The sequence below is a fragment of the Pongo abelii genome, chromosome 1, assembly GCF_028885655.2.
Source record: "Pongo abelii isolate AG06213 chromosome 1, NHGRI_mPonAbe1-v2.0_pri, whole genome shotgun sequence".
NCBI classification, from domain to species: domain Eukaryota; kingdom Metazoa; phylum Chordata; class Mammalia; order Primates; family Hominidae; genus Pongo; species Pongo abelii.
In genome coordinates, this window is record NC_071985.2 from 204267712 (window position 1) to 204829902 (window position 562191).

The 562191-nt window shown below is 46.4% G+C and overlaps 7 protein-coding genes and 1 long non-coding RNA gene across 73 annotated transcripts; 5 read left to right on the top strand and 3 right to left on the bottom strand.

Annotated features, from left to right (window-relative positions):
• The first annotated feature begins 18002 nt into the window (after nt 1-18002).
• LOC103888626 (uncharacterized) lies at nt 18003-37607 on the top strand. The gene is made up of 3 exons (XR_653057.3): nt 18003-18431; nt 33919-34061; nt 36035-37607. It is a non-coding gene; the product is annotated as an uncharacterized LOC103888626 (long non-coding RNA).
• A 2792-nt stretch (nt 37608-40399) lies between these two features.
• PTPRU (protein tyrosine phosphatase receptor type U) lies at nt 40400-135994 on the bottom strand. 11 transcript variants are annotated; one of them, XM_054538481.2, is made up of 32 exons: nt 135776-135965; nt 117066-117197; nt 113681-113952; nt 113113-113194; nt 112892-113007; nt 112412-112586; nt 111552-111845; nt 90741-91049; nt 87397-87506; nt 86862-87063; nt 86376-86478; nt 83603-83876; nt 82560-82596; nt 81672-81810; nt 77413-77442; nt 75095-75252; nt 63097-63287; nt 62293-62368; nt 61717-61793; nt 60027-60044; nt 56408-56444; nt 55639-55736; nt 55433-55549; nt 54482-54636; nt 51705-51840; nt 51064-51213; nt 49286-49459; nt 46397-46537; nt 43703-43828; nt 43411-43568; nt 41873-42008; nt 40400-41600 (listed from the first exon to the last, which is right to left on the bottom strand). In XM_054538481.2, exons 1-32 carry the CDS (start codon nt 135846-135848, stop codon nt 41538-41540), a joined length of 4359 nt encoding a protein of 1452 aa, XP_054394456.1. In that variant the 5' UTR covers nt 135849-135965; the 3' UTR covers nt 40400-41537. The 11 variants fall into 11 exon arrangements, with proteins under 11 accessions (XP_054394456.1, XP_054394460.1, XP_054394466.1 ...); XM_054538485.2 differs by having other exon boundaries at nt 55648-55736; nt 135776-135920; XM_054538491.2 differs by lacking the exon at nt 60027-60044 and having other exon boundaries at nt 135776-135971.
• A 5545-nt stretch (nt 135995-141539) lies between these two features.
• On the top strand, nt 141540-181593 carry MECR (mitochondrial trans-2-enoyl-CoA reductase). 4 transcript variants are annotated; one of them, XM_024234247.3, is made up of 10 exons: nt 141540-141772; nt 157848-157945; nt 158400-158531; nt 167630-167773; nt 171183-171285; nt 172386-172488; nt 173847-173920; nt 178195-178255; nt 178438-178510; nt 180290-181593. In XM_024234247.3, the coding sequence occupies exons 1-10, from the start codon at nt 141597-141599 to the stop codon at nt 180445-180447; spliced, it is 1122 nt and encodes a 373-aa protein (XP_024090015.1). In that variant the 5' UTR covers nt 141540-141596; the 3' UTR covers nt 180448-181593. The 4 variants fall into 4 exon arrangements, with proteins under 4 accessions (XP_024090015.1, XP_024090018.1, XP_054394502.1 ...); XM_054538527.2 differs by having other exon boundaries at nt 141560-141772; nt 180895-181593; XM_024234250.3 differs by lacking the exon at nt 167630-167773 and having other exon boundaries at nt 141544-141772.
• Nucleotides 181594-192717: 11124 nt separating this feature from the next.
• On the top strand, nt 192718-226733 carry SRSF4 (serine and arginine rich splicing factor 4). Of its 3 annotated transcripts, none has more exons than XM_024249222.2 (6): nt 192718-193198; nt 214042-214184; nt 215074-215186; nt 219496-219710; nt 224276-224365; nt 225250-226733. In XM_024249222.2, the coding sequence occupies exons 1-6, from the start codon at nt 193092-193094 to the stop codon at nt 226064-226066; spliced, it is 1485 nt and encodes a 494-aa protein (XP_024104990.1). In that variant the 5' UTR covers nt 192718-193091; the 3' UTR covers nt 226067-226733. The 3 variants fall into 3 exon arrangements, with proteins under 3 accessions (XP_024104990.1, XP_024104991.1, XP_054394492.1); XM_054538517.2 differs by lacking the exon at nt 192718-193198 and adding an exon at nt 211011-211175 and having other exon boundaries at nt 213764-214184; XM_024249223.3 differs by lacking the exon at nt 224276-224365 and having other exon boundaries at nt 192854-193198.
• A 24037-nt stretch (nt 226734-250770) lies between these two features.
• On the top strand, nt 250771-255275 carry TMEM200B (transmembrane protein 200B). 2 transcript variants are annotated; one of them, XM_002811156.5, is made up of 2 exons: nt 250771-250854; nt 252855-255275. In XM_002811156.5, exon 2 carries the CDS (start codon nt 252875-252877, stop codon nt 253796-253798), a length of 924 nt encoding a protein of 307 aa, XP_002811202.1. In that variant the 5' UTR covers nt 250771-250854; nt 252855-252874; the 3' UTR covers nt 253799-255275. The 2 variants fall into 2 exon arrangements, with proteins under 2 accessions (XP_002811202.1, XP_002811203.1); XM_002811157.5 differs by lacking the exon at nt 250771-250854 and adding an exon at nt 252244-252335.
• Nucleotides 254659-487322, bottom strand: EPB41 (erythrocyte membrane protein band 4.1). Of its 50 annotated transcripts, none has more exons than XM_063713791.1 (22): nt 487217-487322; nt 386602-387059; nt 380960-381172; nt 377223-377327; nt 363192-363234; nt 359348-359423; nt 356648-356866; nt 344645-344732; nt 341781-341933; nt 339117-339214; nt 335621-335793; nt 321858-322063; nt 316362-316418; nt 316155-316196; nt 314517-314579; nt 309839-310015; nt 278146-278595; nt 276807-276935; nt 265273-265374; nt 262291-262371; nt 258926-259030; nt 254659-257908 (listed from the first exon to the last, which is right to left on the bottom strand). In XM_063713791.1, exons 3-21 carry the CDS (start codon nt 381011-381013, stop codon nt 258932-258934), a joined length of 2415 nt encoding a protein of 804 aa, XP_063569861.1. In that variant the 5' UTR covers nt 381014-381172; nt 386602-387059; nt 487217-487322; the 3' UTR covers nt 254659-257908; nt 258926-258931. The 50 variants fall into 50 exon arrangements, with proteins under 50 accessions (XP_063569861.1, XP_054394568.1, XP_054394660.1 ...); XM_054538593.1 differs by having other exon boundaries at nt 321858-322066; XM_054538685.1 differs by lacking the exon at nt 278146-278595 and adding an exon at nt 306371-306421 and having other exon boundaries at nt 321858-322066.
• On the top strand, nt 391491-391803 carry LOC103888639 (large ribosomal subunit protein eL27-like). The gene has a single exon (XM_054538712.1). It carries the CDS (start codon nt 391519-391521, stop codon nt 391801-391803), a length of 285 nt encoding a protein of 94 aa, XP_054394687.1. The 5' UTR covers nt 391491-391518.
• A 15425-nt stretch (nt 487323-502747) lies between the features above and the next one.
• On the bottom strand, nt 502748-561947 carry OPRD1 (opioid receptor delta 1). Its single transcript, XM_002811158.3, has 3 exons — nt 561462-561947; nt 514827-515176; nt 502748-511393 (listed from the first exon to the last, which is right to left on the bottom strand). Exons 1-3 carry the CDS (start codon nt 561698-561700, stop codon nt 510852-510854), a joined length of 1131 nt encoding a protein of 376 aa, XP_002811204.2. The 5' UTR covers nt 561701-561947; the 3' UTR covers nt 502748-510851.
• Nucleotides 561948-562191: the final 244 nt, after the last annotated feature.

Genomic DNA, 562191 nt, shown 5'->3' on the forward strand with positions numbered 1-562191 from the left:
TTTGAGACGGAGTCTCGCTCTGTCGCAATATCTTCTTTATAAACAAATACTCTGTCCCCATGTGTGGGAGGATTATTAACAACAACTACCTGGGAAAACGTGGCTCCTCCTTTCAAGCCACATTATGTTCAAAGCAGTGTCAACTCCACCATCTGTTACCTGTTTCCTTTCTCTTCTTCTGAATGACAGCAGCCTGTGTTCATTGCTATGGACTCGATTGTGTGCCCCCAAAAATTCCTATGTTGTAGCCCTAACCCTCAATGCGATGATATTTGGAGATGAGGCTTTGGAAGGTAATTAGATTTAGATGAGGTCATGAGGGCAGAGCCTCATGATGGGATTAGTGCCCTTATAAGAAGAGACTCCAGGGAGCTTGTGTGTGCTCTCCTTCTCTCTCTTGCACGCCCTGTTTCTCAGTCTCTGCCATGTGAGGACATAGCAAGAAGGTAACCATCTGCAAGCCAGGAAGAGAGCCCTCACTAGAACCCAACCCTGCTGGCACTCCGATCTGGGATTTGCAGCCTCCAGAGCTGTGAGAAAATTAGTTTCCGTTGCTTCAGCCATCCAGTCCATAGTACTTTGTTCTAGCAGCCCAAGCTGACGGACATTCCTTCTTATAAAAGATTTGCTAGGGGAGATGAATCCAGGAAAATCACGAACTCCTGAAAAGACGACTCTTGGAAAAAGCATTCATTGTGGTGTGGAATAGGGTTGAGTGTGGGTGGGTAAATCCAGGCAAGGGCATGGGGCCATCACGGTGGGGGTTGAACTGTTTTCCTGGAGTTCTGTCTGTAATGAGTTACCTGCTTCTGACTGGTGTTCATGGCTTCCGTGAGTGAAATGGTTGAAGTTTGGCTGGGTCCGTCAAGCCCCATAAGGCAGGCAGGTAAAACCCTACCTGTATCTTACCTGTCCAACTCTCTGGAGCCCAGGCCCCTTCTCTGTCCGACTCTACCCTTGGGCCTCCATGCCCTAACTTGGGTCCTATCTCTGGTCCACAGTCTTGGCATGGGGTCTGTGAGTCTTACTCTTGCCAGTGGCTTGGTCCAGCCCCTTGGGTTTATCCCACTGCAAAGCCAGGCAGACAGCCTGGCAAGTGGATCAGGGCTGATTTCACACCATCCTGAGACCTGGCCAAGATGGATCCTTGCCCTGGGTCCCAGAATTTGATGACTGTTCCTCAAATTATGCTCTGCTCCTCCTCTGGCCATGCCTCTCCTCATAAGATGAGGAATCTGTGTGGCCAAAATGATGTGACCTTTGGAAACTAATTTAGACTCAATTTAGACAATAGTTTGGGTACCTGAGACTGCAGCACTCCCTGCCCAGATATCCCAAAGCCGACTTCCCAAGCCCAAGTGGGCCTTGTCACTGGGTCCATCCTCCTGAGGTTGGCGTGTGCTGCGGGTGGGCACCCAGGCCTGGGTGGGGGTGGGGGTGTGAAAGGAGTTTGAATGCGTGTGCTGGTGTCCACATGCATGGGAGGCCCTTGAGGTGTGGGAGGGACCTGAGGTAAGAAGAGAAGGTGGCGGACCAACAAGGGGCTAAGTCTGATTCTCCCTGCATCTCCACATCTAGGGTGGGAACTCAGGGGCCTGAGAATTTTAAACTCAAAACTGGCCTCCTACGTTGTTATAAAATTGCATTTGTTGAAGGAGGAGGGTAGGACATCTTTTATTCACCAGTTTGTTGGTTTGGTTTATCATTTTAAATATTTGGAAATGTAGGCATCCATTTGTGCTTTTGTCCTGGGCCCCCCAAATGTCAGGGACAGCCAGAGCATCCACTGTGCACAGACAATGTGCTTGCCTGGGGGTCAGAGCCACAGGCAACATCAGGCACCTCCCCGTTACATGATTAGGAGTGGGGGAGTCAAGGTGGCCTTTCCAGTCTGGTCTGATTGAGAGGCAGAGAGTGAAGTGGAGTCCTCACTCACACAGCACTCTCCCTGCGGTACCTGCCAAGGTACCTGTCCTGCCCATGGGGAGGCATTTGATGGCACCGTGTGAGAGGGGCATGCTCTGCCTCAGTGAGAGTTGACTGATGTGCTCCAGAGAGAGCAGGGCCCTTTAAGGAGGTATGGCTGGAGAAGGTGGCAATCATCCTTCCTGCTTCTGGGTGAGGGACCTCCAACCTCTTTGTCTGAAGAGACCAGTCCTCTTCAGGGTCAGCAGAACATCGGGAGCATGGGCCAAGAGCAGACTCAGAGGCTGTGGTGGGGGAGCTTGGTCAGCCTGGAGAGGTCTTTGTCACTCCTGCCCCCATCCTCAGGAGTTTTAATGCCCAGCACAGGGCTAGGTACAGAGAGAGCCCTTGAGGCACGTGGTTGGTGAAGGGATAACACAGCTGCCGGGCCAGGGTAGGGAGATCCCCAGGACCCTTCATCCTGACCCCTCCTCATCCTTCAGCCTCTGCCTTCAGCAACTGGTGCCTTCTCTCAGTCTCCCAGAATTCACCGGGCTCCTGCCCACCACAGGGCCTTTACACGTGCCCTTCTCTGCCTAGATTCCTCTCCTGGTCCCTGTGGCTCTTCTTACCTCCTTGAGGCAAGTCAAGTCTCTGTATCATTGGGCCTCTTTCAAAGCATCAGAGCCCCCTCTTGCCTGGCACTCGCCCCAATTGTGATGAATTAATGATATGGGCAGTGATTTCTTCAGCACATCCCTCCTCCACTGGCTGCAAATTCACCAGTGAGTCTATGCCACAGATTCAGCTGCAGCCGAGGTCCTGGGGGAGATTCAAGAAACGAGATGGTGCCCAGTAACTGAGGGGCGAGGAGGAGGGCCATCAGGATAAGAGTCTTGGTGAGGCTGATGGCCCTCCTCCCAGTCCCTCTCTCCTCTGATAAGAAGCAACATTGGTACACCTGAGACTGTTCTCCAGTGGCCTGAGGCCTGCAGAGTTGGTAGTATCTAGGAAGCATTGGTGGAGTGATGGCTTTTTACTCATCCCATCCCCTTGAGGTCTGACATCTTAAAATTCATAGAATCACAGCATCTCAGGGCTGCAGGGACTTTCCTAGGCACTTGTTGATAACCTGCCATGGCAGGAATTGATTTATTATCCTGTGCATATTTCAACCATTTACACATACACACATACACAAGAATGTTATCTTTCCCCACTCAGCTTCTCCCGTTCCCCTGCCTTCTAAATGAGAATATTATCTTTGCAAGATGTTTTCTGATGTGTGTGTGTATGTGTGTGCATGATGCCAAGTCAGGAGAATGGGCAATGGAGAGAAAAAGAAAGGAGGAACCAGAAAGAATAAGCTGATCTTTCCATATAATGAAGATGAGAGGAGGTGACAGAAATAGGAGACAGAACAGCTCTGCAAGCTTGTCTGGGGAGCTGCTGGAGCTTCAGCTCATGAAAGGGTCTGCAGTTCTTGATGGTAAGTAATGGGGCCTTCAGAGAAGAGAGAGCGAGAGAGAGAAAGAGAGAAAGAGAAAGAAAGAAAGAAGAGAGAGAAAGAAGGAAGGAAGGAAGACGAAAGAAAGAAGGGATGGAGGAAGGGAAAGAGGGAAGGAGGGAAAGAAGGAAGGAAGGAAGGAAGGAAGGAAGGAGGGAGGGAGGGAGGGAGGGAAGGAAAGGAGCCTCTCCAAGGGCGTGGCTTTGCACAGCTCCCCCAGCCAATGAGAGTCAAGCGCATGGACTCAGTTTAGACCTGTTTTCAGCCCCTCAAACTCTTGTTACTTGTGCTCTATCTGTAGCTGACTCCCGGCCCTGCCCTGGGGCCCAGATCTGTGCATCCAGACTCAACAGGCCCCTCAGGCTCCATCTGCCTGCCCCTGAGCCCGTCACCCACGCAGCCTCCTCAGGTTTCGCTCGTTGGACAGTTCTTAGCCAACTGAACAGGTGGGGTCAGTGACAAGAGTAGCTATTTTGAGGAATAAGAATAAGTTGATCTTTCCATGTAACAAAGATGGGAGGAGGTGACGAAAATAGGAGCTCAAGAGAGAGCAGCTCTGCAAACATGTCTCGGGGTACTGTCCTGCCCATTGTCCACATTAAAGCCACATTTTCCTAAAGCGTCCACCAGACCAACTCACTGCCTGTTTACAGCCCACCAAATCTGGAGCCACTAATGCCACCCATGCTCCCCCACCTCCCACCACCACTGTAAATGTCCTGTTGTTCTCACCATTGAGGAAACTAACCTTGGGGCTGTCCAGGTGTGACCTACGCTTGTAAGCCACCCACCAGCCCTGCCAGTGAGCACAAGATGAGGCTGCAAACAGTGGCTTGTCTGACCACTCATCATCTGCTCACTCCCAGCCACACCCCTGCATGTCTCTGTCATTTGTCTGTGGCCTGGGCTTTCTCCTGGGAATCAGGCCTCATGTTTTCCTGTAGAATATCCACTGGGCGCAGCCATCACTCACTGTCTGGGGACCCAGCACAGGACACTCTGTCTCCATCTGTGCCCAAGTCAGGGAGACTGTGTCCACCAGTTCAGGGGCCACACTCAATAGCTCTGGGAGGAGAAGGAGGGTTCTGGCTGGCCGGCAGCACCACCTGCCAGATACCTGGGTTTCCACCACGAGCGCAGTGGGTCTTACGGGAGCCTCTTCAGACAGGCATATTCTCTGTGAAAGGAAATATGTCATGTTTCTTCTGTTCTCCAGTTTTCTTCCCAATCATCTGGGAATGCTGAGCCCTGGATCCCCAGGCCTTTGTCACTGGGGGTCAGGTGCTGACATCATGTGACCTGGAGCCCCTTCCTTGACCACTCTGGACCCCAACCTTGCATCTGTCCTTGGGACAAAAATATGAGACTGAAAAGACAAGGCAAAAAACAGCCACCTCCAAGGGTGAAGGAGAGGAGTGGAGGAGAGGAAGCCTGTAAGTGCTTAGCCCAGCACCTGGCAGACAGGAGGAGCTCCATACAGGTTGGCTGCTGTTGTTGTCACTATCACAGTGGCGGCAGCAGCGGCGTGAAGTAGTGAAGGCTTCAGCCTCCAGGGTCAGCCTGGCTGGTTGAAATCTAGGCTCTACCCCTTCCCAGTGTGTCATTTGGGCAAGCTACTCAACCTTGCTGTGCCTCAGCTTCTGCATCTGTAAAGTGGGGATGGTGACAGTGCCTTCACCAGAGCATTGTTGATTAAATGAGTTAATATGTGTAAAGCACTTGGCACAGGTCTGGGCACACAGCCCCTCCTGGCTCACCTCCAGCCGGGCCCTCCCTACCATATTAAGAGCAGCTGTTTGGGGGCCTGTCAGCCTCATCCAACCCCAAGCTCCTCAAGGGCCATGGGTGTCTCTATTAGAGTGATGAACGCATCCCACTTTTTCCTAGGACTGTCCTGGTCTTATCACCGAATGCCCCGCATCCCAGGAAACCTCTCAGTCCTGGACAAACCAGGAGGGTTGGTCACCATAGTCTCCATCTTTGCACCCCCCAGGTTTGTCCATTTGGGCCCAGCTCTGTGTTGCCTCCTCAGAGAAGCTAGCCCTGACCCACCACCCAAACAGCCATGTCTCCCCTCCTGGTCTGTCTGTCACCCGTCACATGGATTCGTCTCCACAGCCACTATCAGGTGTCTTGTCCAGTGATGTTTCCACTTGTTTCCTATCCTCCTTCTCCACCTTGGGAAGGGAAGTTCTCTGAGACCAGGAGTCCCGTTCCCCCTTTTCCACAGGATCCCCACAGGATAAGGCCTGGTGTGCAGTCAGTGCTCAATACATACTTGTTGGATAAATAAATATCCATTCCCTCAGCACTATGTCCAAGGGAGGGGACGCAGCACTGAGTAGGACAAATTCAGCACCCTGGGCCAAGCCCAGTGGCTTACGCCTGTAATCCTAGAACTTTGGGAGGCCAAGGTGGGAGGATCACTTGAATCCAGGAGTTCGAGACCAACCTGGGCAACATGGCAAGACCTTGTCTCTACAAAACAGAAAAACTTTTTTTTTTTTTTTTTTTGAGACAGAGTCTCGGTCTGTCCCCCAGGCCGGACTGCATTGGTGCTATCTCGGCTCACTGCAAGCTCCGCCTCCCGGGTTCACACCATTCTCCTGCCTCAGCCTCCCGAGTAGCTGGGACTACAGGCGCCTGCCACCGCGCCTGGCTAATTTTTTGTATTTTTAGTAAAGACAGGGTTTCACTGTGTTAGCCAGGATTGTCTCGATCTCCTGACTTCGTGATCTGCCCGCCTCGGCCTCCCAAAGTGCTGGGATTACAGGCGTGAGCCACCGCGCCTGGCCTACACAAAACAGAAAAACTTTTTTTAAACTCAACACTCTGGTACTGAGGACAACAGGTCATGGAGCAGAACAAGCATGATGGAATTAGTTATTTTACCCAGGAGGAAGCCGAGGCTCAGGGAGGGTCATGGGCCTGCCCAAGTCACAAAGGAGTTAGTGATGAGGTTGCTGGGCTGGAAGCCCAGTGCACTGACCCCTTGCCGGCCTCTTTGGCCTCTAGTCTTTCTTTGCATCCTGAACCACCTCAGCCTCTATCGAACTGATCCTTTTTCCCTCTTCTCCAGCAATACCTCACTCACCTTCCACCCCGGTGGCTGAGACCATTTCTCAACGTCCAGCCAAAGGAGTAAAAATTATTGGATGTGACTTAAGTAATAAAACAATCACTGCTGAACCAACCGGGTGCTGGAGAGTGGGGAGCAGCAGGCGTGGCTGCAGACATGTGCGTCCACCTCGCTGCCTTGTTCAGGATGAGAGCTCAGAGGGGCTAGGTTGGGGCTCTGGGCCTGCCCTGAATCTGCACTTCCCCAGCTGAGTGAGCCTGGGTCCGCCTTCACCTTTGAGAGCCTCCACTGTGAAAAGTGGAGCCCCACTGTGCACCCCACAGGGGTGTTAGTGAGGCCTGAAGACACCATGCAGCCCCAGCCCTGGGTGCGAACCAGCCTCCTCCCGGAAGCCCTGGCGCTCCAAACTCTGACTGGCAAGGAGTGCTGTGGGTGCAGCAGTGCTGGTCCTGCCCCCTTCACAGATGGGATGCTCACTACCTAGCCATGCAAACCCACATCTCAGTGGCTCTGTCTGAATGGGAACAAATCAATGCACCCCACCACCACCACCACCACCACCACCAATTCTCCTGGCCCCAGAACAGGCCCTCTGAGTCCCTACCCTGCACACAGGGAGGACGGGGCACTAAGCAGAGACTCAGGTTCAAGTCCTGGCCCTGCATCTCCAGGGAGCTGCTTCCCCGTCAGGGCACACCTGACTCATCTGTACAACGGGGTCGTTGTCTTTACCTCTCGAGCTTGTTGAAGGGATTCCGATGCCCAAGCTCCCCATAAACCCCCAACACTCTGCCGCCCCAGGTTTTGGGGTTTGCTATTGATCTTATTACTTTTTCCCCACCATGTCTGCTGCAGTTTCTCCCGGACCTTGGGAGCTCTTCCTCAGGGAGCTGGTCCCTGCTCTCATGATCCTCTCTCTCTGGGCCCTGCGTTCTCCTCAACAAGGTTTAGTCCCCATTTTTCAGCCTGAAGTTCATTCTTTTCTGCTTGTTTTTCAGTCTGGAACAGCATTTATACTAGAGATCATCTGGTACAATTCCCTTATAGTCAGGTGGGGAAATAGAATCCCAGGAGGTCTCTCAGGGACTCAGAGCTGGGATTAGGCAGGCGATTCCGATGCCAAGTCCAGGGCTCTCTCTCTACCTTCCAGGTGGCCACCCTTTTGATAGTGCTCCCCTGAGACCCACCCATATGGGGTCTCTACACACAACTATGCCCCAGATCAGGGCAGGGCAGATGTGGAGCAGGGCCTGGGGACACAGCGTTGCCCATTGGAGAGAGGTAGAGGGGAACAGGGGTTACACAAGCATAGATTCCTCAACCTATGTAGTGGACACAATAAGATCTGTCTCTCAAAGGTACTGGAACAGAGATGATTGCTTGAAATTATCCCAGTCAAGGAACACTGCGTGGTTGAATGTGAAAAATTCAAGAATGGGGTTGAGAGGAACAAGACATGATGTTTTCGAGGAAACTGATGAATAAATTGCAAGTCATTCAGAGGTATTTGAAGCTTACCTGCCTTCACTGAATTATCTCCAACTCTTTCCCTCCCTCTAGCAGAGAGTGGAGTGAGGAATAAACAGCAGCTTCCTCCCACACACACCACACACACACACACACACACACAGAAGAGAGAGAGGGAGACACCAGCCTCAGTGCAGACGTCCCCTATGAGGGTGGTAGGGCTAGAATAGGGAGCCAAAGCCAACTTTCCTTCTGGGATCAGCCACAATCCTAATACTAACAGCTACTGTTTGTTGAGTACCTACTTTGCACCAGACACCATGGTAAGTATTTTACATGCATCGTCTTTTTTTTTATTGTTTTTATTTTTAATTGTTTGTGGGCACATAGTAGGTATATATTTAATATATTTATGGGGTACATGAGATAGTTTGGTACAGGCATGCAATGTGTAAAAATCACATCCTGGAAAATTGGTTATCCATCCCCTCAAGTATTTATCCTTTGTGTTACAATCCATATACACACTTTTAATTATTTTTGAATGTACAATTAAATTATTGTTGACGATAGTCCCCCTGTTGTGCTATCAAATACTAGGTCTTATTCATTCTTTCTATTTCTTTTTTGTACCCATGAACCATCCCCACCTCTCCCCCGCAGCCCCATTGCCCTTCCCAGCCTCTGGTAACCATCCGTCTATTCTCTATCTCCATGAGTTCAATTGTTTGGATTTTTAAATACCACAAATAAGTGAGAACATACATGCATCATCTTATTTCCATCTCTCAAGAAGACAGTGAGGTGAGCATTATAAATAGCTTCATGTTACAGAATTACAAGAGGGTCAGATAGTGGCAGAGAGAAGGCTCTAGACCGCCACTGGGTTTGATTTCCACCTCTCACACCTGGCCATTGTGAGAACTTAAGTTATTTAGCCTCTCCAAGCCTCAGTTTCCTCATCTATAAAATGAGGAGTGACAACTTTGCTGGGCTCTTTTGAGGAGTCTGCAAGCAAACGGGTCAGTGTCTGGCACGTAGTCATGGTCATTCATATTGTCATTATTGTTCAAACATTGCTTCTACATTATTCCTTTCCCCTGTGCCATCCCAGTTGCCCATGCTGGGGAGAACTGCGGAGATGAAACCAACCAAAGATAGAACACTGACATGTCTCATGAACTTTAAGTGACTACAGAGAATTAAGACTTCCCTGCTGGGAGGCAACACACACACACATTTTTCTTCCAGCAAGGAGAAAGGAGGTGGGGACTCCCTGGACATTCTATGTCCTGGACATTCTATAGTTCCTGGACATTCTGTAGTTCCTGATGATTGCAGGCCCAAGCTCCTGGCATGTCTGGACATGGGACCCTCTTTGCTGGCACTAGGAGGAGTGTGAATGAAACCAGTGGGCAGGGAGGTTTCACTCTGCCTGAGGGGCCTGCCCAGCTATGGCCACGTCCTCTTCAGCTCCAAGCCTGCACTCCTGCTTTAAGACAATCTGTTCTCCAGCTGACAGCTGCAGAATTGTCCCAGTACCCAGCACAGAGCCTGGCACAGAGTGGACATTCAGAAAATATTTATTGAATGAATTAACAAATTCTAAGATTCTATAATTCTAGGTGTCTACAATTCCATGGCTCTGTGATTTGAGAATCTTAAACTACTATTATTTTAACCAGGGCCAAAGGGGGCCAGGCAGGGAACATGTATAAGTGAAATGAGCCAGACATAAGAGCAAATACACACTGTGCAAACAGGGCAGGCTGGGAGGGACTCCGCTCCCCGTCATGGCTGTGGCCCATTCTGAGCCTAGTGTGGGTAGACCATCCGATTTTTCAGGACATGGCAGATACATGGTTTTTTTTTCTTTTTCTGTCTTTTTTTTGGTAGAATGTCCTCATTTTTGCTCACTTTTAAAGAGTGGCGGCCGGGCGCGGTGGCTCACACCTGTAATCCCAGCATTTTGGGAGGCTGAGGCGGGCGGATCACGAGGTCAGGACATCGAGACCATCCTGGATAACGTGGTGAAACCCTGTCTCTACTAAAAATACAAAAAAATAGCTGGGCATGGTGGCAGGCACCTGTAGTCCCAGCTACTCGGGAGGCTGAGGCAGGAGAACGGCGTGAACCCAGGAGGCGGAGTTTGCAGTGAGGCGAGATGGCGCCACTGCACTCCAGCCTGGGTGACAGAGCAAGACTCCGTCTCAAGAAAAAAAAAAAAAAAAAAAAAGAGTGGCATGTTTTGAAAAATATAATAATGAGGGAAATTGAGTGCTGGGTTTATGGAAATTCTCTGGTCTATCTTTAACTTTTCTGCAAATCTAAACCTACTCTAAAATTTAAAATTTTACTAAACAGCAACAAAAAAACACCATGAGGGCCAGCCAAAGCAAATGGATCTGTGAGCCGAATCAGCCCCAAGGACAGCTGTTTGCAAACTCTGTTCTCATCAGTGGTAAACACTAGGTGCACAGCCAGTGCCCATGTCCTTGAGCGGCTCAGACACTCCCACTTCCCAGTCAGGCTGGGGAAGGTGGGGCCACCCCGGAGACTGGGGCTAGTGGGGACACAGGGCATAATCTGAGGAGAGCAGGCTTGGCTGGGCTGGGGGTGGAGGTAGTTCCAGGCAGACACATTGAGAGGCCCGTTAGACGTCCAAGTGGAGAAATGTGGCAGGAGCTGACGATGGAGTCAAAGCCCAGGTGAGCAGTGTCAATTTGGGGGCGGCAAGTGTGTAGATGGTATTGCTATCGGACTGGGTGGTCTCATCTGGGGGAGAATGTCGATGGAGAGGAGGAGAAGGTGGAGGACTGAGCCCTGGGCTCTCCCATTTTGAGAGAGCAGGAAGAAGAGAAGGACCCAGCTAAGAGACTAAGAAGGGCCAGCTCAAGAGGTCAGAGGAAGACCCAGAGAGTACATGCCCTGGACACAGTGTGGTGAGCGGGGGGACGTACTAGACTTTGACACCTGATGGCCCTGTTTTTTATCAGATTCAGTACGAATTCTGAGATTCCATTATTTTAGCAGTCTCTGACTCCGGCAGTTTAGCGGAGCTCCTTCAGACCTCGGGCTTGAGTCTGACAGAGTCTGAATCCTGATTCTGCCCCTTTCTAGCTGTGCGCCCCTCTTTAGGCCTCAGTTTCCTGATCTGTAAGATGGTGATAATAACTCTTACCTTCGCCTCACCTCACAGGCCCCAGAAGATACCTGGTCCATCCTAAGACAGGACACACAGGGGCTCCCATTGGCCGGCGCTCCAGATTGGCATAGTCGGGCCTGCCTCTAGCACCGCCCACAGCCCCGCCCACCCTCGCCCTGCGCACCTGCCCAGGATTCCCGGCACCTCAGCTCTGCTACTTCGCCTCTCCTTTCCAGGTCTTGCTTCCCTGCTGGAGTTTGCCTCTGACCCTTGATTGAGGCTGGTTTTAGGCAGAACTTTTATTGCAAGGGGCAGAACACACATAGCTAAGGAAAGCTAGAATGTTCCTGGAAAATTCGCAGCATGGAACCATGGCTTCAGGGATGGGTGGAGGCAGAGGCTCGAACCATGTCGCCAGGCTCTGGCTCCCTCCTTCCTTCTCTTAGCTCTGCTTCCCTCTGTGTTGATACCTTCTCAGGCAGGCTTTCTCCTCACTGCAGGGAAGGTGGCCACCAACAACTCCAGGCTCAGATGGTATTTACAGGTTGTGATTCTAGAGAAAGTGGGGCTGCCTCTCTCCAAGTGTCCACATGTCAGACCAGAGGACCCTGTTAATAGAAGGGAAGGTTCCTGGACAAACGCCTGAGGTCCTCTAGATGACCTGATATGCTTTTTGCCTTTACGCCTGATGATCCTAGGAGAACAAGGGTCTCCCTGAGGTGACTGGGGGGAGGGGGGCCAAGCTTAAAGCTGAGAATGAGTTCCATGGAGTAAGCAAAGGTAGGGTGAGGCTGGATCCAAGGGCTCAGAAGACTGAATTAGTGGAAAATTTGGGAAAGCAGAAATCTGCTCATGGGGCTGTCTGTGGAAGTAGGAAGAGAAGGGAATGCTGGAGGGAGTGGAGGTCTGGACTCAACCCCCACCACGGTCCCCATAGTCCTTGGAAAAGGTAATGTGCTAGGTGTTCTTTTGAGCTCTGGGCCTCAGCTAGACTGCCCCCTTCAGCTGCTGGCAGAATGGACACACAATAGGAAGGCGTGTGCCTTATAACCCAGGACTGAAGAGGAAGGTATATATCACACAAGCAAATCACAGGAGGAACCAATCAGCAGAAACTGCCAGTCAGATGGATCAATCCGATGAATTCGTTTAGTCAACCAATCACGTGTTGAGCAGCTGCGGTGAGCTCCTATTAGGAGACAGGTGGGCTCGGTTGTGCCTGCTGGTTCCCAACAGCCTTGGGCCTCCAGGCGGCTTCCACCTCCCCTACCAGGGAGCAGGTCTCACCAAACAAGCAAAGGATAAATGGCCTCCTATGGGTGGAAGCCGTTCATCCTTTCCAGGCATGAGGGAGTGTGGGGGACTCCCGCCTGACATTTCAGTGGTGCATTGATACACTGGCATCTCCAGGCCCCTGATGATGTCAAAATGTTATGATCTTGCTGGGAGAAGTGATGAATGGAGCACAGTGGAATTAAATATAGTCCTGAAACAGGATGTGGGCTCCCAAGCGTGTAGTCATGGTGACAGCATCCCTGCTGACTTCACTCACCAAAGGGGATACAGGCACTTGGGGGAAAAGGCACCTGTCAGGCCTTCCTGGGGACACTGCCCCAGAATCTCTGTCTCATCAAGAGACTGAGGATGTTCAACTTTGTTTATTCATTCACTCACTCATTCCATCTATTTACCTAGCATCTATTTTGTGCTAGGCATCATGAACATCACAGGATGTTTCCCGTCTGGAGAGAGCAAATAGTCTAGGAGAGGAATGAGACATAAATAAATATAATTTAAAATGTGGATGCTTATTGTGAAGCGAGAGAATAAAACAATGTGAGGGAGAACAAAAAGAGGGATTGATCTGGGGAGTCCAGGGAAGGCCCCACTGAGGAAACATTTGAACTGAGACCAGGAGGGTCAGAATAAGTCGGTCAGGTAAATAGGAGGAGAAGAGATTTTCTAGTGGCCAGAGCGGTCTATGCAAAGGGCCTGAGGCAAGAAGGAGCCTGGGGCATCCTGGGAACAGAGACCCCAGCGAGGTTGCAGCAAGGCTGGAAACACCACCAGGACTGGGTCAGGTGGGACCACAAGGGCTGTGCCAAGGTCTAGCAGCTTAACAAGGGCAGTAATAGGCCATGGGAGAGGTTGAAGCTGGGTTGTGAGGCCACTGGGATCCTGTGTTTAAAGATCCTCTGTCAGCAGTGTGCAGAGTGGGCTGGAGGAGGGGCAGAAAGGGAGAAGAGGATTCCAGGAAGAGGAAGCAGCTCACAGGCAGGTCAGGCTGAAGGCATGGGCGGACATGTTCCAGCAACTGCAGGAGCAGGTAGCTGGGAGCCGTGAGGGAGGGAAAGGCGAGGGTGGGGATCTGGACGGGGATTTGGACACGGCCATGCAGGCTTCATAGCTGCTGGTTCAGAGTATGGCTATTAAATGGGGAGAGATGACATGATCCATTTTTTAAGTTCCCTTTAAACTCAGCCTTACTTTGTCCTACAGCCACCAGTGATCACAGTGCAAGGAGGCTCAGCTCCTATAGGATGGGGGAAGGGATCCAACAGATAACGGTCCCAGCACTAACCTTTCTACCTGTGTGGCCTCAAGTGGGCTCCCGAACCTCTCTGAGCCTCAGGTCTCTCCTCAAGAAATGAGGCTGAGGCTCCCTACTCCATAGGCTTTGCAGCGGGCCTGAGGAACTCAGGTGTGTGGCGTGGGGGTCAGTGCTATGGTCCGTGTATTATGAGTCCATTTACCTTGTAGACAAGGAGCCACGACAACATTCCAGGAAGCAGAAGGGTCAGGAGTTGTCCCTTACATTTTCCAGATGAGAAAACTGAGGTCCAGGGAGAGGGAGTGGCTCTCTCAAGGGTGGCGGGTGGTGGGCAGTGCCCAGGAGATCATGAGGTGTAGGATGGTGGGGTGGTTAGAGCTGGCCCTCTCTGGAGCCCCATGGACATACATTCCAAATCTCATCCCTGCCACTCACCAACTGGTGCCTGGGTCGGTGGCCTGACCTCTCTGTAACTCAGTCACCTCACCATTTTTTATTTTTTATTTTTTATTTTTATTTTTATTATTTTTATTTTTTTTTTTTTTTGAGACAGAGTCTCCCTCTGTCGCCCAGGCTGGAGTGCAGTAGCACGATCTTGGCTCACTGCAACTTCTACCTCTACCTTCAAGCAATCCCCCTGCCTCAGCTTCCCAAGTAGCTGGAACTACAGGTGTGCACCACTACACCCAGCTAATTTTTGTATTTTTAGTAGAGACGGGGTTTCACCATCTTGGCCAGGCTGGTCTCGAACTCCTGACCTCAAGTGATCCGCCCGCCTCAGCCTCCCAAAGTGCTGGGCTTACAGGCGTGAGCCACCACACCCGGCCAGTCACCTCATCTTTAAAATGGGCTTTATGCCTTCCTGTTCCGTGAGGTGAGGATGGACAAGATGGTGCTAGTGAGGGGCTGCACCATTCCTGGCACCTTCTCTTCAATGCCTGTTCAATGGTAATTGTGGTGACAGGAACTGGGACTTCCCCCCCAGCCTGGCAGAGGGTTCACAGTGGCTGAGGCTGCACCCATGTTTGTTGGGGTGGAAACTGCTTAATAAGCTGGCATTAAGGAAGCACATCAGGAGAAGGCAGGAGGACAATGCCTGGGTAGAAATCACTCTCCCCACTCAGGGAGCAGCTGCCCTGAGCCCCTCACACTTGGGCTCCTCTTCTCCCCTTGGCTCTTGGTGGGATCCACTGTCACTTCTGCACAGGGGTAACAATAACAATAACGATAATCCCAATCCTCAAATCTGTCGTCTCAGCAGAGTTTGCCTGCACCAGCTGTCGCTCCGTCCCCATCTGCCCCGAGACAGGGCTGCTAAAGGCAGAGTCTTTGGGCAGAACGTCCAACACCAACACACTGTGTGACTCTGGACAGGTCCTTTCCCATTCTGGCCCTCAATTTCCCCTTCTGCACAACACAGGTGTTGAACTACATACTCCTAGGGGTAGGAAGAGTCAGTCCATTTGAGCCATTGAGTTCTGTAAGGATATTCTGAGAACGTGCATGCATCTGCCCCCTCAACTCCCACTCCCCCCGACCTCATCCCCTCTCCTTTCCCCAGCACAAAGCTCTGCCCACAGTGACCTTCTGCTATTCCCCAGGGCCTTTGCACAGGCTGTTTCTCCTGCCCAGGAGTATGCATCCCTCAGCTGTAAGCAGGGTTTGACCTTCAGTTCATTCCCATCCCTGCTCAGATGTCCCCTAAAGTGTCACCAACCCCTGTCTATCACTCTTTGACTCCCTAAATTGCTTTTGTCCCTTCAAAATACTCGTGTTGAAGTCATAACCTCTAGCACCTCAGAATGTGACTGTATTTAGAGATAGGGCCTCTAGAAAGTGATTAAGTCAAAAATGAGGACCTAAGAGATTAGGACACACAAGATATCAAAGTAGACACAAAGGAAAGACCACTTGAGGACACAGCACAAAGGTGGCTAGCCAAGGAGAGAGACTCCAAAGAAACTAACCCCGCAAGCACCTTGATCTTGAACTTCCAGCCTCCAGAACTATGAGAAAATGCATTTCTGTTGTTTAAGCCACTTAGTCTGTAGTGTTGTTATGGCAGACCTAGCAAACTAATATGTCCCCACTATATAGCACTGATCAGCCCCTGGCATTTGTCATATATTCATTTGTTGTTTGTCCCCTCCCTACACCATACACTAGAATGTGAGCTCCATAAAGGCAGGGACTTGGCCTATTCTGTATCCCCAGACCACAGAACAGCACCTGGAACATAGTAGGTCCCCAGTAAATGAAGAAAGTGGAGCCAGACATCCCTGATTTCAAGTCCTAGCCCTTTCACTCCTTCAAGATGTGACCTTGGACTGCCCCTTAACCTCTCTGAGCACACTGTGTCTCATCTGTAAAATGCACCTAATAATCATACCAAACTCAGAAAGGCTTGTGAAGCCACAGCAGACAAATGCAGGCAAACTGCCTAGCACAGTGCCTGGTGTGCAGCATATGCTCCAAAATAAAAGATATAATTGTTGCTGTTATTGCAACAGTAGCAAGTTCGATCCTTCATTTAACCCTCTACAAACACACATTGACACCTCTTCTGCTGTCTGATGCTGGAGACAGAAAAATCACTCTGGCTTCTGACCTACGTATGCTGACAGTTTAGTGGAGGAGACAGACCAGGGGACATGTGCCAAGACAGAAATAGGCCAAGCAGGGAGAGCTTCACTAAGAAGGGGATATTGGAGCTGGATTTGAGGCATGAGTAACAGCTCACCAGATCAACAGAGAGGGGAGGGCATCTAGACAGGGAGAAGGGCAGGTGCAAAAGTAGGGACACGTGCTTTATGATTTGCATCTGGCTGATGTCTGTGCCTCTGCATGGGCTGTGAGCTGAGGGCACTGGGAGCCTGGGAAGGGTTTCCAGCTGGGAGGGACCCAGCCAGCTTTGTGCTGCTGACGGGCATTCTGGGTTAGACTGGAGGGGACGAGCTTGAGGGCAGAGAGCATGCATAGTGTGTAGAGCTGGGGCATGAGGTGGGCTTGACTGGAGGACCAAGGAGGGCACAAATGGTCAGGATGTGCCTCAGGTCAGCTTGATGTGGAAATGGGCTTGATGTGGAAATGCCTGAGCTGCAGAACAAGGCTTCTTCAAACTCCCAACTAACGTTGAGGTCTCCTCATCTAGGCAGAGATAGACTGGCAGGCAAGGCTTGGGGGCTGGGGGGTCAGAGAGCTGAGAAGATCAACCAGGGCATCACCCACACAACTCACAGGGATGTTAGGAGGAACATTCTGTCAACCAGAACCAGGGCAGGAAAGCTGACAAGACTAGAGAAGTTTCCTCCCACCAGACAGCCAAAGGGAAACACATTTGTTTTCAGAAGACAACGTGATTGTTTTTTGCACTGAAAAGGCATGAATAGAAAATTCCACTTTCCAAGACAGCCATCTCCTCCCCCAAGCATTAAAGGGAGCTTCTGTATCCAACTTATTGGTGCTTGAAATTCTACCACTGGAGCTCCATTTCTATGGCTTGAGGCTTTGCCATTTGTTAAAATGCAAACAACTTCAAAGAAGTCATGTCTTCAACACAAACTTATTTTCATTAATTCAACAAATATTTATTGAGTTCTTTCTTTAAACCAGGCAGTACCCAGAGTCTGAGAACACAGAAATTAATTAAGTCCTACCCAGAGCCAAACCTTCAAGGAACTGGCAAGCTCTGTGCGGATAGCAGGTGGAAAGTAGGGGCGGGGATGCAGTAAGGAAAGCTGACCATAATGGTGTTGGAAATGATGGTGGGAGCGAGGTGCTGTGGGAATCCCCGGCAGAGATTATTCATTTCAAAGTTGCCAAAGGTGAAGCTTGACCTGGGATCTAAAAGATAAGGAGGATAAAGGTTAGGGGCTGAGAATCCCGGATGGAGGGCACAGCAAGGGCAAATGAATGGAGTCATGAGCCAGTATGGGTGAAGGGGACTCCATTCCACTAAGCAGAGGGCTTGGCCATAAGGCAGGACATGAAGACAGGGCTGGAGCAGCGGGAGGAGTTCCGATTGACCGGATCACATTCATGATCTCAGGCAATGGCGATGGCGACTATCTCAGGGCTTTGTTTGCCTCCCCAGCCTCCATGTCACTACTTCCCATCAAGTCCACAGACTCTCCCTCAGGGAACTACCCTGTCCTCTCAACACGTGCCCTGAACGACCCACCCTCAGCTCCAGGGCCGGATTCTGATTGGCCTAAGCCGTGGGTCTATCCTATCTTGCTGGATACAGTGATTCGTTCAGGAAATGGCACATGACCCAGTTCAGACCACTGAAAGGCGAGGAGATGTTTGCTGGGGTTTCTGGGAAAGAGGAGCTGTCCCTCTCTTCAGAGGGAGGTCCCGGAAGCGACTGGCTCTTTTCTTCTGGTCGCTGCAGAGTGAGGGTGTGATGGGCCAGCAAGGACGGCAACAGTCGAGGAGAGAGGAGAGAATGCCAGAGAGATGGAGCCCAAACCTGAACCCAGGATCAAAGGGCAACTGGGTAGCACTCGCTCTGGAGTTCTCGGTCGGCTGCACCGCTGACTTGCCAAATTTGCCTAAGCCCGTTTGTTGGTGTTTGCAGGTCCTAACTGATGCGGTGCCATTTTTCAAGTACAGAATTGGATAAGGGTTGGAGACAGGGAGCATCCAGCAGGTGCAAGCACTTCTGTGGGTCCAGTCCCTTTCCTTCTGATTCTGTCTCCGTGTACACTTATCACAGATCAGGGTCTTGCCCTGGAAAACATCTCCCGACCCCTCTTGCTGGCCTGGCACCTGCACAGTAAGTCCTGGTCGTGCAGCCTGAGTGTCAGGAACCCTGGGCTCTGTCCCAACCCTGTCTGCTGTCTGGCTGTGGGACCTGGGCTGATTTGTGCCCACTCTCTGGGCTAAATTTGTGATTCATCCACCAGCCCATAGACTGTGAACTCCCCGAGGGAAAGGGCGATATCCAACCCATCCATGTGGCCCCCAAGCCCAGGACAGGCCTGGCATACAGCAGGTGTCCATGGAGCTGTTGACCAGTGTGGGAGTGGCACCTTCCTGCTCTAACCTCCCAGGATCAGGGCCATTCATGATGCTGACAGGGACAGCTGCAATTCCTTCTGTCCACCCCAACAGCCTCCTAGAGGCCCCGGCCCGATGCTAGAGCAGCAGGAAATCTCACAGGAAGAGATTTCACATGGAGGCTTTGAGGCAGAGGCCTCAGTTCGCACACAGCCTCTATCTCTGTTGAAGGTTCACTGAGCCACAATTAGACTACAGGGTGAGGAAAATCCCCCAAAGCCTCAACCCTTTCTTTACTCTCCAGCTGTAGCTGACCTGGGCAAGATTTGAAACTCCTTAGTTCATTGGTGTCTGCGGCAGGGATGAAGGAGGAAGAGCAATGATGAGGAGCCCATGTTACAAGACAAGAATCAAAAAGAGAAACAAGGCTGGGCAAGGTGGCTCACGCCTGTAGTCCCAGCACTTTGGGAGGCCGAGGCGGGCGGATCACTTGAGGTCAGGAGTTTGAGACCAGCCTGGCCAACATGGCAAAACCCTGTCTCTATTAAAAATACAAAAATTAGCCAGACATGGTGGTGCGCACCTGTAGTCCCAGCTACTCTGGAGGCTAAGGCAGGCGAATCACTTGAACCTAGGAGGCAAAAGTTGCAGTGAGCCGAGATCATGCCACTGCACTCCAGCCTGGAAGACAGAGGGAGACTCTGTCAAAAAAGGAAAGAAAGAAAGAAAGAGAGAGAAGGAAGGAAGGAAGGAGAAAGAGAGAGAGAGGAAGGAAGGAAGGGGAGAGAGAGACAAAAAGAAAGAGAAAGAAAGAGAGAGAGAAAGAAAGGAGAGAGAGAAAAAAAGGAAGGAAGGAGAGACAGAGAAAGAAAAAAGAAAAAGAAAGAGAGAGAAAGGAAAAAGAAAAGAAATGGGTCGGGCAAGGTGGCTCATGCCTGTAATCCCAGCACTTTGGGAGGCCAAGGCGGGCGGATTATGAGGTCAGGGGTTCGAGATCAGCCTGGCCAACATGGTGAAACCACATCTGTACTAAAAATACAAAAATTAGCTAGACATGGTGGCAGATGCCTGTAATCCCAGCTACTCAGGAGGCTGAGGCAGGAGAATCATTTGAACCTGGGAGGCAGAGGTTGCAGTGAGCCGAGATTGCACTATTGTACCACAGCTTGGGTGACAGGGTGAGACTCTATCTCAAAAAAAGAAAAGAAACAAATCCATGGTGTTCAGCTAATGTTTATTCCTTAACAGCAGAGCCACTCCTCTGCCCTATTGGGTGGCATGGGCTGAACCTCAGATTATTCAGAGGATGAGGACCTGTGTGTCTGTATTCACAGGCAGGAGCAGAGAAGGTGGGGTGGAAAGACCCACTTTCTCCCATGGGGAGAGGGTTCAGTCTAAAGAGAACTGGAGGTGGGTCAGGGGCTCAAAGCGACCCTGTTGTTATGTGTAGGGAGTTTGGGAGGGGAGAGTAAATCTTGTGTGACATGTGAGGGTGGGCAGGGATGAAAATAGAGGAGGAAAACGAGGAAGTGGTGGATGATGATCGGAAAAAGTTAGGAGCCAGAACATAAAACGTTGAATTCCAAGTTAAGGATCTTGGCCTTCACTCTGTGGGCAGTGTACCTCACACCACACACCCCAGAAGAATTTTGGCAGTGTGCCCAGAGATACATGAAGCCATAAGATGGGTATAGGACATCCTCCCTCTGTGTGGAAAATGCCCATTATTTTATATTTTATATTAAAACAATCATGGATATATCACAGAGGGCAAAATATGCATGGCTTTGAAAGATTAGATTGGAGAATTCAAAGAACCTATGAGCCTGTGGCTGGAGTAGACAAAGCCCTGTCTGGATGCAGACCTCTCAGTAACCTGGGTGTCCCCATATCCTAATGCTATTAGCAGGAAGCTCCCAGTTTCTCCTTCCCAAACTTATCAAAATGGAACCTCAGCCTCCTCCATTACTGGGAGGGAAGAAATTGGGGGCAGGGGTAGGGGGCTGTCCATGGTGCTAAAACTGAATTAACCCATTTCCACAGATGAGCTCTGACCTTAAAGTTTCTATTCTGTCTTCACCTTCTGGAAGCTAGATGAAGGAGGGTGGCTCGGGGAGACCCCAGGAAGCTGAGTACTCCAAGGGCTAAGGAAGTAATAATCCTCAGGGCAAGGTAGGGCTGGAGAGTAGAGAGAGGACCTAGAGGAACAAGATTAGGACAATTATCATGTGTAGCATTCACAGGTCCTAGGAAAAATATTTTCTTGAGTTTGGAGACTATCTCTGCTTCCTAAGAACCATTCGATGTTCTTGAAGTGAGCCCTGAAAATGGTCCCTTAGGAAAATAGTCTCCAGGACCTCCTCTTTGTGTGTGTGTGTGTGTGTGTGTGTGTGTGTGTGTGTGTGTGTGTGTATCTGTGTGTGTAGTTACTTCTGTATGCATGTGTGCGGCTGACTATGCATGTAATAGACTCTGTGTGTGATAATGCATAGCTCATATTAAAACAACTGGCATCTCATAATTCAATTCCTCAGGAGGAAAAATCTAGAACAAATATTTAGCTGGTATTTTATCCCAATTCAAAAATGTGTACATCCTGAGTTGTCTCATCTCCACCCACAGCCCTGTAGTCACAACCACCCAGGTAGCATCTGCTAAGAAGAGAAAGCTCCAGTCTCCAAGTGCAGGGGTGGGGGTGACTATCTTGGAGGGGGCTGAGGGGAAAGCCTGCAAGGATTTCACAGTTCCAGGGAGATGGAAAGCCTGCAGCTCAGCACAGCCAACCTGGGCTTGCAGACATGGTCTCTAGCCAAACTTCTTGTCTGGCCCATCATGACTAAAGGGAAGGGGCCCGCACCCCAGGTGTCTATACCCATCCGTCTAGGGCTGCTCTGTTCCCCAGTCTTGCTGGGCCTTACAGGCCTGGGAATATCCAGCCTTCAGACATGGTGTTAGCCAACTCAGAGCTTTGGCTGCAGGCAGAGCTGGGTTGGAGTCCAGGCTCCACTACTCACCCATTGTGGGACTGAGGGCATGTTGTTTCCACTGCTGCACCTCATTTGCTGTCGACCCCAGTGAGTGCCCCAGTGTGGCTGCCACACAGTCAGTGCTCCCTCACTGTGGAGCGCCCTCTCTGTCTCCATAACAGGAGACATGACAGTTATTTGCTCATGGGTTCTCCATGTACATTTCTTCCTGAGTGATCTATTGACATGAAATTGGCCTTCAGCTTTTTTTTTTTTTTTTTTTTTTTGAGACGGAGTCTCGCTGTATCCCCCAGGCTGGAGTCCAATGGTGTGATCTCGGCTCACTGCAACCTCTGCTTCCTAGGTTCAAGTGATTCTCCTACCTTAGCCTCCTGAGTAGCTGGAATTACAGGTGCCCACCACCACACCTGGCTAATTTTTGTATTTTTAGTAGAGATGGGGTTTCACCATGTTGGCCAGGCTGGTCTTGAACTCCTGATCTCAGGTGATCCACCCACCTCGGCCTCCCAAAGTGCTGGGATTACAGGTGTGAGCCACTGCGCCCGGCCTCAGCTTCTTATATATTTATCAATTTAGCCACCATTAATACATAAACTGTTGTCCTCACAGTAAAATTTGTTAACTGCATTCCTTTGCATGTGTGATTTGGGCTTCTGTGCCTCTTCAGACTTCTCTCAACTTGGACAAATCCATCTGCTCCTCCGCATGAACAAGCCCTCTTATCTTCCAGTGGGATGGGTTTTCCAGACTCTCCCAGAACACACACATTTGTAGATTTACAGCTCCTTTTCCCACTTCTGCTGCCACTCTAGCTACTGCATATTGAGGACTTGCTCCTGGCCAGGTATAGCACTGAATGCTTTGCCAAGATTATCTCTAAGAAATGGGCACCATTCTTATCCCCATTTTACAGATGTGAAAACTGAAGTTTAGAACAGTTGAATGATTAGCCCAAAGTCCCCCAAATACTGAGTGGTGGAGCCAGCCTTTGATTTTAGATTTTTCCGATTCTAGAGCCCACAATTTCTGCTTGCATTTTGTACCATAGAATGGAAACAGTCCTCCTCCAAATGTTCCGCTGTCTCCTTCTCTTTGTCTTTCTCTTCCTCCTCATCCTCTCCCACCTCCTCCTTTTCTTCTCACTCTCCTCTTCTTCCTCCCCATTCCTCTGTAAACCTCTTCTTTCTCTCTTTCCCTTCCCCAGATATTTGCCCCCAGCCCAGCACTGCCAAATCTTTGTAGCCAGGATGTTTAAGAGCTGAGATTCCATGTCACCTGTGGGGACAGCAAGGGGAATATGGCTTCAGAGACACCCCTACATTATGGGAGGAAGGATGCCCAAGGCCTCCAGACTTACAACCCACCCTGAGGCCCCTCCCCTGGCTCAGAGCTTTGTGCCTGGAAAAAGACACGTTGGTTTCTCCTTCACTTCTAGCAGCTAAGCTGAGGGACCATTCCTGTCCTCAGCATCCCGTCACTGCAGGTGTGTGGGTGACGATAACACTGTTCCCAGGTTTACTTTCACAGAGTGTGCCAATGAGTTTCTCCTGGACCTCACGTGATCCTCACATCATCCTGGGAAGTGGAGCATTATGCCCCTTGAATGGGGAAACTCAGGTCACACAAGAAGGTAGGGGCAGAACCAGCATCAGATCCCAGAGTCTCTCATTCCCAGGTCAGTGTCTGTAACAAAAGGGCAGGCCCAACCTGTGAGTCGGTCACGATGTCAGTTGTTTTAGTTTTTATTTCAGCACGAGTCTCACCTGCCTGCTCTTCAGAGCCTTGGGAGAGGGTGGGGCCAGAGCTGTCTGGATTCAGCTCAGGGCCCCAGGTCTGCCACTGGCTGAGTGTGTGTGACCTTGGGCAAGTGCTCCTTTGCCTCAGTTTGCCACAGGCCTGTTTTCTCATCTGTAAAATGGTCTTTTATGGGACCAGGGCGCTGAGTTTGACTCCCCGGCAATCTGTGCTCGGAGCATCCTGTTCCCCAGGGGCTTCAGGGCTGGATGTGGCCTGTACGGCCGCTTGGCTCTGCAGCAGCTGCTTCACTTCCTCAGCCAGGATCTTAATTCCTCCTGCTGGAAACTGGGTCCATGCGTTTGGCTTGAATACATTGATTTGTCAAAATTACCATTTCCTGGGGCTGCTCACATCGGAAGCTTCAGGTGGTTCTTTCATGTGCTTCAGAAAGCACCCCAGAGTCCAGCTGGGACAAATCCATCCCTCCAAAGCGGTATCTGCTGGAACGCAGCACTGAATTATGTCGCATTATAACAGCATTTCACTCGGTTCCTATGAACCTTTATTTAGCCAGAGCCAGAATCTCCTGCCGAGAAGCCCACTCCCCTGTCTGGGGACTTTTCCTGGCCTGGACCAGGCAAACTGCGTCATAGCAGGTAGGACGGGGGAGTGAAGGAGTTGATGGTGGGACTAGGGGAGAGCTTAAGAAAGGTGGAGGATCTGAATAGTCCTTGAAGAGAAGGGACTCTGGGCTAGGCGTGGGTGGGCAGGGATAGGCCCCCTTGATGGAGAGGAGAAGGCAGGTTTGACAGGACCACATCCATGTGGAGACAGTTCTCTCTGCAGGGCTGGTCACCCACCGTGGGTGGCCCTGGAGACTCCTATCCCCTTCATCCATTCCTTTTCTCACTCATTCAGTAAACATTTCTTGGCCACTGATGTGCCAGGGTGACGTGCCAGGTTAAGGGGACACAGAGGTGGGGAAGAGCTTGCTTTTATCTCAGGGACTCACAGTCTGGAACAAGAGACAGCAACTCTGTGTCAAGAAACAATAACAGGCATCAGGGAACAGGAGAGGGAGCAGTTAACTCCCTCCAGGGTTAGGGGGACAGGGGTGTGTCTCAGGGTGGCTGCCCCAAAGGGTGCTCTTTTTGAAGCACATGGATGAACCACCTGCTGCTTCCAATGTGAGCAACCCCAGGAAATGGTAATTTCAACAGCTTGCCCTGAGTCAAGGGCCCCAGTGCTGATAGTTTATCTGAGAGGGGATCCCTCTCAGATAAAGTGTGGAAATGGAGCGACTAAGTGGGGAAAAGAGAAAAGTCAGTGAAGCGTGAACTAAGCAGTGGGTTACAGCGACGGCAGCTTCGGGGCTCAGTCCCACTGGGGAGCCTCTGAGGCCTGCATGGAAGACGCCTCAGAGTCCACTCTCATGACTCAAGGGGCAGTGGGCACTGTTCACCACCTCTCGAGGCATTAACTCCTCCTGTCCCCTGTACTCCTAGCTGACACCTGCCACACAGACAAGCAAGTTCTCCAGGTGCCAGAGAAAGAGAGAAAGAGATACAGGCATTTGAGGCGGGAAGCTGTCAGCATGCTCAGAACTGTCTGTAGCTGCAGAACTCAGAGTGCCAAGGGGAGGGGGACACCAACCACATCTGTTACAGCAGCTTAGGAAAGCTGACATCTGAGCTGGGTTTGAAGGTGAGTAGGAGGTTTGCAGCTGGAGCAAGCAGGGTGAGTGGCTCATCTGGGCAGTACGAACAGTATGTGGATGGGAGGGGAAGAAATGAAAGTGGCTCGAGGGGCCAGAAGATTTCAAGAAAGGAATTTATTTTAAAATTAAATATGGGGGAGATTGAGCAGGCTTCATGCAGGGAAGTCAGGGGTGCTGACAAATGCCGGGGGAAGTGGGGACAGAGAGAGAGAACTCAATAGGGACAATGTCCCACAAAGGCAGAAAGGAATCAGTCCGGAAGGTGGAAACGGATTGGCCCTCAACCAGAGGAGAGAGCCTGTCCTAAGATGGTTAAGAGTCCTCTTCCCAAGCAGGCTGAGAACAGGTTCAGGAGAGAAGGGAGTATTTGAGGAAATCAGGTCACTATTGGGAGTGAAAGAGTTGATGGTGGGACTAGGGGAGAACTTAAGAAAGGTGGAGGATCTGAATAGTCCTTGAAGGGAAGGGAGGTCGGAGCAGATGACAGGGAGTTGGCAGAAACGATGGGCGATGCTGGAGCCCACTGACGTTGGCAATCACCCCTTGGCGATGTTTCCAGTACTCACTGAGTGCAGTTTTCTCAGCAGCTTCCCAGCAGCTCAGAACAGGAGTTGACAAAGCAGATGGCTGCATTGGCAAGTGGCTGGGGGTTGGTAAGGCAGGGAGGCGAGAGGAGAATGTCAGCCACCTGCAGGCACAGAATTCCTTGGGGAAGGTTTCACTGGCTTTCCATTGCCTTCCTACCCTTGGACCTGGGAGAAGAATGGGGAAGGGTTGAAAAGACCAGGGCTGGGGGTTTCAGTGCCTAGGCTCTTATCCAAGCTCTGCTGCTCACTTTCTGTGTGACCCTGGGCAAGCCACCTCCCCTTGTGAGACCTCTCTTTCTATACCTATTAATTCAGGACTTCTCATCCTCAGCACTACTGACATTGCAGGCCAGATAATTTCTTGTTGGGGGGGTCGGGGGGGCTGTCCCATGTATTGTAGGATATTTAGCAGCATCGCTGGCCTCTATCCACAGATTCAGTAGCATAACCACATTGTGATAACCAAATGGTCCCTGGGAAGCAAAATTGCCCCCAGTTAAGAAGCACTGTATTAATCAGAATAACAATAATATAATTGGAATGATAATGTAAGTGGAATAATAATGATAAGATCTATCCAGCCAACCCATAAGAAGAAGGGTTGTCATAAGGATCACAGAACATCATGGAAATTGAGGTGGGGAGAAAGCCTTTGCAGGTCATTAGAGCAGCTTGGATGGAAGTAGGCATCTGACACAACTTCTCCTCACTTTCCCCGCCTGTAAAGGACATAGGTTAGAAGCTGAGCTGGGCCTAGAACCCAGGCATCCTGATTCCCAGCTCCAGGCTTTGGCCTTTCTGCAAGGCATGCTGGGAAGATGCCACATCCTCATCTTCCCCATGTTCGCACAGAAACTGGGACTTTCCAAGACGGATCTGAAAGAGGCAGAGGTGAAGAGACAGGCCAAGAGAAGAACAAGGGGGAGGCCATATCTTCATCTCAAATCTGATTGAGATGGAGGCAGCAAGGAGGCCAGATGCCAAGGTGGAGAGTATGTGAATAGAGACCATTCAGAAGACAGAGACCACACCAGTAACCTGAACATGGAAAATGTAATCTAAAGAACTGTTCATGAGGCTGGGCGCGGTGGCTCACGCCTGTAATCTCAGCACTTTGGGAGGCCAAGGCAGGTGGATCACCTGAGGTCAGGAGCTCAAGACCAGCCTGACCAATATGGTGAAACCCCGTCTCTACTAAAAATACAAAAATTAGCTGGGCATGGTGGTGTGCGCCTGTGGTCCCAGCTACTGGGGAGGCTGAGACAGGAGAATTGCTTGAACCTGAGAGGCAGAGATTACAGTGAGCCAAGATCACGCCACTGCACTCCAGCCTGGGCAACAGAGAGAGACTCCATCTCAAAAAACAAAACAAACAAACAAAAAAAAAAACAAAGAAATGTCATCCGTCTCTATAGCCTTTCAATACCCCTCCACTGCCCTCTATTGACAGAGATTAACATTGCACCAGCCTGCAAACAAATGTTTATAGGGTCCAGCTCCAGTAACACAAAGCAGGACACAGAAGGGTGGACTTGAGAAACAATTGGTGGAACCATCACAGTCCTTGCCTTTGACTAATCAGCTTCCATATATATCTACTACACACCTTTAAACTTCCATTCACAACAAGGCAACTCTGTGTTTCCACCTAAGGAGATGCAGTTATCCCTTGTACACATAAGGAAGTTCCCACCCTTGCCTCAAAATAAGGAGATACATAGTTCCAACATCATTCACCCCTTGCTGGCTATATGAACTACTCCTCAAAATCAGCACAGTCACACTGAATATTCTGTTTCCTAAAGGCCATATGGTAAAGTTAACCTCCAATAACTGGTATATAAATAACAATGGGGAGAACACATGGACACAAAGAAGGGAACAACAGACACCCAGGCCTGCTTGAGGGTGGAGGCTGGGAGGAGGGTAAGGATCAAAAAACTACCTATTGGGTACCATGCTTATTACCTGGGTGACAAAATAATCTGTACACCAAATCCCTGCGACATATAATTTACCCATGTAACAAACCTGCACACGTATCCCCTGAACCTGAAATAATAGTTGGAAAGAAAAATAGGCCAGGCACAGTGGCTCACGCCTGTAATCCCAGCACTTTGGGAGGCCAAGGCGGGTGGATCACGAGGTCAGGAGATCGAGACCATCCTGGCTAACACAGTGAAACCCTATCTCTACTAAAAATACAAAAAATTAGCCCGGCGTGGTGGCACATGCCTGTAGTCCCAGCTACTTGGGAGGCCGAGGCAGGAGAATCGCTTGAACCTGGGAGGCAGAGGTTGCAGTGAGCCGAGATCGCACCATTGCACTCCAGCCTGGGCGACAGAGCGAGACTCTGTCTCAAAAAAAAAGAAAAAGAATAATACCAACGGGAAGAAGGGGAAGGAAACAACATAATCATAAATGTATACACGTAACAATAAATGAGAAAATATGCAAAGCTACTCTAGTCCTCATTTCTGTAACTGACCACAAGGCCATAGTTTATATCTATGATTTCCTTCCACTACCCATTCCGAATCTCCCCTACCCTCAACCAGAACCTCAGCTAGTTGGGGTTTTTTTTACCAGGAAGAGTAAGTCAAAACGTCATTCTTGAATGATATGAGCCCTCAATTATCCTGCCTTTTCTGGATTGATGAAGTTCTCCATTAACCTTTACAGCTGGGCATGGAAGTACTGAGAGGCACCCCCGCAGAATCCCCTGAGTTCCAGACATAGCCCTCCTGTCCCCATTGTGTAGAAGCAATCCAATTTTTCCTTGGAAACCAGGATCAATCATTCCATCCAAAAGAGTAACCCTTTTATCGGCCTGTTTGATAGGTGACGTAAGAACCCCAAATGGCTAGAGGCAGTCTCATCCTTCCATTCATTGGAACCAATGTTGTATCCTCTAGGATTCCCCCCATCCTTGCCTTAGGAACAAAGATATCCAAGCCAGCAGAGCTCAAATTTGCAAAGACAAGAAGCAAACATTCTCCAAGTGGGTGATTAAGAATAATGAGAGGAGCCTGTACCAGTTGTAATTTATTGCTTCTGAGTTCCAAATCCACCCCTCATGGCCTGCTTGTGAAACTAGAACATTTTCTCTTGCAAGCTGGCATGGTGTTGATTTTGTCAATAGATGGCACTGGCAGGATGTTGGACACTCTGATTCCAGAGTACTTGGCTTCCTCTTGCATTCGGTGGTGTGCAGGACACTCAGTAGAGCACACCGCTGGTGATAGCAGCAGCCCTCCCATATCTGGCTTCTCAAAGGCAGGATCTATAGAAGCCCCAGCTCACTTCCACTCACCTTCCCAAAAATGGCTTACTATCCTCCCACCCCAAATACTCTGAGAAACTCTTGGCAGCCAGTGCTCCAGCTGGCTTCCCAGCAAGTTCAACAGAAACCCTCACAGGCAGCTTCTGAATTTCATCAGCATCTCAGCAGGCATGCCCACTAACCTTGGCCCACCATAAGACCATCTCTGGGCTGACAATCCAGTGAAATTTTCTGCCATCCAATAGGCTGCAAGTACACCCTCCTGAAGGGTCTGAATCCCAGCTGTGGAGAGGATCCTCTCTTCCTTCTAAGTTTTGGGCCTTGTACATTCTCCTTCACTTTAGTGGTACTCTTTAGAGTTCTCTTTTATTCCCCCTTAGTTAATCTCACATGTTTTCTGTATCTTGATTGAAAATTGACTGACATAGAACCACTCCCACTTCCACCCCTGATTAATGGACCCAGGTATTCTAACAACGAGGAAGGTAGCACTATACAATGGTGTCTGATTCAAAGCATATATTGCATCCTTTCAGGGAATGTCTCCCAAGTGGTGCCATAGCTGAGCCTTCAGTAAGCCATTCCATCTTTTAATTAGACCGTTCACTTCTAGGTGATGAGTGATGTGGTAAGACCAGTTAATTCCATGGGAATCAGCCCACTTTTGCATTTCCTTTGTTGTGAAATGAGTTCCTTGGGAAGAGGCAATTCTGTGTACTATACCATGATGGTGGGTGAGACATTCTATGAGTACATAGATGGTGGCAGGGACAAAAGAATCACAGGCAGGGACATAAAATATATCTCCAGATAATGATTCTATTTCAATAAGGAAGAATCTATGCCCCCTACATGATGGGAGACATACAATGAAATCAAGATGAAACCTGGTAGATGACCAGTCTATCCAGGGAATGGTGCCATATTATGGGCTCATGTTGGTCTCTTCCGTCAGAAGATTGAGCACCCAGCAGTGGCAGTATCCAAAGAAGTCCTCAGGAAAGGGATGTTCATCTTTTTAAGCCCAGGCATATCTTCCATCCCTGCCACTACAGCCACTTTACTCATGGACCCATTGGACAAGCATAGGGACAGAGGAATAAAGAGGTTAACTGATCATCACAAAGCATGTCATATTGCTCACCTACTTATTGAAAGCCTCCTCTGCAGTGGATGCCCTTTAGCAAACATTCACATGGGACACAAATCACAGTCTATGCCCATTCTGAGAAGCCCATCCACATGACTCTTCTGCAGAATTCCCCCTCATCAATCTTCCAATCCTGTTTCTTCCAAGTCTCTGACCAACCAACCAAACCATACCATTAACAACGCTCATAAATCAGTGTAGAGCCATACTTCTGGCCATCTCTTATTCCAGAATGGACAACCAAATATACTGCTTAAAAGATTTTCCCTCACCACTGTATTTCAAGGTCACCCTAATGGGGCTGTGATACCTCAGTCTTCTGTTTTGGTTGGTATATCGGACAGCACCATCTGTAAACCAGGCTTGAGTTTTCATTGTTCAGCAACTGGTCATAAGGAGCTCCCCAAGAAGCCATAGGCATGATTTGAGGGGGACAAGGCAATGAGGCAGGAGTTGATGATAAAGGAGTTTGAACTACTAATTCATACAACTTACTCATACCTTCCAGACTTGCCCAAGTGAGGTCTCTTTAATATCATTCTCATTTGATGATAGATTGCTGCCACACAAAGCTAACCTTATAACTAGTTGCGTCAACAGAATCTCAATTAGGAATCTTAGGCTGCATGGTCACTTGATGTCCCAATTAGGCACCCAGTCTCTACCACAGTCCAATAGCAAGCTAGAAGCTGTTTCTGAGGAGGAAAAAAGTGGTGTCTGAATAAACAGGAATAGATTTACTTTAGAATCCTAAAAGTTTGCATTGTGATTCCCCTTTAGGGGCTTAGCTGTGATTCCATACAGCATCCCTACCTGCTATGGACAATTTGAGAATCACTGGATCTACTGGATCATCCAAGTGGTAGAAAAACTTTTTCTGAAGCCTCAATTTGCTGCAGAACCTCCTTGACTCAAGACTGGAAGCCTTATGGAAATTTTTGCTCATGAGTCAAAGTTACACACGCAAATGTGACACGTTGCCTCTAAAATCCAAAATGCCTACCAAGTGCTGTGCCTCTTTTTTAGCAGTAGGTAATGTGCAGCAACTTGACTTTCACCTTGGAGAGACATATCAACATGTTCCAGACCACTGAACCTCAGAAACTACCGAGACGGCAGACCTCTGAAATTTTGTGGGATTTATTTCCCACCCTGACATTCACATATGTTGTACTTGCTACTGCCTGTTCATCAGGCATAATCAGCTCATCATCAATGTAGTACACCAGTGCAATGCTTTGTAGAATGTCAAAATGATCATATTATCTGTAGACTATAAAATAGGAGAAAGCAAGAGAAATTGACTTGGTTCTGAGGCAAGACTGTGAATGTGTACTGTTGGCCCTTCCAGGTAAAAGCAAACTGTTTTTGACAGCCCTCACTAATTGGTACAGAGAAAAATGCAGTAGATGGGTCAACAGCTACATACCAAAGTGGTATACTGAGTTGCTCCAGTAAAGATGCTCTATCTGGGGCAGCAGCTGCAATTGGAGTTACCACCTAATGAAATATACAATAATATAGTCATTCTCCAAAACCCTTCCAACCTCTGCATAGGTCGAATAGGCAAGTTAAATGGGGATGGGATAGGAATCACCACCCCTGCATATTTCAAGGCTTCATGAATCTCTGAAATTTCCCTGGGTATATGGAAGTGCTTCCAGTTTGCTATCATGGCAAAGAGAGGAAGTTCCAGAAACTTCTATTTAGGCCCTTTCTTCCATGATGGATCTCATTCCATAAGACAAAGACCCAAAATGGGGTCTCTTCCAGTGAGAGTATGCCAATTTCACTTATACATTCAGAAACTGGGGGAATGACCAACTGAACACATTTGGGCTAAATATCTATCACCTGATGATCTAAGTCAAGACTTTGAGTGGTGGACCACAGTGGCATTTTGCACCCCCAGGAATTATCATAAATTCAGAGTCAATGTCTAGTAATCCCCCAAAGGACTGGGTACTTTCTTTCCCCAAATGCAGTCATTCTAGTAAGTGGCCACAGGTCCCCTTGGAGAAGGCTTGGAGAAAGTTTTTTTTTAATTCTTTTTATTTCAAATGTTTTGGGGGCACAAGTAGTTTTTGGTTACATGGATAAGTTCCTTAGTGGTGATTTCTGAGATTTTAGTGCACCCATCACTCAAGTAGTGTACACACACCCAATATGTAGTCTTTTATCCCCCGCACCCCCCAAACCTTCCCCACTGAGTCCCCAAAGTCCATTATATCATTCTTACGCCTTTGTATCCTCATAACTTAGCTCCCACTTATAAGTGAGAACATACAATATTTGGTTTTCCATTCCTGAGTTACTTCACTTAGAATAAGGCAGGCATGGAGGAAGATTTATGGTATATACTTATAGCACTACTGCAAGAATCTTCTTCAAAGGGTCTGGCATCCTCCTAAATCAAGACGCTCTGATCTGTGAATTGCTTTAGGTCTAGAAACCGGATGAGAAGCCGTAACTCCAACATAGTCATTCAAGTCAGGTTTTGGGCACCAGTGCTAGAGTTGTGTTTGTTCATTTGTTTTTCTGTTATACAGATCAAGCAATGCTTTAGTAGGCTATCTGTCTATTTCCTTTCTAGGAACAAAGTGGCCAATCAGTCACCACCAAAGATCCCTATGGGCCAAGGCATTCTAATTACAGGCACATCCATGCTGCCCTTTATGGTACATCACCCATATTGTCTTTAGCTATTAAGCAATCCCACTTAGCCTCTGCAGCTCCAGGATGCTATCATCCCCATGAAATCAAGAAGTTCACAGGAATGATAGCATAATCTATGGTAATAACTGGACTATGAAGGTGAATGTCCACAGAGTTTCTTAAGGATGAAGGTTCTCCTCTCAATAACATATTTCTCAGTGCCTTAGTTAAGAAGGTGTCTTCTGAGAATTTTCATGGAACATAGTTTGCAGGGGTGGTTGTGCAGGTCACACATGATATATTCACTCCAACGTCCTATCTCCTTAAGCCTTTGGATTCCCTCTTCCACATTATGCCATGGAACCTCTGGCATTTCAATTTCATTAAATGTAAGCCACCTTCAAATCCAAGTTTCAGTCAACCAACTGAGTAAACTGTTAGATCCAACTTCAGCTGCACAACTTAACACATTAAATACCAAATCCACATCCATGAATTCAGAATTATTACCTTCCACCCTTAGAATCAGCTCCCATATATATTCCCTGAATTATGTAAAATCTTGCCATTAGCAAAATCTTGCCTTTCTTCTGTTGCGTTGCCTCCTTCTGCATCACAGTGAGTACCTGTCCCCTTGGAGCATGCTGAGATTTGACCCTAGTTAAGGATCTAGTGGTAACAAAGGGTGCTTGTGGCATCTCCTGAGGATAATGGTCATGCTGTCTCAAGGCATCTGCCCCATACGAGGTTATCTCCACGTTTTCAAACAAAGGAAAACTAACCTCCTCAGATACAAGAGGGGAAGATATTTCCATTGGCAAGGGAGGCTCAGAGGGCCTCAGGGAATCAGGATTCTCCATTTCATCTGAGTCCAACCAGATGTCCCTATTCCAAGTTTCAAGATCACATTCTTCCCTGATTTATACCCAAACTTTCACATGAAAAACTTGTGATGCTATAAATTTAACTGACATTTAAATTCTGCCACCCACACAATTAAATTTTATGTTTGGTTTTGAGCAATATCAGCCCTGTGGCTACATGAAATATGAGATTCTTTTATGGATGACATGGAAGCTCTGTGGTTCTCAAACTATGATTTGAGCTGAGAATTAAATAACCTTGACTTGTCTTTTTTTTTTTCTAGTAAGTGCTCCAGTGCATGCAAGATTCATCCCACACCATAGTCCTTGCGGGCATCATTACTGGTGTAATCATGGTCAGGTGCAGGAGTCACCTGAGTTCTCAAGACACTTGCTCCAGTTGGCATTGTACCAAAATCCATTACAGGTGATAGTAACATTATGGTGCCATTATGCTGTAGATTACAAGCATCCCATTCCCACTGGCAAGGAACTCAGCATTGTGCTCAAGCCCAAAGGCACAATGAAACCTATCAAAATCTCATCTTTGCGGGTCTGTCACCTGGGACCATTCCTGCTCTCAATTCCTTATCAATTAGGATCCAGTCAGGAGACAGAGCTCACACCCATAATCTGAACATGGAAATTTTAATATAAAGAATTATTATCTAACAAAGGATAGTTAATTACTAAAAAGGGTAAAAGAACACTTTATGAGACCCAGAAGCAGCAAGGGCAAAAAAGTAGCTACTGTTTCTAGGCTGAGGGAAAGTGAATAATGAAGGAACTAGGGCCTCAGAAGAAGGTCCTCCCCCTGACACAGACCTCCTCTACGAGGGAGTGATGACCATGAGAACATGCAGCCTCCAGTGGCTAAGAAACCTGCCAGGGAAAGTAAGCTGGCTCAGTCTGTGGACATGGCCATCTTTGTGGGAACCTGATCCCACAAGGGTTCAGGCTGGTGTCAAGTGTGAGTAGGGCTGGTCTATAGAATCGATGTCCAGGTGGAGAGAGTGAAGCCTGATGGTTCTTTTCTGTTATACAGAAAAGACGTTTGGAGCTGGTCCACACAGGCCACTGAGGTGATAGCACTGGGCCTTGGCTCCTGTGCTGAGGAAACAAAAAGATGGAAGGAGGACCAGAACCTGGAAGGGAAGTGCCTTCCCGCTGCTATCACCTTACAGTGTCCCTCTAGCGCCCTCTCCTGACAAAGCCTAACATTGCTCCAGCTGGCACAAGAGAACTGTTCACAGGGTCCAGCTCCAGTATTACAAAGCAGGGCAACGAAGGATGTATTTGGAGCTCAGAGACAATAAATTAAGAACGGTCATGGGGGAGAGAGGCAGACATGGAAGGGAGCAAAGGGTTGATTGGGGAAGAGGCTAGAAGGGGAAGAGTTGCTATGCCTTTTGTAGGGAAAGGAGCATGCATGGGCTGGAGCCCTGGGGAGCAATCCCAGCCCTCTTCAAAGAGAGAATGCAGTCACAGAATAAACACAGCTCAAGAAAGCCACATTGTTCCACTTTCAAATGAATAGAAAATAAAATTCCTGGACAGGTTCCCTCTTCCCACTTCTGGGAGTAAGTAGGGAGTGGGTTGAGATACATTTCATTTTTCTTCAAAAGGCTTTCTCAGCTCCTGCTGACTCAGGCCACCTCCACTCTCTGCAGATTCAAGACATTCAATTGTCCAGTCACTGGCTTTTGCTGCAGGCCTACTAGATGCCCAGCCCTGAGCCCTGTTTGACTGTGGGCCTCAGCTAAGCCTGTTTGCGGCTGTGGCTGAGCCTAGCTTGAGTGAGTGTTGAGAGGGCAGACTGGTTCACAGACAAGAGAAACTTCCAGCAGTTAATGTGGTTCAGGTTTAGATCTTCCAGTATTTCTCCAATGATTATAAGAGCAATGGTTTGGAGTCAAGTGACATGGCTTCTAATTCTGTCTTGGCTCTTTTCTAGCTGTGTAGCCTTCAGCAATTCACCCCATCTCTCTGAGCCTATTCCCTCATATATCAAATGGTTTTGGTAACATCTGTCTCTCAGGATTTCTGGGAAGATTAGGGACAATGTCCACATTAGATATAATGCAAGGACCTGCCAAAGTACGTACAGAGGCCCATCAGACCAAAGCTCAGACTACACCCAAGATTTCATCAGGCTCAGAAAGCAGATGCTTAGGCCAGTGGCCTGGGCACTAATGAGCAATGCCAGCCCCACTGTCTCTGAGGGATGTTGAGCCCATTGCTCTTCAAACAGGGACGCATTAAGAGAATAAACACAGCCCAAAACAGCCACATTATTCACTTTGAAATGAACAGAAAATGACATTTCTGGTCAGGGTCCCTCTTCCCATCCCAGGGAGAGAGTAGGAGGTGAGCTTAGACGCGTTTCCTTTTTCTTGAAAGGCGTTCTCAGCTCCTGCGCTCACGCTGACTCAGGCCACCCTCACGGTGAGAATGCAGCAGACTAGGATGATCAGGCACTGTTTCAAGCCGGCCCTGGGCCTGGAGAGGCTGTTGATGGTGAGGCACAGTGGAGATGAGCCCAGCTAGAGCAGGGTTGGGAGAGCAGCCTGGCTGAGGGTTGAGAGCAGCCTCAAGCAGCTGGTGTGGCATACACTGGCTGTTGTTGCTGAGTTTGCAAGAGCACCGGCTTTGGAGTCAATCCCAAGTTCTAGTCCAGAGACTGAATCTTTTCTAGCTGTGACATTGAGAGCTCTGCCCTCATTTCTCTGAGCTTCAGCTTTCTTGCCTGCCAAACGGGCTTGGTGATACCCACCTCTCAGGATGCTGGGGAGATTAGGAACAATGTCTGTATTAGGGACAATGCGCAGAAGTCACTATTGTAATCACCAGGACCAGCCAGGGTGGGGGTACAAGCCCATCAGACTAAAGTCAGTGTAAAGCCACCAGCCTGATGCTTAGGCCAATGGCCTGGGCCCCACTGAGCAATGTCAGCCTCATTGTCTGAGGGATGTTGAACCCGATGCTGTCCTACTTAGAATGAGCTCCTAGAAAGCACCTAGTTCTGCCTCCTCATGGACAAATCAGGAGACTGAGCCCCAGATGTTTGCTCAATGCCACACAGCATGGTGGTAGCTGAGCCAGCATTGGAACCCAGCCTCATGACATCAAGCCATGTGGTCATCCAAGGACTAAAAATTATGTGCTTATTAAGAGTATAGGCTTTGGAGCCAGACAGACCTGAGCTCCAGTCCCAGCTCGCAACTTTCATTCATTCAACAAACACTCATTGAGTTCCTGTCATGTGCCAGGCACCATGCCCAGTGCAAGGGACACCAGGAGGACAAGATCTACATGGCCCTGGCCTCTCACTGCTCACAGTCTGGTGGGAACAAATATCCAGTGAATGAACAAGCTCATCACCCACTGTGAGAAAGCAGTGAGGCACAGACACAGGACGGGCCCTGAAAGAGACAGGGACAGTGGGTGCTGGAGGGCCACTCAGGGCATTCAGGGAGGGCATCTCAGGAAGGGGACATCTGATCTGGGAACTGGACACCAGGCAGGAGCCAGGTATGCAGGACTGGAGAAGGGTGTCCATGCAAAGAGCTCAGAATGATGGGGGAAGAACAGCCTGGAGTGCGCAGGAGCGTTCAGGAGGGACGTGGACAGAGAGGGTGGAGCCAGGACAGGTGGGCCTCAGAGGTCATGGTCAGGAGCACAGTGCTCATGCACACAGCAGCAGGAGGCCCTGGAGGCTTTGAGCAGGGGAATGATGGGGTCTGGCCTGTTTTCTCAAAGGATCACATTGGTTGCTTTTGTTTGTGTGACCTTGTTGGCTCTCTGACCTGGGGCAAGTTGCTTAAGCTCTCTAAGCCTCAGTGTCCTCGTCTGTAAAATGGCGATGATCACAGTACCCACCTCACAGGTGGAACTGGAGACTGACACATGACAGTCTACAGAGAGCACTGAGCAATGTGCATTTCAGTGCCGAATAAAGCTTTGCTTTCTCACATCCCCATGTCCAAAGCCCTCATCCTCTACCAGCTGGCCATTCGTTGCCTGACTTGAACCTGTTGATCCTGCCTATGCAATGACTCCATTATTTCTGCACTGCCCTTAGCCATGGGGGTGTTGAGGCCAAAGCTCATTAAGCTCCTGTCCATCAGAGGTCACCAGGGGGAGGTCCATGGAGCCCAGGGAGAGAGAGTAGCCAGGCCGCACTCCCAGTGAGGGCCTTGCAAGTGGCGTTGGCATCCATCAATGTCACGGCTCCATCTCCTGGGTGCCTGGGATATATAATGCATCCCAATCAGGGGCTGAGAGAGGTTGTGTGAAGTAATCATTGCTTTCGCTGACTCCTACGGCCAGATTTATTATGGTATAAAGAAACAACTTAGCTTCTGGCAGTAACAGGCAGCTGGCCTAGCTGCACTTGTAGAAATCTTATTTGCTGGGGCCTGGGTGGCTGGAGGTTTCTACCCACACCTGCTCAGCCAGAGGCCCTGGACAGAACCCAGCTGGACCATTCATCTTCCTGTGCTCCAGGCCACCTTGTCTGAGAGGCCGCCACCTCTGACACGTTTCACAGCATTTGAAAAGCAGTGCTTAGGCCACAAATTCCCCATCTGGTGTTACACCAAGGGGATCCTCAGGCTTTTGACCCCAGGGAGGCCACAGAGCAGAGCAGTTAAAGGTCAGGTGTTGGAGTCAGCCTAAACATGGGTTCAAGTCCCTGCTCTGCCATATATTGGCCAGGTGACCTTGGGTGAGTAAACTCACTTCCCTGAGCCTCCATGTCTTGTCTCTAAAATGGAGGGGTAGGAATCCCCGCTTTAAAGAGCTGCTGTATGGAGTAAGGAAGAGCTAAAGGGTGTAGGACACATAACACAGGAATAGGCACTAGATGAAAGGTGACCGCCACCATTTTCATTATCCAGGGGCTTCAGTATTACGGCATGAGATGCCCTTTATTGAGGGCCAGTTATGTCACCAGGGACTATGCTGGTTCCTTTTCAATATTTTGTCCCTAGACCTCACAACCAATCCTGCAGGTAGGTCCTGTTATGTTTATTGCAGGGTTGTTAGGGGATTGTGCAAGGTCACCCAACTGTCGGTTGTGGAGCTGGGGGCGGGACTATGGGTTCTGAAGCTGGTGCTCCTCCTAATACAGAGCCCACCTCCCCAGCTTCTCTGAGAGGCCACACAAGGCCCCTGGTCAGTCAGGCAGGCAAGTCCAACCTCTCCTTCCTTCCCTCCCTCGTGCCAACATTTCCAGGGCACTAGCTCCATGACAAGCCCCTTACTGGGCAATGGACACAAGATGGCACAGAAATACTCCCCGCCCTTGAGGAGCCAGCACCGAACAGAGCAAAGGGCCGAGCCGCATCCAGACTGCTCCACACGCGTGTGTATCAGTTAGCAAAAGCTAAATGTGTATGTAACAAGTGATTTCAACAGACTGTCTTCAAAAAAAAAACCATTTATCATCTCTCCCAGTTCTAGGGGTTGGTTGGGCAGTGTCTTCTAAGCTTAGCCATATGGCTACACTTACCTGACACGTCAGCTAGACTGGAAGGTCCAAGACAGCCTCACTCATAGCCTGGGAGTTGATGCTGACTGTTTATGGCACGCGCTGGTTCTCCTGTGTGTGCCCTCAAATCATCCGGTAGGTGAGACAGGTTCCCTTGTATAGCAGAGTTCCAGAAGAGCAAAAGCAAAAACTGCAAGGCCTCATGAGACCTGGGATCCAGAACTCACATGCCGTCACTTCTGCCCATGCTATTGGGCAAAGCAAGTCATATTCTATCGCTTGACCAGTACCCGTGACACACATTTGTGATCCATCGCGTAAGGCTCAGAGGTCAGCTCAGAATGAGGATGAGGGGGTCAGTCTGTGCCCTGTCCAAGTGCGATCCTAACTGGCCAATTAATTTTTAACTCAGATTAAAGTATGCTGAATTGTGAGGTCATTAGAATGGGTTGTATCCTCTGACCAATGGAGAAACTGAGGCACAGAGGGTCAGCTGGTGTGCAAATAGAATGAGTACATCATAGAGTCAGCCTTCATATGAAGAAACTGAGGCCCAGAAACAGGAACTGTCTTGTCCAAAGTCAGGCAGCAAGTCTGTGACAGAGCCAGGAGTGACCAGGGTCCCTACCAGCCAGCCTGCTCCTCCTCCCTCTCTACCCCATGAGGAGGCTGGGGCTGGGAATGGGCTGGGCTGGGGCAATGGGACGGTCATCCCCAGCAGGGCTGTGTCTCCTCTGCCCCCGTCTCTGCCATGTTTGTAAAGTAAGCCCTTTCAACACACCTGGCACTGCATAAGGCACTTAATCATTACCTCATCTGATCCAAACAGGACTGTCCCCACTTTACAGATGATAAAGTAGGCCCCCGAAAGGGCACTAAGTCGCCCAGGGTCTCGCAGCTGCTGGGCCCATCTGCCTGACACCAAAGCCTGAACCTCCCATGCTGCCCCAGAAAGAGCTGAACCTGATCCAGGGCCCCCAGTGGAGTGAGAGGCAGCTCTGTGGCCCTCAGGGGTCTCGAGATGATATACTCTACCTGAGGAACTGCTTCAGAGGCCTGGGTGGGGACAGCAATGGCCAGGGTCCCTTGGAACCAACTCTGAAAGTGGAAGGACCCTGAGTGATGTCCTGGTCCACACTCCCACCATTTTACGAATGGAAAAACCAGGACCAGATCAGAACCCAGGCTTCTCCAGGGCCCTCCCACTGCACTGGAGGCTGGGGGCAGGCGAGCAGGCCCCATCAGGCTGGTGAGACACACACAGGGCTGCTCTGTGGCATTCAGAGAGCATGTTTATTTACAAAGCGCTTTACAAACATCAGCTTATGCCTCCCCACAGCCCCCTGCGAGGTAGGTCAGTAGTCATATCTACAGTTTACAGATGGGGAAATTGAGGCACAGAATGGGGATGTGGCCTGCCCCATTTTAAAGAGACCTTCCCACCCACCCATCCAAAAATAACAAAAGAAACAAAAAAGCACTGGTCCTACCTCTTCCTCTGAACTCCAGAGGGTATGACCAGCCCTGTTCTAACACTGCCCCTCTCCACAATGGGCAGCCTGACCAGGAGCTACAGCGGCCTCAACCCCAGGGGCTGTTGTTCAGCCTTGCAGATTGTCACTGGCCCAAGCTGAGCAGGACAGACCAGTGAGGCCTGAAGATTAAAGGAAGAGAGGAGCGAGGCGACTTCATTCTGCAACAGTGGGTCAGGCAGGGAAGGAGCCCCCCATAGGGCACAGCAGGAATAGGCAGTTCCTGGTTCAGGGAAGCTCAGAGCACATATCAGGGAAGCAGAAGTGGGGAGGGATAGTGAGCAAAATATCCCAGGGGCTGCAGGGGGCAGTGGGGAGGAGGGCGCTGCAGTTCCCCTGGGGAGGACAGTGTGCCCCACTGGCTATTCAGAACAGAGTCCTGCTTCCCCAGGACCCTCAGGGGCTGGGCCAGATGGAATACTAGATGCTAAGCCCCAGTACACCCTCTACCCACATGCAGAGGGGGCAGGCTGAGTGGGAACCTTGGCCTGGGATGCTCTCTGCAGGGCCTCACTCATCCCTGCCAAAAGCCAGGATGGTGCCAAGGGGCTTGGCCTGAGTCCCCCAGAGCCAGCCGTCCTGAGCCCTTGTCACTCTGCCAGGCAGCACCAGGCCTCTCAGCACAGGCCTGCCGGACCCTATGGAGGTGGGGCTGGGCTGCAGACTTGCTAAGCTCCTCCTTGGCCCACGACCTGCCCATGGGACAAAACGAAAGGCCCTGCCCACAGTGGAAGGGGCAGCGAGATAGCCCAGCATCCACTCCAGTGCCTGCCCCATGGGAGTGTGTTTGGGCAGAGCAGGAGGCACTGATCTTCCTCGCCAGTCCAGGATGGTGGGTCTGGCCCTGAGTGTGCAGTGGGTGCCCCAGGCCAGGGCCCTGCTATCTTGACTCCAGCCCCTCCAAGTACTCCAGGGCCACATCGTAGCAAAAGTGGTACTGATCCTGGGGAGAGGAAGAGAGGGAGGGAATCATGAGCCTGACCCCGACTCCAGTATTGTGGGGGGAGGGGAACGGGGAGCGAGAGGGCAAGCACAAGCCCGAGCCCATGCCCGCCCTCGGGGAGAAGGGGGAAATGGGGGTAATGTTTTAGGACCACAGGGCTAGAACCAAGGCCCAATGGTGGGGCCCAGATATGGGAGAGTGGGTGCTAAGGAACCTGGCCTGGCATGGACCAGGAAGGTGGAAGTGGCTGGGCACGGGACACAGTCCCTCACCATGGTCTCCACCATGTTGGGTTTGTAGTTCCGGAGGGTTTTGGCAGCAAAGAAAACGTCCACCAAGTTGTGGCAGCGGATCATCTCCAGGACCGTGGCGCAGGCGCAGAAGGTGCCGCTGCGTCCTCCCCCGTTTCTGAATGAGAGATGCAAAAGGTGAGGGGCGGGGCCTTGGAACCTGAAGGTAAGGAAAGGGCCAGGGAACCACGAGGGAGGGGCAGAGAGCCTAGAGGAGAGGGACGGAGCTAGGGAACCTAGAAGGGTGGGGCAGAGAGCCCAGAGGTGAGGGGCGGAGTTAGAGAACACAGAAAGGAGGGGCCCGAGAGCCTAGAGGAGAGGGGCGGAGCTAGGGAACCCAGAAGGAAGAGGCCAAAGAGCCCAGAGACGAGCGGCAGAGCTAGGAAACCCAGAAAGTAGGGGCCAAAGAGTCCAGAGGTGAGGGGCGGGGCTCGGAAACTAAGGAGGGCCAAAGAGCCCAAGGTGAGGGGCAGAACTAGGGAACTCAGAAGGGCGGGGCAGAGGACCCAGAGGTAAGCGGCGGGGCTAGGGAACCCAGAGGGAGGAGCAGGACCAGGTTAAGGAGGATTAGAAGCTAGGACATCTCAGAAGACATATTCTCAAGGCGAAACAGACTGCGGATTCTGAGAAAAAGGAGGCCAGACACATTCCAAGATAAACACTCGGAGAGACAAAGACAGTGACAAAGAAGGGCGGGGGAGCAGCAAGCGCGTACCCAGAGAGCAAGGTGGAACAGGAACGCTGAGAAGACCGGTCATCACCTGGCAACGTGGGCACACAGGCACAAACGTACCCACACCCCAAGTCAAGCCCACAGCCTCCCACAGAGCTCCATCCCCTCCGTGCCTCCCCCTCCTTCCCCGTGACTCCACGTGTGGGGTGCCTCCTGGGGAATGGCAACTGATACGGCCCTCACTCCCCTTCTCAGGGGTCTTTCCCACCAGAACCAAAACCCCTGGGGGCCAGACCCGGACTGACTCAGCTCCCCACCAGCTTCCAGTAGGCCCAGCCTGCCACTCGAAAGGCTCAGTAAGTGCTGAAAGCATGAAAAACTGGGGAGCAAAGGAGTGACTGCACCCAGACATGAGTGAATACATGAACTTATGAATGGGGCATGCAGATGGATGCATGGATGGATGGATGGATGGATGGATGGATGGAAAAAGTCGCATGTGTGCATGCATAAACAAAGACTGGAATTCTGTTGGCATAAAAAGTGTGCCACAATCTCATGGGGTAAAAAATTCTGACCAAGGACTCTAATTAAATTGGCAAAGTCAGACATCACACAGAGGGTACTGGGCAGTTGTTCAGGGCTGAGTCTATAGCCTGGAAACTCACTGGATTCCTCCAGAGTCAGCCTTGGCTGGTTGGGCAGCATCCAGGCCACAGCCATCTGAGAGCCCAGGGGTTTCGGTGCCAGCTTTGCAGTCCAGCCAAAGCTGGCACCCTTTCAGACTGGACCTCTGCCCCTGGCTCCCCAACCCCTCCACCCGCCCTCCCACAGGGCAGGTACTCACAGGCAGTGCACAATGGTGCGCCCATCCCCACTCTCGGCCTGCCACTTGTCCACCTCAGCCAGCAAGTGCAGGAAGGCCTTCTTGGAGTCAGGCGTGTCCCGGTATGCAGACCAGCGCAGGAACTGGAAGTGCCGCACCAGCAGGTGCCCCTCCTGCAACTGGGGACAGGGGCAGCCAGCCAGGGGGGACATGAGCACCAGGGTCCCAGGGGCCCCTGATGACACAGAGGGTCATTAAAAGCTGCCCCAGCCACCACCCAGGGTCCTTCCCTGGGGCTCCTCAGACCACTCACCCGAGAGATGTTCTGCACCCGGAAGACTCGAGCCACTAAGTCTTCATCTGCTGTGCCCGACATAAACTCCACCTCCATGAGGCCATATTGCTGCCGGCCTGGCTCTGGCCAGTACTGCAGGCAGGGCTGGGCATGAGCACGGAGAGGGGAGAGCTGAGTAGAGCCTGGCCGGGGCTCACCCCACAGCCATGCCCACCCCAAGGGCTCCACACTTGCCCTGTGGCTCCCATGCACCCTGGCCCACCCACTCACTCCAGACTCACCTTCAGCAGCCCCCCAATCACCACCAATCGCCCACAGGCTGCAAGGCCCACCCGCCCCAATGCGTTCTGCACTGACACGTTCAGATCAGCCAAGATGAACCCTTCGCAAACAGTGCACTGATGCCTACTGCTGTGCAGCTAGAAAGCTACACCTTAACCAGTTCACACGCTCCTACGTGAGGCTGGCTGCTTCCAGGAATAGGCCTGGATCACTCCCACCCACCCCAGAACCTCCCCCCAGCCTTCTCTCTCACTGCCTCTGCCCGTCAGCACCAGCTCACAGAGGTGAGGTGTCCCTGATGCTGCAACACAGTTCAGTACCCCCACTTCTGCCCCAGGACCCCTCCATGGAGTCAGGGTCCTAAATACAACCCCCTCCCAGACTCCAAACTATGGAGGGACAGAGGAGGTACAGCCCTATGACCTCACACACACAAACACATGTACAAATACACACATACGCGCACACACACACACACACACACACATCCTCCAGGCTAAGTATCCTGAGCCTCAGTTTCTAGTCTCAGCTCTGCCTGAAGCCCAGGAAAGGCTCTTCCTTTCTCTTGGCCTCAGTTTCTCCATCTGTAAAATGACTCCCATCCTCTTCCAAAAAGACACCGTGCTCATCAATCCCCTCTGACCATAGCCCATGACAGGAGGACACCACCTTCTCATTTTGCCTCAGGTCCTGGCAACCCTGTGCATTCAGAACCCTGCACAGGCGCACCCTCTCCACGGGTCACTCTTCCTCCACCTCCTCACCTTGTTAACTCTGCCCTTCCCACACATCTCAGCTCAGACACTACCTCCTCCAGGAAGCTGTTGCCAATACATGATCCCCTGGGCTTCTCTGTCCCTGTGCCAGCTCTTTGATAGCTCTTTTCCCTCTGTGCTGTCCCTATCAGTTTTTCTACCTGTTTCCTCCTGGACCATGAGATCTGGGAGGGGCTGTGTCTCTTCTCCCTCTGTCTCCTCCCTGCCCACTGCAGGGAGCTGTTCATGGGCAAAGTTGGTTGAGCAGATGAGCAAATCAGTGCCCAGTGAACAACGTCTCTGTGAGCCTCCCTCTGGGCCTCTCCCCTCTACCCTAACAAGGATGGTTCCTGCTGCACCCAGGGCTGAGGCCCATTATCCTGTAGTCCTGGGTCATTTTCACAAAGTGCCTGACTCATAAAGAGCCCAGTTAATGAAATCTTCTCCAGGAGGCCATTAAGAAGCTGTTGTACTCATTTTACAGCAGATCTTCCTAGCCCCCTGGGCCCAGCAGAAAGCTGGGGTGGGAAGGGGTCCAGAGACCTAAAGCACATGGTCAGGCAGGGCTGGAAGGCTGGGTATCTGTACTTCTTGGGAGCTCCAAAGGGAAATGGGGGAGTCAGAGGGGCTGCCCCCAGGCTGAGGTCACTGCAGCAGTGTCTGGACCAATCTCAGATGCAACTATCACCCTCATCATCTTTGTCCCTGCCACATACCACATGCCTACTGTGCAGCAGACACAGCAGTGCCACACATCCTGTGCACACCTGACCTGGTCCTCACAATAACCCCATAAGAACAGGTCCTGTGATGGCCCCCATTTTACAGAGAAGGAAAGTGAAACTCAAAGAGGTCAATCAACTTACCCTAGATCAAACAGTCAGAAAGTAGGGGGCTTGAATTGTACTCTACCTCGGAGGCCCCCGTGATGGGCGCTTTAGTGGAGCGACTAAAAGAGCAGAAGCTCTGGAATGAGGCAGCCGAGGCTGGGGAGCGCAGCTCTGCCCCTCCTCAGCCATGTGGCCCTGGAGAAGGCACTGAACCTCTTTGGGTCTTAATTTTCTCACTGAAGCCTTCCCTCCAAGGTCATTATAGATTCTAAATAAGACCATGAATGCAAAGCAGTCCCTGGCTTAGCAGGGGGCCAATAAAGAGCAACTGTGGCCAGATGCAGTAGCTCATGCCTATAATCCCAGTTCTTTGGGAGACCAAGGTGGGAGGATCACTTGAGGCCAGGTGTTCAAGACCAGCCCAGGCAACACAGTGAGACCTTGTCTCTACTAAAAAAAAAAAAAAAAAAAAAAATCAGCCAGCTGTGGTGATGCAGCCTGTAGTCCCAGCTACTCGATAGGCTGAGGTGGAAGGATGGCTTGGGCCCAAGAGGTCGAGGCTGCACAACTTAGTGAGCTATGATCGCGCCACTGCACTCCAGCCTGGGCAAAAGAGTGAGACCTTGTCTCAAAAAAAGAAAAGAAGAAGAGCAATTAGTGGTCTCCCATCTGACACCCTTGTTTACAGATGAGGAAATTGAGGCTTTGGGAAGGTGTATGATTCATCACACAATAAAGAGATGGCGGAGCTGGGACCCAACTCTTGGCTTTGGGGACCATGCCCCTGAATACACAGAGGACCTGGGCAGCAGGCAGCCCATCGGCCTGGCCAGTGGAGGCCTCACCCAGGCGGAGTTGGACTGGTTCAGCTGGTTGAGCATGACGATGGAGGTGCACCCGTAATCGTAGACCAGCCGCCAGAAGTCGGGCGTGGTGCTCTGCAGCGGGTGCAGGGTCACGATGAAGGCTGCGCTCCGTGTGTAGCTCTGCAGGGAAACCGGAACTCAGCAGGGCCCTGTTCCCGGCCCCTGGCCTGGGCTGAGCCTCTGCCCCAGGCTGTCTTCCCGCACTGCCCACCCTGAGTTGGACGGTTGTGCCCCACAGGACCAGGCTGCCTCCAGTGGGCCATTTCTGATGTTGGTCGGCACACTGAGGCCTGGGTTGACAGGGTGGGCCCAGGCCTCTGGGGACCAAGCCCATGACCCCCCAGAACTAAACAGCAATAGTTTCCAAAGGTATGGCGAGGGGAGCTTACGCATGAGGCTGAGCTCAAGGCAGAGGCTGGCTGAGCTTACTCCCTGCCTCTGCACTTCGGCATCTGCTATTTTGGCTGACTAGGCCAAATTTCCCAAATGTCCATATGGCTGTCTCCCTCACTTCTTTCTGGTCTTTGCTTATCACCTCCTCAAAGAAGCCCTCCCCTACCACCTCATCAAAAATAGCCCCCCACACACCCCAAATCCACATTAAACACTGCCTGGCTGTTTTTGTAGAAATTTCCAGTTGATGACATTTCATTGTATATTTCCTGACTATCCCACTCCACCTGCTAAAAGCAAGGTTCAGGAGAGCAGAGCTTCTAGGGTATGGTCTCCACCCAGAACCCTGTAGGGGCTCAATAAATATTTTGAATAAATCTCTAGGTCTCTTCCAACTCCATAAATGAAGGGTCTGGGGCCCCAGGCTCTCCAGGCAGTGACAGGCCCCGACGCTGCTCACTGCTCCCTTGTCCTGCCAGGGGGGCTGGCACCTGGCCTTCTCCCATCAAAGATCTAGCTCCCAGGCTCCCCTGGTGACCTGCCCTGCCCCACCCTGTGCCATGTCCCCCTCCCTTTCCTGAGCTCTTCTCCTGACCCCCGGTCTTCCTCGTGACCTAGGGACTGGCACAGGCTCCCATGACCCTGGTCTTTGTCTGGCTTCTTCTGGCCTTGACCCTGACTTGGGCCCTGACCATGACCAAATGTTGATTTGCCCTTTGCAATCCTGCAAGGTGCAGTGCAGAGAAACAAGGAGCCCCCCTGGTCCCCCAGCGATCTCTCTCCAGGACTCTCTGAAGGCTTATGATTAACAACTCAAGGCCAGGCCCAGCCAGACTCCAAAACTCAGGCCTGGGTGCCCAACAGGGCTCCTTGCAGACTTGACCACCACAAAAAGACTCCAGCTGGCCCCTCACTGACACGTTCAGGGCCTGTCTGAGAAATGGGGCCTCCTGGCTCCAAGCCAATAGGACCTGCATGGGTCAGACGTCAGAGGCATCAACGACCTCAGGAGGGGACAGGGCTGTCTCAGAACTTCTCCACGTGATAACCCACCCATTAGGGCTAGGGAGCCCCAGCTCAAGACCCTCAGACAGTCTCCCTTACAGGCCCCCAATGTGCAGATGGGCAAGCTAAGGCCAAGGAGGAGGCTGGGCGGGAGGGCACAGCTTCCTAAGTTTAATTCAAAAATCTTCCCAGTGCTACATGCCACCCCTCCAGGACCCCTGACCCCTCAGCAGGCCAGATGTCCCCAGGCAAGCATGTGGGCACACACATTCCATCCACCAAGCTGAGTGACAGTGACTGATGGGCCCCTCACATCTCTCTCATCAGTGGCTAGGGCAGCTCTTCCCCTCCCCTTCAGCTGACACCTGGAAGCCCCCTGGGTGGTCACCCCCTTTAAAGAAACCCCACTGTCCCCTGCACTGTCCTGCCAAGGAGTTCCTGGCCAGGCATCAGGCCACAAAAAGCCCATCTCCCTCTTACCCGCTGTGGGAGAACCTTTCCCTTCGGCATCCCTCATTTCTGCGTGGAGAGACGCAGCAGTGACACACCTGGCCCTGGCCCACCCTTCACTCACTCCTCCCATGAGCAAGGCCGCTTGACTCCACTCCTTCCTCTTTTTCCAGGCCAGCCTACCCTTGGAAAGTGTGCACTCAACTGCTCCTGCTCCCTGCCAGTAAAAGCCAGTCCCTGATGGGGAGGGGTGGCCTGCGGTTGCACGGCTATATCGGGGAGGGGTGAAGGAGCAGCCCACTCATTGGCCACACATCTCAAACTCCATCTCCAGTTTTATCCATAACATATGATCTCCACCCGTGTGTCTCCTGTGTCTATATCTGAACTGGTTCCAGTGTGGGAGAGGAATAGGGATAATAATCCTAGACCCTTCCCGCCTCAGACAGCAGCATCTTGGAGCCATTTAGCAGGGGCCTAAAATGCCAGCACCCATCTCCTGCGCTGCTTGCAACCCTCAGTAAAGGAGGCAGAGCCCCTGAGCTTGGAGCATGGAAAGAGACTTCTAAAAGGCTCCTGAGCCCTCAGAGGGCCCATGCCCACCCAGGGAAGAATGGGGCCAGAGATCACTGTCCCAGGCCCGGTCCTGGAGCAGACTCCAGCTCATTCTCCCCAGGACAAGCTCCCCTGGCTCCAGACATCAGGTCTCGAGTTCCATCCCCAAACCCTCGAGGTCTCCCCAGCCAAAGTCCCCTGAATCACTTGCTGGGCCTAATCCTGGAGACAGCCCTGCCTCAACTCCACAACCAGACTCCATTCAGGCAGAGTGTGGGGGGCACTGGCTTGAATGCCCTGAATGGAAGCTCCCTAGGGGTAGGAGGGTCACACACGGGCCTGTTCCCCAGAATGGGCAGGAGTCCCCCCAATCAGAGCCTTCAGCTTTGTTCCCTTGGCCCCTGGACCTTCCCTGATGCTGCTGGGAAGGGGAGCCCCAGACCCCACTCCACCCGGAGCTCTCACATCAGTCAGGGCTGCATTAATGTAGTTGTTGGGGTCCCCATCAGTGGAGATGAGGAAGGGCAGGCAGCGGTCGGGCGGCAGGACGTCCATGCTGCGGTTCTTGTCGCGGTTCCGGGGCAACAGGGCAATGCTGCACTCCTCCACGTCCAGTGGCGGGGTGACCGAGTTCAGCGTCTAAAGGGAGCGGGGGTGGGGACAGAGAGTTACGTCCAGGGCTTGCTGGGCCTCCTCACATCCCCATGAAGGAGGCTGGACTGAGTTACTAATCCCATTTTATGGATGGAGAAACTGAGGTCCAGAGAGAAGGGTACAGGGCAGGGAGCCAGACTCCCTGTCTCTAGGCCATTGTAGGGCCCACACAGAGCTCTAGTGACCAGAGTCTACCTCCTTGCCACCCACATAACCTCAGACAAGCTACTGCATCTCTCAGCCTCAGTTTCCTCGACTGTAAAATAGGGAAGTAATATGCCCACTTCATGGGGCTGCTGGGAGGCCAAAGTGAGATCATGACGAGCACTGGGCTGAGCTCGGCACACACGGGCACAGTAAGGATCTTTACTAGCTGACCAGTGTCTTCACTGAGGCAACCCCTGAAACCCCACGCCCTCCACAAAGCGGACTCCAGGCACTTGGAGAGGGGGTCACCTTCCTTGGTCATGGCCCTGTCTGAACAGAATGAAGTCCTAAGCACCGGGCACTGAATCACACTTGGATCTCCGGGGCGTCTCCTCCGCCCGCGTGCCTTCACACCTCACGCATCCAGACCCAGGGGCTCTCAGTTTCTTTCTCTTGTTCTTGGAGATCCCTCACAGGGAACCACAGTCTATCATGATCCCCAAAGCCTGATACCCTCCTCCGGGAATCCTGCACCTCCTGTGAGAAGTGCCAGGTCCCCAGCACGTGCCATCCTGCTGAGCCGTTGCAGGAACCCTGGAGTGGAGGGGACTTCTGAGGTCTCTGCCCACCCAATGATCACTCTCAGGCTTCTCTGGAGAACCAGCCTTTTCCCATCTCAGCCATGTGATATGGTGAGGCTGGTCCTGCCCCAAGAGCCAGGCCTTGGGCATGTGACCAGAGCCAGGGGCAATCAGTGAGCTCCACCTCTCCAACCTGTGACTGGTCCAGGGATGGGTACATGAGAGTCTGATCTAGGACTTTTAGGGGGATACTGGGAGCAGCAAGTGCCTTTTTCCAAAGTCACCGGACAATAGAGATGATGGGAGCCCAGCGCTGCTGGGGGCCAGGTGCAGGTCTGAAAATGAAGCCAAAAATAGGAGAGCAGAACCAAGGCAGACAGAAACCACCTGTTGGCATCATCATCTGAGCCCCTGGATCCAGCCACAACTGAAGCTGCACAATCCTCAGACTTTTAGTTACAAAAGCTGGATTTTTATCACTCACAATCAAAAGAATCCCAATGAATACAAACACTCCAAGGGACATAGTAACTACTTTTCTTCTCTGGGTAACAAAACTGAGGCTCAGAGAGGTAAAGGGAATTGTTCAAGGATACTCACAGCTTTTAACTAGGTAAGCCAGGATTTGAACTTGGGTTTATCTGACTTCAAAGCCTGGGCTCTTAACTGCTTTGATGCACCCCCTCTTCCGCTGTCCCAAAGTCCTTCCTAGTAGCTCAGCTCTGTCCCTCCAGCTGTGGCCTCAGGCTGGTCCCTGCTTCTTGGCCCTCAATGACTCCTGCAGTACTAAGGATGCCCCAACACACACACAGACACACACACACACACACACACACCTATACACACGCACTCGTCCCCCACCTGGAATTCTTCCCGCAGCTGGGAGGAATTACTCTGAGGATCAATGCGGATCATCTCCTTGTAGGTGGCTTTGAACTCACTGACAGGGATGGTGGTCTCCCCACACAGGCAGGCCTCCAGGATTGCATCATGAATGAAGATGTACTGCTCCTGGAACAGGAGATGAGAATGAGGCCGAGGAGGGGCCTACAAGCTGGAGATCTGTGGTGATGGGGCTTAAGCAAGCTCAAGGTTGACGCAGGGTGTCCTGAGGTGGAGGCCAACCGTGTTACTACAGGCTGGACCAAGCCTACCTGAAACAACCTCCATGGACGTGCCCCTTTATCTCCTATTTCATCCCTACCCCCTATAACAACCCTGTGAGTGCTCTGAGAACTAGGGGACAGCTCACGGTCACACATCCAGTGAGGATGCAATCCCAGGTATGTCAGCTACAGGACCCGTTGTCTGACCCCACTCAACAGAACACAGGGGAGCAGTCCAGGATGACCCTATGTGGTTGGCAGCCCAAGGTCAGGGATGATCTAAGGGAAGGGAAGAGCCTCAGGACACCCTTTGGGCATGCCCCGCCGGCTCCAGGATCCTTCACGAGAAACTCCAGTCCTAGAAGTAATGGTGAGGACAGGGCCAGGTCCCCGCACCTCAGTCTGGATCATGTTGACGCGCCGGGAACAGAGAGTCTTCACACAGTTGTAAATGTCCACGACGCCCTCACACTCTGCCATGTCCAGCATCACATCCAGGACGATATAGCAACCTGTGCGGCCGGTGCCCGCGCTGGAGAGAGAGCAGCCCCAGACCACGTCAGAGCTCTGGGGAGGAAGCCTGGGACTAAGGAGAAGAGAGGAGGGCACTGGCCATGCCTACACCATACAGAGGACACGGACACAGAAATGATTGCCCCTCCCCCAGTGAGGAGCCAGGACGCAGCCTGCTGGATGGAAGAGCTCTGGTGAAATGTGCTAGAGAACAGAGATGGGATGGGCCTTGGGGAAGGAAAACAAAGAGGGTGGGGAGAATGCAAAGGTGACACTGGCTCAACCTAGCAACTTAGATTAGGAGAGAACAGAAATGATGATCCTCCGAGCTAATTCAAGAATGTTCTTTCCTCCTGAAAACCACCAAATCTCCTACACATCCTTGAAAAGCCCACACACTCATACCCATTCACATACCCATTGGAGCCTCCCTGACCCTTCCAGGATGATGTCATTCTTCTTAATTCCCAAAGCAATGTGGGCAGGTTTTTATTAAAACACTCTTCATGGCCAGGCGCGGTGGCTCAGGCCTGTAATCCCAGCACTCTGGGAGGCTGAAGTGGGTGGATCACTTGAGGTCAGGAGTTCAAGACCAGCCTGGTAACATAGTGAAACCCTGTCTCTACCAAAAAATACAAAAAATAGCCGGGTGTGGCGGCACGTGCCTGTAATTCCAGCTACTCAGGAGGCTGAGGCAGAAGAATCGCTTGAACCCAGGAGATGGAGGTTGCAGTGAACCGAGACCACACCACTGCACTCCAGCCTGGATGACAGAACAAGATCCTGTCTCAAAAAAAAATAATTAATTAATTCAATAAAACACTCTTCCTGCTACATGGTCACTGTTTATGTGGCTGTCTCCCTAACTTGACTGGGGGCACATCAAGATTGTTGTCCTCACGCAAGGTTTGTGCAGAGTTGAGGGGGAAGGAGAGTGGACAAAGATGACAGCAAGATTTCAGGTTTGAAAACGGTGCTGGCGAGGACATATAGCAACTGAATACCCCATATACCCCTGGTGGGGCTTAACTTAGCACAACCCCCTTGGAAAACTGCTCAGCAATATCTCCTAAAGCTAAACATTCACACAGATAACAGTTCTACTCCTACGTACATACCACACAGAAAGAAATACATTTCTTGGCCAAAAGACATACGATTGAATGTCCTTAGCCGCACTACTCATAATAGCTTAAGACTGGAAACAACCCAAATGCCTATCATGGCAGAATGGACAAACACACTGTCATTTATTCACTCGATGGAAGATGATCCACTGTGGACAAGCCTCACAAACCTAAGGCTGAAGAAAAGAAGACAAACAGCAAAGAGCACATGCTGTATGATTCCATTTATGACAAGTCCAAAAACATGCGAAACTAACTGTGCTTTAGAAGTCAGAATAGTGATTTCTCTGGGACTGGGGATGGGGGAATTCAGGCCAGAAACGGGCTCAAGGGGGCTTCTGGGAACTGTTCATGTTCTGTTCCTTTCTTGACTTTAAAAAAAATTTTTTTTTAGAGGCAGAGTCTTGCTCTATTGCCCAGGCTGGAGTACAGTGGTGCAATTACAGTTTACTGTAAACTGGAACTCCCATATTCAAACAAACCTTCCGCCTCAGCCTCACAGGTAGCTGGGACTACAGTCTTGTGACACCACAACCCACTAATTTTTTTTATTTGTGTAGCAATGAGGTCACACTATGTTGCCCAGGCTGGTCTAGAACTTTTGACCTCAAATAATCCTTCCAACTGGGCTTCCCAAAGTGCTGAGATTACAGGCATGAGCCCCTGTGCCTAGCCAATGTTCTGTTTCTTAATCTGAGTAGAGCTGGTTATTTCACAGGTGTGCTCAGTTTATGAAACTTCATATTTTTAAACATATTTCCGCACTTTAAGTGTATATAAATCAATAAAGTTTTGTTTTTAAAAGATGGCATCTTAAGGCCTAAAGAAATCAAAGACAAGCTGGTTTAGGTGGCAGGGCAGGGAGGACAACTCTACCATGCGGCAGTTGGGGAGCTGATGAGAACACAGTAGAGGAACCACAATGAAACACAGAGGCCATGGACAAAGCCACAATGGTTGGGGGTTAGGCGCTCCAGGAGGAGACAGAGGGCAGGCCAGGAGAGCGTGCTGGGTCCCCATTTAAGAAGCAAGAGAAAGATGTGGAGCCAGGGAGGAAGCAGAGAGAGGAGGAGAAACTGGGGTCACGGGAGCCAGTCAGGGTCTGCAGAAGGTGTGAAGGCCAAGGGGTGGGCAAGGCCCACTGGGTTTGGTGGAAAGAAGTGAAGTCCTTCCCACCCCCAGGCCAGACCTAGCACGCAGCAGGTGTGCAATGAAAAGCTGCTTACTAAAAGCAGGCAGAACTCAATCGTGCCTGGCACCTCACCGGCCCCTAGGCCCCTCCCTATCTCCAGTGCCTCCTCAGCACCTGGGTCAAGGAGCTTCACAGGTCTTGGGCGGCACATGAAGGTGCCAACCTCAGAGCCAAAGCTCAAAGTGGACAGGGCCTTTGGGGGTCATTCCCTCCTGCACTCCGTCTCTAAGCAGGAGAACCCAGGCCTGGTCCCCACTACGGATCCTGAACCAACCCAGCCCCAAGCCCAACTTCCCAGGGAGAAGGGCCCCTTTTCTCCTTGGGATTCCCGGTGTCCCCACCTGCAGTGAATGACAATGGGCCCAGCATCAGGTGGGGTGGAGGCCTTCACACGCCGGATGAAAGCCAGCAGCCCCGTGGCATGGTAGGGGACGCCATGCTCTGGCCACGCTGTGAAGTGGAACTGGCGGACCTCGTGCCGGGCAGAGTAGCCTCTCTGGGGAGACAACGGGAATAATAGTCAGAGTCCCTGGCAGCATCTGTCACCATTAGACACCTGCTGTGTACCAGGCACTGCGGTGAGCATCTCATTGTATAATATCAACTAATCCCAATGATCAATTTATTGATGAAGTAGGTATTAATGTCCCACTGTACAAACAAGAAAACTAAGGCTCAACGAAGAGAAACCACTTACCCAAGGTTAGAGAAACCGACAACAAGCAGGATTTGGACAATGGTCTGCCTGATGCCTAAACCTGGGCTATGAAATACTCACCTCTGCCACCAGGTTGTTGTGTAAGCATAAACCATTTTGACTCCCAGGGTCTTAATTTAAAGGAAAAAAAACTATCTTTCTTCTGAGGACTTTACAGAGCAGATCAAATGGGATCATGGACAGGACTCGCCGGCCAGCCACTGACTATGTGGCCTGTCTCCTGCCTGGCATAAGCCCTCTGAGCCTCACTTTCCGTATCTGGGCTAATCCCATGGAGCTTTCCAGGACTGAAACAATATTTATAACAGGCTCCTGAGTTAGAGTAGGAGCCAGCACCTGGCAGATACTGTCACTCCTTTCATTGTCTCAGCTTCTTCCTATGGGCACCAACAAAGGCAGTGACCTTCCTGCCCTTCTAGAGTGCTCCCAGCCAACAGTGACCAAGTAGCTTCCTTGCTGGGCTGGGCAGTGGTGCGTTCCTCACCCTCCTGCTCCCAGGGCTGGGGGAAGTGGGAGTGGGCTCTGATCCCTGCTCAGGCACCCTCTGCAGGGAACAGGCAGTGGGGAGACTCACCCGCTCCAGGGCAAAAGTGCGCACGACATACTCAGCCAGGGTCTCCGTCTTCACCAGCGTAATCTTAATGTCCCCGTAGGTGTCTGAGTCCTCCGGCCAATACCGTGAGCATTTCACCTGGAGGCCCCACAGGACGGGACTCAGTGGGCTCTTCGCTGCCCCCTTGGCCTGCCATGCGCCCCAGCTTACCCCACAGCCCGGCTTACCCTGCCCACCTCGACCAGCTTGGTGATCATGACGATGCTGGAACAATGCTCCTGCCACACCATGCGCCAGAAGTCGTAGACCATCTCGGGCTTCGGCCCTGGGGATGCAGAGGATGCCTGTCCCTGAGAGAAGGTCTCCACCCCAGGTCAGCACATCCAGCACCATCCAGCACCACACCCCAGGCCAGGAGGCCTCCTGAGCCCCAACGGGGGCTTCATGCCACCCACAACACCCAGCTTGCAGCTGACGCATGCCTGTAGGGCCCTGAGGCTGGGTCGCATCAGGAGAGGGCCTGGCTAAAGAGCCCGCTCATCCTGAATGGGACCCTGGAGGAGGACCAGATGGCTGGGCAATGGCATGAGTGTCCAGGAGGGACAGACAGATGGACAGTCGTGGAAAGAGATGCAAACAGAAGAACCCAGGCAGCCACCAGACCGAGAGGCCCAACCCACACCCATGAGGCCTGAGCCCGGCTGGCCCTTTTGCAGACACCACTTTGGAGACAGGCAGGTGGACCAGGAGCCGCAGATGAACTGAGCACATCAGGGAGACACAAACACAAAGAGGGGACAAAGGCAGTCAGCCAGATTCCAAGAGACCCAGCAGAATAGGGAGCAGACGAACAAGCAGGGAGCCAGAATGTGGCGACGGTGGGGAGACATTCAGGAATCAAGCGGATCAGCAGGGGAGGCAGAAAGGCAAGCTGAGGGCATTCCAGCATGCCGGGAGGCACACGGGAAGGCGCATGTGGGCAGAGGTGCCAGGTACCTTGAGTGGCTATGAAGTGGTTTGACCTGTGGTAACCCTGGAACAGGAGGAGAGGGCACGGTTAGACCCCAGGGAGCAGCCCCTCACTCCCTCACACCTCCTCTGCCCTCCCCTCCCAGCAGCAGAACCCCTACCCCACCAGGGAACTGCTCCCTCGCATCCCTAGGACCTCCCAAGCAGGGTGACTTTGCATCCCCCCCGGTCCCCAAGGAAGTGGAGAAGTGCAGCTGGGACACCAGAGCCGTGGGCCTAATCCAACCTGGGCTGTGCAACCCCAGGGAGGAGATGACTCCTTTATGTGCCTAGAGGGACCCCCCACCCATAAAGTGGAGAGAGACATCTGCTTTCAGCCAGGCTGTTGTTGGGAGACAGAGTCCCTGATGGCCCTGCCCTGTTCCCAGGGTTCCAGAAGCTCTAATCAACCCAGATCCCAAATGTGGGGTAACCAGAGCTTGTCAGTTATCTTAGCCCCCCGCCACTCAGGATAACCAGAATGGACAGTAACCCTCCCCACTACTCCTCAGTCACTCAGAGTGTGGGGGGCCTAGATGAGGGCTTCAGGATGGAAGTATATGGGCACAGGCGTTACTCATGGCCCTTAGATAAAATGTTAAAATCTTTAAGATCAATAATAATGACCCTGTTATGGTCACATACTGTGCTAAGCACTTTACCTGTACCACATCCCATGAGAGAGAGGCCAAGAGCTACTTCATCCTCCATCCCCAGAGCCCCCAAGCTGAGGAGAGAAACCTGCCCTCCGACACACCACCCCAGGGCCACAGCCACCCATGAGGTCCTGCCACAAGGCCTCATCTTTCTGAGCACAAGAATTCACCAGATACCAAGGGCATCAATGAGAGCAATTCGGAAAGGGAAATTAGTACTGCAGGGCTGGCGCTGAGAAAATTAGCCCAGCCCCCTACCTCAAGTTTATACTCTCGACACAGCTCCCAGCAACTCCTCCAGTCTCGTGAACTTCCCAGGCCTGAGGAGACCGGGGGCCAGACTGCCAAGGTTCAAATCCCAGCTCTACCTCTCACTAGCTGTGTGCCTTTGAGCAAAAACCCCTTCATTTCTCTATGCCTCCATTTTCATGTCTATAAAATGGAATAATTACTGCATTTACCTCTGAGGGCTGTTGTGAGGAGCAAATAAAGTAGTATGTTAAATGTCTGGCACTGTGTCTAGCACAAAGTCAGTACTTAGTCATTATTATTACTACTACTATTTTAAAGCTGAAGCAGTATCCCTGAAGATACAAATGAATCAAGTGTATCAAATGGAAGTCAAGAATTGCTGGGGCAGAAGGCGATTGACTATGGGGTGAAGAATCTGAGTCTTGGAGTTGAATGGACCTGGATCCCTACCACAGCTATGCCGAGTACTATCTGTGTAACTCTGAGCACTGAGAAGCCTCAGTCTTTCTTGAGACATAAATCTCCCGGGGGATCTTGTTAAAAGGCAGATTCAGATTCAAAGGTCTGGGGTGGGGCCCGGGATTATGCATCACCAGCTCCCAGGTGGTGTCCATACTGCTGGCCTCAAAACATCCTGAGTGGCCAGGCTCTTGACCTCTCTAAGCCTTTGTTCTCCTCTGCAATATAAGGATAATAGCAAGACAAACACTCACAGATTCTGCTGGATACCTGCTCACTGTTCCCACGACAATGACCAAAACATAGTCAAAGTGACTAATGACCAAAAGCCTCCCAGTGACTCTCAGCCCTCAGCACTGGAACTTCTCCATGTCTAGCCCAATTCCCTCCTGCTGTTGCTCCATGCCACTGTCTCCACTGCAGCCTCAACCTCCAGTGCTCAAGCAATCCTCCCACCTCAACCTCCCAAGTAGCTGGAACTACAGGCACAGGCCACTACATCCAACTAATTTTTGTTTGTTGGTTTGTTTGTAGAAATGGGGTCTCACTACGTTACCCAGGCTGGTCTAACTCCTGGGCTCAAGCAATCCTCCTGCCTCAGCCTCCCAAAGTACTGAGATTACAGGTGTGAGCCACTGCACCCAGCCAAGAAATATATTTTTTAAAAGAAAAAGGAGACAAAATGGAAAAAGCACCCACAAAATAGCAGATAATCACATCAGTCATTAAATATTATGAAAACAGTATATATGTATTAAAAATTCCCAGCCTAGGCAACATAGTGAGACCCCATCTCTCTCTCTTTTTTTTGAGACAGGGACTGGCTCTGTTGCTCAGTCTGGAGTGCAATGGCATGATCTCAGCTCACTGCAACTTCTGCCTCCCAGGCTTAAGCAACCCTGCCACTTCAGCCTCCCCAGTAGCTGGGACTACAGGCATGAGCCACCATGCCCAGCTAATTTTTGTATTTTTTGTAGAGACAATCTCACTATGTTGCCCACGCTGGTCTTGAACTCCTGGACTCAAGCAATCTGCCTGCGTTAGCCTCCCAAAATGCTGAGAAGACCCCATCTCTTAAAAAAAAAAAAAAAATGAAAAAAATTAGCCGGGCATGGCAGCACACGCCTGTAGTCCCAGCTACTCAGAAGGCTGAGGTAGGAGGATTGCTTGTGCACAGGAGTTCAAGGCTGCAGTGGGCCATAATCACACCCCTGCACTCCAGCCTGGGTGACAGAGCAAGAACCTGTCGCAAAAAAAAAGAAAAAAGAAATCAAATCAGAGAATAGCTAGATGAATTAGGGTAGTTTTTTTAATTTTAAAAGGCTAAAAAATGGGCCAGGCGTGGTGGCTCATGCCTGTAATCCCAGCACTTTGGGAGGCCAAGGCAGGTGGATCGCCTAAGGTCAGGAGTTTGAGACCAGCCTAACATGGTGAAATCCCACCTCTACTAAAAATACAAAAATTAGCTGGGCATGGTGGTGCATGCCTGTAATTCCAGCTACTTGGGAGGCTGAGGCAGGAGAATCGCTTGAACCCAGGAGGCAGAGGTTGCAGTGAGCCGAGATCATGCCACTGCGCTCCAGCCTGGGCAACAAGAGCGAAACTCCACCTCAAAAAAAAAAAAAAAAAAAAAAAAAAAAAAAGCATAATTTTTAAAAACAGAATATCCAAACTGCTTCCACCAAAAAACATTCAAATTAAGGCTAAATTGAGGGTAAAATGGTTGGGGTTGAGTTTCAGGCAAACTGATCATGAAGGTATTTGTACACTAGGGAAAGTAGTTTTAGGAGGCTGACCTGGGGCTGTCCAAGATCTTGACCCTCAAGCAGCAGAAACAGGGCCCTCCAGGGCAGCTTCCCCTGCACCCTCCAAAGGGTCCTGTAGAAGGTGCAGCTAGGGAGGACTCCTTGGGAATGGCGGAGCCAGGGAAGGAAGGTGACAGACTGTGGTGACCAGTGCAGAATGGGGCAGGGGAAGCACCCCCAACACTGCTGCCCCTGCTCAAGGCAGTGGAGGATGGGAGGAAACTGCTTACAATAGGAACACTCTCGAATCTTCAGCCCTGGGCGGCCCCTGGCCAGGCTGCTGAAATGGACGGTTGGTGCTGGGCACATAAGTAGAAAGGAAGGACAGAGACAGAGAGAGAGAGACAGCCAGAGACCGTGAGAGAGTCTGAGATACAGCCAGTCAGACAGACAGGAGGAAGAGGAGGAGGAGGAGAAGGGGAGAGAGATACTTACTTCTCGGTTTATCCGAATCTTAATGATTCCAGTGAGGGAACAGTACAAAGCAAAAGAGACAGATATTAGGCCAGGGGCAGATGGAGGTGGACGGAGCACAGGAGTGGCCAGAAAGGGCGATGTGAGCAGGGCAGGCAGAGCGGACACGGGCAGGCCGGGCCGGGCTGAGCCACAGAGCGGGGAGTGGCATGTCCCTGCCAGGGCCCAAGAGAAGCCAACTGGGACCTTGACAAGACCAAGGAGAGGCCTGCTGTCACCAAAGCTGCCCAAGTCTGCGAGGCCGGGCCTGGCCCTGACTCCAACCAAGGGACAGGATGAGTGGGGGAGGCAGCAAGGGATTCTGGGAAACATGGCATGGCACATCTGGCCCCAGGAGGAGGAGAAGAAGAGGGAGAGGAGAGGCCACCTCCAGAGGCCCTGACTACCTCGGCTCCCAGATCTGTGCCTTGCTCTGCCTGGCCCCCCAGGCCTTTGCTTAGGTAGCTCCCCACCCGGGATACTCTTCCCTCTCCTCTCCAGCCACCGAGAGGCAGCTCAAGCCCTGCTTCCTGGCTCTGCCACTAGCCTGCTGTGTAACACTCAAGCTGTGTGATCTCTCTCCTGGCCTGCACTTGCTCATCTCATCTGAACTTATTTTGATTTGTAAACATGTCTATCTGTCTCAACCACTCGAATAGATATGTTCAAGGAAAGCAGAGGCCATGACTGTCTTGTTCACATCTGTATCCCTGGTGCCCAGCACAATGCATGGCACAAAGGAAATGCTCAAAATATATTTCATATGTGATTAAATGATGCTCTCCCAAACTTGGTTTGCTGTAGGGATTAGGGGCCCTGTCCCGTCTCACCCCTCTTCCACACCTAGGGAGTAGACTCATCACCTCTCCTTGACACCCAAGCCCAGGCCTCCTGGCTGCCTGCTCTGTCTCTGGCCCCTCCCTCCAATCCATCCAAGTCCTGCTGCTGCAGCAGGGGGCAGGACAGTCTCACAGCAGCAAAGGCTTTAGAGACACAGACAGGCTGAGATTTGAGTCCTTTCTTTACCACTCACTAGCTGTGCAACCCAGGACAAGTCGCTCCACGTCTCTAAGCCCCGGTTTCCTCACCTGTAAAGTGAGGTCATGGTTCTAAGTGCCTCAAAGGGTGGGTGGAGGGATTACAGAAAAGGAGATCTTGGGTGTAAAGTGCTTAGCACAGTGCTTGGCACTCAGTACGTGCTGGATAAACATGCATTATTATTCTTAAAGGACCACTCTGATCATGGTCAAAACACTTTAACAACTCCCTGGCGTCCCTAGGAAAAAGCCCCCACTCCTGAGCCTGCCATTTGAGGTCTTCACAATCCAGCCCCTGCCTACCTCTTCAGCCTCATGGTGCATGATGAGAATCCCATTCTGCATGCCTCCCGCCTTCCTCACCTCTTGGCCTAGGTGTCTGCCTCTTCCCTTTGCTTTGCTTCTCTAAAGCACCTCATCTCTCAGGCCAACTCCAGCCTACAGAAAGCCTTCCAGAAGCTGCTGCCCACTGTCCTCTCTCCTCTGAGCTCCCTAGCACTGACTGCAGAGATGGGGGCACTCCGAACTCAGCCATTTGAACCCCCATTTATCCCGACAGGTTTCTGCCCTGCCTGGATAGTAAGCCTGGAGTGGGCAGGGCCAGGTCTGCAGAAATGACAGGGCAAGGCACTCACATCTATGTAGTTGGCATTAATGTAGTCAGCATTGGGGTCTCCCAGCATCGGGTGCAGTTTCACTCGGTGCCGATCATCTGTAAACACAGAGCAGGTGGGCAGGGGCTGAACTGGGGAGCCCAGAGCTAGGCAGTCAGGGAGGGATTCCTGGAGGCTGAGGACAGGGCACAGGCAGGGCAGCCAGGGAACCTAGAGTCTCAGGGCTTACCAGTAGTCTCTGAGCACCATGGGAGTCAGGACATGCCAGGGGGTAGAGTCTGGGCTATGGAGTCAAGGAGGCCTAAGAGTGTATGCTGCTCAGGCAATTACTGGCTCTGAGACCTTGAGCAGGAATCTTAATCTCCCAAGCCTCAGTGTCCTAATCTGTAAAATGGGGATTATAGTATTTCCCGCTTCACAGGGGAACTGAGGGGAATAAATGAAACAAGCACAGGGTGTGGCATGTGGTAGGCCCTCAATAAAAGGTGGCCAATGCTACTCACCTCTGAGGCTGCCCCAGCTCACCCTGGCTGTGCTCCCCCTCCTGATGCCCTCCCGCCCACTGCCCTGGACCCCAGGCCCTTCCCCAGGACTCACAGGCAGGCATTGGCTCCTGCCGGCTGCCCTTGACCTTGTCTTTCTTCTTTGTGGCGTCCCAGCCTTCAAAGAAGCTCTACCAGTAAGGAAAGTGGTGGTCAGTGGGAGAGAGGGACCCTCCCTGATAGGGCCCCTTCCCCTCAGTGGGGATGACGTAGGCAGGATGGGGGTGGGACGATAAGGGCCAGATTCAAGCTGAACTTGGGCCTGAAATAAAGTCACTGTGTCACTGTGGGTCCTTTTATCAGCCAGGGACCAGGCTCAAAACCAAGGCATGTGGAGGGAAGGGAAATGAGAAAAGAGGAAAAGATGTTCAGGGTTCAAAGACATTTTGGAATAAGGGTCAGGCTTAGAATAATGGTTAGAAAGAAGGTAAAGGTGAGGTCAGATTTAGATTAGGATAAGGGCGATGTCAGAGTCCAGACAGAGGTGGGATGAGATCCAGAGTTCAAATGCAGCTTAGGATGACAGTCAGGATCAATGTCAGGCTGGGATTAGGTCAAGGTCAGTGTCGGTGGGCAGGTTCAGTTTAGCAACAGAATAAGGATCCCGATCACAGTCCACATAGAGATGGAGACGAGATTCAAGGTCAGATTTCAAATCAGGGTTAGCATGAGAGTGAAAAGCCAAATCAGTCTAAAATTAGGATGAGGGTCAGTCAAGGTAAAAAAGGTTGAGTTGGGAACTGTCAGAGCAGGGGTCCAACCAGGGCTAGGCTGAGGGTTGCCATGGTCAGAGTCCACAGAGAGTCAGAGCCAGGTGAGGCCTCTGCAGGGGTCCTGCTGGCCTGGGGCTGGCGTGCACCTCGTACTCCTGTTTGAAGCCGTAACCCTCCGCCGTCTTCATCTGGTTGATGTGCTGCAGAAGGTCTGCGACACGCACCGCAGGATGCAGCTGCCCCGTGTGGTATGGGGAGCCCTTCCGGCCACAGGGACGCCTCGGGGAGCCCCCCAGGAGGCTGCTGGCCTCAGTGACCCCACCGCTGCGCTGGTCTCCTGCAGTCAGAGAAAGACAAAAGGGTTCTTGACACACACGCCCCAGCCTCGGGGGTCCCGGAGAGACAGGGGTCTATGGGGGTGGGGAGGCACAGCCAATGCCAAGGATAGCTGGGTTGTTGGCTGGAGCCAAGCAGCCTAGCCAGGCCCACCCTGTGTGGTCCTGGGCACATTCCCTCCCTCCGAATCTCGGTTCCACCTGTAGAATGAGCAGGTCAGATCAGGTGGCCTCCAAGGGCCCTTGCGGCCCTGCCTGGCTAGATTTCATTATCCCCTCACTCCACCCGGTGAGGCTTCACCACACTACCTGCAGAAGGCAGCACTCCACAGAGCCCATGACAGCCGCTTCTTCCTCTCCCTCTTCCAGAGAACAACCTGGAACACTGGCAACTCCCAGCAATTACCCCCATTCAAAGACAAGCAAATCGGAAATTAGCAGCTGCTGCCATCCCCTCTGCAGATTAACACAAGGCACCTGAATAGGCGCCTTTCTCCTGCGCAGGCAGTTCCACCGTCAGCCTGTGCGGGGCTGCAGCCAGTGGGGGAGTGGGTGGAGAGGTCCACAGCTCCTCACACACCCTGGGAAACCATCCTCCCCACAGCCCCCAGGACCACCCCGTCCCCGGCTGTTCCGCTCAGCATTCCCAAAGACGTCCCACTCTGGTCTTGGAGATCAGGTCCTGGGACTGAGAAAATAGCCACACCCGCCTTGGGACATGCACGCCCACTCACTCACATAATACTTATGCATCGCTTAACAACAGGGATGCATTCTGAAAGATGCATTGTTAGGTGATTTGGTCTTTGTGCGAACACCACAGAGTGTATTTACACAAACTCAGATGGTAGAGCCTACTCCATGGACCTGGGCTGCACGGCATAGCCTATTGCTCCTACACTACGAACTTGTACTGAATACTGTAGGCAATTATAACACAATGGTAAGTATTTATGTATCTCAACATAGAAAATGCACAGTAAAAATACGCTATAGAACATAATAAATGGGCCAGATGTGGTGGCTCAAACCTGTAATCCCAGAAATTTGGTAGGCCGAGGCGGGCGAATCACGAGGTCACGAGTTCGAGACCAACCTGGCCAACATGGTGAAACCCCATCTCTACTAAAAATACAAAAAATTAGCAGGGTATGATCGCACGAGCCTGTAATCCCAGCTACTTGGGAGGCTGAGGCAGAAGAATCACTTGAACCTGGGAGGCAGAGGCTGCAGTAAGCCAAGATCGCGCCACTGCACTCCAGCCCAGGCGACAGTGCGAGACACCGTCTCAAAAAAAAAAAAAAAAAAAAAAAAACCCATAATAAATGATACACCTGTATAAGGCATTTACCATGAATGGAGCTGCAGGACTGGAAGCTGCCCTGGGTGAGTCACTGAGTGACTGGTAAGTGAATATGAAGGCCTAGGACATTCCTGTACACTACTGTGAGCTTTATAAACACTGTATGCTTAGACTACAATACCTTTATTTAAAAATAGTTTTCTTTCTTCAATAATAAATTAACCTTAGCTTACTAAAATGTTTTAATTTGAATTTTTTGACTTTTGTAATGACATGCACATAGTACAGCTATACAAAAATATTTTCTATCTTTATTCTATATACTTTTTTCTATTTAAATTTTTTTTGATTTTTAAATTTTGTTAAAAACTAAGACACACACACGCGCGTGCACACACACACACACACACACACACACACACTAGCCTAGGCCCGCACAGGGTCAGGATCATCAGTACCGCTGTCTTCCACCTCCACATCTTGTCCCACTGGGAGGTCTTTAGGGGCAATAACACACATGTAGCTGTCATCACCTATGAAAACGTTGCCTTCTAAGACTTGGAACCAATCCAAATGTCCATCAGTGATAGACTGGATTAAGAAAATGTGGCACATACACACTATGGAATACTATGCAGCCATAAAAAAGGATGAGTTCATGTCCTTTGCAGGGACATGGATGAAGCTGGAAACCATCATTCTGAGCAAACTATCGCAAGGACACTGCATGTTCTCACTCATAGGTGGGAACTGAACAATGAGAACACTTGGACACAGGGCGGGGAACATCACACACCAGGGCCTGTCATGGGATGAGGGGAGGGGGGAAGGATAGCATTAAGAGATATACCTAATGTAAATGACGAGTTAATGGGTGTAGCACACCAACATAGCACATGTATACATATGTAACAAACCTGTACATTGTGCACATGTACCCTAGAACTTAAAGTATAATTAAAAAAAAAAGAAAGAAAATGGTGCCTTCTTCTGGGACACTTCCTGAAGGACCTGCCAGAGGCTGTTTTACAGTTAACTTTTTTTAAAATAAGTACACTCTAAAATAATGATTAAAAGTATAGTATATTAAATACATAAACCAGTAACAGTCATCATTAATTATTATGTACTGCACATAATTGTATGTGCTAGACTTTTTTACAACTGACAGTGCAGTAGGTTTATTCCAGCTTCACCATAAACAAGTGAATAATGCATTGCACGACGACATTATGACAGCTACAGTGTCACTAGGTCATAGGAGTTTTTCGACTCCGTTATAATCTTATAGGACCACCATGGTATATGTGGTCCATTGTTGACCAAAACTTCATTATGCGGTGCATGACTGTACACATGTCCCTTCTCCTGCTCTGGGTGAGGCTGCAAGGGGCTTATTCAACTCCAGCCCTCCCCGCATTTTCGAGCCAATCTCTGCCCAGGTCTAAGCTGGCAGGGTCCAGTGGGGGACTGTCAGTGGGGCCTAGATACCTGCCCCCACTCCCTGTGCCTTCACATATGCTGTCCTTCTCCCTCCAAAACCCCTCCTCCCCCTACTTTTCTTGCCTGATGAACTCATACTCATCCTTCAACTCTCAGCTGAAATGACCCTCCCTGCAAGAACCCTCTCCGGTGCCTGGCCCAGAATTCCTACTCAGCAACTAACTGGCAGAATGAATGCAGGATCACCAGGAGACCTCCTGATGAGCTCAACTTCCTCAAACTCCAACCAGGTCAGGGAGGCTGCCCCATTGTGCTTGGGTTCCACCTTCCTGTGCCATGGTTTGAAGATGAATTCACCTCATTTGTTTCTCTGCTCTCAGGAACCACAGTCTTCAGCTGCCTATGGTTCAATGTCTGAAAGCAATTGATTCCTATATTTTAGCTGGATTTCTGGTTGCTTACAGCTGGATGGCAAATCAAGTACCAGTTATGCCATTGTGGTGGGATGCCCAAACCCTTAATTTTACAGATGGGGAAACTGAGGTCCAAAGAGAACAGACTGGCCTAATATGGTGGTTGCCAAAGTGTTTCAGAAAATCGTAGGTATGCAAGATGATTAAGTGGTGTCCCATTAAAAAGAAGAGCAAGAGGAGGAAGAGGAATTCTGTGTTTTAAAGGAGTCTGTGAAATTCTGGTTTAAACAAAAACAAACAGGTTTCTTCCCTGCAAGACCTCTCGGGGCTTTCGGCATGTTTGTGTGCATTTTAAATCTTCAAGAGAGGAGTGGAAACAGCAATGTTTCATAAACATCTTTTTCCATGGAGGGCTTTTCTTGTTTGTTTCATGAAACATCCTCAGGAGAACACAGTGCAATGTAGACACTGAGAGATGGGCTCTGGAAAGACTTCAGATCAATTCCCAGCTCCGTATGTGACCGTGGGGATGTTACTTACTCTCTCCAAACTTCCATTCTCACAAGTCAAGTGAAATTAAAAATTGTTACAATCCAATATGATGATGTAAATATTAAATATAATAATGTATATAAAGCACCCAGCCCAGTGCCTGGCACACAGCGAGCACCTGCAAGGGCAACTGTTGACATCACTAGTCATTTCCAGGAAAGGAAGGAAGCCCCTGAGTGCCAGAAAGCCATGGCAGCTGGCTGACAAGAGTCTTGGTCCTTCTCTGCTGTAAGATCTTGGGTCTGGGACCTAAAAGGCAGCTTGCAAAGATGATTCCAAGGAGCATCTGTAACGCACCACAAGGCAAGTGCAACAGTTTCAAGAAGAGGGACTTCTGTTGGCTCAAAGAACTCAGAGAATAAACTGGCGAGATGGAGAAGCCCTCGTGCTCTTTGTGGAAAGTGGGCCGACAGCTCCACAGAGAGCTCTCCTGGCAGAGAAAGGAGCAAATGAGGGTGGCAGAGAATCAAAGAGTTTATCCCAGAGATCCTGAAGGGCTGGCAGCCCTGGCACAGCCCTACAAGGAGGCGTGCAATCAGCGCACAGTGGCTGAGGACAAGCAAAAAGTCCCGCCTGGAAAGCCAGAGCCACATCTGGGCAGCTGACAGCTGAGCCTAAGAACAACACAAGATGTTCTACAAATAAGACCACCAGGGAAGGACGGGATGATGATGTTCCCAAAAGGACCCTCCAATTCCTAGGCCCAGAGAGGACAGGTCCCTACTCTCCTTGCCTATGAGTTCCCCTGTGGGACTTGAGACACACTTCCTACCCCACCCCATCCCCTACCCCTAAGAACCAGTTTGCCCATAGGCCCACCTTCAAAGTCTCCACTCTGGGGCTCTCCCAGGCTCTTCCTAGCTCCATCGTGACTGTGGAACATCTTCTGTGAGTAACCACTGGACAGCTGATGCTTTATGGGGAGGGCTGAGGCCCAGAAAAAAGAACACTAGGTTTGGAGTCAGAGAGACCTGAATTCAAATTCTGACTCAAGTTCCTTGACCTCTCTGGGTCTCAGTTTCCTCATCTGGAAATGAAAATCCTCAGCCCTCCCTCAGTGATGGCACTTTCCCTGATTCCCACCACTCTCAGATGAAGAGAGGCCCCCAGTTATTCAATTTGGTAGCACCCCAAACTTTTCCTCCACTGTTTGCAATTAGCAAGTAAGTTTCTTTCTTAAAGAAGCACAGCCTGTAATAAGAGCTAGCCATATCTAACATGCTGAGTGCCCGGCACAATTCTTAAGTCACTTATTCCCTAGAATATCCGTATGGCAGGGGCACTATCATTGTTCCTCTTGTGCAAACGAGAAAACTGAGGCCCAGAAGAGTTAAGCTACTTGCTCATTAAATGGCAGCACTAGGATTCAAACCCAGGCTTGAATCCACCTGACTCTGAGGCCCTGCTGTCCCCACTGCTCTCTCTGCTTCCCTGATTAAGGGGCATTGATGGGCATGAAGAAACCTGGCACTTATTTGACAAACAATTTGGCCAACACCGACTGGCACCCACAGGAGTCAATAGCTCCAGAAGGACAAGGCCCAGGAGGATCTGAGGGTTTTCGCAGGCAGGACTTCAGAGACAACAGGCTCATTCCAACACCTTGGGAAGGTTCCAGCTGGCTTTTTCACACCAGCCCCGCCACCAGTTACCCACGGTGATAAGTCCTTCATTTAAAATTTGCATAGAAGGATCCACCAAAATCAACATCGCTTTCCATTCTAAACCACAAAAACCTGGCCTCCACTGTTTGGAAAAGAAGGAAGTGGAAGCCAGACCAGCAAGTGGAGGGCAGAGAAGAATAAAGAGAGAGAAGGTGCTGAGGCGCAGCTCAGCTCATCTCCTGGACACGTTTTGTTTTTTTTGTTTTTTTTGTTTTTGAGACAGAGTCTTGCTCTGTCTGCCAGGCTGGAGTGCAGTGCAGTGGAGTGATCTCGGCTCACTGCAACCTCTACCTCCTAGGTTCAGGCAATTCTTATGCCTCAGCCTCCCAAGTAGCTGGGATTACAGGCGCCCACCACCATGCCCGGCTAATTTTTGTATTTTTAGTAGAGCTGGGGTTTCACCACGTTAGCCAGGCTGGTCTTGAACTCCTAACCTCAAGCAATCTGCCTGCCTCTGTCTCCTCAAGTTCTGGGATTACAGGTGTGAGCCACTGCGCCTAGCACCTTTTGAGTTTCCAACCATCACCTCTGCCCAAGCTCAGTGCCCCTTCCTCCTCACTGTCAGTCAACCATACCCATCCCACCAAAATGCTGACCACTCCTGCCCAAGGGCATATTTTCTCAAAACTAACAACACTGATCGTCCCCACTATCCACATAGCAATTAGCCTGGTCCCGACTTCCCTGGGTCAGTCCTGACTCCCCAACTCATCAGTGAATCCCAGGAGCAGAGCCCGTGTTTCCTGCCTCTCTCTGTCTCTCAACAAGACTCAGCGGTTAGGCATGAGCCCACACCACCCTGATCTCCCGCTATCTCTAGCACCCACTGGAGGATTTAGTGCAGTCACACCTCTCCCTGTCTCCTCCCATGCCTATCACCACACATTTGCACATACGGTGCCTCCTCTACACACGCCCTTTCCTTCCCATCTCTGCAGTCTGAATCCTACCCATCCCTCAAGGTGCAGCATGATGCAGTAGAAACAAATTTGCAATTCAGAAAGACTTGCATTTAAGTCCTGACTCTGCCACTTTCTGGCTGTTTAACCTGGACAAGTGACTTCCCCTCTCCAAGCCTCTGTTTCCTGATTTGTAAGCTGAAGGGTTAATAACAGCTACTAAGCAGGCAGGTGCAGTGGCTCACACCTGTAATCCCAGCACTTTGGGAGGCCAAGGCGGGCGGATCACTTGAGTTCAGGAGTTTGAGACCAGCCTGGCCAACATAGTGAAACCCCGTCTCTACAAAAAATACAAAAATTAGCCAGGCGTGATGGCAGGTGCCTGTAATCCCAGCTACTAGGGAGGCTGAGGCAGGAGAATCACTTGAACCTGGGAGGCAGAGGGTTGCAGTGAGCCAGGATTGCACCACTGCACTCCAGCCTGGGTGACAGAGTGAGACCCCGTTTCAAAAAAAAAAAAAAAAACAGCTACCAAGCAGGGTAAAATGGTATAAAATGGTGAAAATTTAATGAGAGAGATTACAAGGAGAATATGATTAATAAGCGCATAACACTGAGTTTAAAAACATAAATAAAATGGCCAAATACCTAGACAAATATAACTTATCAAAAATATAACTTTCTATTTTTAAAAAAATAGAAAGGCTGAATAGTTGTTTAGTCCTTTAAATATATCAAATTAGAAGTTTAAAATCTGGCCAGACACGGTGGCTCACACCTGTAATCCCAGCACTTTGAGAGGCAAAGACAGGTAAATCGCTTGGGCCCAGGGGTTCGAGACCAACCTGGACAACATGACAAAACCCTGTCTCTACAAAAAATACAACAACAAAAAAAAAGTAGCGAGGCATGACAGTGGGCACCTGTAGTCCCAGCTATTCAGGAGGCTGAGGTGGGAGGATCACCTGAGCCCAGGAGGTTGAGGTTACGGTGAACCATGATCACACCACTATAGTCCAGCCTGGCAACACAGTGAAACCCTATCTCAAAAAGAAAAAAAAAAAAAAAAAGAAAAGAAAAGAAACATCATAATCATCATGACCAAGTTGAATTTATCCCAGGAATTTAAGGTAATTTTTTAAAAATCTAAAAATATCACTCATCCCATTAGCAGACAAAAGGGGAAAAAATAATTATCACAATAATTGCAGAAAAAAGTATTTGGTAAGTTCAATGCCCACTTAAAACCTCTCAGCAAACTAAAAACTAAAAGGAACTTGGTTAGCCTGATAAAAACATTTCTACCAAAACCCCAAAGCAATCTTCATTCTGTGTTTAAATGTTAGAAACATTCCTGTTAAAGTCAGGAAAAGAAGACAAGGATTCCAGCTACAACCACTCTATTCAACACAGTACCGGAGGTCCCAGCCAGAAAAACATGGGGAAAAAGAATAAGAAGTGGGAAAGAAGAAACAACTATTTCTTCTGCAAAGGATATTCACAGATCCTTTAACTGCTCAGAAAGCCTGAAACATTCTACAGACAAATGAGAATAAGAAAGCATATCAAGAAGTATGAATATAAGGCTGGGCACAGTGGCTCACGCCTGTAATCTCAGCACTTCGAGAGGCCAAGGTGGATGGGTCACCTGAGGTCGGGAGTGCAAGACTAGCCTGGTCAACATGGTGAAACGCCATCTCTACTAAAAAAAAATACAAAAATTAGCTGGGCGTGGTGGCGCACGTCTGTAATCTCAGCTACTTGGGAGGCTGAGGCAGGAGAATCACTTGAACCAGGGAGGCAGAGGTTGGAGTGGGCCGAGATTGCACCACTGCACTCCAGCCTGGGTGACACAGTGAGACTCCGTCTCACAAAAAAAAAGAAGTATGAATATAAGATCAATATGCAATCAAAAATAAACTGCATTTCTCTATATAAGAAATAGAAATGTAATATTTGAAAAGTGTACCATTTGCAATAGAAGTCAAAAATAAACAACCTAGGGACATCTATCTAAAACAAGATGTACAAGATTTTAAGAGAAAATTATTGAAAGACATTCAAGACCTAAATAAATGGGGCAATATACATCACTTTCATGGGTGGAAAGACAATTTCATAAGATGGCGATTCTTCCCAAATTATCTATAAATTCAGTACAAAACCATCCAACAAAGTTTTTCAAGAAACTTAAAGAGATGACTCTAAAATTTACAACAAAGAGATTTAGCCAGGTGTGATGGCTCATGCCTGTAATCCCAACACTTTGGGAGGCTGAGGCGGGTGGATCACTGGAGCCCAGGAGTTTGAGACCAGCCTGGGGTAACATAGTGAAACCCCATCTCTACCAAAAAAAAAAAAAATGCAAAGATTAGCCAGGCATGGTGGTGCGCCCCTGTAGTCCCAGCTCCTCGGGAGGCTGAGGTGGGAGATCGCTTGAGCCCGGAAGACGAAGGTCGCAGTGAGCCCAGATTGTGCCACTGCACTCCAGCCTGGGTGACAGAGCTAGACCCTATCTCATTAAGAAAGAGAGAGAGAATGAAAACAAAAATAGCCAAGACATCCTTGATGAAGCACAAAGTTGGCACGGCTTCATGTTTCAGATATCAAGACTTAAATAGCCTCGATAATTAGACCGTGTGGTTGGGAATCCACCAAACCGACCAATGAAAGAAACAGGGAACTGAAAAATGATCTACGTATCTGTAGAAATGTGGTGTGCAAGAGAGATGGCACTGCAAATCAGCAGGGAAAGCGTGAACTATAATAAATGATGCTGGGACAGTGGCTTATCGCCATGGAAAAAATAAAATCCTTAATTTATACCACCACACATAAAAATCAATTCCAGATGGATAAAGATTTAAATATAAAATGTAAAATGTTATAAGTTCTAGAAAAAAAGCAAAAAATACTTTATAACTTTGGGTAGGGAAAACTTCTTTAAAAAACACAAAAAGTAGAAATCACAAAGAAAAAGACTGATGAATTTAAATACGCGAAAATAAAAATCTTCTGTTCATCCAAAGACACTATAAATAACCTAGGAAGATAAGCCACAAATTGGGAGGAGATATTTGCAATTCATAAGTGACAAATGATTATTATCCTAAATATATAAAGAACTCCTAAAAACCACTAAGAAAGCAACAGAAAACCCAATAGAAAATTAGGTGAAAGACATGAACAGGCATTTCATGGAAAAAGAGACCTGAATGGCCATTGATGACTTGAAAACATGTTCAACCTCATTAGTCATCAGTGAAATGCAAATTAAGACTATAGAGAATTACCATTTTATACAAACTAATGTGGCAGAAGTGAAAAAGGCTGGCAAATTTTGATCTTGATGTAGAGCAACAGAAAGTCTTACACACTGCTGCTAGGAAAGAAAACAGGCAGAGTTGCTTTGGAAAGCAACTTGGCACTCTTATTAAGCTGAAGATGCACATACTCCATAATCCAGCAATTCTATTTCTAGAACCTTGTGTGCAGGTGCATCTAGACATCCACATCAGAATATTCACAGCAGTCTCATTTGTGATAACAAGAAAACTAAAAACCAATCAAATGCCCATGGATGGCAGAATGGAGAAGTCAATTGTGATACAGCCATACAATGGGAAACTACGCATCAGAGAAAGTAAATGAACTGCAGCAAAACATCCACATGGGTACATTTAAATATGATGTGGAGTTAAGCAGCAGTGTGTGATTCGTTTTTATAAAGGATGAAAATGAGCAAAACTATACAATGCATTGTTTGGGGATATATGTACACATGGTAAAACTACTCCCAAAAGTCCGGGCGCCGTGGCTCACACCTGTAATCCCAGCACTTTAGGAGGCCGAGGCGGGTAGATCATGAGGTCAGGAGATCGAGACCATCCTGGCTAACACGGTGAAATCCTGTCTCTATTAAAAATACAAAAAATTAGCCAGGCGCAGTAGTGGGCGCCTGTAGTCTCAGCTACTCGGGAGGCTGAGGCAGAAGAATGGCGTGAACGCGGGAGGCGGAGCTTGCAGTGAGCAGAGATCACGCCACTGCACTCCAGCCTGGGTGACAAAGGGAGACTCAGTCTCAAAAAAAAAAAAAAAACTACCCCCGAAAAAGGTAGGAAAATTATAAACACAAATTTCAAGGGAGGCTGGGCACAGTGACTCACGCCAGTAATCCCAACACTTTGGGAGGCAGAGGCAGGCAGATCAATTGAGGTCAGGAGTTCGAGACCAGTGTGGCTAACATGGTGAAACCCTGTCTCTACTAAAAATACAAAAACTGGCCAGGCGCGGTGGCTCACACCTGTAATCCCATCACTCTGGGAGGCCAAGGTGGGTGGATCACCTAAGGTCAGGAGTTCAAGACCAGCCTGGCTAACATGGTGAAACCCTATCTCTACTAAAAATACAAAAATTATCTGGGTGTGGTGGCGCACACCTGTAATCCCAGCTACTCAGGAGGCTGAGCCAGGAGAATTGCTCCAACCCAGGAGGCAGAGGTTACAGTGAGCCAAGATCGTGCCACTGCACTCCAGCCTGGGCAACAGAGTAAGACTCTGTCTCAAAAAAACAAAAAAATCAGCTGGGTATGGTGGCAGGTGCCTGTAATCCCAGCTACTTTGGAGGTTACGGCAGGAAAATCGTTTGAACCTGGGGGGCAGAGGTTACAGTGAGCCGAGATCATGCCACTGCACTCCAGCCTGGGTGATAGAGTGAGACACCATCTCAAAAAAAAAAAAAAAAACACACAACAATTTCAAGGGAATATTTACATCTAAGAAAGAGGCAGGGGATATAGCCAGAGAGGTGTACCAAGATAATGTTCTAATTCACCAATGAGGTTCACTGCTGTTTGTTGTATTGTTATGATTTTATGACTTTCATAAGCATTATGTATTCTCTTATGTACAAATCAACACTAAACAGAATAAAAAGATGTGAGATGAAGCAAGTTATGACACAGACCTAGTACATAACGGCTGACTCACTATATTCTGTGAATACAAGCACAGCCCTAAGTGATTTTGCACACATTATCTCATTTAGTCTTCACATCAGCCCTACTAGCAGAGGAAATCTGCATTCCCATTTTATACACAAGGAGACAGACATCCAGAGGGCTTAAGCAACTTGCCCCAGGTCACACAGCTAAGAAAGGGAGAGGCAAGCCCAGGTCTGACTCTATATCAGTCTCTCTCAGCCACTGTATCCCCACCTCTCACATAACAGGTGCTCAATAAGGGGTGAGGCCACCCTGATCCCTCTGATCCTACAGCAGCACCTCCTCCTTGACAATTGTCACAATGGACCTTGCATTCCTCTTATTCTAGCGGAATTCCTTGCAAGCTCCTCCAGTACACAATGCAAAAACGCCACCTGTGCTGGCTCTGTATCCAGAAGGTATCCAGCAGGAGCACCATAGATGTTTCACTTTTGGTTGCAGGTGTTACAGAACTCACCTGATGTGGGGACCCTATTGTCTCAGGTCAGGAACCCCAGAGCCATGAAGAAGAGGTACGAGGGTCAGGCACTCACCCCGGGTGCTATAGCCATGGGTGTCCATGAAGGACAGGCCCAGCCGCTCGTCCTCCTGCAGGGTGCTCTGGTCTGTGAAGCTGCGGTCCACGGCGCTCATCATGTGTGTCTTCTCCTGGCGGTAGTTGACGGTGGCCTTGGTCATGTTCACCGGCTTCCTGGAGAGGGGGGTTGAGGGGAGACACAGGCACTGTGTGGGGCCAGACAGCACCCAGAGGTGGCTGGGGAGGCCCTGGAGTAAGGGGACCTCAAGGCCAGGAGCCAGCAGCTGTCCTAGAAGCATCTCTGGATGCTGAGGGCTCTGCCTCCATCCTTCACTCACTAGACCCAGAGCTGCTTCTTCCCTGAAAAGGGCTTGGCAGAGCCCGTCCTAGGGACCTTTGCTAAGGGAAAGGGGTGGAGCAGCAGTGGCTTCAGGCTGGGATCTCACTCCTAAGTTTCACTGACCCCCTGGGCTTAGGAAATGGGAAAGAAAGTCACTCCAGGGCTAATTTGGTGTCACAGCAGACAGCCCCCCTCACCCCCACTGCACCCCAAACTAGGAAAATGGCTGGCCCAGCTCCAGGCCCAGCATGTCCCCACCTCTCTCCTCCCCATGTTAAACAGGGACCGCTCTCCAGACTCCTCTTTCTCCTGCAGGAAGGAGGGACTACACCCCTCCTTCCCCGCAGAGAGTCTGGCTCGTGCTCAGCCAGAGCTCCGGGGCTTCCCCCACGCACAGAATAAACTCCACCCTTGGCTTCTCCCTACTCCCAGTAGCACCTAGGATGGTCCCAGCATAGACCACCACAGACTTATAATGAGACCCACAGAAGGTCCAGATTCCCACCACTGCCCACCAGTCCGTCCTGCTGCTCAGAGCAGCAGGAAAGAGAAAGAGTGACCTCCTCTCCCTCCAGGCCCAGCTTCATGGATGAGGATGGCAGTCTGTGACTTCGAAGGAACTTGGAGCAAAGTGGGAGGGAGAAAAGGAGGTGGGGAGACAGGGCCATGGACAGAGGACAGCCAGCCAGCCTGGCTGAACATGGAGCCCAGAGAGGACCCGTCACTGAGCAGATGCTGGCCTAGAGGGCGGTCTCCGGGGTGTGCCACAGGCTCTGTTCCCAGCCCAGGACTCCTGGCCTACCTGGAAGAAGAGCTACAGAAACAAACCAACCCAATCCCCAGAAGATGGAACCCGGGAGGGACACCTAACGCTGTTGGCATCCAGCTGAGCTCAATGCGAGATTAAGCAGATGGAATTTAATACAGATTCTTTGAAAAGTTCTGCATCTGGTTTTGAAAACTAACTGCACAAGCAGCAGGGAGGGAGAGCTGCCTGTCCACAGCCCCTGCAGGAGCCGAGCTGGGGGCTCAGCACGAGTCGCTGGGTGTTGAGTTGTTGGAAAAGCTCGTGTCAGGAAACGCTAAGGTAAGGAGCCGTCCAGGGAGGAGGAGGTGAGAGACCCACTGTCCTCAAGGCTGGCCTGGCACTCTCTGGTCCTGCACTTCGAGGGAGGGAAAACCAGCACAGGTGCAGGAGGAATGTTCCGGAAGGCTTGCAGAGTAGAAGACAGAGACAGAAGACAGAGTAGCATCGGCAGGCTATGGAATCAGCAGGGGCCTGGGTTGTATCCCAGTTCCAGCACATTCTGCGACCTCCCACAACTCCCTCGGTCTCTCTGAGCCTCAGTTTCCTCATCAGTAAAGTGGGAGTGATAAAAGCTCCTATTTCTCAGAGCTGTTGTGAGGACTCTGTCAAGAACTGAGCACAGGGCTTGGCCCAGAGGAGGCGCCCAGGAAATGACGGGTCTGCACAGCTGAGACTGCCTGGCTGGAGAAGGGACTTGTAGGGGCCTGAGAGTTGCCTGTACCGTGGGAGGAGCTGCCAGTCTCAGAACAGGTAGGCCCCACCCACATGCACACAAGCACACACATGCACATGGACGTGGGCTCCAGAGCATGTCCTGAACGTGGATTTGGTTGGAGGTCAGGACATCCTTCTAACCACGAGGAACAGTAGACGTAAGGGGCTGCTCTGGTGGTGAAGGGGACATTGAGGCTCAGGGACTTGCTGAGGGTGACTCAGCAGGGCCAGCTCTGAACCCATGCCTCTTAGGGGCAGAACCAGCACTCGTGACCACGACTTGAGGAGGAAGATGCAGAGGGGAGGGACAGAGCAGAGGAGAGAAAGTCAGAGGCCGAGGTGACCAGGGAGAACGGGGTGGACACCAGGCCAGGCTGGGTGCAGCGAGACTAAGCCCAACCAGAGACGGCAGGGGTGGGGGATCTCCCCCTAGGCAGGGCCGAGGACTCCCAGGCAAGGTAGAGCTACTTACGGGTAGTAGGAGTAGGCATAGTGGTCTCTCCTGGCAGCGTGCAAAGAGAGAACAGCACAGTTGTGTCCGAGGTCCGTCCACCAAGGCCAGGCTGAGGCAATGCCCAGGCAGCAGGGCAGGGCCTGGGTGCCTCCCGGGCTGGGGAGGGGGCTGGCCAGGGACTGGACAGGTCAGAAGGACCTTCCTGGTCCCAAGAGCTGGTCAGGCTCAGATATTAATGACCAGGACCCAAGGCCCTTCTGAAACCTTCCCTAAGCCCACTGCAGGAGTGAGGAGGAGGTGGGAAAAGGGCCTAGGGGGCCACAGAGCTTTCACACACAGTCATACACATATGCACACTCACACAGACACACATGTAGATATATGCTCACATACACTCATACATGGAGAAACACATATCAACACACACAAATGCAGACACACAGGTGCAGACATGCATACGCATGTATTCAAACACACTTGACACACACTTAGACATATATTCACAAACACACACACATACACATTAGACATCCCCTGACACACACAGACTCATACTCTCTAGGCTAACTGTGCTGACCAGGGCTGTTCTCATCCCTGCAGACAGCACCCCACCCTCCCTCCCTGCACGGCCCTCTGCCCCTAAGGGGTCAGCCCTTTGCCTGCACCTCCGCCTGGGTGGGGACAGAAAGGGGGCAGGGTGGAGAGGACTCCAGATGTCTGCCCAGGACACACCTAGGGCCCACCCTCACCCACCCTGCCTGCCCCTGGGTGTGGGATCCACTAAAGGAGACAGGTCATCCCCTCTGGGAGCACCTGGGGCACAGCTTCCATCAAGAGCCCTACCTTACCGAAAAGCACCCACAGTGTAAAGCAGGTCAGATTCCCATTTCACAGGCGGGGGAAGCTGAGTCAGGGAGCATGGGCTGCCTGGGCCTCTCTGGGGGTCAGTGGCAGAGTCCAGAGCAAACACCTGCCCCGGGACCCTGGTCCTGGAACCTCCTCTGTGCTCCCCTCCCAGGCTCTCCAGAGGCCTCCATTCACTTGCCCCCACATCACCCTGTCGGCAGGGACCCCAAAGAATGGCCTTCCACAGGAAATCCTGCAGATGAAGGGGAGGAGAGCGAAAGACGCACCAGCAAAGGCAGGAGCTTGGCCCCAGGTCACAGAGCACATCTCCTCCATCCCAGGGAGAGAGGGGAGGGTCCAGGGTGCTGGGGCTGTTGCAGAGGCCCCACGAGGGAGGACACAGCTGAAGAAATGGCATTCTTCTGGCCTCAGTTGACACATTGTGCCTTCAAAAGGGCCTTCCCGGACCACTCTCCCATGCGTGCCAGCTACATGATGTCTCCTGTATTCTCTTTGCCCCCAACACCCAGCACCCTGTTCTTTTCACATTTGTGCTTTTTCTAATTTCATGCCAGGCTCTCCACTGGCTACAAAGTACAGGAGGACAGAATCCTTGCCTTTTTGTCTCCCTTGGTTTCCCCAGGGCCCTACACATTGTAATCCCACAATAAATATTTTGTTGAATAGAGTAATCAATAAATAAGTAAAAATAAATAAAAGAACTTCACCTTCATGCGCTTCCACTTTCTTCTTTAAAAAGTGAAGTTAAGCCTGGGCACAGTGGCTTAGGCCTATAATCCCTGCACTTTGGGAGGCCGAAGCAGGTGGATCACCTGAGGTCAGGAGTTCGAGACCAGCCTGGCCAACATGATGAAACCCTGTCTCTACTAAAAATACAAAAAATTAGCCAGGTGTGGTGGCAGGCACCTGTAATCCCAGCTACTCAGGAGGCTGAGGCAGGAGAATGACGTGAACCCGGGAGGCACAGCTTGCAGTGAGCTGAGATGGCGCCACCCCACTCAAGCCTGGGTGACAGAGCTTGAGTCCGTTTTAAAAAAAAAAACACACACACACACACACACATACACAGTGAGGTTAATAATCATCTCCCACAAGGACTGCTGTGAGGCCCCAGCACCAGGAAGTACCCAGCAGTGCCCACAAACCACTCCTCCCTACACCTCAGAGTGGGGAGACCCAACTCCCCTGGGCTAGACTATGGAGATATAGACAAGACAAGGCTTTCTCTGCCCTTCATGGAGCTCTTAACCCAGGAGGGGACGCAAGCATTGAGCAAAACACTACAAGTAAGTAAATGACAAAGTGCAGAGAGAAGAAAGTGCTGCCACGGAGAAGTGTGGGGTATGGGGACTTCTGGAAGCAGAGCCAGGGGATCTGACCTGGCCTGGGGTCACCAGCCTCCCTTTCAGGCCCTGGAATTCCCCTACAGCAGATGCATCCAGTCTGATCGTCCACAGAGGCAGGGCAGGATGCAGAATCTGAAATCTCCTTCCAGCTGGCCTCTATTACCCATAATCCCCCTGGGACTCCCTCCTGGGGGCGTGGTAACTGCCCTCCTCAGCAACTTCCTACTCGTTAGTTATGTTGGCACCCCACGTTGATCTGAACACCCCCATCCCTGCCAGGGCTGCTGCATCCCATGATACCCACAATGCAGACTGCAAAAGCCCTGAGGAGCACGGAAGGCCCTGAAGGCCAGGCTCAGATCCAGGGGGATGCAGTAGGTGCTACACAGTGAGACTGAATGGCTTTTAGAGGAAGTAAGGAGGTCCAGGGTGATGGGGGATGAGGGGTTCCTGGAGGCATCTGGGATAACCTGGGTTTATGGTAGCAAATACATAATGGAAGGTTTCCTAGTGAGGCCCTGACAACATTTCTGATCCACCCTGTCCTAGGCCCAGTGCTCTCTTTGCAGCGCTCTCTGTGACACCCCCCACTCTGCCAATCCTCTTCTCCTTGAGGGTAGATTTCTAGGACCTCAAATACCACCTGAAACTGAAATCTGCCCCCTCCATTATAGCCCTCTCCAGCCCCAGCCCTACTTAAAGTCACTTCTCAGGCCTCCTGCTGGGGGAAAGTCAGGGGCTTGCCACTCTGGGGGCACCGCCTGTGCACCAGACTCGCTGAGGCCTTCACATTTGTAGGCGAGCCTGAGTTGAAGTCAGGCCCTACTGCTCATCAGCCAAGTGGCCTGGGCAAGGTGCTTTCATTACAGTTTCTTCATCCAGAAAAAAGGGAGGAGTCAGTCAAGATCCAAGAAGGAAATGTTCTCTGACACATCCTGAGTGCCAGAACAGTGCCTGGTACACAGTAGGTGTGCAATAACTAATATACTCATGGATGATGTGTGTGAAGCTCCTGGCACATGGTAATCCCTCATTAAATGATACTTTAAAATAGTCTCTCTTAAAGCTGTGCAGGAACGACGACGGGAAAAATCAGTGTATCGCCCTGACTTGGCCATCCCCTCCACATCTCCTCCACTCCGCTGCACACTCCACCCCTAGACTCTCTCTCTCTTGCTGGTGTCTGGCCTCAGGCAAGGTGGCCCCAGCTAGCTCTCTCTCATCTTCCTGGATCCTATTATCTGCTCCCGGTAGCCCAGAGATACAGCCAACTCATCCACGTGTGCCCAGCCTGGCAGCAGTAGGGGCTATAGAAGCCAGAGCCCAGGTGGGGAAGGGTGGAGCTAGCTCTGCCTCTGGCTCTCTGGGTAGCCTTGGGCAGCCCTGCGTCCCCTCTAGGCCTCAGCATCCCCATCCCTCATTTAAGGTGCTTGGACCACAGTGTCCCACGGCTGCCTGGTGGGGAACATGGTGGGGCAGAGCCGGCAAGTAGAAAGGTCCCAGAAGCCCCCACCCGGCCTCCGACCAGCACTGCTGCTCAACCTTCATGGGCTCCATTTACTAGGCTCCCAGGGAAGGGTTTTCTGGTGTTTTGAAGGCAGGTTCTGTTTGTTTAAAAAGATTTGAAAACCACTAGACTACATGGCCTTGAACTACCTGGCAGCTCTTACGTTCTGGGGCTCTGAGCCTCTACAATTCTAAAGCCTAAGATTCCTAGAGTCCTAAATCCTACATTTCTGAAACTGCAAGATCCTAGGTTCTGGATTCTACAATGTCCTGGGATTTATGCTGCCCTCTGCAAATCTGCTAGGAAACACATTTCGTGCAAACACAGGCTGGACCTTTGAGACATGAGGGATAGTAGGGGCAGCAGGGGGAGGGGTTTATCAGTCACAGGCCCAGGAGGGCTCGTCAGATCCATCTGTAGAGGCGATGCCCAGGCTGGCAGCCCTCCACACAACTGCAGAACAGCTGCCCTACCAGCTCTTAGCCACTACTCCTCTGTGCCACCAGGCCTCTAAGGGGTAGAAACCATTGGTGGGACAGGGCACCAGCCTCACTCACCCTTTGCGGATGATGACAATGATGGCACCCAGAAGAAGGATGAGGACAGCAAGCCCCCCTGCACAGATGCCCAGGATAAGCCCCATCTCCTCCGATCTCTGGGACACCTCCAGGGGCCGCTTGCTTTCCTTGCAGGCAGCTGGGGAGAACAAAGCAGAACACGGGATCAGAGGAGAGACAGGGACCATCAAGCCCCTCCTGTAGGTGGCTGTGCCCAAGGAACAAACTGGGCTGCACAAACCACCCCACACCCTCAACATGTGTCCTGCCTTTTGAGCAAATCTACCTCCTCACCATCCCTGATACCTTCTGCACTTCCACGCCACAGTCCTCACTGACATGGCTCCTTTGCCAGGAATAGCTTCCCTCGCTCCCCACTTTCTCAGATCCTCCCAGCTCTCAGTGGATAGAGGAGAGCAGACACCTGGGCTTCAGCCCCACCCTCTTGCCCTCCTGGGAGGTAATAGGGATTAGGAATTGTGTACCTAGGGCATGGTTAGTCCATCTCAGGATGGGAAACCAACCACATTCCCTGTCTGGAAGCAGGAAAGATACCTACAGCACAGGGCCCATGCTGACCTCACCTTCTCCCCCACCACAGGAAAGCCGGGTAGATACGTAACCCAGAACCAGCACCCAGTACCCACCACCCCCAAGGCCCCATGGCTCCTCTCCACAAGCCTGCTCCAGGCCCCTGCTGTCAGCCTGGGAGAAGGCGCCCTTGAGGTAGGGCACATGGAAACCCAGCAGAGAAGCCCCTCCTAGCCTCAGGCCTGCCCAACCACCCTCCTCTACTCCCACAGCCTTAGGTCCTCAGGATCCACCTCCCCAGCGCTCGGCAGGTGAGAAACCTGCCGCTGAAAGGCTGCAGGAACTCAGCGGACTTACCTTTCCTGGCAATGCGGATACAATTCAGCCGGGTCTCCTGGAGGCACAGATGGGGGTCTCAGCGCTGCTGAAGCCCCGACCTCTCCCTCCCCAGGGTGGGAACCTCAGACAGCGTTTCTTGGGCCTGTTCAGGGCTTTGTCTGGTGCTGATGGCATCAAGGGACACCCCACCCGAAGGCAGGCCTGGGGGGACCCTTGAGAGCGGGGCCTAGAGGGGAGGCACCTGCAGTGCCTTAGGAAAGGGGGATGAGATCGGAGGCAAAAGAGAAACAAACGTCATGGGGAAATGGGCGGGGCCTCGGACATCGGGGCGAGGCCTAGGGCCAGAGGTCCAGCTAGGAAGTCAGAAACCAGGCAAGAAACCAGGCATGTAGCAGAGGAGGGAGGAGCCTGGAGGATAGGGTGGGGCTTCAGGGAGGAGGCGGGTCCTAGGCCTTAACACAGGAACGCTGGAATCTGAGATGGACTCCTCTGGGAAGAGAAGCATCTAAGATAGAAGGCAGGGCTTCAGGAAGAGGCAGAGACTAGACTGGGGACCTGGATAGAAAGGAGGAGACTGGGAAAGAAGGCTCAGGAACGGGGTAGTGCTCTGTGGGAAGGAGCCTGGGGTCAGGAGCGCTGGCTATGGGAGTGGGGTGGGACCACGGGGGCGGGGCTATGGGAGGAGGGACTATGGGAGGGACTCTGGGAGGCGGGGCTGTGGGAGGACGGGCCGTGGGGGTTGCTCTATGGGAGGTAAGGCTATTGGAGGTGGGGCAATGGGAGGTGGGCAAACGGAGGCAGGGCTATGGGAGGGGCAAGGTTATGGGCAAGGAGCTGTGGGGCCAGGGCTATGGGAGGTGGGGCTACAGGAGGTAGGGCTACAGGAGGTAGGGCTATGGGGGTGGGCTGTGGGAGGAGGAGCTGTGGGAGGTGGGGTTATGGGAGGTGGGGCTATGGGAAGGGCTGGGCCTGGAGTATGTGCTGGGCCTGCTCCAAGGTATCCCCTGTCTGCCATCCCCCACACCCAACCACGCCCACCATGACCCTGGCCCGTCCCTCACCCCCTTCAGGTGGCTTGCTGCCTGGAAGTAGATGAGATAGGCCTTCCTAGGCTCAAGTGGTGGGTTCCAGAAGCCTCGGTAGGTCTGGTTGTCACCCACGGTAAAGGGCATGGCCTCAGGTAGACTGCTGGCCGCCAGTTCGGCCCCGAAGTAGTGCACCAGGCCTCGGGCCAGCGCTGCCTCGAAGGTCAGTGGCACTGGGAAGCAGTCCTGTCCACCTGGCTCCCGCCGCAGCCTCCGCGCCCGCTCCTCCTCCACAATCACCTGGTACACACTGGACAGGGAGGAGAGCGTACAGGGGATCACAGGCGGCCAGAGGACTGGGAGAGCCAGCTAAAGGCATGGGCTTTGTGGTCAAGCCCTCCTGGGGACTAACTTCCACACACTGCTCCTTACTAGCTGGGCAAGTCCCCTAACCTCCCTGGGCCTCGGTTTCCTCCCCCATAAAATGGGAGTAATTGCAAGACTGTTCCAGAAGACAGATGGGAAGAACAGGCAAGTTAAGCAAGCAGCCAGCACCTGTCAGCGGTTATTCCTGTTACTAATCCAGGCTAAGAGGATCATGGACCCTGCTCAATATAACCAAGCCATAAGGCCCCAGCCTGCTTCCTCCATGAGTCCTCCTGTGCGTGTGACACAAGACCTGGGAAACCAAAGCTACTGAAAGCTCCCTTCTGGGACTCAGTAAATGACAGGGTTAGCCAGGTTCATTCATTCATTCATTCAGAAAGAGATGACTGAGCTCAGACGATGAGCCCTGTGCTAGACACTAGGCATCTGGGCTCCCTAAAACTGACCTCTAGTGAGAGACAGTCATTTAGCAAACAAGGACACCCAACACTATGTCTCTAGCACCCTCCCAATGCCAAGGCAGCCTCTGATCAGCAAATCGGAGCCCTGCTGTTTCAGGATCCTGACTGCCCACTCTGGTTTGTGCTCCCTGGTCCCAGCTGTGTTTCTATTCTATCTCTTTACTAAGTAGGTTTCTGCTATGAGCTCCTCCAAATCCTCTGCAGAACAAAGTGGAGAGTAAATAAGTGAATCCTGACAAATTTAAATATTTCCAGTTACAGTCTCGGTCACGTCTTGGCGTGTGACATCCCATACTGACAGCCTCTGCTCGGGGAAGCAGAAATGCCTTTTCCTTGCTCACCAGATGTTTCTTTGGAGCATCTAAGTTGTGGGGAATCATCCCAGAGTGTTGGACACCAGCCCATGGCTTGTCACTAGCCCATTATAAACACCAGTCCAAGCCCCTTTCAGCCTCCATTACCCCAGGCTAAGGTCAGGCCTCTCCTAGCCCTAAATCCCACCAGGAGGTAATCATTAACATTAGCCATGAACAAAGTGCATCTTAATCTAGAATAATCCCCATTGAGGCTCAGGAAGGTAACGGGACATGCCCAGGGTCATGCAGCCATCTTGCCGCTCCCCTCCCACCAAGCCTGCCCCCACCTAGCCTTGCAATCATCATCCTGAGGGACCCTCACCAATGCTGCTCACAGGATCCCTCAAGAGGACAAGGAAGGAAAGGTTCCCAACCCATCCCAGACTCAGCGGCATAAGGGCCCTGAGGCTCCAGCAACAGGCAAAAGGCCCTGCAGACCCCATGACTTTTTCCTGGGTCTTCCCTGAGGGTCTGGGAACAGCCCAGGGCAGGATTTGCAGTGGCAAATACAGGGAAGACAAAGCAGAAGAGGAGAGGATACAGTGGGGAGTGAGGAGGTGAGGGACTGCCATGGTCACCCAGGCAGCCCACTCTCTTCCTGGGGAACTGACTAGGACCCTCAAACCCCCCCACCTAAAGGCTGTCACCCTCTCCCAGAGCAGGTACCTTCGTGGAAAGAAGGTGTGGACCAGAAGGGCAGGGAGGCTCTATAACTTCTAGAAAAGGTACAGGCACAGCAGATAGACCTGGCTTCCAAATCCCAGCTCCACCACTTACTAGCTGTGTGGCCTTGAGGGCAAGTGATTTAGGCTCTCTGAGTCAGTTTCCTGATATGTAAAATGAAGGTAATAATACCCATGCCACGGGGCTGCCATGAGGATAAATGGCTTCATGCAGATAAAGCCCCTAGCACAGGGTCTGGCTAACAGTACGTGCATACAGTTGCACAAACATCCTCACACTCTCACACAAATGCACACTTATGTCTCCCATACACACCTCTCACACACTCTCACACCACACATCTCATGTCTTTATCACAAAGACACACCCAGGTTCACACCCCACGTACACACACACACACACACACACACAGAGTCTTGTCTCCAGCACCCTCTCCCCAGCAGAGGCAGCCACCACGGCACCAGCAAGCCCAGCTTCCTCTGGGGAGAGGAAGTGGAGAAGCCAAGCTCCTAGCCATTCCAGAGAGAAGGCCCTATCTGGCTGGCTGCCCCAGCATTCTAGAAAGCCCATCTCTGTGCTTCCAGGAAAAGGCTGGGATGATATAAGGCCCCCAGAGTTTCACTTCTCCAAGGTGTCTGAGGAAAGGCCCCCTGGACAGGCCTGGACAGTCCCCTCTCCAGGCTGGACCTATCCAGGGTCCTCCTGACAGTCATCATCTGAGACCCATGGCCTCAGAGGGGAGGGACTGCAGGCTTCTCGCCTGCCGAGCATCACAGAACAATCTCCTCCAGATACTCCGAGCTCTGCGTGGGAGACTGAGGGAGGAAAAGGGTGAGCTGGCCTGGGTTGGGGCTCTGGGTCAGAGTGGGGGCCTCTTCCCTAAGGCCCTGTACTCCCACCCCTCCGTCCCCGCTTTCCCACCTGATGGGCGCACCGCGGCCCTGTGCCGGCCTCAGCAGCACGGTGATGGTGTTCTCAGACTCGCCCAGGGGCGACGGCATGTCGGCATAATCAAAGCTGGGAGCTGGAGAAGGGGACAGGGTCACAAGCTGGAGCTTGGCCACTGGACCAGGAAGACCAGGCTTCCAGCCTCCTTGACCACAGTCCTCAGATCTCCCCTACTTCAACCTTAGCCTCTTTGTTCCTGCTGACATGACCTGAGCTACCCTGGCCCCTGACCTCAGGCACCGGCCCCAACCTCAATCTTCTGATTCCACTGACCACAGTCTCCTGACTCCTCTGACTTCATCCTCCCTGAGCCTGACTTTAACTCCTAAATGGCATATTTATCTCAGCAGGGGCCCTCTGTAACTACCCCCAGGATGCCCCCCATTTCCCTTCTTCCCATGGAACCCTGGGATTCTGGGCCACCTCCAAAGAGGCTGGACCGGGTCAGGTGGGGCTCACCAGAGATGTTAGTGGTTATCTCAGTGAGTGCCGCCTGGCCGAAGCCTTTGCCTGTGCGGGCCCGCACGGAGAATAGGTAGGTGGTGCCTGGGTGCAGGTTGGAGAAGACGTGGTAGGTCTCATTGCGGAGCTTGGAGATGGTACGTCGTGGGCCTGGCACGTTCACTGCCGGGTCTGATGACTCGATGCTCTGGTAGCTGATCTGGGGGCAGGATTGGCAGGCAGGTGGGCACTGGATGGGCAGAGCATCCCTGACCAGCAGCCTCCACCCACCATGTTCCAGGGAAGTGAGAGATAAGGCTAAGCAAAAGAGACTATGGATGCCATCAAGTCAGGCTTCTAGTCATCTTCGCCTCTCCCCCCTGCCTTCAGGACCCTCCTCTAGAATGCACAGGGCACAGACCTGGCCATAGTTGAAGAAACTATGACAATCACATCTGTCCTCCCATGCACCTCCTACCGTAGCAGCAGAGAGAAAGAGGGTCACCTCTCACCTTCGACCAGGGTCCCCAATGTAATAGGGTCCCAAACCCACCTCATACTGAGTGATGAGACCATTGGGCTCCTGGGGTTCCTCCCACTTGAGGAAGATCATGTCCTCCAGTGGAGTGAAGGTCAGGGACTCGGCTGCAATCCCACTGGGCACTGCAAGGGAAAGGCGGCAAGGGCCAGGGGAAAGTGGGCTTTGGTGCCAGACACCTGGGTTTAAATTCCAGCCTTGCCGCTTCCTACCTGGTTCTCATGGACTATTCAGCCTCTCTGCACCTTACTTAACTCAGCTGTGAAGTGGGAATGATATAACCCCTCTCAAGCCAGGACTCAAATGATGTGATGTACATAAAGCCCCAAGGCAAACATCAGCAATTGCATATGGTTCAACCTATTACTAAGTACTCAAAATGGATAGCTGGCATTTTCATTATTGGGTAGGTTGCATTCAGGAGAGAAATACGTTTGAAGGCTCCAATTTTGTTCCAGTTGGGTAGTTTTCAGAAAATATGCACATGGGCCAGAGAAATGAAAACAGCAATTGCATTGCGGTTATCGGGATTATGGGTGGAGATATTTTCCTGTCTAAAAATTTCTAATTACATAAATGACATGTTCAATGTAGAAAATCAAAATGAGCTTAAAGAAAATCAATGGCATCTACAATTGTATCACCCAGAGATACTGTTAACTTTTTAGCATTAACACTTGCAGGCATGGCTTTGTTTTGTTTTCCTTTGTGTAAATGTATACTGTAAATGGCAGGCACAGGAGTGTCATTTAGGAAGAGAATGGTCTTTGTTTGGGAAAATACCTTGATAAACCACTACGGGAAAGCTGAAGTCCTAAGGCAGAGAAAAGCAGAAAGTAAGGAAGGAGCTGAATTTTGCATCTAGGCCATTGCTGTGCAGAACAGAAAACTGTGGATGTGCGGCAGCAAGACAAAGCCATAAACCAAGGAGCTTAGGGGTAACTGGGATCTATAGGAACCCAGGGAAAGGCTTCGGACCTGTGATAGCATTCGAGTGTAGCTCTTAAGAATGACAACTGGCTGAGCACGGTGGCTCACGCGTGTAATCCCAGCACCTTCGGGAGGCCGAGGCAGGCGGATCACTTGAGGTCAGGAGTTCGAGACCAGCCTGGCCAACATGGTGAAACCCCCGTCTCTACCAAAAATACAAAAAATTAGCCGGGCGTAGTGGTAGGTGCCTATAATCCCAGTTACTCAACAGGCTGAGGTGGGAGAATCACTGAACCAGGAAGGCAGAGGTTGCACTGAGTTGAGATTGCGACACTGCTCTCCAGCCTGGGCAAGAGAACAAGATTCCATCTCGAAAAAAAAAAAAGAATGACAACTGTGAAGCCAGATGGTCAGGTTAGAAAGCCAGGCTTTCTGTGACCTCTTCTGTAAAATGGGAATAGAAATAAAATGGGAATAGAAATAGTAACCTACCACATAGGGTTGTCATGGATATTAAATGCAGTAATATATTAAAACCATTCGGAATGGTGCTTGACATGTACTAAGGGCTAAATATTAGTTTGACATATGTAGAACACTGCATTCAACAGCAACAGAATACATGTTCTTTTCAAATACACATGGAACATTTACCAAAATTTAACAATATGTTGGGCCACAAAGTAAAGATCAAATTTCACAAGATAAAATTTAGAGTATATACTCTGACTACAGTGGAATTAACCTAGAAATCAATAATAAAAAGACAATTAGAAAAGTCCCAATTGCTGGCCAGGCGCAGTGGCTCATGCCTATAATCTCAGCACTTTGCGGGACCAAGGTGGGCAGATCACCTGAGGTCAGGAGTTCTAGACCAGCCTGGCCAACATGACGAAACCCTGTCTCTACTAAAAATACAAAAATTAGCTAGGCGTGGTGGCGGGCACCTGTAATCCCAGCTACTCAGGAGGCTGAGGCACGAGAATCGCTTGAACCCAGAAGGCGGAGTTTGCAGTGAGCCAAGATTGCGCCACTGCACTCCAGCCTGGGTGACAGAGTGAAACTGTGTCTCAAAAACAAACAAAAAAGAAAAGTCCCAATTGCTTAGAAATTCAGCAACATAATTCTAAATAACTCAAGTCAAAGAAGAAATTATAACAGAAATAACAGTTCAATTGTATAGACAACAAATTGAACTGAATGATAATGAAGATAGGAAATATCAAAATTTGTGGGACACAGCTAAAGCAGGACTTAGAGGAAAATGTGTAGCTTTAAACGCATATATTAGAAATGAAGAAGGGCTCAATATTAATTATCTAAGAAACTTCTATCTCAAAAGGCAAACAAAACAGCAAATCAACTCCAAAGAAAGTATACCAAAGGAAATAAAAAATAGAAAATAAAGAAAATCAAGTAAGCCAACAGTTGGTTCTTTGGAAAGATTAATTTATACAGTCCTCACAAGGGTAAACAAAAAAAAAGAAAACAGAAATTACCAATATCAGAAATGAAAAAGGTGATATCACTATAGAGCCTACGGGCATTAAATAAATATAATAAAAGAATATTGGCAAATGAAGTGGCTCATGCCTGTAATCCCAGCACTTTTGGAGGCCAAGGTGGGTGGATCACTTGAGCCCAGGAGTTCGAGACCAGCCTGGGCAACATGGCAAAACCCCGTCTCTACAAAAAATACAAAAAAATTAGCCAGGCATGGTAGTGCACGTCTATATTCCCAGCTACTTGGGAGGCTGAGCTTGAGGGATCATTTGGGCCTGGGAGGTCGAGGCTGCAGTGAGCCATAATCATGACACTGCACTCCCACCTGGACAAAAGTGTGAGTCCCTGCCTCAAAAATAAATAAACTAGCTTGGTGTGGTGGTGCATGCCTGTAGTCCCAGCTCAGGAGGCTGAGGTGGGAGGATCGTTTGAGCCTGGGAGGAGGAGGCTGCAGCGAACTGAGATGGTGCCACTGTACTCCAGCCTGGGCAACAGAGCAAGACTCTGTCTCTAAATAAATAAAAAAAATTATAAACAACTTTATCTCAAGAAATTTGACAATTTAGGTGTAATGAACAAATTCCTTAAAAAATACAGTCCATCTAAACTGATACAAGAATAAAAAAACTGAATATCCCAATATCTATTTTAAAAACTAAAATTTACTAAAAACCTTGCCACAAAGAAAACTCTATGCCCAAATGGCTTCACTGCTGAATTCTTTCAAACACTTAAGGAAAGAAATTAGACCAATCTAACCCAAAGTCTTCCAGAGAAAAAATAGGAGCTATCACTACTTTGGTGTTATACAGTTGCTTTAATTCTAAGCAAAAAAAAAAAAAATACCCTCAGTAAATTTCAGTCTCAGACATGGCGTATCTGTGGGAGGTACACAGGGCCCTGGGAATTGGGACTGAGACTCTTACCATCCTCATCTGTCTGGAAGGTGACCTCCTTGCCCTCTTTGCGCCCCTCAGGGTTAGTGAGGACAAGCCTCACGTGAACGTTCCGATAGGGCAGCAGGTTCTTGATGGTGTAGCGGCTGACACCTTGCTCTGTCTTCACACACTCTCGGATGGTCTGGTTGTGGCTGCTGCCCAGGGTGTAGTGATAGCACAGCGACACAGTATAGGTGTGGCAACGCGTCACGTTGTAGCCCAGTGGTTCCCATTGCAGGGTCAGCTGGCGGGCCTGGATCTCAGCAAAAGCCAGGCCTTTGGGGGCCCTCATGGGCTCTGGAGAACGCAGGAAGCAGAGAGAAGAAGTTAGAAGAAATGGGAAGAGAAGAGGAAGAAGAACAGGGAGAGAAGGCATCAGTCAGCTGCCTGAAATCATCCCTCCATTGCCTCCAAGAGCTCAGGGGACCCCTAGAACATCAAACAGGGAGTAAAAGTATGTGCTTTGGAGTCAGGCGGACTACATTTGAATCCTGGCTCTGCCACTTGCAGCTGGCAACTGCTGGCTGAATCACTTCACCCCTCTGATCCTTAGATTCCTCAACTACAAAATGAAAAGATAATAGGCCCTGCCTCATAGGATCATTGTAAGGTTTAAGGAAATACGCACAAAGGATACATGACAATGGCTAATATACAATAAGCCCTCCAAAATATTAGCTTTTTTTTTTTTGACAGAGGCTCACTCTGTCACCCAGGATGGAATGCAACGGCACCATCTAGGCTCACTGCAACCTCTGCCTCCCAAGTTCAAGCAATCCTTCTGGCCTCAGACTCCCAAATAGCTGGGATTACAGGCGTACACCACCACACCCGGCTAATTTTTGTATTTTTGGTAGAGACAGCGTTTCACCATGTTGGCCAGGCTGGTCTTGAACTCCTGACCTCAAGTGATCCGCCCACCTCAGCCTCCCAAAATGCTTGGGTTACAGGCGTGAGCCACCGCACCCAGCCAATAATTTATTTTTAATAGCACAGTTCACCTCCTAATTCAAGATCACCCTGGACTACAACAGGCCAGTCTGAATCAAACTGTTGATATATTTTTCTTAAGGTATTAATTCCAAACTTGTTCTGAAACAACGTATAGTAATACATATAATATAATAACATACAGAAATCAGGGTAATGAGGGAAATGAGAGCCAAATAGTTAAATAAGGCCAGAGAATGACACAGAAACAGAAACAGAAACACATGACATTAGGTCCTATGTGGAGGTCTAAAGATAAGGTTCAAATTCAGTGGTGGGTACCCTGGCTGTCAAGGCAAAAAGGGAAACACAATCTATTATACAATGATAATAATAATAAAGGCAGTTAACAAGTATTGGGGGTTTTGGATAGGCCAGGCATTGTTATTGAGTCTTGAAAATGCTTTATCTCGACCGGGCGCGGTGGCTCATGCCTGTAATCCCAGCACTTTGGGAGGCCGAGGCAGGCAGATCACAAGGTCAGAAGTTCAAGCCCAGCCTAGCCAATATGGTGAAACCCCATCTCTACTAAAAAAAAAAAAAATACAAAAAAATTAGCCGGGCATGGTGGTGCGTGCCTGTGGTCCCAGCTGCTTGGGATGCTGAGGCAGAGGAGTCGCTTGAACCTGGGAGGCAGAGGTTGCGGTGAGCTGAGATTGCACCATTGCACTCTAGCCTGGGCAACAGAGTGAGACTCCGTCTCAAAAAAAAAAAAAAAAAAGCTTTATCTCATTTAATCCTTGTAATCTAGTGAGACAAGTGCTATTATTAGCCCTGTCATACAGATATGAAAACAATGGCACAGAGAAATTCAGTAACTTGCCCACAGTCACAGAGATGGTAAGTGGTGAAGCTGGGATCCAAACCTGGTCAGGCTGGCTCCGAAATCCATGCTCTTAACCACCAGTCCCCACCTCCCCAATAGGAATTCACTGATGCCTCAGGAGAGAGAGAGCTACCCCAGCAGAAGGGAGGTGCATGTTATGTTTTACGGTTTCTTGATGACTCTACGGACCAGAATGTTATCCCCATCTTATAAATAAAGAAACTGGGAGAGGAACCAAGATGGCCGAATAGGAACAGCTCCGGTCTACAGCTCCCAGCGCGAGCGACGCAGAAGACGGGTGATTTCTGCATTTGCATCTGAGGTACCGTGTTCATCTCACTAAGGAGTGCCAGACAGTGGGCGCAGGTCAGTGGGTGAGTGCACCGTGCGCCAGCCGAAGCAGGGGCGAGGCATTGCCTCACTCGGGAAGCGCAAGGGGTCAGGGAGTTCCCTTTCCAGGGGTGACAGACGGCACCTGGAAAATCGGGCCACTCCCACCCGAATACTGTGCTTTTCCGATGGGCTTAGGAAACGGTGCCCCAGGAGAGTATAGCCCGCACCTGGCTCAGAGGGTCCTACGCCCACGGAGTCTCGCTGATCGCTAGCACAGCAGTCTGAGATCAAACAGCAAGTCAGCAGCGAGGCTGGGGGAGGGGCGCCCGCCATTGCCCAGGCTCGCTTAGGTAAACAAAGCAGCCTGGAAGCTTGAACTGGGTGGAGCCCACCACAGCTCAAGGAGGCCTGCCTGCCTCTGTAGGCTCCACCTCTGGGGGCAGGGCACAGACAAACAAAAAGACAGCAGTAACCTCTGCAGACTTAAATGTCCCTGTCTGACAGCTTTGAGGAGAGCAGTGGTTCTCCCAGCACGCAGCTGGAGATCTGAGAACGGGCTGACTGCCTCCTCAAGTGGGTCCCTGACCCCTGACCCCTGACCCCCGAGCAGCCTAACTGGGAGGCACCCCCAGCAGGGGCAGACTGACACCTCACACGGCCGGCCAGGTACTCCAACAGACCTGCAGCTGAGGGTCCTGTCTGTTAGAAGGAAAACAGAAAGGACATCCACACCAAAAACCCATCTGTACATCACCATCATCAAAGACCAAAAGTAGATAAAACCACAAAGATGGGGAAAAAACAGAGCAGAAAAACTGGAAACTCTAAAAAGCAGAGTACCTCTCCTCCTCCAAAGGAACGCAGTTCCTCACCAGCAACGGAACAAAGCTGGACGGAGAATGACTTTGATGAGCTGAGAGAAGAAGGCTTCAGACGATCAAATTACTCCGAGCTACGGGAGGATATTCAAACCAAAGGCAAAGAAGTTGAAAACTTTGAAAAAAATGTAGAAGACTGTATAACTAGAATAACCAATACAGAGAAGTGCTTAAAGGAGCTGATGGAGCTGAAAACCAAGGCTCGAGAACTACGTGAAGAATGCAGAAGCCTCAGGAGCCGATGCGATCAAATGGAAGAAAGGGTATCAGCCCTGGAAGATGAAATGAATGAAATGAAGCGAGAAGGGAAGTTTAGAGAAAAAAGAATAAAAAGAAACGAGCAAAGCCTCCAAGAAATGTGGGACTATGTGAAAAGACCAAATCTACGTCTGATTGGTGTACCTGAAAGTGACGGGGAGAATGGAACCAAGTTGGAAAACACTCTGCAGGATATTATCCAGGAGAACTTCCCCAATCTAGCAAGGCAGGCCAACATTCAGATTCAGGAAATACAGAGAACTCCACAAAGATACTCCTCGAGAAGAGCAACTCCAAGACACATAATTGTCAGATTCACCAAAGTTGAAATGAAGGAAAAAATGTTAAGGGCAGCCAGAGAGAAAGGTCGGGTTACCATCAAAGGGAAGCCCATCAGACTAACAGCGGATCTCTCGGCAGAAACCCTACAAGCCAGAAGAGAGTGGGGGCCAATATTCAACATTCTTAAAGAAAAGAATTTTCAACCCAGAATTTCATATCCTGCCAAACTAAGCTTCATAAGTGAAGGAGAAATAAAATACTTTACAGACAAGTAAATGCTGAGAGATTTTGTCACCACCAGGCCTGCCCTAAAAGAGCTCCTGAAGGAAGCGCTAAACATGGAAAGGCACAACCGGTACCAGCCACTGCAAAATCATACTGAAATGTAAAGACCATCGAGACTAGGAAGAGACTGCATCAACTAACGAGCAAAATAACCAGCTAACATCATAATGACAGGATCAGATTCACACATAACAATATTAACTTTAAATGTAAATGGACTAAATGCTCCAATTAAAAGACACAGACTGGCAAATTGGATAAAGACTCAAGACCCATCAGTGTGCTGTATTCAGGAAACCCATCTCATGTGCAGAGACACACATAGGCTCAAAATAAAAGGATGGAGGAAGATCTACCAAGCAAATGGAAAACAAAAAAAGGCAGGGGTTGCAATCCTAGTCTCTGATAAAACAGACTTTAAACCAACAAAGATCAAAAGAGACAAAGAAGGCCATTACATAATGGTAAAGGGATTAATTCAACAAGAAGAGCTAACTATCCTAAATATATATGCACCCAATACAGGAGCACCCAGATTCATAAAGCAAGTCCTGAGTGACCTACAAAGAGACTTAGACTCCCACACATTAATAATGGGAGACTTTAACACCCCACTGTCAACATTAGACAGATCAACGAAAGAGAAAATCAACAAGGATACCCAGGAATTGAACTCAGCTCTGCACCAAGCAGACCTAATAGACATCTACAGAACTCTCCACCCCAAATCAACAGAATATACATTTTTTTCAGCACCACACCACACCTATTCCAAAATTGACCATATACTTGGAAGTAAAGCTCTCCTTAATAAATGTAAAAGAACAGAAATTATAACAAACTATCTCTCAGATCACAGTGCAATCAAGCTAGAACTCAGGATTAAGAATCTCACTCAAAACTGCTCAACTACATGGAAACTGAACAACCTGCTCCTGAATGACTACTGGGTACATAACGAAATGAAGGCAGAAATAAAGATGTTCTTTGAAACCAACGAGAACCAAGACACAACATACCAGAATCTCTGGGATGCATTCAAAGCAGTGTGTAGAGGGAAATTTATAGCACTAAATGCCCACAAGAGAAAGCAGGAAAGATCCAAAATTGACACCCTAACATCACAATTAAAAGAACTAGAAAAGCAAGAGCAAACACATTCAAAAGCTAGCAGAAGGCAAGAAATAACTAAAATCAGAGCAGAACTGAAGGAAATAGAGACACCAAAAACCCTTCAAAAAATCAATGAATCCAGGAGCTGGTTTTTTGAAAGGATCAACAAAATTGATAGACCGCTAGCAAGATTAATAAAGAAAAAAAGAGAGAATAATCAAATAGATGCAATAAAAAATGATAAAGGGGATATCACCACCAATCCCACAGAAATACAAACTACCATCAGAGAATATTACAAACACCTCTATGCAAATAAACTAGAAAATCTAGAAGAAATGGATAAATTCCTCAACACATACACCCTCCCAAGACTAAACCAGGAAGAAGCTGAATCTCTGAATAGACCAATAACAGGAGCTGAAATTGTGGCAATAATCAATAGCTTACCAACCAAAAAAAGTCCAGGACCAGATGGGTTCACAGCCGAATTCTACCAGAGGTATAAGGAGGAGCTGGTACCATTCCTTCTGAAACTATTCCAATCAATAGAAAAAGAGGGAATCCTCCCTAACTCATTTTATGAGGCCAGCATCATCCTGATACCAAAGCCTGGCAGAGACACAACAAAAAAAGAGAATTTTAGACTGATATCCTTGATGAACATTGATGCAAAAATCCTCAATAAAATACTGGCAAACCAAATCCAGCAGCACATCAAAAAGCTTATCCACCATGATCAAGTGGGCTTCATCCCTGGGATGCAAGGCTGGTTCAATATATGCAAATCAATAAATGTAATCCAGCATATAAACAGAACCAAAGTCAAAAACCACATGATTATCTCAATAGATGCAGAAAAGGCCTTTGACAAAATTCAACAACCTTCATGCTAAAAACTCTCAATAAATTAGGTATTGATGGGTCATATCTCAAAATAATAAGAGCTATTTATGACAAACCCACAGCCAATATCATACTGAATGGGCAAAAACTGGAAGCATTCCCTTTAAAAACTGGCACAAGACAGGGATGCCCTCTCTCACCACTTCTATTCAACATAGTGTTGGAAGTTCTGGCCAGGGCAATTAGGCAAGAGAAGGAAATCAAGGGTATTCAATTAGGAAAAGAGGAAGTCAAATTGTCCCTGTTTGCAGATGACATGATAGTATATCTAGAAAACCCCATTGTCTCAGCCCAAAATCTCCTTCAGCTGATAAGCAACTTCAGCAAAGTCTCAGGATACAAAATCAATGTACAAAAATCACAAGCATTCTTATACATCAATAACAGACAAACAGAGAGCCAAATCATGAGTGAACTCCCATTCACAATTGCTTCAAAGAGAATAAAATACCTAGGAATCCAACTTACAAGGGATGTGAAGGACCTCTTCAAGGAGAACTACAAACCACTGCTCAAGGAAATAAAAGAGGATACAAACAAATGGAAGAACATTCCATGCTCATGGGTAGGAAGAATCAATATCATGAAAATGCCCATCCTTCCCAAGGTAATTTACAGATTCAATGCCATCCCCATCAAGTTACCAATGACTTTCTTCACAGAATTGGAAAAAACTACTTTAAAGTTCATATGGAACCAAAAAAGAGCCCGCATCGCCAAGTCAATCCTAAGCCAAAAGAACAAAGCTGGAGGCATCACGTTACCTGACTTCAAACTGTACTACAAGGCTACAGTAACCAAAACAGCATGGTACTGGTACCAAAACAGAGATATAGATCAATGGAACAGAACAGAGCCCTCAGAAATAATGCCACATATCTACAACTATCTGATCTTTGACAAACCTGACAAAAACAAGAAATGGGGAAAGGATTCCCTATTTAATAAATGGTGCTGGGAAAACTGGCTAGCCATATGTAGAAAGCTGAAACTGGATCCCTTCCTTACACCTTATACAAAAATCAATTCAAGATGGATTAAAGACTTAAATGTTAGACCTAAAACCATAAAAACCCTAGAAGAAAACCTAGGCATTACCATTCAGGACATAGGCATGGGCAAGGACTTCATGTCTAAAACACCAAAAGCAATGGCAACAAAAGCCAAAATTGACAAATGGGATCTAATTAAACTAAAGAGCTTCTGCACAGCAAAGGAAACTACCATCAGAGTGAACAGGCAACCTACAAAATGGGAGAAAATTTTCGCAACCTACTCATCTGACAAAGGGCTAATATCCAGAATCTACAATGAACTCCAACAAATTTACAAGAAAAAAAACAAACAACCCCATTAAAAAGTGGGCGAAGGACATGAACAGACACTTCTCAAAAGAAGACATTTATGCAGCCAAAAAACACATGAAAAAATGCTCACCATCACTGGCCATCAGAGAAATGCAAATCAAAACCACAATGAGATAGCATCTCACACCAGTTAGAATGACAATCATTAAAAAGTCAGGAAACAACAGGTGCTGGAGAGGATGTGGAGAAATAGGAACACTTTTACACTGTTGGTGGGACTGTAAACTAGTTCAACCCTTGTGGAAGTCAGTGTGGCGATTCCTCAGGGATCTAGAACTAGAAATTCCATTTGACCCAGCCATCCCATTACTGGGTATATACCCAAAGGAGTATAAATCATGCTGCTATAAAGACACATGCACATGTATGTTTATTGCAGCATTATTCACAATAGCAAAGACTTGGAACCAACCCAAATGTCCAACAATGATAGACTGGATTAAGAAAATGTGGCGCATATACACCATGGAATACTATGCAGCCATAAAAAATGATGAGTTCACGTCCTTTGTAGGGACATGGATGAAATTGGAAATCATCATTCTCAGTAAACTATCGCAAGAACAAAAAACCAAACGCCGCATATTCTCACTCATAGGTGGGAACTGAACAATGAGAACACATGGACACAGGAAGGGGAACATCACACTTCGGGGACTGTTGTGGGGTGGGGGGAGGGGGGAGGGATAGCATTGGGAGATATACCTAATGCTAGATGACGAGTTGGTGGGTGCAGCGCACCAGCATGGCATATGTATACATATGTAACTTACCTGCACGTTGCGCACATGTACCATAGAGCCTAAAGTATAATAATAATAATAATAATAATAAAAAGAAAAAAAAAAAAAGAAAGAAATTGATAATAGAGAAAAAAAAAAAAAAAAGAAACTGGGCTGGGCACAGTGGCTCATGCCTGTAATCCCAACACTTTGGGAGGCCAAGACAGGAGGATCGCTGGAGCCCAGGAGTTTGAGACCAGCCTGAGCAACACAACAAGACACCATCTCTACAAAAAGTTGACCAGGCGTGGTGGCTCACACCTGTTAATCCCAGCACTTTGGAAAGCCAAGGCAGGTGGATCACCTGAGGTCAGGAGTTTGAGACCAGCCTGGCCAACATGGAGAAGACCCATCTCTACTAAAAACACAAAAATTAGCCAGGCATGGTGGCATATGCCTGTGGTTCCAGCTACTCAGGGGGCTGAAGCAGGAGTATTGCTTAAACCTGGGAGGTTGAGGCTGCAGTGAGCCATGATCGCACCACTGCACTCCAGCCTGGGCGACACAGTAAGACGCTGTCTCAAAAAAAAAAAAAAAAAAAAAAGAAAAGTCAAGGCTTCTGAAGCAAAGGCAAGATGGAGCCCAGGACTCAGCCCTTAGTCCTGCATCTGCACTGACCAGCTGTGTGATCTTGGGCAAATCTCTGGGCCTCAATTTCTGGATCAGTAGAATGAGGGAAGACACCAAGACTGCGTCAAATGATCCTTTTCTCTCTTGTACTCTGATTCCATCACTGTCAAGTTCTGTGAGCTCCTGCAAAGTGTCCCCAGCTAGAGGGACCTCAGCATCCCTTAATGAACAGGTGAGAAAGCACTGCTATACAACCTCTTAAGAAGATTAAGTACAACCCCTAGGAGCATTTTTTTTTCTTTTTTTTTGAGACAAGGTCTTGCTCTGTCATCCAAGCTGGAGTGCAGTGGCAGGATCACGGCTCACTGCAGCCTTGATCTCCCCGGCTCAAGTGATCCTCCTGCCTCAGTCCCCCAAGTAGCTGGCACTACAGGTGCGTACCACCAAGCCCAGCTAATTTCTGTATTTTTTGCAGAGATGGGGTCTTGCTGTGTTGCCCAGGCTCATCTCAAACTCCTGGGCTCAACTGATCCTCCTGCCTCTGCCTCCCAAAGTACTGGGATTACAGGCTTAAGCCACCGCACCCAGCCCCTAGTGGCATTTTTTATGTGATTAATTTGTTCAGAATTCCCCTTATGAAGAAGATGCAAAGGAAAACATTCGCCCAGGCTGCTCCTATCTTGGGAGTGCACCAGTAACACAGTCTTCAACACTGGCCGCAAGTACAGCACAATACAAGTTTCTGTTTCCACCCAGAAGGTTTCCTTTCTTCCCTGGAACGCAGGCAAGCAGCATGTCTCCAGTTATATATGGAGCCATCGAAGAGAGATTTCAGCACTCACTAGGAACAAAGCCTGCCTCCTGACTGGCTCCCTTCTCCCCACAAGCAGGGCCCACCCAAATCCCATCCCATATGGACACTGAGGGGCTGGCTGCCACTGCTCCCTGTATCCTGGGTACTGTGGGCTGCAAGCCCATTCACCACACTTGGGTTTTCTCTCCCATTCCTGGCCCATAGAGATTTTTCTAATTTTTTTAATGTAGTTTTGTTTTAAGCCATCATTCTTCTATGTTTGTGCCAGAGGGGGCAGATCTGGGGTGTGCTCACTCGCCATCTTTCCCAGAGGTCCTCACGTTATTCTCCAATTCTCTGGCTGTGGTCCTGGCTGCCCTGTGTGCACTGTCCTGGGAGTCTACAAGAGCCGAGGTACCACTGCTTTATTTGCACTGCTGGGAGTGGCTCCCTGTTCCCTGCAGCTCAGCTCACACCATCCCCACCCCCTGGAATGCAGCCCTGCATTCCTTTCCAGCCTCTAGGGCTTGGCAGAAGCATTCTGCTTCCTAGTCCTCCTGCAGCATTTACAGAAGGGCAGGAGAAGTTCCATGTAAACGGGGGACATATGCTGGGTGAAGACCACGGCAAACAGGACAGTAGTGTCCCATCCAAAAGGGGCAGCTACTGCTCACCTCTAGATGACTGCTGCCATGCAGGACTACAGGTTCAGAGTTGCCAGATCCTCCCATTTTTCAAGAGGAGCCAGAAATTCCAATTTGTATGTGAAATCTCCAGATTTTTAAATACTGGCAACCTACTCAAGCTTCTTAAAATCACCTTACAGGGCCCAAGATAGCAACTTTGGAGGATGAAACTCCCAACTTCAGACTTAGGCATCTCATTCTTTGACAACTGTGCCACCTCCCATCCACCCAGGTAGACTGAAAGCTCTTTGAAAAGAAGGTCCACTTCTCTTTTTTCTTCCTGCCTACCCTGATCATATCTGGACAGATCCAGGGAGCTCAAACAGTTTGTTGACTACAGACTGACATGTTGATTGAGGGGTTTGAATCCATGAGTTTCTCCATGTTTCTAAAAACCATCTGGCACCCAGATACACCCTCTTCAACTGTCAACACACACTGACAAAACAGAACTTGGGGACCCCAAAGCCTCATCCCTCTAAATTACACAGGGCTACAGGTCACTCCGAGATCAGAAGTCAAAATGCACATTAAAACAATGAGGATAACATTTAACAGCTGTTGAATTAAGCCACCATGTGTTGACTTTAGTAAGGCTAAACAAGATGCAATAACCCTGAAATGTTCAACTTTTTCTCATGGGAGGAGCTTTGGACTGGGATCTGGTACACCCAACTTCACATCCTAACTCCACCCCTTGTTAGTTCTTTTTGTCTTTGTTTGTTGTGTTTGTTTTTTTGAGATAGAGTCTCACTGTCACCCAGGCTGGAGTGCAGTGCTCCTATCATTGGCTCACTGCAGTCTCAATCCTCCCACCTCACCTTCCTGAGCAGCTGGGACCACAGGCACATGCCACCATGCCCCTGGTTAATTTTTTTTGTATTTTTTGTAGAGACGGGGTTTCACCATGTTGTCCCAGGCTGGTCTCAAACTCCTGAGCTCAAGTGATCCACCTGCCTCAGCCTCCCAAAGTTCTGGGATTACAGGCATGAGCCACTGCACCTGGCCATAGTTCTGTGGCTTCAGGCAAGTTACTTAACCCCCTTGAATGTCAGGTTCCTCCACTAAAAAATGGAGATTATGGCTGGGTGCAGTAGCTCACACCTGTAATCTCAGCATTTTGGGAAGCCAAGGCAGGATCGCTTAAGCTCAGGGGTTCGAGACCAGCATGGGCAACATAGTAGTGAGACCTCATCTCTACAAAAATATAAAAATTATCCAGGCATGGTGGTACGCGCCTGTAGTCCCAGCTACTCGGGAGGCTGAGGTGGGTGGATAGCTTGAGCCCAGGAGGTAAAGGAAGCGGTGAGCCAAGATCATGCCACTGCACTCCAGCCTGGGTGACAGAGTGAGACTCTGTCAAAAAAGAAACAAAAACAAACAAATGGAGATTATGCTGCCTACTTTAAAGAGCAAGTGTGAGAGTTACATGAGATAATATGAGTCAAATTGCCCAGCCTACAGTCATTACCAGCCTACGGTCATTACCAGTCTATAGTAATTAATAAACATGTGTGCATTAACATGAGATGCCAGTAGCAGTATAAATTAGCACAACCATTTTTTAAAGCAATATATTTAAAAGCCCTTTCTTCACCCACTCCTGACTCTTTATCCTAAAGAAATAACTCGGGGTGGGGGGAGAAGGGAAGAACTATAAGCGCTAGGTTTCTCAATATAGTATTATTTATCATTATAGAAGTCTGGAGGCAAACAGTCCAGCCAAATGGGGACATTCAATGGACTTCTAGAGTCAATAAACATAATTATAAACAACATAACACACATAACAACACCAAGCAAATGAAGCAGCATACGGAATGCTTTCTACATCCCAATGCAAGGGTGTAAAAATGTCTACTGCAGGCATATAGGCAGAGATGTGAAGAAGTCAGAAAAATTAAAACAGCTGTTGGGCTAGGATGATGAGCTTCGGAGTGCTTATTTTTAAAAACGCCTTCGCCTGATGCTATATTATTGTTTTTACAGTAAATAATATAGTGTGAGGGGAGTTTCATGGGGATGGAGGAGATGACAACACAGCTGGCCAACAGCAAAACAACTGCCGGCCAACGCGCCTAAGCAGGGAGGGGCCACGATGTCAACAAAGAGAAGCGTGTAATTCAGAAGGGCAGGGGGCCGTATTTGCACCCTGTCTGCCAGGCCCCTGCCCCAGCTTCCGTCCTGGCCAGCCTATGAAAAGTGTTTCGCAGTGCCCAGCACAAAGTGGGCATTCAGCCCATGATGGTTGCAGCAGCTGCTGCTGCTGCTGCTGTTAAAAACACTGGATTAGGCTGGATGCACTGGCTCCTGTCTGTAATCCCAGCACTTTGGGAGGCTGAAACAGGAGGATCCCTTGAAGCCAGGAGTTTAAGATCAGCCTGGGCAACACAGTGAGACCCTGTCTCTACAAAAAAAAAAAAAATATATATATATATATGTATATAAATTAGCTGGGCATGGTGGTGCAAGCCTGTAGCCCCAGCTGCTTAGGAGGCTGAAGCAAGAGGATCACTTGAGCCCAGGAGTTCAAGGCTGCATGCAGTAAGCTATGATCATGCCACTGCACTCCAGCCCAGGTGACAGGGTGAGACCCTGTCTCTAAAAACAAAATAAAATAAAAAACTAAAACAAAACACTGGATGAGAAATCAAGAGATTCAAATTTTGATTCTAGCTCTGCCATGGACTCACTGTGTAGATTTGTACAAGTGGCTAAATCTCTAAATCTGAGTTTATTCATCTGTAAAATGGGAATAATCAACAGCCGTCATCATGAAACCTGGGTTCTTGACCCACTGTCTGATCACAGCCAAGTCTCTTCCCCTCTCTGGGTTTCAGCTTCCCCATCTGTACACTAAGGGGAGTGCAATAGAGATCCTCTACGGAACCCTGTGCTATGATTCCTTTTATCCTAAGTGGCAAACCAGAACTGCCTTTGAAAGATTAAAAATACCATCATTTACTGGGTGCTTACTGTGTGTTAAGTGCTATACTTCACATGCATTTAATGCATTTCCCTGCAATTGTCTGCATTTAACCCAAAACACTGGAGGCTCCAAGGTTCAGGCTTTACAACTCCTCTTTCTTCCATCTACATTTATTCCCTAAAAATCTAAGGACTAAATCGGGGATTCTCAACCTCAGCACTATGAACGTTTTAGACTAGATAATTCTTTCTTATGTGGCTGTCTGTGCATTGTAGGGTGTTTAGCAGCTTCCCTGGCCTCTATCCCTTTATATGCCAGTAACACTCCATTGCCGCCACCCAGTTGTGACAACCGTTATGTCCTAAGTCACTGCCAAATGTCTCCTAGGAGACAAAATTGCCCCTAGTTGAGAACCATTAGCGTAAAAGATCTCATCCAACCTCAGGGCTTTAGATGCCATCTATACCATCTCCACGCTGATGACTTTCAAATTTATATCTGCAGCCCAAACCTCTTCCCTGAACTCCACACTCATGTATCCATCTGCTGATGAATATCTCCACTTGAATGTCTAACAGGGATCTCAAAGTCAACATTTCCAACACAGAACTCCTGATCTATGACACCACGTCAAATCAGCTCCCACCACAGTCTGCTCCTTCACAGACAGCTCCATCGTTCCTGCTGCTCTAGCAAAACACCTTGGAGCCATCCTTGACTTCTATTTCCCTTTCTCTCATCCCATATTCAATCCATCAGCAAATGCAGTTAGCTCTGCCTTCAAAATAAACCCAGAATCTGACCACTTCTCCCCACCAGCACCACTTCCACTTGGCTCCCAGCCATCACCACCTCTTAAGCAGATCATTGCAGTAGCCTCCTCCCTGGTCTCTGTGGCACCTTTGCCCTCCTGGAGAACATTCTCCACAAAAGGGCCACAGTGATCCTTTTAAACAAAAGTAGATGATGCTCACTCCTGCTCCCTAAACTCTTCAGTGGCTCCCCAGCTCTCTGTGTACAACGGCTCTAAGTCCCACATCTGCAGCTCAACTTCAGCCTCTTCTCCTGCCATCTCCCACTCAGTCACTAACACAGTGACACTGGTCTCCTGGATGCCCCTTGCATGTGCCAAGCATTCTCCAGCCTCCAGGCCTTTGTGCTGGCTGCTCAGTCGGGCTGGTGCTTGCTTCCCCCAGCAAGCCCCCAGCTCTCTGCACGGCTCAGTCCCTCACCTCCTTCAGATCTCTGCTCAAATGTCAACTTCCCTTGAGACTTTTAAAAATAACCCTCCAGGCCCCACTCCCTGCTTTTATCACCGTCTGACAGGCCATAAAGTCCTCCCTCGGTATATGCCAGGGATTGTTTCTAGGACCCCTACATATAACCGAATTCACACATATTCAAGTCCCATAGTTGGCCCTTCATATACGCAGGCCCTAAAAACACTGGAGTTTTTTGTATTGTTGGTTTGTTTGTCTCTAGATAAGATCTTGCTCTGTCATCGAGGCTGGAGTGCAGTGTGAAATCTTAGCTCACTGCAGCCTTGATCTCCTGGGCTCCAGCAATCCTCCTGCCTCAGCCTCCTGTATAGCTGCGACTACAGGCACATGCCACCACATTCAGCTAATTATTGTTGCTGTTGTGTTGTAGAGACAGGGTTTTGCTATGTTGTCCAGGCTGGTCTCAAACTCCTTCCCTCAAGCATTCCTCCCATCTTAGCCTCCCAAAGCACTGGGATAAAAGGTATAACCCACCATGCCCAGCCCGCAAATACCGCATTTTTGATGCACGTGTGAGTGAAAAAAAAATCTATGTAAGTGGACCTGCCCAATTCAAACCTGTGATGTTCAAAGGTCAACTGTATACTTCACTTGTTTACTCATCTATTATCTATCTCCTCTTGCCAAAATGTGAGTTCCATGAAGAACTCACATGTTGGTGGCCTTTGTCTGTCTTGGTTATAGTCATATATCCCTAACAACCACAATAGCACCTCGCACGTAATAGGCACTCAATAAGCATTTGTTGAATAAATCTTCAAACTAACCCTATATGGTAAATGCTATTATTCCCATTTTGTAAAACAGGGGGACTGAAGCTCAGAATGGTTAAGTAACCAGACCCAGACCCCTTCGCTAGAAAGCAATTCCCACTGGAACACTCTGATCCACCACTCAAGGGTCTCCCAAAGTGTGACATTAAACCAGATTTTAGACCTAGCACCCAAGGAGTTCCCAAAGTGTGGCTTTAAACTGGATTTTAGATAATTCACAGATCAGCTTTTTAAAACACTTAGGAATATTGATTAGCAACAAGTAACATTGACCTAAACCTCACACTTTACCCAAAATAGATCATGAACTTAAATGTAAAATGTAAAACTATAACACTTTCAGAAAAAAAACAGGAGGCCAGGCGCGGTGGCTCCTGCCTGTAATCCCAGCACTTTGGGAGGCCGGATCACCTGAGGTCAGGAGTTCGAGACCAGCCTGACCAACCACCTCTACTAAAAATACAAAATTAGCCAGGCATGGTGGTATATGCCTGTAATCCCAGCTACTCAGGAGGCTGAAGCAGGAGAATCGCTTGAACCCGGGAGGTGGAGATTGTGGTAAGCTGAGATCATGCCATTGCACTCCAGCCTGGGCAACAAGAGTGAAACTCCATATCAAAAAAAAAAAAAAAAAAAAAAACCCAGGAGAAAACCTTTGGGAGACAGGGATAGGCAAGGAGTTCTTAGACTTGATACCAAAACCACAATTCATAAAAGGGAAATTTTATAAATTGAACCTCATCAAAATTGAAAATAGTTCTGTGAAAGTCCATATAAAGAGGGTGAAAGGACAAGCTACTGGGAGGAAATATTTACAAACTCCACATTTAACAAAGGACTGGTACCTAGAATGTACAAAAAACTCTTAACACTTAACAACAACAACAACAAAAAAAGAATAATCCAATTAGAAAATGTTCAAAGACATGAACAGATGATGCACCAAAGAGGATGCACAGATGGCAAACAGCACACGAAAAGATGTTTGTCCAGGCGCCGTGGCTCATGTTTGTAACCCCAGCATTTTGGGAGGCTGAGGCGGGCAGAACACTTGAGGTCAGGAGTTCAAGACCAGCCTAGCCAACATGCCAAAACCCCATCTGTCCTAAAAATACAAAAATTAGCCAGCCGTGGTGGTGTGTGCCTGTAATCCCAGCTACTTGGGAGGCTGAGGCACAAGAATTGCTTGTACCTGGGAGGTGGAGGTTGCAGTGAGCTGAGATCATGCTGCTGCACTCCAGCCTGGGCAACAGAGTGAGATTCCATCTCAAAAAAAAAAAAAGAAAAGAAAAGATGTTCGACATCACTAGATGCTGAAGAAATGCAAATTAAGACCATGATGGGATATCACTACACACCTCTCAGGAAGTCCAAAATAAAAAATAGTGACAACACTAAATGCTGGCAAGGATGCAGAAAACTGGATCACTCATACGTTGTTGGTGAGAATATAAAACAACACAGGCAGTTGTTTTATATTCTCTGGCAGTTTCTGATAAAACTAAACATGCAATCACCATATGACTCATTGATTGTACTCTTGAGCATTTATCTCAGAAAAATGAATAGTTACGTTCATGCAAAAACCTCTGTATGAATGCTCACAGAAGCTTTACTTGTAATAATGAAAAAGTGGAACCAGCCCAGATGTCATTCAACAGGTGAATGGTTAAACAAACTGGCATTTCCACCGCATGGAATAAAAAGTAATAAAAAGCAATAAAAAGTAATAAACTACTGATATACACAACTTGGATGAAGGAAACTATGCTGAATGAAAGAAACCAATTCCACTGCCAAGATAATTCAATAATAATAGACTTTTCAACAAATGGTAATGAAGATCTACATACAAAAGAACGAAGTTGGCCGTGCATGCCTATAATCCTACCACTTTGGAAGGCTGAGCCAGGTGGACCACCTGACATCAGGAGTCTGAGACCAGCCTGGCCAACATGGTGAAACCCTGTCTCTACCAAAAATACAAAAATTAGCTGGGCGTGGTGGTGCGCATCTGTAATCCCAGCTACTCAGGAGGCTGAGGCAGGAGAATCGCTTGACCTGGCAGGCGGAGGTTGCAGTGAGCTGAGATTGCGCCATTGCACTCCAGCCTGGGCGACAAGAGTGAAACTCTGTCTCAAAAAAAAAAAAAAGAAAAGAAAAGAATGTGGTTGGATCCCTACCTCACACCACATTTGAAAAATTAACTCAAAGTGGATCAAAGACCTGAAAGTAATAGCTGAAACTATAAAACTATTAGAAAAAAACACAGGAGTAAATCTTCATGCCTGTGGATTAGGCAATGGTTTCTTAGGTATGACATCAAAAGCACAAACAACAAAAGAAAAAAATAGATAAATTGAAAACTTTTGTGCTTCAAAAAAAAACTATCAAGAAAAAGAAAATATAATCCACAGAATGGGAGAAAGTATTTGCAAACATAAACATCTGATAAGCATCTAGTGTCCAGAATATATAAATAACTCTTTTTTTTTTTTTTTTTGAGACAGAGTCTCAGTCTGTCACCCAGGCTGGAGTGCAGTGGCACCATCTCAGCTCACTGCAACCTCCACCTCCCAGGTTCAAGCGATTCTTGTGCCTCAGCCTCCCGAGTAGCTGGGACAACAGGCGCCCACCACCACACCTGGCTAATTTTTGTATTTTTAGTAGAGGCTGGGTTTCACCATGTTGGCTAGGCTGGTCTTGAACTCCTGGCCTCAAGTGATCCACCCTCCTCGGCCCCCCAAAGTGCTGGGATTACAGGCGTGAGCCACCACCATGCCTGGCCTACTCAGAATATATAAATAATCTTACAACTCAACAATAAAAAGACAAATAACCCAACTTAAAAATTGGTCATTTTTAACACTCTGAAGACATTTCTACAAAGTAGAAGATATAGAAATGGTCAATAAGCACATGAAAAAGTGCTCGATATCATTAGCCATCAGGGTAATGCAAATCAAAATTACAATGAGATACCATTTCATATACACTAGAGTGCTTATAAGACGACAGATAATAACAAGTGGTGACAAGGATGCAGAGAAACTAGAACCCTCACAGACAAGTAGCGAGAATTTAAAGTGGTACAGCTGCTTTGGAAAACAGTCCAGCAGTTCCTCAATGAATAAACACAGAGATATCTTATGATATATATGGTACATAAGAAAAATGAAAACATATATCAATATAAAAACTTGTACACAAATATAGCAATACTGTTCATAATAGCCAAAAAGTGTAAACAACCCCAATTTCCATCAACTGATGAATGACAAATAAAATGTGATATATTTGTATAATGGAATATTATTAAGCAATAAAAAAGAATGGAGTATTGATACATGCTACGATGAGGATAAACCTTGGAAACATCATGTTAAATGGAAGAAGGGTCAGGTGCGGTGGCTCACGCATGTAATCCCAGCACTTTGGGAGGCCAAGGCAGGCGGATCACCTTAGGTCAGGAACTCGAGACCAGCCTGGCCAACATGGCGAAACCCCATCTCTACTAAAAATACGAAAATTAGCCAGGCGTGGTGGCAGGTGCCTGTAGTCTCAGCTACTCGGGAGGCTGAGGCAGGAGAATCCCTTGATCCCAGGAGGCGGAGGTTGCAGTGAGCCGAGATCACGCCACTGCACTCCAGCCTGGTGACACAGTGAGACTCCATCTTAATAATAAATAAATAAATAATAAAATAAATGGAAGAAGCCAGTCACAAAAGATTATACATTGTATGATTCCATTTATGTGAAATGTCCACAGAGAGGCAAATCCATAGGGACAGGAAGGAAATTAGTGGTTGCCTAGGGCTAGAGGTGTTCGAGTGAAATGGAGATGACTGCTAAAGAGTACAAAATTTCCTTCTGAGGTGATGAAAATGTTCCAAAATTGATTGTGTTAATGGTTGTGTAACTCTGTCAATACAGTAGTCCCCCCATATCCACAGGGGACACTTTCCAAGACCCCTAGTGGATGCCTTAAACCACAGAGAGTTCCGAACCCTAGATAAACTATGTTTTTCCTATACATACACACCTATGATAAAGTTTAATTTCTACATTAGGCACGGTAAGAGGCTCACAACAATAACTAATAATAAAATAGAACAATTACAACACCACACTATAATAAAAGTTATACAAATGTGGTCTGTCCCTCTCTCTCTCAAAATATCTTATTGTACTGTACTCACCTTTTCAAGCCTCAAGTTGACCACAGGTAACTAAAACCATAGAAGGAGAAACCTCAGGGGACTACTGTATACTAAAAACCACTGAACTGTACATTTTAAGGATTGAATTGTATGAGATGTGGATTATATTGCAATAAAGCTGTTATCCAAAAAAAGCCAATTCTAGAGGTTATATACTCTGATTTCATTCATATAATATTTTTGAAACAACAAAATTTTAGAAATGAAGGACAGATTAGTGACTACCAAAAGTTGGGGAGTAGAGGAAGAAAGGGAGGTGAATGTGGTTATCAAAGAGTCCTTAAGGGGATTGAACTATTCAGTATTTTGACTGTAGTGGTGAATACACAAACCTACACATGTGATAAACTGTGCAGAACTACATACACATATACACACACACAAACAAGTACAAGCAAAACCAGAAAAGTCTGAATAAGATCTGTGGTTTGTATCAATGTGAATATATTGATTGTGATATTATACTATAGTTTTGCAACATGCTACCACTGCAGAAAATAGGGTGACGTGCACAGAGAATCTTTCTGTATTTTTTTTACAACTGCATGTGAATCTACATTTATCTTAGTAAATCCATTAAAAAAACACACTAAGCCAGGCACGGTGGCTCACGCCTATAATCTTAGCACTTTGGAAGGCCGAGGCAGGTGGATCACCTGAGGTCAGGAGTTTGAGACCAGCCTGGCCAACCTGGTGAAACTCTGTCTCCAGTAAAAATACAAAAGTTAGCCAGGCATGGTGGCACATGCCTGTAATCCCAGCCACTCGGGAGGCTGAGGCGGGAGAATCGCTTGAACCCAGGAGGCGGAGGTTGCAGTGAACCAAGATCGCGCCACTGTGCTCCAGCCTGGGTGACAGAGCAAAACTCTGTCTCAAAAGGAAAAATAATAATAATAACAACAATACTAAAGTCACAAAAAGAAAAACCTGTTGTGTTCTCAATTTCTCTTCTGATTAAACAAAAAGACCCTCATCTGGCACAGGTGTACCATCCTCCAACAGCTGCTTTGCCCTTTTTAACAAGGAAGAGCAGACCTCAGGCTCAATGCCCAGACAAGAGAAACCAGCTAGAACGTATAATATACTTGTATTTGATGGTGTTTAGTTGCTTATTTTATCTAGATGTAGAATTAAGAACACAGATTCTGGAGCCAGTCAGTCAAGAGTTCCAATCCCATCTCTGCCACTTACTAGCTGTGTGCTCTTGGGCCAGTCACTTAACATCTCTGTACCTCAGTCACATCTGTAAAATGGGTACGACAAGAGCACCTACATCGTGGTGATGTTGTAAGTTTTAAATCTATAAATATGGGTTTGTGTGTGTGTCTACACACAGATATGTTTAAGTGCCTGACACAAAGTAAAGTATTCGCTATCATTATCTTTACCATAACAAGGGTTGAGGAAAAATCGCAAAGTTTTAGAAAGGTTTACAAGCACAGATCCAGGCCACGCTACCTCTCGAATGCGCCCCTCCATAGCCCTGGGCCCACCAGGGACTGAGGCCAGGGGTAGCGGCTGCACCCACCTGCGCATTTGGTGCGGCTGATGAGGGGTGGCCCGGGGCGGCCAGTGCCGCCGTCTCCGGGACGCGTGAGCAGCACGCTGATCTCATACTCTGTGTCGGGGTCGAGGTGCCACAGCTTGTAGGTTTGCAGGCTGACGGCGTGCACCTCAGCCCAGGGCCCGCGCGCCATGCGGTATTCAATCTCCTTGCGCACGATCGGCCCATCGCCAATGATGGAGTTGGTGTTGAGCTGGATGATGAGGTAGGTGGGGCCAGCACGCAGCAGCTGTGGGGGCGCGATGGGAGTTGGGGGCTCTGCGAGGAGATGGGGGAAAGGCGAGGCGGACCGATGCTGCTGTGAGACCTCAGCACCCAACCCTGAGTTCCACCACACCCAAATCCCTCTCCGTCCTCCCAGGGCCTCTCACGCTGCTACCAAGCCCTCAGCCAGACGCGCTCTCCTACCCCCACTAAATTCCGGGCCCTAAGGGGCACCTGGCTCCAAAGGCTGACCCCGCCCTCGCCCATCAGCCCACAACCCCTCTCTCAGGCCCCTCCTAATCCCCCAAATCCTCGCCTCCCGGAGCCGACCGCAGGCCAGCTAAGATCAACACAGAGGTCACACAGCCAGAACCCCACCCCTCTCTAGGCTCTCACCTTGACCCTGTCCGTTCCCCTCGACGCCAGCCCCGATCCCTAGATCAGATCTCATCCCGGCTGGGCCACTGCCATTTCCACATGCCCATCTTCAGATCGCGCCCCAGCGACACTCTGCCGGCCCCACCCTCCTACGGCCACGCCCCCGGGCAGAGCCCGCCCCCGCCGCCGGCCCCGCCCCTCGAGGGTGAGGTCCTGGCGCTCCCCGGCGTCCACCAGCTGACCCTTGACGATGAGCTCCGCGAAGTTGGAGACGCCCGCGCCGCGCGGGGCCTGGGACACACAGCGGTACAGGTCCTGCTCGGCGCGGCTCACGGCAGCCAGCGGGAAAGTGGCCAGGAAGCGCCGGTGGCTGATGTGCCGCACGCCCGCCGCCGGTACCAGCGCCCCGCTCTGCCGCTGCAGGGAAGAGAGTGAGAGGGTCAGGGGCGCCTCCGAGTGAGGGGTCCCGATCTCGCTCTGACCCGGGCCCCATTTAGCCGTCCCTACTACACCGCGCGGACATAGGTTCCTGGAGCCGCGCTCTGACCTGGGGGAATGGGGGACCCAAGAGAGCGCAGAGCAGAGCTAGGGGAGGGCAGGGACGCTGTGCGCGGTGCTGGAGTATGAAGCAGGGACTCAGCAACCTGCCGGGAGTCAGGGCCAGAAGCAGCCACCAACCCCCTCCCACCCCGCCCCCAGCCAAGGTCACCGCTCCCGCTCACCTGCAAGAGGAAGCGTTCGGCCTCGGCCGCTCTGCCCGCGGCCATGCACTGGAACGACGCGTTCTGGCCCGCGTTGACCTCCACGTCGCCCAGGCGGGAGAAGTGTGGGGCCTTTGCTGCGGGGTTAGAGCCGCGTCGTGAGCTGGGCCTGCGCCCCCTGCAGGCAGGAGCCGCGGCCGCCCGCACCCCTTACCCCTGCGCCCCAGTGGGCTGGGACTCACCGCAGGGGTAGCTGAGAAGCAGGATGTCATCTAGGCCCATGTAGCCCCTGCGGTCTGGGGAGATGAGGGCCTCAAACAGCACCTGGGGGAGGCGGGAGGGCCCCTGTCATACTGATATTCCTCCAGCCTTGCCTGGGGAGGTGCCCACTTTCAGCTCGGCCTCAGCCTCCTCTGCCTCAACTAGCAGAGGTCAGCCCCGCTCACACTGACCCTCCCTCCCAAGCCAGGTAGTTGGGGGTGGGGTCCCAGCGCCCATAGTGAACAAGGTGGAGGCCAGAGTTTCCATCCAAATCCTGGACAGTTACCCTCAAGCAGCCAGACAGCATTTCCAGGCCAGCACTGTTCCAACTCACCCTTGACCTGGGCCAGAGGCTATTCCTAGGAACAATGACCTCAGATGCTGAACCCAGACTGGCCCCAGACTGACCCCTGGCCTTGACCACAGGTTGCCTCTGATACTGAATGCAGACACATTCTAACTTCAGCCACTCATCTACTCCAACCTCAATCTGACATCCATCTGCCCCACCTCCAGGCACAGACTGACCGCTGACTGAACCCAGCCCACCTGATATTCATTGGGCCAGAAAGTGCTGACAGCCAGCTCAGCCTGGTGCCACTGACGGCCGTGGGATCCAGTCATATTCCACACAGCACTGCCCAGGGGGCCCCCATTAACGCGCACGTAGACGCCCAGGGTGCCCGGGCTGTGCCCGTCCCGGCTGTACAGGAAGTAGCTGAACTGCACACAGTGGGTGTCATTCTCGCTCAGGCTCTGGAAGATGACATGGGCTCGCTGGCCTGGGGCATGCTGGGAAGTGTTGACCATCAAGTAGGAGCCTGGAAAGAAAGGAGGAAGAGGCAGGAGATGAGGAGACCTCAGGGGAGGGCCAGGGCCAGGGGGGCACTGAGGAGGACTCCAGGCATCGGGACCCACCAGGAGTCAGGGATTCTGAGTTCTGGCCCCAGCTCCACCTCCCTGGGTGAGTCCCTTCACTTCCTAGCATCTGTTTCCCATAGGAGACCTGGAGCAGTAAAAAACACACAAACCTGACTTTGTCAAAACCATTTAAAGGCTGGGCGAGGTGGTTCATGCCTGTAGTCCCAATGCTTTGGGAGGCTGAGGTGGGTGGATCACCTGAGGTCAGCAGTTCGAGACCAGCCTGACCAATATGGTAAAACCCTGTCTCTACTAAAAAAACAAAAATTAGCAGGGTGTGGTAGCATGTGCCTGTAGTCCCAGCTACTCGGGAGGCTGAAACAAGAGAACTGCTTGAACCTGGGAAGCAGAGGTTGCAGTGAGCCAAGATCACACCACTGCACTCCAGCCTGGGTGACAGAGCAAGACTCGGTCTCAAAAAAAAAAAAAAAAAAAATTACAGCTCCTTACAATCTGCAGGTCACAAAGCCCATGCCCAGCCTAACCACAGCTTTCCCCATGTTCTGAGCCATCCCTGGAGGCAGGGACTAGGTCATTCATCCCTGGATTCAAGAGCTTGGCACACAACAGTCCCTCAAAGGCCACCCCTTCCAAAGCCCTCCCTCCACCTCCCACCCTGGGCTTCTCTCCTGCCCCCTGGGTTATTACTAAAGTGCCTGTATGTCTCCCACCAGACTGTGAGGCCTCAGGACGCAAGCTGAATGAATATGTAGAAGAGAGATTGAATGAAAGGATTCCAATTTCCCTTCCAGCCCCCATCCCTGAGTCTAAATTCCCGGGATACAAATCCCCTTGACTTCCAACCTGGAGAAAGGCAGCCTGTCCCTCCCCAGAGACCCAGGCTGGGTACTGGGGGAGTAGAAGCGGACTAGGCTGGCTCAGGACCTGGCGGGGGGATTTGGGCTTCCCAAAGGGCACCCGAAACCACCCAGCGCTGCCTCCTCCTGGGCTTGGCTGCCAGCCAACACAAGCTCATTCAGATCCCTGCTCCAGGAGGGCTCCCCAGGGACTCTGCTGGAGGGGATCTCATTCATCTCTGTAAGCTAGAAGCCCTATGGAGGCGGCTCCTGGATCAGTCCCAGCAGGGCAGTAGTAAACTAAACTCAAGTCCCCATCCCCACCCAGGAAGGGGCACTTCCCAACCCCCAACACACTCCCTCTTGGCCCACTCATGCTACTTCTCTCTCCTCTCCCTGCGAGCAGCTGTATGCATCTTTCTCCCTCTTCCAATCTGACACTTTGTTCTTTCCTCCTCCTCCTGCTCCCTCTGCCTCCCCCTCGGCTCACTGCATCCCTCCCCTTCTCTTTCATTTACTCCCTTTGTCCCTGTCGCTCTTCCTTCTCTTCTCTCCAGCTCTCCATCTCTGAGTGAATCTCCCTCCTTTCTTCTCCCTCCACCACCAGCTCCCTTTCCTAGAATGTGAGAACCAGGAGGACAAAGACTGTCCATCTGGCTCACCACCACATCCTCAAGACCTAGCACGAGGCTCACACTAATTGCTAAATTCCCCTCTCCCCTTTCTCACTGGGTATGTCTCTGCTTGCACGTGACAAGAGAGGCAGCGTGCCCTCAGGGTGGTCAGGACTCTAAGAGGTGAATTCCAATCAGCTGCCTTGTACCTGACTGCCAACCATGTATCAGACTGAGGCTGGGCCCTGGGAATATGGAGAGGCCCACACAAGGTCCCTGCCATGGTGGGTACCTTTACAGATTATTTTCAGAGAAATCAAACTGTGATACCCACTAACACCTGCAGAGACAGAGGTAAGTGCCCCAGGAAGGGCACAGTGTGAGCAAATGCACAGAAGGGGAGGCAGTGCAAGCCATGAGACTCTGCAGGAGGTGCCTGTGCCAGGTCATGAAGGTCTTCTCTCCTAGTGGCTTCAAGTCCTGGCCCCACCACTGAGAATCTTTGCTGCCCCTCCCCGACAACAGATGCAATCTCAGCCATGCTGTGAGCTGGGCAGTAAAGACCCTGGGCACTAGTGTGATGGGGCAAAGGGAGGGGGCTTCAGACTGTGGAATTTCAAGATTCACTCAGAAGGCCCATTTGATACCCACACTATCTATGTCCTCTGACACAGCCCTTATCAGTAATAAAGTTGACAATTTGGCCTTTATTTGTCTCATTCTTTTTTAATCCCAGTTGTTTCTGCATCCAGTGAAGAGCAGCACTAGTAATCAAGGCCCCCAAAGACCCTCAGCCATAGCAATTAAATAACTGACCCTGCATGCCACCCCTGTGCTCTGTACTTTATATGCATCATCTCGTGACCCTCTGAAATGGAGTCCTGTTTGCCTCATTTTACAGTGAAGACAATGGAGCCTCAGAGACGTTAAGTGACACTGCTGGTAAAGTGATTGGAGACAGGGTTTGAGCCCAGGTCTTCATGACTCTGGAATGAGTGTTGTAGGGGCCATGATGAAAGCAGGAAGTGAGTACTATAATCCATATTATTAGTCTCCTGACTCCCAGTCCAGAGCTCAGGATGACAAAGGTGCCCCATCTTGAAATAGGAACAGAGCAAGGTAGAAGTCGAGAAGGATCTGGGACTTCCAGGAGGAAGAGGGCAGAGGAAGGAAGGTTTTATACACATCTAGTCCCACTGTTACTGCTCTTTTCAGCATCTTCAACTCCTGGAGAGACCAGGATTCAGGGGCTCTTTGGGAGAAAAGAATCTCTGAAGAGAGCCTCCCAAAGATGGAGGATTTAGGAAGAACTGAGAGTGGGAGTGGGCTGGATCCTGAGCTAGGCAGCAAGGGGAGTAATTGGAAGTGAGTTTTAGCTCACAGCCATGAGGGCCTGCACTCATTTTACACACGAAACTAGCTGACATGCACAATTAGACAGTGTCCAGAGAAAGCCACATTCAGTGTCACGTATGTCATTAAAGACGCAAATGTAGATGGGGCCCAGAGAGGTTAAGTAATGTGCCCAAGGTCACACAGCAGGTGGGTAGAAGTGCCTCCGGAAGGAGAAGAAGGGGTAATGGCGATGGAGAGTAGACTTACCGTGGGGCAGGTCCACAGGTGCCCGGGTGCCAGGGTGGATTCGCACTTGCTCCCACTGGAAGTCATCATACTGGGCCTGGCTGTACTCGCAGGGCACTGCTGGGTCACTTGCCTCCTCGAAGGTGCAGCCAGCTATGAGAGCAGGGCCTGGTTAGCCCAGGCTAAGGCAGGGCTGCTGGCCAGGAGGGCTCCTGGAGGGTAGCCCCACTCTCCCTTCTACCCAGGCCCACCTGCCCTCCTCCCTCTCTTCAGGCCCTTCCCCACACTGCTCCCTCCCTCTAGCGAAATTCTCCCTCCTCCACCCTCTCCCTCTACCAAGGTCCCCTCCCAATACCAAGATGTGCCTACACTGCCAACGCCCCCAGTACTTCCCAGGACCCCCCAACCACCACTGGCTCAGTCATCCATCAAAGACCCTCCTCAAAAACTAGTTATCAGGATTGCTATATTATTGGAACTTCACAACAATCCATAAGATCAGGAATAGAATTATCTCCACTTTGTGGATAACGAAACTGAGACCCCCAAAAGGCTGAGTGACTTCATTAGGGCCACACAGCTCACTGGTGATGGAGGTGGGGTTTGAACTGAGATCTCCGGATTGTTACTCAGTGTTCTGTCACCTGCCCCTCTATCTTCCCATAGAGGACAGACAGTGGGCCCTGGGCCTGGCAGGACCATGCATGCCATAATCCAGCCCAATGAGATCTCCTTTAAAAACAACAGTTGCCACCAATCCACTCAAGCCAGGCACGATGCTAAATGGCGTAAGTACAGAGCCTCGTTCAGGCCACGCATTCTGAATCAGGCACCACTATTTTTCCTACTTGACAGATGTCAATGGGATTCAGTCATTGCCCAAAGTCAGCCAAATTAGGTCTCTGCCTGCAGGAATGTGACATGCAAAAAGCACAGTCATGTGTGGACTAGGCACATGTATGACTAGACGAAGCAACTTCCCATGATTTGCAACCAGTACTAACAGTTTAAATGAGAAAGGGGGGAGGAAGTGAGGATTGAAATAGATGTGAGTCCTTTGGTTGGTAATGAGGTCCATATATCTTAGTGAGTTCATCAAAGGCCTGAGCTAGTTGCCTGATAAACCTGAGAACACTATTGGTTCAGAAAGGAATTGCAAGCTTCTCCCTGGCGCTCACTCCCAAACCTTAGTGTTTGGAGCCCCATAAGGAGCCTGAGGCATCAGAAACCCAGGAAAATGCCCAAGTAAGTGGCGAGGAAGCAAGCGCAAACCATGCCAGACCCTGTCCTGGGTGCCTGCCAGCCACTGGTACTCCTCCCGATTTGACAGATGACGTGACTGAGGTTCTGAGGAGTGAAGGGATTTGTCCACAGCACCATGTGGTGGATCAATGAGTGGGCTTTGGCATCACAGACTTGGGATCGAGTCTTGACTGCAATTTGCCAACCCTTGTGACCAGGGGCAGGTGGTTTCTCTTTCTGAGCCTCTGTTTCCCTATCTGCACATAGGCTTGTTGAGGATTTGATGTAGCAGCCCACTCAGCACAACGCCTAGCATACTTAAGCACTCAGGAAATAGCAGCTCTTATATGTACCATGCAAGTCTACTAAGGAACAGAGGTGGGATTTGAATCCATGTGGGTCAGATGATGAAGTCCAGGCTTCCTACAAGAGGTTTCGATACCAGAAGGAGCAGACCTGAGCTACTTCCCAATCTCAAGAAGAGGGAGAGGTATAGATAGTTGTGATATTTACATATATTTGGTTAGTGCAAAAGTAATTGCAGTTTTTGCCATTTTTTTAAAGTAATGGCAAAAACAGCAATTACTTCTGCACAACCTAATACATATTTATTTATATATATAAAACCCTTTGTACAGTCTTATGTTATAATGTTGGACACTTTAGGCCTCAGAAACAGGCCTCAGGAAACAAAATTTCTCTCTAACCTACTCCTGTCCTCCTTTCACCTGTCCAAGGCAGGGCTCTAATCTAATCATGGGTCATTCCAGAGAGGGTCCTGCCCCATACCCTAGAGGAAGGAATGCCACGGAAAGGCCAAGTAAAATCTAAGCACACAGGCCTTGCTGGGTTTAGATCGGGCACTTTATGTGCAATCACATTTGTCAATCATGCTTATGTAAGGAAACCTCCGTAAATACCCAAAAGGACAGGGTTCGGAGAGCTTCCAGACAGCTGAACACATGGAGCTTCCTAGAGGGCGGTGGGTCCAGAGAGGGCAAGGAAGCTCCACGTCCCTTCCCCCATACCTCACCCTATGCATCTCTTCATCTGTATCCTTTGCAATATCCTTTATAATTAACCAGTTAATGTGTTTCCCTGAGTTCTGTGAGCTGCTCCAGCAAATTAATCAAACTCAAAGAGGGGGTCGTGGGAACCCCAACCTGCAGCTGGTCGGCCAGAAGTTCTGGAGGCCCAGACTTGCGACTGGTGTCTGGAGGAGGAGGCAGTCATGGGCACTGAGCCGTCAACCCATTGGGATCTGACCCTTGTGCTAGAACTGAATTGGAGGACACCCAGCTGGTGTCTGCTACAGAATTAATTGCTTGCTTGGTGGTGGGGAGACGCCCCCACACATTTGGTCACAGAGGCCTCCTGTGTTGATGACTGCTGCTGTGGTGGTGTAAGAGCAGAGGAAAAACACCGTTTGAGGGAGCTTTTCCCTAACAACAGTACTTGGGGAGTGAGTGCCACATGATATTTGAGGAAGCTTTTCCCAAACAACAGCACCTGGGGAGTGAGTGCCATGTCACAGGCACAGTGCTAGCCATCTTCACATGCAGCAAGCGACTTCGCTTTTAGGAGGCTCTACTGTTTCATCTGCCGCTGCAACTCCTCTAGGGTGTGATGTGGATGATGTGAAGTAGCACATGAAAAACACACCCAGGCCAGGCGCGGTGGCTCACACCTGTAATCCCAACACTTCGGGAGGCCAAGGCAGGCGGATCGCCTGAGGTCAGGAGCTCGAGACCAGCCTGGCCAACATGGTGAAACCCCATCTCTACTAAAAATAAAAAAATTAGCTGGGCGTGGTGGCACGTGCCTGTAGTTCCAGCTACTTGGGAGGCAGAGGTAGGAGAATCACTTGAACCCAGGAGGCAGAGGTTGCAGTGAGCTGAGATGGTGCCACTGCACTCCAGCCAGGGTGCCAGAGCATGACTCTGTCTCAAAAAAACAAAAAAAGAAAAAAGAAAAACACACCCAGAAGAGCCAGGCACAAAGGGGCTCCTCACTGCTGGGGGCTCCCTGTCTTTTCCTGAAATGGTGAGACGTGTGTGTGAGGATGGCACCAAGCAGATGGGATGAAGTAACAGAAGACTCTTTCCAGAGCTGGGGCAGGACCTTGGCTGAGCTCTTTGGCTCTTTGTTTGAAAAGCCCTGGTCAGCATCATACCCTATTGCCTGTGGGAGGTGGGTTTTAACCCCATCTCTACCCGGAAGGTCTCAGCTTCCCCTCTAGAAAAAGACCCACAGTGCAGCAGAGAGAGAGAACATGGCAAGTACAGAAAGAGAGCATGGTAGTCAGGGAGGACTTCCTGGAGGAGGAGGCCAGCTGACTTCAGCTTGAGCTGGGCCTGCCCTGAGGCTCTTAGCCAAGGCCTCCTTGAGGTAGAGGGGTTGCCAGAAAGGGAAGCCCAGGATCTAAAGCCCTGGCTGGGGTTCAGGCCTTTCCTGTTCCTTCACAAGTAACAAAGCCGCTGCCCTGATGTCTCACTCACCACCCTGGGGAGAGCCTGGGAATGCCAGCACCTTGGCTTCCTCTTGTTCATCCTGAGCCAGGCCACACGAACAGCCAGGACCCCCAGACTGACTAACCTGCACAGTGACACCCAGACCACCTGACCTCAGTCACAGGAGCCCCCAGATAGACTGACACCAGTCCTGTGATCCCCAGACAGACTGACCCAAGTTGGTGACCCCCAAATAGGCTGACCTCAGCCAGCCTGGCTCCCAGCTGACTGTCCCTGTTGAAAGTGGCCTCTGCCTCATACAGATGACCCCCAGACTATCTCACTTCAGCCAGAATAACCATCAGACTGACTGACCCCAGACCTGCCCACCCCAGCCACAATGACCCCTGACCTCTGCCAAATGACCTCTACAACTGACCCCAGCTAGGGTGACCTCCAAGGAGTCACTCTGGATGGGCTGACTGACTGACCCCATCCAGAGTGATTCTTTTTTTTTTTTTGAGATAGAGTCTCGTTCTGTTGCCCAGGCTGAAGTGCAGTAGCATGATCTCAGCTCACTGCAACCTCCAGCTCCCAGGTTCAAGCTATTCTCGTGCCTCAGCCTCCAAAGTAGCTGGAATTATAGGCACGTGCCACCATACCCAGCTCATTTTTGTATTTTTAGTAGAGACGGGGGTGTCGCCATGCTGGCCAGGCTGGTCTCAAACTCCTGGCCTCAAGTGGTACCCCTACCTTGGCCTCCCAAAGTGCTGGGATTACAGGCATGAGCCACTGCACCCAGCCTCAGAGTGATTCCTTAACCAGATTCACTCCCTCTCCCTGTCCCATGTCTGTCTCTAGACCTGTGTCTCTGGGCCAGGCCCAGTTCTAGCTCCAGCCCATAGTGGGTGACATCTCTGGGGCCAGGCTCCCCAAGGAGAGCCCCACCCTCACCCCTTCCCCTGGTCCCCTGAGATGGGAATGGTCAGCTAGGAGCCAAGAGCCCCAAAGCCAAGTCCCAGTTCTGCTAGAGACCCAACTCCTGCTGGAGGCCACTAAATCTGACTGAGTTCAGAGCAAGAATGGTAGCAAGGAATCCTTCTTGACTCCATGGACACAGACATGGGCACAGACACGCACATATACACATCAACACCTCTACGAGGGGACTGTGAATTACCATCATGAACGCCTGTGCCGGTGAATCCTCATAGCAACTCAGAAGGTAGGTAGTATTATTTTTGTCTTATTGTTAGTTTATTAGGTACTATTGTTATTCCTAATTTACAGATTAAAACAGGCTCAGAGAGATACAGCTGCTTACTCAAGGCCATACAGCTACAATGTGCAGATGCTCAGACTTAAACCCCCTATCTTTATTCCAGGAGACTGGGCACAAACAAAACAAAGCCTGCCCTTCTGCTGGGCATAACTGTTAATTCAGCTTCATTCACAGGGGATTTTTCCCTGCCAGTACAAAGCAGGTCCCCGACTGGCACTATTAGAGGTACAAGGATGATGAAGACTCTGCCCTGCCCTCAGGGACCTCCTAGTCACAGTAAGGGTGAGGAAGAGGGAATGAGGGAATAATGGAAGAGTCAAGGCCACAAGAGGGGGTCCAGGGGAGGGGGCCAGGTAGAGGGGAAAGGCCTCCTGGAAGAGGCGGCATCTAAGCAGAGCCAAGAAGGATAGGTAGAGATGGGTGGAAGGCATTTGTGGCAAAGGACTCGGGGGAGCAAAGCAAGGCGGTCAATAAACACAGTTTGTCCAGGGCACAGAAAGGAGCCCAGGTTGGCTAAAGCCATGGGAGCTATGACTGGAGGGAGGGGAGGTTGAGGCCAAATCATGGAGGACCCTGAACGCCAGGGTGAGGAGCTGGGCCTCATTTTGAACTGAGAAGCCACAGTAGATGTTTGAGTAGGAAAGTGCCTGGATTCAGATGAGATAAATGATATATCCTATAAGCCATGAGTAGGGCAGGTGGTGTCTCCAGAGAGCACAGCAGGATCCAGAGGGAGCTTAGGACCAAGCCACCAAGGGGTCCAGAGTCAGATGTCAGAAACTGGTGAGGACAGGGGCCTCAAGTCCCCTTCCAGGATGTAAACGGCACATCCTCCAATCACACTCAGAGAGGTGCACAGCACACAACACACATATGCCCTGAGCCCCGCACTCAGTGTTCACACACACTCCCTTTCTGCAGCCTGGGCCAAGCCTGGGGATGCAGTCTCAGACTGGGAACAGGGAGAATGCCTGCCCCTGGGCACCCCATCTCTACGGAGGCCTCCCTGAGAGGGTGAATTGAATCAACCCAAGACCCCCAAGGGCTCCCCCAGCCTCAGTTCAAACTGGCCCAGCTACATTCCTCAGCTAATCTCCCCAATCTGGCAGGCGGTTGCCTGAGCAACCGTCAGCCACAATTTGGGAAGGCAGGGGGATGGTTTAGCCACATCCGGCTGGGCTCGGGATGGGGTGATGTAAGGGGCAGAGCTGCCTCTGGAGGAGTGTGGGAGGGGTCTCCCTGGTGGGAGGGGCTCCACACCTCCACGTGCATGTGTCCACATGCAGGTGCGCGTGTGAGTGTGTGCAGGTGTGCGTGTATGTATGTGTGTGCACACGTGTGCTCATGGCTCTAAGATGACAGGACAGCCTGGTACTGAGTTTCAAGTATTCAAATGGGAGGCGGGAGACCGGGATCTCTTTCCCGCTGAGCCTCTAAGTCCCTTTGTGACCTTGGGCAGGTGACTTGCCCTCTCTGAATCCTTACCTCCTCACCTGTAAAATGAGAGTGGGGACCGCTAAGGTCGGATGACAGGTTGCAGTTGCGTGAGTGTGCACGTGAGCAAGAGTCATCTTGGGGCAGAGGTGCATGAGGGTGGACATGGGTGTCGGAAAGGGGAGGTCTCCCAGGCAGGCGCTGTGAAGCCGTGGGTGTATAGACGTGCGTTTACAAGCAGAGGTACAGGGCATATTTAGTGGTAAGCCTGCACCTAAGGGGGAGGTGGGTGTGTGCAGTAAGGTAGATGGGAGTTGGGCATACGTGTGTGTGTGTGTGAGTGTGAACACCACAAGCACTGTGCACCACACTTTCCTCACACCAGACAGGGAACAGCACTCCACGCCCAATGCGGCTGCAGCTGTAACCAGTATTTTCTGAAGACACCTGGCAAACAGAGCCTGTTTGTAATGAGACTTTTCTGCCCTTTGGTTTGTCAATAGAACATCCAATTCCCAAGAGTGGTCCCAGGAGAAGCAAAACTTCTCCCAACAGTTTGCAAAGTTAGGGGCTGGGATTTCACCCAAGCCCAGGTACATGCCCAGTTGTGGGTGGGGGAACTCAAATACAACCCCAACAACAACACTGGACTATTTCATCATCCAGGGTTGTACCCCTATTCTCAGCAGCCCAACCCAAGCGTGGAACCAACACTGGCCTCACCCCTGACTTTCTTGCCTAACCCAGCCCCATCCTGGGTTCTCCACCCCAACTACAGCTCCATCTCAGGCCTGTCTAATCCCTACCTCCTCCCTGCCTGAGGTCAAGGACCATCTCTCATGCGTCTGAACCCCATCCCAAGCCCTGTGTATAGCCAACAGTGCCTGGACTTATTGACCCCATGATCCCAGCTAGTCTGACCCTCACCAACCACACCCAGCTCTAGGACCATGACTCCAGCCCAGAGGCCTGGCCCAGCCCACCTTGCTACTCTCCTTGCCCAAGTCAACTCATCCAGACCTAGGCCGAGGCTCCCAGAGCTGCCCGAAGAGCCCTGACGAACTGATGGGTCATTAATTGTAGTCAGGGCTGGGAGCAGTATGCCCATTTTCTAATCACCCAGGAGTCACCATAGCTGCAACCAGAAAGATTGCCCAGGGCTGGGCCACAGGGAAAGTTGAGCTAGCACCACCCACAGAGCCAACACACAGCCTGACAATGCCAACATCTTGCCATCTCCACTGAGAATGGAAGTAAACCAAGTACAGCAGGGGATCTTATGCCAGGCCCACTCCCCACCTCCCTGATCAATATGTGCTGCAAATCCAGAGTTAGCAGTAGAGCTGCCACCCTGGCAGTATGAGGGGAAGGCACAGGCCAGGGCTGGATGCCAGACAGAGGAAAAGGGCCGAATGGAGGACTATGTTGTGCAGTGGTGCAGTGGGCAGAGTTCACAGATCTGCCCTGCAGACACCCTGCGACATATGAAGACAGAGTACAGAGTAGAGGGGCATGAGGCTGTGCACAAACCCGAGCAGTGTGAAGATCTGTACTTCATAAAGGTCCATGGAGAGAGGCCTCTGCTGTGCTACAGTGCAGTGTGTGGAGGGTGCAGTGCAGCAGCTTTGCAGTGTAGACACAGAACACAGTTACACAATGCAGGGAGCAGAGCCCACAGTGTGCACAGGCCTCATTACAGACATCTGGTACAGCATGGCAGAACTGGCCAGGGCCATGATGCAGCATGGGAGTGCCACATCCATCATGGGCATGACCCAGAGCTGCACAAGGCACACCGCGCCACTGCAGTGCATTTAGTGGTACACTGGGCTGGCACCCAGTTCTACGTGATAGGTGTATGGAGGAATACCAAGATGGTAAGTTTAAGCCTTACGAGTTCAAGCTTCATGCATTCTCAGGGGAAGGGTGTGTGCCCTGCATAGACATGCAGCACAGGCACACAGAACAACAGAGAGATACAGGGATGGGAAAGGGGCAGTGAGTGAAGAAGAAACTGCTGGGTGCAGCAACCCAGCCTAGAATATAAGCCCAATAAATACAGTCCTGAGGAACAGAGTAGATGCAGACTCGAGGCAGGGGTAGGAAGTGGCACAAAATGGAGTACAATTAAGATGCTGTGTGGAGCTGGGCGCGGTGGCTCACGCCTGTAATCCCAACACTTTGAGAGGCCGAGGCAGGTGGATCACTTGAGGTCAGAAGTTTGAGACCAGCCTGGCCTACATGGTGAAATCTCATCTCTAGTAAAAATACAAAAATTAGCTGGGTTTGGTGGCACATGCCTGTAATCCCAGCTACTCGGGAGGCGGAGGCAGGAGAATCACTTGAACCCAGGGGGCGGAGGTGGCAGTGAGCCCAGATCGCTCCATTGCACTCCAGCCTGGCCAACAGAGTAAGACTCCATCTTAAAAAAAAAAAAAAAAGATGCTGTGTGGAACCAGTGGATTCAATGCAAGGGCTCTGGGTCCCGCAATCTGGTAGAGTGCACACAACCCAACAGTGAACAGGTTCATTGCAGGGTAGAGGCCCTGGGCAGTAATCTTGTGCAGTGCACAAATGCAATGTCAGATACTGTGCAGTGGTGCTGCCTTTGCAAACCCAAGCCAGTCCTGAAGCCCAAGAAAGTGGTCCCAAGCTGTACTATAGGTATAGACTCCCTGAGTCACGTGCAACATGGGGCAGTGAGGACACTCAATGCAAAGATGTTGTTCACGTAGGGCTGACAACAAAAACCTGGAAAAGGACACCAGCCTACAGATACCATGCTGGTAGGACAGTGAAAGGCCAGGACACCACAGGGGCAGCGTTTCAGCAGCAGTGGTGCAGTGCAATGGCTGGGCCATGAGGCACATATCCAGTGCAGCAAAGCATTGCACAGGCACAGAAGTGCTATGTGGGGCAAAGTGCACTGTTGGTACAATGCAACCATGGAATGCAGAGGGGCCGTGCCCAGAAACTCAGGAAAAGTTCACAGTCCTGATGCAATACTGACGTCCATGCAATAGTGCTGTGCAGTACAGAGATGCTGTGTGATGCCAAGATGCGATGTTGTGGTAGCATGCCATCTGTTGGCACGGTGCAGTGCTGCAATGCGAGGAGCTATGCCCAAACCCCAAAGGAGTCCACGTGCCCAATGCAATGTAGACTGCCCAGTGAGGCACTGAGGTGCAGAATATAAATGCTCTGTGATACAAACATGCAATGTGGCCACAGAAAACCATGTGTTGATCTCAGACAGTGGTGCAGTGTGAGGGGCTCCGCCCAGAAACCCAGGAGAATCCACCTTCCCAATGCAACACTGACATCCAGCAGAGTGACACAGTATACAAGAGAGCAGCAAAGACACACACACGGCAGGACCATGGCAGGATGGAGGCATGGTCCAATGGGACAATGCAGAGGCAGAACATGCAGAAACTCAAGAGAATCCACACCCTCGATGCAATGCAGCAATCCCAGTGAAGTAGAGGGCTGAGACACAGGGCAGTGTGAGGAGGCTGGACCCAGGAACCCCAGATAGCACACATCCAGAGCAGTCCAGAGTCTGGCACACTACAACAGTGTTGCTGGGAGGGTCGTGATGCCTCCCTGTGATGCACTGGAGGAGAGGGGAGCTCAGATCCCTGGAAAACCCTCTACCTACAGCTCTGCCCAGCCACACTGGCTCACCCCACAAGTTGGGGGCCGAAATCTCATCTGGCTTGTCTCCCTCCCTCCAACATCTTCTATCCCAGGGACTCTCCAAGGGCAAAGGATGGAGCCACTGCCACCCACAGGATAGGCCATCTAGAATCGAGCACATTGTCTAGGTATTATAACTGAGCAGAGCCCCAGCATGCTGGCAGGAAAACAATGAATTCAAATTCTGCTGGTAAAGCTTTCGGATAATTAAAGTACAGCCCCTGGCCCCCAGCCCAGGGCAGGACAGAGGAGTGATAGAGAGAAAGACCTATTATTGGATTAGGCCCTGGGACAGGGTGGGCAGGAAGTAGGACGAACAAGAGGTTAGGATGTCAGAGACAGCCAGACTCAACCAACCTGGCTAGTCACTCCCCAACCACCATCCCCATCCCCATCACTATTACTCCCTCCCAGGCCTGGACTTCATCAGAAACCAAGAACAAACTTTTCTGGGCACACAGGATGCCCGCATGCATGCACATACACACATCATAACAGTGAACACTTACACAGTGCTTACTATGTGCAGGACCTGTTCTAACCTACATAATCATAACCATAAAACATATCCTCATGACAAATGCATGCAGTGTGTTCTATTATTATCCCCATTCCGCAAATGAGAACACTGCCCAGAGAGGTCAGTAACTTCCCAAAGCATCACACAGCTAGAAGTGGTGGGCTTAGGATTAGAACCCAGATGGTCTGGGCCCTGAACCCATGCTCTTAACCACCACACGCTAGACAAACACATATTGACAGGCATGCACAGCCACAAGTCCACAGGCACGCTCCTGTAAACACACATACATACACATTCTGAGCAATGTACTTCCCACTCTCAGCTGAGACTCACCTGTCCTATCCACTAGGTTTCTGATACCTCCCAGTTGTCACCTCTTATCTCCAGCTGTCCCACATCTCCCTGTTCTATCATCCACCTGTCCCCCAACCCTCAGTTGTTCCCCCAATACCACCTGTCCCTTCACTGTTAGCTGTCCCATCCCCCAGTATATCTTTCCCACCAGTTATCTTCTATCTGCCAGTGGTTCCCCAGGCCTCAGCTGTCACCCACCATAGTGGACATCTGACAATGTGCTGCGGTTTTCCATCCCCTTTTTCCACTAGGCTGGGAGCCCCCGGGGGCTGAGCTGTCACCCCAGCCCCAGCTTTAATCTTGTCGTGTCAAATATCCTCAGCATCTCCCCTTCCTAACAGCCCCATCTCAATCTTTCTCCCCAGCTTCTGCCCTCAAACTCCCAAGCCTCAGCGGCCCTCCAAGCCCCCTTTCTCCTTGTCCCTTCTGAGTCATCACAAGGTCCTGTGGTTTGCATCCTGGGAATCTGCCCAAGACCTCCTGCGTCATCTGGAAGCAGCATCTTCTGAGCTGTCCCCCTCAGGGGTCTTCCCACAGTCATTCTGCAAGCAATGGCAGCCCCCCACCCAGAGCCAGAGGAGGAGGCATAGCCAGCCCACCCATGACTGTGCTGCAGAGCCCCAGCTCCTGCCTTCACCCCTCCAAGCCTTCCCTGTGCACCCAGAGGCATTGAGATGCAGCCACTTAGTGGGCATCTGCCACGTATAGGCCCTGGGGACCACAGATGACAAAGACACAGCTCAGCCCCTGGGGGCTCCCAGCCTAGTGGAAAAAGGAGACGGAAATCTGCAGCACATCCGCAGCACATCGTCAGACGTCCACTATGGGAGAAATTCGACCAACTGCACCAGGAGAGGGCTGGGAAGGCGTCACTGCATCAGTTGACAATGGAGCTGAACTGTGAAGGGTGAACAAGTAGGTAGATCCCCCACCCCCACCGCGAGGTGAGAAGTGGGGAGGGGCACAGTGTGTGCAAAGGTAGAGAGGTGTGAACCAGCATGGCAGGATCCTGGATCAGCAATTTGCCTGGTGATTTGGAGCAGACAGTGGATAGGCAGGAGTTGGGTCAGGGAAGAAAGGCATCATGTGAAGCTGCTTCAGAAAGAAAGGGCTGGTCACGCAGGGCCTCATCTGCTACGCTAGGGTTTCGGTTTTGTCCCATGAGTTCTGGGGAGCCTTCAGCTTGGGACAAAGGAGTGGCAGCATCCTATGTCTGCCTTAGAAGCTTATTCCGGCCACAGGATGCTAGAAGCATTAGAAACCAAAAGCCTGGGCCAGGCCCGGTGGCTCATGCCTGTAATCCCAGCACTTTGGGAGGCCGAGGCAGGCAGGTCATGAGGTCAGGAGATCAAGACCATCCTGGCCAACACAATGAAACCCCATCTCTACTACAAATACAAAAAATTAGCCGAGCGTGGTGGCACACGCCTGTAGTCCCAGCTACTTGGGAGGCTGAGGCTGAAGAATTGCTTGAACCCAGGAGGCAGAGGTTGCAGGGAGCCAAGACAGTGCCCCTGCACTCCAGCCTGGGTGACAGAGTGAGACTCCATCTCAAAAAACAAAAGAAACAGAGAGCGTGATGGCAGGCAGAATAGAGGCCAAAAAAAGGCTACCAGGCTACTGCAATAGTCCAGGCAAGATCTAACAAGGCTGCAGAGAAGGGGCCTGGATTGAACAAAACCTTTTGTCAACAGCCACTGCCACTGAGTCACGGTCCATCCAGACCAATTCCCCTCCCAGAGATGCCCAGGCCTCAGTGAAGGTGCTGCAGGCCGCCTCATGCCTCTAGACCAGTGCTGTCTGCAGAACTTTCTGAGAGGATGGCAATGTTCTCTGCCTGCATTAACCAGTACAATGAGAGCCACTAGCAACATGTGACTCTTGAGGACTTGAAATCTGACTAGTGCAAGTGAGGGACTGAATTTTTGTTTTAATTAATTTAAATGTAATAGCCATACAAGACTCAGGAGCCACTGCATTGGAGAATGCAGGTAGAGGACAATTTCCATCACCACAGAAGCTTCCATTAGATAATGCAGCTCTAGGCTGACCGTTGAAAAACAGAACTATCAGGGCCCCTTCCAAGGCTTCTGGCTTTGGAGTCTGAAGAGCGATCAGGAGGCAAGTCCCAGGGAAGGAGCTACCAGAGGTTGAGTTGGGTACAGCCACCAGGACATTCCCACCCAACACATCCACACCCCTCGTGGACACATCCTGGATAATTGGACACCACCATAAGTCCCAAGGGCACCTCCACATCTAAACATACAAATAGACACAAGAGGCCAAGCACAGTGGCTCACACCTGTAATCCCAACACTTTGGGAGGCCGAAGCAGGTGGATCACCTGAGGTCAGGAGTTCAAGACTAGCCTGGCCAACATGGTGAAACCCCATCTCTACTAAGAATACAAAAATTAGCCAGGCATGGTGGCGGGTGCCTGTAATCCCAGCTACTCGGGAGGCTGAGGCAAGAGAATCGCCTGAACCCAGGAGGCAAAGGTTGCAGTGAGCCGATATCGTGCCATTGCACTCCAGCCTGGGTGACAAAGCGAGACTCCATCTCAGAAAAAAAAAAAAAGAAGAAAAGGGCGTGCGCTGTGGTTCACGCCTGTAATCTCAGCACTTTGGAAGGCCAAGGCAGGCAGATCACAACGTCAGGAGTTCAAGACCAGCCTGACCAACATGGTGAAACCCAGTCTCTACTAAAAATACAAAAATTAGTCAGGCGTGGTGGCGTGCGCCTGTAATCCCAGCTACTCAGGAGGCTGAGGCAGGAGAATCACTTGAACCTGGGAGACAGAGGTTGCAATGAGCTGAGATCGCGCCACTGCACTCCAGCCTGGGCAACAGAGTGAGACTCTATCTCAAAAAAAAAGAAGAAGAAGAAAAACAAAATAGACACATGGCACCCCACACCCAGACTCACTAACAACTGGATACTTCAATGACTGGGTCCCTGTTGTTTCATATACAGACACCCCCACCCTCAGATACCCGGACACTTGGGGACCCCTACAACCAGACACTCAGGCACCTGGCCAGCCCCATACCTGGACACAACACAGAGACACTCCCCACTTATAAATACCACTAACCTGAGGACTCCCAGACACATGGATACACCCACCTCCAGACCCAGGGATGCTGGGATAGCCTCTGTCTGCACACCCTGATCCTCCCACATGCTGGTACTGGGATGTCCACACCTAGATACTGAGACACCACCCATCCAAATAGCTCTGCACCCAACTCCAGGAATGTGATACTTGGATAGCCAGACACCCTTAGCACCAGGCTCCCCAGGGGTCAAAGCAGCTGGTTACCTCCCTACTCCAAACTCAGATCCTGCCACACCACACGATAACCAGATGGCTAGACACCCTAACAGGTCACATGTGTCCATGCCCCTAGTTACAATCCCTACACACCCCCCACTCTGACTGCCCAGATGCTGGAGTCACATCTGCACACACCTCAGCCAGCCTCCCCAACCCCATCTGCCACGGCCACCACAGGACACAGTTCTCCTCCCTTCCCTCCAGTGCACAAGCGGTCAGAACAGAGGCTGTGACCCCACCCGCCCACCCTAAGATCTAGGACTGAGGACTGAGGGAGGGTCTTCCAGGAAGCTTCCCTCCCTCTCCTAACACAGGGCCCTGCGGTCTCCCTGCCCCCTCCCCAGCCACTCACACAGACTGTTGAGACTCAATGTCTCACCAACTGCCAGGCCCCATCACAAAAGGCTGAGACTGGGGGCTGGAAGGGCCCTGCCAGCTGCCAGGGGTGGGACCAGAGCCTGGGGGAGGGGCTGGCAGGCAGGAGGCCCATTCCCTTCAGTCTCTTGCCAGGGACTTAACCTCCCCAACTCAAAGCTCCCAGATGACATTCTCAACATGGCCTTTTCACAACTTAACACCATTCCCCACCCTCCAGGAATTTTCCAGATTCCTGGAGGGAAACCTGGTTCTTCAATCTCTACCTTCAGTGGAATCAGTGCGCCCCCATCTGGCATCTCCACTTCTCAACTTGACCCCGTTAAACTTTATTCTTTCAGGCCATATATATTTATTCAGACCCGGTGGGCCAGGCCTTGTACCTGGCACTAAGATTCAGAAGTAAACTAAAAACCCAGTCTCTGTCCTCAGCTCTCGGTCTGGTAAGGGAGACAGCACTAATAAACTGTAATTACAATAATTACAATGCTATGTAAAAATCCAATTGCCCCTCACCCCCCACTTCCTAGGCTAGAACAGGGCATCACTGAGGAAGGCTTCAGGGAGTGGATGATGCTTAGAGCTGAGAGCCGATCAAGTTGCAGGAGTTCACCAGTGAAGAGCTGGAGTTAGAAAGTTCTGCAGAGAAAGCAAGGCTTGCCCAAAGGCCCAGAGAGGAGACAGCAGGCTGTGGGCATTTGGGTCTTTGGTAAGGTCAGGCTGGCCAGATCATAGGGTGCAAGGGACAGTGACACAAAACAAGATGCAGCTGGACAGGCGGGCAGGAGCTACAGCCAGCAACAGGGCCAAGGGATAAGGACTTCACCCTGAAGGCAATGGGGAGCCTTCAAAGGGTTTTAAACCCTTTGAGTTAAAACGTGTTTTACAAAGATTCCCAGCACCATGAGGGAAAGAGGGAAAGAGGAGGCTGGAGCCTTCCTGCAGGTGAAAGATAGCTGAGGATGGACAGAAGGAGACAGATGAAAGAGTCTCTGAGAGGGCAGACAGGACGTTCCAGGATGCAGGAGGGCAACTAGGAAGAGAAAAGGGGGGAGCAGGAGGAAGGAGGAGCACAAGGTACCCCCTGCAACTCTGGCTAACCCAGTCCTGCATGGAAAGGCCACCCCATATGCCCAGCTTAGCTGATGAAAATCATGGAAGGATAGTGGCCTGTCTCCATCAAGCACAATGCTTGCCCTAGGTTTTTTCTGACACCAGAGCTGGGCAGCAGGCTGTCCAGGAGCTCAGCGTCCCCACCCCGGCCACTGTCACTGCTTCCTGCTAAGTCCCCTCCCCTAGCCCCAGGGAAAAGGGAGGGATGCCCAGACAAGCCTTTATTGCCCAACCTGAAACCACTGGGCAGCCGCTCCCTCATTCCTGCCGTCCACAACTCCTGTGACCAAAGGGACAAAATAGCAAGAACACAGCAGAATAAATAACTACCAGGTTTGCAAGGCTGAGAAGGCATCACACACCGCCCCTACCCAGAAGCTCCGGAGCCATTCAGGGAGCTCGGCTGACTCTGTCAAGATTGGGGACAAGGGGATATCACATCTATTCTACTTGGGCTTCTGAGTTCATCTCTAAGAATAACAAAGGGGGCCAGGAACTTTAGAAGTGAAGTGATTTGCCAGTGGTCACATGAATAGCAAGTAGCAGAGGCAGAATTTGACCCCAGATCCCCCAGCTTTAAATCACAGCCTCTGTCTGGGGCTTTGCAATAACTCTCAAATCCATTTTTTGTTCCCTGGCACTCACAGACAGAGCCTTACTTTACAAGGTACTTGGTATCTACCAAAAGTGCCAGACACCATTATCATGATGGCTATGAGGCAGAGGAGGAAACTGAGGCATCAAAAATGGAAGTAACCTGCTCTAGGCCTCACTCTCAAACTTCAGTTCCTGACTCCTGCTGGCAGGGCTTGGGGCTTTTGAGTGTTCTTGAAATCAAAGCGATGGTGGTAGGAGCGGGGGTGGGGCGCATACGGAACCCCGAGGGTTGGATTTCACGGTGGGAGGGGGAGGCAAAGTTGCTGCAGGACATGGGGGAGAAGTTGGGGAGGATAGGGTGGGAGGTCGCCTTGGGCGTCCTTTCGGGAACGGGGAGGTCAAAGCTAAAGCTGTGCCCTATGGCCCCGGAGCTGCAGGGCGAGGCCCAAGCGCTGGCCAGTGGCCGGCGCGAACGCGGGAGCCACGGGAGTTCCGGCCCGAGACACCGGAGCCGGCAGCAGGGCCGCGAACGCTATGCCGGGGAGGTCAGTTGTCTGCGGCTGGCGATCGTGAGGAAGCGGCTCCGCTCCGGCAAGTGTCTCGGCTGGGATCCCGCCCCGGGCGTCTCCCGGCTACCCGGAGCCCGCGGAGCAGCCCCGCCGGTGGCGAGGGCGGGGGAGGTCGCCGGGAGCAGGGCCCCGAAACTCCGCGGGAAGGGGCCGCGGTCTAGGATCCCAGGCCTCAGGGTGGGATGTGGGACACGCGCACGCACACACACCCGACACACCGTCCACACTCCGACGAGCACACGGACACACAAACACAGGCTCCGTATACATACATTCAGCTACGCGAACACACACACGCGCACGCACACCAAAAGACACCAGACTCCGAAACACACCCGGAGAACGCGACCACACAGCAGACAAGCGCGGAGACACACGCTCACACTCACGCTCACACTCAAGCACACACCTGGCGGTCCCGGCCGGCCGAGAGGCCGCACAAAGTTGCGGGCTCCACCGAGGCAGTGTCCCGGGAGGCCCGGGAGGCCCCCGCGCGTCCTGCGCGCCAAGGGAGGGGGCGCCGTCCCCCGGCGGCGAGCCAGGCCCTGCCCGCGCCCCGACGTCGCAGCCCAGCCCGGGGACAGCCCCCGCCCGGCCGCCCGAGGCGCAGCCGCGGCCCGGCCACCTCAGGAGCGCCCGCCGGCCCGGCCCTCCCCTCCCCGCCCGCCGGCCCCTCGCTGGGCCCCCGCTGGCCCGGGCGCCCCGCAGCCCCGGCGCCGCCTCGGATCAGCCGCCCGCCAGCGCCGCGCGGAACTTGCGAAACAACAAACAGTCCGACATGCCCGAGGCGGCGGCCGCGGGCCCGGTCCTCCCCTGAGCCTCGGGCCCTGCCCGACCCGGGCAGCCCAGGGGGCGCCGCCGCGACAACTTGTTCCGGCCCAGCGCGCCACACACGCGCACACGCACACGCGCGCACACACGTCCTGCCACCGCCCCCTCGGGCGGCCCCGGGCCCAGGGCACACTCGCAGCCGCGGCCCAGGCGCGCTCCACACTCGCAACATTCCTGGACGCGCAGCCAGCACACACGGACACATTCGCACACACTCACATCCGTTCCAGACTCGCTCCCACACACGCATTCCCGGCACACTTGGCATTCACTCGGACCCACGCGGCCCCCGGCGGCACACACCACATACCCCAGACACTCCGCACACGTACACAGCGCACAGATACACACGTTCCGGACCCGTTCCCACGCCTTCACACATGCACACGGACCTCAAAAGCACACACGCCACACACGCGTTCCCGGATCCACACTCAGGCGGGATCCAGAGAGCACCCCCGGCCACAGGCATAACACAAACACACAACCCATTCTCAGACACAAAACAAACAGCACTCCCGGCCAGGCATGCAAAATGCAAACAAATGCAACACATTAGCAGATACAACTCCCGCAACACAACCAAACTCAGATGCACACACAACCCACTTGGCCACACAAACACTACACACTGGCAGACCCACAAGACACTCAGCGCACACCCAATGCCTCGATGCACACAACATTCACCCCCAACATACTCGCAGACACACATCACCTTTTCTTGCGCACAGAACTCACGGACACACAACATTCGCAGTCACGCAACACCCCGGGCACACAATCGCCCATCCTACGCTCAGACACACACAGGGAGCACGCTCGTAACGCCCGGTCACTCAACACTCACACTTTCTTCCGAGCTACGCCACGGGCCCCGAGGCTCGCCGGGGCAGGCTTGGTCCGGCCGCCGCGCGCTTACCTGCCGGAGTCTCGGTCTCCGGCGCGCAGAGCTGGAAGGTGAGCGCCAGCACTAGCGCCTGGGCACGGGCCATGGTTGGAGCGCCGCCGCCCGTCCCGGGGCCCGGCGCGGGGGACGCCGCCGCCGGAGCCCGAGCCCAGCCCGAGGCGAGCCGGAGCCCGAGCCGGAGCGGAGCGGCGCGGCGCGGAGCGGGACTGGCGCCGAGTCCAGAGCGGGAGCCGGAGCAAGCGGGGCGCTGACGTCAGGCCCGGCCGCGGGTTCGGCGGTCTCGCGGCGCTCCCTGCTGGCCACGGCGGGTGCTGCAGCGGGTCCGGCCGCCCGCTAGCCCTGGCGCGCCCCTCCCCCGCTCCCGCATCCTCCCCGCCATGAGGCCCCGCGGCTGGGCCTGGACGCCCACGGACGTCTCCATGGACCGGGCACCAACACTGCCAGGAGAGCACGCTCATGGCCCACGCCTTGCTCCCGTACAGCGCTCTCAGGGACGGTGACCCAGGGACACCCGGCCTCTGTCCCATCCGATGCCTGAATCCCCTGTACCTTGGCGCCTTCAAATGCATGTTCTACATACCTCCAGGAACAGGGCGCTCATCACCTGGCCAAGAGCGGTAGCTGGGGCTTTGGAAACGCCGGCTTTTAAAAAGTTTTTCATTTCATGACGTGCAAGTCTACCTCCCTCACTAGCCCTCACTGGTCCTACTCTACCTTCTGGCTACACAGGTTAAATATATTTGGGCCTCTACCCAGAATGAGCCCTTGCACTACGATCTGCAAACTCGTTGCTCATTACTATGTAAGACCAGGTACCTTCTATGTGTTTTACCCACATGGACTCATTTAATCATCATATATTAGGTATGCAACAATTATACTGCATAAATACTGTTATGCAACAGTATTTGACAGCACTGAGATTTGAATCAAAGTTGTTTGGTTTGAATTGAATAGGGGCTGAGACCTTCCTCCCATCTGGACACCTATTCATTCAACAAATATTTATTGGGGTCTATTCATTTATTAAACAATTACTATAGGCCAGGGTGGGGATATAAAACAGACAAAAATTCCCTACTTTCATGGACCTTACATTCCAGTGGGAAGACAAGAACAGTAAACAATCAAAAAAAAAAACAAAAAAGCAAACCCTCTGGTGTACGTCCCTTATCACTGTCTCATACACCAGGAAATTTGGGGGTGGTGGGGGGACAGGGAAGGGAAGGGGAATTGTTGCAATTTCAAACAAAGTGTGGGCTATATGATGAGTTCATTATCTGTCTCTACCTCTAGAAATGAGCTCCCTTGGGAAAAGACTCATCTTGTATTTCAGCGCCCAGTATCTGGCATTTTTTTTTATTTTATTTTATTTTATTTTATTTTATTTTATTTTATTTTATTTCGAGATGGAGTTTCACTCTTGTTGCCCAGGCTGGAGTGCAATGGCGCGGTCTTGGCTCATTGCAACCTCTGCCTCCCAGGCTCCAACAATTCTCCTGCCTCAGCCTCCCAAGTAACTGGGATTACAAGCACCCACCACCACACCCGGCTAATTTTTGTATTTTTAGTAGAGACAGGGTTTCACCATGTTGGCCAGGCTGGTCTGGAACTCCTGACCTCAGGTGACCCACCTGCCTCGGCCTCCCAAAGTGCAGGGATTACAGGTGTGAGCCACCGCGCCCGGCCTCTGGCATGTAATTGATGCTCAATAAATACTGACTGGATGGAATGAATGAAAGGGAAATGGTCCTAGCCTTCATGAATCTTACATTCTACTAGGAGAGCCCAACAGCAAACATGTACATAAATATATCATTACCATCTAAGATATGCACGCTAAAGGAAACGAGGGAATATAATGATAAAGAAGATAGGGAAGGGGCATCTCCTCTAGATAAGTGGTTCAAGAGGGCTTTGCTATAGAAGTGACACGGTGACATTTGAACTGAGACATGAAGTATGAGAAGGAGCCAACCTCATGCAAATCAGTGGAGAGGAACATTGCAATCAGAGGGGACAGCCTGTGCAAAGGCAGGAGCTGGTGGGTACAAGCAGCTGCAAGGAAGCTGGGCAGCTGGCATGGAGTGAGTCGGGGGCAGAAGGGAGCCAGGTGCAGCTAGACAAGTCAGCAGGGTCTGTAGGTCAGGGAAGAAACTATGAGCAAGGAAGGGGCTTGAGGTTCAACCCTAAGAGTAATGGGAGGCCACTGAAGTGGAGTAATTAAGCAGAGGAGTAATAAGGAGTAATAAGTTCTGATCTCTGGTTGTTTTGTTTTGTTTTGTTTTTACAGCTCCAGCTATAAAGACTGCTGAAGTAGGGAAAGCCATGGGCAGATGGGTCTGACCGCTGAGTAGTGACACGGAACAGAGCGTAGGAGTTCAAGGTATATGTAGGCCCTCCCTGGGCCCTGCCCCCTCTCCTAGCTGGCTTCATGCTGAGATGGGCACACCTTGAAGCTGCCCTGGGGCTGGAGGAGGTATCACTGAGCTGAGAGTTCCTGGGCTCTTGGTCTCCTCTCTTGTGAGAGCTGATGAGCTCAACGCTGAGTTAGGAAAGGGACCAAAAGACACAGGGCAGGCAAGAATCAGACACAGATAATTAAATAGGGAGAGGGAAGCAGAAGCAAGAAGAAACCAAGGGGAAACCTTAGGGAAGAAACTAAGATACAGAGACGCTGGAGCAGAGAGGAGCCAGAGAGGCCCACTCAGAAAAGGAAAAGGAAACTCAAGGAGAGAAAACCAGTGAACAGAAGAAACAACCAAGGGTGCTGTTTGCAGAGGGCTCTTGAGGGAGCCTCAAAACAGGAGTTTAACCAGTGATCCCATTTTATGGGTGTGGAAACTGAGGTTCAGAGAGCATATGACACTTGCCCAAGGTGACACAGCTAGTAAATAGAGGGTGGGCCCTAGATTTGAACCCAGATCTGACTGATTTCAGATCCCTTTGCTCTTTGTGCAGGGGAAGATGGCAGAGACTATAATGGAGGGAGAAAGAGAACACGAGCAACAAGTAGACAGATGAGAAGAGGACATTCTGCTTTACTTAAAAAGACCACAAACTTCAGCCAGGCACAGTGGTTCACACCTGTAATCCCAGCATTTTGGGAAGCAGAGGCGAGGTCAGGAGTTTGAGACCAGCCTAACATGGTGAAACCCTGTCTCTACTAAAAAAAAAAAAAAATACAAAAATTAGCCAGACGTAGTTGCGGGCACCTGTAATCCCAGCTACTCAGGAGGCTGAGGCAGGAGAATTGCTTGAACCTGGGAGGCGGAGGTTGCAGTGAGCCGAGATCGCACCATTGCACTCCAGCCTGGGCGACGAGCAAAACTCTGTCTCAAAAAAAAAAAAGACCACAAACTTCTATAATCCTTGAGAGAAGAAGGAAGAAGGGAATTCCTGGCCTAGAGTGACCGGCCCAAATCTAGGGAAAAGGAGATGGCACCACAGACAGTTCTAGGCCATGAGGAAATTCAATTACCTGCAACTCATGGAATATTTATGACACCTAACCCGTGCCAGGCTCATATCGGGTGCTGGTGTCATGGAGATAAACCAAACATGGCTCCACTCTTGCCTGGAGGGGAATAAATAAGAGACGATGTACTAAAGGCCATAACACAGCTCCAGAGAAAACACAAAGGCAGCAGCAGATGACCTAGGGAGTTGTGAAACATCAAAGAAATGACATCTGAACCTGGAGTTTCCGAGGCAGGGAACAGCATTTCAGGCAGAAGGAGTGGCCTGAATAAAGGCACACGACACACTGGGGAAGACAGGTATCAGATGCAGCTGGATCACAGGCTATGCACGGTCCAACAGGAGAATATGAAACTGGGAACGCAGCGTGGGAGTCAGAGTGCAAAGAATCTTGAATGCAAGGCCGGGAAATTGGACTTGAACCCCTCAGTCAGTAGCTCTCAAACTATGCCCCTGCAAGAACCCAGATGGCCTAGACTAAAAGTGAGGGCTATTGGGATGCACAGGAGGCTAAAGTCCAGCCCCAAGGAGGAGGACTTGCTGGATGATTCTTCAGGCTTCCTGACTGGGCTCCCCAGAAATTCAGAGGAGCCAATTTGGTGAAGAAGAGAATGTCAACATCTCAATGTCACCTAGGGAGTCTTACAACAGAAGGTTACGTTGTACTTCCCAGCTCAAGTAGGCCTATGTGTCACTGGGGAAAAGGGTAAGCAGGACTGGTCATCGTGTGTGTGCTGGCACATAAATGTGGGGCAAAGCCTTTCCCCCACCATGGGACACCAACTTTCTCTAATAATGAAAACAAGTACAGACATTTAGTGAGCACATACTATGAGCCAGACTCTAGTCTGAGGGTTTTATGTGTGATATTTCTCATTTAATCACAATAACACCCTGATAATATTTATCAAATGCTTCCATGTGCCAAGCATTGTACTAAATGCTTCAAGTGGATAATATCTCACTTGACCTTCACAACAATCTTGAAACAGATAACTAGTATTCCTTCCATTTTAAGAATAAGGAAATGAAGACACAGAGAGGCCTGGTGACTTGTCCGAAATCAAATGGCTGGAAAATGCCAGAGCTAGGACATAAAGCCAGGTTTGTCCAAATCTAGCTCACAGTACTTTGCTGTGCTGTCTTCCTCAGAGGAAAGGCTTGGAGATGGCAAGCTTCAAGTCAATAACATCCAGAGAAAGGAACTCTTCCTTATCCTTCAAAGCCCTGGCTCAGTATCTTAAAACCTGTTTCCTGGGACACCTGCATCAGAATATTCTTGGGAGCTTGTAAGGATGTAGATTCCTGGAACCCCCATCCGCAAGATTCTAATTCAGTAGGTCTAAGATGGGACCTCGGATTATTTTTATGCACACAGAAGATTTTGAATCACAGGGCTGGCTCTAACAGCACCTCCTCCAAGAGCCCCCACCCCATCCCACCCCATCCCAGAGCACCTCTCTTCAGACTACAGCATTGCACTCTGGCACGAGCCACAGCTCGATCTGGGGTTTTAGTAATGTTCATGTCTTCCCTACACCAAAAATAAGACTAGATCCTTCATAGGGCTACACCTTTTTACAAGCATTTCCAGTGTTCCACTTAATCCCTTTCTACACTGTGAGCATTTTGAGAGAGGGCCCTTCTCCTTGTGATTCCTGTCTTATATCTGAACAGAGTTTTTTACAATGCATTCTCCCACCCACAATAACATTCCTCTATTATTTCATCCAATCCTCACAACAATCTGGAAGGAGGCATATTATCCCCACTGTACCGATGAGAAAACGAATTCAGAGTTTCACTTGCCCAACGTGGACAAGCTGGGAAGTGGCAGGGCTAGGATTTGAACCTAAGTTTTCTAACTCCAAGCCCCATACTCCTGCCTCCACAGCAGCTTTCGTGTACTCTCCTCAGTGTAGGGAAGTAAGCTTTGCCTCCCTATGCCGTTACATGGTAGTGGAGATTAAATGAGATAATACCTTAAAGAGCCTGGCTCGGTGAGCACTCAATATATTATGTGAAGGGTAAACTGAAGCCAGGGAGAGTAAATGATTTCCTCCAAATCAAACACCAAACTGCAGGCTGTAGACACGACTTTGGACCAGCCCCAGACTCTCCTTGTTGAGACAACAGCTTTGGCGGCCTCGCAAGCTCCGCACCCCCCAGGTCCCTCCGGGACCCACACGCAGTCTAGCCACGCGCCACCACGTGGGCAGCGGAGGAAGGAAACGCCCTTCAAAGGGAGCGAGGGGGAGTGGTCACCCGGCGGGGCAGGGGCGGGGCGCAGGCGCGCGGTCGCTGGAAGATGACGTAGCCGGGGGCGTCAGGCTCTGTGTTGGTTGGAGGGAGCATGTGGGTCTGCAGTACCGTGTGGCGGGAGCGAACCCGCGCCCGGCAGTGGCGGGGGCTGCTCCCAGCTTCAGGCTGTCACGGACCTGCCGCCTCCTCCTACTCCGCATCCGCCGAGCCTGCCCGGGTCCGGGCGCTTGTCTATGGGCACCACGGGGATCCAGCCAAGGTCGTCGAGTAAGAGACGGCGCCGAAACCGGGGAAGGGGACTGGGGTTTCTGGAGGGCTTTAAGACGAGCTGCGGACTGGGAAGAGAGGGACAGAGTCCGAGGAAGGGGGCAGAGAATAGCAAACCGAAGCCGAAGCCCAGGGCGCTTTGGGTAGCTCAGAAGACCGTACTTGAAGGTAGCTGAAGACCTGAGAGGCAATTATCAGGGTATTGATGGCTGATGTTCATTGATCGAATATTGTGTCAGGCAATCCCTTGTTTAAATGGATGCTCTCATTTAATTGTCGCAACAATGTTTTGGGGTAGTTACTTGATTTATCCCCATTTTGCGGATGAAAACTGAGGCAGAAGAGGTAAAATCACTGTCCAAGGTCACACAGCCAGTAAGTGACAGAGTCAGAATTTAAACCTATGTCTGACTGACTGGCCTGCCTGAGTTCTTACTATTATTATTATTTTTTGGAAGAAGTTTTCAGAATACGTTTACATCCATTTGGATCTTCACTTGTCAGTAAAGAGTAGATCATAGATCATTGTTTCCAGAGGGCAAGGGACATGCCCAGAGTGATCGCTAATAAGTGATTGGAACGGGGACGGGAATCCATGGCTTCTGATTCCAAACTCATGTGAGTTCTCTCCACTGCATCTCATATGCATCTTGGCTTGGTTAAAAAGAGCTGCTTTGGTGCCATACAGACCCAAGTATCTATATTTGGTCAAATACAGGCTCAACCTCTTAGTAGCTGTTTGGTCTTAGAGAAGTCATTCAACTTCTCGTTACTTTTATGACTTTGTCCTCCTCCTAAAATTCTGTTGGATCTTAATTCATGCTTTTTGCATATGGTTGATAAAAACAGTATGTCAGTTGCCAACCATTATAAATCTGCACATAAATAGCCATTCAGAAGAGGTATCGGGGCCACTGAAGTGGAGCTAAAGCAAAAGCACAGGTCTGGGAGTCAAAATACTTGGAGTCAAATCCTTGTCCTAGCTTTGCATTTGGCAAGTTACTGAGGTTCTCTGAGCCTCGGTTTCATCATCTTTAAAAATGGAGATACAGACAAAGTTCATAGTGGTAATCACCTAAGATCTGTGTAGTGCTCTCCACCAAAAAACACCTGCATACTCTTGTGCAGTACCTTCTTTTTAACTCTTTGATTCCCAGCAAATAGTTTGATTATTTTCCAAAGGATAGGCAAATGTGGTATTACTTTAATGGTTAAAATTCAGGCTAGAGCTGGGCACGGTGGCTCACGCCTGTAATCCCAACACTTAGGGAGGCTGAGGTGGGTGGATCACCTGAGGTCACGAGTTCTAGACCAGCCTGGCCAACGTGGCGAAACCCCATCTCTACTAAAAATACAAAAAAAATTAGCCGGGCTTGGTGGTGGGCACCTGTAATCCCTGCTACTCGGGAGGCTGAGGCAGGAGAACCACTTGAACCCAGGAGGCAGAGGTTGCAGTGAGCCGAGATTGTGCCACTGCACTCCAGCCTGGGCAACAGAGCGAGACTCCATCTCAAAAAAAAAAAAAAATCAAGCTAGATGTTTTGACAGGTGGTGAGGATAAGCCTCAGATAAATTCAAGGTCATGCGATCAGCCTAACCACATCCAGCATTACAGAAACAAAAAGAATGTCAAGAAGACACATCAGTCAGTAAACTCCAAATTGTATGTTGATCGTAGGTAATAAAGCATTGTGTCAGGGAAGACATCTCACTAAGGACTGTGTTGTAAGGAACTGGTACAGCTCTGATGAACACTCCTCCATTTCCAGGAATGTACCCCAAATGAGAACCATGTAGTGTCTCTCCCACGGACTTGTAGTTTGTGTCTGCAGCAGGACCTGCCACAAAACAGGTGCTCCTAAGATGTTAGTTCAATCTAAATCTAAATTTCTGAAAAAAGTGAACGTTTTATTAAGTTCTGCTGCGGTGATGACGAAGGCCTGGGAAAGTTCAGCTGAATGCAGTTGCCTCCTAATTGATTCCCTCCTCTTGGAGAGCCAGAGAAGCTGGAACAGACCGGTCTGTTTGCAGATGCCACTTGGAAAAAAAAAAAGACAGCTTCTATTATGTCCTCTGTGGAACTTCAGTAATTTCCCTCTAGTTCAAAACATACTTCCGGCCGGGCGTGGTGGCTCATGCCTGTAATCCCCGCACTTTGGGAGGCTGACATGGGCAGATCATGGCGAAACCCTGTCTCTACTAAAAATACAAAAATTAGCTGGGCATGGTGGTGCACGCCTGTAGTCCCAGCTACTTGGGAGGCTGAGGCAGGAGAATTGCCTGAACCGGGAGGCGGAGGTTGCAGTGAGCCGAGATCAGGCCATTGAACTTTAGCCTGGGTAACAGAGGGAGACTTCCTCTCAAAAAAAAATAAAGATACTTCCACAAAGCATTATATTCAACTTTGGCTTCACAGCACAGTCACCATTTGTAGTGCTTTTATTTTTTTTATTTGCCCACATAAATATCAGACAGCTTTTATTTTATATATATATATTTATTTATTTTGAGATGAGATCACGCCATGTTGCCCAGGCTGGTCTTGAACTCCTGGGCTCAAGGGATCCTCCCACCTCAGCCTTCTGAGTAGCAGGGATTGCAGGTGTGTACCACCACAATCCTGTAGTGCTTTTAGAAACTACCATATGTATTCCTAGGCCCCACTCCTAAGGTACTTAGTAGGTCTAGGATGGCTTGGAGCATCGGTTTTTTTCAAAGCTCTCCAGGTGACTCTGCTGCCCAGGCCAGGCTTGAGAACCACTGCCCTGTGGATACAGATTGTCAGACAAGCAGTAATTCTCCCCGTGCTCCAGAAGGGCAACTTTCCTTTCTGACCCAGATTCAGGCGGCTTTACTTGTTCTTGTATGGACTGAAGCCAGAGACTGGGATTCTCTTTGTAGTCATGTCTTACAAGGTTTAGGGTAACCACACTGTCACAGAAAGAATCAGGTGTCCTTTACACATCCTGGTAACTGGGTGTCTGGGTCAGGTTACACCAGGTAGGGGTCATGGGACTACCTAGAGTCTGAACAGAGCATTCTCAGAACTGGTGTGGGTGTGGTTTGTGATGCTTGCGCTGTGGGCCACACCTCTGCAAGCAGGAGGGAAGGAATGAGGAACAGCCTGCTCAGGTCTGACTCCTCAAAAGGAGGCCTCCAGGTTTCTCCTGTTCTCACATCCCTATTTTCATTCCTGTTGGCCTCCAAACATTGCAGCTGTTCTCTCCTAAGCCATTTTCCCCTGTTGCTTAGTTTCTTTCCCTTTCTTCCAAAATGGGATTCCCTAAATAAGTATTTGGGCCTTTTTTATTTAAAAGATTAAACTGCGGATCTAAGTAAAGTAAGACTGTGCAGAAGAATGACAAACATTTGAGAAATTTTAGAGTTCTCCATAGCCACTGTCCTTTGTGCAGAGTTCTAGATTCCCTATGAGATAGTTCCCAGAAACCCAGGGGCCAGCCGTGGTGGCTCATGCCTGTAATCCCAGCACTTTGGGAGGCCAAGGCGGGCGGATCACCAGAGGTCAGGAGTTTGAGACCAGCCTGGCCACATGTTGAAAGCCTGTCTCTACTAAAAATACGGAAGTTAGCCGGGCGCAGTGGTGCATGCCTGTAATCCTAGCTACTCGGGAGACTGAGGCAGGAGAATTGCTTGAACCCAGGAGGCAGAGGTTGCAGTGAGCTGAGATCGCACCACTGCACTCCAGCCTCAGCGACAGAGTGAGGCTCTGTCTCAAAAAAAAAAAAAAAAGATAGTTCCCAGAAACCCTTAGTTCTTCTCTTGCCTTCTTTTTTTCCTGAAAGTCCCCTCAGAACTTTGCCATTCTCTGGATCTTCTGGTGAAAACAGCTTTCATTTATTGTATACCTGCTGTATAGCAAGCATTGGACTAAATGCTCCCTGTATATTACAGGGTTTTAAAATCACAACAATCCAGTTTGGTTATTATTACTTCTACTTTACAGATAAGGAAATTGAAGCTCAAGTAGATTGAAAGTCTCAAATGATTTTTGAGAATGAGATGGACTATAAAATTGGGAAAAAAGTCAGAAGACAAGGTGAAATTGTAGGTCATTCAGGTAACCCCAAATTTCTACGCTATAGAAAGGGCAGCCCCAACCCTGGGAAAGTTTAGAAATACCATTCTCTGTCTCCTCCCCTTTTCAGGATCGCGAGGCTTTTGTAACACAGCATCCTGATCATCTTGGCTTTCTCACCTGCCTGCTGCTAGTACAACAATGAAACTAAGCTGGAAAACCCGTGGACATATACCCATTGTGTTTTTTTTTTTTTTTTTTTTTTTTTTTTGGATAGAGTCTGGCTCTGTCCCCCAGGCTGGAGTGCAGTGGTACGATCTCGGCTCACTGCAACCTCCACCTCCCAGGTTCAAGTATTCTCCTGCCTCAGCCTCCTGAGTAGCTGGGATTACAGGCACGTGCCACCACACCCGGCTAATTTTTGTATTTTTAGTGGAGACGGGGTTTCGCCATGTTGGCCAGGCTGGTCTTGAACTCTTGACCTCAGGTGATCCACCTGCCTCAGCCTCCCAAAGTGCTGGGATTACAGGCATGAGCCACCGCACCCGGCCTACCCATTCTATCTTAAGGCAGATGGACTTTGGAGGAGCAGGTGGTGGGCCCCAGGCTATCCATTCTCACTATAGGGCACTGTTTACTCTCAGGAATTTCTTCTTTTTATAGTTAATATGAAGTAAAACTACAGGTGACTTGATTTTTAAACCCAAATTTTAGTACTTTGGGAAAAAAATAGCATTTTGGGTTTGGTGCTCTGTTTAGAGCTCTTTATTGTGGTCATGAATGGAGTGGGAACAGAAGGCATTGATGTAGTAAGTTGGCCAGCATGTATTCTTTGAGAGTTTACTGAGTACAAGGCACTGAGGGTACAGAGTTGAATCTGTTGTGGTCGTTGCCCTCAGAGCCTCACAGCCTAATCCAGGAGAAAGGCCACCATAGTCCAGTGGGGTAAATGCTGTGATGGAATATGTTCAGAGTGCTGTGGACACCCAGAAGGGGGGTACTTAACCCCCTTGGGTTAGAGTGTTCTCTGAAGAGACAGGGTGTAAACTGAGTGCCCCAGAGATCCAGTGAGCAGTACATGAGGAGAGAAAGTGGAGAAATGTCCCAAGCAGAGGAACCTGCATGTGCAAAGACCCCGAGGGAAGAGAAAACATGGTGTGTGTGATCAGTCCGTATTTGTTGACTGCCTATTGTGCACTCATGTGTAATCCTGTGAGAAAGGTATCTGCTGAAACCAGCTCAGAGGGGACTACCCTTAGATCACAGGGCTCAAGCCTAAGAGGATTCCACATCCTATAACTCGTACATTACCTTCCATCTGGCCTTCAGACTAGGCTGTGGAGTTTACGGCCAAGCCCTGCTACCCTGGTTTTCTCATTGTTGCCTCTGAAGGTGAAAGCTGCAGGCACACCCCCCAGGAATCACACAAAAGACTGGGGTTTTCTCTCCGTCCAGAGAGTCTGTGAGGAAAGCTGCCCCTCGGTGCCACTCCAAGTTGTCTCTTGCCCTCTCCTAGCAGCTCTCTGGGATGAACTGGCCTTTCCCACCCTGGGTGAGGTGGGAGGGGTCCTCATTTTAGAGAAGGAAAAGCAAAGATGACACAAGGTGAACCTGTGACTTGGGATGTTTCTTGCCTGTGTTCCAGTCCCACCGCTGCCACTAATTATGGCAGTGAGGAAATCACGATAGTCTCCAATTATCTTCAGTTACTCCTTGATAAAATGAAGAGAGTGACCAAGGTCAGCAGTGGTAAATACGGGTATGTGTGCTGTCCCCATGCAGACCTTCACAGTCCCGAATTCTATAGACCTCAAAACCTACACTCCTCTTTATCACATTCTCCCCAGACAACGCTCTTCCTGCCAAGACAAGATGGGCCCTCAACATCCTTCTCAGCATAACACTGCAGCCGTGGAAATCACCATGACACATGAATCATCTTTGCTCCAACAATTGTCCAGCTGTGACAATTCTATTAAAGTAACGCAGGCATTGACTGCCTGCTCACCAGTGGTTGTTCCAGCAGCCTCCAGGGAGCAATGATTTGGTTTGAAATCTGGGATCCTGGGCACAAGATGTTACCAAGGACCCCTCCTTGGCCCTTGGTTGGTTACACAATCAATAGCCCTCCCAGCCTCCAGCCAGACAGGAGCTGCATGGTTGTGTTTTTACCTGTCAAAGGGATCCAAGCAGCTTGCAGGCAGGGACTGTGCCCCCGAGAGTTGGTCCTCAGCAAGCTGAGTGACAGACTCTGCAACTCCCTTGTAGTGGAGTTTCCCTGGTGTCAGCAGATGTAGAATATCATGGGGCCCGCAGACTTTCTGGTCCTCTTAGTTTAGAGAACGTAGGGGATTGAGAAGGTTTCTTTGCCAACTGGGTAGAAACTTCCAGAAGTTGCTCTAAGTCTCTGATTCCTTCAGTTCAAAACGATTGTGCTAAAGAGCCAAAAAATGAGTCCTGAATGGTGGGAGTCCTAGAAGCCATAAGAGGCGCAGGGAGGGCGTGGTTGTGTCCAGCACACCAAACCACCTGGAACAAAGGAGCTTTGCTCAGGGAAAGGAGCTCTCCCCGAGAGCCCAGGACTCCCTTAGTTCCCTGGGAGCCAGGCCCTTACAAGCTGCGAGCTGAGGAACTTCTTTCCTTCACAATTGCCTAGTTGTGCCCTGCTTATTAATTATTAGTCAAATCCCGGAACAATGTACCTAGCACACCAGGCATTTCACTGAATCACAGAAGGCAGTTTGGTGACCAGGGGACTGCAGACAGACTGGGGAGGACCACGTGAGGGTCAGTTAGATTCACCCAGTGCCCTGTGATGACACAAACATTCTTGGTTCTGTACTAAGACGAGAAAGTCTCTGGCCAGTGACAGTTTCTCCCTACCTGTTCTTCCTGCTCAAAATGATATTGACCATTTGATGTGATTGAGTAAAAGATGAAAGATAAGTACAAATGATTGCTAATTAAATGTGGAACGCAGGAAAGATATCTCAGCAGAGCTAGCTAATGCCCACCTTACACAGCAAGTATAACTGTGCCAGTCCCCAGAGTACTGGCCTCTTTTCCCCCCTCTCAAAAGGCTCTTTCTTCTGCCTGCTTTTGTCTCCCTTGTACTTCATATGGCATCACAGGTGTACAGCCTTGGCCTCAAAGGAGCCATTGTGACCTTATCCAGGCTGGGATCTGTTGATTGAGGACAGTGGCATCCCCTCGAGTTACATGGCGCCATTACACTCACAGAGGGAGGACGTGAACGGTATGGGGGAAGCAATTTGAGATCTAGCCAGGCTGGGTTGGGTGCCTCATTTGTACTCCAAAACATAGCCACTGTTTCCTTTGGTGAGTTTTCTTTCTTTTTTTTTTTTTTTTTTTTTTTTTTTTTAAAGAACAGGGAAGAAATTGCTATCATTACACTAGAGGTTTAACTCTTGGAATTCAGACTTGGTCCCTGTTTTCCCTCCTGTCTCAACAGAATGGTATCCTTGACGACGTGGTTAGCACTGTCTGCGGGAACAGCAGTGTCTGTGGTATTGATGGCATTCCCTGGGGCAGGCCAAGGCTGGCCTCCCTGGTGAGAGGCAGCTGGACCCCCCCCACCCCCAGGCTTGCAGCAAGTGTGGGGCCAGCCCCCGCCGCCATCCACCTGTGTTTGCAGCTTCAACTTAACTTCTCATCTCCTAAACCCTCACCCCTGCTTGGCCCTCTTCACTCTACTTCCCTCCCACTTCGGTGAATCTCAAATGGCAGAGCTGCTGGGCTTCCCAGAAGACGAAGAAGAGAACGAGGGGCCCAGAGCATCTCAAACTGCTGTTTGGGGCAGGCTGTGCTGTGAAAACACTGTAGTGTTCCCAGCCCGCGTTAAATCTGGAAAGCTCTGGATGACACAGGCCACATGGGTTTCTTTATTCCAGGACTTCTCAGAGCCTTTTTGACTAATGTGTAGTCAGAATCTTAGAAAAGGGGCTTAGTAGGCAGCATTTCCCAAATGAATTGGATCCCAGGAAATACCTAACAGCCGGGCGCAGGGCTCACACCTGTAATCCCAGCACTTTGGGAGGCCCAGGTGGGTGGATCATGAGGTCAGGAGTTTGAGACCAGCCTGACCAATATGGTGAAACCCTGTCTCTACTAAAAATACAAAAAAAAAATTAGCCAGGCGTGGTGGCATGCACCTGTAATCCCAGCTACTCAGGAGGCTGAGGCAGGAGAATTCCTTGAACCCGGGAGGAGGAGCTTGCAGTGAGCCGAGATTTCTCTACAGCCTGGTCAACAAAGCGAGACTCTGTCTCAAAAAGAAAAGAGAAGAAATACCTAACAGTATCTCCAAGAAAAATTCAGCACACACAGCATAGTGAATGCTGGCGTAGGGTTCAACAGCCTGCCTTTTGGAATCTAGCTTAAGATCAAGACTCTTGAGCAAATTATTTCTGTGAGCCTCAGTTTCCGTTCCTTTAAATTTGGGTGATACCACCCTCCACATAGGCATTTTGAGGACTGAACAGCGATCAGTCCTCATGTATATAAAGTGTTAAGCATACTTGGAGCTCAGTAAGCCATCGACATAAGTTGTCATTTCATTGTTCAGTGAAATCACCCAGAATAAGTTTTTCGACTCTCCTAGACTCCACCCACCCAGCCAACTCACAGTTCTATATGTCTAGCCCTGAGCACTCTCTGCTGTGTATCCATACTGCAGGTCACCTGTGTCCCCTCTCCAAATCTACTCTTCCTTCCTCCCTAGCTCAGCATTCACTTGTCCAAGCCAAAGGCCTGGGAGCCATCAAAGACTTCTCTTCCCTCCCGCCACATGGAACTGGTCACCAAGTGACATTAGTGTCACTTATTTAAGAGATTTTGCGTTATTGAATCCTCTCCATTCTCCTGGCTCTTACGCGGATTACACCTGTTGCCTGGTCTACTCCTGGGTCAGATTCTTTGTCATTCCCTCTGGCAGGAAAACCTTTTGTCTTTTCTCCATCCACCCTGTAAATGCCTATTTATCCTTCAAACTATGGTATCCTTTCTTCTAAAGACCCTTTTCTAATCTTCTGTTTTCTTCCTCCCACCAGGCTAGACACTGTCAGCCAAGCTCAGCACCACAAGCCTCCCTCTATTATAGCCCTTCTCCCAGTGTTTCCACGGATGGGTTCCCAGTCCATCAAGGCCCTGAGAAGGGGATTTTTTTTTCCCACCTGAGACAGGGTCTCCTGTTGCCCAGGCTAGAGCGCAGTGGCCATTCACAGGTGTGATGATGGTACACAATAGCCTTGAACTCCTGAGCAGAAGCAACTCTCCTTCCTCAGCCTCCCAAGTAGCTGGGACTACAGGTGCATGCTACCATGCCTGCCTTTATTCATCATGAAACCCCTTGGCACAGCATCTGGTACTTCGACTGTCCATAGATATTTGTTGAATTACGTTTACTTGAATTTTCCACAAAGTTGCTGTCTTCCTTTCAGTGACTCAGTGATTCTTTTCAGAGGTATAACCAGGGAATTGTTTCAGAGGTTTCCTTGGATATTCCTACAACTGATAACAGCTGCCATTTCTTCAGCATCTACTGTGTAGGTACTACCATAAATGCTTTACATACATTAACTCATTTAATCCCGTGAACTGAGTTCTCGTGTTATCCCATTTTACGGAGGAATATTCTGAGGTTTATCTAGCTGATAAATGACCAAGGTAGGATTCAAACCCAGGGCTGCCTGCTTCACTCCAGATCCGTGCTCTCCCATCATCTATGAACTGAGATCTACCTGTATTCTCATCTTGACCACGGTCATCTAGATTTTTAAGAAGTGCAGTCTCACTGCACATGTGATGTGTAGGCCTAGACTGAATGCTCTTAAGGATAATCTCCATCTTTATTTGAGCCCATCTTGCAGGAGTATTTTCCTAAACAGCCTAGAATGAGGAAGAGCAAGTTCAAATAGCTAAGTCCCTTTGGTTTGGGCCCTGCGCCTGATTTCCTAAATGACTGGCACTTTTTTTTCTTTTGGGACGAAGTCCCACTTTGTCGCCCAGGTTGGAGTACAGTGGCATGATCTCCACTTGTTGCAACCTCCGCCTCCCAGGTTCAAGCAGTTCTCCTGCCTCAGCCTACCAAGTAGCTGGAACTTCAGGAGCTCACCCGGCTAATTCTTGTATTTTTTTTTTTTTTAGTAGAGACGGGGTTTCGCCATGTTGGTCAGGCTGGTCTCCAACTCCTGACCTCAATTGATCCACCCACCTCGGCCTCCCAAAGTGCTGGGATTACAGGCGTGAACCACCGCGCCCGGCCATGACTGGCACTTATGCCACATTTTCTCACTAGTGAGAAAAGTTCGATCCTAGACATTTGCTTAACAGTGAGTTAAGACTAAAAGTTCCCTGCCCTTGGGGAGCTCACAGTCTAACAAGGAGACAGCACATACACAGAAATTCCGACTGCAAAACTAGGTGATAACTAAAAAGAGCTCTGAACTCAGAGTCTGAAAGACCTGAATCCAAGTTTAAATTTGTATCTGCAGTTCTAAAATCCTGAAAGCTGTGGAAACTGACAGTTTTTTTCTGTAACTCATTGGAAGGAAACTGATCTACCATGAGGTTTTTATGTGGTCTTTTTTTTAAATTTATGAAGTATTTATTGATGATTCTTGGGTGTTTCTCGGAGAGGGGGATATGGCAGGGTCATAGGATAATAGTGGAGAGAAGGTCAGGAGATAAACACATGAACAAAGGTCTCTGGTTTTCCCAGGCAGAGGTCCCTGCGGCCTTCTGCAGTGTTTGTGCCCCTGGGTACTTGAGATTAGGGAGTGGTGATGACTCTTAAGGAGCATGCTGCCTTCAAGCATCTGTTTAACAAAGCACATCTTGCACTGCCCTAATCCGTTTAACCCTGAGTTGACACAGCACATGTTTCAGAGAGCAGGGGGCTGGGGGCAAGGCCATAGATCAACAGCATCCCAAGGCAGAAGAATTTCTCCTCCCAGACGGGGCGGCCGGGCAGAGGCGCTCCTCACTTCCTCCCAGATGGGGTGTCAGCCAGGCAGAGGCGCTCCTCACCTCCCAGACGGGGCGGCCGGGCAGAGGCTCTCCTCACTTCCCAGAGGGGGCGGCCGGGCAGAGGCCCTCCTCACTTCCCAGACGGGGCGGCCGGGCAGAGACGCTCCTCACTTCCTCCCAGACGGGCTGGCGGCCAGGCAGAGGCGCTCCCCACCTCCCAGACAGGGCGGCCGGGCAGAGGCGCTCCTCACCTCCCAGACGGGGTGGCCAGGCAGAGGCGCTCCTCACTTCCCAGATGGGGCAGCCAGGCAGAGGCGCTCCTCACTTCCTCCCAGACGGGGTGGCGGCCAGGCAGAGGCACTCCTCACTTCCCAGACGGGGTGGCCGGGCAGAGGCGCTCCTCACTTCCCAGACGGGGCGGCCGGGCAGAGGTGCTCCTCACTTCCTCCCAGACAGGGTGGCGGCCAGGCAGAGGCGCTCCTCACCTCCCAGACGGGGTGGCCGGGCAGAGGCGCTCCTCACCTCCCAGACGGGGTGGCCAGGCAGAGGCGCTCCTCACTTCCCATACGGGGTGGCGGCCGGGCAGAGGCGCTCCTCACCCCCCAGACGGGGCAGCCGGGCAGAGGCGCTCCTCACTTCCTCCCAGATGGGGTGGCGGCCAGGCAGAGGCGCTCCTCACCTCCCAGACGGGGCGGCCGGGCAGAGGTGCTCCTCACTTCCTCCTAGACGGGGTGGCAGCCGGGAAGAGGCACTCCTCACCTCCCAGACGGGGCGGCCGGGCAGAGGCGCTCCTCACCTCCCAGACGGGGTGGCCAGGCAGAGGCGCTCCTCACTTCCCATATGGGGTGGCGGCCGGGCAGAGGCACTCCTCACTTCCTCCCAGACGGGGTGGCGGCCGGGCAGAGGCGCTCCTCACCCCCCAGACGGGGCAGCCGGGCAGAGGCGCTCCTCACTTCCTCCCAGATGGGTTGGCAGCCAGGCAGAGGCGCTCCTCACCTCCCAGACGGGGCGGCCGGGCAGAGGTGTTCCTCATCTCCCAGATGGGGCAGCCGGGCAGAGGTGCTCCTCACTTCCTCCCAGACGGGGTGGCAGCCGGGAAGAGGCACTCCTCACCTCCCAGACGGGGCGGCCGGGCAGAGGTGCTCCTCACCTCCCAGACGGGGTGGCCAGGCAGAGGCGCTCCTCACTTCCCATATGGGGTGGCGGCCGGGCAGAGGCGCTCCTCACTTCCTCCCAGACGGGGTGGCGGCCGGGCAGAGGCGCTCCTCACCTCCCAGACGGGGCGGCCGGGCAGAGGCGCTCCTCACCTCCCAGACGGGGTGGCCGGGCAGAGGCGCTCCTCACTTCCCAGACGTTGGGCGACTGGGCAGAGGCGCTCCTCACTTCCTATAAGGAATAGCGGCCGGGCAGAGGTGCTCCTCACTTCCCAGATGGGGCGGCCGGGCAGAGGGACTCCTCACATCCCAGACGATGGGCGGCCAGGCAGAGACGCTCCTCACTTCCTGGACGGGGTGGCGGCGGGGCAGGGGCTGTAATCTTAGCACTTTAAGAGGCCAAGGCAGGAGGCTGGTAGGTGGAGGTTGTAGCGAGCCGAGATCACGCCACTGCACTCCAGCCTAAGCAACATTGAGCATTGAGTGAGCGAGACTCCGTCTGCAATCCCAGCACCTCGGGAGGCCGAGGCAGGCAGATCACTCGAGGCCAGGAGCTGGAGACCAGCCCGGTCAACAAGGCGAAACCCCGTCTCCACCAAAAACACAAAAACCGTTCAGGCGTGGCGGCGCACGCCTGCAATCCCAGGCACCCGGCAGGCCGAGGCAGGAGAGTCACAGGAGCCCGAGGCAGGGAGGTTGCAGCGAGCCGAGATCACGACAGCACAGTCCAGCTTCGGCAACAGAGGGAGACCGAAGAAAGGGGAGAGGGGAGAGGGGAGAGGGAGAGCTTATGTGGTCTTTATTCATCCCACTTAGCCTGAGTATTCCTATATTTTGCTGCAGAAACATTCATGTATCTGATCACAGGGTGCTACAACAGCCCCCATTGGGTATGTAGATAATACATGGCCCCAAGAGTTTTGGAAAAGGGATTGTGAACCTATGTCTTGTCCTGATCAATTGACAAAAATGTATGAAATGGCTTCACAAACTAAACATTAGTAAACTCATATGAGATAGTCTTAAATAGCATGATGTATAATTCTGTACAATGGGAACACCGAGCAAGTGATTTTTTTTTTTTTTCTGGACTAGGAAGAGGGTCAAAAGATGTCTTAAGGGAAGTAAACTTTGAACTGGGCCTTGAAGGGTGAGTTGAATTCCTCACTTCATAGAGAAGCTGTGGAAGAAACATTCTGGGCTGTAGGAAGAACGTATAGAAAATGTGCAGAAAAAATGTCTTTAAACAGCTTGAGCACATGAACTTTGTCAGCTTACAGAAAATCTCTGATGATCTGTGAAAACGCAGGAGAGAAGCACTGTGGATAATATAAAGGGGCAGCTAGTCCGAAATCCATTTGCTCTGGGCAGGATTTTTCTTTTGAATGCAGACTTAATACACACATTGAGAGTGAAACATCACTATCTGGACTGATGCCTCCTTGCTTAGTGCCCACCTGTTAGCACTCCCTCCATCTCCCCATAAGGCAACGGCAGCCAGTCCAGCCTATGCTCATTTCACTGCCCTCTGCTTGGTGTGGGGTCAGCCCCTTACCTGCTGGCTTCTCTAGATCACACTGCCAGGTTCAAATCGGGTCAGCCACTTGCTACTTTGTAGTGGCCATAAGCAAGTTGTTTACCTCTTAGAGCCTTTGTTCCTCAGCTGTAAAAGCAGAACAATAGTATGAGAGCTATTGTAATAGGAAAGCTGGCAGGTAAAGCACTTAGCAGTGTGCCTGACTGGTAAGCACTGAATAAACAGTAGTTATTACTATTACAAGGACTCCCTGTCCTCCAGCTATGTGTAAATACATACATTCCTTAATTGAGTAGCTGGGACTATAGGCACACACTACCACACCTGGCTAATTTTTGTATTTTTAATAGAGATGGGGTTTCACTAGGTTGACCAGGCTGGTCTCAACCTCCTGACCTCGTGATCCATCCACCTCAGCCTCCCAAAATGCTGGGATTACAGGCGTGAGCCACCGCGCCCAGCTATTATAAAACATTTCTTGAAAATCACACTTTTACCGCAAGATCAAGCCTCCAGTATAATTAAAAGGTCAGATTTCTGCAGGAAGTAGGTGGAATTACATCAGCTTAGTTGGTGATACTGTTGCCTAATGCTAAGAACCTCTTGTTGGCAGTTATATGTGTCTTGGGTAAGTAAAAATGAATTATTACTTAATAAATGCATTTGGGCAGAGGGAAGCATTGCAAACATGAAATCTTAGGGCTGTGGAGAAAGAAAGAAAGCAGTCACTGGTGATTAAAAAGTCACAGGCCCCATGGGTCCAGTACACTGACCAGTACTATCTGGTTGGCAGAGCTCCTTTTTTAAAAAGCTTTTTTGAAATAACAAAAGTAACACATGCACATTGCCACTTGGCCTACCTCAAAAGCCTTCTTGCAGGTTTTGCCCATTAAGCAAAGTTTCACTGGGATAAAGATGTTGCCACCGTGGTGTCCAAGACCCACCATGAGCAGAGGGACTTACCACTTAACATGGAAGAGGCTCCCAGAGGGGATCAGGTCCAAACCACCACTGCAACTCTGTTTTACAAATGGAGAAACAGAAGCCTAGAGCAGAGAAGAAACTTGCCCATAGTGACCCAGGCATCCTGCAGTGGAGCTTTATACCCAGGACCTTCAGCCCTCCACCCAGGGTCCTTTCTGCCAGACAAGAATCCTCCTCCAGAAGGGACATCACTCAGAATGAATCACGGCCACCCAGGGAATTATTTGTGAACTACATAGGCCATCTCCCCATTACGCCCACACTCTGCAACTAACAGAAATATCTCCTCTCCCCTGTATATGTTAGGACCAAGAATAAAATCAAATAGGTGGAGGACATGTCAGCTAGCCTGGGATTTCCCAGATAACCCCTGTTGGTAAGAACTACTTGGGGTGCCCTCATCTGGAGATTCTGGCTTAGTAGATCAGAGGTGGGCCTGAGAATTTATATCCATGAGCGTACCAGGTAATTCTTATAACCAAGCAAGTTTTGGGAAACACAGGGCGCATCTAGGACAGCAGAGGTTTCCTGTCCCAGAATGGGCAGTGGGGTTGAAAGGCCGGGCGCAGTGGCTCACGCCTGTAATCCCAGCACTTTAGGAGGCCGAGGCAGGCGAATCACGAGGTCAGGAGTTCAAGACCAGCCTGGCCAACATAGTGAAACCCCATCTCTACTAAAAAAAAAAAAAAAAATTAGCTAGGCGTGGTGGCAGGCACCTGTAGTCCCAGCTACTTGGGAGACTGAGGCAGGAGAATCGCTTGAACCTGGGAGGCAGAGGTTGCAGTGAGCCGAGATTGTGCCACTGCACTCCAGCCTGGGCAACACAGTGAGACTCTGTCGTGAAAAAAAAAAAAACACTGTGGATTTTCCACTTGCAGTTAATGAGAGTCAACCTCTATCCTATGTTGATTTCTTTTTTTTTTTTTTTTTTTTTTGAGACAGAGTCTTGCTTTGTCACCCAGGCTGGATGGCACAATCTCAGCTCACTACAACCTCTGCTTCCCACATTGAAGCAATTCTTCTGCCTCAGCCACCCAAGTAGCTGAGATTACAGGCACTCACCACCACGCCCAGCTAATTTTTGTATTTTAGTAGAGACAGGTTTTCACCATGTTGGCCAGGCTGGTCTTGAACTCCTGACCTCAGGTGATCTGCCTGTCTCGGCCTTCCAAAGTGCTGGGATTACAGGCGTGGGCCACCACGCCCAGCCTCCTGTGTTGATTTCTTATGGTACCTCTCTTTTATAACGGAACCATAATTCCTGGGCACACATGGCAGCTCAGAAATGTTGCCTGACCTACTTTGGGGAGATGATTTGAGCGAAACACCCATTCTAGCCTGCATGACATGAACATCTCTGTTTGGCTTTGTGCTTAGACTCAAGAACCTGGAGCTAGCTGCTGTGGGAGGATCAGATGTCCGTGTGAAGATGCTGGCGGCCCCTATCAATCCATCTGACATAAATATGATCCAAGGTAACCTTGGTTTCTGTGGCTTATGTTAATTGGCTTTTTTGTTCAGCTGCCACCTCGTTTTCATTCCTCCTCAGGTGTGGGTGTGAAATGCCTGTGATTAGCAGCAGCTGTTCTCCAGATGAGCCGTCTGCAGGCTGTGTCAGCCCTGTCTGGCCTCCCTTTTCTGGAATGTGAGGCTTTTTGAGAAGAAGATTGCAGTGGGGAGTAAACTAAGCATTGTGAAGTGCCTGCGACATGCTGGTTTCATTTCATATGTTACCTGATTTTCATGATAACCATGAACACTAAAGAATATTGTCCCCCTAAACAGACAAGCAAGCTAAGGCTCAGAGGTTGGTTAGACAGGCAGTCCAAAGCAGAGCCCAGATCAGGCCTAGGATGGCGTGGACTCAAGTCCATGCTGTTTCACTGCCCAAACATCACTGGTTGACCCTTTAATGCTCTTCTCCCTCAGGAAACTACGGACTCCTTCCCGAACTGCCTGCTGTTGGAGGGAATGAAGGTGTTGCACAGGTCATAGCGGTGGGCAGCAATGTGACCGGGCTGAAGCCAGGAGACTGGGTGATTCCAGCAAATGCTGGTTTAGGTGAGTTTCTCCAGGTGTCAGCTGCCTATTCGTTATTCCAGATCCTATTTCACCTACTCTGTCAACATCCACTGATTGGCTCAGTGTACCTGGGTAATGCAGGGTTTATTTATTTATTTATTTTTTTTTTTTTTTTGAGACAGAGTTTTGCTCTTATTGCCCAGGCTGGAGTGCAATGGCGTGATCTCGGCTCACCAAAACCTCCGCCTCCCCAGTTCAAGTGATTCTCCTGACTCAGCCTCCCAAGTAGCTGGGATTACAGGCGCCTACTACCACGCCTGGCTAATTTTTGTATTTTTAGTAGAGATGTGGTTTCACCATGTTGGCCAGGCTGGGTCTCAAACTCCTGACCTCAGGGATCCGCCTGCCTCGGCCTCCCAAAATGCTGGGACTACAGGCGTGAGCCACCACGCTTGGCCTTGTTTTGTTTTTTTTGAGACAGAGTCTCACTTTGTCACCTATGCTGGAGTGCAGTGACGCGATCTCGGCTCATTGCAACCACCCAGGTTCAAGCGATTCTCCTGCCTCAGCCTCCCGAGTAACTGGGATTACAGGTGCACACCATCACGCCCGAGAAATTTTTGTATTTTTAGTAAAGAGGGGGTTTTATCATGTTGACCAGGCTGGTCTCAAACTCCTAACCTCAGGTGACCCACCACTCAGCCTCCCAAAGTGCTGGGATTACAGGCATGAGCCACTGTGCCAAGTCTGAATTTTGTTTATACATGGAGATGAGCCAAAATTCATTTCATGTGGAGGATGTAAAATGAGGAAAGACACAAAGGTGAGATTGGGAAATGGTGGAAAATCCATTGTAGCCTCAGCAGAGGGTTTGCACATGGGAGAGGATTGCACGAGTGAGAAAGAAGGCCAGAAAGGCAGGTTCAATCACGTGAGCCCAGGAGTTCCAGGCTACAGTGAGCTATGATCGCACCATTGCACTCCAGCCTGGGCAACAGAGTGAGACCTTGTCTCTATTTTTTTTAAAAAAGGTAGCTTGGGTCCACATGGGGTAAGGCCCTGCCCAAGCCAAGCTAATGAGTAGGATTTTCTTTGATATATTATAAGGAGTCATAGGTGAGTTTTGTGTTTTAGCACTTAACAGTTTTCAAGGCACATCTGTTATAAATCCTCACAGCAGCTACAAGAGGGAAGCGGGGCAGGTATTATCCATCCATTGGACATAAACTGAAGCTTGAGAAGTAAAGCCCTGGCCCAAACTCAAACAGCAAAATGAGAGTGCCCACTGGATTCTTTCTCCTGGGTTCCCATTACACACCAGTGTTATGATCTTCTGGGTTGTAACTTACGGCGACCCAGCTCAAACTTGCTTTAAAAAAAGAAGTTGGGGCTGGGCATGGTGGCTCATGCCTATAATCCCAGCACTTTGGGAGGCCGAGGTGGGTGGATAACAGGAGTTCGAGACTAGCCTGGCCAACATGGTGAAACTCTGTCTCTAATAAAAACACAAAAATTAGCGGGGTGTGGTGGCATGCGTCTGTAGTCACAGCTACTTGGGAGACAGAGGCAGGAGAATCTCTTGAACTCAGTAGGTGGAGGCTGCCGTGAGCTGAGATCACACCACTGCACTCCAGCCTGGGCAACAGAGCGAGACTCCATCTCAAAAAAAATAATAATAATAAGGCCAGGCGCAGTGGCTCATGCCTGTAATCCCAGCACTTTGGGAGGCCGGGGCAGGCAGATCACCTGAGGTCGGGAGTTCGAGACCAGGCTGGCCAACATGGTAAAACCCTGTCTCTTCTAAAAATAAAAAATTAGCCAGGCATGGTGGCGTGCACCTGTAGTCCCAGCTACTCAGGAAGTTGAGGCAGGAGAATCACTTGATCCCAGGAGGCGGAGGTTACAGTGAGCCGAGATTGTGCCACTGCACTCCAACCTGGGCGACAGAGTAAGACTCCACCTCAAAAAAAAAAAAAAAAAAGGTTAATTGATTTGTGGAACTGGGAAGTATAACAGAGTGAAAGCTTTGGGTTCAGCTAGATCCAGGAACCCCAGTACTATCAGAGTCGTGTCTCTCACTTGTTCTTTGATGAGATCTCCCCACGTATTGATATAATCAAACCAACAAATATTTATTGGCCACTCTCTTTGTGCCAGGCACTGCTCTAAGCACTTCATGTATATTAACTCAATTGTTCCCACAAGATGAGGTGGATACTTCATCATTCCCACTTTGCAGGTGATATAACAGTAAATGCAGCAGAAAACTGTAAACTGTTAAGCAGTTTGTCCAAGGTCACCCAGCCAAAAGTGATGGAGTTAGAATTCAGATTCACTCTGATAACTTACCTCTCGTAGATGGCCACCAGCAGCCTGAGGTTCATATCACCCTAAAAACAAACAGATGAGCATATCCTCCACAATCATGTCCAGCACAACCATATCCATCCCCGAGAAGGGCCCTGAATGGGCCTTGCCCGTCCCTGAACCAGTCCCCTGGGGTGGGTAGGGCCACTCACCCTCCTCTGTGGTACAGAAGGTGGGGCCTTGTGGTTGACAGCCCCGGAGATTAGGAAAGAGCACTTGTAGAAAGAAAAAGATACTAGGCAGGAAAAAAAAACAGTAATAGGAGTCTACTACAAGCTCTTTGCTTCTCTGAGATCAGGAAGGCTACCAAGAATGGCTCCACCGTCTCCTACACCCACCTGGCGGTGAAGGAGCTCAGCCATTTGAGCACATTGAGAGCTGCAAGGATTCACTGGATCCTGATGCCAGTGCTTCGGGCCAGCCCCTGTGCTGAGTGAAGGTCCTATCAAGGTGAGCAGACAGTTCCTGCCCTCAGAGTGCTCTTGGCTGGCAGTGGGAGGCCCAGGAATGGAAAAACAACACTTAATACAATACAGTATTACAAGTGCTATAATCACAGGATTGACACAAAGACAAGAGTCCTCTATCTTGGAAAGCCTTAAGAAAGGCTTCCCAGAGAAGTGATACTTGAACTCAGTCTGGAAGAGCTGCTGGAAGTGCAGCCAGTGGGCTAGGTGAGGAGGGGCTTGCCAGGCACAGAGTGCAGCATGTGTGAACGTAAGTGATGAGAGAAGGCACAGCACTGGTGGGGAACTGCAGGTAGCTCAGGGTGGCTGGCTCATGGGTGCGAGTGGGAGAGAAGTGAGATGGAGCTGGAAAGGTGGGCTGGGGCTGGGTCCCGGCAGGCCTGCATCCACAGTGTGAGGGGTACCAACAGAGAGTTAAGTAGAGGAATGATTTGATAGGATTTGTGCAATGCAGAGAATGGTCTGGAAACCATTGGTCTGGAAAGGCAGAGGGTGGAGGCAGAAAGCCAGTGAGGAGGTGGGCAAACAAGTCAGTCTTCAGATGATGAAGTGTGAGGGTCTGAATAAGACAGTGCCATAGGGCTGGAGAAGAGGGCATGGAGTCAAGAGCTAAAGTAACAGGACTTGGCAATACTTTTAGTTTGGAGAAGAGAACAATAAAGGATGTCTGCCAGGTGTATGGGTAATTGTACATGTGGTGGTGGGGGTACCCAGAACAGGGATTCTTCCCTGGAGAAAAGGTGATTCTTTTGTTTTGTTTTGTTTTGTTTTTCTTTTGAGACAGAGTCTCGCTCTGTTGCCCAGGCTGGTGCAATCTCAACTCACTGCAACCTGCAACCTCCACTTCGTGGGTTCAAGCAATTCTTCTGCCTCAGCCTCCCGAGTAGCTGGGACTACAGGCGCCCACCACCACACCTGGCTAATTTTTGTACTTTTAGTAGAGACGGGGTTTCGTCTTGTTGGCCAGGCTGGTCTTGAACTCCTGACCTCAGGTGATCTGCCCGCCTCGGCCTTCCAAAATGTTGGGATTACAGGCATTGAGCCACTGCGCCCAGCCAACAGGTGAGTCTTTTAAGCAAGGTGCCAGCCAGAGAGGATGAGGATTTTTATAATTGTGAGGACTGCAATTAACTCAGTGTATTCAGTAAACATTTTGTGAGCATCTGCAGCATGCTGGACTCGAGGACACAGCAGTGAACAGACATGGTCTTTCTTCTCATGAAGACTGCCATTTAGTAAGAGTGGCAACTATTAAACACATAAGTTATTAGCTGGCCACAGCTTGGTCATTTTTCATGGTTCTGAGCTGCCCAGCTGTTGCTAAGCCCATAGCCAGCCTTTTCCCACGTGTAGCCAATCCCAGGGGAGACTAGACCAGCTGGTGTGGCTAGATCTTTGCCAACTGACTTTCTCCTTGGGAAATATGCAAAACCTTCCTGAGGAAGCACAGAGCCGTAGAAAGAGCACTGGCTTTGGAATCGGGCAAGTTCTCTTTCCAGCTCCACTGTATGACCTGATTTAAGTCACAGCTACTTTGAGCCTCAGTTTTTTTTATCTCGAAAATGGGACTAATAGTCACTGCCTAGCATGTCTCAGCAGTACTCAACTGAGAGAATATGTGCAATGACCTTTTCAAATGCCAAATTTCTGTATGCATTAGATCAGGAGTTGGCAAACTTTTACCTTAAATGGCCAAATAGTAAATATTTTAGGCTTTGTAGGCTATACCATCTTTGTGACTACCCAACTCTACTATCGTAAACAGCCACAGACAATATATAAACAATTGAGTGAGCATGGCTGTGTTCCAATAAAACTTTATTTACAGGACCAGGCGTGGTGGCTTATGCCTGTAATCCCAGCATGGGAGGCGGAGGCAGGCAGATCGCTTGAGTCCAAGAATTCAAGAATGGCCTGGGCAACTTGGTGAAAGTCCATCTCTACAAAAAATTAGCCAAGTGTGGCAGCATACACTTGTAGTCCCAGCCACTGGGGAGGCTGACATGGAAGGATAGCTCGAGACCAGGAAGCAGAGGTTGCAGTAAGCCACACTCCAATCTGCGCAACAGAGTAAGACTCTTGTCTCAAAAAAAAAAAAAAAAAAAAAACACACTTTATTTACAAAAACAAGTGGTGAGGCAGATTTAGCCCACAGGCCACAGTTTGCTGACCCCCAGGTTCAACAATGGACATGGTTAAGGGTCAGTTGCATATGAGTGAGGAATTGGGAATCCTCAGAGCTAAGGTCTGGGAATTAGCATCATTAAAGGAAAACAATGTGTGTTATACACCCACTGTGTACTAGGCATAGTGATAGTCTCTGTACAGATGTCTTTAGTTTAATCTTCACACTATGACATAAGTGTTACTCTCTGCGTTCCACAGATTAGGGAAATGGAAACTCAAAAAAGGTGAAGTGATCATTCAAAGTCACACACTAGTGAGTGGTAGAGCCAGGGTTTTTAAGCAAGTCTCTCCAACTTCAAGCCTAAGAGTTCTACTTGAAACCCTGAAAGCCCTTGTCTCTGACCACGGGTGCTGCCTCCCTCCCACCCAGAGTCTCTTGAGAAGAGGATTAGGGACTGCTAAGCCCCAGAAATCCATATCAAGGGTTGGATTTCCATTGTCGTTCCATAAGGGGAATTAGAAAATGCCCTGGATTTCATACATAGAAAGCCCTGCACTAAGCATTTGGTGCACGGTAGAGTGCAGTAAGTGTTAGCTGAGATGAATGGGAACAATGATTTGAAGGCCAGTCCAGGGGAAGCCCACAGGATGCTGGGGCACTTCCTGGATTCCAGAGGAATCCTCGCCTTTTCAGTCTTTTATTTTCTCAGCCATAGACCTACTCTAGGATTGACACAGCCTTCTATAAAAGGTGTTCCTGGGCCGGGTGCAGTGACTCACACCTATAATCCCAGCACTTTGGGAGGCCAAGATGGGCAGATCACGAGGTCAGGAGATGGAGACCATCCTGGCTAACACAGTGAAACCCCATCTCTACTAAAAAATACAAAAAAATTAGCCAGGCATGGTGGCGGGCGCCTGTAGTCCCAGCTACTCGGGAGGCTGAGGCAGGAGAATGGCGTGAGCCTTGGAGGCGGAGCTTGCAGTGAGCTGAGATCGCGCCACTCTACTCCAGCCTGAGCGACAAAGCGAGACTCCGTCTCAGGGAAAAAAAAAAAAAAAAAAGTGTTCCTGCCTCCTGCCCCCAGTTCTTGGTCCCTAAAGCCCACACTGACATCCCCGTTTCCTATAGCACAGTTAGTGATTACCCAGGCTGCCCCCTGCTTCCCACAGCTGACCCACATAGGACCAGGACACCATTAGAACCCCAGCAACTGGATAGTGAGCAGGCACGCCCAAGAGCTTTGGAAGCATAGGCCAAGGGCCCCAAGCTGCCACAATGACCAGACGCTGAGCCAACAAGGCTCCAAGCAATTTCCCTAAGGTGACACAGTGAGGACACTGTGGAACCAAGGCTGGAGTCTCTCTGACTCCAAAGCCTACCCTCTTCATCCCTTCTTCATACAAGATCCTGCCCATGTGAGTGCAGACCCCTCACGCAGTCCTCACCAAATCCTATTGATTCTGTCTTTAAAATAGAACTCGAATCCATCTTCTGTTCCTCATCCCCACTGCCAAAGTCCCAGTCTAGGCAGCCATCATCTCATACCTCGACTTCCACAAAGACCTCTGGCTTCCACGCTGCCCCTCCCCACTCCACAGACTTTACCCAGCAATAAAGTGATCTTAAAGCATACATCGGATCATCTCAGTCTCCTCTTAAAGCTTGTTACAGGCTTCCCACTCACTCATTTACTAAAACAAGATCAGCTCTCCATACCACGGCACTGAGGTCATGTTCTCATACCACAGGTTGTGACCCATTCGAGAAATCAATCTAGTGAGTTGCAAATAGCACTTTTTAAAATTAAAGTTGAGCAGAAAAGAATGAAAAATAGCAGAGTATCTCACACATAGTAAGGGTAAGTATTCTGTGAAACACAGGCTTGTGTTACATGTATATTCATGTATGTATACGTACGAATTCACAGTGGAACTCATGGTTACTGTGGGTCAGAGTTCTGAAAGTCTAATATCACCTGCCCCACCCCTGCTGCATCAGCCAGGCCAGCCGTGTCTGAAGCCACTCTTCCCATCACTCTCCACCCTGCGGTGCAGCATCATCCCATCCCAGTCCTGTGTCTGTCCTGCTACAGCATCTCTGCATCTGCTGCGTCCCCTACCTAAGATGTTCTTTGTGTGCTCTGAGTGGGTAGCACCTCTATCCTTTCACTCTTAGCCTGTCACCACCTCAGAGAAGTATCCTTGACTCCCATCTAAAGTAATTCTCTTGATGTTACTGTCTCTTTATAATTTATCGTTATCATATCTGCTTTTTTTCACCTGTTCAACTCCACTAGAATGAAATTAAGGAAACTGTCTGTATTGTTCAAGTGCCTGGGTGCAAGATAAATATCTGTAGATGGAAGGAAGGCAGCCCAGATACCCAGGTTCCAGCTCCAACTCTGCCTAGATAAGCCAGGGGGCTCTAGGCAAGTCACTTCCTCATTTCCTCCCCTGTTGCATGAGGGGTTCAAAGTCGATGCTCAATAAGGGCTTTCTCAGTACTGACATTCTAGAATTCTTTTGTCTGGAACTGGAATGTGGGCTGGGAGTTGATGCTTATTTCTTTCAAGCTTATAGAATTTTTCATTTCCTTATCTCATTTGATTTCTACAGTAGCTCCTGGAGGAGGCGAGTCAGGCTGTTCTTGCCTGTGCCATTTACACATTAGAGTAACTGAAACTCAGTGACAGGAATTTTCTCAAACTAGCAGAATAGCAAAACCAGGTTTGGCATCTGTGCTCTTGACTTCTACTTTTATGCTTTGTTCCCTAAAACTACCTGAGTCAGGCCGGGTGTGGTGGCTCATGCCTGTAATCCCAGCACTCTGGGAGGCCGAGGCGGGCGGATCAGCTGTGGTCAGGAGTTCAAGACCAGCCTGGCCAACATGGTGAAACCCATCTCTACTAAAAATACAAAAATTAGCCGGGCATGGTGGCAGGTGCCTATAATCCCAGCTACTTGGGAGGCTGAGGCAGGAGAATCGCTTGAATCCAGGAGGCAGAGGTTGCAGTGAGCCGAGATCATGCCATTGCACTCCAGCCTGGGAGACAAGAGCAAGACTTCGTCTTAAAAAAAAAAAAAAAAACACGTGAGTCAACCTGCTCTGGATGAGAAGAATGAGGACTGTGTAGGAAAAAGGGGGTTTCTCAGCTTCTCCTGCCCTGGTGGTAATGTTACTACTGTCTTACCCTTAGATTGCAGCAATTTGAGGTCATTAACTACCTGCGCAGTGACATTAACTAAATCTAGTGGTAACTCAGAGAAGCAGCCTCTCTGAATCGCCCTTACAATGCTATTTGGCATTTTTTGTTTTGGTTTGTTTTTTGTTTTTTGGGTTTTTTTGAGACAGGGTCTTGCTGTGTCACTGAGGCTGGAGTGCAGTCACACAATCATAGCTCACTGTGTCCTTAAATTACTGGGCTCAAGCAATCTTCCCACTTCAGCCTCATGAGAAGCCGGGACTGCAGGGCATTATGCCCAGCTAATTTTTTTTTTTTTTTTTTTTTTTTCTGTGGAAACAAGGTCTCACTATGTTGCCCAGGCTGGTCTTGAGCTCCTGGCCTCAAGCAGTCCTCCCACCTTGCCTCCCAAAGTGCTGAGATTATAGGCATGAGCCACCACATCCCATTTTTACTACATGTTTAAGATAAGAATAACTATCTATTTTGGGCCAGGCGCAGTGGCTCATGTGTGTAATCCCAGCACTTTGGGAAGCCAATGCAGGCGAATCACCTGAGACCAGGAGTTCAAGACCAGCCTGACCAATAAGGCAAAACCCTGTCTCTACTAAAAATAAATTAGCCATGTATGGTAGTGCATGCCTGTAATCCCAGCTACTCAGGGGGCTGCAGCATGAGAATCACTTGAACCCAGGAGGCAGAAGTTGCAGTGAGCCAGGATCACGCCATTGTACTCCAGCCTGGGCTACAGAGCAAGACTCTGTCTCCAAAAAAAAAAAATTAAAAAGAATAACAATCTATTTTGCGTAATTATCATGAGGACTCAGACATTCAGAGGAAAGTCCAGATTTTCTTCTTTTTCTAAACATCCTGGATGCTTCCAGTGGATGCTACCCACTATCCTGGATGCTTATTGGCCAAGGAGGGTGAGCTGGGGTTGAATGTGCACAGGGCTCCTTCCTTATGATCCTGGCTTCATCCTCTGACTCAGGAACCTGGCGGACCGAGGCTGTGTTCAGCGAGAAAGCACTGATCCAAGTTCCGAGTGACATCCCTCTTCAGAGCGCTGCCACCATGGGTGTCAATCCCTGCACAGCCTACAGGATGCTGATGGACTTCGAGCAACTGCAGCCAGGTAGGAACCCACAGCATCCAGGATAGCATCCAGGATGTTTAGAAAAAGAAGAAAATCTGGACATTCCTCTGAATGTCTGAGTCCTCATGATAATTACGCAAAATAGATTGTTATTCTTTTTAATTTTTTTTTTTGGAGACAAGAGTCTTGCTCTGTAGCCCAGGCTGGGGTGCAATGGTGTGATCTTGGCTCACTGCAACTTCCGCCTCCTGGGTTCAAGAGCAGGCCAGGGTCTTGCAACTAGGGTGCCACTCACATCCTGACCCCAAGGCCAGGAGAACTTGCAAGGTGGAGGTTTTGAGGGGGTGATGGACCTCTCACCTGGGTGAATGTTGTTGCTTTCACTTAGAAAGATGTTAGCTTGGTTCCTAGGAAACATGCTGAAACCTCATGAGGAGTACACTCTCGAAAACTGCTGCAGGGTCACGTTCTCTAGAGCTTGGGATTGAATTCTGTCATTCAGCAAAAATGTGTTGAGCTGGGCTAAGCTCTGGGATACAAACGCAGACAAGATAGACACAGTCCCTGTGTTTTCAATAAAATGCTGAACTTAGTGTTAATAATTCCACTCAGCATTTACATAGTACTTTCCAGTTCACAGAAGTGCCTTGACAGGCATTATCCCCATTGAGGGCATTAAATCTTCAAAGCATTGCAGTGAGGTTGGTACCATCATTGGTTAAGAGCTCAAGCTCTGGGCAGATAACCTGGGTCTGACCCCAGGCTTCACCTTTCCCTGACTGAATTCGCCTCTCAAATCATCAGATTTTTCTTCTGTAAAATGGGGAGGATAAAGAACGTGGAGGGTGAAACACTACAGCATAATACTTCACACAGTGCTGGGCATACAGTGCAGAGACTGTCCGCTGCTTTTATTCTTCTTCCCTTTCATAAATGGGAAAACTGAGGTCCAGAAAGGTAAACTGTTTGCATGAGATCAGCCAGCAAGTAAATGATAGAGCCAAGAGCTTTTATTTGGGTTTCCCTGAAAGCGGAGCCTAAGACCAGGACTAGGTGCAGAGTTTGTTTGGGAAGAAGAAATGAGGGGGAGTGGGGAGAGTGAGACAGAGATGCAGGCAAAGCCCATGAAGTCCGGTTACTGCTGCGGGCAACTACTGCTCTGGCTGTTTTTTTTGAGATGGAGTCTCACTCTGTCGCCCAGGCTGGAGTGCAGTGGCGCGGGCTCACTGCAACCTCCACCTCCAGGGTTCAAGGGATTCTCCTGCCTCAGCCTCCCAGGTAGCTGGGACTACAGGGGCCTGCCACCACACCTGGCTAATTTTTGTATGTTTAGTAGAAACAGGGTTTCACCATATTGGCCAGGCTGGTCTCTAACTCCTGACCTTGTGATCCGCCCACCTCAGCCTCCCAAAGTGCTGGGATTACAGGCGGGAGCCACCCACCCCCAACCGGCCTGCTCAGTCTTGCTGGGGCCCTCCGAAGACTCTCATAGAACCCGCCGCAGAATTAACCCTTAAGGCTGGGCATGGTGGCTCATGTCTGTAATCCCAGCACTTTGGGAGGCTGAGGCTGACAGATCACTTGAGGTCAGAGGAGGGCATTAACCTCCTGGGCTGCCTCTGCACACCGTGCACATCCGTGAGCCACAGTGGCTGTAGAACTCACCCAAGCCATCTCTCATGCCAGCAAGGAAACTGAGGCCCACAGTTGTTGGAGTGTGATGAAACATGGTGCCCAGCCACTGTCCAAGGCCTGGCTGAAAGCCAGTTCCCACAAAGAGAAATATAGGTTTCTCGCAACTATGGCAAATGGTTCCTGGGAGCCTTTGGTGGAGAAAGCCAGTGGCTGTGACCAGGGACCTTTGCTGGAGTCCTAGTGCAGCAGACGCTTTGTTTGCCTGCATCCCATGCCCTAAAGCCACTTCCCATTTAGACTGCAGCTGTGGTAACAGATGTAGGCGTTTTGACGCTGCCCACCCTAAGTACCCACTGCGCACCTCTCCACTTTCCTGCCTCTAGGCTGATATGGCCTGAACTAGATCACTGTTGAATAAACTTAGGATCTTGCCACGTGTTAAGAATTACATTTTACATTGTAATCAGTTTATACAAATAGGGATATATATATATAATGGAAACCAAAGTTTCGTGAAATACCCTTACTATGTGTGACATACTCTGTTATTTTTTATTCTTTTCTCAATTTTAACTTTAAAAAAAAAGGTGCTTGCAACCAACTAGATTGATTCATAATCCACTAGTGGGTGACAACCTGTACGTTGACCCCTGGTGAAGGAGAGTGGGCATTCTTCTTCCAGGAAGTCCTCTATCTCTAGTTTCAGCCCATTGTGTGACAGATCCCTGCTGCCTCTCAGAAACCAGATAGCATTTCAAAGTCAACAAAGCACTGTCCCGGATGCAATGCATTTGACTCTAATCAGGGGCACTTTTTTTTTTTTTTAAATAGAGGGAGTCTCACTCTGTCACCCAGGCTGGAGTGCAATGGCGTGATCTTGGCTCACTGCAACCTCCACCTCCCGGGTTCAAGCAATTCTCCTGCCTCAGCCTCCCTAGTAGCTGGGATTACATTTTAAGGGAAGGAAACTGAAGTTCACAGAGGTCATGACTTGCCCTGTCTGTTTAGTTACAATCATTGGTGAAGCTGAGACTCATGCCCAGATCCGTCTCATTCCAGAGCCCACATTTTTCCCAGCATGCCACACTGCCTTCCCCAATGGCCAGATCCAAAGCTAAACCTGGGCTTTGCCACAAAACTGTAGGACCCTGTTTCAGGGGCTGCCAGTTTCTCCAGCACAGCTCTAATCCCATTTCAAGGCAGTGCACCTTTATTAAACACTGCGGAGGGGAATAGGGCATGACCCTTCCCTCTCAAGAATCTGCAAGCTGTTGATAGAAATGGACCTATATACAATGAAGTGTAAGACGGGGCAGACCATGGTATGTGCATTAATACAGAGGCCCACAGAGCACTGTGGGAGCACATAGAGGGAACAATCCAGGAAGGCTTCATGAAGGCTGCACTTGAGCTGCGCTTCAAAGGATCTACAGGATTTCAATAGGAAGGAAGAGAGAAGGAGGGAAACATTGCAAACCAAGGAAATAACCTAAGCAAAGACTTGAGGACATAAAAGTTGGGAGGATGATGAAGGCTATAAAATCTTTTACATAGCAGGGCAAGGTCTAAATTATATCCAGTGTAGATGCTGAGTTGCCAAGTCCTGGAAGGCATCGCGAGTGTTGTGGAAGTTTAGGAGGCATTAGGAGAACAGTGAGAAACAGTGAAAGATCTGAGAAGACTCAGCAGCCAGCTCCTGGATCCCTGTTGAGTCTGAGGACTCCCTTGCCTACAGAAGGATCCCCAGCTGGGAGCCTTTGACCTATTGCAGATCTATACAGGGCTTGATTTGGTTCTCTTCCTGGCTCCACAGGGGATTCTGTCATCCAGAATGCATCCAACAGCGGAGTGGGGCAAGCGGTCATCCAGATCGCCGCAGCCCTGGGCCTAAGAACCATCAATGTGGTCCGAGACAGGTGCGTGGGGGAGGAGGCTTCATCCCAGACCATGACTTGGGTCTTTCCCACCTCCCATCCCTGCGGTGCCCAGTTGTCCACCAGAGGGCGCCCTTGCATAAGCATAAACTGGCCTTAGGCATCACTAACAGTTGGTGGCTGAAACAGATGAGTCAGCCCTAAGAAATGAAGTCCAGCTGGCTTTTGGCGATAGGATGAGTGAATCTGACATGTAAAGAGAGGGCAGGAAGGAGGTGGAGACTGCCCTTACTGAATGGCTAAGACTTTCTGAGACTTTTGGCTTGTAATAACCTCATGTTATTGCAAATATGAACTGGGCTGGTCCCAGTTCATATTTGGGAATGTTTTGAGCTGTATTATTCTTTCTGTGAACTATCTAACCCAAGGCTCCTTTACCCTTGCTTTTGTGTGGTACTTGGAGGTGCACTAAATACAGACGTGAAGGAGATGGGCAGGTTTGTCATCTGTCTTTTACAGATGAGGAAACTGAAGTTTCAGGGAGCAGCTTGCCCTGGAAGACACAGCAAGTCAGTAACAGACTCGGTTTCCTCACTTAACTCTCTTTCCATCATATCGTCCAGTTTTTCTAGGCCTCACTGTCCATGAATGTGGCTGTGGCTGTCATGGAAGCCCACTCTTAGGATAATTGACACCAGCTTCAGTTCCTCAGTTGTACTTGCAAAAATCATTCCGTTTGCCTTAACCGAAGAGACCCAGAGCCACTCCTGGGCTAGACTGTGTATGTCCAACACCCTGAAGAGCCACTTGAAAACAGGGGGGAAGTGGAGTTTGTCTTTTCAGTAGAAGAAATCAGGAAGTTAAGTGACTTCTCCCTGGGCGCAGATGGCTTCTAGCACTGTTGAGCTGTCAGGGCCTGTGAAAACCACCCAGTCTCACTCTGTTTCCAGTGAGGAGACAGCCAAGAGCTTTTGAAGCTGGATGAAATTAGGTGGCTGGTCCCTGCTCAAGCCTGGCTTAAACCTAATCCCAGCTTCCTGCAAAAAGAAGCACGGGTTCTCCCAGCTGTGGCAGAGAGGTCCTGGGGGACTTTGGTGGAAAAAGCTGGCAGATGTGACCAGGGACCTATGTTTGGTTTCCAGACCTGATATCCAGAAGCTGAGTGACAGACTGAAGAGCCTGGGGGCTGAGCGTGTCATCACCGAAGAGGAGCTAAGAAGGCCCGAAATGAAAAACTTCTTTAAGGTACCTAGGAAGAGGGACATTGCCCCTCCAGTCCACGCACATCTCCCTGAAGAAAGCTGACATGCATTAGAGAAGCTGGGCACTGGCCCCATTGTTCCTCTCTGGAAACCTCCCTTTGCCCTCTTCTTGGTTGGTTAAAGCCCATTCCCCCTAGCCAGACGGCAGGCAGCATGCGTTAAGTGCCCAGATGCTGGGACGGAGGCACAAGAAACAGACAGAGTTTAGGAAACCCAGTATGACTTGCAGTTTTAAACATTTGTGGTGGGCCACATCAGCCCACATGTGTGACTCTTAGAACTGGCCGGACAGGACCTGAGGAAACAGAGACACAGAAAGAGAAAGAAAAGAAGTAACCTTTCCCGACTACCTGCCTTACATTTTATCTGATATTTCCACAAAAGCTCTTCAAAGGAACTGTCATCTGTTTTACAGATTAGGGAACTAAGACTCAGAAAAGAGGAAATGCTTAACCAAAATCATATAGTTTATAAGGGGGAGAGTCAGAGCTGGCCTCAGTCTCTCTGAACTCAAAGCCTTTTAACCTTCCAGAACCTCCACCCCACAACATGCCTAGTAAGTGACCAGACCCTCAGCCCCTTTTCACTGAACCATCTGGAGGAACCAAAGACACACACTCGAGAGCATGCGTTTCTTGCGAACACTTCTGAAGCAGTAGATCAGCATATATAATATCAGCTGAGTCAAAGGACTGAAAAGGGGGGCACCCAGGGAGCTGAAACCCACCAAACTGCATGCAGATGCCCTTTGCCTATTCTTTCCCAGAGAAGATGACTTCTGCCAGGTCCTAAAATGGACAACAGGATTAAGTTGCTACAGAAAAGGCCCTTCTTGGCCGGATGAGGTGGCTCACACCTGTAATCCCAACACTTCAGGAGGCCAAGGCAGGCAGATTGCTTGAGTCTGAGAGTTTGAGACTAACCTGAGCAACATAGTGAGACCTCTATCTCTACAAAAAAAAAATTTTTTTTTAATTATCTGGGCATCATGATACTCATCTGCAGTCCCAGCTACTTGGGAGGCTGAGGTGGGAGGATTGCTTGAGCCCGGGAGGGTGAGGTAGCAGTGAGCCATGATTGCACTACTGCACTCCAGCCTGGGTAACAGAGCGAGACCCTGTCTTAGAAAGAAAAAGAAAAAAGAAAGAAAAGACCCTTCCTAAGCAGAGAAAAAGGTGAGTTCAGAGGCATAAACACACACACACATACACGCGTGCGTGCACGCAAACAAAGGCATAAACATCTCATTTACTCCCTCCTTTTAACACAGCACTTGGGCAAGCTTCAGACCCCATATGTAGAGCGGGGATGCTCCCTCACTGCACTTTTGTTGTTTTCCAGGAGATGCCCCAGCCACGGCTTGCTCTCAACTGTGTTGGTGGGAAAAGCTCCACAGAGCTGCTGCGGCAGTTAGCGTAAGTCCCTTGGGCCTGCAGGTCCAGCTCGCCGGAGCTCTCCAGGTCTTTAGCTGGGAGGACCATCAAGTGACTGAGTCCCATGGCCAGTTCGAGCCAAAGCCAAGTCAGCACAGTGTTGAGTGGAAACTAGGACCAAAGTCATCCAGCTATTTGGGCACTGCTTTCTCAGCCTTCCCCTTTGTAGATGACCAAAATTTTGGCCTATCCAGGTTTATTTTTCCAAGGGACCCCAGAAGTAGACTGCTAAGCTGCCTGCCATAGAGGAAGAGTCAAGGATTTATAACCTAGGGATGTCTGAAAAAGTCACTTAGTCCTAGCTTATTTAACCTTTCAAAATTTGTTTTAGCTTTTAAAATAGATTCTAATTTTAAAGGTAACATTATGCTTATTACAAAACATTTTGAAAACATGTAAAAGTGCAAAGGAAAACTTAAGCATAAAAGTTTCCTGTTGGCTGGTCACTGTGGCTCATGCCTATAATCCCAGTACTTTGGGAGGCCAAGGAGGAAGCATCACTTGAGGCCAGGAGTTCGAGACCAGCCTGGGTAACATAGCGAGACCCCATCACTACAAAAAAAAAATAATAATTTTTTTTTTTAAGTTACCTGGCCAGGCATAGTGGTTCATGCTTGTAATCCCAACAAGACAGGCAGATCACTTGAGGCCAGGAGTTTAAGACTAGCCTGACCAACATGGCGAAACTCCATCTCTACTAAAAATACAAAAAAACTAGCCGGGTGTGGTGGTAGGCACCTGTAATCCCAGCTACTCGGGAGGCTGAGGCACAAGAATCATTTGAATCCAGGAGGTGGAGGTTGCAGTGAGCCGAGATCGCACCACTCTACTCCAGCCTGGGTGACAAAGGGAGATTCTATCTCAAAAAAGAAAAAAAAGTTACCTATCACCCCACCACCAAGGGGGATAAGCCCTGTTGACAATATTAATGCATGTCCTTCCATTCTTCTTTCCCTTAATATAAGCTTCTAGGCCGGGCACAGTGGCTCAAGCCTATAATCCCAGCACTTTGGGAGGCCGAGGCGGGTGGATCACGAGGTCAGGAGTTCCGAGACAATCCTAGCTAACACGGTGAAACCCAGTGTCTACTAAAAATACAAAAAATTAGCCAGGCGTGGTGGCGGGCACCTGTAGTCACAGCTGCTCAGGAGTCTGAGGCAGGAGAATGGCGTGAACCCAGAAGGCGGAGCTTGCGGTGGGCCGAGATTTCGCCACTGCACTCCAGCCTGGGCGACAGAGGGAGACTCCATCTCAAAAAATAAAAATAAAATAAAAGTAAGCTTCTTGAGCTAGAGTGTGCGTAAAAAGCCACTTCCTAACTAAAGCAGGAACCCCCTCAATAGCATGGATTCAGCTAGCACATACTTGCTGAGCACTTACTAGCTACCAGGTACAGAGAGGGCTGCGACACTGATGTGCCCTCTGAGAATTCACAGGCTAGATGAGCAGGTGAGTCACGTGGCCAGAGCGCTGTGGTGAGTATTCACCATGCACCAGACTGTGTGCAGTGCTTGACTTACCCCTCCCACAACCACCTAGACAGGAGGTGCAGTTCTAACCTCTGTTTTATACTTTTAAACAATGAGGCCCAGGCCGGGCGCAGTGGCTCATGCCTGTAAACCTAGCATTTTGGGAGGCCAAGGCAAGTGGATCACCTGAGGTCAAGAATTCGAGACCATCCTGGCCAACATGGTGAAACCTCGTCTCTACTAAAAATACAAAAATTCGCTAGGCATGGTGGTGGGTGCCTGTAATCCCAGCTACTTGGGAGGCTAAGGCAGGAGAATCGCTTGAACCCAGGAGGTGGAGGTTGCAGTGAGCCAAGATCGTGTCATTGCACTCTAGCCTGGGCTTCAGAGAAAGACTGTGTCTCAAAAAACAAACAAACAAAAAAAAAAAAACTGAGGCCCAAAGAGGTCAAGTACCTGGCCCAAAGTCTAGTCAGCAGGAGAGCCAGGCTTGACCCCACATTTGAGCACACCACTTCAGCCCTATACCTGATAGCCCCTGCGGCAGACCTCAATCCCAATGTCATTGGAGGAGGAAGCGTTGTTACGGGTGTAGGCACTGGAGTCAGAATGGCTGGGTTCAAGCCCCAGCTCTGTGACTTACTAGCTGTGGGCCTATAGAAAGTTAGGCAATACATGAAAAACAATCCAGGCCTCCGTCTCTTCATCTGTAAAATGGGGGTTATATAAACCCTCTGCCTCTGAAGGGTAGTCTAACACAGGGGTCCCCAGCCCCCAGGCCACAGACCAGTACCAGTTCGTGGCCTGTTAGGAACCAGGTCACGCAGCAGGAGATGAGTGGTGGGTGAGCAAGCATGGCCGTCTGAGCTCCGCCTCCTGACAGATCAGCGGCAGCATTCGATTCTCATGGGCATGTGAACCCTATTGTGAACCACGCATGCAAGGGATCTAGGTCCCATGCTCCTTATGAGAATCTGAGGTGGAACAGTTTCATCACAAAACCATCTCCCCCACTCCAGTCCATGGAAAAATTGTCTTCCATGAAAGCGATCCTGGTGCCAACAAGGTTAGGGACCGCTGGTCTAAAGGACACTGGGTGATATACAAATTGCTGTACAAATGATGGATGGACTTCAGCTTTCTCGTCTCTAAAACAAGGTTGTTATGAGGATTCCCTAAGGCAGTACATGCAAAATGCTTAGAACTATGCCTGGCACATAATAGAAGCCTGGTAAGTGTCAGCTAGTCTGATTAGACGAAGTGCAGCAGGGATACAGAGGAGAGAGGGCTTGGCTCCCAGGAGCTACTTTCTACAGCAGGTGGCAGTCGAGGGGCACTTAAGACCAAACTACCCAGCAGCCTCAGGGACAGAAGTACCTGCCCTAGGACAGCAGCTCCTTCTATTCGGTAGTTTTGAAAGTCTACCTTGTGTTGTCCCCAAATGTGCCTGAAGTCATCCTTGATCAACAGACTCCTAGAAGAGCCAGGGAGTGGAGAGGAGAATATAGGTGAACTCCAGGCTTATTCAAGCATGTGAACTCCAGGCTTATTCACTTAAAAATTATATTAGCCTCACTCCTGTATGTCAGCTGACGTGGGGGTGTGGGTGTCAGACAGCAGGTACTGAGAAGGCACCTCCTGCAGTGAGAGGATGCTTGTCATTGTTCCCTGCACCGTCCACATCACTCCTTATCTGTAGAGCTGTTTCCTCACGTTGATTCTTAGAATGAGCATTGGCAGATGAAGAGATGAGGTCTGGGCCATTTTCACTGCATCACCCAAGGTCGGACACCTGTGAGAGCAGAGCCAAGGCTGAACTCAGGTCTCGAGCTCATCTGGGGGGAGCATGTTTCTTTTCAGCACTTAATCAAAGCCTGACTGGGTGGGTTAGATCAGTGGATTCCCAACCGTGGCTAAACACCCAAGTCATCCAGAGCGGGTGTGTGTGTATGTTTAATATGCATTCTCGTCTCCTGATTCATTGGGTCTGGGATTGGACCTAGGAATCTGGTTTCTTTGTTGTTTTGTTTTGTGTTGAGATGGTCTCACTGTGTTGCCTAGGCTGGAGTGCAGCAGTGCAATCTTAGCCCACTGCAGCCTCAACCTCCCAGGCTCAAGTGATCCTCCCACCTCAGCCTCCTGAGTGGGGCCACAGGCGTGTACCACCATGCCCAGCTAATTTTTTTTATTATTATTTGTAGACACAGGGTCTCACTATGTTGCCCAGGCTGGCCTCAAACTCCTGGGCTCAGGCAATCCTCCTGCCTTGGCCTCCCAAAGTGCTGGTATTACAGGTGTGAGCTGCCATCCCCAGCATGCGTTTATTTATTCATTCATTCATTCATTCATTTATTTTCTGAGACAGGGTCTCACTCTGTTGCTCAGGCTGGAGCGCAGTAGTGCGATCAGGGCTCACTGCAGCCTCAATTTCATGGCCTCAGGTGATTCTCCAACCTCAGCCTCCCGAGAAGCTGGGACTACAGGCATGCCACCTTGCCCGGCTAATTTTTTGTACTTTTTTTGTAGAGATGGGGTCTCATTTTGTTGCCCAATCTGGTCTTGAACTCCTGGGCTCAAGTGATCCACCTGCCTCAACCTCCCAAAGTGCTGGGATTATAGGCATGAGCCACTGCACCCAGCTGGAATCTGTATTTTTCAGCCTTTCCCAGAGATTCTGAGAGCAGGGTTTATAAAGGAACCAGGGCTGGAGTAGAAGCGCCATGGCAGGTTCAGGAAGGGCTCTGTCTCTGCCTTGCACCCACTCTTTGTTCTCTTTGGACTCTTTAGGCGTGGAGGAACCATGGTAACCTATGGGGGGATGGCCAAGCAGCCCGTCATAGCCTCTGTGGTAAGCTGGGTGCGGGGGGAGGCATGCCTGGAGCCGGGCCAGTCACCTCAGCCAGGCCACATCCCCTGGCACGACAGCTGTCTAAACAGGCAATGCCCCATCCCTGGAGGGGAGTCTGTACCCTTAAGCGGTGCCTGAAGTTCCTGCCCTCAGTGCCCAGCATGTCCTTCCTGTGTCTGCAGAGCCTGCTCATTTTTAAGGATCTCAAACTTCGGGGCTTTTGGTTGTCCCAGTGGAAGAAGGACCACAGTCCAGGTGAGTGCATGGCCCAGTGCCAAGAGTCACAGATGAGGGCAGTGCCTAAAAATGGCAGCAGAAATGACCAGCTATTCTGAGCCCTGGAGGGGTGATTGGGTCACCAGCCCCACAGAAGGATCAAAGAGAATAGCCTTAGCCCAGCTACAGTCAGCAAATAGTTATTGGACTAAACTGGGTTAGTCTTAGGGGCACAGAACAAGACAGACACTGCCCCCATCCTGAAGAGCTGACAGTGGGGAAAGATGGATAGCCAAGCAGAGAGAATAGACTGGAGCCAGCCTGCCTGGGTTCAAATTCTGCTTCCACACTACTGGATAGAGGTTCTGCCTAGCCAGCGGTGGGACCTTGGGCAAGTTACTTAATCTCTGCCTCAGTTTAAATGTCATAAGTTTAAATTCTTGTTAGCCGTGTTTGACAGAGGAGGAAATTGAGGTTCAGAGTGGTTAAGTAGCATGCCCAAAGTCACCTGCCCACAGGGAGGGATGCAGCCAGGATGTAAACAGATCATCTCCCTGTTCATCTCCTGGAGGACTGGCTCCCCAGAATGGGATCTCCAAACTCAAGACAAAGAATAACATGGAGTTATCCAAGTGAAGGGGAGGAAGATGGTGGCATGAAGGCAGTGTTGCAGGTAGAAAAAATCGAAAATCACATGTGCAACTAGGCACTGAAGTGGTTCCGAGCGACCTGGAGCACTAGATCTGAGCTGGGGCTAGAAAATTGAGTGAGTGGGTTGTGACCAGGTTACAAAGGCCTTACAAACCTGACTAAGGCATTCAGACTCACTGGGGGTTTTTTGCTGTTTTGGGGGGTATTTTTTTTTTAGACAAGGTATTGCTCTGTTGCCCTGGCTGGAGTGCAGTGGTGTGGTCACAGATCACTACAGCCTCAACCTCCTCGGTTCAGGTGATCCTCCCACCTCAGCCTCCCAAGTAGCTAGGCCACAGGCACACGCCACCACATCCAGCTAGTTTTTGTATTTTTAGTAGAGATGGGGTTTCATCATGTTGCCCAGGCTGGTCTCAAACTCCTGGGCTCAAGTGATCCACCCGCCTCAGCCTCCCAGAGTGCTGGGATTATAGGCATGAGTCACCACGCCCAGACAAGACTCATGCTTAAAGGCAACTGAGGAGCCACTGAAGTGTTTTAACCAGTAGATATGACTAGATTTGAAGGCTGAATGAATTTATGTCTATGGAAAAACACCTCTCAGCCGAGGCCTTCACTTCTCAACTTCCTGTACCATATAGGGTCCTTCGCGGGAGGCAGGCCCAGGAAGGGGACATTGGTGGTGTCAGGTTGTGGGGTTCTAAGGGAGTCCTGGGCTCTCAGGGAGAGCACCATTTCCTGAGCAGAGCTCGACCGTTCCACATCACTTGGCGTGCCAGGCACGCCCACTCCCTCCCTGGGCCTCCTCTGGCCTCCCTGCCTCTGCCATCATTCTCCCCCCACCATTCAGTGCTCCTGGCTCCACTGCGGCCAGGTTCTGTGAGTCTGTGCCATCTTAGCCACCACTCTGAAGGGTGGTCTCTGCCTGCCTGCCCCTCAGCCCCTAGAGCCGCTCCTATGTTCCTCTCTTCCCCATCTGGACCTCACTGTCCTAAAGATAGGCAGGGACCAGGCTGCCTCCATAGCCACCCTATCCTTGGCACAGCCAGGACCCTCAAGGCTTTATTGGAGCTCGGTGCCAGCTCCTGCCCATAGGGCAGCCCCGTGCCACATCTCACCAAGCCCCAGCTGCTGTTCTCCTGTCTGATTTCCTCCAACCTTCTGCAGACCAGTTCAAGGAGCTGATCCTCACACTGTGCGATCTCATCCGCCGAGGCCAGCTCACAGCCCCAGCCTGCTCCCAGGTCCCGCTGCAGGACTACCAGTCTGCCTTGGAAGCCTCCATGAAGCCCTTCATATCTTCAAAGCAGATTCTCACCATGTGATCATCCCAAAAGAGCTGGAGTGACATGGGAGGGGAGGCAGATCTGAGGGGCTGGGTGCAGTCCTCTCAGTTGGGGCTTCCACCTTCCCCAGACTACTGCTCTCCTCAGTGCCTCTTCCTATTAGGAGGATGGTGAAGCCAGCCATGGTTTTCCCCAGGGCTAGCCTTAAGGTATCTAATAAAGTCTGAAGTCTCCCTTCCAAAAAGTAGAAGTCATCCCTGTCGAGAAGGACCATCACTGTGCACTGGTCAGCTCACAGCACCAAGAGGCCCCTTTCCTGCTTTTCTGTCACGTGTTCCCCCAGTAATCATTTTCTGACCACCCTGAAAGCAAAGCCTAGGTGGGTACTGGCAGTGCAAAGGCCAGTAGGCCACCATCCCTGGCCCCATGCTGCACAAGCCCACAGAGGAGGGTCCTGTAGAACGAACGCTTTGATGTGCTTCTCAGGTATTGTGCGGCCCAGTCCAGGGCTCGGGGAGGATCAGCTGCATGGAAGAGTGAATGCCACTCTGAGGTCATCAGAGCCCTGAGGAACTTGGACGTGGGGTCTCCACTGTCATGGAACTACCGTTCTAACTGGAGACATAGACAATATACCAGTGGTTCTCAACCAGAGGCAATTTTACCCCCAGGAGACATTTGACAATGTCTGGGGATATTTCTGGCTGTCACAGCTTGGGAAGGAGGTTGCTACTGGCATCTAGCAGGCAGAGTGAGTGCTGCTGTTAAACCCACCACAGGACACAAAACAGCCTCCTGCAACAAAGAATTATCCAAGGCCTGGCGCGGTGGCTCACACCTGTAATCTCAGCACTTTGGGAAGCCAAGGCAAGCGGATCACTTGAGCCCAGGAGTTCAAGGTCAACCTAGGTAACATGGTGAAACGCCATCTCTACAAAAAATACAAACATTAGCCAGGCATGGTGCTGTGCACCTGTAGTCCCAGCTACTCGTGAGGTTGAGGTGGGAAGATCACCTGAGCCTGGGAGGTCTAGACTGCAGTGAGCCATGATCATGCCACTGCACTCCAGCCTAGGCAACAGAGCAAGACCCTATCTCAAAAAAAAAAAAAAAAAAAATCCAGCCCCAAATGTTCAATGTTCATGAGGTCGTTGATAAACCGTGCATTAAACAATCTCACAGTAATTACCATAGTGACTAATGCTGTAAAGAAGATATGTGGGGTGCTGTAAGAGCAGAATAAAGATCTTGCCCTAGGCCCCAGGGTCAGGGGTATGCTTCCTTGAGGTGAAGTTTGAAGGTGGGCTCTGGCAAATGAGTGAGCTTTGTTCAGGCCGAGAGAAGAGCTTGACATGTGACTTTTTGGTATTTGCTTCACGATTCATTTGCTCAAAGCAAAGCACAGAGGCTTCAGGGTGTCTCCCTTATCACGTGGCCCTCTGTACCCTATACTCAGGAGCCTCATTCAGGACATATTTATTGAGGGCCTAGTGAGTGCCCAAAGCTAAGGATACCAATGAAGAAGTGCTGCTGGCCCTCAGGTTGCTTAGCCTAGTGCAAGATTGACCAGTACAGTATAATGATGAGGTCACTGACATGGAGGTGTTCAGAGGGCCTTGAGAGGACACACAGGGGCCCCAGCTCTGCCTGAGGGCATCAAGGAAGGATTCCTAGAGGAAGTGTCTCCCACAGCCAGTCTTGAAAACTGAGCAGGAAACTGCGTACCAAGCAAAGCCAACAGCACATGTGAGAGTTTAGAGGCCTGGGAGCCTGGCATTCAGGGAACTGCAGTCAAGTGTAGCTGCTGCCTTAGACGTGGGGGAAATATGGGAACTGAGGTGGGAGATGTGGGCAAGGGTCAGATCACAAAGGACCATGATGTCAGGACTTACCCTGAAGCCCTAGGGAGGCACCAAGGGATTTTAGGCAGCGGAGCGATATGGAAAAAACTGGCTCGGAAGTTTTTATTTTATTTATTTATTTTATTTATTTATTTTTTTTGAGACGAAGTCTCACACTGTCGCCCTTGCTGGTGTGCAGTGCAGCGATCTCGGCTCGCTGCAGCCTCCACCTCCTGGGTTCAAGCAATTCTCCTGCCTCAGCCTCCCGAGTGGCTGGGACTACAGGTGCACGCCACCACACCCGGCTAATTTTTGTATTTTTAGTTTCACTATGTTGGCCAGGCTGGTCTTGAACTCCTGACCTCGTGATCCGCCCACCTCGGCCTCCCAAAGTACTGGGTTTACAGGTGTAAGACACCGTGCCCGGCTGGAAGGTTTAATTGCATGCCAGATTGCACACGGACTCCCAGCGTAATCATCTTTTCTTTGGAAGCATCTTTTGTGTCCACTGGAAAAAAGGACTCAGCTTCAGCCTGGGGCTGGGAAAGGTCTGCATTGCCCTCTGGGGAAAATTTGCCACCTTCTGGGCTCAAGATCAGCCCCAACTCTTTACTGTTCCCTGTCCTCTAGGTTAGTGGGACAAGTGATTGTACAGATGATCAATGCAGGCAAGTGAAAAAAGCCTAAGAAGGAGGGAAGGCTGCCAGAGGCCACAGGAGTAAAATTAAGGTTAGGTTCTTTAGGCCAGTTGAGGTGCCTCACACCTATAATTAGCCAGGTGTGCTGGTACGTGCCTGTAGTCCCAACTACTCAGGAGGCTGAGGCAGGAGAATCACTTGAACCTGGGAGGCGGAGGTTGCAGTGAGCTGAGATCGCACCACTGCACTTCAGCCTGGGCAAGAGAGAGAGACTCTGTCTTAAAAAAAAAAAAAAAAAAAATAGGATTCTTCAAGGGGAATCCATAAGGTTGGGGTTTACGGAGAGTGGTAAGCCTGAGTCCTGGTGAAGGAGCAGGCCCCTGGTGCCCACTCTAAGAGTAGGCATATAGGAATGTTCGTAACACCATGCTTCAAGATCTGGAGGAACGTGCAGAATGCCTGAGAACAGTGAAGGCATTGATTCCTTGTACCTTTAGGGGTCTGGAGGTGACATTTGGGCTGGTCTTTAAAGGATGATTATAATTTACTCAGGGAAGGGTGACAAGCATTACAGACTAAGAGACGAGATTAGGCAGTTACAGAGACAGGGCATTTATGTTAGAACTATCTCATTTTCCCCATTCTCTTCCTGAGAATTAAAACCTACAACTTTTAGGTGGGTACATGGTAGGCCGGAATAAACACTGTTTCTCTGCATCCCTTGCAGCTGACAAGATCTGCCCCAAGTGATGTAAGCAGAGGTGTTAGGTGTCAGTTTCTTAAGAACCTCTTTTTTTTTTTTTTGGAGAGATGATGGAGTCTTGCTCTGTCACCTAGGTTGGAGTGCAGTGGTGCAATCTCGGCTCACTGCAATTTCCACCACCCAGGTCCAAGCAATTCTCCTGCCTCAGCCTCCCGAGTAGCTCGGATTACAGGTGCCTGCCACCACGCCCAGCTAGTTTTTGTATTTTTAGTAGAAACAGCATTTCACCATGTTGGACAGGCTGGTCTCGAACTCCTGACCTCAGGTGATCCGCTGGCCTCTGCCTCCCAAAGTGCTGGGATTACAGGTGTAAGCCACTGTGCCCTGCCCAGGAACCTTTTTAAAATATAGCTGGCCTGCATCCTGTACCTTTTTCTTCCCCTTCCCCTTCCACCCTCCTTGTAGCTGTGATACACAGACATGATTCCTGGAGTTTACCCAGCCATCTTTGACTACGTTGTTTTTTTTTTATTTTTTTGAGACAGAGTCTGGCTCTGTCGCCCAGGCTGGAGTGCAGTGGCACGATGTCAGCTCACTGCAAGCTCCGCCTCCTGGGTTCACGCCATTTTCCTGCCTCAGCCTCCTGAATAGCTGGGACTACAGGCGCCTGCCACCGCACCCGGCTAATTTTTTTGTATTTTTAGTAGAGACAGGGTTTCACTGTGTTAGCCAGGATGGTCTCGATCTCCTGACCTCGTGATCCGCCCGCCTCGGCCTCCCAAAGTGCTGGGATTACAGGCGTGAGCCACCGCGCCCGGCCTTGACTATGTTAAGAATGGGACAGCAGCAAGATCAAAGGAGCCTGGCTCCCTGACACCCAGAATCCCCAACTGTCCACCTCAGGACTTGTTTTACATGAGAAATAAGCTTCTGTTTTATTCAAGCCCCTAGTATTTGGGGTTTCACTGAACCTAATCCTAAGTAATACAAATTCAATGATTTAACTTAGATTGAAATCAAGTCAATCTGAAGCCGACAAAGGGAATTGTGGCAGTTTATGATTCCCAGCTAAGGAATTTGGACTTTATTGTGTTGGCAGTAAGGAACAAAAGATTTCTGAGACAGAAGATCAGAACTGCTTTGAAAAAAAATCCCTCCAGCAGTAGCCTGGAGGACAGTTTGGAGGAGGGAAGCACTAAAGAAAGAGATAAAATCAGAGACTCCCAGGTTCTGAATTTCAGGTAGGTAAACCCACCCCGCCCCCTTCCACTAAATGTCAGAGACCAACTAGGGGTTGCCGACATTTCAGAGGCCAACATTGGAAAGGAAACAGTGCCAAAAGAGAATCGGACTTAAGATGGATCCTCTCTTCTCTACTTTACAAGTGCAGGAGATTGTTTTTAATTTCAGATGGTCCGGGCACAGTGGCTCACGCCTGTAATCTCAGCACTTTGGGAGGCTGCGGGGGGCAGATCACTTGAGCCCAGGAGTTCGAGACCAGCCTGGGCAACATGAGACCCCCATCTCTACAAAAATACGAAAATTGCCCAGGTGTGGTGGCTCACACCTGTAACCCCAGCACTTTGGGAAACTGAGGCAGGCAGATCACCTGAGGTCAATTCCAGACCACCCTGGCCAACATGGTGAAACCCCGTCTATGCTAAAAATATAAAAATTAGCCAGACGCAGTGGCTGACACCTGTAATCCCAGCACTTTGGGAGGCCGAGGCAGGCGGATCACCTGAGATCAGTTCGAGACCACCCTGGCCAACATGGTGAAACCCCGTCTCTACTAAAAATACAAAAATTAGCCGGGAGTGGTGGTGCATGCCTGTAATTCCAGTTTTTCGGGAGGCTGAGGCAGGAGAATTGCTTGAACTCAGGAGGTAGAGGTTGCAGTGAGTTGAGGTCGCACCATTGCACTCCAGCCTGGGCAACAAGAGTGAATCTCCGTCTCATACAAAAAAATTAACATAGCCTGGGCGTGGTGGCTCACGCCTGTAATCCCAGCACTCTGGGAGGCTGAGGCAGGCAGATCATGAGGTCAGGAGTTCAAGACCAGCCTGGCCAACATGGTGAAACCCCGTCTCTATTAAAAATGCAAAAATTAGCTGGGCGTGGTAGCGGGCGCCTGTAATCCCAGCTACTCGGGAGGCTGAGGCAGGAGAATTGCTTGAACCCGGGAGGTGGAGGTTGTAGTGAGCCGAGATCGCGCCATAGCACTCCATCCTAGGCAACAAGAGTGAAACTGTCTCAAAAAAAAAAAAAAAGACAAATAGGCATTACCTGCTAAAACAAAGCTTGAGTGCACCTGAAGCCCTGCAGCTTCATGACTCTGCCATCTCTCCCTGTCCTCTTCTGGGACCATCCACCCAGTGACTACCTATAGTTGCTGCCATAATATTGGTAAATGGAGGCCAGGCGCAGTGGTTCATGCCTTTAATCCTAACACTTTGGGAGGCCAAGACGGGCAGATAGCCTCAGGTCGGGAGTTCGAGACCAGCCTGAGCAACATGGAGAACTCCTGTCTCTACTTAATTAATTTGTACTAATTAATTTGTACTTAATTAATTTGTACTTAATTAATTTGTACTAAAAATACATGGTGGCACATGCCTGTAATCCCAGATACTCAGGAGGCTGAGGCAGGAGAATCGCTTAAACCCGGGAGGTGGAGGTTGCAGTGAGCCAAGATCACGCCATTGCACTCCAGCCTGGGCAACAAGAACAAAACTCCGTCTCAAAAAAAAAAAAGAAAAAATATATATATTGGTAAATGGAGGCCGGGTGTAGTGGTTCACGCCTGTAATCCCAATACTTTGGGAGGCCAAAGCAGGCGGATCACTTGAAGTCAGGAGTTTGAGACCAGCCTGGCTAAAATAGTTAAACCCCGTCTCTACTAAAAATACAAAAATTAGCCGGGCATGGTGGCAGGCACCTGTAATCCCAGCTCACCGGGATGCTGAGGTAGGAGAATTGCTTGAACCCAGGAGGTGGAGGTTGCAGTGAGCCAAAATTGCACCACTGCATTCCAGCCTGGGCAACAGAGTGAGACTCCATTTCAAAAAAAAAAAGTAAACTCCAAATCCTTCCCATGATCCTTGAGGCTGCTCAAGATCTGGTCTCTCCAGGGGTTCGAGGCTAGCCTGGCCAACATGGCGAGACCCCATCTCTACTAAAAATACACAAATGAGCCGGGCATGGTGGTGTGCGTCTTTTTTTTTTTTTTTTTTTGACAGAGTCTTGCTCTGTTGCCCAGGCTGGAGTGCAATGGCACAATCTCGGCTCACTGCAAGCTCCGCCTCCTGGGTTCACGCCATTCTCCCCTCAACCTCCCGAGTAGCTGTGACTACAGGCACCCGCCACCACACCAGGCTAATTTTTTTGTATTTTTAGTAGAGACGGGGTTTCACCATGTTAGCCAGGATGGTCTCAATCTCCTGACCTCATGATCCACCCACCTGGGCTTCCCAAAGTGCTGGGATTACAGACGTGAGCCACTGTGCACAGCCTGTGATGTGCGTCTTTAGTCCCAGCTACTTGGGAGGCTGAGGCAGGAGAATCGCTTGAACCCAGGAAGCAGAGGTTGCAGTGAGCCGAGATCGCACCACTGCACTCCAGCCTGGGTGACAGAGTGAGACTCTGTCTCAACAAAAAAAGAAAAAAAAAATTGATAAATGTGTTCTTTCTTGGGAGATGGGATAATTACACCCACTTTCCTCAGGGGAAGACTGAGGCCGAGAAGAATAAAGCTCTTGCAGCCAGGCATGGTGGCTCACGCCTGTAACCCAGCACTTTGGGAGGCCGAGGTGCGCAGATCACCTGAGGTCAGGAGTTCGAGACCAGCCAACATAGTGAAACACAGTCTCTACTAAAAATACAAAAAAAATTACCCAGGCATGGTGGCTCATGCCTGTAGTCCCAGCTACTCGGGAGGCTGAGGCATGAGAATCGCTTGAACCCGGAGGCGGAGGTTGCAGTAAGCCGAGATCTCACCACTGCACTCTAGCCTGGGCAACAGAGTAAGACTTGGTCTCAAAAAAGAAAAGAAAAAAGCTCTTGCGTTAACCTGTGTGTGCCAGGCTGTACTTGTGCATGGAAACTCTCAGAACACCCACCAGCCCCACGCTTATTGTCAGGCACCATGCCCTGAGTAAAGCACTAGGCCAAGCCAGAGCAGCTGGAAATGGTGGAGAAGAGAAGGCTCAGTCCTGGCACAATATCTGCTTGCATCTGAAGGCAGGAACATTCCTGGGAAGACAGCAGGGCTAGCTGAAAGGTAAGTAGAAAGGAGACATTGGCGCTTTATGAAAGAGAAAAAAGAGATTCTTACAACTTTCCTGTGTCATTGAGATGTTAATGTCACCACTTTACAGAAGCAGCAGCCTCCCAGAGATGTGAAGTGAGTTGTTCCAGATCACACAGCAGGCAGCAGAGCTGGCACTAGAAGCCAGATCCCCTGACCATATCTGGTCACTACAGCAGACAGTCCCAATTCTTTTGGTTCCACAGGTGGCCTTGGAGGTCCCACTCTTCTCAAGACTCCTTGATTTTGTTCTTGACATGTCAACTGGAAGAGAGTTCAAATTTCCCTGAGTCTGTGTCTCATGGGGAGGCATGAGAAAAAGGCAGAATCAGGAGGCCATTGAAGTAGTCCAGGTAAGAGATTATTTATGTATTCATTCAATAAGTATTTTAAACACTCTTTATGTGAAAGGCACTGTTGTTAGGTGCTAGGGATAGAGCAGGAAACAAAAAACATGGTCCCTGAGACCAGCGAGCTTACATTCCAGTGGTGGAGAAAGACCATGCACAAGTAAATAAATAAACCAGGTAATTACAGACTGTGTAGTAAGTGTTGTGAAATATGACAGACAGCACTTGAGATAAGGTGGACAAGGAAGGCCTGAGGCCTGAAGAAGAAGGAGCCAGCTGTATTCTAAGCAGAGCGAGTAGCACATATCAAAGCCCTGACTGTGAACAGTCTGATGAGGCCTGAACTAGTTTGGGAAGTGGGAATGGAAAGAAGGGATGAATTTGTGAATATTTAGAAGGAATAATCAGAAGGACAGACTGAATGCAGTGGTTGAAGGTTGAACTTTGGCACCTCGCTGATGGTGGTGCCACTTGCGTTGGGGAAGGAGGAGCAGGTTTTAGGGACAAGCATTTCCCCTCTGGAGGGCTCTCTTTCCCATCTGTACAATAGGTTAATATAACAACCAAGCTTAGTGCTAGGATTTTTGTTTTGGTGGTTTTTTGTTGTTTTTGTGTGTGTGTGTGCATGTGATGGGGTCTCACTCTGATATCCAGGCTTGAGGACAGTGGCATGATCACAGATCACTGCAGCCTCAACCTCCCTGGGCTCAGGAGATGCCCCCCATCTCAGCCTCCCAAGTAGCTGGGACTACAGGCATGCACCGCCATGGCTGGCTAATTTTTTGTTGTTGTTTTTTCTGCAGAGACGGGTTTTTGCCATGTTGCCCAGGCCAGATTGCTAGTTCTTAAGAATGTTATGTTCCTCACACCTTACTGAATTCCAAATGAATTAAAGATTATGGCCGGGCAAGGTGGCTCACACCTGTAATCCCAGCCCTTTGGGAGGCCCAGGCGGGTGAATCACCTGGAGTTGGAAGTTCAAGACCAGCCTGACCAACGTGGAGAAACCCCGTCTCTACTAAAAATATAAAATTAGCTGGGCGTGGTGGCACATGCCTGTAATCCCAGCTACTCAGGAGGCTGAGGCAGGAACCGGGAGGCAGAGGTTGCAGTGAGCGGGGATCGTGCCATTGCACTCCAGCCTGGGCAACAAGAGTTAAACTCTGTCTCTAAAATATATATATATAAATTAGCTTGGCATGGTGGCATGGGCCTGTAGTCCCAGCTACTCAGCAGGCTGAGGCAGGAGAACCGTGTGAACCCAGGAGGCACAGGTTGCAGTGAGCCAAGATCATGCCACTGCATTCCAGCCTGGGTGACAGAGCAAACCTCTGTCTCAAAAAATAAAATTAAATTAAATTTAAAAAATAAAATAATAAATAGGAGGTCGGGTGCAGTGGCTCATGCCTGTAATCTCAACACTGGGAGGTGCAGAAGGGAGGATTGCTTGAGCCCAGTTGTTTGTTTGTTTCTTTTTTGAGACAAAGTTTCGCTCTTGTTGCCCAGGCTGGAGTGCAATGGCACGATCTTGGCTCACTGCAGCCTCCGCCTCCTGGGTTCAAGCTATTCTCCTGCCTCAGCCTCCCGAGTAGCTGGGATTATAGGCACCTGCCACCATGTCTGGCTAATTTTTTGTATTTTTAATAGAGACAGGGTTTCACTATGTTGGCCAGGCTGGTCTTAACTCCTGGCCTCAGGTGATCCACCCACCTCGGCCTCCCAAAGTGCTGGGATTACAGGTGTGAGCCACTGTGCCTGGCCTGAGCCCAGTAGTTTAAGACCAGGCAGGAAAACAATGAGACTCCATCTCTAAAAAAGTAGAATAGGCCGGGCGCTGTGGCCTATTTTTGAGATGGAGTTTTGCTCTTGTCACCCAGGCTGGAGTGTGATGGCACGATCTCAGCTCACTGCAACCTCTGCCACCTGGGTTCAAGCAATTCTCCTGCCTCAGCCTTTTGAATAGCTGAACTACAGGCCCACACAATCACACCTGGCTAATTTTTTGTATTTTTAGTAGAGATGGGGTTTCCCCATGTTGACCAGGCTGGTCTTGAACTAACCTCAGGTGATCCTCCTGCCTCAACCTCCCAAAGCGCTGGGATTACAGGCATGAGCCACCGCACCCAGCCACTAATTATTACTTTCAAAATAGATTTCTTGCCGGGCGCGGTGGCTCACACCACCTCACCTGAGGTCAGGAGTTCAAGACCAGCCTGGCCAACATGGTGAAACCCAGTCTCTACTAAAGACACAAAAAAATTAGCCAGGCGTGGTGGCACATGCCTGTAATCCCAGCTGCTTGGGAGGCTGAGGCAGGAGAATTGCTTGAACCCGGAGGCAGAGATTGCAGTGAGCCAAGATAGTGCCACTACACTCCATCCTGCGCAACAGAGCGAGACTCCATCTCAAAAAAAAAAAAAAAAAAAATGCCGGGTACAGTGGCTCACGCCTGTAGTCCCAGCACTCTGGGAGGCCGAGGCAGGCAGATCACGAGGTCAGGAGATCAAGAACAGCCTGGCCAACATAGTGAAACCCCTTCTCTACTAAAAATACAAAAAAATTAGCCAGGTATGGTGGCAGGTACCTGTAATCCCAGCTACTCTAGAGGCTGAGGAAGGAGAACGCTTGAACCCAGAAGGCGTAGGTTGCAGTGAGCTGAGATCGCGCTGCTGCACTGCAGCCTGGGCGACAGTGCGAGACTCAGTCTCAAAAAAAAAAAAAAGTAGAATAAATAAAAATTAAAAAATAAAATCCAGAATCAAAGAAAAATAAAGGATGGATAAATTGATCCCATAAATATCTAATGTTTTTGCATGGCTAAAAAACACTCTTGACAAAGTCAAAAGTCAACAAATGGAAAAAATATTTGCAACTCGTTTGACAAAAAGCTGATTTTCCTAATATATAGTGAGCACCTATGAATAAGAAAAATGGGGAAAGGATATACACAGACACAAATAGGAAAATATATCTCAAACATATGAAGAGAGACTCATATCTCTGCAAAATATGGTATTTGCAAATTAAACCACTTGGAGATAACATTTTTCACCTCTCAGATTGGCAAAGATCAAAAAGTTTGATAACACGGTGTTGATGAGGATATGAGGAAACAGCCACTTAAGGGGAATTGAGCAATAACTTATAAAAACTCTGACCCAAATATCCTATTTCTAGGAATAGATGATATATATAGAGAAAGAGAGAGAGAGATATGCAAAGTTACTGCAGCAGTGTAATAACAAAAGGTTGGAACTTATTTCAATGTCCTTCACTAGGGCACTGGCTAAATAAATTACTGTGTGTAAAATGGTATGAACCATAAAACTAGTCCTTTTATACTCTTATGGAATGATTTTCAAAATATATTTTGTGTAGAACCATACGTATAGTATCCTACTATTTGTTTTATAAGGGTAAATTAACCTCCTAAAGGACATTTCAGAAACTGCCTCTGGGAAGAGAAACTAAGTGGCTAGTGGACAGCGAAGACTTTTCACTGTATATCATTTGAACCTTGAGTTATCCTTTCAAAATATGCAAAAAACAAAAACAAGCAAAGAAACAAAACCCTTTGTGGTTCTAGGTACATGGAGTTAGTGAGAAGGGAACCAATATTTATTGAGCTCTTACCATGTTTCAGACACTGTTCCAAGTACTTTCACATACACTACCCCATTTAATGACCTGTGTAATCCTTGAGATGGGTATACATTATTCTAATTTTACAGGTTAGAAAATAGATTGGATATGCCAGGCGCAGTGGCTCACGCCTGCAATCCCAGCACTTTGGGAGGCCAAGGCGGGCGGATCACCTGAGGTCAGGAGTTCGAGACCCGCCTGGCCAATATGGTGACACCTCCTCTCTACTAAAAATACAAAAATTAGCCGGGCATGCGGGCAGGCGCCTGTAGTCCCAGCTACTCTGGAGGCTGAGGCAGGAGAATCGCTTGAACCCGGGAGGCGGAGGTTGCAGTGAGCTGAGGTCGCGCCACTGCACTCCAGCCTGGGCGACAGAGCGAAACTCGTCTCAAAAAAAAAAAAAAAAAAAGGTTGGATTGTGGTCAAGTAATTTACTCGGCGTCATGCCTAGTCTAGCTCCAAAGCTCCAGCCTTCTCCGCTTCTCACACTGCTTTTATTTAAGCAGTGTCCTCTCTTAAAAATAATACTGGTCTCATTTATTGGGCACTTGATATGACGAAACTACTAAGTGCTTTATGTACGTATTCTCATATAATTCTCAAGACAACTCTGGAAGGTAGGAACTACTCTCCCCCTTTTACAGAAAAGATAAAGGAGGGTCCGAGACATCGCGCGTAACAAGCCCAAGGTCACGGGTACACAATCGTTTGGAAGCTAGGTTTGATTCCAAAGCTCCAGCTCCAAAATCCAAACCACACCCGGTTCAAAGGACAAAAGCAGGAAGGCTCGCTCGCTGGGCTCTGGGAGGTGCCGACACTTCCGGGGGAGGGGCGAAGCCAGCTGGCTGCGGAAGGCGGTGCAGGAACCCCTTTGGCGAGCTCGCGCGAGGACGTGCTGCAGCGCCGCCTGTCGATCACCTTGCCCCGCCCCACGTCGGCGCGCCCCCGGGCAAGCTCCTCCCCCAGTCCTGGCCGAGCGGGAAGCGAACGCGCGCTCTCTCCGGTTACCCTCCGCCTAGGGGAAGGGCGGGGGAAGTGGAAGCGCGCGCTCGCGAGCTCCGTGCTCGCGTACGTCGCCGGGGTTCGGCTGCGTCCGTCCCGCCGCCCGCCCGTTGCCGCCGCCGCCGCCGCCGTGCTCTCGCTTTGCCCGCCGCCGCCTGAGGGGGGCTGGGGCCGGGGCCAGCCATCACTGCCGTTGCCGGGATGCCGCGGGTGTACATCGGCCGCCTGAGCTACCAGGCCCGGGAGCGCGATGTGGAGCGTTTCTTTAAGGGCTACGGGAAGATCCTGGAGGTGGATCTGAAGAACGGGTGAGGAGGGCGAAAGAGGGTCCGGCCGGGCGGGGACAGACCCCAGCGGTGGTGGGGAGGCCGCGGCGACGGGAGAGGGACGCCTGGTCCGCGCGGAGCGGCTACCGGCCTGGCCAGGCTCCGCCATAGTGGCGGCGCCTCGGGGGCGCGGGTAGGCCCCGGTTCCCACTGCGCCTGCGCGGGTGGGGGTGGTGGAGGCATAATGGGAGCTGTGCTGAGGCCCTGAGTGGGACGGGGAGAAGGAAAGCCCGAGTGGGGCTGGTGCTCCAGGCAGGGGGGCACAGCTTCAGGGCGCCCGGGAGACCTGAGTTTTCCCTTCTTAGGCCCGGAACTGGGGCCTGATTCGTCTCTGGGTAGAGACCAACCTTTCCCGCTCTGAGGACTACTGGAAATAAACAGGATTTCCTGCTCCCTTTCACCTCTTGCCCAGTCTCATGGATCAGACGGTCACAGCGCGTCTTTCGCGAGGACTGGAGCCTTGGAGGGAGGCCCTTTTTAGCCGTGTGCCATGCTCTTTTGGGCGGGAGACTCCAGTTTGAGTAGTCTAGTGACAGTTTCGAAAGTATCGTCTTGCCGTGCTGAAAGCCTTCACCGTTCCCTCTGCAAGAGGAAATTAGTCTTAATTCCTTATCTTTAAGACTCCGTGCAGAGTTTCCACGCTGTGGTTTCCGTTCTCCAGCTTACCGAAAAATTGCTTTGCCGTTGTAGAATTTGTTAGGAGAATAGTGGTCACCCTGGCTAGTATCTGCGTCTGGTTAACGCAGACGGAGACGAAATTGTTAACTTACTGCCTCCCCCAGAGTATGATCTATTACCTGTATTCTTAAATCTACTTCGGCAAAAATAGTGCCAGCATGAGCTACAGGTTTTAGGGAAAACTTGAGGAATCAGGCCTGGAGAAAATACTCAACGGGGAAAACTGGGGACCAGGAGATGTTAGGTAGGGCTTGGAAGGCATGGATATAAAATTAAAAGGACTGGGGTGACATTTTAGGGCACTAAACCTTGGGTGTTAGAGAACTCTTGGCTTAAAAAAAAAAAAAAAAACCTCTACTTTGCAACAGGAGTAATATAGCTACCGTTTACTCCCCAGGGTTATGTATAGCAACTGACACCTGAAACATTTTGAAGGTTACCTAAGTATGTTTCAAGTATGAGACAAATTGGTAGCTACCGTATTCTGAAATGATTATCTTGGTTTAAAAAGTCATTTCAAATTAATCGTTAGGAAGAATCGTTTTCTTTCTGAGGACGTCTTTAGTAAAGTACTGATTTCTTTTACAGTAAAAGGCTTAGAAAACTACTCCTTTTCTACAGTAAAACGTTCAGTTCTTAAGGATATATTGAAGTGGCGGGTAGACGTTATTGTGTACATATCATATATGTGAAAGTTAAAACTCCAGTTTTTTTCAGAGCCCAGCTAAATTGACAGAATAACTAACTTTTGTGGGCAAAGTGTGGATTTTGAAGCCAGCCAGGCCTAAGTCAAATCCTGGTTCCACCACTTACTACGTATGGGCAAGTTACTTCTCTGAACCTGGTTGCTCATTAATGTGGAAGAGGAAGATTAGAGATAATAAATGTAAAACGTTTGGCTTAGGCAGTAAGTGGCAGCTATAATCAGAGGGATGAGGAAACATCTTTGCTTGTTGGTGTTTGATAACATAAAGCGTGTTTGGTGAGGTCTATTTTCTAAGGTTACTCAGGTGATAGTGTGCAGGAAATGACAAGACTGTTAATGGGAAACTGATTCATCAACCAAATGTATTGATAACCCATCAACAAAATGTCCACCACTGTGCTTAATGAATTGGGGGAGGAGGCAGAAAACAGTTCTGCTCTTGAATAAATTAAGCAATTATGACATGTGCACTTTGAATTAAGAAATGTTTGCTTTCGCTTTAAACTCTTAACTAGTAAAGCTTGGAATGATTTGCTTGAAAAGATGTGTTGAAATGGGCTTTGAAGAATAGATTAGAGCTTGAAGTGAAGAAATTTAGGTTTCTGGGAATAGTATATGTCGTAGTTGGGGTTCAGGCATGGTGACTTGTGCCTGTAATCCCAGCTGAAGTGTGAGGATTACTTCAGGCCAGGAGTTTGAGACCAGCCTGACCCCATCTCTACGAAAAAAAATTTTTTAATTAGCCACGCATGGTGGCACTCGCCTGTCGTCCTAGCTACTTCAGAGGATGAGGCCGGAGGATCACTTCAGCCTAGGATTTCAAGGCTACAGTGAGCTACGATTGTGACACTGCACTCCAGTCTGGGTAACAGCAAGACCCCCATCTCTAATAAAATAAGTACAATGGTGACTTTTTTTGCTTTTTGATGAATAGGGAAAAAATATTTTTTTAATGTCATAATTGGTGTTGAAGATATGGTCCAGTAAGAAGCAATTATGAAAAATAATAAGCAATCTAGCATGGATCGAGCCTTATGAAGAATCTAGAAATTTAACAACATAAACCAGAAACAACGACTATTAAGATTTTACACTAAAAATTCAAAATCAATGAGTAGGAATTCAAAGGCTCTGGAAGGAAGAAGTGAGCGACCCAAAAGGAAGATGGAGTGATAAGAGGAAAGAGCCTTTCAGGACCCTAAATACCTGGGTGGTTTTTTAAAGAACTGTTCATTCTTACAGTTATGCTGCCAAACCATGATATGCGTGAAATGTCATTGAAAGTCAAGGTTGAAATGAAGTCATTTTAGAGTTTCAAAGACAGGTATGACGGTCACCAAACAGCACACAATATGACCTCCTGGCATCATTGAGGAATCATTACAGAGGAAAACGACTTCTGGGAAGAAGACCAATGGTAAAGATGTATTTCAAGTAAAAATTGCCTGTATAGCAAAAACGCTGGGGAGTCTGAAAGGAAGGAGTGAGTACAAAAGAAAAAGCATAACTTAGCTATATATGTAAGCTTATAGTCCCCAAACAGAAGGGCAGTTTATCTCCCTACTGAGAAGCATGTTTGAGCATACCTAGATTGTGATTAGTAATTGAAACTCAGAGGCTGGGCTCAGTGACCTGTAATCCCAGCACTTTGGGAGGCCGAGGCGGGCAGATCACAAGGTCAGGAGATCGAGATCATCCTGGTTAACATGGTGAAACCCCGTCTCTACTAAAAATAAAAATAAAATAAAATAAAATTAGCCGGGAATGGTGGCAGGCGCCTGTAGTCCAAGCTACTCGAGAGGCTGAGGCAGGAGAATGGCGTGAACCTGGGAGGTGGAGCTTGCAGTGAGCTGAGATCGTGCCACTGCAATCCAGCCTGGGCGACAGTGAGACTCTGTCTCAAAGAAAAAAAAAAAAAAAAAGTAATTGAAACTCAGAAACAGATTTTGAATGCTTTAGATAGGTCTTTGAAGAATTGCTGGAGTTCAGATTTGTAGAAGTGAGATGTATCAGTAGATATGTTAGGCTGAAGGGTTGTAAGTTAAGTTTAGAATTAAACAAGGCATAAAATGCTTGTCTAGACCGGTCACGGTGGCTCACACCTGTAATCCCATCACCTTGGGAGGCCGAGGTAGGTGGATCACTTGAAGTCAGGGGTTTGAGACCAGCCTGGCCAACATGGTGAAACCCCATCTCTACTAAAAATACAAAGATTAGCTGGGTGTGGTGGTGGGCACCTGTAATCCCAGCTCCTCTAGAGGCTAAGGCAGGAGAATTGCTTGAACCTGGGAGGTGGAGGTTGCAGTGAGTGGAGATTGCATCACTGCACTCCAACCTAGGCAACAGAGCAAGACTGTCTCAAAAAGAAAAAAAAAAAAAAAAAAAGCTTGTATAATAGGAAGATGACCAAATAAGGAAACAAATGAGTTCTTCAAAGGAGATTTAGTGTTCGGAAAGGATTCTGTGGACCCTGAGAGGATTTGGAGAAGAGGTATGTAAGCAAGAGTTCATTGCCTGCCATTTTATTACACCAGGCAACACTAATGTAGATTGCCACTGTTTTAGAGAACTTTTTGAAAGATGGTTTGGGACCACAAATACAATGAAGATCTCCCAGGATCATATAGACCATTCCGGTTCCCATTAAGGTCTCCTACATTTCTACCCGCCCCATAAACTTCAAGAGTCACTGCAAGGGCCTGGCGCAGTGGCTCACGCCTGTAATTCCAGCACTTTGGGAGGCCAAGGCAGGCAGATCACCCAAGGTCAGAAGTTCAAGACCAGCCTGACCAACATGGAGAAACCCCTGTCTCTACTAAAAATACAAAGTTAGCCAGGCGTCGTGGCACATGCCTGTAATCCTGGCTACTCGGGAGGCTGAGGCAGGAGAATCGCTTGAACCTCGGAGGCATAGGTTGCGGTGAGCCAAGATCGTGCCATGGCACTCCAGCCTGGGCAACAAGAGCAAAACTTTGTCTCAAAAAAAAAAAAAGAGTCACTGTAGTGAAGGGAGGGGCAGGAATCCTAGATGCACGTCAAGGAAACAACAATATTAGCAACACTTGTTTATACCCTTTCAGCTCTGTGGTAACTTTTGCTGGCTTTGATTGTATATAGATTTTATTTTTTATAATAAGCCACTTCATGTAAAGTGTGAAAGAATTTTGAGTACATTAGTTGCCCTTTTGTCACAAAATCTTCTGGTTTTAGTCAGATATTTTTATCTTAGCTTTTCCATATTTTAGTTAATGAATAAAACTTACCACGTATTAAGATTATTTTGCCTGTCTAGTAGCTAGGAGGATGAACCCCCAGATCATTGAAATTTATAGTTTTATTTTTTAGTTAAAGTCATGAATTAAAACTCTCAAGGGAAACTTGGATTTAAACTTCAGAACCTTTGTTTCATGGAACAGTGAAATCATGAATAGCCTGAATTTTCAGGGGATGTTGTGGTCTGTTTAGTCATGCTATCTAATTATTACCAGAAAATTTTTGTTTTCGCCCTTGTTTAATGCACCATAACTTTTTTAATGTGGAGTTCAAGACTCTTCGAGTGAGGCAGGTCGTTGTTCTGTGTGTCACTGCTCACTGGAGGGCATTATTAAGCCTTAGATACTGAGAAGAATTTCTGCCAACCCCAGCACCTACACAGGGATTTTTCTCTTTTGACTCCGGAATTCTTGACAGATTAGGAAGTATATAGTTAGTTTAATGTTCCAGGTTGCTGGTTTCTGGTTAGATGAGCTGTTACAGTATTTTTTTTTTTTTTTTTTTAAGTTTTTAGTTTTAATTCCAAGGCTTCTGCCAAGAATTAAATGGTTACTGTATTCTTAATCATTCATGGTTACTGTATTCTTAATCATGAGAGGGATTATCTTCACCTACCACCAAGTGGCAGAAAAGTGCTTTATCATTTTTATGATAATGCTATAACTAATGAGTGACAAAAGAAAAAGCAAACACTTTGCCTTTAGGAACCCTACCACCTATTTGTTGTTTTTTTGGGTTTTTTTTTTTTTTGAGATGGAGTCTTGCTCTGTCGCCCAGGCTGGACTGCAGTGGCACAATCTCAGCTCACTGCAACCTCCACCTCTTGGGTTCAAGCAATTCTCCTGCCTCAGCCTCCCAAGTAGCTGGGACTATAGGCGCGTGCCACCACGCCCGGCTAATTTTTTGTATTTTTAATAGAGACAGGGTTTCACCGTGTTAGCCAGGATGGTCTCGATCTCCTGACCTCATGATCCGCCTGCCTCGGCCTCCCAAAGTGCTGGGATTACAGGTGTGAGCCACCATGTCCGGCCACCTTTTTGTTTTTAAGCCCTTCTGCCAGCCTCAGAAATAGCATCCCATTTGCACCGGCAAGTAGAAAGCATTAGAGTCTATGTTAAGACAAGGAAGACATTTGGTTCTGGATTAATTTTAGGATTATCTTAAGAAGAGGTTAAAACAAGTTTTGTTTAAAAGCATGTTTGAACAACTCTCTTTATGTATAGTTAAAATTAAAGACCCACTCTTAATTTTCAAAGTAGCACATATTTATGATTGGAATTTTTTTTTTTTTTTTTTTTTTCTGAGATGGAGTCTCTCTCTGTCTGTCACCCAGGCTGGAGTGCAGTGGCACGATCGTGGCTCACCTCCCAGGTACAAGCGATTCTGCTGCCTCAGCCTCCCAAGTAGCTGGGATTACAGGTGTGTGCCACCACCCCCGGCTAATTTTTGTATTTTTCATAGAAACGGGGTTTCACCATGTTGGCCAGGCTGGTTTTGAACTCCTGACCTCAAGTGATCTACCTCACAAAGTGCTGGGATTACAGGCGTGAGCCACCTCACCTGGCCTATTATAATTTTTTTTATATGGAGAAGGACCAAAAAAAATCCAAAGATGAAACTCGTTGCATTTTGGGTTTTTTAGTTTTGCTTTTTTTCACATACAGGTATGGGCATGTGCATGCACACATTCTGTCTCCTTTTTTTTTTTTAATTAAAAAACCCACCGGCCGGTTGCGGTGGCTCACGCCTGTAATCCCAACATTTTGGGAGGCCAAGGCGGGCAGATCACAAGGTCAGGAGATCGAGACCATCCTGGCCAACGTGGTGAAACCCTGTCTCTACTAAAAATACAAAAATTAGCTGGACGTGGTGGCGCGCGCCTGTAGTCCCAGCTACTCAGGAGGCTGAGGCAGGAGAATTGCTTGAACCTAGGAAGTGGAGGTTGCAATGAGCCGAGATTGGGCCACTGCATTCCAGCCTGGTGATGGAGCGAGACTCCATCAAAAAAAAAAAACAAAAAAAGACCTATCTCCTGCACAGTCTCTCCCTTTTCTTATGCCTCTGCCGACTCCTTTTTTTTCAAACTTGGAATCATACTATAAGTTATTTTATAATTTGCTTGTTTCACCCTAACAGCTTGATCCTTTTCCTTTGTCATTAAGTATTCTCCTACAACCTGGTTTCTAATGGCTACACAGTACTCCTACATACATATGTTATTTAATGGACATAATTAGAACCATGTTGCAAGGCATTTAGGTTATCTTTATTTTTGTACTATTTTATGCATGTATAATACTGTTGAATATCCTTTATATGAATTTTTGTATACATTTCTTTTTGCCTTAGGGCAGATTCCTACAAGTAGACTTTGGGAGTCAAAGTATATACACGTTTTTAATGCTTTTGCTAGCTGTTCCATTACTCAGTAAATTAATATTTATGTTTCCACCTGCCGTGTTTAAGAGCTCCTATTTTTCTTTTTTTTTTTGAGATGGGGTCTCAATCTGTCTCCCAGGCTGCAGTGCAGTGCAGTGGCATGATCTCAGCTCACTGCAACCTCTGCCTCCTGGGTTCAAGCAGTTCTCCTGCCTCAGCCTCCCAAGTAGCTGGGATTACAGGCACCTGCCACCACACCCCGCTAATTTTTGTATTTTTAGTAGAGACAGGGTTTCACATTGTTGGCCAGACTGTTCTCGAACTCCTGACCTCAGGTGATCTGCCCACCTCATCCTCCCAAAGTGCTGGGATTACAGGCGTGAGCCACTGCACCCACCAAGAGTTCCTACTTTTCTGAACAGTGCCCTTTATTATAATTTTTTAAACTAATTTTTTCTAATTAAAATGTTTAGAATTATATGTGAGGAAATCATCTGGCAGCCTTTAAGGCTTGTCTATTTAGCCTATCAAGCATAACAAATTCAAAAACTTTTTGGACCAGGTGCGGTGGCTCACACCTGTAATCCCAGCACTTTGGGAGGCTGAGGTGGGCGGATCACTTGAGGTCAGGAGTTTGAGACCAGCCTGGCCAGCATGGCAAAACCCCGTCTGTACTAAAAAGACAAAAATTAGCTGGGTATGGTGGCACTTGCTGTAATCCCAGCTACTTAGAAGAAGCTGAGGCAGGAGAATCGCTGGAACCTGGGAGCCGAGATTGCACCATTGCACTCCAGCCTGGGCAACAGAGTGAGACTCCATCTCAAAAAAAAAAAAAGAACTAAAAAAAAAAAAACTTTTTGGGCCAGGCGTGGTGGCCCACACCCGTAATTCCAGCACTTTGGGAGGCCGAGGCAGGCGGATCACGAGGTCAGGAGATGGAGACCATCCTGGCTAACATGGTGAAACCCTATCTCTACTAAAAAAAATACAAAAAAAATTAGCCGGGCCTGGTGGCCAGCGCCTGTAGTCCCAGCTACTCGGGAGGTTGAAGCAGGAGAATGGCGCGTGAACCTGGGAGGCTGAGCTTGCAGTGAGTGGAGATCGCACCACTGCACTCCAGCCCGGACGACAGAGCGAGGCTCCGTCTCAAAAAAAAAAAAAAACCTTTTTGACTCATTAGAGAATAAATGTAGGTTAATTGTAGATCATTTAGATATTATGAAAGCATAAAGTGAAAAGTATCATTAAGAATCCTTTTAAGATGGGTGAGCTTTTACGTGCAATTTTGTGTCACACTTTTTTTACTTAATTTATCTCATGTATTTTCTATTACATTAAAATCTTCCTTATTAATGGCTTCATAAAATCCATTGTATGGCCACATTATGATTTACCCAACCATTTCTCTTATATTGTCTATCTTTTTTTGGTCTCCTAATTCTTGCTGTTATAGTAACCCTGTGATGGGTATTATCTGCATAAAACTTTGTTTGCATTTTTATTATCCCTGAGTACATATGGATTCCATGAAATAAAATTCATGTGTCACAGCAGGAGTGAACATATTCGAGTATCTCAGTGCCTGTAACCAAATAACTTTGCAGAAAAGCTGTACCAGTTACACTTAACACCTGCAGTGTATGAGCATGCCCGTGTGATGGCCACCTAAACAGCATGGAGTACCCCTGTTGTGTTTGCTGGCCAGGCGTGGTGGCTCACATCTGTAATTCCAGCACTTTAGGAGGCCAAAGCAGGCGGAGCACCTGAGGTCAGAAGTTCAAGACCAGCCTGACCAACATGATGAGACCCTGTCTCTACTGAAATTACAAAAATTAGCTGGGCATGGTGGTAGGCTCCTGCAATCCCAGCTACTTGGGAGGCTGAGGCAGGAGAACCGCTTGAACCCGGGAGGCAGAAGTTGCAGTGTGAGATCACACCATTCCACTCCAGCTTGGGTGACAGAGTGAGACTCTGTCTCAAAAATAAAAAATAAAAATAAAAAATGCTAATTTACCAAGTGAAAAATAATCAGGAAGTTTTTTTTGACTGAATAATAAATAGTGAGAGAGAGGACTATGAGTTAAGTACCATTCTATCATTGTTTTATTAGTAATATAACTGTTACAATTGTGATCAAATTTTTTTTATTAAAAGTCACTTTTTGAAGTCAACTTACCCCCAAAAAAGTGTATTTTTTCCCCCAATACATAGGGAATTTAATTTTTTTATGTCATTTTGAAAAATCAATGCCAAGAGATAATACCACATTGAGATTTTTGACCAAATGTTGCTAGCATAAATTGCCCTGGTTCAAGACCTCCACTCCTTGGTTCTTGGTCCCTTCAGTTTGTGGTATGAATAAACATCATTTGTAATTATTTGCCTAAGTCATTTAAAATCCCTATTCTTCAGTTTAATATACTGTTTTGCTCCTCCTTTCTCATTGAGGTATTGTATGAATTTAAGGGCCATGTGAAGTATTTATCCCTTCTTAAAAGATAGGCACAGGATATAGACTCGGTAATAAAATGTGGTTTGGGTTTCTAGTATTTTTTTATGCTTCCAGGTACCCAGAACCGCAAATTGTACTTTGAGCTCCTCAGAAGAAAGGTGCTCCAGGCATCTGAGAGAATACCATTGGGGTGATACTTACAAATTTGTAAGCTAACACTGAAATCTTAAAACTTTCGAAAATATTAATGCATTTGTATGGCTTATTTTTCAACTGAGTATGTCAAAGCACTTTATAAACAAGTGTTGTCCCTAGTTTGTACTGATGGGGAAACTGAGGCATGGGGTGATAAGATGACTGGCCCAAGGTTACAAAATGAGTTATTGACAGCTCCGGAAATAGAAGATTTTTAAAATTCATATATTAGATACATGTGGGCATTGGCATTCGAAGCTTCCCTCATGCTATTTCCTTTAGTCCTGTTCTTTGGGAACTTGCCTCCGAGGCTGAGAGGGTAGTTCAGGTTTCCGGGCTTGTTCAGCCTTTAGTCTCTGTAGAGGCTTCCAGCAAGCTGACAAGTTACTGCCAAAAGTGAGACAGATGGTATTTTTTATGGTGTTGTCCTTAGTTGGAGATTGCTAGTGATTCTCCTCCTCAGGCTACTTTTTGAAAAGCTATAAGGTGGTATCAGCTTTATTGTGGTTGGCTGAGGAAGGATTTGTACAAGTAAATGTTCTCTGCCCTATTGTCATTCCTAGGGCCATCTGGTCTTGCAGTATCCTGAAGGTGAGGGATTAGATTATGCTCTGAATTTGTATGCCCATAGTTTGAGGAAATGTTTTACTTGACTTTTCTGTGTGTTGAGATGAAAGTCTCCCAGGCTAAAGATTTCTGAACTGCACACAATGCCTGAAGAAGCACTTGAAAGGCACTTTATTTCTCCCAGGTCCCCAACCATGGGTTTAGGTTTTTATGCCAGAAAGGAGACCTTCATGAACAAAGACCCCCAAGACCTAGAGAGAAGAAGAAGTCTGAAAGAGGGAGGTTTGAATTCAGCCTTCAGGAATGAAGAGGGCAGACAGAGCAGGAGGCTCAGGCAGGGGAGTCAGGAACCACAGACCAGAAGCATGGACTTGGAAAGGTTTTCATGTAATTGAAATGAAGCTATTGATTCATCCATTTTAAAAGAATTTGAAAAATTCATTAAAATACTTAATTAGTGGCATCCACTAATTAATAAAAGCATAGGGAGTGGCATCTTTAACCAAAAATGAAAATGAAGAAACAGACTCCAGCCCAGGGACCAGGGGCGTTTATGAGGGACATGGTGCCTCATACAGCCAAGATGATCCAAGAGGCATCATCTTTATGAAGCTTTAACACCTGGCAGCCTGCTCATTGTGTTGTTTAAGAGGTAAGTATGAACTGGTTTTGTTTGTAGCTTTTGTGTGGAATCAGGTAGTGCTGTCTGCAGAGTGTAAACCTTTATTTAATTAAGTAGGAATAACAGATACAGTAATTCTATATTAAATCCCAAGAGTTTTATTCTAAATTGGTAATGTGACTTTCATCTCTTGAGTTTTTTCAAATCGTTTTTAATTTGTGGTTGAGTCTTCATGAACTTTTAGTGTGTCATCAGGGAATAGTTGATTCCCCTTTTTTGAAACCTTTCAATTTCATTTATCCTTAGTGTTGAAAAGTGTCAGAAAATTGAAATGGACACAGATGATTGTATCTGCCCTCCCTTTCAGGAAAGCCATGTTGACTTTAAAATATCAAAAAAGAAAGTTCAGTTATGATTGCAGGGGGTAATGATAGTTTGATCCACAAACTATTTGCAGTGTAAAAGTGAAATACCTTAGCTGACTTAGTTCATTTTTGAAAGTTTTGAATAGCTAAAACAAAGTTGGCAAATAGGCTCATAGAGCAGTTACAGAGTAAGACTAAATTCATATTTGATACAGACTCCTTTCTACCTTCCATTCTGGGAGGATTTAGTTTTACTGTTTGGTGTTTAGGATAATGATTGTTCTATTTTTCTCACCCTGCTATGTGAATATATATTCTGTTAGAGATGGGCTGTTATCTGCAATGTGGACTCAATACCATGGGCTTGAGTTTGGTTAGTTCATTATTAGAGATTTTTTTTCAACAGTTGGTTTACTTTATGAGAAAGGATCATGAGTTCAATTTTCCCACTGATATATTTGTGTTCTCATTGCTGAGATATATTTCTTAATGATTTGTTACCTTTTTTTGTTTTCCTAGACTAGTATTAAAATTTTGATGGCATATGGGTTTGGTTCCACTTGTAGAGAATAAATGTTCACAACTTACTGGTATTAGCACACATCACATGCAGAAATGGTATTTTCTTGCCACTTACTCTTTCTCATAAGATGCTTATATTCCTGTGGGCATTTGTCTTCCACACTACAGCACATAATTTGATGAAACTGATTTTCTGTGCAAGAGCTTGCGTTTCTCCAACTCTGGTTTTATGGACCACTTCTTTTCATTGGTGTATAGGAGGCGGTTAGAACGTGGTGGTAGAATGCAGGTTTTAGGTTAGCTGGGTGTGAAGAATCCCAGGTCTTTGGGATAGCCTTGGCAAGTTACTCACCTCCTCTAAGTTAGTTTCTTGATCTGTCAGATGACAGTAAACCTCAGAGTTGTGAAAATTAAATGGCTATAATGTGTGTAAAGCACTTAGCATAATGCTTTATACATCGTAAAACTTTCAAAAATAGGAGTAGTTATTATTACAAAGAAATGTGAAGAAGAGGCCTAGTGGGCTGCATGTTAAAAATAGTTTTTAGTTAATGAAAATTAAATCACATCTTAGATGTTTATCATCTGCATGGTACTTTTCTGGTTGCTGCTTTAACCTTTGTATAGTTGAAAGTCTGTAAACTTTCTAGTATTCTTTGATTTCTGGCCCATTTCCCGCCTACCATTCACGCTTATATTTTTTGGTTCGAGTCACCATTCCTTGCAAAACTAATTAAATACATTCCTAAATACATAATATTGCCAATATTCATTCACATCCACCACGTCTAGGTCCAAGTCTTCATCTTCTTTATGCTGGTCTAATTTTTGCTGAGCCTTAGAACCAAAGACAGACTCCGGGGGTTGATATGGGACCTCCAGAATGGGGATTGCACAGAATAATCTTATTTTTCCTCTATTCTTCTAGTCTGTTATGTTCTGAACCCACACATGTTTTCGGAAGGACCAGATGGCTGACACTGGCTAATGGGAACCAAAAGACGAGTGAAAGTAACCTGGTTGTCACATACCCCCAGCTTAGAGGTGCTTCACCCTGCCCCAAGGTCAATTTCTTTTTTCTCTAGAGACTTTACCCCATTATATCAAAAACCTTTACTACAGCCTGACTTTATCTGATGTTAGAGTATCATTAAGTCAAGCAGCAGCATTTATTGAATGAAAAAAGATGGTACACAGGACTGGAAGAGAAGCATCTGCCTTTAAAATACAGTAGAAGGCCGGGCATGGTGGCTCATGCCTGTAATTCTAGCACTTTGGGAGGCTGAGGCAGGTGGATTGCCTGAGCTCAGGAGTTCGAGACCACCCTGGGCAACATGGTGAAACCCTGTCTCTCCAAAAAAAAAAATATATATATATATACACAAAAAATTTGCCGGGCATGTTGGTGCACACCTGTAGTCCCAGCCACTCTAAAGGCTGAGGTACAAGAATTGTTTGAGCCCAGAGTTAGAGGTTGCAGTGACTGGAGATCGCGCCGCTGTGCTCCAGCCTGGGCGACAGAGCGAGACTATCTTTAAAAAAAAAAAAAAAGGAATTAGAACCTTGTGGTTTAGAGCTGGGGTTTTTAGAGTCATGGGTCTGGGTTCAAATCTAGCTCCTTCACTCATGAGCTCCTTGAAAATGAGCAAGTTGCTTAGCCTCTCCAAGCCTCAGTTTCTCATTGTAAAATGGGAAGAAGAATAATACATTCTTCACATTTGATATACGAATGAATGAAATATTATGGATAAATTATTTACTGTGCCAGGCACTGTGCTAAATAGCCAACAGATATTAGCCTTTGTTTTTGTTAGTGAAGAGCTCATAATCAAAAGAGAAGGTAAGCACAAAGACAAAAACAAGACTTAAAAAGCTACAGAAACATGACTGGGCACAGTGGCTCACGCCTGTAATCCCAGCACTTTGGGAGGCTGAGGCGGCCAAATCACAAGGTCAGGAGTTCGAGACAAGCCTGACCAACGTGGTGAAACCCTGTCTCCACTAAAAATGTAAAAATTAGCTGGGTGTGATGGCGTGTGCCTGTAATCCCAGCTATTCAAGAGGCTGAGGCAAGAGAACTGCTTGAACCTGGGAGGTGGAGGTTGCAGTGAGCCGAGATTGTGCCTTTGCACTCCAGCCTGGGTGACAGAGCGAGACTCCATCTCAAAAAAACAAAAACAAAGCATAAAATTGAATAGAAGTGCTAAAGCTAAAGAAAGTCCTAACATAATTGGAATAGGCAAGTTTCTGAGGCTTCATGAAAGAGGTAATTCTCAAGCATATGGAAGAAGATTGATATAATTCAACTTGTGTAGTCAAGGTGTTCCAAGTTTAGAGAGTGACATAAAGATACTTAGGAGTCGTTATAGACTTCTAAACAAAAAAAAATGATTTAGTAGCTGACTTTTCCTGATACAATGCAAAAGACAAGTTGACTAAGTAAAAATAGCTCTAGCCTAGAATTACATAAATTAATCCAAATGGTAGAGACAGCCCTGAAGGCCCAGCAAATGAGAAAACTGCAGAACTTGGCAGTAGACCCAGTGGGTAACCAAAAAGGTATAGTTAGAAGTGATTACAAAGGTGTTGGGAGCAAATTAGATGGTCAAGGGATCCGGAAGAGAGAAATCATGAGGTAGGTTTTCTTCTTTGAAGGTGGGGAAAGATCAAGTGCAGACTGAGCTGTGGCCAACGTTTGCAGACCAGGAATCCACACTAGCTCTAATCAGAGAGCCCTTGGTGTGCGGGAACTGCCAGTTTGCCGACGTGAAAAGAGTCCCAGACTGGGTAATGGTGAGCCCTGAAGTCGCACCCCAGCTCTGCCACTCAGTGAGCACGGGTAAGTCATCCACCTCCTCCAGGTGGCCTTGATGGCCCTCCCTCCTCTGAGACTAAAGAGAGGCCACGATGCCCAGAGCAGCCTCCTTCCTGTCTCAAGGAAGGAAAGGATCTCAGGAACCCATTTCATGTGGTAGCAGCTTTTAGTTGTGGGTTTTAAACAACCCTCTGTTGCCAGGAAAGTCAAATTGCAACCATAATCACTGATCCTGAGCAGTAAATGTGACACTGGTTAATTCTTCTGTGAGTGCCTGAACGCTGGTTCCCTGGAATGTTGCAGACCTTTGGAATCGGGGCAGTTACTTACACTGTTCTCATTCACAAGCTTTTCTCTGAGTTGGCCTCTTCGGAGCACTAGAGTTGGTTGCAGAAGTGTCTTTCTACAGTTTGCCAAGCACTTTATGCAGACAGCAAGAATTACCGTTTTTTTAGTACTGTCCTATCAGTGTGTCCTGACTTTTTAACCTCATAAGACCAAGTTGGCTGAAGCATAGGACATCACTGAGTGCTTTGAAAGAAAGCTGTTTGATTCCTGTTCACTGAATGCCATTTCTTTCAGGGTAGATTTAAGGGCTTTACCCTTAAAGTACAGTGCTACTGACTCTAGATTGAGGGTTCAAGCCACCCCATGGGTTAACTTCAACAGATGAAAATTTTTCCTTGGCTACAGCAACATCCCTAATCCTGACCAGCCATGGAGAGGTTCGGTTCTTACAAGGAAAATGAGTGAATGTGGGAATGGCTCACCACATTGTGAAAACAAAACTCACATCCTGCTGATGGTTGGCTGAGGACTGTCATGTCCACATACAAAGAAAAGCATGTGGCACAGTTTTAGAACAAAGGTGAGCAGAGATCCACCGTGGAAAGGGGCATATTTTCTTATAGAGAGACCACCCAAGGCATGCCCCTCGGTAAGCAGTGTTGGTGGGTGACCACGGTCACACGCATGGAGGCTTGCTTTCCCCTGCTCCTCATACCCACTCCCTAGCAGTTTCTGGTATTGAGCACCCCCTTAGTCGTGCCTTGCCCAGTTAGCCATTGATCAGCCTGTTTCCAGAGCAAGCCATGGGCATCAGATTGCAGACAGGACTTAGTCTCCCTGTTCAGTGAAGATGTTTGGAAGACACAAGTGACCCTAAGCTGTTCTGAAAAGGGTTGAGGTAAATCCTATTCAGTAGAACATAACAGAGCAAAGGGCAGACTTGGTGGTGTTTGGGACCATTGGTATAGGCTATTAGGATCAGAGAAAGCATATTTAGCAAGGATACAAACTCAGATAATAATTCTTGCCTGAAGAAGTGTGGTTAACATTTCAAAAGTTGAAGTCTTAGAGTACCTTAGTTTTAAAAATATGTCATTCCAGTTCTACCTTTTCAGAATTATGACTGATAACCTGAACAGTACATCAGCTGTTGAATGAGGAAGATGAGCGCATTGGCAATGGGATAAGAATGGACTAAAGTTTAGAGCAGCCCATGTAATTCAGTGTGGCTTTTGTTTGTGGTATCCAGATACCTGTCTATACTTGGTAAGAATCATGGTGCCTGCCTTTTTTTAGAGGGAAAATGACAGCAACTTCCCCTCATTCTTTTGACTAGGTTTGTGAGGATAGAATGTGACCAGAGGAAAATAGTTTTGGTAAAGACAACACAGTGTTTGGGATCAGACCAATTTTGGATTTCAGGGGTTTTTTTTTGGGATTTGGGAATGTTTGTATTGAACTTAATGGTTGAGCATTCCTAAACTGAAAATCCAAAATGTTCTGGTGAGCAAATTTGAGCATCTTGTTGCTGCTCAGAAAGTTTCAGATTTTCGAGCATTTCCGATTTTGGATTTTTGGATTCAGAATACTCAACCTATTACAGAGAAACATTAAAGAAAGGAGTTTCTTCTTTTACTTGAAGGGTGTTGTATATTGAATAGTGAGGTCTTGCTTTTTATTCTTTCATATGCATAGGGGAGGAAGATTGAAAAGTGTATCGCAGGGCTCTTTGTGTTTCTGTCAATCCCTGCTGTGGAGGGGTTTTTACATTTGTCTTAGATTCTTTCTCTTGAATTCCTGCATCCTATGAATTATTGAAAGATGTTCTTTGTTTTTAATAGAGCAGAAGAGGAAGGATTTCTGCTGTTAGAATTAGAGAAATTTATCTCTTGGGTTGTTTTGTGAGGCTTATTCACAAGTCACACCAGAGATGTATATACATATCATATGTACACACGTGCATACATATAATAGTATGTATACATGCATGTGTGTATTTTATATTCCTTTTTCCTCTGACAGAGGATTCAAAAGGAGATTGCTTTCTGAGAAAAGAGATTTGTTTCACGTTACTTGCTGCAAAGCACAAAGGGAGTGTTAAGCTTGGCTTTAAAAGGCTCTAGTGTTAGTTACCAGGAAGAGCTTTACTTCGTTGAAGGCACTAATTAATTCAGGAACAGTTAAAAGTGTTTAAATGAACTAAAATTGGGACCTATACATAAAAGGTATTTTAGATGATAAAAATTTATCCTTTTTCATCTGTTGGTGTCTGGTGGTACCATCCTAGTGTAGGCATGTCAAGTTTTAGAGTTTAAATTTTCCATTTTTGAAGCCCAGCACAGTGGCATGTGCCTGTAATCCCAGCTACTTGGGAGGCTGAAGCCGCAGGATCCCTTGATCCCAGGAGTTCAAGTCCAGCCTGGATAACATATTGAGACCCCATCTCCATTGTTAAACCAAAGGAGCACTAATTTTAACACTTAACCTGTCATGCTTTTGATGTTAGTCGAAGCCTTGGAGATACGCAGTATACCTCCCTCATTGCATGAATAAACTAAGACCCAAAGAAATAAAATGATTTAAATTTGCTCTTCAAAGTTTATAGCAGAACCAAGACTAGAACCCAGGCCGGTTCTTGCTGCTTCAGTCTTAATAGTTAGGGAGTTTCAGCCCTGGTGTCAAACCACAGGTGTGAATGCCAGCTCGGCGGGGTTTTTTAATGCAAGTTATTTAATACTCTGTGCCTCGATTTCTTCATTTGTAAAACAAATAATAGTACCTAGCTGAAGGGTGCTATGAATATAAACTACGATACCATTGCTTAATAGAGAGATTGTTTAGTCAGAGGTAACATTTTATTTTTATTATCTAGTCTTCTGTCTTAATTTATTTCTATCTTATTCACTCTATTTATTGAATGAAATTAAGTCATTCTTCAAGTAAAGCAGACTTGATAGAAACAACCACACTGATCTGCTCTTTGCTTTATTCTCAGAACAAGAGTCCCTATCAGATATGGTTTGTCGTATGCGAAGATGTTTGTTTTAATCTTCCAAACCCACTCAGCATGTCAGTGGCAGAGAGAAGTGACAGTCAGGTGCCTGATTTGATCCTTGAACTGAATTTTGATATGTTTCAAATAGATTTTTTCACAGAATAGTAGCCAAAATTTTTCTGTAAAATAAATTTAATCTCAAGTCAGCTAATTTAATAAATGTTTTGGATACCCCCAAAACAGGCTTACCAGGTGACCCACTTGCTGGAACTTTTTAGAAGTAAATACTGGGGAAGGCTTGTAGGGATTTTTCTGTAGCATTACCAATTGTCCCTGTAACTCAAAGAAGTTTTATTGGCAAGATATGCCTTGCTTCATTCTCAGCTTGCAAAGAAAGATTCATCTGTCGTAACATTAATTTTTATTTTTAAATTAACCTGCCTCCACTGAACAGATTGTCACTGCTTTCTCTGAAAGGTCAGGATAAGTTCTGCATATGAGCCTTGGAACAGGGTGATCTTTGAGTCTGGGAGAATGTATTACCATGTAGGTCTGACAGAAGCATCACTTGCCATCAGCGGCCACTGGGCTTTCTATTTCAGTTGACCTGCAGAGTTTAGGGTGTTGCATTCTTTGACCACCCCCTCTGCCCAGTAGTTGTAACCCTTCACTATTTTGAGGAAAACAGTTGGTATTTTCCTGTGGTTTGTTTAGTCCTCAGGATTCGGTGATGTCCTTCTGAGATCACGTTAGATCAGTCCTGGTCATTTGGCCATTGAACAGTGCCAAGCCAGAGTGTGACTCGAAGGGAGTGGAGGCCATTCCATCACGCCCAGGCCGAATGTCCCTCCTCCCTCTGCATGGCGTCAGGCTCTGACATGCTGCCAAAAGCAGTGATGCTGTGGACAGAGCAGACTTGGGACTGGTCTTGACAATTACATTCAGGAGGGCACTTTTGTTGTTATTGTTTTGAATCCATCTAGAGATAAACCAAAGTAGAAAATAGTTGAGTTGGTTTTTTATTTGCCTTAAAAGAAAAATTGTCTCTGAAAATAATAGTATAGTTTTCCTAATGACCCATTCTATCTAAGAAAGGAAAAAGCAGCTACATTATATCATCTATCATAGATTTTTAGTCACTGTAAAGCACTTTTGAACATAGTAAGTCAGTGATTTCGAGAGGCTTTACTTGCCTTGTCTAAGATAACAAGCATGTTCAAAATCCTTCTTACTAAGCTGCTCAGCAATTCTAGCCTATGGAAGCGTGAAACTATGTTTTAAAGACTTCACAGCCCATAAATTGAGCCAGGTGGCTTCTGAATTGTGATACTGCAAGACACTTCCTGTTAAATAACTGGGTGTGTCTGTGTTAATATTTTTTTAATGGAGTTGACATTCAGTGCCACTCAGACATTACAACATAAAAAACCCTCCAACGTTGTTACCTACACATTGTAACCTAGCACATTGTCACCTTGAGAGACTGTTGTATAAAAGGAACTCTTTAGTAAAGGAAAAATTCCGCAATTCTGATTTCTCACTTATTTAACATGTTACTGAGTACAGCATCACATTCTAAAGAAACTGGAGGCTGGGCGCAGTGGCTCACGCCTATAATCCTAGCGCTTTGGGAGGCCCAGGAGGGCGAATCACCTGAGGTTTCGAGACCAGCTTGGCCAACATGGCAAAACCCTGTCTCTACTAAAAATACAAAAATTAGCCAGTCATGGTGGCGTGCACCTGTAATCCCAGCTACTCGGGAGGCTGAGGCAGGAGAATCGCTTGAACCCAGGAGGTGGAGGTTGCAGTGAGCCGAGATCGTGCCACTGCGCTCCAGCCTGGGTGACAGTGAGACTCTGTCTCAAAAAATAAATAAAATAAATAAATAAATAAGTAAACTGGAATCATTTTTTGTCAGCAGGCTGAGTGACCCTCTGACAAGTCTTGTAACTTGTTCGTAGTGTCAGTGTGTTTAAATGCAGAGGAACACTAGTCAGTGTGTGCCCGTGTACACACAGCCTTACTAGAGTTTAAAGAAATGGCTTGTAACTTTCCTTTCTGATTAGTTATGATCAATAAGATGGTTTTGGTTTTTAAATGTAGGCAATGGTCACAAAGCTGGACTTTTCACAGCTGTGTCAGACCAAACTAAATATTTCTTGAAAACATAATTTACAGGGCATTTGTATAACCTTGCTTATAAGTATCTTACAAATTTTGCACTTTAGCTATATAAATTGTACTCTTTAATAGGCATTAGTAGGATGGTGGGGGTTCTTTTGGATATATGTTAAGCCACCAAACCTCTTGGCTGGAAAAGATGTAGCAATACCACAAAGAAGTTTGCACGAGTTGTATACAGATTTCAGAGAATTCCATCCTATTCTAAAACTTCATGGAAATGAATTTGGAATCTCACAGGGAAGTAAATAGCTCCAGTCTTTTTTTCACTGATAATCACATGTGACAGATGTGTTTACGTAGAGGAACAGGAACCTTTAAAAAAAGTTTTTTTCTTTCACACGATTTAACAGTTATTACACAGTGCCTCAATGTAGGTCTAATTGTTCTCTAAGATACCACTTTTAAAGCTAAAAAAGATGAGTTTTATGTGGTGTTTGAAAGAGCGTTATATGTCTTGTAGCATTATATATTTTGGATTCTTATACCAAGCATCCCTGTCTTTGCAGTTGCCACCAACTACTTTGGGAAACATAAGAAGTGTCCTGTGTATGTAGCCAGCCTCCTCCTAGAAAGATAGGAGTCTACTTGAGAAGTCTCCCTACCTCTTGCAGTGCCTGTTGGCACAAAGCAAAGTGGTTTCACCTGAAGAGAAGACAAAGCTGATCCTTAGTTTGCAAAATCCACCTAACCTTTGCTAAGCATGAACCTCATTGCTTTCTCTTTAATGTTAGTGAAGCTGGATGTCAAAATGGTACCAACCAGTATTTTCTTTGCTCTCTTCTAGATATGGTTTTGTGGAGTTTGATGATCTGCGTGATGCAGATGATGCTGTTTATGAACTGAATGGCAAAGACCTTTGTGGTGAGCGAGTAATTGTTGAGCATGCCCGCGGCCCACGGCGAGATGGCAGTTACGGTTCTGGACGCAGTAAGCATTCGAAGGGCATACTTTTATCAGTAACGTGCTTTTGTTATCATGCTAATTTTTAAAGTAATTAATTGATATTACATTTAAACGTATTGATGTTTAAGCTATTTTGTAAATTATGTTTTTTAAAAAATGTAGAATTACAAATAAGCCTTTGATAATGTTTAATTTTAATTAAATTAATGACAATTTCTTGTTTATAATACTTTATAAATATGTTTAATGATGTGTGTTTGTGTTGTTGTTTTTTTTCTCTGTAATGCAATTGTTTAACATAGATTTAACAAAGACCTCAATGTTTTAATTAAAAGAATCCTTTGAGGCTAAGATGACTGCCTGTTCCATTTGCTGACCTTGGGTTACCTTTCCATGCGTGGCTCTTGGAACCATTGTGGCCCTTGGCTGACCAAAAACAGGAAGCCATGTGACGACCGCAACCTTTCCCCATTAGACCTGGGTGGTGAGGATCCCAAGGGTTAGACACAGATGAGATTAAACTGAAATAGGTGCCTGAAAATCTTTTTTTTTTTTCATATAAAATATTCACAAAATTTTTAATCACTGTGAGTAACACCAGTAACTGATTTAGTAATTTGGTTACTTATTTCTAAATTGTTAAATTGTTAATAGTTTTTAATTTATGCATGTTAATCTTAAATGCAAATATTAATGAATATGTATACTTACAACTTTTAAAATTAAATGTTTATATTTAGCTGATTGCTTCTTTAAAAATCTATTTTAGAATTAAGGGTGGGAATAGAGTTAAAACGTGCTATTGTTTGGGGTGGGGGGGGGTAAATAATATATTTAAGGAGGAGTGTGTGCTGTGTCTTTTTTTTTCCTTTTCCTCCACTGAAATAATCTTATTTATTTGAACCTTCCAAAGGTGGATATGGTTATAGAAGAAGTGGCCGAGATAAATATGGCCCTCCTACTCGCACAGAGTACAGACTTATTGTGGAGAATTTGTCAAGTCGGTGCAGCTGGCAAGACCTAAAGGTTTGGGCCCCATTAACCTTTTGGGGTAAGGTTGGGCAGGAGTTAAAGTTGGGAAACAGGTAGATTTGTGCAGGCCTAGGCATACACAAAATACAGTGTTACATGTTTGAAAGCCTGCACAGAGCTGGAAATAATTAAAGTGCCATATGAGTACAAAATATATCAGAATTATACTCCTACTGTACATTGTGGGACCATCATTCTAAGGACACATCTGTGAGTTTGGTTTGGTTTGGTTTGGTTTGGTTTGGTTTGGTTTGTTCTGTTTGTTTTGTCTGAGATGGAGTCTCGCTATGTTGCCCAGGCTGGAGTGCAGTGGCACCATCTCTGCTCACTGCAACCTCCACCTCCCGGGTTCAAGCAATTCTCCATCTCAGCTTCCTGAGTAGCTGGGATTACAGGCACCCGCCACCATGCCCGGCTAATTTTTTTGTATTTTTAGTAGAGACGAGGTTTCACCATCTTGAATTCCTGACCTTGTGATCCACCAGCCTCAGCCTCCTCAAGTGCTGACATGACAGAAACCTGGCCCAAATGTGTGATATGAAATTTCCCTCTGTAAAGAATGTTTGAAACCCCGTCTCTACTTAAAAAGATACAAAAATTAGCCAGGCGTGGTGGTGGGCACCTGTAGTCCCAGCTACTCGGGAGGCTGAGGCAGGAGAATTGCTTGAACCTGGGAGGTGGAGGTTGTAGTGAGCCAAAATCACGCCACTGTACTCCAGCCTGGGCAGTAGAGCAGGACTCTGTCTCAAAAAAAAAAAAGGGTTACAAGAAGATGGCAGTGTAGCTACTCACCAGTCAATAAAATGGTTGAAACCACCAGTGTTTCCTGCAGCATTTGCTATAACATGCAAATTCACATCAGCTTCAGTGTGTATCCTTACTGGTGAAATTGACAATCTGACCCATGTTTTTTCATAAGGTTTTTGATGGAATATTTGTCCTGAAAGAGGTTTGGTGTCAAGAATTAAGATTCAGTGCTAATGTTGGCCATCCAGTGTACTGATTCCAGCTTTTTTTTTTTTTTTTTTTTGAGATGGAGTCTCGCCCTTTCGCCTAGGCTGGAGTGCAGTGGCGCCATCTCAGCTCACTGCAACCTCCACCTCCGGGGTTCAAGTAGTTCTGCCTCAGCCCTCTGAGTAACTGGGATTACAAGCGCATGCCGCCATGCCCGGCCAATTTTTGTATTTTAGTAGAGGCAGAGTTTCACCATGTTGGCCAGGCTGGTCTCGAGCTACTCCTGACCACAAGTGATCCACCTGCCTTGGCCTCCTAAAGTGCTGGGATTACAGGCGTGAGCCACTGCACCCGGCCCCATTTATTGACAACAGTGTTTTTAATCTCAATAGGAAGAAAAACTCACTGAGCAGTATCATAATCTGAATGGTCTTAGGAGGATGCATGAAACAGGTTTTTTTTTCTGTCTCCCTTCTCGCTTTTTTTGGCCATATTTAAACAAGTCATCTCTAGCCAAATGAATGAGCGTATTTAGGTTCAGGAAAGAATAGTTAGGAATCCTTTACATTTGTATAGTTTAATTTAAAGCACTTTTTTGTTTTTCTTTTTAAAATTTAATCCCAGCAACCTTCAAGTAACAGATGCAGAAGAGCTGGGACCAGGACTCCTGACTCCCAGTCTGCTGTTTTTTCAGGTGCATCGTGCTTATCATCAGCACCGTAGCAGACCTTTACTGAATGTCTGCCAGCAAGATTCTGCTTGCTGAAGGAATGACTCCAGTATTCTGAGAGTTAGGGATTGAACATCATGGGTAGAAACTGGAAAGCTACTCTCTTCATCAGTAGAATGCTAACTCGTCATGTGGTGTCATTAAATGTAGTATTAAATTAAGAAAAAATTAATAAAAGTATTAAGAAAACGTCTTAATTTTTTTGTTAAAACAGAGCTTAGTTACTGTTGGGGGAAAGGCTTATGGGGTGCCTGTATAAACTGGCCATAAAAATATGGGACAATAAATTGTGCAAAGCCACAAGAGGCCTCTTGTGGGAGGAGGAAAGCCTTATCATCATTCTGTTCCCATGCTCTCAGCAAGACTTGCTCTCTTATCCATAAACACTGTGTTCAAGGAGAAAGACACTCCTTTGAAGCACTGGAATGTGGCCAGATATGCAGGCTCCTAGTTAAGCTCGCTCCCACCAGCTACTCTACGATGAGTTAAAGATATGCTGTTTAAGCACAAAGGAGATTCATTTAAACCACCACTGCTATAGATTACGCGTATGACGCACTGCCTCCGTTTCAGCACTGCCTCCCTTTCACCGTTTCATCCTGAATGTCTGCTTCTTAGATCTAAGTGATTGTACTCAATAAATAGTGTGGAGACCAGAACTCTGAGCCTTTTGCAGCCTCCATTTTGCAATTGGCCCCCTGGCCCCCACTCTTTATGCACTCTTAACCTCTCTATTCTCATTCCTTTGTCGCCACCAGACTTTGGGTACCCTACGGGTGGTGTTGAGGCTGGTACCACCCTTAGTTGGTTCTACATGTCTGTACCTTCAGGCAGTTCCACTCTCAGGAAACGAGAGTAATAGATAATTGAGCAGATTTCCTAGCTCTCAAGGTGGCCAACCTGGATAGAATCCTGGCTCTGCCACTAAGGTCACTTACATGACCCTTAGCAAGTTACTTAGGGACGTCTTATGCCTCATATTCCTCAACTATAAAACGGGGTTAATATTAATTTCTACTCAAGGTTATTGAAAGAATTTAGTGAATTTTATATATAAAAAGCCTAGAACAGTTTCTGGCACAATGTATGTTAGCTATTTATCAAAGAAATGCAAAAATAAAACAAATTAGGGGATATTAGTAGTTTAAAAATTAAATTTTTTTTTTTTTTTTTTGAGATGAACTCTTGCTCTGTCGCCTGGGCTAGAGTGCAGTGGCACGATCTCGCTCACTGCAACTTCCACCTCCTGGGTTCAAGTGATTTTCATGCTTCAGCCTCCCAAGTAGCTGGGGTTACAAAGCGCCTGCCACCACGTCTGGTTGATTTTTGTATTTTTAGTAGAGACAAGGTTTCACCAAGTTGCCAGGCTGGTCACAAACTCCTGACCTCAGGTGATCACCCGGCCTTGGCCTCCCAAGGTGCTGGGATTACAGGTGTGAGCCACTGCACCCGGCCAAAAATAAATTTCTTTTTGTTCTGTTTCGTTTTGTTTTTTGAGATGGAGTCTCGCTCTGTCGCCAGGCTGGAGTGCAGTGACACTATCTCGGCTCACTGCAACCTCCTAATCATATCTCATCTTATTTATATAATAGTTTAGCGTTTGTCTAGCACATTAGTTGTATTCGCTCATTGAACCATAGGAAGTCCTCAAAGAGAATGAGGAAAGAGGCCTGTGGTATTGAAGGGACATGATGGTTATAAACAAGGAATTTGTCACTCTAAGATTTAGAAAATGGGCTGGTCACAGTGACCCATGCCTATAATCCTAGCACTTTGGGAGGCCGAGGCAGGTGGATTGCCTGAGCTCAGGAGTTTGAGACCAGCCTAGGCAATATGGCAAAACCCCATCTCTAATAAAAACAAAAAAATCAGCTGGGTGTGGTGGCGCGGACCTGTAGTTCCAGCTGTTTGGGAGGCTGAGGCACAGAATCACTTGAACCTAGGAGGCAGAGGTTGCGGTGAGCCAAGATCATAACGCTGCACTCCAGCTGCCTGGGCGATAAAGCAAGACTCTGTTTTCTGTTTGTTTGTTTTTAAATTTAGAAAATGATAGCTAACTGAAAACTTCTATATTCACACAAAACTTTATTTTTTTGTTTTGAGGTAGGGTCTTGCTGTGTACCCCAGGCTGGAGTGCAGTGGCACGATCACGGCTCACTGCAGCCTCAACCTCCTTGGGCTCAGATAATCCTCCCACCTCAGCCTACTAGGTAGCTGGGACTACAGGTGTGTGCCACTACACCTGACTAATTTTTTTCATTTTTGTAGAGATAGGGTCTTCTGTGTTGCCAAGGCTGGTCTCGAATTCCTGGGATCAAGTAATCCTCCCGCCTCAGCCTGTCAAAGTGCTGGGATTACAGGCATGAGCTACCACACTTGGCCCCAAAACTTTATTTAAAGGAACAATTTAATGTGTATTTATTGTCTCTCCCACCCACCTAATATGGCTGGTGCTTTAAAGAACCTCAGTACATGATTGATGGGTAGATGAAAATATTTAAGAGTAAACTTTATTCTGCGGAATGCTGGCATTTCTTAAAGGAAAAATTCACTCAGATGATTGCATTAGATATTTTAGCAAAACATATCCTAATGTAGTCACGCTTTTCTTTTCTTCAGGATTATATGCGTCAGGCAGGAGAAGTGACTTATGCAGATGCTCACAAGGGACGCAAAAATGAAGGGGTGATTGAATTTGTATCTTATTCTGATATGAAAAGAGCTTTGGAAAAGTTGGATGGAACTGAAGTCAATGGCAGAAAAATCAGATTAGTTGAAGACAAGCCAGGTTCCAGACGACGCCGGTCCTACTCCAGAAGCCGGAGTCATTCAAGGTACTGTTGATGTCTTTTGTGTGTTGGAGCGCATCATAAATTCATTAGTGAGCACATAGATAATTTATTTACATTTTCCTGTTGAGTTCTTAATAACATGATTCCATCTGGTTCAATAACTTAGAATTTTGAACTGAACATTTATGTGTAAAACTCTCGAACTCTTGGTCATGAGTACAAATGGAAGTCCCTTCTCTTAGAAATCAGAGGCTTTGCTCACGCCTGTAATCCCAGCACTTTGGGAGGCCAAGGTGGGCGCATCACGAGGTCAGGAGTTCAAGACCAGCCTGACCAATATGGTGAAACCCCATCTGTACTAAAAATACAAAAATGCTGGGCGCTGTGGCGCACGCCTGTAATCCCAGCACTTTGGGAGGCCGAGGTGGGTGGATCACCTGATGTCAGGAGTCGAGACCAGCCTGGCCAACATGGCAAAATCTTGTCTCTACTAAAAATAACAAAATTTAGTTGGGCGTGGTGGGTGTCTGTAATCCCAGTGACTTGGGAGGCTGAGGCAGAAAAATTGCTTGAAAATTGCTTGAACCCAGTAGGGGCAGAGGTTGCAGTGAGCCGAGATTGTGCCATTGCACTCCAGCCTGGGCAACAAGAGCGAAACTCCATCTCAAAAAAAAAATGGCATGGTGGCGCACGCGCCTGTAGTCCCAGCTACTCAGGAGGCTGAGGCATGGGAATCGCTTGAACCCAGGAGGCAGAGGTTGCAGTGAGCCGAGATCGCACTATTGCACTCCAGCCTGGGCGACAGCGAGACTCCATCTCAAAAAAAGGAAATCAGAGGCTGGGCGCAGTGGCTCACGCCTGTAATCCCAGCACTTTGGGAGGCCAAGGCGGGCGGATCACCTGAGGTCAGGAGTTCGAGACCAGCCTCAATATGGAGAAACCCCGTCTCTACTAAAAAAATACAAAAAAATTAGCCAGGCGTGGTGGTGCATGCCTGTAATCCCAGCTACTCGGGAGGCTGAGGCAGGAGAATTGCTTGAACCTGGGAGGCGGAGGTTGTGGTGAGCAAGGCGCACCATTGCACTCTAGCCTGGGCAACAAGAGCAAAACACCGTCTCAAAAAAAAAAAAAAAAAAAAAAGATGGAAATCAGAGGCCGCCTTTTTCACATTTCTTCTTGGGACCCCTAGATCCTACTACCTTGGTTGAGGGCACACATGGCAATTTTGTCTTATTTAGCACCTGAACAGGCCAGGCACTGGGCTAAGCATTGGAAAGGCTTTGTAAAGAAGACAAATGGCCAGACACAGTGGCTTACACCTGTAATCCCAGCACTTTGGGAGGCTGAGGCGAGTGGATCACCTGAGGTCAGGAGTTCAAGACCAGCCTGGCCAACGTGGTGAAACCCCATCTCTACTAAAAATACAAAAGTAAAAAAAATTAGCCAGGCATGGTGGCACACGCCTGTGGTCCCAGCTACTAGGGAGGCTGAGGCAGGAGAATCGCTTAAACCCGAACCCAGGAGGCAGGGGTTGCAGTGAGCAGAGATCACTCCACTACATTCCAGCCTGGGCAGCAGAAAGAGACTCTGTCTCAAAAAAAAGACAAATATGGTCCTTGCCCCCCTGAAACTCAGTCTATTGTAGAAGATGAGTATTGAATAAACCGTGCTATTGTGACAAGAAAATGCACACAGCACAACTAGTCTAGAGAGCTGGCAACAGCTTCCCTAAGGACATGCTATAGAACTGAGCCCTAATGAATAAGGCAGAGAGATGGTGAGCAGAAGAAAATGCCTTTTTTTTTTTTTTTTTTTTTTTTTTTTTTTTTTTTTTTTGAGACGGAGTTTCTTTCGCTCTATCACCCAGGCTGGAGTGTAGTGGCACAATCTCGGCTCACTGCAACTTCCATCTCCCGGGTTCAAGTGATTCTCCTGCCTCAGCCTCCTGAGTAGCTGGGATCACAGGTGCACACCACCATGCCTGGCTAATTTTTGTAATTTTAGTAGAGACAGAGTTTCACCATGTTGGGCTGGCTGGTCTCAAACTCCTGACCTCAGGTGATCTGCCCACCTCAGCCTCCCAAAGTGCTTGGATTACAGGCTTGAGCCACCATGCCCGTCGAGAAAATGCCTTTCTATCTAACAGAGAAAAGGGTGTTTCTGAAGGCCTGGGGGCAGGAGAAAGTTTTCCAGAGTAGAGAAGCTAATACAGAGAGGTAACGGGAGGAGAGTGGCTTGAGATAAGGCAGAGAAGGACCAGATATACTGACCATTAGGCCAGAGCAAGAATGGAAGAGTAGTGGGAAGTCATTGGAGACTTTTCAGGTTTTGTTATTTAGGTCTTTTGACTTTTTATTATGGAAAATTTGAAATTTATATATGAAGCATTGGAGAACTCTGAATTGCACCTCCCACTCCTCCAGCTTCTGTAGTTTTTATTTTGCCAGTCTTGTTTCACATCACCCCCTCCTGCTGCATTGTTTTAAGGCAAGTCTAGACATCTATCATTCCACCTGCAACTGCTTCAGTATGTATCTCTAGTATTTTAAAAGAAACCATGATAACATAGCTAGCAAAATTACCAATAATTCCATACTATGATGTAATATCCAGGTTGTATTCCAGTTTTTCAGTTGTTTGTTTGTTTGTTGTAGAAATGCAGTCTTGCTATGTTATCCAGGCTGGCCTTGAATTCCTGGGTTCAAGCGGTCCTCCCACCTCAGCCTCCCAGACTGCTGAGATTACAGACGTGAGCCACTGCACCCTGCCCTAGTTGTCTCAAATAGATATTTTTGCAATTGGTTTCTTCAAACAAAAGTTGAAAGAATAGTTAATGAACACCTGTATACCCTCCTCTGGCTTTAACAGATAGCATTTTGCCTTTTCTCTCTTTGTATGTATGTATTTATACAAGCACACTATACATTTATTTTGTTGTAGCATTTGAAAGTAAGTTGTAGAAATTGTGATACTTTGCCCCTAAATACTTCAGCATGTGTCTCCAAGAATGAGGATAACCGCAGTTGTTTTTTCACCTAAGAACATTAATAGTAATTCCATCTAATTACTAAATGCCCAGGCCAATTCATGTTTCCCCAGTTACTCCATGGATGTCTTTATAGCTGAGTTTTTTCTTAACCAGGATCTAATCCAGTCATAGTACAAGAGGTTTTTAGTAGTAAAACCTAATGTAGTCAGGCTTTTAGTGTGGAGCAGTTCCCTTCATGACATGTATTTTGCTTAGGTTTGGTTTTGTTTGTTTGTTTGAGACGGACTCTTGCTATGTCGCCCAGGCTGGAGTGCAGTGGCACCATCTCAGCTCATTGCAGCCTCTGCGTCCCAGGTTCAAGCTATCCTCCTGCCTCAGCCTCCCAAGTAGCTAGGATTACAGGCGTGAGCCACCACGCCTGGCTTATTTTTTCAGTTTTTTAATACTCACATTCTGTATTTATCTGTTTCTTCTTAGTATCATTGAACTTGTATCTTATCCCCTGAACTTCCTATGTACTGGAAGTTAGGTCTGGAGAGGTGTGATTGAGATGCAGGTTAAACATTTTTAGCAAGAATACTTCATAGGTGATGGTGCCTGGGCAGCTTTGAAAGTTTCCCTCTTTCTGTCATAATGAGATGGTGTAGGCCCATCTTTGTGCACTTCCTGTTTTACGCCTGGAGTCAGTCATTTTCCCAAGGAGTCCTGGTTGGTGGAAAATAAGAATCTACAGTCTGGATGCATTAAAAAAATTTTGTGAAGCTTGGATTGTCGGTCTCTTTAAAACGCTCTTGTCACAGTGAGATGAATAGATCGTAAAGGGGAAAAGTATACGCAGAAAGGCTGGTTGTTGAACAAGGGGAGAGATAATGGTGGCTTGCCCAGAGAGGCAGCAGCAGAGGTAGAAAGACCGAAGATCAGGAGGCATGATCGTGGGTGTGTAAGGGGATAGGGAAAAGACGGGGGAGTCAAGGATGGCTGTGATTTCTGTTACGAGGAACCGTATGAATAACAGTGGCATCAGTGCACATAAGGAGCCCAGCAAAAGGAGTAAGTATCGGAAACAGTTAGAATTTCAGGAGCTGGTAAGAGGTTCAGGTGAACCATCCAGATGGAAGGTTTGCAGGTGACTTCATCTGTGGACCTAGAACCCAAGAGAGAGTTTGTGCCCCGGACACAGCCAGTGCTGTACATATTGAAAATCTTGGCCGGGCACGGTGGCTCGTGCCTGTAATCCCGGCATTTTGGGAAGCCGAGGCGGTGGATCACCTGAGGTCAGGAGTTCGAGACCAGCCTGACCAACTTGGAGAAACCCCGTCTCTACTAAAAATACAAAATTAGCCAGGTGTGGTAGCACATGCCTGTAATCCCAGATACTCAGGAGGTTGAGGCAGGAGAATCGCTTGAACTCGGGAGGTGGAGGTTGTGGTGAGCCGAGATCGTGCCATTGCACTCCAGCCTGGGCAACAAGAATGAAACTCCATCTAAAGTTCATATATATATATAGATAGATAGATAGATAGATATAGATATATATAAAGATATATATATATATCTTGATTGATGCTCATCAGCAGCCTCTTGTCAGCAAGTATTAAAAAATATTTTCTCCCCCTAGGTCTCGCTCTCGAAGCAGACATTCCCGTAAGAGCAGAAGCCGAAGTGGCAGCAGCAAAAGCAGTCATTCTAAGAGTAGATCCCGGTCCAGGTATGTCTTCCATGTTATAAGTGGAGGTGGTCAGCAGGGAATGCCTGTACCCTGTCTCACTTTTTTTCTTTTCTTTTTTCTTTTTTCAAAGAGACAGGGTCTCACTCTGTCACCCAAGCTGGAGTCCAGTGGTACAATCATGGCTCACTGCAGCCTCACCTCACTGGGCTCAAGCAAGCTTCCACCTCAGCCTCCCAAGTAATTGGGACTACAAGCACATACCACCACACCCAGCTAATTTTTTAATTTTTTTGTAGAGACAGGGTCTCACTATGTTGCCCAGGCTAATCTTAAACTCATAACCTCAAATAGTCCTCCCAGACTACTGTGATTACAGACATGAGCCACTGTGCCCAGCCTCACTTGGATTTCAATCATGTGACCAGTCTTCCTGCTTTTCCAGCTTCTTCTTCTTTTTTTTTTTTCCCTCAAGACAGAGTCTCGCTTTGTCGCCCAGGCTGGAGTGCAGTGGCGCGATCTCGGCTCACTGCAACCTCTGCCTCACGGGTTCAAGCGATTCTCCTGCCTCAGCCTCCTGAGTAGCTCGGATTACAGGCGTGTGCCACCACGCCTGGCTAATTTTTGGTATTTTTAGTAGAGACGGGGTTTCACCATGTTGGCCAGGCTGGCTCTTGAACTCCTGACCTCGCGATCTGCCTGCCTTGGCCTCTCAAAGTGCTGGGATTACAGGCACGAGCCACCACACCTGGCCAGTTTTTCCAGCTTCTGATTGGCATTGTGAGGGTTCAGAAAGCAATCCTCAGCCAGTGCTAGCCATGCCTTATATTGGGGGGTGTAACTCCACATGTATGCCCTTTGGTCTTTTTATCTCCTGATTAGCATGAAGTCACATGTGACACAAACAGTATCCCATGTCTCCTCAGGTCGGGCTCCCGCTCCCGGAGCAAGAGCCGGAGCCGGAGCCAGAGTCGGAGCCGGAGCAAGAAAGAGAAAAGCAGGAGCCCCAGCAAGGACAAGAGCCGCAGCCGCAGCCGTAGTGCTGGCAAGAGCCGCAGCAAGAGCAAAGACCAAGCTGAAGAGAAGATCCAAAACAATGACAATGCCGGGAAACCCAAGAGCCGGAGTCCTAGCAGGCATAAAAGTAAGAGCAAAAGTCGGAGCAGGAGTCAGGAGAGGAGAGTAGAGGAAGAGAAGCGAGGGAGTGTGAGCAGAGGCAGAAGCCAGGAGAAGAGCCTCCGCCAGAGTCGGAGCCGGAGCAGGAGCAAAGGGGGCAGCAGGAGCCGGAGCAGGAGCCGCAGCAAGAGCAAGGACAAGAGAAAGGGCAGGAAGAGAAGCAGGGAGGAGAGCCGCAGCCGTAGTCGCAGCCGCAGCAAGAGTGAGAGGAGCAGAAAGCGAGGCAGCAAGCGAGACAGCAAGGCGGGCAGCAGCAAGAAGAAGAAGAAGGAAGACACTGACCGCTCCCAGTCCAGATCTCCATCCCGCTCCGTGTCAAAGGAGCGGGAACATGCCAAGTCTGAATCCAGCCAGAGGGAAGGTCGAGGAGAGAGTGAGAATGCTGGCACCAATCAGGAGACCCGGTCCAGGTCGAGATCCAATTCCAAATCGAAACCAAACGTTCCATCAGAATCACGCTCCAGATCAAAGTCAGCTTCAAAAACCCGATCTCGGTCCAAGTCTAGATCCAGGTCTGCTTCCAGATCACCCTCCCGATCTAGATCTAGGTCCCACTCAAGGTCCTAACTGGCTACGGCCACAGCTGGAACTACCCGAGAAGTCTTTTGTACATGTTTGGTAGCCGTAGCACAAGTGATTGGAGTAGAACATGTCACTGCTGTACATTTTTAACTCCCCTAATGGTGTGTCTATAATTGTTAAATCTAAGTGCTTCCTCTCAGTAAAGCCTCCTGGCGCCAGGCCTTCCTGCTCGACTGAAAAAAATTTTCTCTTTGAAAATCCCCTTTTACTCATGGCCCACAGTAGAATATCCAAAACGCCTTGGCTTTCAGGCCTGGCGTTTCCTACAGGGAGCTCAGTAACCTGGACGGCTCTAAGGCTGGAATGACCACATAGGTAGGTATGGTGAGTTCAACCATTTTTGCTCTTGAATTGATGCCCTTCGATGTATGCCATTTAGTGAAAGTGCTAAGTCTTAAGTTTCCTACCACTTTGGTTTCATATTTTTGGACTTAACAAAGTTGTGAATAGCACAGTCGAGGAAAATTGATACCTGCAGTAACCTATAGGAAATAAACTGTAGAGTTCCATATTCTGGTATTGTGATTATATTGTTTTATATTAAAAAAGAAAAGAAAAGAATTTTTTTTAATTTTATTTTTCCCCGTCTTGCAAAGTATAGTGACCCCTGTTTCCATTAAATTTGAATAAAGACTATTTTTGCTTGACAAAATTTCATGGTGTTTGAATTGAAGTTGTACTTTCTGATATATCTTGATATGTCTTTTCTTAGCATAAAAAGTTCATGTGTAGGCCGGGTGCAGTGGCTCACACCTGTAATCCCAACAGTTTGGGAGGCTGAGGCGGACGGATCACAATGTCAGGAGTCCGAGACCAGCCTGACCAATATGGTGAAACCCCATCTCTACTAAAAATACAAAAATTAGCCAGGCATGGTGGTACACGCCAGTAATCCCAGCTACTCAGGAGAATGAGGCAGGAGAATCGCTTAAACCCCGGGGGGTGGAGGTTACAGTGAGCTGAGATCATGCCATTGTACTCCAGCCTGGGCAACAGAGCAAGACTCCGTCTCAAAAAAAAAAAAAAAAAAAAAAGTTCATGTGTAATGACTGTTTTGTTCCTTGGGATCACCCATCTTAGGGAACCAACACGTTCCTAAAGGATTTTTCTCACCCAACAGAATAAAGGCAGGTTTCTGAGGAATTTATCCTTTCTCTTAAACGTATGGCCAGGCTGATGAAGAATGAATCAGTTTGGAAACTTGGAGCATTACCAGATGAGTTGTTCATGAATATAGAGTTCTGTGCTGTTTTGTCAAAATTGCCATGAATCTGCGGTGTCATGATCTCATCACCTGAAGATCTGAACTAATCAAAAACCAGGGGAAAAAAACTATACTAGAGGGTTTTGTTTTGGTTTTGTTTTGTTTTTCTGAGACAGAGTTTTGCTCTTGTTGCCCAGGCTGGAGTGCAATATAATGGTGCAGTCTCAGCTCAGTACAGTCTCTGCCAACTGGGTTCAAGTGATTCTCCTGTCAGCCTCCCAAGTAGCTGGGATTATAGGTACATGCCACCACTTCCGGCTAATTTTTGTATTTTTAGTAGAGACGGGGTTTCGTCATATTGGTCAGGCTGGTCTCGAACTCCTGACCTGAGGTGATCTGCCCACCTCAACCTCCCAAAGTGTTGGGATTACGGACATGAGCCACCGCGCCTGGCCTACTGGATTACTTTTGTCCTAATTATTCTTCCACTGCTTGTTTGGCCTAGCTCTCTAGGAGGCACCAGAAGTACAGTGGTTCCAATCTGGTCTCAGCCCGTGAGGGACTATTGAGGGGCATCACAGCAGGGAGGAAGCTTGAGGGCTTTCATTACATGCTGCAGCAAAATCTTGGGAAAGGAGATTCACTTGACTGCTGCCTGTGACTTTGTTGGGGGCTGTCCCTAGGCTTAAAACAACTGTCCCGTTGCTTCCTATAGACCAAAATCTTAGAATGCACTGGAAAAACAAAAGTAGAGTGTCTCTTGCCCTCCTGGAGTTTGTGATCTGGTGCTAATGATGAAGGCAAAGTGTATGTTCAGAGAAGAGTCAGAACTTCATCTGGGATCAGAGGTAGCACTTAAGCTCAACCTTTTGGGGATGTAGGGTGGGACGCATTCCTGTTGAAAGCCCGTGAGCATGGCTTTCATGGAGTTGGGAAAGCACAGGGTACTGTGCCCAGGGAACATGGAGTTTGATATTGGAGAGTTAGAGTTTAACAAAATGGATTGTGTCATAGAGGGCCATAGATACCAGGAAGAGGAATTTGACCTTTATCCTGTAAGCACTGGGTAACATTGAAGGTATTTGAATAGGAGGGTGCGGGGAAGTAGGGTTATGCTTCTAGACCTGACAGCAACATGAAGGATTGGATGCAGGGAACCCAGCAGTTCAGGGCATGCAGCCCCAGATGATACGGGGCTTGATCAAGGCCGTGATAGGAGGGAGCCGAAGAGGCAAGATTAGCAAGACTTGGCAGATGTCCCGGCAAAGGAGCTATCGGAAGCAGTCAAAATGATGAGGCATCATCTGACGAATGGGGAAGATGACAGGGGAAATTAGTTCAGTTTTGAAAACGTGTAATTTCAGAAACAGACTAGGCAGCCAAACCAAGGAACCTCACTCAGTTTCTGGAGAGTTTCCCAAACCTTTTTCTGGGCCCATTCTTGTGTCACGACAAGGTGATGAACCTAATCAGTAAAACTGCCACTGCCTCAGAGGATCTCATGCTGGTCTCCAGTGATGACGATAATTTATTATTCCGATTTTATCTCTATAAGGATAGAGATGTTTGTTGTGGCATTTTGTTTCTTTTAAGTTTTGTTTTTTTTTGTTTTTTTGAGATGGAGTCTCGCACTGTCACCAGGCTAGAGTACAGTGGCGCAATCTCGGCTCACTGCAACCTCTGCCTCCCAGGTTCAAGCGATTCTCCTGCCTCAGCCTCCGAAGTAACTGGGACTACAGGCGCGTGCCACCATGCCCAGCTAATTTTTGTATTTTTAGTAGAGACGAGGTTTCACCATGTTGGCCAGGCTGGTCTCGAACTCTGACCTCGTGATCCACCCACCTCAGCCTCCCAAAGTGCTGGGATTACAGGCACGAGCCACCGTGCCCAGCATGCCCGGCTAATTTTTGTACTTTTAGTAGAGACAGGGCTTCACCATGTTGGTCAGGCTGGTCGCGAACTCCTGGTCGCATCCGGCATGTTTATGTAATGTAATAAACTCGCCGGGCGCGGTGGCTCAACGCCTGTAATCCCAGCACTTTGGGAGGCTGAGGCGGGCAGATCGTGAGGTCAGGAGATCGACACCATCCTGGCTAACACGGTGATACCCCGTCTCTACTAAAAATACAAAAAATTAGCTGGGTGTGGTAGCGGGCGCCTGTAGTCCCAGCTACTCAGGAGGCTGAGGCAGGAGAATGGCGTGAACCCGGGAGGCGGAGCTTGCAGTGAGCCCAGATCACGCCACTGCACTCCAGCTTGGGCGACAGAGTGAGACTCCATCTCAAAAAAAAAAGAAAATTTAATAAACTCAATATCATGAGCATTCAATGTTTAAGGCACATGGATTCTAACCAAATGAGTTCAGCACTGTGTTAATAGTGACAAGGAAATTCCATGTGTACACGGACAGGGCAACAATTGGTCATGTTTTTTCCAGCAATTTTTGAATGCTTTTGTGTTGGATTCTGAATGAGGAAAAATTAACAAGAAAGATGGAAACTGTCATCTGTTGAATTCTGAATGTGCACTGGAGAAAGAACACTGGGTATTTTCATGTTCATTTTTCATTTTGTTTTCACAGCTCCTTGGGTTCAGTATTGCTGGGCCCAATTGCAAATGAGACTAGTACAATGTCCCGCCACCCCCCAACATTACATTTACATTTGGAGTGCCTTCTGTGTAGACCAAGCACTGTTCTAGCCTCTGGGGATAAAGTATGAACAGCAAGGCTCCCCTCCCATGGAATATATGTGTTACTTGTAGGACTGATGTCACAGGGATTAGTCCATGATGATCTCAGTACTGAACACCTGCGAACCAGATAGTGCTTGGTGAGCATCAGTCAGTGCTCACTGTGTAGCAAATCATTGCAAGGGACTCCCTGCCACCTCCTAAAACATTCACAGTCCAATGAAAGGCCTTGGGTAACCAAAAGGAAGACCCTAAATTTGATTCATTTGCCTACCAGCACCTACTATGAGCGAGTTGCTTTTATGTACATTACATTATCCCATTTTAAAAGATGAACGCCAAAGCTCAGAAGTGGAGTGATTTGGGGCCGGGCGCGGTGGCTCACGCCTGTAATCTCAGCACTTTGGGAGGCCGAGGCAGAAGGATCACAAGGTCAGGACATCGAGACCAACCTGGCTAACATGGTGAAACCCCGTCTCCACTAAAAATACAAAAAAATTAGCCAGGTGTGGTGGCGGGCACCTGTAGTCCCACCTACTCGGGAGGCTGAGGCAGGAGAATGGCGTGAACCCAGGAGGCAGAGCTTGCAGTGAGCTGAGATGGAGCCCATGCACTCTAGCCTGGACAACAGAGCGAGACTCTGTCTCAAAAAAAAAAAAAAAAAACAGGCTGGACGCGGTGGCTCACGCCTGTAATCCCAGCACTTTGGGAGGCCGAGGCGGGCGGATCACGAAGTCAGGAGATCGAGACTATCTTGGCTAACATGGTGAAACCCCGTCTCTACTAAAATACAAAAAATTAGCTGGGCGTGGTGGCAGGCGCCTGTAATCCCAGCTACTCAGGAGGCTGAGGCAGGAGAATGGCATGAACCCAGGAGGTGGAGGTTGAAGTGAGCCAAGATGGCACCACTGCACTCCAGCCTGGGCGACAGAGTGAGACTCCATCTCAAAAAAAAAAAAGAAGAGAAGTGATTTGGTCAGGGATGGTGGCTCACGCCTGTAATCCCAACACTTCGGGAGGCCAAGGAAGGTGGATCACCTGAGGTCAGGAGTTCAAGACCAGCTTGGCCAACATGGTGAAACCCTGTCTCTACTAAAAATACAAAAATTAGCTGGGCATGGTGCGGGTGCCTGTAATCCCAGCTACTCGGGAAGCTGAAGCAGGAGAATCATTTGAAGCCGGGAAGTGGAAGTTGCAGTAAGCTGAAATCGCGCCATTGCACTCCAGCTTGGGCAACAAGACTGAAACTCCCTCTCAAAAAAAACAAAAAGTGGCCGGGTGCAGTGGCTCATGCCTGTAATCCCAACACTTTGGGAAGCCAAGGCAGGCAGATCACCTGCAGTTGGGAGTTCGTGACCAGCCTGACCAACATGGAGAAACCCCGTCTCTACTAGAAATACAAAATTAGCCAGGCATGGTGGCACATACCTGTAATCCCAGCCATTCGGGAGGCTGAGACAGGAGAATAACTTGAACCCGGGAGGTCGAGGTCGCGGTGAGCCAAGGTCACACCATTGCACTCCAGCCTGGGCAACGAGCGAAACTCCATCTCAAAGAAAAAAGTGAAATGATTTAATCAATGTAGCACCGCTAGTGACAATGTGGGATACATCTCTAGATTTTTCTGATTCTCTCCTAAAATGTCATTATTTGTGATAGTTACAGGAAGACATTTGAAGTCTCACAAGTGAGTTAATAACAGCTAAGATTTGAACCCAGATTGAAGTCAAGGCAGGATTTCTACAGGACGGAATCTGCTTTCTTCAAGAAAAATATCTTCAAATTGCTGCAGAACAATGCCACTAGCCCACTGCTGTAAATATGTTTTAATTGTTACATCATCATCTGATCAAGACTCAAAGGTCTGTCTGGGAGTACCGGAAGAGTGAAGAGAAGGAGGTTGGCTCAATTTCCTCAGTGGAAAACGATGCATTAATACTGCACTGTTTGTGTGAAAATGCACACAATAGGAAATTTCCGAAAAATAGGAAGCAGCCAGAGAAATACAAAAGTCCACTACAATCTACCCTTTTGGGTGCTCAAAATCTACACATACTCTTCTCCCCATAATTAACCACCTGGCCCCCAAAATGCAAGACAAAAATAGGAACAAAGAACAATGAAAACAGTAACAAATGTAAATATTAGGCTATTTCTTTCATCACTAAATGTCAATGGCCTAAATAAAAGACTGTCAGAGTAGGGTTTGTTTTTTGTTTGTTTGTTTTTATGAGTTGGAGCCTCGCTCTGTCGCTCCCAGCCTGCAGTGCAGTGGCAGGATCTCGGCTCACTGCAACCTCCGCCTCCTGGATTCAAGCAATTCTCTTGCCTCAGCCTCCCAAGTAGCTGGGATTACAGGGGCCTGCCAACATGCCCAGCTAATTTTTTTGTATTTTTAGTAGAGACGGGGTTTCACCAGGTTGGTCAGGCTGGTCTCGAACTCCTGACCTCAGCTAATCCGCCTGCCTCGGCGTCCCAAAGCGCTGGGATTACTGCTGTGAGCCACCGTGCCTGGCTAGAGTAGATTTTGAAAAGCAAGACCCGGCCTGGCGCGGTGGCTCACACCTGTAATCCCAACACTTTGGGAGGCTGAGATGGGCAGATCATGAGGTCAGGAGATCAAGACCATCCTGGCTAACACGGCGAAACCCCGTCTCTACTAGAAACACAAAAAACTAGCTGGGCGTGGTGGCCTGAAGGTTTTACTTTTAAAAAGTAAAAACCCACTTGTGCACAGACATGGACCAAAAGTAAGGGGCTAGAGAAAGACATACCGTGAAGACAATCAAAAGAAACTTGGAAGGGCCTGGGGCGCGGTGACTCATGCCTGTAATCCCAGCACTTTGGGAGGCTGAGGCGGACGGATCACCAGGTCAGGAGTTCAAGACCAGCCTGGCCAACATAGTGAAACCCCATCTCTACTAAAAATACAAAAATTAGCCAGGTGTGGTGGCAGGCACCTGTAATCGCAGCTACTCTTGAGGCTGAGGCAGGAGAATTGCTTGAACCTGGGGGGTGGGGGTTGCAGTGAGCCAAGATAGCGCCACTGCACTCCAGTCTGGGTGACAGAAAGACTCCGTCTTGAGAAAAAAGAAAAAAAAAGAGCCAGGCACAGTGGCTCACGCCTGTAATCCCAGCACTTTGGGAGGCCAAGGCAGGCGGATCACGAGGTCAGGAGATCGAGGCCATCCTGGCTAACACAGTGAAACCCCGTCTCTACTAAAAATACAAAAAAGTAGCCAGGCATGGTAGCGGTCACCTGTAGTCCCAGCTACTCAGGAGGCTGAGGCAGAAGAATGGCGTGAACCCGGGAGGCAGAGGCAGAGGTTGCAGTGAGCCGAGATCGTGCCACTGCACTCCAACCTGGGCGACAGAGCAAGACTGCGTCTCAAAAAAAAGAAAAAAAAGAAACTTGGAGTAGCTATATTTCAGACAAAGCCAATTCAGAGGAAGGAAAATTGCCAGGAATAGAGTGGCATTACGTAATGGTAGAGGGGTCAGTTCTCTAAGAAGATAGAAAAATCGCCAGGCCCAGTGGCTCACACCTATAATCCCAGCACTTTGGGAGGCCGAGGTGGGTGGATCACCTGAGGTCAGGAGTTCAAGACCAGCCTGACCAAGATGGTGAAACCCCGTCTCTACTAAAAACACAAAAATTAGCCAAAATGTGGTGGCGCATGCCTGTAATCCCAGCTATTTGGGAGTCTGAGGCATGAGAATCACTTGGACCCAGGAGGCAGAGGTTGCAGTGAGCCCAGATCACGCCACCGCACTCCAGCTTGGGTGACACAGTGAGACTCAGTCTCGGAAAAAAAAAAGATATGAAAATCTTCAATTAGTTTATGTGCTTACATTAAAGCATCAAATGTGTGAGGCAAAAACAGACTAGCAAGAAGAAAGACATTCACTGGTGCTTCAACACCTCATATCAGTAATTGACAGAGGCAGCAGGCAGAAAATTAGTAAGGACATAGTTGAACTGAACAGTGCCGTCAATAGATTTTTTTTTTTTTTGAGACAGAGTCTCACTCTGTCTCCCAGGCTGGAGTTCAGTAGCGTGATCTCAGCTCCCTTCAACCTCCAACTTCTGGTTCAAGCGACTCTCCTGCCTCAGCCTCCCAAGTAGCTGGGACTGGGACTACAGGCGCCCACCACCACCCCGGCTAATTTTTGGGTTTTTTTGTTTGTTTTTGTTTTCGTGTTTTTGAGACAGAGTCTTGCTCTGTCGCCCAGGCTGGAGTGCAGTGGCGCAATCTCGGCTCACTGCAAACTCTGCCTCCCAGGTTCACGCCATTCTCCTGCCTCAGCCTCCCGAGTAGCTGGGGTTACAGGTGCCCGCCACCGCACCCGGCTAATTTTTTGTATTTTTAGTAGAGACGGGGTTTCACCGTGTTAGCCAGGATGGTCTCGATCTCCTGACCTCATGATCCACCCACCTTGGCCTCCCAAAGTGCTGGGATTCCAGGCGTGAGCCACCACACCCGGCCCACTTTTTGTATTTTTCTTAGAGACGGGATTTCACCATGTTGGCCAGCATGGTCTCAAGCTCCTGACCTCAAGTGATCTGCCTGCCTTGGCTTCCCAAAGTGCTGGGATTACAGGCATGAACCACCTCTCCCAGCAACCAGCTAGATGTAATTGACATTTATAAAATACTTCATCTGTTGCTGCGTGTGGTGGCTCATGCCTGTAATCCCAGCACTTTGGGAGGCCAAGGCAGGCAGATCACGAGGTCAGGAGTTCGAGACCAGCCTGGCCAACTCAAAAAAAAAAAAAAAAAAACAGATGATTTCCTCCTAAGGTAGGAACAAGGCAAGGGTGTCATTTCTTATCCTCCTATTCAACATCATAGTGGAAGTCCTAGCTAATGCAATAAAACAAGAAAAGGGAAAGCAGGTATACACATTGGAAAGGAATAAATAAAATTGTCTTTGTTTATGGACAACATGATCATCTTTGTAGAAAATCCCAAAGAGGCTGGGCTCAGTCACTCACACCTGTAATCACAGCACTTTGGGAAGCTGAGGCAGGCTGATTGCTTGAGCCCACATGTTTGAGACCAGCCTGGGCAACATGGTGAAGCCCCATCTCTACAAAAAATACAAAAATTAGCCGGGCATGGTGACACCCACCTGTAATTCCAGCTACTCAGGATGTGGAGGTGGGAGGATCACTTGAGCCCAGGAGATTGAAGCTGCAGTAAGCCGAGATCACGCCAGTATACTCCAGCCTGGGTGACAGCATGAAACCTTGTTTCAAAAAAAAAAAAAAAAAAAAAAAAGAAAAATCGCACACACAAGACAAGTGAAAAAGAAGCAAACCCAGCACTTGCACCTCTTGGTATAGACCTACTACAAGTGTGTAGGCCATGTTGGGCACAGATGACTCCAGCACAACATATCCTGACCACCAAAACCAAAACAACCTGTAAGCCTTTTCAACAGTAGAATGGACAATTGTGGGCTGGGCGCAGTGGCTCACGCCTGTAATCCCAGCACTTTGGGAGGCCAAGGCGGGTGGATCACCTGAGGTCAGGAGTTCGAGACCAGCCTGGCCAACATGGAGAAACCCTGTCTCTCCTAAAAAATACAAAAATTAGCCGGGCGTGGTGGTGCATGCCTGTAATCCCAGCTACTCAGGAGGTTGAGACAGGAGAATCGCTCGAATCCGGGAGGCGGAAGTTGTGGTGAGCCAAGATCGTGCCATTGCACTCCAGTCTGGGCAAGAAGATCGAAACTCCATCTCAAAAAAAAAAAAAAAAAAAAAAAAAAAGGCTGGGCACGGTGGCTGAGGCGGGCAGATTGCCTGAGGTCAGGAGATCGAGACCATCTTGGCTAACACAGCAAAACCCCGTCTCTACTAAAAATACAAAATTAGCCGGGTGTGGCGGCGGGCACCTGTAGTCCTAGCTACTCAGGAGGCTGAGGCAGGAGAATGGCAGGAACCCAGGAGGCGGAGGTTGCAGTGAGCCAAGATCACACCACTGCACTCCAGCCTGGGCAACAGAGCGAGACTGTGTCTCAAAAAAAAAAAAAAAAAAAAAAAAGAATGGACAATTGTGGTGTATTTATATAACAAAGTGCTATGTATTATAGCAATGGAAATGAACAAACTTCAGGTACATGAAGGAACATGGGTGAATTTCACAAACATGAAGAAGCCAGACACAAGCACAGCTCCACACACAGAAATTTCAAACAGGCAAAACTATATGACAGCTGTTTAAAAAACTAAATGAGGGGCCAGGCACAGTGGCTCACACCTGTAATCTCAGTGCTTTGGGAGGCCAAGGCTAGAGGATCACTTGAGACCAGGAGTTCTAGACCAGCCTGGGCAACAAAGCAAGACAGTCTCACTTTTTCTTTTCTTCTTTCTTTCCTTTACTTTCCTTTTTTTCTTTTCTTCTTTCTTTCCTTTACTTTCCTTTTTTTCTTTTCTTTTTTCCTTTTTTTGACAGTCTTGCTTATCACCCAGGCTGGAGTGCAGAGGTGTGATCTCACCTCACTCCAATCTCTGCCTCCCGGGTTCAGGCTAACCTCCCACTTTAGCCTCCTGAGTAGCTGGGACTACAGGCGCCCGCCACCATGCCCAGCTAATTGTTATATTTTTAGTAGAGATGGGGTTTCACTATGTTGCCCAGGCTGGTCTCCACCTCCTCAACTCAAGTCATCTACCCGCCTCAGCCTCCCAAAGTGCTGGGATTACAGGCGTGAGCCAACAGGCTCGGCCAAGACCCTGTCTCTTAAAACTAAACTGTGGTATTAGAATCAGAATAGCACATACTTCTGGATAGAGGGAAGAGGTGGCACTTGGAAAGGGACATGGCGGGGGCTTTCTGGGGGTGCTGGCAGTGTTTTAGCCTTTGCCTGGTGGGGTTCTTACCAGGTTTTTGCTTCATGATAGTTTAATCAGCCAGACCAGGCAGGCAGATCACCTGAGGTCTGAGTTTGAGACCAGCCTGGCCAACATGGTGAAACCCCATCTGTACTAAAAATACAAACATTAGCCGGGCATGGTGGTGGGCACCTGTAATCCCAGCTACTCGGGAGGCTGAGGCAGGAGAATAGCTTGAACTCAGGAGGCAGAGGTTGCAGTGAGCCTAGATGGCGCCACTGCACTCCAGCCTGGGCAACAGAGCGAGACTCTGTCTCAAAAAATAATAATAATAAAAATATCAGCTGAACATTCAAGTTTTATGTAATTTCCTGGAGGTGTATTGTATTCACAATAAAAGGGTTCCAAAGTGGGGTACAGTGGTGCACTCCTGTAGTCAGAACAACACAGGAGACTGAGACAGGAGGATCGCTTGAGCCCACCTCGGCCTCCCAAAGTGCTGGGATTACAGGTGTGAGCCACCGTGCCTGGCCCCCTTTTTTTTTTTTTTTTTTAATCAGATAGAATATTTGTCCTTAATTCACACTTTCCAGGAAACCCTGGTGTTTCTTAGAGAGTCTATTAAGAACTCTGGGATAGTCCTAAGGAAATGCAAATTAGGACAACCCCGCGGTATCGCATTACACCTGGTATCTATTATGAAACCCAGCACACAGCCAGGCTGTGACCATGAACTCCACCCCCACACTGCTGCGGCGGCCAGAAATCACTGGCAGGAGCTGCATGAGAACTCCCACTCCTGGGCATCTCTCCTGAGGTGACAACTCAAAAGCGCTCCAAGTACAAAGGTGTTTAAACTGGTGTTATTTATAACAGCAAGAAAAGTGGAAACCATCCAAGCCCGACACCAGGGCAGGCTGGTGGATCCCCCAGGGCGCCGCTCCACAGCCACCGGGGTTCACACACCGCAATTCCTTTTCCCTACTCCTGAATTTACTTCCAACCGCATATACATCAGCAACTACAACGTGGACAAAAAAACATTGTCGCTTAGCCACCACTAAATTGGACTGTAGATTCTTTTTTTATTTTTTTAGATGGAATTTCACTCTTGTTGCCCAGGCTGGAGTGCAGTGGTGTGATCTCGGCTTACTGCAACCTCTGCCTCCTGGGTTCAGGTGATTCTCCTGCCTCAGCCTCCAAAGTAGCTGGGATTATAGGCGCCCGCCACCATGCCAAGCTAATTTTTTTTTTTTTTTTTTTTTTTTTTTTAGTAGAAATGGGGTTTTACCATGTTGATCAGGCTGGTCTTGAACTTCTGACCGCAGGTGATTCACCTGCCTTGGCCTCCCAAAGTGTTGGGATTACAGGCGTCAGCCACCGCGCCCAGCCTGTAGATTCTTTCAATGATCTTTAATTCGTTAATTTTTCCTCTCAAGCATTTCTTGGCAAGAAGAATTAGCAAAGAGGTTTGAAAGGTCTCTAGGGGCATCATTGGCAGTTCTCCCAAACCAGAAATTTTCAAGGACCAAGTGATGTTGCAGAAGCATGTTGAACAAGCACTTCCGGCAGGGGGTTTTGCCTCAGTGATCAGAGGTGCTGGCGTCCCTGGGAAGAAAACCTTCAAGACCTCCAACCATCTGAGGACATTTTCTCCACATCCTTTTGGCTGTCTCTCATGACTGTAATATGATTAGAGACATAACATGTCTTTCAAAATATCTGTAGGAGACCAAACAAAGGATCTAACATGGACCGTGCACTGAGAATGTGCCAGGCATGAGGAGGGAGTTTCACACGTTGAGCTGAGTGCAAGTGAGGACACTGGAGATTCTAGGAGTGGTATGGCTGTCTCTATTTTCTTGCTGTGTGACCTTGGACAAGTTACTTAAACTCTCTGGGCCATCGCTTCCTCACCTGTAAAATGGGAATAATTCATACCTTTATCTCCCAGCTCTATGTAGAGAGGGCTCTGGAGTCAGATGATTTGGCCTGTAGTCCTGATGCTGCTCCATACTCTGTGTGACTTTAGCAGGGGGTCATTTCACCCCCGAGCCTGGAAGCAGAAGGTAGCTCTGTACCTGCTTCACCTGCAGGAGGTAAAGCCAGTGGCTTTGTGCAGGGCTGGCTTAGAGAGAGCGGGTGACAACTCCTGCCTGCTCTAGGCTGCCCAAGTGCCTTTCCTGCCCCTTTCGGGTTCATCCACACCAGCTCCTCCACTGCTGCTGCCTCCTGAGGTCCCCAGCTCCCTCCTCAGAGCCTTGACACTGGAGATGGAGGCACCACCTTGGGGACCCCGACTGCAGCCTGCCACCTCCTTGGTGGCCTCCTCTGTAAAATGACCTGCCAAGCTACACTGATGCACAGACCACTGTGCATGTGGGGGCAGCTGGCCGCTGGGTCTGGCTGCTTTCTGCGCCTCCCAGGAAGGGGCTTGTAAATGAGGGAGCTCCCTGGGCCTCTTGTCCCCCTTTGCAATGGGAAAGCAATCATCACAAATGTCCAAAAACATGTGACCTGATAAAGAAGCAAACTTCTAGAGGCCTGGGCTGGACACTCACCTAAAGAAGCAGGCCAGGCAAGCTCTGGCCATGGAGGGTGCAGCGCACCATGGCAGCTCATCTAGGGCCGGATTTGGGCTTAGACTCAGGAAGTCCTGGGTTGGAGCCCGGCTCTGCCATTTCCCCTCGGGTTAAGTCCTTTTGTATGTCAGAGCCTCCGTGTCCTGCCCATGGGGCAGGGACAAAGGCAGTGCTGCCCTCACTGGGCGTTAGAGGAGTACCCGAGACCTTGTTGGAGCCGCACCTAGCAGGGTAAATTTGACTCGACTCCCACCCCACGCCCCCATCGGGCTTGGCGCCATGCGGTTTAGCCACAGTGTTTTGTAGGTCCCCACCCCGACCGCTCCCAGGGGAATTCTTTCTGTCGCAGGCCAGGGACTGTTTGCAAGAGGGCGCATCCTTGAATACCGAGGCCCAGAGGGCAACACGTGAGCGCCGAGGGTCCCCGAGTGGGGAGGCAGCGGAGAGCCAGGCGGGGTGCCCGCTTCCCTGCGCTGAACGCGGCGGGGCGCGGCCTCACGGCCCGGGGTTGGTCCGGGCCCCGGGAGGAGCCCATTCGCCGTCTCCCGCCTCCCGCCTCCGCCGCCTATCCTTGGGCCTCGCTGCCTCCCCCGGGCCTGGGTACGGAGCCCTCTGCACGGCTCCGAGACCGGGGTCGCCCCCTCCACCTGGGGCCTGCCCTGCAGGATTCTCACCGGGAATCCCAGAGGTCCAGCCTCTGCTTTCCTTCCCAGCGACGTGCAGCTCAGTATCTCACCAGCAGTGCGATTTGTCACCAAATGGAAGAGCCCTGTCCCCGTGGTGTCTGTGGCAAAGACTCTAAGTTATCTCCCACGTGGCCACGCACCCTAGTTGAGGCAAAGGGCGTGCTGGATGAGCGTTCTGGGTGTGCATTGTGTGCCTTGCAATGGTCTGCAGACTCGGGAGAGGGAACAGCAAGTGTCTTCAACCACCAGACAGGGAGAGTGCCACACCCGAGGGAGGGCAGAGCAACAGGAAGGAGAGGGCCAGGGCCTCCCTGCCCACTCGGAACAGCTACTGCTCCTGCTGCAAGCGAAGACGAACTCCCCTCTCTCTTGCTCTAGCAAGAACCTGCTCTCAAACTATTCTGGCAGCATGAGCCAGGCCCATTGTTCTGTAACTGGCAATCATACCATTTCCGACTATTTAACAAGAGCTTACTACCGCCACAAGTACCAGTCTGTTGGCAGTGGGTTACACTGGAGTAACAAATCACTCCAATCACAGTGTTGCACGGCGCACGCAGTTTCCCTCCCTCCCTCCCTCCCTTCTTCCTCCTCTTCTTTCTTCTTTCTTTCCCTTTTTCTTTCTCCTTCCTTTTTTCCTTCCTCCCTTCCTTCCTTTCTTCTTTCCTTCTCCTCTCCTTTCTCTTTCTTTCTTTTTCTTTTCTTTTTTTTTTTTTGAGACGGAGTCTTGCTCTGTCGCCCAGGCTGGAGTGCAGTGGCACAATCTTGGCTCACTGCAACCTCTGCCTCCTGGGTTCAAGCGATTCTTCTGCCTCAGCCTCCCGAGTAGCTGGGACTACAGGCACCCGCCACCATGCCTGGCTAATTTTTTTGTATTTTAGTAGAGACGGGGTTTCACCATGTTGCCCAGGCTGGTCTCGAACTCCTGACCTCGTGATCCACCCGCCTCGGCCTCCCAAAGTGCTGGGATTACAGGCATGAGCCACTGTGCCTGGCCTTTCTCTTTCTTTCTTTCTTCCTTCCTTCCTTTTCTTTCTTTCCTTTTTTTTTTTTTTTTTCTTCTTTCTTTCTCTTTCTCCTTCCTTTTTTCCTTCCTTCCTTCCCTCCCTCCTTTGTTTCTTTACTTTTTTTTCTTTTCTTTTTTTTTTTTTTGAGATGGAGTCCCTCTGTTGCCCAGGTTGGAGTGCACTGGCACGATCTTGGCTCACTGCAACCTCTGCTTTCCGGTTCTGGCAATTCTCCTGCCTCAGCCTCCCGAGTAGCTGGCACTACAGGCATGCGCCATCATGCCCAGCTAATTTTTTTTTTAATTTTTAGTAGAGACAGGGTTTCACCATGTTGGCCAGGCTAGTCTCAAACTCCTGACCTCAGGTGATCCTCCCGCCTTGGCCTCCCAAAGTGTTGGGATTACAGCCATGAGCCACTGGGCCCAGCCCCTCCCTCCCTCCCTCCCTCTCTTTCTTTCTTTTTCTTTCATTTTCTTCCTTTATGTTTCAGAGACAGGGCCTTGCTATGTTGCCCAGGCTGGTCTTGAACGTGTGGCCTCAAACTATCCACCCGCCTCAGCCTTCCAAAGTGCTGGGAGTACAAGTGTGAGCCACCATGCCCAGCCAAACACACATTTCTTGGTGTCAACCAGGGCCGGCTGTTGCCCTGCTCCCCCTCTAAGGCACACCTTCCAGCACAACAGTGCTTTTTTCTTAATTTACAGTGGCACGGGTGGTGGGGGGAAGGGCATATATGTAATTTCCTCAATGGAAGCTTCTCCTACCCCATGCACCTTGCTGTGACCTGTGACCTATGAGCCCTCCCAAAGGGAGAAGTGAGAAGCAGATCTTCTTAGGACCCTCCAGCCTCACTCCCTTGCTGGACACACAGGTGGCAGGTGAGTGCCCACAGTCCCACTTCCAGCCAGCAGCCCTACTTCAAGCCCTTGGATCACCCAACTCCAAGGTCCAGCCTGCGCATCCCCTAGGCTGCCAGTCACTTGCAGGGACCCCCGTCACCACCTCCCAGGCTTCCGAGAGAATCGACGTGTCCAGCCTGTCCAGGCTTCCTGACCCTGTTCTCTCCCTCTAGTCCTTAGCTGATGGGACTGGAGACAGATGTCTGATCCAGGCTGAGTCCACTGGAACATTCAATAATTTGAAAAAGCTGGGAGCGGTGGCTCACATCTGTAATTCCAACACTCTGGGAGACCAAGGTGGGAGGATCGCTGGAGGCCAGGAGTTTGGGCAACATGGTGAGATTCTGTCTCTAGAAAAAAATACAAAAGTTAGCTGGGTGTGGTGGTGCATGGCTGAGGTCTTAGCTACTCTGGAGACTGATGTGAGAGAATCGCTTGAGCCCAGGAAGTTGAGGCAGCAGTGAGCTGTGATTGCACCACTGCACTCCAGCCTGGGTGACAGAGCAAGACCCTGTCTTAAAAAAAAAAAAAAGAATTTGAAAAAGGCCACAGATATGAAGTAGAACATCAGAGCTCAGTTAATAGAAGCAGAAATAATAACAATAACAATAAAGGCAGCTAAGGTTTATCGGGCACCTCTAGCAGGGCTCAGCGATCTCTGATGACCTTCTGAGATGGGTAATTGACAGGTAGTCTTTTTTTTTTTTTTTTTGGAGATAGAGTCTCGCTCTGTTGCCCAGGCTGGAGTGCAGTGGCGCAGTCTCGGCTCACTGCAAGCTCCGCCTCCCGGGTTCACGCCATTCTCCTGCCTCAGCCTCCCGAGTAGCTGGGACTACAGGCGCCCGCCACCACGCCTGGCTAATTTTTTGTATTTTTAGTAGAGACAGGGTTTCACCGTGTTAGCCAGGATGGTCTCGATCTCCTGACCTTCTGATCCGCCCGCCTCGGTCTCCCAAAGTGCTGGGATTACAGGCGTGAGCCACCGCGCCAGGCCAAGGCAGGTAGTCTTGAGAGGTGACAGCGTGCTGGCAGTCCTCACAGCCCTCATCGCTCGCTCAGCGCCTCCTCTGCCTGGGCTCCCACTTTGGCGGCACTTGAGGAGCCCTTCAGCCCGCCGCTGCACTGTGGGAGCCCCTTTCTGGGCTGGCCAAGGCCGGAGCCGGCTCCCTCAGCTTGCGGGGAGGTGTGGAGGGAGAGGCGCCGGCTGGAACCAGGGTTGCGCGCTGTGCTTGCGGGCCAGCGCGAGTTCCGGGTGGGCGTGGGCTCTGCAGGCCCCGCCGGCTCCGGGCAGTGAGGGGCTTAGCACCTGGGCCAGCAGCTGCTGTGCTCAATTTCTCGCCGGGCCTTAGCTGCCTTCCCGCGGGGCAGGGCTCGGGACCTGCAGCCCGCCATGCCTGAGCCTCCCCACTCTCTCCGTGGGCTCCTGTGGGGCCCGAGCCTCCCCTACGAGCACTGCGCCCTGCTCCAGGGCGCCCAGTCCCATCAACCACCCAAGGGCTGAGGAGTGCGGGCGCACCGCTCGGGACTGGCAGGCAGCTCCATCTGCGCCCCCTGCGGGATCCACTGGGTGAAGCCAGCTGGGCTCCTGAGTCTGGTGGGGACATGGAGAGACTTTATGTCTAGCTAACGGATTGTAAATACACCAATCGGCAGTCTGTATCTAGCTCAAGGTTTGTAAACACACCAATCAGCACCCTGTGTCTAGCTCAGGGTTTGTGAATGCACCAATCGACACTCTGTATCTAGCTACTCTGGTGGGGACTTGGAGAACCTTTGTGTCCACACTCTGTATCTAGCTAATCTAGTGGGGACGTGGAGAACCTTTGTGTCTAGCTCAGGGATTGTAAATACACCAAACCACACTCTGTATCTAGCTACTCTGGTGGGTACTTGGAGAACCTTTGTGTCATATCTAGCTAATCTGGTGGGGAGGTGGAGAACCTTTGTATCTAGCTCAGAGATTGTAAACGCACCAATCAGTGCCCTGTCAAAACGGACCACTAGGCTCTCTGTAAAATGGACCAACCAGCAGGATGTGGGTGGGGCCAGATAAGAGAATAAAAGCAGGCTGCCCCCCAGCCAGCAGTGGCAACCTGCTGGGGTCTGCTTCCACACTGTGGAAGCTTTGTTCTTTCGCTCTTTGCAATAAAGCTTGCTGCTGCTCACTCTTTGGGTCCACACTGCCTTTATGAGCTGTAATACTCACCGCGAAGGTCTGCAGCTTCACTCCTAAAGCCAGCGAGACCACGAACCCACCAGGAGGAATGAACAACTCCAGACGCGCCGCCTTAAAAGCTGTAGCACTCACCGCCAAGGTCCGCAGCTTCACTCCTGAGCCTGCCAGACCATGAACCCCACCAGAAGAAAAAAACTCTGAACACATCGGAACATCAGAAGGAACAAACTCCGGACACGCCGCCTTTAAGAACTGTAACACTCACCGCGAGGGTCCGCGGCTTCATTCTTGAAGTCAGTGAGACCAATAACTCACCAATTCCTGACACAGTCTGAGGCAGAAACAGGCCTGAGAGGTGAAGCGTCTGCCCTGAGGTTATGGGGGCATGACTCCTCAAGCAGTCAGCTGTGGCTTCTTCCACTTTTGGTGGACGAGTCTTCACCTCAACCCCTGAGGCATCTGGATAGGGCCCAGCGCTGCTTCCTTTCTGGTCCCTAACAGCCAGCCCAGAGGATGTGGCTGAAGAGATGCAAACAGTAGCCTCAGTCTCACACGCTACAGGGGGAGAGGTGAGCACCAGCTGAAGGCCAGAAAAGACATCCCCCAACTGTGCTCTGTGTTTGCTGCTACCAGAGCTGAGGGGTTTGATCCTCATAGGCCTCCGTAGAGGAGGAAACAGACGCATAAAGAAGTAAAATGGCGTCCGGGTGTGGTGGCTTATGCCTGTAATCCCAGCACTTTGGGAGGCCAAGGAGCAGGGATCCCAGCACTTTGGAAGGCTGAGGCAGGAGAATTGCTCAAACCTGGGAGGAGGAGGTTTCAGTGAGCCAAGACAGTGCCATTGCACTCCAGTATAGGCAACAAGAGCAAAACTCCATCTCAAAAACAAACAAACAAGTAATCTGGACCAGGTGCGGTGGCTCACACCTGTAATCCCAGCACTTTGGGAGGTCAAGGTGGGTGGATCACATGAGGTCAGGAGATCGAGACTAGCCTGGCCAACATGGTGAAACCCTGTCTCTGCTAAAAATGCAAAAATTAGCTGGGCGTGGTGGCACATGCCTGTAATTGCAGCTACTCTGGAGGCTGAGGTAGGAGAATGCTTGAAATCAGGAGGCGGAGGTTGCAGTGAGCTGAGATCACACCATTGCACTCCAGCCAGGGCAACAAGAGTGAAATTCCGTCTCAAAACAACACAACAACAACAAAAACTATGCCAGATGTGGTGGTTCACACCTGTAATCCCAGCATTTTGGGAGGCTGAGGTGGGTGGATCACCTGAGGTCAGGAGTTCGAGACCAGCCTGACCAACATGGTGAAACCCTGTCTCTACTAAAAATACAGAATTAGCTGGGAATGGTGGCCCATGCCTGTAATCCCAGCTACTCAGGAAGCTATGACAGGGGAATCACTTGAACCCGGGAGGCGGAGGTTGCAGTGAGCTGAGATCGTACCACTGCACTCCAGCCTGGGTAACAGAGTGAGACTCCATTTCAAAAAAAAACCCAAAACAAAATAACAACAAGAACAACCCCACCACACCTGCTTCTGACCCTGGCTCTGCCACTGACCAGCTGTGTGACCACAGACAGGGCCGGACCTGGTGAAGCTGTTTCCACATGTGTGCTACAGGTGAGTGCTGCTCCAGGCTCACAGGAGTGTCTTGTACTCTGAAGTGATGGGTACAAAGGTCCTGGTAGCCGGGGCATCTCGGTGAGATGGTGCTGTTCCTATTGTTATCCCTCCACCAAAGGACTCAGGCAGGAGGCTGGCATCACCCTGTCCCACAGGAGGGTCTCATCTCCTTGACCTTCCCAGCTTTACCCAGGCTCTGCCTCTGTCTTCTCTGGGCTACAGAAAGCCATGGAGATGGGGAGCTCATTCTCCATCAGGCTTCTCCAGGAGCCCAGATTCACCCAAGTCAGAGCTTTCATGCAGTGGGAGATGGATTTGGGGTTCACATTTCAGGACCATTGCCCTCTAAGATCCTGAGTCCCAAATAGGACTTTGTGACCATGGGGCTTGAAGCCCAGCTCCACCATTCCTTAGCTGGGTCACCCTGGGCAAGTCATTGCCCCTCTCTGGGTATTGATTCTGCCTTTATATAATGGGGCATTGAGACCAGGATTCTGGATTCTACTTTCCAGTCATCTCTCCCTGAATCTGCAAGCGAGTCCTACCTGCGAAGGGCTCATGACAGAGGCAGGGGTGGTGAGAAGGGCTGGGTCTTGCCCAGCACCCAGTGGACGACTCAGCAGCAACAGCAAAACCAGGCCCCAGACTATGCTCTCCCCTTTGAAGCTGGGCTCCAAATTCTTAGTTGAGGCTGTGGTGTCTCTGGATAGGAGCCGTAAGGCACAGTGTCCAGAGACCACCTTAGCAGCAGGCTGTGTCCTCTGAGCCCTCCCGGCCACCCTGAGACAACGACTGGAGCCCAGGCAGCCCAGATGGGATGTTCCTAAAGAGGGGATGAGAGAAAATGAATTTGCAGGCCCCACTGTTCCATGGTCCGGAGAGGGACGGACATGCAGGAGGCAACAGCCATTCCTTCTGCGAGGTGGCTTCTGGAGAGGACATGGAGCCTCAGGTTGGCAGGGGCCTCGGGGTCACTGAATCAGGTTTCCTGCTTCCACAGAGAAGGTTAGGGGAGAAATGTTCATCCCCTGGTCCCCAGGGGACATCTCATCCAGGCCCCTCCAAGTTCAGAAGTGGAGTCCAGGTCACACAGATGCCAGGGCAGATTCAGGAAGGGTCCTGGCCTCCTGGGAGCAATCAGTGTCCCAATATTGAGGCCACTAGCTGCTCACACATCTGCACGTTCACAGGGCCTAACCAAGCAGTCCTGGGGAGGGTCCCTCCGAAGAGAAGTGGGCACTGATCAGCCTGGCTGTGCCTGTGGGTAGGTCGCTTTGCCTCTTCCAAACCACATATGTGAACTGGACATAGCACTGACCTCCTGGAGCTCTCAAGAGAATTAAACAGGACATCTGGGAAAGGGGGCCCTTCCCTCCTCTGCCACCCCAGTGACCCCAGGGAAGGTTTCTACCCACCCCAAACACTGCCCTCTGTACCTGAAACATCATGATCAGAAGAGGGAGAGGTGTTTGCTGGAACCCACTTTGTGCCAGGCGCTCAACATGTGAACCCTTTCTTAAAATTTTTTTTTTTTTTTTTTTTTTTTTTTTTTTGAGACTGAGTCTCACTCTGTCACCCAGGCTGGAGTGCAGTGGTGCCATCTCGGCTCACTGCAACCTCCGCCTCCTGGGTTCAAGCCCATATACCTCTTCTCTAAATCCTCTCAGGGTCCATAGAATCCTTTCCTGGACACTAAATCTCCTTTGAAGAACTCATTTGTTTCTTTAGACAGAGTCCGCTCTGTCACCCAGGCTGGAGTGCAGTGGTACCATCTTGGCTAACTGCAACCTCCACCTCCTGGGTTCAAGTGATTCTCCCACCTCAGCCTCCTGAGTAGCTGGAATTACAGGCACCCACCACCACACCCAGCTAATTTTTTTTTTTTTTTTTGAGACAGAGTCTCGCTCTGTCGCCCAGGCTGGAGTGCAGTGGCACAATCTCGGCTCACTGCAAGCTCTGCCTCCCGGGCTCACGCCATTCTCCTGCCTCAGCCTCCCGAATAGCTGAGACTACAGGCGCAGACTACTGCACCCGGCTAATTTTTTTATTTTTTAGTAGAGACGGGGTTTCACCACGTTAGCCAGGATGGTCTCGATCTCCTGACCTCATGATCTGCCCGCCTCAGCCTCCCAAAGTGTTGGGATTACAGGTGTGAGCCACCGCACCCAGCTAATTTTTGTATTTTTAGTAGAGATGAGGTTTTACCATTTGGCCAGGCTGGTCTCGAACTCCTGACCTCAACTCATCCTCCCATCTCGGCCTCCCAAAGTGCTGGGATTACAGGCATGAGCCACCAAGCCCAGCTTCTTTAAAAAATTTTGAAACAGGATCTCACTCTGTCACCCAGGCTTTGCAACCATGGTTCACTATAGCCTCAAACTCCTGGGGTCAAGAGATCCTCCTGCCTCAGTCGCTTGAGTAGCTGGGACTATAGGCATGCGCCACGGTGCCTGGCTAATTTTTAAATTTTTTTGTAGATACAGGGTCTTGCTATGTTGCCCAGGCTGGTCTTGACCGCCTAGGCTCAAGTGATCCTCCCTCCTCAGCCTCTCAAAGTGCTGGGATTACAAGTGTGAGCCACCGCACCCGGCCACATGTGAACTCTTATTTAACCTTCTAAACAACACTGTGGGGTAGGTATTTTTTCTCCCTTTTTACAAATGGGGAGCCTGAGACAGAGGAGTCCTTTCTTTGCTGCTGTCTGGGCCAGGGCACCTGGCATGGAGATCAGGAAGGGATTCGGGCTGGAGGAGACACAGGCCTGCACACCCTCCTCTAATGGGGATGGCCAGCTGTGGGCAGACACTGTGCTGGGCACAGGGCTCCAGAGATGAGCAAGACAGACCTAGTCCTGCCCCTCAGAGTCATGGCCAGTGGGAACACAGACAGGAAACAGACTCCACTCCCAGTGGTTTCAGTTTGCAGGTGCACAGGGAAGCTGCTGGAGTTGTGAGGGTGTACAACAGAGCAGGAGAGCGGGTACTGACCTGGTCTGGGGGCTGGGGGAAGACCCAGGGTCTGAAGGATGTGTAGAAGGTGGCAAGGGCACGACCAGGGGGTAAGTGTTCCTGCCAGAAAGCAAGGACCAACCAAGCCCCGAGGGAGCGTAAGAGGCCAGGGGCCAGTTTGTGGAGACAAGAAGAGATTTCCAACTCGATTTGGGGAGTCACTGATGGTTTTAAGCAGGGAGTGGGAGGCTCAGATTCAGAGTGGAAACCCTTGCTGCCTGTCTGCAGCGCACTAGGACGCGGGGAGGCAGGAGACCGTGGGCTCCAGGAGGAGCCTGGACGCCGGAGCAGGACAGTGGCCACGGGAAAGGGAGAACGTGGCTGGCCCCAGATGAAAAGAGCAGGGCCCCCAAGGCTCTGTGGGTAGGATGAGATGGGGAGAGGAAGGGGCCAAGGCTGACCCCGTGCTTGGGTGGACAAAGGGCCCTTCACAGAGCTGGAGGCAGGGGATGATCGAGGGGCCCAGAGAGTCAGACTAGAAGCCGGGCTTATTGGAGGAAGAGCAGTGGGCCGGCAGGGGCAGGCGTGGGGTGGGATTGAGGGAGCCCAGGGGTGGGAGGGAGAGCTGGGAGGCGGAGGTGCGACCGCGGTGGGGTCAGTGTGCGGGGAGTGGACGAAGCGGAGGGTCGATGGGGGCGGGGGTCCCAGGCAAAGGAGCTGGAGGGAGGCCTCCGTGGAGCGGACCGAGACCTCAGGAGCCTCCAGTCGGACTGGGCAGGCAAGAAGGAGGCCCTGGCTTCGCTCTCGCACCCGGACTCGCAGGGATGAAGCCCGGGAGCCGAGGCTCGGTCTTCCCCACTGTGGCCCCTCTGGTCCGCCCGTGACCTCACCGACCCCCCGAGGGGGCTCCTAAGAGCTGGGAGAGGGGGTCCCGGGGGCACTGATGCACCCCTACTCTCCTCCGCCGACCCAGAGGGCGGGAGCTCAGGTTCAAGGCCTGGCCTGGCCGTGCGGCTCCGGGACCCGGCTCCGCCCCGCGTCGGGGGGTGGCCCCGGCCCGCGCCTTCCTCGGGTCCCCTCCCTGTCCGCGGCGCGCAGCCGGGTCTCATTAGCGCCCCTCCCCCCGGCTGCGCGCCGGGGGTCTCCACGGCCGGGGGGAGGGGCGGGCCTTAATCAATCCTAGGCCGGAAATTCCTCCCGGGGGGCCCGGCCTGGCCGCTGAGCCTGGAAATCGGTCGCCGCCTCCCCCGAACCCGCCCCCCGCATCATGGAAACTGGGCCGACCGCCGGCCGCCCTGGCTCCCCCGCTCTGCATTCCTGCCTCCAGGGGCGGGAGGGCGCGAAGGCCGGCCCGCCCCCTTCGGGCTCGTCGGCGGGGTCGCAGCTCTCAGCACCCTCCCCGTTATTGGGAACAAACCCGCTTCCCCACTGGCGAAGGGGCGCCTGTTCTTAGGAGTACCCGGCGGCACTTCCGCACCCCGTCCGGTTCTTTCAGCTACGAGGCCCGCCCCTCCCCGGGCTCTGCTTTCGCTGGGGGTTTTGCGGAGTCGCCCGGGGCTGGCCCTTGGCGTCTGGCTATTGCCTCTCGGCATCTTGCGAGGCTGACGCCTTGGTACCCATTGCACAGATGAAGTCGGCGAGGTTCAGCGACAGCAAGGGCTGCGGGACCGGGGCAGAGCAGGGATTCGGGCTGCCTCCTCCTGGAAGCTCCCCGGGCGCCTGGGATGAGGGGCTCTGGGAAGCGGGGAAGGACGTGCGGGTGTCGGGGCTCCTGGGTCCCGGGTCTCAGTTGCCCCATGTAGGGAGGGGGCGCCTTTCTGGGCCTTTGCGACCGATGTAAGCTGGGGGTGGGAGAGTGGGGATGGCAGGACTCGGGCCCCGGGTGCCCGGAGTCACCAGGCGCGCACACGGCGCCTACCTGCGATCCTTTGACCTGAGCTGCCGCCTTTCAGCAGCGGTGGGGCCGGGCCCGGCGCGGGTCGGACGGTCCCGGGGGCTGGAGGCGGGGCCGGGGCGGGGCCGGGGCCGGGGCCGGGCCGTGGAGACCCGGGCGGCTCCGGAGCCTCGGCGCGCCGACTGGGACCCGGACCCGCGCGGCGCTGCGGCGCCAGGTGAGCGGAGCTGGGGTCCAGGGGTCCGCACTCCACTTTTCCCAACTTTTCGTTTGGTCCCTCCCTCCCTCGGTCAGGGCCCCTGGGGGCGGGAGCGCGGCCTTCCCGTTCCCCCAGGCGGGAGTGTGGACGCGGGCGGTGGCGGGACTCTGGAGTCCTGGGTACTCGGCCCCAGCAGCTTCCGTCGGGCTGTGCGCTGTGTCCCCAAGTTTCCTCCTCCCTGGTGTCCCCAGCGTCGGCCCACTCCCTCCACGGCGCGGGGTCTCTGAGCGTGTCCCCATGTCCCCACTCTGCTTGTTTTCGCCTCCCTCGAGGCAGCGACGCGCGGGGGCTCCGGGTGACCTTGCTGGAGCCGGGGCTGGGAGCGCCAGTTCTGGCTTGAAGCGATGATCGCTCCTCCGGTTGCGGGCTGGGGAAAGGGCTGCAAACCCAGGGACAAGGAGGGGATGGGCCTCGCTTCCTCCCGGACACTCCCGTGGCTGTCCTGAGAGGGGTCTAGGGCTGGGGCCCCGGAGCCCGGCGTCGGACCTGGCAGAGCCCCCACCTAGTGCGGGGTCGGGCAGGCTCCCTGGCCTCCCTGGGCCGTAGTTGCAATCTGTGAAACCAGGCTTTGGACGCGGGAGAGTGGCAGCTCCCTGCTGGGCCCAGGCCTTGAGCGCTCCAGTCGGAGGCAGGGATGGGTGTCCTGCTTTGAGCTTTGGGGTGCAGATGGGGCGTGGGTCGGGGAGCAAGGCCGCCTCCCCGAGGTTTTGGCTACGGGCTCCAGCGCGGTGGTTCTTTAGGAAGCGGACGCGAGCAGTGAGGACGACCCTGGACAGCTAGGCCCTGAGCCTCCTCTCCTGCGGCCTGGGGCGCCTGGGCGGGGGCCGCGTCTTTTCCCTCGCCCTCCCTTTCGTGGGGGCCACACCGCACGCAGCTCGGCTATTCCTGCTGGGGCCGGGATCCAGGCCACAGGCCGCAGGCAGGGGGCGGCCAGCAATCGGGAGGGCTTAAGCTGTGTGGCCCGGATCCCGAGGCGCAGGGGCGGTGCTGCTCTGACCGGGCCACGGGCCACGGAGGCCTCGGGCGGAGGAGGCGGGAAAGGAGGCCAGGCGGCGGGAAAGGGGGATGATTCATCCGGAGGAGCCCGAATTGGAAACGCCGCAACCTGGGAACAGCCTTGCCCGGGCCGACGGGGGAGCCGAGAGGGCATCCGTCCGGCGGGGCCCAGCGCCTGGCACCGGCAGCCCCGCCTGCTGCCGTGGCCCCAGCGCGACCGCTGGGGGAGGGAGAGGCCTCTCATGCGTGGACTTGATGGAAATCTTGGGCGAAGTCGGCGCCGCCTTTCCTCCTCTGCCTGGCTGGTCTTGGTCCGAGCGGTCTTCCTGGTGTCTAGCTCAAGTCGCTCCTGCTGCAGCTTCGGTGCGGGCGGAGGAGGTCTGGAAGGAGGGGGCGGGCAGGGAGAGGCTGGAGCCGGTGACGCCCCCTCCTCCCGCGCTGCGGTATGTAAAGCGCAGTAGGGGGGAGGTGGGGCCCGGCGAGCGACCCCTGCGGACCTGGGAGGCCCGAGCGCCCCCGCCCCATTTGCTACGGTGCAGCCAAGTGCGGGGGTGGGGTCGAGCCCGGGAGGTACTTACCCTGGAGATGCGGCTGCTAGGGGCCGCACGTTTCCCGAGGCCCAAGACCCCGCGGGCTTGCGAACCGGACGCAGGCGGCAGGAGATTCGCAGCCCGGGATGCGCCAGGGAACAGCCTGCGCTCCCCTCCCTCCTCACCGCCCGCGGGCCGGGCCAACTCCGGCTTCTGCCGCGCGTCCCTGGCTCGGAGCTCCGCTGCGGAAAACCCGAGCGGGGGCGGCTCCCCGCCTCGCCGCCCGGGAAAATCCGGGGGTGGCCGCCAGGGATCTCCAAGCGGCCTGGGCTGAGCGGCCGGAGCTTCCCTCCCGGATTTGCGCCCCGAACCTGGCGCCCTGAAGCTAGAGGCCCGTCGGTCCAGTCCTTGCCTCCTATCTTCTCTCCGCAGAGCGCCCAGACGACGGCGAGATGACGGCCGGGAGCCCCGAAGAATGCGGGGAGGTGCGGAGGAGCCCCGAGGGCCGCGTCTCTCGCTTGGGCCGCCGCCTGGGCCGCCGCCGGCGCCCGCGCTCCCCGCCCGAGCCTCTGCGGGTGCGGGCGCGGCTGCGGCTGCGCTCGCCGTCGGGGGCGTTCGCGGCGCTGGGGGCGCTCGTGGTACTGGTGGGTATGGGCATTGCAGTGGCCGGCTACTGGCCGCACCGGGCCGGGGCCCCAGGGTCCCGGGCCGCCAATGCCAGCTCGCCCCAGATGAGCGAGCTGCGACGCGAGGGTCGCGGCGGGGGCCGGGCTTACGGCCCGCACGAGCGGCTGCGGCTCCTCGGGCCGGTGATCATGGGCGTCGGCCTGTTCGTGTTCATCTGCGCCAACACGCTGCTGTATGAGAACCGAGACTTGGAGACGCAACGGCTCCGCCAGGGGGTGCTGCGGGCCCAGGCGCTCCGGCCCCCCGACGGCCCCGGCTGGGACTGCGCCCTCCTTACCAGCCCCGGCCCTAGGACTCCCCGAGCCGTAGGCTGCGCAGAGCCAGAAATCTGGGACCCGTCCCCGCGTCGGGGTACTTCACCCGTCCCGTCAGTGCGGAGTCTGCGTTCAGAGCCTGCTAATCCTCGCTTGGGGTTACCTGCCCTGCTCAACAGCTACCCGTTGAAGGGCCCCGGGCTGCCCCCACCCTGGGGTCCACGGACGCAGACTGGCCATGTGATCATCACCGTGCAGCCGTCTGGCTCCTGCATTGAACATTCCAAATCTCTGGATCTGGGCCTTGGGGAGCTCCTCCTTGGGGCCCCAGCAGCTCGGGAGTGTGCTCACCGAAGCTGGCCACGGCTGGACCGCCTCAGTCTTGGGGGCTATGCCAAATTGGGAGGAGGAGGGGACTTGGGGGCCCGGGTCTGAAGAGAGGGGAGACAGCCTGCTCTGAGGCTGCAGCATGGACCATGCTAATAGGACCAGAGGACCAGGAGTCCCAACGTCTAATAGATGTTTCAGTCACATCCCAGGCTGGGGATGGATGCTCTGACCACAGCAGCTGTGAAGGGCATCCTGACCTGCATGTGGGCAGAGAAATGCCAGCTGCACCAGGGCTCAGTGAGCTGGAGAGGGTGCGTTTCACTGTGGAGTGTGGAGGACTCGCCTCAGGAATTTCTTCAGCCTCTGTAAGTGGCCTTAGCCCTAAGGGGGCTGGAGGTCCAGGCCAAGGTGACTGGGAGATGTACCCAGTGTCTTGGCAAACCCAAGAAAGTGGTGGGTAAGGGCTCCTAAGACTGGGAGGTAGGTTGGGATGTTACAGGCTGGGGCAGGTTCCTTCCAAGGCGGCACTGGTGATGGAGTGTGGGGCCTCTGGGAAGATGGACCATGGGATGAGACTCTCCACTGCCATCTGGGACGGGGACTGAGCCTTGAACTCCTACCACCTCAATCCCTTTCTTCCCTCAGCCATCTGGGGTATATCCCTGTAGAGCTACACTACTGCCAATGCCTTCATACTGAGGTCTGGGCACCTCTGCAAATAAGTCTGAGAAGCCCCTTCTCTCCTTCCTTTATTGTGGCCTGTGCTGCAGAATCTCACTGCAGCTGGCAAGAGGCATTGGCCAGCTCTCAGAAATCCCTTTACTCAACGTTGAAGCTGCATTTTGGTCAATGTGGGTAACTTACTTTAGAAAATGACTTGAGTTTAGGTCTCCCCTACCCATATTTAATTTTTCCCCAAGTTGCTGGTAGAAGAGAAATTTAAAAGTGGATCAATCCTCACAGAGTCGGTTCTTTTTGTTGTTTATTGAAAAAAATGCAATACAAGAAGCAAGACCAAACATATATCTAAACACTACAACCACTTCTCCTACTACGAAAGGCCAAAACAGCAGACTTGATTATTGCCTGTGTAGTCTAAGGATTCTGCCAATCTGATTCTGCTGCCCGAGTTCCTATTTTTTCAAGAAATGTAAACAACTACTTGATATGATTCATAATTTAAAAAAAATTTACAAAGCTCCTTCATTTTTGTCACCAAAATAATACATTTGAGAGAGATTTGTAGAAACAACCAGCCTGGGGCTGAGATCCTGGGCAGAAATTTCCCGTGAGCATCAAAGGGCGTCAGTTAGGCCACAGCTCTGGCTCCATTTCCCGAGGTTTGTTGTCTCCTCACCCCCAGCTGCCAAGCATCCCCCAACACACACTGACGGGCCTGGCCGGGGTGGGGGTGGGGGAGAGAGGGGGATGGGTCACGGTGCCCTGACAGGTCCCGCAGTTAGGCTCCCTGAGCCCTCGGCTTATAAATACAGGTCTTGCTTTGTGGGTGGGTGCCAGAGTCCTCATGTGGCTTGGAGGAAATCTTTATTTCTCAAATTAAAATAAAATTGCAGCGAGAGTTGTTACTGTGGTGTGTCTGAGTCACTCTAGGAAAACTGTTGCCAAGTTTCTGACCCTGGAAATGTAATTATCTTCCCCCTCTTCACCATTTCTACCTGGACAGAGTCTGTTTTTCTTCACACAAATACACACACACACAACTGCAGAAAGAAAAAAATCCAAACAATTGACAAACCCCAAGAACTGTTGCCAGAGATGGAGGAAAGGGGAAGAGGCCTGGAAGGACACCCATCTTGCTGGGCTTGTCCAAATCTATGGCTTCTAAGAGCCTGAAAGGCATTAGAGCTCTTCTCATCCAATTTACAGACAATGAAGCCAAGAGAAGTGAGTTGGTGACAGAGCTGAAGGAAACGTTTAGGCCCCTGATGAACGGTCCTGTGCTGTGAAAGCTGCCACGCTGTTCTAGATCACACGGAATATTCAGTGTGTTAGTTTTTAAAGGGACACTCAGTACCCTCTGCCTTTTCCCCATCCTCTTCGTTCCACAGGTCTGGGAGCCCTGGTAGCTCTTTCTACAGGCCATCTGGCCATCAGGCAGTGGGCATGCACTACATGTTCGTTTGATGTAAGCTGCATTTCTCACTTGTCACCACTCCTGGCAACATGGCCAGGCTTGGGTACTACCCCAAAGCCCCACCTTTCAGACCCTCTGCCCACAGCCTGTAAGTTTGTTCCTGAGATAGGACAAGCTCTTTCCCCTAAGCCTGTCCCATGTCCCACCTGGGCTCTTTCCCTCCCTCTTGTTCATGTCTCACATGGGTACCAAAAGAAAAATGCATACACCCGAAATGAGTTCAAACCAGCTGAAACAAAACTCAGGCAGTGGAGACTTTGGACGGTGTTGGGAGAAGCAGCTTTAGACATTTCTCTTGCTCACTGCCCTTGAGCCCCAGTGACTGCTGCCCGATACCCACTGTCTATTTTAGGAAGTTCACTTCTAGCTTGGAACTGGGATTCTAAGGAGCCTTCAGGCCAATGTGTTTGTGGGAAGCAGTTGGAAGGAAGGTTAGAGAAGTTCTGTTAAATAAAAATGCCCCAAATCGGCCGGGTGTGGTGGCTGACACCTGTAATCCCAGCACTTTGGAAGGCCAAGGTGGGGGGATTACCTGAGGTAAGGAGTTCGAGACCAGCCTGGCTAACAAGGTGAAATCCTGTTTCTACTAAAAATACAAAAAATTTGCCAGTCGTGGTGGTGTGCGCCTGTCATCCCAGTTACTTGGGAGGCTGAGGCAAGAGAACTGCTTGAACCTGGGAGGCGGAGGTTGCAGTGAGCCGAGATCGTGCCACTGCACTCCAGCTTGGGCAACAAGAGTGAAACTCCGTCTCAAAAAAACAAAAAACTATGCCCCAAATCCTTACCAGGAATTAGGGCATCATCTTCATTTTCAAAAATCATAACGAAAAAAAGGAAAACTAAGCCCCAAACCCACCACAAAATCAAGCCTTCAAAACCTGACAGACCTCAGCTGGCGAGTGGGAATGAGCAGGGCTGGGGCTTATACCCCTTGTCATGTGGTGTCTTGTGGGGAGAACGGCTCCTAAAAGCCAATTCCTTGCTCTAGAAGGGTGTCCTCAGGCAGGTTCCTGTTGAGAGAAGAAAGGTCAAAAAAGAAAAACTCTTCTCTGAGCCACATTCCTTGTCATTTGGGATGAAAGAAAGGCCCAGGATCTGACAGAAGTAACCCCATTCCCCTGTGTGAAGTGCACACTCTCAAAACTAGAAAACCTTAGTTTAAAAACCTCATTAATTTTCCTTCCCCAAATCACCACTAAAAATGTTCCATTAGAGCTTTTGGCCCAAAGTGCCTATTTTTCTGTGAGATTTGGTCTCCTGAGATGGGAGCTAGGGGGAGCACTTAGCTGAGCCACTGCTTCTGATGAGGTAAAAGGGTAGCTGGAGAGGTGAAGGCCACGGATATGTTCAAACATTCACAGTATCAGATATCTGAAGCAACTTCTATGTCTTTGACCCAAAGAAGCTCCAAAAAGAAAGAGCAGGAGGGAGAAGGGAAAAACAATACTACATTCTCAGCAGAGGGCTCTGCCTTACCAAAACCACCCGCAACAAAGGAACAGGGGCATCGTTCCGAGGTCTGTGGATCAGGGCTGGTGCCCTCCCCGGCATTCTGATACACTCACATCACTGGCTCTAAAAAAGGGCTGGTTCATGAAGTTTCTGCCGTCATCCAAAGGGGATAAGACTGGGGAGAGACGCGGAAGTCCCACTAAGCTGGCTTTGACCTCCAACACAGCTGACAAGAGTCCTTGGAGGATTTCCCGAAGAATTCCGTGGACCCTGTCAGTGTCTGTTGGGGTTGGAAATAAATGGGCAGAGAGGCTAGGCTGAAGGGGTTACAAACCACCCAATTAAAAAAACCCCAAAACTCTTAAAACAGTCTATAGAGTGAAAAGTTGAACAATTCTGATATCCTAACATAGAAAAAGCTCTTCAAAAGGATCAATGAGATCTAGAAGAATCTCTTGGTATAAACTCCCAATAGACAATGAAATTAATTTTCTGGTGATTTAGAATAATCTTCAAAGTCTGAAGTCTGACTATGGCAGGTTAGCTTCTTTATCATTTTGCTGGTTTCTCTTGGATGGGAGAAGGGCAGAGTTGGGGTAGGTTAGTTCCTAGAGAAAACAAAGAAGCAAAATTTAAAATCCTGCAAAGGAAAAAGCTTCCCAGTCCCATTGCCAAGTTCCTGTGGCCATCAGTGACAACGGGGATGTGAGCAGCTTTACAGGGCCTGGTCCCACCTAGTGAGATTGGAGGCTTCTTCAAGTCTTTTGTAAATTACTTTTAGGCATGAATTTATCTGGATCCCTGGTTCCCAAAAAGCAGCTTCCCTGCTCCCAGCTCTCTACTCTGGTCTCAGAGCTTCAGCCATTCCCTCCCTGCTCTGCACACCCACCCATCTCCAGACAGCCTGGTCCTGCTCTTCTTGGTTTTTTCTTCTCTGGCTCTCCCAGGTTCTGGCTCAAAGATACCTGTGACTGGCCAGGCGTGGTGGCTCATGCCTGTAATCCCAGCATTTTGGGAGGCCAAGCCAGGTGGATCATTTGAGGTCAGGAGTTCGAGACTAACTTGGCCAACATGGTGAAACCCTGTCTCTACTAAAAATACAAAAATTAGCTGGGCATGGTGGCACATGCCTGTAGTCCCAGCTTCTTGGGAGGCGAAGGCAGAAGAATTCCTTGAACCTGGGAGGCGGAGGTTGCAGTGAGCTAAGATCATGCCACTACACTCAAGCCTGGGTGACAGAGTGAGACTCTGTCTCAAAAAAAAAAAAAAAAGAGACCTGTGACAGCAGCAAGCAGAGCAGTAGAGAGAAGAGAGGGGGAAGGTGAAGTGGATGAAGTGGATCTCCAGCAGGATGCATGAAGACTCAGGGGGTAGCTGGGGGCTTATATCCAAGTTTGGGTCCCTCCTCTTACCCAATAATGCTGGCACTGCTACAGGCTGCTTTAGTTGGAGCCAAATACTTAATTTCCTGTATCTCCCGCATCAGCCTCTCCTCTGCCTTTATCAAGTCCCAGGGTGGACACCTCTTTGTGGGGATGGACTCCCAGTGTGTCCGAGGGTCCCATCCAGAGGCCTCTCAGGCTGGGACAGTGGGCACCCTCAGCCCCAGCAGGAATGCCCAGTACCTGAGCTCACTCATCAGTAATCTCGGTCTTCTGGTGGACGACCACCTTGGTCACTGACATGTCTGGGTGCTGCTCCTTTGCCTCCTTGATGGCTTGTACAAGGACCTACAAAAGACAGAAACAAGGGCAATGAGGCAGAAAATAGCCTGATGGCGAAGGAAGGCAGGGGTCGTCATTTCTCTGATGTTCTGACAAATCCAATACTCCTGTCTGCAGTACCAGGGCAGCTTTAGGCTAAGCCAAGCTATAATTACCTTACCCACCCTATCCTGCATAGGGAGGCTTCTGGACTGACAACACAGGGACAGGGAAGGTTAGCACTGTCTTCTAGGAACTGGAGAGGGACTTCGGGGGTCACAGCTGTATCTGTTATATGATCCTTTATTTATTTATTTATTTATTTTTGTTGTTGTTGTTGTTGAGATGGAGTCTCGCTCTGTCACCCAGGCTGGAGTGCAGTGGTGCAATCTCGGCTCACTGCAACCTCCGCCTCCCAAGTTCAAGCAGTTCTCCTGCTTCAGCCTCCTGAGTAGCTGGGATTACGGGCGTGTACCACCACGCCCAGCTAATTTTTGTATTTTTTGTAGAGATGGGGTTTCACCATGTTGGCCAGGCTGGTCTCGAACTTCTGACCTCAAATGATCCACCTGGCTTGGCCTCCCAAAGTGCTGGGATGACAGGTGTGAGCCACCACACCCAGCCTATATTATCTATTATACCTATCTATTATCTATCTATTATACCTAGAGGGGTCTGAGAGGATTCACTCAAGACATGAATCTAAAGGACAAAACAAAATCTGTGTTCAACATGGGGTAAGTGGCAAGTTCAGGACAGGAGAGGAAAGTAAAGAAGTGTGCAAGAAAAAGGAAGAGATGTCCTTGGCCAAAGTAGAAGAAAGGAAGGAAGAGGAGAAGGGACTGTTATATGCCATGCACTAGCCTAAGCACATTACTTATTACTTAAACTCTATTAAGTTATCATTTATTAATAACTATATTATTATTAAGATAATATTATCATTACTTATTATTTACTTAAACTTTACAACTTAGTGAATTAAGGTAATGTCATTATTTGCATTTTATAGGTGAGGAAACTGAATTTCAGTAAAGAGTTTATTGTTTCATAGCTAGTAGGTGGTGAAACAGGGACTTTTTTTTTTTTTTTTTTGAGACGGAGTCTCACTGCCCAGGCTGGAGTGCAGTGGCATGATCTTGGCTCACTGAAACCTCTGCCTCCTGGGTTCAAGCGATTCTTGTGCCTCAGCCTCCCAAGTAGCTGGGGTTACAGGTGTCCGTGACCACGTCTGGCTAATTTTTGTATTTTTAGTAGAGATGATGTTTTGCCACATTGGCCAGGCTGGTCTCGAACCCCTGACCTCAGGTGATCCACCCTGCTCGGCCTCCCAAAGTACTGGGATTATAGGCGTGAGCCAACGCGCCCAGCCATGTAATAGGGATTTTAACTCAAGTCGATCAGACTTTCCTCTTTACCACACTGTTGTTTAGTTTCTGAGGGAGTCCCTGTTTGAGAATCTGGAGGAGCTTTGATTACTTTAGAAAAGCTAAAGGGAGCAGGGGGAAAGTCAAAAGAGCAAAAACACCATCCTCTTTGGGCTGCAGTCTCTGAATTTGTAGGCTCCCCTATGGAAAAGGACTCAGCTAGAAATGACCAGCTGACTACTCACCTGGCTCTTAAGAACCATCTCTAGAAGGGGCAAGGGAAGAAAGAAAACCCTCTTCTGGTCTCCTGGCTCTATGAATGGCATTCTTAGAACTACCACCTCTATGGGCCCCTGACCATCCTCCCTGATCCTGTTTGCCCACCCCATCTGCTCACACCTCGGGCCCAGCTCAAGCCTTCTTTTTGTGACTCTGCCTCCACCCACCTCTCTATGAAAGCCTGCTGCTCCACACTGCTTCTCCTTAACAGTTCTTGAAGTGCCTCCCTCCCCAGCCAGAGTGTACCATAGCTTACCCCTTCCATGCACTCTCAGTAACTAGAAAAACTGAGGGACACTGGAGCATCTCTCTGAGCTATCAAGTGTGTTTGGCCCTTATGACCCTGGAAGAAACCTGTGATCATCCTTATTTTACAGATGGTGAAACTAGAGCTCAGATTGGTAATATAAGTTGCTCAAGGGCATATAACCAATTAGGTCGCAGAGTCAGGATTCAGCCCAAGTCTGTCTCACTCCAAACCTCAAACACCTTTCACCCCATTGCTTTTGCTGTCTAGTGCAGACTGAGCACGTAGCAGGGGCTCAGATCACACCAGACTGAGTGGGTGGGTGCAGGCTTCTAAAGCAGCGGGACCCACTGAGCTGGGCCAACAGGCTGCAAGGTATTTAGGCTTTGGAGCCTTCTTTCTGGGACCCTGTGCCCGCTATTCTCAGCTGTAACTCTCAACCCTGCCTCCAAGGGAACTGCCAGCACTGTAGCTCAGTTTTTCTTTTTTTAAAGGCACTCAGCATATCAGCATAAAAAGGCCACAGAATTATTGCTCCAGCAACCCTGTCAATGATTCCAGAAGCATTTGCATGCAGTCTCTTCCACCCCCTCTTCTCTGCAGCTTTACTGTTCTAACCTCACCCAGCAGAGAATTGGGAACATTAATCCTGACCTTATTATTTGCTAATTACTTGCAGCACACAATTAGCACCCAATTAACATAAAAATATAGAATTTTAGCACTCAGGCCCAGAAATTATCTAGATCAACCCACTCTCTTTTAGGAGAGGAGAAAAAAATCAGCGGAAAAGTGATTTGCCCAAGGTCACACAGCAAGTTAGAGATGTAGGGCAGAAAACAAGTTTCGAGTCTGCTGCTGTCTTGTCCACCATACAATGCTCCTGCGCTCGTGTCTGCTCAGCTGTTACAGCTCTCTAAGGGTAGGGGCATGCTTCCCTTTGTTTTGATGTTGTCTAGCATGGGTTCAGGTACCTTTACCTTCGGAATAACAATAGGTCCATTTAACTGAGCTCACCATGTGCCACCAGCTGTTCATCCAGTATTTCACCGGATTGTCACAACAACCCTGAGAGGGAGATACTATCATCTTCATCTTACAGATGCAAAATGGAGGCCCAGAGAGTTAACAGCTAGAATATATTAAGAACCAGCAATTGAATCAAGTCTTGGAATCCAAAGCTCATGTTCTTTCCATTACATTTTCTGGCTCCTCAATCTGTGGCCTCCATCCCACAGGCCTCTTACTTTGATTCTCTTTGTCTGTCTTCTCAATTAAGAGCTAGAGTGGCCAAAGAGGCTTTTTGCAGATGAAGATGGCAAACAAACTCCTGTATTCATCGGTCTTCCTGCCCAGGGACCCCTCCCAGGCCCAGATCTCTTCAACATTCCCACCTGATCATGGTCAATATCAGCATCTCCTGTGATCACAATTCTCTTTTCAATACGCGTCTCTGAAATCCCACCTTTTACAGTCTGGAACCAAAGAGAGGATGTCATATGAGATCAGCGATATAACAAGAATAAAAAAAAAAGAAAAAGAGGCCAGGTTTAGTGGTTCACACTTGTAATCTCAACACTTTGGGAGGCTGAGATAGAAGGAATGCTTGAGGCCAGGAGTTTGAGACCAGCCTGGGCAACATAATGAGACCTTGTCTCTATTAACAAACAAACAAACAAAAAAAGAAAAATAGCAAAGATTATTCCAAAAGCTCCACTCCAAATTTTAATCTACTGCTGGGTACTGCAAAGGACAGCTTTCTAACCTACTTGTCCAAAATCTCAACCAGACCTGCTACTTCTACTCCCTCGTAGAGCACACTTCTACTCCCTTGGATTATTAAAATCTTTTTTTTTTTTTGAGACAGAGTTTCACTCTGTTGCCCAGGCTGGAGTGTAGTGGTGTGATCTCAGCTCACTGCAACCTCTGCCTCCCGAGTTCAAGCAATTCTCCTGCCTCAGCTCCTGAGTAGCTGGGACTACACGCACGCAACACCATGCCCAGCTAATTTTTGTATTTTTAGTAGAGATGGGGTTTCACTATGTTGGCCAGGCTGGTCTCAAACTCCTGACCTTGTGATCCACCCACCTCAGCCTCCCAAAGTGCTTGGATTACAGGCATGAGCCACCACACCCAGTCTTGATTACTACAATTTTTTTTTTTTTTTTTTTTTTGAGAAGGAGTCTTGCTCTGTCGCCCAGGCTGGAGTACAGTGGTGCAATCTCGGCTCACTGCAAGCTCCGCCTACTGGGTTCACACCATTCTCCTGCCTCAGCCTCCCAAGTAGCTGGGACTACAGGCGCCCACCACCACGCCCGGCTAATTTTTTCTATTTTTAGTAGAGACGGGGTTTTTTGTTAAGCTAGGATGGTCTCGATCTCTTGACCTCGTGATCTGCCCGCCTCGGCCTCCCAAAGTGCTGGGATTACAGGTGTGAGCCATTGCACCCAGCCTGGATTACTAAAATCTTTATTAAGCTAAACAGAAAGTCACAATTCTGTATTTACTTTCTCCTTTTTCTTCCTCCTGAATACCACAGAAATCTAGCAAGCAAACAAAATAGGACTTTCTGTGCTCTTCTCTTATACATTTGTGTTTTAGAGACCGGATACTGATCCTATACATTTTAATTGATCATTTTCTTTTTCTTTTTTTTTTTTTTTGAGATGGAGTCTTGCTCTGTTGCCTAGGCTAGAGTGCAGTGGCATGATCTCAGCTCACTGCAACCTCCGCCTCTTGGGTTCAAGTGATTCTCCTGCCTAAGCCTCCCAAGTAGCTGGGCCTATAGGCGTGTGCCACCATGCTCGGCTAATTTTTATTTTTTTAGTAGAGATGGGGTTTCACCATGTTGGCCAGGCTGGTCTTGAACTCCTGACCTCAGGTGATCCGCCCGCCTTGGCCTCCCAAAGTGTAGGGATTACAGGCGTGAGCCACCGTGATCATTTTCAAGAGGAAAAAAATCTGAAGGCTATGAACAAATATGTCACACAGCTTGAAATTGGACTCTTGTATTTTAAAGCATTTTCATATTATTGATGTCAAAAGGTCCTCACATAATCTCCTGAGGGTGGGTAGATTTCTCTTTCTGGTAGATGAGGAAAACCAAGGTCTAGACACATTAAGTTAACTAGTTTCCAGTCATCTGTGTATTGATGACAGAGCTTGGTCAAGAAGCTATATTTCTTACCTATTAAAAAAAGTATTTTCCTCTAGTGCTACAGCAAACATCAATTGCCTCTGATTTTCTGGGGGTAGTTCCAATTTTAGATATTTTCTCTCTCTTGCTTCCTATAAACTACATTCTAATAATTCCAATATTTCAGCATCCAAACAAGTTCTCATGGCCTTGTCCCTGGAATGCTGTAAAAATTCTTCCTCAGACCCAGAGTTCTGATTTTGGGCTTGGAAAATATGGTTGTATAAAAATACCAAAAATAATTTCCCTTAAGCTGACTTTTTTGTTTTGTTTTGTTTTTACAGAGATAGGGTCTTGCTCTGTCACTCAGGCTGGAGTGCATCATGGCTTACTGCAGCCTTGATGCCCTGGGCTGAAGTGATCCTCCCACCTCAGCCTCCCAAGTAGCTGGGACCACAGGCATGCACCACCATGCCCAGCGAATTTTTTTTTTTTTTTTTTTTTTGTACAGATGAGGTTTCACTATGTTGCCAAGGCTAATCTCAAACTCCTGGGCTAAAGGGATCCACCCGTCTCAGCCTCCCAAAGTACTGGGATTACAGGTGTGATTACACCACGCCTGGCCCCTTAAGTTAACTTTTTATTGAGACAGAGTCTGCTCTGTCGCCCAGGCTGGAGTGCAGTGGCACGATCTCTGCTCACTGTCATCTCTGCTTCCTGGGTTCAAGCAATTCTCCTCCCTCAGCCTCCCGAATAGCTGGGACTACAGGTGTATGCCATCACACCCGGCTAATTTTTGTATTCTTAGTAGAGATGGGGTTTCACCATGTTGGTCAGGCTAGTCTCGTACTCCTGATCTCAGGTGATCCACCTGCCTTGGCCTCCCAAAGTGCTGGGATTACAGGTGTGGGCCACCATGCCTGGCCACGCTGACTTTTTAAACTTACTTCCACAGCCAAACAGGGGACTCACTGACCAGACAGACAGATGTGTAAAGAGAACAACCACACCTACCTTTAGGAGACTACTAAGTAGGCAGGGATACTCTCAGGGTATCTCCCTAGATTTATTGCTGGGGAAGGCAGCAGGGCCTTTCCATCCAGGACTCTTTGAATAATGTGGCTTACTAGGGATGGAGCTGAAAATATTTGCTTATGGACTAGGGTCCTTCTTGCAGAGAGGTGGCAGCAAGCTTAGCCTGCCCCTGGGTTCCATAAAGAGGTTCTAGCTGGTCTGTTACCTTGGTAATTTGAGTTGTGGTGGTGCTGCTTGGGGTCTCAGATGTGATAGTCTGAGCTGTCAGCAAGACTCCTGGGTCCAAGTCTCCATTGTTGTCGTCAGTCTGCAAAAGAAAGCATGGCTCATCATCATGCCTCTCAGGAAGACTGGGCAAATGTTGCAGGCTGCAGCTTTGCTCTTCAGCTGCACATTCTGATGCAAAAATCTCATTCCCTTAGAATGATCTCTTTTTTTTTTGAGATGGAGTTTCGCTCTTGTCGCCTAGGCTGGAATGCAGTGGCGTGATCTCAGCTCACTGCAACCTCCGCCTCCCGGTTTCAAGCAATTCTCCTGCCTCAGCCTCCTGAGTAGCTGGGATTACAGGCATGCACCACCACACCGGGCTAATTTTGTATTTTTAGTAGAGATGCGGTTTCTCCATGTTGGTCAGGCTGGTCTCAAACTCCCCACCTCAGGTGATCCGCTTGCCTCGGCCTCCCAAAGTACTGGCATTACAGGTATGAGCTACCGCACTCGGCCAGGGTAACCTCTTTTTTTTTTTTTTTTTTTTTTTTTAGGGTGACCTCTTAATAAATAAAATAAATTGGGCCATGCTCGGTGGCTCATGCCTGTAATCCTAGCACTTTGGGAGGTGTAGGCGGGTGGATCACCTGAGGTCAGGGGTTTGAGACCAGCCTGGCCAACATAGTGAAACCCTGTGTCTACTAAAAAAACAAAATTAGCCGGGCGTGGTGGTGCTTGCCTATAATCCCAGCTACTCGGGAGGCTGAGGCAGAAGAAATGCTTGAATCTGGGAGATGGAGGTGGCAGTGAGCCAAGATCCCACCACTGCACTTCCAGCCTGGGCAACAGAGTGAGACTCTGTCTAAAAATAAATAAATAAAATAAAATAAATTCCCTGGGCACAAAGTTCCTTCTAAAAAAGTTGGATGGGTATATTTCCTTAGCATTGAGTCAGTGACAGGAATGGATCAGAAATAGGAGGCAGGGGCCAGGCGCGGTGGCTCAGGCCTGTAATCCCAGCACTTTGGGAGACCGAGGAGGGCGCATCACTTGAGGTTGGGAGTTCAAGACCAGAATGACCAACATGGAGAAACCCCATCTCTACTAAAAATACAAAACTAGCCGGGTGTGGTGGTGCATGTCTGCAGTCTCAGCTACTCGGGAGGCTAAGGCAGGAGAATAGCTTGAACCCAGGAGGCAGAGGTTGCGGAGAGCTGAGATTGCAACATTGCACTCCAGCCTGGGCAACAAGAGTGAAATTCTGTCTCAAATAAAAAAAAAAAAAAAAAAAAAAAAAAAAAAAGAAATAAGAGGCAGGAACGTAGCCACAGGTCAACATTAGTGACAATAATTAAGCACATGTATAGCATTTTATAGTTCACAAATGCCTTTCAAACATTAGGTTTTTTTTTTTTTTTTTTTTTGAGACGGAGTCTTGCTCTGTCGCCCAGGCTGGAGAGCAGTGGCGCGATCTCAGCTCACCGAAACCTCCACCTCCCGGGTTTAAGCGATTCTCCGGCCTCAGCCTCCTGAGTAGCTGGGAATATAGGCATGTGCCACCACGCCCGGCTAATTTTTGCATTCTTTTTTTTTTTTTTTTTTGAGACGGAGTTTCGCTTCTGTTGCCCAGGCTGGAGTGCAATAGTGTGATCTCGGCTCACTGCAACCTCTGCCTTCCAGGTTCAAGCAATTCTCCTGCCTCAGCCTCCCAAGTAGCTGGGATTACAGGTGCCTGCCACCACACCTGGCTAATTTTTGTATTTTTAGCAGAGATGGAGTTTCACCATATTGGCCAGGCTGGTCTCGAACTCCTGACTTTGTGAACCGCCCACCTCCACCTCCCAAAGAGCTGAGATTACAGCTCTTTGAGCCACCGCGCCCAGCCACTAACTAATATTTTCTTCAGCCAAGACCAGTCATCTACTTTAGATTCAGACTCAACTAGTATTTATTATACTCCTACTATGTGCCAAGCATATAATTCAACTGTTATCTCAATTATGCCTCTCAATATCCGAGGGAGGAACCATTATTATACACATTGTACAGTTAAGAAAACAGAGCTCCAGAGAGGTTAAGAATTTGTCCAAGACTCTAATGGGTGTTTGAACTAGGACTCAGGGCAAGAAACTCCCTGTTTGAAATCTGGGGTTTGGGTCCCCACTCAGACAGTAACCAGCTGTGGGACCTTGGGCAAGTCACTCTGACTTCTCTGAGCTTTAGTTTTCTCATTTATTTGATTTTTAAATTTTTATTTATTTTATTATTTATTTTATTTTTTGTTGAGAGGGAGTTTTGCTTTTTCCCCAGGCTGGAGTATAATAGTGGGATCTCGGCTCACCGCAACCTCCACCTCCTGGGTTCAAGCGATTCTCCTGCCTCAGCTGCCTAAGCAGCTGGGATTACAGGCGCACGCCACCACACCTGACTAATTCTGTATTTTTAGTAGAAACAGGGTTTCACCATGCTAGCCAGGCTGGTCTCAAACTCCTGACCTCAGGTGATCCACCTGCCTCAGCCTCCCAAAGTGCTGGGATTACAGGCATGAGCCATTGCGCCCAGTCTAGTTTTCTCATTTATAAAAGCAATACTGGGGACTGGGTGCAATGGCTCACACCTGTAGTCCTAGCACTTTGGGAGGCCAAGGCGGGCGGATCACGAGGTCAGGAGTTCAAGACCAGCTGACCAATATGGTGAAACCCCATCTCTACTAAAAATACAAAAATTAGCCAGGCGTGGTAGCACACGCCTGTCATCCTAGCCACTCAGGAGACTGAGGCAGGAGAATCTCTTGAACCTAGGAGGTGGAGGTTGCAGTGAGCCGAGATCGTGTCACTGCACTCCAGCCTGGGCGACAGAGGGAGACTCCATCTCAAAAAAAAAAAAAAAAAAAAAAAAAAAATCCCAGCTACTTGGGAGGCTGAGAGGTTGCAGTGAGTTGAGATTGCGCCACTGCACTCCAGCCTGGGCAACAAGAGTGAAACTCCATCTCAAATAAATAAATAAATAAATAAATAAATAAATAAATAAATAAAAGCAATATGGGAATATGTGTTCTGCCTACACCGTAGCACTGTTGTGAGCATACAAAGAAATTATACAAATAAAATTAGCTTATAAATTGTTATAACACGAATTTGCATGCCAGAAGGGCTAAAGCTTTTTGAAGAACTCCTCTATAAACCTGTGACTCTATCTTTATCTACCTCCTGCCCGCTCTCTCTCGTCTCTTTTCTGTCTCTGAAGAATGCTAAAGATACAGGAGACACTGTTATGTTTTCCTACTTACCCTGTTCCCATACAGGGCCTCTTTTCCTTGATCCTCTTACCAATGTTTCCTCATAATGGTCATTTGTCCTATGACCCAGCAATTTGACTCTTAGATGTTTACTCAAGATAAATGAAACGCCCACAAAAAGATTTGTGGCCGGGCACGGTGGCTCATGCCTGAAATCCCAGCACTGTGGGAGGCCGAGGCAGATGGATTGCCTGAGCTCCCACAGCCTGGCCGACATCGTGAAACCCTGTCTCTACCACAAAATACCAAAAAATTAGCCAGGCATGGTGATGCATGCCTGTAGTCCAGTTACTCTGGAGGCTGAGGCAAGAGGATCGCTTGAACTGGGAGGCAGAGGTTGCAGTGGGCTGAGATCATGCCACTGCACTCCAGCCTCGGCAACAGAGCCATACTCTGTCTCAAAAAAAAAAAAAAAAGATTTGTACATGAACATTCATAGCAACTTTATTAATATTTTCCCAAACTGAAATTCATCCAATTGTCCATCAACAAATGAATGGATAAACAAATTGTGGTATATTCATTCGATATGATACTATTCAGCAATAAAAAAGAGGGAACTACTGATTCACATAACATGGATGAATCTAAAAAATATTATATTCAGAAAAAAGGCAGACACTGTTGGGCACAGTGGCTCAGGCCTGTAATACCAGCACTTTGGGAGGCCAAGGTGGGTGGATCACCTGAGGTCAGGAGTTCAAGACCAGCCTGGCCAACATGGTGAAACCCCATCTCTACTAAAAATACAAAAATTAGCCAGGTGAAGTGGTGGGCACCTGTAATCCTGGCTACTCAGGAGGCTGAGGCAGGAGAATCGCTAGAATCTGGGAGGTGGAGGTTGCAGTGAGCTGAGATGGTACTACTGTACTCCAGCAGCCTGGGTGACAAGAGTGAGACTCCAATTCAAAAAGAAAGAAAGAAGCCATACACAAAAGTGTACTACTGTATACTTCTACTTACATGAAGTCCAAACCAGGCAAAACTAAGCTATACTGATAGAAAGCAGAGCACTGGCTGCCTAAAGGGGTAGAAATCAGATGGAAAAGGCTATGAAGCCAGTTTCAGGAGTAATGTTCTGTATCCTAAATGTGTCTTGGTTACACACGTATAGCCATTTGTCAAAACGAATCAAATTGCTAGGCATGGTGGCTCACATCTGTAATACCAGCACTTTGGGAGGCTGAGGAGGGAGGATTGCTTGAGCCCAGGAGTTCGAGATCAGCCTGAGCAACAAAGTGAGTCCCATGTGTACAAAAAATTAAAAAATTAGGCCGGGTACAGTGGCTCACACCTGTAATCCCAGCACTTTGGGAGGCCGAGGCAGGAAGATCATGAGGTTAGGAGTTCGAGACCAGCCTGACCAACATGGCGAAGCCCTGTTTCTACTGAAAAAAGAAATACAAAAGTTAGCCAGGCGTGGTGGCCCACACCTGTAATCCCAGCTACTCAGAAGGCTGAGGCAGGAGAATTGCTTGAACCCGGAAGGCAGAGGTTGCAGTGAGCTGAGATCATGCCACTGCAGTCCAGGCTAGGTGACAGCGAGACTCCGTCTCGGAAAAAAAAAAAAAATTAAAAAGTTAGTCACATGTAGTGGTGCGTGCCTGGAGTCCTAGCTACTCAGGAGGCTGAGGTGGGAGGATCACTTGAGCCCAAAAGGTCGAGGCTGCAGTGAACTGTGGTCATGCCACTGTACTCCAGCCTGCGCAACAGTGCAAGACCCTGTCTGTGCATTTCACTTTATGTAAATTTTACCTCAAACACACCCATATACACACATAAAAAACTACATGTAAAAACTATCCCCTCTGACCATGTTTTCCAAAGCACGGAGACTGTGAATGAATAAAAAAATGGTGCTCAGGCTTACTTATCCAGCAAGATAATAAAAGCAAAAGTAGAAATAGTAAATAAATAATAACAATTGCAAATGAATATCTAGTGCTTATTATCTGCCAGGCACTTTGGAAACATTTATGTGCATTAATTCATTTATTCCTGACAACAATCCTATGAGGTACAACTATTAGCCACATTTTACAAATGAGGAAACCGAGGCACATGGCGATTTAGTAATTTGACTGCACACTAGTAAGTGACAGGGCAGGTTCAAAGCCAGGAAATCTGACTCTGACTTGAAAGTCAACACTCTTCCCCACTCTACCCCACTGTCTAGCATAAGTAATAAAAAGCAATGTGGGCCGAGAGCAGTGGATCACGCCTGTAATCCCAGCACTTTGGGAGGCCAAGGTGGGCAGATCACGGCGTTCGAAACCAGCCTGACCAATGTGGCAAAACCCATCTCTACTAGAAATAAAAAAATTAGCCGGGCATGGGGGCGCATGCCTGTGGTCCCAGCTATTCGGGAGGCTGAGGCCAGAGAATCGCTTGAACCTGGGAGGTGGAGGTTACAGTGAGCCGAGATCGCGCCACTGCACTCCAGCCTGGGTGACAGAGTGAGACTCCATCTCAAAAATAAATAAACAAACAAATAAATAAATAAAATAAAAAGCAATTTGTATCTTGACTGACTGTCTTAAGCCTGGTTAAAATGAAATAAAGGCAAATGTTTAACAACGCAATATAATAATAGCTACCATTATGAATAGCTAATAAATACCAGGCAAACATTGTGCTTATTTCAATAACTTGATCACAGTATTTTTCAGAAGAGAAAACTAAGGCTCAAAAAGATAAGGGACTTGCCCAAGGTCACAAAACTAGCAAATGTCGGAATTAAGACCTAAATCACTCTAATTCCAAAGCCCATGGGCTCTGTCAAGCATATCACGCTGCCTTTATATTTCTCTAATATGTCAGGATATTTTAAAATGACTGCTTCCATTTCCTTTTTTTGTAGGAGCTACCTACACCCACACCACATGGACTTCTGTGGGCAGTGTGGCTCTAACTTTTAAAACAATTTATTTTGAACCATTTAAATTTTGGGGATGCAGGGTGCAGTGGTTCATGCCTGTAATCCCTGCACTTTGGGAGGTCGAGGCGGGCTGACCACTTGAGGCCTGGAGTTTGAGACCAACCTGGCCCACAAGGTGAAACCCTGTCTTTACTAAAAATAGAAAAATTAGGCTGGGTGCGGGGCTCACGCCTGTAATCCCAGCACTTTGGGAGGCCAAGGTGGGTGGATCACGAGGTCAGGAATTCAAGACCAGCCTGACCAACATGGTGATACCCTGTCTCTACTAAAAGTACAAAAATTAGCTGGGTGTGGTGGTGGGTGCCTGTAATCCCAGCCACCTGGGAGGCTGAGGCATGAGAATCGCTGGAACCCAGGAGGTGGAGGTTGCAGTGAGCCGAGATGGCACCACTGCATTACAGCCTGGGCGACAAGTGGGAAACTCTGTCTCAAACAAAAATAAAAATAAAAATATAAATATAAATATTAGCCAGGTGTGGTGGCATGCACATGTAATTCCAGCTAGTCAAGAGGCTGAGGCATGAGAATCACTTGAACCTGGGAGGCAGAGGTTGCAGTGAGCTGAGATCATGCCACTGAACTCCAGCCTGGGCTACAGAGCAAGACTGTCTCTAAATAATAATAATAATAATAAAATAAAAATTTTTGGCTATGTCTATGCTATAGAAATTTTAATACTTCAAAATGTTGTACAGTGAAAAGTCAGTTTCCCTCCCACTCCTGACCCGAGTCCTACAGTCTCAGTCTCCTTCATCAGGGGCCACTATACGTTTTGGTTGTTGGTTTTTTGTTTTGTTTTTTAGTACCCATTCAGAGAGTATTGATATACAAGCCTAAACACACATAGCTGCAATATACATCCCTTCTCCCCTCCATGAACAGTACCACCATAGTGCACCATGCTTGTTCACTTACCAATTTATCATGTAGCTTGTTCCCATCAGAAGCTTTTATTAAAGGCCACACAGAATTACCTTAATTGGATGTACCATAATGTATTTAACCAGCTATCCACTGATGGACATTTAGCTTGTTTCCATGGTAGTGACAACTTAGAGGGATTCTGCCATATGAAGTAATTATTTCCTATATCCTCTGGCTAATAGCGTGTACAATTTTTAAGTAATTTCCTATTCCTTTCTTTTTCAGTCCCCTTCACTGCCAAGACCTATTCATTCATTTCTCTGTCTCTCTCGACTGACCCATTTCTTTTTTCTTGTTTCCTCAGACACTTCAGTTCTTTACAAGCATTTCTCCAGAGATGTTCTAGTCATATTCCTGGTCCCAGACCTCTCCCTACTTTATTTCATTTTGTTTTTTTGATACAGGGCCTCACTCTGTCCCCCAGGCTGGAGTGCAGTGACACAATCACAGCTCACTGCAGCCTCGAACTCCTGGGCTCAAGGGAGCCTCTGCCTCAGCCTTCCGAGCAGCTGAGACTATGGGTGCGTCCACCATGCCTGGCTCATTGCTTCAATTATGCCACTTTGTTAGTATCGATAAGCTTTACGCAACCTCTCATTATTATTTGTTTATTTATTTACTTATTTATTTTTGAGATGGACCCTCGCTCTTTCACCCAGGCTGGAATGCAATGGCATGATCTTAGCTCACTGCAACCTCCACCTCCCAGGTTCAAGCGATTCTCCTGCCTCAGCCTCCCAAGCAGCTGGGACTATAGGTGCACGCCACCACGCCTGGCTAATTAAACTCTCATTATGTACCAAACTCAAAATCCGCACTCTAGACCACGAAAGAGAGAATAGGGAAGCATACTGACACTAAGTGTCCATGAACATGCCCAGTGCTTTGCAGACATCATTTCACCTAATTTTCCTCCAAAGCTTGCAATGGTCAGTGGTATTATCCCCACTTTACAGCCAAGGAAATACAAGCTTAGAGAGATTAGCAACTTGCCTAAGGTTACCTAGTTGGTACCTGCCTGATTGAGCTAGGATACAAATTCTATTTCTCTCTTTCTCTTTTCTTTTTTTTGAGATGGACTTTTGCTCTTGTTGCCCAGGCTAGAGTGCAATGGCGCCATGTTGGCTCACTGCAACTTCCACCTCCCTTCAAGTGATTCTCCTGCCTCAGCCACTCGAGTAGCTGGGATTACAGGCGTGCACCACCATGCCCGGCTAATTTTGTATTTTTAGTGGAGATGGGGTTTCACCATGTTGGTCAGGCTGGTCTTGAACTCCTGACCTCAGGTGATCCACCCACCACGGCCTCCCAAAGTGCTGGGTTTACAGGCGTGAGCCACTGCACCCGGCTCTCTGTTTTTTTTTTTGAGACAGGGTCTTGGTGTGTTGCCCAGGCTGGAGTACAATGGCATGATTCTAGCTCACTGTAGCCTTGAACACCTGGGCTCAAGAAATCTTCCCAACTCAGCCTCTGAATAGCTGCGACTACAGCTATGCCACCACACCCAGCTAATATATATAATATATATATTATATATTTAATGTGTAATTATATATTAATTTATATATTTAATATAATTATATGTTGTATTAAATATATATTATATATTATAATTATATAATTTAATATGTATAATTATAAATATATAAATATAATATTTTATATATACATATAAAAGAGATGGGGGTCTTACTTTGTTGCCCAGGCTGGTCTGGAACTACTGGTCTCAACTGATCCTCCCTCCTCAGCCTCCCAAAGTGACTGTGACCAACCCTAAAGTCACTGTGACCAACCCTCTCTTTTTTCTAATTGCAGTGCACATGCTTTTATTTTATTTATTTATTTATTTATTTATTTTTTTGAGACAGTTTCACTCTTGTTGCCCAGGATGGAGTGCAATGGCGCGATCTTGGCTAACTGCAACCTCCGCCTCCCAGGTTCAAGCGATTCTCCTGCCTCAGCCTCCTGAGTAGCTGGGGATGCGCCACCATGCCCGGCTAATTTTTTTGTATTTTAGTAGAGACGGGGTTTCTCTATGTTGGTCAGGCTGGTCTTAAACTTCTGACCTCATGTGCTCCGCCTGCCTTGGCCTCCCAAAGTGCTGGGATTACAGGCCTGAGCCACCGCACCCGGCAATGCACATGCTTTTAAATTACCAAGCCACACTGTTTCCTAAATGGAGATAACATCATCCAGTTCATGGTGAGGTGAGGATTAAGTGAAAAGATTTATGTGAAAGCACCTAGCCAGAACTTCACATGGCTATCTCTTTCCCATCATTCAGACCTCAGCCAAAATGTCACCTCCTCAGAGAGGAATTCCCTGATTATCCTAGTCCCAAAGCAGCAATCTTTCATGTAATCCCATATTGTCTAACTCTTTACCCCATTTTAGTTTCCTTATAGCATTTACCACTGTCTGAAATTTACTTATACATTGTTTATGTGCTTTATTACCTGTTTCTCCTAACTAGAATGTAAGTTCCAGAGGGTAAGGACTATGTATACCTTGTACATTGCTTTGGCTTAATATTGTGAACACTCAATAAATATTTGTTGCAGGAATGAAATAGCAGCTCAGTTTATAGAGGGAACTGTTTTTCTTACTTTTGGCTTCTGTGAATAACAAAAGAAAAACAATTCAACATAAATCAGTTCTAGTCCATTCAAACTACCAAAAGTGAAAGAGACATTTTACTGAAAGTGGGAAGTAAAAAAATTTTTAGCAGGGCATAGTGGCACACCTTGGGAGGCCAAGGCAGTTGGATCTCCTGAGCCCAGGAATTTGAGATCAGCCAGGGCAACATGGTAAAATCCTGTCACTACAAAAAATTAGTGAGGTGCAGCTGTGCATGCCTGTAGTTCCAGCTACTTGGGAGGCAAAGGTGGGAGGACTGCTTGAGCCTGGAAGTCTAGGCTGCAGCGAGCTAAGATCGTGCCACCTGCACTTCAGCCTGGGCAACAGAGTGAGACCCTTTCTCAAAAAAGAAAATTTGGCCAGGCATAGTGGCTCACCAGTAATCTCTTCTTTTTTTTTTTTTTTTTTTAATGCAGTGGAGCAATCTCGGCTCACTGCAACCTCCTGTGTTCAAGCGATTCTCCTGCCTCAGCCTCCCGAGTAGCTGGGATTACATGTGGCTGCCATTACACCCAGCGAATTTTTAGTAGAGATGGGGTTTCACCATGTTGGCCAGGCTGGTCCTGAACTCCTGACCTCGTGATCTGCCCGCCTTGGCCTCCCAAAGTGCTGGTATTACAGGAGTGAGCCACTGCGCCCGGCCACCAGTAATCTCTTCTAAAAAGAACTATAATCCCAGCACTTTGGGAGGCCGCGGCAGGCAGATCACTTGAGGTCAGGAGTTCGAGACTAGCCTGGCCAACATGGTGAGCCCCAACTCTACGAAAAATACAAAAATTAGCCATGTGCGCATGACTGTAGAGGCTGAGGCAGGAGAATCACTTGAACCCAGAAGGCAGAGGTTGCAGTGAGCTGAGATCATCACGCCACTGCACTCCAGCCTGGGCGACAGAGTGACTGAGACTCCGTCTCAAAAAACAAACAAACAAACAAAAAACACAAATCCTCATAACACCATGAAGTAGATATTAACGTCATGGGCAGAGGAGATCAAGGCTCAGAGATATTCAATTACTTGTCCAAGTCAGTAAGTGGAGGAGCCAGGACTTGAACTCAGGTTTTTTCAGACCCAAAGCCCATGTTCTCAACCATTGCACTAGACTGAATTATGCAAATGAATTGGGTGGATATAAGCAATGAGATCTAAGACAATTTTGCTTTAAAAAAAAATTTAGGCCGGGCGCGGTGGCTCATACCTGTAATCCCAGCACTTTGGGAGGCCGAGACAGGCGGATCACGAGGTCAGGAGATCAAGACCATCCTGGCTAACACGGTGAAACCCCGTCTCTACTAAAAATACAAAAAAATTAGCTGGGCGTGGTGGCGGGCACCTGTAGTCCCAGCTACTCGGGAGGCAGAGGCAGGAGAATGGCGTGAACCTGGGAGGCAGAGCTTGCAGTGAGCCAAGATTGCGCCACTGCACTCCAGCCTGGGCGACAGAGCAAGACTCCGTCTCAAAAAAAAAAAAATTTAGATGGCGTTTCCTGGGCTCAAGAGATCCTCCCACATCAGCCTCCTGAGTAGATGGGACTACAGGAACACACCAGTGTGCTCTGCTCAATTTTTTGCTTTAGATAAAGTCGTCTGGGACCTTCTTAAACAAGTAATCTCTTCTAAAAAGAACTGCCCCAGAAAAACCTGGTATTCTTGGCGATAAATGACTAGAAACTCTGTGAAGAAAGGTTATTAATTTTGTTTGCAGCCTTTGGTTCTGAAGCATCAAACCATGTCCTACCTGGGCAGCCTCATAAGTGATGGTCTTGGTCTCAGTGTGGACAATAGGGACGTCTTTGGTTGGGATTTCACTTTTCACAGCATTGGCATTATCTGAGATGGTGACAGTTTGTGTCTTCACCAGGGGAGGCTGTGAAGCAGTAAGGAAAGAGTTACTAGAGTATTTCTGAAGGCAATGGAGAAGTAATCTTCTGACACTGATCTGATCAAAGTGTTAGCTTTAATTAAGTACAGGGCTAGATCAATCTCCAAAGGTGTTTACCCTGCCCAAGACTTTGACAGTATTCCAAAGTAACCCTGACAAGGTGTCAAATCATGAGGGATATTAAAAAGCAGCATTACTGTAATCACTTTCATAAGCTTAATGGAAAGCTGTAAGAGCAGACAGTTATGATTGGCGAGATAAAACACTTCAGACTGACCTTCAGAATTTGAATATAAAACGATTTGCCAAATAGCAATCACTTTGATTTGTCCTTGTGTCTGTACCATTATAATTAAGAAAATCAGCCACATTTCCTCCACTAAGTACAAATGGTACATGAAACAGCAGTGGCAATGGAATGCATTACCCTCGAATTCATTAACTTCTTTCAAATCAATGTCAGAGATTCACTTTGGAGTTATTGAGAAGAGACAGTATTTGGAAAACTGGAAAGAAAAAAACAATCAGTTCTACCACCACCTGGTGATTAATCCCAGAATTTCAGAAGAATGAACATTAGTGGAATACCGAAGGCCTTCTTGTCCATCTGCTCACCTTCCCCAGGGGTATAAATCACACTGAAACTACCATTTGATTGTGATAAGGTTAAGTGGCCAACCACCTTAGCATAGGAAATCAGTGCCTATGATCCTGAATGCTCTTGTGGGTGGGGTCAGTGGGAGTGGTGGGCTGCACAATGTGGCTGCAGTACATAAATTATTTGGGGCCTGAAATCTCATAAGAAGATGAGTTGCCCCTTTAATTAAGAGTATTTGAATTTTTTAAGCATGGTCTCAGAACACTGAAGCCTCCTCACCACAGAAGTCACCGCAATTCACCTCTTTCCATAGCCCACACTTGAGCAAGGAAAAGATGAACACACTTAACCAGCTTCATAAAGACCGACAGCCGGAGTTTTGTTAAGTTATCAGAGAAGAAAGCATTTCTAGCCATGGAGTTAACTGCTCTGAATGAATTTCTTTGGCACAATCAAAGGCTTTATTTTAGTCTGTGATTTTGAAAACAGCAGGGAGGCCACTACCCTCACCACACCACCACCACCTCCTCCACAGGACAGATTCTGGCCCTCTTCCAAAGACAGTCATTAGACCTGCATCATTGAATAAGTTACTACCTGGAAACTTCGAATGAGGGTGGGGAACTGGTTACCCACATGAAAGTCAAGAAATGATCCATTTTGTTTTCCAAGTGGCTCTCCTGGTGTAACATGTTCTTCACTACTCTCTGCCTTTTTTACACCAGGTTGCAGCTGACAGGAAGCTGGTGTTACTGAGAACTTTAAGGCACTGGCCTGTTCCTCCACTCCTATACATTCCCCAGTTGGGCCTCTTGGCATCTCCTTAATATCAAGATAGCCAGCTGCCCCCTCCTCCTTCTCTTCTGTCTCCTTGCTGCTTATGGAGAGGGAGCCAAAGGCAAAGCTTTGCAGAGACTCCGACGGGGTGGTCATCTGGCTTTTGCTAGGAACTACTGAATGCTTGGGACCCTCCCATTCAGAGTCAGGGTTAGTAGATGGCCCCTTTGTCACGACAGCCACCTCCTCTGTGCGAATGCCATTTATACTCTACAAATGAATGAACAGATACAAAAGCAAGAAGATTAGGTACAAGTGGGAGAATGAACTCTGAGAATCAACAATGATTTTTGGAAGCCTCAAAAATATTGCTACTAATATAAACTAAGAATCTTAGCTGATAACATGGTCAAAAGGAAGAGCTGCTGTTCACTACACATTATCAGCAGCTTAAGCAGTTCCAACCTAAGTTTGGTCCTATTTCTATATCATTGTTAATCTGAAAAACAATTATCCAGCAATTTATATTCCTATGGTCTTCATTGTGTAACATACTTAAAGGAGTTACTTTGTCATTCCTAAATGCCTAAGTTATTACTATGCACAGGACACAATGCAATTTGTATGTCAATCAAAATATATTCTTTTTTTTTTTTTGAGACAGGGTCTCTCTCTCTCTCTCTCACCCAGGCTGGAGTGCAGTGGCGTGACCATAGCTCACTGCAGCCTTGAATTCCTGGGTTTAAGGGATCCTCCTGCCTCAGCCTCCAGAGTAGCTAGAACTACAGGTATGCTCCACCAAAACCTGGCTAAGTTTTACATTTTTTGTAGAAACAGGGTCTCACTATGTAGTCCAGGTTGATCTCAAACTCCTGGCCTCTCGTAATCCTCCCACCACGGCCTCCCACAGTGCTGGGATTACAGGCAAAACATATTCTTGAGGAACCTAATCAGGTTGAAAAATGTTTCATATTTCCAAACTGTATGTATCCTCACACTAGCCCTGATGGAGAAGCTAAAATCTAGACTAGTTTTCAGGGAGATGGAAGTTGAGTACATCTAGCACAGGCTTACTTCAATCATTGTCATGGTATCAAACATGATATCAAAAATGGTGAAATGTTTCTTTGTAAACAATTAAAATGACCCAGCAGCTGAGATGTATTTCTTCACAGATTAATGACACAACACCTCCAACCTCCAAGAGAAATAAATCCTGGAAACACAGAGTTCCCTCCTGGGCCAAATACCTCACTCCACAGGAAAAACAGTTCTAAAGCAAGTAGAGTCAGCACTCTGTATCTGTGGGTTCTGCATCCATGGATTCAACCAACCATGGATCAAAAGTATCTGGAAAAAAAATTGCATCTATGCTGAACATGTACAGACTTTTTTCTTGTCATTGTTCCCTAAAGAATACAGTATAACAACTATTTACATAGCATTTATATTTTATTAGGTATTATGAATAATCTAGAGATGATTTAAAGTATTCAGGAGAATATGCATAGGTTATATGTAAATATCATGTCATTTTAAAACCAAGACTTGAGCATTTGTGGATTTTGGTATCCAGGGGAGGTCTTGGAACCAAGGCCCCACAGATATTGAGGGACCACTGCACATGGAAGAGAATGTAGATGAGAAGATACCATCCCAGTAGACGGACCTATTCCTAAAGTCAAAAGAAAGGTGCTCTAGGTGGAAGAAGAAGGAATTCACACTAGTATGAAATGAATTAGTCATCTGAAAAATAAATAACCTTGCCACAAAAAGAATAAAACATCTAGAAATGCCAGCTAACCAGGAGGGTGAAAGATCTCTACAATGCTACAGTAACCAAAACAGCATGGTGGGCTGGGCATGGTGGTTCATGTCTGTAATCCCAGCATTCTGGGAGGCTGAGGCAGGCACAGATCACCTGAGGTCAGGAGTTTGAGACCACCCTGGCCAACGTGGCAAAACCTTGTCTCTACAGAAATACAAAAATTAGCTGGGCATGGTGGCATGTGCCTGTAGTCCCAGCTACTTGGGAGGCTGAAGCAGGAGAATTGCTTAAACTCGGAAGGTGGAGGTTGCAGTGAGCTGAGATCAAGTCACTGCACTCCAACCTGGGTGACAGAGTGAGACTCGGCCTCAAAAAAAAAAAAATAAATAAATAAGAAAACAACAATAACAAAAAACAAACACCAGCATGGTGTACTGGTATGAAAACGGACATGTGAAACAGAATAGAGAACCTAGAAATAAGGCCACACACCTACAACTATTTGATCCTCGACAAAGCTGACAAAAACAACCAATGAGGAAAGGAAGGATTCTCTATTCAATAAATGGTGCTGGGATAACTGGCTAGCCATATACACAATATTGAAACTGGATCCCTTCCTTATACCATATACAAAAGTCAACTCAAGATGGATTAAAGACTTAAATGTAAAACCCAAAACTAATAAAAACCCTGGAAGACAACCTAGGCAATAGCATTCTGGACATAGGAATTGGCAAATATATATATATATTTGGAGACAGAGTCTCACTTTCTCGCCCAGGTTGGAGTGTAGTGGTGTGATCTTGGCTCACTGCAACCTCCGCCTCCTAAGTTCAAGCGATTCTCCTGCGTCAGCCTCCAGAGTAGCTGGGACTACAGGTGTGTGCCACCATGTTGGGCTAATTTTTGTATTTTTAGTAGAGATGGAGTTTCACCATGTTGGTCAGGCTGGTCTCGATCTCCTGACCTTGTGATCCACCCACCTCAGCCTCCCAAAGTGCTGGGATTACAGGCATGAGCCACAGTGCCCAGCTAAGAACTGGCAAAGATTTTATGATGAAGACGCCAAAAGCAATTCACAACAAAAGCAAAAATTGACAAATGGGATCTAATTAAACTTAAGAGCTTCTGCACAGTGAAATAAACTATCAATAGAGTAAACAACCTACAGAATTGGGGAAAATATTTGCAAATTATGCATCTGACAAAGGTCTAATATCCAGTATCTATAAGAAACTTAAACAAATTTACAAGAAAGAAACAACTCCATTAAAAAATGGGCAAAAGGACATGAACACTTTTCAAAAGAAGACATGCAGATGGCCAACAAGCATAAGAAAAAAGGCTCAGTATCACTGATCATTAGAGAAATGCAAATCAAAACCACAGTGAGATACCATCTCCCACCAGTCAGAATGGCTACTACTAAAAAGTCAAAAAATAACAGATTCTGGTGAGGTTGCAGAAAAAAGGGAATGCTTATACACTGTTGGTGGGAATGTAAATTAGTTCAACCACTGTGGAAAGCAGTGTGGTGATTCCTCATGGAGCTAAAAACAGAACTACCATTTGACCCAGCAATCCTATTACGAGGTATATACCCAAAGGAATATAAATCGTTCTACCATTAAGACACATGCATGTGTATGTTTATTGTAGCACTATTCACAATGACAAATATATGAAATCAACCTAAATGCCCATCAATCGCAAATTAGATAAAGAAAATGTGGTACATATATACCATGGAATACTATGCAGCCATAAAAAAGAACGAGCTCATGTCCTTTGCAGGAACACAGATGGAGCTGGAGGCCATTATCCTTAGCAAATGAACACAGGAACAATAAAAGCAAATACTGCATGTTCTCACTTATAAGTGGGACCTAAATGATGAGAACACATGGATACAAGGAGGGGAACAACAGACACCAGGGCCTACTTGAGGGTGGAGGGTGGGAGGAAGGAGAGGATCAGAAAAAATAACCATTGGGTACCAGGCTTAGTACTTGGGTGACAAAATAATCTGTAAAACAAACCCCCATGACATGAATTTACCTACATAACAAACCTGCGCATGTACCTAAAACAAAAGTTAAAAGAAGAAAAAGAAATAACCTAACGAAAGCCAAATGTTATGGCAAGTGACATCTGCATGTGCTCACCAGAGAGCTGTATATAAGCCACTTAGGCATGAAATCTTGGTAAGAGCCTTTGACCATATTACAAACCACAGAGAAACAATAAAGAAAGGAAGAAGGTGTTCCTGGCCGGGCACGGTGGCTCACGCCTGTAATCCCAGCACTTTGGGAGACTGAGGTGGGCGGATCACCTGAGGTTGGGAGTTCGAGCCTGTCCAACATGGAGAAACCCCATCTCTACTAAAAATACAAAATTAGCCAGGCGTGGTGGCACATGCCTGTAATCCCAGCTACTCGGGAGGCTGAGGCAGGAGAACTGCTTGAACCTGGGAGGCAGAGGTGGTGAGCCAAGATCACGCCATTGCACTCCAGCCTGGGCAACAAGAGCGAAACTCCATCTCAAAAAAAAAAAAAAAAAAAGAAGTTGAGAAGGTGTTCCTATGAGTAAACAATACAGTTTGAACCAGCTTACACACTGTAGTACTCAAATCAATATTATATGTATTATATTAGGAAAATCACTGCTGCTCCTTAACTTGTAAACCAGCCTCCATTGTGATGAATATTAACCAGGGCTCCATAAAGGCAAGGAAAGACACACTGCACACAGGAACTTCAGGCCAGCTTCACTCCCAAGCCATCTTGAAACATGCAACTCAAAAGCATCTCAAACTGGCACCAGCTGAATTCATATTGGGTAGATCTTTCACTGGCTGATAACAAATATGACTTAGGATATGAAAGACGGAACTGAAAGACTGACAACAAGGCTGTCTCTGTCTGCAAATGTATCTGAGATACAGCAATTATTCTTGACAAGAATGTATGAATTTCCTCATATTTAACATGAAAATAATACTTTGTTTGACTTATAGGGTTCTGAGGATCAAATACAATAATATACTGTATATGAAACCATATTGTAAATTCTAAAGTACTATACTTACTCATTTAATTCAACCAACCAATGAGCAGAGCACCTATAATGTCCTAGGGCCTGGGGGACACTAGAATGAATTTGTCATATTGTTAAGATGCTATGCTACTTTCCAGGCCACTTATCTCACTGTTTCTTTTGAGTCAGGCAAGTGGCTATAGAGCTGTCCAAAAATAGATCAGCTGGTATTAAACAAATAGGCTTTCTGAAATTGCTACATGCTAGTCCTAGCATTGTGAATAGCCATCTAAACCCATTCACATGGAGAGGAACTTTGGGCTTCTTCAAATAATTTGTCACAACTGAGAAGGCTGATTAATAATCAGACAAATACCTAAGATAATCAAGTAAGAGCCAATTTTGTGCCAGTTGTTCAAGTGATAAATGGTAGTCTGTCATCAAGAAGCTATTTGTGAACTAAACATTACTTAGGCCAGCACCACCTGACCCAAACTTGCCTACTGCTGAGTTAAATTAGACAGAACAATCTCTTTTTTTCCAAAGCATGTATAGAAGAGAACAATGATAAAAGCCCTAGCCACAGTAATTTCAACTCAACAAATATTTACTGAGCACCTAACATGTACTAGTCTTCAGAAATAAAAGAAAAACATAACAGTTGGGTTGGATTACCATTTATAGCACACTCACATATGGTCAAATCAACTTCTCCAGTTGACACTGTTATCCAGATCTCTAGGACAAGACAGACAACTATTTGTTGAGCATCCTCCCAGGGGTGTAGAATGCAACATGTTGCAAACTAAACTCATCTCTGCTGCTGTCTGGGATTCCCACCCCAACTTCCTCTATCATTTCTTTTTTTTTGAGACAGGGTTTCGCTCTTGTTGACCAGGTTGGAGTGCAATGGCGCAATGTCGGCTCACTGCAACCTCTGCCTCCCAGGTTCAAGCGATTCTCCTGCCTGAGCCTCCCAAGTAGCTGGGATTACAGGCATTTGCCACCGCGCCCGGCTAATTTTGTATTTTTAGTAGAGACAGGGTTTCTCCATGTTGGTCAGGCTGGTCTTGACCTTCTGACCTCAGGTGATCCACCTGCCTCAGCCTCCCAAAGTGCTGGGATTACTGGAGTGAGCCACCACATCCGGCCCCTCCATCACTTCTATCATATTAGTAGAAGGCATCTCCATCCATCCATCCAATCATCCATGCCAGAATTCTGAGAATCTTCTTCAACTTCTTCCTTACATTTATCCGCTAACCCCCAGAGATTATGTCATCAAGGCATTTTTATTCCATTTTAATATCTACTTTATCTATTTGCTTTAATGTTTCCCTCATCAATTCCCACATCTACTACCTTTGTTCAAGCTCTTCGCCCAGGCTGGAGTAGAGTGGTGCAATCTTGGCTCACTGAAACCCCCACCTTCTGGGTTCAAGTGATTCTCTTGCCTCAACCTCCAAGTAGCTGGGGTTACAGATGTGTGCCACCATGCCCAGCTAATTTTTGTATTTTTAGTTGAGACAGGGTTTCACCATGTTGGCCAGGCTGGTCTCGAACTCCTTACCTCAAGTGATCTGCCCACCACAGCCTCCCAAAGTGTTGAGATTACAGGTGTGAGCCACTGTGCCCGGCCTGTTAAAGCTGTCAGAACGCCTCATCCAGATTACCACAAATGCCCTCAACAGTTTCTTCTTTCCTTTCTTCCTTCTTTCTCATCGCAAACCTTCCTTGAATGTGTCCTCTATTATGCTGCTAAAGTGCTTATTTCTAAAATTAAACACTGAAAATTCAATTTTCTAGTTTAAAACCCTTCATTGGGTTTTAGTAAGACAGAAAATACTTTAAAATCTGACCCTTACCTCTCTCTCCAGCTTCCTCCAGCTATACCTCCACATATATCCTTCTCCCCATTACTTCAAAACTATTTGTAGTCCCTAGGACAGAGCATCTTTCTATTATCTCTGTGCCTTTGTAAATCTTATTCCTTCTGCCTGGAAGTCCACACTTAGCTCAACTGTCATTTCTTCTAGATTTTCCTTGGCTGCCTAAAGTATGTTTAGATACCAGTCCTCTTTTGTTCCCATTGTACCCTATCATCACTGGCATATTCATCTGTCTTTTCCATTAGCCTATGAAATCCTTGAGGGATGAGAACTTGTTACTGTCTTACTTAGCTCTCTATCTTTCTTGTACAGTTTTTGGTATGTAATAGATGCTCAGTAAAAATGTGTTGAAGGTATGTTAGGTAGATCCAGGTCACTTGACAACTTCTTCTTTGTGCTGTGCTACTCAGTAACTAAAATGTTTAGAAAAGCATGTTTAGGAAGAAATAAACAGTGGCTCATTTGACCAGACTCATAGTCTAGTCCAGCATTTTATCTCCTCCATCAGTAAAATAAGAGAAAACTAATTTTTTTTATGTTTACCATGTGCCAGGTGCTGTGCTAATCACTTGAGCATGTTTTTTCATTTAATTATTTACAGTATAATTATGAAGTAGTCATTATTTCTATTTTATAGATGAACAGATGAGCAGCTAGTGTTTAGACTCACATCTATCTCTGGTTCTAAAGCCAATCTTCTTCCCATGACACCAGAAGGTATTTCAAGTAGGACCAAAGCACATGTCCTATTTATTTTACTTATGTATATATTTATTTTTTAGACATAGGCTCTCGCTATGTTGCTCAGGCAGGATTCAAATCCCTGGGCCCAAGGGATCTTCCCACCTCAGGCTCCCGATTAGCCAGGACTACAGGCACATGCCAGTGTGCCCAGCTTCAGGACATGTCATATTATGCTCAAAATAACACACAGCAAACCTGACTCTAACTTTGAGACGTAAAACAGCGTCCAAACTCCTCTTAACAGAGTCTGTTCTTGGTGGCTGACGCTAGATTTTTACATATAACAAGGCTGAAAAGCCAGAAGACAAGACTGGCCAGAAGAAAATATAAAGTCTCCATGACACAAGACACCCAGAATCTGGCATTTAATATCAGTAAAGAATTCTAACTGACAGTGTTGTTGCCTTTGGCTGTGACCATCATCAAGGGCCACTGGATTATTTAAGACTGCAACTGCACATACCAAATTAGCCTGAAAACTTTAAAGGGATCTTCTCAACTAGAAGATGAATATATGGCTGTGTCTGAACCATCCTCAGTGACAAAAAGGCAAAGCTGAGACTTAATGTTATTCAAAGGTGTTAATATAGATGTTGCTTACCTGAACTGATGGGGAATCTGTAAGAAAAAAGATGCTGGCCAGGTGCAGTGGCTCACACCTGTAATCCTAGCACCTTGGGAGGCCGAGGCGGGTGGTCACCTGAGGTCAGGAGCTTAGGACCAGCCTAGCCAACATGGCGAAACCCCGCCTCTACTAAAAATACAAAAATTAGCCAGGCGTGGTGGTGCACGCCTATAATCCCAGCTACTCAAGAGGCTGAGGAAGGAGAATCGCTTGAACCCCGGAGGTGGAGGTTGTAGTGAGCTGAAATCGAGCCACTGCACTCCAGCTTGTGCGACAGGAGGGAGGCTCCATCTCAAAAAAAAAAAAAGAAAGGAAAAGGAAAAAAGATGCTATGATAGAAAGACTGGCTGCCTATATATATAAAGTACTGCAATGATATCTAGTTGGTTTTAATAATATGAAAAAAAGAATATTAGACAAATATTTAACTGAACAGAAACATTATTTGAAGATTCTCAATTTCATTTAAAAAGTCAATGGCTCCTGCTAAGTATGATAATTCAGTATTTTCTTTGTTTTGGGGAAGAAAACAAGATTTTTTTTCCTAAAGGCTTTCTCTCAAAAACTATTTATGCAAAGGGATTATGTCTCAGAATCATCAGACCCTGATTATATATATGCCTTTATGAGTTATAAATTACCCCTTTTTTGACCTATGAATTCCAGATATTATTAAAAGCAGGATATGGGCTGGGCGCAGTGGCTCACGCCTACAATCCCAGCACTTTGGGAGGCCAAGGCGGGTGATCACCTGAGGTCGGGAGTTCGAGACCAGCCTGACCAACATGGAGAAACCCCGTCTCTAACATAAATACAAAATTAGCCAGGTGTGGTGACGCATGCCTGTAATCCCAGCTACTTGGGAGGCTGAGGCAGGAGAATTGCTTGAACCAAGGAGGTGGAGGTTGCAGTGAGCTGAGATTGTGCCATTGCACTCCAGCCTGGGCAACAAGAACAAAACTCCATCTAAAAAAAAAGCAGGATATGGGTGTTTTATAGGTATTTTGCTGCTGCTCCAACAAATGCAATCCAGAGTCTATTTCTTTTCAGGTTATTTTTGAAGTAAGGATTTACATATTTGAAGAGACTATCAAAAGAACCACAGCTGGCTGGGCACAGTGGCTCACACCTGTAATCCCAGCACTTTGGGAGGCCAAGGCGGGCGGATCACGAGGTCAGGAGATGGAGACCATCCTGGCTAACACGGTGAAACCCTGTCTCTACTAAAACTCCAAAAAATTAGCCGGGCGTGGTGGTGGATGCCTGTAGTCCCAGCTACTCAGGCTGAGGCAGGAGAACAGTGTGAACCCGGGAGGCGGAGCTTGCAGTGAGCCGAGATTGTGCCACTGCACTCCAGCCTGGGCAACAGAGTGAGACTCTGTCTCAAAAAAAAAAAAAAAAAAAAAGAACCACAGTTAAGCTTACAAGACTGTCTTATCCTTTAAGAGATCAAAGTGAAAATATATCCTGAAAATTTTTCTAAAATTTTGCTACATAAGAGCCATGTAAGAGTACCTGTGTAGTAATTTTATCCCCACATATTTAATCACTTGTTCCCCACTTAGTGAAGACCAATTTTACCTTTTAGTGGCAATAGAAAAACAACTCCTTTCTCTATTAAAAGGAAGAAAACACACTGCTATTGTCTCAATTTATCTTTCTATATAATTCAAAGACTAAACCCTCCTCTTGATCAGTTATGCTTTATTTCTTAGCCATTTAAAAATTATATTTTCCAATGTGTATAAATACACACATGAAAAAGATCTTAAGGTGGCCGGGCGCGATGGCTCACGCCTGTAATCCCAGCACTTTGGGAGGCTGAGGCGGGTGGATCACGAGGTCAAGAGATCGAGACCATCCTGGCCAACATGGTGAAACCCCCGTCTCTACTAAAAATACAAAAATTAGCTGGGTGTGGTGACATGTGCCTGTAGTCCCAGCTACTCGAGAGGATGAGGCAGGAGAATCGCTTAAACCTGGGAGACGGAGGTTGCGGTGAGCTGAGATCGCGCCACTGCACTCTAGCCTGGTGACAGAGCAAGACTCTGTCTCAAAAAAAAAAAAAAAAGAAAAGAAAAAAGATTTTAAGGTGTACTAAAATATTAATAATCATGGGATTGCAAACGATCTTTTTGTTTGCGGTTTTTCTCTATTTCCTAACCTTTCTAAAATAAGTATGTATTACTTTTATAATAAAAAGTGGTTATTTTCTTATGCAAGCACTTGTATCTGGTTTCAGTAGTGAAATGATCTTTAAAACCTGAAGAGTCTAGTAAACAATTTATGCAGAAAGTGCTAAAAAATCCTTAACATTTTCCAAGTCTTTTAAAAACAGTAAAAAATAAGCCTTAATAGGCTTCTAAAAGAAAAAAGTAGTTAGAGGAAAGAATTATAAGCTAGTAACTGGTACGTAATATAAAAGTTCTCTTTTATAAGGGGAATATAATATTAAACCTTGGTAATTTAGTTAGTTGGTTTTGAAAGTCAAAGTCAGCTGGGTGAGGTGGTTCACACCTTTAATCCCAGCACTTTGGGAGGGCGAGGCGGGCAGATTGCTTGAGTCCAGAAGTTCGAGACCAGCCTGGGCAATATGGCAAGACCCCATCTCTACCAAAAATACAAAAAATTAGCCAGGTGTGGTGGCGTGTGCCTATATTCCCAGCCACTAAGGAGGCTGAGGTGGGAGGATCACTCGAGCATGGCAGGTGGAGGTTGTAAACTTGGGGTAAAAAAGAAAAGAAAAGAAAGTCAAAGTCAATGATGATGAATTTAATATATCTGTATAACTGGTGGAAAAGAAATACTTCAAATTTAATTGTAGCTTCATTGTATTTTAATGTTTTCTGATTTAGAGGTAGAAGGGATATTATCAGGAAAGTGATTTAAAATGTGGTTGTTGGCCAGGTGTGGTGGCTCACGCCTGTAATCCTAGCAATTTGGGAGGCTGAGGCAGGCGGATCATTTGAGGTCAGGAGTTCGAAACCAGCCTGGCCAACATGGTGCAACCCCATCTCCACTAAAAATACAAAAAAATTAGCCAGGCATGGTGGCGGGTGCCTGTAATCCCAGCTACTCGCAAGGCCGAGGCAGGAGAATTGCTTGAACCCAGGAGGTGGAGGTTGCAATAAGCTGAGATCACACCACTGCACTCCAGCCTGGGTGACAGAGCAAGACTCTGTCCAAAACAAAAAAAAAGTGGTTATCTGTGATTTAATTCCTTACTAAACTTTCTTCTTAAGTATCTACCTCTGAAACAGTGAAGATACTCAAAGGAAATTATTACTCTCTTGCCAAAGTCATGACAGCAATAGAGAATATAAAATATTAAAGATCGGCTGGGCATGGTGGCTTATGCTTGTAATCCCAGCACTTTGGGAGGCCGAGGCAGGTGAATCATGAGGTCAGGAGATCGAGACCAGCCTGGCCAACATGGTGAAACCCTGTCTTTACCAAAAATACAAAAATTAGCCAGGCATGGTGGCATGTGCCTGTAATCCCAGTTACTCAGGAGGCTGAGGCATGAGAATCGCTTGAACCCAGGAGGCAGAGGTTGCAGTGAGCCAAGGTCATGCCACTGCACTCCAGCCTGGCGACAGAGTGAGACTCCAACTCAAAAAAAAGATCAAAGTATCCCCAAAACTGATCTAAACAATAACTTTAGGTTAGTGATATACACTATAGATTGATACTATCACATCACAATTCATGTCCAGAATGATTTATATTTCTTAAAATATTACTTTTTGCAAAGTAACGTGAACCAAAGCAATGAAGACAGGAAGTCCCTACATGGTGTTTCTTGAACTCCTGAAGTGGCCCAAGCCTATGGATTTAACTAAAATTGGGCTTCCTTTCAGCTTTTGTTAGCAAGTTCTCAAACAGGTCCTCATTATATTTTAGAGAACATCACAACTTTGAAGAAAGAAATTGTGACAGGAGAATTAAAATGGGTATACTATGAGGCTATTTCGTAAATATTCCCGAACCAAGATCCTCAGGAAGAATACCGTTTATAATGGATAGTTTTGGGATACATACTGTCTGTTAAGAAAGAAAATAGTATATTTCTGATTAGTCACACAATTTGCAACTATTTTAAAATGTCAGATATTTATTACTGTTTCTAGCCTCAAAGCTTATCTTTCTATATTGCTATTACCCACACATTTGCTCCTTGAAATTACTAAATTTTCCTCAAAATGAGTCTGAGATTTAGCATATATCTCTGCAGTCACTTTACACAACTGTAATCCCCAATCCACTATATCCGTTAAACTATAGCATTGTTTTTCACATTATCTTCATTTTATTTTGCATTCTGTCAAGTATAATGAGATTTAAGGCTGGCCCTGTAAGTACTGTTTAATGATATGACCAGTGCTGTAATCAGTCACCATAATCTGTGCAATGACTTTGTGGCTTGCTGAAATGCAAATATGTGAGGAAAATTTAACACATACAACTTTTATTAGTGTTTCTATATGTCTGGGAAAAGTGATTCATTAAACTTTTTAATAAGATTTACATAGATTGAGAAAAAGAAGTTTTGATAAGTAAAAGGAAGTGAACAGAGATGGCAGTGGGAATAGGGGGTGAGGGTGCACAGACACAAATACACCCACAGAGCACATTACCCTTGCTTTGCAAACCCAGTAAGAAATGCTTTGCAGTGCAAATGCCCACAGAACCAGCAGGAATCGAGGTTATCTTGCTAAGCACAGAAGGAAGATACCCAGCAGAAGAGTCCAGCTCCTGGTTCTTAACTAAAGTAAACAATAAATATCACAGTCACTTAAATTATCAACAATGTATTTAAGTAATACCCCCAGATGGTCTGCAACATGCAAACTAAAAAATGTAGAATTTAATCCTGATAAGATCAGTTAATTGCGAGTGCTTTGCTTCTATATTCTTCTCTTTAACAAAACATGACAAGGTTAAGTCTCAGCAAAGAATGGCTTTAAGTGCCTAGAGGAAAACCTCTTAAGAGCAAAACATATGTCTTTATACATTAATATTAATATTTGTAACTTCCTATTTTGAAAAATTATATCAGTATTTCCCTAGGTTGTATAATAATCAGTAGGCACATTAGCCTGATGATTAAAACAATTTTTTTAAGTTAAAACAAATGCTTTTAAATGGGCACTTGCAATAAAAGATAAATCAGATGTGGTAATGGCTTCGTTTGCAAAAGCCATGTGTAAACAGCACATAAAGATGACAAGTCAAGCAGTAGGAGCCCATTCTTCAGCCAAAAAAGGAAACAAATGAAGACAGAAGAACAAAAATTACCGAAAGGAGAAACATCCTCTGGTTCCCACCCCCAAAAACTTGATAAATAATAGTTTTGTACAGTTTCAGTGGAAAACTCAGGCCACTTAGAAGTTTGAAAAAGGACATTAGAATCACAAACACTCAAGATGGGGATAAACTAACAACAGAGTAACCATGGGCTAGCAAAAAGTGATGTTAAAATTCTATCTTTCCTTTCTAGTGTGACATTCTTTATCGTGCAATACATTTCTCTTCATTCTAATTTTTCTCTCTTAGATGTACCTTCTCTCGCCTTTTTTTTTTTTTAAGGTTGTATGTTATTAGTTTCTAGCTAGAAACTATAGTGCTCACTAGCTTCTCCATGAAACTCAGAGTCATTTTCACAGTCTATTGCTATTCTCTGGTATATAAAGATTACATTTGTATAAAATCTGGATAAAGGGGCTTATTCCGGAAGATGTGGGCCTTTACTAGAGTTGATAAAACTGCTTATGATAGGAAAATAATTCCACAATGCAGCCTTTCACAAAGGACAGCAAATGAAATTAGCCAATGATAATTATCCGTCAAACATTGTTTTTATAATTTCCTAAATAGTGCTGTTATTAGATTATCCCCAGAATAGGTGAATGTAAAAGCAAACAGCTTCAAAATCCATGCCGGATGCAAAATTTAACTATTGGGTAATAGAAAATTTTGCCTTTACACTGCACTCACCAGCAAGGACTCCACAGATCAAATGAGTGTTCTCAAATCTGAATAGATCTACAGAGGTCAAAGTGCTTGGGCAAATATTAAAGGTTATACTAAGTATGTCTAACAGACCAGAAGCCTTTGGTGGTCAGTTTTATTTCATTACACTATGAAGGGTAGGGGTGGAGGGATGAAGATGGAGAAAAAGGAGCTATGACCAGCACAAAAACTCTGAAGTTAGAATGGAACAAAATTAAATTTGTTTGGCTGGATTTCACAGAAGTCTCGTTCTAAAAATTGATTAAAGTCATAATAAGCATTTAAGAAAATATGATATCTAGAAAACAGTTACCTTGAGGCTAGGCCCAGTGGCTCACGCCTGTAATCCCAGCACTTTGGGAAGCTGAGGTAGGCAGATCACTTCAGGTCAGGAGTTCGAGACCAGCCTGACCAATATGGTGAAACCCCATCTCTACTAAAAATACAAAATTAGCCAGGCATGGTGGCGGGTGTCTGTAATCCCAGCTACTCAGGAGGCTGAGGCACAAGAATAGCTTGAACTTGGGAGGCGGAGATGGCAGTGAGCCGAGATCACACCACTGCACTCCAGCCGGTGACAGAGTGAGACTCTGTCTCAAAAATGAAACAAAACAAACAAAAAACCCAAGAAATAGTTACCTTGATTCTACAGAACCAATGCAACAGACAGCTATTATTATAGAAAATTATTATTGAATATTAACTAGCTATGTTTTATCTTTTTGAGAAATCGTATAATAGTGAAAATGGCTTTCTGTGTTAACATTTTCAACAAACTCATAAAAGAAACATGGCTTTGGAGAAATACTACAAAGTTATTTTACTTAGATCACAAGGTACATACTTTGAGCTAGTAAATAGACCACTCTAAAATGTGAAGTGTTAGGTTTTTTTTTTTTTTTTTTGAGATGGAGTTTCACTCTTGTTGCCCAGGCTGGAGTGCAATGGTGTGATCTTAGCTTACTGCAACCTCCGCCTTCCAGGTTCAAGCAATTCTCCTGCCTGAGCCTCCCGAGTAGCTGGGATTACAGGCATGTGCCACCACACCTGGCTAATTTTGTATTTTTCATAGAGACAGGGTTTCTCCATGTTGGTCAGACTGGTCTCAAACTCCTGACCTCAGGTGATCCACCCGGTTCGGCCTCCCAAAGTGCTGGGATTACAGGCATGAGCCACAGTGCCCAGCCGAAGCATTAGTTTGAAATAATCACCTGAATAATATAATAAAATCTAGAGCTGTGAGAGTTAAGAGAAGGTTTACCCAAGGTGAAGTAAGAGATAAAGTGATATACCTTCTGTCGATTTCACATTACAGGAACAAGCTCTCCTCACACCCACATACCCACACCCACACCATTCTTCACTTTTCAGTAAGATTAGAGTGGCAATACTTAAGAGTTATTAACTACAAATTTGTACAGTGCTTTTAAAAAGCCCATAAAAGACAAATTCATCATACTAAAATGTTTCTAACAGATGTGACAACTACATCTGTTGTAGTGACTAATTAAATTGGTTAGAAAAAAATTATTTTTAAAACTTGGCATAGTCAAATTAGTTCAAAGCTGATTTAAAATAACATTCTGAGAACTGAATGCACACCAGTAGGTTGTCTCTGTCTTACGACTAAGCAAAAGACAACTAATTATTGGGCCACAGAGAAGAGTGAATATAAGGAAAAACAAGAGAAAGACTAGCTGACAGCAATCTCTTGCTGATCGGCTGAAACAGAGATTCATTTGGATTTTTTTGGTAGTAGGTCTATGAACAGCATTATTAACTCCTACTTCCTTAATGATTAGTAGCAACCAGAATCACATTTGCAATAAATAAGATTTATTCATAAGTTTACACATTAACAGAGCAAATAATGTGAGAAAAATATCAAAGAAAATGTCCCAAAGGAACTAAAGATTTCTTAGGCTTAAATATCATGCTGAATTGTTAATGAATAATTAATTTATTCAGCTAAGTATTAGAGCAAAAGGAGCCTGGCCAAGGGAAATGAAAGAAACACGTGCTTAGGGATTTATTAGAAAGCACCTCCGCAAAACCAGGCTCAGTGGCTCACACCTGTAATCCCAGCACTTTGGGAGGCTGGGGAGGGTGGATGGCCTGAGCTCAGGAGTTTGAGACCTGCCTGGGCAACATGGTAAAACCCTGTCTTTTAGCAAGGTGTGACACACACCTGTGGTCCCAGCAACTTGGGAGACTGAGGTGGGAGGACTATTTGAGGCCAGAAGGTCGAGACTTCAGTGAGATGTGATTGTATCACTGCACTCCAGCCTGAGAGACAAAGTGAGACCCTGTCTCAAAAAAAAAAAAGAAGAAAAGGGGCCGGGCACAGTGACTCACGCCTGTAATTCTAGCACTTTGGGGGGCCAAGGTGGGCGGATCATTTGAGGTCCAGAGTTCAAGACCAGCTTGGCCAAAATACTAAAAATGCAAAAATTAGCCGGTTGCGGTGGTTCGCGTCTGTAATCCCAGCTACTCGGGAGACTGAGGCAGGAGAATCGCTTGAACCCGGCAGGCAGAGGTTGTAATGAGCCAAGATTGCGCCACTGCACTTTGGCCTGGGCCACAGAGCGAAGGTCTGTCTCAAAAAAATAAATAAATAAGTACATTAAAAAGAAAAAAAAAAAGAATGTTGCTTTATTTTATTCTGACTTATTGGTAAATACTGCCCAAAAAAGCTGTGCATTGGGGAATTCTCCTCAGAGAAATATATTTTTTTTTCTTTTTTTTTGAGATAAGAGTTTTGCTCATCGCCCAGGCTGGAGTGCGATGGCACAATCTCAGCTCACTACAATGTCCACCACCCAGGTTCAAGCAATTCTCCTGCCTCAGCCTCCCGAGTAGCTGGAACTACAGGCCCGCGCAATCATGCCTGGCTAATTTTTTGTATTTTTAGTACAGATGGGGTTTTTCCCATGTTGAACAGGCTGGTCTTGAACTCCTGACCTCAGGTGATCCTCTCACCTTGGCCTCCCAAAGTGTTGGGATTACAGGTGTGAGCCACTGCACCCAGCCACTAATTATTACTTTCAAAACAGATTTCTCGCTGGGCGCAGTGAGAGGCTGAGGAAGGTGGATCACCTAAGGTCAGAAGTTTGAGACCAGCCTGGCCAACATGGTGAAACCCCATCTCCACCAAAAATACAAAAATTAGCCAGGCATGGTGGTACGTGCCTGCAATCCCAGCTACTTGGGAAGCTGAGGCAGGAGAATCACTTAAACCTGGGAAGTGGAGGTTGCCGTGAGCCGAGATCGCGTCACTGCACTCCAGCCTGGGTGACAGAGCAAGACTCCACCTCAAAAAAAAAAGGTAATAATTAGAAAGAGGGACCCTTCTAAGACGTTTTCTGTAGATACCCAATCTTAAATTTATACCAGCGCTTAAAACACTGAAGTATACCAAAAGCTAAAAGTAAAAATCATTTTTCTGGCCAGGCGAGGGGGCTCATGCCTGTAATCCCAGCACTTTGGGAGACTGAGGCGGGAAGATCACCTGAGGTCAGGAGTTCAAGATCAGCCTGGCCAACATAAAACCCCATCTCTACTAAAAATACAAAAAATTAGCCGAGCATGGTGGCGGGCGCCTGTAATCCCAGCTACTCTGGAGGCTGAGGCAGGAGACTCACTTTAACCCGGGAGGCAGAGGTTGCTGTGAGCCAAGATCGCACCACTGCACTCCAGCCTGGGCAACAAGAGCAAAACTTTGTGTCCAAAAAAAAAAAAAACAACATCGTTTTACTTTCTTTACCATGTTCATTATATATCTCTAAAACTTGGCTAAAGAAAAGGTGAATTTGGGAATTGTGGTTTCTTTATTCCTTAGGGGGAAATAGAGGCAGATCCTTAAAATACAAACCAAATGAAGGGGATATCTAGGATCATCACTGAATATAAGACCACAGTTAACACAATGCAATTTGGAAAACTGGCAGAAACGGGGTGCTGTGGGGGTTACAGTACATATTTTATTATTTATTTTTTGTAGAGATGGGGTCTTGCTCTTGCTTAGGCTGGAGTGCAGTGGCATGATTATAGCTCAGTGCAACCTCAAACTCCTGGGTTCAAATGATCCTCTTACCTCAGGCTCCCGTGTAGCTGGGACTACAGGCATGCCATCACGCCCAGCTAATTTTTTTTTGGTAGAGATGGGTCTTGAACTCCTGGACCCAAGTGATCCTCCTGGCCTCAAGTGATCTCCCTGCGTCAGCCTCCCAAAGCGCTGGGATTACAGGCATGAACCATTGCGCCCAGCAGTATGTATTTTTGATTACAGTTCAGGTGTACCCTGACTGCTTGATAAATAGAAATGAATGTCTCATCTTTTGTTTTCCATTTCTAATCATAAATAAGACAAAAAATACTTTGATATTGAGTGAAGATGCTAAGATCCCAACTACAACTCTCCAAAACAGTACAAAGGCACCAAATATAATAAACCACTTTTCTGGTCTGTACCAGGGGTCCACAAACTATAAGCGGCAGGCCAAATCTCACCCTCTCTTTTTTTTTTTTGAGATGGAATCTTGCTCTTTCACCCAGGCTGGAGTGCAGTGGTGCAATTTTGGCTCACTGCAATGTCTACCTCCCAGGTTCAGGTGGTTCTCAGTCTCCCGAACAGCTGAGATTATAGGCGTGCGCCACCATACCTGGCTAATTTTTGTATTTTAGTAGAGACAGGGTTTCACCATGTTGGCTAAACTGGTCTCAAACTCCTGACCTTAAATGATCTGCCCATCTTGGCCTCCCAAAGTGCTGGGATTACAGGTGTGAGCCACTGCACCCAGCCACCCTCTCCTTATTTTTGTATTGCTATGAGCTAAGAATGGTATTTACATTTTAAAATGGTTAGGAAACTAATAGAATAATATTTACTAATATGTAAAATTATACAAAATTTAAATTTCAGTGTCCATAAATAAAGTTTGATTGGAGCATAATCACATTCATTTTATGTGTTATCTATACTACTTTCACTCTACAGTGGCAAAGCTGAGTGGTTGTGACAGACCATATAGCCTGCAAAGCCTAAAATATTTATTATTTGGCACTTTACAGAAAAAGTTTGCCTACTCCTGATACTCCAAATATATCAAAACCCATAAGAGTTTGATATAGTTGATGTTTCTATATCACGTAAAACACAAGAAAAAGTGTCAAATTGCTCTCTGCAATGTATTTTAGATAAACATAAATGTTCCCTTTATGATATCACACTTATCCGAGATGACTTTATTTATACAGATGTGTACCCTATTCTTGGTAATATGTTCTAGAGTGAGAATAGCTGATTATTACCTGTGGTAAATATATAAGAGCTTTTTTTTTTTTGAGATGGGGTCTTGCTATGTTGCCCAGGCTGGACTGGAATTCCCAGGCTCAAGTGATCCTCCTGTCTCAGCCTCCTAAGTAGCTGGGAGTACAGGCTTGTGCCACCAAGGCCAGCTGGATAAGAGCTTTTAATTGAACCAAGTTACAAGACATTAACAATAGAAACTGACACCTACCATAGGGGTATACTAGATTCCTTGAATAAACAAGGGACCATACTACAGGATTAACAAGACACAGTGGCTTCTGGGCTGGATATAGGCTTTCTGGATTACCTGCATATAATGATTGGGCATAAGGTGATTAGTTTGGCACAAATTTATGTGCCAGTACAAGAGATTCTATGTGAAAAGTTATTTATCCATCGCCATCTGTGATTAATCATTTAATTCGGTTTAACAAATATTATTTGTTATATTCAAGGCAACATGGTAGCTGGGATACAAAGGTTATAGATTGGCAAAATCAAGGCCTATTTTTATTTAAAATTTTTTTAGAGACAGTGTCATGCTGTGTCGCCCAGGCTGGAGAGAAGTAGTGTGATCATAGCTCACTGCAGCCTTGAGCTCCTGGGCTCAAGCAATCCTCCTGCCTCAACCTCTTCAGTAGGTGGGACTACAGGCATGAGCCACCGTGCTTGACCTAAAGAGCCTCTTACCTTTGAGAATCTCATAGTTTTGAGGAGAAAGGCGCAAAAGAGATGTATTAACAACACTTCAAATATTTAATATCACTTTTTCTGGTGGGGTATAAATCATAATCAGAAAGTTAAGCAGAAAGTACATTTCCATAATTTTATCATCACACTGGTATAAATTGAATCACTTGGGGACAACTCAAGTATGTAAAGGTTACTCAGACTGTCACAGAAGGAAAGCAAACTTAGAATGCAGGCTTTGGTAGTGTGCTTCCTCAAAATATAACACTGATACTATCTTGTCAACAGATTCTGGGCTACATGAAACTCTCAAAGCTAGAAAATTATCCCACCTCTACTCTTTTACCTAAAAAAATTCCAAGGCCTATGTTATCTATGAAGAAGCTGGGACAGCCAGAAATTTCAAAATTTTTTGGAGAGAGAATGTCAATTTATAGGGACATAAAGTGGAATAATCCACAGTGGGCAACACAGCCAGAAAGAAAAAGCTGTTAAAACAAGGAAAGTTAGAAAAGAAGAAAGGAGGATGACATGCTAGGAGGAAGACTGGAATAGATCTGAATAGCAGATGGTAACTTGTCTGAGGGTAAGAATAGTGACTAGTTTTTCAACATGAGAGTTACCTTTAAGTATGTGAAGAAGTAATGTGGAAAAAGATAGAAAATTCTTTAAAATGCCTCTATTCAGGAACAGTGAGTGAAAGCTACAGGGAAACAGATTTTCACTTAATATATGAATGATTTATATACAAACTCAGAGCTGTCCAAAGATGTAATATGTTATCTCAGGAGATATTGAAACAAAGACTGCAAGACTGGCCTCCAAATCTCTAAATGATATTGTAGAGAAGAGTCAAGCACTGGAAGAGAGAGGAGTTGAATTAGGATCCTATCTAATCCCTAAAATTCTGATAATGCTGACTCTTTGCATCCTTGTAATATATAATAGAGTACTTTGCTGGTGGGTGACAAATAAAATAAATGAATAAAATGAATGGTGGCCATGTTATCCCCTTAAATATTTTTCTATGTGTTTTACTGAGATAGGATCTTATAAATATGAAGACTTTTCTTTGAAGAGGTAGTAGATAAGAAAATAAGAGGCTCACCTGCCTTTGTTGATTTTGAGACTAGAAAACATAGTTGGGACTCTATGTCTTCCCCTACCTTTCAATCTTTCAAATGTCAGAGTTATTCTATCATTTACCCAAAACAGGATTCTATGTTAAAGGGTAAGACACTGCTGCCTTCTAGGATTTTTCTTTTTTTTTGAGACGGAGTCTTGCTCTGTTGCCCAGGCTGGAGGGCAGTGGCGCAATCTCAGCTCACTGCAACCTCCACCTTCTGGGTTCAAGCGATTCTCCTGCCTCAGCCTCCCGAGGAGCTGGGATTACAGATGCCTGACACCACACTCAACTAATTTTTGTATTTTTAGTAGAGATAGGGTTTCACCATGTTAGCCAGGCTAGTCTTGAACTCCTGACCTCAGAAGATCTGCCCACCTCAGCTTTCCGAGTGCTGGGATTACAGGCGTGAGCCACCACGCCCGGCCTAGGATTTCAATCACAAAAGATTTTTTTTTTTTTTTTTTGAGACGGAGTCTCGCTCTGTCGCCCAGGCTGGAGTGCAGTGGCGCGATCTCAGCTCACTGCAAGCTCTGCCTCCCAGGTTCATGCCATTCTCCTGCCTCAGCCTCCTGAGTAGCTGGGACTACAGGTGCCCATCACCACACCCTGCTAATTTTTGTATTTTTAGTAGAGACGGAGTTTCACCATGTTAGCCAGGATGGTCTCGATCTCCTGACCTTGTGATCCGCCCGCCTCAGCCTCCCAAAGTGCTGGGATTATAGGCGTGAGCCACCGCGCCTGGTCGCACAAAAGATTTTAAAAATTCCTAAAGTGTGTTTTCTCCACAATGTTATCTACACATTTAGTTAGGCTATTATTCAAGTTATTTGGCTTTTAGCCTGCATTTCTGATCTGTGGGAATAAACTACTTTATCTTCTTTTTGTCTTTCAAGTTCTAGGATGATAGGAGTTTTGTTTACCAAAAGGAATCCTCCATGAATTTATAATTGTTGATCATAGCCACTGCTCTTCCTCTAGCCTAACTTTGTATGGCTTCCTAACTCTAATTCCATACCTCCTTAACCATTTCAGGTATGCTTTTAATAGGTCTGCACCAATGTGTTTCTTTTTGTGTCATATTCTGCTGCAGTAAAAGGAGATACTAAGGCATGAGGAGTAACAGCTTCAGAAATGAGAGTGGCCTATTAATACTATCCACTAAAGTGTAGAGGAAGCAGATATGGTAATGCCACATGCCACACAAAACAGAGTAAGAATAAGGAGTTGTTGTAGTTTCTAGTACCAATATTACAAACGGTGTAATTTCAGTATATGAAAAAAAGTGAAGTTTCTATGTATAATAAAAACAATATAATAGTCTTTTTCAAAGCTGCAGAGAATGCTATAGTTTGGGATTTTATAATTCCTGTGAAGGGGAATATAAGGGAAGGCAACTCTGTCAACAAATTTTGTATGTTTTTACTGTATTCAAAACCCTTGGCGAAAAAATAAAAGCAACAATGAGACCATGTCTCATATTAATTTTGCCCTGTTTTCCTGTAGAAAAAATACATGATCACTGGGTAAAGCACAAGTGTAATTTCTGCTCCATAATACCTTCTTAAAATTAATTAGATCTCTAATGCCTCATGTGTCCTATAGGCTTATCTACAGGAAGTACTACAGGCTTATCTATAAGAAATATTACAGAAGTGACTTAGGAAACTAGGAGAAAGTGAATTGGGTTATTATATCCAAAGAAATTTAAGAGTAAATTTTATAATATTTAATAGAAAGAAATGTACTAGGTCCTAGGATGCCAACTGGAAATCTATTCCGTGTATAATATCCAGTCTAATCTTAATCAACAGAGTCAGCATCTTTTCCCTTCAAAACTTTTACTGAAGATGTAAATAAGTAGAAAACTTGACCCACGCAAACAATTCCCTTCAGATTGTAAGCATGAAAGAAACTGGCTGAAAGAGAGGCCCAAAATATAGATGCTTGGTTTATTTTCAAGTATGATCCACTCTAATCATACCATTTGGATAAGATGAATTTATTAAGAGAAGGATAAATTTGGAAAATTAGTAAAGTGGTCAAATATCAATAAGGAGTAGATGGAAATAAACACAGCTATTTAACGACTTACTTTCAAAATAAAAAGAAGTTAATGTATGTTTGTGTGTTTTTAAATTTTCATCTTCCCAGCTCCCAAAAGACCAAGAATTGACCAACAACCACGGTCTCTGGTTCCTGGAATTTATTACATATTCATTCTCATGAGGTAGGTTTGTCTCCACATTACTAGGTGGAAATCTGGCTGCCAAGTAGTTAAGTGAACCTCTCAGAGTCACCCTAGAAATGAATAATGACAAAACCAAAGCAAAAACCCAAAATATTATACTGGTCTGTATTGATACCTTTAGTCCAAATTATTTTTTATTTATCAACTTGCCATTAAGAAGCTGAATCAGGGTAACACCAATATGTATTAGAATTTGCCTCTGGTACTGAAAATGAAGGAAGGAAACCAAGACTATTTTCACTTTTTTTTTTTTTTTTTGAGACGGAGTCTCACTCTGTCACCCAGGCTGGAGTACAGTGGCGTGATCTTGGCTCACTGCAACCTCTGCCTCCCGGGTTCAAGCGATTCTCCTGCCTCAGCCTCCCAAATAGCTCGGATTACAGGTGTGTGCCACCATGCCCAGCTAATTTTTGTATTTTTAGTATAGGCGGGGTTTCACCATGTTGCACAGGCTGGTCTCAAATTCCTGACCTCAGGTGATCTGCCCGCCTCAGCCTCCCAAAGTGCTGGGATTACAGGTGTGAGCCACCGCGCCCGGCCCATTTATGCTTTATGTTGCAAATATTGGCAGTGTTACCTTCAGGTAATACAAAGCTGGAATGCCCAATATTTTTCCTCTGATAATTGTGATGGTATCTTTTGAGTCTGCATTGGTCAGCTTCACCCAATACAAGGGCTTGGCCATTCTCCTCTTAATCATTCTTACCCTATTGATAGAAGAAATGGCCTCTCCTTTGACTCTCAATAAAGATCTCCGAGGACTCTTGCTGCATTTCAGAAAACTGAAAAGTATCATTGGCTTAGACTTTTAATGGACTTGGAATAACTCCAATACAAAGAGAAACAAAATTCAGGGTGAAGTTTACAATAGTAATTAATAAAAAGCTGTGTATAAGGATGAAAACTGGAAATTCAGGAATTATAATCTGAAGCAGTTATAAAAGTATAAATAAAGCTCTGATTATTTCCTTTTAATTCCTTAAAAAAAGATTTAAAATAATCTAACCAATTCTATAGTCCCATTTGTTATTTCATTAAGGGAAACTCTTGTATCTTTATTTCCCAGATAAAAGAGAGTACTTATGATTATTACTTTCTGTGGTAGGGAACAGCTTTGTAATATTTCAGGTCCCTCTTATTATGAGTGAATCAATAAATATGCTTATTTACAAAATACGTATTATAAATAGACATAGCCTGTGACATAAAAGATAGATACGCACACCAAATTTTAAATTTTAACCTGGTCCTCGCTTCTTTTTCCATTTCTTGGGAAAGCCTATAATGACAGCGTAGCAGTTTTCAGGAAATACCAGATAATTATTTCTACATGTCTCCAGAGACAAGAGAACAATATTGGTAGATGTTGAAGGACAAAAGATTCTTGTCTTTACTGTTCTCTTTTTTTGCTCTAAGAGGCCATCTTCTCAAAAACAAAAAGTCTTGTTTAGAAGTCTCATCAACTGAAAAGCATTGAGAAGTAAAACAAAGTATAATAATCTTAGTTTGATAACCCTATAAACTCAGATTTCAAAACAAATATTTGAGACATTAACCAAATCATCCATATTTGTACATTCAAGTGCCATAAAAAGCAAGCTACATGCAAGGTTTCTTCAATATTGAGGTAAAAAATAACAGGTTAGGCATGTGAGTTGTGTCCTGAAGAGAGACAGAGTGCTCATATTTACTTCGGGTAAGTCTTAGAAGTCAACATGCAAACAGAGGACACATACTTGTCACAACAGAACTTGAGGTCACAAAGCCATTGATTAAAAACAATTGATTTCAACACAAGTGCACGAACAAACAGGTCTGAAGTATATCAGGAAAACAAAGTATATCAATATATATTTTAAGCTTAGCAATGGCTAACTATTGCTGCTAGCAATATAATTAGTAAAGCCATAAAGAAGTAACACAGTATCTTAATTCAGAGAAGGGTTTATGTACACATCTTGAGTAAATCTGTGTTCCAGACTTTTAAGGATAGGTAGAGCAGTCTGAGAATTTCAGTCCTGGCTGGAGGCTAAGGGGCACCAGCACCATTTTCCTTAAACCATATCAACATTCTACTTGTGAAAAGATGGCATTTAATCTTTGAAGATCTCTTCTATACACCAGGCAGGAAAAAGTTGTCTGTCCCTGTGCAGCTCAGAAATACTCATAAAAAGGCCACAGAAGTCAAAAGCCCTTTTCCAGAAAAGACTTTTGTTTATACTGGTTTGATATCCTAAGAAAAGGAGTGGTTATGGATTTGTAGATTAAAACGTTATCATTTTAAGGCTTCTGAAAGGTTAGCAAGTTGAAATTTTTTCTTAAACTATGAAGCCCATGCCAAACAAATGACTATAGAGTATTAGGAAAATATTCCATCAAATGTATCTAGAGAGTATCCTGGTTTGTGTGAGACATTGGATAGGAGGACATAACAATAGTAAACAGTAAACAGTAAACATGCAGGATAAAAGAGTTTAAGCTTTTGGGAAGATTACCAACCTGCCATATGCTTAATTCTGATTTGTTTAAATTTGTTAAACTTCAATGCAGAAAAGCTGGCTTTGGGCAGTCCATTGCTACTCCTTTGTACCCCACAATACATACTCTACAAAGAGTAACATTTGACAGAAAAGTGATCACAAGAGCTCCCCTAGGACAGTGAACTATCAAGATCAGAGGGTGTCATACAGCAATAACACAGTTGAAGCCAAGGACAGAAGTTCAATGGTCTTGACATTTCAGATGAGCACCCTGTTTTCTGATCACAGAAAGACCAACCACCAAACAGCCAACACAAGGATCACGAGAAAAGACATCATGAAAGGAATACGAGGAGATGGAAAAGCACTAAAGTAGAGGTGGCACTTTTTGAGAGACTTGTGATCCTCAGGGATTGGAATAGAAACCTTGGGAAGAATTTCTTCATTTTCTTGCTGGGGCAAGGCTCTTTCAGTAGATCTTTCTTGCCTTTTAATTTTCTCTTCATCCTGTACTAACAGAGCACGTTCCTGTGTCTGCTTTCACAGTAGAAGATCAAGAAAGACAAAATAAGATGAACAAAATGACAGATGGAAAATGCTCAAAAATGATACTTGGGGATGTGCAAAGGATTTGGAAATATCTTTTAGACACTCTTCATTTTAGCTTTACTTTATTTTGGCAATTTATCCTGGCAAAGTTTCTGTAACACAATAGGGTGCTCAATAGATACCTTTTTGAGTGAATGAACATTAGAAAGGAAAGTTCAAGGAATCACTGGCTTCCCCCTTGCTATGTTATTTATTCTTCCTTTGAGGATATTCACATATGAATTTTAGGTCATTTTTTATTACTTTGGTGCTGCCAATCACTAATTGGGCAATGCCAATAATGAAGCATTCTTCTTGCCATCATAAAAGTTATTTTTGGCTGGGCGCAGTGGCTCACATCTGTAATTCCAGCACTTTGGGAGGCCGAGGTGGGCGGATCACGAGATCAGGAGTTTGAGACCAGCCTGGCCAACACAGTGAAACCCCGTCTCTACTAAAAATACAAAAATTAGCTGTGCGTGGTGGCACATGCTTGTTATCCTAGCTACTCAGGAGGCTGAGGCAGGAGAATTGCTTGAACCCAGGAGGCAGAGGTTGCAGTGAGCTGAGATCGCGCCACTGCACTCCAGCCTGGGGGACACAGCAACAGTCTCTCAGACAAAAAAAAAAAAAAAGTTACTTTTATTACAAATATAATGGCAGAATATAAAAAGTAATCCTTATATCTCTTCATATAGACTTTAAAAACAACAGTTTTAAAAGCAACAGTTCATTCAGTATAGCAATTAGTTTTTGCTCCAGAAATAAAAATCTTAATCTTATACATTTTAAAGATTGCAAAGGAAAAACAAAAAGTATAAAAGTTTATAATGTCCCTCCAAGGTTCACCAAAACAAATAAATAATAATGACCATCATGAAGGTTTATACATTACTTTAAGCAAATGCTTTAGATACTTTTAAGGAAAGTTTTTTCTCCCCAATTGTCCAATTGAGAAGTTTTTCTTCCCCCTGCAATTTCTGTCCTCTGCTATCCATAGTCAAGACAGATGTTATCTATGAAAGGAAAAACTTGGCTCTAAGTTCTCTCAGTTGAGCTAGCCTTCTCTGATCAGTTTGGAAGTTCAACACTGGTTCTTTGCACACCCCTAAGTGATATGTATCAGGGAGAAAGTAGCCAGGGGACTGGTCAGCAAAAAAGAAAAAAAGAAAAGAAAGGATGCAAAATTACAATGATTTTTGAAAGAAAATAAAGTGGGAGAAGAAAGACAACATAAAAAGAATAGGGTATAATTAAATTCATTTTCTCTCTGAATACATATTTATATCTTCATGCAGCTTTTCAACCAGCCATGCGCCGAAATAAGCAAATTGAAAGCTGCAAAAGCTGCAGCAGTGGACGTGTTATGTGTTAGGCCGAAAGGCTGTGGGTGTGAATTTACTAGTATAGCCAAAAGAAAAAAAAATATTCAGCAGCTGTTGTTCAGTTCTGGGGGATTATCTGCTTAGTGCCATGACAAGAGCAAATTCTGATTGAGAAGCACAAGTCATAACAGCAGCTTTACCTCTGGCCCACCAACCTTTCTTTCCGAGGGTAGGATAGAAGTTTTCTTCACCTGGTCATACACAAATTATATAAAATTCAGTTGCCTTGCAATGCAACAACAATACCGTCAAAGGTGGAAGAGGTATCCCCAGAGAACGGAAATAGTATCCCAATTGTTAAAGAAAAAGTAAGATATGCCAGAAAGTGGAATTACCCAATATTAAAGGTCACCATAATACAGTGCTTATTTATTCCACTATTCATTTACAGGGGTAATAGCATAGAGCTAAAATTGTTCAAGTACTCCCATGGATATTGTTTAGTTTATAAAAAGTTATTTCTTTAAAGTACACAGAATGACATCACCATTCCCAAAACCAACCCTGAGAAGATTTCTGAAAGGTTTCTATTAAAAGATGTAAGATATTTCCTGGAAATGGAGACTAATTCAAATTTACCCAGCCTCATCCAAGAGAAGACCAAGTTACTTTTTCAAAGTAGTCGAGTATCTTTTATTACTCGTACAGTCAAAAAGAAAACTTCTAGAAAATACGCAGTTATAGTTTGCAGATAGGGTTAACCGGGTGAAATAGCGACAAGGCATTTTCTCATGGAGTCATAGACTTACAGAATTTTAGAGTTAACAGGGACCTTAAAGACCATCTACTCCATAAACTAAGGCCCAATATGATAAATTACTTGTTCAGAATTGTTCATTTAGGCTTTGACTAGCCAGACCCTCTAAATCAAATCAAGCCACAACCAGAACTGCTAGACCCTTTATGACTCTTATTACTAGAGATACATCAAAATTAAGTATCCTACTGACACTGAAAACAGTGGTCTTGCCCAGAAAGCAGAGTTATTGTCTCAGTTCAGGATACATGCTCTAGATTTAGAACACAAAACTAAAGTCCATTTATATCAGAAAATGGAGGCTGAGAGGACAGTGAGTAGGAAACAATAGCGTCCTGTTATCCCTGGTAACTCTATTTAGCTGCCCATTACTCAGGTATTCTCCAGCCTTATTTGTGAAACTGTTCAGCTCTGTTTGGAGAACCGTTAGCCAATTTTAGTCACACTTTGAAAAATACAAAAAGTACCCTTTGTGAACCAATTTTTTTTTTTTTTTTTTTTTTTTTTTTTTTTTAAGACGGAGTCTTGCTGTTGCCCAGGCTGGAGTGCAGTGGCGCGATCTCGGCTCACTGCAATCTCTGCCTCCTGGGTTCAAGCGATTCTCCTGCCTCAGCCTCCCAAGTAGCTGGGACTACAGGTGCCCGCCACCACACCCTGCTAATTTTTTGTTTTTTGGTAGAGACGGGGTTTCACCGTGTTAGCCAGGATGGTCTCGATCTCCTGACCTCGTGATCCACCCGCCTTGGCCTCCCAAAGTGCTGGGATTACAGGCGTGAGCCACCACGCCTGGCCCCGGCTAATTTTTTTGTATTTTTAGTAGAGATGGGGTTTCGCCATGTTGGCCAGGCTAGTCTCAAACTCCTGACCTCAAGTGATCAGCCCGCCTCAGCCTCCCAAAGTGCTAGGACTATAGGTGTGAGCCACCAAGCCCGGCCTGTGAACCAACTTTTATCACCTTCTCCAGTTCCAGAAACTAAATAATAATTTGGATAGTTTACCATAAATTCTGAAAATTAAAAAAAAAAAAAGTTTTAGCCGGGTGCGGTGGCTCATGCCTGTAATCTCGGCACTTTGGGAGGCTGAGGCGGGTGGATCTCCTGAGGTCAGGAGTTTGAGACCACCCTGGCCAACGTAGTGAAACCCCATCTCTACTAAAAATACAAAAAATTAGCTGGGCGTGGTGGCAGGCGCCTGTAATCCCAGCTACTAGGGAGGCTGAGGCAGGAGAATCGCTTGAAGCCAGGAGGTGGAGGTTGCAGGGAGCCAAGATCGTGCCACTGCACTCCAGCCTTGGCAACAAGAGTGAAACTCCATCTCAAAAAAAGGAAAAAAAAAAGTTTTAAAATTATTAAGACATCACTTTACCTTTTTAAACTAGAATTGCTATTGTTTTGGGGCAAAAACAAGCACATAATTTTTAAATCATAATCACTTATTGAGTCATTGTGACTATATAAATATTTCATTTGTACTGACTAAAGATAAAAACTTTTGGGGTATATGTTCATGGTAACTTTCAAGATATTTTCATTAAATGTTTAATAGATTCATTTATTCGATGTAGGATTTCTTTTTTTTCTTTTTTTTTGAGATGGAGTCTCACTCTGTTGCCCAGTCTGGAGTGCAGTGGTGTGATCTCATCTCGCTGCAATCTCCGCCTCCCAGGTTCAAGCGATTCTCCTACCTCAGCCTCCTGAGCAGCTGGGATTACAGGCATGCGCCACCATGCCCGGCTAATTTTTGTATTTTTAGTAGAGATGGGGTTTCACCATGCTGGCCAGGCTGGTCTCGAACTCCTGACCTCGTGATCCGCCCACCTCAGCCTCCCAAAGTGCTGGGATTACAGACGTGAGCCACCACGCCCGGCCCAGATGTAGGATTTCTAAAATAGGTAATGACAACAATAACAGAAAAAGAAGAGCCCCTGAAAGGTATCTCTGACCTCTAATTGTGACTATCTTACAAAACAGTGTATTAAAAGTTTAATATTACTCATAAAGATAAAAGGAAAAGAAAAACGATTTATTTATTTATTTATTTTTTTTGAGACAGGGTCTCACTCTGTCACCCAGGCTGGAGTGCAGTGGTGCAATCATGGCTCACTGCAGCCTTGGTCTCCTGGCTCAAGCAATCCTCCTGTTTCAGCCCCCTGAGTAGCTGGACTACACAGGTGCACACCACTATACCTGACTAATTTTTGTAGAGATGGGGTTTTGCCATGTTGCCCAGGCTGGTCTTAAACTCCTGGACTCAAGCAATCCGCCTGTCTTGGCCTCCCAAAGTGCTGGGATTACAGGCATGAGCCATGGTGCCCAGCCCATAGTTTTTCTAAAATTGAAATACAATCATTAATATTTGGAGTTCTGAATTCTCTGGCTTAGGTGCCTCCTTGGTTTACTATATAATCGTGGGGAACCATTCTAGATATTTCTAAGTTGTGCAAATGTTCAAATAAAGCTTTTTAAAAAGACTAATGTCTTTCCTATTTTGACCTTCCCAAATTTAGTAAGCTTTCTAGTCCCTGAAGGCACAGTTTGAGTACAAATAAACCTCTACTGGTTTACGGTCAGTTTATAAACATACATTAGCCAGAAGCATGTAGCTGCAGAGACAGTTCTCAGAGGCTAATCATCTACTGGTGGCTCCAAATAGCTCCTATAATTGCATGGGTAGCCTACCTGACTTAAAAAAAATAAATATTTGATTACAAATGCCTTAAAGCAGCAATGAATATAGTGAGACACCAAATCCAAATTTCAACTCTAAGCTTTCTCTCAGATACAGAATATTAATACATAAAAACATTTATTCCCTCCATTTTCACAATTGGTCATGTGGACAAAGTACTCACTCCTTCTCCTGTGGGGATTTGCCCATTGATGTTAAGAGTTCGGAAGGGGGAATGAGTGGATAAGCGTTTATCCCATTCACTAGGCCGTGGTTCTGGTACAGACTCCATGAAGTTCTTTTTCAGCTCACTGATGCTGGCATGATGTTTTTTGATCTCCTCTTGACTCTTGTCTAAATCCTACAGTTGAAAGGACAAAGATGCAAAACAATACACAATCAGGACAAAGAACATAACCAAAGGCAACCCGTCAGAGACTGGGCACTGGTAGAAAACACACCACATCCAGGACAGATGTTACTAATCTGCATTCAAATTATAAATATACAACATGGTATATTTGCTTGCCTTTTTTTTTTCTTTAAATAAAGTGCTTTTCTTGGAAGCTGTGAAGTATCACAACTCCATAGCTGTTAGCAGTTATATAACCCATAAAGAACTCACGCCTTAATTTATGAGTCTTCTTCCCATTATGACACAGCAGCAGATCTCTAACTTCTCATCCCAAGAAGGTAGTTCCACAACTCAATTAGCCTCAGCTTGATAAGAAATTATTTTAGGCTCAGCTCAGGAGGATGGAGATAGCAATAGATAAACAAACTGTTTAATGAAGGCATGGTGAAACATACAACTTCCACCATTCTTGTCTTGTTGAGTTGCAAACATACAGTATCCTTCTATTTCTACCTGGAGATGGTTTTACTTCTCTATTACTAGGTGGCTGTTTTTGCTTTTTAAAAAACAAGAATAGCCCTTTTTTGATGTAAGAATTTATTACTGAAATTCCTAGTTAAAGGCTCCAGAGCAGACTGTTACTACCTCTGAAAAATCACCCAGAGGTACATAATACAATGACTTTTTTTCTTTGTCAATAATATGCACATAAACTAAAAGCCTTAGGCTTTCTAGCTTCTAACAGCTTCACTTCATCACTTAGTACAACTCAAAACAGGGACTTCTTCCAATAATCTTCAAAGGATTGAGAGTGAGTTAACAAGAGTTCACCAAATACCTTATATATTTCCTTGACAATTTAAAATAATTCAACTGTTCCAGCAGATTAAATTTTTTAAAATTTTTATGGGTATATAGTAGGTATATATCCTAGCAAATTTGAATACTAGGCAACCTGAGGTACAGGCAAGCTATTAAAGGGATATTTCAGGGAGAAATGAACGAAGCTTAGGTTAATAAAGCATGAGCTAGAAATAATATTCAGGTTTATGTGAAAGGAGGCATATAACAACTTTCAAAAAGGGGACTTGGCCAAAAATAGTCTGGTAAATATAACTTGAAGACAAAAACTCAAATGTTCTTTGTCCAACAATACTTCAAAAAACCTTAAAAGATCTATGCTTGAGATCAAAACATGTGGGAGCCCATCACTTGATGACTGTAAAAAATTCTGTGTTTATTATATATCAAGGCAGCTTTGTATCCAAGAAAAGCATAATGCTAAATACATCTCCTAATATGCTGGGTGAATTTTGGATTTAGTCTTTCTTTTTTGGCTCTGTAGGAAACAGCTGTATTGGGGTAAAAAATCAGAATTCATTTAAATAAAAATTTGCTTAACAGTTTTTTTCTGAGGGTAATACAGGTTTTAACTAAATAAAACTTTTTCAAAAGCAATGTCAAAGGGAAAACAGCATAAGAAGAATAATCAGTGAGACGATTTTGATTCTGTAGATATTCATTCAGAAAATTCATTAACTAGTCTATTCTTTTCATTTTTGCAAGACTGAACCATGTATACCTGCTTTGAGATCAAACAGAAAGCTAACTCCAAAAGGGCAATCCTGTAGCTACCCCAGAAGAGCATGTTTTGCTTGCTGGGATGAAATGTGAGTATATTTTATGAATATGGACTTCACTATGGGGAAACAACAGTTTGCACTTTTCTTCTGGCTGAAAGCAAGAAAAGCATGTCTAGTAGCTAAAGAAAAGCATGAACAAGCCCATTCAAAGACCCAGTGTTGGACTGAGCAACCAGACCCACCAGACATGTAAGGTCCTGTGACCCAGCTCCTAACTGGAAATTAAAATCTGTTTGGGCCAAGAACAACTTAATACATTTGGGAGGGTTAAAAGTGTGAATAGAGCAAAACAAAAATGAGCAAGAGATGCTATGTAAAATGATAACTCTCTTAGTTAACCTCTTAATGTAAGAGACTTGTAATTTGCTACTCTTCTTGCCTAGCTTCAGATTGGCTTGGAACCTGGGAAAATAAATGTTTTGGTAAAACCAGTAGCTTCTGAGGGAGCTTTCTCCATCCTTCTTAGCTGGCTTTGTTGAAAACCTGTGGGGGCATAGAGTAAAATTAAGATCTCAAAGGGACTGTTCCAAATAGAATTTGTCATAGACAACTTGCTACAGGTTCTCTCTGGGAGATGGAGGAGGAGGTGGTAGATCTAAAAATGAACTCGACCTTATTTGTGCCAGAACAAAGCATTAGTGGGGGCGGGGGAGGAGAAGGGGGAGGAGGGATGCTTAAAAAAAAAAAAAAAAAAACCTGCTGGAGTGACAGATAACTTGAGAGAACTTCCTTACAGGGGAAAAAACTTCTAAAGAATGATGGCCAAATTACTTTGGCTGTGTTCAGGTTAGACACTTTTTGATGACTATCACTTCATAATTTTAACAGCAATCAAACAAAACACTTCATTAAATATAAAATGTTCTCAAAAGGCAGTTAGTGGTTTTAATTTTCAAACACACTTATTTAGAAATCCCCTCTCATGGCTGTCAATGAAATGCTGAGGGAAAAACACACCACACACAGGGACTTTGTGAGTCTCAGAAGCCATAACACACCTCATGGAACAAATGACAAATATATGATTGGTACTGCAGGTTCCAGTTAAGAGGAAGCACTGAAGATGAACTAGTCAGGAAACATGCATGTTTAGAATTTCAAGATGTTACACTGCCAAATAAAGGAAATCAACTGACCTTCACTATTCTTCCTAGTCTCTGAAGACGGAACTACTCAGGTCTAGTTTCAGATATGGGCTAAAACAAAGAGATCTAGTTGCCAAGTTTGAAATATCTGAGGGTCCAGCCTCAAAAAACTTCATGTTAAATGAGACAAATATATGTAAAGCACTTGGTATTGCACCCACCACACAATACATGTTTAATGAAGGCTGGGCATATTTTTTCTCAGAGATTTTATACTTAACAAGTACTCAAAATACAAGTATTGACAAGGAATAAGATGAGGTTTAAATAATTATTAGAGGCTATATATTAAGCCAGAGGTCTATCTAGTTTTTAAAGTTGAGGCTGGGTCCAGTGGCTCATGCCTGTAACCCCAGTACTTTGGGAGGCTAAGGCAGAAGGATCACTTGAGTCCAGGAGTTTAAGACCAACCTGGGCAACATACTGAGATCCTGTCTCTACCAAAAATTTAAAAATTAGCTGGGCATTGTGGCGTGCACCCCTAGCCCCCAGCTACTCAGGAGATTGAGATGGGAGGATTGCTTGAGCCCAGGAGGCTGAGAGTGCAGTAAGCAGTGATTGAGCCACTGCACTCCAGCCTGGGTAACACTGTGAGACCTGCCTCAAAAAACAAAATAAAACAAAACAAAAACAAAGGCCGGGAGCAGTGGCTCACACCTGTAATCTCAGCACTTTGGGAGGCCAAGGCGGGCAGATCATGAGGTCAGGAGATCCAGACCATCCTGGCTAACATGGTGAAACCCCGTCTCTACTAAAAATACAAAAAATTAGCCGGACATGGTGGCGGGCACCTGTAGTCCCAGCTACTTGGGAAGCTGAGGCAGGAGAATGGCGTGAGCCCGGGAGGCGGAGCTTGCAGTGAGCTGAGATCGCGCCACTGCACTCTAGCCTGGGCGACAGAGCGAGACTCTGTCTCAAAAAAAATAAAAAGAAAATAAAAATTATATATATATATATGACCTATGTTGAATATAATGGGAAAATAATCTTACAAGTCCTATAGCAGACAGCATGTTGCTATTTCTGAGTGCAAAACAGTGTAGTTTAATAGAGTTGGATAGATCCTAACTCACATCTTGGCTTTCCAGTTCTGGGACTATAGGGAAATTGCTTAATCTCTTTGAAGTTCAATTTTCTCATCTTTAAAATAACAATCCCATACCCACAGGCCTGTTTTTATGATTAAACCATCTTATAGTAACTACTCATTAAATGCTAGGCTCCCCTCTTTCCTTCTTATATCTTACTTTTTCCCCCTCCCGACAGTTCTTCTGTCATTTTTCTATTATCTCCAATATTTTAAGTCCACTTTGAATTCCCTTCTTTTTCACACTCTCTTAATTCAGAGAATGAAAGAATAGTGCAAATTTGCATCCTGGGACATATGGAAGTTTACACTCTTGGAAAATTAAAGGAACTTTTAGCAATGGTGTAGAACTTTCTAAAGGTGGGTAAAACAATGGAACTATGAGAGGTAGAGGTAGTCCCAATCATATATTTTTCCAGGTAAGTATGACAGATAGAAACTAAAAAGAATCAGAAGGCGAGATGTTTGCATATCTTCATGTTCACCAACATGCAAAAGCATTTTAAACCTAAAGTTCCTTCATGCAATTGCATGCAAAACCAAATGCAGCATAGAATGAAGAAAAGGGGATCAGCAAAGAATGCAGAAGGTTCCAGGCAACCAACTGAAATAAGCTTCAAGTTCATACAAACCTCCAACATTAAATTGCTATGTCTGATATAAATGTTTTCACCATCTAGTCTTTCTCTCTTTTTCTGTGAAAATGAAAGGGGGGAAAAACAGAAAAGCATAAAAAATTAAAATGTTGTTCTTGCAGGAAAAAACTGAAAATTGGCAAACCAAAAAATATTTAAAATTAAATGTCCACAGCGCAGCATATGCCAACATGAAATGGTCAGAGAGCCACAAGGACACAGAGAGAACATGATTACCACAAGAAAATGATGACCTTTTTCATGAATGATGAAAGAATGTGATGATGTTATTTAAATAGACAGTGCTCCTGGCTTCATTGGCTTCTTATGTAACAAGCTGTTTTATCTTCATTTTTGAAACTGAACTGTTCGAGGGTTACCTTAAAACATATGACTAAAAAACGCTGAAACTCCATGTATCATGGAGTGAAGAAATGCTTTAAAAACATTATTTAGTTTTTGGGATGTATTTTATACTTAGTGGCACTGCAGTATGTAGATCTCTAATTATAAAATCTAATAAAAGATTAGATCTCTTTTATAAAAAAGATCTAAGAAAGATTATCATTTTATACATGATCAGCCAATAAATATATTCAGTTAACTGATTCAAACTGATTCATCCCACTCTATAGATGAAAAGAATGAGGCACACAGAAGTCGGTTGTACACAGTACTGGGAGTTGCTGCTACAGTGGGTGTTTTTTTGGAGACAGGGTCTTACTCTGTCACCTAGGCTGGAATGTAGTGGTGCAGCTGTGGCTCACTGCAGCCTTAACCTCCTGGACTCAAGTGATTCTCCTGCCTCAGCCTCCCAAGTAGCTGGGACTACAGAAGTGTATCACCATGCCTGGCTAATTTATTTTTATTTTTTGAAGAGATGGGGTCTCCCTATGTTGCCCAGGCTGGTCTTGAACTCCTGGGCTCAAGGGATCCTCTTGCCTCGACCTCCCGAAGTGCTGGGATTACTGGTGTGAGCCATCACAGCCAGCTATGATGGTTTTCATTTTATGATAAATGTATATAAAATATTATCAATTATTCCAAGAATATGATGTCATTGTGAAAGAGTTCTTATACATTTTTAAATATAAAAGATAGGTTTGACTCTCACTGATTAATTCATTTTGCTTAAAAAGATATTTTGCTACTGAAAAGTTTACGGAAACTTTTCAACATATAGTACAGGATTATGGTTTCTTCAGTTTATGTAAATATATGTGTATATCTGTCACCCAGGGCTGGAGCATGGTGGCACGATCTCAGCTCACTGCAACCTCCACCTCCCAGGTTCAAGTGATTCTCATGCCTCAGCCTCCCAAGTAGCTGGGATTAAAGGCGTGCACCAACACGCCTGGCTAATTTTTGTATTTTTAGTAGAGACGTGGTTTCACCATGTTGGCCAGGCTGGTCTCAAACTCCTGACCGCAAGTGATCCTCCTGCCTCGGCCTCCCAAGGTGCTGGGATTATAGGCGTGAGCCAATGCGCCTGGCCCATATCCGTTATTTGAAAGTATTAACAACTCCTGATTAAAAGAAATCAATGAAAAGAATGGATCACTGTCTTTTTAATGCACTGTAAGTCAGCATGGGTGAAATGGCAATGTAGTTTTGTGAAAGTGAAAAATGGCTAACCTTCCTCATTCTTATCAGATCTTCAGTTTTTTCTGCAAGCTTCTGTTTTGCCATAATTTAAAAAAGAAAGAAAAATGATAAAATGTTGCTCACTGAAGTTTGTTTGAACCTTCATTTTATAATTTTTTTAAGGAAAAGGGAGTAAGGGAGAAGAAAAAAACTGACAGGGTGGAGGGAAAGAGGAACAAGTGGCCTATTGGCACAAACCTGTGTTTGGTCACCATTTGAGGTGGGTACTGTCACCTCGATGTGGGTTTTTTCCACCTACATTTAAGAAATAAAAGTAGTAAAAACATTTTAGGTTAGTAGGTTTCTATGAATAGTGTTGTTTCCAAATAAGCTGCATCTTTAAGCTGGTTGTGAAATACGCTGATATGTAATCATCATGATGCAGTCTTATGGAGGGTGTTACAGGGAAGGATATTACTCCCAAAAGTCATCTGTGTTTACCATCACATTTTCAAGGCTGAAAAGGTAATATGGATATCCAAATTATCAAAAAAGAAAATTAAGGTAAGTATTCTATTGATGAAGAAAATATATTTTTATACTTATTTATAAAAAAGTACCCACTAAAAAGAATAATTTAGGCTTATTTAATGCAATAGCCCATGTTTTTGTTTTGCCTTTAAAAACTGATCTGGAAGTACTTTAAATAACATTTAAAAACAAATTTACATATGAAGTTATCAACATATGACATATATGACAAGAAGAAAAAGAAAATCTTTAGTTAAAGCACACATGTAATAAACCACATATGACACCAAACTGGTAAACACAAAGGATTTTGTTAGTTGAACAATATACTTAAAGAGGCACTTCATTCTTCAGTTTATTACACAACAAAACATTACAATAAACCCAATTTAAATTGTAACTGACACATGAAATTACTCCCAGGGCTGGCTTATAAACAAGCACATGCAGGATTCAGCTGCAACATTCAACACACTGCAATCTCCTCTAGGGAGGTGGAGCCTATGTGTTTGGTAGAAGGGCAAGACTCATCCTTGACATTAATAGCAGAAAGTGAATAGCTAAGGTCTCCTGCCTAGCTTTGAAATACCTTTAGTAACGTCATTTTATACATAGAAAATGGAGTAATTATTAAAAAAAAACAACAGACTATTAAGAGGGAGCATAATAGAGTGAGCAACGCCCAAAGCATTGGATATTTTAAATTAAAAAATTGATTATTTTTACTAAGGGCTAAATCACTTTGTATCATTAAGTTCTTTACAGAACCTCATCAATCTGTGGTGTTGATATTCTTTTTAATCACACTAAGCGGCATTACTTTGGAGTATAATGTCATTGTGCTATTTTCCCTAGACTGAGTCTAAAACACCTAAGAGAGCACCAAAATTAGTGACACCGTCAAGTGTTAAGTTAAGCACACCCCATTACAGCACTTTAACTACCAGGGGTAATTAACGGTTTGGGGTTATTTCTTTCTTTTTTTTTTTTTTTGAGACAGAGTCTCGCTCTGTCACCCAGGCTGGAGTGCAGGCGCGATCTCGGCTCACTGCAAGCTCCGCCTCCCGGGTTCACACCATTCTCTTGCCTCAGCCTCCCAAGTAGCTGGGACTACAGGCGCCCGCCACCATGCCTGGCTAATTTTTTGTATTTTTAGTAGAGACGGGGTTTCACCGTGTTAGCCAGGATGGTCTCGATCTCCTGACCTTGTGATCCACCCGCCTCAGCCTCCCAAAGTGCTGGGATTACAGGCGTGAGCCACTGCGCCTGGCTGGTTTTGGGTCATTTCTACTTTGAGTCCCAGCATACTTGCTGTGTGGTCATTAACAAGTTTTTTTACCCCTCAGAGCTTAAACTTCTTATGGATAAAATGGAGATGATGTCTTCCCAGAATTGTACATTTAGCAAACAATACCGTTAAATTATTTTACAAAGCTTAAATTCCTTGTTCAAATGAATAATGACTTCTTTTTGCTTTGGATCTTCATTAATCCAATAGCAGAAAACTGAGAGCCTCTACTTCAGTTTAAGAATTGAGGCCAACCTGAGGTGGGGGGAGTGGGGAGGGATAGCATTGGGAGATATACCTAATGCTAGATGACGAGTTAGTGGGTGCAGCGCACCAGCATGGCACATGTATACATATGTAACTAACCTGCACATTGCGCACATGTACCCTAAAACCTAAAGTATAATAATAATAAATAAATAAATTAATTAATTAAAAAAAAAAAAAAAGAATTGAGGCCAGCTGGGTGCGGTGGCTCACGCCTGTAATCCCAGCACTTTGGGAGGCCGAGGTGGGCGGATCACCTGAGGTCAGGAGTTCGAGACAATCCTGGCCAACATGGTGAAACCGTCTCTACCAAAAATACAAAAATTAGCTGGGCATGGTGGCAGGCATCTGTAATCCCAGCTACTCAGGAGGCTGAGGCAGGAGAATCACTTGAACCCAAGAGGCGGAGGTTGCAGTGAGCTGAGATCACACCATTGCACTCCAGCCTGGGTGACACAGCAAGCCTCCGTCTCAAAAAAAAGAATTGAGGCCAAGTAGCAACAGTAGTTCTGTGTATGCCCCTACACAGAAGATTAAATGAGATAATATACATGGGGGAGACAGTACCTACCAGCATACTTGCAGAATATATCTCGTTAAAATGACAACAAAAAGCTATCTCTATCTGGCACGAAACTAATGTCAGATAATGAAATTTACAGTTACAAGGCTACTTTATCACTACTATTGCTTTATATAATAAATACGGCTTCAAGTAAATGCCATAGTTTTTTTTTGAGATGGAGTCTCGTTCTGTCACCCAGGCTGGAGTGCAGTGGCGCGATCTCGGCTCACTGCAAGCTCCGCCTCCCGGGTTCACGCCATTCTCCTGCCTCGGCCTCCCGAGTAGCTGGGACTACAGGCGCCTGCCACGACGCCCAGCTAATTTTTGTATTTAGTAGGGACGGGGTTTCACCATGTTGGCCAGGATGGTCTCAATCTCCTGACCTTGTGATCCGCCTGCCTCGGCCTCCCAAAGTGCTGGGATGGGATTACAGGCGTGAGCCACCGTGCCCGGCCCTCTTTTTTTTTTTTTTTTTTTTTTTTGAGACAGAGTCTTGCTCTGTTGCCCAGGCTGGCGTGGCGTGCAGTGGCACAATCTCGGCTCACTGCAACCTCTGCCTCCCAGGTTCAAGTGATTCTCCTGCCTCAGCCTCCCAAACAGCTGGGATTACAGGTGTCTGCCAGCAGGCCCAGCTAATTTTTGTATTTTTAGTAGAGACGGGGTTTTGCCATGTTGGCCAGGCTGTGATCCACCCGTCTTGGCCTCCCAAATTGCTGGGATTACGGGCATGAGCCACCGTGCCTGCCGCCATAGTTATTTTCTAACTGCTACATATAAAATCAGTTCAGAGTCACCCTTAATTCTGCCACCACTATTACAATAAGTTATCAGAGGTGGCCTTCAGTCTCATTTCAACACAAGTATCTCGAATCATATATTTATGTAGAATTAATTGGCAACAAAGACCCCCTATTGGCACTTAAAATGGAAAGCATATACCAGGTAGTGATCTGTTCACTCTGCCAAGTTCCCAAGAGCAAAGGGAGCCTATTGTTGAAGATATTTATGTCTGTGTCATAGGCAAAAAGGAGAAAAAGTGAGTCAGCAGAAAGCCAGAGGAATCTTAGCCACTAGGAAGATTCCCCTGACAATTCCAGTAATCCAACACTTTTTAGTTAGTATAACAAATAGAGGGATAGTCAAAAGTGCCTGGTGAGATATTCTAACATTAAGAACTGAGGAGGTAGTCTAACATTAAACAGGCATTGTTGACATGAACCTGATGACCAATGTCATAAACATTTGGCTAGGTACAAAAATGTAAACACCTACCATTCACTCAATCTGTTTTTCTCTCTGGACTCAAGGTAGTACCAAATGGGCAGTAAAACTGTATGTCACATTTAACAGTTTATTTATTATTATTATTTTTTGAGACGGAGTCTTGCTCTGTCACTCAGGCTAGAGAGTGCAGTGGTGTGATCCGGGCTCACTGCAACCTCTGCCTCCCAGGTTCAGGCAACTCTCCTGCCTTAACCTCCCCAGTAGCTGGGATTACAGGCACCTGCCACCACACCCAGCTAATTTTTGCATTTTTAGTAAAGATGGGGCTTCACTATTTGAGACAGGGTCTCACTTTGTCACCCAGGCTGAAGTGCAGTGGGCGATCTCGGCTCACTGAAGCCTCCTCAACCTCTCAGGTTCAAGCTATCCTTCTGTCTCAGCCCCCGCAAGGAGCTGGGACTACAGATGTGCATCACCATACCCAACTAGTTTTTTTATTTTTTGTAGACATGGGGTTTCACCATTTTGCCAAAGCTGGTCTTGAACTCCTGGGCTCAAGGGATCCGCCCACCTCGCTCTCCCAAACTGCTAGGATTACAGGTGAGAGCCTCCACACCTGGCCTAACAGTTTGTTTTTTTTTTAAAATATAATCAAAACATAGTTAAGACTGTCCACTGCTCTAGAGATAAACTAGATATTGATCTGGCTCCAAAAGAACAAGGTTAATCCATCTGCCAAAGCGAGAACACTTACTAAGATCTTATGCAGTTAAAAAAAATTTTTTTTAAATTTCTTAACAGACATATAAAAATGTAATTCTTCTTATGAAGACTGCTTCTCATAATTCCTGTTGCCAACAGTAAGACCTATATTTATTTCAATAAATCTGAGCTAGCACTTCGATTCCATCACTGCTTAAATGTGTTTACAAAGCTTAACATATAAAAGGTCAGTCTAGTCACTGTCTAGGAAATCTGCTAATTAAATTGGTGATTTTTCAACACAGTGCAGTGACTGTGGGTACAATTAACTCAGAACCATAGGCAACTCAGCAGTACAACCTCTCCTACATAATGAATCTTCTCCTTTTTGTGAAGGTACTTAAGATTTGAGCAACCACATAGATGCGCTTTATGTAATACTAGTTCTTTGGAAATGTGCATACATCCATCTTAGAAAATAAAATTCTATTTTAATCACAATAGCAGAGCTTAGTCTTAAAAAGCAATGTGGAGATTCCTTCCAGATGAGTAAAAATTATTTTAAAAAGCAGAGGATCAATCATACTGATGTGTTTTATAAGATCATTAAAAAAAAATAATAGTTGGGGCCAGGCGCGGTGGCTCACGCCTGTAATCCCAGCACTTTGGGAGGCCGAAGCAGGCGGATCACAAGGTCAGGAGATCAAGACCATCCTGGCTAACACGGTGAAACCCCGTCTCTACTAAAAATACAAAAAATTAGCCGGGCGTGGTGGCGGGCGCCTGTAGTCCCGGCTAATCGGGAGGCTGAGGCAGGAGAATGGCGTGAACCCAGGAGGCGGAGTTTGCAGTGAGCCAAGATTGCACCACTGCACTCCAGCCTGGGTGACAGAGCGAGACTCCATCTCAAATAAATAAATAAATAAATAAATAAAAATAATAGTTGGGTCAAGGAGTGGGTCACCTTATAACTTCTGAGATAGCTTACAGTCTTACTGACATAACTCTATGAAAATATTTTACAGGTTCATAGGAGACATCTTCATTTAGAAATAATGAGGAATAACTTTGTTGAGTCTATGAGAATAAGCAATTGCTTTGAAAACGTTCCTGGTCAAAAAGTTAAGGCCTCTAAATCACAAAGTGAGTTAGCTAGGTATTTGGACTGATGACATACCTTCCATGCTTCTGTGGGCTCTGGCTCAGCTTGCTCAGGTGGCTCGTCTTCCTTTTTCACTTCAGCCTTCACTGTTTCCTTCTGTGCTTTAGGGACCACTGTTTTCTTAGCAGAGGCATCTAGGACGCCACCTTCTGCAACCTGACCCTGAGCAATGGCGGGTGCAGAAGTGGGCCGAGGACTTCGGTCTGCTGAATCGACAGCTGCTGCTATGTGAGAAAGGGAAAAGGGAAGCATAAGTAAAGGCCAGAGCTACTGTATTATTTCAAAGTCACCAGGCAAAATAATTGTGAATCCAGGATACATACGAATGTTAGAGTGTGTAGTGGGCTATCACACAGAGGATAAAAAATAAATCATTAGTGCTCTGCCAGGGAACTGATAGCAACAAGAAAGTTAAATGTACCCTCAGTAGAAAGGCTAAAATGTGTTAATGATCATGTTCCATGAATGCTGAATTCAGGGGAGACAAGATCAAAGAAACGAAATAGAAAATCCATTTATGCTGTAATTTTAGTTTCAAAAACCTGCAATGTTGTCTATGGCAGGAAAAAAAGGGTTAACTAAAAGGCCATGAGGCCTTTTAAAAATAAAGATGTGTTCATTTTTAGGTTATTTCAGGAAACTAAAAATATATTGTAAGAAAAAAGAATTAAGTCTGATTTCTTCTGTAAGCCCCCCTGGAATGATTACAAAATAACTTGATAAATGGCTCTTCTGGTAAGACATGAACTACTTTCTGATGCTTGTAAGGACAAATATTTGAACCAGATGCTCTCCCTTTTAATAATAATATCATTTGATTAAAATAACACAAATTCAAAATCTTTGACTGTCAGGCCTCAAACCTAAACAAAAATATCTTTTGAGTTCTGTCCTACTATCTCTCAGCCTCACCAATTTGTATTACAGCTCTTATTCTCTAATATATTTAGGGCAGTGGTTCTCAACTGGAGTAAATTGTCCCCAGAGAATATTTGGCAATGTCTAGAGACATTTTTGTTGTTGTAACAGAGGAGGGGAGAGAGAGGAGGTACTGGCATCCAGTGCGTAGAGGCTGAAGTTACTGAGGTTGAGAAAGCTTAATTTAGGGGAAAAGTTGTATAGACTGTTTTAGAGAGAATAAACTATACAGACTTATGATAAAATCTTGATCTTTTCAAAGAGCCAATTGTTGTTTTGGAATATTTGGTATCTAAGTTTTAGACAGCTTACTTCAAAACAATCACTCATACTCTTTTTATGGTTTTTATGTTCATTCTTTCAGGGATATAAAACATTTACACTTTGTAATAAAACTTCACTTATCTGACAGTATCTAGGAATGAAAGTGTTTTTCTGCATGATTTAGTATTTCTGATAACATATTGCTATCCTCTTTTGTACTGAGACTTTTTTTTTTTTTAAAGATGGAGTCTCACCCTGTCGCCTAGGCTGGAGTGCAATGGCATGATCTCGGCTCACTGCAATCTCCGCCTCTCAGGTTTAAGTGATTCTCCTGCCTCAGCCTCCCCAGTAGCTGGGACCACAGGCACGTGCCATCATGCCTGGCTAATTTTTTGTATCTTCAGTAGAGATGGGGTTTCACTATGTTGGCCAGGCTGGTCTCGAACTCCTGACCTCAAGTGATCTGCCTGCCTTGGCCTCTCAAAGTCCTGGGATTACAGGCGTGAGCCACCGCTCCCGGCCAAGACTCTTATATTTTAATCAATTTGCATGGAAATCAATGATTTTTATTATATACTTTCCTGCATTCTTAAACTGACTATAACTGAACATAATTCATCCTGAAAGTTGTAGATTTGTAAACTGTAAGGATCAGATAAAGGAATTCCATGAATCTGAACAGATAAAAACTTTAAATTCCCAACTACTTCATACAACAATATTAACAAAGAAATGCTTGGCCAGGCACGGTGGCTCACACCTGTAATCCCCGCACTTTGGGAGGCCAAGGTGGGAGGATCACCTGAGGTCGGGAGTTCGAGACCAGCCTGGTCAACATGGTGAAACGTCGTCTCTACTAAAAATACAAAAATTAGCCAAGTGTGGCGGTGGGCGCCTGTAGTCATAGTTACTCAGGAGGCTGAGGCAGGAGAATCGCTTGAACCCGAGAGGCAGAGGTTGCAGTGAGCTGAGATCATGCCACTGCACTCCAGCCTGGGCAACAGAGCCAGACTCTGTCTCAAAAAAAAAAAGAAAAAGAAAAAGAAAGAAATGCTCATTGCCCTGTCGTAATTTTCAATGAAAGAACTAATTCCTTAGAGGATATATAGGAAAAACAGCAGAAATTCAAGAATCCCCTTTATCGGCCAGGCGTGGTGGCTCACGCCTGTAATCCCAGCACTTTGGGAGGCCAAGGTGGGTGGATCACGAGGTCAGGAGATTGAGACCATCCTGGCTAACACAGTGAAACCCGTCTCTACTAAAAAATACAAAAAATTAGCTGGGCGTGGTGGTGGGCGTCTGTAGTCCCAGTTACTTGGGAGGCTGAGGTGGGAGAATGGCGTGAACCCAGGAGATGGAGCTTGCAGTGAGCCGAGATCGTACCACTGCACTCTAGCCTGGGCAACAGAGCGAGACTCTGTCTCAAAAAAAAAAAAAGGATCTCCTTTATCTTTCCATGAAAAATCTGTGGCCTCTTGCACAGATTGCTACTACTGGGTTAGTAGTAATAACTCTGGATTAGCACAGAGCTACTACTAATGGGTGCTTTAAGCACTTTAAGCAGTCACTGCAAGAATGGCAGATGGCAGACCAAACCTGACAACACAGGGGAATGTGACAAAATATTTTGCTCACAGTTGTGTTTAACTATCATTATACATGTGTATTCACACCTCCTCTCAAAGAATTAATTCAACTATGCCTGGCATCATAGAAACTTAGCCCATGCTTTCACCATGTGTTATTTTGCCACTTGTCTTTGGTTTCAATCCAGTACTAATATTGCAGAGCCAAATGATTTATGTCTTCAGCATTCCTAGCCTTGGCAATCTGTACTGTATGTGGAAAAGAAGGTATTAGTGTGGAAACTGACAGAAACAGAGTTCACAGATTGGAAAAATAATAACATTACAATAAAAAGCCCTGGCTGTGAAAGGCTGCATGGAATAGAGGCAAAAGCCAAATCACGAATCTTAGGCCCACATTCAGTCACATGTAGTAGTGTGTCCTAAGGCATGGAGCTTAATCCTACAAACTTTAGTTTAATCATCTGTAAAATATGGAAGATATTAACTCTATAATATCATGGTAGTGATCATGGCTTTTTTTAACAGCTTTTTTTGAGATATAATTCACATACCATACAGTTCACTCATTTAAAATATGTAATTCAATGCTTTTTAGTATATTCACAGTGTTGGGGGTAGGGATTGCTTTTTAAGATGTGTGGGTCTTCAGTTTTATTAATTCAGCTATTAATATTTACAATATTTTGGTGCATATATAGACAACACATAACTTTAAAAATCCAGTATCTCCCATATCTGAGGGTCTACATAAAGAAAAATGCTGATGGTGACCCACTAATTTCAATACTATATTGCTCTTAGCTGACAACAGAAACTTAGATAGTTATATACTAGAGCAGTAAAGAATAAAATTCAAACCATCAGACTGAGTAAAGGCAAACAACTTCTACTTCTAGCTGTTATTTACTAGCACAATTTCTGCTAGTATGCAGTAGGGTGGTTCTTTTATCAGAGGACCACATAAATCATTTGTAGATCTTGAAAAACAAAAAAATCAGATGATGCTCAGGCCCACTCTAGTGAGATGAGCTATACAAGAGTGAGGCTTGGGCATGTGTTTTGTTTTAAAGCTCCAAAGGTGATAAGGACGTACACCCGTGGCAAGAATCACTGTAACCACTACTCACCAAATGGATGAACTACCTGGTTGTGTGGCCCTTTCTTTTGTGCTCCAGTTTCCTCATGAGTAAAACTGTAATTCCTAAATGCTTTTTCTTATTGACTAAGTTGCTAGTATTAAATAGGAATACATAGAAATGGTTTGAAAAGCAAAAAGTGCAAGAAAAATATAATCTTTGTCACCATTATTAGCTATGCTTGCAACTTACTACTCTATCATAAAACTGGGATCTGAACCAGTTTTGGTACTCCAGCTGGTGAAGCAGATGCTCTGAGCACCACACATAACAGAAAAGAAAGGGAATGCTCATTTTTATCATTAAAATAAGACCCCTTATAAAGCAATTCTTGTAAAAGTTTCCCTGGTACACCTTTGATACTTAGAGAAGTATCTTAGGAAAGGAGGGAAAAATAGTTCCACAGACATATTTCCAGTTTTTATACTATAGCACAAAGAGAAAAATAAGACATTTAAAAACAGAACTACAAAAAAAATTGTCCTATTCAGTTTATATGCACTTCAGATACTTAAAAGATATGCAAAATGCTTAGAACAGTGCCTGGAACATACTAAGTGCTCAACGAATATTGACTATTAACTTTTATTCTACTCTTTCTAAAAAAAAGAAGTCATCATGGTGAAGAGTAAAAAGCATGGGCCTAGGAGAATGGTCCTGGATTCCCTTCTAATTCTTTCCAACTAGCTATGTGACCTTAGGCAAGTCACTTACATTCTAAGGTTAAGTTGTAAGAAATAATGAATATTAATGAGTATCTAGTTCAAGAAATTTTTTAAAAAACAGCTCAATAAGTGTAAAGAAAATAATAGGCCGGGCACAGTGGCTCACGCCTGTAATCCTAGCACTTTGGGACGCCGAGGCGGGTGGATCACCTGAGGTCAGGAGTTCGAGACCAGCCTCAACATGGAGAAACCCCATCTCTACTAAAAATACAAAATTAGCCAGGCGTGGTGGTGCACGTCTGTAATCCCAGCTACTTGGGAGGCTGAGGCAGGAGAATTGCTTGAACCTGGGAGGCAGAGATTGCGGCACGCCGAGATCGTGCCATTGCACTACTCCAGCCTAGGCAACAAGAGTGAAACTCCGTCTCAAAAAAAAAAAAAAAGAAAATAATAAAGATATGAGCTGCCATGAGTTACAGTATATATAATAGGAAAAAAACAACAAAACCAAAAGTTGGTTCTTTGAAAAAATTAAGAAGACTACTTTGTACCCCATAAATACATAAAATTATAAATTGTCGGCCAGGCTCGGTGGCTCACGCCCATAATCCCAGAACTTTGGGAGGCCGAAGCAGGCAGATCACTTGAGGTCAGGAGGTAGAGACCAGCCTGACCAACGTGTTGAAACCTCATCTCTACTAAAAATACAAAAATTAGCCAGGCGTGGTGGCGCATGCCTGTAATCCCAGCTACTTGGGAGGCTGAGGTGGGAGAATTGCTTGAACTTGGGAGGCGGAAGTTGCAGTGAGCCGAGATCGCGCCATTGCATTCCAGCCTGGGCAACAAGAGTGAAACTCTGTCTCAAAAATAAATAAATAAATACATACATACATAAATTGTCAATTTACAATTTAAAGAAGAAAAGACTAATAAAATCAATATATCTCTAGCAAGGCTATTCGAAACAAAAAGGTACAACTTACCAATATCAGGAATGCAAAAGTGGACCCTGCTATAGTTCTTATAGATATTAAAAAGATACCCAGCTTTATGTAAATATATTTGGAAATTTAGATAAAATGCACATTTCCTAGAAAAACACAACTAGGCCAGGTGCGATGACTCACACCTATAATCCCAGCACTCTGAGAGGCCAAGGTGGGAGGATTGCTTGAGCCCAAGTGTTCAAGATCAGCCTGGGCAACACAGTAAGACCTTGTCTCTACAAAAAAAAAAAAAAATTAGCCAGGTGTGGTAGCGTGAGCTTGTGGTACCAGCTACTCAGGACGCTGAGGTGGGAGGATCGTTTGGGCCTGGGAGGTCAAAGCTACAACAAGCTATGATGGCACTACTGCACTCTAGCCTGAGAGAGCTAAGACTCTCTCTCCAAAAAAAAAAAAGAAAGAAAGAAAAAAGAAACACAATTTATCAAAATTGAAACAAGAACCAGAACATTTTAATAGTCCCTTATCTAATAAAGACACTGAATCTGTAAGTAAAGAATCTCCCACAGTGCGATCTCTAGGACCAGATATGGCTTCATAGGCGAATTCTTCTAAACAGTAACAAAGAAATGACAACAGTCTTTAACAAACTTTTCCAGAGAACAGAAAAAGAAGGAATTCTTCTCAATTTATTTTATGAGACCAGCATAAACTCGAAACTAAAACCTGACCACAACATTACAAAAAAGGAAAATTATAGGCCTATCTCTCTTATGAAAATAGTTGTAGAAATCCTAAAACAATAAAAAAGAAAAGCGTATTATGACCAATTTGAACTTACTCCAAAAATTCTTAGGTCGTTTAAAAATTGAAAGTAAAAATAATATACCACATTAACATAAAAAGGAGAAAAATCATTTTATTATATCAACTGATGAAATAAAAAGCATTTGAGAAAAGTAACACTAATTCACAATTAAAATGTGTAGGAAATTAGAATGAAAACTTCCTTATATGATAAAGAAAATACCATATAAGGAAGCTTGATGAAATACTGAAGCTTTTGCCCTAAAATTGGGAAAGATGACAGTTATTAACGCTTGTATTCAGCATTACATTAGATGTTCTAGCCAGCAACAAAGCAATTAAAGAAATTAAAAATGCGAGAGGGAAAGGAGGAAATATAACAATCATTATTTTCAGTTGATGTCGAGTACACAATAATGTATACCCTAAATAATCCACAGATAAACCATTAAAATTAATAATAAATTTTTTAGGGCTGGGCGTGGTGGCTCACGCTTGTAATCCCAGCACTTTGGGAGGCCAAGGTGGGTGGATCACGAGGTCAGGAGTTCGAGATCTGCCTGACCAACAGGGTGAAACCTCGTCTCTACTAAAAATACAAAAAATTAGCCAGGCGTGGTGGTGGCGTGCACCTGTAATCCCAGCTACTGAGGAGGTAGCTGGACGCAGGAGAATCACGTGAACCCAGGAGGCAGAGGTTGCAGTGAGCCAAGATAGTGCCACTGCACTCCAGTCTGAGAGACAGAGTGAGACTCCGTCTCAAAAATAAATAAATAAATAAATAAATTTTTTAGTAAGATTACTGAGTATAAGGTCAAACTAGAAAAATTAATTGTATTTCTATGTACCAAAACAATTGAACAAAAAATAAAAAATTTAAAATGCCATTTATTTTATTTTGTTTTATTTTATTTTAGAGACAGGGTCTCACTCTGTCACCCAGGCTGCAGTGCAGTGGCACAAACACAGCTCACTGCAGCCTTAACCTCCTAGGCTGAAGTGATTCTCCTGGCTCAGCCTTCCATGTAGTTGGGACCACAGGTGTGCACCACCATGCTCAGCTAATTTTTCTTTTTTTTTTAGACATAGCATCTTGCCATGTTGCCCAAGCTGGTCTTGAACTCTCAGACTCAAGCAATCCTCCCACCTTGGCCTCCCAAAGTTCTAGGATCATAGGCATGAGGCACTGCAACCAGCCAAAAACCAAAAGATACCATTTAAGATAGCAAAAGATGGCTGGGTGTGGTGGCTCACTCTTGTAATCCTAGCACTTTGGGGAGCCAAGGTGGGAGGATTGCCTGAGCCTGGGAGTTTGAGACCAGCCTGGGCAACATGGCAAGACCCTGTCTCTAAAAAAAAAAAAAAAAAAGAAAAAATAGCTGGGCATGGTGGCATGCACCTGTAGTCCTAGCTACTTGGGAGGCTGAGGTGGGAGGATCACCTGGGCCTGGGAGACCGAGGCTGCAGTGACTCGTGATCGCTCCATCACACTCCAGCCTGGATGACAGAGTGAGAACCTGTCTAATAATATTAATGTAAAATAGCAAACGACATCAAATCTGTAAGAATAAATCTAATGAAAGATGCACAAGTTACCTACACCAAAAATCACTAAACATTACTGAGAGAATTAAAGGAAACCCAAACAAAAGGAGGGTTATAGCATGTTTGTGAATCAGAAGACTCAATATTATACCAATTATCTCCAAACTGATCCATATAATCAACTAAATCCCAATAAAACTATTAAGACTTTTTTAGTGGAAATAGAAAATCTGATTCTACAATATATAAGATAATGCTAAGGGCTAAAAATAGCCAAGATAATCTTAGAGAATATTGTTAGAGAACTTAAACACTTATAAAAGCTAGAATAATTAAGATAGTGTGGTATTGACACAAGGATAGACAAAGATCAATACAAGAGATTAGAGAGACCAGAAATGAACTCCCAAATTTATGGTCACCTGATTTATAACAAAGGTGACATTGGAATGCATTAGGGAAATAATGATATTTTATTTTATTTTATTGTTATTTTTGAGACGGAGTCTCACTCTGTCATCCAGGCTGGAGTGCAGGCGTGATCTCAGCTCACTGCAACTTCTGCCTCCTGGGGTCAAGCGATTCTCCTGCCTCAGCGTCCTGAGTAGCTGGGAGTTCAGGCACATGCCACCATGCCCAGCTAATTGGCTAATATTTTTGTATTTTTAGTAGAGACAGGGTTTCAACATGTCAGCCTGGCTGGTCTCGAACTCCTGATCTCAAATGATCCACCTGCCTCAGCCTCCCAAAGTGCTGGGATTACAGGTGTGAGCCACCACACCCAGCCAATATTTATTTATTAAATACACTGTAGCAAGAACTGTGGTAATTACCATGACAAGTTAAGACCATACACCTTAAAAAAAAATTGAGAATATAAATGTAATACGGCAGTCAAGATGTGATTTCTGTAAAGCTTTCTAACTTGTTCAAGGTACCAAAGCTCATTAACACTTGACTCTTTGGTTATCTTTGCTATCAGGAAAAGACAATACATCAGGCATAGTATCTATATAACCATGAAACTCCATTTAGCAGGGAAAGCCATGGAACATGCTATCAGACAGACCTGGATTTTTGTCATAGTATGCAACTTAACTGTGTGTGAGATGCTGAACAAGTCACTTAAACTTTCCAACCTCAGTTTTCTCACCTGAAAAATGGGGATAAAAAGATAATTCCCCACACATAAGGTAAACTAGAAGTAAGGTGATTTACTGGACAAGGAAGGAGATGCCTGATATTATTATCTGAATATGGCAAAGACATGAAGATTAAATGATTATGCCTCAAACTTAACTTATCCACAATAGAAGTTTTTATTTTCCATATCCCCAACTCTGCTACTCTCCCAGATTTTCTCATTCTACTAAATGATTAAGCCAAGCAATAAAATTTGAGTTTCTTTTCCTTATCATCTCCAATACTTAATTTGTCAGCAATTCAGTCAGCCCTATCTCCAAATGTATCCCTGACTACTTTTCCCTGTCTTTGTTGCCAACACTCAAGTCCAAGCTGTCCCAGACTCTGCAACAGCCTTCGCCCTGCTTTTCACTGACACTTCAATGGACTATTCAGCTGTCAGCAATCTTTTAAAAATGGGATTCAGATTACATCACTCCCTCTAACAGCTTCCCAGTGCAAATGAAATACAATCTAAACTCTTTACTGTGGCCCACAAGGCCCTGTACAATCTGGCTCCCACCTACTTCTCTGACCTCACTTATTTTGTACTCCTCACCCCTTCATTTTGAGGAATCTAGACCTACGCTGTCTGATATGAGAGCTACACGCCACATGTGGCTATTTAAATTGGAATTAAAATTCCGTTCCTCAGTTACATAGCCACATTTCAAGTTCTTAGTGGACAGAAACATATAGCTATTGGCTGCTGAACTGGGTATCACAAAATGAAAGATTTTCATCAGCACGGAAAGGTCCATGGGACAGCACTGCTCTAGACACATGGCAAGCTCATTCCTACCTTCAGGACTTTGTACTTGCTACTCCCTCTTCTGCAAGGCTCTTTCCCCAGATTTTGAGATGGCCAGCTCCTTCCATAATTCAGGTCTCAGCTCAAATGAAGCTCCTCAAAGAAGCCTTCTAAATTAGATTGGACCATCCAATCTGAAATACTCCTCAATTTCCCCCATCCCCAGATAGTCTATATCCCTTATCCTGTTTTATTTTCTCCACAGCATTCATCACCATCTGAAATTATTTTGTTTTATTCTTCTCTGTTTCCAGTGACAGAATGTAACCTCCATGAAGGCAGAGACTATGTTTGTGTGCTCACAGCTGTATCTCTAGTGACTGGAATACCACCTGGCCCGTAGGAAAAATTGTTGAACAAAGTAATAAATATGTACCTGAAAGAACATGAGTTTTGGAGTTAAACCAACATGAATTTCACTCTTAGCACTTCCATTTACCAGATGTCATGTCTTAAGAAAAGTTATGTAATCTCCAAGCCTAGTTCATAGTGTTTTCATGAAAATTAAGACAAAGCAGGCAACATGCCTTGTATTGTTACTATTAAAACAGCCCCTCAGGAGAGTAGAAAAACACCAAAAAAAAGAGGTGGGGGGTGTCATGTCTGTAATCTCAGCACTATGGGAGGCTGAGGCAGGCAGATTACTTGAGGCCAGGAGTTCAAGACTAGCCTAGCCAACATGGTGAAACCCCATCTCTACTAAAAATACAAAAATTAGCCAGGTGTGGTGGTGGCACATGCCTGTAATCCCAGCTACTTGGGAGGGCTGAGGTGCGAGAATCACTTGAATCTTGGAGGCGGAGGTTGCAGTGAGCTGAGACCGTGCCACTGCACTCCAGTTTGGGCGACAGAGTGAGGCTCTGTCTCAAAAAAAACAAAAAAAAACAAAAAAGCATGACTCACAGTATGGAAGCACAAAAGTCCTACTGCTTAGGTGATCTTTTTTCCAAATGTGGCTGACCCCTTCCTGATTCCTCTAAATTAAGGATATATGCTCTCATAATGCCTTGTTTCTTCCACTATGATGAATATTATAATATCCTCCATTACGTTAAGAATTGAATGAGGGCAGGGACTCTCACTATAATATCTCTTGCACCTAGCTCATTACCTAGCACAAGAGATGACTAAACTATGAAACCAAGAGGAACATTGTAAAAATGATCTTTTCACATTCTATTATAAAATTTCCTCACATCATGGAAAGAAATACTTGCTCAATTAGTAGGGAACTTCCAAATGGTGACTATGGCTGCTGTACAATGGTCTACATATCTCATGAGAGGGTCTGTATACATCAACAAACCAGAATATAGTAGCATGGTTCCAGATGATACAAATGTTACAACCAGAAAAACAGTATCTTAATGATAGCTAACATTTTGTGGGGGGGAACTTATTAAGTGCCAGCCATCGTGCTAAGTACCATACATATGCCACCTCATTTATTCCTCATGAAAACTCTTTGAGGTAGTATGATACTATCATCATCTCTATTTTACAAATGATAAAACTGAGGCACAGAGAAATGAAGTAATTTGCCTAGGAACATAGCTCATAAATGCTAGGGTTGATATTGGAATCAGGTCTGTCTGATTCCAGAACCCAAATCCTTAACCTATTCTATTAATAGATGGTTCTATTAAGATTAGACAATTAGTAAGATCCCTTTCATTTTACCACTGAGCTGCTTCTTTTTTTTTTTTTGAGATGGAGTCCCACTCTGCACACTATATATGCACATAACAACATGTATCTTACTTTTACAGTAGATAGCATAGGCTTGTTTGTACAATGGTAACAAATAATTAAAGGTAATCAATAATACCCTATTTGGGTTATTGCCTTCTGAACTTACATCTTTTATTTTATTTTGAGACAGAGTCTCACTCTGTTGCCCAGGCTGGAGTACAGAGGTGCCATCTCAGCTCACTGCAACCTCTGCCTCCTAGGTTTAAGCAATTCTCGTGCCTCAGCCTCCTGAGTAGCTGGGATTACAGGCGTGTGCCACCAAGCCCAGCTAATTTTTGTACCTTTAGTAGAGGCAGGGTTGTGCCCTGTTGGCTAGGCTGGTCTTGAACTCCTGACCTCAAGTGATCCTCCTGCCTCGGGCTCCCAAAGTGCTGGGATTACAGGCATGAGCCACCATGCCCGGCCTTTCTGAACATTTATTTATTTATTTATTTATTTATTTATTTATTTATGAGACAGTCTCACTCTGTCTCCCAGGCTGGAGTCCAGTGGCGCAATCTTGGCTCACTGCAACCTCCACCTCCCGGGTTTAAGCAATTCTCATGCCTCAGCCTCCTGTGTAGCTGGGATTACAGGCGTGCGCCACCATGCCCAGCTGATTTTTGCATTTTTACTAGAGACAGGGTTTCACCATGTCAGCCAGGCTGATCTCAAACTCCTGGCCTCATGTGATCCATCAACCTTGGCCTCCCAAAGTGCTGCGATTACAGGTGTGAGCCACCGCAACCAGCCTGAATTTTTATTTATTAGCCACTCTTTTTTTAGTGACATAAGGAACTGAATGTAGCTTATTACCTCATTTCAGTAATGGTCTCAAATGCTAACTTAGAAGATCCTCCCACAATGTATCAATTCAGACAGATCTTCTGTCAGTATATATAATCACGAAATTTGTGTATTTCCTCCCTATTTTATTTAAACAACATTTGGAGACCCCAACAATGGGATATTGGAGTTTCCTATCCATAATTGCCACGTGGCAAACTTCTTTTTAAATTATTCTTGTATGGCTGGGCATGGTGGATCACACCTATAATCTCAGCACTTTGGGAGGCCGAGGTGGGTAGATAACCTGAGGTCAGGAGTTTGAGACCAGCCTGGCAAACATAGTGAAACCCTGTCTCTACTAAAAATACAAAAATTAGCCAGGAATGGTGGCATGCGCCTGTAATCACAGCTACTCAGGAGGCTGAGGCAGGAGAATCACTTGAACCTCAGCAGGCAGAGGTTGCAGTGGGCTGAGGTTGCGTCACTGCACTCCAGCCTGGGCCACAGAGTGGGACTCCATCTCAAAAAATAAAAAAATTAAAAAAAAAAAGATTGTTGTAGTAAGGCAGACCCTTTTCCTCTTTTCTACTATAGAAAATAGCTATTATTTATTTATTTATTTTTTAGAGACAGAGTCTCACTTTGTGGCCTAGGCTGGAGTACAGAGGTGCACACTGCAGCCTCCACCTCCTGGGCTCAAGCTATCCTCCTGCCTCAGCCTCCTGTGTTACCAGGACTGCAGAAAAATATAATAGCTATTTTTAAATGCTAAGAGGGCTTCAGTTCAGCATACTACATTAGATTTTTACTCTGTGGTAGAGATTCTGATAGATTTAGATTTATAATTCTAATTCTGGTACTGTTTGATCCACCACTACCTAGCAGTGGAACCATGATCTAGTCACTACTCTCTGAATCTCAATTTTCCTTTTCTTAAGATGGTTCTATTAAGATTAGACAATTAGTAAGATCCCTTTCATTTTACCACTGAGCTGCTTCTTTTTTTTTTTGAGACAGAGTCCCATTCTGTCAGCCAGGCTGGAGTGCAACGGCATGATCTCGGCTCACTGCAACCTCTATCTCCTGGGTTCAAGCAATTCTCCTGTCTCAGCCTCCCAAGTAGCTGGGATTACAGGCATACGCCGCCACGCCTGGCTAATTTTTTGTATTTTTAGTAGAGACGGGGTTTCACTGTGTTGCCCAGGCTGGTCTCAAACTCCTGAGCTCAGGCAATCCACCTGCCCCGGCCTCCCAAAGTGCTAGGATTACAAGTGTAAGCCGCCGCACCAGGCCCAACCCTGAGCTTCTTTAATTTGGTTCTCTTATAGATAATTGTACTTCCTTTATCTTTCCAAATGAATTATGATCACAAGAAATCATTAATATTCAATACAAACCTCCATCGAGGCTCCGGGACGCCCGTTTACTTGCTGTACGCTCAAAGCGTGGGGCAGGCCTATCAATTAGAGCACTAGCTTGCCTGGTCTGAGCTTGAGTCCGGCCACTGTATCGAAATTTGGATCCTAGCGCAAGAAATTTGCTTTTGGGAATGGTGTCTGTAGATGTCAATCTGGGGGGAAAATCGTAATAGTCATATTATTATATATTCATCTTATTATTCTAAAACTGTAAAATTAAAAAAAAATCAAGAACAAAAAAGTTTCACAATTCCCAGGGTTTCCATATAGTTACTAAGAAATTTTCAATCAAGTAATCATTATTTTAGTTCTTTGTCATTTTTCAAAGCAACGAGTTGGGACCTATATTAATTTTATTTATAGCTCTATAGAAAGGGCCTTACAGTTTTCAAAATGTTTTTACAGCACTGCAGTATTTTTACTACAACCTTGTAATGTTTTCCCCATTTTATAGATATAGGAAACTGAGCCTCAAAAAAGAAGTTACTTAAGGTCACACAGCTGTTAGGACATTGGGCGGTAACAAAGTCGAAGCCCAGAGCTCTTTTTCCACTCTACTAGAATGACAGTTTTGTCAAATGCACTCCAAACTCAATTAATGCCTGGTAATCTATTTAACAGGTTATTTGGTATATTTTTAAACTCAGTTGGGAACCCCATCTTTTTCCTATACGGTACTCTATGTACTCTTTGTACCATACTGAATTAAAACAATCTATTTCTATGCTGGTCTCCCTTATAAGACAGAATTCTCTAGGAGTAAAGAACAAAGACCATGCCTTATTCATCTTTGTGTTTTTGCTTCTGGCATAGTGCCTGGCACAAATATGATACCCAATAAATGTTTGTTGAATAAGTACATAAATTACTACATCAAATACTACCAAAGAGAGAGTATTTTTCCCTTTGAGGTAATTAATTTCAATTCAGCAAACATATACTTTCTTTTATGTAAGGGAGTATTACATTTTAAGGTATCCTCTTATTTTGATGCAATGGATTTAAATATGCCATCCTACAAGTAAGTATACTGGCTGCAGCTGAAATCTATACCACAGTTATTAGACATTCAAAAATCACTTTTTTACTCCTCCTTGCTCTTTTTAAAAAATTCTACTTTTGTGGTTTGATTTTAAAGAAGGAGGGGATGATGAAAGCATAAATAAATGTGTTAATGCCAATAATTAAGATTCTTTAATTGGGTGTAAAGTGTACCCTCATGTTTTATTTTGAAATAATTGAAATATTTCCTTGAATTTTCTTCTCGTTGACTGTGCTATAGTGCTATTATATGAAAATATAAATAGAAGGAAAAGATATCAGGATTATCTCTCTCTCTCTTTCTCTTAAAGAATCAAGTTTATTTATGAATGAAATGACGTGAGGCCTGGGATTTGCTTCAAAATAATCTCAGAAGTAGGGGGAAGGAGTGGATAGGGATATAGATGAAACAAGACTGGCTTTGGGGTGATAATTATTGAAGCTGGGTGATAAGTACAAGGGGATTTTATTGTACCGTTGCTACATATGAAATTTTCCATAATAAAGAAACGTTCTTAAAAAGGCAAACTGGGCCGGGTGCAGTGGCTCACGCCTGTAATCCCAGCACTTTGAGAGGCCAAGGCGAGTGGATCACTTGTCAGAAGTTCGAGACCAGCCTGGTCAGCATGGCGAAACCCGGTCTCTACTAAAAATTTAAAAATTAGCTGGGTGTGGTGGTGTGCACCTATAGTCCCAGCTACTTGGGAGGTTGAGGCATTGCGCCACTGCACTACAGCCTGGGCAACAGAGTGAGACTCTGTCTCAAAAAAAAAAAAAAGGCAAACTGATAAATAGCCAACTCTCCTTTCAATACAAGTAATTACTTGTCTAAGGTCTGTCTTCTCTACTAGATTGGGTGTTCCACCAGGAGAGAGATTAGAACTATCTTGTGATACCCCAATGCCTAACATGGTGCATACAAGAAGGGTAAGCACACAGAAAATGCTTGGTAAATGAATTCAAGGGGTTAATAATATGGCCTCTTGGCACGGTGGCTCACGCCTGTAATCCCAGCACTCTGGGAGGCAGAGGCGAGCGGATCACTTGAGGTCAGGAGTTCGAGACCAGCCTGGTCAACGTAGTGAAACTCCATCTCTACTAAAAATACAAAAAATAGCCAGGCGTGATGTTGGGCATCTGTAATCCCAGCTACTTGGGAGGCTGAGGCAGGAGAATCACTGGAACCCAGGAGAAGTGAGCCAGGATCACAGACTGCACTCCAGCCTGGCAACAGAGCAAGACTCCATCACAAACAAACAAACAGCAGAGGAAATACTTTCTTCTGTCTTCTGATTATTGGGTACTATTGGGCTTCAAATATGGTTCTGTGTGCTCCCTTTCTGGGTTTCATTAGAGCTAAGCTAACAATCAGCTTCAAGGTTGGCCAGGCACGGTGGCTCACACCTGTAATCCCAGCACTTTGGGAGGCCAAGGTGGGCAGATTATGAGGTCAGGAGATCGAGATCATCCTGGCTAACACAGTGAAACCTCGTCTCTACTAAAAATACAAAAACAAAAACTAGCTAGGTGTGGTGGTGTGCACCTGTAATCCCAGCTGCTCAGGAGGCTGCGACAGGAGAATTGCTTGAACCCAGGAGTAGGAGGTTGCAGTGAGCCAAGATCCGCCACTGCATTCCAGCCTGGGCGACAAAGCGAGACTCTGTCTTGAAAAAAAAAAAAAAAAAATCAGCTTCACATCTTTAACCTTACAGTATAAAAGCTCCACAAAAAGTAGTTAAGCATTGCTTAGAGAAATTCCATGTGGAAAAAAAAATAAACAAAAACAAAAATATAAAAATTCCGTCCGGGCACGGTGGTTCACGCCTGTAATCCCAGCACATTGGGAGGCCAAGGCAAGTGGATCACCTGAGGTCAGGAGTTTGAGACCACCCTGACCAACACAGTGAAAGCCTGTCTCTATTAAAAATACAAAAAATTAGCTGGGCATGTTGGTGGGTGCCTGTAATCCCAGCTACTTAGGAGGCTGAGGCAGGAGAATCACTTGAACCTGGGAGGCGGAGGTTGCAGTGAGCCGAGATCACGCCACTGCACTCCAGCCTGGGCAACAAGAGCGAAACTCCGTCTCAAAAAAAAAAAAAAAAATTCCATGTGGAGGTAAGTGAGGGTAACTCCCCTTAATCAGACTGACTTTAGCTACAATTAGTGCAATCCCAGAGTCCCTAGTAAATACAGGTTCCCATTCCTTACTCCTCTCTTCCTTCTACCATACACAGACAGGTGCTTTGGAAATGTTGAGGCTTACTTTTCAACCCAAAGGGAGAGAAATGGATTCATTTTGTCTTGCTTAAGATGATCTCACCTGAGCTAAATAAAAGAGTGCCAGTCATACAATGAAAGGAATTTTAATAGCAGGTTTAAAATAGAAACGTTATAAATAATTTATCCTTGAAAAATACTTAAGTGAGAATAATACCTGAAAAACGTGTGATGTTCTACACAGACTTTCCATAATTTCTTAGCTGCTCGGTAACTGGGAAGTTTGAATCCGATGGTACTTTCATACTGCTCTTGCTACAAAAACACAAATAAACATGGGACATGAAGTATTACATGTGATACAGTACCAGATTACAGTGATACAGTACCAGAGAAATATGGTGCCACAGAAGAGGCCATTGTTACCAATTTAAGGACATAAAATGTCATTTGGGATTTTTTCCTACTTACTGAAAGAAATTCACTCACTGAGGGTGGCCTTTTCCAAAGCAAGAAAGCCAGAGAATGCATCTCATATAATTTAAGCTCTTTTTTATTTTTTCCAGAAAACACACACACATTCATTATACATTTTTCTGAGACACAATTAAGTCACCTCTTGATTGTCCAGACACTGCTTTTCCTTAGTCACTATCTGCATTTGGGACACTGTTCAGTGAACAGGGAATGGGATATTGACCAAGTCCTCCAATCAATCAATATTATTATGCAATAGAAATTAGTAATAAGAGCTAAAGACTTTAGTTCAAGCCAGATTTTTAAATCAATTTTTTAAATTGACAAATAAAAATTGTACATACTTATCATCTACAACATGTTGTTTTGAAATACATATACATGCCAGGTGCGGTGGCTTATGCCTGTAATCCCAGCACTTTGGGAGGCCGAGGTGGGCAGATCACAAGGTCAGGAGTTCAAGACCAGCCTGACCAACATGGTGAAACCTCGTTTCTACTAAAAATACAAAAAAAATTAGCCGGGCATGGTGGCACGTGCCTGTAATTCCAGCTACTCAGGAGGCTGAGGTAGGAGAATCACTTGAACCTGGAAGGTAGAGGTTGCTGTGAGCTGAGATTGTGCTACTGCACTCTAGCCTGGGTGACAAAGCAAGACTCCCTCTTCCAAAAAAAAAACAACAACAAACAAACCCAAGAAACATGTATATATTGTGAAATGGCTAAATTGAGCTGATTAACATATGTATTACCTGACACACTTATTATTTTTTTGTGGTGAGAAAACTTAAAATCTACTCTCTTAGCAATTTTTCAAGAGAACAATACATTGTTATCAATGATAGTCACCATGTTGTACAATAGATCTCTTGAACTTATTCCTCAGATTCTTGAATCATTAAATATTTCTTTTTTCCTTTGATTGATCATTAATTTATCCAGATTCCTCTTACACTGAAGCAAACCATATTCTGCCAGGGTTACTAGAAACACCGTCCTGCTGACCTCTTGCCTCTTTGTTTCTACTTTAAGCATATTTTATAAGATGGAAAGGAAACTGACATTTATTTTGAGTGCCTACTATTGTCAGTAACACTATGATTAGATAGTATCATCTATATTTTTACACATGAAGAAACTGAGGTCAGAGAAGTTATTTGCTCAGTCTGACAGCTATGAAATGACAGAACCAGATTTTTACCCTCTTCACCATACCATGCCACTGCTAAATCATCTACTGCTGCCATAATACTGTTTCTCAAAATCCTGTTGTTCCTGATTGCCTTCTTAAATAAGAATTCTACATTTTTAGAAGCTAAGGACTTCCCATTATCATATTAACGTGTGTGAGGGATGAGATTCTAATTTGCTGTTATATTTCTAGTTCCTAGAATAGTATCCAACACAGGAAAGCTCTCAATAAATATTTGTTGATTGAATAACTCTTGAATTTGAAATTTTAAGGGAAAACACTGATTGCTCTGTGCTAGGCATAGGTAAAATAATTATGGTACAAAATAAATGCTTCTATGGTAATCCCTATCCAAGATTTTTAAGGCTCCACATCCAGAATTTGCAGGCACAAATAATGAGCCATTATTCACCAGCAGATGGTGATATATACACAAAAAAGCCACCTTAGGTTCGTATCATTTCCTATATAGAACTTACACAGCTGTCATCTCATTTGATCTTCAAATAACTATGATGGAGAAGGTATTATCCTGCTCAAATGATAAGGAAGCTGAGCCTTAGATTTGTCCAGGTCTTTTGCTTAGTATGTGGCAGAAAAGAAGTCAGAACTTTTTAAAAAAACTTTAATTCCTACTTAAACAATTTTATGCTATTCTATAATGGCTCTTCAATACAAAAGTTAAATTTGGCCAGCATTACTATATCCCAAAACCAACTAATAAATGAATTAACTGGTACAAAGTTGAACATCCAACTCTTATTAAAAATCTAGAACTTGGCCCTAGAACTCACTCTCAGTAACCACGAGAAGCTATGCATACAAATAAATTTTAATTATATAAGGTATGGGATTGGTGATGCCAAACATGAGTAATTTATCCCCATAAATAATTTCAAAATCTCATGCTACTCAATTTAAAAATATTTTTCCATTAAGTTTTTGCTTGGAGTAAACAAGGAACAAATGTATCAGTTCAAGTTTAACTTTTTGCAATGGTATATTTACTTACAAAAAGTGAAATGTCCAGAAGACCAGTAGTAAGGAAAAGAAGTAGCATCACAGGACTGATCAACTTAGAAAACGGAATTATCAGCCCTTGAATAGTTAACTATAGAGACTTCTCAGATGACTTAATAAGGAAAATGGAAATGTAGATATTTCAGATACAGACTGTGTCTGGTTTGGGAGGAAGGAAACATAAATTCTGTACCTCTCCAGGCCGAATCTTGATGAAAAAGCTACTACGTTTATAAGAAATCTTCAGCACTTTGGGCCAAGGGAAGCGGTTAATTCTCAGCTTATCTTTGTAAACCAGAAGGCCACTAGAGCAGACACCTAGGATGATATCTACTCCTTCCAAGTCCTGAAAAAGAAAAATGTTAGTATTTCAGTCTGGAGCAAAGCACTCAATACACTGTTGACTATTACTAGATAATCTGAAGATAACAACCAAAAACAGTTACAAAACATACAATGAAAAATAAAGCTCAGCCTAACAGTTATAATTTATGGACCTATTATGTTTAAATCAGCAGTCATGACTTCCTGGAGAGCAGGGCTTAGAGCTATGTATACTACCAAATATACACACACAATTATTAATATAATTCTTGTTTTTTTATGATAAAGTGTTAACGGCTCCAGAAATCATGTTAAATGTAGGAGTTGACTCTATTCCTATATAAACTCAGCATAAGACAATCTTAGGTTCTTAAAATTGATGTTAAGTATATTAAATTAAAAATATGATCCCTAAGTCAAGAAGTTACATTAAGGCACAATGAAATCATATTTATATGCCTCTTTATTTTTTATTTTTTTTTTATTTATTTATTTATTTTTTTTCTTTTATTATTATTATTATTATTACCATTATTATACTTTAGGTTTTATGGTACATGTGCGCAATGTGCAGGTAAGTTACATATGTATACATGTGCCATGCTGGTGCGCTCTTTATTAAAGACAACTTTAAAAAATTAAATATGTAATATTAATCATCTATGTCTGTAATTCAAAGAAAATAAATTTCACCTAAGTTAGTCCCTACAGCTAACAGTTTGTTTAGCTAAGTAATCAAAACACAAAGTTAAATGCTTCTTGACTACTCTTTCCCCCAAAATGAGTATAGAGAAATATATTAGTGCCTACACATGTTGTAACAGAGAAGTAGGAATTACATACAGTTCCAATTCAGTGACTATGTAACTGAGAATTTCCCAGAAGATGCCCTCTTAAAGTTTTAGATCTTGTGGGTATAACTACATTTCACTTTGGAGAAACAATTTGCTTTACAATATTTGGGAAGGGAATATGCTGCCTGACTCCATCAAAACCTGAATTGACACCAGCTTCCAGCAGGAATTGTGAAGCAAAATCTAACCATTTCAGTTTTAGAAACATACCTAATCTGATGTACTGATCTTCCTACAATATACTTTAGAGATTCATAGAAGTTGTAGTACCCAGCCCAAAATAATCCAGAACAACTTTTTTCTTTCTTTCTTTTTTTTTTTTTTTTTAAGACAGAGTCTCAACTGTCACCCAGGCTGGAGTGCAGTGGTGCAATCTAGGCTCACTGCAGCCTCTACCTCCTGGGCTCAAGCAATCCTCCCACCTCAGCCTCCTGAGTAGCTGGGACCACCAAAGGCACGTGCCACCATGCCTGACTAATTTTTTGTATTTTCTGTGGAGACGGGGTTTCACCACGTTCCCCAGTCTGGTCTTGAATTCCTGAGCTTGAGCGATCGGCCACCTCAGCCTCCCAAATTGTTGGGATTACAGGTGTGAGCCTCCACGCCTGGCACTGAACCTCCCCAGCAACTTTAGTAGCTGAAGACGAGAGAAGTAAGGAGAATTTCCTTAAGGATTCATTCTGTTAGGTTGTATTAGGTAGAACTAGGATTAAAGCTCAAGTTTCCAGGGCCCTACCCAAGTGATTTTTGAATGAGCCACTGTGGTTCATTCAGTGTGCATCAGAACAACCTGGAGAACTTATTAAAATGGATTGCTGAGCTCCACCCCCAGAGAGTCTAACTCAGCAGGCCTGGGATGGGGCCTGACATGTGCATTTCTAACAAGTTCCTAGGTGATGTTAAATGTTGCTGGCTCAGACACCATACTTTGAGAACCACTACTCTAGGCCAGTGGTTCTCAGATTCAGGCATGAATTAGAATCATTTGGGTGCTCATTAAACCAGGAGATTCTAGAACCTCTCCTCCAAATTAATTCCATACATCTGAGAGAAGCTCAGGGATCTACATATTTAATGAACATCCTCGGTGATTCGATGTAGGTGATGCTGGCTGTGAAACAGGGCTTGCTGCCCACTGCTCTATATTTTCAAATGTTACTGCATGTTAGGAAAATCAATTTCTTTTTCTCTAGGGGCTATCTTTTGATCTTAACAGTAGCTTGGATATGAAACTTTATTCTGAAAGTGGAATTGCTATGGCGCAAATTCAATTGATACAGTTGACTGATTTAACTGATACACTTAAAATGCTAACAAGAGGTCGGGCGCGGTGGCTCATGCCTGTAATCCCAGCACTTTGGGAGGCCGAGGCGGGCGGATCACGAGGTCAGGAAATCGAGACCACGGTGAAACCCCGTCTGCTACTCAGGAGGCTGAGGCAGGAGAATGGCGTGAACCTGGGAGGCGCAGCTTGCAGTGAGCCGAGATCACGCCACTGCACTCCAGCCTGCACGACAGAGCAAGGCTCCGTCTCAAAAAAAAAAAAAAAAAATGCTAACAAGAACTACTATTTCTCTTTTTTTTTTTTTTTGAGATGGGGTCTTGCTCTGTCGCCAGGGCTGGAGTGCAGTGGCACAATCAGGGCTCACTGTACGCTCAATCTCCTGGACTCAAGTGATCCTCCTGCCTCAGCCTCCCCAGTAGCTGGGACTACAGGCATGAGCTGCTGCGCCCAGTCTACTATCTCTTTTGAATGTTTTAAAATACCCCAGATGTTGTTAAGAAGTATTATATGACACAGATGTGATACATACATAACAGACATGTATCATATAATGTCTTCCACATGCATATTAATAAAGGGCAAAGTTATCATTACCTTTGCTTTATGAAGATCAACTCCATACATAGACAACTTTTTGGCATTCTCAAGAAACTCCAAGTCAGCCTGAGCTGGAGTCATGGACCTTTGACAGAATAAAAACATAAAATTCTTTTAGTGTTATAGTGTCATCATTTATAGTAACATTTATATATTCACTGTATTTTAAACACATGAATATATACATACCATTATATTAAGATATATTTCCTAGTCCTGAAAGTAGGTTATTATGGAACAGAACTCATCACTGCCTGTATCTAAATAATTAAAATATACCTTAGAAAAAGACAACGTGAGCAAACAAAAAGTCACCAAAAAGCTACAAAAAAAATTTTTTTAATCCTACTAAACAATTTCCTTAAAGCTATTTCATCTATCATTAGTTCTGCCCCCTTCTCTTCACTCTTTTTCTCCAACATACATAAGCTCCTCCCGCTAATTTTTCTTGCCAAGGAGATGACCAAATTAAATCCTCAGAGGGCATGGTGTAATTTACAATATCCTCTTATAGCTGCCTTTTTCTCTCCATACCCCTGAATTGAGTTATGGAAATTAAACAAGAGGGCAGCTGATGTTACTTAACTGAGGACTCTTAATCGGGGCAGGCTTGACAAAAAGAAAATTTCTGGTAACAGATGGTGTCCTGCCCACTGATATAAACAAAATAAACTGGTTAACAGAAGCACAGAGATAATGGGGCTGCTTTCTCTGTTATTAATATGTCTTCAATACCAGGCATATAATGAATTAGATTTGTTTGAAAACAGTCAGTCTCACTGTCTAAACACTCGCTGTGACAGTCTTTTCTTCTCCTCTATAAATTTCCCCTCTTTTGAAAAGTGTTCATGAGCTGTTATATAGAGCTTTCAAAGACAAAAATATCACTCCTAATGCTGCACAATTCAGACCAATCAAGTATAACTTAACAGTAACAATAATGCAGCCATATCCCCAAGGAAAAAACATGTAAACGCCAGTTTCCCATAAGACTGCCTCAAGCTACAGAAAGCTGCAGGGGTCTCTTCATTTCACAAGGAAAAGTCTCTTCCAAATCCATCTGTCTTTATTTACCCTAATTAAAAGGACAAAGGATTCCTTGGAACAACCACCACCAAAATATGTATATAACAGGAGACAGGGTGCAGATTTGCTACTGATTTAGCCTTCATGAACAAACTTATTTTCACAAGCACTGAAGCATCACACCTAATTCTATTTATTAATGAACCTGAAATTGAAGATTAAAAAAAAGGAGAATGGGAAAATTAGCCCCTTATGCAAGTCTATATATTCAAGTCATTAAAAACATTTCATGAAAGTTTTGTAGTTTTTAATTTTTTTCCATCTAAGTTACATTTTTTTCTAGTTAACATTACTCCTATTTTATGTTTCTGTTGTTGTTACTGTTATCGACGAGATGAATTTTAGAATTTTTTTTTTTTTTTGAGACAGGGTCTCACTCTGTCACCCAGGGTACAGTGCAATGGTGCAAACACAGCTCACTGCAACCTCCACTTCCCAGGCTCAAGTGATCTTCCCACCTCAGACTCCTGAGTAGCTGGATCTACAGATGCATGCCACCATTTCCAGCTAGTTTTCTTATTTTTCGTACAGAGGGGGTCTCAGTATGTTGCCCAGGCTGATCTTGAACTCCTAGGCTCAAGCAATCCTCCAGCCTCAGCCTTCCAAAGTGGTGAGATTACAAGCATGAGCCACCACTCCAGCTGAATTTTAGGATTTTGAAGCTGGAAAGGAGCTTGAAGTTTAAAGAGTACAACAATTTCATTTTGCTGTTGAAGAAACAGGTTCTCAGGGATCACATTACCACAGGCAAGTTAGGACCCTTAGTTGAGACAGCAGACTTAAGTCAAAACTCAAGTCACAATACTTGGGCTGGAATCCAGGCTTCAGTACTTGTAAGTGGCCAGCCAGTGTCTGCCTCCATCTCCTCTATAAAACAAGAATCATAATAATGCGTATTTCCAGATACTAGGATAGGCAATGACTTTTTTGTTTTCGCTGAATGAATGAATGTTACTATTGGGATCGAAATGAGATAATGGTTGTAAAACTGCTTTATAGACATGAATAGTTATTATTGCAGCCTTAGTTTTCTGATAGTCCAGTGGTTCATCTACACACAAATCATAAAATTAAGAGACACAATTTGGATCACTTGAATTTGAAGACAAATTTTAAAACATTAAGTAAAGCAATTATGATAAAATCTTCCCTATACTCACTCCTCCTACCCTACCCTAAGGGACATTAATGGGGTCAATCAATTTGAATACAGATTTAAATTTCACAGTATGTAGTTACATGCTTCTATAAATAAGCATGCTTTAAAAAATAAGGAGAGATCAGGCCAGGCGCGGTGGCTCACGTCTGTAAACCCAGCACTTTGGGAGGCCGAGGCAGGTGGATCACCTGAGGTAGGGAGTTCAAGACCAGTCTGACCAACACGGAGAAACTCCATCTCTACTAAAAATACAAAATTAGCTGGGCATGGTGGCGCAGGCCTGTAATCCCAGCTACTCAGGAGGCTGAGACAGGAGAATCGCTTGAACCTGGGAGGCAGAGGTTGTGGTGAGCTGAGATTGCGTCACTGCACTCCAGCCTGGGCAACAAGAGTGAAACTCCGTCTCACAAATGAATAAATAAGAAGAGATCTTTAAAACTTCCTTGTTAGTTGAAAACAATATTTATATTTGAAGTTTGGCTGATGTTTGCATGTAAAATTTTTTACCTAATTTTTAGCCAGGCTCAGTGGCATGCACCTATAGTCCTAGCTACTCTGGAGGCTGAGACAGGAGGACTGCTTGAGTCTATAAGCCTAGGCGACATAGAGAGACCTTGTCTCAGCTGGGCGCGGTGGCTCATGCCTGAAATCCCAGCACTTTAGGAGGCCGAGGCGGGCGGATCACCTGAGGTCGGGAGTTTGAGATCAGCCTGACCAACATGGAGAAACCCCATTTCTACTAAAAGTACAAAATTAGCCGGGCATGGTGGCACATGCCTGTAATCCCAGCTACTTGGGAGGCAGAGGCAGGAGAATCGCTTGAACCCGGGAGGCAGAGGTTTCGGTGAGCCGAGATTGTGCCATTGCACTCCAGCCTGGGCAACGAATGAAACTCCATCTCAAAAAAAAAAATGCTGAGAGACCTTGTCTCTAAAAAAAAAAAAAAGAATAATTTTAGCTGGGTGCAGTGACCTGTAGTCCCAGCTACTTGGGAGGCTGAGGCAGGTAGATTGCTTGAGTTTAAGGCTGTAAGTGAGTTATAATCACACCTGTAAATAGCACTGCACTTCAGGTTGCACAACATAACAAGGTCCCTTTACAATTTTTAAAAATATATAATTCTAACTTAAGAATTTTTTTTTTTTTGGAGATGCAGTCTCACTCCATTGCCCAGGCTGGAGTGCAGTGGTGTGATCTCAGCTCACTGCAACCTCCGCCTCCTGGGTTCAAGTGATTCTTCTGCCTCAGCCTCCCAAGTAGCTGGGCGCCCGCCACCATGCCTGGCTAATTTTTGTATTTTTAGTAGAGACGGGGTTTCACCATATTGGCCAGGCTGATCTCAAACTCCTGACCTCGTGATCTGCCCATCTCAGCCTCCTAAAGTGCTGGGATTAAAGGCGTGAGCCAAAAAAAATTTTTTTAAGAGACAGGGTCTTGCTCTGTCACCCAGACTGGAGTGCAGTGGCATCATCATGGTTCACTGCAGCCTTGACCTCCCAGGTTCAAGTGAACTCTTGGGCTCAAGCAATCAGCCCACCTCAGCCTCCAAAAGTACTGGAATTACAGGCATGAGCCATCATGCCCAGCCTTAAAATTTCAATTTATTTATTTATGTCAGTATGGACTCATGAATTTTCATTTTATTCAGTGCAGTATATCAATTATTTTCCTTATCTATTTTGATGCTTAAATTGCCCCAGATTTGGTAGTGGGAACCTCTCCAAGCTGGATTCTGTGTCCTTCTGACCATTTCCCATCATTTTTCCAGTACTTCCTTCTGACACAATGTAGAGTTGGAGTATGTATCTGTGTATGTATCTACCTTTTTACATCTATATTTCTGTATCTACCTATCTATATACTGGAAACCACAAGTTCACATTGAAGCCTCCAGTTTTAATGCAATATCCTAACAGGGTTCATTTTAGTTTCTCCCTTTCCATAATTTGTGTCTCACTTTACTGACAGTGAGAAACCTGGCTCCCATTACCCTGAATACACTGACTAATTTGATCAATCCCTCTATATAATCATATAATCTCTCACTGCAGCCACAAACCCCTACCGTAATGTGGATGTCCTCCTCACTCTACTTGAACCCTGAATTCCCCATTCTGGGCTACTCAGCACACGTGGATGTCCTCCTTACCTCACCAGGGTTCTGATTGCTGGTGTGGGACCATCTCTTCACCCTGCTTAGGCTTTGACATTCTGCATCAAGCACCACCCCGTATGGATGCCCTCCACATCCTGTGTAGGCTTTTCCCCCACATGGATGCCCTTCTTGCTCTGCTTGGCTTCTGAAACCCACCACCAGGTGCCCACACATGACTACCATCCTCATCCACTTGAGCTCTGACTCTTCATGCCAGGCTGCCTTCCAACCCACGGATCCACTCCTCACTCTGCTTAGGCCTGAATATCCCAAGCCAGACTGCCCCTCTGCACGGATGACTACCTTGCTCTGCCCCACCTAATGTTGCCAGAAAGCTTTATCTGATTATAAAAATCATACACATTCACTGTATAAAATTTGGAAAATATCATTAAGAGCATAGAAAAGAAAATTATAATCTCACCACCCACAGACATCTGTGCATGTTAACACAACACGTATATTTGAAAAATTAATATCACAAAATAAATTATTTTTTGCCTTAAATTTTAATGATGAAGGTTTTCCCTAAAATTTCCAAGACCTTTGAAAGTCATAACAAACCAGCTGGGAAGAGATTAGATACCTCTAAACCATTAGAAGTACTGTCTTGAATTTATTCACTAACACCTAATAATTTACTACTTGTAAGTACTGCAGCTTACAAAAGTACCTGACCAGGAAGCTCCAGCACTGGTTAACTCTTGCTCATTAAAAAGAGAAGTTACAACAAAGTTTCTCTGCATTTATTTCAAGCAAGTGTGATCAGGATAGAGCTATTCGGTGTGTTCCAGTGTTATGTGACCCCCTTTTAATAATGTTTGTTATATCTCCTAATTAAGGATTGTGATTTCAAAGAATTAAGTGGGGGACAATAGACAAGTTTACATATCTTCCTAATACCCATAAATAGAGGGCAATTAATTTTAAAGCTTGATTTGCTAGTGTATATTTAAAGTGTTAATTATAGCTTTAAAATCCCAGTCTGGGCAAAGGGCCACTACTAAGGATTCCATTTATGCAGGCTGTCTTCTATTTGAGAAGTGCTTGTACTGCACTTTCCAATGCATAGTAAAATGCATATGCCTCAGCGGAAGTTTCTTTGGATTAGTTAAAATGCCACGTTGTTGGACATAATTAAATTGTTCCTTTAGGTTTGTGAGGGTTGCAAATCTCCAAAAAGGAGTAACTAAATTCCAAGATGACAGACTCCTAAATGTTCTGGTCACGGTGATCCATTATTGCTCAATTTCTACCACATCTCTAACAGAACATCAACTGAACTATATCCATTTGTCCCCTGAGATTGTTTCACCTAATTGGGTTTACATTCTGATAAAGGTTAAAACTAGTTCTCCAAACCAAGACACATACATTCATCACTTGTGAAGTGAGGATAAGAATTTTTTTATTTATATTTATTTATATTTTTTATTTATTTATTTTTTGAGACGGAGTCTCGCTCTGTCGCCCAGACTGGAGTGCAGTGGTGTGATCTCGGCTCACTGCAACCTCCGCCCCTCCAGGTTTAAGCAATTCTCTGCCTCAGCCTCCAGAGTAGCTGGGATTACAGGTGCTTGCCACCAAGCCCGGCTAATTTTTTGTATTTTTAGTAGAGACGGGGTTTCACCATCTTGGCCAGGCTGGTCTTGAACTCCTGACCTCGTGATCCACCTGCCTCAGCCTCCCAAAGTGCTGGGATTACAGGTGTGAGCCACCATGCCCAGCCTTTAATTTATTTTTTTTTAGATGGAGTCTCACTTTGTCACCCAGGCTAGAGTGCAGTGGCATGATCTCGGCTCACTGCAACCTCCGCCTCCTGGGTTCAAGCAATTCTCCTGCCTCAGCCTCCAGAGTACCTGGGACTACAGGTGCGTGCCACCATGCTCAGCTAATTTTTGTATTTTTAGTAGAGATGAGATTTTACCATGTTGGCTAGGATGGTCTCAATCTCTTGACCTCGTGATCCACCTGCCTTGGCCTCCCAAAGTGCTGGGATTACAGGTGTGAGCCACCATGCCCAGCCAAGAATTATATTATCCTAGCAGATATTTGAACTCTTACTATATACTGTCATTGTACTAATCACTTTATATAAATTTTCTGATTTAACAATTAGAAAATTCACATTATTGCCCTTATTTTTCAGATGAAAAAACTGAAGCTTAGAGAGCTTAAGTAACTTACTAAGAGGCACACAGTTAACAAGGAATGGAGTCTGAATTTAAAGAAAGGCTGACTCCAGAACCCAAGCTTTTAACTATGGTGCCCTATTGCCCCAACTCAGTGGTTCTCAAACTTTTTTGATCTCAGGACCTCTTTATTCTCTTAACAATTATTGTAAAAATTATTGAGGACCCTAAAGAGCTTTTCTTTCTTTTTTCTGTTTTTTGAGTCGGAGTTTTGCTTTTGTTGCCCAGGCTGGAGTGCAATGGCGTGATCTCGGTTCACTGCAACCTCTGCCTCCCGGGTTCAAGCGATTCTCCTGCCTCAGCCTCCTGAGGAGCTGGGATTATAGGCATGTGCTACCATGCCTGGCTGATTTTGTATTTTTAGTAGAGATGGGGTTTCTCCATGTTGGTCAGGCTGGTCTTGAACTCCCAACCTCAGGTGATCTGGCTGCCTTGGCCTCCCAAAGTGCAGGGATTACAGGCATGAGCCACTGTGCCCGGCCAAGAGCTTTTCTTTATGTGACTTATAGCTATTAGTATTCACTATATTAAAATTGTTTTAACTAAGGAAAATTTAAAATGTTTATTAAATTTCTAAAAAGTAACAGTAATCCGGCCAAGCACGGTGGCTCATGTCTGTAATCCCAGCACTTTAGCAGGCCGAGGCAGGCAGATCACCTGAGGTCAGGAGTTCAGGACCAGCCTGGCCAACACGGTGAAACCCTGTCTCTGCTAAAAATACAAAAGTTAGCCAAGCATGGTGGCAGGCGCTTGTAATCCCAGCTACTTGGGAGGCTGAGGCACGAGGATCACTTGAATCCAGGAGGCGGAGATTGCAGTGAGCCGAGATCACACTATTGCACTCCAGCCTGGGCGGCAAGAGTGAAACTCCATTTCAAAATAAAATAAAATAAAATAATGGTAATCCCATTACTTTTTAACATAAATAACATAATTTCTGAAAAATACCAATATTTTCTGAAAAAGTGATGAAAAGGTAACTTTGCTTTACATATTTACAAATCTCTTCAATGTCTGGCATAGAAGACAGCTGAATTCTCCCAACTGCTTCTGCATTCAATCTGTTGCAGTACATTGATTTGGCAGTATGTGAAGGAATCTGATCTCACACAGACATGTAGTTTGAAAAGGGGTGACTATGAGTTTAAAATATTCTTTTTTCTTTTTTTTTGAGATGGAGTCTTGCTCTTGTCGCCCAGGCTGTAGTGCAATGGCACGATCTTGGCTCCCTGCAACCACCGCCTCCCAGGTTAAAGTGATTGTCCTGCCTCAGCCTCCCAAGTAGCTGGGATAACAGGTGCCCACCACCATGCCTGGCTAATTTTTGTATTTTTAGTAGAGACAGCGTTTTACCATATTGGCCAGGCTGGTCTCGAACTCCTGACCTTGTGATCCGCCTGCCTCGGCCTCCCAAAGTGCTGGGATTACAGGCATGAGCCACCGTGCCTGGCCCAAAATATTATTTTCTGGTATTACACTAAAATTTATCAATGGCAGTTTCTTAAAGATAGTTTTCAATGTGAAATGTAGAAACTTATCAATGAACTTTTTGTACTGTTACCTTAAAATCCATTGGTCTATCTTGCATTTTGAATGGATCTTTTACCTGTGCATGATTTTTTTTAACATTGTGCATTTCTAATCTGAAAAATACTTGTTTACCAAGTTATGAAAATCTTCCAAACCTTGATACAATATGTGTATAAAAAAATCACACTCATTAAAATCACCACCGACCTTAGCAGAAAAGTCTTTAAAAGCTGTCAAGATCATGGGGATATATAAAAGTTTTCCAAAATTCTAATTTTTACCAGAAAGCTTGAATTTTGTCATTAGCAACAAATACTGTCAGTTGCTTTCCTAAAAGTACTAGCTCATTTCATTTTTGAGAAAATGTGTGTCAAATAACCAAGTCCGAATAATCATAGTTTGTCATTTTTTCAAGAAAACATGGTGTTTTATAGAAAAGATGGCTGCCGGGCGCGGTGGCTCGTGCCTGTAATCCCAGCACTTTGGGAGGCCCAGGCGGGTGGATCACGAGGTCAGGAGATTGAGACCATCCTGGCTAACACAGTGAAACCTTGTCTCTACTAAATATACAAAAAATTAGCCGGGCATGGTGGCTGGCACTTGTAGTCCCAGATACTCAGGAGGCTGAGGCAGGAGAATGATGTGAACCCGGGAGGCAGAGCTTGCAGTGACCGGAGATCACCCCACTGCACTCCAGCCTGGGCGACAGAGCGAGCCTCCGTCTCAAAAAAAAAAAAAAGAAAAAAAAAAAGATGGCCAATTCAGCTCACAACTCAATTGCACAAGTGCTTTTCCTTGAGACAACTGTTGTGCTTCAGTATGCAGCAGAAATGCTTTGTGTGTACTTCCCATCTAATCACACAGAATATTAAATAGAAATGTACTCAAGACTTAATAAAATTAATACTTTTTGCTGCTTCGTTAGGAAAATTCTAAGGTAAGCTGGCTTTCTTTTCAACTGCAAGTGCATGCTGGAGAACAATATAGTGACTCTTAGTACAGTTTGCTGCAACTGCCTTGATTTGTGCCCCACCCATTTTAACACAGTGAAAAAGGCAAATAACATCTTAGCATTATTACAAAAATAATTTTGACTTCATGGACCCCTTGAAAGAATCTTGAAGATCTCCAGGGTCTGTAGACCACCCTTTGAGAACCGTTGTCCTAACTCAAAGGGTGGTTATAAAGATTAAACGTGATGTTTTACATAAAGTGCTTATCATAGTATCTTGCACATAATAATAGATGCACAATAACTGGCTAATTATAATGATTATGTAACAATTCTATAAAGGAGAATCAAGCATTGGATGAGAGACTATAAGTCCTCTCAAACCTGAGATTCTATTATGATCAGATAACCATTAAAAGACTCATTAGGCCAGGCGCAGAGGCTCATGCCTGTAGTCCTAGCACCTTGGGAGTCTTGAGGCGGGAAGTTTGAGATCAGCCTGGACAACAAGGTGAGACTACCATCTCTACAAAAAAATTTAAAAATTAGCTGGGCATGGTAGCACACACCTATAGTCCTAGCTACTCAGAAGGCTGAGATGAGATGATCACTCGAACCTAGGAGATTGAAGCTGCAGCAAGCTATGATCACACCACTGCACTCCACTCTGGGCAACAGTGACACTCCATCTCTCTTTAAAAAAAAAAATCAGAGACAGATTTCAAGTATCAATCATAATCTGACATCATCATTTTCTGCAGTTCAGCTCTATGGCAGCAGTAAAATATTTTCTTTTACTATTTTACTGATTGCCCAAAGGTTATATTATAACTAATAAAAAATATTTTTAAATTATTAGGTAATAAAAATAATATTTCCCTACAGTATTGACATTCTAATTAATCAAATTATTTTGTTTCTTTCCAGTACTTTTCTATGTATATATGCATATATTTTTTATATGTCCATATATTTTTATATATGTAAATGTTGAGAATCATAACCAGAATATAAATAAAAGTGCTGTAATCCCAGCACTTTGGGAGGCCGAGGCAGGTGGATCGTGAGGTCAGAAGTTCAAGACCAGCCTAGCCAAGATGGTGAAACCCTGTCTCTACTAAAAATACAAAAAATTAGCCAGGCGTGTTGGTGGGCGCCTGTAATCTCAGCTACTCAGGAGGCTGAGGCAGAGAATTGCTTGAACCCGGGAAGTGGAGGTTGCAGTGAGCCAAGATTGCGCCACTGCACTCCAGCCTTGCCAACAGACCAAGATTCCGTCTCAAAAATAAAAATAAAAAATAAAAACAATAAAAATGAATTCAAAGACAATGTAACACGCTTAAGTTATAATCATCAACAAGTTGAAAGTGGTGTATTTAGTGATTCCAGACATTGGTACTGGAATAAGTCCAAACTTAAAAAGCAAACGTGCAGTTCTCTTTGGAAATAGTGTGACCCCAAGAGAGATGGGTAACTCTTATAAGACTACTGCTATGTAGGTTGTAGATTTTAAAGTCCTTAGTATGGTCCTCATGACTGAGGTACCTGAACCTACAGGAGCAATAACGCACCTAGAATTCAGACACCTTAAGTTACAGCTCTCTCATTTGAAGCATCCCAATCCATGCAATCCTATTCCAACTACCCCAAGGAGAACAAGATGGCTCAATGGCTGGAAAGAATATTTTTTACTATCATGGCAAGCCTACTGACACCACTCTTTGGATTTCTCTTTGAGCAGTGTGATCCTTTGGAGCTCTGCAACCTAACTCATGCTAACGTAACTTAGGGTACTAATTCAAGGCCAAGGTCAGACTTTCACATTAATATGCTAAGGCAGTTTATAGAACTAAGCTATAGCAAGTCACTCAAGTAACAATGAATGTATGTGGAGGAAGAAACACAAATTATTCTGGCATTTTAATATTAGCTAATATTTACTGAATTTTTTTACCACTTGAAAGACATTGTGACATTGTATTCAGTATTTTACACACATCACCTTTCAATGGTGTGATCTCAGCTCGTGGCAGCCTTGACCTCCCAGACTATCCTTCCACCTCAGCTACTTGCCACAGGTGTGCTCCATCATGCCTGGCTAATTTTTAAATTATTTGTAGAGACGAGGTCTTGCTATGTTGCCCAGGCTGGTCCCAAACACTTGGGTTCAAGTTATCCTCCTGCCTCGGCCTCCCAAACTGCTAGGATTTCAGATGCGAGCCATCGCGGTCAGCCCACAATACCTTTTCTAAACCTAGCAGTCCCCCTAGTTTCTCTGAGGTGATAATCTCCATTAGAAATATAAGAAACCTGAGGCTCAGAGACGTTATAATTGAAAGACCTAAGGTCACAAGGTTGGAACCAAGGTCAAGATTTCAACCCAGCTCAGACTGACTGTAAACTCTTGCTCTTGATCACTTGATAACTCCCAACATTACCAATCATTTTCATGTATAAAAGCAGTATAGTCAGTAAATTTAATAAAGACTTTTAAAAATACTTCCAAGAGTTTCACGGGCCCTCTGAAATCTATCCATGTATAAAGATCTCAAATTAAAAACCCCTGCTCTAAGGATCTCAAGGTACCTAATGCAGCATAATGAGCTTTAAATCTAATAAAAAATAAAAGGTAAGGAAACAAAAATAATAATAGCTACCATTTGCTGAGCACTGAGCCAGCCACTGTGCTAAGTGCTTTACATACATTACCTCATTTAGTTTTCACCCTGCAATGCAATGCCTATTACTCTGATGAGAAAGCTCAGATTAAGAGAGGTTAAGTAACCTGCCCAAAGTCAAACAGTGGAGGAAACTGACTCTCTATGGCACCATGATCCCTCTTAGGCAAACACTGAACCAATACCATGTTAAGTGTTTAAACTAATTGCCAAAACAAACACCGAACAAACCCTGGAGACATATTCACCTGTATGACTTATGCAGTTCCATGACCTTCTCTTCAAGTTCCTTGGTCTGATTCGGGGCCAGTTTAAAATCACTAACATAATCCACGCCATGGAGTTCTGGGTCGTAGTCTCCCAGTTCAGACTGGATGGTGTAAGAACCTAATAATGCTAAGGTTGCAAAGGAACAGGGCAGACGTCCTGCAACTATGTCCTGCCGAAGCTGAAGACATAAATAATATCTACAGCCAAAAGAGAAAAAATGTTATGTCAGCAACAACAACAACAAAATATAGAGAGAGAAAAAGGAGAAAAGGGGAGAAAGAGAAAGGGAGAGAGAGAAAAAATAAGGAGACAGAAGAAAAGAAAGCAATTAAGTAAATATGAGATAATATTAATAACTTCAATCTAGGTAGTTGGTATATGGTAGTTCATTGCACTATTATTTCTGTGTGTTTGAAATTTTTACATATTAAAACTTAAAAAAATACTGTAACTATATTGGACACATGTTTAGAAAGAGGAAAGGTTGGAAAAGTCTAAAGGAAGTAATGAAACTACTATTTTTTTTTAAGTATACTAAGTACCACAGATATATAAATTATCTCACCTAATCTTCACACATACACACACACACACACACACACACAAACTTGTGAGGTGACTATCATTGCCAGATTATAGATGAGGAAGCAGCTCAGAAGCTTAGCGTGCTCGGTGTGAGGTAGTAATAAAGACTGGCTCCAAAACCAGGCCCTTTCTTTTCTATCACATTGCTATGCCAAGTGTGTAGATATAGTCCTTCATATACAAAGATGACATTACTGACATTTTCAATAGGATATAAATATTCTGGTGTATTTTCTCTCCAAGATGAGTTAAGTCGCATGCAGCCTTCTACATACTATTAGCCACCTTGTAAGACTAATCCCATCTGTGTGCTAAACTGTTGGGAACTGCACAGTTTGCAGTTAAAACAGTTCGGTCCAACAAACCAACTGAGTGCCTTACCACGTTGACACTTTTCTCTCCATCAGTGTAACGTTCGCACCTATGGCCCTGACTTCCTTACCACGTGTTCTAATTGACTGAGTTGACCAATTCAGACTGTTTTACCAAACAGGAAAGTATTATTAAATTGACAATTCCTAAATTAATTAGAATAATATATTTGCTTCTATTATAAGATATTAAATAACATTTTGCTATAATTAGTCACAACGTACATTTTTTAAAAAATGTCAGAACAATGCCAAACAAGGCACAAAAATTTTAAACTCCTCTAAAATGTAAATAATTAGCAAAGATTTTTAGAAATGTGTTTTGTTTTATACATAAGCCTAGATGAAAAAAGACGATTAAGTAGCAACTCCAAAAGACAAATATTACTGTGAAAAAGAAATAACCAAAGGAATTTTTTAAGGCAGAAATCCGGCATCTCAACTTCAAGAATGTACTGAGGATGACTAGACGACAAATAATAAGAAAAAATGGCATTGACTTTGTATAGAACTTAATAATCAGATTTTTAAAGAGGTTAGTCTATTCTCTTATTTGAGAGATATGGAAACTATCTAGGCCTAAAGACTGTAAATCTGCCTGGAATAAGATAGTTGGCAGCAAAATCAGAAATAGAAAGCAGTTACTCAACAACCAACAGTTTAATTTAAGAAACATTTGACAAGCATCTCCTATGGATAAGACCCTATGCAAGATGTCATGAATATAAATATGCACAGTAGTACTTTATAATATATTGATTTTCCATTTTCTTTTTTAGTTAATATTTTTATAGAATCCAATAAAAGCCATTTTCTGAAAAGACATCAGTAGGCTGTTTTTAAAGAGTACAAGATTTCATAAATTAGGTGGGCTCCAAGGAAGATTCAGTTCAGGGGATCAAGTACTTCATCAAACATTTTTAAAGGGAGATAGGAAGAAATAATAATAACACTTAGGCTTTCAGCTTTTTTGATACCTATAAGAAGGAAGATGGTGGGGCAGGGTGCAGTGGCTCAAGCCTGTAATACCAGCACTTTGGGAGGCCGAGGCGAGCGGATCACCTGAGGTTAGGAGTTCGAGACCAGCCTGGCCAACATGGCGAAAACCTGCCTCTACTAAAAATACAAAAAAAAAAAAAAAAATTAGCAGGGCGTGGTGGCGCACATCTGTAATCCCAGCTACTCGGGAGGCTGAGGCAAAAGAATCACTCGAACCCAGGAGGCTGAGGTTGCAGTGAGCCAGGATCGCGCCATTGCACTCCAGACTGGGCGACAAGAGCAAGACTCCGTCTCAAAAAAACAAAAAACAACAACAAAAAGAAGGAACATGGTGGGAAAGGAGTATGAAAAGAGACCCCAAAAAACAAACAAAAAAAAAAACAGTAGAGTCATTTTACCACTATATTTGTGTCTTGCCCTTTGGAGGGTGCTGGTAGAAGCCCTGCCCACAGCTTGGCATAATATCCATGATAAGCAAGGCCAGTTCCCCTGCCAATTTCCTGATACTTGTGATACAGGTCACAGATACTTAAGGCTTTTAGATTCACTTATTTGTGTGCCTGCCTTGAAGTGACCAGAAACTTTCAATCTTAGGCTACTTAATATCATTATTTTTCTTCAGTTCTGAATAGGGAATTAGCAGAGCTTATGGTGGTAAGAATTACTATCTCATCATACACATTACTATATGATAAATTACATATTTAACTATTACTTATTTACCTTGTTATGTCTTCTGTTAACTGTGCTGGGTCAGGTGGATAAAACTTTACATTAAATGTAAAATTCCAAGGGACACCTATAAAAATAAACACAAAAGAATTTTACGTTTATACCTAAGTTTCTAATTGTTGGAAGTACCTCAAAATATTCAAACATTTCTCTTTTTCTTTTTCTTTTTTTTTTTTTTCTTTAAGACGGAGTCTCACTCTCGTTGCCCAGGCTGGAGTGCGGTAGCGTGATCTCTGCTCACCACAACCTCCACCTCCCAGGTTCAAGCGATTCTTCTGTCTCAGCCTCCTGAGGAGCTGGGATAATAGACATGCACCACCACACCCGGCTAATTTTGTATTTTTAGTAGAGATGGGGTTTCTCCATGTTGTTCAGGCTGGTCTCAAACTCCCGACCTCAGGCGATCCACCTGCCTCGGCCTCCCAAAGTGCTGGGATTATAGGCATGAGCCACCATGCCCAGCCTACATTTCTCTTTTTATATTAATACATCTTTAAATATTTTCATGCTTGGTGGATAAAGCAATTTTTTAAAAAGAAGAAAGTTGCTTAGATATCACTTAAGGATTTGCGCTAGAGGATTTCATTTTTTTGCCTGACTTAATATAATCGTTTGATTTATAAAGGATTAGAACTACATAAACAAGGCTGGGCACAGTGGCTCATGCCTGTCATGCCTCACTTAATGACAGAGATACTCTGAGAAATGCTGGGTCTACAGGCATGTACACAACACTCAGCTAATTTTCAGATTTTTTGTAGAGACGGGGTCTCCCTATGTTGCCCAGGCTGGTCTCAAACTCCTGGGCTCATGCGATACTCCCACCTCAGTGTCCCAAAGTGCTGGGATTACAGGCATAAGCCATCGTGCCTGGCCTAAAATTAAGAGATGAAATAAATGTATATATATTGATATGGATAGCACTCCAAATTATGTTAAACAAAAAAGATTGGTTGCATATTTATATTAAAACACACGTTCATGTGTGTGTGTCTATATACATTCAGATCAGCCAGGCGTGGTGGGTTACACCTGTAATCCCAGCACTTTGAAGACTGAGAAGGGAGGCTCTCCCGAGTTCAGGAGTTCAAGGCTGCAATGAGCTAGGATTGTGCCACTCCACTCCAGCCTGGGTGGCAGAGTGAAGCCCCATCTCTAAAAATATATATACATATTTAAAATATATATCATATATTATTACACTCAGACCGTCTCTGGAAAGAACACGTTACCATGGTTGCTTCCAGGAACGAAAACTGCATGACTAGGACAAGGAGAGAAGGGAGATTTACCTCGTACTATACTCATATGTATCTTTTTATTTTATACCACATATTTATAACATCTATTTTAAAAATTAAATTTAAAAACTATGTATAACATACTTGTAATTTTTATTTATTTATTTTATTTTTTTCAGACGAAGTCTTGCTCTTGTACCCCAGGTTGGAGTGCAATGGCATGATCTCAGCTCACTGCAACCTCCACCTCCCAGGTTCAAACGATTCTCCTGCCTCAGCCTCCCCAGTAGCTGGGATTACAGGCGCCTGCCACCATGCCCAGCTAATTTTTGTATTTTAAGTATAGACGGGGTTTCGCCATGTTGGCCAGGCTGCTCTCGAACTCCTGACCTCAGGTGATCCACCTGCCTCGGCCTCCCAAAGTGCTGGGATTACAGGCGTGAGCCACTGCGACTGGCCATATACTTGTATTTTTAAAATGCAAAATTTATATATGCCTAGAAAAAAAATTGCAGATTATATAAGTTTAACAGTGATTATATCCAGAGGACAGGATTTAGAGGACTCTTACATTCTTCATGATAATTTCCTATAATGTTTAAATTTCTTACAATGGGTATATATTACTTGCGTGATAAAAAAAAAAAAAAAAAAAAAAAAAAAAACTTAAGGACTGGGCGCAGTGGCTCATGCCTGTAATCCCAACACTTTGGGAGGCCAAGGGGGGTGGATCACCCGAGGTCAGGGGTTCCAAACCATCCTGGCCAACATGGCGAAACCCTGTCTCTACTAAAAATAATACAAAATTAGCCAGGTATGGTGGCACATGCCTGTAATCCCAGCTACTTGGGAGGCTGAGGCAGGAGAATCATTTGAACCTGGGAGGTGGAGGTTGCAGTGAGCTGAAATCACACCATTGTACTCCAGCCTGGGCAACAAGAGTGAAACTCCGTCTCGAAACAAACAAATAAACAAACAAAAAAACAAAATAAAAAATTTAAAAAACTCCACCTTTGCAATAAATGTCACTCTTCCCTTTGGCTTAAAAAAAAGTTTACAGTTTGATTCTCTATTAAAGTTTTTGTAAGGGACATGGTGTTTTTCTTGTTTTGTTTTGTATTTTTCCCCCATGTTGAAGAAAACATTTTTATTATCCTGTAATTTTTTTTTTTTTTTTTGAGATGGAGTCTTGCTCTGTCGCCAGGCTGGAGTGCAGTGGCACGATCTCGGCTCACTGCAACCTCCAACTCCCTGATTCAAGCAATTCTCCTGCCTCAGCCTCCTGCCCAGCTGGGATTACAGGCATGCGCCACCACACCCAGCTAATTTTTGTATTTTTAGTAGAGACGGGGTTTCACCATGTTGGCCAGGATGGTGTAATTTTTTTTAACTGAAAAATATTAAGGTTCCTTTTCTTAGCAAGATTTTTTTTAAATACCCAGGAAGATAATCTACTAGATATTCTTTTTTACTCATCATAAACTCTGTTAACTTTTTCTCTTAAAGAATCTTCTTAGATAATCATATGTTCCTAATATTTCATATTAAAAGTATTTTCATTGAAAGGAGCAAGGAGTTATATTTTTCTTGTGGTGTCTCAAATATTCTGAATACTTGTTTGCTCTGACTTGCATTTTAAAACAAGCTTTTATAGGTAGAACGCAAATACAGAGAGTTATCAGTCCAAAAGAGTATTTTGTTTCTTCCATTAAGAAAACTAAACAATTACAAACAGGGTCTAAAGAAAAACATTTCACCATAACAAAAGTGTTTTCTTCTAAGAAACAAATGAAAAGTAAAGTTTGTTTTCAGGTGAGTGTTAAAACTTACTAATCATGATAAATAACAACTATTGCATTTCCTGGAAGTTTCTTTAAAACTAAACTAAAAGGACAGGTAGTCTTAATTAGCCACTGGGCCTGGGACTGCAAAATACTAATCTGTACTTTTTTCAACCCAGAAATATTTATCCCAGGACACCAGTCTGATCAGGGTGTAAAGTGGGACTATGCATTAGAGTTAGAGCTAGGAGCAAAGCCACAATGTCAGAAGGGTCAGAGGCAAGCAATTCTTGTCCTTCCATTCTTTTTTTCTTCCACAGTCCTTTATACTGCAGTTTGGAAGAGGACTGTTAAAAGGGATGAAAACAACCATAAAGAGGAAAACATAAAATTTATAATGCAATAGTTCAGAACAGTTTCAAAGGAATAGGATACGGCAGCAAACTCCTAGTAGGCAACTGCGGTTTCAGTCACTACCATTTTGAGAACTGACTCCCATATCCTTTTTCTTTTCTCATCTTTGTTCTTTTCCACCTTCTGTTACTCTCAACTCTTCCTATATTCCCCAACTTTGCCCAGTTGTAAAAAAAAAAAAAAATCAACAAAATCTGACCTACATCTCAATAGTATCCACCTCTGCTATATTTTTCTATTATGGAATCTCCTCCTTCCAGGAGAAGGCTTTATCTCTATTTCAAAGCAATCTGCAGTAGTCAGGATTCTAAAGTGACTGACTCACAGCCAGAAATGGTTGGAAATCCTCTGACCTACTAAAAGAAAGAAAGAACTATAAAAAGAGCTATATCCACTTACCACGAACCTGCTTTTTTATTTCTTTGGCGGAATCCAGCCATGTCTGTAAAAAGGAGAAAAGGCATTAACACAGAGCTCCAAAACACATAAACAACAGAGTACTGGAAGCAAGATCACTGACTATCTTCAAATAGTGCCTCCAGATCAACCTGCATTTCCTTTGATAGTCTTTGCATTAATTTCACAAAGCATAGTGATTTTGAGCAGACAAAAAGGGACCCTGACATTTGGGGTGAATATTAGCTCCACTACTTCCTGGCTGAGTGACTTTAGGAAATCTGTACCTCAGTTTCCTCATCTATAAAATGAGATATTGGTAGTAGTGCCTACTTCATAGTGTTACTGTGAAGATAAAATGAGTTAATACATGTAAATATATTAGTAAACAGCAAATGCTAAGTAAGCATTGGTTATTTATATTATTCTATAAAGACTAGTAGATAGCTACAACCAGAATTAGTTGACAGCATCCACATTTTATTTTCCCCTCCAACCCTGACGTTTAGTCTCCTTCAAGTTTTTTCTTTTTTTTTGAGGAGTCTCACTCTGTTGCCCTGGCTAGAGTGCATTGGCACAATCTCAGCTCACTGCAACCTCCGCCTCTCGGGTTCAAGCAATTCTCCTGACTCAGCCTCCCAAGCAGCTGGGATTACAGGCGCCCGCCATCACGCCCGGCTAATTTTTGTATTTTTAGTAGAGATGGGGTTTCACCATGTTGGTCAGGCTGGTCTCCAACTCCTGACCTCAGGTGATCCGCCCAGCTCAGCCTCCCAAAGTGCTGGGATTATAGGCATGAGCCACTGTGCCTGGCCAAAGTTGTCTATATCAGCACAGTATTCAGTACATGGCTTGTGCCCAGTTAACGTTTACTGAATGAATAAATATTTTGTTTTCCTGAACTACTCTTGCCCACGCCAATCTTGTCCTTCACTGTTCTCTCACTCCACTTAGAATCTGTACACCACTAGGCTAGGGCTCCTCAACCCATGGTAGACCATGCAAAATAAGGGCACTGGAAAAGAACCTCACCATTAACATCTTTCATAGGTCCCTTTGAGAAATGTTTAAAGACAGAAATTTCTAAATTTCTAGAATGTTTAAAACATTTTAATGGAATATAAGATACGTGTCAAAAAGTACATAAAACATAAGTATAAAGATCAATAAAATATCAAAGTGAACATATAAGAATTATAACGTTACTAGCACCTCAGGAGCCCCTCTCTTGCCTCTTCCTAATCCCTCCCCTTCCCTTGTCCAAAAGATTTAAAATTGAATTTCAGTGGCATTTTATTTATTTATTTAGACAGGGTCTCGCTCTGTGGCCCAGGCTGGAGTTTAGTGACGCAATCTTGGTTCTCTGCAACCTCCGCCTCCCGGGTTCAAGCGATTCTCCTGCCCCAGCCTCCCGAGTAGCTGGGATTATAGGCGACCACCACCATGCCTGGCTAATTTTTTTGTATTTTTAGTAGAGATGGGGTTTCACCATGTTGGCCAGGCTGGTCTCGAACTCCTGGCCTCAGGTGATCTGCTCACCTCGGCCTCCCAAAGTTCTGAGATTACAGGTGTCAGCCACCGCACCCAGAGACAGTGGTATTTAGAAAAAAGGAGTAAGGTGTCCCCTCCTCACCCTCTACCAACAAGGGCAAAGCATATGGTGACTATTCCATTTGCCCTATTGAAGGAATGGGCTTGAACACCATATTTTTAAAATTGATTATATACTACTTTGACTATTATATAATCATTACAACAGACAATAAATGTAAGAATGGGGACTAGTTTTCTTTTATACTCCCACCACAATTAAACCAGAAAATTAATATATATAATAAATGCCACATATTATTAAATTGTTCTAAGGTATAAAAATAAGCACATACTTGTTTAAGCCCTGTCAGAAAGGGGTGACCTGGGTGTTTTCTCCTTAGTCTTTCATTTAGACTAAAGAAAATTTTTAAAAAGTTGCTGTATTTTCAAAGGCAAAGGAAGACTTTAAAAGCACCAACTGAGTTTCATGAAACCTCTGAGAACTTTGGTTTATACCACGCAATCCAGAACTACTACCACTTTTTACCACTTTGGAGTAGATATTTCTTACCATAGAAGACTCATGTTTTCCATTATTTTAAGAGAATCTCCCTAGGTAAGCTGAAGCTGCCAAGTTCCTTCCAGGGATTCTATGAGCCATTCTGAGTCTGTGCTAGAATTTCTACTAACTTGACACAGGGAAGGCAAACCCAGTTTTGTGTCAATCATATAAAGACTCCAGGGTATAAGCTACCATGTAGAATAAATTGTTATTGCTTCAATTACCTACACCTCCAAATCAAAATCAAAAACAAAATCTTCTGGAGATAATACAAATCAATGTGTACAAGAACAGGTACTTTTATGCTCAGTTTAAATTGTTTAATTCCCAGCATTTTAGTTAGCCAACAAATATTTGAGGAATGCTTCCATGTGCTAGGCACTGTGGTTACAAAAAAAAAAAAAAAAAAAAAAAGAAGGATTAAAAACTAGCACTGGTCCTTAGGGAGCTGTGATTCTAATCAGGAGGCAAAAAGAGAACAATCAGTTTGTTCGAGGAGGTGTGATAATTACAATGATAAAAAATATGTGCTAGTGCTATGATAGAGTATAGGGTATTCTGAGAGCACAGAGGACATGCACCAAAATGGTTTAGAAGTCTGTTAGGAAATGCTTCTTAAAAGAATGTCTGGGGTATCTAAATGGAGTCTTGAAAGACAAATGAGTTAGCCAGGCAAAGAAGAAAACGAAATAATTAGAAAGGCACAAAAGTATAAAAGTGACTGCAATACACCTGAGTTGCTGCATGTGGTTCAGCATAGCTGGAGCACAGAGGCAAAGAGGAGAGATGTAAAACTGAAAAGAACAGTAAGGACCAGACACGGAGGGAGAGTATTCCATGCTAAGAACTTAGACTTTATCAAGTTCTTAGCAAGCAGGAGCCACTGAAGGATTTAAAATAAAGGAGCGACATCAATTAGAGAAAGCATGACTATAGCCAGGGGGACCAGAAAAGACACTGTTGTTGAGAATGATAACTGTGGTCCAGCAGAATATAATGGTTAAGGGTACAGGCTTTGAAGTCAGACAGTCTTGAATTCCAATCCTGCCTCACCCTCTCCACCATTTAGCAGCTGTGTAACCTTATATAAGACAGTGTTTCTGAGCCTCAATTTTCTCATATGTATAATTGGGATAAAACTACCATCCTCACAGAGTTATTGTGGGTTAAATTATTTGATGTATACTAAAAGCACACAGCCAGTATTCAATAAATGGTACTGATATTGATCAAAAGGGTCTGATGGGATAAAGTCTATGGGACAGAGGAAAAAAAAATTAGGAGTTAAAGCTATTAGGATTTGTGACTAAGTAAATGGGATGTAGGGGAAGGATGGGCTCATGATGAGGGTTGGTAAGGTATAGTGGTAAAGAATAATTCTCAAGTTGCTGGCTTGGGCAACTGGGTGGATGTGGCACTATTCACTAAAACAGGAAATACAGGAAAAGGAACACATGTTATAAAGGAGAAAAAAATAGCAACAAGAAACAACTTACATGTACATCAACAATTGAATGAATAAATTGTAAAATATTTAAATAGGTATATGTTTAAAGTATCTTTGGAAATCCAAGTGGAATATTTCATAGAAAGCTGTATAAGCAGGTCTGGCACTCAGAAAAGAAATTTGGACCAGATATACATTTGGGCACTTTCCTCATGTAGGTGGTAGATGAACCCATTAAAGAAGATTTAAAAATCACCCAAGGAGTATGTATTAGAGTGAAAATAAAGGGGGACACTTGGGGAACACTTGCATTTAAGGGATGGAGAGAGAACAAAGAGCTGAGAAGTAAATTGAGGAGAAGAGACTACGGTGGTGGGAGAAAGACAGGAAAGGCTGGTATCACAGTATCTAAAGGAATAGGAAGTTTCAAGGAGGGAGTAATTAAGATCATCAATACTGCAAAACAGACAAGTAACATGAGGATAAAACATGTCAGATTTATCTTGGTAAGAACAGTTTCAGCAGAGCAATAAGGGCAGAAATCAAAATGCAATGAGTTATATCAAGTGCAGATGAGGACATGGCACAGCTGAAACTTTCGCTCATTACTTGTGAGAGTGTAAACTGGTAAAACCACTACAGAAAACTGTTTGATAGTATCACTAAAGCTGAACATATGCCTTCTCTAAAATCCGTCAGTCTCACACCTAGGAACATGTCCAACAGAAATGTTTACGGTGAGATGTATACCAAAAGGCACCTACAAGAATATTCCTAGCAGAAGCTTTCATAAAAGCCCCAAACTGTAAACAAGCCAAATGTCTATCAATAGTAGAGTACATAAAATGTGGTGTAGTCAAGCAATGAAATATTATACAGTAACGAGGCCGGGAGGCTGAAGCAGGAGGATCACTTGAGCCAGGGAGGTGGAGGATGCAGTAAGTCAAGATTGTACCAGCCTGTTACCCAGGCTGGAGTGCAGTGGCACAATCTCGGCTGACTGCAACCTCTACCTCTCCGGCTCAAGCAATCCTCCCACCTCTGCCTCCTGAGTAGCTGGGACTACAGGTGCTCACCACCACACCTGGCTAATTTTTTTGTATTTGTAGGGACAGGGTTTCACTATGTCGCCCAGGCTGGAGGAAGAAGTTACTTTTGATGGGGAGTGGGGAGGAGTAACAACTGATAAGGGGTTGGAGGTAGTGACTGGAAGGGACACAATAGGGGATTTTAGAGTTCTGATAATGTTCATTTTTCTTATCTTGGGGGCGTTTACACAGATGTGTTCACTTTTAAAAAATTCTTTGGCCGGGCGCAGTGGCTCACACCTGTAATCCCAGCACTCTGGGAGGCCCAGGCGGGCGGATCATGAGGTCAGGAGATCGAGACCATCCTGGCTAACACAGTGAAAAACCATCTCTACTAAAAACTCAAAAAAATTAGACGGGCAGGGTGGCTGGCGCCTGTAGTACCAGCTACTCAGGAGGCTGAGGCAGGAGAATGGCGTGAACCCGGGAGGCGGAGCTTGCAGTGAGCCAAGATCAAGCCACTGCACTCCAGCCTAGGCGACAGAGCGAGACTCCGTCTCAAAAAAAAAAAAAAAAAAAAAAATTCTTTAGGATGTATATGTATGATTTACACCTTTCTTGTGTTATGTTAAGCTAATATGCAGTAAGGCAATAGAGAATAATATATGCAAACCAATTTCTCAAAGAGTATGGTTACAGCGTGGAAGAAAGGGTTAGAGCTAGAGGAAAAAAGCAGGATCTTCAGATGTCCCCTAAAATAGCAATTCTGGATAATCTAGTTCTATTTGAATATTCAGTGGTATGGATTCTTTTTGAAGAGTCCATTTTATCAATCACATCTTGAGAATTAAATATATTAACACTTTAAGCAGAATTTAAGCTTGTGCATTAAAAAGAATTATATTCCTTCTCTGGCTTAAAAAACAACTTTCCAAATAATATAGAGATGAAGAGCAGCAATATCCTGATATAGATCTTCATTCATTTGGCTAAAGTATTACCCGTCTCCTATGGGTTCTTCTTTCAAAACACCTTCTCACAAGTGGTTTCTTCTACTTGGAATACTCTCTCCCTACTTCTTCATCTGGAAGATTCCTGACTGTCTCTTATAATTCATATCTGTTATTATCTTCTCCAGAAAACCCCTTCTGACTCCCCATCCATGTGGGTGTCCATCTTACTGCTATTGCCTAGTCAGTCTGGGAGCTCCATGAGGAAAGAGACTGTCTTTTATAGCTCTGCCCAGCACAAGGCAGATACTACCTGAACAATAAATGTTTATGAATAAATGAAAAAAGAATAGATGAATGATGCTACTGAAGTAAACCAGGATAGATTAATAAAGTTTCAACTACAGAAATGGCATTTAAAGAGGTAAAATGAATAGGAGCAGATATAGTTTGGATGTGTATCCCCACCCAAATCTCATGTCAAATTGTACCCCCTAGCGTTGGAGGTGGGGCCTGGTGGGAGATGACTAGATCATGGGGGTAGATTTCCCCCTTTGGTGTTGTTCTCATGATAAGAGTTCTCACAAGATCTGGTTGTTTCAAAGTATGTAGCATCCCACCCCCTCTTCCTCCTGCTCTGGCCATGTAAGACGTGCCAGCTTCCCCATAGTCTTCTGCCATGATTCTAAGGTTCCTGAGGCCTCCCCAGAAGCTGATGCCACCATGCTTCCTATACAGCCTACAGAACCATGAGCCAATTAAATCTCTTTTCTTTATAGATATTTCTTTATAGCAGTGCAAGAATGGACTAACACCTTTCATATCTTCGGCAGCATTTACAACCTTAGGTCATAATGTTTTAAAAAAAAGAACTCCATTCCCTGAGTTAGTCATCAGCTACCCTTATATGGAGGTCCTAAAACCCCCATGCATACACATAAGAGATTTATACAAATCCTTGTCCTTTTGAGGTAAAAGACTTTTCTACAGCTCCAGAAGTCTATCTGTCTTAACTCAAGGAACAACCGTTATTTATGCTGTTAGGATGTTGACTTCAAATCACTGCTCCAAGTTATGTTATAGAAACTCTAGAGCACAGGTAATTCTAGGTCTCATTCTTTAAGTACTAAGTTAAAACACAAAAAATAAAAAACAAAACCCCAAAAAACTACATTTAAATTCATTAGAGGTGTTGACCCAAATCTCTGTAGCAAAAGACAAGATAACAAATGCAGCCTCCCTATTCTGCAAGTATATTTACAAAATTTCCCTTTGTCTTTCTAATTTGCCAGACAATATACAACCATGACTGCCACTTGCCTTCAAGGCCAGTCATGAATCAAGGAGAATCAATCCTTTCAGATAACTATGAACTAAATTACTCATACTCTTTATTTAATAGTCACTCCATTGGTGTTTGCTCTTTGCCTGTGAAGGTGAGCAAAAGACTTCTGTTTGACTGATGATCTTTTCAGACTGATTGTCTGACTCTAAAGGTAAGAAAATTCATCCACACAGAAAATGGATGGAAAAAGACAATGACTATATACCATTGAATTGCATGTAGTCCTAATTTAAAATTCTCATTATTTACCAGAAGAGCACAAGTTTTCTGCTTAGAGATGAAATTTGGAGGGAGGTGGAATTAATGTAACTGACTTTTCTCCCAAGGAAAAAATCCTTGATTCATTAATAAATAATTCTAAGCAGGAAAAAAATATAGGAAGCAGCTATTTAACTGACAATTTTGATTCACAGTGGTAACAAATCTCTCACAGAGCTATAGAAGTTTGCTTCTGGGCTGGGCGCAGTGGCTCATGCCTGTAATTCCAGCACTTTGCGAGGCAAGGCAGGTGGATCACCTGAGGCCAGGAGTTAAAGACCAGCCTGACCAACATGGTGAAACTCTGTCTCTACTAAAAATACAAAAATTAGCTGGCTGTGGTGGTGGGCGCCTGTAATCCCAGCTACTTGGGAGGCTGAGGCGTGAGAATCGCTGGAACCTGGGAGGTGGAGGTTGCAGTGAACTAAGATGGCACCACTGCACTCCAGCCTGAAAGAAAAAGAAGTTTGCTTCTTACCTCTTTTCCACTTCTCTTGCCAGACCCTAGCAATAGGCCCATTATCATGCAGTCAGTAGGAAAAGTGAACAAGCAAGCCACTCCATATGAGGGAAAACTTTCCTCCCTGCTAAATGTACTCAATTGTCTACAAACAAAGCACAAAGCTCTTAATGACAGAAGTTACATATACAAAGGACAAATCTTTACATATACAAAAAGAAGACACCAGAGAATGGAAAGAAGAGAAAACAGTTGTCTTTCATTGTATTATGGCTCACATTTTTTTCCTACAACATAAACTAATTCTGTAGAGGAAACAAAAAAACTACAGATGAAATGTAAAAATCAAGGAAAGGAGTAAAAAGCTAAAGAAGAAAATAACTTAGGAAGGGGCAGCAGGCAAGGAGCTACGGGAGTAAACTGACTGTGCAACTAGAGGATGTCACTCTGCCTTTACGTGCTTCAGTTTCCTCATCTATAAAATGGGGGGATGAGCCCCCAAAGCCTGTATAGCTCTATTACCTTCTGTATTTTCAGAATGGCAGAAAACTTAGATGACCATGATTTACTATGAACTTTACGGATTCAATCATTTCACAAATATCTGTGTACTTCTAGAAAAGGTCTTATCTAGAAATTTGGCTTATTGACAGTACATATACATGGAATGATAGTGTTAAACAAAAATTATGGAAGGCCATTGTTTTGGTCTAAGCTTCTTCACTGGCTCCAACAGATCAGGCCAAACCAAAACGGAGTCACTCATACTAAATACCACATAATCAAACTGAAACCTAAAGGAAGTGGGTAGATGCTAAACAGACCAGTTTTTCCTGAAAACAGGAGATTCCAGTATACCTGAGTCAGTTTAACAAGAAAGTCCTCTCTGTTTTAGCATTTAGAAGAAAAGTAACGTGATGTAAACTAATCAGCTTTTTCCTATTACTTGGTTTCCTTATTCCTACCTTACAAAACCCACTGTTCTGCCATTGCTTATTGGGAGCCCTCATTCTATTTTGTAGAATGAAGGCTGCCTAATACACGAATCACAAATAAAAGCCAATTAGATCTTTAACTAAATTTCTTGTGATTTTATCTTTTTCCAATAGTTAAAATAAAGCCATATAGTCTTGCTAAATACAATCAATTTTAAGTAAAAGATACACTGTTCTTTTGTACACCCTACCTAAGAAAAGAACAGGTAGAATATTCAACCCGAAGGATGCTCCAGAATGCATCTCTAGATTATGACACACAAATCTTTTAAAGCCAACGCCTTGATTAATTGGTAATTTCATTTTAAAACAATAATACTATCTTTTTTTTTTTTTTTTTTTTTTGAGGTAGGGTCTTATCCCTATCACCCAGGCAAGTGCGGTGGTGTACTCATGGCTCACCGCAGCCTCGACTTCCCAGGCTCAGGTTATCCTCCCACCTCAACCTACCGAGTAGCTGGGACTAGAGGTATGTGCCACCACACTCAGTTACTATTTTTTCATTTTTGGTAGAGACAGGGTTTCACTAGTCTCAAACTCCTGGGCTCAAGTGATCCGCCTGCCTCTACATCCCAAAGTGCTGGGATTACAGGTATGAGCTACCATGCCCAGCCAATAATACTATCATAATAATAATGATAATACCTTATTTTTATTGAATGCTTACTACATGTCAGGCATGATTCTACATGCTTTCATATAGATTGTCTCATTATCATTCCCATTTTACCAATGAGAAAACAGAAGGACAAGTAACTTATCTAACTTGCAACTAGTATGTGGCAAAGCTATTCTCTCAAGTGTAACAATATGTCTCACTCTTTCAATAAACATCTGTTGAATGCATACCACATTCAGGCCAGGCAATATGCTAAATAACATTCTTTAGGAAACCAGTCTGGTAAAAAATAGACGTGGGCCCAGAACAATAGATGAAAATCAACCCACACCAAGATATATAATTGTGAACTCTCAACTTCATAAGGACAAGAAAAAAAAGATCATACTCGCTTGATTGTGTAAAGGAGGAGGGAGAGGAACAAAAGTCATACAAAAGATCAAAAATCAAAATAGCTCTGGCCTTTTCAAGAGCAACACTGGAAACTAGAAGACAATGAAGCAATGCCTTCAAAATTCTGAAGGCAAATAATTTCAAGCCTAAAATCCTACACCCAACAAAATTCAAAATCAAATATGAAGGCAGAATAAAGCCATCTTTTCAGACATGTAATGTCTCAAAAAACGATTACATCCCATGTACCATTTCTGAGGAGTAGCACTATCAAAACACAAAGAAAAGCAAGGATAAAGGAAACAGGAGAAACATCACAGGAAAGAGGCAAAGCACATCCCCAGGATGATAGTGATGGGAGATACCGGGGACAGCTGTGTACAAAACAGACCATGATACCCATCCAGACTAGAAAACTGTGACTTAAGAGACAGCATTATTTTTTTTTTTGAGACGGGATCTCACTCTGTTTCCCAAGCTGGAGTGCAATGGCATGACCTCGGCTCCCTGCAACCTCTGCCTCTTGGGTTCAAGCGATTCTCATGCCTCAGCCTCCCACGTAGCTGGGATTACAGGCATGTGCCACCATGCCTGGCTAATTTTTGTATTTTCAGTAGAGATGTGGTTTCACAATGTTGGCCAGGCTGGTTACGAACTCAGGTGATCCACCCAGTTCAGCCTCCCAAAGTGCTGGGATTATAGGCATAAGCCACCACACCCAGCCAAAAGACAGCATATTAAGGAAGGCCTGCCATCACTAAGGTGTTTTTGCTACTGTATTGACCCTTTCACTTGACAATCCTAAGGTGAATCTTCCCCAGATTCATTTTTGTACAAGATTTACCTGGGCCATGTGCTAATGAAGTTCCTACTTTCCCTTCCATGCTCTGCTTCTTAGATCAGCTAAGGACTCTCGTTTTAATTAAAAATAAAAATTTAAAAAAAAACCACTCTGTTTTGACTTACTTCTGAGCTGGAGGTTGACCATGATAAACTTAAAAGCATAAAATATAGAGTAGCCCATTCCCTTTGACAATGTTCCCGCTGGAGGTCCTATAAGAACCTGGTCCATACAGACCTGCCGATGCCCTGACTATGATAAGGCCAATTTTTCCCAGGATTCACTTGCCCACTGACTTCCCCAGTAGGGGCTCTTATAAACTATCAGGGAAGTTGAAGCCAGATTATGATTCAGAGGTACCAATTTTTCTTTTCCAAAAATACTTACAGGGACAATAATGCCCTTTTCTTACACAGCCAGGTTTGTACTTTGTTATTAAGCTTTTATATTAAGCACTTTTAACAACACTTCACACATAAATATATAAGTGAACATAAATAAAGCAATTTAACATTTGCTCATTAAAAACTAATTACGGTTGGGTGCAGTGACTCACGCCTGTAATCCCAGCACTTTGGGAGGCCAAGGTAGGTGAATCGCCTGAGGTCAGGAGTTCGAGACCAGCCTGGCCAATATGGTGAAACCCCATCTCTACTAAAAATACAAAAAATTAGCCAGGTATGGTGATGCATGCCTGTAATCCCAGCTACTTGGGAGGCTGAGGCAGGAAAATTGCTTGAGCCCAGGAGGCGGAGATTGCAGTGAGCAGAGATCACACCATTGCACTCCATACTGGGTGACAAGAGTGAAGCTCCATCTCAAACAAACAAAAACTAATTACAATAGTGGCAAGGCATAGTGGGTCATGCCTGTAATTTAGCACTTTGGGAGGCTGAGGCAGGAGGATTGCTTGAGCCCAGGAGTTCAAGACCAGCCTGAGCAACATAGTGAGGCCCTGTCTCTACAAAATATAAAAATTTAAAAATTGGCCAAGCATGGTGGTGCGTGCCTGTGGTCCCAGCTACTTGGAAGACTGAGGTAGGAGGATCGATTGAGCCTGGAAAGCAGAGACTACAGTGAGCCAAGATCGCACCACTGCACTCTAGCATAGGCAACAGAGTTAGACTCTGTCTCAAAAAAAAAAAGTGAAAACCACTATAAAGAAAATAAACTTGGTGACAGGACAGAATATAAATCCCAACAATGGTGAAAAGTTTTCAGTGTAACTGAAAATTTTTGTCCCAACATGGGCCCTAGAAGCTCAACTGTAAGCGGAAATTATTTCTTCTGCTGAATGGCTTTAGATGAGCCAGCTTCTAGAAATGTAAGTATGCTTAGATCACAGAAAAAAATATTTCCAGCCATATTAAACACGTGGGTAGTTGGTGACTTTACATGCCAAATTAAAGGATTCTTAATTATTCTCAAATCAATCTGGGTTGTTTTTTTCCCCACAATGTAACTATTCAATTTCTGGGAATCAAAATTATCTCACTGAGCTTACATAAAACACTTTTCAGAGTATTTCCATTGATTCATGGGAGAATTTTCTTTTTTCTTTTTTTTTTTGAGATGTAGTCTCACTCTGTTGCCCAGGCTGGAGCGCAGTAGCACGATCTCGGCTCACTGCAAGCTCCTCCTCCTGGGCTCACACCATTCTCCTGCCTCAGCCTCCCAAGTAGATGGTACTACAGGTGCCTGCCACCATGCCCAGCTAATTTTTTTTTTAGTAGAGACAGGGTTTCACCGTGTTAGCCAGGATGGTCTTGATCTCCTGACCTCGTGATCTACCCGCCTCGGCCTCCCAAAGTGCTGGGATTACAGGCGTGAGCCACTGTGCCCCACCAATTCATGGGAGAATTTTCTAGCTCACAGTTGTAGAAAGTTTTTCACTGTAGTTTTGAGGGCATTGTTTGGTTTTTAAATTAACTTCAACATTCCCTTACTAATGGGAAATAGGGGTTTCAATTAAGGCTAGACTTTTTAAAATTATTCATTGAAAAATTATAGTTGTATATATTTATGGGGCAGAAAGTGATGTTATAATTTTTTAATACAATGTGAAATGATTAAATCAAATGAATCAAACTATCCATCACCTCAAATATTTGACCTTGTGATGAGAACATTTGAGATTTACTCTCTTCGTGATATTGAAATGTACAGTACTCAAATATTAGCTATATTTACCAGTACAAGCTAGTTTGAGCCCTAAGGGAGACAAAGTAAAGGTTAAGTCTTTAAAGAATAATATTAACCTAGTGCTCAAACACAGTTCTGTTTGAGTTAGCAGTCATTCATAGAAGGAACAAATTTTTGTAAACTACTAGGTATATTCTACAAATACATTTTGTTTAGGCAAAGGATAATTCCATATCTTCTAGTTTGCATTATCTAACTCACACGACCTAATCTACAATTTGCAGATGTTAAAGGCTGCTGCCCTTCAACTTTTCTTAATAAACTGAAATCATCTTGGAGAAAGGATGAACTTAAATGGCTTAAATTCAGTGTCTACAAGACTCTCTCCAAGATCTCCCACTTTACACCCACCCCCCCAACCTGGTGGTATACCTCTTCAGATTCATCTGTTACTCTATTCCTCATATCCTATGTTCAGCCAGGCTAGATGGCTTTCAGTTCCTGAAATGTTAGTCTCTCAACTCCAGGTCTTACACAAGCCATTCTCTCTCCACCTCACTTGCTCATTTTATCCTTCAGGTCTCTCTCAGCTAAGGCATCACCTCCCCAGAGGAGACTTCCCGGGCCATACTCTCCCCTGACAACCTGTATTTCCTTTTGTATAGCATTCATCAAACCAGTAATTAATGTTATCTTCATAATAAACTGGAAGTTCCAGAGGGCAGGGACCTTATTCACAGCTGCATCCATATCATCTAGTACAGCACCTGCAAATACTTGTTAAACTGGACTAAAGCTTTCATCATTAGATTTATGTTAAATATTTGCAATTTTCAATTAATTGGCCCAGGAAATAATTCAAATGTTCTGAGGTAAATACCTGACTTTTAACCTTTCTTCCCTCCTGCAAGTCCATTCTTTTACTTCTTTCAAAAGTTAACAACTGGTTTCCTTTTAGGTTGGAGGAAATATCAGATTCATCGTTATGACTGTTTCAATAATATTGGGATTTTATTCTGTTTCATAATGTTGCTTTCAAATTATAATTATATATCATAATTATATTTAATTATGTCATAATATTAATAACAGATCATCCATTCAACAAATATTTGTTATAAACCTCCTATGCATTAGATACAATACCAATTGCATAATATATTAAGTTATTGACATCTACAGTACTTGCTAATCAGTGCATCATACCTCTTTACTTTCCTTGACTTTTAAAAACATACAACATATACTTTATTTCAATGATGAAAGAACACACCAGCAATGGTCTTTCCTTTAAAATGTTAATTCTAGAAGAAAAATAGCAGGAAAATCTAAGAAATAAGAGTAGACAGGAATAACTTGAAGAACACTGGCTTAGAGAAGCAGGTATAGATACATTCTTAACAACAAAAGAATTAAAACAAATTTTTTGTCAGCTTCTTAAATTGCAAGCAGTCTCCTCACCTTAGAGGTTGCGTTATCCCAAATGGCTAGACCAAAATAGTCTTCTTCCAAAAGATTGAGATGCTCACATACTCGCTTAAGCAAATCTTGTCCCTTAGCATGTTTCTGCAAAGACATACGTGTCTTAATTGAGTTGAGGTTTCTTCTTTTATTTTTTTCCCAAAAGAGATGAGGATTCACTGTGTTGCCCAGGCTGGAGTGCAGTGGCCTGATCATAGCTCACTGCAGCCTCAACCTCCTGGGCTCAAGTGATCTTCCCACCTCAGCCTCCAGAGTAGCTAGGACTACAGATGTGCACCACCATGCCTGACTAATTTTTAAAATTTTTTGTAGAGAGAGTCTCATTATGTTGCCCGGGCTGGTTTTGAACTCCCAGGCTCAAGTGATTCCCTCGCCTCAGCCTTCCAACGTGCTGGGATTACAGGTATGAGCCACCGCACCTGGCCTGAGGTTTCTTCTTATTTCTACATCCATCATGAAATAAAATAAAATGTCACTTTCCGATTTCTTCTTTCATCTTTGGTTACCAACAAACTTTCAGACATAGTTTAAGCAGAAAATATGATTTATAAAATTCCTGTTCTTCAATTTGTCAGTTTACATATGTAATACACATATACTAGTTTGGAAATTGTGTTACAATTCAAAGCAAAATTCTACCTTCCTTCCATCTCATATTCCCCATCTCCATCCCACACATCACATTCTTTATTTTTGGTGCAATATATCCTGTAGCATGCTATGAGCAACTGTCAGTTACCGTGACCACTTAAATTACTGAATCAACTGTCCAGAGTGACATTTAATTGTGGCTGTGGAAATCATTAGACTCTATCACTTTCAGACCAAATGTCCCAAAGAAAATGAGCTATGCCTCAACTCCCTACAATCTCTTTCAGAAAAATGAATAAAGTAAAATTCTAGATAGCCAACAGACACTACCCGTTGGAGTGGCTCCTTCAGTGGTGCTAGGAATCATTTTCTTAACGTTTCTTAACCTAGAGAGTCAAACCATTCCCAAATTTGGGTTCTTTTACTCCTATTTATAGGAAGAAAATACCCTAACTTAAAGACTGAGATTTAGTCAGAAAGTCCTGGCTCCTCCATTTACGAGCTAAACAAGCTGAGTAGATTCAATTAACTTTTCTGAACATTAGTTTGCTCAGCTGTGAAATGATAAGAATATTTACACTTATCCTACCTCTTTATTGGAATTGTTTAAAAATAATCAAATATGTGAATGTCTCTTGAGAAATATATATGAAAATACTTCAAAAAATTAGAATCATTTTTTGGGCAAACATATATGACGTCTCCTCCTCTCAATGAGATGAGTTATTTTTAATGACTATTAATAATTCACATAAATGTTCATTCATTGTCAGTCTTAACTCATCCATATCAAATCATTTTCTTCTTTTTTTCTCCCATGTTTTCATTCTAAATGACAGAAGATGGTTTGAAAATGCTTCATGTATTTTCCCTAATCCCTTATTCATAATTCTAAAATCCAAATGGCAAATTTTGACTTGAACTGTGAAGAGACTATTTATAATCTTCATTTATCCATCTCAGAATGAATCTTCATATATTTTACCGTAGAAATACTATGTTTGATCATGTGGGTGCTGCTACAGACACTGCTGGGTGTATTATAAAATATGCAGAATATGTACTTATTCCCTTGCTAAACTCCACAACATTCTGAATTCTAGTTTTTGTTTTTATTTTTGTTTTGTTTTGTTTTGAGACGGAGTCTCGCTCTGTCGCCAGGCTGGAGTGCAGTGGCGCGATCTTGGCTCACTGCAACCTCCACCTCCTGGGTTCAAGCGATTCTCCTGCCTCAGCCTCCCAAGCAGCTGGGACTACAGGTGGGTGCCACCACACCCAGCTAATTTTGGCATTTTTAATAGAGACGGGGTTTCACCGTGTTGGTCAGTATGGTCTCGATTTCTTGACCTCGTGATCCACCTGCCTCGGCCTCCCAAAGTGCTGGGATTACAGGCGTTAGCCACTGTGCCCAGCCTCAATATATTCTGAATTCTATAACACATCTGTCCCCAAGGGCTTCATATATAAGAGATCCATATCTGGATCTTGGTCTGAATGGGAAGAATAGGTGTAAAATCGCTTTCCCCATCTCTAAATTAGTTAGTGCAAGAAGCAGAAAAAGCAGACCCTAAGTCTCTAGTTAGGTGTATAGTACCTGTTTCAAAGTACAATTACATCTTTCTTGATTTCCTTTTTAAACTTAGAGAATACCTATTAGTAAATATAGCATAATATTTTAGATGATTTGTGATTGAACATATTTACATTTGCACATAAATAACGTGATTAAGAAATAAGGCTGGGTGCAGTGGCTCATGCCTATAATCTTAGCACTTTGCGAGGCTGAGGCGGGCAGATCGCTTGAGCCCGGGAGCTCAAGAGTAACCTGGGCAACATGGTGAGAACCTCTCTCTACAAAAAATAAAAAAAATTAGCCAGGCATGATGGTATGTGTCTGTAGTCCCAGCTACTTAGGAGGCTGAGGTGGGAGGATCACCCGAGCCCAGGAGGTTGAGGCTGCAGTGAGCTGTCACTGTGCCACTGCACTTAACCTGGGCAACAGAGCAAGACCCTGTCTCAAATAAATAAATAAACAAATAAATGAAATAATTTGTTGCACACATATGTGAATTATACACTTTGTCAGTAAAAGTTGTTACTAGTAACAATTACAATTGCTTATATATCAAGCATATCATAATAAACAACTACTGTTCTAGTTTGAAAAATATACAGTTAGTAGATTTTTTTAAATTTCAACTTGCTCTGGCTGGGCGTGGTGGCTCAAGCCTGTAATCCCAGCACTTTAGGAGGCCAAGGCAGGTGGATCACGAGGTCAGGAGATCGAGACCAGCCTGGCTAACACGGTGAAACCCCATCTCTACTAAAAACACAAAAAATTAGCCAGGTGTGGTGGCGGGCGCCTGTAGTCTCAGCTACTCTGGAGGCTGAGGCAGGAGAATGGGGTGAACCCGGGAGACGGAGCTTGCAGTGAGCCGAGATTGCACCACTGCACTCCAGCCTGCACGACAGAGCGAGACTCCGTCTCAAAAAAAAAAAAAAAAAGAATGTCAAGTTGCCCTGAAGGAGCAAAAAGAGTAGCTGAATAACTCTGATATTTTTCTTCAATCCTGATTCAATCACTTATTCTTTCAGAAAACAGAAAATTTTAAGAAATGGCATTTACTGGACTTAAAGACTTACTCATCATCTTCCCATAATCCCACCTCCAGAAAATCACCATTAATACTTCCATCCACAGAAATAATCATTAGAGGCCGGGCGCAGTGGCTCATGCCTGTAATCCCAGCAATTTGGGAGGCCGAGGTGGGCAGATCACTTGAGGCCAGGAGTTCAAGACCAGCCTGGCCAATATGGTGAAACCTGTCTCCAGTAAAAATACAAAAAATTAGCCCGGCATGGTGGCACATGGCTGTAATCCCAGCTACTTGGGAGGCTGACAGGAGAATCACTTGAACATGGGAGTTGGGGGCTACAGTGAGCCAAGATCGTGCCACTGCACTCCAGCCTGGGTGACAGAGCAAAACTCTATCTCAAAAAAAAAAAAAAAGAAAAAAGAAATAATCACTAGAGTGAGTCTTATCGAGGGCAAAATCTCCACTTACCCAACTCTAGATGAAACAACCTGTAAGAGTTCTGATTGTTGGAAATGAAAACATACTCACCTCTACAACACATTCATAAACTGTGTCATCCAACAAAGAAACCTTGCAGTGCATGTTCCTGTGTTTTCTGATTGGTTTTTGGGAAGCTTTTAATTCTCTTTCTGCTTTTGATTCAGGGCTTTCTTCTTTTACTTCTATTTTGGAGCACTCTTCAAGTCCTTCTCCTTCCTTAATTTCAAAATCTGGATCTTCTCTGAGTTCTTCCTGAGCAGGCTACATATCCATGACATTGCCAAGTCAGTAATAAAGACATTTCACAAAACATGCTGTATATGCTTTTACCTATAATAATCTTACCAATAAAAGCATGAACTAAAACAAATATAGGTGACATTAATATTATTTTTCTATAAAAAATAATATGATCCCCCAAATGACCTAAAGACTTTGCTATTATTAAAACTTCTCAGGTAGAATCCCATCAAATCAATAAATGAAGGTTTCAGGTAAACCGAAGGATACCAATCCATTGCTCTCAGCATTATATATTCTTCCTGACCAAGCCATTACATGGTATTATTAAAGTTTAACAAAAACGTTATTGTCTCTGCCTACGCTCCTCAATTTTAGCAAGGTAGCCTTACAAACTGCAAAATAAGATGTGACTTGTTACACATTCTAAATTTTAAATTAATTTTAATTCTAAGAGAAATGCTTGGGACCAATTTTATATCATTAAGCAAACATGTAGTAGGCTAAAAATTTTAACTACCAGTTAACACCCTTCTACCCAATATTAATCATGTTAAATGCAAAGAAGATTCAACGAAGGAAAGAGTTTCCTGGTGCAATCTTAAATTATCCCAAATAATACCGATAAATAGGGTAACATTGTTGGCATACATTTTTTTTTGAGATGGAGTCTCGCTCTGTAGCCCAGGCTGGAGTGCAGTGGCGCGATCTCGGCTCACTGCAAGCTCCGCCTCCAGGGTTCAAGCGATTCTCCTGCCTCGGCCTCCTGAGTAGCTGGGACTACAGGCGCCCGCCACCACGCCCAGCTAATTTTTTTGTACTTTTAGTAGAGACGGGGTTTCACCATGTTAGCCAGGATGGTTTCGATCTCCTGACCTCATGATCTGCCCGCCTTGCCTGGCCAGCATACATTTTTACTTTTACTTTCAACACAACAAAACTACTGACATATTTTTATCTAAACCCGACTAATTATTTTCTTTTAAAAGAATATGTTACTTCCTTGTGTAACAGTTGGAAAACAATTAAAAGAAAAAAAGAATGCATGGTTGACAATTAGGAAAAAGGAATTAATTATTTGACTCCTGCATTAAATACTGGAAGTAATCTAAAAGACTCCTTCCGATCTTTCATGACCCTCTCACTGCAACCTCAGGAAGGCCCTTCATCGGCTATCCTATCTATCTATGCCCACTCCACCGTCTTTCATATCAGTACCCTGGTGCCTTCATAACTTATTACAATAAATAATTATTTTTATTTACTACTTTTTTGTCTTCTCTATTAAAGTCCACAAGGGTAGAAATCATGTCTGTTTTATAATAACAATAATACCAAACATTTATACAACAATTACAATGGGCCAGTTACTATTCTAAGAAAATTACTTATATGAACTCACTCAATCCTCATAACTACCCTTCGAGGCAGGTAGTATTATTATATCCGCACTTGACAGAGGGAGGATAATAGTACCTGGCCTGCAGGGTTGTAAAACAGGCCAGAGAAATTAAGTAACTTGCCTAGGATCATACAATTAATAAGTCACATACCAGTCTGGCTTCAGAATCCATGATTTGTTTTTGTTTTTTGTTTTTTTTTTTTTTGAGACAGAGTCTCACTCTGTCACCCAGGCTGGAGTGCAGTGACATAATCATGGCTCAATGCAGCCTCGCCCTCTCAGACTCAAGTGATCCTCCCACCTCAACATCCCAAGTAGCTGGGACTACAGGAGAGCCACCATGCCTAGCTAGTTTTTTAATTTTTTGTAGAGATGGTGTTTCTCCATGTTGCCCAGGTTGGTCTCGAACTCCGGGGCTCTAGTGATCCTCCTGCCTCAGTCTCCCAGAGTGCTGGACTTACAGGCATGAGCCACCACACTCAGCCCCAAAATCCATGATTTTAAACCTCTTCACCATATTGCAGTTTTTATTTACCAAGGTATATCCAGCCTAGGGCCTGGCACACATGGTAGGTTTTCAATAAATATTTGTTGAATGAATAAACAAACATTAAAAATTTACATAGGCTTCCAAAAAATCCAAGCTACTCTGGATGAAGACTGGTACAATCCTATATTTATATATATTATATACTTAAATGTAATATAAATATATATTTATATATTTATAATACAAAGCAAACACGCTTTTTAAAAAATTCTGGATAAAAAAGGACCATTTAAATAAAATCCTATTACATGTACAGAAACATGGTTAGGCAAATAAACCTTTATCCAGAAGACTCTGATCCACAAGGTTTTGACTATAAATATTAGTTTCCAAAAGGCCTAAAATAGTTTGTTCTTTTAAATAATATCTCCTTGAAATTTTATTAACAATATCGTTTCTTTTTCTCCACATGAAGACAAATAACCTACGGACAATTTATTTCAATTCTGAATTAAATCTTAATGAATGAGATTTTAGTTAAATCTAAAATTAACTGTCCATCATCTGTGTCAACTTGGGTACAAATCTATGACCTTTAGACAATACAGACAAGTTCTGATTCAAATGTTAATTACAACAAGATATGGATTTTCCCCTGTATAAAGCTGAAGGAGAAAAAAGCAGTTAAAAACCACTTGAGGCCAGGCACACTGGTCATGCCTGTAATCCCAGCACTTTGGAAGGCTGAGGCAGAAGGACTGCTCGAGTTCAGGAGTTCAAGACCAGCCTAGGCAATAAAGCAAGACTGTCTCTACCAAAAAATTAGAAAATTAGCTGGGCATGTGGCATGCACCTGTAGTCCCAACTACTCAGGAGGCTGAGATGGGAGGATAGCTTGAGCCTGGGAGGTTGAGGCTGTAGTGAGCCATGATCACACCACTGTATTCTAGTCTGGGTGACAGAGAGAGACGCTGTCAAGAAAGAAAGAAAAAAAGAAAATAAATAAAGAAGGGGAATGAGGGAGGGAGGGGAAAGGAGAGAGGAAGAGGAAGAGAGGGAGGGAGAGAAGGAGGGAGGGAGGGAAGGAAGGAAGGAAGGAAGGAAGGAAGGAAGGAAGGAAGGAAGGAAGGAAGGCAGGAAATTTGAAAAACTCTTGAAAGTACCGGGCTTCCTGAAAGATAATGTAATTTTTTTTTTTTTTTTTTTTTTTTTTTTTTTTGAGATGTAGTCTCGCACTGTCACCCAGGCTGGAGTGCAGTGGTGCAGTCTCGGTCCCAGCAATTTTCCTGCCTCGCCTTCCTAGTAGCTGGGACTACAGGCACCCGCCACCATGCCCAGCTAATTTTTTGTATTTTTTGTAGAGAAGGGTTTCATCATGTTGGCCAGGCTGGTCTCAAACTCCTGACCTTGTGATTTGCCTGCCTCGGCCTCCTAGAGTGTTAGAATTACAGGCGTGAGCCACTGCGTCCGGCCGATAATGTAATTTAATTCTTTTGGTATTCCTAAAATAAAATGGTATTAAGATATGAATGGTTTCTTTGCCTTTACTGTTTGTGTTTATTTACTAGCTAACATTCATTGAGTATTTATTAAATGCCAGGCAATGTTTTAAGAGCTTTTACCCATTTCACTCTTTTAATCCTTTCAATCCCAAATGAGGTGGATATTATTATCTCCATTGTACAGAGGAGGAAACTGATAAAGTGAAAAGTGTCACTTTTCTTCGATTTGAACCGTCTAGTCGGATTCCATAGCTTGCATCTTAACTATTACAGAATATAGTAAATCTTGTTTTCAACCTTGTTTCACTAACAGCAAGTGTGTAATTATAATTTTATCCTAAATTTTACCCTCAGCACTTTGAATATACAAGTAATAGTTCTAGAAATACATGTAATATTCTAATAAGACTCTAATAAAACTATGGAGTCCAAATCTCAGACCTATAATAGAAACATGTAGGACTTATACTTTTTTCCCCCCAACACTGTCAGAGTTCTAGAAGGACTTACACTTTTAACAATGCAGATAATATTCACATGCTTCAGAAATAAGAAGACTTTGAAAATAATTATTAATTGTAATGGAAAGGCTGAAAATAAATGACATTCTTAGAAAATAGTCTGAGTTACAGTACTAATGTTTTCCCATTTTTTGGGACAAATAAACAAACTCACAACTCGTGTTTAGTTTAACAACACTATGTCACAATTAAGGCCCCAGACTAATATACATCACACAGGTGATAGAAAGAGCTAGACTTCCTCATCTATATCTTACACTCTGTGGCAATATGATCTAGTTAAAGAAGATGATCAAAATAAGGTAGACATGACTTGACTCTATCACATACCTTCAAAGGGCTTGAATTCATCACACAGCTTTTAGGAAGATTTACGTAAAAGAACCACAACTGCTGATAACTGTCCTGTTCCTAATATTTCCACAAAAATGAACTCTAAACCATCTCATTTTTCTTTTCCTCTCTCATGAGAAATCTTCAATTTGTTCCATTATTATAATAAAATGATATATGGGCTGAACACATTCATTTGATACTTTTTTTTTCTCTTCTATTCTTTGATTTATAAACAGTAAATAGACAGGCATGGTGGTGCACACCTGTAATGCCAGCTGCTTAGGAGGCTGAGGTGGGAGGATCACTTGAGCCCAGGAGTTTGAGATTAGCCTGGGCAAAATAGCAAGACCCTTTAATACATATAAAGTGCAAGTATCTTTTTAAAAAGTAAGTTTCCAATGACTACATTAATTTTTTTAGAGTAGAAACTATAAGCCGGGCATGGTGGCTCACGTCTGTAGTCCCAGCACTTTAGGAGGCTGAGGTGGACAGATTACCTGAGGGCAAGAGTTTGTGACCAGCCTGGCCAACACAGTAAAATGCTGTCTCTACTAAAAATACAAAAATTAGCTGGGCATGGTGGCCAGCACCTGTAATCCCAGCTACTTGGGAGGCTGAGGCAGAATAGCTTGAACCCAGGAGGGGGAGGTTGCAGTGGGCCGAGATCGCACCACTGCACTCCAGCCTGGGGTGACAGAGCAAGACTCAGTCTCAAAAAAAAAAAAAAAAAAAAAAAATAGAGTAGAAACTATAAAGCTTTATGATGCTACTTATCGCTATCAATACCTAAGTCAACTAGCTAGTAAGAAATAAAACCAAGTACTTTTTTCTTCCCCTGTTGTTGAGATGGAAACTTGCCCTTGTCGCCTAGGCTGGAATGCAGTGGCACAATCTCAGCTCACTGCAGCCTCCGCCTCCCGAGTTCAAACTTCTCCTGTCTCAGCCTCCTGAGTAGCTGGGATTACAGGCACCCACCATCATGCCTGGCTAATTTTTGTACTTTTAGTAGAGACAGGGTTTGGCCACATTGGCCAGGCTGGTCTCGAACTCCTGACCTCAGTTGATCCGCCTGCCTCGGCCTCCCGAAGTGGTGGAATTACAGGCGTGAGCCACCGTGCCCAGCCCAAATACTCTTAAATGAAAAATAAAGTGTATAACCTGCCTTCCTTTGCCCACCTCCCATATCCACACATCCTTACCTGTGTTTCTGCACTGCTTAATGAATGAAGATCCAAAGATGGGTCTGTTTTGAGTTCAGGTTCAGGAGCTGCAATCGGGGCCTTTAAAATGATCTCTTCATCAAGACTGGTTCCAAATTCTATCTCTTTCTGACCTCCTTCACCTTTTTCTTTATCTGACTCTATTTCTTTGCCTTCTTCCTCGGACACCTGATACTTGGGCCTTTTGAGAAACGAGGAGAATAGTCGTGAAAGGCCTCTGCTTTCTGATGTCCGCTCCTTGTTCTTGGTCAAGTCTTCATGTGTAGGAGTGTCTCCATTAGAAGCTTTCACCTTCTGTTCACACTGATTATCTCCTTCGGCTGCTGTTTGACAAGATTCCTCCTGCTGAGGTTCTTGTCGGCCTGAGTTTATGGCTTCCTCACCCTCTTCCTTCTGTTGGTGCTGTGAATTTTCGGCCTCAGTCACTAAACTCTTCTCTGTTGTCATGATGTTGCTATTAAAAAGAAGATAGAAAAGGGGGGCTCTTTTAAGCAAAACACATTACTGTTGGCAAAACCCTAAACCCTAAAAAATTAATATACTTAGGTATTTAATTGCCAACAAACAGAATTCAAACCCATTAAACGTGAGACTTTCCATTAAATTACAAAAATATCTTATCTACACATCCTGAATAAAATATTAATGCCTTGAGTCACTAAAGATATGCACATAGAGAGAGTAGCTTAAAATAGTACCCACTGAGGCCACCTTAGTGAAATACATCACATATTAAATCCAATGCCTATAATTGTATATAGTAAATACAGTTTTATCCTTCCTTAAAAAAGGATCGTGGTTTAGTGTCCTTTAAGAGTATCAATCTGAAGGTGTAGGATTTGCAGGAATTATTCCCTGCAAAATTCTCCACACCCCAAGAGACGATGAAATTTAAAAGTTCCCCCAGTCTTTATTGTTCTTTTTCTTTACATTTCTTAGGATGCAGAGACTTCTCTATTAGAATTGCAAAAGTAAAATTCTGATAGTTTGTTGTAAGACTGGATAACAGCAATGACAAGTATACAGTTAAAATAACTGCAAAAAATTTCCTTAGGTTTTCATGTTACAATTCCAAATTATGACCTATTTCAGAGATATCCCTTTTTTTTTTATTTTTGTGGAGAATGGTGTCTTGCTATATTGCCCAGGCAGGTCTCGAACTCCTGGGCTCAAGCTATCCTCCCACCTCTGCCTCCCTAAGAGCTGGGATTACAGGCGTGAACCAACCACCATGCCCGGCCAGAGGTATCCCATTTTAAGCTCTTTCAATCTCTTTTTTCTCCTGATAAATATGATTTTGAAAGCTCAGAATTTTTAAGAGTAGGAAGTGAAACTACAATCGAGAAAGGAGATAGAGAAGAAAAACTTAGAAAGCAAGTGTTGATTCACTCGTAGGGGAGGAGGAAAGATCAGGCAGCTGACCTTACATATTTCAAACATCTTGGCTTCTAGCCTCTTGATCTCAAAATCCCAGTATTATCAGTCAAGCTTCAACAATAACACCCAACAAGCATTGTCACGTGTACTTTACTAAAGAATAACCAACACATGTGGGGACTTTTAAAACACTGGGCAATTAAGTTGACTATTGATGATCTTATGCTTTGATTCACTGCTATCACTAAAAGTACTTCCTCCCCATCACTCACAAAGCAGCATTTAGATTGTCTTCTCATCTTCTCTGTATTAAATAAAGTAATTTAAGAAAAAATTTTAAGGCTAGTGAAGTGAAGCAGTGGGAGTCGAGAAGAAACAAAGACATCTATAACTGGTTGTGATCAATTAGCTGTAAGCACCACTGCACTGGACAAGCCTAAATGAAGTAACTTTATCTGGATGTTAACAATCTGAATGAATAAACAACTATATTTAGCTCATTCCCTCCTCAGGCCCTTCACATTTGCTGCTCTCTCTACTTACCATGCTCTTCTCCTGGCTATTTGAAGGCTGGTCTCCTTCATATCATTACTGTCTTACGCCTTAGGAGGCCTCCCCACATAACCTAGCTAGAAGTATTGGCCTTCATGCCCCCAGATACCCTCACAGGACTACTGCACTTATTATCTGCAATTATTTTGTTAACATATTTGTTTACCAGTTTATTGTCTTTCTTCCCTCTCTCCAGCTAAAATGTCTTTCTTCCCTCTCTCCAGCTAAAAGTTCTATAAGGACATGAACCTTGACATATTTTTTTTTTTATCATTGTATAAATGCCTAGAATAGTACCTGACACATAATAGGTATTAATAAAAGTTTTAGGCCAGGAGCAGTGGCTCACACCTGTAATCCCAGCACTTTGGGAAGCCGAGGCGGGCGGATCACCTGAGGTCGGGAGTTTGAGACCAGTCTGGTCAGCATGGTGGAGCCCCGTCTCTATTAAAAATACAAAAATTAGCCGGGCATGGTGGCAGGCGCTTGTAATCCAGCTACTTAGGAAGCTAAGGCAGGAGAATCACTTGAAACTGGGAGGCGGAGGTTGTGGTGAGCCGAGATCCTGCCATTGTATTCCAGCCTGGGCAACAGAGCCAGACTCCATCTCAAAAAAAAAAAAAAGTTTTGGGGGGCTGGGCATGGTGGCTCACGCCTGTAATCCCAGCAATTTGGGAGGCTGAGACAGGAGGATCACTTGAGCTCAGGAGTTCAAGACCAGCTTCAGCAACATAGCAAAACATCGTATTTATAAAAAATTTAAAAATTAGCCAGGTATGGGTGGCGTGTGCCTGTAGTTCCAGCTACTTGGGAAGCTGAGGCAGGAGAATCACTTGAATCCAGGAGGCTGACGCTGCAGTGAGCCATGATCATGCCATTGCATGCCAGCCTAGGTGACAGAGCAAGACCTTGTCTCAAAAAAAAAAAAAAGCCTAAGTTTTTTAAAAAATGAATTGATTTCACTGAATATATCTGATAAATACAAACTGCAAAGGCATTCTCTAAATATATTCAAGCAAATTTACTTCAAATGCACGATACTAATCGATTCGTTCAACAAATTTTTATCAGGCACCTAGTACAGGACTGATGCTAGGTGCTAGAAACACAACAGTAAACAAAACAGTCAAGGTCTATGTCATCATGGAGTTTACATTCCTGTTTCAACTTTAACCAGTATAATGAAAGAAAAATTCAAAATAAATTTTGTTTAAAACCACTATTGATACAGACAGAGGGGCAGAGAAATTCTAGGCAGAAAAGGACGGGTCTCTGATGAAACCCTACCCTCAAACAGAAAAGCAGCCCAAAGTGAGAACTTTTATCCCTGTTTTCCCGCTGGAATGTTGCCTTTTCCTAAACCACCCATTGCCCCACCTCTCCCCATCCTGTGCCTATAAAAACCCCAGACTCAGCTGGGAGGGAGGAGAAACGGCTGGATGTTGGAGAGAAGCAGCTTGACTTCAGAGGGATAGCTTGATGGTGTAACTTCAGAGAAGAATTTGGCTGGAGATGGCTGTATTTCAGAGGAAGATAATCTACCCACCCCCGGCCCCTTTTCAGCTCCCCTTCCCGCTGACAGCCACTTTCATCAGCAATAAAATCCCCTGTATTTACCATTCTTCAATTCATTCCTGTGACCTCATTTTTCCTGGACACCAGACAAGAGCACGGGAGCCATGTGTGCGGATACAAAAGGCTGTCACACTGGCCCTCTGCCCCCACTGGCAGAGGGCAGCACCTCACTCAAAAAGGCAAAGGGCCCACTGAGCTGCTAACACTTAAGCTGTTTGTGGATGGCATGGCAAAGCTAAAAGAGCACTGTAACACGCCCTCTGGGGCTTGGAGGGACACAGATACTGCCCCCTGGATACTGCTGTGAGGCCCGCATGGCCTTGAGTCCTGCAAGCACCGAGGCAGTCAGCTCTTTCCAGCGCTTGTGCACTCCAGTTCCCACCTCGTTCACTCGCACGCTCCTTCCCACAAGGAGTTGAGTGTGGCAGGCTCAGTAAACAAGGTAAACCTGTCACAATTCCCATGAAGAAGTCAGGCAAATATCCTGCTTCACTATAAGGGGTCTGATTCAATAGGTCTGGAATGGGGCCTGAGATTCTACAATTCTAATAAGATGTTGCCAATGCTGCTGGCCCACTGAGCACATTTTGAGTAGGAAGCACAGAAAACCACCATTACAATCACTTTGAGAACGTACCTCAAAATGCCTAAAAAACAAAGACTAAAAAGCTGCTTTTACCAAGTGGAATATGAAGAGCGGGAAATACTTGACACAATAAGTGCTCAACAAATGCTTGTTAATTAATGAATGAAACAAATGATGCAACATATTAAATATGAAAAGTGAACCACTAACATTTTTAAAAACTCTTTTTGGTGCTTAATCAGACTTTGTAATCTTTAAACATAGAGTATGGCAATTCCAAGTTTCCTACCCAGCTGTGACAAGTGCCCAGATTCAGGTTCTGGGTATCTCCATTGATAATATCTCTGTGCCACATTTAGGAAGTAATGATTAGGACAGGAGCCAATCATAATCCCGAAAGACACAAACAATCCTTAATGGCATAATCCTGAGTGCTGAAATCCTAAAAGACCAAAATCCCAAAAATATAATTCTGGAAAAAGGAATTTAAAAAAAATTTAAAGATATTTGTTTACATTTTTAAGGGGGATTTATTTGAGAAACATAAAAACATAACAGAACACTTCATAAGCCACTTTACATGATAAAATAGGCAAAAACAACATACACATTTTGCAAGCATAAACACTCGGGTATACTAATGACAGTCATACAGGTATAAGTTATGAGCAGGTAAGTGTATTCATAAAAAAATAGCTTATATAACTGCAGTCATCTGAAATACCACGACAAACAACCTAAGTCTTAAGATCAATCAAAAACCACGATGGGCTTTTTTGCTGTAGGCCCGAGTGGTTGCTGCCGAAATGGGCAAGTTTATGAAACCTGGGAAGGTGGTGCTTGTCCTGGCTGGACGCTACTCTGGACGCAAAGCCGTCATCGTGAAGAACATTGATGATAGCACCTCAGATTGCCCCTACAGCCATGCTCTGGTGTCTGGAATTGACCACTACCCCCACAAAGTGACAGCTGCCATGGGCAAGAAGATCACCAAGCGGTCAAAGATCAAGTCTTTTGCGAAAGTTTGTAACTACAATCACCTAATGCCCAAGGCCCGACGAGAGGCCAAGGTCAAGTTTGAAAAGAGATAAAAGACAGGCAAGAACAAGTAGTTCTTCCAGAAGCTGCGGTTTTAGATGCTTTGTTTTGGTCACTAAAAATTAAAAAGAAGCAGCCATAAAAAATGATGAGTTCATGTCCTTTGTAGGGACATGGATGAAGCTGAAAACCATCATTCTCAGCAAACAATCGCAAGGACAAAAATCCAAACACCGCATGTTCTCACTCATAGGTGGGAATTGAACAGTGAGAACACATGGACACAGGAAGGGGAACATCACACACCGGGGACTGTTGTGGGGTGGGAGGAGGGGGGAGGGATAGCATTAGGAGATATATCTAATGCTAAATGACGAGTTAATGGATGCAGCACACCAACATGGCACATGTATACATATGTAACAAACCTGCACGTTGTGCATATGTACCCTAAAACTTAAAGTATAATAATAATAAAATTTAAAAAAAATAAAAATAATAAAAATAAAAATTAAAAAGAAAAAAAAACATGATGAGCTGCCACCACATACTACAGTTGCCCAAAGAGCATTTTACATACATGCACAATGCTTACACACGAAGTCAATGTTGTGAAAATGGACCTTGTGGAGTCAAATTTGTAAATATGCAAAAAATGCATAAAACACATTCGAACTCTCTAAAAGTCTTTACACAATTTATACCTCCAGTAATGGAAATGATGTGAAGACAAAATACAGAGCACAGCATATTGTAAAAAATAATGCTGGCAATTTGAACAAGTGGGGAAAAAAACTTTTAAAAACTAAAAAGAAAACTCAACATATGAAAAAGTATATTACAGCGATAGATTCTGGGCAATTGTGCACAGACAGTCCATAAGAGCAGGCAGACTTTCACAATCATTTATATTTTGAAGTCTTGCATCACAACGAATAGCTGCTTTTTTCCTTTTAGAGCATGGCTCTCCTCAGAGAATACATTCATATTCATTTTATACATGGTGCTGCTCTTTTTGAAATTCTTCTATGATTCGACATACATGGACATGAGCATTTCCTGTTAAATTTTCCCATCTTTTGTGTCATGCTTATATGTTGTTTTAGGTGTGCAGAAATTTGTCTCCAAGTACTCATATGCAGACCACAGATTTGGTGGAAACAATACTGGTCATCAAACAGAAACACCATTGTGTGTCTTCTTATCCTACTGTGCACATAATTATTTTTGAACCAGTCAGTAACTTCACTGGTTTCTTCAGAGAGATGCAGTTTTAATTTATTAAAAGCTCCTGGAGGACAGGCGCGGTGGCTCACGCCTGTAATCCCAGCACTTTGGGAGGCTGAGATGGGCAGATCACCTGGGGTCAGGAGTTCGAGGCCAGCCTGGCCAACATGGTAAAACCCCGTCTCTACTAAAAATACAAAAACTAGCTGGGCTTGGTGGCAGACGTCTGTAATCCTGGCTACTTGGGAGGCCAGGCAGTCGAGGTTGCAGTGAGCCGAGATTGCACCACTGCATTCCAGCCTGGGTGACAGAGTGAGACTCTAGCTCAAAAAAAAAAAAAAAAAAAAAAAAAAAAACCTCCTGGAATATCATCAGCTGGAAGGACTGCCAATGCAGGCAAATAATGCACTTTAAAAATAAAAATAATGCACTTTTTTTGAGACAGGTTCTGACTCCACCCAGGCAAGAGTGCAGTGGCACAATCTCGGCTCACTGCAACCTCAACTTCCTGGGCTCAGGCAATTCTCCCACCTCAGCCTCCCAAGTAGCTGGAACTACAGGTACACACAACCATGCCCAGCTAATTAAAAAAAAAAATTTTTTTTTAAAGATGGAGTTTCACCATGTTGCCCAGGCTGGTTTCAAACTCCTGGGCTCAAATGATCCTCCTGCCTCAGCCTCCCAAAGTGCTGGGATTACAGAAGTGAGCCACCATACCTATAATGCACTTTATTTTTTTTCTCAACCCTCCCCTAGTGACATCATAATGTGCTTTTTAAATTTTTTAAATTTATTATTTTATTTTTTTGAGACAGGTTCTGGCTCTGTGGCCCGGGCTGGAGTGCAATGGCATAATCTCAGCTCACTGCAACCTCCATCTCCCCAGCTCAAACCATCCTTCTACCTCAGCCTCCTAAGTAGCTGAAACTACAAGCACGCACCACCAAGTCTGGCTAATTTGTTTTTGTATTTTGGGGACAGATGGGGTTTCACCATGTTTTGCCAGGCTGGTCTCGAACTCCTAGGCTCAAGTGATCTTCCCATTTTGGCCTACCAAAGTGCTGGGATAACGTGAACCTGCCACAATGCACTTTTAAACTGAAACTTTCATCCTTGCTGTATTGTGTGGCCAATCCATTCATCTGAATTTCCTGCCAAATGCATTGGGGTTGAATGGAACAAAGTTTATTCATAACATTTTGAAATTCACTTTTAGAAGCCTTGATTGTACCTCATTCCAAATCTGTCATTATGGTTCGGGGATTCAATCAAAATCCATTTTCTTCTGCCAAGTCTGCCAAATCTTCAAATAAACATTTATAAGGTGTTTCACTTTTTCCAGTCACTAATACATAAACTAGTAGATCAGTTCTAGAATTTTCAGATTCAATGGGGGCATGAATTGTATACAAATGATTAAAAAAAAAAAGTGAGGACAGTTTCAAAAGTACCATCCATTAGCCAAAGTGAAGCATGTGCTAGTTTTGCTATATTAGATTTAGTGGTAAATATAAGAAGTCTATCCACTTTGACAGTCAAATCCCTAATCAAGAATAGTTCACCATTTAACATGTTTTGCAACAGTGGAGGAATCTCAATATCGACAAGTGTTTTTGGTTCAGAAGGTCACCGAGCTTGTCAAATTCTTTTTATTCTGTAATGAAGGGTGTTTTTTAAAGGCAAGTATGAAGGGGCACGTGTGAAGGGGCAGTAGTCGTACACGATTGAATATAATTTGGCAGGGGAGATTTCTTGTATTTTTCGCATGCATTTTCAATTCTTGTATGATCTTCAAAACACTCACTGCACTTGTATTTGGAGAGTGGTTGTGGTCTACAAATTTTGTAAGTATATGTCGTCCATTGGAAAGTTTTGGTATTGCTTGGCCATTGCAGTTAAGCAACACTCTGCTTTCACAGCAGCAATAATAATTAGCTTTTAAACTTTTATCTTTCACCATTAAGTAGCCTTATACACTTAACTTATCACAGCCTTTCTCCGAGGAAACAATTTCACAGATATTTCATTGTGTTGCAAGTAAGAAGGAATGACATTGAGCTTCTCTAATACCAAATCTGTATTAGTCAGGGTTCTCCAGAGTGACAGAACCAATAGGATATGTATATAGATACATGACGGGAAGATTTACTAGGGGAATTGGCTCACATGATTGTGGTGGCTGAGAAGCTCCACAATAGGCGGTGTGCAAGCTGGAGACTCTAGGATGCCAGTGGCATAGCTCAGTCCAAGACTAAAGGCCTCAGAACCAGAAAAGCTGATGGTATAACTCTCATCCTCAAGACCTGGGGGGGCTACTGGTATAAGTCTTAAAGGCTGAGAAGCCTATAGTTCTGATGCCCAACACAGCAGAAGAAAAGTCTGTCCCAGCTCTCAGAGACACACGTGTCTTCTGTATTTGTTCTTTCCGGGCCCCCCAGCCAATTTGATGGTGCCCACCAAATATGAGGGCAGATCTTCCCCACCTAATCCACAAGACTTACACACTAATCTCCTCTGGAAACATCCTCACAGACACACCCCAAAGAATACTTTACCAGGTTTCTAGGTATTCCTTAATCCAGTCAAAATGACATCTCCAAAATTAAGTCTATAAGTCTACCCCTTGTCAACTTGGCATCTATATGCATCTCCTTAAACCATATTTAATTTCCAAATAAACACAACATATTTAATTTCCAAATAAACACAATATATTTAATTTCCAAATAAACACAACATATTTAATTTCCAAATAAACACAACAAAGTAATAGTTCTGCCTAACATGAAGCAACTACCCTGTGATTGTGATTTTGGGGATTGTAGACATTAGGGATTTTAGATTTCAGGGATTTAGGCTTCAGGGATTTTGATCTTTCAGGATTTTAACATTTCAGATTATGGTGTTTAGGATTTTGTCTTTTGGGATTATGATCCAAACCCAATTAAGACATATGAAGAGTTAGAGGATAACATCTATGAGTACAAAACTGAGATATTTTGCCACATAATGGGACATATGTAAAAAACAAGCCGAACATAAGAATAAATGAAAACATAATTAAGGAACAGGCACAGAGGTAGAAAGGCAAAAGAATTCTACTGAAACATACTGAAACCAACTTCAGTTAATACCATACATTAAATGCTAGAAAACAATCAGGAATTCAAACAATGCAGTATTCAGCAAAGATGCTACAACTCAGTCTATACAAGAAAAAACATAAAAATGAATGATTAAGGAGAGTTTGCATCTATGTTCTTTAAAAAAAAGAATATAAAATGAAACTGATAAAGCTCGCTGATACTTTCAGTTAGCTCTGAGGTTAATATGAATTAAACAAATAAAAAATAAATAGCAAAAAGAAAAAAAAATCCTATGGATCACTTACTAAAAGCTCAAATATACTTCTCCGGACAAATGCCATGCAGTCATATTCTTCCGGACAAATGCCAGGCAATCATGTTCCTCGTGTTACAAATGATAGGATGGGTACAGAGGAAAAGATACAAAGAAGTCAAGCAGCAACAACAGGATAAATGCTCTACAAACAGGTTCTTCCTATGTAAATGACACTATTTTCATTCTGGATATAAAATCCAAAAGGAGGTATCCATTTACTTAATGTCAGAAAGAGGTCTTTTGATTTAAACAAACAAACAAACAAAGAATCTACACAACACTGAAGAAAAAGTGATGAGTTACCGTTCCATCTCAATCCTAATCCTCAAAACCCTATGAATTACACCCCATCTGGTATCAAAGATACACTTGTTTTAAAAGTGTGCATCTGTTAATTTCAGACAAATCAAACCTTTAAAAAAAAAAAAAAAAGAAAAACATACTGAACAGACTGAAAAGACTGAATGGTTATCTTTCATTTTTTTTTTTACATCTCTTTGTAACATTGAGTCAGTGCTCCATTAATGCTTCTTGAGTTGAAAACTTCACAAAAACATTGCAGTTTGGCAGCATTAATAAAATTTCCTTTATAATCACCATTTAGGGATGAAGTTTGATGACTTAATTCTAGGTATTACTCTTTAAATTAGCTCACTGAGAAGAAAAAAAAAAAAAACCGCTGGGCACAGTGGCTCACACCTGTAATCCCAGCACTTTGGGAGGCTGAGGCAGGCAGATCAACTGAGGTCAGGAATTTGTGACCAGCTTGGCCAACATGGTGAAACTCTGTCTGTACTAAAAATACAAAAATTAGCTGCACATGGTGGTGCACACTTATAATCCTAGCTACTTGGGAGGCTGAGGCAGGAGAATGGCTTGAACCCAGGAGGCAGAGGTTGCACTGAGCCAAGATCCCACCACTGCACTCCAGCCTGGGCAAAAGAGTAAGACTCCATCTCAAAAAATAAATAAATAATGCTTTGAGGGAGGAGTATAGATGTCAATAGAAAGAGACTTGAAGGGCAATGGGCAAATGGAATTCCACGCAGGAGAACCAGTATTATTAAGAACATTGTAAGTCCAAAGAAACTAGTAAGAATTCCAGACTACCTGAAATAGGGCTACAACAGGGCAGCAGGGGGAGATAAGGTTAGAAAAGAGCTACCGTTTAAAATTCCATGGCCAGGCACAATGGCTTACACCTGTAATCCCAGCACTTTGGGAGGCCAAGGCAGGAGGATAGCTTGAGCCCAGGAGTTTGAGTCCAGCCTAGGCAACATAGAAAGGCCTCGTCTCTGCAAAAAATAAAAAATTAGCCAAGTATGGTGACATGCCCCTGTAATCCCAGCTACTTGGGAGTCTGAGGTAGGAGGATCACTTGAGCCTCAGAGGTCAAGGCTACAGTGAGTCATGATCCTGCCATTACACTCCAGCATGGGTGACAAAGTGAAACCCTATCTCTCAAAAACAAAAAAATTAGATTCCAACAGCAACAATAATAATAGCAGCTAGCATGTATTGAATACCTAAATGCCACACATTATTCTACATGCCTTAAACCACTCTACAAGGTAGACATTCTCATTTCCCAGAAAATAAACTCTGGGTGGTTAAAAAATTTGCTTCAGATCATGGACTCATGCATTAATGAAACCTTTAAACATGGTGATAATTCTGTGGTAAATTCTCAGGCTAGTATCTGTCTCTGTAAAACACAGTACTTCAGATGCTTCTACCCCAGAGATGCTTCTCTGTTAATAAAACCCCTATCTGTTGAGAAGTTATGCACAGACTATTCAATCTGGCTAAGACCACCTCTATTTCTACCAGTTGCAAGTTCCCTGCCCATATACATATGTCTTTCTGTCTTTTTTTTTTTTTTGAGATGGAGTCCCACTCTGTCGCCCAGGCTGGAGTGCAGTGGCGCGATCTCGGCTCACTGCAAGCTCCGCCTCCCGGGTTCACGCCATTCTCCTGCCTCAGCCTCCCGAGTAGCTGGGACTACGGGCGCCCGCCACCACGCCCGGCTAATTTTTTGTATTTTTAGTAGAGACGGGGTTTCACCGTGTTAGCCAGGATGGTCTCGATCTCCTGAGCTCGTGATCCACCCATCTCGGCCTCCCAAAGTGCTGGGATTACAGGAGTGAGCCACCACGCCTGGCCACATATTTCTTCTTTTACTCTTTCAAGAGTGTACGTGAAGATGGAATGAGACAGGAAGAGACAGGCAAAGACACATTATGAAATGACTTGAATATCATGCTAAATTGTTGGGACTTGATTCCTGAGAGCCACTGAAAGCTTTTAAGTAGGGAAGTAGATAAAGTGGAGGCAGAAGAGGCTAGAGACAGAGGGAAATTCAACAAATGACTGGGTAAATTCAGGTTATCAGTGAATATTCACAATGGGAATCCCTAGGGAAGCTGAAATCAATACTGAGCAGAGAAACTTGAAAAGCCTTGCAACCAAGGTTTAAGAACTCCTGCTTCCCTTAGTTTCTCTAGCTTATTCTCACTAGCACACTTCTTATTAATCCAGGCAGTTGCATATCAGAGCCTAAAGGCATTTTTATAATATGCCTCCTTTGGCCCACTTTGATAAATGGTAATAGAACCAAAATAAGGCCGGGCACAGTAACTCACACCTGTAATTCCAGCACTTTGGGAGCCTGAGGTGGGTGGATTACCTGAGGTCAGGAGTTTGAGACCAGCCTGACCAACGTGGTAAAACCCCATCTCTACTAAAAATACAAAAAAAAATTGGTCAGGCACGGTGGCTCTTGCCTGTAATCCCAGCACTTTGGGAGGCTGAGGCAGGTGATCACCTGAGGTCAGGAGTTCGAGACCAGCCTGACCAACATGGAGAAACCCCATCTTTACTAAAAATACAAAATTAGCCAGGCGTGGTGGCACATGCCTGTAATCCCAGCTACTTGGAAGGCTGAGGCAGGAGAATCGCTTGAACCCGGGAGGCGGAGGTTGCAGTGAGCCGAGATCACGCCATGGCACTCCAGCCTGGGCGACAGAGCAAGACTCCATCTCAAAGAAAAAAAAAAAAAAAACTGAAATAGAGAAGAGAGATTAATATCTTGCAAGTATCTCAATAAAACATGTCCAAAATTAAGTTCTTAATTCTGTTTTTCCTGTTCCCATAAGTGGCTCAATCATACCATCCAGTATCTCAAAGCAGAATCCTAAGTGCTGTCCTTCTCTTAGCCTTCTCCATTTCCGTTCCTAATCAAATCCATCTGTTCATCCTATACACTCTACCACCAAAATATATTTAGAACCAGTCTATTTTTCAGCTTCTCTACTGTTATTATGTTTGTATGAGTCTTCTTCACTTCTCACTTAAATTACATCCTAGAATGATTTGGCTTTTGCCTACCTCACTAACCTCCACCCTTGGAGGTTACCCAATTTGACAATAGTTCACACACTAAAAAGGATCTTAAGTCCTTGACAGAACATGCCCCAACAGAAATGAAATTCTAAAACAGCTTACAATCTTTATCAGCATTTCTAGACTTATAGTGACCAGAGCACTCCTATGCTAAGTAGTGGGGCAACTCTAGTAAGAAAGACAAACTTAGTCTCTGACCTCCTGGATTTGATTCTCTATCCAGAAGATTGTGGACAGTAACAACCCCTCAGTTCTCAGTATTTATATTGCATCTTAAATCTTACATTCAGTTCTGAGCAATCTATTTTAGAGAGAAAAAATCTGTCAGAGATAGAAGATAATGATGGAATTTGAAACCATGTCATAAAATAAATAACTGAATGATATTGGGACCTTTAGCCTAGAAAAAGAGAATTCAAAGCAGGAAAATGATTGCTGCTCTAACAAATTTCAAGAGCTGCTGAATTTCATCTGACTCCAAAGGGCAGAATTCATTAGCCCACAGAAATTACAAAGACATAGTTTTCATCTAAATAAAGTAAAAGGAAGAAATTGCTAATAATTAAATGAGCTGCTTGGGAATAGTGAGCTTATTATCATCAAAAATATTCACTCAAGCTGAATGCCCATCTGTTGTAGATGCCAGAGAGAGGATTCTTCTAGTAAGTGGGTCCTTACATTAACTGAATTCTCAGGTCCTTACCAATGCTAAGATTTTACAAATAGGAAGGAAGAAAGAAAACAAACGGGGTTGGGCACAGCGGCTCACAGCTATAATTCCAATACTCTGGGAGACCAAAACAGGAGTATCACTTGAGACTAGGAGTTCCAAACCAGCCTGGGCAACACAGCAAGATCCTGTTTCTAAAAAAAATAAAAATAAAAAAATTAGCCGGGCATGGTGGTGCATGCCTGTAGTCATAGCTATCTGGGAGGCTGAGGCAGAAGAATTGCTTGAGCCCAGGAATTTGAGGCTCCAGTGAGCTATCACTGCACCACTGCACTCCAGCCTGGTTGACAGAGCAGGACCCTGTCTCTGAAAAATAAAAATAAACAAAAGGGACATTAGAATAGTTACACACAATGGGTTATTTTTTAAAGGCTATATTATTTCTCCCCCACCCCCAATATCCCCATGGACACCAGAGAAGGGCTATATTATAAACTCAAGAGTTACCATTTGGATTAGGAGAATAAGGGGGTAAAAGCAAAAGTAAAGGATAATAGGCCCTTTTACTTCCCTAGTCAGAGAACAGAACCTAGTGACATTCTTTCAGACAGGAAGAAAATATGTTCAAGTATGAACGTTTCAAAACTATGCTAGAAAACAGCTTCTTTCCTGATAAAAATCAATCCCCTAAAACCACAGGAAAGTATCTTTCCTTTCTAACTCAATTTAAACACACTAATTAGCACCTCTAGAATAGGATAATCACCAATGTGGTCTTTGGATGAAAATGGTAATTTAAAATTTACAAAAGAGTTTCTTCAGAATTCTTCCTCTATCCTCTCGAAATTATTTGGATCTTAAATTACTCTTTATGAAGGCCTGCAGTGGCTCACGCCTGTAATCCCAGCCCTTTGGGAGTCCAAGGTGGGAGGATTGCTTGAGCCCAGGAGTTTGAAACCAGCCTGGGCAGCACAGTGAGACCATGTCTCTACTAAAGGAAAAAAAAAAAAATTAGCCAAGCATAGTTTCATGAGCCTGTAGTCCCAGCTACACAGGAAGGTGAGGTGGGAGAACTGCCTGAGCCCAGGAGTTGGAAGCTGCAGTGAATCATGATCACACTACTGCACTCCAGCCTGGGCAACAGAGCAAGACTCTGTCTAAAAAAAAAAAAAAATACTTGCCATACTGAGTGAATCAGGAATGTCACTGAGCATGATCATGCTGTTTTCAAAAACGTGGTTTTTAATTTAAGTCATTTCTATGGTGACTAATACCGCTGAATCAACTCATTCAAAGATATTTTTAAATAAACAAACTCTTACTCATCTTCTTCTAAGAAGATGAAAACACATTCTTTACTTCTCTAGAGAATTCAGGCATATACTTAAAAGATGTCTGGATATAGTCTAAAAGTACACCACCTGGGCTCGGGCCCTCCCAGAAAATACACTACTGGATCAATGATTACTGAGCATCAATGAGGACGATGTGAAACAAAAAAAAATTCATCTCCACCGAATTGAGTTTTATTCCTTTTAAGTGTCAAAGTGGGCTGGGTGTGGTGGCTCAAGCCTATAATCCTAGCACACTTTGGGAAGCCTAAGCAGGCAGATCACTTGAGCCTACGAGTTCAAGATCAGTCTGGTCTAGACAACATTGCGAAACCTTATCTCTACAAAGGATACAAAAAATTAGCTGGGCATGGTAGCGTGCACCTGTGGTCCCAGCTACGGGGGGAGGGTAGGGGTGGGTATGGGGTGGTGAGCCTGAGGTGAGAGGATCAGCTGAGCCCGGGAGGTCGAGACTGTAGTGAGCTGTGATCGCTGCACTCCAGAATGGGTGACAGAATGAGACCCTGTCTCAAAAGAAAAAAAAGTGTCAAAGTGTATTATTTTAGCCATTCTAGATGCAAATCTTTATGAAATGGATTATATGTTCCTTGTTTCATTTTTTAAATCTATAGACCATAATTGAGTCGTTACTGATTTAGTCATCATTATGAACCCGAATTACTATGCAGTGCTAATGTCCTCATAGGCTACTGAAGTCTATAGCAATGATTAGCTCTTTCAGAAAGATATCTGAATACTGTGCTTTTTTATTTTTTGTATCTGCCTTTATTAGGTTTCCTATTTGTTCATTTGAAGAGTTAACTCACATTTCTTGCTGATGTCAAAGTGGCCTGCCAACAAGCATCTTCCAATGTCTCTTCTTCTAATCTGTTATAGGCTAATCTACATTGATTCAGAAACCAGATAGCCAAGTGTGTTAAAATTTTGTTTAAAGAGTAAATGCAGCCGGGCGCGGTGGCTCATGCCTGTAATCCTAGCACTTTGAGAAGCCGAAGCAGGTGGATCACTTGAGGTCAGGAGTTCAAGACCAGCCTGGTCAACATGGTGAAACCCAGTCTCTACTAAAAATACAAAAATTAGCCAGGCATGGTGGCGGGTGCTTGTAATCCCAGCTACTTGGGAGGCTGAGGCAGAATAATCACTTGAACCTGGGAGGCAGAGGTTGCAGTGAGCCAAGATCGCGCCACTGCACTCCAGCCTGGGCGACAGAGGGAGACTGTCCCAAAAAAAAAAAAAAAAGAAAGAAAGAAAGAAAAAGATTAAATGCGGCCGGGTGTGGTGACTCATGCCTGTAATTCCAGCACTTTGGGAGGCCAAGGCAGGCAGATCACATGCGGTCAAGAGTTCAAGACCAACCTGGCCAACATGGTGAAACCCTATCTCTACTGAAAATACAAAAATTAGCCGGGCATAGTGGCACGCACCTGTAATCCCAGCTACTCAGGAGGCTGAGGCAGGAGAATTGTCTGAACCTGGGAGGTGGAGGCTGCAGTGAGCCGAGATCGCAACTTTGCACTCACCCTGGGCAACAGAGCAAGACTCCATCTCCAGAAAAAGAGAGTAAATGCTAAGGAAGAGTAAGAGTAATGCTTCACATTACTGGACAACTTCAATGCATGGATTTTATGAACTCACTTTTAGCTCTTCAAGTACCACATAAGCCTACTTTGAAGTTTCCATTATATTGTGTCTAGTTGAGGCTATAAGGTAAGTGACCTTCAGATCAATCACACCATGACTATTCTTTTTCTTTCCAAGTTGAGATTAAAAGTCTTTAATGCCATTATTTATATAAGGTGTTGTATCCATATAAACTCTCCAAGAAAACATAAAACAATGGAATAATTTAGCCTGAAAATGTAACTGAAAGGAAGGAGAACCACACATAAAATGCTTACTAGCCTTAAAAATTTCAAAGTAAATATAAACAAAGCCTGAAGATTTATAGCTACAAAGAGGTTTTAGTTAAGAGTATGGAACTTTTCTTACTTTCTTATTTTTAGTTTCTTAGAGCCAACTCAATCTAACAATATTTACTTTAAAATTTTGAAACTCAAATACCATAAGATTATTTTAGTAAATTTCACTTTAACCAGAAAACTACAGTAAATTAACTGACTATCAAATATCATCTAGTAAGAATACAAGTGGGAATCACAAACATGAACTGGATCATGCATTGTTTTAGCAGATACTCTGGAAATTGGATAGATGCAGCAGTTGTCTCTCACCATTGTTAAGTATGAAAAATATACTACAGACCACCAGAAAATATAATACTGGCACAGAGACAAGATTTAGTACCAGTTTGAATATTTCAAATAATCCGCTATTTGCTGAAAGTATTCAATAAAATTATTGACTAAGCTTGATGACAGTTTTCTCTCTCAGAAAAGCCTCTACTATGGTGGACTGAATTCTAAGCAATAAACAATAATTTTTTGGTGATGTGAACATATCAGAAACTTTGGCAGAGAATAATAATTTCACACAGTTTTGTGTTTGTTTGCTTGTTTTTTTGAGACGGAGTCTCGCTCTGTCGCCCAGGCTGGAGTGCAGCGGCACGATCTTGGCTCACTGTAAGCTCTGCCTCCCAGGTTCACGCCATTCTCCTGCCTCAGCCTCCCGAGTAGCTGGGACTACAGGCACTCGTCGCCACGCCCGGCTAATTTTTTGTATTTTTTTATTAGAGACGGGGTTTCACCGTGTTAGCCAGGATGGTCTCGATCTTGTGACCTCGTGATCCGCCCGCCTCAGCCTCCCAAAGTGCTGGGATTACAGGCTTGAGCCACCGCGCCCGGCCAATTTTTTGTATTTTTAGTAGAGACGGGGTTTCACCATGTTAGCCAGGATGGTCACGATCTCCTGACCTCGTGATCCGCCCCCCTCGGCCTCCTAAAATGCTGGGATTACAGGCGTGAGCCACCACGCCCGGCTAATTTCACACAATTTTTATGCTGAGAAAAGAGGTCACAGTCAAACATGTAAGCTTACTACAAATAAATTCTAAAAACATTTAAAGAAAAGTAAGGCATGGGCTGGGCATGGTGGCTCACTCCTGTAATCCCAACACTTTGGGAGGCCAAGGCAGGTGGATCACTTGAGGTCAGGAGTTCGAGACCAGCCTGGCCAACATGGTGAGACCCTGTCTCTATTAAAAATACAAAAATTAACCAGGCATGGTTGTGGGTGCCTGTAATCCCAGCTACTGGGGAGACTGAGGCACAAGAATCACTTGAACCCAGGAGGTGGAGGTTGCAGTGAGCTGAGATTGTGCCACTGCACTGCAGCTTGGGTGACAGGGCAAGACTGTGTCTTAAAAAATAGAAAAAAAAAAGTAAGGCATGATTGTATGCCCAAAGATTCTATAAGAACATAGAACTTGTTAGGATAAGGCAATTCTAGAAAGTGAAGTTCATTTAGTTTCTGTTTTTTGGTTTTTTTTGGGGTTTTTTTTTTTTTTTTTTTTTTTGGAGACAGAGTATCACTTTATCCCCCAGGCTGGAGTCCAGTGGTGCGATCTCAGCTCACTGTAACTTCCGCCTCCTGGGTTCAAGCGATTGTCACATCTCAGCCTCCTGAGTAGCTGGCATTACAGGTGCGCGCCACCATGCACAGCTAAATTTTGTATTTTTAGTAGAGACGGGGGTCTCACCATGTTGGCCAGGCTGGTCTCGAACTCCTGGCATCAGGTGATCCACCCGCCTCGGCCTCCCAAAGTGCTGGGATTATAGGTATGAGCCACTGCGCCCGGCCTCATTTAGTTTTATAATTGCAGTTTTTGCCATTGAAAGTAATGGCAAAAACTGCAATTACTTTTGCATCAACCTAATACATTTCACAGTTTTATACTAAGTGTCAGGTTCTTTTCTAAGCCCTGGGAATATGGCAGTGGAATTTTCTCTACACAATCATAAATTTTTAGAAAAACATGAGGAAATATGGCAGTGGAATTTTCTCTATACAATCATAAATTTTTAGAAAAACATGAGGAAATGATTAAAGACAGTCATGAAGAGTGGGGATATTATAAGGACATATGTACAAAAACAGGTTTTTTTTGTTTTTTTTTTTTGAGATGGAGTCTCGCTGTATCGCTAGGCTGGAGTGCAGTGGCATGATCTCGGCTCACTGCAACCTCCACCTCCCGGGTTCAAGTGACTCTCCTGCCTCAGCCTCCCGAGTAACTGGGCCTACAGGAGCGCCACCACACCCAGGTAATTTTTGCATTTTTAGTAGAGACGGGGTTTCACCATGTTAGCCAGGATGGTCTCGATCTCTTGATCTCATGATCTGTCCGCCTCAGCCTCCCAAAGTACTGGGATTACAGGCGTGAGCCACCATGCCCAGCCAAAAACGAAGTTTTAAAAACAGCCTTGCAAAGGATTATCTACAAAAATAATGGCCAATAGTCTGGCCAACATGGTGAAAACCTGTCTCTACTAAAAATACAAAAATTTGCCAGGCGTGGTGGTGCACGCCTGTAATCCCAGCTATTCGGGAGGTTGAGGAATGAAAATCACTTGAACCGGGGAGGCAGAGGTTGCAGTGAGTTGAGATCACACCACTGCACTCCAGCCTGGGAAACAGAGTAAAACCTTGTCTCAAAAAATGAAAATTAAAAATTAAAAAACAGAAAACTGCTGAAAATGAAAGGGGAGAAAGAAAGGAAGGTCGAATTCAGACTACAGCTTGAGAGAAAAACAGAATAGTGTTAACATGGGTCAGAAGCAAAATTACCAAAGGTTAAATATCCCCAGATCCTTAAACTGTTCCTCACATTAAATAGTTTACCAGTTCCTCACCATTCTAGACATCCTCTCCCAAACAGATTCCAAAGTATCAGTATCTTTCTTTTAAATGAGGTACCTCGAACCAAACACATTTTCCTGAAGAATTGAAATCATAAAAGGGCCGGGTGTGGTGGCTCACACCTGTAATCCCAGCACTTTGGGAGGCCAAGGCGGGCTGATCACGAGGTCAGGAGATCAAGACCATCCTGGTTAACATGGTGAAACCCCGTCTCTACTAAAAATACAAAAACTTAGCCGGGCGTGGTGGCATGTGCCTGTAGTCCCAGCTACTCAGGAGGCTGAGGCAGGAGAATCGCTTGAACCCTGGAGGCAGAGCTTGCAGTGAGTGGAGATCGTGCCACTGCACTCCAGCCTGGGCAACAGAATGAGACTCTGTCTCAAAAAAAAAAAAAAAAAAAAAAAAAGTTCTCATATGAATCTATCCTTAAAACCTGATTCTGAACTGAAAACTGAAGTTAGTTATCACTAAAGGAGGTAGCATGATCCTATTAAAAGTACAGTTAGATCATCTACTGACCAGAAACCGTCCAAAGACATTTCCTGCCATTCAGAATAAAGGCCAAAGTCCTTGCAATTGCCTGTCCTGTTCCAGCCACCTGGGTCTCCTCGTTATTAAACATGGTAAGCATGCTATTTGCCAGGACCTTAGGATTTGTGGTTTCTTCTGCCTGGAAGTCTACCTCCCAGATGCCACGAGGCCTGCTTCCTTTGGGTTTTTATTCAAATATCACCTCCAGTGAGGCTTTCCTTGGTCACCCTACCTAAAATTGGAGGCCCAGCTGCACTTCATTCTCCTGCTTTATTTTTCTCTGTAGCACTTAACTACTCTTTAATGACATACTATATGGTTTTTACTTAATTTGGTTTATTGTCTACCCCCACTAGAATGTAAACTCCATTGGAGCAAAGGATTGTGCTTGTTTTGTTCATTGTTTCATCCCTGTTGCCTAGAATGTTGCACCAAAAAATATGAGTTGAACAAATAAATGAACAAAAGAAAGAAAGAGACTGATTTTGATACGTCCAAAGGCCAGAAACTACTTTCCTCATAATAAAAGATGTGAACGAGTCATCTGGTGAAGGGTAAAGAAATCAACAGAATCTAGATATACCCAAGAAGGAATACAAAATGCTTACTTACATATCCAAGGTACTAAGATACTTCAGATGTAGATATGCTAACTGTAATTTAATTACAAAATAATTTTTTCTTTTTTTTTTTGAGACGGAGTTTCACTCTTGTTGCCCAGGCTGGAATGCAATGGCGTGATCTCAGCTCACCTCAGCAACCTCCAGCTCCCAGGTTCAAGTGATTCTCCTGCCTCAGCCTCCCAAGTAGCTGAAATTACAGGCTCCCGCCACCATGCCTGGCTAATTTTTGTATTTTTAGTACAGATGAGGTTTCCTCATGTTGGCCAGGCTGGTTTCGAACTCCTGACCTCAGGTGATCCATCCGCCTCAGCCTCCCAAAGTGCAGGGATTACAGGCATGAGCCACCACGCCCAGCTTACAAAATAATAATTTGCTAAATTATTGCGTGCCAGCCAAAAGGAATTAATAGTCATCCCATGTGGGAGTACGAAACCTTGAAAACGCTAGAGTTTATTCCAAGTATTTTCCTTTCTAGTGTAGTCTCTAACAAAGGTAACACTGAAAGATCAGAGTGAAGTGCATCACTACAAATGGTAATGAGTTTGAAATCCCTAAGGGCATGCAGTTCTGGGTCAGCTCCCAGGAATCTGAGTCCAGAGAGAGGCAGTCCTACCCATTCCCACCTAACCTCCAAGTCATTCTTCATTTATATGTGCTCTGAAAAAAAAAATGAGGTTGTGTTTCAATGGTGTTGAAAAGATCATGAACCAAACAAGAGACTCAAAAACCCTGTTACCTCATTCTGTATCTATACCTGATTCATTCACCTTCTTTCTCTTTGATACAGTCTCCAGACTTACACCTTATTCTCTTAAGTAATAATACCCTATACTAAACCCCAACAGGAAATCAGTTTCAAAAAAGTTCTAAAAAAAAAATTATAAAATGCTTTCCTGGGTTACTAGGTTCTATGAAAACATTAAAACAATAAAATAAAATTCTCATTGGAGGCCTATGAGAATTACAAGATCAAAAAAAGATTTTTTCCCCATAATTAAACAACTAAATATTTTTCTTTTTTCTCCTTTGAGGAAGATGATAATTAAAGTTTTACCAAAACTACAAGCAATATTTAAAAACCTATTCACTAATTCAAAAAACCCCATGCGATAATTAAATAATTACTGAATTCATCATAAATATGTTTATTGAATATATAATATTTTAGGCACCAAGATAAGAGCCAATGTTGCAAAAAAATAAGATGTGGCTTCTACCCTCAAAGAGTACACAGTCTATTTTAAAAATCAGGCAAAAGCAAGCAATTACATAGTAATATATGCAGAGAATAAGCGGAGCACAGAGTCAGAGAAAAGGCCTTTGATATACAATCTGAGCTAAGCTTTAAAGGATAAGTAGGACTAAGTTAGGTGAAGAAAGGAGGAGAGGGCATGATCAACTGGATAAGCATCTAGAAAAAGCATGTGCACCTGAATGGCAAGCAGCACAAAGTTCACTATAGCTGGAGTATAAAATACAGGACGACAGAAAACAATGGAGGTTGAGACTGGGTTGAGACCAGGCAAGGGTAGATTAGGGAAAGCCTGCTTTTGCAATGGTCAAGAATTTATATCTTATTCTCTGTAAAACAGGAAGCCATTAGAAAATTTTATTTATTTATTTATTTATTTGAGACAGAGTCTCACTCTCACTCTGTTGCCCAGGCTGGAGTGCAGTGGCACAATCTTGGCTCACTGCAACCTCCGCCTCCTGGGTTCAAGTGATTCTCCTGCCTCAGCCTCCCAAGTAGCTGGAACTACAAGTGTGCACCACCACGACCAGCTAATTTTTTTTTTCTAGACAGAGTCTCACTCTGCTGACAGGCTGGAGTGCAGTGGCATGATCTCAGCTCACTGCAACCTCCGCCTCCCAGGCTCAAGCGATTCTCCTGCCTCAGCCTCCCGAGTAGCTGGGGCTACAGGCGCGCAACCATATCCAGCTAATTTTTGTATTTTTAGTAGAGACGGGATTTCACCATGTTGGACAGACCAGGGTGGTCTCAAATTCCTGACCTAAAGTGATCACCCGCCTCAGCCTCCCAAAGTGCTGGGATTACAGGCACGAGCCACCCCACCAAGCCTGCCTTTAGAAGATGTTAAATATGGAAGTACCATAGTAAAATATGTGTTAATGTGTGTGTGACAGAGAATGGGTACAGGAAATAGAAATAGACTAATAGGAAGCTCTCCTAACAAGTTTGATGAAAGATCATGAGAGCCTGAATCAAGGTTTGTTGAGATGGAAGAAAAGGAGGAGGATTCAAAAAGTACTGAAGAAAGACAGTATGACAGAGTGGATTATAGCACCAGCTTCAGAGTCAGAAAAAAGCACTAACTGAAGGATGACTGTTCTGTTTTTAGAAAAGTTGAGGCGTCTATGGGATATCCAAAATAGTTTAAATGTGCTAAAAGTCATTCTGAGTCTTCAAAGACAATGTTGAGTGTAAACTCAGAGTGTAACCCTGGGTATATAAGCTGGTCAAACCAGGGTTATAATGAAGCATCACGAAATCTTAAACCTCAATCAGACTGATAAATCATCTGGTCAAGTGGTTCTTTTTGTTGCCATGAACCATCTGAGAATCTAATGAAAGCCACAGACCCTTTCCCCAGATATGTCCCAAAATAAAATTTTGCAACAATAGGTTAAGAATCTCCTGACCCATTCTCCTCCAGAGGGACTATGAGATACAATTAGGCTGAGTTACTGCTCATCAGAGGCAGAGCCAAAACCCAAACCTAAGCTTCTTAACTCTCTATTCCATGTTATTTCTCCATTATTACCAGAAACTTGAAATGATTCTTTCAGATTTACATTTTATTTAGTTGGTCATACAAGGCTAAAATCACACACACACACACACACACACACACACACACACACGATTCTGATTTTACTGAATGTAGCTTGTAGCCCTCATCAGGCTTTCCAGATCCAATGGCATTTCTCAGAAGTCAGTTGTTTCCCATTCATGCTAACAAAATTGGCACTCAAAATAAATAGAAGCATTGATGGTGGGTTCTTTTCATTTGTTTGTTTTTGTTATTTCCTTATATATATATATATTAAAACAACTTCTTTTATTTTAGAAAAACTGATCATCCTAATGGGAGCTGGTTTCTTTAAGAGTAATGAATGCAATTACAATTTAGTTCAATTAAGACTACTGTCACTCACCAAGTACAAGGCACTAAGAATGCAAAGATATCTAAAAATCCCACAGTCATCCATTAAAAGAAAAAATATAAATGTCTAAAATGTTACACAAAGGAATAGAGAATATCTTTATTTTTATTATTATTACAAACACTCATTTAATTTTACATTAAAAAAAAAACCATAAAAATCTGTGGTAAGAGAGAACCCCACACCCAACTACTGACAGTTCAACACAGACTGCGAGCCATAAATGCTCCAGCAGCTATATAAACAAAAAGTTATGGGGACCTAAACTGAGGGGCAATGGGGTTTGGATTCTGACAGACCTGAGTTCTAACCCAGTCAAATCCAGAGACAGAAAGTTCTAACCTAGTCAAATCCAGAGACAGAAAGTTCTAACCTTGTCAAATCCAGAGACAGAAAGTTCTAACCTAGTCAAATCCAGAGACAGAAAGTAGATTAGGGTTGCAGGGGCTGGGGAAAACCGAAATGGGGAATGACTGCTAATGGGTACAGAGTTTCTTGCTGGAGTGTCAAAAATGTGCTGGAATAAGATAGTAGTGATAGTGGCACAACTTTTGAATATACTAAAAACCCCAAATTACACATTTTAGTGTACAGTGTAGAATTTATGGTATATGAATCATATAGGTTGATGCAAAAGTAATTGCGGTTTTTGCCATTAAAAGTAATAGCAATTATAGCCGGGAGCGGTGGCTCACGTCTATAATAATCCCAGCATTTTGGGAGGCTGAGGCAGGCGGATCACCTGAGGTCAAGAGTTCAAGATCAGCCTGGCCAACACGGTGAAACCCCGTCTCTACTAAAAGTACAAAAATTAGCCGGGCATGATGGCGGGCGCCTGTAATCCCAGCTGCTCAGGGGCCTGAGGCAGGAGAATCGCTTGAACCTGGGAGGCGGAGGTTGTAGTGAGCCGAGATAGAGCCACTGCACTCCAGCCTGGGCAACAAGGGCGAGACTCCATCTCAAAAAAAAGAAAAAGTAAAAGCAATTACTTTTGCACCACCCTAATATCTCCATTAAAAAAAAAGTCCAGGCCGGGCGCGGTGGCTCAAGCCTGTAATCCCAGCACTTTGGGAGGCCGAGATGGGCGGATCACGAGGTCAGGAGATCGAGACCATCCTGGCTAACACGGTGAAACCCCGTCTCTACTAAAAATACAAAAAAATTAGCCGGGCGTGGTGGCGGGCGCCTGTAGTCCCAGCTACTCGGGAGGCTGAGGCAGGAGAATGGCGTGAACCTGGGAGGCGGAGCTTGCAGTGAGCCGAGATCGCACCACTGCACTCCAGCCTGGGCGACAGAGCGAGACTCCGTCTCAAAAAAAAAAAAAAAAAAAGTCCAATATCAACTAGAGAAATCAATTTAGGAATAAGAGCAAAAACCAACCTACAATTTAACGGCAAATACACTAAAATTACTATTGCCAAAAAAGCTGTAAACCCCCGACGGGTTTCTATATAGAGGAGGAACCAGTTTGCTCTCCTCAGAAAAGAAGAGAAAATTGATGGGAGTTTCCTCTAAAGATTTAAACTGTACTCTAAAGATTTATTGCACTCCTGGATCTGGAAAGGAAGAATCAAACTTGAGTGATGATAGTAATTTGCATTGGCATAAAGTTGAATTTCTCATTTTTATTTTTGTGAATGTATGAGAATCATAGTGTTAATATATGTATTCCTGAGAAATGTATTACATATTCCCACACACATGGAAGGACATGACTTGGTCATCAGTGTTACCTCATTGTTCAAGTAGAGAGAAGAGATATTATCCCCATGTTATCAAAATAGATACAATTTCAGATGAGTAACATCACCTATTCAACGTCCTACAGTGGCAGAACTGGGACTATAAACTGGGTGTTCAGATTCCCAGCCTGGTTTACTTTCATTACATCAATGATCTTTAGCTTTAGTGTGCTACTTTCTCCTTTATTCAACAACTCTATCACTCAACCACTTATTAATTCTTATTAAAGTACAACGTAATAAACCAGGACACTCTCGGAGAGCACTTAACATTTAAGGTGATTTTTCTTAAAACTGCAAATGCCATAGGAATTAAAATAAAAAGCACTATAAAACACATATTTATTATATAGGAAAGCCCCTTTTGGCCCTCAGAGTCCCTTTACCTTTGTTTTTTGCCTAATTCTAACAAGTTTGTCAAATGTAACAGATGAATTTAAAGTAGAAGGGGTTATGATTCTTCTAGATACATAGAATGAGTAAAGAAACAGCCTAAAAGAAAGAAAGAGACACATCAAAATCCAAAGTGATAGCCATCTTTTTTTTTTTTTTTTTTTGAGACAGGGTTTTGCTTTTGTTGCCCAGGCTGGAGTGCAGTGGCACGATCTCGGCTCACTGCAACCTCCGCCTCCAGAGTTCTAGTGATTTTCCTGCCTCAGACTCCTGAGTAGCTGGGCGTATAGGTGTCTGCCACCATGCCTGGCTGATTTTTTGTATTTTTAGTAGAGATGGGGTTTCACCATGTTGGCCAGGCTGGTCTTGAACTCCTGATCTCAGGTGATCCACCCGTCTCGGCCTCCCAAAGTGCTAGGATTACAGGCATGAGCCACTGCGCCTGGCCTGGCCATCTTTTTTTAAATTTTTTTGCGACAGGGTCTCTGTTGCCCAGGCTGGAGAGCAGTGGCACAATCTCAGCTCACTTCAGCATCAACCTCTCAGGCTCAAATGATCCTCCCACCACAGCCTCTACAGGAGCAAATCACCACACTCAGATGATTTTTTTTTCAAGTTTTTTTTTTTTTTGTAGAAACAAGGTCTCACTACATTGCCCGACTGGTCTCAAACTCCTGGGCTCAAGTGATCCTCCCACCTCAGCCTCCCAAAGTGCTGGGATTACAGGCATAAGCCGCCATGCCTGGCCAGTTATAGCAAACTTGACCATTTATTGTAGGGGTAATAAATCCTATATAGCTCAAAGTTCTTATTCATAATAATGCAGTCTCCCTAATAAAAGGATGACTCAATTCCAAACACTTTATTCAAGAAAGCAAGGAAAGACTGGATATGGTGACTCACGCCTGTAATCCCAACACTTTGGGAGGCCAAGGTGGGCAGATCGCTTGAGCCCAGGAGTTCAAGACCACCCTGGGTAACATGATGAGACCCCCACCTCTACCAAAAATAAAAATTAAAAAAAATTAGCCAGGTGTAGTGGCATGCACCTGTAGTCTCAGCTTCTGGGAGGCTGAGGCAGGAAGACTAACTACTTGAGCCAGGAGGTCGAGGCTACAGTGGGCAGTGATTGCGCCATGGCACTCCAGCCTGGGAAACAGAGTGAGATCCTGTCTCAAAAAAAAAAAAAAAAAAGAAAAAGAAAAGAAAAAAAAGAAAGGGCCTCAAGAAGTGGCTCACGCCTGTAATCCCAGCACTTTGGGAGGGAGGTCGAGGCAGGCAGATCACTTGAGGCCAAGAGTTCAAAAACCAGTTTGGCAAACGTGGTGAAACCATGTCTCCACTAAAAATACAAAAAAAAAAAAAAAAAAGAAGAAGAAAAGAAAACGAGAGCAAGGAAGAACATAGCTCCCATTTTCCCAAATTCAAAACCTTAAATTCTTCTATTCCCTTTTTCATTAAAAATTAGTTAAACCCAATCACTTGCCAAATCCTGTCAAGTCTACCTCTACCTCTGCATTTAACTACATGTTTCTATTTTTACTGTTTCTGCTCTAATTCACTCGACTATAAATAACCTGCTATTTCCAGTCCCTCCTGCTATAAAAGTTTTCTCTTCCAAACAAAGATTTAATCATATCACTCTTTTATTCATCAGTTAACAAATATTTATTGAAAGATCAAACTTTTGGCTGGGTGCGGTGGCTCATGCCTATAATCCCAGTACTTTAGGAGGCCAAGGCGGGTGGACTGCTTGAGGTCAGAAGTTTGAGACCAGCCTGGCCAACTTGGCAAAAACCCATCTCTACTAAAAATACAAAAATTAGCTAGGCGTAGTGGCACAGACCCGTAATCCCAGCTACTTTGGAGGCTGAGGCAGAAGAATCGCTTGAACGCAGGAGGCAGAGGTTGTAGTGAGCCAATATTGCACCATTGCACTCCAGCCTGGCAACAGAGTGAGACTCCGTCTCAAAAAAAAAAAAAAAAGATCAAACTTTTAAAGGCTCCGTAGTAGCTATGGTATAAAATCCAAACTCCTTTCCCATAGCACCCCAGCTTGGCTGTGATCTGCCCTCACTAGTCTCTTCTCTCACCAGCCCCACCTAGAACTACTTGCTGCTTCCTAAAAGAGCCTGCACTTCCCTGCATCTGCCTTCTTTATAATACCCCAAGCCTGCATCTCCACCTGCTGAAATTCTAACCCTCCTTCAAAGCCCTGCCCACATGCCATGTTTTCCATGAATTTTATTTCTGTAATCCTTATAGTCAGAATTAATCCCTATACCTAGACATCTTTATTAAATATTGGACATCTTTGCATAAATATCCAATTCATTATTTTCTTTTTTTCTTTTTTTTTTTTTTTTTGGAGACAGGGTATCCCTCTGTCACCCAGGCTGGAGTGCAGTGGCACAATTATGGCTCACTACAGCCTCTACCTCCCAGACTCAAGCAATCCTCCCACCTCAGCCTCCCGAGTAGCTGAGACCACAGGTGCATGCCACCATGCCTGTGCTCAGCTAAATTTTTGTATTTTTGGTAGAGACAGGGTTTCACCATGTTGCCCAGGCTTGGTCTCAAACTCCTGACCTCAAGTGATCCACCCGCCTCAGCCTCCCAAAGTGCTGGGATTACAGACGTGAGCCACTGTGCCCAGCCCCATTATTTTCAGCAGTTACACAGTATTCCACTATCTAAATGCCACAAGTTTGACTCAAAGGTAACACACAATTTTTTTTTTTTTAAGACAGGATATCACTCTGTCACCCAGGCTGGAGTGCAGTGGTGCAATCTCAGCTCACTGCCACTTCAATCTCCCAGGCTCAAGCAATCCTCCCACTTCAGTCTCCCCAGTAGCTGGGTTACAGGTGCATGCCACCATACCTGGCTAATCTTTGTATTTTTGATACAGACAGGGTTTTACCATATTGCCCAGGCTGGTCTCCAACTCCTGAGCTCAAGGGACCAAGCCACCATGCCTGGCTCATTAATTTTTTAAATATAGAGAACATTAAAATAATCCTGTAATCCCACTGACCAGGTAATCTGTTGAAGCTTCTTTTAAATAAATAAAAGTAGGGTGCAGTGGCTCAACACCTATAATCCCAACACTTTGGAAGGCCAAGGCAGGAGGATTGCTTAAGACCAGGAGTTCAAGACCAGCCTGGTTAACATAGCAAGACTCCATTTCTAAAAATAATAATAATAAATTAAATTAAAAAGTAACACATGGCCATGGTTAGAAAATTCAGACAGTATGGAAAGGTATTTGATAGAATTATAACAGTAATTTCAACTAAGTAAAAAGTAAAGAGAATCAAACTAGAAGAGTATGAAGACGGTATAAGGAATTGGAGGAGAAGCACAGGTTCATAAAACTGTAAACGTTCACTGAAATTGATTTTTTTCCCCACAGCAAAATAGGCCATTTTTAAAGACCAATTCTTAAAAACAATGGCCCAGTATAAAAATATTTTAGCTGGAGGGGCATGGTGGCTCACATCTGTAATCCCAGCACTTTGGGAGGCCAAGGCGGGTGGATCGCCTGAGGTCAGGAGTTTGAGACAGGCCTGACCAATATAGTGAAACCTTGTCTCTACTAAAAATATAAAAACTGGCTGGGTGTGGTAGCATGCAACTGTAGTCCCAGCTACTAGGGAGGCTGAGACAGATGAACTGCTTCAACCCAGGAGGCGGAGGTTGCAATGAGCCGAGACTGCGCCACTGCACTTCAGCCTGGGTGACAGAGTGAGACTCCGTTTCAAAAAAAAAAATTTTAGCTATGTTTCTGTCAGGCAGATTGAACATTCTTTTTCCTTTCCTTTTTTATTATTTTGACAGTCTCTACATATAGTGGAGGAAAAATGAATTATCTAGAAGCAATCATTATTGGCAAAAATCAATGGGCATCCCCATGAAGATGCCTAAAAACTATTTCTAATGTTCTCTTACTTCCCCTGCAGAGTATTCCTCATGACAAAGGATTTTACTAGGTAGTGTGGTACTATTCTGCCAAAACCAGATCTGACAGATGTTAGCCATACCTACAAGATACATGGCCTATGCCAACTTAAGCTTTAATGCAAAAGCTTCAAAACAGGGCTGACTTACTCCAGATTCAACCACAATCCTATCCACTCTTCACACGACATGCAATCTAGTCTTTTTAAATGTTTTCTTCATGTCTTGCCTATAGAATTATTTTCACTATTTCAAGGCTAAGCTCAAGTTGCAGCTCATGTAGGAAGCCTTTCCTAAACTCTAGCACTCAGTGATTTCCTCTCCTTGAAATTTAGACAGCTTCTTTATATCATCCAGCATTACATTAAACTCTACTGTGTCCTCTATTATTTCATGTATATTGCTAGACTGCAAGCTCTTTGAAGGTAAGGTTTATCTGTATTTAAATATCTGTATCTCCCACAGTACCTAATCAGAAGAACTGTATAGTAGGTGCTTAATAAATAATATTTTAGATGATTCTTACTCTGAATTATTCTGTAGTAATATAAATATTAAAGTGTTACACATAATTATCTAATAATGAAATTCCTAAGGTTTACTTGTGGTTTTGTGTTGCATAAAGGCAATAATATAATATTGAGTACAACCCAACAAAGATTAATTTGTCAAGCAACTTTCCAAGAGACAAATAACTCAACCTACAACTGTTCTCTAGTTTCACGAAAATGTTCTTGTTCTTGAAGACCTACAGTATAGATGTGCTGAATAAGCCAGCAGTTATTTACTTTCAATTCTTCAAAACTAATTTTCCATACAGCTGTGTTTACTCACAGCATGTCTTATTTATGCTGGAGGTGTAAAACAGCAAAGCCCAGATCTCTCCCTCTCTTGCCTTTGTTGCCTTTGTTATTTGCCTTGCTGCAGTTTGCTAGCCAAAGCTGTAATTAGTACCCAACAGAGATATATACTTTTCTAATAAAAAACAGCCTACCGCACAATGACATGTATACACACACAGCCATGTGTGTTCCTAGTGAATTAGGAATATTTTACACATGCAAGACTTCAAAGGCTTTCTAATAGCTAAATGAGAGCACTTTACATGGCAGCTGCAACTGACTCACAGCACTGACTGCAGATTGATTCATCCCTTTCTCTTACTGCACACACATCTAATTGCAAAAAGGGAAACAACTCATTTGAGATTAAGTAGAATTATGCATATGGTCCTAAAGCAAACCTTAGTAAGTAAACTGCATTTGTCAAGGGAATTTCTTTTCAAATTATCACAAAAGTTATAGTGTTTATTATATAACAGTTTACTATGATTTTTCTGAAAAGTCATTGTTTTCAAACAGATTAATTAGTACTTCTTACGGTAGTTAAAACAGACAACATATACTGTATATATGCAGGCCGTGGATCCTATTCTCCATTCCCTTCACTGTCCAGTCTCCGATGACTCCCACCCAGCATCATCTCTCACTCAATCTTCTCCACAACCTGTCATTAACCTTGTGAAGTTCCCACCTATACCCACTCAGTAAACGGAGGACAGTCAAGTAGAAAAATAGATCATCAGGGCCGGGCGTGGTGGGCTCATGCCTGCAATCCCAGCACTTTGGGAGGCCGAGGTGGGCGGATCACGAGGTCAAGAGATCAAGACCATCCTGACCAACATGGTGAAACTCCGTCTCTACTAAAAAATATACAAAAATTAGCTGGGCATGTTGGCGCACACCTGTAGTCCCAGCTACTCGGGAGGCTGAGGCAGAAGAATCACTTGGACCCGGGAGACAGAGGTTGCAACGAGCGGAGATCATGCCACTGCCCTCCAGCCTGGCGACAAAGTAAGATTCCGTCTCAAAAAAAACAAAAAAAAAAAGAAGAAAAATAGATCATCAGATTGTCAAGGAGAAACCAACAACTTACTTGTTAAACATTTCATTTACAAGTATAATTCAAATAGGAAGATAAGACTTGTCCTTTCCCCACTAGGGCAATATGAAGGAAAATTCCTTAATTCTTGTACAAATACCCATTGTAACTGGCCTGTGTACTTGCATTATTAGCAAGCAGTAACATTAGTAACAATAATAGTCAACCTACTTCCCTGAAAGTAGAGGCCATGGACTCTTGGAGGCTTTCAAGTTTATCACAGGGGTTCAAAAGTCACATGCACCAATACTGCTTGTAGACTGAATAATGGCTCCAGCTACTATTTTTCAAATGTATGTAGATGCTGTTGTGATTAATAAAATCAAAGCACATTTATTAATAAAAGATGTACTGATTTATAATAGCTTTATCATGTGTTCTGCTAATCAAGAATTATTAAAATTATAACTCCTATCACACGAATGGGGTCTACATAATTAATGGTTACTAAGTAAGATTGGAAATCACTTCATCAGACTGGGCTTGAATTGGAACTATGTCTAAGTCATCTTTTTGTTCCCAGTGACATATAGGGAATGTGCTTTTGAACTAAACCAAACGTGCCTTAAACATGGTGGCATGAAATCAACCATCGGCATGTTTTTCAAGTTAGTGAAAAATTTTTAAACCCTAAAATTGGGAGACTTGTGAAGTGTAAAGTAGAAGTATTAGTATATTGTGTGAAGTTTGAGCCTTTCCTTAAAAAAAAAGTTACTTAAGAACTAAAAATTTCTTATCACACTAATTGGCATGTCTCCAAAAATGAGTGAAATGTCATCATTCATTATTGGCTCACACATACATTGGCTAATGGAAAGTTCAGGATCTAATGCTAAACAAAGGGGTTCCCTGACTTGAAGAACAGCAACCTCAAACCAAACTATTTTCAATTTTCCTTTGGGAAAAATTAATAATCTTAAAATAGCAGTTATCTTTGCAGCAAGCAAGAGCATTAATACTGATTTTCCAGGACAGGTGCCAATGGCTCTTTGTTATTTAGCACTTTTCTTTTACCTTACCCTCTACAACAATGATAAATAGCACAGTATAAAACAATGAATCCTTCCTAACCATGTGCCTCATTTAAACAATATTAGAAGTCTTTTAACATTTTGAAATGAATAATGAATGAGCATTTCTTGGGAAATATGGAGGAATAAACTATAAATAATTACAGCAGCAGTTCTCACCTGGGTTGCGCATTAGAATTGTTATGGAACATGTTAAAATATAGATGCGGAGGCCTCTGACTGGCATCTTCAAGAGTTTTTTAAAGCTCCAAAGGTAATTCTAATGCAGATCCTTGAACATCAGCCTAATAGTTCTCAAAGTGTGGTCCCCTAACCAGGAGCACTGATATCACCTGGGAACTTGCTAGAAATGCAAATCTCAGACTAGACCCTGACATATGGAATCAGAATCTCTGGGGATGGTGTCCAGCAATCTGTCTGCAAGCCTTCCAAGTGATTTTAATGAATGCTAAACTTTGAGAACCTTGGCTTCGGACCCTGGTGTCCATCCATTCTTTATTATCTACATAAGATGAAAATGAGATCTAACTAATACAAATAAATTGAAAGCATGTTTTTCTCACTAAAGAAAGTTTAGTTTTGTCTTATCATTAAATTAGTCTAATGTCACCTTCATTGGAAAACAGTTCAATTCATCAGGTTCTTGGATCAGGCATGCATGCGTGTATGCATTCATACATTAATTCAGAGACAGGGTCTTGCCCTGTCAGCCAGGCTGGAGTGCAGTGGCATAATCCAGGCTTCCTTTTTAAACACAAATGTGTCCAGATTAGGCAAGAAATCCAAAGTTAACATGCCATCTTGTCTATGTTTCATCTGGTCCCTGGGCAGCAGGGATTTCTCAAGTCAGCTGATTAATTGCAACCCTTGAGATGGCAAAAGGCCCACATGGTTTTCCTTCTCAATTTTAAGATTCAATTATGCGTAAATTCAAATAATTTACAGGAAATACAAAAAAAAAAACCAAGAAACCTATTAAACTCTACCATGGAACTGAAATCAACAAAATCCAGACTCAGTAGAAATTCTACAGGATAAATGATCCAGTTTCTTCAACAAACACATTATAAGAAAAAGAGAGAGAGAGATAAGAGTATACCTATGGACTGAAAGAAACTTAAGAGACATATCAATCACTTGCAATATGTAGACCTTATTTCAATTCTAATTCAAATGAAATTACCAAAAAAAAAAAAAATTCCATTTGAGACAACTGGAAATTTGAACACTAAATAGGTATTTGGGGCCGGGCGCAGTGGCTCACGCCTGTAATCCCAGCACTTTGGGAGGCCGAGGCAGGCGCATCACTTGAGGTCAGGAGTTCGAGACCAGCTTGGCCAACATGGTGAAACCCCATCTCTACTAAAATACAAAAATTAGCTGAGCGTGGTGGTGAGCGCCTTAATCTCTCACATTGTTTCCAAGAAAAGACAAGTTAAATCTCTAGCTTCATCTAAATTTACACAAGAAATTTACAAAAAGAAGCAATGGGCAAAAATGGAGAAAAATTCCTAGATAATAGCCCTTGTCTGGAAATACTTATCTTCCATAATACATATTATACACATCATTGATAACCTAACACCATCATTGTGGTTACAGTATGTTTAAAAAATACATTATTGAAGAAACATACCAAGAGTGGTTATCTTCCTATGGAGGAATGTTTCCCTTTCCCCTTTTCTGTATTTTCCAGATTGACTAAAATGAGCATAAACCACTTTTTTTTTAATTATTATTAATTTTTTTGCAATGGAGTCTCGCTCTGTTGCCCAGGCTGGAGTGCAGTGGTGTCATATTGCCTCACTGCAACCTCCGCCTCCTGGGTTCAAGTGATTCTCCCGCCTCAGCCTCCTGAGTAGCTGGGATTAAAGGCAGGCACCACCATGCATGGCTAATTTTTGTATTTTTAGTAGAGACAGGGTTTCACCATGTTGGTCAGGCTGGTCTTGAACTCCTGACCTAGTGATCCGCCTGCCTTGGCCTCCCACAGTACTGGGATTACAGGCGTGAGCCACCGTGCCCGGCCGCATGAACCACTTTGACAACTGAAAGAAAAAAAAAAGTATCTCCTCACTACAGGAAGGGATAAAATTTTATTTTACTATATCAGGTAGTAAATTATAAGCATAAAGTCTCATTACACAATTCAATTTGACCCAATTTAATACAGGCTATAATTCTGTTTTTCCTCTAACCCTACCCTTGCTTATATCCCCAATATGAATTAGACATATTTTTCTCAGTTCCCCTAACAAGTGAGGAGGCAAGGTCACCCCTGCCTCTCCATAGATTGAAATCAAAATCAAAGAGTAACACTAATTTTCAAGCCAATTCCTAGTTTTCTTAAGTATAGTGATCTCCTGATTTTTATTTATTTATTTATTTATTTTGAGACAGGGTCTTGCTCTGTCATTCCCAGGCTGCAGTGCAATGGTACAATCACAGCTCACCGCAGCCTCAACCTCCCAGGCTCAAGTGATCCTCCCACCTCAGCCTCCCAAGTAGCTAGGACCACAGGTGTGTACTACCATACCTGGCTAGTTTTTGTATTTTTTGTAGAGACAGGGTTTTGCCATGTTACCCAGGCTGGTCTCAAACTTGTGAGCTCAAGTACTCCTCCTGCCTCTACCTCCCAAAGTGCTGGGATTACAGGCATGAGCCACCACGCCCAGCCTGATCTCTTGATTTCAAACAATGTTCATAGTATCTTTTTCCTGGACAACTTCTGTCTGCCTAGGCCAAATTCCCTTAGTAGAAAATCCTCTCACTTCAAGTCTTTTCTGATTTGCTTCTACTCCATTACTGTAGTCCTTTCAGTCTCCTACTCCAATTCCTCCAACACACATCACATTTGTGTGTGTGTGTGTGTATATATGTGTGTGTGTGTGTAAGACACAGGGTAAATGTATAGGAGTTGGGGTTGTTTTTTTTTTTTTTTTTAATGGGGTCTTATGTTGCTCAGCCTCTTGAGTAACTATGACTACAGGCCCATGCCACTGAGCCCAGCAGAAGTCAGCTTTTATAAATATATTTTCTCAATAATTAAAAACCAAAAGCTATGATACTATCCTTGGTAAACTGAAGAGGGTTATATATCTTCACCTGGCCTTGATATAATAGCACAGAGGGCCAGGCACGGTGGCTCATGCCTGTAATCCCAGCACTTTGGGAGGCTGAGGTGGGCGGATCACCTGAGTCAGGAATTCAAGACCAGCCTTGGCCAACATGACAAAACCCCATCTCTACTAAAAATACAAAATTAGCCAGGCGTAGTGGCACAGGCCTGTAATCCCAGCTACTTGGGAGGCTGAGGCAGAAAAACTGCTTGCACCTGGGAGGCAGAGGTTGCAGTGACCCAAGACTGCACCACCGCACTCCAGCCTGGGCAACAAGAGCAAAACTCCGTCTCAAAAAAAACAAAGTACAGAAACTGCTAGGTGCCTAATCAAGATGTCTCTTCCCTCTTGGGAGGCTGCCTCTATCTGTAAAGAGAGGTAGGAAATGTGGCCTTTTAGTTGGAAACAATCTGCTCTTAATTATATGGGGATTTTTGTTAATAAGAACAAGCTACTCAAGAGGCTGAAGGTCACAAGATGGCTCTTCTCTGACCCAGCCAGCCATCTGTGTTCTAAGCAAGAAGGGAGAGGGGAGGCCCTTTGGCCTTCTGCCTTCCTCCTGCTCCCTTCAGAATAGTAGCCATATGTTAAGGTTGGCAGAGCATAAATATAGGAGACTGGGACCAAGACAGTTTTTTATTAACATATACATAGATTTTACTCTTCAAAATAGACATATGCCTTAAACATTCACACTAAAATAAATCCCAATTATACTATATATAAAGCCTGATTATGGACACTTACTATAGAAAGACAAAACAACTTACTGCTAGAGTCTGGTCCTAAAGTTAAACAAATATGGGTTTGAACTTGTTCAGCCACTTGCTATCTATGTGGCTTCTTGGATACATAACATCTCTAAGCCACAGTTTCTTTATTAAACTGTTGATAGTTACAGGTTGTTCTGATTATTAAATTAAATGCTATCATATCTTGTAAGGCTCAACATGTACTCTATGACTCAGCAATTCTACTCCTAAGTATCTACCTTAGAGAAACTTTGAGATGCTTACACACACCTACACATCCAACACACTAACACACACATGTACAAGGAGACATCACAGGCATAGACAAGAAGACGTACGTGAATGTTCACTGCACCATTGCAATGTGTATTATTAGGAAAATGGATACATTAATTATGAAATAGTCATACAATGGAATATTATACCGCAGTAAAAGTAAATTAACTGAAGCTATATGCAGTACCATAAATAAATTTCTCAAAAATAACAGAGTGGGGCCAGGCACAGTGACTCACGCCTGTAATCCCAGCACTTTGGGAGGCCGAGGCGGGCACATCACAAGGTCAGGAGATCGAGACCACCCTGGCCAATATGGTAAAACCTCGTCTCTACTAAAAATACAAAAATTAGCTGGGTGTGGTGGCATGCACCTGTAATCCCAGCTACTCCGGAGGCTGAGGCAGGAGAATCGCTTGAACCCAGAAGACAGAGATCGTAGTGATCCGAGATTGGACCACTACACTCTAGCCTGGGTGACAGAGCAAGACTCCATCTAAAAAAAAAATAAAAATAAATAAGTAAATAACAGAGTGGAAAAAAGTAAATAGCAGAATTCAAAATATACCATTTTTATAAAGCTCAAAACCAAGCAAAACTAAACAATATATTTTTAAAGATCTGTTATAATACATATCTATATATAGTAATATAGAGATGGTAAGTTTTTTTTTGAGACACGGTCTCACTCTGTCACTCATACTGGAGTGCAGTGATGCCATCATGGCTCACAGCAACCTTGATCCAGGCTCCAACAATCTCCCACCTTAACCTCCCAAGTAGCTGGAACTACAGGTGTACACCACATGCCTGGCTAATTTTTAAAATTTTTTGTGGAGATGTGATCTCACTATATTGCTCAGGCTGGTCCCAAACTCCTGAGCTCAAGCAGTTTTCCCACCTTGGCCTCCCAAAGTGCTGGGATTACAGGTATGAGCCACCAAGGCTGGCCTAAAATTATTTTTTAAATAAATGTGAAATACAAAATGCTTAGCAGCAGTTATCATCTCTGAAGGGAAGGCAGGAGAATGAATGGGGGAAGAGAGCACTGGTAGATTCAACAGTACTAGTATAGTTCTAGTTCTTAAGTTGGATGGTAGGTTTATAGGTGTTACTTTAATATTATACTTCCTAAACTACATTTTATGTTTCATAGATTCTTTTTTTGAGATGGAGTCTCGCTCCGTCACCCAGGCTGGAGTGCAGTGGCGTGATCTTGGCTCACTGCAACCTCAGCCTCCTGGGTTCAAGTGATTCTTCTGCCTCAGCCTCCCAAGTAGCTGGGACTACAGGCACGCACCACCATGCCCAGCTAATTTTTGTATTTTTAGTAGAGATGGGGTTTCACCATATTGGCCAGGCTGGTCTTGAACTCCTGACCTTGTGATCCGCCCGCCTTGGCCTCCCAAAGTGCTAGGATTACAGGCGTTAGCCACAGCATCCGGCTCATAAATTCTTTTTAATAAATCAAATATCACATAAGCATATAAAAATAGCGTATAAGGATACTAAGCACAGATTTACATCACTTAAAAAGGACATTCCATTCTTGCTATACTCCAAATGTTGCTACTTCACTTTCTTTCTTTCTTTTTTTTTTTTTTGACATGGAGTCTCCTCTGTCGCCCAGGCTGGAGTGCACTGGCGCGATCTCAGCTCACTGAAAGCTCTGCCTCTCGGGTTTATGCCATTCTCCTGCCTCAGCCTCCCGAGTAGCTGGGACTACAGGGGCCCGCCACCGCGCCTGGCTAATGTTTTTTGTTTTTGTTTTTGTTTTTGTATTTTTAGTAGAGACGGGGTTTCACTGTGGTCTGGATCTCCTGAACTCGTGATCCGCCCGCCTCGGCCTCCCAAAGTGCTGGGATTATACGCGTGAGTCACCACGCCCGGCCTGCTTCACTTTCAATAATCCATTCTCCCCACTTAGCACAAGTAAATTCAGTACCATCCTAAGCAGCTTTCTAAGAACTGTTGTTTGAGTATGTTTCAAACTTTTCTTGAAAAAACAAAATTCCCAAATGATTTGAGATATATTAGATATAACTTCTACAGTGTGAACAGTATTAAGTAGACAATGTCCACAAGTATGTTTTATACAGAATGAGGGGAATGTTTAAAAATAACATAAAAAAAAAAACCATTTCAATTTGTAGCAAACCAAAATGCATTCTAGTCAGTAGACTAACATAATTGAAAGAATTTCGCTGGTTAGCAAGAACTAATATAAAATTCCTATAATAAACATTAAAGTGGCTAAACTATTCTGTGGTATATCTAGAATAACTGTTGTTTGTTTGTTGAGACAGAGTCTCACTCTGTTGCCCAGGCTGGAGTGCAATAGCCTGATCTTGGCTCACTGCAACCTCTGACTCCTGGGTTCAAGAGATTCTCATGCCTCAGCCTCCCGAGTAGCTGAGATTACAGGATGTGCCACCACACCCAGCTAATTTTTGTATTTTTAGTAGAGACAGGTTTCATCATGTTGGCCAGACTGATCTCAAACTCCTGGCCTCAAGTGATCCGCCCACCTCGACCTCCTAAAGTGCTCGGGTTATAAGAGTAAGCCACCACACCCCGCTGAATAACTGTATTTTTAACGGCATCCAAACACTAGACTTCCCTGGTTGCATCTAACAAAAAGAAAGCCATTTGCCCTCAAGAAATTAAAAGGCCTTTTTTGTTTGTTTGTTTGTTTTTTTGAGACGGAGTCTCGCTCCGTTAGCAGACTGGAGTGCAGTGGTGAGATCTCCGCTCACTGCAACATCCGCCTCCCGAGATCAAGCGATTCTCCTGCCTCAGCCTTCTGAGTAGCTGGGACTACAGGCGCGCGCCACCACACCGAGCTAATTTTTGTATTTTTAGTGGATTTGAGGTTTCACCATGTTGGTCAGGACGGTCTCGACCTCGTGATCCACCCGCCTTGGTTTCCTAAAGTGCTGGGATTACAGGCGTGAGCCACCCAGCCCGGCCAAGAGATTCAAAATTAAGCAACAAGTTTAAAGTTACACTGATCCATTAATTTGGACTTCCCTTGCATATCTGGTGGTATTCCATTCTCGTTTCTGAATAATTAGGTACCCTGCCTTATCTCCCTTTTTGTGGTTCCACCATGCTCTGCATATTAGCTCTATACACAGGATATTTTCCTTCAGTCATAATGTAGGTTTCTCTCCCTCTCTCCTTATGTATGAGTTTATTTCATCCCACATTAAAAACATAAAACATCTGACATATTTGCTAATACCTTGTTTGCCCTTATGAATGTCTTTAATACATCAAACAGCATGAACCAGACCAGTGAACCCTAGAGCAGCCCTTTGATATTTAAACCAGTCAGCTATCTTCTTCATAATTTTATCTTTATTGGTCAAAGTGACATGCTAAGTATTGAAGCAGGGAGGAGTATAGGTATGAAACAAAATGCAGTTACTACTTTAATGAAATGAAAAGTAGAGTCGCTATTTCAAGTAATCATGTGTTATTGAAGTTGCAATTATTTACGTGTTACAGAAATCCCAGAATTTTTTCTACTGGAAATCAGTAGACCAAAATAAAAAGTGGAATCTAAAATATCAAATATCCAAAATTGTCACATTATGTCTAGTTAATCCTAAATTGTTTACATCCACATTTTGCCCAGTTCCAATCCAACTGATGATAGGTGTTATAGCAGGAGATTCTTTTTTTGAAAAAGAAGTTGGCCAGGTGCAGTGGCTCACGCCTGTAATCCCAGCACTTTGGGAGGCCGAGGCAGGTGGATCACAAGGTCAGAAGATCAAGACCATCCTGGCCAACACGGTGAAACCCCTTTAGCACTGCAAGGTGAAGGCTGCAGCGAGCCGAAATTGCGCCATTGCACTCCAGGCTGGGCGAAAGAGCGAGACTTTGTCTCAAAAAAAAAAGAAGAAATTGAAGTAGACAATGTTAAGGTTCTTCTCAATCACAAAAGTATTATTTTTATTAGTAAAAAGGAATAAACATTTAGTAAAAGAATAAAATTGTATACGTCATCAAATATCCAAATCTTTCTCAGCAGCGTTTTCACTCATATTCATTCATTCACAGTATGGATCTGAAAAGCATAAACTCACTTTTTTCAAAGATGAATTTCCCATACATCATACAATGTCTACTTTCCTATCACAGTTGGGACACTCTGGCTAGTTCACAAGTATAACAGCAGTCTGAGGCCACCTTGCAAAACCAGGCTATATTAACCAGCACTACTACAATGTTTCTGGCAAATCTTGACTAATGTCAACCTAATTCAGCTAGCCCAACAGAATTTTGTATCACTGAAAGGAAATCTATTTTCTAGTTTTGTGCCAAACCTATATAAGGAACCCCACCAAAATACACTAGAGAAATAAATATTCAGTGGCCTAATATACAGTATTCTGACGTTAGCCTCACAATCCACATCAATCCATTAACTTTGGCCCATTTCCTAACTTAAAGAAAATTTTAAAACAGAATATTAAACACTTATACTTAATATATTCACTGCTCCACAATACCTTCCTTCCTTTAGAGTTATGAAACTCCTTTTTTTTCCCCTTAGGGTGATGCTATGGTTGCAGTATAAAAGATACATTTAACACTATTTGGGGTTGGTGATATAGCTCATTTTAAAAATTATCCATTTAAAACCTCTCAACTACAGGTACCAAGTAGTTATTATCATTAGCAAACATTAACTGAACTCCTTTATGTGACAAGGACATCAATAAAGAGAATATACACCGTCTTTATCAATATAACACCCACCCCCCCAAATAAAAGGAGGAGAATTATGTCAGAGGTGCATTTCTCTTCAGGAACACATATTATCTGTATGTAATTTTCACCACCAGATAATTAAACAAGTAACAACAGAGACTTCACTGGAATAAGGGCAATTACAGCATAATTCAGTTTATATCATTATTAGTAAGAACAATTTTAGATGGTAAAGTATTACCTCCAAATTTAAAGATTTATAAACAGGATTATATTCTGGTTCTTTTTTTTTTTGTTTTCTTTTTTTGAGACATGATCTCACTCTGTCACCCACGCTGGAGTGCCGTGGCATGATCTCACTGTAACCTCCGCATCCCAGATTCAAGTGATCCTCCCACCTCAGACCCCCAAGTAGGTGGAACTACAGGCGCACACCACCATGCTCGGCTAATTTTTTTGTATTTTTGGTAGAGATGGGGTTTTGCTACATTGCCCAGGCTGGTCTCAAACTCCTGAGCTCAAGCAATCCTCCCGCCTTGGCCTCCCAAAGTGCTAGGATTACAGGCATTACATTACACACCTGTAATCCCAGCACTTTGGGAGGCTGAGGCAGGTGGATCACTTCAGGTAGGGAGTTTGAGACCAGCCCAGCCAACATGGTGAAACCCCTTCTCTACTAAATACAAAAATTAGCCGGGCATGGTGGCACGTGCCTGTAATCCCAGCTACTCTGGAGGCTGAGGCAGGAGAATCACTTGAACCCAGGAGGCGGAGGTTGAGGTGAGCAAAGATGGCACCACTGCATTCCAGCCTGGGTGACAGAGCAAGACATCTCAAAAAAAAAAAACAGATCTGAGAGTTTTGTTTTGTTTTTAATTATTGTGAGTACACAGTAAGTATATATATTTATGGGGTATGTGAGATGATTTGATATGGCATGCAAAGTAAAAGAAGCACATCATGGAGAATGGGGTATCCATCCTCTCAAGGATTTTTATCTTTTGAGTTACAAACAATCCAATTACATTCTAAGTTATTTTTACATGTACAATTATAATTGACTATAGTCACCCTATTGTGCTATCAGATAGTAGGTCTTATTCATTCTTCCTATTTTTTTTTAACCAATTAACATCCTCATTTTCCTCTCCTCCCAGCCCCCGCCTCCACACTACTCTTTCCCCGCCTCTGGTAGCCATCCTTCTCTCTATGTCCATCAGTTCAATTGTTTTGATTTTTAGATCCCACAAATAAGTAAAAACATGAGGAGTTTGTTTTCCTGTGTCTGGCTTATTTCACTTAATGAACTCCAGTTAGTTCCATGCATATTGTTGCAAATAACAGGGTCTCATTCTTTTTATGGTTGAATAGTACTCCAATGTGTATATATAGATTTTCTTTATCCATTTATCTGTTGATGGACACTTACGCTGCTTCCAAATCTTAGCTATTGTAAACAGTGCTGCAACAAACATTGGAGTGCAGATACCTCTTTGATATATTGATTTCCTTTCTTTTGGGTATATATCCAGAAGTTGGATTACTAGATCATATGGTAGCTCAATATTTAGTCTTGTGAGGAACCTCCAAACTTCTCCAAAATGGTTATACTAATTTGCATTCCCACCAACAGTGTACATGGGTTCCCTTTTGTCCACATCCTTGCCAGCATTTGTTATTGCCTTTGTCATGGATGTAAGCTTCTCGTTGCAGTTTGTGTGTTTTTTTTTTTTTTCCTGAAACGGAGTCTCGCCCTATCACCCAGGCTGGAGTGCAGTGGCACAATATCAGCTCACTGCAGCCTCCGCCTCCCAGGTTCAAGTATTTCTCCTAGTCTCCCAGGTAGCTGGGACTACAGGTGCGTGCCACCACACCCGGCTAATTTTTTAATTTTTTAGTAGAGACAGGGTTTCACCATGTTGGCTAGGCTGGTCTCGAACTCCTGACTTAAGGTGATCCACCCACCTCAGCCTCCCAAAGTGCTAGGATTACAGGCATGAGCCACAGCACCCGGCCTCATTGTAGTTTTGATTTGCATTTCTCTGATGATCAGTGATGTTGAGCACCTTTTCATATGCCTGTTTGTCATTTGTATGTCTTCTTTTGAGAAATGTTTATTCAAATCTTTTACATATTTTTTGACTCAATTAGTTTTGAAATCTTTATTTCCTTCCTTAGAATCAAAGGAACTGTTATTATGGAAATTTTTTACCAAATTAACATATTTTGCTTGTTCCACTGGCCAGAGTTGAAACCCACACTCCTGGTATATAAGTAGGGGAAGAAATTTTTCTTATATCTTTTATTCCAATAAACTGAGTTAATATTCCTATTACAATTTAAAATGACAAAGTAAGATTTCCCAATGGAATCAAAATGTTGGGGGGGGGGAGCTAGAGGAATGAAATCCACAAAGCTCCATACTACCTCACGTGATATTGTGATACAATAAGAAATATATATTTGGTCTCTGGTCCTGGCACATACTTCCTAAAACCCTTGGAATCTCCAAAGTGCTAAGGGTCTCTGTGAATACTAATGAATTGAGTGATGGCTAGGGCTCCAGGATAGCCTTAGGATGGGGGCTGGTTGCCAGGGGAACCAACCATGTGATTAGAGAGATAGAACTTTCAGTGCCACCACCACCACACAATCTCCAGGGAGGGGAAAGGAGCTTTAGGTTGAGCTGATCACCCATGCCCCATGATGTAATCAATCAGGACATAATGAAGCCTCCATGAAAAATCAAAAGGACTGGTTCTGAAAGTTTCTGGATTGCTGAACACATGTAAGATCCTGGAGGTTGGTGTGCCCAGAGAGGGCAAGGTAGCTCCATGTCCTTTCCCCCCATACCTTGCCCTATGCATTTCTTCAACTTTGCTTTTCATCTGTATTCTCTGTAATATTCTTTCTAACAAATGGGTAAACATAATTAAAGTGTTTCCCTGAGTTCTGCGAGCCCCTCTAGCAAACTGATTGAACCCAAAGAGGGGGTTGTGGGAACCCCAATTTGGAGCCAGTTGGTCAGAAGCACAGGTCACAACCTGGGTCTTGTGAATAGCATCTGATATGAGAGACAGTCTTGGTGGGACTGAGCCCTCAACCTGTGGGATCTGATGCTATCTCCAGGTAGATAGTGTCAGAATTGAAGTGAATTATATAGGACACCCAGCTGCTATCCTTTGGAGAATTGCTTGGTTAGTGTGTGGGAAAAACCACGCCACACATCTGGTGTCAAAAGTGCTGTGCTGACTATGTGAAAATAGGAAAAACATTTTGGTTTTTGTTATCTCTGTACTTTTTCAAATAAAAAATTTATAAAAAGAAAGAAGGAACATCAAAATGTTTATAGTATTAGCATTAATAGGATTATGGGTAATTTTTAGTTTTGGTCTTTATCGTTCAAATTTTCTAAACTCTACAAATTTTCTAAAACTTGTAAAGTCAGGGAGAAAGGTTTTTTTTTGTTTTGTTTTGTTTTTTGAGACAGAGTTTCACTCTTGTTGCCCAGGCTGGAGTGCAATGGCACCATCTCAGCTCACCGCAACCTCCACCTCCCTGTGTTCAAGCGATTCTCCCACCTCCGCTTCCGAGTAGCTGGGATTACAGGCATGCACCACCACCCCCTGCTAATTTTGTATTTTTAGTAGAGACGGGGTTTCTCCATGTTGGTCAGGCTGGTCTGGAACTCCCAACCTCAGGTGATCCGCCTGCCTCAGCCTCCCAAAGTGCTGGGATTACTGGCATGAGCCACTGTGCCCGGCCTGAGAACGCATTTTAAGTCACTTATTTATGTGGATTTTCTTTGCAGAAAAACTATCTGTTAATAAATCAGTACTACAGCTTAGGTAACATTTGACAAATATTTCTTATGACTCAGTAAAAATTCACTGCAAACGTTTCTTCTTCCAAAGGATACTCATCTTAAGAAACCTGCCTAGAACTATACCTCGTTGGACTTATACCTCATTTTTCCCCATTATTTGTTTTATATTTTTTGAGACAAGGTCTCACTCTGCCACCCAGGCTGGAGAGCAGTGGTGCGATCACAGCTCATTGTAGTCTTGACCTACCAGTCTCAGGCGATCTTCCCATCTTAGTCTCCTGAGTAGCTGGGACTACAGGCAAGCACTACCATACCTAGCGTTTTTTGTTTTTTGTTTTTTGTTTTTTTTTTTGGTAGAGACAGGTCTCAGGAGGCTAATCTCGAACTCCTGAGCTCAAGTGATCTACCCACTTCAGCCTCCCAAAGTGCTGGGATTACAGGCATAAGCCACTGAGCCTGGCCCTTCTTCATTATTTAACTTCACATTAAATGTGATGATAATGTGATATTCTGTTTAATACTGTGAAATACGTTCTGAAAGCCAAATTCACCATCTAGTGATTTTTTTATGTGCTTTCCATACCCTATACCTCAAGGTAATAAATAGGTGATCAAGACTTTCAGACATGAAAAGTCCCCAGTAAGAAAAGTAAATGTCAGTGCTTTCGTTTTCTTATCAAGCAACGCAATGGATATCCTAATGCATATTTCCTGGCATATAACGTGTCAGACGGTTGTAAACATTTTCTTTTGGTCACACAACATACATCCAAACTCTGGATGTTTTTGTTTCCCTACTTAGGACTAGGATAACTCACCTCAAAATTAAATATAATTGCAACCAGTCTAGAACAGTTTCCCCAACAGACTTGATTTCCAAGAAATACTAATTTTTTTTTTCTTTTTGACACAGAGTCTCGCTCTGTCGCCCAGGCTGGAGTGCAATGGCACGATCTCGGCTCACTGCAACCTCCGCCTCCCGGGTTCAAGCGATTCTCCTGCCTCAGCTTCCAGAGTAGCTAGGATTACAGGCGCCTGCCACCACACCCGGCTAATTTTTGTATTTTTAGTACAGATGGGGTTTCACCATGCTGACCAGGCTGGTCTCAAACTCCCGTCCTCTAGTGATCTACCCACCTCGGCCTCCCAAAGTGCTGGGATTACAGCCGTAAGCCACCGCCCCCGGCGAAATACTAATTTTTGCACCTATCAAACATAACATCAAAACTGGTTACTTCAACCATTTCCCAAGAAACACTTTACTATCTGATTTCGTATATTTTAATGTTAGTTATCTAAGTTTAATCAAGGCACTTCTAATAATTATTCTGAAAGTAATGCCCAAAACAGTCATTTAAAATCAAGATTTAAGCTTTCTCCTTGATGTACGATTTGTTTAAGAGCTCTGGTAGTTTGGCTACAAAGTTGGCTACCAACAACTTCTCCTATCAAGTGTTACAGTCATGAATAAGGACCAGCCTTCTCAAGCCAGCCCCCAGATGACTGAAGCATCCAAGTTGAGGCACCAGACATCAAAGTAAGGCCATACTGGATCCTCCAGCTCCAGCCCAGCCACTGTAACTTACGCCACATGAAATTGATAAGCTGCCCTAGTTTCTATCACATGGATCAGAAATAAGCCATTTTCACAGAGCCCTGCCCAAAATCCTGATTCACAGAATCATAGAAAATAAAATAGCTATTATTTTAGATCATTAAGTTTTGAGGTGATTGTGTAGCAATACATAACTGATACTAGGGCATTCTGATTCAAAAATATAAGAAAAATATTAAGATCTTTAAAAAGTGCTTGAGGCCGAGTGTGATGGCTCACGCCTGTAATCCCAACACTGTGAGAGGCTGAGGTAGGCGGATCACTTGAGGTCAGGAGTTCTAGACTACCCTAGCCAACATGGTGAAACCCCGTCTCTACTAAAAATACAAAGTTAGCCGGGTGTGGCGGCGAGTGCCTGTAATCCCAACTTCTCCGGAGGCTGAGCCAGGAGAATCGCTTGAACCTGGAAGAAGGTCATTGCAGTGAGCCGAGATCGCACCACTGCACTCCAGCCTGGGCAGCTGAGACTCTGTCTCAAAAAAATAAATAAAAATAAAAAATCAATAAATATAGACACAAAAACCCTCAACAAAATACCAAATCCAGTGGCTATAAAAAAGGATTATATACCATGACCAAATGAAATTTATCCCAGGGATGCAAGATTGGATTAACATACAAAAGTCAATCAATGCAATACACCACACCAATAGAATAAAAGACAAAATCCACATGATCATCTCAACAGACACAAAAAAAGCATTTGAAAATACCAACATCCTTTCATGATAAAAAAAAAAAAAAAACTTAACAAACTAGGAATAGAAAGGAATTTCCTCAACCTGATAAAAAGTATCTAAAAAAAATCCACAGCTAGCATCAATACATCCTGTAACAACATACAGAGCAAGGCTGAGGGTTTTTATCCTAATGTCAGGAATAAGACTAGAATGTCTACTCTTACCACTTCTATTCAACACTGCACTGGCTACTCTAGCCAGGGCAATTAGGCCTAGAAAAGAAATAAATAAAAAGTATCCAGATTGGAAAGAAAAAATAAAACTATCCCTATTTGCAGATGACATAATCTTGTAAATAGAAAATTCTAAGGAATCCACACAAAAAAAACTACTAGTTCTAACAAGCAAGTTAACCAAGGTTGCAGGATACATGATCAACATTCAAAAATCAGGCCAGTTGTGGTGGCTCATGCCTGTAATCCTAGCACTTGAGCCCAGGAGTTTGAGACCAGCCTGGGCAACATGGCAAAACCTACTCTCTAAGAAAAATTTTTAAATTACCCAGGCGTTGTGGCACATGCCTATGGTTCCAGCTACTCAGAAGGCTGAGGTGGGAGGTTTGCTTGAGCCCAGGAAGCAGAGGCTGCAGTGAGCAAAAATCCCTCCACTGCACTCCAGCCTGGATGACACAGCCAGATACTGTCTCAAAAAAAAAAAAAAAAAAAAAATTCAAAAATCAACTGTATTTCTATATATTTGCAATAAATAATCTGAAAATTATAATTTAAAAAATTCCATTTAGCATGCAAAATAACGAAATACTTAGGAATAAATTTAACAAACAAAGTACAAGACTTGCATTGAAAACTATAACCCATCAATGAAAGAAATGAAGGAAGACCTAAATAAGTGGAAAAAATCCCATGTTCATAGATTAGAAGACTTCATATTGTTAAGATGGCAATATTCCCAAATTAATCTACAGATTCAATGCAGTCGATATCAAAATCCCAACTACCTTTTTCACAAAAATGGACAAAACTGATGCTAAAATTCACATGGAAATACAAGGGATAGCCAGAACAGCCAAAACAATGTTGAAAAATAAGACCACAGTTAGAGGACTCACACTTATCAATTTCAAAGCTTACCACAAACCTACAGTAATCAAGACAATGTGGTACCCGCATAAGGATAAACACGTAGATCAATGGAATGGAACTGAGAGTCCAGAAATAAACTCATACATCTATGTCCAGTTGGTTGCAACAAGGGTGCCAAGACAATTCAATGGAGGAAAGGAAAGTCCTTTCAACATATAATGCTGGGACAACTGGACATCTACCTGCAAGTGAGTGAATCCTGACAGACCCCTGTCTCACCTCATATAAAAAATTTAATTCGAAATGGATCAAAGATATGAATGTAAGAGCTAACATGATAAAATTCCTAGAAGAAAAGATAGACGTAAATTTTCATGATTTTGATTTAGGCAATGATTTCTTACATATGACACCAAAAATTTTTTTTATAAATTGGACTTCAAAATTCAAAACTTATGGCCAGGCGCAGTGGCTCACGCCTGTAATCCCAGGACTTTGGGAGGCCAAGGCGGGCAGATCACGAGGTCAGGAGTTCAAGACCAGCCTGGCCAACATGGGGAAACTACGTCTCTACTAAAAACACAAAAATTAGCCGAGCATGGTGGCCCATGCCTGTAATCCCAGCTACTTAGGAGGATGAGACAGGAGAATCGCTTGAGCCTGTGAGGCGGAGGTTGCAGTAAGCCTAGATCGCGTGCCATTGCACTCTAGCCTGGGTGACAAGAGCGAGACTCTGCCTCAAAAATAAATAAATAAATCAAAACTTTTGTACTTTAAAATGCGTCAAAAAAGTGGAAAGACAACCTAAACAACAGGAGAAATTTGCAAATTATATGCCTGATAAAGGTTTAGTCTACAGAATGCATAAAGAACTCTCACAATTCAAAGACAAATAACACAATGTAAATGAGCAAAGTACTTGAACAGACATTTCACAAGAGAAGATACACAAATGGCCAACAGCACATGAAAAGGTGTTCAACATCATTAGTCATTACGGAAATGCAATTCAAAACCTGTATGAGGTACCATTTCACACCCTTTAGGATAGCTATAATTTTTTTTACAAAGGAAAACAAGTGTTAGTAAGGATGCAGAGACATTGGTACCCTTATGCACTGCCTTTAGGAATGTAAAATGGTGCAGTCACTGTGAAAAACTGTGTAGCAGTTCTCAAAAAGTTAAACATAGAATTACCATATGATCCAGCAATTCTACTCCTAGTTACATATCCACAAAAACCAAAAACACATATTCAAACAAAAACTTGTGGCTGGGCACGGTGGCTCACACCTGTAATCCCAGCACTTTGGGAGGCCAAGTGCCTCCGGGCGGATCACGAGGTCAGGAGATCGAGACTATCATGGTTAACACAGTGAAACCCCATCTCTACTAAAAATACAAAAAATTAGCTGGGCGTGGTGGCGGGCGCCTGTAGTCCCAGCCACTCGGGAAGCTGAGGCAGGAGAATGGTGTGAACCCAGGAGGCGGAGCTTGCAGTGAGCCGAGATAGCGCCACTGCACTCCAGCCTGGGTGACAGAGCAAGACTCCGTCTCAAAAAAAAAAAAAAATTGTTTATGAATGTTCATAGCCAGCATTATTTATAATAGCCAAAAAGCACAAACAACACAATATCCAGCAACTGATGAAGGGATAAACAAAATGTGATATACAATGGAATATTTTTGTGTGGTACTACAGTGGAATATTATTCAGCCATACAAAGGAATGAAGTACTGATATGGATGAACCTTGGAAACATGCTAAGTGAATGAATCCAGACATAAAAGACCACATATTATGTGATTCCCATTTATGTGAAATGTCCAGAATAAGTAAATCCATACAAACAGAAAGGATGGTGATTGTCAGAGTCTGGGGGGACGGGGAAATGTAACTGCTAACATGTAAGGGGTTTCTTGTTGGAGTAATGAAAATGTTCTGGACTGAAATAGTGGTAATGATGAATATACTAAAAGACCACTGAATTGTACATTTGAAAATGCTAAACTTTATGATATGTAAATTATATCTCAATTTTTTTTTTAGGATACAAGTTAGGGAATGAGGCATGAAGCAGCTGCATATGTGAAAACACAGTACAAAGTGAGAGAAAGCCAAAGATCCAGCTCCGTCTTTGCCATCACTTAGTCAAGACACTCCAAATCTTGGGGCCACAGTTTTCTTATCTCTAACTGAAGAAATAGGCCAAATGACTTCTGAAGTCCCTTCTAAAGTTTTAGATTGTGCTTCTAATTTTGACTATTAATTACCAAGTACAAAAAACATACAAGTCTAATAATGCAAAAAGCTAGAGCATCCTAAGATAAGAATGAAGAAAGTGGGAATTAGACTTGGAAGGTCAGAGAAGAAAGGGCAAATAAATCATGCCAATGTTAGAACAGTGTAAGAAGGACATGAGAGACAACCTTTAATAATGAGAAGTATACCAGGTGAGGCAAAGGAAGCTAGGCTAAGGATATTTGATCAGGTAAACAATAGTAAACTACAGTAACTTTTTTTTTTTTTTTTGAAACTGAGTCTCGCTCTGTCACCAGGCTGGAGTGCAATGGCACAATCTCGGCTGACTCCAAACTCCGACTCCCTGGTTCAAGCGATTCTCCTGCCTCAGCCTCCCGAGTAGCTGGGATTACAGGCATGCGCCACCACGCCCAGCTAATTTTTGTATTTTTAGTAGAGACGAGGTTTCACCATGTTGGCCAGGATGGTCTCAATCTCCTGACCTCATGATCTGCCCGCCTCAGCCTCCCAAAGTGCTGAGATTACAAGGCATGAGCCACCACGCCCGGCCTACATTAACTCTTAAGGAGAGAGATTACCTACTAGATGGAAGCTCTATTTGAAGAAGATGAATATGGCAAGATAAACTGGAATGAATATGTCAAAATAAACTGGAAAGGAAAAAGACTGAAGGGAAGAAGATCAACTAAGCAGTTAGTGCGTAGATCTTGTGGGGGGGGGGGGCGTGTGTGTGTTTGTTTGTGTTTTGAGACAGGATGTTGCTCCGTCTCCCAGGCTGGGGTGCAAATGGCGTGATCTTGGCTCTCTGCAACCTCTGCCTCTCAGGCTCAAGCAATTCTCGTGCCTCAGACTCCGAGTAGCTGGCTACAGGCATGCGCACCACAGAACTTGGCTAACTTTTTTTTGTATTTTTTTGTAGAAACAGCATTTCGCCATGTTGGCCATGCTGGTCAAGAATTCCTCAGCTCAGGTGATCAGCCTGCCTTGTCCTCCCAAAGTGCTTGGATTACAGGTGCAAGCCACTTCACCTGGCCAGATCTTGGTTTATTTATTTATGTTTTTTCTTTTTTTGATACAGGGTCTCACTTTGTCAACCAGGATAGAGTACAGTGGCATGAACATGGCTCACAGCTGCCTCAACCTCTCAAGCTCCAGGGATCCTCCCTCAGCCTCCTGAGTAGCTGGGACCACAAGGATGCGCCACCACCCCTGGCTAGTTTTGTTCATTTTTTGTAGAACAAGGCCTCACTATGTTGTCCGTGACTCAAGCAATCCTTCTGCCTCAGCCTTCCAAAGTGCTGGGAGTACAGGCGTGAGTCACCGTGCCTGGCCAGATCTTGGTTTCTAATGCCATTATCCAATAAAAGGAATGGAGACTCCTTGGAGAAATGACTGATTCTAGGACTAGGGCAGGAAACATGCAAGATGAGCCTGGAGCATTTTGTAGTACCAGAAAGTTGGAAAGTATTAAAATACACACACACACACACACACACACACACACACACAGAACGTCAAAAGAACCAGAGGCCAACCAAAAGAGGACCTAATGGCCAAAGCTGGAAAAATTTGAGCAACAAAATAAATGAAGTAATATTGGATTATAACCCAAAGTGTAAAACAAATACCCATATCAGTATGACTCCACACTGATATAAATGATTGAATAGATGAGGAAAAATAACAAAGTCTCTGATGCAGAATTACAAATAATTCGTGTAGATATTTTGCCCTCAAGGAGGTAGAGCACAACTCTCCACTCCTTAGGTGTAGGCTATGCATAGTGACTTTCTTCTAAAGAGTACAGTATGGAAAAGGGGGGAACGTATCTTTACAGCAGAGAAACCTGACAAACTACCTTAAGCCAGGTGACCAAGGTCAACATCAGTAGTGATAAGTCATATTGATAGGATGTACCCTTGATAGGAAGTAATGAGAATGATACTTTACCTCTCTGGGTCTTCCTCCCAAAAACACATTATCAAGTCTAATAACGACAAAAACATCACACAAATCCCAGCTGAGGCAATCTTACAAATACCTGACCAACAATCTTCAAAACTGTCAAGATCATCAAAAACAAAGCAAGTCTGAGAAACAATCACAACCAAGAAAACTGTAAGGAGAAATGAGTACTAGATAATAATGTGGTATCCTGGATGGTATTCAGGAACAGAAAAAAGACAGAAATTTGAATAAACCAGGAACTTTGGTTAATAATAATGTATCAATATTGGTTTACTAATGTTAAAAATCAACTATACTAATATATTAATAATAGAGGAAACTGCAGTGTGGGGTATATAGGGACTCTGTACTATCTTCACAATAAATCTGTAAATCTAAAACCGTGTGTGTGGTTTTTTTAGACTAGGTCTTGCTTTGCCCAACATGACATACTGAGGACACATCACCTCTGTATTCTTCCCAAAAATCTACTATCTAATCGTGGAAAAAAATCAGACAAACCCCGACTGACATTCTATAAAACATCTGGCCGATACTCTTTGAACGCATCAATGCTATCAAAGGCAAGGAGATACTATCACAGATTAGAGAAGACTAAGGAAGACATAACCACTAAATGCAATGTGGTAGCCTAGATTGAATCCTGGTCATCCTAGGTGACAATAAATTATGACTTGTGAAAATCTGAATAGGATGAAAGTTTACCACTACCCTAACCACAACAGAAGAGAGTTCCAAACCTAATCACGGTGCTGCACGTCAGTTTTGAAGTCAGCTAAACATTAAGTCTTAGCACCCTCAGTTACTAGCTTCATGACCTTAGACAAGTTACCTCTCCCAGTCTCACTTTATGATTCATAAAAGGAAAATACCACCAGCTAAGGTGTGTTATTGCTGTAAGAATATTAAGCAAAGTGCAATAAATCTTACTTATTTCTCTCTTCCTATCTTTTCTGCTTTTTGAGCAGAACAAGATAGACTCGAAGACAAATGTTGCCACCTATTTATCATCAAAATATAGTGAACATGGCAAATATGTTCAATCCAAAATGCTTTTCTGTTGCTGCCCTTTATTGATTCAAGCTCAAATGTTAAAGAAAAAAATAGATAAAGACAAAACTTAAAAAAAAAATTAAATATACAAACTAAATATACCAAATATATTCAACTCAAATATATTCACAATACTAACAGTATTGGGCTCTCAACATTTAAATTGTAAACTGAGGTATTTAAAAATCTAACAAAATGTCTATACGTTTCTTTGTAAAACAAGAATATCTTGGAAAAAAGCTTTAGTTCTTCTGTCACTAACTACTCACATTTCTGTCCTACTTGTAAACCCCTGACCTCCAGAAAGTTACCCCAAAAATAAAACAACGAATAATATTAATGACAGATACCAAGGCCATACTATCACAGAGCAAGTTTGCTTCTAAGTGATTTGCAGAGCATGTGGTCTTTTAATATTCTACTTGATTTTCACTACCAAAAGAAGAGATGAAGAGAATTAGAGTTGACATGAAAGAGAAAATGTACTGAGAGCCTGACAAAAAGAGAATATTCAGTCTGAAACTTAACAGAGGAGAAAGATCATAGACTGAAAATATATAACTAGTTTGGCCTGTTTTTCATCTCCACATTAACAATAACATGAATTATTTGGGGTAAAAAAGATATCTGCTTTTTTTTAAAGGAGGTAGGAAGGGAAGTGTAAAAAAAAAAAAAAGAAGAAGAAAAAGCAGCAGCTTTGGCTCCTGGAAGAAAAGATAAAAATATACAAGCCAGGCACGATGGCTCATGCCTGTAATCTCAGCACTTTGGGAGGCCAAGGAGGGTGGATCACCTGAGGTCAAGAGTTCGAGATCAGCCTGGCCAACATGGCGAAACTCCATCTTTACTAAAAATACAAAAATTAGCCAGGTGTGGTGGCACCCACCTGTAATACCTGCTACTCAGGAGGCTGAGGCAGGAGAATCACTTGAATTCGGGAGGCGGAGGTTGCAGTGAGCCGAGATAGTGCCACTGCACTCCAGCCTGGGCAACAGAGCAACATTCCGTTTCAAAAAAAAACAAAAAAACAAAAAAAAAACACTACAAGTTTCTAGTTGAACATTAAATCCAAGAAAATGATTCACATGAAGCAACTTATAATAACCAAACAATTGCAATAAATGCTTAAAATATAGACTAGGCATATTACAACCTCTTGGTTCATCTCTTAAGAGTACTTACTATGCAGAAGTAGATTTACTGTTAAAATAAGCTTAAGCTCAGGGCCTTCATTTGTACTGGTCCCTGCCAAGGCCACCAAGCTAAAAGGAAGACTGAAATATCTTTGTGCTGTCTCTATTGAAAATATTACAGTCATTGGTCGGGCACGGTGGCTCATGCCTGTAATCCCAGCACTTTGGGAGGCCGAGGCAGGTGGATCATGAGGTCAGGAGATCGAGACCATCCTGGCTAACACAGTGAAACCCTGTCTCTACCAACAATCCAAAAAAAAAAGAAAATCAGCCAGACATGGTGGCGGGCGCCTGTAATCCCAGCTACACGGGAGGCTGAGGCAGGAGAATCACTTGAACCCGGGAGGTGGAGGTTGGAGTCAGCCGAGATTGCACCACTGCACTCCAGCCTGGGCAACAGAGCGAGACTTTGTCTCAAAAAAAAAAAAAAAAAAAAAAAAAATTACAAAGTCATAATATAAAACTCTTTAGAGGAGTATGAAGCCAAAAATACAGAAAAAAATGAACTATGATACCATATCAGTTAATTAAAATGTTAAGCTATTTTTCTAAATTTTGTGATATTTACGCTATTTTTCAGCCTTTTTTTTTTTTTTTAATGACAGAGTCTTACTCTGTCACCAAGGCTAGAACCACCTCAGCTTCCCAGGCTCAAGTGACCCTCCCACCTCAGCCTCCTAAGTAGCTGGGACCACAGATGCGTGCCACCACGTACTACTAATTTTTAAATTTTTTGTAGTGGTGGGGTATCATATGTTGCCCTGGCTGGTATCAAATTCCTGGGCTCAAGCTATCCTCCTACGTCAGCCTCCCAAAGTGCTGGGATTACAAGCATGAGCCACCATGCTCAGCCTATTTTTCAGCTTTTTAAAATATGGTTTTCTCATTCTAGATAAGTATTTGTTTTCATCCCTAGTTTTGTATTCATAATTCTGTATTTTTTTCCTAAAAAGTCTCTGTTCTTAAGTATTCTGAATACTGATGGAATAATTTAGTCTGCCTCATACTTTCAATATCATGTATTTACGATATGTTTAAAAATCTCCCCTCCCATCATGGATCTTGGGTATTATTCATCACAAGGTACAATATACCACAGGATTTTTATTGAAAACTTTTATTTCTTAAAAGCATATTCAGCCAGAGAAAAATTACAGGTAAAAAAGGTGATGAAATGGGCCAGGTGTGGTGGTTCACGCCTGTAATCCCAGCACTTTGGGAGGCTGAGGTGGGCGGATCACCTGAGGTGGGGAGTTCGAGACCAGCCTGGCCAACATGGTGAAACCCCGTCTCTACTAAAAATACAAAAATTAGCCAGGCATGGTGGTGTGTGCCTATAATCCCAGCTACTATGGGGTCTGAGTCAGGAGGATTGCTTAAACCTGGGAGGCGGAGGTTGCAGTGAGCCGAGATCGTGCCACTGCACTCCAGCCTGGGCAACAGAGAGAGACTCAGTCTCAAAAAAACAAACAAACAAACAAACACACACACACACACAGTTCAGGGCAAGATGTAGTGGTTCACGCCTGTAATCCCAGCACTTTGGGAGGCTGAGGAAGGACAATGTCTAGAGCCCAAGAGTTCAAGACCAGCCTGGGCAACATGACAAGACCCCGTTTCTATAAAAAAAATTTTTTTTTTTAAATTAGCTGGCGTGGTGGTGTGTGTCTGTAATTCCAACTACTCAGAAGGCTGAGGCAGTAGGATCACTTGAGCCCAGGAGTTCAAGGCTGCAGTGAGTTATGTTGGTGCCACTGCACTCCAGCCTGGGCAACAGAGTAAGACTGTTTCTTTAAAAAAAAAAAAAAGGAAGCAACATATTGTATAATTCTCTTTATATGAAATGTCTAGAATAGGTAAATCTAGAGAGACATAAAGTACTTAGTGCTTACCTAGGACTGGGGTTGCAAGGTGGGGAATGGGGAATAACTGCTAATGAATATGAAGTTTCTTTTCAGAGGGATGAAAATGTTCAAAAATTAGATTGAGATGATGGCTGCACAACCCCATAAACACACTAAAAAACATTAAATCATATACTTTAAATGGATAAATCATATGATATGTTAATTATATCTCCATAAAGCTTTTTTTTAAAACAAAAGAAGGCCCAGTGCCAGGCGCAGTGGCTCACGCCTATAATCCCAGCACTTCGGGAGGCCAAGGCAGGCAGATCATCTGAGGTCAGGAGTTCGAGACTAGCCGCCTGACCAACATGGATAAACCCCGTCTCTACTAAAAATACAAAATTAGCCGGGAGTGGTGGCGCATGCCTCTAATCCCAGCTACTCGGCGGGCTGAGGCAGGAGAATCACTTGAACCCGGGAGGTAGAGATTGCTGTGAGCTGAGATCTGGCCATTGCACTCCAGCCTGGGCAACAAGAGTGAAACTCCGTCTCAAAAAAAAAATAGTAAAAATTGGCCAGGCGCGGTGGCTCACGCCTGTAATCCCAGCACTTTGGGAGGCTGAGGCGGGCGGATCACAAGGTCAGGCGGGCGGATCACAAGGTCAGGAGATCGAGACCATCCTGACTAACACGGTGAAACCCCGTCTCTACTAAAAAAAACCACAAAAAATTAGCCAGGCATGGTGGCAGGCGCCTGTAGTCCCAGCTACTCGGGAGGCTGAGGCAGGAGAATGGCGTGAACCCGGGAGGCGGAGCTTGCAGTGAGCCGAGATCGCGCCACTGCACTCCAGCCTGGGAAACAGAGCGAGACTCTGTCTCAAAAAAAAAAAAAAAAGTAAAAAGTAAAATAAAAAAAGAAGGCCAAGGTCACAGCATGTATAAGTCAAGAACCATTTAGATTATAAAGGAACATCATTTAAAATAATAATTAGTTCCCATTCATTAAGAGCACATTATGTGACAGGTACTATGTTAAGCATATTACATATTATTTCTGATCATTTTGGCAGTTCTAAAAGGGAGGTATATCATGTTAAATGTTATACAAATTTAACAGATGAAGAAACTGAGAAGCAGGGAGAATGTGTAACTTGCATAAAGACAGACACACAGCAGTCAGCACCACAGCCAGGATTCTAAACCACATTTATGATTCCAAAGATCTTTGACTGTATTGCACTGTTCCTTAGAAACAAACCCAAGGACCTTGAATCAGTAACCTAGTTCTTCCATAATTAATGTTATATGTTACAAAGGACACCCCCTTTAACATTTAAACTCAGCCTGCTCTAGGCACCAGGTGTTCTATCTTGATCACACCAACCTACCTTTATCACCACTTTCCTCAACCTAACTTTGGACCTGATTAAGTACTAGAGCTCCTCAAACAAAACTCTCAGAAATAAAACTGCAACAAACTAAACAGTAGTTTTCTCAGGTATCAAATGGCATTAAGATTATAAGAACCGGAAGGGAATATTTACTGAGAGCTATTTTGTTCCAAGTCGTGGAGCTATAATCAGAGATTATATGATCTGTGGTAAATGGTAAAAGGAAGGCCTCCCTACCTCTACCCCAACACCCCTGTACTATTTGTGTTTCTCTTCTGTGAACGGTAATTAGATATTCCGTGGGTAACTGTAGTCTCCCCTAATGGTTATATAGACCTGGTGTTGATCACATGAAAGAAGTGGGGCCTGTATCAGATATAACCACAGGCTGCTAAGATAAAGAATTTTTTTTTTCCCTCTGGACCTTCTTCTCTGTATTTAGAGAAATCTGGATATGCTGGAGGCACTCCCAAGTAGCAGAAGTAAAGATGGCTTCTGCCACTAGAAAACATATGTGTTGTGGGTCAAGTAAGGGAGGTATCCCAATAGAATACCACAAATTACAGAGGTGTGTATTTTATCTTGTGAGCCAGATATTACAGAAGCATACTAGTAACTCTGTACTTATTTCCCTTTTTCATCTCTGAGCCTTTAGTAACATACCAGATGTTACAGCCTGGTCTCAGCTGTGTTCTGCAGGAGTATTAAGAGAAGACTCTCCTCTGGGGCAGAAAATTAAAAGAAAGCAGCACCTCTGAGGTCAGCAAGGGATTCCCCAGGGAAAGTGAATCTTTAGGAACAAAAGTCCTTGCTGTGAGCTCCAATTACTCCACCCCATGTGCAGAATCTCCTTCTAAAGCCAGCTCTGTGGGACCCTGGCTTTTATTTATTGAGATAGAAAGCAGTTTTTCCCTATCAAAAACAAAACCTTACTGTAAATTCAGGTCTGACTCCAAATCCCATATCCTTACTGGCTGTTACATCATACTGCCTCCCAAATATACTATTAATAGAAAATTGTTCAGCCAGAGAATCATTTAAGAGGAGAAGGAGAAAGGGAGAGATGAGAGGAAAGAAGGGGGAGGGAGGGATTTCATCAAAGCAATAAAAACTCATTGTAGATTGGATGTAAAAGACAGAAATATTTAAATTAATTAGCATATATGGAGAGTAGTATCTGATACATAGCTAGCATTCAGTATGTATTAATTCCCTTCCTTAGGAACAAAGACCATAGAGCCAAGTAGAAAAATGCAGTCTTATGTTTTGACTTTTGAGGAAGTCCAAATATAATGATATTAGAACAGATATCCAACATGAACAACAAAAAACTCCAGGCTTCCTTATTGAAAATTTTTTGTCACAGGTAAAAAGAACCCAGAATTGGGGTGAATTCATCAGTTCTCTGTTTCAATCAAAAAGAGGAACACAATATGCACTTCTCCAAAATGTATAAAAGCAAAAATATACGTAAATTCATGAATTCATTAAACTGCAAAATCACTTGCTATTTTATTTACTTTAAGACGATAAGGTATATCTTTCTGTAAAAGCTACACTTCAGATTGCAGGTCACTTGTGTACAAGTTCCCCTTTCAAAAACACCCTCCCAACTCAAACCTCTTCCTGTTTTTCAACCTTGTATGTTTACTTTCACATCTGCTGCAAAAGATAAAAATAACAATGGAGACATCAACCACATGACTGTGTTCTACCCAACCGGAAATAAAGCTCTGAAGCCAGACTTGCTGTGAAATGGGTCTTTAGAATACTCACACTCAGGCATAAAAATGTTACAATATAAGTCTGGATCAAATCCAAAGATCAACACTAGACAAAACCAGGTGCAGCTATATTACACATGTTTATATATAATAAGCATTAGACAGATATCCAATTTAAGTAGAAAAATGCATAAGTCAAGAGGTAAAAATTATTCTCATTGAAAGATTATTCTCTCCCATCTCCATGAGGTCAGATTTTATCAAAGGGAAAAGGCAACTAACATTTATTGAGTACCTCTGACAGGCACACTACAAGGTTTGTTTTTATTAGTTATTCTATAGATTCTCTGCAATGTGAGTATTATGCTCATTCTACAGAAGAAACTGAGGTGTGGAAAAGTCCTTTCACAAGATCACAATTAGTAAGAAATCATTGGCTTTGACAGAAGAAGATCCAAATCTCTCCTTCCCCACCCACTCATGGACATAAGTAAAGGTATAGTCGTAAAAAATACTGGCTTTGAAGCGAATTTTCGCTTGCTAGTTGTGTAACTTTGGACAAGTTACTTAACTTCTGGCCTGGTTAATACCTACTCCAAAGAGCTGTGGTGAAGATTAAATGCAAAAATAATAATGGGTAACATTTATCTGGTGCCAGGCACTGTTCTAATCCATTTAATTATCAAAATAACATTAAAAGATATATATTTGTATCATACCTACATTACAGAATGATTAGAAGTGAGGTGATATGGTTTGGCTCTGTAGCCCCACCCAAATCTCATTTTGAATTGTAATTTTTGTATTTTTTTTTTTTTAGTAGAGATGGGATTTCACCATGTTTGGCCAGGCTGGCCTCGAACTTCTGACCTCAGGTGATCCACCTGCCTCGGCCTCCCAAAGTGCTGGGATTACAGGTGTGGGCCACTGCATCTGGCCTATAATTTTTTTTTGAGACAAGGGTCTCTCTATGTTGCCCAGGCTAGTCTCAAACTCCTGGGCTCAAACAATTCTCCCACATCGGCCTCCCAAAATGCTGGGATTACAGGCATGAGCCTCATCTTTTATATTTTTGTGATCACATATATAAACAGAGTCCTGCTCACTTAATATGTATTAAATGAAGGATCATGCCATTCTTCTGCTCAAAATCCTCCCAAGAACTCCTGTCTCCAAATAAAATGAGAAGTCATTAACACAGGCAATAAGGCACAATGCCTTATTGAGCACAATGATTTGTTCCTTCTCCTACCTATGACCTCTCTGAATTAAACTCCTGCTACTTTTCCCTGGATCATTTTGACCCAACATGCTGGATCAATGTTTCTCATACACACCAAACCCGCTTACCTTTTGTGCATTTTGTTCCTTCTGCCTGGGATGCTCTTCCCCAGATACCTGCACAGCTCACTGTCTTACTCCACTTAGGACTCTGCTCCAATGTCACCTTATCAGAAATATCACCCTTATCTAAAATGTACACCCCACCTGCCTCACTGTCTCCCATTCTACTTTCCCTGATCCTCACTAAAATCTGATGTCTTATGTTCTATCCCTGATTTATACATTTATTATTTATCCCCTACCACTAAAATGTAAGCTCCAGGCTGGGTGTGGTGGCTCATATCTATAATCCCAACACTTTGGGAGGCCAAGGCAAGAGACTACTTGAGCCCAGGAGTTCAAGACCAGAATGGGCAACATATGGAGACCCCATCCCTACAAAAAATTTCATTTAAAAATTAGCCAGAATGGCCAGGCGCGGTGGCTCACGCCTGTAATCCCAGCACTTTGAGAGGCCGAGGCGGGCGGATCACAAGGTCAGGAGTTCGGGACCAGCCTGGCCAATATGGTGAAACCCTGCCTCTGCTAAAAACACAAAAATTAGCCGGGCATGGTGGTAGGTGCTTGTAGTCCCAGCTACTCAGGAGGCTGAGGCGGGAGAATCGCTTGAACCCGGGAGACGGAGGTTGCAGTGAGCCGAGATCGCGCTACTGCACTCCAGCCTGGGCGACAGAGCGAGACTCCATCTCAAAAAAAAAAAAAAAAAGTTAGCCAGGCATAGTGGTGTGTGCCTGTAGTCTCAGCTCCTCAGGAGGCTGAGGTGGGAGGACTGCTTTAGCCCAGGAGGTTGAGGCTGCAGTGAGCTGTGACCGCACCACTGCACTCCAGCCTGGGTGACAGTGCAAGACCCTGTCCCAGAAAAAGAAATAAGCTGCACAAGAACAGATACCTCTATTTTATTCACTGCTATGTCCCAATGTACTTATGATAGTGCCTTGTAAATAGTGAACAATCAATAAGTATTTATTACATGAATAAGTGGTAGATGTTTTAGTTATCTATTACCTTACAGTAAATTACCCTCCAAAACATGGTGGCTTAAAACAGCAAACATTTATTATTGCACAGTTTCTGTGGATGAAGAATCCAGGCATGACTTAGCTAGGTGACTCTGGCTCGGGGTCTTTTTTTTTTTTTTTTTTTTGAGATGTAGTCTCGCTCTGTCACCCAGAGCTGGAGTGCAGTGGCGCGATCTCAGCTCACTACAACCGCCACCTCTCAGGATCAAGCAATTATCCTGCCTCAACCTCCCAAGTAGCTGGGACTACAGGTGCACACCACCACACCCAGGTAATTTTTGTATTTTTAGTAGAGATGGGGTTTCGCCATGTTGGCAAGGCAGGTCTTGAACTCCTGACCTCAGGTGATCCACCCATCTTGGCCTCCCAAAGTGCTGGGATTACAGGCATGAGCCACGCACCCGGCCAGGGGCTTTCATGAAGCTGTAGTAAAGCTGTCTACTGCATTTGCATTCACCTCAAGGCTCAACTCTGCCTGGAGAATCTGCTTCCAAGATCACTCACACGGAAGATCTGCATCCAAGTTTACTGACAGACGTCGTTTTTAACCACAGGGACATCGCTACAGGCTGCCTGAGTGTTCTCAGGATATGGTAGCTAGTGGTCCCAGGGAGAGGGAGAAAGCCACAATCCCAAGAGAGAAGCCACAGTATCTTATAACCTAATCTTAGAAGTGACATCCCATCACTTCTGCTGTATTCTATTCAACAGCCCCCACTCAAGGGGAGGAAATTACACTAAGGGTATGCATACCAGGAGGGAGGGATAATTGGGGGCCATAATAAAGGCTGCCTACCACAGTACGCATAATAAAAATTTAAAAACAAAAAACAAAAAAACTTGCCCTTTAGTTATATATTCTTTAGTATATTTATTTAAATATGATTCTATGATCATTATGCAATTATTCATCCCAATGCTAGTCTTTTCCACCTTACAAAATACCAAAGAGAATACATGAAATATTGAACATTTCTTGTTAACCAGTGTCCATTAATGGTCATATTAGAGATAATACAACTAGCAAGGATAAGTCAACAAAAATAGCATCTGGAGAAAAAAAGACTTACTGGGTAAATCTTGCTAAGTACATGACACTAACCTTTACTATTTCATCATTATAGGCATCATCTTTAGGAGATGGAATGGCACTTAATAAAAGATCAGCTTTTTATATTATAATTAAAGAAATAATAAAAATTCAAAGGTTACTTAGTAAGCTAGAGGATATATCAATCTACTGTTAAGAAATAAAAAGGTTGCCAAGTGCAGTGGCTCACACCTCTAATCCCAGCACTTTCGGAGGCCGAGGCGGGTAGATTACCTGAGGTCAGGAGTTCGAGACCAGCCTGACCAACATAGTGAAACCCTGTCTCTACTAAAATACAAAAATTAGCCGGGTGTGGTGGCACACGCCTGTAATCCCAGCTACTTGGGAGGCTGAGGCAGGAGAATCACTTGAATACGGGAGGTGGAGACTGCATTGAGCTGAGATCCCATCACTGCACTCCAGCCTGGGTGACAGAGTAAGACTCCATCTCAAAAAAAAAAGAAAGAAAGGAAGGAAGGAAGAAAAAGGTTTAAGGCTAATTACACATACCTGATTATCAGAATCAAACAGTGCATCACGGCTGAGAGTGTTGGTTCATACTTATAATCCCAACACTTTGGGAGGCCAAGTCAGGAAGATCTCTTAAGACCAGGCTGGGCAACATCGTAAGATCATCTCAGCCTGGGCACAGTGGCTCATGCCTGTAATTCCAGCACTTTGGGAGGCCGAGGCAGGCGGATCATGAGGTCAGGAGTTTGAGACCAGCCTGGCCAATATGGTGAAACCCCGACTCTACTAAAAAATACAAAAATTAGCCGGGCATGGTGGCACACACCTATAGTCCCAGGTACTTGGGAGGCTGAGGCAGAAGAATTGCTTGAATCCGGGAGGCAGAGGTTGCAGTAAGCCGAGATCACGCCACTGCACTCCAGCCTGAGCAACAGAGTGAGACTCCATCTCGAAAAAAAAAAAAAAATCCTGTCTCTAAGAAAAAATTTTAAAACTGGTGGGGCACAGTGGCATGCACCTGTAGTCCCAGCTACTCAGGAGGCTGAGGTGGGAGGACTGCTTGTGCCCAGGAGTTCAAGGTTAGAGTAAGCCATGATTGCCCCACTGCACTCCAGCCTGGGCAACAGAATGAGACAGAGGATAAAAAGATAACAATAAATCTTCAGAGAAGAAGATATCTTTAAAACCTCTTTCCTCTACCAGGCTTCTTATTCTTGGTCTACTTTCCCTCAAGTAACTCTCCTTTACTTTATTTACTTGGCAACAACTATTTCCAACCTAACACAATTATCTCGAGACTATCTAAACATAAAATATAATTTTATAGGCCAGGTGTGGTGGCTCATGCCTGTAATCAGAGCACTTTGGGAGGCCAAGGCGGGCGGACCACGAGGTCAGGAGTTTGAAACCAGTCTGACCAGCACAGTGAAACCCCGTGTCTACTAAAAATACAAAAATTAGCCAGGCGTGGTGGCACATGCCTGTAATGCCAGCTACTTGGGAGGCTGAGGCAGGAGAATCGCTTCAACCTGGGAGGCAGAGGTTACAGTGAGCCAAGATCATGCCATTGCACTCCAGCCTGGGTGACAGAGAGAGACTCCGTCTCAAAAAAAAAAAAAAAAAAAAAAAGTATATACATATATGTATATATATATATAATTTCATAAATAAAATACTATTTATATTTTCACTGGAAAAACCACAAAATACACTATGTGGATTTTCTTGCCTCCAAAAGCAATTGTGTTATTTCAAGTGTTGAGGATGCCAGAAAGCTTGAAGATTTAAAAATAACCTCACAAAGAGCTCATTTTCAACACCAGATGGAAAGAAATTACTCTAAAGACACATGTGTAGGAAGACAAATATACAATATCATATGATACCATGCAAAAGGTTTATATAATTACGTAATACCATCAAGACTGGAAAGACTGCAGGTAGTAAGCTGGCAACAGTGTTGATCCTCTGAATCATTAAAAAAAAAAGAGAAAAGGGCAAGAAACAGCAAGTGGGTGGTAGCAAAAAAATTTTTTAAAAGCCTTTACTTTAAGCTGCCTTCCATGTGTCCCTATCGCATGCTGAAATGGTAGGCAGGTAAAATTTGAGGGCTTAAATCCTTGGCACTCCTGAGAGTCCTGCCTGTGTCCATATGGCCAAAAACTGGGGAGGGAAGAGGGAATGGGATGAATTTCAACAATCTGTATGAAATGTATTATTAAGGTGAAACACTCTTCACTTGAATACATATAGAACTTCTAATTGGTAAATTAAAATACGTGCTTGGCATCTAAGTTAAAGCAGCATTTCTTTATAAGATATGTTTAAAGATATGCCATTAAGATCCCATTGTGTTAAAATGATTTTAATAGGATTACTTAAGAATATATGTAAGTACTAATAGCTGTATATGAATCACAACTAAACCTTGGCCTAATACTATGTATTCGTAAATCACCAAAAATATACATTTCTGTTACACTTGTGGGTTATACAGGCTTAAATTTAACCAATTCAAAACAACTCTATTAGCTAGAAGTGATGGCACACACCTGTAGTCCCAGCTATTTAGGTGGCTGAGACAGGCGGATCACTTGAGCCCAGGGGTTCAACACCAACCTCAGCAACATAGAGAGACTCCCCATATAAATTTTTAAAAATTAAAATAGGCCGGGCGCCATGGCTCACACCTGTAATCCCAGCACTTTGGGAGGCCAAGGCAGGCAGATTTCTTGAGCCTAGGAGTTCAAGACCAGCCTGGTCAAGTGGGCAAAACCCAGTCTCTAAAAATACAAAAAATCAGCCAGGTGTGGAGCCTGTAGCTCCAGCTACTCAGGAGGCTGAGATGGGAAGATCACCTGAGCCTGGGAAGTTGAGGCTGTAATGAGCCATGATCGCACCACTGCACTCCGGCCTGGGTGACGGGAGTAAGACCCTGTCTCAAAAAATAAATAAATAAATAAAAATAAAATAATCCTGTGCTTTAATATAGTTAAATCACGGGGAGTTTCTCACTTAAAACTTTTCTAACACAACTTTTTTATGATTTAATGCAGATATAACAAATATAATGCATGGGCAAAAGTTTTCTGAGTGAATATTAATGTAGAAAGTACCAAAACCTCAGTCTATGTTGTGTCCAGTGCTATGATTCAAACATATAGAGGGCCTACCAAAAGCTGATCTGCATTAGGGTGACTTTTGTGGAGGATGGAATCAGGTTGCATCTATAAATAACAATTAACTACAGGAGTATAGATTATATCCAATCTTATTTGATTATTTCCACCTATTTCCAAAAAAAAAGGAGGTGTTCCTGTCTCTATTAATAGATATTAGATAACAGAATAGAATTATAGATATACCTTGAATATAGAATTAAATAGAAAATAATCTTAATAGACCATCTATTGCTTCTTCCAATCTAATCAATATAAACTCACAGTCATATTTCTTATCCATTCCATCAGAAAGATAATCTTGCCCCTTCCTACCCACCCTGCCAAAATTTATTTAACCTTACCCAAGCTCTACTCCACATAGCTTAGAAACAATTTTAATCTCTACAAGCAGAGATCACCCTGAGAGTTGAGGGCCTAGATTAATTGGGTGGAACGGACTCAAAGAGTCATCAGCTACAGAAGAGGGAGAGCAGCAATTCAATAAACAATCACTGTTTAATCCACATAGATTTAACTTGGAGATAAGGGATAACTTGCAAAAAAGAGAACTGCTCTTAATTGCAATAATAAAATAATAAAAATAATAAAACAATAAATAAATTAAAAGCATGATGCCAGAATGTCTCTGGAATTTCTATATAGAAAGGACTTTTGGGCTGGATGCTGTGGCTCATGCCTGTAATCCCAGCACTCTGGAAGGCCAAGGCAGATGGATCACTTGAGATCAGGAGTTCAAGACCAGCCTGGCCAACATGGTGAAACCCCGTTTCTACCAAAGAATACAAAAATTAGCCGTGCATGCCTGTAGTCCCAGCTACTCAGGAGGCTGAGGTGGAAGAATCGCTTGAACCCGGGAGGCAGAGGTTGCAGTGAGCCGAGATCATGCCACTGCATTCCAGCCTAGGCAACAGAGCAAGACCCTGCCTCAAAAAAAAAAAAAAAGAAAAGAAAGAAAGAAAGGACTTTTAAGGATAGCAATTTGACTGGAAAGAGAGACAGAATATTTGGATATCAAGCTCCCAGTTCCTACCCAGATTGCATGTTTACTTAGGGTGACTTAGTGGGAAGCTGACGAAGTTAGTGGGTAGGGGATATTAAAGTCTCTTCAAGCTACTCCTTGAATTATACTGGCTGCTGTTCTCCAAAGTTCAAAGAGCTAGCCAATTTATTTTCAAATATTTTAAGTGGATACAATTCAATTTCAATAAAAAATCAGCAAAATAAGTATAAACAGACTTTCATCATAATCGGATTTTCCCAAAACCAATATTTGAAGCAAAGTGTCAGTAAGGTGGGGAGTTCTAAATGAGATCAGCACTCAATATAAAATATCAAAGTTCTCCTGTCTAACACCTCCAAGTTCTGAATACTCCTCACTGCTACAGCATTTTTCTTTATCTTTCTATGTATTCATTAAATAGCAGCACAGTAAATCAAAATACTAATCTAACCCAGTGTGCACTCCAGAGTAAGTTATATTGCATTTTACTAAACACACCATGAACCCACTCTTAAAAAGGATACACAGTAAAAGCCACCAGTGACATACCAAGAAACTTAAATGAACAACAAAAAATAACATACATTTGGCATCTGCCTCTCCTCTCCTCTAACTAAATGTTATGATAAATGCAATCAAGCAGTTACTTTTTCTTTTTTCTCTTTGAGACAGAATTTCACTCTGTTGCCCAGGCTGGAATGCAGTGGTCTCAAACTCAAAGGCTCAAGTGATCCGTGGGCCTCGGCCTCCCAAAGTGCTGGGATTACAAGCATAAACCACTGCACCTAGCTAGCAATTACTTTTCAATAATTTTGGATCCTTTACATACATAAGGCCCATAACTGATTAATTCAGAGGCCATCTTTGGGGGCTTTATTTAGAGGAGAAAAACAAAGTTATTCATAAGAAGTTATTGGAATTATTGTTGTTTAGCTCACAAACAAAATAAAGTGATTCCATGTTCAAGTAATTAAAGAAAAAATTCAAATATAGAGGTAGCAATGAATCCACATCTGAATATGCATTTAACCAAACACAAACTTGATGAAACTCAGAAAAATACAGGCCATTGGCTGGGTGTGGTGGTTCATGCCTGTAATCCCAGCACTTTGGGAGGCGGACGTGGGCAGATCACGAGGTCAAGAGATGGGAGACCATCCTGGCCAACATGGTGAAACCTCGTCTCTACTAAAAATACAAAAATTTAGCTGGGCGTGGTGGTGCGCACCTGTAGTCCCAGCTACTCGAGAGGCTGAGACAGAAAAGACAAGAAAAACAAAAATACACTGGCAACACTTATGCTGTCCTGCCTCTTAGATAACAAGGAAACAGACTGTGGTCTACATGTATGCTCCTCTTGATTTCAGAACCAAACTCAGCCTCTGATGGCCATTCATATTCTAAAGTTATGAAATCAGATTAGCAATATGAAACTGGATTACTACATTAAAAAAAAATGCAAGCAAACTCTATCATTCACACCAAAAATTACACACCAGGCATGGTGGCTCATGTCTGTAATACAGACTAAGCTGGGCACAGTGGCTCGTGTCTGTAATCCCAGCGCTTTTGGAAGCAGAGGTGAGACGATCATTTGAGCTCAGGAGTTTGAGACCAGCAGTTTGAGACCAGCCTGGGCAACATAGCAGGACCCCGTGTTTAAAAAACCAAAAAAAAAAAAAAGCTGGGCATGGTGGTGCACGTCTGTAGTCCCAGCTGCTCAGGAGACTCAGGTGGGAGAATCACTTGAACCCAGGAGTTCAAGGCGGCAGTGAGCCAGGATCATGCCACTGCCCTCCAGCTTGGGCAACAAGGTAAGACCCCTGTCTCTAAAAACATATGTATACAGGGCCAGGCACAGTGGCTCATGCCTGTAATCCCAGCACTTTGGAAGGCCGAGGCGGGTGGATCACTTGAGGTCAGGAGTTCAAGACCAGCCTGGCCAACATGGTGAAACCCCATCTCTACTAAAAATACAAAAGTTAGGTGGGCATGATGGCAAGCGCCTGTAATCCCAGCTACTTGGGAGCCTGAGCCAGGAGAATTGCTTAAACCCAGGAGGTGGAGGTTGCAGTGAGCTGAGATCACGCCACTGCACTCCAGCCTGTGTGACAGAGTAAGACTCCGTCTCAAAATAAATAAATAAATAAATACACACACACACACACACACACACACAGGCACACACACACACACAGAGAGAGAGAGAGAGAGAGATGGTAAAGCAAGGGTTATTACAGAGTAGTTCTATTTGGTTGCACAATACAAAGAATAAGGAGAATAAAGGTGGAAAGGTAGATTGTAGCCATATTGCATAAGAACGTACAAGACATTTGGTATAAAACACTTAATAAATGTTGGGAGAGGCCGGGTGAGGTGGCTCACATCTGTAATCCCAGCACTTTGGGAGGCCCAGGGAGGAGGATCCCTTGAGTCCAGGAATTCAAGACCACCCTAGGCAACATAGTGAGACTGTCTCTACAAAAAATAAAAAGACATTAGCCAAGCATGGGGGCACACGCCTATAGTCCCAGCTACTAGGGAGGCTGAGGCAGGAGGATCACTCGAGCCCAGGAGTTTAAGGCTGCAGTGAGCCGTGATCATGCCACTGCACTCCAGCCTGGGTGACAGAATGAGACCCTGTTTAAAAAAAAAAAAAAATTGTTGGGAGAATTTTGGTAAAACCTACAGATTAAAAACATTTATTTCTAAGCCTGAATTCAAACACAGAAGGAAAAATGTATAGTTTTGTTGGTAGAAGACAGAGGAATCAGAAGGTTGGCACTCTGAACTTATGTTCAATAATGAGTTCACCTTTTTTTGAGACAGTTTTGCTCTGTTGCCCAGGGTGAAGTGCAGTGGTGCAATCTCGGCTCACTGCAACCTCCGCCTCCTAGGTTCAAGCGATTCTCCTGCCTCCGCCTCCTGAGTAGGTGGGATTACAGGCACATGCCACCACACCCAGCTACTTTTTTGCATTTTTAGTACAGATGGGGTTTCACCATGCTGGCCAGGCTAGTCTCGAACTCCTGACCTCAAGTGATCCACCCGCCTTGGCCTCCCAAAGTGCTGGGATTACAGGCGTGAGCCACCGTGCCCGACCGAGTTCACTTTTAATAGTGCCAAAAGATACACTGTACTTGTTTCCCCAGGTGTATGAATAATATCTATCTTTACCTTCATTATAAGCTTCTTATAGAAAGCACACTGAATTAACTACTTTGATTCTAAGGCAATCTGGTGTTCAGTTATTACATCTGTTTTTCAATCTGCCATTTATTGAGTGCTTACTGTACGCCAGATAGCATGTACGCTACATGGATTATATTAATAACACCCCAAACCAAAAATTTTACAACTGGCGAAGAACTGATTACACTTTCAATTTACAGAAAAGGAAAATGGAGAGTATATCAAGTTTCCATAAAAAGTAGGGGTTAGTGCTACATTAACAAAATTGGGACGAGAAGAAACATATACAGGCTATACATCCTGCTTTTGATTAAAGGGATCAAACCAACTAAAATTTTTGCCAGGACTGAGAATACAGAAAACAACAATGAGCAACAGCACTGACTACAGTACATCCTCAAGAGAGTATAAATCCACTATAATAATATCCAAGACACAAGACACAATCATTTCTTGCAATTTTCCCTAAAAACAGAAGGGAACAAAATAGCAGCTGTGAAATCATCCAGACTACAAAAAAAAAAAAAGCATCTGAAAAAAAAAGGAAAAAGAAAAAACTATCTCCTAATGAGCAACTACATGCCAAAAAACAAGTCTCCACAGACTAGTCATTTATGGCAAGGTACAGGGTACAGTTAAAGAAACAACAGGATGACAGTCGCTATCATGTGGCCAGAAACCAGTCCATCAGCAATCTGTTTCACGTGAGATCACTTTGTCTCAAGAGAATGCCTGTTCTTGGGGAGCATGACCCTGTTTTGGCAAAACCTCCCCAGGAATAATGGCCTGCTGGTCAATCTCGAAGGGCGAGCCCAGACCCGGCCTCTCCACAGGTACAGCAGCCCAGCGAGCACCGGGGAAGATTTCCAAGCCGACAGATGCGCGAACTGAAAAAGGAGGTCACGACGCTGAGAGAATAGATTTAACCCTCTGCTCGCTGGGAACCCAGAAGACTAAGGGGGAACGTGTTTTTCAATGATGCAGGCGTCGGTGGCGGGAAGGCCTGCGAAGTCTTGCCAGGGCTCCCTGAAGCCCTCAGATTCCGCCTGACTTCTGCAGACAGCCCCGCTTCCTCGCCAGGAAGAAATCGCTCCGCGGCTGCACGCAACACCTTCACCGTCTGAAACCTGCGATTCTCCGCATTTGGTTTCCTCCCGAGGCTCCTGCACACCGCACCGTGATTGACGCACCCGAGGGGACCGATTTTCCCTCGTCAAAAATACATCTCAAGCCTAACTTTCCAACGCTCCCGCGACGCAACCCCTTCCCCTTTCCTCAGCGGCTCTGGCCCGCCCCTCGCTCCTCGGGCCGCGTCCCGGCTGGCGCCCCAGCGTGCGCACGAGGCCCCTCCGAGGGAGACCCCGCGCCCCGGCCCGGGGCCTGTCGGGGGTTGCAGACAAAGAGGCTGCAGCGCCGCCGCGGCCGCCAGGACCGTCCCCACGGGGACAGCTCCACGCCCCCCGCCCCGGCTCCCGCGCCGCCGCCGCCGCCGCCTCGCCTCACCGGTGGCTCCGGGGCCGGGCTCCTGCGCCCGCCACTGCTGCAGCCCGACGAACAATGGCAGGAGGAGGCGCCGGCGTCCCAGGCTCGGGCCCTCTGCGGCTCGCGGGCCCGCCGGCTGCTGCTGGCTGACTGACTAAACCCACCAGCGGAGGGAGGGAGGGAGGGAGCGAGCGAGCGAGCGAGCTAGCAAGCAAGCAGGCGAGCGGCCCTGGCGCGCGCCCTCCCGCCTTCCCTCTGCGAGGCGAGGCCAGCGCGGCCCGCAGCCCGTCCGCCCGCGCCCCTCCCCCTCAGTTCGCCACAACATTGTAGTAAATTTCTATTGGGCCGCGCTGGAGGGAAGGAGGGGGCCGGGCCCGCGGCCCGTCCGCCCATTGGCTGAGGCCAACTTCTAGCTCCCCTTTTTTCCCCCCTCCCCTAGGCCGGTAAGGAGAGGAGAGGGGAAGGAAAAAGAGAGAGGAAAAGGCAAGGGGCTGGCCGCGTGTGCGCACGCGCAAGTCGAACCCGGTCTGGAGCCGGGGTGTTCCGGGATCCCGCAGCACCCACGTGGGGAATGAGGCAGCTAGAGAGCCCTGGACGGTGAGGTCCTTCCCTCCTTCCAAGTAAGAGGCCGAGATTTGGAAGCCTCAGGGAAGTAACTCGCGTAGAGGTTGTAGCCAAGCTACCCCAACTGACTCCCCCTAAACGCTTAGTGACCTCGGGTAAGTCACTCAGCTTCTCTGTGCCTCAGTTTCCCCATCCACTAGTTTGACTGTCTCTAGGCGCCCTTCCAACCCCGACATTCGATGAGACTTTACCTCTCCTGCCAGCTGTGTAAGGCCTGAAATGGAAGCTAAGTGTTGAGACCACGCCGAGATTGAACCTGTCTTCTGCATTTAAGGATCTCCTAATTCCCCCCTGGCAATCTCAACATTATAAAGACCTAGCTTCCGAGGTCTGGTCTCCAGATGAACTGAGGGTTGCTCTGATAATTGCTTAGTGCGTCTTTATTTCCTTCCAGGAGTGTCAGAGACCCCTTGACCCTTCCTACTCCCTGCTAGGCTGGTCTGTGAACAGGCTTCGGACCCACAGTGCAGAAAGAAGGCTTTTGTTTTAAGCATGATACCTAGAAGGTAAGACAGGATCTGGTGTTCTATTTTAGAGATGAGGAAACTGAAGCAGAGAGACTTAGAACTGACAGGATAAGAAGCCAGGCAATCTGACAGCAGAGTCTGTAGACGCCAGCTAGACATTCCTGATATCTAATCACAGCCCCTTCACAATCCCAGCACAGCCTCTGGAAACAGATTGCCTGGGTTCAATTATTAGTCTCCAGCCCTTCCTAATGGTTTGATTTTCATTTTTCTTTTATTTATTTATTTATTTGAGACGGAGTCTCGCTCTGTCACCAGGCTGAAGTGCGCTGCCGCAATCTCGGCTCACTGCAACCTCTGCCTCCCGGGTTCAAGCGATTCTCCTGTCTCAGCCTCCCGAGTAGCTGGGACTACAAGCGTGTACCACCACGCCCAGCTAATTTTTGTATTTTTAGTAGAGACGGGGTTTCACCGTATTAGTCTCGATCTCCTGACCTCGTGATCCGCCCTTCTCGGCCTCCCAAAGTGCTGGGATTACAGGCTTGAGCCACCGCGCCCGGCCGTGCCTCATTTTTCAACACCATAAAAGGGAATAATATGTCCAAGTAGCTGGGACTCCCACCTATAGTGGGAAGCTGAGGTGGGAGGATTGCTCAAACACAGGAGTTCAAGGCCACAGTGAGCTAGGATCATGCCATTCCACTCCAGCTTGGGCAACAGAGCAAGACTCCATCCCTAAAAACAAAAACGAGGGTTGGGGGGAGGGAGAAGGAAAATAATAGTTCCCACCTCACAGAGTTACTGTAAGAATTAGGCCAGGCATGGTGGCTCATGCCTGTAATCCCAGAACTTTGGGAGGCTGAGGCAGGCGGATCACCTGAGGTCAGGAGTTTGAGACCAGCCTGGCCAAATGGTGAAACCCCATCTCTACTAAAAATACAAAACTTAGCTGGGCCTGGTGGCAGGCACCTGTAATCTCAGTTATTCTCGGGGGTTAAGGCAGGAGAATCACTTGAACCCTGGAGGTGGAGGTTGCAGAGAGCCGAGATCATGCCATTGAACTCCAGGTTGGGTGACAAGAGCAAGACTCCATCTCAAAAAAAAAAAAAAAGAAAAAAGAATTAAATGAGTTAAAATATGTAAAGGACTTAGAGCAGTGCCTAGCTCATAGGAAGATCTATGTGTGTTGATTATTATTACTATTCAGAGACTAAAATGTGGACTGAGAGGTGTGGAACTGGCAAATATAATAATATATTTGTTAAGCATGCAATTGTTGTCATCACTGAGCTAAGTACGTTATGTAAATTGTCTGTTTGAAACATCATAAAACCCCTTGAAAACCACCTGACTATACCATCTAAAACAGCCTCCACTCAAACACCCTTATCCTGCTTTAATTTGCTTCATAGCACTTACCCTACTTGACTTTCTACTATATATTTATTATTTATTGTGCCTCTCAAATAAATTGCTGTAATCTAGACCCACTAGATTGCAAGCTCAGGAAGGCAGGGACTGTATCTGTATTCATCTCCCAGAACAGTATACGCTCAATAAATATTTGTTGAATGAGTTAATGAACATCCTCATTTTATATATAACGAAACTGAGTCTTAGTGAGGTCAGGTGACTTGGCCAGGGTCATTCTGTGTACTAGGGGTGAAGCACCTGTTTTTTTTTTGAGAAGAAGTTTTGCTCTTTTTGCCCAGGCTGGAGTGCAATGGCACGATCTCAGCTCACCTCACCGCAACCTCTGCCTCCCAGGTTCAAGCGATTCTCCTGCCTCAGCCTCGTGAGTAGCTGGGATTACAGGCATGTGCCACCACGCCTGGCTAATTTTGTATTGTTAATAGAGACGGGGTTTCTCCATGTTGGTCAGGCTGGTCTCGAACCCCCAGCCTCAGGTGATCCACCCACCACAGCATCCCAAAGTGCTAGGATTACAGGCATGAGCCACCATGCCCGGCCGCACCTGTTCTTAAATACTCTGGTCTCCTGCCTCAAGTCCTCAGGTTCAGCTGTGCTTTTTATTCAGAATTCTAGTCCTACCACCTCTGTGCCTCAGGCTTCTTTCACCAATCAGACAGGAAAATCTGGTACCTTGAAGGATGAGTATAGGAGACCAATTACCAGTGGTTTACCATCTCCACCACCACCACGTTATCCAGCAAATTCAGATTCATGAAAGCCCAGTATTCTCTATGCCATGAAGTGCTAGCCAATGGCACATCTAATTGGATGCAAAGAATATGTAGCATTTAATAATCATTACCCTGAAAATAAGTAGAGGTCTCAGGCTAACAGCAAAAGGCTAGACACAAGGCAGGTATGAACTACTCTGAAATTCAGAGTGCCATGCAATAACACACCAAAATCCATTGACTCAGGCTTTAGAATCTGAAAGACCTGAATTCCAGTGCTGGCTTTTAACTCTTAGCCTGGAGATGAAAGGGCTTTGTAAACTGTAAAGTACTATCCACACATGAGGAATTTTTGTTATTTTAGACACACATCTTCACTTGTTAGGCTAAGTGCCCAATCTCTGAGTGTTGCCAGGCCTATCACATAGGAAGATGTGGGGGTATAAGTAATGCCTAATATGAAGGCGGAAAAACTACCTTTACTCCTGGGCCCATCTGCCCTCTCAGACTTCTGCAAACCAGATATCCAGTCCCAGCTCACCCTGCAGAGACTGCCATCAGGTACCAAGGGTAAAGGTCCCAAGCACCGTCTCTGAGGCTAATTTCCAAGGCAGAAACAGCTCTGCTCCATGCTCACATCTGGGTAGCAGCTGTGCTATGCTCCAAGCCCCAGGATGGGGTCCCTAAGGGCCATCTCTATCTCGCCTGCCAGCTGAGCCCACCATTACCTCCCCACCCCCTACCCCTCATGTTCCTTCCTAGGGAATACAGGCCCCGCTAGCTGCCTGTTAGCCCCTGGAGCAGTCAAGGGCACTAAGCAAAAGAGAAAAAGAAAAAAAAAGACAGCGTGAAAGGGTCTTAATCCTTCCCCACTGCAAACTGAGCCCAAGCAAAAGCAAACACCAGCTGCACATAAGAGGGTGAAATTAGATGGTGAAATTAGGTGGTGACCAGTGGGGAAGGCCAGGGAGCGTAGATGAGGCCTCAGACGACCTGGTAGAGATGAGATTGGAAGAAAGGGGGGAGGGGCGGGGAAACCATACCGAAATCTGGGACGTGGGCGGATTAGGGACACAGCTGGCCTGAAGCCCTGTGTCTGTTGTGGAGGGTGGCAAGAGATTGAAGAGGGTTTTGAAAAGCTGGGCCCACCAACAAAGTGTTCTGAACAGTACTATTGAATGAAAACTGATGCTGGTACCAAAAGTATGTGAAGAGTAGTGCTTGCCATCCTGCCCACAGCAGGATAAAAAATCACAGTTATTTTAGACTTGTAAACACAAATGATAAATCAAACAGGCTATAATGGGATGGGAATTACCATTCATACAGTGGGATGGGGATTATTTTTACTAGTAGTACTTGAATTGTTCATAGAAAATTTAGAAACACAAGAAAAAATGTAAGTCACTATAAAGCCACCAGTCAAAAATAACTACCATCAATATTTTGGGACCTTCCCTTCTAGTACCTTTTCTTACATGTATACTTTTTTTTTTCTTTTGAGACAATGGTCTCACTCTGTTGCCCAGGCTGGTGTACAGTAGCATGACCACAGCTCACTGCCTCGACCTCCTGGGCTCAAGCGATGCGATCCTCCCACCTCAGCCTCCCAGGTAGCTGGGACTACAGGCATGCCATCATGTCCAGCAAATTTTTTAATTTTTTGGTACAGACAGGGTCTCATAGTGTTACCCATACTGGTCTCGAACTCCTGGTCTCAAGCATGAGACACCACACCCACCCTTATATATACTATCTATCTACTGTATTTATCTATTTTTGAGACAAGATCTCACTCTTGTCACCCAAGCTGGAGTACAGTGGCACAATCATGGCTCACAGCAGCTTTGCCCTGAGCTCCAGCAATCCTGCCTCCTCAGCCTCCTGAGTAGCTGGGACTACAGGTGTATGCCACCACACCCAGATAATTTTTTATTTTATTGTTTGTAGAGATGAGGTCTCCCTATGTTGTGGAGACTAGTCTTGAACTCCTGGGCTCAAGCAATCCTCCCATCTTGGCCTCACAGAGTGCTGGGATTACAAGCGTGAGCTACTGCACCCGGCCTTATTTTTATTTTTTTATTTATTTTATTTTTTATTTATTTTTTCAAGAGATAGGGTCTCACTCTGTTGCCCAGGCTGGAGTGCAGCTGTGCAATTATAACTCACTGTAGCTTTGAACTCATGGGCTCAAGCAATCTTCCCACCTCATCCTCCCAAGTAGCTGGGATTACAAGCACAGGCCACTGTACCTAACTTCTTATTTGTGTACTTTTCAGTGTACATATATTAAGTCATATGAAATTGCTGATTTTATAGGTTAAAAATGATCAAATATGAACAATTTCATATGTCTCAACCTAACGCTTTTTAAAAATTTACACCATATTATTTTAGGACTGACTTTTTTTTTTTTTTTTTTTGAGACGGAGTCTTACTCCATAGCCCAGGATGAGTGCAATGGCCCAGTCTTGGCTCACTGCAACCTCTGCCTTCTGGAATCAAGAGATTCTCCTGCTTCAGCCTCCAAAGTAGCTGGGATTACAGGTGCCCGCCACCACGCCCAGCTAATTTTTTTTTTTGTATTTTTAGTAGAGACATGTGGGATAGGCTGGTAATGAACTCCTGACCTCTGGTGATCTGCCTGCCTCGGCCTCCCAAAGTGCTGGGATTACAGGCATGAGCCACCAGGCCCAGCCTAAAACTGACTTTTTTCATTTAACAATATGTTGTGAACATTTGTATCATCATTTTTAACAATGCTATCAAGCGGATATACCATAATTTAGTTAATCCTACTATTGGACATTGAGTCTGTTTCCCATTTTTCTCTCTTAAAAATGATACTTGGGCCGGGCGCATGGCTCACGCCTGTAATCCCAGCACTTTGGGAGGCCGAGGTGGGTGGATCACAAGGTCAGGAGTGCGAGACCAGCCTGACCAACATGGTGAAACCCCGTCTCTACTAAAAATATGAAAATTAGCCGGGCGTGGTGGCGCACGCCTGTAATCCCAGCTGCTCAAGAGGCTGAGACAGGAGAATGGCTTGAACCCAGGAGGCAGACGTTGCAGCGAGACGAGATCACGCCACTGCACTCCAGCTTGGGCAACAGGGCAAGACTCTATCTCGAAAAATAATAATAATAATAATAACTACTTTTTTTTTTTTTGAGACGGAGTCTCGCCCTGTAACCCAGGCCGGAGTGCAGTGGCACAATCTTGGCTTGCCGCGGGCTCCGCCTGCCAGGTTCAAGCGATTCTCCTGCCTCAGCCTCCTGAGCAGCTGGGATTACAGGTGCCTGCCGTCACACCCGGCTAATTTTCATATGTTTCATAGAGACGGGGCTTCTCTATCTTGGCCAGGCTGGTTTCGAGCTCCTGACCTCAGGTGATCCGCCCGCCTTGGCCTCCCAAAGTGCTAGGATTACAGGCGTGAGCCACCGTGCCCAGCCATAACAACTAGATTTATGAGGTATTTACTATGTGCCAGACACAAAGTAAGTACTTTTTAAGCATTATTGCATTTAACTTCTTAACAGTAATACTTAGGCAATATTATTAGCCTCAAGTACGGTTGAAGAAACTACAGCTTAGATGAATTAGGGGCTGTGCAGGTGCTCACACCTATAATCCCAACACTTTGGGAGGCCAGGGTTGGAGGATTACTTGAGGCCAGGAGTTCGAGATAGTGAGCAACATATGGGCAACATAGTGAGACCTCATCTCTACAAAAAAAAATTAAAATTTTAAAAAAATTAGCCAATCTGGCACTAGCTTTGGAGTCTAGGGAAAGAAAAAAAATAGCCAAGCATGGTGACACCTGCCTGTGGTCCCAGCTACTCGAGAGACTGAGGTGGGAGGATCACTGGAACCTTGGAGGTCTAGGTTGCAGTGAGCCATGATCGCACTACCACACTTCATCACTTTGTGACAGAGCAAGACCCTGTCTCAAAAAAGAAAAAAAGGCCAGGCACAGTAGCTCACTTGTTGTCAAGGAATGCCTTAACAACCACCCACCAGGTCCACTTTTACAATTTCAATCTTCTTCCCTCTGGCCCTTGTTTCTTGGCATGTCTGCACAGCAACCCCAATGCATAGGGGTAATGTAATCCCAGCACTTTGGGAGGCTGAGGGAGGAGGATCACTTGAGCCCAGGAGTTTGAGACCAGCCTGGGTAACATAGTGAGACCCCATCTCTATTAAAAAAAAAAAAAAAGAAGGCCGGGCGCAGTGGCTCATGCCTGTAATCCCAGCACTTTGGGAGGCCGAGGCGGGTGGATCACCTGAGGTAGGGAGTTCGAGACCAGCCCATGACCAACATGGGGAAACCATGTCTCTACTAAAAATAAAAATATCAGCTGGGCGTGGTCGCAGGCATCTGTAATCCCAGCTACTTGGGAGGCTGAGTAACGAGAATGGCTTGAACCCGGGAGGCAGACGTTGCAGTGAGCTAAGATCACGCCACTGCACTCCTGCCTGGGTGACAAGAGTGAGACTCCATCTCAAAAAAAAAAAAAAAGGCCAGGCATGGTGGCTCACGCCTGTAATCCCAGCACTTTGGGAGGCAGAGGCAGGCAGATCATGAGGTCAGGAGATTGAGACCATCCTGGCTGACATGGTGAAACCCCGTCTCTACTGAAAATACAAAAAAATTAGCTGGGCGTGGTGGCGGGTGCCTGTAGTCCCAGCTACCTACTTGGGAGGCTGAGGCAGGAGAATGGCGTGAACCCAGGAGGCAGAGCTTGCAGTGAGCTGAGATAGCACCACTGCACTCCAGCCTAGGCAACAGAGCGAGACTCCGTCTCAAAAAAAAAAAAAAGAAAAGTTAGGTGATTTGCCCAACATCACAGCTTAAACTAGGTCTGTCTGATGCCACTGTCCTCTACCACATACTGCTTTCATATCACTCTCAGGAAAGCACTTTGGAAATGACGTGAATGAGTAATATTAACATCTGTCCCAAGACCTCAGGGAAAGGCTGTCATGGCTACTTCTGATAATAGCCCTGGGACATTCAGGGAGAGACCCACTCATCTGGCCTCCCATGACCCTCTCCAATCCTATTCTCTTACTAGCCGGAATGAGCCTAATGACCCTGATCCAGCAAAGCCTCAGCTCACTCAGCCTTAACCCACTAATTCTCTCTCACTAGGGGAGGGAACCCTCAAGGCGTAGAGGGTTTTCCAAGAAACAGGCTCTGTGCCACCTACTAGCTGACAGTCTTCTAAAACTGGTAAAGTCAGCCTGGCCCAACCCTCACTTGACAGAGGGACAGGGCAGAAGGGGAGATATAAGGAAACAGGGGTATTGGGGGCACAGAAATTGCCAAGTTTGACTTGCCCCAAGACCCTCCAAAGCTGCTACTATAGGACAGGTTCTGAGCTGGCCGGCCAGCACTTGACTAACCTCAGTTTCCAAGACTTCCGGTGACTGGGAGCACTTTAGTGGGGAAGAAATTGAGAAATTGGGGCCACGCACAGTGGCTCACACCTATAATCCCAACACTTTGGGAGGCTGAGGCAGGCGGATCAGTTGAGGCCAGGAGTTCGAGACCAGCCTGGCCAACATGGCGAAACCCTGTCTCTACTAAAAATACAAAAAATTAGCCGGGAGTGGTGGTGGGCGCCTGTAGTCCCAGCTTCTCTGGAGGCTGAAGCAGGAGAATCGCTTGAACCTGGGAGGCAGAGCTTTCAGTGAGCCGAGATCGCGCCACTGCACTCCAGCCTGGGCAACAGAGCAAGACTCCGTCTCAAAAAAAAAAAAAAGAAAAAGAGAGCAGTCATAAGAGAGACTGCAAATAAGTTGCAGTCTTAGTTTCACAATAAATTCGCTGTATGACTCTAGGCAAGTCACCTACCCTTCATCAGCTCAGCTGCCACAACAAAATGCCATAGATTCGGTGGCTTAAACACAGAAATTTATTTTCTCACAGTTCTGGAGGCTGGAGTCAGAGATCAGGCATGGCCAGGTTCTGGTGAAGGTGCTCTTCCTGGCTGGCAGATGGTCACCTTCTTGCTGTGTCCTTACATGGTGGAGAGACAGCAAGCTTTCTGGGTTTTTTTTGTTTTTTTTTTTTTTTGAGACATGGTCTTCCTCTGTCGCCCAGGCTGAGTGCAGTGGTGTGATCTCAGCTCACTGCAAACTCCACCTCCCGGGTTCAAGCGATTCTCCTGCCTCAGCTTCCCGAGTAGCTGGGATTGCAGGCATGCACCACCAGGCCCAGCTGATTTTTGTATTTTTAGTAGAGATGGGGTTTTGCCATGTTGGCCAGGCTGGTCTCAAACTCCCAACCTCAAGTGATCCACTTGCCTGAATCTCCCAAAGTGCTGGGATTCCAGGCATGAGCCACTGCACCCAGCTGATGTCTCTTCTTTTTGAGACATAGTCTTGCTCTGTCGCCCAGGCTGGAGTGCAGTGGCGCAGTCTCGGCTCACTGCAACCTCCATCTCCCGGGTTCTAGCTATTCTCATGCCTTGGCCTCCCAAGTAGCTGGGATTACAGGCTCCCACCACCATGCCTGGCTAATTTTTTTTTTTTTTTTTTTTTTTTTTTTGAGACAGAGTCTCGTTCTGTTGCCCAGGCTGGAGTGCAGTGGTGCGATCTCGGCTCACTGCAAGCTCCGCCTCCCAGGTTCATGCCATTCTCCTGCCTCAGCCTCTCAAGTAGCTGGGACTACAGGCGCCCCCCACCATGCCCAGCTAATTTTTTTGTATTTTTAGAGACAGGGTTTCACCGTGTTAGCCAGGATGGTCTTGATCTCCTGACCTCATGATCCACCCGCCTCGGCCTCCCAAAGTGCTGGGATTACAGGCATGAGCCAACACGCCTGGCCAATTTTTTGTATTTTTAGTAGAGACAAGGTTTTACCATGTTGGCCAGGCTGGTCTCAAACTCCTGAACTCAGGTGATCCACCCGCCTCCGCCTCCCAAAGTACTGGGATTACAGCCATGAGCCACTGCGCCTGGCCTTGGTGTCTCTTCTTATAAGGGCACTAATACTATCATGAGTGCCCCACCCTCATAATCTCATCTTATCCTAATTACTTCCCTGATTAATTACTCCATTTCCAAATACCATTACCTTAGAGGTTAGAGCTTCAATGTAAGAAAGGAAGAAGGATCAAATGATGTGGAGAATGCAAAGGGTTCTGCAGATTACAAAGCCCCATACTACACTAAGTATGATTTTTATTTTAAATCTGCTAGCAACCAACCAGAAAGAATCCTCAACCTCAAGGTAAAAGCCTCCCTGGAAGTGGGGACACAGTGGTCCCGCCTTTCTTCATCCATCACACATTTATTGGGCACTGGGGATCCTAGCATAAATGAGTCCAGTGGCTCTATAATAACAGCCATCATTATGATCCCATACTTGAGTGATGGCAAGAAAAAGTTTAAAAAAAAAAAAAAGCTGGGCCGGGCAAGGTGACTCACGCCTGTAATCTCAACACTTTGGGAGGGTGAGGCAGGTGGATCACGAGGTCAGGAGTTCGAGACCAGCCTGGCCAAGATGGTGAAACCCTGTCTCTACTGAAAATACAAAAATTAGCCAGGTGCAGTGGTGGGTGCCTGTAATCCCAGCTACTCGGGAGGCTGAGGCAGGAGAATTGCTTGAACCCAGGAGGTGGAGGTTGCAGTGAGCCAAGATTGCACCACTGCACTCCAGCCTGGGCAACAGAGTGAGACTCTGTCTCAAAAAACAAACAAAGAAACAAAAAAACTGGACTTTTGAGACAGGCCGACCTTGGTTCAAATCAGAACTTCACCACTGAGATGCTATGTGAGTCCAGGCAATTCACTTCCCCTCCCTTCCTTTTCTATAAAGTGGAGCTAATATGTGCCAGCCATTACACCAAGTGTTTTATATCCAATATGTCACTGAACCTTCACAACACCCCCTTGAGGAAGATATGACTATAATTTCCATTGTACAGATGAAGAAATAGAGTCTCAGGCCAGGCATGGTGGCTCAAGCCTGTAATCCCAGCACTTTGGGAGGCTGAGGTGGGCAGATCACCTGAAGATCAGGAGTTCAAGACCAGCCTGGCTAGTGAAACCTTGTCTCTACTAAAAATATAACAATTAGCCAGGTGTGGCAGTGGGCACCTATAGTCCCAGCTACTCAAGAGGCTGAGGCAGGAAAATCGCTTGAACCCAGGAGGCGGAGGTTGCAGTGAGCTGAGATCACACTGCTGCACTCCAGCCTGGGCAGCAGAGTGAGAATTTAGCTCAAAAAAAAAAAAGAAGAAAAGAAAAGAAAAAGAAATAGAGTCTCAGATAAGTGCAAAACTTGTCCAAGATCACCCAGCTAGTAAGTATCAGAGTTAGAATTCAAACCCACATCTGCCTGGCCCTGTTGCTAGTATTCTTTTTACAGATCGCCTACATTTCCATGATAGTCGTTATCATAATAGCAGCAAAGATGTGCAGAGTACCAGCTAAGTGCCTAAGTACTTTAACTGCATTCTCTTATTTAATTCTCACAACAACCCTGTAGAGTGGGTAGTATTTTAGCCCCATTTTATTGCTTTGGGAACTGAAGTCAGAGAGGTGAAGTGATTTGTCCAGTGTCACACAGCTAGGAAGGGGTATGGTTGGGAAGCCATCTGTGTGTGAGTCCAGAACCCAACTCCTTGCTCAAGACACTATCTTGCCTCTCTTCCCTAGTGAGGTCAAGCAGGCGTCTTTATCTCTGTTTGACAGATGAGAAAGCTGAGGCCCAACAAGAGGCAGTGACGTACCTAAGAACACACAGCAAGTCAGTAGCTACACAGCGACTTAAGCTCAGGCTCCTGAGTCTCAAACCCAGGATAATTTCCTCCATCTATAATCTTGAGCATCAGAAAATGCCCCTGTCCACTAGATATTTGGAAACCCTACACCTAGCTCCCCTGAAAGTGTGAGGAACCCCCTCTGTACCAGGCCAGGCATAGAGACCCAGGGGTGTTGCAGGAAAACATTGCAGGATACTGTCCAGGGAAAATAGCAGTTGAGCTGGTGACCCATGTGCCCCTAGCTGTGGGCACCTCTGTCTTGGTCTCCCTAAATCATGGACCCCGAGCTGGGAAGGGGAAAGTTCCAGAAGAAGCTGCTCCAAGCCTGGCTGCCAGTGTCTAGCACAGCTCTCTGCTATGATTTCTGCTGAAAAACAAAAAGCTCAATCCTCTAGGCCTAAGTGCTAATTACCAATAATGACATAATAACCATTGCGGACCCAACAGCCAAACAGCCCCAACTAGAAATTCTGCAAAGCTCAGGCTCCGGAACAAAAGATTTGGGCACTCCAATTGAAACTGATGCCCTGGCAGAAAATATCAGAAGCAATCAGAAGCAAAAGAGCCTCAGGGTTGACCCAGCCAAAGTATGATCTGACAAATGGAAAGGATGATGACCACTCACTTTTTCTCTCATTCATACATTTATTGAGATTCTACTGTGTGCTCAAAATATTCCTAGATCCAGAGAGAATAGCCTTCATATAGTCATTAGTTTACACCCCAAATATTTACTGAGCACTTCCTATGCACCACGCACTGTTCTAGGTACAAAGGATATAACGCTGAATAATATAGACAAAAATCACCATCATCACAGAGCTTACATTCCAAGGGGAGGAGAGACAATAAACAAATAATAAAATACAGTATGTCAAAGAGTCATAAGTGCTATGGATAAAAATAAGAAGACAGTGCTAAGGTTAGAGGACAGAAAGGTGTTACAATTTTAAGTAAGAAGTCAGGAGGCCAGGTGCGGTGGCTCACACCTGTAATTCCAGTACTTTGGGAGGCTAAGGTGGGTGGATCACCAGAGGTCAGGAGTTCGAGACCAGCCTGGTCAACATGGTGAAACCCCGTCTCTACTAAAAATATAAAATTAGATGGGCGTGGTGGTGGGTGCTTGTAATCCCAGCTACTCAGGAGGCTGAGACAGGAGAATCCCTTGAACCTGGGAGGCGGAGGTTGCAGTAAGCCAAGGTCGCACAACTGCACTGCAGCCTGGGCAACAGAGCAAGGCTCCATCTCAAAATAATAATACTAATATAAAAATAGGCCAAGTGCAGTGGCTCGCGCCTGTAATCCCAACACTTTGGGAGGCCGAGGCTCGCAGATCTTGAGGTCAAGAGATCGAGACAACCCTGGCCAACATGGTGAAACTCTGTCTCTACTAAAAATACAAAAATTAGCTGCACATGGTGGCGGGTGCCTGTAGTCCCAGCTACTTGGGAGGCTGAGGCAGGAGAATCACTTGAACCCAGGAGGCGGAGGTTGTAGCGAGCTGAGATCGTGCCACTGCACTCCAGCCTGGTGACAGAGCAAGACTCCGTCTCAAAAAGTAAATAAATAGCCGGCTGCGGTGGCTCACACCTGTAATCCCAGCACTTTGGGAGGCCAAGGCAGGCGGATCACGAGGTCAGCAAATCAAGACTATCCTGGCTAACATGGTGAAACCCCGTCTCTACTAAAAATACAAAAAAATTAGCCGGGCTTGGTGGCAGGCGCCTGTAATCCCAGCTACTCAGGAGGCTGAGGCAGGAGAATGGCATGAACCCGGGAGGCAGAGCTTGCAGTGAACTGAGATCTCACCACTGCACTCCAGCCTGGGCAACAGAGCAAGATTCCGTCTCAAAATAAATAAATAAATAAATAAAAGATAGTCAGGAAAGGTCTTATTGAGAAGGTGACATTTAAACAAAAAATTTAAAGAGATGAGAGAACAAGCTACAAAAGTGTTTGGGGGTAGAGTGTTCTGGGCCAAAGGACTAGCAAGTACAAAGGCCCTGGGGTGGAAGTGTGCTTGATGCGCTTGCCTGGGATCATGCCTCTAGTCATTAACAGCTGAGGGGCCTGGTGGGAAAGGAATCAGACACAGACAGACTAGTGTACTTCAACTCTCTTTAGCCTCAGGATAACCCAGGAGGTAACATTTTGCCCACTATTCTCACCATTTTACAAACAAAGGTGTGAGACCAAGAGAAGAGAAGTAAATGATCCAGCCAGGCACAGTGGCTCATGCCTGTAATCCCAGCTACTTGGGAGGCTGAGGTAGGAGGTTCGCTTGAACCTGGGAGGCAGAGGTTGCAGTAACCGGAGGTCATGCCACTGCACTCCAGCCTGGGTGATAGAAGGAGACTCCATCTCAAAAAAAAAAAAAGAAAGAAGTAAATGATCCCACATCACACAGCTAGAATAGGCAGGTCTGTCTGACTCCACATTTCTGCTGCTAGTCTCTGGCCTAACTGTGGAAACTCTAAATATTTATTGAATGAATGAATAACTCAATCAATCCTATACATTTCTCAAGTCCTTCCTTCTCAATGAGCTCTTTTATGACTTCTTGTTATCTCTACTGATCATAGAATAACAATGACAACAGCGACAATAATAATTCCAACATGTCTGTCAGCTACGGACTGAGTACTTCATACAAATTATTTAATTTAGCCCTTAAATAATCCTATGAGAAGATGCTAATATTTTCCCCATGTTATAGGGGAAAAAACTGAAGCTCACTTAGGTAAAACAACTTGCTAGAGGTCTCACAGCTGGTAAGCGGTGAAGCTGGGATTTAAACCAAAGTCTCTCTGCTCACAAATCCCTACTTTTAATCCTGTAGTATTAGTAGAAACCTCTGACCTCAATCCATCCCCTTCCTTTTTTAAATCAGAAAATGAAGGCTCAGGAAGGGTAGATAATTTGCCCAAGATCTCACAGCATGGAGAGCTAGGAGGGCTGGTGTTCCTTCCACTCTACCATTTTTGGGGCTGTGAACCAGGTTTTCTCTTTTAGGCCTATTTCCCAGCCTCTGTGGAAGTCTTCAAGTCATCCTAGCTCCCGAGGATGGTTCCAAGGAGTTCACAGTCCATCACTTTCCCACCAGCCTAAGCCTGGATGGCATGGGGCCCTTCCTACTCTCTGCTTTTCCTGAGTGCCTGCAGTGGCATCATCGGAGGCTGCAGAAGGGAAACTGTCTTGGGTGGGGCTAGAATGTCCCAGGAAAGGGGGAAGAGGGGAGGGAAGCATAACAGATGCTGAGCCTCCTGCTTTAGAACTGGCTTATCAGGTGTCATTTGTTCAATAGAAATCATAGCAGATATTCCAAGTCCCTAGATCAGGAAGGGGAAGGGCAGAAGAAGTTTTTAAGAGGCAGCAGCTCTAACAGTAGCTTCCTGCCACTGAGGACTCACTAGGTGCTTTCTGTACATTATTGCCGATCCTTATGGTAAAATCGGTGCCATTCTACAGTGGAGAAAACTGAGGCTCAGAGAGGTAAAGTGACAGCCAAGGCCACTGTACCACATGCATCTATAAGACAGTGCAGAGGGTCTGGAGACCTGGGCTTCTACTGTGTGACCTTGCACCGACAGACACTTGCTCTGATCTGAGGTCCCTGTGTCTGTTCCATAAGGGACTTGGTGGCTAGCATCTGTTGCGTGATCCAGAAGGCTGAGGGATCCAGCTCTCCCTGACCACTGGACCTCCAGAAATACTGAACATCACACTCTTCTAGCAAGCACCAGAAAAAAAGGGCTTCCTTATCCACTCCCAGAGGAAAAAAAAATAAAGCTATCTATTTTCTAAATATGTGTCCTGTTTCAAGGCTGCTGCTGGCTTTGGCCTCCAGCCAGGGCAGGGCCTCTAGTGCAGGGGCTGGGAGAGTGCCCAGGCCTCAGGACTGAGAATCCTGGGGCCCAAGGCCAAGGCGGGCAAGGGGCAGGAGGGGAGCCAGCTTGGCAGTGGGCCAGGACCCCTCTGAAGACTTGGGCTTGTTTCTTAATCTTTTCCTTCCTTTCTTGGCTAGAACGGGCTGCCAGGAGAGGTAAAGGGGAAGCAGTGGGTGGGGCCAAGGAGATTGAGGAGTCTAAATAATGATGGCTTAATTAGCTCCTGTTTATGGGTGCCCAATACATACAGACACTGGGCCAGGCCATTTGTGGAGATTATCTCATTGAAGCCTCCACCCTTCTCTGGGAGGAAAGCCTGCTGTTCCCACTTCACTGAGGTGGAAACCGAGGTAGACAGGGCATGTGAGTGACTGGAGGCCACATGGCTTTTCAGTGGCAGGGCTGGCAGGGCAGCCAGGTTATTGACTCCTGAGAGAGGCAGCCACTTGATCTGGCTGGGGTGGTGGAGATGAGGGGAGAAGGTGGGAACTCAAGGGGAGGAGCAGCATGGGAAGGCCTTAGCAGTCTCTCTGAGCAGAACAGGCAGTTGTGAGGGTGCAGGAAGGAGAGGGGAGCCAGTGACATCCCCAAAGGTCTGCCTCACGTGGGCCCTACTTCCCTGACCAGCCTCATCTCCTGTCACTGCCAGCCTTTCCCTTTGTGCTCCAGCCACACCAGCAACAGTGCTCATCTATCCTGAGCACAGTATGCAGGCTTGAGCCTTTGCACATGCCATTCCCTGTACCTAGAAAGTTGTTCCTTCTATTGCCTACCTAGAGAGCTCTTATTCATCCTTCAAAGCCTAGCCTAGCTCTTTTCCCCTTGATGCCCCTGAGTTAACCACCTGCTCCCCTGGGCTCACTCTGCACATGGCAGTTCATCCTTAAGGAGCAGGAACACTGCGTGAGTCACCTTTGTGCCCCCAGAACCTAGCCCGTCAGTTCTCAATAAATGTTTACTGTCTGTGGTTGTATTTTATCACTGAATCTTCGAGGCAAGCAAAACAGGTTTTCTTATTCTCACTTTCAAGGCAAGAAAAAGGAGGGCAAGGGAGAGGGAGTGATGGGAGTGCCTTCTTTATTTCTTTTCTTTTTCTTCCTTTCTTTCCTTCTTTTCCTTCCCTTCCTTCCCTTCCTTCCCTTCCTTCCCTTCCTTCCCTTCCTTCCCTTCCTTTCCTTCCTTTCCTTCCTTCCTTCCTTCCTACCTTCCTACCTACAGGGGTTTCACTTCATCACCCAGGCTGGAGTATAATGGTGTAATCACAGCTCACTGCAGCCTCGACCTCCTGGGCTCAAGGGATCCTCCCATCTCAGCCTCCCAAGTAGTTGGAATGACAGGCACATGCACAATGCCCAGCTGATTTCTGTATTTTTTGTAGAGATGGAGTTGCTCCATGTTCCCTAGGCTTGTCTTGAACTGGGCAAAAGTGATCCTCCTGCCTCAGCCTCCCAAAATGTTAGGATTGAGCCATCAGGCCTGGCAATTCCTGAGGTCGCACAGACACTCAGTAACACTGGTAGGTCTAGAACCCAGGGCTTTTCTGCACCACACAGCTCCTGCCTGGCCCCTACCCCAAAGAGGTCTCATCCCTACCAGACCTACCAGGGTCACCACAAGGGATCCCCGAGATAGGAGTGGGTACCCTGGGTCCTAGTGGCCACAGGCCTTGCCCCAGTGTCCAGCTCAGACATAGCTGCTGCCTGGGAAGCTGAGGGGAAAGGTAGTGACAGCAGCTGAATGGCTTTTGCCCTCAACCCAGCTCTGCCTCGTCCTCCCAGATATGTCCCTCAGCCAGAGACCCCAGTGGACCCCATTGGCCCCAGGCCCCAAGATCTCCCTCTGGCCCTCTCCTCTCCTCCCTGGACACTGCAGTTCATTATTACGCCCCGCTGGCTCTGCCTCCTAAACAGACTTCATATCGCCCACTGCTCCTCATCCCATGGCACAGTCCCCAGCCCAAGATCTCGGCGTCTCTCACCTGGACAGTTCCTCCTGCCCCTGTCCCTGCTCCTCCCTGCTTACTATCCAGTGATTCCCCACTGCCATAGGTCAAGTCCTCCTCATTGTCTTGAGCCTATCTTTTCAGCTGCATTCCCCCAAGTGCAGGCAGTTGTGTACCTTGGCACATGCAGTTCCTTCCACTAGGAATGTCTTTTTTCCTGCCCTTTGCATAAGAACACCTATTCAATAAAGGTGGAATTGGTGGTTTCTGCATCTTCTTCCCAACTAGACTCCGAGCTCCTGGTGGGGAAGGTGGGGAAGGACTACACAGATTCATCTCTGGGCCCCATGCCCAGCACAGGGCCTGACACAGAGGAAAAGCAGATGACTAGGAAAGGGAGGTACATTCTTACTTCCATGAGGCCACCTCCCTCCCTTCACATGCCTTCAGGAGTCTGTCAGACTAGGCTGCTATCCACATGTCCCCAGAAGTTCCCTCCCAGACCTGGTCTCTCTTGTCCCAAGAGGAACATCTTTATAATCCCCAAATAATATTCATAATTATAATAATAACAATAACCATTGCTACTATTTGTTGAATGCTCACCATGTGCCTCACTATTTAATCCTCACAAGAAGCCTAAGAGGTAGGTAGGTTCTTTTATTTTCCCCATTTTACAGATAAGAAAACTGAGGCTCCAAGAGGTTAGATATCTTGCCTAAGGTCACACAACTGGTAAACAATAGATGCGAGATTCAAAGTCAGGCCTGTCTGACTCTCAAGCACCAAGCTGTCCAGCCTTCTCCTGTTTTCTATTATCTTTTCTCTTTAAAACTCTTACAACAGCAGGCCTGGGTGGGGGTGCAATGTGTGTGCGTGAATTTATTCATCCGACAAATACACCAGTAGCTCCCACCAGCCCTGAACTGGTCATGGGAGATGGACAAAGAGAATTTAGATGTACACTTTACCTCCTTGGGAGAGATATGAGAGTTTCACACTAAGAATTTGGGCCTTAGGGCTGGGCGCGGTGGCTCACGCCTGTAATCCCAGCACTTTGGGAGGCTGAGGCAGGTTGATCACCCGAGGTCAGGAGTTCGAGACCAGCCTGACAAATACGGTGAAACCCCATCTACTAAAAATACAAATATTAGCCAAGAATGGTGGCGCACACCTGTAGTCCCAGCTACTTGGGAGGTTGAGACAGGAGAATTGCTTGAACCCAGGAGGTGGAGGTTGCAGTGAGCCAAGATTGCACCACTGCACTCCAGCCTGGATGACAGAGTGAGACGCCATCAAAAAAAAAAAAAGAATTTGGGCCCTGGAGTGAGCAGGCTTGGGTCTGAGCCCCAGCTGTACCCCTAAACAACTGTGGGATTCTGGGTGACTCACTTGATTTACCCAGTGCCGTGAAGCGGGGATAATAATGCCTGCTTCAGAGGGTCTTCTAGGTCACTAGGAGGAATGCATGAGATAATGTGTCTAAAATAGCATGTAAACAACCCAGCCCATAAGAAATAGCCAATAAATGGCAATAATACACATGATGACTAGCAAGTCCCAGGCTCCCTGGGCCACGATGGGATGTAATTCTCCAGGGCCCTCCCTAGAGTCGCCTCAGCCAGAGCCAAATAGCATTATGGATAATAATGCCTAATCCACCTATTTTCTAATTAAACAATTCTTCAAGGGAGGTGTCTTTTAATAACCCTACTTTACAGGTAAGGCAACCGAGGCAGAGAAGGGGTTACAGAACCAAGTCACACAGCGAGAGTGGCTGAGCTGGAACCTCCACTCAGCTCCTCCTACACTAGGCAGAGCCCAGCCCTTATCCCAGGGCCCTGGCCAGCCTGCTGGGAAGTTCAGGGGCTCCTGGGATTCCAGTCCCAGCTGGGTGAGAAGTTAAAAGTAGGAGAAAAGAGCCAGAAAGAGGAACACATAGTCCCCTCCCAGAATCCCAGAATGAGCCCAGGGCTGGGAAGTTACCAAATGGGGCCCTGTGTGGGCTCTTCTCATCAATTCCTTCCCACACCTATGCAGGGAAAATGTTGTGATATGTACATCACAGATGAGGTCTCCAAGACTCAGAGAAGAGCGTGCCTTGTCCAGGGTCACACCTGGACAAGAAAAAGTGGCAGTACTAGAAGGGCAGAGTCCCCCCCCATCCCTCCCATTTCTGCCCCAGATCTTCCCAGCTGCCTCTCTCTTCTGATGAAAACTAGAAGCTCTGTCACTCCCTCTCCAGGAAATCCAGTTGCCAGGCCCCTCTCTGTGCTGATTGATACATGCTCGGTACTTGGGCCCTTACTAAGTTCAGAAGACCCAGAGCTCACTTTACCAGAGGCCTGATCCCCAAGAAAGTCACAGTCTATTGAGCAAATAGGGAATTCACATTCACTGAGCCCCTATCACGCTGGGCCCTTTATATCCATTAGCCATTTAATCCAATACAAAGCATGTTGATAGGTACACCGTAAACAGTCAATAAATATCTTCATTCCTTTGGAAACATTCATTGAGCACCTACTATGTGCTACTATACCCTAGGTGCTGGAGATACAGCAGTGAACAGATGAACAAAAATCCCTGCCCTTGTGGGGCTTACATGAATAAAAGAACAAATATACTTGTGTCCCGTAAGTATTCATATTCTTATTTTGCAGACGTGAAACTGAGATGCAAAGAATCACCCACCTGTAAGCAACAGAAAAAGGATTCTATTCCAGCCCAGTCTGCCCCAAAGACCTTTGCATTGTATCATGTGACCAAAAAATCAGCACCCAGTGTAATTGGTAGGCTCTGCTTATGGTAGGATCCTAAAATCACAGAGTGCCCTCTCTCAGCATTTCCGCCCCTACCCCCGGGCCTCTCTTGACGCCTCCCAGTGGCCTCAGAGCCACAGGACATGCATTAAAATCAGCTCATGTGGCAGTCGTTAAGTCAAACCATTACTCACCCAGAAGCAGCCATCGGGGTCATGCAGCCAGTCCAGGAGAGGCCGTGGAGCCATCGCCGCAGTGGCACATGGAAGCAAAGGACAGCAGTGAGACACACAGCACAGCCAAAGAAAAAGCCCTTTGGGGCCCCTTCTTCAGCCAGGGCCTGAGCGAGGAGGGAACCCTGCTCTCCCTCTACCTCTGGGGTCTTGCTGGGGCAGACGCCCTAGTCAGCAATAATCTGATAATCCACCCTCAGCTCATCAGGCCTCCAGGGCCCAGCCCACTGGAGGCAGCAGTGTCCCTGTGAACAAACATTAACTGAGCACCTGCTGTGTGCCAGGGGTTGGGGATACGGCCTGAAGAAGACAGACATGGCCCCTGTACTTATGGAGCCTACAATGCAGTGAGGAGACAATCATGTAAATAACTACCGAATTACAACTGTGATGATTGTGTCAAGGAGACTTTAAGAACCTGGGCCAGCCGGGCACGGTGCCTCATACCTATAATCCCAGCACTTTGGGAGGCTGAGGTGCGAGGTTTGCTTGAGCTCAGGAGTTCAAGACCAGCCTAGGCAACATGGGGAAACCCCATCTCTACAAAAAATACGAAAATTAGGTGGGTGTGGTGGAGTCCCAGCTAGTCAGGAGGCTTAGGTAGGAGGCTCCCTTGAGCCCAGGAGGTCAAGGCTGCAGTGAGCCGTGTTCACCCCATTGTACTCTAACCTGGGCGACAGAGTGAGACCCTGTCTCAGAATAAAAGAACCCGACACCTGTAATCCCAGCACTTTGGGAGGCTGAGGCAGGCAAATCACTTGAAGCCAGGAGTTTGAGACCAGCCTGGCCAACATGGTGAAACTCCGTCTCTCCAAAAATACAAAATTAGCCTGGCATGGTGGCGGGCGCCTATAATCCCAGCTACTCAGGAGGCTAAGGCACAAGAATTGCTTGAACCTGGGAGGCAGAGGTTGCCGTGAGCCAAGATTGCACCACTACACCCAGCCTGGACAACAGAGTAAGACTCTGTCTCAAAAAAAAAAAAAAGAAAGAAAAAAAAGAACCTGGAAAAATCCTGACTTCACTATTTATGGCTCTACCTTTTGTGACATTGGGGCCATTTTTTTTGTTTTGTTTTGTTTTGTTTGTTTGTTTGTTTGTGACAGAGTTTCCCTCTTGTTTCCCAGGCTGGAGCGCAATGGCGCAACCTCCGCCTCCTTGGTTCAAGCGATTCTCCTGTCTCAGCCTCCCAAGTAGCTGGGATTATAGGCGCATGCCACCGTGTATTTTTGTATTTTTAGTAGAGATGGGGTTTCATCATATTGGTCAGGCTGGTCTCAAACTCCTGACCTCAGGTGATCTGCCCACCTCGGCCTCCCAAAGTGCTGGGATTATAGGCTTGAGCCACCACGCCTGGCCTCGTTTTTACTTGTCTATGCCTCATTTATTCATCTGCAAACTGGAGATAGTATCCACCTCACAGGGTTGATGTGAGGATTAACATGGGTCAATACATGTAACACGTCTGGAAGGATGCTTGGCGCACAGTAAACCGTTCAGAAGCATTTGCTACTATCATTACAGGGGCTGTCAGCATGGGTTTCGGAGGGACCCAGCATGGGTGAGGGGTACCACCTACCTGACAAAGTTGCTGTAGGGGGTTAATGATACAATGAGAGGTGAAGTTGAGTACAATGCCTGGTACTGGCAACTGTGCAATAAATGGTGGTGTTATTCTTTTTTTTTTTTTTTTTGAGATGCAGTCTCGTTCTTATTGCCCAGGCTGGAGTGCAGTGGCACGATCTTGACTCACTGCAACCTCTGCCTCCTCGGTTCAAGTGATTCTCCTGCCTCAGCATCCTGAGTAGCTGGGATTATAGGCGCCCGCCACCAACCATGCCCAGCTAATTTTTTGTATTTTTAGTAGAGACGGGGTTTCACCATGTTAGCCAGGCTAGTGTCAAACTCCTGATCTCAGGTGATCCGCCCACCTCGGCCTGCCAAAATGCTGGGATTACAAGTGTGAGCCACCGCGCCCAGCCGGTGGTGTTATTCTTAGGGCTTCTCTCCAGCACAACCCCTAGATAAAGCATCTCAACAGAGGAGCTGTCAGAAATGCACCCACCACCATAAACACAAACCCGGAACTGCAGCTTTGGACTGAAAAATGACCAGCAACCACATTCTCACCTGATTTTACAATGCCTCATCTCCTTTAACCTTCACAACAACCCAGGAAGTGGGCAAAGAAGAAATTGTTACTATTCCCACTTTAAAGATGAGGACAGTTAGGTGAAGGGACTCTCGTGTGTCCTCAGGGGTGCCACTTCACACCTCCAAGCCTAGTTAAGTGGCCAACCCAGGATCTAGCTCATATCTGCCTGGATTTTGTTCTCCGGGTTTTCCCTTGGTTTATTTCCCTTCAGTCTGGGATACTGGCTGAACAGCCCCAGACAAGCCTTTGAACCTCTCCAACCTCAGTCTCTTCATCTGAAATAGCTATCAAACAGCTGGCCCAGGATCCAAGATGTTCCTGACCCAAACTCTTCCTTCACAGACTCAGTCGCTGTCACTCCAAGCCCTCCTCTAACACTTTATCCTATTGCTGACCTCAGCCACTAACTCAGGGGTCAAGGAGTGTCTACACTCATTTAAGTCCATGCTTTACAGATGGGGAAACTGAGGTCCAAAGTTGGTCACATACCCAAGGTTGCCTTTCAGTGTCCGGTCTTGCACCTGGGCAGTAGCTGGGTGGGGCTGCCCCTCTGGGGAAACCCCTAGTGGGCCCTGGTGACCTGGAGGTTGCTCCCTCTGCTCCTTTCTCTCTATGCTGGGCCCAGGGGCCACCCAACACAGGCAGCACAGCTTGTTCCCCAGCTCCCCAGCCTCAAGATCCCAGAACTCAGAGCTTGCTCCAGCAGGGGTCAAACAGTTCCACAGGTAAGGGCTGAGCAATGTGGGCACCTCAGTACCCGTGGGGTGGAGGCTCCCACTCTTAGTTAAATCTGGACTTTGGAGTTGAACCTAAGTTCAAATCCCAGCTCGGCCACTTCCCAGCTTTGTGACTTTGGTCAAGTCTGTTCAGCTCCCTAAACTCCTGCAAAACAAAGATAATATTTCCCTCATGAGATTGTAAGGATTGAATGAGTTAATGCAGCATATTAAAGGCTTAGAACAGAATGCTGTGCATAGTAAGTGCTTAACAGGCAGCGGCTGTAATTATGATTAGAGAACACAGGCCAAGAACAGGACTTGTGGGCCCATCATACTCAGCCTTCATCTTGCTCCATCCTATCCCCTCACGTGGGGTGAGAGTAGGGGGTAGACTAAGTCCCAAACTAGGTCCTGAGGCTATAGTAATAGGTGCTGGAAGACCGATAGAGACTTTAGACTTATCTCCCCTTCATTTCACAGAAAGTGAAACTGAAACCCAGGGAGCAAAGTGACTAGCCTGCAGACTATAAAGGAGTGGAATCCCACCCCCTTTAATAAATACCAGAATCAGCCAGGCACAGTGGCTCACGCCTGTAATCCCAGCACTTTGGGAGGCCGAGGTGGGCAGATCACCTGAGGTCAGGAGTTCGAGACCACCCTGGCCAACATGGCAAAATCCTATCTCTACTAAAAATAAAAAAATTAGCCAGGCATGGTGGCAGGAGCCTGTAATCCCAGTTACTCGGGAGGCTGAGGCAAGAGAATCGCTTGAATCCAGGAGGCGGAGGTTGCAGTGAGCTGAGATCATGCCACTGCACTCCAGCCTGGGCAACAGAGTGAGACTCTGTCTCAAAAAAATAAAATAAAATAAAATAAAATAAAAATAAAAATAAAATATCAGAATCTTAGGCCCTGGGAAAATTCTGAACTCCCCTATCCCCAGGAACTGTCATACAGGCCCATTCTGCAAACCCCTAACAAATCTCAGGACACCATAACTCTGTGGTGAGCCCTCTGTGAGTATCCTGTTCAGGTCTGTGGCTGGCAGACCTGTATATGGTGCACAGCACGTGCTCAAGAAAGGCTTAGAGAATAACCGAATGAAGTTCGGTTTGGTTCCACACCTGGGCTCAGGATTCCTCTCCAGGAGTCCCTCCTTGCACCTCCCCTCCTCACTCCCACCCCAGCCTCTGTCTCACCCTGCAACCTAGGTTCCATCAGCTGGGCCCAGCCCCAGCCAACAGAGGTCTGGACCTCCATGGGGCCTGCACAGCGTCAGCATCTTCCCAGCCAGACGGATGTTCCTGCCCAGCACGGCCAACCAGGCTCCTGGCCATGGTCCATTCCGCAGAGAGGGTGCTGGCCCTGCCCTGACAGGGCTCTACCCGCACTGGTCTGGGGAGTAAGGCAGCCTGGGTGGGAGCTTCTGTTGGCACCTGGAGCCTACAGGAGGGAGGCCAGCCCTGGTCTAGGAGGTAGAGGGATGGGCCAATCAGGAGACAGCCAGTGTGGCCTCAATGAGTACCACCCACACACCCAGGCACTCCACCCAGGCCCCATGTTGCTGAGACCTGGCAGGTGGTGCCTGGCTCTCCTATACATACAGCGGAAACCTCAGGGCTTCCCCACTCCATTCCCTTCTTAAAACACACTACTGGCCTGCTATCAGACCAGCTACCGTTCTGGTCTGCATACACATTGCCTATTTGATGCTGCTTATGCCTGCAAGGTCCAGATTATTGACCAAGCACAAGCCTGGGACTCAGAGAGGTGAAGTGACTCATGCAGGATCACACAGCAGGAAAGTGGAAGGGTCAGGATTCAACCCAGTTCTGCTGTGTGCAGAGCCTACTGAGCACTGGATGTCCCCTTTCCTCCCTCCCTCTGCTCCCTTCAGCTTCTGGCTCCCTTCTCAAACCTCCTACCTCCTTGCGCAAAGTTTCTCCCGGTTTAGAATTAATAATTCCCGGCCTGGCGCGGTGGCTCATGCCTGTAATCCCAGCACTTTGGGAGGCCGAGGTGGGCAGATCACGAGGTCAGGAGATCGAGACCATCCTGGCTAACACGGTGAAACCCCGTCCCTACTAAAAATATAAAAAATTAGCCGGGCACGGTGGCGGATGCCTGTAGTCCCAGCTACTCGGGAGGCTGAGGCAGGAGAATGGCGTGAATCCGGGAGGCGGAGCTTGCAGTGAGCCGAGATCGCGACACTGCACTCTAGCCCGGGCGACAGAGCGAGACTCAGTCTCAAAAGAAAAAAAAAATGAATTAATAATTCCTACCTCACACCTGCTTTAACGCCTTATTTACAGTTATTTCCGAAGTGTCCGTCTGACACTCCGGAGAGCCTTCAAGGCAGGGAGTGATCCCAGTAGGTGCTCCTTAGACTTGCGGGTCTGTCATTCTATCTCCACCCCCCTCCCCAACATGCAGAAGTCCCTTGAGCCTCCTCCTGCAGATCCCTTCCCCACCCAGCCTCCTGCCAAGACCATCCTCCAGGCCTGAAACTGGGTGGAGGTAGGGAGCTTGCTGAAGCTCCGGGGCGCGTGCCAGGGCTCTGGCCCCTCCCCAGCCCCTCCCTCTCCCCTTCAATAGCTGAGGACCTGACCCTGACGAGACACTAGGCAGCTCTCACAGGGACTCCCAGCTACCCTAAGCCCAGCCCCAGCCAGGCTCTGTCCAAGCCTCCTCCTTCTGGAGGAAAGGGCTCCAGAGGCGGAGAGGGGGTCGTCCGTTCCCGGACCCGGGAGCTATGGGTCCTAGAATCACCTTCCCCAACCCTCCTCTCCCCTCCCCACTCCTGGAGCGAGCTCGGGCTCGGGTTGGTCTGGACAGGTCCCTGCCTCCAACTAGCTGGAGAGGAGGGGTCCTGTCCCACCCTGAAGAGGTGGGGCCTGCCGGGAAGTGTAGGTGAGGGCGAAACAATTCTTGAGGAAAGACAGAGGACAGAGACAGGAAGAGACAGCCAAACAGAGACGAGAGATGAGAGATACAGGGAACCCAGAGATGAGAGCGAACTGGAGCCTGAACCGGACAGAGAGACCTGGGAGACCCAGACAGAGGGAAGTCCCCTAGACCAAGCCTGGCAGGGAGGGTGTGGGGCTGGCGCGGCGGCCGGAGGGGCCACCCTGGCGGGCAGAGTCGGCGCCCCAGCTGGCGGGTCCCTGGGTCCGGAAACTCAAAGTCAGTTACATAAGGGCCGGAGCGGGGCGCGGGGCTCCAGGCCCCGGAGCCCCCTCCCTCTGCGAGCCGCCCGCCCGCTCCAGCGCTGCTGCGGCCCCGGCTGGAGCATGCGGGGCCGGGCAAGGCGGGGCTGGGGGCGGCCCGGGGCTGCGCCGACCTGCAAGGACTCTCCCGCGGACACCGAACGCAGGACCCCCGCCCCAGACAGCCAGGACCGGCCGGACCCGGACGTGTCTAGCTCCGGATCCGAGCTCCCGGACCCCCTCTCCAGACTCCCACGCCCCTCCCTGCACCCTGAACTTTAAGACGCCCAGACTCCTTTGGACCCCAAGTTCGGATTCTGGAGTTCGGGACCCCTGGACCCCTCAGCCCTGGACCCTTCGACCCTGGTCTCGCCTCTCCCGGGACGGTCCGAGCCCTTGGGGGCAGGTTCTTCTGTCCCTCACCCCGTCCCTCCCGGGGACCGAGGGTCGCCCCCCAGGTGGTCCAGGCTCACCTGGGCTGGGTGCGGCGGGGACCGGGCCGGACCGCGTTCTGGCTCCGCGCCGCTCTCGCCCTTTAAGAGGTTCCTGCCACTTTGCCCCGCCGGGGCCTCCACCTGCACTGACAGGGCAACTCCATCGAGAGGCCCCGCCCCGCCCGCTAGGCCCTCTGATTGGCGCAAGCAACTGCCGATCAGCGGGGCGGGGAGGGGGAGGCCCGGGCAGAGGAGTGCGAGAGTCGCAGCTGGGAAGGGGAGGGGGCTGCAGGTGTGGCCTGGTCCGGCGGCGACACTGAGCCGGGGGCTGCTTTGATAGACCCCAGAGGTCAGGGGAGGGAAGGGCAGGGAGTTCCTGGATTGACTGATGTGACGTCATATGACAAAAGTGTGAAGCAATTTGACACGTGGTACTGCCCCTAAGGGTACTAGGTAGAGGGGTTGGTCAGAGGGGATCTAGGGAAGTGACCCTGAGGAGACTCACCTGGATCACCTGTCCTACCACTTCGTCCGGCGTGACCCTGAATAAGTCACTTCTCTGGATCTGAATTTCGTCAACCATAAATCTTACCATGTTTTCCTGAGAATTAGCGATGTAAGCTAAATGTCAAGCATAGGTCTGGTACACAGTAGGCGTTCCGTAAAAGCGAGTTCTGGATCCTGTCATGCCCGCCTTGCCACTCTTCTCAGTGACTTTTCCCCTCCTGATGGTCCACTCCATCAACGCTGGCAGGGGCTTCCATGGTCACTGGCCGAAGACTCATCCCCTCCCTCCCATTTCAGGCCTAAGCTGGCTTACATATGCCCATGTCAGGAAGCTCACCACCCGGCAGAGTGGCCTCTTTCGTTTTAAAACTACCCCTGACACTTCAAAAGCTCTTCATCACAGAATCATAGGATCATAGAATATTCCAGGCCAGAGCACCGTGGAAAACTAACCCTTTCTTTGGACAAATATGGAAAACTGAGGCTCGCTGAGGACAAAGGGCTTCCTCTGAGTGTAGTGATCTTCCTACTAAATGGGCTAACTCGACTTCCTGTGTTCCAATCCCCGACGCTGCCACTTCCTAATTGGGTTACTTTGGGTGAGCTACTAACTCTCTCCAAGCCAGTTTCCTCCTCTGCAAAGTGGGGTTAATAAAAGTATTTTCCTCAAGGGTTGTGGCAAGAATTGAATGAAAGAATCCATGTCAAGTGCTAAGAACAGTGCCAGTCCTAGGGTAAGCATGCAATAAGCATTAGCATTTATTATAATTATTGATGTTATTGTTATATTGATACATAACTGAATTAAAAGTCATACATTGACTGACTCTCCCCCCCTCCAAATTCACTGAGGACTTCTCTGAGTCAGGTCCTGTTTGAGGCTTCAGGGCCCTGGTTCCTGCCTTCAAGGAGCCCATAGTCTAGCAGAGGAGGGTCAGACTGAGCCCTTTGACTGGGGAGATGTTTTCTGATAGAGGGAGGTGGGCTCCAAGGGACTAGAGAAGTGTTGGATCCTTCGACCAGAAATCAGGACACTTGAGACCCTTTCGGTCTCTATCCCTGTGAATCCCCTGGGGAAGCCTGGTGCACGCGCGCGCGCGCGCACACACACACACACACACACACACACACACACACACAGAGAGAGAGAGAGAGAGAGACAACCAGGCTCCCAAGCACATTGATGTACCTTTCACTTGCCTATATCACACCTGCCCACCAGACAGTATTGCCCAGGGGTTATGAGGTAGGGATTTGGAGGCAGGTGAGTCTGGGTTTTGGGCTTTGGGGCAAGGCACCCACCCCCCACCCCGGGGTAAAATGAGATTAATAATAGTGCTAACTTTATATAGAGCTGTTGTGATGATTAAATGAGAGTATGTGAAAATATATTTGCAAATAGTAATGAATCTAGTAGTATTTTTTAATTGCTCTCACGTGTACTCTTGCACCCAGAAGAGTGCAGGCTGTGAAATTTTTGATTTGGCCTCTGCAAACAGTGGCTCCTCCCCCAACCCCATCCCCACCCCTGACTCAATCAAAGGGCTAGGGAGAGGAAAACCCCAGCAGTCAGGTGGATGGGGTGATTCTGAAGAGCTGCTGTGGGCCCTGCCCCCTCCCTACTGGGGCAGCCACGTGGCTCTAGCTCTGTTGGGCTGAGCTGCCTGTGGGTGACTCAGCAGTGCCAGTGCCTGCCCCAGTCTGATAAGAGTGTGTATGTGTGTGTGTGTGTGTGTGGTGGCCAGGGACGGCTCTGCGTTTCTGAATTTGTGTGTGGGGAGTGCATTTGGGAATATGCTTGTGATCTTGTATCTCCTGTTTCTGTGCATTTGTGTATGTGTATGTGTAGGGGGGTGTGTTTTGGTGCTTGTGAGGGTGTGCCCCTGTTTGTGAGTTTATATAGAGGGTGTGAATCTGTGTCTGTCTGTGTCCTATAAACAGGTTGTCCCCTGGGCCTCAGGCCCTGGGACCTAGAGAGCTCTGCCCCGTCCCACGGCCCCTCCACCCAGGCACCTGTGTGTGTGTTTCTTGTTGAGGTGACTTGTGCACTTGTGTGGGTGAAGGCCTTGTGTGGCTTTGTCAGTCACTGAAGCGGGGAGGCTGTCACTACCTGGACTGCAGGCCCCCTGCCCCACGGCCTCTGCCAGTGACATCATAATCTTCGCCTCCATCCCCAGACTGCAGGGAGCACTTTGCTACCTGAGATGCCCCCGTCAGCAGTGACCTCTTGAAGAAGACACTCACATTTAGCGATCCTGGTTCTTTTACAAGCATTTGCTCATTTTATCTTATTGAATCCTAACAGCCAAAAATATTCTAAAGAGCTTCTGAGGCTCAGAGAGCTAAAGTGGCAACCCAAGGTCATACCACTCTTTTTTTTTTTTTTTTTTTGAGACGGAGTCCTGCTCTGTCGCCCAGGCTGGAGTGCAGTGGCGTGATCTCAGCTCACTGCAACCTCTGCCTCCCGGGTTCAAGCAATTCTCTTGCCTCAGCCTCCTGAGTAGCTGGGATTACAGGCACAGACCACCATGCCCGGCTAATTTTTTTTTGTATTTTTAGTAGAGACGGGGTAAGTAATAGAGGGTGTGAAGGTGACAGGCAGGGGGCAGCTTTCCTCCCTCAGCTGAGCATTCAGTTCCCCGGAGCCTGTGGGGCGCTGATAAGCTTGGGGGGTGGAGGAAGGAACCTGTTTGTGTCTCCCCCTCCTCCTCTGAGAGGGCCTGGACCTCCAGGAACTCCTTATCCTGCCAGAGCCTGGGCACTCCCACCAGCTTCAGATGGGCTTGAGATGGGTGATAAAGAAGGCAAGGAACAGACAGGGTGGGGGCGGGGAAGTGCACATGTGGGAGCCTCTGTTCTTTCAGCAGCGCTTCATTGAGCGAATTATTAAAAGTTGAGACTGACAAAGGGGCAGAGAGTCACAAGACCAGGCCACAAGAAATGGTAGAGAGGGAGAGGACGTTCAGGCCCAAGGCAGCGGGTGTGGCCGTTCCAGGTTTGAATCCTGACTCCATCATTTACGGGGCTTATGACTTCCTCCTAGCCTGTCTCCTCATCAGTCAAAGGAGTTAATGGCTCTCACCCTGCCTGCTTTTCCCAGGCCCATGATACTAGAAGGGAAAGGCATTTGCAAAGTGTGGATAATGGATGTTCCTGCTGTTACTCACGGCTTCCTATGAGGAAGGCCCTAAAGCAATTGTATGCCCAGAGCCCAGAGAGGGGAAAGTGATTCCATCTGAGGGAGTAAGGAAGACTGCCTGGACGAGGTGACCTCCCAGCTGGATATTAAGGACTAATTTACTACATGGAAATGAAAGAGGGCATTCCAGGTGGAAGAACAGCCTGCACGAAGGCTTGGAGGTAGGATAGTGAAGGTGTACTCTGGGAACAGAAAATGGTCTGGGATAGTTGAAGGACATGGTGAATCATGAGACCAAATTGTGGAAGCCTTCAAATGCCAGGTTAAGACACAGGGGAAGAGACATTTGGAGATGGTCAGTGAGTCTTTGAGATAGAGGGGACTAGGGTGTGGCAGTCATTTAGGGGTGGGTAAGGGAACAGTGAAAATCAGTAGGCAGTGGGTCAGCAACCCTTCTCCAGGAGAATGCATTTGAAATTTGGGGCCGGGCACAGTGGCTTACACCTATAATCCTAGCACTTTGGGAGGCCGAGGCAGGCGGATCACATGAGGTCAGGAGTTCGAGATCAGCCTGGCCAACCATGGTGATACCCTGTCTCTACTGAAAATACAAAAAAAATAGCCAGACATGGTGGTGGGTGCCTGTAATCCCAGCTACTCAGGAGGCTGAGGCAGGAGAATCACTTGAACCTGGGAGGCAGAGGTTGCAGTAAGCCGAGATTGCACCACTGCACTCCAGCCTGGGCAACAGAGTGAGACTCTGTCTCAAAAAAAGAAAAGAAAAAAAGATAAGAAAATTGGGGAAAATCCTCAGGAAGACATTGAGGTGGGGATGAAGTTGCAGAGCCCTTCCAAGGGAGAGATGGGGGTTGGTAGGGATGGAGAAAAAGCCAAGTCAGACACTGCAGCCCAGGGAGGGGCCCATGTATGGGCACAGAGGATGCCAACAAATGAACACTGATGAGCCCTGAAAGTCCCCACTGCCTAGGAGTTCCTCGGCTTTGCCACAGCGTGGGGCAGGGGCCAATCCTATCAGGAGAACCCCTTCCCAGGGGAGGTGACATCTCTGGAAGGCCTTGTTGAAACAGCAATGGCTGTCAATGATTGTCGGTGTATTATATACGTGCCGGGTGCTTCACTGACCTGTTTTCACAAGATACCCCTATTTTATGGATGAGTTAAATGAGGCAGAGGGCGGTGAGTTGATCTGCTCACTATCACACAGCCAGAACATGACAAGGCCAGGACTTGAAGGCGATACTCGCTGTTTGCAGGGAGGGGCAGGAGAGAGCTGATGGAGGTGTTTGGGGAGAGCTGAGATTCTGGCTATGTGGGACTCTGAAACCTGGAAGGAGCAGTTGCCAGGGTGAGGGAAAGACGGTGTTTGCCGCCCCCTCGAGGTCATGGAGCAGTTGGGGCGGAAGTGCAGAGCTGAGCCTTCCAGGCTGCCAGAGGCTGAGTTCCTGGGAAAGGCGGGTGCCTTTACATGCACGGGTGTGCACTCAAGGCAGGAGGTGATAGTGAACGGGGAGCTTTCAAGTGGACTATCCTGGATTGCAACCTCACAGCTTGCCACAGCTTGCTGTGAAACCCTAAGTCCCTTATGTTTGCTCTTCATTTTTTCTTCTCTGGGGACTTTGAAAGGAATAAAAGAGATCATCAGTGGCCAGGCGAGGTGGCTCACACCTGTTGGCCCAGCACTTTGGGAAGCGAGGCAGGAGGATCACTTGAAACCAGCCTGGCAACACGGTGAGACCCTGTCTCTAAAAAAAAGATGAAAATACGCTGGCCTGAAAGTGGTGAATTATCTCAATTGATTATTCACTGTCAGTTACAGATCAAACTCCTTGTTCTATTCTTTCCCTCCTTCTCACTACTGCACTTGACTAGTCTTTTAAAAATTAATAAATAAAATTTAATTTAAAAAATAGGCCAGGAGCACTGACTTATACCTGTAAGCACAACAATTTGGGAGACCAAGGCAGGGTGATTGCTTCAGCCCAAGAGTTCATGACCAGCCTGGGCAATGTGACGAAACCCCATCTCTACAAAAAAAAAAAAATACGAAAAATTAGCCAGATGTGGTGGCATGCGCCTATAGTCCCAACTACTCAGGAAGCTAAAATGGGAGGATCGCTTGAGCCCATGAGGTCTAGGCTATAGTAAGCTGTGATTGTGCCACTGCACTCCAGCCTGGGCAACAGAGCAGGCCCCTGTCTCAAAAATAAATACAAATTTAAAAAATAAAAGAGATTATCTAACATCCTATGAAGCCCTTTCACAGCCTTTATTCTCTCTTTGCAGTTGGGAAAACCGAAGACCCAACGGGCAGATCCAGGATTGTGGGGCCTGAAGCTTGTCTGAGGTGGGGGATCTTCCTAAGATAAAGAATGCAAAGTTAAGAATACAGGCCGGGCACAGTGGCTCATGCCTGTAACCTCAGCACTTTGGGAGGCCGAGGCAGGTGGATCACCTGAGGTCAGGAGTTCAAGACCAGCCTGACCAACATGGTGAAACCCCATCTCAACTAAAAATACAAAAATTAGCTGGGCATGGTGGCGCGCACCTGTAATCCCAGCTACTCAGGAGGCTGAGGCAGGAGAATCGCTTGAACCCAGGAGGTGGAGGTTGCAGTGAGCCGAGATCACACCACTGCACTCTAGTCTGGGCGACAGAGCAAGACTCCATCTCAAAAAAAAAAAAAAAAAAAAAAAAAAAAAGTTAAGAATACAGAAGGCGGCCGAGTGCGGTGGTTCAGGCCTGTAATCCCAGCACTTTAAGAGACTGAGGCTGGTGGATCACTTGAGGTCAGGAGTTCAAGGGCAGCTTGACCAACATGGTTAAACCCCGTCTGTACTAAAAATACAAAAATTAGCCGTGTATGGTGGCGGGTGCCTGTAATCCCAGCTACTCAGGAGGCTGAGGTAGGGGAATCGCTTGAACCTGGGAGGCAGAGGTTGCAGTGAGCCGAGATTGTGCCACTGCACTCCAGCCTGGCAACAAAGCGAGACTCTGTCTCACTTTAGCTGGGACTATAGGCGCCCACCACAACACCTGGCTAATTTTTTGTATTTTTAGTAGAGATGGGGTTTCACCATGTTAGCCAGGATGGTCTCAATCTCCTGACCTTGTGATCCGCCCATCTCGGCCTCCCAAAGTGCTGGGATTACAGGCGTAAGCCACCGCGCCTGGCCGACCAGTCCTTTTCTAATTCACAGTCTGGTGGTCAAATAAGACACGGACGGAGGCTTAAAATGTTTAGGGCCAAGAAGAACTTAGATATCAACTAGTCCAAGAGGTTATCAAACTCTATTGTTTCTTTCTTTCTTTCTTTCTTTTTTTTTTTTTTTTTGAGACAGGGTCTCACTCTGTTACCCAGGCTGGAGTGCAGTGGCACGATCATGGTTCACTCCAGCCTCAACCTCTCCAGTCTCAAGCAATCCTCCCATCTCAGCCTTCCAAGTAGCTGGACTACAGGCATGTACCACCATGCCTGGCCGATTTTTTTTGTATTTTATAGAGACAGGGTTTCGCCATGTTGCTCAGACTGGTCTCGAACTCCTGGGCTTAAGCGATCCTCACGCCTCAGTCTCCCAAAGTGCTGGGATGACAGGCATGAGCCACTGTGCCCAGCCTCAGACTCTTAATCATAGAAGCCCAGTGTATGAAACAGAGGGAAGCAGGGCTGTTCTGAGTGAAGCAGTGGGTGTGGGTGGGTAAGGTGGGGTTGGCCTGCCCTCTCTCTCCCCCCACACCCTCCATGTGGCTTCTTCCAGCTCCTCTAAGGAACTACAAGTTGGAAACACTGCCCTAGTTCAAGCTCTTTGCTTTAACCAATGAGAAAACAGCAGACCGGCAAGGGTAAGAGACTGGACCAAGGTCACAGAACAAGGGAGTGGCTAAGGCTGGATTCAGACCCAGGTCCAACTGACTCCAGGTTTGAGGTTCTCTTTGCTCAACCTCAATACTGAAGAGTTGGGACAGAACCATCCCTCCCCACCACTACCCACCTCCCCATGCTCATCCACTCAGCAGAGTTGGGATGGTGACAAGAAACTCAAACAGGTCCCAAAAGCCTGTAGGAGTGGGACAGTGAAGAAGGAGCCCATTTCGTGCCCCCACATTGGAATGAGGACAGGGATTGGACTTTTTTTCTTTTCTTTTTTTTTTTTGGAGACAGAGTCTCACTCTGCTGCCCAGGCTGGAGTGCAGTGGCGTGATCTCAGCTCACCACAGCCTCCGCCTCCTGGGTTCAAGCAATTCTTCTACCTCAGCCTCCCGAGTAGCTGGGACTACAGGCACACACCACCACGCCTGGCTAATTTTTGTATTTTTAGTAGAGATGGGATTTCACCATATTGGCCAGGCTGATCTCCACCTCCTGACCTCGTGATCCGCCCGCCTTGGCCTCCCAAAGTGCTGGGATTATAGGCATGATCCACCGCGCCCAGCCTGGGACTGGACTTTTGTCTTTGTTCACTGCTTATCCTTAGTCTGAGTACAGAGACCACCACATTGTGAACAGTAAAATACTAGCTGCATGAATTAATTTAAAGCAGCAGCTCAGGGTAGGAGAACCTTCCCAGTGGTGGGGAAATTATCCCTCCAGGTTGACCTCATCCTGATCCCCTGATTCACACAGGTGTTGAACGTGTGCCCCGGTGGGAGGTGTGGATACAAAGAGGTGCATGCATGTGCGTGCCTGTAATATGAACGTATGTGTGCATGTGTATGTTAACAGATGCCAAGAATGAGTCTGTGAGAGAGGACAGAATGTATCCAAGCTGTGGAGGGTGTAGGGGTGGGTGATGTTTGGGTACACAGCTAAGCGTGTACACGCACGGCCTCTGGGTCACAGGTGTATAGGTGTGGGCCTGTTTGTATGTGTCTGTGAGGTGTGTGTGAACTGAATCTGGGCTGGGCTTCCTGCACGTTTTAGTAAAAATTCCCAGCTTCACTGCTTCTTCCTTCTCCTTCTCTTCAGAGCACTTTCCTGACTATCAGAAGAAGGCATTGTGTGACTTTGGGCCAGTCACTTCCCCTCTCTGAGCTCCCATCTCCTCATTTTTTGTTTGTTTGTTTGTTTGTTTTTGAGATGGGGTCTCACTCTGGCTGGAGTCCAGTGGTGAGATCATGGCTCACTGCAGCTGCAGTCTCCCAGGATCAAGTGATCCTCCCACCCCAGTCCCCTAAGTAGCTGGGACTACAGGCCTGTGCCACCATACCTGGCCAACTTTTAAATTTTCTGTAGAGACGGAGTCTCACTATGTTGACCAGACTGGTCTCAGCTCCTGAGCTCAAGTGATCCTCAGACCTCAACCTTCCAGTGTTGGGATTACAGGTGTGAGCCACCACACCCAGCCTAGCCCATTTCCTCTTTTTTTTTTTTTTTTTTTCCGAGATGGAGTCTCGCTTTGTCACCCAGGCTGGAATTCAGTGGCGCCATCTCGGCTCACTGCAACCTCTGCCTCCCGGGTTCAAGTGATTCTCCTGCCTCAGCCTCCCGAGTAGCTGGGATTACAGGCACCCGCCACCATGCCCAGCTAGTTTTTGTATTTTTAGTAGAGACGGGGTTTCACCGTGTTGGCCAGGCTGGTCTCGAACTCCTGACCTCAGGCGATCCTCCTGCTTCGGCCTCCCAAAGTGCTGATTACAGGCGTGAGCCACTGTGCCTGGCCCATCTCCTCATTTGTTAAACACACTCACTTTAAAGTGTTTTTGTTTGTTTGTTTGTTTGTTTTTTGAGACAGAGTTTTGCTGTGTCGCCCAGGCTGGAGTGCAGTGGTGCGATCTCGGCTCACTGCAGCCTCCGCCTCCTGGGTTCAAGCGATTGTCCTGCCTCAGCCTCCTGAGTAGCTGGGACTACAGGCACGCGCCACCACGCTCGGCTAATTTTTGTATTTTTAGTAGAGACAAGGTTTCACCATGTTGGCCAGGATAGTCTCGATCTCCTGACCTCGTGATCCACCCGCTTCGGCCTCCCAAAGTGCTGGGATTACAGGCGTGAGCCACCCCGCCCGGCCTAAAGTGTTTTTAATTCATTTAATTGAAATAGCTGTTAGAACTTTTCGTGGCCAAGCACCGCATCAGGCACATGGATTGAGAAAACAAATATAACAGCTGTAAGGGACAGCAGTGCCTGACATATAACGGACTGTTAGTCAATGATAATTCCCCACCCCACTCACCTCCCTTGTTCGTGCCCCTCTTTCAGGAACCAATTCTAACGCACGGCTTCCAGGGATGAGCAATGGAGGACAGAATGAAACACAGCAGGAACTAAGCAAGGGTGCTAATGCAAGATATAGCCGGTAGGTGGCAGAAGCGTCCGTGAAATGAGCCCGGTCTCGGGCAGCCTTGCCTAAATTTCTCTCAAGCCAAGCTGTTTGACTGTGTGCACGTGTATGAACACAGGTGTACAGGTGTGCATGTGTATGGGTCAGGTGTATGGGTCACAGGTGTACAGATGGAAGCCTATTTGTATGTGGCTGTGAGGTGTGTGTGAACCGCTCCCCGCCGCCCCCACTCCCCAAAGCAGCGGCTCTTAAATTTTGGGGTCCTGGAGCATCCAATGAAGATTTAGGGTCCTGCAGTTGAGTACGAAGTTCGTATTCTATTTAAAAAGGCTCTGGAATCAGCTGTGGACCCCTTGAACATTCTTCTGGGTAAGGAAATACACCCAAATGTATGTGTGTGTATGTGTGTGTGTGTGTGTGTGCGCGGGATGGGGGTTGTTCTTTTCAACTCAAACATATAAATAATTACTTTTAAAAATTTTGGGTCGGGCGCGGTTGCTCGCCCCTGTAATTCCCACCATTTTGGCAGGCGGAGGCAGGCGGAACACTTGAGCCCAGCAATTGGAGACCAGCCTGGGCAACATGGCAAAACTCTGTCTCTACCCAAAAATTAGCCGGGGATGGTGGCACTCGCTTTTAGTTCCAGCTACTCGGGAAACTGAGGTGGGGAGGATCACCTGAGCCTGGGAAGCAGATGGCACAGTGAGCCGAGATGGCGCCACTGCAATCCAGCCTGGAAGACAGAGGAGACCTTGTCTCAAAAAAAAAAAAAATTTTTTTTGTAAAAATGTATGGGTGATATGTGAACTTTTGTTGCCTGTGTGTAATACGTACTGATCAAATCGGATGTTTAGGGTGTCCATCCCCTGTGTATAATACATTTTTGTTAAGTATAGTCACTCGACTCTTATCAAACACCGAATTTATTCCTTCTTACTGTATGTTTGTACCCTTTAACCCAGTTCTCTTCATCCTCCCCTCTCCCCCCACTCACCCTTCCCAGCCTCTGCTGTCTTCCTACTCCCTATCTTTAGCTCCCACATATAAGTGAGAACACGTGATATTTGTCTTTTTGTGCCTAGCTTATTTCTCCTTTTTTTTTTTTTTTTTTAGTGCAGTGGTGACATCTTGGCTCACTGCAACTTCTGCCTCCCCCCAGGTTCAAGCGATTCTCCTGCCTCAGCCTCCCAAGTAGCTGGGACTACAGATGCACACCACCACACCCGGCTAATTTTTGTATTTTTAGAAGAGATGGGGTTTCACCAGGTTGGCCAGGCTGGTCTCGAACTCCTGACCTCAGGTGATCCATCGAACTTGGCCTCCCAAAGTGGTGGGATTACAGATGGGAGCCACTGTGCCTGGCCTTGTGCCTGGCTTATTTATCTGAAGATAATCACCTCAACTTCCATCCATGTAGCTGCAAATAACGTGATTTCATTCTTTTTATGGATAATATTCCATTGTGTGTATATACCACATTTTCTTTATCCAGCCATCCATTGATGAACACAGGTAGATTCTGTGTCTTTGCTCCTGTGAATAGTTGCTGCAATAAACATGCGAGTGCAGATATCGCTTTGATAAATTGCTTTCTTTTTCTTTGGGTAGATACCCAGTAGTGAGCTTGCTGGATCAAATGGTAGTTCTACTTTTAGTTTTTTGACAAATCTCTATACTGTTTTCTGTAGTGACTGTACTAGCTTATATTCCTAACAGTGTATAAGAGTTCTTTTTTTCCAGCTGGGTGTGGTGGCTCACGCCTGTAATCCCAGCACTTTGGGAGGCTGAGGCAGGTGGATCACCTAAGGTCAGAAGTTTGAGACCAGCCTGACCAACATTGTGAAAGCCTGTCTCTACAAAAAACACAAAAATTGTCTGGGTGTGGTGGCAGACACCTGTTATCCCAGCTACTAGGGAGGCCGAGGCAGGAGAATCGCTTGGACCCAGGAGGCGGAGGTTGCAGTGAGCAAAAAAAAAAAGTAAAAAAAAAGAGTTCCTTTTTTCCACATCCTCACCAACAACTGTTATTTTTTGCCTTTTTAAAAATAGCCATTCTGACTGGGATAAGATGATATGTCATTGTGGTTTTGACTTGCCTTTCTCTGATGACCAGTGATGTTGAGCATTTTTTTTTTATATATTTGTTGACCATTTGTATGTCTTGTTTTGTAAAATGTCTATTCCATGTCCTTTGCTCACTTTTTTTTTTCTTTTTCTTTTCTTTTTTTTGAGACAGAGTCTCGCTCTTGTCACCTGGGCTGGAATGCAATGGCTCAATCTCGGCTCACTGCAACCTCTGCCTCCCAGGTTCAAGCAATTCTCCTGCCTCAGCCTCCCAAGTAGCTGGGATTACAGGCACCCACCACTACGCCTGGCTAATTTTTGTATTTTTTAGTAGAGACGGGGTTTCACCATGTTGGGCAGGCTGGTCTTGAACTCCTGAGCTCAAGTGATCCACTTGCCTAGGCCTCCCAAAGTGCCGGGATTATAGACATGAGCCAATGTGCGTAGCATATATATATATATATATATATATATTTTTTTTTTTTTTTTTTGAGATGAAGTCTGGCTCTGTTGCCCAGGCTGGGGGTGCAGTGGTGCAATCTTGGCTCACTGCAACCTCCACCTCCTGGGTTCAAGCGATTCTCCTGCCTCAGCCTCCTGAGTAGCTGGGATTACAGGTGTGCGTCACTGTACCCAGCTAATTTTTTATATTTTTAATAGAGACAGGGTTTCACCATGTTGGTCAGGCTGGTCTTAAACTCCTGGTAAACTACTTCAACTCAGGTAATCCACCCACCTCGGCTTCCCAAAGTGCTAGGATTATAGGTGTGAGCCTGTAAGGTACCCGGCCTTTTTTTTTTTTTTAATAGTTGAGGTCTCACTCTGTCACCAAGGCTGGAGCGCAGTGGTATGATCTTACTCACTGCAGCCTTGAACTCCTGGGCTCAAGGGATCCTCCTGCCTCAGCCTCCAAAGTAGTTGGGTCTACAAGCATGTGAGCCACCATGCCCAGCTAATCTTTACTCATTTTATTTATTTATTTATTTATTTATTTATTTATTTATTTATTTTTGAGATGGAGTTTAGCTCTTGCTGCCCAGGCTGGAGTGCAATAGTGCGATCTCAGCTCACCTCAACTTCCGCCTCCCGGGTTCAAGTGATTCTCCTGCTTCAGCTTCCCAAGTAGCTGGGATTATAGGCATGCGCCACCATGCCCGGCTAATTTTGTATTTTTAGTAGAGATGGGGTTTCTCCATGTTGGTCAGGGTGATCTTGAACTCCTGACCTCAGGTGATCCGCCCGCCTCAGCCTCCTAAAATGCTGGGATTACGGGAGCGAGTCACTGCGCCCGGCCAGGTTTCTCAGTTTCTATAATGAGCACATATTCCTTTGATACAGGACTAAGAAACCTCATAAATATCACTGAAGAAAAAACCTTAATGTTCTTTTCCACCAGTCTTTCCTTTTTCCCTTAGGGAGGATGGGATTCCCATGTGTTTGGTGGTGCTGTGGGGTCCCTAGCAGTCTACAGAGAGAGAGAGAGAGAGAGCGGGTAGGTCTTGCTCAGGTGGGGCACCATGATAGCAATTGTAGAAGATCCAGGTAGGGATCCAAGAGTGTAGCTAGAGCCAGCAGAGAATGCTTCCTGGAGGCAGAGGCAGTGGAGCTGACCTGGAAGGGTGATGAAATTGGCACAAGACAGGAATCTGCTCTGCCTGCCCCCTCACTGAGAACTGCCTGCCCTGAGCTGGACTTCAGCAGTCCTCTTCCTGTAGTGGGTCCCCTTACCCGTCAAGAGAGTTTGAGGTTGTAGGCTGGGAAGTTGGAACTTAGATTCCTAGGGTCCCCCATTGGAAAGGGGCCTGAGAAATCATCTGATTTTCCATGCAAGTAGGAACTATGGAAGGTTTAAGGCAGAGTGTGTTTTCCCCCATCGATAAGAATGTACCCTAGTTTCCATGCACAGGTGTCTCATTGGACCCTCAAGAGAGTCCTGGTAAATACACTGTTTTAGTTATTATTGTTATCTTTTTCAAAAGAGGAAAGTGAGGCCCAAAGTGGTCATACGGATAAGGTTTTCCTCAGGGTATACACAAAGGTGAATAAAAAAAAATCTCTGGATAGGCCGGGCGCGGTGGCTCTCACCTATAATCCCAGCACTTTGGGAGGCTGAGGCGGGTGGATCACTTAAGGTCAGGAGTTCGAGACCAGCCTGGCCAACATGGTGAGACCCCCATCTCTACTAAAAATACAAAAACTAGCCGGGCACGGTGGCAAGTGCCTGTAATCCCAGCTACCACGGAGGCAGAGCAGGAGAATCGCTTGAACCCAACAGTTGGAGGTTGTGGTGAGATGAGATGGTGCCACTGCACTCCAGCCTGGACGACAGAGCAAGACTCCCTCTCACAAAAAAGAAAATCTCTGTATACATTCACATCAACACCGAGATGCTCTCACTCATGCTGTGTGCTCACACACACATACACACACACACTCTCTCTCTCTCTCTCTCTCTCACCTTCACAGCTGTCCTTCCCAGCTTTGGTGGGAGTTGGCTCTGACTAGATCTGTCAGGCCTCTGTGAAGTCTTCCTGACTGAGTCTGTCTCTATGAGCAGAGTGGGGCCAAGAAGCCACCGCAACCCCCAACCCCGGGCAGCCTAGCCGCCCTGGCCCTGCCCACGCAGCCGGCCCTGAGGCATGCTGAGATCCCAGTCTGCATCAGGGCTGCCCATCTGCATTGGTGCTCATCACTTTGACATGAATAGGCCCCACGGTGGATGGCCCTGGGTTGAGGACTTTGAAGAGAAGTTGCCCCAGGGGTGGGGGAGGCTCCAGGCTCTGGTGGCCTCCTAAGGATGGGTCACATGTGATGGGAAACAGATCTGGGTCAGGAAAGAATTGCCTTCCAGGGAGTTACTTATTAACCACAGGGGCCAGCGACTTTTGAGAACACTGAGGAGGAGGAGGTCTCCTGGGGAACGGGGTTCTAACTCCCACCCCAGGGCTACCTTGAATGCACACAAGGAGGTCTGGTGCTTCAATGGCCTGAAGGAAGGGTCACTGAGGGGCAGAGAGATGGGAGAGAGATTTAGTGGAGCCCCAAGAGGCATGTGGGGTGGGCAGGGCTCTGGAGGACAAGGGACTTAGATTAGGGGAGTGGCGGGGGCGCAGGGAAGGGGAGGAGCCAGTTCGGAGGGTGGAAGGGGAGTGGAGCACCGAGGCCTGGTTTGGTTCAGAGCTTGCTCTAGGAAATGCCTGCCTGTGTGTCTCTCTCTCCCATTAAACTAGGGCTTTTTTTTTTTTTACACAGTCTCGTTCTGTCGCCCAGGCTGGAGTACAATGGCGCGATCTTGGTTCACTGCAACCTCCGCCTGCCGGGTTCAAGCTATTCTCTGCCTCAGCCTCCCGAGTAGCTGGGATTACAAGCATCCACCACCACGCCCAGCTAATTTTTGTATTTTTAGTAGAGACGGGGTTTCACCATCTTGGCCAGGCTGGTCTTGAACTCCTGACCTCGTGATCCACCCGCCTTGGCCTCCCAAAGTGCTGGGATTACAGGCGTGAGCCACCACACCCGGTCCAAACTAGGGTTCTTAAGGACAACATTGCCTCTCCCTCTGAGACAGGTCCTCAGGGCAGAGCCAGACTTCCCCATAGGCTTATGTGACCCCCCAGACTGGGGCCTCCTTACAAGGAACCTGGCAGAGGTGAGCAAACAAAACAGCCAGAGATGCAGACACCGAGAAGAGGGCTCACTTTATTGAGAAAACAGAAGGTTGAGTCCTTGGTACCAAGATGGAGCCTGGGGTAGGCAAAAAGCCTGAAAACAAAGCTTTGAGTTAAGCTTCCTTTTTCACATGCCCGCCTTCCTGCCCCCAGTTGGGGCAGCTCCTATTACAGACCCCCAGGCATGCTTTTCCCTGTCTCTGGGCAAATGCCCAGTAGATTTTACCAATAGATGTCTGTTTCTGGGACCCAGGAACACGAGGGCAGTGTTTCAGTTCTTTTCCAGGATGGCAGAGCCTTCAGCACTATCAACTCCTACCCCTCCACGGTGCAGAGGCCCAGAGAGGGACAGAGACCTGCCCAGCATCACAGCAACGAAGTGAACAACGAAGATTCAAAACCACATTTGCTGTCTCCTCATTCCAGGAGGAGATTCTAGATGAGCCCCATTACAGGAGTGCATTTGCACCAGCACCCGCCAAGGGACTCCATCCCCATGATGCAGATGGCTCGGGACCTTCTTCCTTTCCAGGCTGTCCCTTCCTCTTGGGTCCCTGAGAGGGCAGTCCTGGTGAGGGCAGGAGAGGACAGCATGGCTAAGGAGCTTGGGGACAAGACGTCCTCTTAAGAACTGCTTTCCAGCACATGTTGTCCCACCTTCTGAAACTCAAGGAGATGGTTAAAAGAGAAAAGCCTTGCTCCAGACCCACCTGCAGCATTAAGAACCGTGGGTTGGGCTGGGCACAGTGGCTCACGCCTGTAATCCTAGCACTTTGGGAGGCCGAGGTGGGCGGATCACTTGAGGTCAGTTCGAGACCAGCCTGGCCAACATGGTGAAACCCCGTCTCTACTAAAAATACAAAATTAGCTGGGCACGTGCCTGTAATCCCAGCTACTCAGCAGGCTGAGGCAGGAGAATCGCTTGAACCTGGGTGGCGGAGGTTGCAGTGAGCCGAGATCTCGCCATTGCACTTCAGCCTGGGCGACAGAGTGAAACTCTGTCTTAAAAAAAAAAAAAAAAGAAAGAAAGAAAGAAAAAAAAGAAGCATGGGTTGGTGCAGGCACGGCCTAAAACATTAGATAATATGAAAAAAGCTGCATTTGTTGAGCACTTCTATGCACCAGGGACGTTGTTCATTCGCTCAGTAGATAACTGCTGTGTGCCCATTTGCATTTCCTGGGAACACTTTCATGACCAAAACAGACAAGGTCCTTCACTCATAGCCTCTTTCTGAATCTTCTCAACTTCTCACCAGGTAAGTGCTGTCATCCATGATTGAGAAATGGCTCAGAGTGAAATGACTCGCCCAAGGTCACATGGCAACAACATGGCAGTCAGTCAGAAAATTATCAAACAAGCAGGACTTCCAAGGCAAGGAGGAAATGGATGGGGAGAGGGACCTACCAAGGTTACAGCAGTTTTTTGAGCAGCTGGCACGTGCCTCTGCTGCCAACATGATGAGGTGCAGAACCCAGCACAGGGAATGCTCAGCCTGTGACTGTGAGCTGGATGTGAGAGTCTCCTGAGGACCCTCGGTATACTCAGAGCATTTCTTCTCAGGGGGCAGAAGGAGGAAAGCAGAGGAAGTGGACCTGAAGGACCAGAAGTGGGATCCTAGCTGGGCCAATCACTGAGAAGCCATGTGGTCTTGGGCAAGTCATTCCCTTCTCTGAGCCTCAGTTTCCCCATCTGTAAAATGGAGGTAATGATACTAATGCCTACCTCATCATCACGCTGTGAAGATCAAATGAGGTACGCCATGGAAGTGCTGTACATTACCCATTGATAATGTGTCAGTGGCCTCTCAATGAAATGGAGTGTGACAGAGTGCCACACTCTGAAACGGCTGGTCCCCGGCGATGGTGCTGGGACTAGAACCCGGGCAACCTCGCAGCACCATGCTCTACTGCATCACTACGTCCACCTCGAGGGCCCCCTCCAGCTCCTCTCTAAGCCCCATTTTGAATTCCCAAGCTGCCTGCAGCCTGAACCACACAGCCAGCTGTCACCCAACTCTCAACATCTGCAAGCTCAGCGTGGGGTGGCCAGGTCCTGATTTGCTCCCATCACTCCTCTCAGCTTCCAGAAATAAAGGAATAAATACATGATGAAAAAGAGACATGTGTATGTGTTTTGTGTGTGAGTGCAGGGGCCAGGATCTGGGTGCCAGGGATGGGGGGTGGTCACTTCCTAGGGGCTTTGGGGCCGCTGGGGCCGGCTTCAGTCTGGATCTGCAGCAGGTGTTAGTGGGAGCTGGCAGCCAGTAGTCAGGCCCTAGGTGAGGGATCTGCCGCTGACACAAAGAGAGGGCTGGCCTTTGGACAGAGACCCAGCAGGTGCCCAGCCTGGACTATTGTTCTTCCAAGTCCTCTCAGGATGCTAGTGGGCCCTCTCCAACTTGATGAGCATTTCTTTTTAATTTTTTTTTTTTTTTTTAGACAGAGTCTCGCTCTGTCACCCAGGCTGGAGTACAGTGGCAAGATCTTGGCTCACTGCAACCTCCGCTTCCTGGGTTCAAGCGATTCTCCTGCCTCAGCCTCCTGAGTAGCTGGGATTACAGGTGCATGCCACCACGCCTGGCTAATTTTTGTGTTTTTAGTAGAGATGGGGTTTCACCATGTTGGTCAGGCTGGTGTTGAACTCCCGACCTCATGATCCACCCGCCTCGGCCTCCCAAAATGCTAGGATTACAGGCGTAAGCCACTGCACCCGGCCCTTGAGGAGCATTTCTAATTCCAAGCCCAGCAAGCCTCCTTAGAGCAGCTGCCGCTGGCACCCGTGTAATTATCAGAGAATAATCCTGTATCGAGGCCCCACTCTGTGCCAGGCACTTTGGTGGCACTTTGCTCACCATATCTCTAGCTTTCAGAGAGTGCTCATGGAGGTGAAGTGACTTGCCTAAGATCACACTGCTAGCACGTGGCCAAGAATTCGGCAAAGCTAGGACTCTTATTAAGTGAGACTGACAATCGTATTAGAGATGGACCAATTCCCACACCTCAACTCTAGAAGGAAACCGAAGCTCAGAGAGGGCAAATCCCTTGTCCAGGTCACACAGCCAGTTAGCTTGAGAGCTAGGATTTGATCCAGGCTTGGGGGCTGCCTGGGCCATGTAAAAAACTAAATTGGAGAGCTCCCATCACCCTCCTGCCCTCCCTACTCCCATCCTCTCTTATGACACTTGACATTATCCATCACTCCCTCCCCCTGGGAACGCCCTCCTCCTCCAGTTTCCATGGTAGCACATTCTCTCCATCCTCCTCCTGCTTCTCTGGCAGCTTCTCACTTTCCATGGAGGCTCCTGAGCCAGGAAGCAAGGGGATCCCCAAGCTGGATCTCCAGTCTCTTCTCTCTCTCCATCACTAGCCCTGACAGCTCACCTACTCTTCCCCGTAGGTCTCTAGCTCTGACCCTGAACTCTGGCTCCACTTGTAAGCAGTAACTGCCACTTACCATGTACTTAGAGTTTACTTATGTTCTGGGCCTTATCCCTATACATACATTAAATCCTCACAACCACCCGTGAAGGAAGTCTACTCTACAGATGAGGAAACTGAGGCTCAGAGAGGGAAAGCCAAGATGTGATTCCAGCCTTAACCACTACTTCTACTGCATCAAGACGAGGTATGAGAGCTGGGCACAGTGGCTCACACCTGTAAACCCAGTACTTTGGGAGGCCAAGGCAGGAGAATTGCTTGAGGACAGAAGTTCAAGACCAGTCTGGACAACACAGAGACACTCTGGTCTCTATTAAAAAAAAAAAATTGGCTGGGCTCGGTGGCTCACGCCTGTAATCCCAGCACTTTGGGAAGCTGAGGCGGGCAGATCCCCTGAGGTCAGGAGTTCGAGACCAGCTTGGCCAAATGGTGAAACCCCATCTCTACTAAAAATTCAAATATTAGCTGGGCTGTGGTGGTGCACACCTGTAATCCCAGCTACTCAGGAGGCTGAGGCGGGAGGATCACTTGAACCCAGGAGGCGGAGGTTGCAATGAGCCGAGATGATGCCACTGCACTCCAGCCTATGCGACAGAGGGAGACCCTGTCTCAGAAAAAAACCCAAACAAAATAAATGAATAAAAATAAAAATAAAATTGCTGGGCATGGTGTCACACACCCATCGTCCCAGATACTCAGGAGGCTGAGGTGGGAGGATCACTTAAGCCCAGGAGTTTGAGACTGCAGTGAGCTATGATTGTACCACTGCACTTGCACTCCAGACTGGGCAACAGAGCAAGACACTGGCTCAAAAAAAAAAAAAAAAAAAAAGATGATGAAGAAGAAGTGATCTGAAACAGTAGGACATTTTGAAATCAGGGGCAAAAACTTCCCTCCCTCCTCCTGGAGGGAGAGAAATGGAAATTTTGGGGGAAACAGACCTACTCTGCAGTTTTGAGAACCCTGTGACGATCTAGAATTACACTGTCAATTTAGAGCTTTAAAATGCACCATGCACAGTACATTCTGAAACGTGAAGATTTGGAGAGCTTCAGGAGGAACAAAAGTTCATGGAAAATTGCTCGTTTCCTTTAGATTTTTCCATTTGGTTTTAGGTCTTCAAAAACCTCATTCTGGGGTTCCAGCTTCTAAGGCCTTTCTACTTCACTGATGCCTGGAATTAACTGGAAACATGGACCCTGGAATTCCAGGGACCCAAGATCTGCCACTACGAACAGGCCCTGTGACTTAGGAGCAAGTAGCCTGAGCTCTCTCAGCCTCAGCTCTCTTTGTCCTCAATGGGGGATAACACTACTTCCTCACCAGGCTGTCCTGAGGATCAGGTGGGCTGATGCACACAAGACACCCGGCAGAAAGCCTGGCACACAGAAGAGCTTAGTTAAGCCCCATGCTCCAGCTGCACCCAACTTGTTGGGTTTGCCAAGCATTTAAACATCCCCATGCCTCCGCATACGCTATTTCCTCTTCTTGGTGGCCAACTCCTATTCATCCTTCAGGGCCCCCGACCCTTTTTCACCTCTTACAGAACTGCTACAAACATGTGTTTTAGTGAAAAGCTAGAAAAGGCACTTCCCCGTGACACCCTCCCTGGGGCTCCCTGTCACTGCACTCATCACACTGAGGTGCAATCATCTGTTGATGCTTTATCTCCCAACACTGGCTCAGGCTTTCTGAGGGCAGGGCCAAGGCTGACTCATTTCCAAGTCCTGATGCCCAGAGTGCATGCTTGGCATGAAGTAGATTTCAATACAAGTCTGCACTACCTTAAACACACGTGGTCCGGACCCGGGCCCTGCTGACCCCAGGACAGATTTATATATCAGAAGGGGCAAAAAACAGCCAGATCTGTTACAGACACAGGAGATGGCAGTGAGTGGGCTTCAAGCAGCCTTGAAACAGGCCTATCCTGGGAGGGGACACAGTTCCTGCAGGGAGAGTAAACAGCCTGACTCCAACGTCACCTCCTTCAGGAGTCTTCCCCAGTTCCTAGATTGTCCCTTTTTCTGCCATACCCCCAAAGCATTCACAGGAGGAGCCCCTGATGAGGAGAAGTGTCTCCTGCCATGCTGACGACCTCCCACCCTCAGACACAGGGGTCTCTGTGGTCACAGGGTAGTGAGAGTGATCTAGGTGGCTTGGGACCCCAGGTCACAGTGGCTTGGCAGGCTGGATGTGAGTGCTGGGCATGGCCCCACATCTTTCCAGGACCCGGGGGAGCCATTTCCCAAAGGAGGCACATCCCCAGGTCTGGGGCTGCTGGGAGCCTCACCCTGAGAAGGGGGCTGTGCTTTGCCCTCTGAGAGCATCCCTTCCCCCTAATGTGCCCAAAGCCCCTCTTGGTGCCTAAGTCCCCAGCTCCCTGCACGCTATTCAGTCCCTGCTGGAGTGACAGCCTCCCAGCTTTTGTTCCAAAGACATGGCTGTCAAAAGGAAAAGAAGTATATTGTTTCTTTTTCTTTTTTCTTTTGTTTGAGACAAAGACGTCAATTTCTTTCCATCTGTCCCAAAAAAGGAATAAAATTAAATTTGTTTTTACAAGGATGTCAGCACACTGCTTCAATAGGGAGTCAGGGGTGCATTACTGAGGCAGTGTTGGTGAGGGAGGGGAGAGCAGCGGGGGGAGAGGAGATGAAGCACGGGGGAGGTACAGGGAACAAGGACAGACACTGATATTCTGGGAAGCAAAGATCCAGAAGTGCCTGAATAAAATGCCAAACCAATGAAAAGAAAAACTTCTACACCCAACTCCAGGTGGATGCCACTCTCAGCAGCATGAAGCGGGCAGCTGGGCTGGAGCAGGTGGGGGACCTGGGGAGCCTGGGGGGAAAGGCAGAGGGGGACACACACTGATGCCAGCATTGCAGTTACAAAAGCTTCTCCCCCCAGTTCCTTCAAGGTCAGGTCCCCATATGGGCAGCTCCAGTTCACTGGAGTCATTGACACCAGACACATGGATGCAGCCAGATGTTGGGAGAACGGAAGAGGATTTCATCCAGGTTCTTATCAGGGCCCAGGACCCAGCACCAAGTGCGAACTGATGTTTCTCATACCCCGCCCCTCGCCCCCAAGAGTCCCAGGCACCATTTACCATCCACGGGATAAAAGTAGGTGGGCCCCTGTCCTCCAGTATCTGGGCCAGAGAAACTAGGGCCCTGGGGACTCACAGAAAGCAACCACCTTCCACTGGAAGACCTAACCTTGAAGCAGGAGCCCACCTCTTCCTCCACCCACCCACCACCACCCACCCCTTGGCAGGGAGGTCCACTCTGAGTCTGGGTTTTCGAACTGGTTTTGGAAGCCTTCTCCTTCCCAAGCCTTTGGGCCCCCATTAGTACTCAGTTCTGGGGACCCTACCCCAACCAAGGTCCTGTCTTATTACCCTATCCTGGAGCGGCTGCCCCCCACTCTGCTGTCCTGTCCCAAGCCCCACTGTGGCCACTTCCATTCTGAGGCATTCCTGCCCATTCCAAGGAAATACATGCCTGTCAAAGAGATAAAAGGTATATTGTTTCTCTCTCTTCCTATCTCTTCTTCCCTCATTCTCCCTCTCTCTCCTTTTTTAGAGACAGGGTCCTACTCTGTCCCCCAGGCTGGAGTGCAGTGGCACCACCATAGCTCACTGCAGCTTCAAACTCCTGGGATCAAGCGATCCTCTCACCTTCCAAGGAGCTAGGCCTGCAGGTGCGCACCACCATGCCTGGCTAATTTTGTATTTTTTGTAGAGACAGGGTCTCCCATGTTGCCCAGACTAGTCTCGAACTCCTGGGCTCATGTCCATCCACCCGCCTCAGCATCCCAAAGTGCTGGGATTACAGGCTTGAGTCACCACGCCTGGCCCCTCAGTCTTTTATATTCTATTTATAAAGGTGTCAAGTCGGACCTGGACCTCAGCAAGCCTTGCCCCTTGCTAGAACTCAGGGCTGGGACTGTATCCTGTATCCGAAGTTGAGGCCACAGGCCCTTTGCACAGGCCCCCTATCTGGTGACCAAATCTTCAGCTGTAGCCACACCCAACTATCCTGTCTCTGGGTCTCCCCTCACAGAAGGCTCCTCCCTACTGCACAGAGGCCCAGTCTTGCAGCTCAGTTTTCAAGCAACTGTCCCCACCACTGCCCTTTCTGGGTCCTGGGCCCGGACCCCCAACTCCGAAAGTCCGGCTCCAAGTTAGAAACCGAAGCCGTCTCAGGGTTGAAGCCCCGCCTTCCTGGAGATGCCCTGTTTAAGGACTCAGTTGTAGAGCCACAGGTCCCGCTCCTCCCCTGGAGTCACTGGCTTTCCCGCCCCACCTACAGCCGTGGACGGGGCACCCAGCCCAGAGGCACTGCGCCATTGATCTGTCCTCTGCCTCGCCCCAAACCAGAGGCCCACCCCATGCCCATCTAGCGGCCCGGTCCCGTCTCTGAAACAGAGGCCCCCATCTGGCGGTCCCAAGCCTCCGACCTTCTACTGTCCCATTCCACATGACGGCTCGCGCCTCCCACTGGGACTCATGTGGCCGCCGGGTCACTAGGGAGGGGCGCGCTGGGGGCCGGATGGCCTGGTCAGGCGGCGGCGCCACCGCCGGGACCATCTGACGGGGTGCAAGCGGTGACACGCTCGCGGGCCGTGGCTTCGCGGGCGCGGCTGAAGCTGCTGGGGTCCGGGCGGCCGCAGGGCTTGCGGCAGAGCTGGCGGAAGCAGCGCTTGAAGTTCTCGTCGAGGAAGGCGTAGAGCACGGGGTTGAGGCTGCTATTGGCGTAGCCCAGCGCGATGCACAGGTGCAGCGCAGCCACCACCAGCGGGTCGTGCCGGTCGATGTCCACCAGCGTCCAGACGATGACGAAGATGTGGATGGGCGCCCAACACACCACGAAGGCGCCCACCACCACCAGCACCATGCGCGTTATGCGCCGCAGGCTGCGGTCCTTCTCCTTGGAGCCCGACAGCAGGCGCACACTGCGCAGGCGCAGCAGCATGAGGCCGTAGCACACGGTGATGATGAGGATGGGCACCACGAAGGCGAAGAGGAACACGCAGATCTTGGTCACCGTGTCCCAGTACCAGCTGGGGCTGGGGAACTGGAGCATGCACACCACTGCCCCGTCTGGGCCGCGGAAACAAGGAAAGACAGACGGCGTGAGGGGCCTGTGTGCCTAAGGGGTCCCCACCTGCTTGCCCACCCTTCCAAGGCTTGGGCAAGTCCCACCACCTCCTCCCAGCCTTTGTTCAAGGGGATTCTTCTGTCCGGAGTGTCCTCCTCGGCTTCGGGACTTGGTGAACTCTTAGTCATCCTTAAAGACCTAGCAGGATTGGCCCTCATCAGGGAGGTCCCCTATGTTCTCTCCTGGCCCCTTTTCAGCCTTTGTGTCCATGCGTGGCCGTAATGAAATCGTTTAGCTCAGCCCACTGAATGCCAGTCATTGCAGTAACTCAAAACACCTTGACCCATTTCCAAACTAGCTCCACTGGGGACAGGACTGCTAAGACAGACAACATGAGTTAGGAGCAGGACTCAGGCCCTACTACATAGTGTAAGGAAATTACTAAACCTCTTGGAGCTTCAGTGGAGTGAGGCTAATGACAGTACCCACATCTCCAGGATTGTCATGAGGATTAAATAGGCTAAGGCGGCCAGGTGCGGTGGTTCACGCCTGTAATCCCAGCACTTTGGGAGGCCGAGGCGGGCAGATCATGAGGTCAGGAAATCGAGACCATCCTGGCTAACAAGGTGAAACCCCATCCCTACTAAAAAAAAAAAAATACAAAAAAATTAGCCGGGCATGGTGGCGCCTGTAGTCCCAGCTCTTCGGGAGGCTGAGGCAGGAGAATGGTGTGAACCCAGGAGGTGGAGCTTGCAGTGAGCCGAGATCGTGCCACTGGACTCCAGCCTGGGCAACAGAGCGAGACTCCGTCTCAAAAAAAAAAAAAAAAAAAAGGCTAAGGTACCTAAAGCATTTAGCATAGTGGGGTTCAAGCTCTTGGTGTACCCACAGGGAAGAGGGGCATATATGTGGAGGAGTCCAGGACTCAAGGATAGGGTCAGCCTCCCCAGAGGGAAGCAGGTCTCAGCTTAATCACAAGAACCTCCTGACCAGGCATGGGGCTCATGCCTGTAATCCCAGCACTTTGGGAGGCTGAGGCAGGTGGACTGCTTGACTCCAGGAGCTGGAGACCAGCCTGGGCAACATGGCAAAACCCCATCTCTACAAAAAAAACAAACATTAGCTGGGTATGGTGGTGCATATCTGCAGTCCCAGCTACTTGGGGGGCCGAGGTGGGAGGATCGCTTAAGCCCTGGAGGTTGAGGCTGTAGTAAGCTGGGATAGTGCCACTGCACTTCAGCCTGGGTGACAGAGCGAGACCCTGTCTCAAAACAACAATAAAAACAAAACAAAACAAAACTTCCTTCCTTCTGGGAGGAAAGCAGACTTCAGCTTAACTCAAGGACTTCCTTCTTGAGATAGGAAGGGTGCCTAGGATGAAATGAGCTCCACATTCCTGGAGTGTAGGCTTGGGCTGGATGAACACCTTAGGGGGTGTTGTGGGATTCTGATACAGCCTTGAGGCTGGCCCAGGGTACTCCCAGGATCTCTTGGAATGCTAGGATTTAAGAAGCCACACAATGGACTTGAGGCTAAGAAGTGAGAAGGGGCTGGGGATCCACAGACAGAGTGGGTCCACAGGACATCAGGCTGGCAGGACCCCTAGAAATAACTGAATCCAAGACCTTCATTGTATAGGAACCAGAACAGCACTTGTTTAAGGTCACACAGCAAGTGGCCCACAGGTTCAATAAGTGCTGATGGCACACACTGGGAAAGTGTGTGTGTGAGGGATTGTGGAGTCAGGAGGCCCATCTGGTCCAGCCCCAGCAGGGATGCAGTTAATGGCCCGTAAACTGAAGGCTGACAGTGAGGAATGGGGCTCTGCTGCTGAGTCAAGACCAATGGCTCACAGGCTGTAAAAGGGCACCAGGGGCTCTGCCCTTGTGAGGGTCAAAGGTAACCAAGAAGCTTGTTCTCTCCCACCCACAGCATCAATCCTCTGCAAACTTCCACCCAAGGGACTAGAAGGAGTAACAGACCTGGGGGCAGGAACCCTAGGTTGCAGGCCAAATTCCACAAAATGCCTGGCTATGTGACCCTAAGTAAACCACTGACCTCTCTGATTCTGTTTTCCTACAGTCATATGGAGGTAGGAGTCCCTGCCTTGTCTATCTCACAGGCTTAATCATTTAATAGCTGCTATTCATTGGGCCTTGGCGATGAGCCAGGACTTGTCCTAAGTATTCTACACATATTATCTCTTTTAACCTTCTCAACATCTCATGATACAGTGTGACTCAGAGAGATTAATTAGTTACAGTGTCTGTGGTGCCCTTCTAAACAATATTTCTCACTTCCTTGCATTAAGGTGGGGCCATGTGACCAGCTGTCACTAGGAAGAAATGGGCCATAAATTTTTAATTTTTATTTTTTTACACAAGTCTCGTTCTGTCGCCCAGGCTGGAGTGCAGTGGCACGATCTCAGCTCACTGCAACTTCCGCCTCCCGGGTTCAAGTGATTCTCCTGCCTCAGTCTCACTAGTAGCTGGGACTACAGGCGTGGGCCTGGCTAATTTTTGTATTTTTAGTAAAGATAGGGTTTCACCGTGTTGGCCAGGCTGGTCTGGAACTCCTGACCTCAAGTGATTCACCCGCCTTGGCCTCCCAAAATGCTGGGATTACAGGCGTGAGCCACTGCACCCAGCCAACATTTAAAGTGGCTGTGCTTTCTCCCCACTCCCTCTCCATGTTCATCTGCCGGCCAGATGCCAGCAGTAGAAGATTCAGAAACCATCAACAGGAGGCTGGGTCCCTGAATGACTGTGCTCCTCCTACTCACACTGGATTGTGATGGGAGTGAAAGAGAAACCTCTACTGTGGTAAGCCCCTGAGCTTTGGAGAATGTTATTGCAGCTCCCCTAATACAGGCAGTTACTATAATAATTACCACTTTAGTTCCTATTTGTCATTCCCTGCAGACCATTCTCTAGACATTGCTTTGGTCATCCAGGCCAATGGTTTTCAAATTAGGATGAAAGGGAGTTTAAAATGGGACCACAGATCTGGCAGCCTCCACTGCTCACTGGTCAGTGACACCCTCACCTCATTGGACATCCATCCATCTCCCTATAGATCAGTCATCCACACATCCCTGGCCAGCCACCTACATGTACATAACCAGCCATCCATAATCCCCTTCATAAATTCATACATTCCCTTTGGCCAGCAACCCATATGACCACTGATCAGTCATTCATCTTCACAATAGTCAACCATCCACATGCCCCACTGGCCAGCTATTCCCATTCCTATTGTTTGACCTTCTACACTCCCACTGGCCAGCCACCACAACATCATTGATCTTGATCGGAATCCAACCTCTGCTGCAGAGCCACCTACACTCACCCTGGTAAGTGCCTTGCAAGCCCACAAAGGCCCATGTACTGCCTCCTGTGGTCAGTGGCCTGTGCCACGGTGCACTCACTCACTCACCCCGGGGACGGGTCACAGCCATGACCATGATGGGCACGCCAACGCCTGAGGCCAGGACCCAGATACAGATGTTGATCAGCTTGGCCTTGGCAGGCGTGCGGAAGTCCAGGGCCTTGACAGGGTGGCAGACAGCGATGTAGCGGTCAACACTCATCATGGTGAGCGTGAAGATGCTGGTGAACATATTGTAGTAGTCGATGGAAAGCACAGCCTTGCAGAGCAGCTCGCCGAAGGGCCACGTCTCCATCAGGTACTTGGCACTCTGGAAAGGCAGCGTGCTGGTGGCCAGCGCATCAGCCAAGGCCAGGTTGAAGATGTAGATGTTGGTGGCCGTCTTCATCTTAGTGTATCTTAGAAGGAAATGCATGTGTAATTAATCCCATTTCACAGATTTCAGTTTCACGTGAAACTCAGGGAAGGGAAGTAGCTTTCCCAACATCATGCAAAAGGTCAGGGGAGGCTGGGCACAGTGGCTCATGCCTGTAATCCCAGCACTTTTGGAGGCCAAGGCGGGTGGATCACCTGAGGTCAAGAATTCAAGACCATCCTGACGAAACCCCATCTCTACTAAAAATACAAAAATTAGCTGGGTGTGGTGGTGGGCGCCTATAATCCCAGCTACTTGGGAGGCTGAGGCTGAATTGCTTGAACCTGGGAGGCGGAGGTTGCAGTGAGCCAAGATCGCGCCATTGCACTTCAGCCTGGGTGACAAAAGCGAAACTCTGTCTCAAAAAAAAAAAAAAAAAGGGTGAGGGGCAAAGGTGGGACTAGAACCCTGCACTATCTGATTTGGCATTGCTCCTTTCCACTACAACAGAAGCAAAAGGATTTCTCTGGTTGTGAATAACTTTGGCGGAAGGTGTTTTAAGAAAAATCCTAGGCCGGACGTAGTGGCTCACACCTGTAATCCCGGCACTTTGGAAGGCTGAGGCGGGCGGATCACAAGGTCAAGAGATCAAGACCATCCTGACCAACCAACATGGTGAAACCCTGTCTCTACAAAAAATACAAAAATTAGCTGGGCATAGTGGCGCACGCCTGTAGTCCCAGCTACTCGAGAGGCTGAGGCAAGAGAACTGCTTGAACCCGGGAGGTAGAGGTTGCAGTGAGCTTAGATAGTGCCATTGCACTCCAGCCTGGGCAACAGAGCAAGACTCCATCTCAAAAAAAAAAAAAGAAAAATCCTAGGCCAGGTGCAGTGGCTCACGCCTGTAATCCCAGCACTTTGGGAGGCCAAGGCACGCGGATCACTTGAGCCTAGGAGTTCAAAACCACCCTGGGCAACACAGTGAAATCCCATCTCTACAAGAAAAAAAAAATAATAATAATACAAAAATTAGCCAGGCATGGTGGTGCGTGCCTATAGTCCCATCACTCAGGAGACTGAGGTGGGAGGGTCGCTTGAGCCCAGGAGGCAGAGGTTGCAGCGAGCTGAGATCATGCCACTGTACTCCAGAGTGGGTGACAGAGCAAGACACTGTCTCAAAAATAAATAAGTAAATAAAATAAAAGAAAAATACTTATCTTCTGAGAGTACTAAGCAATATGTTTAAAAATAAAACGGCTCCAGCAGAAAGCAGATCTGGGTTCTAATCCTGCCTCTACTACTTATTATATTAGCTGAGTGACTCTGAGTTAGAAACTTGAACTCTTTAAGGCTCTGCATCCGTAACTGTAAAAAGAGGGGTGATGTTTGTAGCAACCTCTTCAGATGGCTGTGAAAATTTAACAAGCTAACACAGTACTTAGCCCCAAGCCTGATGGATGGAGAGCACTCTGGACACAATCGCTGTTCTTTTTCTTCATAGGTGAAGAATGGAGCTGGGGGCTAGACCAGAGTGACTTGATTCTCTAGCTCCTGGCACTGACCTGGCCTTTGGGGAGTATGATTGGTCAACTCTGAGGAAGGGACACTGCCTAGTAGACTGGCTGGGGCCTGAGGCCCCCTCGGTGTCCTCGGTGGTAGACCAGAGCCCCCAGTCCTTCCTGTGGCTCCATCCAGGCCTCCTCATCCCCATGCAACTGGACTCACCTCTCTGCAGAAGCCACAGTGCATCCCTCTTCCCATCCACAGTGGTGTGGGGAAGCGGAGCAGGTGACAGGATCACATATCCAACCCAGGGCATGAGCCCAGGGGTCCAGGCCAGGTGTCTGCAGCCAAACTCTGCACCCAGCACTCCCAGCATCCCTCCATGCTCTCTGCCCTGCACAGCTATCTAAACTACAGTTGGCCCCTTGTTTGGCCAACGTTTACAGCCATGGCCCCTTCTGCACCAGGGCCTGGGCGGGGCACCAGGTAGCCTGGGAGAGACTGCATACACTGAGCCAGACCTTCCCAAATGCAGTGTCACCACCACAGCAACACACAGGCACCCCGAGGCAGGGCTATATGACACTGCCCTCATGCCTCTGGAGTGATCTGAGATACCCAGAGGAGGGTTACATGAGTGACTCCTCGAATTCCAGAGCAGGAAGAGAGACACATTGAGGGGAAGTGATTTTATTAAAGCGTGGCCCGAGGGCTCGCTTCAGAGTTACCGGAAGAGCCTGGAAGAAATGCAGGGTCCTGAACTGCACCTCAGATCTGAGCAATCTTTATTTCTGGAACTGGGGCCTGGGAATCTTCATCTTTAAGAAGCACCTCCTCACCCCAAGTGATTCTTATGAACTCAAAAGTTTGAGAATTACTGTGTAGCCTAAAGCCTCCATTTGGGAGAGACGGGGAGATTGAAGCCCAGAGAGGCAGCAGGACTCACCCAAGGTCACGCAGCAACAGTGGCGGAGCCAAGGCAAGAACTGAGACCTCCTGACTCCGGCACTCCCTCTTTCCACCACCCCAAGGGTGGTCCCATACTGTATGCCTCCATTCCTTTAGAATCTCTCTGATCCCATGCCCAGCCCTGGACACCTAGGATGAGGCACTCAGTGTTTTTGAATGATGGAATAAACTCGCACCAGCTAAGGCTGTTCCTGCATGAAGTGATTGGTATTTTTGGTTGAAAAGAAATTGACTCACTCATTGTCCTCCAGGGCAGCATCTGTCCTACTCCCTCCCAAATAGCTGTCATTTGCTCCGGGGCTGGAGAAGGAAAAAGTTTTGCTCAGAAACAGCAGAATTGCAAGTCTCAGGAAGTGTCTTCAGTGGGGTGTGGGATCACAGCTGTGTGGGAGGCGGTCTCAACCCCACAGCTGACTCGTCTAATTTCTCTGCTCTTACGCAGAACAATTAGAGGCTGTTCTTTGCCTGCTATTTTGATTTGTGAAGGATCCTTCCATTCCCAGAGGGGGCTGGGATGCTGGGAAGTGGGTGATGAAGCTGCTGTAGTTGGTCCAAGCGGGCTGAGCGGCCCAGCGCTGATTGCCTGCCAGGCAGGGCCCCGGGTTCCTCTCCTCACAGCCCCCCTCTCTCCCCTCCACCCACAGCCATGCCCCATCCTTCTGGCCACCTTAGACTCCCTTCTCCAGCCCCAAGACAAATCACACCACTCCCCTGCTCTCAATCCCCCAGCGACTTCCCAAAATTCTCTCTGTTCTGCAAGCTGCCCCGACTACCTTTGGGATCTCAGTTCCCAGCATGTTCCCCTCCACCGATGTGCCCCTGCCACACACTGGCCTCTTTGACGTTCCCTGGACACGTCAAGCCCGCTCCCACCTCCCCACTTCGGGGCCTCTGGACTTGCTCTTGCCTCTGCCTGGAACCCCGGTCCCCCCATATTTTGCATGGCTTGCTCCATCACTTAATTCAGGACTCTATTCAAATGTCACCTCCTCAGAGAGGCCCTCCCTGACCACTCTATCTAAAGTACCATCCTCCCCACCAACTCTCTCTAGCTCCTTCAGCGGCTTCATTTTTCACTACAGCACAAACCACTTCCTGACTTACATTCATCTTCTTTTCTGCCCACTTGGGTCTCTCGCCCATGTAAGTTCCCTGAAGCCAGAAGACTTCGTCCATTTTGTTCCCTGCTGTATCCTTGGGCCTACCAGCAGTGCCCGGCAAAAAAGCAGGCTCTCAGCAAGGCGCAGTGGCTCATGCCTGTAATCCCAGCACTTTGGGAGGCTGAGGTGGGCGGATCACGAGGTCAGGAGTTCGAGACCAGCCTGACTAACACGGTGAAACCCCGTCTCTACTAAAAATACAAAAATTAGCTGGGCGTAGTGGCATGCTCCTGTAATCCCAGCTACTTAGGAGGCTGAGACAGAAGAATTGCTTGCACCCAGGAGGCAGAGGTTGCAGTGAGCCTAGATCATGCCACTGCACCCCAGCCTGGGTGACAGGGTGAGACTCTATCTCAAAAAAAAAAAAAAAAAAAAAAAGCAGGCTCTCAAGAGACATCTGTGATGTGGATGTCTTAGTCCAACCTCACCAGCTCACACGGGGACACTGCAGCAGCCTCCCTCTCCCACAATTCATCACCCACGTAAGTTGGCGTCTCACTCTAAAAGGCAGATTTGGCCAGGTATGGTGGCTCATGCCTGTCATTCATCCTAACACTTTGGGAGGCTGAGGTCGAGGACTGCTTGAGCCCAGGAGTTTGAGACCAGCCTGGGCAACACAGCAAGACACTGTCTCAAAAAAAAAAAAAAAAAATTAGCTGGGCATGGTGGAGTGTGCCTATAGACCCAGCTACTCAGGAGGCAGAGGAAGGAGGATCACTTGATCCTGGGAGTTTGAGGCTTCAGTGAGATCTGATAATGCCACTGCACTCCAGTCTGGGGAACAGAGCAACACCCCATGTCTAAAAACAAACAGCTCCCTAGACTGGCTTTCCATCTGGGTAGCCTCCTTTCCCACAGTGCCATCCTGGGTCTGGCCATATCTGTAGTTCCTCACATGTTCTGTGTAGCATGCCCTCCCTCCCAAGAGACAGCCACTATCATGACTTGGTGGGGATCCTTCCAAATTACATATATATATATATCTTTTTAGAAAATTTTATTTCTGGCCAGATGTGGTGGCTCATGCCTGTAATCCCAGCACTTTGAGAGGCCGAAGAAGGCAGATCGTTTGAGATCAGGAGTTGAAGACCAGCCTGGATAACATGGAAAAACCCTATCTCTACAAAAAATACAAAAATTAGCCAGGCGTGACGGTGAGCACCGTAATCCCAGCTACTCAGGAGGCTAAGGCAGGAGAATCACTTGAACCTGGGAGGCAGAGGCTGCAGTGAGATCGCGCCACTGCACTCCAGCAGCCTGGGTGACCGGGTGAAACCCTATCTCAAAAAAAAAAAAAAAAAAAAAGAAAATTTTATTTCTGCCAATGTAACCCAATTACATAGTGTAAAAAGTCATGCAGGACAATAATGAGAACAGCTGCCCCTCTGCCCATCCTTGCTCTCTTACTCCTCTGTCCTGTTCCCCAGAGGCAACCGCTTTGAATGTTTTTCGCTATTCTTATAGCGATTATCTCCACAATTCTAAAGAATATGCTTATGTGGCTATTTCTTGATTCATCCATTTTAGACAGTACTTGTTGAAGCCTGGATTTGGTTAAGCAAGGCTATGCCTAAATACCCAAATCCCAGTGGTTTAACAAATGAAAGGTTTATCTCTCACAGAGTCCATTCAGTGTTCCCAGGACAATCTAAATTCCAAGAGGCAATGCCAGGCTGCTTTACTCCTGCGGCCCTGCTATCTTAACCCAACGCCCCCTTGATCACCAGAGAGGGAGAAGAGGCAGCTGCAGGATCATCTAAGCTTTAGTCCGGTGGCGACACATCACTTCCACCTGAAGCTGACGGGCCAAAAGTAATCATGTGGCCATGCCCAATTGTAAGGGGTTGAGAAATAGTCTTCTATGTGACCCAAAGCAGGGAGAAGCAGATATTAGTGAACACTAGTAATGTTCCTCACAACGCCCTATTACAGTAGATGAGGGCTAACTCATCACCTCACCCAACTGTTCCTCTCTCCATCCTCCCAACATAGTTGTTTATTTGTTTGTTTCTAAGAGACGGGGTCTTGGCTGGGCGCGTGGCTCACGTCTGTAATCCCAGCACTTTGGGAGGCCAAGGTGGGTAGATCACCTGAGGCCAGGAGTTTGAGACCAGCCTGGCCAACATAGTGAAACCCCTTCTCTACTAAAAATACAAAAAATTAGCTGGGCATGGTGGTGAGCACCTGTAGTCCCAGCAACTCGGGAGGCTGAGGCAGGAGAATTGCTTGCACCCAGGGAGGCAGAGGTTGTAGTGAGCCAAGATCATCCCATTGCACTCCAGCCTGGGCAATAAGAGCAAAACTCCATCTCAAAAAAAAAAGAAAAAAAGAAAAAGAAAGAAAGAAAATCCTAAGAGATGGGGTCGTGCTATGTTGTCCAGGCTAGAGTGCAATGGCTATTCACAGGTGCAACCATAGTGCACTACAGCCTCCATCTCCTGGGCTCAAATGATTCTCTGGCCTCAGACTCCTGAGTGGCTGGGACTACAGGTGCGCACCACCATGTCTGGCTCCAATATAGTTTTATCACCATTTTTAGCTAACTCAATATTTAGGGTTTACATTCTAACAACTTTGTAGATATTGTCCACTGCTAAGCCGAAGAACATACTATAATTATATTTTTTAGTGCAGACATTTAAGTTTCCCAGAGGTAATAATTGCGCCAATTTTCTCCACTTGCTTAGTTCTGTGTACATATTGCTAAATCTCCTCAAACACTCCAAAAGACCTATAAGATGCCTCTTCCACCCAATTGCATAATCTACCAGTTCTTTTTGTTTTCCTAGTGAGCTATGAGCTATGTCCTGGACCTTTCCTCCCCACTTTCTTTTCTTTTCTTTTTTCTTTTTTTTCTTTTCTTTTCTTTCTTTCTCTTTCTTTCTTTTCTTTCTTCCTTTCTTTCTTTCTTTCTCCTTCCTTCCTTCTTTTTTTTTTTTTTTTTTTAATGGAGTCTTGCTCTGCCGCCCAGGCTGGAGTACAGTGGCATGCTCTCAGCTCACTCCAAGCTCCGCCTCCCGGGTTCATGCCATTCTCCTACCTTAGCCTCCCGAGTAGTTGGGACTACAGGCGCCCACCACCACACCTGGCTAATTTTTTGTATTTTTAGTAGAGATGGGGTTTCACTGTGTTAGCCAGGATGGTCTTGATCTCCTGACCTCATGATCCGTTCACCTCAGCCTCCCAAAGTGCTGGGATTACAGGCGTGAGCCACCGTGCCTGGCCTTTTGTTTTGTTTTTTTTTTTTTTGAGACGGAGTTTCTCTCTTGTTGCTCAGGCTGGAGTGCAATGGTGCAACCTCCGCCTGCTGGTTCAAGCAATTTTCCCGTCTCAGCCTCCCGAGTAGCTGGGATTACAGGCATGAGCCACCACACCCGGCTAATTTTGTATTTTTAGTAGAGACGGGGTTTCTTCATGTTGGTCAGGCTGGTCTCGAACTCCCGACCTCAGGTGATCCGCCCACCTCGGCCTCCCAAAGTGCTGGGATTACAGGCGTGAGCCACGGTGCCGGGCCTCCTCCCCACTTTCCATCTGCATTGTTTGCTTTCTATTCTAGACCAGCTGTGCACCTGTCCTCGTCAGCTAGAGCGCCTGTTTCTTGGCTTGCAAGTCCTCCTCTGTCTGATCTATGCCTTCATTTTGGTGGAAGACATCCTCTAATCACTTCCTGAGAAAGGGCACATAGGAGGTACAATATTTACACCCTCGCTTGTCTGAAAATGTCGTTATTCCGTCGTAATTTCTGATTTCTTTGACCGGACATGAAATGGTAAGTTGGAAGTAATTTCCCATCAGGATTTTGAAGGCATGGCTCCCTCATCGTCCAGCCTCCACTGTTGCCACGGAAGCATCTAAAACCATTCTGATTGCTGATGTTTTGTATGGGATCTGTCCTCTCTACCTGCATAACTTGTAGATTCCTCTCTTTATCCTGGTAGTCTGACACTTTGTGACGGTGTGCTTTCAAGTGGCTCTTTTTCATTTCTTTTGGGCCCTCTAAGGGTAACCACTCAGTACTTGTTACCTTCCTTCCTTCCCCATCTCTCCTAGGTGAACTGGCAGCTCCGTGTGTGTGTGAAGATTCATGTCCTTCAGTATAAAACGTTCTCATACCATTTCCTCCCCTTTGCCTTCTCTGGAATCCCTGGAAAATCCCTTAATCAGATATTGGGCCTCCTGGATAGATCCTCTAATTTCCTCACATTGTCTTTTTGTTACATCCTCTGGGAAATTTCCTTTTTGTTATCTCTCGATTCTTCCATTGACCTTTTATTATTATTATTATTATTATTATTATTATTATTATTATTATTATTATTTTGAGACAGATCTTGCTCTGTCACCAAGGCTGGAGTGCACTCGTGTGATCACAGCTCACTGCAGCCTCAACCTCCTAGGCTCAATCGATCCTCCCACCTCAGCCTCCCGAGTAGCTGGGGTCACAGGTGCACCATCATGCCTAGCTAATTAAAATTTTTTAGGTTGGGCACAGTGGCTCACACATGTAATCCCAGCACTTGGGGAGGCTGAGGTGGGTGGATCTCCTGAGGTCAAGAGTTGGAGACCAGCCTGACCAACATGGAGAAACCTCATCTCTACTAAAAATACAAAATTAGCCAGGCATGGTGGAGTGTGCCTGTAATCCCAGCTACTCTGGAGGCTGAGGCAGGAGAATCACTTGAACCCAGGAGGTGGAGGTTGTGGTGGGCTGAGACTGCGCCACTGCACTCCAGCCTGGGCAAAAAGAGTGAAACTCCGTCTCAAAAAAAAAAAAAATTTGTAGAGATGCAGTCTCCCTATGTTGCCTAGGCTGGTCTCGAACTCCTGGGTTCAAGTGTTCCTTACACATTGGCCTCCCAAAGTTCTAGGATTACAGGCACAAACGATCGTGCCTGGCCCCTGTCTTTTTAAAAAGTTTGACTCTCGGCCGGGCGCCGTGGCTCAAGCCTGTAATCCCAGCACTTTGGGAGGCTGAGGTGGGCGGATCACGAGGTCAGGAGATCGAGACCATCCTGACTAACACGGTAAAACCCTGTCTCCACTAAAAATACAAAAAAATACAAAAAAATTAGCCGGACGTGGTGGCAAGCACCTGTAGTCCCAGATACTCTGGAGGCTGAGGCAGGAGAATGGCATGAACCCGGGAGGCGGAGCTTGCAGTGAGCCGAGATCACGCCACTGCTCTCCAGCCTGGGAGACAGAGCAAGACTCCGTCTCAAAAAAAAAAAAAAAAGTTTGACTCTCATGTTTTATTTTTCCAGTGCCCTTTCTTCTTCTCTTGTTATTCCTTTTTCATATAGCATTTATAGTATCTTATTTCAGGGACATGATACCTTCTCCTAACTCTCCAAGGACGCTAAGAAGCCTTGTTTAGTATTTTCTTCTGCTCTCTGCATCTTTTACTTGCTTCAAACATTTTTGTTCCTTTGTCTGCTTTAGCCTTCCTCTCTTATCCTGGAGAATTCCTTCAAGTATCTGGTGATATATAATTAAACGCTGATTTTTAAATGAAGCACTAAATAACTGGCAGCTCTGTGCGTGTGCGCGTGTGTGCGTGCATGTGTGTGTGCCCCTGTGTGTGCATGTGTGTGCATGTGTATGTGTGCGTGCGTGTGTGTGCGCGTGTGTATCAGTGTGAGGGCTCTGTCAACTGGTGGGCTTACTGTAGGGGAACTGGGTGATGATCCGGCTTTTACACTGAGGGACATGTAAATATCAATTTCCGTAGGTCTCTTCTCTGGCCTTCAGGCCTTCAGAAAACAATCTCCCCATCTCTCACCCGGGTTGCATACCTCTGGCGGCCAGAATTCTGTTGGCAGAGCTGGAGAACGGGCCCGGAAGTCCCCCCATCTCCCCATTAAAAAAAATTAAAATAGAGATGAGGGTCTCAATATGTTGCTCAGACTGTTCTCCAACTCCTGGGCTCAAGTGATCCTCCTACCTCAGCCTCCCAAAGTGCTGGGATTACAGGCATGAGCCACCGTGCCTGGCCTCCCGCTCCCCATTTACCTTTGGTATCTTGTCCTGACCCTTTCTGTGTCTGCTGGCCCTGAGTCCAGACTTCCTCCATGTTAACTTCTCCAGGAAAAGAAAAAACCTTGCCTTATTGCAGAGTGGAGGGGTATAGCCATCTGGTTGTGCAGGATACAAAGATGGGGGTGCCTAACAGTCCCAGTACTCCCTCTAGACAATCATCCTCCTGCCCCTGTTTTCTGTCCCACACCTCACCCCTGCTGTCATTCCTCTTCCAGTTGCTTCTCGTGGTCCAAATATGTATTGACATCTCTTAGAGAAGGTAAACTGAGGCACAAGAGGCGAGGTGATTTATCCAAGGTCATATGACCAGTAAGTGGCAGAGCTGGTATTGAACTCAGTCTAAGTGCCAACATCTGGTAACCACTCAGTACTTGTTACCTTCCTTCCTCCCCCACCTCTCACAGTGAAAAAGTCAAGAATGTGAACTTATTATAAACTGGGGTTTGCTCACTCATCTAACAGGTATGAAGTGGACACTCGAACTGTACCAGGCACTGAAAAAGGGATCTAGGAGTAATGGCGACAGTCTGGCCTCTTAAAATCTATGACCTTAGGGAGGGAGCAGACATTCAACAAACTGCTGCATTAATTAATGGACAGTTACCTGCTATTACCAAGATGCCGTGAAGGATAAGAACGGAGTATATTGATGGACACTGCCTAGTGGGGATGACAGGCTGGGGAGTGTGGAGGGACCCTGGCTTAGATTAGAAGGTCAACAATGGCTTCTCTGAGGAGGTGTGCTATGGACCGAATTCAGTTCCCCCAAATTCATATACTGAAGCCCTAACTCCCAGTGTGATGGCTGCCAATTTATTTATTTATTTATTTTTTTAGACAGAGTCTTGCCTTGTCCAGGCTGGAGTGCAGTGGTGCGATCTCGGCTCACTGCAACCTCCACCTCCCAGGTTCAAGCGATTCTCCTTTCTCAGCCTCCTGAGTAGCTTGGGATTACAGGCACCTGCCACCGCGCCTGGCTAATTTTTGTATTTTTAGTAGACAGGGTTTCACCATCTTGGCCAGGCTGGTCTGGAACTCCTGACCTCGTGATCCACCTGCCTTGGCCCCACAAAGTGCTGGGATTACAGGCGTGAGCCACCGCGCCTGGCAATTTTTTTTTCAAATAACTGGGTTTTTTTCTTTTTCTTTCTTTTTTTTTTTTTTTTGCTTTATTCTGCAGTTTACATATGAGAGCCCCAAGCCCAACACAGCACTTGATTTTCTGGTTTTGTTTATTTATTTTTATTTATTTATTTTTGAGGCAGGTTCTTACCCTGTTGCCCATGTTGGAGTGCAGTGGTGCGATCATAGCTCACTGCAGCTTTGGCCTTCTGGGCTCAAGCAATCCTCCTACCTCAGTCTCCCAAGTAGCTGGGACTACAGGTGCACACCACCACACCTGGCTAATTTTTGAATTATCTGTAGAGACAGGGTTTCACCATGTTGTCCAGGCTGGTCTCAAACTCCTGGGCTCAAGCAATCTGCCCACCTCAGTCTCCCAAAGTGCTGGGATTACAGGCCTGAGCCATTGCGCCCAGCCTTTGTTATTCTTTCAGTATCCATGTCCACAGAGACTGCTTCTCCCAATAACACATGCCATTTTATCCTCAGGGTACACGTAGAACCTCAAAGAACCTGGCTCTCCAGCACTCATACCTGGGCCCTTCCACTTAAGTGCACTCACATCTATTTGGGCTGGACCTCTGCCCTGGTCCTGTCACCTCTGAGGTGTCCTCAGATCAGAAATGCAAACAGGCTCAGCCGGGCACGGTAGCTCACGGCTGTAATCCCAGCACTTTGGGAGGCCAAGGCAGGTGGATCACCTCAGGTCAGGAGTTTAAGACCAGCCTAGCCAACATGGCAAAACCCCGTCTGTATTAAAAATATAAAAATTAGCTGGGCATGGTGGTGGGCACCTGTAATCCCAGCTACTCAGGAGGCTGAGGCAGGAGAATTGCTTGAACCCGGGAAGCAGAGGTTGCGGTGAGCTGAGGTTGCGCCACTGAACTCCAGCCTGGGCATTCAAAAAAAAAAAAAAAAAGAAAGCAATTCAAACAGGCTCCATGTGATACAACTCTGAATAAATACAATGGGGTCTTTGGGATGGTGGGATTACTGCACTTAGAAGAGATGCCCCAGAGAGCTTGCGCTCTCTCTCTTTGTTTTTTTCTTTTTTTGAGACAGAGTCTTGCTCTGTTGCCTAGGCTGGAGTGCAGTGGTGTAATCTCGGCTCACTGCAACCTCCACCTCCTGGGTTCAAGCGATTCTTGTGCCTCAGCCTCCCTAGTAGCTGGGATTACAGGCGCCCACCACCATGCCCAGCTAATAGTAGAGATGGGGTTTCACCATGTTGGCCAGGCTGGTCTCGAACTCCTGACCTCAGGTGATCCGCCTGAGTTTGTTCTCTCTCTCTCTCTCTCTGCCACGTGAGGGCAGTGATGAGGCAGCCATCTAGAGGCCAGGAAGACAGCCCTCACCAGAACCTGACCGTGGTGGCAGCTTGATCTTGGGCTTCTGTCCTTATGAACTGAGAAACTAAATCTCTGTTGTTGAAGCCACCCAGTCTATATTTTGATCTAAGACACAGCAACATTTCTGCCAGGTTGGAAGGATGAGAGTTAGCCACGTGAAGAGAAGGATGAAGGTTGGTCCAAAGAGAAGGAACAGCATGTACAAAGGCCCTGTAGCAGGAAAGAGCCTATGGGCTGCAGGAATGGTCAGAAATCACATGTGACGACAGTGCAGTGAGCCAGAAAGGAGGCAACAGGAGAGGCTGCAGCGGAAATCTGCAGGAGTCAAATCACACAGGGCCTTTGGGCTACGGCAAGAAATTTGGGTTTACTCTGAGTGTAACAGGAAGCCATTGAAGACTTTAAACAGGGAAGTGATGTGGTTCATTTATGTGAGTTTCTTAAAAGATCATGCTGACTACTGTGTGGAGGCTAGATGGAGCACAGGGCAGGAGGGGGCAAGAGACCCAACTTTCTAGAAAGAGAAATTGTTTATGGCTCCATTTCCCAAAACTCTACTGTTGTTCCCTAATTTTTTTTTTCTATTACAAAAGGTTGTGGATATGAAGTTGGGCCTTTCCCTTACACCATATACAAAAATTAACTCAAAATGGATCAAAGATGTAAGAGCTAAAACCATAAAACTCCTAGAAGAAAATACAGGGGAAAAGCTTCATGACACCAGATTTGGCAATAATTTCTTGTGTTTGTTTGTTTTCCTTTCTTTCTTTTTTTCCTCTTTTTTACGTTTCTTTTTAGATCTGGCAGTGATTTCTTGGATATGACACCAAAAGCCCAGGCAACAACAACAACTACATCATTAAGTTGGACTATATCAAATTTTGTTTGTTTGTTTGTTTGTTTGTTTTGAGATGGAGTCTCACTCTGTCGCTCAGGCTGGAGTGCAGTGGCACAATCTCAGCTCACCGCAACTTCCACCTCCTGGGTTCAAGTGATTCTCCTGAGTAGCTGGGACTACAGGCCCATGTCACCACGCCCAGCTAATTTTTTTTCTTTTTCTTTTTTTTTTTTTGAGATGGAGTCTCGCTCTGTCGCCCATGCTGGAGTGCAGTGGCGCGATCTCGGCTCACTGCAACCTCTGCCTCCCGGGTTCACACCATTCTCCTGCTTCAGCCTCCCAAGTAGCTGGGACTACAGGCGCCCGCAACCACACCCGGCTAATTTTGTGTATTTTTAGTAGAGATGGATGGGGTTTCACCATGTTAGCCAGGATGGTCTCAATCTCCTGACCTCGTGATCCGCCCGCCTCCCAAAGTGCTGGGATTACAGGCGTGAGCCACCACGCCCGGCCTCTTTTTTTTTTTTTTTTTGAGACGGAGTCTCGCTCTGTCTCCCAGGGTGGAGTGCAATGGTGCGATCTCGGCTCACTGCAACCTCCGCCTCCTGGGTTCAAAAATTCTCCTGCCTCAGCTTCCCAAGCACCTGTGATTATAGGTGCCTGCCACCACGCCTGGCTAATTTTTTTTGTATTTTTAGTAGAGACAGGGTTTCACTATGTTAGCCAGGCTACTCTCGAACTCCTGACCTCAAGTGATCTGCCCACCTCGGCCTCCCAAAAAGCTGGGATTACAGGCATGAGCCACCATGCCCAGCCCCAGCTAATTTTTGTATTTTTAGTAGAGATGGGGTTTCACCATATTGGTCAGACTGGTCTCGAACTGACCTCGTGATCTGCCCACCTTGGGCTCCGAAAGTGCTGGGATTATAGGCGTGAGCCACCACGCCCAGCCGACTATATCAAATTTAAAACTTTTGTGCCTCAAATGACACTATCATCCCAGGACTTTGGGAGGCCAAGGCAGGTGGGTCACCTGAGGTCAGGAGTATTGAGACCAGTCTGTCCAACATGCTGAAACCCCATCTCTACAAAAAAATACAAAAATTAGCCAAGAGTGGTAGTGCACACCTGTAATCCCAGCTACTCGGGAGAATGAGGCACAAGATTTGCTTGAACCTGGGAGGCAGAGATTGCAGTGAGCCGAGATTGTGCCACTGCACTCCAGCCTGGGTGACACAGTGAGACTCTGTCACCCCCCAAAAAAAACAAAAACAAATGACACTCAACAGAATAAAAAGGCCACTTATGGAATGGGAGAAAAGATTTGCAAATCACATACCTGATAAGGGGTTAATATCCAGACTATATAAAGAATTCCTGCAACTCAACCAAAAGCAAATAAGTTAATTAAAAAATGAACAAGGGCCCAGCATGGTAGCTCATGTCTGTAATCCTAGCACTTTGGGAGGCTAAGGTGGGTGGATCACTTGAGTCCAAGAGTTTGAGACTAGCCTGGCCAACAAGGCGAAACCTCATCTTTACAAAAAATACAAAAATTAGCTGGGCGTGGTGACATGCGCTTGTAGTCCCAGCTACTTGGAGGGCTGAGATGGGAGAATCGCTTGAGTCTCAGAGGTCAAGGCTGCAGTGAGCCATGATTGCACCACTACACTCCAGCCTGAAGGACAAAGTGAGACCCTGTCTTGAATATTTCCCTAAAAAAGATATACAAATGGCCAACAAACCCATGAAAAGATGCTCAACCTCACTATCATTAGGGAAATGCAAATCAAAACCACAATGAGATACCACTTCACACCTATTAAGATAACGACAAAAAAAAAACAAACAAACAAAAACAGAAATCAAGTATTGGCAAGGATTTGAAGAAATTGGAACTCTTGTGTGCTGTTGGTGGAAATGTCAAATGGTACAGCCACCGTGGAAAACAAAATTGTAATTCCTCACAAATTTGAAAATAGAATTGCCTTATGATCAATCCAATTCCTCTTCTGGTAAAAGAATTAAAAACAGGGTTTTGAAGAGCTGTGTGTATACCCATGTTCATAGCAGTATTCTTCATAATAGCCAAAAGGTGAAAGCAACCCACATATCCATTGACAGATGGAGAAACAAAATGTGGTATAGACATAAAATAGAATATTATTCAGCCTTAAAAAAGAAGGAAATGTCTAGCTTGGGCAACATGGCAAAGTCAGTCTCTACAAAAAATACAAAAATTAGCCGGGCGTGGTGGTGCACACCTGTAGTCCCAGCTACTCGGGAGGCTGAGGTGGGATGACTGCTTGACCCCGGAAGTCGAGGTTGCAGTGAGCCGAGCCGAGATCACACCACTGCACTCCAGCATGGCAGCATGGGTGACAGAGCAAGACCTTGTCTCAAAAAAAAAAAGAAGGAAATTCTGACACCCGCTACAACATGGGTGAACCTTGAGGATACGGTGCTAAGTAAAATTAGCCAGTCAAAAAAGACAAACACTGAATGATTCCACTTATATGAGGCACCTAGAGTAGTCGGATTCATAGAGGCAGAAGCCCTGGGGTTACAAGGGGCTGGGGCAAAGGGAGGATGGGCACTTACTGTTTAAAGGGTATGGAGATTCAGTTTGGGAAGATGAAAAAGTTCTGGAGATGAACAGTTGTGATGGCTGCATAACAGTGTGAATGTACTTAATGCCACCGAACTACACCCTTAAGAATGGTTACAATGGTGTTTTTTATGTTGTGTATATTTTATCACAATGAAAAAAGGGGGTAATCAAGAGCTATTGCTGTGTTTATTTTCTAAGCTTGGGAGTGGGGTGAGGGGGTCCTTTCGAGCCATTCAGATCTTGGCTCCTCAGCATACATAGCTCAGTGATCTTGAGCAAATCACTTCACCTTTCTGAACCTGCTTCCTTGTTGGTAATTTCAGTGTAATGATGCTTTCCAGGAGCCACACGTGTGAAAGTGTGCAGTGTATAGGTCACTGTGTAGTTGAAAACTGCAGCCCTTTTAGTACTCCCCAACCTGGTATTTTTCTTTTTCTTTTTCTTTTTTTTTTTCCAAGTAGCTAGGACTACAGGTGCGTGCCATCACACCAAACTAATTTTTTTAAATTTTTTTTTTGTAGAGATGGGATCTTGCTATGTTGTCCAGGCTGATCTCAAATTCCTGGACTCAAGTGCTCTCCACTTCGGCCTCCCAAAATGTTGGGATTACAAGCATGAGCCACTACACCTGGCCTGCTTTTTTATTTTAGGGTTTAATCATCACCCTTTGGATCCAATCAGGGGGTAGGGACTGGAAAGCTCTGGCTGAACCTCTGTTGACCCTGAGATACCTTTGTGAAACCCTTTGCTTTCTTTCCGATTCCAAATCCACAAAGCTTCCTTAGCACCAAGCACTGAGTGGCTATGCATGTTCCTTTCAGAGCCCTACACTCCTCTGTTAAACAAGCCCCCACTGCAGGAGGATCATCACCACCTCTATTAATTTTCTTTCAGTTTGATGGAGACTGGTTGTACCCTGCACAGCCAGGCCACATTCGATCCACACTCGTTCCTGGGCCTCTGGAAAGCTGGGCTTCTCAACTGAATACCCAAGTGCCGACTGACAAGTAAGCTCCTGGTAAGAATGTTCTCCCCAAGCAAAGCCAGAGCAGTTGGTCAGAGCGGCCAACGTCTAAATGCCCGGTGCTCAGGCTGGGTGCAGTGGCTCATGCCTGTGGTCTCAGCATTTTGGGTGCCAAGGCAGGTGAATCGCTTGAGCTCAGGAGTTGGAGACCAGCTGGGGCAACATGGCGAACCCCCATCTCTACAAAAAATACAAAAGTTAGCTGGGCGTGGTGGTGCATGCCTATAGTTCCAGCTACCCCAGAGGCTGAGGTGGGAGGATCGCTTGAGTCTGGAGGTTGAGGCTGCAGTGAGCTATGATCGTGCCACTGCACACCAGCCTGGGCGATAGAGTGAGACCCTGTCTCAAAATAAAAATAAAAATAAGGCCGGCGCAATGACTCATGCCTGTAATCCTAGCACTTTGGGAGGCTGAGGTGGGTGAGTCACTTGAGGCCAGGAGTTCAAGACCAGCATAATGAAAGCCCATCTCTACTAAAAATACAAAAAAAAAAAAAATTAGCCAGGTGTGGTGATGCATGCCTGTAGTCCCAGCTACTAGGGAGGGTGAGGCAGGAGAATTGCTTGAACCCGGGAGGCGGAGGCTGCAGCGAGCTGAGATCACACCACTGCACTCCAGCCTAGGTGACAGAGCAAGACTGTGTCTCAAAAATAATAATAAATAAATAAAATAAAAATAAATAAGTAAATGCCCAGTGCCCAGAAGACCAATACATTCCCTCCTTTGTGCAAGGTGTCAATGGGAGAGGACCAACAGCTTTGGGTGAGTTGTTTCCTTTAAGCAATATTCTCTTATGTGCCAAGCACTATTGCCAAAAGCAGTGAATGCAGGATTTCATCTCAGCCTCATTCTACAAATGAGCTAAGTTAGATGCTCACCCAAAACACACAGCTAAGAAGTGGCGGTGACAGGACTCAAGTGCAGATCTATCTGGTTTCCAGAGCCTAAGCTCATAACCACTTGGGTCTGTGTCCGCTTTCCCCCAGCCTCCTTGCCACTTGCACCTGTGAAACCTTGGCCATGGTGAGGGGTCGGGCTGGGCTGGGGATGGGCTCACTCCGTAGCATTCATCTCTTCTCACACATTCCCCAACCTGGCTATGGTTTAAGGATTTGGAGACAATGTGCTCACAGCCCAGGTGGGGTCAGGGAGAGACAGACTTATAAACATCAGAACAATGTCACAGGCACAAATGTGGGGCCCAGTGGAGCAAGGAGGACAGGTCAATTCAGAACAAAATGTACACCTCTGGTCCCAAGGGGGTGGCAGCCAGTATTCATGGATAACTGTGTGCTAGGTCTTTCTCAGGTGTGGTTTATGTGCTCCTTATGCCTGTGTTTGGTTTTGTTTTTTAACAGATAATAAACATTTGTTGGACACTTACTATATTCCAGTCACTGGGATAAGCATTTTACTTTCTTTATTTATTTTTATTTTTTATTTTTTTGAGACGGAGTCTCATTCTGTCTCCCCAGCTGGAGCGCAGTGGTGTGATCTCAGCTCACTGCAGCCTCCGTCTCCCGGTTCAAGCAATTCTCCTGCCTCAGCCTCCAGAGTAGCTGGGATTACCACTGCCCACCACTATGCCCAACTAATTTTCGTATTTTTAGTGGAGCCGGGATTTCTCCATGTTGGCCAGGCTGGTCTTGAACTCCTGACCTCAAGCGATCCACCCATCTTGGCCTCCCAAAGTGCTGGGATTACAAGCATGAGCCACCGCACCTGGCCCCGTATTTTACATTATTTAATCCTCACTATGGGGCAGACAGTGTTTATTATTCCCAATTTACAGACAGTGGGACTTGCCCTAGGCTGCAGAGTGGGAAATAGGCTGAGCAGAGAGTCAAACCCAGTGCTCTTCCCCAAAACCCCAGTGCCTTCTTCTTGGCTTCAGTTTTAGCTTCTCTCCTGTGGACCCAAAGTACTCTGTGTGTCCTTCACATACTCTTTGTGCTAGGCAGTGGCTCATGCCAGTAGTCCCAGCTACTCGGGAGGCTGAGGTGGGAGGATCACCTGAGTGCAGGAAGTAGAGGCTGCAGTGAGCTATGATTACGCCACTGCACTCCAGCCTGAGGGACAGAGCGAGACTATCTCATATACATATATAAGCTCCCAGAGGGCAGGGATCACGTCTGTCTTGGCTATCACAAAGAGCCTTTGTGCGGCACCCAGCACAAAGCAGGTACTCAAAACACATTTGTGGAATGAATAAATGTTCATGTGTCTGTCTTCCACACTAGACTGAGACATCCCTCAGGCAGGAACTGTGTCCCCTTCACACTGTCTCCCAGCACCCAGCACAGGGCCAGGCTCAGAGAAGACACAGCGCTTACTGGAGCAAGCTTGAGTGCAGGTGTCAGGGTGCCCTGATCCTCAGTAATGAGCCACAGACCAAAGAGATAGAATCAGGGCATCTCTCTTCCTCATCCTCCCTTCCCCTTGCACTGTCTCCTTTCGTCCTTCTTCCCTCCCTCCCTTCCTACCTACCTTCTCCCATGCTCACCCTGGACCAGCCCAGGTGCCCTGAAGGATGCCTGGGCCTGACCCTGTTTGCCCTGAAGTCTGAAGTGACTCAGCTCTGCTGGTCATTGGGGAAATTTGTTGCTAATTTGTCGTTAACTTAACTGAGGGTTTTTTTTTTTTTTCCCACTGATGCACAACAGCCCATGAGTTCAAAGTGGCGGCAAGAGACCTAAAATCAAAAACAGTAACAACAACAGCAACAAGGTGAGAACATCTACACCCAGTCCCACTGACCCTGTGGTACCTCAGGAACCAAACTGAACAAACGGCTCCAGCCTAGATCAAAGCTCATTTGGTCTCCAACCAAATCCAGTGTGGATTGCTGGAGTATTTAGAATTAATTTTACTCCCAAATGCTGTTCGAGCTCTCAGAAATAACAGCTGCTCACTATAAATGCAAAATCATTTGCAGTCATAATTAAGGATCTCGAGCCCATCTTGGATCATCGAGGGGGACCCTAACTCCAGCAACAAGTGTCCTTGTAAGAGACACACAGGGAGGAGAGGAGAGGGCCGTGTGAAGAGGGAAGCAGAAATTAGACGATGCAGCTGCAAACTAAGAAGAGCCTGGAGCCACCAGAAACGGGAAGAAGCGAGGAAAGATTCTCCCCAAGAGGCTTCAGAGAGAGCACATCCCTGCTGTCACCTTGATTTTGGATTTCTGGACTCCAGAACTGTGAGAGAATACATTTCTGTTTTAAGCCATCAAGTCTGTGGCAATTTATTTTGGCAGCCCCAGGGAACTAATCCGATAAAAGTATGTGTAGTCTCAGCTACTGGGGAGGCTGAGGCAGGAGGATCACTTGAGCCTGGGAGTTCAAGGCAGTAGTGTGCCACGATGGTGTCTGTGAATAGCCACTGTACTTCAGCCTGGGCGACACAGCTTTAGATCCCATCTCTTACAACAACCAAAAAAAGGGCAGCCCAAGAAGCATGGACTTTGACACTGGACACACCTACTGAAGCCCCAGCTCTGTCCCTAACTAATTGCATTGATCTTGGGTGAGCTCTAACTTCTCTGAGCCTCGGTTTACTCCTCTGTGAACTGGTTATCATGATCTTTCCTGCCTCGTGAGGGTGTGGGGAATATCCAATGAGGTAATGCCTGCCATGTTCCTAGCACTCTGCCTGGTGCACCCATATCATAGTGGCTTCTCTTCTTGCTCAAGTGAACAAGATGGATCCAAAATGTACCTTTGAGGCTGCCCCTGGAGTCCCAGGGCCCCTGACTTCTCTGCTGGCTCTTGGTAACCTGCCACCATGGGGGTGAGACACAGAGCCCTGTGTTGGAACTTCAGCGCTGGAAGAGGCTCTGATCTGTAACAATGAGTTCAAACCTCCCCTCCCACTTTACAGATGGGGAAACTGAGGTCTGGAAAGGGGAAAACAGTTGTGCAAGGTCACACAGAAAATCGGTTCTGCTGACTTCTGGGAAACCAAGTTCCTTCTGCTTCTTCTAGCTGACCTAGGAACTAAGTCTCAGATGAGGTTGAAGGTGGCTGAGGCTAAAGGGGAAGGAGAATCCTGTCCAAGACTTCAGAATTTCTGACAAGGCCCCGGCTCTTAGCAGATGTCTACATTCTAGGTCCCTGTGTCTAGTGATTAACCAGTGTAGGGTAGGTCCATGAATGGAACCATGTCAATCACTGTCATCATTTCACCACCACCTCCATCTCAGCAGCTATGTGGACTCAGTGCTTACACAACTGACACGTTCTATTGAATGCTACTATGACATTTACAGAGATCATCTCATTTAATCACTCCAAAAACCCTATGAAACTGCTGCCATCCTCAGTGTACAGAGGAGGAAAGTAAGCCTTGGGAGGGTATACCGAACTCAATGGTGTGCCCCAAAATCCATGTCCACCAGGAACCTCGGAATGTGACACTATTTGGAAATAGGGACTTTGCAGATGTAATTAGTTAAGATGAGGTCATACTAGACTAGGGTGGGTCCTTATATGACTGGTGTCCTTACAAGAAGAGAGTTGGGTGTGATGGCTCACACCTGTAATCCCACTTTGGAAGGCTGAGGTAGGAGGATCACTTGAGTCCAGGAGTTCAAGACCAGCCTGGACAATATGGTGAGACTTTCCATAAAACAGGGGTCCTGAAACCTGTTTTTGGGGGGGGGTTTTGTTTTTTGTTTTTTTGAGACGGAGTCTTGCTCTGTCACCAGGCTGGAGTGCAGTGGCACGATCTTGGCTCACTGCAACCTCCGCCTCCTGGGTTCAAGCAATTCTCTTGCCTCAGCCTCCCGAGTAGCTAGGACTGCAGGTGTACACCACCATGCCCAACTAATTTTTGTATTTTTAGTAGAGACAGGGTTTCACGATGTTAACCAGGCTGGTCTTGATCTCCTGACCTCGTGATCTGCCTGCCTCGGCCTCCCAAAGTGCTGGGATTGCAGCTGTGAGCCACCACACCTGGTCCCCAACCCTGTTTTATAGGAACCAGCCCACACAGCAGGAGGTGAGCAGTGGGCGAGTGAAGCTCCATCTGTATGTATAGCCACTCCCCATTGCTCGCATTACCACCTGAGCTCCGCCTCCTGTCAGATCAGTCAGATCAGCAGTGGCATTAGATTCTCATAGGAGCGTGAACCCTATTGTGAACTACGTATGCAAGGGATCTAGGTTGCAAGCTCCTTATGAGAATCTAGTGCCTGATGATCTGTCACTGTCTCTCATCATCCCTAGATGGGACCATCTAGTTGCAGGAAAACAAGCTCAGGAGCCCCACTGATTCTACCTTACGGTGAGTTGTATAATTATTTCATTATATATTATGATGTAATAATAATAGAAATAAAGTGCACAATAAATGTAATGAGCTTGAATCATCCTGAAACTATCCCCCTTCCCCCACCCCACCCCCATCCATGGAACACCTGTCTTCCATGGAAAACCTGTCTTCCACGAAATTGGTCCCTGATGCCAAAAAGGTTCCGGACCATTGCTATAAAAAATAGCTGGGCATGGTGGCACACACCTGTGGTCCCAGCTACTTGGGATTGCTTGAGCCCAGGAAGTCATGAGCTGTGTTCATGCCACTGCACTCCAGCCTGGACAACAGAGAGAGGCCCTGTTTCAAACAAAGGACACTACACACAGAGACACACATGGCCATGTGAAAACAGGAAAAAATTAGAGTGAGGTAACTGGAATGCCAAGGATTGCCAGCAACCACCAAAGCCAGGCCAGCAGGTGTTCTTCCACGGAGCCTTCAGAGGGAGCACAGCCCAGCCAACACCTTGATTTCAGACTTCTAGCCTCCTGAACTGTGAAATGTCTAATTTTTTTTTTTTTTTTTTTTTAGATGGAATCTCGTTCTGTCACCCAGGCTGGAGTGCAGTGGCGCGCTCTCGGCTCACTGCAACCTCTCCCGGGTTCAAGCGATTCTTCTGCCTCAGCCTCCTGAGTAGCTGGGACTACAGGCGCCCACCACCAACAAGCCCGGCTAATTTTTGTATTTTCACTGGAGACGGGGTATCACCATATTGGCCAGGCTGGTCTCGAACTCCTGACCTCATGATCCACCCGCCTTGGCCTCCCAAAGTGCTGGGATTACAGACGTGAGCCACCGCGCCCGGCTGAAATGTCTAATGTTTTAAGTCACCCAGTTTATGGCAATTTGCTACAGCAGCCCTAGGGAACTAATACGAAGGGTCTAACCATCTCACCAGGCATGGCCTAAACACAGAAGCAATGTCTGTTAAAATTGCTCCACACCCTAGCTCTCACAACAGAAGGACTTTTTTCCGTCAAGAATATAGAAAGTTAGCCTAGCAGGAGAGAGCGTTTACGAGCGCTCACTATGTGCCAGTCTCCCTCCTAAGTGGCAGCCATGTGCTCCATAACCCACTAAATCCGCACAACCGCCACAGGAGGTGAGCACTGCTCTCCCCATCTTACAGGTGGGGAATGTTGAGGCTCAGAGGGATGAAGTAACTCACCCAGAGGCCCACAGCTGGGGATGGCAGGGCCTAGCTTGGGTCTCAGGTTCCTTGGACTCCAGAACCCGCACTCCTAAGCACCACCCAATCTTCTCCCTGCAGGACAAGTTCATTCTCTTGATTTTACAAATGAGGAAACCAAGGCACATCTACAACAGTGATCACAAAGGCTCTGCCCACTGCGGGGGAACAAATAACTTCAATGAAGCTACTGCCAGTCAGCCGGGGTCCAGCTGGGGCTCCCTCTATTTGCAGACAAAGGGTGGTTGCCCTCCACGACTGGCAAAACAAGCCCAGCTGGGCAGCAAGAGCTGCAGGCTGCATCCCTGCCCACCACTTAATGAGTGGCAAGTGGCCAGAAATTAATTAGCTGTCTCAGTTTTGGCACAGCCTGAGGAAGGAAAGTGGTTAATTATAATGAAGCCCAGAGAGCATGTCATAGGAGAAGATTAAAGGCTGGAACAGAGAAATCCAGGCCCCAGAGTTGAACATGAGCAGGGAGGCCAGCTGGGTCACACTCAACAAGAAGCAGGACAGATGCCTCATTCAGCTCAGTTCAAGAACAACACACTCATGGCAGACAGGGAAGAGCAGCTCCTCCCCACCACTCTGGCTCTGCTTCTGGCTTAGGGGTGGCTGGACCAGGGATGGGGCAGCTGGCACAACGGGGGCCCAAGAACGCAGACTCCCACAAGGATGTGGCATATCAGACCATGGACCTCTGGAAATAGGACATGTCCTTTGTACAAACACCTAGTGACATGCTCTCTGAGTGCTGGACCCTCTGCTGGGGCTCCAGCTATGAACAAAGGATATACTCCCTCTACCCCACACCCACTCATGGTGGGGAGAGCAGAACAGGGGAGCAAACAGGTGTCTGAAATAGTGCATAGTCCCTATTCCAATGGCGGGGGACACACAGGACACTGTGGGAACACAGAGATGGGTTACCTATTGGCTGGAAGGGTGGTGGGGAGCAATCAGAGAAGGCTCCCTGGAGGAAAAACTCTCTAAGCTGAAAAGTAAGGAGTTTCTCTGAAGGAGACAGCAGCCTGAGGTTCCTACACATCTTACTGCCCTCTTGTCTCATAGTTGGGGGATTTTTATTATAGATCCCAACAACTCTACAGACCAAATCTCGTTAACAAAGTGCCATCTGGATATTTAAGGAGTACCTGGATGGGCACAGTGGCTCACACCTGTAATCCCAGCACCTTGGGAGTCCGAGGTGGGAGGATCACTTGAGCTCAAGAGTTCGAGACCAAGCTGGGCAACATAGGGAGACCTTGTCTTTATCAAAAATTTAAAAATTACCCAGCATGGTGGCACACACCTGTAGTCCCAGCTACTCGGGAGGCTGAGGTGGAAGGATCATTTGAGCCCAGGAGGTGGAGGTTACAGTGAGCCGAGATCGAGCTACTACATTCCAGCCTGGATGACAGAGCAAGACTCTATCTCAAAAAAAAAAAAAAAGAAAGAAAAAAAGAAAGAAAGAAAGAAATACTTAGTGATGCCTCCTTAGGGTGAGGGACTAAGCTACGAAACAGGATTGAGGATGAATGTGACATAGTTCCTGCCCTCCAGGAGGAACTAGTAAAAGGGAATGCAAGCATAGAAACAAGCAGCAGCACTGTCATGGGGACACACTGGTTCAAGGCTAGGCGTGGTGGCTCACACCTGTAATTCCAGGAATTTGGGAGGCCGAGGTGGGCGGATCACCTGAGGTCTGGAGTTCGATACCAAACTGGCCAACATGGTGAAACCCTGTCTCTACTAAAAATACAAAAATTAGTCAGGCATGGTGGAGTGCACCTGTAATCCCAGCTACTCTGGAGGCTGAGGCAGAAGAATCGCTTAAACCCAGGAGGCAGAGGTTGCAGTGAGCCAAGATCACACCACTGCGCTCCAGCCTGGGCGACAAAAAAACAGAACACTGGTTTGTGACCACCTACTTTTGTGTGTGTCTTCCCTCTCTCTAGGTGACAGGCACTGGATGAAGGCACTGTGATTTATATCATTGCATTTAATCCTGATAGCCAAATGCAGTAAGCACTACCATGGCATTTGGTAGATGAGGGGACTGAGGATCAGAGAGTCAGGGAAACTTGCCCAACGAAACACAGCTGACAGGTTGTAGCACCAGGACTCAAGCCCAGGTCTGTCTGGCCCCGTGATGGTTAGTCTGATGTGTCGACTTGGCTAGACTATAGTACCCGGCTATTTTATCAGACACTAATCGAGGCGTTGCTGTGAAAGGATTTTGTAGCTGTGGTTAGCATCTGCCATCAGCTGACTTTAAGGAGATTATCCTTGATCATCTGGGTTGGCCTTTTCCAATCAGTTCAAAGGCCTTATGAACAAAACAGATTTCCCAGAAGAAATTCCACCTGTAGCATCAGCTCCTGCCTGAGTTTTCCACCTACCACTTTCAGACTTGCCCAGCCAGACCCCACAACGGTATAAGCCAACTCCCTGAAATATGTCCTACTGGTGCTTTTTCTCTGATAGGATCATGCCTGATACAGACCCAAAGCCCACGCTCTAGGCCAAGGCTGGTGCCACAGAGCCACGCAGTCTCCTGAGCTGGAAAAGGGCAGTGACACCCACCATCACATGGGGGGCTTTGCTGTCAGACACTAACCAGGTGCCCTTAGGCAAAAGTCTTTCATCTCTGAGCCTCAGCTTCTTCACCTGTAAAATGGGCACATTACATTGTTCCTACCTCATAGAAGTGTTGTGAAGACTCAGTGAGATTTTGCATGCAAGGTCTCCTGTAGAAAGCCTTCTAATCTTGTCAAACACAGGCTCATTTTTGCCACAGTTGTAATTTCTCGGTTCTTCATGATTTTGAGTCCTCACCATCTGCCAACTTAATGTTTCAGTCCCACAATTCCACATAAATAATGTCCACAAGTTTATTATTCTTGGTGACAGTGATGTAGATGTTACAGTTTCCTTAACCTGTCCCCACCCAGCTCCTCAGCAAAGAAATACCCTTTGAGGACAATGGGCTAGGGAGCCCCTGTGCAGAGCGTCACACACGTTCTCTCATTTGAATCACACCCACCCCAGGAAGTGGGTCTCAGTATATTCCCATTTTGTTTATAGAAGAAACTGTGACCCAAAAGATGAAAGGTGCTCATCCAGGAGTGTAGAATGAACAGAATTGAGATCTAAAGCCAGGCATTCCGAAAAGCCCAGGAAGACTCCAGGCCTTTGGCCATGCTGTATGTTACTTTTTTTTTTGAGACAGAGTCTCACTTTGCCACCCAGGCTAGAGTGCAGTGGCACAATCACAGCTCACTGCAGCCTCCACCTCCCGGGCTCAAACAGTTCTTTGACCTCAGCCTCCCAAGTAGTTGGGACTACAGGTGTGTGCCACCATTCCTGGCTAATTTTGTATTTCTTGTAGAGATGGGGTCTCCCTGTGCTGCCCAGGTTGGTCTTGAACTCCTGGGCTCAAGCGATTCTCCCACCTCGGCCTCCCAAAGCAGGCCTCCTACTGACTTGATTACAGGCAGGAGCCACTGAGCCTGGCCTTTACTTCTTATGCCATCTCTCTGCCTGGGACCCAAAAGAGCTTCACTTTCCTTTTGTTTATTAACAATGGATTATTTTTAAAATTATTTTAATGACATTACAAATAAGTCTGCTCTGCTCCACAGCCTCTCCCAATCCCTGGCTGTATCACAAAGTCATTTTTCCACAGTGGAAATCAGAGGGTATCATAGGTTCAGCCTTCTTCATGGACATTGCTTCATGGACACTTTGTACCTCTGAGCTCTGAGAGTCAAGGGGCCTCAGTTCAAAGGCCCTGGGCAAGTGAATTATCATCTCTGAGCCCCAGTTTTCTCATCTGTCAAATAGAGAGAAACATGGTACCAACCTCATAGAGTTGGCTGAATTAAATGAGATAACCTACGTGCAATGCTTCATATAGAGCTTGGCACAAAGCTGGCCACCTTGTCAGCATCCAAGAAAGGTCAGCCAGGCATGGTGGCTCACGCCTGTAATCCCAGTACTTTGGGAGGCCAAGGCAGGAGGATCACTTGAGCCCAGGAGTTCAAGACCAGCCTGGGCAACATAGTGAGACTTCATCTCTACAAATAAAAAAATTAGCCAGGCATGGTGGTGCCTGTGGTCCCAGCTACTCAGGAGGCTAAGGTGGGAGGATCACTTGAGCCTAGGCAGTTGAGCCTGCAGTGAGCCATGATCACTGAAAGAACGAAAAAAGTCAGCAGTTCTATTTTTGGTGTTAACTCCGACCGAGTCAGTATGCTATGCTTTGCTGTTGAGCCCTCTTTTTTTTTTTTTTTTTGAGACGGAGTCTCACTCTGTCACCCAGGCTGGAGTGCAGTGGCAGGATCTCAGCTCACTGCAAGCTCCACCTCCCAAGTTCAAGCGATTCTCCTGCCTCAGCCTTCTGAGTAGCTGAAACTACAGGCGCACGCCACCACGCCCGGCTAATTTTTATATTTTAATGGAGACAGGGTTTCACCATGTTGTCCAGGACGGTCTCCATCTCCTGACCTCGTGATCCACCCACCTCGGCCTCCCAAAGTGCTGGGCTTACAGGCGTGAGCCACTGCACCCCGGCCGAGCCCTCTCTTATATGGGACAAGGCCTAGGCAGGTGGAAGGAGTGTCTTGTGGCTAACCTGCCCCTCCCAGCAGGACAGCTCCATTCGCTCCCCTCAGGGAGGAATGGAAAATCACTAGATGTGGGGTATTTCCCAGCACTGTGGGAGGATGATTTTTGTAACCAAGGGAAACAGATTGTCTCCATCTGTCCTGCAGGGGCATCTGGTGGGGACAGCATCTGGTGGGGCCAGGAGAAGCAGCGTCTCCGCTCTGGCTTAATTCCTGCCCTGGTTCCCAGGTGCTGGGCAATGATCCAAAAGGCCTCATTATCACCAATGGCTTCCTGCTGTGGGCCAGGCCCTGCGCTAAAGCCATACAGCATCATCCCCCTTAACCTTTGCCCTTGCTGTTCCCTCTGCCTAAAACACTCTTCCTCCAAGCAACAGTCCTCTGCTCATTTGTCTCCTCTTCTTTGACCTCTCCATATACAGGTATGCCTTGTTTAAAGCACTTTGTAGATATTGTGTTTTTTACAAATTGAAGGTTTGTGGCAACCCTGCTATGAGCAAGTCTATCAGCACCATTTTTTCAACAGCAAGTGCACACTTTGTATCTGTGTCATATTTTGGTAATTCTTGCAATATTTCAAACTTTTCATAATTATATCTCTTATGGTTATCTGTGATCAGTGTTTTTGTTGTTGTTGTTGTTTTGTTTTTGACTGGGTCCTCACGCTGTTGCCCAGGCTGGAGTACAGTGGTACTATCATAGCTCACTGCAGCCTCGACCTCCCAGGCTCAAGCAATCCTTCCACCTCAGCCTCCCAAGTAGCTAGGACTACAGCCATGTCCCACCACACCTTGCTATTTTGTTTTCATTTTGTACAGATGGAGTCTCATTATGTTGCCAGGGCTGGTCTGGAACTCCTGGGCTCAAGCGATTCTCTCACCTCAGCCTCCCAAAGTGCTGGGATTACAGGCATGACCACCGTGCCTGGCCATCAGTGATCTTGGATGCTACCACTGTAATTGTTTTGGAGTGCCACAAATCACACACCTATAAGAGGATGAACTTAATTGATAAATGTGTATGTTCTGACCGCCCCACTGACCGGCCGTTGCCCCATCTCTCTGCCTCTCCTCAGGCCTCTCTATTCCCTGAGACACAACAATATTGAAATTAGGCCAATTAATAACTCTACAATGGCCTCTAAGTGTTCAAGTGAAAGAAAGGGCCGGGTGCAGTGGCTCACACCTATAATCACAGCACTTTGGGAGGCTGAGCTGGAAGGATTGCTTGAGCTCAGGAGTTCAATACCAGCCTGGGAAAAAAGTGAGTCCCCATCTCTACAAAAAATTAAAAAATTAGCTGAGTATGGTGGTGCACACCTGTGGTTCCAGCTACTTCGGAGGCTGAGGAAAGAGGATCACTTGAACCCAGCCAGTTGAAGCTGCAGTGAGGCATGACTGCATCACTGCACTCCGGCCTGGGCAACAGAACGAGACCCTGTCTCAAAAGATAAAAAGAAAATGAAAGGGTCGCATGTCTTGCACTTTAGATCAAAATCTAGAAGGCCGGGCACAGTGGCTCACGCCTGTAATCCCAGCACTTTGGGAGGCCAAGGTGGGTGGATCACCCGAGATCGGGAGTTCGAGACCAGCCTGGCCAACCTGGTGAAACCCCATCTCTACTAAAAATACAAAAAATAAGCTGGTGTGGTGGCGGGCACCTGTAATCCCAGCTACCCAGGAGGCTGAGGCAGGAGAATCACTTGAATCTGGGAGGTGGAGGTTGTAGTGAGCCGAGATCGTGCCATTGCACTCCAGCCTGGGCAACAGAGCAAGACTCTGTCTTTAAAAAAAGAAAGAAAGTAAGAAAGGAAACAAAATACACTTAACTGCTGATATGGAGAAGGTTTGAGTGGTCTGGATAGAAGATCAAGCCAGACACAACATTCCCTTAAACCAAAGCCTAATCCAGGGTAAGGCCCTAATTCTCTTTAATTCTAGGAAGGCTGAGAGAGGTGAGGAAACTGTAGAAGAAAAGTTTGAAGGTGGCAGAGGCTTTAAAGATCACTGATGAAGGCAGCTACACTAAACAACAGATTCTCAAGGGGACAAAACAGCCTTCTATTGGAGTAAGATATCATCTAGACTCTCATTCCTAGAGAGAAGTCAGTGCCTGGTTACAAAGCTTCAAGGAGAGACTGATGCTCCCTCTTTCTCCTTTTTTTTTTTTTTTTTGAGACAGAGTCTCACTCTGTTACCCAGGGTGGAGTGCAGTGGCGCAATCTCGGCTCACTGCAACCTCCACCTCCTGGGTTCAAGCGATTCTCCTGCCTCAGCCTCCCGAGGAGCTGGGATTACAGGTGCACACCATCACACCCGGCTAATTTTTGTATTTTTAGTAGAGACAGGGTTTCACTATGTTGGTCAGGCTGGTCTCGAACTCCTGACCTCAGGTGATCCACCTGCCTCAGCCTCCCAAAGTGCTGGGATTACAGGCGTGAACCACCGCCCCTGGCTTTTTTTTTTTTTTTTTTTTTTTTTTTTTTTTTTTTTTTAAGAGACTGGGTTTCACTCTGTCACTCAGGCTGGAATGCAGCGGCACGATCATAGCTCAGTGCAGCTTCGAACTTCTGAGCTCAAGCGACTCTCTCTCTTCGGCTTCCAAAGTGCTGGGATTACAGGTATGAGCCACCGCATCCAGCCAAGCTGACTCATTAGGGGCTAACGCAGCTGGTGACTTTAAATTGAAGCCGATGCTCATTTACCATTCAAAAATCCTAGGGCCCTTAAGAATTATGCTAAATCTACTCTGCCTGTGCTCTATAAATGGTACAACAAAGCCGGGATGACAGCACATCTGTTTACAGCATGGTTGTAGAGTATTTTAAGCCCACTGTTGAGACAAACTGCTCAGAAAAAAAGATTCCTTTCAAAATATTATTGCTTATTGACAATGCACCTAGTCACCCAAGAGCTCTGATGGAGATGTACAAGGAGATTAAGTTGTTCTCATGCTTACTAACACAACATCCATTCTGTAGCCCATGGATCAAGAAATAATTTTAACCTTTAAGTTTTATTATTTAAGAAATACATTTTGTAAGGCTACAGCTGTCATAGATAGTGATTGCTCTCATGGATCTGGGCAAAGTAAACTGAAAGCTGGAAAGAATTCACCATTCTAGCTGCCATTAGGTACATTTGTGGCCAGGTGTGGTGGCTCACACCTGTAATCCCAGTACTTTGGGAGGCTGAGGTGGGAGGATCCCTTCAGGCCAGGAGCTCGAGACCAGCCTAGGCAACACAGAAACTCTGGCTCTATAAAAATAAAAATAAAAAATAAATAAATTAGCCAGACATGGTGGCACACACATGTAGTCCCAGCTACTTGGGAGACTGAGGCAAGAGGATCATTTGAGCCCAGGAGTTTGAGGCTGCAGTGAGCTATGATCACTGCACTCAGCCTGGGCAACAGACTAAGACTGTGTCTCTGGGGGGGGAAAAAAAACAAAAAACCAATATTAACAGGAGTTTTAAAGAAGTTGATTCCAGCCCTCATGGATGACTTTGAGGGGTTCGAGGCTTCAGTGGAGGAAGTAACTGCAGATGTAGTAGAAATAGCAAGAGAACTAGAATTAGAAGTGGGGCCTGAAGATGTGACTGAATTGCTGCTGCTGCAATCTCATGAAAAAACTTTAATGGATGAGAAGTTGCTTCTTATAGATGAGCAAGAAAGTGGTTTCTTGAAGCTAGGCGCAATGGCATGCGCCTGTACTACCAGCTACTCAGGAGACTGAGGCAAGAGGATCACTTGGGCCCAGGAGTTTGGGGCTGTAGTGAGCTATGATCGTGCCTGTGAGTAGCCATTGCACTCCAGCCTGGGCAACACAGTGAGACAAAAATCAAAAAGAAAGAAAGTGGTTTCTTTTGGTTTTGTTTTGTTTTTGAGACAGAGTCTTGCTCTGTCACCCAGGCTGGAGTACAGTGGTGCAATCTCGGCTCACTACAACCTCTGCCTCCTGGACTTCAGCAATCCTCCCACCTCAGCCTCCCTAGTAGCTGGGACTACAGGCACACACCACCACGCCCAGCTAATTTTTGTATTTTTTTTGTAGACACAAGGTTTTGCCACGTTGCCCAGGCTGGTCTCGAACTCCTGAACTCAAGGGATCCGCCCACCTTGGCCTCCCAAAGTGCTGGAATTACAGGCGTGAGCAACCGCTTCTGGCCGAAAGTGGTTTCCTGAGATGGAACTTACTCCTGGTGAAGAAGATCTGTGAACTTTGTTGAAATGACAACAAAGGATTTAGAATATAACATGAATTTAGTTGATAAAGCAGCAACAGGATTTGAGAGGACTGACTCCAATTTTGAAAGTTCTACTGTTGGTAAGATGCTATCAAACAGCATCACATGCTACAGAGAAATCTTTCATGAAAGAAAGACTCAGTTGATGCAGCAAACTTCACTGTTGCCTTGTTTTAAGAAATTGCCACAGCCACCCCAACCTTCGGCAACCACCACCCCCAACCAGCAGCCATCAATATTGAGGTAAGACCTTTCACCAGCAAAAAGATTATGATTTGCTGAAGGCTCAGATGATCATTAGTATTTTGTTAGCAATAAAAGTATTTTAAAATTGAAGTATGTATATTTTTCTTTAGACATAATACCATGACACACTTAATAGACTACAGTATAAACAACTTTTTTTTTTTTTTTTTTTGAGACAGGGTCTGGCTCTCTCACCCAGGCTTCACTGCAGTGGCGTGATCTCGGTTCACTGCAGGCTTGACCTCCCGGGCTCAAGCGATCCACCCATCTCAACCTCCCGAGCAGCTGGGACTACAGGTGCATGTCACCACACCCGGCTAATTTTTGTATTTTTTTGTAGAGACAGGGTTCTGCCATGTTGCCCAGGCTGGGCTCTAACTCATGAGCTCAAGCAATCTGCCCACCTCAGCCTCCCAAAGTGCTGGGATTACAAGCATGAGTCAGCACACCCAGCTGTAAACAACTTCTATATGCACTGGGAAACCAAAAAATGTGTGTGACTTGCTTTGAGATATTTGCTTTATTGCAGTGGTCTGGAACCCAACCCACAGTATCTCTGAGGTATGCCTGTACAACTGCAGCCCCGCCACCCTCTCACCCAATGCCTGTTTCGGTTGACTTCACTGCCTATAGCCTTGGCCTTACATCTATTTGTTTACTGTCCATCTTTTCCCCACTAGACTGTCAACTCCATGAGGGCAAGGGCTGTGTCTTCATCACTGTTGCATCCCAAGTACCTAGAACTCTGCCTGGTACTTCAGGGGGGACAACCCAATGATGCAGAGTTTTTCTATCATCCCCATTTCACAGATGAGAAAACAGACAGCACGCTGAGTTCAAAAGTGGACAGCCAGCAAGAAGCTGGATTTGAACCCTAGTCCCCCTGCTGCTGAAGGACAGGGCTGCCTCCCCTGCTGTTGGCCTTGCCCCAGGGAACCTGGAGTTCTTTAGGCCTATCATGTGTTATCAGTAGCCCCTAGGCCAGGCTGCCCTGTGTAAGAACCCACTTCTTGGGCTGGGCGCTGTGGCTCACGCCTGTAATCCTGGCCCCTTGGGAGGCTGAGGCAGGCGGATCACAAGGTCAGGAGTTCAAGACCAGCCTGACCAACATGATGAAACCCTGTCTCTACTGAAAATACAAAAATTAGCTGGATGTGGTGGCATGCACCTGTAATCCAAGCTACTCAGGAGGCTGAGGCAGGAGAATCACTTGAACCCGGGAGGTGGAGGTTGCAGTGAGCCAAGATCGTGCCACTGTACTCCAGCCTGGGCAACAGAGTGAGACTCTGTCTCAAAAAAAAAGAACCTACTTCTTGTGTTCCCAAGTACTGCTATTTCCAGCCACTCCCTGCCTCTCTCTCACTTTGGAAAATCCCATTTGTGCAAAGAGACACAAGGAGAGGGAGCAAGGGGATAGGAAAAGCAGTTCTAGTCCAGCCTTGACCATGGACTCAAAAGACACAGAACCTTTTCAGGTCTCGGTTTCCTCATTTGTAAATCAGAGGGGCTGAACTTGACACACAAGGTGGCAGAGAACAAGGCAATGGTTAAGAGGGTGGGCTCTGGACGGGCACAGTGGCTCACGCCTGTAATCCCAGCACTTTGGGAGGCTGAGGCAGGTGGATCACCAGGTCAGGAGATCGAGATCATCCTGGCTAACATGGTGAAACCCTGTCTCTACAAAAAATACAAAAAAAATTAGCCGGGCATGGTGGCGGGCGCCTGTAGTCCCAGCTACTCGGGAGGCTGAGGCAGGAGAATGGCGTGAACCTGGGAGGCAGAGTTGCAGTGAGCCGAGATCGCGCCACTGCACTCCAGCGTGGGCGACAGAGCGAGACTCCGTCTCAAAAAAAAGAAAAGAGTGTGGGCTCTGGGCTCAGAACAACACTCTTCTGATTTCAAAATTATCTTGGGACTTTGGGCATGTTATGTCCTTTCTCTGAGCCTCAAGTTTCCTTATGTATACAATGGGGACAACACACTCACCTCTTATGAGGTCTGCAAAAATTATATGGGATAATATATACACATCTCTAGGCAGGGTGCCTGGCACAAAATAGGTGCTCAAGAAAAAGAACCATCAGCCAGGCGCAGTGGCTCACGCCTGTTATCCCAGCACTTTGGGAGGCCGAGGCGGGCAGATCACAAGGTCAGGAGATCAAGACCATCCTGGCTAACATGGTGAAACCCTGTCTGTACTAAAAATACAAAAAAAAAAAATTAACCGGGCGTGGTGGCGGGCGCCTGTAGTCCCAGCTACTCGGAAGGCCAAGGCAGGAGAATGCTGTGAACCCAGGAGGTGGAGCTGCAGTGAGCTGAGATTGCGCCACTGCACTCCAACCTGGGCAACAGAGCCAGACTCCATCTCAAAAAAAGAAAAAAAGAAAAAGAACCATCATCCATGAGTCACAGTTCTATGCCTTGGTCATTTCTACAGGGGAGGAAAATTCTGCCTCTCCCTGTGTAGCGTTCTTTGAATGGGGCTTTTTTTTTTTTTTTTTTTTTTTGGAGACAGGGTCTCACTCTGTCACCCAGACTGGAGTGCAGTGATGCGATCTCGGCTTACCGCAACCTCCGCCTCCCAGGCTCAAGCAATTCTCCTGCCTCAGCCTCCCGAGTGGCTAGGGTTACAGGCATGCACCACTACCGCCCAGCTAACTTTTTTATTTTTAGTAGAGAAAAAGTTTCACCATGTTGGCCAGGCTGGTCTCAAACTCCTGACCTCAAATGATCCACCCACCTCAGCCTCCCAAAATGCTGCAATTATAGGTGTTAGCCACCACGCCCGGCCTGAATGGTGTTTTTTTGACCTCACAGGACCTTGAAGTTTGAGTTCTTTCTACTTATCAAGAAAGACGGGCTGGGCACGGTGGCTCACACCTGTAATGCCAGCACTTAGGGAGGCTGGGGTGGGTGGATCACCTGAAGTCAGGAGTTCGAGTCCAGCCTGCCCAACATGGTAAAACCTTATCTCTACTAAAAAATACAAAAATTGGCCAGGCACAGTGGCTCACGCCTGTAATCCCAGCATTTTGGGAGACCGACGCAGGCGGATCACGAGATCTGGAGCTCCAGACCAGCCCGGCCAACGTGGTGAAACCCCGTCTCTACAAAAAATACAAAAATTAGCCAGGCATGGTGGTGCGTACCTGTAATCCCAGCTACTCAGGAGGCTGAGGCAGGAGAATTGCTTGAACCCAGGAGGCGGAGGTTGCAGTGAGCCGAGATGGCGCCATTGCACTCCAGCCTGGGTGACAGAGCAAGACTCCGTCTCAAATTAATTAATTAATTAATTTATTTATTTATTTATTTATTTAAAAAAGAATAGCCGGGTGTAGTGGTGCACATCTGTAATCCCAGCTACTTGGGAGGCTGAGGCATGAGAATCACTTGAACCCAGGAGGTGGAAGGTGCAGTGAGCCGAGATCACACCAATGCACTCCAGCCTGGGTGATAAAGTGAGTCTCCATCTCAAAAAAAAAAAAAAAAAAAAAAGACTAAGAAAGCTACAGAAGACAAGATTCTTTCTGCACACACCCTTCCTGGCCAGAGACAAAGCTGCTGATTTCTGCAGCTGCACTGGGAACTATAAATCAGTAGAACACAGCCCAGACACCCCCTCATTCCACCCCACAGCCCCCAGCCGGTAATGGGGCCACTATAGCCTGCAGAGGATGGTAAATTTTTCATTTAAGCCAGACTTTCTGCTCTACCCCCACGATTATCCCTCTTCCTGTGCATGTTATGACATTCCATGTGGCCAATTTGATTTTGAAGTCCCAGGACTCTGAGGTTAATGAAATCATGCCTTGCCCTTGCACAGCCCCCTGCCTCTCAAAGTCCAGACATCTGCCAGGCAAGGGGGAAGGAGAATCTGAGATCACAGCATTTAAAAGTCATTCTTTTTAAAATCTCAGGGTTGAGTGCCTGTAATCCCAGCACTTTGGGAGGCTGAGACAGGTGGATCATCTGAGGTCAGGAGTGCGAGACCAACCTGGCCAACATGGTGAAAACCCGTTTCTATTAAAAATACAAAAAAAAAAAAATTAACCGGGCATGGTGGCACATGCCTGTAATCCCAGCTACTTGGGAGGCTGAGGCAGGAGAATCGCTTGAACCCAGGGGAGCAGAGGTTGCAGTGAGCCAAGATTGCGCCACTGCACTCCAGCCTGTGCAACAGAATGAGACTCCGTCTAAAATAAATAAATAAATAAATAAATAAGTAAACAATAAAATAAAATCTCAGCCATGGTGAGAGGGGCCTGAAATTCTGCTTGTCTTTTCTCCACCTGAATCTCCAGGGCCAAACCTCCACCCGGTGGTTTCCCAGTGTCTACTTGCACACTTCAGTGACAGGAAGCTCCCTACCTTACACAGCAGCCCGTACCTTCTTGGAGAGCTTTGATTGTGGGAAAATTTCTTATAGAAATAATGAAATAGCCGGGCGCAGTGGCTCATGCCTGTAATCCCAACACTTTGGGAGGCCGAGGTGGGCGGATCACGAGGTCAGGAGGTAGAGACCAGCATGACCAACATGAAGAAACCCCATCTCTACTAAAAATACAGTTAGCCGGGCGTGGTGATGCATGCCTGTAATCCCAGCTACTCGGGAGGCTGAGGCAGGAGAATCGCTTGAACCCAGGAGGCGGAGGTTGCGGTGAGCCGAGATTGTGCCATTGCACTCCCGCCTGGGCAACAAGAACAAAACTCCATCTCAAAAAAAAAAAAAGAAAGAAATAATGAGATGTGCACAAACACACATGTCCAAGAATGTTCACAGCATTATGTATGATTACTTTTTTTTCGTTTTTAGAGACAGGGTCTTGCTATGTTGCCTGTGCTGATCTTGAATTCCTGGGCTCAAGTGATCCTCCCACCACAGCCTCCCAAAGTGCTGGAATTATGGGGGTGAGCCACCATGCCTGGGCAGCAGCAGCATTATTTAGATTGGCATAATATTGGAAATTATAAAAGTCACTGGAAAAAGAACACATTCATACAATGTAGCCATCAAAAATCATGTTTTCAAACTAGAAGAGCACATGCTTACCATATAATGTTAAGTGAATAAGCATCTCACAAAATATTACATGCAATGCGATCATGACTTTGACATGTGACCCTGATTTCACTAAAATGGAAAAACAAAGCTGGGTGTGTTGGCTCATGACTATAATCCCAGCACTTTGGGAGGCCAAGGTGAGAGGATCACTTGAGTCCAGGAGTTCGAGACCAGCTTGGGCAACATAAGGAGATCCCCATCTCAAAAATAAAAATAAGCTGGGCATGGTGGCTCACGCCTGTAATCCCAGAACTTTGGGAGGCCAAGGCAGGTGGATCACCTGAGGTCAAGAGTTCAAGACCAGCCTGGCCAAGACGGTGAAACCCTGTCTCTACTAAAAATACAAAAATTATCCAGGCGTGGTGGCAGGTACCTGTAATCCCAGCTACTTGGGAGGCTGAGGGAAGAGAATTGCTTGAACCTGGGAGGCAGAGGTTGCAGTGAGCCAAGATTGTGCCATTGTACTCCGGCCTGGGTGACAAGAGCAAGACTCTGTCTCAAAAAAAAATAAATAAATAAAAATAAATAAAATTGAGAAACACAAAGAGAGACAGAAAAGAGATGGGAAGGAAATACACCAAGATGAAAAAGCTCTTTTCTTTGTGGTAGGATTATGGATAATGTCTGCCTCTGCTTAAATTTCTCCACATTTTCTGAAATAAGTTTGTTACCTTTTATTGTAGAAGAAAATTTCTTTTTTTTTTTTTTTTTTAATATGGGGTCTCAGGCCAGATGCGGTGGCTCACACCTGTAATCCCAGCACTTTGGGAGGCCAGAGGCAGGCAGATCACCTGCGGTCAGGAGTTTGAGATATGGGATCTTGCTTTGTTGCCCAGGCTGGACTGCAGTGGCACAATCATAGCTCACTGTCACCTTGAGTTCCTGGGTTCAAGCCATCCTTCCACCCAAGCAGCTGGGACTACAGGTGCATGCCACCATGCTCAGCTAACTTTTTAATTTTTTTGTAGAGACAGGGTCTTGCCATATTGTTTGGGCTGGTCTCGAACTCCTGGACTCCAGTGATCCTCCTGCTTTGCCTCCCGAAGTGTTAGGATTACAGGCGTGAGTCACTGCACCCAGCTAAAAATTTATGATATTGAGTTGATAAAGTTTCCCTATACCACCCACTCAATAATTCTAGTTCCGGTTCACACCTGTAATCCCAGCACTTTGGGAGGCTGAGGCACGTGGATCACTTGAGGCCAGGAGTTCGAGACCAGCCTGGCCATCATGGTGAAACCCCATCTCTACTAAAAATACAAAAATTAGCCTAGTATGTTGGCACACATCTGTAATCCCAGCTACTCAGGAGGTTGAGGCAAGAGAATCGCTTGAACCCAGAAGGCAGAGGTTGCAGTGAGCCAAGATCGCGTCACTGCACTTCAGCCTGGGCAACAGAGCGAGACTATCACAAAAAAAAAAAAAAAATCTAGTTCCTCTAAGGCTCAATAAATGTCAATCAAATGAATGCAAAGCAAGTGTGACTCCTCTTCTAAATAGTCATAAGTACAGAAAATGTTTATTGACCACATACCAAATGCCTAGCTCTGTGCTGAAGTCCCTCACATCAGGCCTCGTGAGCTCCTCATAACCACTCTATGAGGGTCTATCGCTACTCCCATTTCACAGATGAGAAAGCTGAGGCTCAGAGACGGTGTGTGTGTATTGCTCAAGCTCACTCTCTTAGTAAATGGCACTGCTGGGATGTAATTCCAGGTCAGTCTGGCTCCAATGCCCAGGCTCTCAACTGCAGCCACCCCATGCAGAGGCCTCAGAGATTTGCAGACAGCAATCTACCCTCTACCCCATCCCCGTTCCTAGCTTCTCTACCTAGACGTCCCCAGCACTCGCCTCCATTCCGCCATGTCATGGACAGCAGCAGCGATGGAAACATGGAGTGATTCTGGAGTCAGAGAGGCCTGGGTTGGAATCTCGACTCCACCTGTCTCTTGCTGTGAGAGGCACTCGCTCCCTCTGAGCCTTCTTGTCCCCATTTGCAAATGAGAACAGAAAGCCCCCATCACAGGGCTGTGGTGCAGCTTGCATACTTCAACCTCAATGTGGCCTCTGGCTCCAGAAGCCTCCGGCATGTGGCAGAAGCTTAGGAAGAGGCTTTTCAGTGTTCTCAGTGACTCCTATGGACCCACCCCAGTGCGTCTGTAAGTCACACACACTCCCCAGGGAATGAACACAAGACCCAGAAAGAAGCAGGCTCCAGGCAAGACCAAGAGATGCAGCAGGAACAGCAGCTAGGGCTGCTGCTTGTTCTCTCTGCTCAGCCTCACCAGAAGTCATCTAGCCCAGCCTCCTCCTGCTGCCTCCTTCCTTTTTTTTTTGAAATGGGGTCTTGCTATGTTGTCCAGTCTGATCAACATCTTAGCCTCTTGAATAGCTGAGATTACAGGCATGCATCACCAAGCACAGCTTCCTGCCTTCTTGTTAGGTCCAACAGCCCTCCATTTCAGAAAGGGGACAGCTGAGGCCAGGGTTTTAATGGCCCCGTCCAAGGTCACATGGCTCTCTTTTCAGTGCCCTGAGCCACCCTCTCTAGTCTCCCCACGTTCAGCCCCTCCCCATCCAATCCACCCTCACCCCCACACCAAATTCATTCTCTTGAACACCATTCTGCACAGATTGCTCCAAAATCCCCCTCCCCATGGCCTATGACCCGAAGCTCCCTCATTTCCCAGCACGCCAACCTTACCATGGGACCCCTGAGGACCTGTCCAGCCTCAGCTCCCACATCCAGACTAGAACCTCAGCACGGCCTCTGGCTCCTCACACAGTCATGCTGGGCCTGCCTCCAGGCCTCTCCTCAGCCCTCCCTCTCACCATCCCCATAAGAACACCTGCCTCCAATTACCTGGGGCTACTCTACCAGGTGTACCTCCTCAGGAATCATGGGTGGCTCCGGAGCCCAGCCAAGCTCAGCACCCAGCAGGTGCTTTTGACACTATGGTAAGAAGGACACCTGTTACGACCCCTTTCCTGCTTTTGTCCCTGCAGCCTCTCCATCCTCACAGCCACCCTGGTCCCCAGCACTCTGGTCTCAGCCTCGGTGAATTGGTGAATCATTGCTCCTGTGGTTCCCTCTATCTGGAATGCTCCACCTGCACCTCTCCAGGGAGCCAACTGCTGCTCCCCTCCATGATGCATAGGCGACCCCTCCTCTGGCTGGGTCTGGGGACTCCCTGGACTCCCGTAGTTCCAGGGAGCTGCACTTGTCCGTGGAGTTGCAACTAACCAGGGGGTGGCACGGGGCATAGCTGTGTTAGGAGCCAGGGGGCATATGGAGGTTTAAGCTATGGGTCTGGGCAGTCAGAGCTGAGGCTGGACAGGCCTGGCATGGGTTAGCATCAGCAAATGCTTTACTGACTGAGTACATGTGCAGGCAATGCAGGACATGGGAAAGGGCCCAAGGTGGAAAACGTGGACGACCAGGCCTCAACAGCCCACCTGCACTCTGCCCACCTGCACTCTGCCCACCTGCAGCCACCGCAGGAAACCACAGCGCGGGGCATGCCAGGTGCTATGCTACGGCCTTTCCATGCTCAATCTCTTTGAGTCCTCCCAATAACCTGTCATATCACCCCAATTTTTTAAATGATAAAATGAGCCAGGCGCAGCGGCTCACGCCTATAATCCCAGCACTTTGGGAGGCCGAGGCTGGTGGATCACTTGAGGTCAGGAGTTCGAGACCAGCCTGGCCAACATAATGAAATCCCCCATCTCTACTAAAAACACAAAAACTAGCTGGGCATGGTGGCAAGCGCCTTTAATCCTAGCTACTGGGGAGGCTGAGGCACGAGAATCCCTTGAACCTGGGAGGCAGAGGTTGCAGTGAGCCGAGATCGCACCACTGCACTCCAGCCTGGGCAACAGAGTGAGACTCCATCCAAAAAAAAAAAAAATGAGGCTCAGGGAAGTTAAGTTGTTTTTGCCCAAAGCCACACCTCTGGGACATGGATAGAGACCAGGCGCTCCCTGACCTCTAGCCACAAACTTTACCACTGCACTGTGTCATCTCACTGGAATCTCTCCTGGCCCAGAGACCCTGGGTCCAGACCCCAAGAGAGGGGAGGGAGACAAGAAGCCAAGGGGCTTCCAAAAACAGAACAGGGATTCAGTGCTACAAATTCTGCTAAGAAGACACTTCAGCATTTTCCCCAGCAGCTTCTGGAACCTCGGCAGGAGACTGAAGAGACAACCAGAACCCTTTATTCACCTATCCCGACCCTGCCACAGCCCACCTGCCTGGCCCAACTCCCCTCCCTGCTGGGTGCTGCAGTCACCTCAGATAGGAGGGAAGACGCGGTGCTTTGTCAACATCATTTCATCCAATCCTGAGGACAAAGGTACCTATGAGGTAGTACTATTACCCACATCTTCTCGATGAAGACAGAGGTGCAGTGAGGCGATCCGACTTGCTAAAGCTCTTAGTAAGTAGCAGAGCCAGCATTTGATACAAGGAGACAAATCAGAAGAGACATGGGCTGAGGTGAGATCAACGGGCAGAGAAGCACACAGGCTGAAGGCGTCTCATGGAGGCTGGCCGGGGCTGGCAGGAGGCAGGGCGTGCTGCAAGGGTACAAACCTGCTGAAACCTGGCTCAGGGCGCAGAGGAGGCAGGGAGACAGAGAAGGCTGCGGAACAGACAGGAGGCCAGGTGGGAAAGCACTGACTCCTCTTGCCCAGGTTCTGGGTCGGGCCACCCAGGATCTGGGCCAGGCAGGAGGAAGAGGGGGTCACCTGCCACAGGTAAAGGGCCTGCTAAGCCCATCACACCGCACCTACCCAGTGGGCTACCCATGGGAAGTCTCTGAGATGCCAGCCCTGCAGAGGACACTGACTCTGCCCGGAAGGAGGGGTTGTCCAGTGTCTGCTCTGAGGACCAGGGCATCCCCATGGCCAGCACAAGTCATCATGCTGGCCAATCCCACATGCAGGAGGAGGGGGCGATGCTCTGCCTTGGGACCACCTGTCCACAGAAGTCCTGCTCACGCTTCATGGAAGCCTCATTCCCTCCAGCCACAGGCTGTCTGCTAAAAGCACAATTCCCAGAGGCCCCTCTCAGGCCCCCCAGGATGAGACAGCTTCTCAGGTGACTCTTTGGAGGGGAGAGAGGACAGAGTGTGGGGCCTGCAGGATGGAGGATGCTTCTGACCTGGAATTCTGAGATTCCTGGTTCTTAAGTTCAGGCCCTCATCAGCGTCCTGCTTCCCAGCCACAGCTCCTCCCTCAGCTTTTGACTCAGTTTCCCCTCCTCATCCTTTAGCTCTGCAGAGGCTTCTCTGATCTCTCTGCCCAGCTGAGACCCTCCCCTGCCCCCATCATGGGCTCCCAAATCCCCCACATACTTTCACAGATAGCCCCCACCACAGCTACAAACTTCAGTTTATTGGATGACTGGCTGACGAATGTCTGTTTCTCCCACCAGACCCTAAGCTCCGGAAGGTCTGGAGCACGGTGTGTTTTTTTTCTCGGCATTCAGCACAGAGCGTGTAGAATGTTGTAGAATGAGTTAATTCTTTTCAGTCCTTCACACAGAGCCCCTCCACGTTCTCAAAGAGCTTAGGGTCTAAAAGGCTCAGATATCACACATTATGCCACTTAATCCTCACCCCCACCCTGGAGGCGCTGTCGGTGTTCCCACTTTAATGAGAAGAGCTTCAGACAGCTCGTCACTAGCCGGAGTACACAGCAAGTAAGTGGCTTTGAACTCAGATACATCTGGTCCAGAGCCACAGCTCTGCCCACTACACCACCCTGCTTTCCTTCCCCAAGGGTCTCTGAATCTTCCCTTGCACACCTGCCCCCCCACCCCCCACACGCTGTCTAAGCTCAGGACTGACAGGCAGAATTCACTCACTCAACCACTCATTCACTCAACCCAGCAGCCGGCTCATGTATTGGTTGTGGCAGGCCCTGCTTGGGCTGCCAGGAAACCGCAGATGGAGCACAGCTGTAGGAGCCCTTCAGGGGAGCAGGGGCCTTTCTCCAGCCCCGGCTGCCCTCTCCTCATTGCCCTTGAGGCTTTTCCAGCAGAAGCCAAGACCCAGGCGGCTGCCCTGCCCTCAGACTCTCGTTCACTGTTCAATGGGGAAGGACTGAGCGCCAGCCCTTATCATTCCCCCTCCCCAAAGGACAGCAGCCTAAAATGCACAGGCTGAAAAACGCAGAGGAGCACAGTCCCCAGGTCTCTGCTCTCTGAGGACTCTAAGACACGAGGAGGGACAGAGCCGGGCACCATGGCTCCGCCTGTAATCCCAGCACTTTGGGAGGCCGAGGTGGGTGGATCGCTTCAGCTCAGAAGTTTGACACCAGCCTAGGCAACATGGCAAAACCCTGTCTCTGCAAAAAAAAAAAACAAAAGTTAGCATGGCGTGTGCCTGCAGTCCCAGCTACCCAGGAGCCTGAGGTGGGAGGATCGCATTAAGCCCAGGAGGTCGAGGCTGCAGTGAGCTGTGATTGCGACGCTCCAGCCTGGGCAATAGAGAGAGATCTTGTCTCAAAAGAGGAGGGACAGAATTCTGCCACCCTCCTTCTAGACAATGCTTTGACTCTCCTCTACCTCAGGCAACTCTGGAGAAAAGTTTTGGACTTAATTCACAGACTAGGGTTCTAGCTCTGGGCCTGGTGCCAACTGTGGTACCCTCCGAGAACAAGTCACCTTGCCTCTCTCTGAGCCGCAGATTCCTCATTTTCTCTGCAGGATGCGGGTACTGATGATGATTCTAATGCCTGTCCCATAGGATTGAAGGTGAGGATTCAATCATTCAGACCCAGAGATACAGTTTTCACATAAATGGTTGACCAGCGGAATGTCTTGGCAACATGGGGACCCCTAGGGGCCCACTAAGCTGCTTGCGTACACTTTGCAATGCGATTCCAGGAAGGCTGTGTGGGAATGCCCCTAGCAGGCTGAGCCCAGAGCCCCCCCACAGTGGACCCTCAGCAGTGGGAGCCCCCTCCCCTTGCTCAATGGTAGTGGGGAAGCTGTGCTCAGTCAGCCCACCAGCCAGAGGCCCTGGGGAAAAGGTTGGAAATGAGACCGAACACACTGACGCTCGGCTTTTTCCAGACTTGGGCACCTGGAGCTCCCCTAGACAGGGCAGGTGCCAGGAACCTGGAGCTCTCAGAATCACAGCTACTCTCAGGCCCACCTTAGGACAAGCGCCTCCCTTAAGCTCCCTTCTTTAGTCGGATTCTACAGGATCTAGAAAATCCCTCCGCCTCACTATACAGACAGCGTCCGTTTACTGGGTCCAGGTGCCAGGCCAGTGCGGTATGTGCTCTCTCACTGACACCTCACAACAACCCTGTGGAAGATTTATCATTACTTCATTCTACAGATGAAGAAACTGAGGCTCAAAGAGGCTAAGTGATTCACCCAAGTCACAGAGCCAGTTCGTGGCAGAGCAGGGATTCATACCAGGCCAGCCTGCCTCGAAGCCTGCGAAGTGGGGAGAATCACTGACAAAGACACAAAGCAAAGATCAGTCCCACCTGTGCTTGGGGGGAATTCTCCCACTGTTGCTTGTGATGAGTCATGGAAAGCACAGGAATTCTTGTACCCGCCATTCTTTCTGGAGGAGCAAAGATCCCCCAGAGATCATCAATGCCGAAGCCCACTGACACCCACACACCTCATCCCATGCTCCAACACACCATGTTCTGCCCTGCAGAGACCCCATACCCTGGAATTCATGCTTTCCAATTGAGGAGATTGGGTCTGCATTCTTCGGACAGGGAAACTGAGGCGGACGGGAGGCAGGGCAGGAAGAATGGTGCCTGGGCATCCATGACTGGGCTGAGACTACAGTTCATCTTTCTAACCTCTGAGTCCACGACCTGACCGATGCCCAGCATGGTGGCACCCACAGCCCAGAGAGGTAGGGCCATGTCCTTGGTCCACCAGCATGAAGGACCCATTTTCAACTAACAGTAAATACCAGGGCATCTTTGTTGTTTTAAAGATGGAAGTTTTCCTCTCAACCCTTATTGGCCATGTCTGAGCTTGTGGGGCTGTATCAGGAGGGCTACTTCTGGGGCAAGCTGCCGTCTTAGGCTCTCTGAGAAGGTCCCAGCACTCTCCATAAACTCCAAGAAGAGCACCTCACTTCCTGGGATGAAAACTCAAAATCCACTCCAGCCCAGACCAACCTCTGCTGCCTCTGGCAGAAGAAAAGACTGTTAGAGGAGGCAAAGAGAAAATTGGAGAGGGCATTTGTGAGGAGGGCGTGAGTCTTCTCTGAACCCTATTCAGAATTCCTGACCAGATGGCCACTGCGGAAGGGAACAGAGAACCGGTTGGCGGCCCACAGCTGTTGCCCATGTTATCCAGGAATCACTGGCAAAGGCACACACAGCTGCACAAACACAGGGACGACGGCCACTCTGGATGCTCTGCCGCCCTCGGGGTTTCAAGGGCTTGACAAGAAACAACAGTCACATTGTTACATTCAGACAGAATCACAAACTGACCGTTAGGGACAAGCTCACACCAACAGATGAGCACCAAATATGACTTGGTAAGGGCCCCACGGCGAGGTGCTGACACCCAGCACCCTCCTGTCCGCCCTGCCTGCACGGTGCCCTCACACCAGTCTCCCCAAAGGCCCGCGGCACCTCAGAGCAGCTCTGCCCACCCCATGGGCATGTTTCCGACGTCCAAACATACAGTTGTACTGTCATAACCATCCACTCACAAACTGTGACAGACACACAAACTGACGCCAAACTGTCCCACAAAGAAGCAAGGGGATGCCAACAGATGCTCAAATGTAATTTAGTCAACCGCGGCGCACTCCCCCCACCACCACACACACACACACAAACACACACACACGATGACACACATTCCTGTGTCCCCCTCGATGTAAGTGGCCTCGCCTCTCTCTGGGCCCCAGGTGCCCCTGCAGGAAGTGCGGAGGCGCGGGGAGTCCAGGGAACCGGCTTGGGGTCCCAAGTTCGTGATCCCCACCCTCACCCCGGGCTCCAGCCCTGCGGCGCCGGCCCGCAGCGGACTCACCGGACGATGCCGAACATGACAAGCACGTTGCCCAGCAGCCCCACGGCGCACACGGCCGAATAGAGAGCGGTGATGGCGATTGCCAGGGCGAGAGACGAGGCGCTCCGCGCGCCTGGCGGCCCCGACGCATTGGCGCCAGCGCTGGGGAAGGCGCTAGGGTAGGCGCTAGGGTAGGCGTCCGAGGCGTTGGCGAAGAGCGGGGGCTGCAGCTCGGCGCCGGCGGAGGGGGCCGGTTCCATGGCTGCCGGCCGGCTCCGCCGCGTCCCTCTCCACCGTGCGCCCTGGGCGCGGGGATCCGACGCGAGGGGAGCGGGAAAGGAGAGGCCGCGGCCCCGACGCCGCCGGCTGCAGCGCCCCGGCCGCCCCGCTGTCTCTGCGCTTCCTCCGCCTGCCTCGCCGCCCTCACCGGCCCAGCCCCCGGCGTCCGCCCGCTCTCCTCGCCCGGAGCACTGTGAGCCAGGAGCAGCCGCAGGCTCCTCGGACGCGCCCGCCGCGCGCACCACGTGGCCCGGAGGCGGCCGCCAGTCTGCGCCCGCGACCGGGGGCGGACGTTGCACCACCGGCTCGGAGCTGGGCAGGGGAGGCCTCCCGCCCCCTCCCTAGGGATGCTCTGCCGGCTCGAGTGCGCCCCAGTCCCAACCTGGACTCCCCTCCCACCCCCTTGCCACTTTGGTGTCGGAGGGACCTGGGTGTGGATCCCGCCTCCCGCCCCTGCACTAACCGGCGGAGT

Excerpts from the sequence above, each read along its gene's own strand:
- PTPRU (XM_054538481.2), bottom strand. The coding sequence starts at position 135,848 with ATGGCCCGTGCCCAGGCGCTAGTGCTGGCGCTCACCTTCCAGCTCTGC. Across the intron at positions 54,637-55,432 it reads GCACTTTTGCCCTGGAGCGG|AGAGGCTACTCTGCCCGGCA; the intron begins GTGAGTCTCCCC and ends TTGTCTCCCCAG. Across the intron at positions 46,538-49,285 it reads TTAATGCAGCCCTGACTGAT|AGCTACACACGGAGCGCAGC; the intron begins GTGAGAGCTCCG and ends GTTTCCCTGCAG.
- SRSF4 (XM_024249222.2), top strand. The coding sequence starts at position 193,092 with ATGCCGCGGGTGTACATCGGCCGCCTGAGCTACCAGGCCCGGGAGCGC. Across the intron at positions 193,199-214,041 it reads GAGGTGGATCTGAAGAACGG|ATATGGTTTTGTGGAGTTTG; the intron begins GTGAGGAGGGCG and ends GCTCTCTTCTAG. Across the intron at positions 215,187-219,495 it reads GCAGCTGGCAAGACCTAAAG|GATTATATGCGTCAGGCAGG; the intron begins GTTTGGGCCCCA and ends TCTTTTCTTCAG.
- MECR (XM_024234247.3), top strand. The coding sequence starts at position 141,597 with ATGTGGGTCTGCAGTACCGTGTGGCGGGAGCGAACCCGCGCCCGGCAG. Across the intron at positions 167,774-171,182 it reads CTTCGAGCAACTGCAGCCAG|GGGATTCTGTCATCCAGAAT; the intron begins GTAGGAACCCAC and ends CTGGCTCCACAG. Across the intron at positions 171,286-172,385 it reads ATCAATGTGGTCCGAGACAG|ACCTGATATCCAGAAGCTGA; the intron begins GTGCGTGGGGGA and ends TTTGGTTTCCAG.
- EPB41 (XM_054538544.1), bottom strand. Across the intron at positions 322,067-335,620 it reads GTCCCGGAGCCTCGATGGAG|CAGCAGCTGTCGATTCAGCA; the intron begins GTTTGTATTGAA and ends TTTCTCACATAG. Across the intron at positions 316,419-321,857 it reads AGCCCACAGAAGCATGGAAG|GTGGAAAAAACCCACATCGA; the intron begins GTATGTCATCAG and ends TCTTAAATGTAG.
- LOC103888639 (XM_054538712.1), top strand. The coding sequence starts at position 391,519 with ATGGGCAAGTTTATGAAACCTGGGAAGGTGGTGCTTGTCCTGGCTGGA.
- TMEM200B (XM_002811156.5), top strand. The coding sequence starts at position 252,875 with ATGACGGCCGGGAGCCCCGAAGAATGCGGGGAGGTGCGGAGGAGCCCC.
- OPRD1 (XM_002811158.3), bottom strand. The coding sequence starts at position 561,700 with ATGGAACCGGCCCCCTCCGCCGGCGCCGAGCTGCAGCCCCCGCTCTTC. Across the intron at positions 515,177-561,461 it reads GTCATGTTCGGCATCGTCCG|ATACACTAAGATGAAGACGG; the intron begins GTGAGTCCGCTG and ends TTTCCTTCTAAG. Across the intron at positions 511,394-514,826 it reads GGCTGTGACCCGTCCCCGGG|ACGGGGCAGTGGTGTGCATG; the intron begins GTGAGTGAGTGA and ends TCCGCGGCCCAG.